The 550,844-nt window shown below is 48.9% G+C and overlaps 15 protein-coding genes, 1 non-coding gene and 1 pseudogene across 35 annotated transcripts; 9 read left to right on the forward strand and 8 right to left on the reverse strand.

Moving 5' to 3' along the window:
• Positions 1–8,773: 8,773 nt before the first annotated feature.
• On the forward strand, positions 8,774–60,537 carry PLXND1 (plexin D1). Its single transcript, XM_010336915.3, has 36 exons — positions 8,774–10,244; positions 25,943–26,119; positions 28,679–28,810; positions 29,126–29,226; positions 29,317–29,446; positions 31,060–31,237; positions 31,391–31,499; positions 31,937–32,039; positions 37,081–37,185; positions 39,642–39,731; positions 39,934–40,027; positions 40,936–41,090; positions 41,654–41,805; positions 42,470–42,569; positions 42,662–42,801; positions 43,557–43,724; positions 43,802–43,892; positions 44,074–44,337; positions 44,438–44,587; positions 45,454–45,568; positions 48,445–48,552; positions 48,646–48,758; positions 49,561–49,665; positions 50,159–50,289; positions 50,640–50,838; positions 52,768–52,914; positions 53,058–53,214; positions 54,075–54,178; positions 54,266–54,329; positions 55,082–55,116; positions 55,368–55,472; positions 56,029–56,192; positions 57,203–57,350; positions 58,551–58,691; positions 59,067–59,141; positions 59,309–60,537. The coding sequence occupies exons 1-36, from the start codon at positions 8,937–8,939 to the stop codon at positions 59,423–59,425; spliced, it is 5,775 nt and encodes a 1,924-aa protein (XP_010335217.2). The 5' UTR covers positions 8,774–8,936; the 3' UTR covers positions 59,426–60,537.
• A 4,474-nt stretch (positions 60,538–65,011) lies between these two features.
• Positions 65,012–78,551, reverse strand: H1-8 (H1.8 linker histone). The gene is made up of 5 exons (XM_010337178.3): positions 78,464–78,551; positions 68,676–68,935; positions 66,999–67,341; positions 65,532–65,596; positions 65,012–65,266 (listed from the first exon to the last, which is right to left on the reverse strand). Exons 1-5 carry the CDS (start codon positions 78,549–78,551, stop codon positions 65,012–65,014), a joined length of 1,011 nt encoding a protein of 336 aa, XP_010335480.3.
• Positions 78,552–87,188: 8,637 nt separating this feature from the next.
• Positions 87,189–92,236, reverse strand: RHO (rhodopsin). Its single transcript, XM_003926159.3, has 5 exons — positions 91,864–92,236; positions 89,933–90,101; positions 88,575–88,740; positions 88,226–88,465; positions 87,189–87,395 (listed from the first exon to the last, which is right to left on the reverse strand). The coding sequence occupies exons 1-5, from the start codon at positions 92,222–92,224 to the stop codon at positions 87,285–87,287; spliced, it is 1,047 nt and encodes a 348-aa protein (XP_003926208.1). The 5' UTR covers positions 92,225–92,236; the 3' UTR covers positions 87,189–87,284.
• Positions 92,237–94,379: 2,143 nt separating this feature from the next.
• On the reverse strand, positions 94,380–179,715 carry LOC101046714 (intraflagellar transport protein 122 homolog). 10 transcript variants are annotated; one of them, XR_012518750.1, is made up of 31 exons: positions 179,523–179,714; positions 172,332–172,398; positions 170,601–170,685; positions 164,004–164,082; positions 161,644–161,720; positions 159,335–159,401; positions 158,161–158,307; positions 156,282–156,443; positions 152,714–152,789; positions 145,388–145,579; positions 145,095–145,233; positions 143,689–143,891; positions 142,059–142,196; positions 140,258–140,422; positions 138,283–138,480; positions 133,039–133,179; positions 129,527–129,580; positions 126,146–126,307; positions 121,437–121,603; positions 118,576–118,747; positions 117,027–117,129; positions 114,582–114,722; positions 113,387–113,484; positions 107,940–108,040; positions 105,807–105,972; positions 104,798–104,909; positions 103,456–103,581; positions 101,909–101,988; positions 101,371–101,535; positions 100,790–100,943; positions 94,380–100,610 (listed from the first exon to the last, which is right to left on the reverse strand). XR_012518750.1 is itself a non-coding variant. In XM_074404145.1 (30 exons), exons 1-30 carry the CDS (start codon positions 179,561–179,563, stop codon positions 100,854–100,856), a joined length of 3,711 nt encoding a protein of 1,236 aa, XP_074260246.1. In that variant the 5' UTR covers positions 179,564–179,714; the 3' UTR covers positions 100,617–100,853. The 10 variants fall into 10 exon arrangements, 9 of the variants coding, with proteins under 9 accessions (XP_003926204.3, XP_074260247.1, XP_074260249.1 ...); XM_074404145.1 differs by lacking the exon at positions 94,380–100,610 and having other exon boundaries at positions 100,617–100,943; positions 113,387–113,481; XM_074404144.1 differs by lacking the exon at positions 94,380–100,610 and having other exon boundaries at positions 100,617–100,943.
• Positions 179,716–179,873: 158 nt separating this feature from the next.
• Positions 179,874–190,143, forward strand: MBD4 (methyl-CpG binding domain 4, DNA glycosylase). 3 transcript variants are annotated; one of them, XM_074404152.1, is made up of 8 exons: positions 179,874–180,142; positions 182,582–182,808; positions 183,226–184,067; positions 187,316–187,390; positions 187,468–187,602; positions 188,189–188,338; positions 188,828–188,931; positions 189,837–190,143. In XM_074404152.1, the coding sequence occupies exons 1-8, from the start codon at positions 180,050–180,052 to the stop codon at positions 189,912–189,914; spliced, it is 1,704 nt and encodes a 567-aa protein (XP_074260253.1). In that variant the 5' UTR covers positions 179,874–180,049; the 3' UTR covers positions 189,915–190,143. The 3 variants fall into 3 exon arrangements, with proteins under 3 accessions (XP_074260253.1, XP_074260254.1, XP_074260255.1); XM_074404153.1 differs by having other exon boundaries at positions 183,226–184,049; XM_074404154.1 differs by having other exon boundaries at positions 183,226–184,049; positions 187,319–187,390.
• Positions 190,144–192,753: 2,610 nt separating this feature from the next.
• Positions 192,754–222,851, forward strand: EFCAB12 (EF-hand calcium binding domain 12). The gene is made up of 9 exons (XM_003926154.3): positions 192,754–192,956; positions 199,153–199,601; positions 203,345–203,530; positions 206,250–206,406; positions 210,198–210,394; positions 213,039–213,252; positions 218,869–219,019; positions 220,705–220,761; positions 221,434–222,851. The coding sequence occupies exons 1-9, from the start codon at positions 192,908–192,910 to the stop codon at positions 221,690–221,692; spliced, it is 1,719 nt and encodes a 572-aa protein (XP_003926203.2). The 5' UTR covers positions 192,754–192,907; the 3' UTR covers positions 221,693–222,851.
• Positions 222,852–232,268: 9,417 nt separating this feature from the next.
• Positions 232,269–264,210, reverse strand: LOC141585488 (intraflagellar transport protein 122 homolog). The gene is made up of 10 exons (XM_074405310.1): positions 262,480–264,210; positions 261,500–261,633; positions 261,323–261,424; positions 244,025–244,078; positions 240,315–240,476; positions 236,558–236,724; positions 235,615–235,786; positions 233,938–234,184; positions 233,222–233,319; positions 232,269–232,463 (listed from the first exon to the last, which is right to left on the reverse strand). Exons 3-10 carry the CDS (start codon positions 261,353–261,355, stop codon positions 232,269–232,271), a joined length of 1,128 nt encoding a protein of 375 aa, XP_074261411.1. The 5' UTR covers positions 261,356–261,424; positions 261,500–261,633; positions 262,480–264,210.
• A 20,054-nt stretch (positions 264,211–284,264) lies between these two features.
• LOC101030404 (uncharacterized) lies at positions 284,265–290,327 on the forward strand. The gene is made up of 4 exons (XM_074405311.1): positions 284,265–284,332; positions 284,427–284,488; positions 286,322–286,714; positions 288,018–290,327. Exons 1-4 carry the CDS (start codon positions 284,265–284,267, stop codon positions 288,785–288,787), a joined length of 1,293 nt encoding a protein of 430 aa, XP_074261412.1. The 3' UTR covers positions 288,788–290,327.
• Positions 290,328–292,637: 2,310 nt separating this feature from the next.
• H1-10 (H1.10 linker histone) lies at positions 292,638–294,556 on the forward strand. The gene has a single exon (XM_003926408.4). It carries the CDS (start codon positions 293,416–293,418, stop codon positions 294,058–294,060), a length of 645 nt encoding a protein of 214 aa, XP_003926457.3. The 5' UTR covers positions 292,638–293,415; the 3' UTR covers positions 294,061–294,556.
• A 10,308-nt stretch (positions 294,557–304,864) lies between these two features.
• On the reverse strand, positions 304,865–330,867 carry HMCES (5-hydroxymethylcytosine binding, ES cell specific). Of its 3 annotated transcripts, XM_010336901.3 has the most exons (7): positions 330,801–330,867; positions 329,808–330,013; positions 322,299–322,442; positions 320,491–320,616; positions 311,384–311,565; positions 307,965–308,157; positions 304,865–305,533 (listed from the first exon to the last, which is right to left on the reverse strand). In XM_010336901.3, the coding sequence occupies exons 2-7, from the start codon at positions 329,988–329,990 to the stop codon at positions 305,297–305,299; spliced, it is 1,065 nt and encodes a 354-aa protein (XP_010335203.1). In that variant the 5' UTR covers positions 329,991–330,013; positions 330,801–330,867; the 3' UTR covers positions 304,865–305,296. The 3 variants fall into 3 exon arrangements, with proteins under 3 accessions (XP_010335203.1, XP_074260257.1, XP_074260256.1); XM_074404156.1 differs by lacking the exon at positions 322,299–322,442; XM_074404155.1 differs by lacking the exon at positions 320,491–320,616.
• A 999-nt stretch (positions 330,868–331,866) lies between these two features.
• On the reverse strand, positions 331,867–363,638 carry COPG1 (COPI coat complex subunit gamma 1). 2 transcript variants are annotated; one of them, XM_039477389.2, is made up of 24 exons: positions 363,457–363,638; positions 362,446–362,498; positions 361,580–361,660; positions 361,246–361,317; positions 360,987–361,066; positions 359,307–359,382; positions 358,978–359,070; positions 357,904–357,990; positions 356,129–356,286; positions 355,896–356,029; positions 352,119–352,186; positions 351,729–351,917; positions 348,712–348,807; positions 346,297–346,540; positions 343,912–343,987; positions 342,903–343,006; positions 342,284–342,409; positions 341,906–341,974; positions 338,120–338,262; positions 337,611–337,782; positions 337,016–337,113; positions 334,779–334,917; positions 334,456–334,554; positions 331,867–332,344 (listed from the first exon to the last, which is right to left on the reverse strand). In XM_039477389.2, the coding sequence occupies exons 1-24, from the start codon at positions 363,491–363,493 to the stop codon at positions 332,214–332,216; spliced, it is 2,625 nt and encodes an 874-aa protein (XP_039333323.1). In that variant the 5' UTR covers positions 363,494–363,638; the 3' UTR covers positions 331,867–332,213. The 2 variants fall into 2 exon arrangements, with proteins under 2 accessions (XP_039333323.1, XP_039333324.1); XM_039477390.2 differs by lacking the exons at positions 362,446–362,498; positions 363,457–363,638 and adding an exon at positions 362,297–362,389.
• Positions 363,639–420,898: 57,260 nt separating this feature from the next.
• On the forward strand, positions 420,899–421,005 carry LOC120367315 (U6 spliceosomal RNA). The gene has a single exon (XR_005581718.1). It is a non-coding gene; the product is annotated as a U6 spliceosomal RNA (small nuclear RNA).
• Positions 421,006–422,492: 1,487 nt separating this feature from the next.
• On the forward strand, positions 422,493–440,002 carry CNBP (CCHC-type zinc finger nucleic acid binding protein). 4 transcript variants are annotated; one of them, XM_074404157.1, is made up of 5 exons: positions 422,493–422,656; positions 435,975–436,112; positions 436,210–436,300; positions 436,466–436,669; positions 437,915–440,002. In XM_074404157.1, the coding sequence occupies exons 2-5, from the start codon at positions 435,989–435,991 to the stop codon at positions 438,030–438,032; spliced, it is 537 nt and encodes a 178-aa protein (XP_074260258.1). In that variant the 5' UTR covers positions 422,493–422,656; positions 435,975–435,988; the 3' UTR covers positions 438,033–440,002. The 4 variants fall into 4 exon arrangements, with proteins under 4 accessions (XP_074260258.1, XP_074260259.1, XP_010335201.1 ...); XM_074404158.1 differs by having other exon boundaries at positions 435,975–436,091; XM_010336899.3 differs by having other exon boundaries at positions 422,496–422,656; positions 436,210–436,302; positions 436,471–436,669.
• Positions 440,003–454,700: 14,698 nt separating this feature from the next.
• ISY1 (ISY1 splicing factor homolog) lies at positions 454,701–486,909 on the forward strand. The gene is made up of 11 exons (XM_003926150.4): positions 454,701–454,908; positions 456,886–456,908; positions 457,460–457,511; positions 458,757–458,822; positions 459,001–459,043; positions 467,730–467,842; positions 475,239–475,356; positions 481,813–481,935; positions 482,544–482,665; positions 486,083–486,169; positions 486,534–486,909. The coding sequence occupies exons 1-11, from the start codon at positions 454,906–454,908 to the stop codon at positions 486,639–486,641; spliced, it is 858 nt and encodes a 285-aa protein (XP_003926199.1). The 5' UTR covers positions 454,701–454,905; the 3' UTR covers positions 486,642–486,909.
• A 5,883-nt stretch (positions 486,910–492,792) lies between these two features.
• On the forward strand, positions 492,793–531,101 carry RAB43 (RAB43, member RAS oncogene family). Of its 3 annotated transcripts, XM_003926151.4 has the most exons (4): positions 492,793–492,934; positions 494,401–494,607; positions 523,550–523,733; positions 527,128–531,101. In XM_003926151.4, exons 2-4 carry the CDS (start codon positions 494,404–494,406, stop codon positions 527,376–527,378), a joined length of 639 nt encoding a protein of 212 aa, XP_003926200.1. In that variant the 5' UTR covers positions 492,793–492,934; positions 494,401–494,403; the 3' UTR covers positions 527,379–531,101. The 3 variants fall into 3 exon arrangements, with proteins under 3 accessions (XP_003926200.1, XP_074260260.1, XP_010335200.1); XM_074404159.1 differs by lacking the exons at positions 492,793–492,934; positions 527,128–531,101 and adding an exon at positions 525,878–527,121 and having other exon boundaries at positions 494,307–494,607; XM_010336898.3 differs by lacking the exon at positions 492,793–492,934 and having other exon boundaries at positions 494,308–494,607; positions 523,556–523,733.
• Positions 518,352–518,699, reverse strand: LOC101045232 (thioredoxin pseudogene; annotated as a pseudogene).
• Positions 531,102–545,400: 14,299 nt separating the features above from the next.
• GP9 (glycoprotein IX platelet) lies at positions 545,401–547,696 on the reverse strand. Its single transcript, XM_003926149.3, has 3 exons — positions 546,960–547,696; positions 546,187–546,312; positions 545,401–546,079 (listed from the first exon to the last, which is right to left on the reverse strand). Exon 3 carries the CDS (start codon positions 546,065–546,067, stop codon positions 545,534–545,536), a length of 534 nt encoding a protein of 177 aa, XP_003926198.1. The 5' UTR covers positions 546,068–546,079; positions 546,187–546,312; positions 546,960–547,696; the 3' UTR covers positions 545,401–545,533.
• Positions 547,697–550,844: the final 3,148 nt, after the last annotated feature.

The raw sequence follows: 550,844 nt of genomic DNA on the forward strand, positions 1-550,844 counted from the left end.
AATGCTGAAGGCCTGGTGGGAGGCAGTGGAAGTGCAGGTGTGACTGGAGTGGGTCGGGCTGCCACAGAAATGGGGACCTGGACAAAGGGACCCGGCTTTACCCTGAGAGCTTTTGCAGGACTTGAAGTTGGAGAAAAACAACCAGATTTGCAGACTGAAAATGTCCCACAGGAAGAGTGATTAAAGGAGAGGAAGGGAGGAGGGCAGCAGAGAGAGGAAGTGGGAGGGAAGGTCCAGGCAGGAGGTGACGGCTCAGACGGGTGCAGTAGTCTCGGGGCTAAAGGAGACAGACTGACTTGTGGACTTGGGGACTTCTGGGCCTTTAGTACTCAGAGTCTAAGTAGGGGTGATGGGAAGGCCAGCTCTGGATAGGTGGGAGGAAGGGACAGGGTGTCCAGGTGCCTCCCGGGTTCTGCCTTGGTCAGCTGGGTGGGGTGGTGGGCTGGGGACATGCAGGGTGGGACTGTGGGGGATCTCAGCTTCGGTTTAGGACACTCATTTGAATTTGAGCTTCTGGCCCTGCCACTGCCACTGCCCCCCATTAGCACTTTGGGGGACACACATTTGGGTGGGAGGCAGGCCGCAGTTGACAGAACACCCTCCACAACTTACGGGCAATGGAGGAAGACACTGACACAGACTCAGAAGGCCCCAGGAGCTGCCACCCCCGAGGATGCAGGACTCGCTGGTGAACGGATGCTCTCCTGGGCCAGACCATCCTCATGGCTGTGTCACCTGCCCTCCCTGGGCTCTCCTGCCTCTGCCTCCCCCTCCCACAACGTCTCTCCCAGCCCAGCACCCTCCTTGGCCCCTACCTCACTGAGGGTGACTGACTGGCAGGGTCCTCACAGTGGCCTCAGGAAGCATTAGCTGCTTTGAATCCAAAAGTATGTTTCTACCTCAGACCTCGTAATCTTGACTCTGCCATGCACTGGGGGCTGTGCCAGGGATGATCAGGCTCCCGTGAGCCCCCGAGGTGCAGCCTTACCCCAGACCTGCAAATGGGAAGAAGGCTCTGTTCAAGGTATCACTATGCGAAGGGGGAAAAGCTAGATTTGAACCCAGGTCCCTCTGGCTCCACAGCCTCCCATGCTGCATGGGGACCCTGACGTGCCTCCTCCTCCCCGCCTGGGGCTGTGAGCTGGGGAATGGAGGTGAGCCTGGCATGACTGCCCTCTACAACTCACGCCAGCTAAGTCATGTCCTCCCTGGAAAACCTGTATTTTAGAGACACAAACCTTTCCCAGGCCAGTGTGTGGGTGACCTCCTTCAGGTGACAGGTGGGTGAGCGGCAGGCGGGGATACCACAGGAGGCCAGGGGAGAAGACTGAAGTTGCCTCCCTGTTGGCTGCCCTGGAGGCTACATGGGAGTGGGCACCAGCGCAGATGGTGATGGGAGATGTTCATTCCTCTCCTCTCTCATTGGTTCCTTCATGCATTCATTCACCCTCATGAACCTGCTTAGAGTTTAACCTTCTGCCTAGTGATAGGGGGCATAGGTATGTTCCCAAAAGACCTAGCTCTTCAGATGCCTCCTGGTTGGCAGAGGAGCCAGAGCAACGGAGACAGTGTCACCTGATGTGGGTGCTGGGATGGTGGAAGTACAGGGAACTGTGGGAGTAGAGGAGGAGGAAGCCTAACCCAGCCTGCGAAAGCTGAGAAGGCTGCCTGGAAGAGGAGCGGCCAGAGCCAAGTCTTGGAGACACCAGCAGACCTCGTGCGGGAGAAGGGAGGAGGAAGGTTCAGGGGCCTGGGGGCACTGAACCCCACACTGACTAGGGAACTCGGTGACTTCTGGGCCTTCAGGACTCGGAGTCTAAGTAGGAGTGGGGAATTCACAGGGGAAGTCACAGGGGAAAGAGGGTGGCTCATCCTAAGACACCCAGCTGTGGTTCTTAAATGCTGCTCTTGAGTAAGGAGGGATGGTGTCACCCAAAAGTCCCTAAATAACTGCTCCCAAGTTCCTCCACAGAGAGGACTCTGGCCAGGGAAATCCAGAGTGAGTGTTACTCACAGGCTGGGCTGCCCTGGCTTATGGGCTGATTCTCCACAAGGCCAGAAGCTGGACCACTCAAGGTCACAGGCTAGACCACCTCAGACCAGAGACTGGATCATCCAGGGTCAGAGGCAGGACAACCCAAGGTCAGGCTGAGCCCTCCAAGGCAGAGACCAGGCTCTTGAGGTTGACCATAAGAATGGGTGTTTCATGAGGAAGCCCTCATTTAGCCGCAGGGCAGCAGGACCAGACAGTGGCCTCGACAGAAAAGGTCCCGAAAGCCTCCAAGGCCCAAATCCCCAGCGTGAACCGCAGACCCTGGGCCTCGGCACGCACTGGCTCCCAGCCACAGCCCTCATGCAAGTCCACTCCCACCAGCCTGTTGCCTGTGCAGACCTTGGCTGGTACAGCCACCTCCATCACATACCAGGATCCCCATCTGTGTGCACGTGACCCCAATGTGCACCCTCTACACACACACATTACACTCCTCCTCACATGCACAGCCCCCCATCATCTTTGCACAGACCACCCCCTCATGCCCACATGCCCACACACAATGGGGTACCCTTGAGACAGGGGTGCTCATAGGCTGGTGCAGGCTGTGCAAGCAGCTCACTACCAGGGTAGGTCCCCCATGCCTCTCTCGGTAACTGGGAGCTGGGCCAGTGGGCTTTGGCCCCTGCCCTCCCTGGACAGCTCTGAGAAGGCTCTTCCCCCTTCAGAGCCATCGGCCTGGGTGGGAGCTCCCGTTTCTGCAAGTGTGCACAGGATAAACAGTCCCTGTGGTGGGTTGCAGAGGGGAGCCCGCACCCAGTGACTGGGGAGCCCCTATGCCCAGAGACTGGGCTGGTGGCTGGGACCCCTCTAAGTTAATACCCACAAGTCCTAGATCCTCTGCCAGCTTGCTGCTGGCCTCCCACCCTCCTCTGCTCCCCAACATGGGCCTCTGTCCTCCAGGGCTCCCTGCTGAGGCCCACCTCCAGGGCTCTGCCCTTGCTCTGCCCTGCCAGGAAGGCTCTCTTCACCCTCCTGACTCCGCTGCATCCTGCAGATCTCACCCCAGGGACCCAAGGAAGATGGACTGGAGTCCCTCTGGGAGAAACTCTTGCAGAGCCACGTGGTATGGCTCCTTCATAAGACAGAGCCAGCCCCGCTCCGTCCATCCCGAGGGCAGGGCAGGGAGGCACTGGGAAGTCAGAGCCAGGGAAGAGTGGGAGCGGGACCGCCTGTCCCATCAATGACTGGAAGAAAAAGATGTCACTGACTATTTGCCGTGAGTCAGGTGCTGGCCAAATGTCCTACAGGGATTACCTCATTTCACCCCCACAGCCTGCAGAGGCAGTGGCTGTCATACCATTACACAGGTGTGGGAATGGAGGCCTGGAGCGGGAAATGGACTCACCTGTTACACAGGCAGCATGAGGCTGGGATCTGAACCCAGATCCAAGACCACAGGATGACAACTCCATAGCCTTGACTGGGGTCCCACCTGCCCCTCACTGGGCCCCACCCCTGGAGAACCGGGAGCAGCCAGACCTCAGTGAAAATCCCAGCTCCACCTGATTGGCTCAGTGGCCCCAGGCAAGTCACTTCCTCTGGTGCCTCAGTCCCCTCCTCTGTAAGTGGGCCTCACAGTCCCTCCCTTGTGAAGACAACCTTCATGCTGGATTCTCAGTGACGTGCACGCCCATAAGCCTTCCCCGCATGCTCCTCCCGGCCTGGCTGTCCAATCCACCCCTGTGTATTCCCTCGGCTCTCCTGCCATGGGGTGCGGTCAATGCTGTGTCCCTAAGGCAAACAGTAGGTGCTCACTCAGCATCCAGTGGATTCGTCATAGACAGACACTGGTTCAAATCCAGGACAGGGGCCTCATCTCGTGAGCCGCAATTTATGCACCTATCAAATGGGGTCAGCAGCACAGCTGTTTGATGACTTTTGTAAGGACTGCCTGCCTGGAAAACGTTTAGCTCACAGAAGGTGCTCAGCCCGCAGGATGCCCAGTCCTCATCAGCCCTGGGCTTTCCCTGCTCACTGAGGATTCAGTCATGAAGCACCTACTGTCTGCGCAGGGAGTGCCCGCCTCCCAGCCCACTCAGGCAGCTGTCGCCTGGAGATGGCAGCCGGAGAATGTGGGTGGGGGCCCCCGAGGCGGCCCTGCCCCTCTGTGGCTCCTGCTGGACAGAGGCTTCAGTGTGGAGCTGCCCGGGTCCTTTCACAGGCCCAGACCAATGACTGGACGTCTGAGAATGCCGCCCATTATCCAGCTCACAGAGTACAAAGGGACCACGCGGGGGCTCGGCAGGCCAGGCGCCCCCAATAAGCACACGGGGCTCCGGGTCCCCACCCCAGCCCGTGAGTCCCCTGAGCACAGAGGGCAAGGACGTGCCCGGAGTCGGGAGAGGGCGTCATTCACACACAGGAATGAGAACAATTTCCTCCAGACCCACGGGGACATGGAGATGAGGGGAACCATCCTGGGGGCTGGGCTCGCTGGCCAGGGCAGGCCACCACTCCTGGGCCCAGAAACCAGACCCTGAAGGTTGCCTCCTCCTCCAAAAGAGGCAGAGAGGGAGCACTCCAGCGGCCAGGAAGGGCCCCTAGAACTCGAAGGTGGCAAAGCCCTGAGGTTTCCCCCGTGGCGTCCGCAGTGGAGAAGCCACAGCACCGCTGTCTGGAAATGGGCCAGATGGGTGCTGTCTCCTGTCGGGACCGTCACTGGAGGGTCAGCCCGCCCCTCCCAAGCCACACTCGTGCCCCATCCTCACAGCAGCCCACGGGGGCGGGTCATGCTCCCCTTCCAGGTATGGAGACTGAGTCCTAAGGAGCAGTGGGACCACCATGGTCATGCAGGTGGTTAGGGTCAGGCCTCTCAGCTCCAAGCAAGAAGTGCAGGGATGCAGCAGCCGACAACAGGTCCTGGATGCCCAGGAGCTGTGCAGCTGCAGGCCAGCGGCAGCACCACTCTGAACTTCAGTGTTCCCATCTGCAAAAGGGAGCTAAGACCCTCCCTCTCACGGCTGCTCCCACAGGGAAATGAGATGGTTCCAGCTCCAGGGAAGCAGCAGTGACGGCTCCCAACACTACCTAGGCCGGTGGCTGGGGTTGCTGAGCTGTCCTGAAGACTCTGTTTCCAGCACCTTCCTGTGGATGAGGCGGTGTTCTGAAGCCTTAACCTTGCAGGGGCGTTTCCTGCCAGGAAAACGTTCTCAGAGGCCAGGCCCAAGGGACAGGAGGGCAGGAGCCCCCCTTCCTCCCAGCGCAGCCCCGGCCCCACTGTTATTTTTTCCAATTGAAGAAGAAAAACATTTCCTCCGTCTCCTCACAGATCTGCCCCGGGCAGTCAGAGGCGAGAATGCACAGGACAGGGTGGGGAGCCCACCCGGTGGAGGGGAAGGCCCAGGTCGGCCTTCTCCTTGCCAGCCTAGCCGCTGCCCACCGTGCCCCAGGCAAGACTGCCCTGTCCTGGCCACCACGTCCTCGTCCTCAAAGGCACTGGATGCTTCCCAAATTCCAGGCATTTTGGTGGCACCTGGATTATCACCTATTTGTCGCTAAATTAACTCACTTTTAAAGGACTTCAGTAAATGCACTTATCAAGGAAGCTTTACATCATTACTGTACATGGAAAACCAGTAGCACTAGCCAAAACCAGATAGTAATGGCAAATACAAAGAAAACAAAGCGCTATCAGTAAATTCTGGCACGCTGATGTCAACAGCCCTGAGTTTGAGACCTTCTCTCTATTAAAAAGGGACAGTGATAAATGTTACAGTCATTAAAGACACAGCCTCAAACCAAGGCCTTTTCCTTGATGTAATCAGACTCGAACAAAAATGGAACAAGGCCCACGTTGCAGTGTGAACAACCATCCAGGGCTGGTTATTCTGGGTTAGTTCATTCCAAGTGAGTTACTGCTGGATCCCACCTAACCCCCACTCCTGAGTATCCCTCATCTCCCCTTGGTTCCCTCCAAAATCCCCCCGGGAAGGACACCCCATTGCACCTTAGCAAGGCAAGGGAAGGTGTGGTTTGTTCCTTCCTTCATTCAGCCAGTAGTTTTCAGCACCTCCTCTGTCCAGCCAGGGGTATAGGGGCTGCCACCATGAGCCATCCTGGCCTGATGATGCTTCCAGCTAATGGGTAGAGGGGAGAAATCCTACGATGTGGAGGCAGATCTGGGTTTGAAGTTTCCCCATCTGTGAAATGGGTCTGCTGACCCCAGCCTACTCAGCTGGCTGCAAGGATGGTGTAAGATCTGGTAGGGCAGTGCTGGGCACAGGACTCACTCACCCTCTGGTGGCTCCGCTAGCCACACTGGGGCTCAGGACAGGAGGTGGAGCCCTGGTCCTCTGTTGCAATTCCCCCATCCTACTCCGGGCTCTAGCATGGGCTTTAGGGGTCATGGTTCACTGCCACAAGGCAAGGAGAAACTGGCGTTTGCCAAGAGCCTGTGTTGTGCTTGGCACCTGTTATATTCTCCAAGTCTCACGCTGTCCCAGGGGCAGGTGTCCTGCTACAATTGTCCTCATTTTATAGTTGAGGAAACTGAGGCTAAGAGAGGGCAAGTGCCTCACACAAGACCACACAGCACTTCTCACCTCCAGCTGATGCAAGGATACTCAGACCTGAATATCCCTCACCTAGGCAGCTCCTAAACCCCACTGTTCAGCTTGGTGGGGAGCTTGTGGCCCAAGTGCCCAGGATCATCACTACAGGCGGGTCTAAGACGACACGGAGTATTATCCTCAAGGCTCAGTTGGGGGAGCTGCAGGATGCAGCGTGAGGAACCAGATGAGCCGGAGACAGGAAGAGAGGAGGGGCTGGAGAGGGAGCCGGGGGTGGTGAGGGGTAGGGGGGGAGACAGAGAGAGACAGAGACAGAGACACACAAAGAGACAGATGGAGAGTGGAAAAGGGAGGAGGCAAGAGACAGAGAGAAGGAGAGACAAAGAGAGTGAGCGGGAGGAGCAAGACAGACAGGAACAGACAAGGGTGGGGGCAGGAGAGAGAGAGATAAGGCAGAGAGACCGGCGATGGACAGGGGCGGGGCACTGAGGCTGTGAGCCGGGAGGAGGGGTGTGGAGGCGGGGCATGCAGGCAGGCCCCATGCACCCCTGCTAGGCTCTGCAGTTGGCTCCCAGGATGGCACGATGTGTGCCCTCTTCACCCAGAGAGGGAGGCAGGGTCACCGTCCCATGGGCAGTCCCACGAGTGGCTCTTGGAGGGTGGATGGGCCTGGGAGGGGGCTCCAATTTCCTGCAGCTCAACACTCCCGGCCATCAAAGCAGTGGCCAGACTCGGGGTGAGGGGTCTGGAACAAGGAGGGCAGGATGGCAGGAAGGCGAGGGTGTCGAGGGAAGTGGGGGGCGGCTGCAGGCCCAGCCTTTCCTGCCTGCCCCATGGCGCGCAGACACCCCTGGCCTTCCTTCCTGGTTGGATGGGAAAGAGGAAAGTGGGGCCCGCAGGGCGCCCTGAGTGTGGCAGCTGCGGTCTGATGGGAGGCCCCGTTCCGAGAGGTTGGAGCCGACGGGCTTTTGCGTTCACACTCCGCTCCTCACGAGCTGTGCGCCAGTCCCTTCCCTCAGCCTTGGTTTCCATGTCTGGAAGACGGGTTACCCATAGCGCCAACCTCAGGGGGATCTGTGAGAAAAAAAGAGCCCATACATGGCAAGTCCTTGGCACAGTGTCTGGCCCTGGCTGCCCTGTGAGCACTCCCGTGAGGCAACCGCGGCGCACGGTCCTCACAGGGCTGTGACCTTGGAGCCATGGCTGCCTGCCCCTGACGCCAGTGCCCACCTGCTGCTTCTGCGGTCAGGAACCCTGCCCAGGGCCGGCTGTGTGGGGCCTGGGAGGATGTTGGGGAAAGTGCCTGGTAGGGGTGCCAGGGGTGGGGGCGCAGCAGCCCACCACACTGGGGTGCAGCTGAGTCTCCACAGGAGGCAACTGCGGGCTCCGCGACCAAGGCCTTGCTCTGGCTGGCGGCCGCGGGGCACTCGCCGGAACTATTTCCTCTCTCCATGTTTTCCTCATTTATATGTCTGACCCCCGAGCACTGGTCCCTCTGGCTTTGCCACCTTGTATGTCCCTTTTAGGGGGATGGGTTCTGGGGGCCCCGACTGGCTGGCCCTGGGGGTGCAAAGGCCGGGACAGTGCCTGAGAAAGGGGTGGAAGGAGGCTGACTGTGGAGGGGAGCTCAGGGGTAGGGAAGGCCGAGGGAGAAGGGATGGGGCGCTCAGAGGGACAGGGAGAGGGACGGAGGGACCGAGGGGGAGGCCGAAGGAGCCGCGGAGAGAGGGAGCGAGCGTCAGGGACGGAAAAACGGAGCAGGAGAGAGGAGACGGGAGAGGGCCGGGGGCGGGGCTGCCAGGGACCGGAGAGCGAAGCGGAGTCGGAGGGAGGAGAAGCAGAGGCAAAACCGGGAGCAGCGCCGCACGCGCGGAGTTCGGGGTGGGGGCTGAGACAGAGAGACGCAGAGACCGAGAGAACAGAGAGCGAGAGAGACGGGGTGGGAGAGGCGGCGGAAAAGAGAAAACGAGCGCGAGCGAGGCAGGCCAAGTGGCCAGGTGGGAGGAAAGAGCGAGGAGAGCGAGCGGCGGCGGCGGCGGCGGCGGCTGCTGTGGGGAGGGACCCCGGGTCCGCGGGCAAGTCCCGGAGGGCGAGGGCAGCAGGACCCGCGGACGGCGGGGCGGGGCCCGGGGCGGGCGGAGCCGGGGAGGGGAGTGAGGGCGTGTCCGCAGCGGAGCCGCCCCCGCCCCGCCCCCGGGCTGCGCTTCGAGGCTGAGCCGGGCCCGGGCGCCGGGGCCGGGGGCGGCTGGCGCCGGCAGGAAGCGCCTCGCGGCCGGGGCCCGCCCCCCGCCTCCCTTCGCCTCCGGGCTCCCGGTTCCCGGCCGCGCCGCGCCCCATGCACTCGCCGCGCCGCGCAGCCCGCGCACGCCCGGATGGCTCCTCGCGCCGCGGGCGGCGCACCCCTTAGCGCCCGGGTTGCCGCCGCCAGCCCCCAGCCGTTCCCGACGCCGCCGCGGTGCTCCGTGCCGCTGCTGCTGCTGCTCCTGGGGGCGGCGCGGGCCGGCGCCCTGGAGATCCAGCGCCGGTTCCCCTCGCCCACGCCCACCAACAACTTCGCCCTGGACGGCGCGGCGGGGACGGTGTACCTGGCGGCGGTCAATCGCCTCTATCAGCTGTCGGGCGCCAACCTGAGCCTGGAGGCCGAGGCGGCCTTGGGCCCGGTGTCCGACAGCCCGCTGTGTTACGCCCCGCAGCTGCCGCACGCCTCGTGCCCTCACCCGCGGCGCCTCACAGACAACTACAACAAGATCCTGCAGCTGGACCCCGGCCAGGACCTGGTGATCGTGTGCGGGTCCATCTACCAGGGCTTCTGCCAGCTGCGGCGCCGGGGCAACATCTCGGCCGTGGCCGTGCGCTTCCCGCCCGCCCCGCCGTCGGCCGAGCCCATCACGGTGTTCCCCAGCATGCTGAACGTGGCGGCCAACCACCCGAACGCGTCCACCGTGGGGCTGGTGCTGCCGCCCGCCGTGGGCGCGGGGACCAGTCGCCTGCTCGTGGGCGCCACGTACACCGGCTACGGCAGCGCCTTCTTCCCGCACAACGGCAGCCTGGAGGACCACCGCTTTGAGAACACGCCCGAGATTGCCATCCGCTCCTTGGACGTGGGCGGCGACCTGGCCAAGCTCTTCTCCTTCAACCTCAACCCCTCCGACGACAACATCCTCAAGATCAAGCAGGGTGCCAAGGAACAGCACAAGCTGGGCTTCGTGAGCGCCTTCGTGCACCCGCCCGACCCACCGCCGGGTGTCCAGTCCTACGCGTACCTGGCGCTCAACAGCGAGGCGCGCTCTGGCATCAAGGAGACCCAGGCGCGGAGCCTGCTGGCGCGCATCTGCCTGCCCGGCGGCACTAGCGGTGACTTCAAGAAGCTCACTGAGTCCTACGTCCAGGTGGGCTTGCAGTGCGCGGGCGGCGCGGGCCGCGGTGACCTCTACAGCCGCTTGGTGTCGGTCTTCCCCTCCGGGGAGCGGCTCTTTGCTGTCTTCGAGCGGCCCCAGGGGTCCTCCGCGGTCCGCGCGGCTCCGGCCGCACTCTGCGCTTTCCGCTTCGAGGACGTGCGAGCCGCCGTCCGCGACGCGCGCAACGCCTGCTTCGTGGAGCCGAAGCCCGATGTGGTGGAGGTGCTCAACAACGTGGTGCAGGGCAGTGGGCCGGACTGCGAGCGCAAGCTCAACATCCAGGTACACCAGGGCGGTGGCGGCGGTGGGGACTCGGGTGGAACCGGGCGGGAACCAGGCGGGTCGTGCCCTGAGCCGATCACAGATGGAAGCGCGCAGAGATCCAGATGTAAGTGGAACCCAGGTGTGCACGCAAGAATACAGGTGTCCCCCGAGGGGTACTGCTGGCGCCTGTGTGGCCCAGGTGGGCACGTGCAGGGGACCTAAGTGACTGCCAGCTTATGGGCGCGAATACCTAGGCGTAATGGGAGGGGTCCAAGTTGCCAAAGGTACCCTGGTGCGAATAAAGCCCAGGTGTGCACGTGGGGGTCACAGGTGCATGCTGAGGACACAGTAAGTGACTGCATGCCGGACCAAAGGTGTGCCCCGCGGCCACTGCGTGAGTCTGTCAAAGCTACCATTGTACGTTGGCGATATGTGCATGGGTGTGGCAAGTGTGCAAGGAGGCACACAGGTGTACGCTAGGGCCCTGCAGATGTGGGGGGCGGGCAACAGAGGCATATGCATGGACTTGTGTGCCAGCAAGCTGGGGCCTGAAGACGCATAGGGCAGACAGATGTACTGCAGGGACACTGGTACAACAGGGCAGGGCTAGGTGTGTGGGGGGGTGTCTGTGTGGCAGGGGACGCAGGTATTTGGTAATGACTCCGAGGCCGCATGGTTGGCAAACAGGTGTGTGCCTGAGGCGAACTTTTATTTACCTATGGTGCAGATATTTCCTGAGCACCTAGTATGTGCCAGGGGGTCTGGGGTAAACAATAGCACTTGTGGAGTGTCGCTAGGCGCATCACATGTCACAATGCTCAGTTCTCAGAACAACCCTCTCAGGTAGGCTCGATTCTCATCCCATTTTACAAATGAAGAAACAGGAGCAGAGAGGTCAAGTAACTTGCTAAGGATCACACAGTTGGGCACTAGCAGAAGTGGATTTGAATCCAGCCTCTCTGGCCTCAGCATCTGTTTTTCACGCCCAGCCTTTGCTGCCTTCTGGACTTGGATCTCAGAGTGTGTGTGTTGGGGGAGCCCCAGGCAGCTGGGGTGGGCAGATGCTGGGGCCAGGAGAATAGAGGGATGTGAACCGGTGTTTTGGGGGTAGGAGAAGGCCGTGGGCCTCAGGGAGAATGAGGAGGGGCCCAGATGGGTATGGGGCCCAGGTGTCTGAGGCTGGGTTGGGCAGTAGCAAGGGGGACCATGTTGGGGGGATCAGCGTCAGTGTTGACATGACAAGGGTGTAGGAAGGGACTTGGTGTGATTCCCCTAAAGGAAGTTCATGGCAAGGGGTTGCTCCTAATAGCTTTGGGATCTGGGTCAGTTGATCCCCATGATTCACCTTGAGGAATGAGGCTCCACAGTGACACTGGGGCCTTTCCTACACCCTCCACCCATCGAGTCTGGGAGCCCACTTCAGCCCCACAGCCTGCCCTTCCCTTAGGAAGCTGCTTCTCCATCAGCAAAATGCAGAACCTGAGCCTTCAGTGGCCCCGCCCTGTCCCTTCCCCGTGGCAGTGATAAGAATGTCATGAGTTTAACCATTCCCCTGTGGGTGGGCCCAACACTGGGGCTTTGAGAAAATGCAGATTCCTTCTCTCAAGGTCGAGGTCGGGCTCCCACGGCTGCCCACCACCTGGCTGGCCACCCTGAAAGTAAAGGTCATGGTGGGTGAGCAGGGCAGACAGTCCAAGGGGGTGTCAGGGCTACTTGCCCAGTGTCGTAGTTGGTTCAACCACCATCCCCACCCAGAGCTTCATCTCCCAGGCAGCTGTGTTTGCCGCTGGCGGTCTCAGTGGGAAGTCTAAAGCCAAATGGGGAGAGTGTCATGTGTGCTGAGGGCCTTCCTCTGGTGGTTCCAGGCCCTGTGTCAGGCCTCTTGGTGTGAGCTGATCTGTGCAATTCCTCGGGCCAGTCCAGGGTTCCCTCCCCATCTGGCAAGAACCGTTCTGGTTCCCACGGTCCCTCAGTGCAGTGACTCACCCAGCTGAGTGGGGATGGGACTTCTCTTCTCAAGGGAACAGGGCCTCTCCAGGGACATAGCCCCAGGACAGAGTGGCCAAGGGCCTCCTCCCCACCCCAAGGCCACAGATTCCAGCTTGAGCCTTCCTTGGTCACCCTCCCTGTGTTCTTCATACCCTGCTCCTCTTCCCCATGCCCACTGTGGGCACAGGCCAGTCCACATGTCACTATCTCCCATAGGTGCTCAAAGTCCCAGGTCTGGGCCTCTAGCACGGGCAGGGTCAAGGGAGGGATCATTATTCTTGCTCCAGGCTGTTACCAGCTACACAGTGACGGATTCAGAAACTAGACTTCACATCAGGCTGCTTGGGTTCAAGTTCCACTTTGTCACTTCCCAGCTATGTGACCTTGGACAAGTAACTTAACCTCTCTGGACCTCAGTTTCTTCATCTATGAAGTGGGAATGGTAAAAGCAATCCTTATTGCAAAGCATTGTTTTAAGGACTAAATGAACTGATTAGCGCAGCTGAGAGTACCCGGTGTACAGTAAGCACCAGGCAGATGGCAGCTCTTCTTGTTATCACTCTAGTGGCCGTGATTAACACAGGTCTCTGCTTGGTCCTGGAGAGCAGTCACCTAATCTGGCTTGTTCTGCAGTCGTAAAGACCCTACCCTCTCCTACTTCTAGCCCCGGATGACACCTCCATAGACATTTACTAAGTCCCTATTGCGAGCCCAGCCCCATGCTGTGCCCTGGCGAACCAATGGCGACTCACTTTGTTTCTAGTCTTGTGGGCTGGGCAGGCAGCCTAGTCGGGGGAGGGCAGATGTGTGGCCAAGCACTGATAACAAGGCCATGTGTGCTGCAGGGGAGACTGAGGGCGGAGGGAGCCCAGCAGAGCAGGTGGAGGAGCAGGAGGCAGCCAGGTGAGGCTGGAGAAGAGGAAGAGGGTGGGGCAGAGGAAGTCGCCTGTGCGAAGGCCTGGAGGTAGGATGAGTGAGTGGGCGAGAGGGGGTCTTCATGGTCAGGCGAGTAAAGCGGGAAGCACATGACAGGAGGGCCAGGGTGGTGCCGGGAGACCTTCCTGGGGAGTCTGGACTTTGTCCTGGGGCCCTGGGAGCCGCGAAGGGTTTTAGCAGGAGGAGTGGAGTGGTCTCAGTGGGTACCTGAGTCTCCCGCCGCAGGCGTTGTTCTCTGGAGACATGGCTGGCCTGGTCTACAGCAGTGCTGAGGGCTCAGAGGGTGGCAGGTGGGCTCTGGACAGATTTGGGGGCTGGGACGCAGCTCCAGTGGTGGGGAGTGACGGGATGGAGGAGCAGAAGGCTGCCCGGAGTCAGAATCAGCAACAGGATCGATGCTGGTGCCCACGGGGTAGGGCCTGTGACGGGGCACCTCTGAGGAAGAGGATGAGTTTGGTCTGGGGAGCACCAGGGGCCTAGAATCCTTTTCCTCCTGGTCTCATCTGGCGGGATTTCTCTGGCACTGGCACTGGGTGGCTGGGTGGGGCTGCACGTGGGGCAGGACCCCGGAGCCGAATGACCTGCAAGGCCTTCGGAAACCCAGCCTCTCACTCCTGCTGGAGGGTCTCATGAAGAGCCCTGGGCCCCGACGGGAATCTCTTGAGCCTCCCACAACTTCAGAGCCTGGGTCAGGATGGCCTCTGACATTCCGGGTTCCCAGCTGGCAGGACTTGCCCTGTGCCCTCTGCCTTCTTCCTGAGAACCCAGAGGGAGAAGCTGCTGAGGTGTGAGGCCGGAGGCGGAGAACCTCAGTCCCTGCAGCCCTCAGAAGCCCCAAGTTTGTTCCTGATTGTTTTCAAGGTATTTGGGACAGTTGAGATATTTTGAGAGAGAAACTGAGTGAAGAAATTGCCTCCATTGCCTGTAGCTTGGATCCCTTTCCTCAAATCACAGCCTGTTTGGAGTGCAAGCCAGTCGGGAAGTTGTTGAGTGCCACTGATGGGGGAAACTGAGGCACAGCGTCACCCAACAAGGTGGGGCAGGCTGAATCTACCTTCCTTCCCCAAACCTTCCTCCTCAACCTATGAATGGCTATAATATTTATATTTTTAAAACAAAAGGAATACCGACAGGCAAATGTCAATGCAGCATTTTCAAGGTGTCTTTTTATAGTAAAGGTGGAAAAAAACCCTCAGGCATTTTTAAACTGGCATGCGGTGGGTGGGTGCACGTCGTCAAGAAGGCATTTTTTTTGCACCAATTTAGGGGCTGAGATGCCAGGTGGGGGCGGAGGGAGAGAGAGCTTCCAAGATGGGCTTTACATTTGGGTTTGGGCTGGGGGCTGGGAGTGAGTGCCCGGTGACCAAGGGTGCAAGTGGACACTTGGCAGGATTTAGGAGGGGGTTCCACTGACAGGACCCTGTGGCCTGGAGAGACAGGTAGAGCTTGGTTGGACCAGGAGACATCCCTCCTAGCCCTGAGAATGTCTCGATCCCCAGGTACATGGGCCTACAGCTGAATTCTGCTCTCTTGCCTATAAGCTGTGTGACCCAGGGCTGGTCATTTGCCCTCTCTGGTCCTCATTCTTTCTGTTTGTAAAACAGGGCTCATGCCTCCCTCCAAGGATGTGAGTAGATTAAAATCTCAGGGGTGTCTCTCTCAGCTTACTCTGGCTTAGTAGGCTGCCTGTAATAAAAAATAAATATGTAAAATAAAACCTCAAATGCAGTGCCCAGGAAATGGCAGGTACAGGTATTAGTATCAAGAAGGAGAAAAGACACTGGAAAAAATTGGCCTCAGTAGACAGGGGTGCTCAGAGGAGGGAGGGTTAGGGCCTTGGAAGAGATGAGATCAAATTGGGCCTGAAGGCAGGCAGGGGTGGGTGAGACCCAGGGCACAGCGGGGGTGTGTCAAATGCCGTCCCAGCCCCAGCACAGGGGCTGAGATGGAGAGAATGGGCTCTAGTGCCCGGGCTGAGGAGTCCAGGGCAGCGCTGTGTGGAGGGCAAGAGCCCTGTGGGCTCCCTGGAGCGGATAAAAACCATCCCCGAGCTCATGCTCTGAAGGCCTTTTGCAAGAACCTACATGATTGACCTCACGGCTCCTCCTCCCCTGGTCAGGCAGACAGTGTGTCATCATCATCCCCAGCTTACAGAGGGGGAAACAGAGGCCCAGAGAAGGGAAGTGACTTGCCCTGGCTCGTGCAGCTGGGGAGTAGTGGTCTGGATCTGCAGACAGACGGAGGAGTCCGTGTCCAGGTGGCTGGTGAGCTGTGAACTCTGTGGTGGGGAGTTCTATAGTTCCCTCTCTGGCTGGGCCACAGAGACTCGGGCAGGGCCCATTGTGACAGCAGTGACTCAGGCTGGCTGGGGAATTTACAGAGGCTGGAGGGGGGTGGGGGCTGACCCAGCCTCCTGAGGAAATCAGGGGAGGCAGGGAAGCATCAGTTGCATTTGTCTGAAAATGAGATCATCAGCCTTTGGAAGGAGTGAGCCCCTGGCCCTTTGGGTGTGCAAATGAGAGAGGTGGGTTCCATGGTCAGTGAGTGACAGTCCAGCCAGGAGGGTAAGTGGAGGATCTGTCACCTCCCGGGTGGGGACGTGCCCACAGTGAGGCCTCTGAAGCCAGGCAGGCATACAGCGCTAGGTGAGTGCGGGATCCTGGGGCCAACTTCCCAGGTTCAAATCTTGCCTCGCCCCTTCCTAGCTATGGAAAGCCCTATCCCTTTTCGGAGCCTCCATTTCCCCATCTATAAAGTGGTCTCACCGCAGGGAAGACCAGGGTGGCCTGGTGGCATTCAGCAAGGGCACTATGCATCGACCCCTGCAAAAATGCCCTCTGCAAAGTCCACTTTACCCACCCGTGACTGATGGTCTCTGTGGAGACCAAGGAAGCCAGCTGGGTTCCATGTCCTGGTTGCTGCTATGAACAAAGACACATGGCATGTACTGGGATGACAGGAGCGGGAGGGCAGGACCCCCAGGAGAGAGTGGTCCCTTCCCCTTCCTGGGCCTCCATTCTCAGAGTTGGGCCATGGAGTGGCGAGGAAGCCTTCCCCTGGCACCAGGACTGCTGGTCATGTCATAATTACTGTCACTGTTGCTTTCTCTGTGTTGGCCCTTTGCAGAGCACTTTATGTATCTTTTAGTTCCCCCCAGAAGCTGAATGAAATGAGTGTTATCCCCAGTCTGTGGAAGGAGAACAGAGTCCCAGAAGGGTTAAGCGACTTGCCTGAGGTCACATCGTGGTGTGTGACCCTGGTGCTCCAGGTGGAGCAGACTTCTGGCTGCAGCGCCTGTGATCCCTCATTCCTCTAAAAACTTTGAAGGAGTGTGAGCCAGAGGGTGTGGGAAGGGGTGAATGGGCCCATTTTAAAGGTGAGGAAACTGAGACCCAGGGAACTTCTGCCCCCGCCGGGGCCCCTGTGGGAAGCAGTGAGGGCCTTTCAGGGTGGCCTGCAGAGCTGCCCAGCCCCAGTGCCCAGCATGGTCCTGGGCTGGGGTTGGGATGACCCCCCCACCCCCCAACCCCGGTGTGGACTCCTGCTGCCAGGCCTGCCGCTGTCTCCACCCTCACACACCAGAGGCCAGCACCTCCTCAGTAACATTGCATGCCCTCCAGGCTCTGGGTACGGGGGCTCTCTGGAGTGTGTGAGTATGGGAGGAGGCTCAGCTTATTACAGGACAGCCCCCAAATGGGACAAATTGGACCCTCTCCAGAAGCCCCCAGAATGTCGAGGGAGGAGGTCATGATAGCAGACAGGGACCGCACGCTGACCAGCACATCAGAGGAGTGCGGGAGGGCTTCCCAGAGGAGGGGAGGTTAGAGCAGCACTTGACAGATGGGACTGGGGAAGGCATTCCAGGCAGAAACACGGCAGGGCAAAGGCTCGGAGATATTGGAATGAGGCTTGGGTAGCAGGCCAGGGGAAGCTGAGAGTGTGCCGGGGCTTGCCTGCAGGCTAAGGACTTGGATGCTGTCCTGCGGGCTGTGGGGAGCCAGCAGGGCTTTGGGGAACAGAGAGACATGGCAGATCCGGTTCCGGAAGGGACCCTGTGGCTGCCGGTCTGCATTGGCCCTGCCAGGTGCTGGCAGCATCTGGAGCTGGAGGTGCTCACCTGGAGCCCCCACTGTGGCTGGACCAGGTGACTCCTGAGGGCCTCTCCAGCTCTGACCACCATGTGGGGATTGCCATGGAAACCAGCCGGTTCCGCATGGGACAGGCCCGGAAAGTCTCCAAGTGCCAGCCACGTGGACTTGGATCCTGGCTGCCCCCACCAAAGTGCAGCCGTTTTCTTCTTTCCTAAGGCCATGTTTGGGCCAGGGCTGAACCAAACAGGCCGCCCAGACAGGCGTCCGGTGGCAGGGCCCCTGCTCCACCCCCCTCGGCTGATACTGGATGCAGTCAAGATCTGGGGACCAGCGCCAGCGGGGCCCTCCCCGCCCAGTCCACCGTCCTTTACCCTGAAACTTGATAAATCATATGCTGGAGGGGGAGGGAAGCTTGCAGCTCCATTACGAGGCCCAGCGAGGCCCCAGCGGGGCGTTAATCACGTAGCACTTTATGCTCTGATCGGTAAATAATGGGGGGGCTGCAGGCAGAGGCCTTGGAGTGGAGGCCACTCCCAGGAAAGTGGCCAAATTCCCCCGCCTGTGCCCTTCTCCAGCCTCTGCCCACCATCTGTGTTTGAGGTGACTGAATCCTCTAGAAGTGGCCATCACCTTGAAGGGCCTCAGTTTCACCAGCTCAAAACCCAGGGTTTTTCCAGCTCCAGGCGGCTGATTTCCTGGCAACCTTTGGTGGCTCCCGGCAGAGTGACGGGTGGGGAGGCTGTGGTTGAGGGCGGGGATCTGGAGCTGGCCCGCCTGCACTGGAGGCTTGGATCTGGCTGTTCCAGCTGTGTGCCCTTGGGCAAATCACTCCAACTCTCTGTGCCTCAGTTTCCTTTACTGTAAGGTAGCATCAGCTAAAGGGTGTGATGAGGGTTAAATGACATAATACAGCAAGAGAGCCCAGCACAACACAGACTGCACACAGCTGCGTGCTACTGTCACTCTACTGCACTGTGATAAAGCTGTCCCTCCCCATCCTGGGGCTGGGCCTCTGAGCACATGGGCTTCTGGAGAGAGGGCCCCGTTGTCGCCTCTGTGTCCCCAGCACATGGGATCCAGTGCGGAGATGTTTGCGCAAGGCTCCAAGCGGCCCTCTCTCCTTGGCTGTGTCCACAGCCGTCTCGCAATGACTCTGGGACCAGCCAGTAGGGCTCTGCTGCAGACCGCAGCCTGCAGCCGGGCATGTAGGCTGGACCCCAGGAGACCAGGGACTGGGGAGGAGGGTGTGAGATGGAACCTCCAAGTCCCCCCAACCCCAGCAGGGAACTGCCAGTGTTCCCCAGAGAGGCAACTATTTCTGGGCTCCTGGCCTGGAGTCCCTTCAGGGGAGGAAGCTGGGAGGGAAACTGTCCAGGGCTTGGAGGGACTGGCTTCACGCTCTGCCCCTCCTGCCGGGGGGAGGGAGGCCTTTTCCCTGGGCCAGGGAAGAACCGCTGGCTGCCCATCCCACACTGTGCTCCTCTGGGACTCAGGGGGAGGGGAGCTGGAAACGGGGCCAGGCTGGGCTGGAATGAGAAACAGCTTCAAGAAGGGGGAGCTGGGTGTCTGGGGGCCGCGTCCAGCTAACTAAACAATGGCTGCTTGAGTCAGCGACTGTGGCGGTGGTTCCCAGGCGCCAGGGCAGAGCAGGCCGAGGCCAGAGCTCCCACCGCCGCGTCCTTGGTGGGACGGCATGGTCGATCCAGCCTCGGATGCTTTGACTTCAGGAAGCAGCGGAGTGGCTTGTCCCTGTCCTCAGGAGCTCCCGAGCTCCTGCTCCATGGCCTGCATAACGAATTGGGAACATTTATTGATCACCTACAGTGCTTAGCATTGAAGGCTCCTGTGAGCTCAGTCCTTCCATAAGCCCCAGGTGGTGGGTGCAGTTTTCGTCACATTTTATAGATGAGGAGGCCGAGGTTCAGAGGGGATGCAGCATTCCCACAGAGAAGAGCTGTGAGACCTCCTTTTCAGGAGCCTCAGTTTTCTCATCTGTAAAATGGGTATACAGCAAGTGTGTATGTGTGTGCACGTGCACGCAACACCCCCAGGGTCTGTAAGGTGCCTCCAGTAGCTGTCGTATACACACAGTAGGTCCTTGATCCACCCATGCCTGTGACCTAAGCCTGGGGCTTGTCCTTCCAGGCCGTGCCTGTTTGGGGTGGGTGGGCAGATCATGGCCAGGCTATGTAGTGGCCCTCAGGGCGGCCTGGCTGGCTGGTTCCAGCCCTTCCAGATGGTGCCCAGCTGGCATGGATGACCTCAGAGCCCTGGAGCCGGATGTCCCATCTCCTCCCTAGGGATCAGGGAAGCCAAGGCAGGCCTCCCTGAAGGGTCTGCCAGAGCTGCTGCGTCCTTTGCCATTTGTCTGAAGCCTCTGCCCCTCTCTGTGCCTTGGTTTCCCCAACATGCTTCTCCAGGCTGCTTTCCTCTGTGGCTAAGACCAGGCCCCCTGACTATGGTGCTAGGCCTAGTTGGCCATTTTCTCCCCCGGACCCTCCAGGAAGACTCTTGGTCACCCCTGGAAGGTGCTGGCATTTCCTTTCTCAGCAGCAGGCGGTTTCCTCCCTGGCATGGGGGCCGCTGCCGGAGGCCACCCAGGACTGAGTCTGTCCTGTCCCTCCCAAGGTTGGCACACGGTGGGCCTGTGGCTCTTTCCATGCCTCAGTTTACCCTCAGTGGAGGTGTCAGTCTGCACAGTGTCCTGAGAGGCAGGCACGTGCTGAAGTGGAAGGAGCTGGGGTCTGGGAGTCACAGTGTGGCTTCTTACTCTGGCCTGGCTGCATGCAGCTGGGCTGCTGGACCGAGACTGGACACAGTTCTGGCTTCTGTGGGCCACCACGGAACCCTGCCACATGGGCTGCACTCAGGGAAGCCCAGGAGGACTGGCCCTACCTGCGCTCTCCAAGCTGAGGGAGGATTTGGCGGGGCCGGCGGCTGAGAGGGGCCACAGAGGTCAGGGCCAGACTGAGTGGGGCTTCAAGGGTCCAGGAGCAAAGTTTGGGTTTGTGTTGACAGCACTAGGGAACCACGGGGAGGTGCTGAGCTGCACAGGGCATGTGACCTGCTTTGCGTGGTTTTTTTTTTTTTTTTCTTTTAAAAAATAAACTTTTTACTTTGGAATAATTTTAGATTTTCAGGAAAGTTACAAAGATAGCACAGACAGTTCCCGCACACCCATCCCTAGTTTCTCCCGTTGCTGACATCTTCCCATTACCGTGGTACATTTGTCAAAACTAAGATGCCAACATTTGTTCTTGACTCCCACCTAAACTCCAGACTTCACTCGGCGAACGTCTGCTTTCTTTTCCAGGAGCCCACGTTGCATCGAGTGCTTTGCAGTTTTAAAAGCTCTTTGGCTGCCGTGAAGGATGAATGGGAAGGAGCCCAGAGTTGGGGGGTCCAGGCAGCCCAGCCCCCAACCAGGGTGCAGTGAGCTGTGGCCACCTTGCAATCTTTTAATTTTTTCGAGACAGGGTCTCTGTCGCCCAGACTGGAGTGCAGTGATGAAATTATAGCTCACTGTAGCCTTGACCTCCAGGCTTCAGGCAGTCCTTCCGTCTCTGCCTCCCAAAGCGCTGGGATTACAGGTGTGAGCCATGGTGTGCCTGGCCCACCCTGCAGTCTTAATGTCCCAAAATGATCAGCTCTGCGGCCAATTTCAGCTCTGCGGCAAGGAAACCTGACTTTCCCAGGATCATAAACAATCAAACACTTGAGGCAGGAAAGTGCCCTCACTTCTCAAGCGCAAAGCCTCCACAGCCGGTGCAGTAGCCGGGTAGTCTGTACCTGGGACGGAACCGCTGGATTGTGCAACCTGCCGCGGCGCCCACTGTTAATGCCGCATCCTTTCCAGGGTGCCACCTGCGGTGGGTCTGTGGCAGGATGTGAGGCCTGAGAAGCCGGGCTCTTGAAGCTCTCCTTCCAACTGGCTTCCTGGGGAGAGAAAGTCAACGCAATTACAGCTGCTAGTAAAATCAATATGTCAGAGTTTTAATGGGAGAGTGGGCAGAGCTGAGCTTTGGCCCCACGAGGGAGCCTGCTGGAGGGGGAGGGGGCATCCTGCCCTCAAAACAGGGCCGAGATCAGCAGCGGTTGCTCGTCCCATGTGAGAGAGGAATACAGTGAGGCTCTTATAGGAACCGAGGCTAGCAGCCAGTGTTGCCTGGGCCTGAATATCTGCCTTCCCCCTACCTTTTTTTTTTTTGAGATGGAATCTTGCTCTGTCACCCAGGCTGGAGTGCAGTGCCACGATCTTGGCTCACTGCAGCCTCCGCCTCCCAGATTCAAGCAATTCTCTGCCTCAGCCTCCCAGATAGCTGGGAAGACAGGCACCTGACCCCATGCCGGGCTAATTTTTGTATTTTTAGTAGAGACTGGGTTTCACCATCTTGGCCAGGCTGGTCTTGAACTCCACCCGCCTCGGCCTCCCAAAGTGCTGGGATTATAGGCGTGAGCCACCGCGCCCGGCCACGTGCCTCTCATTGTTACTACACGCTGAGTAGGCATACGGTTGACCTGGCCGTTTCCCTCAGTTCTCCAGCACCCAGCATGGCCGAGTTACTCTCAATCACTCGACTTAAGAGAGAAAGCAGCTGAATACAGTTATTCACACTTCAATCAAAATTAGGTTCCCTTCTTTTGTAAACATTCCCTCCAGAGCACAGCCTCCACCCTGGAGAATCTCGTACATCTGCTACCATGGGAAGTGTGGAAGTGGTGACCAGCACAGCGCCATCATCACAGGAGTCAGGGAGCTGAGCCACATCTTGAAAACTTGCCGTCTGGGCATGCCTGTAGAGGGAACAGCATGGGTCCAGACACGGGGGAGCTGAAGTGCCAAGGGGAATACGAATGGCTCAGAGGAGTGGGTTGAGCATTGGCTGCTGAGGGGCCAATATTTACAATGGTGCAAGCGCCCTGGCCCTCAGGTGTGGGCACTTTTCAGGACCTGCAGAGGCTGATGTGGCGGGCGCAGCAGGTGGGGCAGAGGGAGGAGCGAGACCCGAGGCCCGGGACGGGGAGGCGCCAGGGCACGAGGCCTTGATTGGAGAGCTGGGGCTTGATCCTGAGGACAGCTGGGAGCTGGGTTGTAGGTGGGGAGGATCTGACCAGCTTTGTGTGGGAGAAAGATGGCCCCGGGGCTCGGAAGGCGCTGCTGAGATAGTCAAGCCTGCCCTGCTCTCAGCAGAACTTGAGTTTTGAAAGACTCATGCTCATTAGCCTTGAACGAGGACGGTGCTGGGGTTGGGGGTATTTTGGGCCTGTGAGGCTAACTGTCCCTGGAGACTGAGTTCAGCTGAGGCCAGCCCCGAGTCCCCTGTCCCCCTCCCGCTGCCTGCAGCCCCCTCCCTCGGCAGGGGCGGCACTTCCCGCCAGGCTGGGCTTCCGTTTTTGAGCAGGTTTGCCTTGTGACTTCCCCTGGCAGCTGGGGAATCAGCTTCCCCCTCGGAGCACAGATCATTCTGAGCAGCCGACGCCTTTACTTCTCCTTAAAAAAAAATTTTTTGTTTTTAAATTTTAGGATAAAGAAAAGAAAAGTCTGGGGGAAAAGGCTTTTTAGAAAATTCCTTCGGTGCAGAATTAATGGCTTGTGACAGTCAGGGCTGGCAGGCGAGGAGGGGGTGCGGAGCTAGGCTCCCAGTGAGCTCCCCTCCTCCCTGCCGCCCTGGCCCACAGATCACCCCGAGCTGGGCGCCTGGTCCGCCTTTTCCCAGGACCCCACCCTGGCTGGAAGGTGTCGTCTGGGGCCTCCCAGGTCTCCCCTTCCGGAGCTTATGTTCCCTTGGTTGGGGGGGGAGGTCACAATTTTAATTTTAAAACAACTTATTTTTTTAGTGAGGCAAGTAATTCATATTCAGTGAAAAAAGTTACCTAGTTACCTAGCCCCTGGGAAAAGCATCCCTGGGAGTGGTGAAGAGCCCACCTGACCTCTTCCCTGCAGCTGCAGGGTTGCTGAGGGGTGGGGCCCAGCCTGGTTGGGGCAGCTGGGGAGACGGCTCAGCACCCACCTTCCAGGGCTGTCCCCAACTCGAACACACACAGGATGGAGTCGGGCAGGTCAGTACCGGCGCTGAGAGAGAGGAGAAGCGGAGGGGGCGGCTCTCTGGGGAATGGCTTCCCAGGCAGAGGGAGCGCCCAGGCCAGAGGTCCTGAGGCAGGACCGAGCTTGTGATATTTGAGGCACAGAAATGAGGCCAGTGTGGCTGGGTGAAGGAGCAAGGGCCAGGGGGCTGTGGGATGGAGTGTTAGATCGGGGGACCCATGGGAGGATGTAGGAGTCAAGATTTATTCTGAGTGTCCTGGAAACCATGAGAGGGCTTGAATGGTGCGGGGGTTGGGGGGACCTGCTTGCATTTTTAAAGGGCTCACTTGGCAGCCGTGTTAGCCAATAGGCAATGTCAGTGTGGCGGGCAAGAGTGGTCCTGGCAAATGAAGAGGGCCGGGAGGGCTGTCCAGGTGAGAAGAGGGCTACCTGAAAGCTTTTGAGGTAGGTATGATTTGCCCTGAATTGTATTTCTTTTGTGATCAGCAGTTGAAACGGGTAACTTTTGCTTTATAATAATAACATGAGCGGCAATCGTGTCTGAAATGCAATAGCATCAGCTAACACTTCCTGGGCACGCACTTTGGGCTATGTACTGCACGAACACTTGAAAACAAAGGATTCCCCAGCACTTTGGGAGGCCAAGGCGTGTGGATCATGAGGTCAGGAGTTCAAGACCAGACTGACCAACATGGTGAAATCCCGTCCCTACCAAAAAATACGAAATGTAGCTGGGCATGGTGGCTCGTGCCTGTAATCCCAGCTACTTGGGAAGCTGAGGTAGGAGAACGGCTTGAACTGGGACCTGGGAGTCAGAGGTTGCAGTGAGCCGAGATCACGCCACTGCACTCCAGCCTGGGCTCCAGAGCGAGACTCCATCTCAAACAAAAAATAAAAAATAAAGGATTAATCCCAGCCTCTAAGTGGCAGATGCTGTGTATGTACCCATTTTATAGTTGAGTAGACTGAGGCTCAGAGGTGAAGTGCCTTGCCCAGGTCACCACCCGCTGTCCTTTGGAAGACCATTCCTTCCTGTATGTTGGTCCAGGCTATCCCCAGCCCATCCCACCTCTGGGCTCGGGGCTTGGCTCCCAGGGACGTGCTGGAAACAGCCCCAGCCTGGAAGCCCATCCGGCCGAAACTGTGTTTATTTGCCCAAGGATAGAAGGACCCACTATTTGTTGCTTGCTTTTGAAAACTAGCTGAGCCTTTGTGCGAAAACCAGGCAGGCACATCATCAGTGGTTTAAGCTTGCAAAAAGCATGGACAAGGAATTTAAAAAGAAAAATCTCTCTCAAGCTTTGCCCTAAAGATGGTTCCGATGCTGCATTCCGGTGACCTCCTTGAGTCCTACTCAGAGTCTCTGATTTCCAAATGCAGCTGAGGCGTGGGCTCAAGTCTGCTGCCTGGGTCAGTCCTGGGGGGCATGACATTGCAGTTAGCCATCTTCCTGTCTGAGCCTCAGTTTCCCCATCTGTGAGATAGGGCCCCCAGGACTGCCAGGGTTCTGGGAGTCAGTGTACTGGCCTGGTACAATGTCAATTTCCAGTAAATGTGGCCTGTTATTATGTTTACTGTCGTGAGTATTACTTTACTATTTATGCACCAGTTTGGGCTCATGACATCCTGCGACTTTTCTTGTAATTGGCATGGGCTTATGGTGTCACTGCCGGTGGGGAGGGCTCCTCTAATGGATGACAAGCCATGATGGACGCACTCAGACCCATCTGACATGTCTGTGTCCCCTTTTCACTCCTCTGCACCACCCTTGTGCCTGCGTCTTTTTGGATTTGCACAGTTACTGTCTCAGGGTCACTTCCTAGAGGCCTGTTTTCTGTTTTTGTACAAATTGTACCAGGAACCTTTGAGCATACCAAGACCCAGCAGAAGGGAGGGAAGGTAGGAGCAAGTTCAGGGGAGGGCCCGGATGTGGGGTCACCTCTCACAGCTGCCCTGTGAGCTGCAGCCGATTTGCTGCTGGAGGGCATGGGTGACACTGGGCCCACGTGGACTAGGACTGTGTATTCTGACACACCCATTTGCCCCCCTGTCATGTGGGCTGATGAGGGAACAGGTGCTTGGGGAGGTAACGAAGGGCTGCAGTTTAGGGAGGCCTCCGGAGTCGTGCAAGCTGCTGGGGCTTTGGGGTAGTGGTCCTGGGGTCGGAGCAGACACCTGACAGGAGGAAAGCCTGTGGTTTCTATGGAGACACAGCCAACCGGGGCTGTAGGAAAACAGCCGAGGCAAGAGGGACGCCTCTTGGGTGTCAGTGGGTAAGCTGAGGCTGACGTGGCCGCCAGTGATCTGGTGTGGACTCCTCTGCCCAGCCAGGGCATGGGGGTGTAGCTCTCACCCTGGCTGGCCTCCCGAGACTCTTTAAAATCAAACCTGACCTGTTTGCTCGCCTGCTGGTTCCCGCGTACCTTGAGCGTCATCTCCCTGGGGCAGCTCTTTATCGAACGGGAGGCCAGGGCTGGGCCTGGGCTTGGATATGGGCTCTCATTTGTGTCTGGGCCTCAGCCCAGTGCCAGGGATATAAAGTAGGAACAAGACTCGAAAGCCCTCATGCCGGGGCCTGAGACCCCAGCCTGCTGTGTGGGCGGGGGGCTGGAGAGGTTCTGGAGGCCAGGTCTGATGTAGCGTTCCTCTTCCAGCTCCATCCGGAGCACCTGGACTGTGGAGCCCCGCACCTGCAGCACCCACTGTCCGTCCGGCAGCCCCTGGAGGCTACGCCCGTGTTCCGCGCCCTGGGCCTCACCTCCGTGGCCGTGGCCAGCATCGGCAACTACACAGCGGTCTTCCTGGGCACGGTCAATGGGCGGCTCCTCAAGGTAGGCACGGGGTGGGGGTGGGGGTGGGAGGCTCCCCTGGGTGTGGGCTGAGGGAGGTCAGCCTGACTCTGTTTTCTCCCATTCACCTAGCACTTTACAGTTTATAAAGTATTTTGCAAGTTTGTTTTTGCCACTACCGCTCATAATATAGGTGGCTTCTGTACAGAGGAGGGAACCAGGGTTCTCTCGGAGGCTGTAGGCCCGGGCTTTGAAGGCGGATGAGTCTGAGTTCAAATAGCTCTGCCATTTGCTGGCCCTTTGACCTTGGGCAACACATATTCTTTCTCCAGGCCTCAGTTTCCCTGTCTGTTAAGGGCTGTAAGCTGTTGTAGGGCTTTGGCAGGGTAAGGCCCCAGCCCGGTGAGCAGGGACATGCATTCATTTCTCCTCCCCAGCCCTGCCGGCCACCCCGTCCCAGGGTGATTGGCTGCAGTTAACTGTACCCCAGCCCGTGGCCCTGAGACTCCTGGAACTGGGAGGAGACGCCCAGAATCCATTTTCCCTGCTCCGGGGCAGGATGGACATGGTGGGTCCTGGGCCAGACCCCCAGGTGCAGCCCTGGACCTGCCCCCAGCCCAGCCACCTCTCCTGCTCCCTGTCAGGAGACTCAGCTAAGCACCACCAGGGCTGGCCTAACTACTCGGATCTGATCATCCAAGTCCCCCCACCCGCTGCCTGGGCAGACGTTGTAGGCTGCGTGGACGTGGGGAGTGGAGTCCCGGGACCCCACCGCCACAGTGGGGAAGAGCAAGGAGGTAGGGCTTGGGTGCGTCCTCAGCCTTTGGGCCCCCCATCGAGGGTCCCCTGACAGTTGAGGCAGTGGCTAATGGGGCTCGTGGTTTGGGGTCAGATACTAGCATTTGGAGTCTGGCTCCACCGCTTCCAGCTTTGTGGCTGGTGGGGAGCAGTCGCTTCTCCCCTCCAAGCCTTGGTGCCCTGGCTTGGGAATATGAGCCAGGCCCCTCCTCCACCCCCCGACACCAATGAGACTGCTTTACCCAGAGCCTAAAGGGCATCATCTAACTTAATTCTCATACCCCCGCTAGGGAGGCAGAAGCATGATTCCCATTCCACAGATGAGGATGTTGAGGCTCTGAGAGGGGAAATGACTGCCCCAGAGTCACACAGCAGGAGCTGGCCAACAGCCTGCATGGTGCCATGGCCTGGAGCCCCTCACCTACCACCCTGTGTGGCCTCTGTCTCCGGCCAACCCTGCCTTGCTCAGGCCTTAAATCACCACAACCAGCACAGGCCCTGGGGTACAGTAGGTGCTCAATAAACAACTGAAGGAGGGAAATGAACTGAGTGTTCACTGGATGCCTGGAGGTAGGGAGCCCCTGCAAGGCTCCACCTAGAGCCCGCCTGGGACAGAGGTGTCTCAGGCTGGGACAAAGCCTGCGGAAGCCTGGGTAGAAGATAATTTTGACTTGGTGTGTAGAGGCTTCTGGGCCTCATGTGTGCATTGCTAGAAGGGGAAGGGAAGAAATATTCCAGAGGAGAGCACAGCACAGGCAAAGGCCTGGAGGCTGGAACGTGTGAGCAGGGTTGGGGTGTGAAGGTGAGCCTGGGGTTGTCTGGGTTAGATCACCAGGCCTCAAGTGCCAGAACAGGTTCATTCCATACGCAGAAGGGAGTCATGCAGGGCTTGGGAGCCCCAGGAGGAAGGCTCGGGAAGGAACTGGCCTGGGAGGCATCCAGATCACTGGCCCCACCTCTAGATGCCCAGCCCAGGGTTGGCAGGGCCCAGACAAGGCAGCACGCTGGGAATGGGGGGGGGGGGCAGGTGAGAAAGAGCAGAGTTTGGTGGGGCTCTGACGGGCATTGTGTTCCTCAGGAGGACACGCAGAGGGTCCCCCAGAGCTAGAGAGCTGCTAGACCCCAGGTAGTCCTGGTCTTCTTCCTCCCTGCACCTTGGTTCCACACCTCCAGCCTTAAGCCTTGGGCTGTGGGGTCGGGTGGGCCTGGTTTGTGTTGTAGCCTTGAGATCTCTTCACTTTATGCCTCTTGCCAATTCCCTCGGCCGCTCCCAGACTCAGATTCCTCGTCTGTGAAATGGGCGTGGGGAGAGGAATGAGACGTCTGCCTAGCAGCTTCCCTGGGCCTGACCCCGCCAGCCTAGCCTGTCTTATTTAATGCTCATGGCTCACCTGCCCCATTAGCTCAGCAAACAGGCTCAGAGAGGGGAGGCAACTTGTAAGGCTTACACATTGTAGAGCTCATCAGTGTCAAAGCCAGAATCCAAACCCAAGCCCCTGCCCTTAGCCGTGGTGCCTGACAGCTTCCCAGAGCATGTCTTGTATACTGCTAAGCCCGCACGCTTTCACAGGGCGGGATGCGCTGGAGAAGAGCCCGGACGGAGCTCGTGGGGGGGCACAGCAGAGACAGAAGCATTGAGGCTGGGCCCAGCACCCTCCCCTGCATGCCTGTGATTTCCACCCCTCCTGAAGGGTCCAAGACAGGATGGGGAGGCGGAGCCCCCAGACCTGGCTCAGGTTGTCCCCTGGGTTTGGCCTCCCCCTTCTGTGGGCTCCAGCACCCTGATGCCTGCCACCCCCGCAGATCAGCCTGAACGAGAACATGCAGGTGGTGAGCAGGCGGGTGGTGACTGTGGCCTATGGGGAGCCCGTGCACCGTGTCATGCAGTTTGACCCAGCAGACTCCGGTTACCTTTATCTGATGACATCCCACCAGGTGAGGCCAGAGCCCCAGCCCAACCCCATCCCAGCGCCAGTGAGCCCTCTTACTTGCCTGGCCTTTGCACATGCTGTTCCTCTGCCAAGAGCGCCCTCCTCCCTCCATCACCCTTATCTGCTGCCTCCACCTTGCCCTCCGTCTCCCAGCACGGATCCCGCCTCTGTAGGGAAATCTTGTCTCCCGTGTTCCCCCATTAAAGTATTGAGCCTCAGTTTCCCTAGCCTCTCATGGCCCTTGCCATGCTGACCATACCACCTCCCCAAGAGAGAGGCTGGCAGTCCCACTGAGCTGGGTCCCCACCTCTGCCCCCAGATAGCCAAGGTGAAGGTCGCTGCCTGCGATGTGCACTCCACCTGCGGGGACTGCGTGGGTGCGGCAGATGCCTACTGTGGCTGGTGCGCCCTGGAGTCACGGTGAGGCTGGAGACCAGCAGCGGCTGGGCCAGGAGGGCTGTGGGGGTGGGAGGAGCCAACCTGGGTCCTGACCCTGTGGTACCACCCCAGGTGCACCTTGCAGCAGGACTGCACCAACTCCAGCCAGCAGCATTTCTGGACCAGTGCCAGCGAGGGCCCTGGCCGCTGTCCGGCCATGACTGTCCTGCCCGCTGAGATCGACATGCACCAGGAGTACCCAGTGAGTCCCTGGGGAGGCAAGAGCCAGCTCAGGACACAGAGGGGAGCCTCTCTTCACCCAACACCCAGATCCCGAGAGGTGGAGACTCCCACCCATGGTGCCCCAAGGACCTGAAGACAAATAGAACAGTGACAGTGACTGGGCTTTCCTGAGCACCTAGTAGGTGACAGGCATGTGCTCCGTGTGTGATGACCTGCTCTGTTAGGGCTCACACACGCTGTGAAGCAGATGCTTTTAACATCCCCATTTTATAGGTGGGGAAACTGAGGCACCGAGGGTAAAACGACTTGCTGCAGGTCACGCAGGGAGTGGTAGCACTGGAATCTAAACTCAGGCAGCTTCCAGAGACCCAGGAGGGAGGGGACAAGTTGGAGGATGGGAGGACAGTGAGTCCCACCCACCTTTTCCAGCACAGGGAGGGGAGGAGGGACCACCAGGTGCCAGACTGCAAGTTCTCATGTCAGAAACATAAACCTGTAACGCAGGGGACTGGGGCTCCCCCTGTCTTGTGCAGCCTTGGTGGTGGGGATTCTGGGCCCTGGCAAGGGGTGGGAGCTGAGGGTCAGACAGGCCTGGGCCCTGTGCAGCCAGCTCTCAGTGACTTCTCTGAGGATGGGGGTCCTCCTCTCACCCTGGGGGGCTCTGACAGCCCAGCGCCAGCCTGTAGCTGCTTAGCATCTGAGGTTCCTCTGCCCCACCCCGGTGTTAATCACACATCACAGAGTTCTTCCCTCGTTCATTCAGTCATTCATTCCTTGGACAAATATTGAGCACCTACTATGTGCCAAGCACAGCTCTAGACCCTGGGGACACATCAGTGATCAGGACAGACCCCTAGCCCCAGGCTTGTTGGGGAGGAGAATAGGCAAGATAAAACCTGAAGGTGATGCTAAGTACTGTGGAGAAAACAAAAGCGGAACGGGGGTGGGGAGCAGGTGGTGGGTGCAGACATCTCAGGCCAGGTCCCCTCGGGCAGAGGGAACTGCCAGTGCAAAGGGCCTGAAGCCGGAACAAGATCACCTGTTTTGGAGAGTATTAGGGGATGGGGTCAGAGGTCACAGGGGCCAGATCATGCAGAGCTGCCTTGACCACTGTAAGAAGTTTCATTTTGCCGGGCGCGGTGGCTCAAGCCTGTAATCCCAGCACTTTGGGAGGCCGAGGCAGGTGGATCACGAGGTCGAGAGATCGAGACCATCCTGGTCAACGTGGTGAAACCCCGTCTCTACCAAAAATACAAAAAATTAGCTGGGCATGGTGGCGCATGCCTGTAATCCCAGCTACTCAGGAGGCTGAGGCAGGAGAATTGCCTGAACCCAGGAGGCGGAGGTTGCGGTGAGCCGAGATCGCGCCATTGCACTCCAGCCTGGGTAACAAGAGCGAAACTCCATCTCAAAAAAAAAAAAAAAAGTTTCATTTTGCAGCTGGGGAAACTGAGGTTCAGAGGGTCACATGTAGGGCATAGCCTTCTAGCCCTGGGTCCTGGCATCACCACCCCTTCCCCTAGGGGACATTCAGGCAGGTCCAGATGTCATCGCTGAGTCGGTGCACAGCGCTGTGACCGACTGTGAGGGGGGTCGCCCAGGCCCCCAGAGCTGAGGGCCTCTTGCCCCCAGGGCATGATCCTGCAGGTCTCTGGCAGCCTGCCCAGCCTCAGCACCATGGAGATGGCCTGTGACTACGGGAACGATGTCCGCACCGTGGCTCGGGTCCCGGGCCCTGCCTTTGGTCACCAGATCGCCTACTGCAACCTCCTGCCGAGGGACCGGTTCCCGCCCTTCCCCCCCAACCAGGGTAAGCACACTGGGCTGTTGGCACAGCCCCGGAGGGGCAGAATGGTGGACTTTCAGGCATGGGGATGGCAGGGAGCCCGAGGCTACAGTCTCTGATGTTGGTGGCAATCCCCTGCCCCCATGCCCCTCTCCCTGGCTTCCCCATCCATTCCAGACCACATGACCGTCGAGATGTCTGTGAGGGTCAATGGGCGGAACATCGTCAGGGCCAATTTCACCATCTACGACTGCAGCCGAATTGCACAAGTGTACCCCCACACAGCGTGAGTGGCGTGGGGGGCTTGCCTCCAAGTGGTGGAGAGAGGAACTCGTCCCCAGGAAGGGTCTTTGCTGTCAGGGGGCCCTGGGAAGAAAAATCGTAGCATCGTAGAGGTAGACAGGCCTCTGAGTTGTTCATTCACCAGCACATTGATTCATTCCACAGTAAGTGCATACTGCCTGATGCCCAGCCTCTGCAGACAGCCAGGCTGGACGGGGCAAAGTACTTTGATTATACTCAGTTTAGTCTCTTTTAACTCCTCTTTGTATACCTCTTATAGCAGGCAGCTCACTACCTTAAAGACCCAATACTTCCCAGGCAGCTCCAACATGAGAAAGACCTTTCCCTGTGCTGGGATCTGCCTTATGGGTTCCAGTTCCTGGAACAGGGATGAAGTGAGGGGTGGGGAACCAGGAGTTGAGGGCCCCCCCTGTCTTCCAGCTGCACCAGTTGCCTGTCGGCACAGTGGCCCTGTTTCTGGTGCACCCAGCAGCACTCCTGTGTCTCCAACCAGTCCCGGTGCGAGGCCTCACCAAACCCCACGGTAAGCCAGGCTTGGGGGTCCCCCTGCCTCTACTGTTTTATTACTTTTCTTAAAAAAAAAAAATTCACACATTGAGAGTGTGTCCATTCCCTTGCATATTCCTCCTTAGCTTTGGCTTTAACAGCTATGAGAGGCTCATCACATACCGTGGCGCGCGGAACCCACCCCCTGTTGCTGGGCATACCGAGTCCTTCCTCTTTCTTGCATTTTGGTATAGCCAGGGCACTATGCATATCCCTGATGATTCCCTGAAGACTGCTTCTTAGAATGACATATTGGGGTGATAGTGTGGCCATAGTTTTACACCTTGAGCTCAACTGCCTTCCAGAAGCCTGAGCCAGTTTACACCCCCACCTACAGTAGGAATACCATTTCAACAACCCTAGGTGTTTAGGGCAATTCATTTGTCCTCAAGGCCTACAGAGGTGATTTGCTTCAGGTCACCCAGCCAGGCAGTACCAGATTGGGCCTTAAACCAAATACCTCTGTCCCTGGAGCCCATATTCTCCCCTCTTCTGAAAACCAGGAACTGGGTGGAAAGGGCCCTGCCTGGGTTTCCGCACCAGCAGTGGCATCCCAAGGGCGGGTGGTGCTGCAGCTGTCCCTGGACAAGGAGGACAGGCTGGCCTCAGAAACCGCACGCTCCCGGGTCCTCTTGCTCATGTCAGTCCCTAGGGGCCTGCAGTCTGACTTCATGATTGTTGGGGGCCAGGCCTGCCCCGGTGCTGCATGATGGCTGGGTTTAATCGACTAAATGGTAATTAAATGGTGAGAAGGGGCAAGAGGAGGAAATGTAAAAATGGATCCGTCTAGGCTTATTCGTGTAAAAATACAGTAAAAATGGACATGCCACGTACCTTGCCCCTGGTTGGTTTCTGGGACGTGTTCACTTTCCAGGTGGCCTCTCACCTTTGCCCAGGAACCCTCTAAGGCCACTGCAGCCCATGCCAGGGATGGCAAAGTGGGATGCCTGGGACATTGGCTGCGCTGATAAGACCTAGCCGGGTGGGATGTGCCAGGGTCCTAAGATCACAGCTCGTCACCTCTCAGACTGGCCCATATCAGGGCTGAGGTGGGCTGGGGTGGTGTACCAGGGCCCTGGCAGCTTATCTCTCCAGGAAAAGGCTGCTCCTGCCCATTTGCCAGGTGGCACAACCGAGGTAGCCAACATGGCACCTGGTGCCCTGGCTCTCTACAGAAGGAGGTCACTGGGGCCCCACCCTGGACACACATCCTGGGGAAGCAGCCCCAGCCTCTTGGCACTGGGCTCAGAGAATCTTCTCAGGTGCTAAGGAAGGGGCTGGGAGTACCTCCTGCCTGACCCCCATAACTGCTTTGAAGAAGAGCCCGGCAGGGGCCGTGCTTAAAGAGGGGCATGGTAGGGGGGCTGCCAGCACTGGAGGGGAGCCCAGTGGAGTCTGTGCAGCTAAACCACAGGGGAGCCCTGGGCTGCTCCTGGACCTCCAGATTCCACAGTTAGGGCCCCACTAGGACTTCTGCTCTTGTTTGGGGCCCCCATCTCAACCACGTCTTCCTTCCAGCCCCCAGCCCAGGGCTGTGTACACAACAGGGGCTTGGTGATAGCAGTGTGAAGCAGGCAGCAGCCTGCTCCTTGCTCTAACCCAGGGGATGCAAGGAGGACCTAGCCTCATCACAGCCCGTTCAGCATTTATTGAATGCCTGCTGTATGCCTTAGTCAGTACTGGGCCCTGGGAAAGAACCGAGCTGGACTGGTCCTGCCCTTCCCATCATGAGCCAAGAGCCTCAGGTGTGACTGTGGCTGTATGATCTTGGGGAAGCTACTGAATCTCTCTGTGCCTCTGTTTCCCCATCTATAAAACGGGACCTGCCTCAAGGGCTTTGGTAGGGATCTGGAATTATGCCTGTTAGGCACCAACTCTATACTTGGCACATAGTAGGTACTCACTACAAAGCCACCATACACCTTGGGAACTGAGGGCCACTGTGTGGGTGGGCCAGAGATGATTTCTCTTGAGAGGGGACCTTTTGCCAGTTCTTAAGAGATGCATAGGAGCTCACCAGCTGGGAGGGGGTTCCATGGCAGTGCCCCTTGAGATGGCTGTCCCCCGGGTCTGCAGTTCTTCAGGCCAGGAGCTGGGCTGGGGACATGGAGAAGGGCTGTCTGGGAATTACGGCAATCTAGCAGAAGAGGCAGCTCTGTCCCAGGCTTGCAGGAGGCTCTGAACTGATGCTTAATTTGGCATTTAATGAAGTGCCAGGTAGTCATAGTGGTGCCGTGGTCTCTGGGCAGACGGTGGGCAGCAAGATCTGCACACCACTTGGCCCCTCGGGAGCTGGAAGAAGTGTCCCTGGGAAGGGAGGTGCTAGGGCCTGAGCCTCCTGTCATGTTCCCATTGTCCCTCACGGTCCCCACAGGAAAGACGTGGGAGGTGGAGGATGCTGGAAGGAGGGCTCCAGCTTTGGGGGAGGCAGGGAGGAAGCTGGATGTGTACCCTGTTTGCAGGTGCTGGAGGGATGAGGTAGTTTCCCTGGGGGTGGCATTCCCAAGGACCACTCATAGGGGTAGGTGGTCACGAGGGGCCAGTGGAGAGAGTGGAGCAGTAGGAACATGGGGGCAATTGTGGGGGCCCCTGGGAGTGCAGAGAGGTAGGGAGGGACCAGGCCAGGGGGGTTCAGGGTCCCTGGATTGCTGAGTGCCCTGATGATATGGGACAGCAATTCTCCCCTGGAAGCATAGGAGCGGCCCTGTGAGAGCTGTGAGGAGGACTCCAGCCTCGGTTCTGTAGAATAGGGGTGAATATCCACCTGGCCAAGGGTTACAAGTGGCCAAGGGAAGTGGGGTGGCCCTCAGGCATGGTCCCACATGATTCACTGTGGGGTCCCTCTTGTGAGAACGCCTCCTGCCCTGACTCTCACGCCTCAGGCTTCTCATTGGCACCTACCCACCGATGGGCTGGGGCCAGGAGGACAGGCTGGGTCCCTGCCAGCTGCAAAGCAGACCTGGCAGTGGCTTGGAGGCCCTAGTGGAAACATGTGGGTTCCGTGCCCTGGGATTCCATAGGGTTTATACACAACACAGAAGGGCAGCCTGAGGTCTGCAGAGGGCCTGGGGCTGGCTCTGTCTGGGGGCTTTGCCTAGAGAGGGCCCTTCCTCCGTGTAGGAACACGGAGGCCTGGAGAGGGTCAGTGGCTCGTGTGCTCTGGCACAGGGAGCCAGCAGCACCGGGGCTTGGCTATGCTGCTTCTCCAGCCAAGGCTCCTGAGGTCTATACCAGGCCCCGTCCCTCGGAGAACTCGCCACTCTGGCCTCGTGGTCAGCAAACATTCTGGACAACTGGAGTGTTCCTGTGCTGGCCATTTCACCGTAGGCAAACCGTTTTGCTTCTGTGTGTCTGTTTCCCATTCTGTAAAATGAGTGTAATGGTAGTGTCTACCTTCTAGGGTTGTTGGGAGCGGAATACAGAGTGCGAAGTGCTCACAACGGTCCCGGCAGAGGGAGGGCTAGATGAGCTGGCAGGGGCCACAGTATCCATTATCATCATCTTTATTGTTGTGGGCACTGGCATCCCCTCGACGTCTGGTTTTGGGCTGGGGTCCCTGAGGGGAATCAGTCCCTGTCCTGCCCTTATCTGATGTAGAATAAAGAAGTCCCCTACATTTTGTCCCAAGGCCTTTGGCCTGGCCAGGTGACCTGATGTGGACACACGTGGCCCATGGGTGCTTTTGCTTCCTGGCCTGATTTTAACCCAGATCCTTCCGCAACCAGGCTTGGGCAGGAGGGCAGAGTAGGAAGCCCCTGGGCTGAAGGGTGGTTGTAGGCTACTTAGCATGGGTATGGCTGCTCCAAGGTCCCCAGTTCTGCTCTGCTTATGGTCCCAGCAGGTCAGACTCAGGAGTGGGAGGAGGCAGGAATGGCTCACCGGAGCCACCAGGGCTGGAGGACCCAGGGCAGGTCAAGGGATCTGTACTTCCCAGCTCAGAGCGGTCACTGGTGGATGTGGTGGGAACAGCCCTGCCCCTGGTCTCTGCCCTGCCCCCAGGCCTCAGTTTCCCATTCTGTACAGTGGGGCCTGGACCTCAGGAGCCTGGAGACAGACTGGAATCCCTGCAGTGGGGTTGGATGTCTGCATCTTAACAATGCCCCAGCTGAGGACACCAGAGTCGGGTGTCTGGGGCTTCAGGGGCCGGCCCTGTGCTCTGCCTCAGGCGACTCACTGTCCTCAGAGGCTCAGAATCTCCGAATCTCCCCTTCCATCCTGCCACACTCCCTCCTCCCTCTTCCTTTCCATCCCTCCTCCCTTCTCCCTCCCTCCCTTCCCTCCCTCCCTTTTTCCCCCCTCCTCCTTCCCTCCCTGAAACAGCTGCCTCACCAGGCCTCAGTGACTTTACCACTAACCAAGGGCCAATCATGTGCTGTGCCCCCGAGAGCCTGGACCCTTCCTGGGAGTATCTGGGGCTGGCACCTTCACCCAGAGGCTGTGACTTGTCCTCAGGCCATGGGAAGGGGTGTCCCCTGGAGACCGGTGGTACCTGGCCCTCTGAAATGTCCTCCTGGCGTTCAGAGCCCTCCTATGGGCTTTTCTATGGGCTGTTGGGAAGCTCTAGATTTCTCTTGACTGAATTGCTTAACACGGGTCAGTCAGGAAGCTGGAGTTTCAGCCCTAGGGGTGTCTCGGGGAGTGGGTGCAGCTCCCTATTCTACTACTGGGAAAGGTAAAGCCAAGACAGGGAGGAGCTGCGCCTGGAGCTCGGCCTGCCAGCCTCCTCTGAGGCCTGGGAGCGCTCGCGGAGGAAACTGGGCCCACCACCGGGCGGGTCATCCCATCTGCCGATGCCCACCTTCCTCATCTTTAAATGGGGCCAATGCGACCTGCCCATAGGTTGGAAGACAGTGGTGGGTGGGGGGCACAGGGTGGTGGTGGCGGCCATTGGGACTGAATGACTAGAGCTTTCTCCCCAGGGAGGCAGGACTGCACGGGGCAGGCTGGGGCACAGTGAGTCCTCCTGCCTCTTCTCTGAAACGCCCCTGTGTCACCCTCTCCTCTGATTTTCTCTGCAGAGCCCTCAGGACTGCCCCCGGACCCTGCCCTCACCCCTGGCGCCTGTGCCCACGGGTGGCTCCCAGAATATCCTGGTGCCTCTGGCCAATGCTGCCTTTTTCCAAGTAAGTAGAGGCCAGGCCAGCCCCGGGTGGGGCCAGGAGGAGGCCAGGAGCATGCAGGTCACTGACTGCCCCTGTGTCCCGGTGTGACCCCTGCTCTGGGTCTGTTGCAGCGCCATGGTTCCGGTGTGGGCTTTGCTTTTCTTTCTCTGAGTTTCCACATTCCGCATGAGGAAGCCCCACTCTGGCTGCAGAAAGAGGAAGTGGTGAGGGCCAGGCCAAGGGGGACAGCCAGGTGCCAGCAGCTGCCAAAAGGAAGCCAGTGCCCCCAGGCTGTCCTGCCCCGTGCTGCAGCTGGAGGGTGGACACTGCCCGTGTTGGTCCCTATCCTGCCCTTCCTTAGCCTAAGCTGTGACCGTGGACACACCCGCCCACCGCCAAGCCCACTGTCCTGTGGTTGGCTTCCATGTCTTCCCTGCGGAAGGACTGGAGAACCCCTCAGCACCCCATTCCTCATTGTCCAGATGGGGAAGATGAGGCCAGGAAGGAAAAGTAGATGATACTGGGTCACGCAGCACAGGGCTGGACTTCTGCTTGGCCCTGGACTCCCCATCCAGTGCTCGTCTTTGCAACCAGCCCCGCCCTCACCATCTGGGCTGGGGGTGGGGACGCAGCTCCTTTCCAGTCCCCTCGTCCCCTCCTGGAGGCACGTCTTGGGTGGGAAGCGTTGATGAGTCCTGGAGGCATGCCAGCCATCCCCCTCCCCAGCTCCCTGGAACTCGCCATCTGTTGCTTCCACGGAGGAGCTGAGGCCCGTGAGGGCTGTCACACGTGGGGGCCACGTGCCTGGCATCTGGGATGTGTTGGGAAGCCTCGCGGCAGGGGCTGGAGCTCTGGGAAGGCCAGGGTGGGGCCTGCCCTCAGCCCTCAAGCGCCACCCTGCAAGAGTTGGGGCAAGCGCCTCCAGGAGCAGCCAGGGGCCTGGGCGGGTGGGCAGGATGGGCTGTGGGCCCCGGGATGGGGAGGCGAGAGCCTGACTTAAGCCCTTCGGATTCTTCCCAGCTGTGTGGCGGGGCAGCCTGTGCTCTGATTGCACTGCAGGGGCGCCTGCCCTCCTGCCCCCCGGCCTGCTCTTAGAACACTTAAGGCAGCCGGCAGGGGCCTGTTCGCTGAGCATACACCCTGCGGAGGCCTGGGACAGGCTGGCTGTGCTATCCTGAGGTGGCTGAGGACTCAGAGGAGGGACCCGTCTCCAGCTCAGCGTGGCAGGGGACAACACAGGTTTTTGGCCCCGTCAGCAGTCACTTCCCTGTATTAGCTTCCAGGCTGGGACCCCAGAAAAACAGGGAGGTTGACCTGCACTCTCCTCAGGGTGTCACATCTGCCAGCCACAGGGACATAAACAGGAAGCTCTGCCACGCGGCTGGCTGGGGCTTGGCTTAATACACAAAACCTGGGTCTGTTCACTCAGCAAAGAGTACTGGTGCTGCTCCTGAGAGGGCCAGATGAGCCTGGGGAACTGAGCCCTGTGGACCCATGACACAAACATTATTGGATACTTCCTGTATACTAATGATAGCAAGCACATATTAGGCACCTACAGTGTGCAGCCCTCTGAGGCACATAATCTCCGGTTTTCCCTGCAACCCTATTCCCATTGTCCAGGTAGGAAAACCAAGCCTCAGAGAAGTGGGGGTGACTTGCATGAGGTCACACAGCTGGGAAGATGCAGAGGTGGGGTTTGAACCCAGGCCAGGGCTCTTCCAGCTGCTTTCTGCTGCCCTTAGGGGTGGTGTCAGAGGGGCTGAGGCCCAGCCCTCACCCTCCCCAGTGGGAGAGGAGACAAGTTAACAGCAGGGCAAGGGGCTAGGGGTGGTGCCTGGCACACAGGGACGGGGGCGGCTCTCGGAGCTTCGCAGCGCCCCAGCAGACACCTGAATACTTGCTGCTGAGGGAATGAATGAGGATCAAGTGAGGCATACCCCTTTGATTTGAGGGGAGCATCTGGGAAGACTTCAGAACAGGGGGCTTCTGAGCTGGATTGAGCTTTGCTGGGTGGTAGGAAGGAGCCAGCTATTCAGGTGGAGGGGAGGGCTTGGGCAAAGGCCGGGGCAGGAGAGCCTGGCTGTGTTGAGTGTTGGGCACATCTGGGCAGGGCCTGGTAGGGCAAGGTAGGAGGTGGTAAGGCTCAAAGAGCAGGGGAGCCCCACTGGGAGTGGCGCCTTCCGAGCTGAATACAGGGCCCCTGGGTTGGACCACGGGGATGCTGGAGAGGCTTTCAGTGGCGCTGAGAGCACGAGGCCGAAGTTCTCGGCACTCTTGCATTCTTGGCCTCCCTCCAACCTCGGATGTGATGGCCGGGAAGGGCAGCTGGGGGGACGGGACAGCCTGGACAAAGGACTGACAGTTCAGCCAAACCCACCTTTCCAACGGCGGCCCGTGCTGTCCTCCTGGAGTCGGAGGGCGATGCGTGCTGGCTTGGCTCTCCTCAAGCCCGCCTCCCACTCCGTTTCCCACAGGGTGCAGCCCTGGAGTGTAGTTTTGGGCTGGAGGAGGCCTTCGAGGCTGTGTGGGTGAATGAGTCCACCGTACGCTGTGACCAGGTGGTGGTGAGTTGGGTGACTCCAGCATGGGTGGAGGGTGGGCCTGCACAAGTCTAGATGCTGTACCCCTCACCCTGCCCTGCCCCTCTCTACCTTCTGCTTCCCCCATCCCCAGCAGCCCCACCCTCATCTGTCTCTAGGACACCCACCCCTAGCAGAGCCCCAGGCACCGCCCATGCCCCCCATGCTCTTTTCTGTCCTTCTGCAGCTACATACGACCCAGAAAAGCCAGGTGTTCCCGCTGAGTCTCCAGCTAAAGGGACAGCCAGCCTGGTTCCTGGACAGCCCTGAGCCCATGACAGGTGGGCCGTGGGGCCTCAGCGCGGTGGGTGGGGCTCAGCCTTGCAGGACTTATTCCAGTGGTTGCCCCAAAGCCACAGACGCCCCCATTGTTCCCCAGCACATACACAGCCTCATATCCCAGCCCTGCCATTCTGCCCCAGGCTCCAGGACTTGGAGTCTCCATGCTTGCTTTCCCCTGCAGCCTGATTGTGCCCATGCAAAATAGGACATAGTCTCTCTGCAGAGCTTGTGAGGACCTGCTAAGCCGGGGCTTGCCCAGGCTTGAGCGTGGCATCTGGGGCAGGGTTCAGCGCCCCACGCCCCTCGAATGATGGCTGCACAGTTGCTGGGACTGTCTGTGTTGGGTCAACTCTCCAGACAACCCTCTGTTCACGGGGAGTCTCAGGCATCCCTGGTGGATGTGATGCCCTCCAGATTCCCACCATGAAGGCCCCAGAACAGCCCTGCATACCCAAGGCCCTGGAGAGCCCTCCCTGCCCTCCCCCTTGGGCTACTTGGAGGGTTTGAAGCCCCCAAGTCCTCAGAGCCCACATTGCTCAGGGGTCCCCAGCATCACCAGGGGTGATCAGACCCACTGAGGCCTGGGGAGCTCCACCACCCACAGGCCTTGTGAGCTCGGGCGCGTCCCTCCTCTCTCAGCCGCAGCCTCTTCTCCATGAAGTGAGGCTGACCCGAGGCTCCCAGCTAGAGTCTGTGAGGGGAAGGAAATCAATCAAGTGGGCACTGTGCCCAGCACAGGCCCCGGGGTTTCGGGAAGGGGCTAAGAACCTCACGGGGGCCTGACCCCCAGAACCAGGACTGCCGCTGGGTGGGACACCGCAGTGATGGTTGGTGAATGTGAAGGGGACACCGCTGATGGGGCGTACTCTGAGAGCGGGGCTGACTGGGCTACCTCATGTCTCTCCAGCCGTGGTCTATAACTGCGCCACTGGCAGCCCCGACTGTTCCCAGTGCCTGGGCCGTGAGGACCTGGGTCACCTGTGTGCGTGGAGTGACGGCTGCCGCCTGCGGGGACCCCTGCCGCCCCTGCCTGGCACCTGCCCCGCCCCCGAGATCCGTGAGGTAAGCAAGCCCCGTGGAGGCACATGTGCAGCGCCCACGAGGGTCCCGCTCCTTGGGGACTCAATGGCACACACACCAGCACCTGGGTGCAGGATCACCTGTGAACAAAAGGAAGTGATCTGCCTCGCAGAGCTGATGTTTCAGTGGGGGAGGTGGACAGTAATAAATAAGGAAATGAATAAATCATCATAGACGAAATTGCAAGTGTGGCATGGTGGAGACGCCGAGGGCTGTGTCGTTATTTTGGGGGGTACTGTGACCACTAAAGCCACCAATGACGTGACCAGACATGGCCCCTGGGAGCTGACCTCAGCATCCTCCAGGAGATCCCCTCAGTGGTGTCCCCAGGCCAATGTGGGCTCAGTAACGCGTACCCACGTTCTCCTCGGCAGCGCGGTGACCTGCCAAGTGGTCGCGGTCCCAGCCCTGCCTGAGCCTCCAGACCTTCCTTTGAGCAGCGGGTCTGCATGCCCTGCCCTGCTAGGTGCTCATGACTGCGGTCAGAAGCCTGCTGGCCTCCCATCCTCAGACCCCGTTTGTCCCTCTCTCGGGTCACCTGGCAGATTGAACCCCTGAGTGGCCCGTTGGACGGCGGGACCCTGCTGACCATCCGAGGCAGGAACCTGGGCCGGCGGCTCAGTGACGTGGCCCACGGTGTGTGGATTGGTGGGGTGGCCTGTGAGCCACTGCCTGACAGATACATAGTGTCGGAGGAGTGAGTAGCCACGGTGCCCCTGCCCACCCTCTGCAACAGTGCCAGCCTCTGCGCTCTGCCCTTCTCCTCCCTCCCTCCCTGTCCTCCATTGTCACTCTGCTACTTTCCGGCAACCTGTTGCTTACGGGCCTCTGGCCCTGTGCCAAAGCTGTTCCCACCACACATCCTGCCATTTCTGCTTGGGGCATCTGCTTTATGCTTCCAGCTCTTGCTCTGATGCCCACTCTTCTGGGAAGCCCTCACGGGCTGCCCTAGCTCAGCCCTTCTTCCACCTAAGCCTTGCTCTGAGGAAAATCATTTCCAGTTAAGAAAGGCTGAGGCTACTGGCATGCTTAGAGATCTGGGCCTTGCCCAGAGGGGCCCTAGGCAATGTGCGTGAGCAGAGACTGAGCTGGCTTTCCTTTCGGGAGGCCGTGTATCGGGCATGTGGAAGAACCGGCATCTACCAGCCCAGCCCAGCGGACGTTCTCGTGATCAGAGACCGTCTTATCCCACCTCCTTGTCTTACAGTTGCAGAACGGTGGGAAACTCACAGGGTGAATTATACCTAGAAGGCATTGGAAGTGTGGCATGGAGTGGGACGATCCCTTAGCCTGGCTCCAGGGTGGCCGTGAGGGCTGAGGACCTGCTGGCTGCCCCCACTGACCACAGCATCTCCCCTCAGGATCGTGTGTGTCACAGGGCCAGCCCCAGGGCTACTCTCAGACGTGGTGACAGTGAATGCCTCCAAGGAGGGCAAGTCTCGGGACCGCTTCTCCTACGTGGTAAGGGGGGCTGCAGCCCACTGTCTGGCCTGCCCAGCACGCATGCTCCCAGGGACTGACCCAAGGCCCAAATGCCTGTCTTCCTCCCACAGCTGCCCCTGGTCCACTCCCTGGAGCCTGCCATGGGACCCAAGGCTGGGGGCACCAGGATCACCATCCATGGGAGTGATCTCCACGTGGGCTCCGAGCTCCAGGTCCTGATGAATGACACAGACCCCTGCAGGGAGCTCATGTAAGCCCCTAGGCCTGGCCCACCCCTTCCAGCCCAGAGAAATCAACGTGCTCAGGGACTGGCGGGCTGGAGGTGACATCCTTGAGCCAAGTGTCACCTGGGTCTTCGCTGGCTGTGTCCCCTAAGCCAAGCCCCTTCCCCTCTGAGCCTTAGTTTCCTCAGCTGGTAATAGTACCAGTAATTGGGAGAAGGGCTTTGTGCCAGGTATACAGTAGGTGCTCCATAAGTAACAACTGTGATGAGAATGATGTTGATTACACACTCAGATATTCCGGCTGGCCCAGGGGTGTGGTGAGTGGCAGGCTCCATGTGGTTGGACCCTCATGGCGAAACACCTTTGTCTTTATTATGCACTTACTGTGTACCAGACCCTACTAATGGGCATTGCTGGGGACACCAAGAGGAGCCCAATATAGTCCTCAGGCGAAGGGCAGACACACCCACAGGAAGTAGGAACATCTGTCGGGGCCAGGATTGGGAGAAAAGTCAATGCCTTCAGGGATCTGGGGAGAGAGGCTTCATCAGGGGTGAGGACGGGAGAGAAGATTTGGGAAGGCTTCCCAGAGGAGGTGGGATGGGGCAGAATTTGGAAGTATAATGAAACGGTTGGGTGCTAACGGCAGAAGATGAGTTGGGACCAGTTGAGGAGGCCTTGAACCCCGGGCCAAGTGCATGGGCCTGTGCAGGTCTTGGGGGCTTTGGCGGTGGGTGAGCTGCAGGAGGCAGGCCCTGCTGATAAGCTGCTGCTCCCCCAGGCGCACAGACACTAGCGTCACCTGCACCGTGCCTGAGGCGGCCCTGGCGGCTCCGGTGCCCGTGTGTATGCGCTTCGAGCGTCGGGACTGCGTGCACGGCAACCTCACCTTCTGGTACATGGAGAACCCAGTCATCACAGCCATCAGTCCCCACCGCAGCCCTGTCAGGTGAGACTGATACCTCGCCCTTCCCCCAGGCTCTCTGGGGCTGCGGGTGGACTGATGGGTCTCGTCGTCCCCCACAGTGGCGGCAGGACCATCACAGTGGCTGGCGAGCATTTCCACATGGTGCAGAATGTGTCCATGACTGTGCACCACATTGGCCGGGAGCCCACGGTGAGGCAGCTGGGGGCCTGATGGGTGGGAGGGGGTGGCCCAGGCACAGCCAGGGCCCTAACTGACCAGGTCTCCTCCCACTGCCTCTGTGTCTCCTCAAACTCCACTCCCCCCGTCTCTCCACGTCCATCCGTCCATCCGTCCTGCATCCCGGCCTCGGCCCCTGGCCCTCCTGCACTAGCTCTGCAAGGTTCTCAACTCCACCCTCATCACGTGCCCATCCCCTGGGGCCCTGAGCAACGCCTCAGCGCCAGTGGACTTCTTCATCAATGGGCGGGCCTACGCAGACGAGCTGGCTGTGGCTGAGGAGCTGCTGGACCCCGAGGAGGCACAGCAGGGCAGCAGGTTCCACCTGGACTACCTCCCCAACCCACAGTTCTCCACGGCCAAGAGGGAAAAGTGGATCAAGCACCACCCCGGGGAGCCCCTCACCCTCGTCATCCACGTGAGCACCTCAGGGGCTGGGTAGGCAGGGGCGAGAGAGCCAGCCTCAGCCGTGGGCCTCACGAGCACCTCCCCACGAGTGCCCCCCTTTGCATCCACAGAAGGAGCAGGACAGTCTGGGGCTCCAGAGTCACGAGTACCAGGTCAAGATAGGCCAAGTGAGCTGCGACATCCAGATTGTCTCTGACAGAGTCATCCACTGCTCGGTCAATGAGTCCCTGGGCGAGGCTGAGGGGCAGCTGCCCATCACAGTGAGTGGATGGGGTGCCGGAGCAGGGCAGACCCAGCCCCCAGCCCTGGCCTGTCTGCCAAGCATCTGCCCCTCACCCAGCACCTGAACTCACTGAGCATTTTCATGCTCAATAGCTCAGGCCAGCAAAGCAAAGCGGAGCTTTACATCCCCACTTGGCAGATGAGAAAACTGAGGCCCAAGAACTTAGTGACTTACTTGAGGTCAGTGGTGGGCCCCATCGGACCCGATGGGGCTGGATGTTTAAAAGCCATAAGGAATTGTCCCCGTATCACTTGGTGTCTATCCTAGAGCTTGGGCTGCCAGGCACTATGTAGAGGCATGGAGGACAGGGGAGCAGGAAGAGCAGAGAGAGGCTAGAACGCGGGATCTTTTCTGCACCGTATCTGCTTGTGTGCCTCCCGGGATGGGGAGCTCACTCTCTCCCAAGTAGCACGTGCCACTCCAGGATGGCTCTGACTGGGAAAGCTCCCTTTTACCTGCACCTCAATTCCAGTCCTGCCCTCTGAGTCCTCATGCCTTACCTGCCCCCTGGTCCCAGGGCAGCCCTGCAGATGCTTGGGGACAGCACCGAAGCCCCAAGAACTGCCTTCCTCTGGCTTATTCACCACTTCTCCCAGGCTGCAAGAATAATCACAGCCCATGTATTGAGTCACCTGTGCCAGGCCCATGACCAAGGGCTTCGCAAGCCCTCATTTAGCCTCCCAGTGTCCCCAGGAGGTGGACATTGTTATCTTTATGTTATCAATGTGGCACCTGAGGCTCAGAGAGGTTAGGTAATTTGCCCAAGGCCACACAGCAAGTGAGGAACAGAACCAGAGTATAAGTCCAGGAAAGCTGCAACCCCCTTCCCCAACCTCTGTACAGATCCAGGTAGGGAACTTCAACCAGACCATCGCCACACTGCAGCTGGGGGGCAGCGAGACAGCCATCATCGTGTCCATCGTCATCTGTAGCGTCCTGCTGCTGCTCTCCGTGGTGGGTAAGGAGCCCCACCCTCAGGATACCATGGAGGGCAGGCCTGCCACCTTGTCCCAGCCCTGCTGAAGATTGGCAGATGGGAGAAGGCAGGAGGGGATGCGGCACAGCTTGAACAAGGGCTTGGCCGTGGGAACAGGTTAGGCACCCAGAGGTCGGGGGAGGTGTGACCCGGCTCCAGCAACAATGCACCAATGGGTAGAAAATGGTAGGTGGTCGGGGGGGGGATATGCTGGGCCCAGGCCATGGATGCCAAGCAGAGAAATTTGGAACCATGTTCTCCAGTCAGTAGGGAGCTACTGAAGGTACTTAAGAGAGGGTTACTCAGGGAAAATTAACCTCCATGTCTGGTGGGCTGTATCACTGTCAAAATAATGGTCATGAAAGCAATAGACTCCATGTAGCGGAGAAACCGGAGCCATCATATGTAGCATATGGAGGGAATATCAAAAGGGGAGCTGCTTTGGAAAACATTCTAGTAGTTTCCCAGGATGTGAAACATAGAATTACCCTATGACCTATGACCCAGCAATGACACTCCTAGCTGTCTGCTCAAGAGAAATGAAAACGCATCCATGCAAAAACTTGTACGCACGTTTATAGCAACATCATTTATAATAACCAAGAAGTCAAAACAACCCAAATGTCCATCAATGATAAATGGTTAAATGAAATTCGATCTATTTATACAATGGAAAATTATTTATCCATAAAAGGAGTGGAGTACTGATCCATGCCACCATAGGCCTGCACCTTGAAAATGTGACACTAATGGAAAGAAAACTCACCAACAGCTGCGTATTGTATGATGCCATTTTTTTTTTTTTTTTTTTTTTTTAATTTTAGGTACGTACTATATCTGGCATTTCTACCCATGTTATTCCTCCCCACACCCCGCTGTCTCTCCCCTACCCCCCTAACTGCCCCCAGTGTGTGATGCTCCTCTCCCTGAGTGAGTCCACTTGTTCTCATTTCTATGAAATGTGTAGAATAGGGAAATCCATAGAGACCAAAAGCTGAATGGTGATTGCCAGGGGCTGGGGAGAGGATGAATGGGAGTGACTGCTGAATGGGAACAGGTCTTCTTGGGGCAATAAAAATGATCTAAAATTAGTGGTGGTGGTTGCACAACTTGGTGAATAGACTAGACACCATTGAATTAGGCCGGGTACAGTGGCTCATACCTGTAGTCCTAGTACTTTGGGAGGCCAAAGTGGATGGATAACTTGAGCCCAGGAGTTCAAGACCAGCTTGGGCAACATGGCAAAACTTTACCTCTACAAAATTACCTGGGCATGGTGGTGCGAGTCTGTAATCCCAGCTACTTGGGAGGCTGAGGTGGGAGGATCACCTGAGGCTGGGAGGTCAAGGCTGCAGTGAGCTGTGATCACACCACTGTACTTCAGCCTGGGTGTCAGAGCAAGACTCTGTCTCAAAAGAAAGAAGAAGAAACTATTGAAGTATGCACTTTAAATTACTGAATTATGTGGTATATATATTACATCGCAAGAAAGCTGTTTTATTTTTTAAATGAGTATATTCAATGCAGAAAACTTTTGGAAGAACTGAAAGAAGATAAAAGGAAACAAATGCCCATCATTAATACCCTGTGTATTTTTGTATGTTACCTCCCAGTCTCTTTTCTGAAAATACCATACATTAAGAGGTTTTTTTTTTTTTTTTTTTTTTGAGATGGAGTTTCACTCTTGTTGCCCAGGCTGGAGCGATCTTGGCTCACCTCAACCTCTGCCAGGTTCAGGCGATTCTCCTCCCTCAGCCTTCTGAGTAGCTGGGATTACAGATGCCCGCCACCACGCCTGGCTAATTTTTATATTTTTAGTAGAGACGGGGTTTCTCCATGTTGGTCAGGCTGGTCGCAAACTCCTGATCTCAGATGATCCGCCCACCTTGGCCTCCCAAAATGCTGGGATTATAGGCATGAGCTACCACACCTAGCCTTAGTAGATATTTTAATACATTATATATATTTATGTATTATACATATTATATATATATTTATACATATATACACCTTCCCTCCCCAGAAAAGGATTATAGTGTAATACTGCTTTGTAATCTGCTTTTAAAAGTTTCTTAATTTACATGTCACACCTGGTCATGGTAGAAGGAACAGAAGATGCTCAAAAGCAGAAAGAAAACAGAAGTCACCTCGAATCGTCTCGCCCATGGAAAGCCACTGTTAACCACTATTACATACACACACACACACATTTCTGTTTCTGTTTTTTTTTTTTAAAAAGGGGGCTAAACAAATTCTAAAAGAGCTATAACACTACATATTTCTTTTTCTTTTCTTTTTTTTTTTTTTTGAGACGGAGTTTCGCTCTCGTTACCCAGGCTGGAGTGCAATGGCGCGATCTCGGCTCACCGCAACCTCCGCCTCCTGGGCTCAGGCAATTCTCCTGCCTCAGCCTCCTAAGTAGCTGGGATTACAGGCACGCGCCACCACGCCCAGCTAGTTTTTTGTATTTTTAGTAGAGACGGGGTTTCACTATGTTGACCAGGATGGTCTCGATCTCTCGACCTCGTGATCCACCCACCTCGGCCTCCCAAAGTGCTGGGATTACAGGCTGAGCCACCGCGCCCGGCCTCATATTTCTTTTTCTAAGGGCAAGTCAGCCATTGCTTTGCTGGCCATTCCCTAAGCCCTCTGCCCATGGGAGAGCGCTCCCCAACCCCCCACCCCTTATCCCAACACTGCCTGGGAGGGAGGACTGCCGAGTGTCCTCCCACACCCTGCCCATAGGAGCTGGAGCCAGGGCCAGTGAGCAGAGCCCCAGGCCCTGCATACCGCAGGCTCCCATAAAGGCTTTTTCCAAAGGGTGCTGGAGGCCTCACCTGCTTCTCCACTGCCCACAGCCCTGTTCGTCTTCTGTACCAAGAGCCGACGTGCTGAGCGCTACTGGCAGAAGACGCTGCTGCAGATGGAGGAAATGGAATCTCAGATCCGAGAGGAAATCCGCAAAGGTAGTGGGCTGGGACCCTGCAGGGCTGGGCCTCTACTTTCCCACCTGGGGGATGGGTTCTTAGGCCGCTCACAGCTGTCCCTGTGTCCGCCAGGCTTCGCTGAGCTGCAGACGGACATGACAGATCTGACCAAGGAGCTGAACCGCAGCCAGGGCATCCCTTTCCTGGAGTATAAGCACTTCGTGACCCGCACCTTCTTCCCCAAGGTGGGCCTCAGCCTGAGCCTGCCCCTGAACCTGTGCCGGCCACCTCAGGGCAATTGGACCTCTCTGGTCCTTGCCAGTCTAGAGGGTCCCTTGAGCAGTGCCAAACCTGTACAGCTGTCCACAGCAGTCCTGGCCACTTCTCCTGGCCTGCCATGGGGCAGACGGTGGGGGGCAGATTCTCCTCCACTCTGATTCTCTGCTCACTTGATGTTTAACTGTCCGTATGGAAGCCAGCTGCAGCACCTCTCCCCTTGTCAAGGTGGGGCAGAGTGGCCAGGGCTGTCCCAGGCCAGCCTCTCTCCTCTCTGTGCCTCTTCCCAGCCAGGCTTCCCTTGGTCTCTATTATACCCCCTCCTCCTGTCCACTGGGCTCCTGCCCCATCCCTTCCGTGCCGCCCATGCCTGCCCTTGCCCTTCCAGGGCCCACTGCTCTTTTCCACCTCCCAGTGGTACCACCCTCCCTTCCCTGTCCACACCGTTCCCCACACAGCGGCTAAAACAAGCCCATGTTTGACTACATCATCTTTCATAAACCCTCCAGCAGCTTTTCCCAGCCTCTCTCTACCTCCTTTTCCCCCGTTGCACACAGAGCTGCTTTTGCTTCCCCTTAAGCCTCGTGTTCTCCCTGGAATTTCATGGCCCCCAGGCTTGCCCCATTGCCTCTTATTTCTTTATGGGGGGGCTAATGCTATGCCAGTTTCCCCCAGCAGCCCAGCCCAGTGCCCCTTTCTGTGTGAGTGAGCCTTGCATGCCAGCAGGGGGTCCTCCAGCCCTGCTGAGATGCTGGGGGTCTGCTTCTGCAGTGTTCCTCCCTTTATGAAGAGCGTTATGTGCTGCCCTCCCAGACCCTCAACTCCCAGGGCATCTCCCAGGTGCAGGAGACCCACCCACTGCTGGGAGAGTGGAAGGTGAGTACCCCCCCGGCCCACACAGTGTGGGCTGCTTCAGGGCAACCCTGCTTCTCCTGGGTCCCCTTTCCAGTTGATCTAATCCATTCATTGATACCTGTGGCACGGAGGTGGGAGGCATCTGCCGTTGTAAGGTACTGAGCAGCCGTTCAGGGTGTTACAAGTGCTGACCGCCCCCAGGCCAGGTAAGAGAGGACAGAGGATTGCCCCACCCCATATACCCCACTCCACCTGCTCCTTAGAGAATAGAAGGTGAGAGTCCCCCATACTGGGATGCTGGGTTACCTCTAGGCACCCTTACCCTTCTGTGAGCCCCACTTTTCAATTCAACTGAGCCATTGTTCCCAGTCACAAGGAGTTAGGAGGCATCCACCATGAAAGATAGTGAGCTCCCCATCCCAGGAGGCACAAGCAGCCGTCATAAGCACTGGCTCTTAGGCTAGGCAGGGACACTGGGCCCCTCTGGACACCCCATCACCAATTGCTTCCACAGATTCCTGAGAGCTGCCGGCCCAACATGGAAGAGGGAATCAGCTTGTTCTCCTCGCTGCTCAACAACAAGCACTTCCTCATTGTCTTTGTCCATGCGTTGGAGCAGCAGAAGGACTTTGCGGTGCGCGACAGGTCAGGCTGTGACAGACTAGCGAGGGGCAGGGGAGAGGGGCCTGTCCAAAGCCACACAGCATCAGGTCCTGGATCCTGGGGCTCTGGGGCTCCTGATGCCCCCACATTCCAGTCCTTCCTGGGCCTGGGATACCTAACACCTGGGCTCGTGGGGCACGGTGGTAGCCGTGGACATAGGAGAAGGTGGCTCTTTCTCCAGGCGGATTCCAGCCCCACTCACCCATCTGCAGGACCTAGTCACACAGGCATTCCTGGGACAGCTGAGCCCAGGGACGAGGCAGCACTGAAGCCTCCGGACCCCCAACTCCGAGGGCCTCAAGGCGCAGCTGACACTGGCCTTCCGCTCACAGGTGCAGCCTGGCCTCGCTGCTGACCATCGCGTTGCACGGCAAGCTGGAGTACTACACCAGCATCATGAAGGAGCTTCTGGTGGACCTCATCGACGCCTCGGCCGCCAAGAACCCCAAGCTCATGCTGCGGCGCACAGAGTCTGTGGTGGAGAAGATGCTCACCAACTGGATGTCCATCTGCATGTACAGCTGTCTGCGGGTGAGGCCGCCCAGGGACAGGCAGAGCCCAGGTGGGGGACGTGCCAGGGATGCAGCAGCAGTGACCCTGCGGCCTTCCAGGGCTTCCCTGGCACCCTCGGGCCAGCTCTGCCAGGAAGGAGTGTTGCAGGAGACAGGCCCGTTAAGCCGAAGGGGGAGCCGCGGCCCAGGGGAGGCCGCATAACAGAGGTTGTGTCAGGGGCCTTGTCCCGTTTGTGGTGTTTGCAATCATCCAGCCCTTCCTGCTCTAGATTAAGGAGATTAAATCAGCCCCTGGCTGGCCCCTGAGGCTCTTCCAGCCCTAGGGGTGAGTACCTTGCAATGCCTCCCCCTGTCTGGAGGCTTCAAGGTGGCTTCTTGAAGCAGGCACCCCAGTGCTGAGCCCTAAGGGAGCAAGCCAGGCAAGCAGTGGTGGGGAGGGTCCTCCAAGCATTGGGTACAGCAGGAGGGCCGAGGCCAGGAGGAGATGTTCATGGAAGGAATGGAAAGAAGGCCGGAGAATCTTCCGGATGAGAGCGGAGGCTGGGAAGGGGGTGGGCCAGGTAGCCAGGGCCTCCCGCATTCTGCCAAAAGGACCCCCTAAGCTTGCTTCTGCAGAGCAAGGGTTGCTCAGCCTCTGGTCCTGTCCCACCATCCAGCTGCCCTCCGGTGGCAGAGGCTCGAGGGCTGCCTGGAGGATTGTGGGAGAAAGGCAAAGGCCTGGCTGGAGCCCAGAACCAGGGCCTCAGATGTTCTGTTTTTTGTTTTAATTATTGAAGAGATATGGGGGTCTTGCTTTGTTGCACAGGCCGGTCCCAACTACCGGGCTCAAGGAGTCCTCCTGTCTTGGCCTCCCAAAGTGCTGGGATTACAGGAGTGAGCAACTGTACCCAGCCAGCATGTCCTGGGCTTGAGTCCAGTCTTTGGCACAGCCCAGCTGTGTGACTCTGGGCTACTCATTGCCCTCTCTGGGCCTTGGTTTCCTTCTGTCAAATGGGGCCTCTGCCCCTAGGCCTGGAGGCATCCCACAGCTCCTCCTGGGGAGAGGGGGTAGTAGGGTGGAACAGAGGCAGGGCCATTGTGGTGCCTCCACCTTCTGCGGGCTGCCTCGCTGTGGGCCATCAGAAATCACAGGGCCACTGTGGACCCTGGACCTCACTCCCCTGGCTTGTTTCCATAGCCTCAGCTAGGCCTTCCCCTGTGAGCCTGTTTCCTCCTCTAGAAAGCGGGGAATCAGTGCCTCCCACGCCCCAGACCTAGAAAATTAGACCAGGACGCAGGCTGGCATGCTGCCTTTGTAATCTTTGCCAAATCTGCTTAATACTATTATGTACTTAATTTTTCTTAAAATCAACTTTGGTGGGTAATTAAGTAAAACTATCCCGGTGGAACGCCTGGGTCACTTGCTGGGCAGTGGCCATGAGAATCGGCTCATGGCTGTGGGTCCGGCAGAGCCACTGCCTGGAGGGCCTCCCTTCAAGATGGGCAAGAGCAGGCAGGGGCACTGAGCCCCATTCCACCTGGGACTCCACAGTCATCAGCCTTCGAGTAGGGTCGAGGCCATATCGGTGTTCCAGGTCCACCTAAACTCATCCCTGCAGCTGCCCACTTAATAGAAAGTCACAGGCTTGGGACTCAGCTAAGCCAGGTCAGGGTCCTGCCCTGCCACTTCCCAGCTGGGTGACCCTGGGCAGGTCCCTTGCACTCTCTGAGCCTTGGCACTTTGGCTACACAGTAAGGACGATGCAGTGAATGCAGCCACCCGCAGCCGGTGGTGTTTAATGAACACGAGCTTAGGGTCCGTCGGGATACCCTGGGGAGAGGGATGTTGACACCAGGATCCAAAAGACTGTTGGAGAGGTTGGGGGATGGGAGTGTGAAGGTGTTTGGCCCAAGGCTTGGGGTTGGAATACGGAGGGGGCCTTGGCCCTGACAGCCCCGTGCTCCCCAGGAGACGGTGGGGGAGCCGTTCTTCCTGCTGCTGTGCGCCATCAAGCAGCAAATCAACAAGGGCTCCATCGATGCCATCACGGGTAAGGCCCGATACACGCTCAACGAGGAGTGGCTGCTGCGGGAGAACATAGAGGCCAAGCCCCGGGTGAGCCGGCAGGGCCGGGAGGGTCCCAGGGCTGGGGCACGGACCCTATGGCACTGACCCAGCCTTCCTGGGCCTTGCCGCCTGGGCACCGACATGGTGATGGTGGCAACTCACTGACCTTTCTCTCCCACCCTCCCCCGCAGAACCTGAACGTGTCCTTCCAGGGTTGCGGCATGGACTCGCTGAGCGTGCGGGCCATGGACACTGACACACTGACGCAGGTCAAGGAGAAGATCCTGGAAGCCTTCTGCAAGAACGTGCCCTACTCCCAATGGCCGCGCGCGGAGGACGTTGACCTCGGTGGGTCGGGATGGGGTGGAGCCTCCGTGTCAGGCTGCTTCAGCCGGGGCTGGCCCCTGCCTTGATGGAAACGCTCCTTCTACCTGGCATAGTGCATGAACGTGGGGACATGGAGAGGATCTGCTGAGGCCCCTTGGACAGAAGCTCTTGCTCTGTGGGAGACAAGTCCTACAGTGTGGGCGAGTGACGGGCAGCAGCAAAAAGCCTTTAGGAAAGGCTTCCTCACTCCTAAAGGAGGGGTGCAGGAGTGGGGTTGGTTTGTTTTTGAGACAGGGTCTAACTCTGTCACCCAGGGTGGGGTACAACCACGCAGTCTCAGCTCACTGCAGCCTCAACCTCCTGGGCTCAAGCGATCCTCTCATTTCAGCTTCTTGAGTAGCTGGGACTACACACCCAGCTCATGTTACTTTTTGTAAAGATAGTGTCATGCTATGCTGCCCAGGCTGGTCTTGAACTCCTGGGCTCAAGTGATCATCCTCCCTCAGCCTCTCAAAGTGCTGGGATTACAGGTGTGAGCTACCGCACCCGGCACGGAGTGGGTTTTGTGAGTCTTTGTGAGGCCGAGGGTTTCATCACAATGAAACATGAGCAGCCCTGCAGACAAGGCCACTTCAGAGCTTCTCCTCGGCGCCCTCCATCCTGGCACCTTCACTTTGTAGCCTCACACCCTCCCCCGCCACTCGTTGCCTGCCCTCCCCATTTTACAGATGGGGAAAATGGAGGCTCAGAGAGAGGCATAGCTTGCCTCAGTTTCCATGCGGAGAGCGAGAGGCCTCTTCCTATGTGGCTGGGCCGGTACCTACCCCGCAGGCTCAGCTCCCTGCCCAGGCCCTGATGGCCTTCTACTCCTTGTCCCCCAGAGTGGTTCGCCTCCAGCACACAGAGCTACATCCTTCGGGACCTGGATGACACCTCAGTGGTGGAAGACGGCCGCAAGAAGCTTAACACGCTGGCCCATTACAAGGTGCAGTGCTGTCCCCACCCAGTCCTCTGCCCCCATGCCCCCACCCCGGCCTCCGGCCATTGACCTTGTCCTTTTCCCTCCTGTCAGATCCCTGAAGGTGCCTCCCTGGCCATGAGCCTTATAGACAAGAAGGACAACACACTGGGCCGAGGTAGTGTGGGTGCACGTGGGAAGGGAGTCTAGGCTGCATGTGGGCGGGGGCTTCCATCCCATGCCCTAGTGGGGAAACTGAGGCTCCAAGAGGCGGGGCTGGCCTGGGCTGAGGCCTCCTTGGTGGGGGCTGGGCAGGGCCTGCACCAGGCCTCTTCCAGCCGATTTCCTGCGGCAGCTGGAGAGAGGCCCTGGGAGGGCGGAAAGTGGTTCCAGGAGGTCTGGGCAGCGGCCAGGCCAGAGGGGGGCCATGTCCCTGTCTCAAGTCCCCTCTACACCCTCAGACGGCACAGCCCGCCTGGCTGGCAGGCCTGCGAGCCCAGGCTCCTGGGTCTCGGGGTCCCCTGCTGAGGTTGGGAGCAGAATCTCAGGTATCTCCCAGCAGGAGCTCTGGGCTCGGGTGGGGGCAGGGCGGAGGCAGCCACCCTGCCTCCCTGGGCCCCTCCTCCTCTGTGGCTGCATCTTTCTGTATCTCCACCTCTGTCGCTCCCTGAGTCCCTCCATCCCCGTGGTCACTGTGTGTGTGTCTTTCTCTCTCTTGCCTCACTCTGCCTTGTTGGCTGTGTGTCTCTGGCTCTCTCTTCTCTCTCTCTCTCCATCTCCCAGACTCAGTCTCCCTGTGAGTGTCTGCGCCTCTGTTTTCTCTCTCCCTGTTTGGATCTCTGTCTCTGTTTCTCTCCCATCTTTCTGTCTTCGTTTCTGTTTCTCACTCCCCTCCTCTCTCATGTTTATTTATTGTGTTCTTCCTCACAGTGAAAGACTTGGACACAGAGAAATATTTCCATTTGGTGAGTGCCCAACCTCAGCCCCAGGGGATCCAGCCCCTCAGTGGGTGTGGCCTTGGCTTTCCGTGGCCCTGGGCCTCTGGGAAAAGTGCTCCCAGCCCTGGGAAAGGCTGGGGTTGGAGGAGTGGGGATGGGGCCCAGAATCAGGAGGGAACCACAGCGCTGTGTGCTAAGAAGCATGGCAGAGCCAGACCTCCCACAGGCGGCCAAGGATGGGGCCTGGTACGGATGCTGACCACTGCCCGGCCTCCCAGGTGCCGCCCACGGACGAACTGGCGGAGCCCAAGAAGTCTCACCGGCAGAGCCACCGCAAGAAGGTGCTCCCGGAAATCTACCTGACCCGCCTGCTGTCCACCAAGGTGCGTCCAGCCTCAGTCTCCCCTCCGTGCGGTGGGTACAAGGGCCAGCTGTGCACATGCCGGGCTGGGAGAGGGGTGCGAGTTCTTCCTGTTTCCCCTGTGGAGCTGGAGGGCTGGAGAGCTCAGAGGCTGAATGCTTAGGGTCTCACTTGAGGAGGCATTTCCCGTAGCCAGGAAAATGCCTGACAGACCCTTCTACGTTAGCCCACGTAACAGCACAGCAGAGGCCCAGAGGGGTCAGTGACATCCCCAAGGCCACCGAGCTCAGTGGCAGTGCCAGCACCCCCCAGCCCATACCTTGGCACCTCCAGTTCTCAACTCTGTATGTCAGTGCTTTGATTGGTCCTTCCAGTGCCTCTGTGAAGCAAGTTTCGAATGCTAACCCATTTCATAGACAAGAATACTGAGGCCAGATAGGCTCGGTGACCAGCCTGATGCCGTGTGGCTTCCTCATTCAGCAGCCTGGGCATTTCAAGCTCTGCAGAGCCACCAAGGGTGCCCACTAGCCCTCTGCACGTGGCCTGGGGCTGATGGCAGCCACCCTGCTACCCCACAGGGCACGCTGCAGAAGTTTCTGGATGACCTGTTCAAGGCCATTCTGAGTATCCGTGAAGACAAGCCCCCGCTGGCTGTAAAGTACTTCTTTGACTTCCTGGAGGAACAGGCTGAGAAGAGGGGAATCTCCGACCCGGACACCCTGCACATCTGGAAGACCAACAGGTGAGGGCCATGCGGATTTCACTGTGCCATTGGGGCCCCTGTGGCAGGGGGTTCAGAGTCTAGTCTCTGGCCTCTCCTACTTGGGTTTAAGCCCTCCTCTGCCATTTCCCAGCTGTGTGTTTTCAGATGAGTGACTTAGCTTCTCTGTGCTTCAGTTCCCCTCCATCCAGCCGTAAAATGCGATCCCCGTTAATAGTAGGAATTAACTGGAAGAGCGCCCAGGAGGCATGGTCTAGGGGCTGTCCTTCCTATCATTCACCCACACCCCTCTCAGGCGGGCACCGTCAGTGCCACTTCACAGATGAGCAGGCCTGCTCAAGCCCCACACGGCCCCTGAGACAGTGGAGCCAGGCTCGGCCCCACATGACCTGAATCCCCTACCCAGTTGGTAGCCCTGCTTTGAAGCCCCTCTTAGCTTGTCAGGGTCACACACCCCACAAGAAGTTGCTGGAAGCCCAGTCTGAGCCTTGGGAAGAATGCTGCCAGCCCAGGCCTCTCTCTGCAATGAGAGCAGCTTCCCAGCGCTCTGGGGGTGCATGTGCCCAGGCTGCTGAGTCACTGGGTGGCCTGAGGTGGGTGTTGCTCACCCTCTCTGGCCTCTTGAGGACAAGGCCAGCGCTCCAGGCCCTGCCCCCTGCAGCCCTGCCACAGCTGTTCTGCTAGTGCTGGACTTCCTACTGCCTGCAAGGGTTGGGGGAGGAGCTGAGGGCTGGCAGGCTGGGGGGTTTCTAATGAGAACCAGGACCTGGCTGGAGGCTCAGCAGGGGTTGGGGGGGGCGACCAGCTAAGCCCTGCGGCTCCTCCCTTGCTCCAGCAGGAAACCCGGCTCTCGGTCCAACTGCCACCCAAGCTGGCCAGGGATGGGCAAACTAAGGTTCCCAAAGGTCACATCTTGTGACAAGGCTCCACCTCGGGCTCTTGAGGGACAAAGCCAGCTCTCTCTTCCACGGCTGTCCCTCCACTGCATCCTCAGGGTGGGTTCTCACTGCCTTTGTCACCTCACCCCACAGCCTTCCTCTCCGGTTCTGGGTGAACATCCTGAAGAACCCCCAGTTTGTCTTTGACATCGACAAGACGGACCACATCGATGCCTGCCTCTCAGTCATCGCACAGGCCTTCATCGATGCCTGCTCCATCTCTGACCTGCAGCTGGGCAAGGTCGGCTGCTCCCACGACCAGGCCGGGCCCGTGCACAGGGCGAGTGGGGTGCTGACCCTGGGTGGCCTCCTCGGCTCTCTGAGGCTGACCTCAGAGATCTTCCTGGGAGGGGACCCAAAAAAGAGCTCGGGTCTAGCGGGTGTGGGATGAGTGAGTCATTCAGACAGGGAGGCACCTAGAAGCTGGTACCTTCCATCAGATACTCTGCATCACTGCAGACCAACGGCACCTGCCGTAGCTGTGCTTGGCACTGGCTTTGAACACTGAGGCCCAAAACCCGGTGTGGAAAGCCAGTATGGCCGTAGACAACCTGCTTGGTCAGGCACAGTGTCGTCGGAGAATCAGACTAAGCTCTGGCCAGCAGCCCCTGAAAGTCAAGAGCCATTCAAGAGAGCATTCAGTGAAGGGGTGGGCAGTGGGTGACGGGTGGCTAAGAGCTCTAAGATTCATGCAGTGGGTTGGGGGCACATGAGGCTGACTGGCTTTAGAGGTTGGAGATGGAAGAAGATGGCCTTCCAGGCAGAGGGAATGGCATGGGCAAAGACAGGGAGGCAGGAGAGCACCCGGTGGCTGCGAGTAGGGATGAGAGATCGTGATTAGAGCTGGCACTGCAGGATTGGTCCAGGGCATGCATGGCCCTGCATTTAGCCCATGCATTTCAGAGACGGACCATGGGATAGAAAATGCCACTGCTCCACTGCTTCTCTGCTTCTCACGTACTGCCTCAGAAGGCAGGATGCCCGTGACAAAGAACTGGGAGTGTCCTTGGCACTTCTTCCAGGCGCTAGGAGCATGTGGCGGGAAATGTTCCACTGAGCCAGCATTCAGCCTTCCAGAAATCCTAGCCACCAAGACCTACGGCCCTGACAAGGACACATCCTTGTTATGTGGAATGGGCTGCATGCAGCGAAGAGCTGGCACCAAGTCCGTGCATGTTTCCTCCCGAAAGAAGTAGGGCTCCCCCAGGTCATTGTCCTGATAGTCCTGGGGAAAGCAGCGGGGCAGACAGAGCACAGTGAGGAGCCCCGGGTCTGGGGCTGGCTGAGTGGGGGACGTTCAGTGACAGGGCCAGCCTCTTCGGGGCTCAGGGGCCTGCTTAAGGTCACTTATGTGGCAGGAGGGATGAGGGCTTATCCAGAAAACAACGCGATCTGTCCTTTCTCCAGGAGCTGCCTAACCCCCTCACTCCTCTCTGCCCAGGATTCGCCAACCAACAAACTCCTCTATGCCAAGGAGATTCCCGAGTACCGGAAGATCGTGCAGCGCTACTACAAGCAGATCCAGGACATGACGCCGCTCAGTGAGCAGGAGATGAATGCCCATCTCGCTGAGGAGTCTCGGGTACAGAGGTTTGGGGGGGACCCTGACAAGCTGCAGGGTCAGGGGCGGGGGGCTGGGCCTCAGTGTCTCTACTGGAATAAGGGCACAGAGCACAGAGGGCATTTCAGGCAGCTGTGACCTCTTGCTGGCCTGCAAGTTCACTGCACATTTTCCCAGCGCCTGAGGCGTGGGGGCAGGAGAGCACCCTCTGGACGGAGAGGAGACTGGACTTCAGGGTCCGGGAAGCCGTCTCCGTCTGCAGGACTTGAGGGGCCTCGTCGGTGAACTGTGCCGTGGGGGCCGTGGGGAGTTGGGGGGTTGTGTACAAGCTGGCTTTGATGGGGTGCGGCTCGGCTTTGACGGCTGGGTTAACCTCTCTGTCCTGCCTCCTTACAGAAATACCAGAATGAATTTAACACCAATGTGGCCATGGCAGAGATTTATAAATACGCCAAGAGGTATCGGCCACAGGTGAGTGCCCTAGGGTGAGGCACCTGCCATCGGGGCAGGGGAGCTTCCTACTCAAGTACACACATCTCAGGGTGCTTGCCCCTCACGGACAGACGTCACTGGTGGTGGATATTCAGGGGTGTGTTCTCCCCTGCGAGGGGCCCGGCTGACTCCGCTGCTCCCCTCAGATCATGACCGCACTAGAGGCCAACCCCACGGCCCGCAGGACACAGCTGCAGTACAAGTTTGAGCAAGTGGTGGCTTTGATGGAGGACAACATCTACGAGTGCTACAGTGAGGCCTGAGACACGGACAGCTGGTCGGGCTGCTGCCGGGGGAAAAAAGACGCCTGCTGGGCCTCGACCTGATCTTCTATCCCGTGCCTGTGACTTAGGCTGGGAAATCCTGAGCAGAGATGGCTGGGGTGGGGCAGGAGGAGGGGGTGCTCAGCCTTGACCCCTGGGCACCTCCATCCCCTCCCACCTGTTCCCAGATCAGTCTCTGGGACGGGCGGGGGCCAGAGAGCTGGTCAGGCTCCCCCGTCTGCCCAGCACGGCCTGCACTGTGCCCACCCACTTGCTCCACAGCGCCTAGCTGTTCCTGCTGCCGAGAACCCCGAGCATCCAGGCAGCCAAGCACAAAGACACAAAAAGACACACAGAAAGACGGGGAGAGGAGACCGCAGCCCAGAAACTCTACCTCATCTACACTGGGGCAGGGAGCCATCCTTGAACCGGCCTTTGACTGGTTTCTGCTTCAACCACCAAAACCTTATCACCACCTTCCCCTCACCCAAAGAGGATCCTGGCCACAGACAGTTTCAAGCAGTGTCAGGTTTTTGTTGCTTGGGCGGCTGTTGGTAGAGTGGGCAGTGCCCACACCAGGGGGTGCTCTGTGGGCTCCTCCAGGAGCAGGGAGGGTGGAGGAGAGGGATGGGGAATACAGGAGCTGAGAGCCCCGTCTCCAGGGAAAGGAGAGGGGTTAGGATGCACTGAGGCTGTAGCTGGGCTACTTGCTCCTGCTGGAAGTGTTTCTAAAGATAGCACCACTTTTTTTTTAAAAAAAAAAAAAAAAAAAAAAGCTTTTATATATTAAAAAAACGTATCATGCACCAACTGTGAATAGCTGCCGCTTGCGCAGAGGACCCGGGGAAGGGTCCCGAGAGGCTCCCCCTGCAACACTGGAAAAGACTGCTTGAGAGATCGGGCAGACCTGGCAGAGCACCCCTGGGGCCTGAGACCACCACCCATCCTGCTCCTGCCAGAAGCAACCCTCTGTGGCTGAGCGGCCATGTTGGCCCCTCGAAGTCAACTCCTCAGCCAGTGTTGGGACTGGCTCAGAGCCTATGGGGGCCGGAGGGGGGGCAGCTGGGACTCTGGAATCTTCTTTATAATAAAAGCCTGACGGGCAAACCTCCTATGGGCTCCAGCCTTTGTCCTAAGATAGCCAAGCGGGGAGATGGTCAGTTTCTTTACCAGTTTGTGAGAGAGGAGGGAGGGAGCCTGCCGTCCCTCCTGCCTCAGCTGCACTCTGAGGTTTGGGCAGGCACAGAGATGAAACGAGACGGTGCAGGCTATGTACACACTATGGGCCTGGCCTGGAGCTGACATTCCTTAAGCTCTGAAGACACCCGAGAACATCCAGGAAGATTTCACAGCTGCTGTGCGCTGCCTGCAACTGTGTGGGCCCTGCTCCTCACCTCTAACAAGCCCATGAGGAACATGCTAGCGTCCGTATGTGACAGACGTAGCAACCGGGGCTCAGCACAGCTGAGGCGTTTCTCAAGGTCCCACAACAAGGAAGGAGCAGAATGAGAACCAGGTCACATGGGCCCTTCCTTCCTTCCTCTGTCCCATGCACCCTCCAGGCCAGAGTCTCCCCAGTGGTCCCCCAAATAGGTGGGAGGCCAAAGATGACCACCCTAGAAAGGGAGCCGACACTTGTTCTGAATTTCTCAAGCTTAAAAAGTACATAGCATTGGCCAGACACGGTGGCTCACACCTGTAATCCCAGCACTTTGGGAGGCCGAGGCGAGCGGATCACGCGGTCGAGATGGGGACCATCCTGGCCAACATGGTGAAACCCCATCTCTACTAAAAATACAAAAACTAGCCAGGCGTGGTGGCATGTGCCTATAGTCCCAGTTACTTGGGAGGCTGAGGCAGAAGAATCCCTTCAACCTGGGAGGCGGAGGCTGCAGTGAGCCAAGATTGTGCCACTGCGTTCCAGCCTGGCAAAAGAGTGGGACTCTGTCTCAAAAAAAAAAAAAAAAAAAGTACATAACATTAAGCCCATTTATCGGAAAAGGAAGCAGGCAGTTTAACCCCCAAGCACAGTTTAACCCTAAACACTGATCTCCACAGTACAGGCTGTTCCTCACCCCTGCCCACAGGAACAGTGAACCTGACACAGACACTCCCTTCCAGCCCGCTGGCTCCTCCCCCAGCCCAGGGAAAGGGAAAGATCTCGAGAGCCAGCTCCAAATGTACAGCAACTCTATCTAATTTCTTGCTTTTGTGAAGGAAAAATAGTTACACACATACTTATCAAGAGTAAGAACTAGGACAAAAGATTCATACAATTCAAACAAAATCCCACAAATACCAATTCTAGAATTAATGAGAACAGAAAAGTGAGGAGAAAAGTAAACAACCTTTTGCTTTAAAAATAGCTTTTTCCTGTAGTGGCTTCTGTGTGGAAAGATAGTCTTTATCTTTCACATGTTCTATTCTGAGCATTGATTCTTTCTTATTAAGCAGCAGATTTTCTAATTTAAGTTATCAGCACATTTGATAGCATTTGAGGGTGAGGGAGGCGGGTGTGACTCTAGAATGAATACCCGGTTCCCAAAGAAACGTAGGAAGCACAAAAAGCGTGAAGAAAATAAAAGCTGCCCTAACCCTCTGTGACTAGTGAGCGTTTCCCAGAACGCCACCCGCATGGGGTGCCTGGATAGGGCGGGGCCGAGGAGTGAACTCGAGATCAGGGCATACACACCATTTTGCAACCTGATTTTCCCCCAAGCGACTATATGTCAGTAACATCTTTCTATGTCATTAAATATTCCACAGCCTGTCTTAATGTCTGATTAACATGCAGTTCCTCCTTAAAGTTCAGAAATGTATTTGCTAACAGAGGAAATCTCTAGTTTTCAGAGTCATTTCTCAGCAGGGAAAGTGGCCACCTTCCATGAACCAGCTATAATCCTTATCTGGGGCTCTGAGGACCTGGCAGCTGTGGGCAGCAGGGAGGTTCCCTACCCTTTGAGGGTCATAAGAGGCTGGGGACCCCTGATGTAGCATCCTCAAACTAAACTCCTTTCCAAAGGGAAGAAACCATTGCAGCTAAAGGAGGTGACTTGCCCAAGGTTTCACAGATGCTAGACACCCCCTGCCCCCACCCCCAGCTCATGGACATGAGATGCCCAGTGATGCCGTCTGCACTGCAGCCTGCCCAGAGGTGTCTCCCACAGCTCCAGGCCAAGCCGTGAATGAGTGGTGGCAGGAGCAGACCCCTCCTAGGGAAGCATCAGCCCAGCCCCACTGCACCATCTGTTCTGGGCGCCCCTCTGGGCCCTGCTGGCAGCCACATTACCGATACCCCAGGGAGGCTGTCAGCACATCGAGGCAAAGCCAGGATTCCAGAAGGAGACAGTGGGGTGACAGAGCAGGGGGCAGGCAGGGAGCGGCTGATGCCCCACGCTGAGCCACCTGCCTCCCTCTGTGCTGTCCACCCCTCTCAAGTCCTGTGCAGTTTGCCTTTGACACTCCCTTTGACCTCCTCTCTGTCCTCCATGGCTTGGCTGCCACCTGTCATCAGGACCACATCTCAACAGCCTCCCAGCACGTGCCAAGTCCTCACCTCAGGAAATGATCACCCAGCAGTCACATAGCTGTCTAGACCCCAAACTGCGGACTGATCAGTGACCCTTCCTCCATCCAATCCATCAGCAGAGCCCGTCTACACCACCTTCAACAGCGACCCAGAATCTACCACTTGTCACCCTCCCTCTGTGAACACGTCCTGGCCGGCCACCACTCCCTCATCTGGGCGGTGGCAGGGGCCTCCTCAAAGGCCTGTCTGACTGCCCACATCCCTGCAGTGACTCCGTTGCTGGCCGTCCTCTAATGGTGCCCTATTAACAATTAAAATAAAGCCCACAGTGCCTGCCCTTGGCTTACAAGGCCCTGCGTGATCCAGACCTCATCTACCCTACAGCCCTTGTTCCCCTTGTGAAATGAGGGGATCTGTTTAGAAAGATCTATTGCTTCAGGACACACCACCCCAGGACATAGTGGCTTGAAATAACAGCAGTCACTTATTTTGCTCATGAATCTGCAATCGGGGCAGGGCTTGGCGAGAAAGGCTTGTCCCTGTTCCACCAGGTGTCTGCTGGGGCAGCTCAATTAGGGCTGGAAGATGCAGTTCCAACATGCCACACTCAGACGGTGGCACATGGTACCAGCTGGTCAGGTAGTTCAGTGGGGGCTGAACGTTGGGGTCCTCAGTCCCTCTCCACAAGCTGCTTGGGCTTCCCCATAGGACCGTGGCCAAGTCCGAAGAGTATCACAAAACAAAAATCGTCCCCAACCACAAGAAGTAGAAGCTACCTTAAGGTGGGGCCCAGAAATTGTCATCACGTCATTGTCATTGTCACTGAATTCTACTAGTCATGGAGCCTGGAGTTGGGGGGTAGGGAACAGAGCTCACCTCTCCATGTGAAGAGTGCCGAGAATGTTTTTAAAGCCCCTGGACCTCATCTCCCATGCCTGTCCTTCTCTTTACTGGGCTCTAGCCACACAAACTTCCCTGTGGCTCCCAGCCTGCGGAGCATGTTCCCACCCCAGGGCCTTTGCACCCACTCTTCCTTCTGCTGAAATGTGACCCACTCCAGACACAAGATCCTTGCTCAGACGCCCCTCCCGTCCTGTCTCAGCCAGCAGCCAGCCCCGCCTGCCCCGCTGGAAGCCCCGCCTCCTCCTCAGCGGCCAGCCCCACCTGCCCCGCTGGAAGCCCCGCCTCCTCCTCAGCGGCCAGCCCCGCCTGCCCCGCTGGAAGCCCCGCCTGCCCCGCTGGAAGCCCCGCCTGCCCCGCTGGAAGCCCCGCCTGCCCCGCTGGAAGCCCCGCCTGCCCCGCTGGAAGCCCCGCCTGCCCCGCTGGAAGCCCCGCCTCCTCCTCAGCGGCCAGCCCCGCCTGCCCCGCTGGAAGCCCCGCCTCCTCAGCTGCCAGCCCCGCCTGCCCCGCTGGAAGCCGCCCCACCTCCTCTTCAGAGCAAGCCCCGCCCCGCCTCCTCTTCAGAGCACAGCTGCCGACTGCTGCTGAGTAGGAGACCTGTTGACTGTAGCTGTGCCTGGCCCAGGAGCACTTGGGAACCAGTGGCTGAAAGGTCTCCCTCTCTTCTCAGCCACGCTAATCCTTTCCACAGCCAGAGGGTTCTTTCTAAACAGATCCCCCTCCTTTCACCCCACCCCTCACAAGGCGCCCTCGGCCTCATCCGCCTGGCAAAGACTACCCATCCTTTAGAATCAAAAGCCGCCTCCTCCTGGAAGCCCGATCTCAGGGCCGGGTTAATCATCCCCCACCAGCTCCTTTGCATCCCGATATCTGGTATCTATGTCACAGCCCCATACAGCACATAGTCTCCCCGAGGCAGGACCTCCTGTCTGAGCCCCAGCATTGGCCAGGTAAACAGCAGGTGCTCAGGGGATGTTCACGGAGGACCGAATGGCCAAGTCCTTGAACCTCAGCCCCTACCCACACAATTGCAGGGGGGAAAAGAAACACAAGTCTTTATTGGTAAATAGCTTACAATGAAATAAATAGAGCAGGGGTTTGTTAAAGAATAAAAACTAGGACAGAGGCTAGGTGTCTCTCCACCCCTGCCTCCGGACCTAAGCTTCAGCCCTCTGGCTGGACACTTTGGATGATGAGGACTTGATGTTGATGGGCAGCCCAGCCTTTCTCGAGCCCTTAGGGGCCTCTGTCTTCCTGGACAGGTGTGCAGGCACCACCTTGGACCCACTGGCCTTAGCAGAAGCACCCTTGGCATTCAGCCCCTGCCCAGCCCTGGGGGCAGCTGCCCCTCTAGGGGCCTGGGCCTTGGCTACCAACTTCTTTTTGGTTGGGGAAGCAGCACCATTCTTGACCTATACGAAAGCAAACCAGGAGCAAAGAGACAGCTGGGAAGGACTGAAATCTCAGCTCTGGGTGTACAACATTACTCTTCTAAGCCTTAGTCTCTTATTTGTAAGATGAGCATGGCGACACTGCCAGGGGGCTGGAGGACCAGAGAGAAGGTGGTGGACTGTGCTTTGTAGGAAAAGAAATTGACACCCATCCCCAGCTGACCCTTCCAGGGGCTGGCCTGTATAGGGTAGGCAGCCAGAGCAGGAAAGCCATGCAGTCACCTACCTTGCTGACCGTGGGTCTTGAACTCTTACTCCCAGCTTTGGTTTTCCTGCAGGCCTCAGCATCTCCTGGAATGTGATGGAGGAGGTTTTGTGGGAGAAGGAAGAGGAATTGCTGGTGGGGCAGGAAGTTTCAGGGGCTCTGGAACCCCCACTCCTCCTGGGTCCTAGTCTTCACTCAGCTATGTGACGTGTGGCAAATTGTTTAGCCACTCTGAGCCTCAGTGGCCTAGTTTGAAGACAGGAATAACAGCACCCCCCTCACAGAGTGGCTGGAGGATTAACTGAAGCCCTTGCCCTATGCAAAACACTGGGGCTCCAAGCACACGGACGCCACAGGCTTCTAACAGGCCTGTCACCTCTAGTCTTTAGTTTGTCTTCCACCAGGCAGCCAGGATACTTTTTTTTTTTCTTTCAAGACAGGATCTCACTCTGTCACTCAGGCTGGAGTGTGGTGGTGTGATCTGAGCTCACTGCAGCCTTGACCTCCCAGGCTCACACGATCCTCCTGCCTCAGCCTCCCGAGTAGCTGGGGCAACAGGTGTGCAACAGCAGGCCTGGCTAATATTTTTATATTTCACAGAGTTGGGATTCCACTGTGTTGCCCAGGCTGGTCTCTACCTCCTGGGCTCAGCACTCACCTGTGTGACAGAGCAAGAACCTGTCTCTGAAAGAGCAAGAGGGAAGAAAAGGATAACTCTAGCCTTAGCTGCTTCCTGTAAGAATCCTCCCATTGGCTCCACACTGTCCTCCAGATAAAGCCCTGATTCCAGCTGCCCTTCACAGCTTCTCCTTGCCAACACTGCAGGTAGACCAAAATATTTGCAGTTCCTCAAAAACTCTACCTTCTTTTTGTGTTTTGTTTTGAGACAGAGTCTCACTCCATCACCCACGCTGGAGTGCAATGGTGCGATCTCAGCTCACTGCAACATCTACCTCCTGGGTTCAAGTGCTTTTCCTGCCTCAGCCACCCAAATAGCTGGGATTATAGGCATGTACCACCATGCCCAGCTAATTTTTGAATTTTTAGCAGAGATGGTGTTTCATCATGTTGACCAGGCTGGCCTCAAACTCCTGACTTCAAGTGACCTGCCCGCCTTGGCCTCCCAAAGTGTTGGACTTACAGGCATGAGCCACTGTGGCTGACTCAAAACCCTACCTTCTTTATGCCTTCAGGCCTTTGCACAGCCTCTTCCCCTGCTTGGTACACCTCCTCCAGGAAGCCTTCCCTGACCCCTGCCTCAAGGATGAGTCAGGCTCCTGGTCTCTGTTTTCTGCTTCATAACCCTTGAAATGTCCGCCTCCTTCCCCCAACTGGCTACCATGAGTTCTCTCTCCCCAGGTCAAGCCCAGCCCTAAGGGCACATGCACTAGATAAGGAAACCCTTCTCCAGAGCTGGCTCCCTGATCCCACTCCAGTGGCTGTCAAAGCCCCTATACCCACACCACCATCCACAAGTCACACAGTTACCTTGGCTCCTCCTGCTGCCTTTGGCCTCTGCCTTCCTGCTGAACCCGCTGGCACTAGAAGGGGCCCGCGTGGCCTTGTCTGGCTTGGGGGGCACCTTCTGAGCCTCGCCTGGCTGTGCCTTGCTGCCTTGCTTGCGAGCTTTTTCTGTGGCTGCGCCTGGCTTGAGAGGAAACTTCTGCGCCTCTGCTGGCCTCTTGGCTGCCTTGTTCACCTTGCCTGCCTTGGGAGGCTCCTCCTTGGCCTCATCTGGTTTCTTGGGGACCTTCCCCTTGGCCTCGCCCACTTTCCGAGGGGCCTTCGGGGGGGCCATCTTCCTGGGCTTGATTTTCCTCTTGGTAACTAACTGGAAGAGGACACAGGGTAGGACTGAGAGCGGAGCCTCCACTGCCTCCTGTCCTCCATCCTCCAAACGGGAGGCCTCATTCCAAATCTGGGGGCTCTGCAGTCAATGAGGGTCGGGCAGAAGGCACAAAGCCACTGTCCTCGGAGGCACTGTCTACGACAATTCGAGGATCTCATGACCTCTCAACCACACCCCCTGCACCCGCCACTTTCCCACACATCAAGTCTCTGGACTCCCCCTCCCCCTACCCTGCAGTGCTGCCCTGCCCCATGCCCCATGCCCCTGCCACCTTGCCCCTTGATACTCAGCAGAACATGGGCTGAGGGCAGATGGCTCTGGGCTCATGGCTTCCTCCGCCCCCTCCAGCTGTGTACCACAGCCACATCTTCTCATCTTTACAGCAGGACCATCACCCAGGGTATGAGTGGCAGGGGTAAGGGAAGGCTCCGGGCAAGCTGTTCCTTCCCTGCCCCCCAACCCTCACAGCTTCCCGTGACCAAGATTAGAAACCACTCGCAGCCCCCAACTGCCAGCACACCGCACCAGACACCAGACACCCCTCTGGCTCTTCCCCTGCCCAGCCGCCTGGCCCTGCTGGGACGCAAGTCCAGGCTCTGACTGGCACCCAGGAGTTCCACCATGGTGGGACTTCATGTGATCTGTCACCCGGCAACCACAGGGGCCAGCACGGGGAAGGCTGAGAATGTTCCCCAGTGTTCCATGGCAACTGTCACTGCAGCTGCTACGTGCTGGAAGTTGGGCAAGATGCAGGGGCCCAGCAATGACAAGTCAGGCCCCAGGTCTGGTCCCTGAGGTTCTCCTGATGGCTGATGACAGTCCTGATGCTGGGGTGTAGTTTTGTCCCAGACCTGCCCCAGCTCTGAATGACCCGGCATGGATCCCCTCTTGGAATCTCCTTATGAGGATGAAACACTCTTCTTTGAAACAGAGGACATGGCTGCTCAGGGAGGTGCCAGCCCCTAACCTGGGCTTGGAGCCGGAGAGAGCAGGGGGAAACCCCTTCGCTGTGGTGAGGAATTCCAGGAAAGGGCTGTGTGCTCAGGACCCAGAAATGAGCACAGCTGGCACAGTGGGATCCCAAACATGCAACAGGTCACCTAGCCTGCACACCAACAGGGTGACCCTTGCAGTGGGAGCTTGGAGAGGGGCACACCACCGGCCTTCCTGGAGGAGAGGGCATCTTGGCTGAGACTACAGGAAGAACACGAACAGGGGACCGGAGGGGAAAAGCCTTCCAGGAGAGGTTGCAGCTCTCGCAGAGGCCAGGACTATCACTGCAACCCTGGGCCACACTCTGCCGCATGTGTGCTTACTTTGAAGCTGCCAGTGGCACCCCTGGCTTTGGAGTTGAGGGGCCTGGCGAGGAGGCCACGGCGAATGCCAGTGGCCAGCGCCTGCTTCAGCAGGTACTTGAAGCGAAGGACATCCATCATTGGGTACTTCTGCAGGATGTAGAGCTTGATGGCTGCCACCGACGTGCCCCGGCGCTGCTCCCCTGCCTGCAGCGCCTCCAGCACCATGCGCAGCATGGGGGGGTGGCGGCGTCCCACTGGGAAGCTGCTGCAGCTTGGGCCTGTGGACAGATGGCAGGCCATCACCTGGGGCCATCGTAACTCAGTGGCAGGCGTTGGCTGGCCCGTGGGTGTGGCTGAGGGCCCAGTAAGGATCAGATGCCCCCTCTCACCAAGACACTAACTGCTGGTATGAAAGCTCCTGGACAGTCTCCCTCAAAGCTCATTGAGTGTCTGTCTGTCTGTCTGTCTGTCTGTCTGTCTCTCTCTCTCTCTCTCTGGACAGTCTCGCTCTCTCCCCAGGCTGGAGTGCAATGGCACGATCTCCACTCACTGTAACCTCTGCCTCCTGGGTTCGAGCGATTCTCCTGCCTCAGCTTCCTGAGTATCTGGGATTACAGGTGTGCACCACCACGCCCAACTCATTTTTTTTATTTTTAGTAGAGACGGGTTTCACCGTGTTGGCCAGGCTAACCTCGAACTCCTGACCTCATGATCCACCTGCCTTGGCCTCCCAAAGTGCTGAGATTACAGCCATGAGTCACCATGCCCTGCCGAATCTCTAATTTTAAAGAAAAATGGGGAAGAATCAAATAGATGCAATAAAAAACGATAAAGGGGATATCACCACTGATCCCACAGAAATACAAACTACTATCAGAGATTACTACAAACAGCTCTACTCACATAAACCAGTAAACCAGGAAGAAGTGGATAAATTCCTAGACACTTGTACTCTACCAAGACTAAACCAGGAGGAAGTTGAAATTCTGGATAGACCAATAACAAGGGCTGAAGTAGAGGCAGCTATCATTAGCCTACCAACCAAAAGTAGTCCAGGTCCAGATGGGTTCACAGCTGATTTCTACCAGACATACAAAGAGGAGCTGGTTCCATTCTTTCTGAAACTGTATCAAACAATACAAAAGGAGGGAACCCTCCCTAACTCATTTTATGAGACCAACATCATCCTGATTCCAGGCAAAGACTCAACTAAAAAAGAAAACTTTGGGCCGATATCCATGATGAACATCGACACAAAAATCTTCAGTAAAATACTGGCAAGCAGATTGCAACAGCACATCAAGAAGCTTATCCACCGCAATCAAGCAGGTTTCATCCCAGGGATGCAAGGCTGGTTCAACATACTCAAATCCATAAATGTAATCCATCACATAAATGAAACCACAGACAAAAACCACATGATTATCTCAGTAGATGCAGAGAAGGCCTTCGATAAAATTCAACAGCCCTTCTGCTAAAAACTCTCAATAAACTAGGTATTGACAGACGTATCATAAAATGATAAAAGCTATATGTGACAAACCTACAGCCAATATCATACTGAATGGGCAAAAACTGGAAAAATTCCCTTTGAAATCAGGCACTAGACGGCCAGGCGCGGTGGCTCACATCTGTAATCCCAGCACTTTGGGAGGCCGAGGCAGGTGGATCACGAGGTTAACAGATCGAGACCATCCTGGTCAACATGGTGAAACCCCGCCTCTACTAAAAATACAAAACATTAGCTGGGCATGGCGGCGCGTTCCTGTAATCCCAGCTACTCAGGAGGCTGAGGCAGGAGAATTGCCTGAACCCAGGAGGCGGAGGTTGCGGTGAGCCGAGATCGCGCCGTTGCACTTCAGCCTGGGTAACAAGAGCGAAACTCCGTCTCAAAAAAAAAAAAAAAGAAAAAAGAAAGAAATCAGGCACTAAACAAGGATGCCCTCTCTCACCACTCCTATTCAATATAGATTGGAAGTTCTAGCCAGAGCAATCAGGCAGGAAAAAGAAATAAAGGGTATTCAATTAGGAAAGGAGGAAGTCAAACTGTCTCTATTTGCAGATGACGTGATTGTATATCTAAAAGACCCCGTTGTCTCAGCCCAAAATCTTCTCAAACTGATAAGCAACTTCAGCAAAGTCTCAGGATACAAAATCAATGTGCAGAAATCACAAGCATTTCTAAACACCAATAACTGACAGAGAGCCAATCAAGAGCGAACTCCCAGCCGGGCGTGGTGGCTCAAGCCTGTAATCCCAGCACTTTGGGAGGCCGAGGTGGGTGGATCACGAGGTCAAGAGATCGAGACCATCCTGGTCAACATGGTGAAACCCCGTCTCTACTAAAAATACAAAAAATTAGCTGGGCATGGTGGCACGTGCCTGTAATCCCAGCTAGTCAGGAGGCTGAGGCAGGAGAATTGCCTGAACCCGGGAGGCGCAGGTTGCGGTGAGCCAAGATCGCGCCATTGCACTCCAGCCTGGGTAACAAGAGCGAAACTCCATCTCAAAAAAAAAAAAAAAAAAAAAAAAAAAAAAAAAAAAAAAGAGCGAACTCCCATTCACAATTGCTACAAAGAAAACAATATTGCCAGGCGCAGTGGCTTAAGCCTGTAATCCCAGCACTTTGGGAGGCCGAGGTGGGTGGATCACGAGGTCAAGAGATTGATACCATCCTGGTCAACATGGTGAAACTCCGTCTCTACTAAAAACACAAAAAAATCAGCTGGGCATGGCGGTGCGTGCCTGTAATCCCAGCTACTCAGGAGGCTGAGGCAGGAGAATTGCCTGAACCTGGGAGGCGGAGGTTGCGGTGAGCCGAGATCGCGCCATTGCACTCCAGCCTGGGTAACAAGAGCGAAACTCCGTCTCAAAAAAAAAAAGAAAGAAAGAAAACAATATCTAGGAATACAACTGACAAAGAACGTAAAGGACCTCTTCAAGGAGAACTGCAAACCACTGCTCAACGAAATGAGAGGACACAAACAGATGGAGAAACATTTCCTACTCATGGTTGGGAAGAACCAGTATCATGAAAATAGCCATACTGCCCAAAGTAGTCTATAGATTCAATGCTATCCCCATCAAGCTACCAATGACCTTCTTCACAGAACTGGAAAAAACCACTTTAAATTTCATACGGAATCACAAAAGACCCCACATAGCCAAGAAAATCCTAAGCAAAAAGAACAAAGCCAGAGGCATCACACTGCATCACTTCAAACTATACCACAAGGCTATAGTAATCAAATGGTATTGGTACCAAAACAGAGACATAGACCAATGGAACAGAACAGAGACCCCAGAAGAAACACCACACATCTACAACCATCTGATCTTTGACTAACATGGCAAAAACAAGCAATGAGGAAAGGACTTTATGTTTAATAAATGGTGTTGGGAAAACTGGCTAGCAATGTGCAGAAAGCAGAAACTGGACCCCTACCTGTCACCTTACACTAACATTAACTTCAGATGGATCAAAGATTTAAACGCAAAACCTAACACCATAAAAACACTAGAAGAAAACGTGGGCAAAACCATTCAGGACATAGGCATAGGCAAGGACTTCATAACTGAAACACCAAAAGCAATGGCAATAAAAGCCAAAATACACAAATGGGATCTAATTAAACTCCAGAGCTTCTGTACAGCAAAAGAAACCATCATTAGAGCGAATCAGCAACCAACAGAAAGGGAAAATATTTTTGCAATCTACCCATCTGACAAAGGGCTAATACCCAAAATCTTCAAAGAACTAAAACAGACATACAAGAAAAGAAAAAACAAACGAATCCATTCAAAAATGGGCAAAGGGGCCAGGCACGGTGGCTCACACCTGTAATCCCAGCACTTTGGGAGGCCCAGGCAGGTGGATCACGAGATCAAGAGATCGAGACCATCCTGGTCAACATGGTGAAACCCCGTCTCTACTAAAAATACAAAAAAAATCAGCTGGGCTTGGCGGCGTGTGCCTGTAATCCCAGCTACTCAGGAGACTGAGGCAGGAGAATTGCCTGAACCCAGGAGGCGGAGGTTGCGGTGAGCCGAGATCGCGCCATTGCACTCCAGCCTGGGTAACAAGAGCGAAACTCCGTCTCAAAAAAAAAAGTGGGCAAAGGATATGAACAGACACTTTTCAAAAGACGACATACATGAGGCCAACAAACATATGAAAAAATGCTCATCATCACTGGTCACTAGAGAAATGCAAATCAAAACCACACTGAGATATCATCTCACGCCAGTTAGAATGGCGATCATTAAAACATCTGGAGACAACAGATGCTGGAGAGGATGTGGAGAAATAGGAACACTCATACACAGTTGGTGGGAGTGTAAATTAGTTCAACCATTGTGGAAGACAGTGTGGCGATTTCTCAAGGATCTAGAAATAGGAATTCCATTTGCCCAGCAATCCCATTACTGGGCATATACCCAAAGAACTATAAATCGTTCTGCTATAAAGACACATGCACATGTGTGTGTTCACGGCAGCCCTGTGTACAATAGCAAAGACCTGGAACCAACCCAAATGCCCATCAACGACGGACTAGGCAAAGAAAATGTGGTACATATACACCATGGAATACTACACAGCCATCAAAAACGATGAGTTCGTGTTCTTTGTAGGGACTTGGATGAATCTGGAAACCATCAGTCTCAGCAAACCGACACAAGAACAGAAAGCCAAACACCCCATGTTCTCACTCATAGGCAGGTGTTGAACTATGAGAACACATGGACACAGGGAAGGCAGCATCACACACTGGGGTCTGTTGGGCGGGGAGGTGGGCAAGGGAGGTGACAGCAGGGGATAGGGAGGGAGGGAAGGGCGGGGAGGGATTAACATGGGGAGAAATGCCAGATATAGTATGCACCTAAAGTAAAATAAATAAAAAATATATATATACGGAAGGAAGAAGAATTTTTTTAAAAAAAGAATTAAGTCTTGCTTTAGAAAACTCTAAACCAGGTAAATTTTCTAGACGTAACTACCAGTTTACAGGCCCTCCAGGGGCGTGGTGCACACTCTCAGAGGCACCCTGACATAGAGACTCTCCACGGCACACAGCCTGCTTTCTTCTTCCACAAACAAGGGGGGAAAGGAAAAGTGGGAGGGGCACCCTATGGACTAAAGATCCTTAGGAAACCTCTCAACCAAATGCTCATTCCCAGAGCAGGATTTGAACAACCCAACTAGAAAAAGAAAGGGAACAGATAAATGTGAGCACTGGAAGGAAATATTGGATATTAAGGGTAATATTGTTTCAGGTGTGCTAATGGTATTGCAATGGCTTTTTATTTTATTTTTTATTATTTATTTATTTATTTATTTATTTTTTGAGACGGAGTTTCGCTCTTGTTACCCAGGCTGGAGTGCAATGGCGCGATCTCGGCTCACCGCAACCTCCGCCTCCTGGGTTCAGGCAATTCTCCTGCCTCAGCCTCCTGAGTAGCTGGGATTACAGGCACGTGCCACCACGCCCAGCTAATTTTTTTGTATTTTTAGTAGAGACGGGGTTTCACTATGTTGACCAGGATGGTCTCGATCTCTCGACCTTGTGATCCACCTGCCTCGGCCTCCCAAAGTGCTGGGATTACAGGCTTGAGCCACCATGCCCGGCTGCAATGGCTTTTTAAAAGGTTCTTATCTGTTAAACATAACTACTATAGGCCGGGCGCGGTGGCTCAAGCCTGTAATCCCAGCACTTTGGGAGGCCGAGGCAGGTGGATCACAAGGTCGAGAGATCGAGACCATCCTGGTCAACATGGTGAAACCCCGTCTTTACTAAAAATACAAAAAATTAGCTGGGCGTGGTGGCACGTGCCTGTATTCCCAGCTACTCAGGAGGCTGAGGCAGAAGAATTGCCTGAACCCAGGAGGCAGAGGTTGCAGTGAGCCGAGATCGCGCCATTGCACTCCAGCCTGGGTAACAAGAGTGAAACTCCGTCTCAAAAAAAAAAAGATTACTATAAAGGTATTTACAGATAAAATGATAAAAAAAAAAAAATCCAGCCTTCGCTTTGAAATAACACAGCAGATGAAACAAGAGCATCCTCAAGCTGAAGACCATTGGAGTGGGTGCTCGGTGCAGTGGAAGGGAGTCACAGACCATTTGGTAGTCTACTTTTGTATCCATTTGAAAGTTTTTTGTTTTTTCTTTTTTGTTTTTTTTTGAGGCAAGGTCTCAATCTGTCACCCATTCTGGAGTGCAGTGGCACAATCATGGCTCACTGCAGCCTTGACCTCCCCAGCTCAAGCAATCCTCTCCCCTCAGACTCCAAAGTACCTGGAACCACAGGCACACGCCACCATGCCTGGCTAATTTTTGTATTATTATTTTTTGACACTGGAGTTTCACTACATTGGTCAGGTCAGTCTCAAACTCCCAAGTTCAACCTATCCTCCCATCTCTGTCTCCCAGAGTGCTGGGATTACAAGCATGAGCCACCATGCTCAGCCCTCAAAGTTTTCAAAATAAAAAGTTGCCAAAAAGTTCCACTCTAGGTATATACCTGAGGGAAATGAAAACATTTGTCCACTCAAAAATGTATACTTGAATGTTCATAGCAGCATTATTCATGTCAGCCCAAAGAGGAAAAACAGCCCATGATGAATGATGGACAGATGGATGAACACAATGTGGTCTCTATCCACCCCAGGAATATTATCCAGCCATACAAAGAACGGAAGCCTTGGCACATGCTACGACATGGAGGAGCCCTAAAAACATGCTAAGTGGGGCCGGGTGTGGTGGCTCATGCCTGTAATCTCAGCACTTTGGGAGGTCGAGGTGGGTGGATCACAAAGTCAGGAGTTCAAGACCAGCCTGGCCAATATGGTGAAACCCTGTCTCTACTAAAAAATACAAAAATTAGCCGGGCATGGTAGCATGAGCCTGTAGTCCCAGCTAATTGGGAGGCTGAGGCAGGAGAATCGCTGAAACCCTGGAAGCAAAGATTGCAGTGAGCTGAGATCACAACACTGCACTGCAGCCTGGGCAACAGAGTAAGACTTCGTTTAAAAAAAAAAATGTCAGAAAAAGCCACATACTGTCTGATTCCATTTATGTGAAATGTCCAGAATAAGCAAATCCATAGATGCAGAAAGCAGATTGGCGGTTGCCAGGGCTGGGGAGTGGGGGTGGAGAGTGACTGCTAATGGGTACTGGTTTTCTTGAAGTGATGAACATATTCTAAAATTGACTGTAGAGATGGATACACAACTCTGAATATACTAAAAGCCATTGTGCACTTTAAAGGGTGATTTGTATTGTATTGGGAATTATTTCTCAATAAGCTGTTATAAAAACGTTGCAAATGAAGTAGAATCAAGGGTGAGGAGAAGCATGAGAAGCTGTCAGTCGCCATGAAAAGCATTAAAAGGGTTTTAAATATGAAACTGGATTTAAATTTGGTGATTGGAAATGTTGATTTCTGATCAACCTGCAGAATTTAAAAGTTTAAATTCTAGGCAATATCGTGAGACCTCGACTCTACAAAAATCTTTAAAAATGAGCAGAGTCTGCTGGTGTGTGCTTATAGTCCCAGCTACTTGGGAGGCTGAGGTGGGAGGATTGCTTGAGCCTGGGAAATGGAGATTGCAGTGAGCTGAGATCACACCACTGCACTCCAGCCTGGGTGACAAAGCAAGACCCTGTCTCAAAAAAAAAAAAAAAAAAAAAAAAAAGACTTAAAAAAGTGAATTGGCGGCCGGGCGCGGTGGCTCAAGCTTGTAATCCCAGCACTTTGGGAGGCCGAGGCGGGTGGATCACGAGGTCGAGAGATCGAGACCATCCTGGTCAACATGGTGAAACCCCATCTCTACTAAAAATACAAAAAATTAGCTGGGCATGGTGGCACGTGCCTGTAATCCCAGCTACTCGGGAGGCTGAGGCAGGAGAATTGCCTGAACCCAGGAGGCGGAGGTTGCCGTGAGCTGAGATCGCGCCACTGCACTCCAGCCTGGGTAACAAGAGTGAAACTCCATCTCAAAAAAAAAAAAAAAAAAAAAAAAAAAGTGAATTGGCTACATTAAATTTTTTTTTTTCAATAGAAAAAACCAATCTGCAACTGTTGATCTAGAGCAGATTTACAGAGACTGAATCCAGTTCAACCCCTGCCACGTTCTGGCCACAATGAGCCCAGTGCAGGGATATTCATTTGCGGGCCAAAGCCATTGAGCTGATGTAGTCCTAGGTCACTCCCCGGTTCTCAGGGGTTTCATTTTGCCCTCTAGGCCTCAGTTTTCCTATCTGTACAGTGGGGATGGAGCCTCTAAGGAGGTCTGAGCCCTCCCAGCTGCAGTGCTATAGAGCTTCCCAAGGATCTTTGCTTGGCCAGACCTCAGGGAGCTGCTCCAACCCCTCCTCTGCTTCCTCCAGACCCTGTCTGTCCCAGAAAGCCACCCCTGAGAGTCCTCCCTCAGGCCTGTCCCCTCTGGCCCCAGCCCCTCATTTAGCAATTCTTCCATGCCTACTGTATGCCAGGATGTCCAGAACAGAGCTCAGCTCCCCCCAAATCTGCCCTTCATCTCTTCCAGGAATGCCCCATACCCCCACTGCCCATACCTACCCAATATCTAATCAAGAACTGGGGGCATTCGGGGCCTTCTCCTCGCCACCACACTCACCCCAGGCCTCTCCATAGGCTTCTCTCTCCATATTCTGGCCTCTCCTCTCCAGCCCCCCAGCCCAGCCTCCTCCCCACTGCCTCTTCCCCACCCCATGCATTCTCCTCACTGCATCTCACACCCCTCACCTCCCTGCTGGCAACCCTCCGAGGCTCCCTGTTCAATGTAAAAGTTAACCTAATTGAAGACCGCCTTGCAAGCCCTCTCTGATGGGCTCCTCCTCCCTCTGCTTCCCCAGCACTGCCCCAGCATTTCCTTCCCTTCCTCCCAGAGGGAAGAGGCAGCGTCTGAGACGTGCTGCCGACGCAGCGGCCCCTGGGCCTTGGCCCATGCCATTTCCTCTGCCTGGGATGTCTCTCTCCTCCCGGCCATGCAGTCTGCTCTCACTCAACCTTCAAGGCTCAAAATGCAACTTGGCTTGGACACCTCCCCTGATTTCTGACTTCCCAGTTAACTGCCTTTATACTGTTTGGCACCTGGACCCCCAATCTCTCTCCCTAGGTGTCTTGGGAGATAGAACACTTCCCCTGGGTGAGGCACACCCATTCTTCAGGGTCACCTCTTCTGGGAAGCCTTCCCTGACCTCCCAGAATGGGTTGGGGGCTTCCTCTGGGCTCCTCCAGCTCTCTGGATTACTGCCATTGAAGTCCATAGCACATTAGCAAACAGCACCTAGCCATGGGCCAGGCTTCCCCATCAGACCGGGCGGTCCTCAAGGTAGTGAACTGGGCCTGGTTTGCCTCGGTGGACCCTCCTGTCCAGAGAAACCCTGAGTTGTTGGCTGGTTGAAAATTGGAATGCCTCGCCCTGGGTAGAATGCTCCCGCCCTAGTCCCTCCAACTACCTGCAGCTGCAGCCCGGAGATGCGATACTGCCTCCAGCAGGAAACTGGTTGCAGCTGGGAGACCCTGCTGCTCTTTCCCTGAGTTAGGTGGGCCCCAGCCCCCCAGCCCTACCGGGCCTTGCTACGGGCCTTGTGGATCGGCTTTTCAGCCAAAAGGCAGTTGAGCTCAGCAGCTGGGTGCTAGCTGGGTGCTAGCTGGGTGCTGGGTGGGTGCTGGGTGGGTGCTGGGGTCAGGCTGGGACAGGACAGGAGCGGGGGTGCAGGGTCAAAAGCAACCCAGGGAGTGGGCTGGCAGGGATGAGGGAAGAGCTGCCTCCTCTTGCTTACTTGGCTTTTCAGATTCAGGAGACCTGGATGATCCTGCTGTGGAAGTCGAGGAGGGTGAGCTGTTGCTGGTGACGCGCCCAGGAGCCATGAGACTAACCGGTGCAGCTAGCAGACTTCTCAGCCGGCTGTAAGGCTGTCGGGCCTGCCCACTAGGCTTATATACCAGCAGCCCGCGCCCACCCCCCACCCCCCCGCCTCCAATCAGCCCTAATTGGGCAGGGAGCGCTCCGAGCTGCTGATTGGGACTGGAGGCGTGGGATGGGGTACAGCAGCCCTGCCCTCTGCAGGGAGCCCCAGCTAGACCACCCACTCCTGTGTAAGCTTGGGGGCATCACTTGACTTCTCTGGGTCTCAGTCCCCATGCTGCAATGATGGGGCTGAGATGCTTGATTCTGCCCGTGCCCTCTGCCCACTAGGGGCTGGAAATGCTGATGATGAATTGGGGTCACCTGTGTTGGCAGGGAAGCTGCTGAGGCAGCCCTCTAATCCCACGAGGTGGGCAATGGGCTGCCTCATTTTCTCAAAAAGTAGCAGTTGGAGGCAGCCCTAGGTCAGGCAGCAGCCCTTTCTGAGGCCAGCCAGGCTCTCTGGGTTTGTGCCCTCCTTTGGTTTTGCTTTTTAAGAAAGGAAGCAATAAGGGAGAATGCTTCGCAGAAGTCTTCACAGATAAAGACAACATCCACTCGGGCAATGGACAAAGAGTGTCAGCGGGCAATTCACCAGCCTAAAGGCTGAGGAATAGGAAAATGGACACTCAATCTCCTTGGCATTTGAGAAAATTCAAACTGAATGGTGAAATACTACCTTTTCCCATCAAATTGACAAAAACATTTTTTAAAAAATTCCAAGCAAACACCCAGAGCCTAAATCACGCCCTTTCTGTAGAATATTCTGCCGCTGTCTAAAATGACAAGGTGCCCCAGGCATGGTGGCTCACGCCTGTAATCCCGGTACTTTGGGAGGCCAAGGTTAGGGGGAACACCTGAGGTCAGGAGGTTGAGACCAGCCTGGCCAACATGGTGAAACTTCATCTCTACTAAAAACACAAAATTAGCTGGGCATGGTGGCGTACACCTGTAGTCCCAGCTGCTCAGGAAGCTGAGGCAGGAGAATCACTTCAACCTGGGAGGTGGAGACTGCAGTGAGCCAGGACTCATTGCACTTCAGCCTGTGCAGCAAGAACAAAACTCCATCTCAAAAAAAAAAAATAAAATAAAATAAAATGAAATGACAAGAATGAGGGGTCAGGTGTAGTGGCTCACACCTGTAATCCCAGCACTTTGGGAGGCTGAGGCAAGAGGATCGCTTGAGCCCAGGAGTTCAAGACCAGCCTAGGCAAAAAAGTAGAATCCCGTCTCTACCAAAAAATATAAACATTAGCTGGGCACGGTGGTGTGTACCTGTAGTCCCAGCTACCTGGGAGGCTGAGGCAGGAGGATTGCTTGAGCCCGGAAAGTCTGGGCTGAGGGAGCTGTGATCACACCACTGCACTCTAGCCTGGGCTACAGAGTAAGACCCTATCTCAAAATAAAAAAAAAATAAAATAAAAAAATAAAGAAAAGGAAAGAAAAAAACCAAGGATGAGGCTGTATTTCACACTCAGCAAAATGATGAAGATGTCAATATCTGTCAATACTGAGTGACCAGAATTCGAATAAAGCATAGCTGCTGAGGGGTGGGGATCAAGCTGCTGGTAGCCACCTTAGAAAGCAATTCAGCAAAGGGACTCACTCCACAACCCACCCATTCCACTCTAGATGTAAATCTGAGACAAACATGCAAAGATGTTCATTTCATTCTTAGCAGAAATTCAGAACAACATAAATGCCCATCAGGCGGAGAGTGGACAAGTAAACTGTGGCCTGTTCGCACAGTGGAACAGTACACAGCCGTGAAAAGGAGTGAGCCAGAATGTATTGGAAAGTATGCTCCCATTACTGAGAAGACAAAACTCTGTGTGTGTGTGTGTGTGTGTGTGTGTGTGTGTGTGAGAGAGAGAGAGAGAGAGACAGAGAGAGGAGAGAGAGAGCACAACAGTTCTTTTTAATTTTTTAAAACTTTTTTTGTTTTTTTCTTTTACCAATACAAGCAGTAGAAAAAAGTTCTGAGTGGATTCCTATCAAGGTAATAGTAGAAATGGTTACCTCTGAGGAAGGGGTGGGTTTTAAACAGACATGCATTCTTTTCTAGGGAGTCTCTTTATTCTGGAATTTTCCAGAGGACTCTCCATCACCAGAGATCTGGACTCCGGGAAGCTGTGGCCATCAAGGTGTTGTAAAGTGAAATCAGATCTCACTCCCCTGCCTACCACCCTTCATGGCTCTCCACTGCCCTTGGGGGAAAGTTCAAGCTCTTCAGTCTGATTTAAGTAGCCTCCTCCCCGCTTGAATCCCACAATTCACCCACATTGTGGCTTCTGGAATGGGCCATGTGCTGATATCTGGCCGCTTTGGTCTCCTCTGTGTGTGTTGAATTGATGCAGGACTGCCCCCAGTTTTTCACCCCTGCCCATAGCTATGCCCATTTGCAATTGCAACTTTGCAACCCTCTCACATTTCTTGTTTGTTTGTTTTTTGAGACGGTTTCACTCTGTCACCCAGGCTGGAGTGCAGTGGTGCAATCATAGCTCACTGCAGCCTTGATCTTCTGGGCTCAAGTGATCGCTCACCTCAGTCTTCCAAGTGGCTGGGACTCAGGCATATGCCACTATGCCTGGCTAATTAAAATACTGTGTGTGTATATATATATATACAGTAGAAATGGAGACCTGCTATGTTGCCCAGGCTGGTCTTGAACTCCTGGCCTCCCAAAATATAGGGATTACAGGTATGAGCTACTGCACCTGGCCCCTCTCACATTTCTTAAATCTGAGGGGATTCCTTAAATCTTATGACTTGCTTTGACCAATGAAACACGGCAGAAGTGACAGTATGCCAGTCCCGTTGCCATGTGAACTGGCCCTAGCTAGCCTGCCAGATGCTGAGGCCCATGGCTGTCACCCCCGTTATCCTGCTATCTAAAGGGCCAACCAGCCAGTCCCCAGCCAACCCTCCAGTTGACCACAGATGCTTGAATGAGCCCAGCCAAAATTGACCAATTTTGGTTCAGCAGAACTGCCCAGCTGATCCACAGTCACGAACGATACGCGGTTTGTTGTGTTAAGCCATGAAGTGTTGGGATTGTCTGTCTTGCAGTACAAACCAAGTGACACACTTGGCCTGGAAGTGCCTCTGTGCGCACTGCCACCCTTCTCTGGACTCTCGCCCATTCATCTTTTGGCCTCAATGTAGATGCCGCTTCTTCAGAAAAGGCTTCTCTGAACCCTGGAAGGCTCGGGGCCCCTCCTCTGGGCACTGCCAGGCCCAGCCTTGCTCCTGGGGAGCCTCAAGTGCTCTGAATCGCAGCTCTGCCTTCCATGTCTCCAGCCCTTGTGCTCTGGGGGAGGGACAGGGCCGTGTCTGTCTTGTTCCTGGTGGTATCCCTGGTGCCCAGCGCAGCACCTGACACACAGTCACTGCTCAGCAATACCCATTGCTGTGATGCTTGGAGGTCCCAGTGCTGAGCCCAGCTTGGCCAAGCAGAAGGAGGCCTGAAAACCATCTTCTGGGACCATTCTGGAGCAGGAGACGAAGCAAAGAGGCAAATGGAAGCTGGCACAAATGGGGGCAGCAATTTCAATCACATTTATGGGACACTTCCAAGAACTGAGAAGTAGAGCAACACTCAGCGATAGAAACATTCCCACGAGCTTCAGCCGAAACCCTGCTCCCGGCTGTGCCAGGATCGAGTTTTGCGTTTGAAGGGAAGCAGCTCTAAAATGTGCGGCGTGATCTAAAAATTCCTCTAGAGGATTGCCTTTTTACAGGGAAATGGTAATTCTGAGCATCAGACTGTGCAGGGAGGACAGGCCGCTTGGTGAGCTTCTGTGATTTTTTTTTACTGAGGCCTGCATGAAATGTAACTTCTGCTGAGAACTTTCTCGCAGTTATGAAACACTGAATGGGGTCGGCCTACATGTGAACTTTCCTACAGTTCTGAGGATAACAGTTCCAAACTTTTGGAAGCAGTTATAGGGAGTCTCTTTCGTGTTTTCGTGTAACTCCAGCCCCTGTAACATCAGGACATTTTTGACTTTTCTTTCCTGACTTTGAGTCAATAAATGTATAAAGGGTGGGGTAGAAATAGTAGCAGCTGCCACATTCGACGTCCATATAAATATTTTATATTCACTATTTTATTTATACATGGAGAAGCTGAAGTTCAGAGAGGGCCTACAATTCGATCTTTCTGACTTCCTGGGCTGCAGCCTGGAAACCCTTTGCGTTAGTAAAGAAATTGGCTATAGGCCAGGCACAGTGGCTCATGCCTGTAATCCCAGCACTTTGGGAGGCCGAAGCAGATGGATTACTTGGGCTCAGGAGTTGGAGAACAGCCTGGGCAACACAGCAAAACCGTGTCTCTATTAAAAATACAAAAAAATTAGTCGGGTGTGGTTGGTACATGCCTGTAATCCCAGCTACTTGGGAGGCTGAGGCAGGAAAACCACTTGAACCCAGGAGGTGGAGGTTGTAGTGAGCCGAGATTGCACCACTGCACTCCAGCCTGGGCAATAGAGCGAGACTCTGCCTAAAAAAAAAAAAAAAAGAAGAAGAAGAAAGAAAAGAAAGAAAAGGAAGAAAAGGAAGGAAGGATGGATGGATTGGCTTGGCCTGAGGCCACAGAGTTGGGAAGGGCACCCACTATCTCCTTAGGGGACACATCAGGCTTTCAGGGGGGCATGTCCCCCTTGGTGTGAGAGTGCTCTGTGGCCCTCAGGCAGGCCAGGTCACAGCCAATTCATTTCCGAGTCCCCAGTGCCTTCTGACATGGTCAACTTGCTCAGGCTTGGTTGGATGGAGCTGCCATTGTACCCGGCAGGCACTCGGTACATCTGCTGGCTGCCTGGAGATGAGGTGGGGACACACTTGCTGCAGCTCAAGGCAGCAGCTCCTTCTCTTTATGTATGCAAGCGCCCACCAAGCAGCTGTCAAGTCATTTGTAAATTAAGGGGGTGGAGGCTTTCCTGTCTACCATGACAAACCAGAGAATGTTCTGGTGTTAGAGCAAAATTTTCCTCTGGACATGAGAATGGGGAAAATGTACCATTTCTCAGAAAAAGTGGACTGGGTCAGGGATTGGGGAAGGGAGCTGGGGTGGCTGCCTGCAGGTCAGGGCAGCTAAGATGCCACTGTCCTACCCACCACCACCCTGGCCCAACACAGCATCCAGAACAAAGGGGGAGATTCCTTTGGGACCGCCCATAGGAATCTTCTCCCTCATGTCCTTGAGATGAGGAGGGAGGGAGGCCTGGTCCAGCCATGCACCCAGACAGCACCAACTTAGAGACCATCCCTTCTGGGTCGATGTTGGCTCTGCTCACCCTGCCTCCTGCCCTCCTACTTTAGGTAACAGCACCTGGGCTTCCCTTTGTGAAACCTACCTCTCCCCCTTCAGCCTGCTTGGGCTTCAGGGTGAGCACGTGACCTAGGCATGGCCAATCAGAGGATGAGTCCCCATTCCAGCCATGGTGATGCAGTTAGACCTATGTATGCCTAGTGTTCCACTATTGGAAGGCTAAGCATGTGGGAGTTATTTATATCCTACTGCTCAAGGTCCTTGCCAAGGTCTGATTGCAAAAATTCAAAAAATTGCAACCACAGGCATAAATGGGTTAGGTATGATCAAGTGACCTAGGCCTGGCCAATCACAGAATTAATCCCCATCTCAGGCATGGTGATAGGCTTAAAAGTGATCAAGTGACCCAGATCTGGCCAATAAGAGCCCTACCTGTGACCTTGTGGGAACTAACAGGAAAGAGAAGCCTGCTTTCTGCAGGGATTGCTGGGCCTTAAATTGCTGGGGACCATTTCTGCCACCTTTGGGAACAGTCAGCCTGTGCATGAAGTCAACACAGGAAAGTGTAGCAAGAAGGGGAGAAATAGTTGATCACATGATCTGAGCACTGGTATCCAGCCATGCTCAGTTGGGCGTTTTGCTCATGTAAGCCAACAATGTCTCCCTTTAGCTTCAGCCCAAATGAGTTGGATTTCCTATCACTTGCAACCAAAAGTATCCTGACTAATATAACCTAGTGAGTCCGAGTAAAGAGGGACAAAGACAGAGATCCCAGCGTGATGTGCCCCAGCCCCACCAAGGCACTGAGGATCTGCTCTCTCAGTCTCCTGCCCCCTTTCTCACCTTGGAGAAGTGGGTGACTCTCAGGAGTGATAGATAGTTCCATCCTGTTCCCCTTTGGGAAGGGTCTCGAGTAAAGCCAGCTCTGAGCTGAGGCCCAGTATTGCCAAAGTTGCCCATCTGCTACATGCCAGGCAGTAGGCTGGCCACTTAGAGTCCACAGTCTCATCTAATACCGTTAGGTTTTTTTTTTTTTTTTTTTTTTTTTTTTTTGAAATGGAGTCTTGCTCTGTGGCCCAGGCTGGAGTACAGTGGCAGGATCTCGACTCACTGCAACCTCCTCCTCCTGGGTTCAAGGGATTCGCCTCCCTCAGCCTCCTAAGTAGCTGGGATTATAGGCATGTGCCACCATGCTTGGCTAATTTTGGTATTTTTAGTAGAGACAGGGTTTCACCATGTTGGTCAGGCTGGTCTCGAACTCCTGAATTCATGATCCACCTGCCTCGGCCTCCCCAAAGTGCTGGGATTGCAGTTATGAGCCACTGTGCCCAGCCAAGGGCAGTTTTAACATCCTCTTTTGCAGATAAGGAAGCTCAGAGAGGTGACAAAACTTGTTTGCAGTTTTGTGGCTCACCTGTGCTTCTATGAACCCAAATTTGGGGGTTTTCCCATTCCCAGGACTATTCCCTCTACCTCTAGCCCCAGGGGACTCTGTGTGGCTTGGCTCTGCCCATTGCTCCATCCAGCCATCCCAGGGTCAGGGATCAGGTAGAAGCTGGCAGTTTCAATCTATCCCGTGGATAAAGAGTTTGAAAGCAACAAAAACCACCACCATTAATACCAACATAGGAGCTGAGCTTTAATGGCCCAATTGCCTTCGTCTCCAGGGAGAGCTGGGTAAAGCTAGAGCTTCTGTCTTTGCTTATATGGAGAAAGGGGAGCAGGTGCTGAGGCAGGTCAATTCTGACACCTTAGAGATGTGGCCAGCTTTTTGGAGCAGACTCTCCAGAATGGAGAACGGACTAGCAACTGCTGAAGATGGGCTCGTCTGGCAAGGGCAACTGGAAACTGGGGCTCCTGAACATCCCCAGGGAAGGTGGGCCCAGTGGAATTTCCCACTCTTTGTTTCTAAGCTCTTCAGGATAAGGATGACGTCAGGGACTCAGCTCTTGATTAAATGTGGGCGGGTGAGCATGGTTTCTAAAGACTCCCTGCTCTCGATGCTGGGACCCAGGTGCTGGGGCCAAAGCGCAGGTAGCTTCCAGAGGCTGAGAGAAGGGCCTGTCTCTCCATAGGCCACATTGGGAAGGGGAGGCATGGGGTCTGGGGCCCTACACTAGGGGTGAGACCCCAGGCCCAATCTCACCCTCACTGGGAACTTGGCCTTGACTGCCCCTTCCCCCAATGTTTTTCAGGTCTGGTGACTACATTCTACACTCCTGTGACTGTCCCTGCCTGCACAACCTCCAGCCCTGGTCTGGCCTTGATGCTTAGCTAATTTTTAAAAACCTGTCCCGAGGCTGGGTGAAACCCCATCCTCTGATGCCCATTCTCAGAATGTTCACTATCAAGAGGTAATGACCATAATAATTAACAAGTTACATTAATTGAGGTTATTCACAACGTTAACTAGAATCTGTACGGCTTCTTGCTATTTACAAAGTGCTTAAACACACACATGGACACGCACACACAGCACGCACACACACACACACACGCACACGTGCCCCTCATTTGGTCTTCTCAGTAGCTGCAAGTCGGCAGGACCAGAGATCTGCGATTTCCATTTCATACGGGAAGAAAGTGAGGCCCAGGGAGGGAAGAACGACTGCTCCAAATCGTGAGCCAAGTGTGAGCTGCTGCTGCTAAGAGGGTCTGAGAAGACAGATACGTTCTCCCTTCCCATCCATTCCTCCAGTCCTTCCTGCATCCATCCAGCATTTATTAAACACCTGTGTGTGTTCCATTCTGTGCTAGACACTTATCCCTAAACTGGGACACTTTTCCAGAAAGCAAGATTTCCCTCATATTCCTGAAAGATGAGTTGGGAAGAGGAGGGGCACAGATCCCGCTGGCCTTGGGGAAACTGGGACTCCAGATCAGTAGGTTTGCATGGATGTCCCTTCTCAGGCCATCCCAGGTGAGTGAGAAGCCTCATTTTTCTCTCATGAATTATTTCTTTTTTTTTTTTTTTTTTTGAGACGGGGTTTCGCTCTTGTTACCCAGGCTGGAGTGCAATGGCACGATCTCGGCTCACCGCAACCTCCGCCCCCTGGGTTCAAGCAATTCTCCTGCCTCAGCCTCCCGAGTAGCTGGGACTACAGGCGTGCGCCACCATGCCCAGCTAATTTTTGTATTTTTAGTAGAGACGGGGTTTCACCAAGGTGACCAGGATGGTCTCGATCTCTTGACCTCGTGATCCACCCGCCTCGGCCTCCCAAAGTGCTGGGATTACAGGCTTGAGCCACCGCGCCCGGCCTTCTCATGAATTATTTCTAAAAAAAAAAAAAAAAAAAAAAAAAATTAAGGAGCCTATGTGACTTCATTCATTCTGCACAGGCGCTGCTCCTGGTAGGATGGCTGTGGCCGGGGGAGGGGGTGGGGGATGGGAGATGCCTACAGTCAGCCACAGAGTCCTTGGCAGGTCTTAGGCCGGGGCCACCTGGCTGGTCTCCGTCTTGGACACGGTGGCGGAGGCCTCATCGTCACCCAGCGGGTTCCTGCCGCAGCAGATGGTGGTGAGCATGCAGTTCCGGAACTGGAAGGCAAGAGGCCTGAGTTAGGGCCGGGGCTGCCCACAGTGTGCTTGGAACTGGCCCGTTGGTGAGGTTTGCCCCAACCCTTTCCTGGCTTCTGCCCCTCAGAATTCCACTCAAATCCAGCCTCCTGGAGGGAACTTGCTAAGCAGACACTCCCCACCCGTAGAGATGCCAGGGACCGAGCACAAGGGGGCTGCATCACCCTCAACATTTCATGGTGCCCTCTGTGTGCCAAGGGTGTTCTGCAAATTCTCTCCTGTAATCTGAGAGTTTGGTGTTTTGCCCTTTCTGTGGATGAGGAAACCAAAGCCCAGAGAGGGGCAGTGACTTGCCCAGCACCACACAGCTGGAAAATGGCAGAGCTGACTTCAGAGACTGTTTCCCCCGACTTCTGGGTTCCTCGGGGAAACCACTTGCTGTTTGTTACGGGACTGCTTTATCCCTTTACCCTTCAGAATAAGATTTTTTAGCTCCTTATTCAGCTTTATGGAGACTGGCCCATCCCATTCTGGGCTTGGGACCTTCTGACGTTGACATTGGGCTTCCAGAACCTTCTGGACTGGAGCTTCTCACACCTGAGTGAGGATCCGAGCCACCTGGAGGGCTTGCTGGAAATGCAGGTTCCTGGGTCCACCCTGAGATTCAGCAGGTCTGGGTGGGGCCCAGGAATCTGCATTTCTCACACGCTCCCCATTGAGAATGCTGACCCGTGAGCCCCACTGCCAGTAGCCCTGATGGAGCCCCCTCCCCTGCCCTGGGACATAGCTTATCCTTGGCAGGCAGTGCCCACGGTCTGGGGCACTGGGGCCCTCCCACCCACAATAGGCACCTGCTTGTTCATCATGATATAGATGACAGGGTTGTAGATGGCGGCGCTCTTGGCGAAGAACGCTGGGAGGGTCATGAAGGTGGGACCGAAGTTGGAGCCCTGGTGTGTGAAGATGTAGAATGCCACGCTGGCATAGGGCACCCAGCAGATCAGGAAAGCGATGACCATGATGATGACCATCCGGGTGACCTCCTTCTCTGCCTTCTGTGTGGTGGCTGACTCCTGCTGCTGGGCGGCGGCCTGCAGGGACATGGGACCCGGGTCCAGACCATGGCTCCTCCGAGGAGCAGGAGCCGTAGATGTGTGTTGGGGGCTGGACGTTCAGAGGCCACCCACCCGCAGCCCGTACCTCCTTGACGGTGAAGACAAGCTGCCCATAGCAGAAGAAGATGATAATCATGGGGATGGTGAAGTGGACCACGAACATGTAGATGACAAAGGACTCGTTGTTGACCTCCGGCTTGAGCGTGTAGTAGTCGATTCCGCATGAGCACTGCAGGCCCTCAGGGATGTACCTGAGACGGGCAGGTAGGGAGACCTTGCCTGTGAGGGACTTGGGAATGGCCCCGGCCAAGGTGCCTGCCAAGCACTGGCCCTTTCTGGGGCTTCCCGTTCCCTCCCTGGAAAGGGGATCATAAACATCTGCATGGCTGGGTGACAGGATGGACTGCGTCAGGTGGGGAAGCAGATGCACCTGTGGGGTCAGGGTTGCTTCATTGTTTGGTGGCTGAGGTACCAGATGACATGACCTAGCCTCTCCCTTCGTGCCCTGCCTCAGCATCCGCTGCCTGCTGAGCCTCAGGCTATGCCAGGCAGAGGTTGGTGAGGAGGAGGGGAGAGCCCTCAGGCTCTGTATTTGTGGCAGTTTGTACAAACTAGCACCAGGGTGAGAGTATTTTCCAGGCCAAAGACGGACATATAGGGTATCTAAGGGATTTTTGTGCAGCTTCTGGAAACAAGAGGCTCCCAGGGCACGTGGTTAGGATGTGGCAATGGTTTCTGATGTTGGTGGCAGTGGAATGGCCTCAGGAAACCCAGAGCATCCAATTTGGCTGTGATTCCAGAGGATGGAACTAAGCCAGACTGGAGAAGATGGGGAAAAAGTCCAGGGGCTGGGCTGGGATTCAGCAAGGGGTAAGAAATGGACCCTAGCAAGACTGAGGAGGAAAGGGAAGTGAGAGGAGGAATTTTCTGGAGGCAGAGGGACATGAGGCCTCTCGGGACCAGAGTCACCAGTCCTGATGTCCAAACCACTGTCCCCGCTGTGTCTCATCTCAGCCCCATTTGGAATGGCCTAAGGCCGAATGGGACCCAGTTCCCAGGGGCCACAATATGGCCACCTGCACTAGGAAGGCGTGGCCTCACCTGCTGCTGAGGCCCAAGGTTAGAGGGGGTTGCCCCCGGGGCACTAGACCAAAGAGGATTGGAATTTGCACCTGGCTTAGTTGAGGATTAGGGGCACAGCCAAGGTGAAGGGTTGGGATGTCTTGGATTCTCTTTGACTTGGAGCTCAGGAGGTGGGACCAGCCCTTCAGCAACTTTAGAGTCTGTTCCTCCTTCTGTCCTACACCCTACCCTGGGTGGGCATTTGGGCTAGAAGACATACAGGGTCAGTGTCTGGAACCAGACAGCACTGGGTTTGAGTCCTGACTGCAGGACCCCACAGAGAGCCCCTGGAGCCCCTTCCCTTCTGCCCAATGCCATTACCTGGACCAGCCGGCGAGGGGCGGTGCGGCGCAGGCCAGTGCCATGACCCAGGTGAAGACAACGCCCATGATGGCATGGTTCTCGCCAAAGCGGAAGTTGCTCATGGGCTTACACACCACCACATACCGCTCGATGGCCAGGACCACCAAGGACCACAGGGCAATTTCACCTGCAAGACAGCCAGCGGGCGGTCAGCACAGCCCCCACTGCCCATCTAAGGAGGGCATACTACCCCTAGACAAGGAGAGGGTGGCTAGGAAAGCGACCTGGAAGGAGAGAAGGACTTGAAGAGCCCTTGAGGAAGGAGAGAGCTTGATACTGGGAGGAGGAGGAAGGGGCAGAGGGACCCCATGCTGAGGGGAGCTGGGCGAAGAAACTCAGTGAATGGGGGAAGTTATTTGCTTAGAGCTCTGGATCCATGAGGGACACAAATCAGATCAGGAGGTCATGACTGGACTGGGAACCCGGTAGGGTGGTGTGTGCGTGTGTGTGTTTTAACAGAAGAATGCATCCTCATGTGAGGCAGAGTTCCTTGTTGGGAAGGAATGCAGAGGTGGCGGAAACCCAGAATTGGCGTCCTTACTCCCTCTCCCCTCTCAGGAGATGAAATAACCCGGGGCATGTGGGACTCTCTCCTAGGAACCATGAAGCATTGGGCAATGTTCTGCTCAGAGGAAGAAGGAAACAATGGCATTCAGACATCTGCCCTGCTCACCACCCAACGAAGTTCCACAGGGAGAGTGGCCATATAGTTACCAACCAAACTGGGACGCTCCTGACAGTGAATGGGATGATCACTGTAAACTGGGACTGACCCTGCAGAGAACAGTCACCCTTTGAGGCACCCCCACCTTCTGGCCAGAACTGGGTGATCTCTGATTATTGAATGTAGCAAATGCCCAACGATGGCCAGAGAGTCCCTGAGAATGGGACCAGGGATGCCGCCTGGACATGGGGGAGAGACGGCAAGGCTGGCAGAGCAACGCTTGTGGCTGACGCTAAGCTCTCCCTGTCACCCCAGCTTTGCAATGGCTGCCATCAGTGTCTCCTCCTGCATCTCAGCGGACACATTCCTGGATCACAGCCCAAAGACCTAGGCTCTTGTTGCTGCCCGGCCACATCCCAAAATGAGTCTCTTCCCCTCTCCCGCCTCAGTTTTCCCCCGTTAAGTGAGATCTGTTATCTCTGCAGCACCCGCATTTGTTTTCCTGTTAAATGCAAGACATTATTCTAAAGCATCTTTCACAGCCACATATCACCTGTGAAAGGAGTTGCTTCAGAGGGGCTGCATGCGGCTCTCAACACCAGGAACCCAGGAGCATGGCAGGGAGGCTGGAGGGGCACCCAAGGACAGGGGGCTGGGGAGAGGCAGAGGAGGATGCCAGAGGGGACCTAGCCTAATGCCCAGCACAGGGAAGACCCAATGACTGGAGGATGGAGAATCTGCTTCCTGCCCAGGGCTGGGGCCCCCAGAAAGGAGGTATCTGGCTTGCCCAGCTCTCCCCTCGGTGCCCAGCCTGGGTGTGACCCAGCATAGCTGCTCCGAGGGAAACAGAGGCTTGGTGTTCCGAACATGGCCCAAGGAGCAACACAGATGCGAGCTTCAAGCTCAACTCTGCCCCATCCCTATGTGACCCCCAGCAGGGCGCTTGACTTCTTTGAGCCTCAGCTCAGTTTCCTTGCTGTGAAATGAGACAAGCACATTGCTCCAAATAAGATCAAGGCAGTGTTCAGTGCCAGCCCTGCACAAATAGCAGCCCAGATATCACCATGAACGGTGTTTGTTGACTGACTATATGAGGGCTTCAGATAATGCTGACAGGAGAGGAGAAGGGAGAAGTCCTCTCAGCCACCACTGCCAAGCCTGGGACTGTTCCAGACCCTTCCATGCTCCCAGGCTCCTGCACACCCCGCCCGCACCCCGCTCATACCGCCCAGGGTGGCAAAGAAGCCCTCCAAATTGCACCCTGTGGGCCCGAAGACGAAGTATCCATGCAGAGAGGTGTAGAGGGTGGTGGTGAAGCCACCGAAGACCATGAAGAGGTCGGCCACGGCTAGGTTGAGCAGGATGTAGTTGAGAGGCGTGCGCAGCTTCTTGTGCTGGACGGTGACGTAGAGCGTGAGGAAGTTGATGGGGAAGCCCAGCACGATCAGCAGGAACATGTAGGCGGCCAGCATGGAGAACTGCCATGGCTCCGCCAGGTAGTACTGCGGGTACTCGAAGGGGCTGCGCACCACGCCCGTCGCGTTGGAGAAGGGCACGTAGAAGTTAGGGCCTTCTGTGCCATTCATGGCTGTGGCCCTTGTGGCTGCCCCACGGCTGCTCCCACCCAAGAATGCTGCAAAGGCCTGAGCTCAGCCACTCAGGGCTCCGGCTGAATGACTCCGGGCTCTGACCCCCCCCAGACCCTTATAAAGTGACCTCCCCCTCCTAAGCTCCTGGCTGAATCAGCATCTGAGAGATTGGGGTGTTCATAATCATATTAATCCCCAACGCAGAAACCGAGGGCCTAATTGGCTTCCCAGAGGGGCCAAGGTGACACCAGGAGGAAGCCCGAGGTCAGGGAAGGGAGGTACTCAGGACCCTGGGAAAGGGAGGAGACGGCCCCTAACTTCTATGTGACTTGTCTGTCCCAACGTCCCAGCTCAGTCTGGAGGCCTTGGTCTGAAATGGGGACCATGGGCCATTTTCCCTGGCTTAGTATGAGCGGACTTCGGATCTTTGTCTGGACTGGACTGTGAGTTTCTGGCCAGCTAGAGCCTCTTCGGTGTATCCTCCCAGGCTCTCATCTCGCCCTACAGCCCCTTACCTGCTTGCGCCCTCTGGGCACATCCAGTCCCCACACTCCTCCCGCAGGAGGAGCTCCACGAGGGCAGGGGCTGCGTCTTCCAGCTTCCGTTCCTGGTGGCAGACACATGGCCTGGGGCCCAGGAGCCCAATCACTGTTGCATGGAATTGGAATTCACTCTGTGGGTTCGTTCATTAAACGTTTATGTGTGGGCCTCTGGGAATACCAAGATGGAAAAGAAACAGCCCTGCCCAGAGGAGCTCAGGGGCTGAGGACGACTCAGAACTGGGAAGCAGCAGATTCCAGGTGTCTGTGAGGTGTGGAGACGGGTCTGACTGCCTAGGGGAATGCAGCCCGGGAGGCCATGTTTGGGCCTTTGGGAGAAGGAGCAGTTTGCCAGGTGGGCGGGTGGGGAAGACCGGAGCTGGGGGCAGTTGTGATGGATCTTGAACAGCAAGTCGGGTAACGTGGCTTTATCCAGAGGGAAGTGGGCAGTGGCTTGGGCAGATCTCTGGGGTAGAAAGGTGACTCAAATGTCCCCAAAGCTAGAGTGGAGGGAGGGAGGATGGAGGGGGCTACCAGAGCAGGGGAGGGACGGAGCCCCTCAGGGACTCCAGTCTGAAGGCGAGGCCCGTCCTGGAGGCAGCAGACAGGGCGCTGTTGGGGGAGACCTGGTCAACCACGAGGGTCTCAGATGCCATGTGCCAGGTGGCCCCATGAGGGCTGGTTCCAGGACAGTAGGATGCACTGTGGGAAAGAAAGTCGTCAGAGCCTTGGGGGCAGATGGCCTGGGGGCAAATGGAGGTAGGTCTCCCTCTTCAAGCCATCCAAGGAACATGATGACACCTCCTAGGAATGAAGTGGGGTGGCCAGGGTGGCCTGTGCAGGTGCTGAGAGTGCCTGATGTGTGGCCACTCAGTGACCACCGTCCAGCCAACATGTGTATTGAGCACCTACTGTGGCCCAGACAAGGCGCTTGGTCCTGCGGGAGACTCAGGGAACACAAAAGAGCAAGTTCCCTCCCGCATAAGCAGCCAGTGTTTGTGGAGGTGGGGACACAGGGACCACAAACGATCAATGGAGCGAGTAACAGTGAGGACAGTTCAGTCACAGCCACTCCCAACACAGGAGGCTTCTCTGAGAAGCTGGAGCATGAGTGGAGAGCCAGAGCAACAGGAGGAAGCTTCAGGGGAAGGTCGTCCGGGCAGAGGGCCCCCTGCGAGTGCAGAGCCCTGAGGCCGGGAGAGTGTTCTTTAATCTCTCTCACCCGGTCTCTCTTCCCACCCAGGATTCCCAGATCTGTCTGTTCAGAAGGGTGGCCCCTTCCCTACAGCCCACCTGGGCGCCAGCCCTCTGCCTCGCCTGGGCAGTGCTGGGTCTAACAGGGCTGGGCACACGTGGCAGCGCTGACGCAGGGTGGGTGGGGTGGGGCCTCTTGCAGTTTAAGGCGCTTGGCCTGGTGATTATGCCCAACACTAATGAGGTTAAGGTGGGGGGTTTGATTCTGACGTGGACCCTCATGGCCAGAAGGAGGGAGTCCTGGATGTTTTGGGTCAAGACTGACCCACACCCTGCCCCTCCCTGGCCGGGCTGAGCCCCCACCCTACACAGCTTAGCAGTACCTCGGCACCTCGCTTGTTGCCTGGTGCTTCTGACAGCGTGAAGCCTTTTGTGTTCTGTTCGTGAGTTTTGTGCAGGTCTCCCTGCCTGTAACGTGAGTCCACAAGGGCGGGCTTGGGTCTGTCTTGCTCACAACAGGGTTCCCAGAGCCCAGCAGGGCACCTGGCCTGTGGTGGAAAGAGGTGGGATGTTGGCTGTTTTGTTCACTGATGTGTCTCCAGAGCCTGGCACCTAGAAGGTGCTCCCTGAATATTTGTTGAACGAGTGAGTGAGTGGGGGAATGGACTTGATGGTCCCAGTACTTCCGCTCTGGTCTCAGGTTCCTCCCTTGTGAGTTTCACAATCTCAACTTCATGGAGTCCTGGTGATGGGGAACTAACAGCCATCACTGACATGGCAGTGCTCTGTATTTGTAAAGCTTGACAAAGAAAAAAAATTTTGAGACAAGGTCTCACTCTGTCACCCAGGCTGGAGCGCAGTGGTGCAATCATAGCTCACTGCAGCCTCTGCTTCCTGGCCTCATGAGATACTCTCACCTCAGCCTCTCGAGTAGCTGGGACCACAAGTGCACACCACTAATTTTTATATTTTTTGTAGAGATGGGGTCTCACTATGTTGCCCAGGCTGGTCTCGAACTCCTGGCTCAAGTAATCCACCCTCCTCAGCCTCCCAAAGTGCTAGAATTACAGACGTGAGCCACTGTGCCCAGCCCAAGAAATTTTTTTTTTTTTTAAACAAAAAATGCTCTTTGTTCAGGGTAACAGGCTCACAGTGAGCTGGAAGGGTCATTTGAAGTCACCTACTCTGACTGTCACTGCTACATCCATTTTGCTGATGAAAAGACTGAGGCTTAGGTCTGCAGGGTTGTTCAGGTCCTGTAACAAATCAGCAACAGCCTGGGCTGTAACCCGCACAGCCAGCCTGGCTTCACAGGGTAACAGCTTCCCAAACCTGCTTATTCCTTCCTCCCCTCATCAAACGCAGCTCTCAGGAAAGACCAGCCAGCCATTCGAACCATGGTATAAATGACTAAAGAAAGGTTTCGCTGGGGTAATGGAAAGGCCCTGGACTGAGTCACACAGGCCGGGGGCGGGGCAATGGAAGCCTTGAGGAGAGGAGGCTGCATTCTAGCTGGTCTTTGAGTTATCATGGTAGTGTTGCTTCGCCTCTCTGGGCCTCAGTTTGCCGGGACGAGAGGGCCTCAGTGTGCGGTGGGGGGCACACCCAGCTATACAGTAAAAGTCACTTGCTTTCCCCATGAGAGCCTGGCTTACGAATCTCTGGACCCTACAGCCTTGGTTTCACTGTTCTCCCTCATCGGGCAAGACTCTTTTCTACCCAGCCTTACATCTGGACTGAGGCTACACAGCCTGAGTGCAGCCAGCTCCCCCACCCTCTCGAGGGTGCGCTTTGGTTCTCCAGTCTGCGGAATGGGAATGACAAGAGTACCTACCTAACACGATTATTGAGAGTGCTTGTAAGTGATCAATGTGTTTGTTGCTGACATTATTAATCTCTTTCTGAGTCTCCTTCAGGTCTCTGTTTACATTCATGTCCTTCGAGAGACCGCCCCTGACCATCTTACACACCAGCCACCCCCACCAGGTTTGGTCGTTGCTTTGCGACAGGATCTTGCTCTGTTGCCCAGGCTGGAGTGCACTGGTGTGATCTCGGCTCACTGCAACCTCCTCTTCCCAGGTTCAAGTGATTCTCCTGCCTTAGCCTCTCAAGTAGCTGGGACTACAGGTGCGTGCCACCACACCTGACTAATTTTTATATTTTTAGTAGAGACAGGATTTTGCCATGTTAGCCAGGCTGGTCTCTAACTGATCTCAAGTGATCCATTCACCTCGACCTCCCAAAGTGCTGGAGTTACAGACATGAGCCACCACACCTGGCCTATTGCTGTTTTTGAGACAGGGTATTGCTCTGTTACTTGGGTCGGATGGCAGTGGCACAATCTTGGCTCACTGCAGCCTCAACCTCCTGAGCTCAAACAATCCACCACCTCAACCCCTGAGTAGCTAGGACCATTGGTCTGTGCCACCATGCCTGGCTTATTTATTTCCATTTTTGTAGAGACGAGGTCTCCCTATATTGTTCAGGCTGGTCTCTAACTCCCAGGCTCAAGTGATCCTCCTGCCTTGGGAGCCACTTGGGAGGCTATAATTTAAAAATTTTTTTAGAGATGAGTCTTGCTCTGTCGCCCAGGCTGGAATGCAGGGGTACAATCATAGCTTACTGCAGCCTTGAATTCCTGTCCTAGGCTCAAGTGATCCTCCTGCCTCAGCCTCCTGAGTAACTGGGTCTAAAGGTGTGCCACCTCACCTGGCCTCATTTGTCTTATTGACTGACCTCCAATCTCTTTCTAGAATGCAGGATCACCCTGGCCTGTTCATCACTGCCTCTGAGCTCACAACCCATAGGAGGTGTTCAATAAACATTTGTTGAATGAATGAACAGCTCCCCCTACCCTGTGAAGAGCGTCTCACTCCCCACTGACCACTGAGAAATCTGGGGCACGCAGGGTCAAAGTTCCTCTGCAGAGCTGGGATTTGAACACAGGCCTCGCCAGCACCCATACCTTGTGTGGGGCAGTGCAGAGAAACCCATGGTGTGGGTGTTGGCCAAGCTGGAGTGTGGGGGGCTTTCGGAGCCATTGCCCTCTGCCTCCATCTCAGTGGGCTCGGGAAGAGCTGTGAGGAGCTGCAGGGCATGGAGTCAGGGCCCCGGGGCGACCGTCTCTGAAGGAGGATGTAGCCATCTTGGAGCACCCAAGTCCCAGCCCTCAGGAGCCCAGGTGCAGGCTTTGCTTCTGCCTCGGAGGATTAGGGGCTTAGCTTGCAGCGCACAAATCGCTCTTCAAGCCTCCACAGGAGAGGAACTGCTGTGAGAGGAGCTGCTAGGTCAGCATCCTTCTCCTCCTCTTCTTCCTCGGCTTTCTTCTGGTTCCCCACATGACTCAGCCCCACCTGGCTGCGTCACCGAGGCTATGTGAGGTCCGTCAAGGGGCAATACGGGAGGGAGAAAGACCAGTTCTCCTTCCTTCCTTCCTTCCTCTTTCCCTTCTACTCTAGCATTTGCCAAACTCCTATGCGCCAGGCCCTGGCCTGGGCCCTGGGGATGCTGAGATGGATCCTACACAGTCCCTGCTCTCAAGGAGCTCGCAGTTTCAGGAGGCACTGACAGGGGAAACTAACCATGAGATGAGAGTTTTCTCCCAGTCCCAGGGCCGTGGGATCACAGAGGAGAAAAACGTGGACCAGGAGGGTGCCTGGGAAGCTCTCCAGAGTGGCTGGCCTCAAAAAAGCCTCCCAAACAGGGCAAGCAGAAGGACCAACTGGGTATGGAGGTGCTGGTCCCTTAGGGTGGCCTGGCAGGGACAGAAGGCAGGCCTTGGGGTCTGGGTATTGGTTGAATGGCATGGGCAGCCACTGCAAGTGGTCAGCAGGGAGGGCCGTGACGAGGTCTCCATTCCAGGCCAGTGTTCTGGATCTGCGTGGGGAGAATCAGGGAGGCCCAGGCTAAGCACCCTGCCCAGTGGTGGCCTCTGAGGTAGGCACACAGACTCCGAGCCAGGGAAGAAATAACAGCAGTCACGGAGGAGGGGCCTCTGCCCACCTGTGTGACAGCCACCAGGGGCTCCTGGCTTTACAGCCTTGCTGGGAAAGATGGGAAATGGAGGCCTGGGAACCCCTAATTGCCTGAGGTGGGTCTAGAGTCAGATCCACTTGAAGCCGCCCAGTCCGCCTCTCCCTTGCTTCCTCCTTCCAAGAGCATGGGTACAATCTTGAGCACTTGGGAGATGACAGATTGGGACCAGTCCCAACCAGATGGTGTGTATCTCCTTATATAATCCAAGCTGCTATCTCTCAGCTCAAGTGATCCTCCTGCCTTGGCCTCCCAAAGTGCTGACATTACAGGTATGAGTGACCAGACCCAGCCATGTTCAGTTTTTACAAGGTCATTACCATCAGTGATTACCTCTTTATCTAAAATTTTTTTTTAGAGATGAATGTTTCTCTGTTGCCCAGGCTGGAGTGCAGTGGTGCAATCATAGCTTACTGCAGCCTTGAATTCCTGTCCTTGGCTCAAGTGATCCTTCCACCTCAGCCTCCCGAGTAGCTGGGACTACAGGCTACATACAGGCCAGAACCACTGCCCCGCTGTGAGCCTCCCGCAGCTGCTCCTGTCTGGCCTCAGTGTCCTCTTAGTTCAGTGGGTATCACCAGGTCCCTGTGGCGCCTTCCTTGTCATAGGCATGTGAGGGGTCAAAAGGATCATCATCCAGCACTGTTGACAGATGGAGACTGAGGCTGGAACCTCGGAGTCAGAGCTGGAAGGGGCCCTTTTGTACAGATGGGGAAACTGAGCCTTGGAGAAAAGACTGGACTTGGTTCAGACCTAGACCAGGCTGAGAGAGAAGAGCAGCCAGACACAGGGCTTGTATGTGAAGGCTGCATCCAGGTGCAACCAAATATGCCTTGGCTGAATGCGTATTTGCTGAATGAAAAAGAATGTGACTGAGGCTCCGTGTCATCACCTGCATAAGCAGCAGCCTTGGATGATGTACAGAAAGTGCATCTGTCCGAACAGGGGCCCCACTCAGGCTCTTGAGCTGAGCTTCCTGGGGCAGCAGAGCCCGGAATAGCACACTCATTTTTGTGTTCATCAGCTGAGGGGCTGCGAGTCTCGGCTGGAACCCGCCCCTGCCTCCAGCCAGGGACCATCTGATCTGTCACTGTGACTGACTGCTGGGTAGCTGGAGCGGTTTTCTCTTTCTCCCCTCTTTTCCCAGCCATATGCAAATGATTTCAGTTCAAGTCATGCGCTAATGGAAATCCTAACACATTAATAAATGTTTAGTGAGAGAGCGCATGCATGATGGTAAGTAATTAGACACTCGACGGAGGAGTTCTGTTGGCACAACTGTCTGGCTCCCTTTCTTCATTTTCCTCCATCATCTCCAGAGAGATTCGGAGGGAGGCAGGGAGGAGGGGTGGTCTGGGGTGGGGCAGGGGCTCTGGGATGGGGTTCTAGTTCTGACACTTTCCACTGGGGGTCTCTGCAGCCACTCCCCTTGGGGCCTCAGTGTCCACGTCCCTCCAGTGGGCACATTTGCCCTGCCCTGCCCCTTGTAGACCGGCTGTAAGGCAGGTGTCCCCAAACTTTTTACACAGGGGGCCAGTTCACTGTCCCTCAGGGCAGTCACATACTGTGCTCCTCTCACTGACCACCAATGAAAGAGGTGCCCCTTCCTGAAGTGTGGCGGGGGGCCGGATAAATGGCCTCAGGGGGCCGCAGTTTGGGGACGCCTGCTGCAAGGAATCAATGCTGCAGCATGAGGGGAGGGTGGGTTTCAGCAAGGCATGACAGCCCTGCCCTCGCTCCTCCCTGTGTTCAGATACTCTCAGGCTTTTCATGAAGCACTGCATTGCTACCTCTGGCAGGTGGAGTGGGGGTGAAGGGGGCAGAGCCTCAGGGCTGGACAAATGGTGGGCTGCCCCTCCCAGGGCTGAAGGCATACCCTGGGCCCTGGCAACCCCCTTCTCAGCCTCACTGGAAATCCTAACCCTTTCTTCACAGGGCTGCTGAGAGGCTTTAGACAGCATGGAAAGTGGTTGGTGCCAAAAATGTCTCCAATGTGAGTTCTCTTCAGCTTCTGCATGTGCCCCTTCCACGCCCACAAGCTGCTGGACCGGACACCAGTGATGCCTGAGGGAAGGGACCTTGGCATTCTGGACTCTCAAATGGAAGCCGCCCGCGTCAGGAGCTGTTCTGAAGGGAAGAGTCTTCACTGGGCTGGGGCTGCTCTGTGGGGCTGGGGAAGGTGGACGGAAGAGGGTGGCTCCAGGGTCCAGACAGGAGCCTTGACCAGGCTACCAAACGGGAGCCTTTTTTAAAAGTCCTGCCATCTTCTTTGGAGCCAGGTTATTTTTTCTTGTCAAGACAGATCCTCATTAAACCAAAATAAACAACAACAACAAAAAACCCATTCCCCTACCCCTTTCCATATTGCCATTTCTATTAGATTAAATGTTAAGAGCACGCAAATGTAATGTTCTTTTCAGATCAAATTAGAAACAGGTGCACTTCTGCATAAGGAAATTAAGTTGCAGACAATACGAAGACTTGCTAAAATGCAGACGCTGATGAAAATAAGGAGCCCTTTCGTCATTATTGAGGCAATCTGTTGGCAAAATGTACATGCTAACGGTCTGACAGATCTGCGGACTCCAGCAGGCTGCCACGAACAACTCGGAGCCGTTCTGAAAGTAACAGATTTTTTTCCTTAGAAAATATATGTACATTCTCTTCCTCATCTCCTGGTGCTATTTACAAGGCATGAAATGCCATAAATAGGAATTCCGTGGTTACACAAGGCCCCCCCCCCAAAACACAAACTTCATCTGGGCAAGAGATGCATTCTGACAGTTTAACTCTTTACCCTCCTTCAAAGTCCAGCAGATCGCAAGGCAGGCAGACGGTGCAGGCTGTCCCCAGGGTGCTGGTCATGGGCCAGGGTCGTCCTTGCGCCTGCGGCAGTAGGGGCAGCAGCCGTGCTGAAGAACCAGCAGCTCGTAGTCCTCAGAGTGGAACATCTGAGGGAAGATCAGGCCAAAGCCCTAGTGCTCATCAGTCCTACACCTGGGGCCGGGACTGCGTCTCGAAGGGAGGGCACTTGGCAGTGGTCATGGCTGGACACAGACCTGTAGCACCTTTGTTTGAGGGTTGGAAGGGGAGATGGGAGGGGGCCGTGGGGCTCCTTGTTTTCTGAGTGAAGGTCAAAGGCACATACAGTTGCTGGCCCTTCCGGATTTAGGGAGGGTGTGGACAGTACAGAGTCTGGTGAAATCTACTTTAGATGCACATGGAATGCAAGTAGGGGCGAGGACAGCCAAATCTCTTTCCCAACTTGGAGCTGTGGATGTGCTCCTCCTCCCAGGGGCCAGGCCTCCCAGAGGGACATCTGGGTAAGGGAAAAGTGGCAGAGAGAGGCACACGTGAGCTGCTGGAGTGGCCACCTACCTGGAAGCAGGAGGGGCACATAGTAATGGAGGCATCAGGCAGTAGTGAGCGGAAGTACTGCCACCTCAGGGGCGGGGGCCAGCGCTTGATGATGACATCCCGGCGGCTCATGGAGCGCAGCACCAGACGGCTCACCACCACCGGCACAAACTCTGAGCCGCCCTGCTGCAGGGTGGGTGGGAAGAGGCACAGTGTCTTCACTCAGCCACAGTGACACATTTGTGTGGATTATGATCCTGGAATCTTTGCCAGTAGCAAGGGAGGATCTGCTTCCTAATCCCAGGTAATTCCGCAAGTGACAAGTTCCTCCCACCAGAACTGAAGCTGCCTTCCTGTCCACAGACCTATGCCCTTGCCCATGGTCCCTCAGAAGCAGCCATGGCTCCCACACCCCACAGGAAGGGGTCCTGTCCCACCCTCGTGCCATCACATCTGGAAGTTCTGGCCAATCCTCTTCTGTTACTGTGCTGAGGGTCCCCATGTGCACAGAAGGGATGAAGGCTGCCCTCCTGCAGGTCACCCAGAGAGGCACCCTTACCTCAAAGCTCAGCTTAGCTGTGAACGGGTCCTCATCTCCCATGGAGTCCTTGGTCTCCACTAGCTGCAGAATCTGGGAGCCTGGAGGGGTCTGGTCAAGGATGGAATCAGAAGAGATGGAGACAGACCCTAGCCTCCACCCTACACCCATGCGAAGACTCAAGAGCAGCCAGACCAGCTGAACCGTTTTCCAGGTGGACAGACAATGGGGGCTCAGGCTGAGAAGGCAGAGAGAAGGGACTCTGCTGGCCCTGTCGCCCTCACCCATTCCTCTTGCAGGCCATGAGTGTCATGGCTCCCAAGGCCAGTAGGAAGCACATGCAGGCCCTGTGAGCCATTGTGGGTGGGCATGGAGGCGATGGCGGGCCCAGGGATCCTGGAGAAACACTCAGCGGCTGCTGGGGGGTCTGCAGGCACTTGTGATGGAGCAGATGGGGTGAGCCCCTACTGACCCCTGGCCGGGTCAGACTCACCTGGAGGTCCCCAGAAACCGCCCCTCTCCCACAGTGGTGGAGCTGGTGACAGAGACCGGCAGGGGTCCCCAAGGGAGGCCTAGGGCATGGAGACTGCTAGTGTCAAGTTGGAGTTGGCATAGCACCCATATGCCAACACCATAGCCCGCATCATCTGTGGCACCTGTGGGAGCCTGGGTGGCAACGTGGGATCTGTCTCTCCTTCAGCAAGATGGGAAGCTCTCTCTGAGCTTCCCTCCTCCCAGTGTGGCCCCTGGGGGTGGCAGCACATGGGAGCTGCGGGAAAGGCAGCCTCACAGCCTCTACGCCTGCAGACTCAGCCAGTAGGAGGGAGCGAGGCCCGAGGCCATATGTGTGCTGTTCCCTGCAAGAAGCCAGCCTGCAAGTGTGGCCTGGCCTGGCCAACAGTGCGTTCTCCTGGCCAAAGGGGCAGGCTGAGCTGTGCCCTGGGGCTTTCACTACCACAGCTGAGAGGAGAGCTGGCCGTTTCTGGGGGTGATGAGGCTGAGGGGATGTGGGACTCCTGGCATCTCTATGTTGTAGGGGCACCATGGTGCTGCCAAAAAATGAAGCTCCCTAGAGAAAAGCACAGCCAAGAGAGGCAGAGCCAGCCTGTGACCGACCGGAGTGAGCGCTGGGCCACAGAGCTGCCTCTCCTCAGGGCTTCTTTGCACACCCTTCACTTGTTCAGCCTGTCTGTCAGTCATGAACTGTGCCACCTGCATGCAAAAGTGACCTGAGTGGAAGAGCTCAGGGCCAACACTGACATCATATCCCATGTTAGCTATGTAGGAGCTATGCACGGAGGCACAGCCAGTGCCTTTTAGGGGCTAGGGGAGAGTGGGAGACCCACACGGGAAGACCAAAGTGCCAGTTGCCACTCTGGCTCCTCAGGCCCTGGCCAGCCCTCTGCCCACCTCTGGTCCCTGTCTGTCCCACGCGGGCCTCTCCAATCTCTCTAGGGACACAGGGCAGGCTCAGCATGACCTGTCATCCCTGGGCCCTCCTGCTTCCTGCCTGGCCCCAGGCCTCTCATATGGCTGCACACGTAGGTTCTGGCCAAGAGCATGGATACTGTTGTTTATGATCTCCCGCTGTCTGTCTTCTCGCTTGGGTCTCGGTGCCTCCAGGTCAATGAGGGAGATGGCTTCTTCATCAGTGATCCCCTCCTCCAGGCAGAACTCAACCAAGTGTAGCACGTCTGGAGGGCATGCAGAAAGGGCTGAGGCAGCTAGCTTGCAAGGAACTTGCCACTGGGCAGGTGGGATGACCATAGAGTTCCTTCTCAACCCACTTGCAGCTTCTCCAAAAGCAAGAAGAGGCAGCAGGGGAAATCTCTTGTGTGTGCAGGGGTAGTGTCTGCATGTGTGTGTGCAGGGGCAGTCTGCGTGTTTGTGTGCAGGGGCAGTCTGTGTGTGTGTGCAGGGGCAGTCTATATGTGTGCAGGGATAGTCTGTGTGTGCAGGGGCAGTCTGTGTGTGTGTGCACGGGCAGTCTGTGTGTGTGCAGGGGCAGTCTGTGTGTGTGTGCAGGGGCAGTCTGTGTGTGTGTGCAGGGGCAGTCTGTGTGTGTGCAGGGGCAGTCTGTGTGTGTGTGCAGGGGCAGTCTGTATGTGTGCAGGGGTAGTCTGTGTGTGTGTGCAGGGGCAGTCTGTGTGTGCAGGGATAGTCTGTGTGTGTGTGCAGGGGTGGTCTGTGTGTGTGTGCAGGGGTAGTCTCTGTGTGTGTGCGTGTGTGTGTGTGCAGGGATAGTGTCTGTGTGTGTGTGCAGGGGCAGTCTCTGTGTATGTGTGTGCGTGTGTGTGTGCAGGGGTAGTCTGTGTGTGTGTGTGTGTGTGCAGGGATTTTGTGTGTGTGTGTGTGTGTGCAGGGATAGTCTCTTTGTGTGTGTGTACAGGGGCAGTCTGTGTGTGTGTGTGTGTGTGTGTGCACGCGCGCAGGGATAGTCTTTGTGTGTGTGCGTGCTGGGGTAGTCTGTTTGTGTGTGGGCAGGGGTAGTCTGTGTGTGTGCGCAGGGACAGTCTCTCTGTATGTGTCTGTAGCCTCTGTTCAGCTCCTGGGAAGGGGCTTCTGATCCCCTGTCAACATCAAAGGAGCTGAGCCTTGAAAACTGATCTCAGCCTCCTGGTCTAAATGTAAAGCCACTGGCCTCTTGTCCTGGGGCATTTTGTTATGCAAAGCCTTGTGCCAGGTTCCCAGAGTGGGTGCTTCAGCTTTGGGCAGCAGTGGGTCCTATCTCTGGGAACACCGACAGTGACTCTGTGTCAAACAGGTGGGTGTCAGAGTGTCCTTATTTCACAAACAGGGACATTCAGAGGCCTTTGGGCCTTGCTCAATGTAATGAGACCCGCAAGCAGTAGAGTGAGCCTCGCCGCCCATAGGCTGTCCCGCCCACATGCCCAGGGTGCAGGGACTCACCATAGGAAGAGGCAGAGAAGACGAAGGGCTGGCGGCAGTTGATGCAGACGTTGCCCAGGTTGTTCAGCAGCGGGTTGTTGGTGGAGCAGCGGTAGCACAAAGGCACCAGCTCCTACAAAACAACCACGGACTCCCGAGGGGCCAGGCTTGGGCAGGCATGTGTCCTCTTCCCCCTGGGGCCTGGCTGCCGAGAGGAAAGGCCACCCAGGTGGGCAGGCAGGGAAGGGGCACTGGGCCTGGGGGCTCCATGCTATAGGAAGGTAGGATAAAGGCCTGCCAATTCCCAAGCCCTGTCACTTGGGGCCCCCTGCCCAAGACACCTCCACAGACAGTGCTCAGCAGAACTCTTCCCCTGGCAGGAATGAAAGTGACTTGCCACCTTTGGCCAGCCACTTACCATGCTCCAGGCACCGTGCAGAGCACATGGCTTGTGCTGACTAATTTAGCCTCACAACTACCTGTGGGAAAGGGGGAAACCAAGCTGCAGAAAGGTGGAGACAGAGGTAGGAAAGCGTGGAGCTAGGATGTGAACCCAGGTCTGTCTGATGCAAGTCCTTGCTCTGAGCTTGAGGGAAGGGCTGTGAAACAAAGCAGCTGGCTGGGTTGAAGGAACAGGGGCTGGGCATAGACCCGGGCTGCAGAGAACATGGGGTAGATTTGCTGGAGAACCACAGAAAGGGCAGGGGTTTCTAGAATGAGGGTCAGCCCTGCAGCCAGGCTTGGGGTAAAGGCAGAGCCACTTGGGCACAGAGGTACAGGGCTTGCCTAGGGGAGGGCAAGAAACAAGGGAGGCCGGGCTGGGGCTGGTGCACAGTGGGCTGCAAGGAGAAGAGGAGGTGGACAGGGAAGCACAGGGGAGCTGGTGCGGCCAGGCTTGAGCTGAGGGCACAGAGCCTGGAGGGAGCTGCAGCCTCTCTCTTCAAATGGAACCCAGGCCAGGCAAGTGGTCATGAGATGGCCTCAGCGGAGTGGAGGAGAAGCCATCTGCCCAAGGGTGCTGTGTCCTAACCTCACTGTCGTGGAATGGCTTGGTGCGGATGGTCAGGGTACCCAGCTCGATGGACTTTTGGAATCTGGTGGGGATATACAGGCCTTGCAGCTTGTCATAGGCGTGTCGGGCCAGCCTGTATGCGCCTAGGGCCTTGCTCTGCTTGGCCAGGGTGAAGAGTATTTTTCTGCCATGAACAGGGTTAAGGACAGCAGGGGCAGCACCAGGCCCTGGAGCTGAGACCACCTATCCTTGGAGTGAGCCCCAGGCTGGAACACAGCTCATGCTGGTGCCAGGAGGGCACAGGATAGAGCGTGAGGAAGGCTCTGTGCACTTGTGAGAGGTGAGTGTATTTCTCGGACAGCAAGGCCCAGGGATTTTTCCAGAGATAAAGACAGTGTAGTTTCTATTAATAGTTTAACCTTGCTTAGCATCTCTGGGCCTGCTGATGGCTCGTCTTGTACCCTGACTAGGCCAAAATGGCTCTTCCTGCCTCACTGACCCTGCTAGCCAGGCCTTCCTAGGACACCTGGCACCAAGGGCACTCTGCTTTGGCCCTGCCAGGTGGGGCCTGGTCCCAGACTCCCTGAGGAGCCACCCTCTGCTCTACTGAGGCCCCTGGGTGCACCCTTCTGCCAGCCCGTCCTTCCTCTGAAGGCCTTGTGGGCGGTTTCTGAGCTGCAGCTTTGAAGCTCCTCGGCCAGAGGCTGACGAGCCTTTGTGCTCTCCTCTCAGGTCACCTCCAATGCCGGCTGTGCCCAGGCCCTCCTAGCCTTCCTCCCCACCTCCCTCCCAGTGCTCCTGCTCCTGTCCTCCACCCTCCGCCCTCCGCCCTCCACAGTGCAGCCCCGTCCACTTCAGCAGTTCTGTGGAGAGTGTCCTTCTGTGTCTCTACCATGCCTCAAAGTCAGGGACTGTCAGGAGTCATTTCCAGGTCCCCAGGGGATGGCACAGGGTGAGGCTTAGTGCAGGGGTTCCATCAAGCTGTTGACTCAAACTGAACTTGCTAGAAATGATGGGTACAGGTGCTCAGCCCCCAGAGGCATGGCACTGACTGCTCCTATGGGGCAAGACGGAGACACCTGCAGCAGGGGTGTTACTCCAGGAAGGCAACCCGTGATTTGGGGGTGTTTCCCCTGAAATGTAAATGATGGACCTGGAATCCCCCAGAGAAGCCAATTCTTAAAACAAGCAGCTCTGGGCCTTCTCCAGTGGAGTGGGTTTTCCTTACAGCGGGCAGGCGGGGCCGGGGCTGGGAAGGAGCTGAGTACAGTGAGGTTTAGAAAATAACAGGGACAATTATGTCTCATGACATCTAAGACCTTAAAGATCTGGATCACTGCCTGGTAACGATCCAGTATCTGACTGCACAGGCCCTTCACGCCCCTGTTCTATTTATGGCCCCACTGTGGCCCTCACTGGCTATAGAAGGAGAGGCAAACACAAAGGTAGGCCCTCAGGCCTCGGGGCCTGCTGCCTCTCCAGCCCCTCTCCTTCAGGGCCCCTCACCTCCTTCCACACACCTGCCTTGCCTCTCTACATCCTGGACTCTCCCCTGGAACATCGACTCGTCCACCTTCCCTGGCTGCCTTGGCCTGCATGACGGACAGCACCTATTCCAGGTAGCCTTCCTGGAGCATGGCCCTGACCTCAGCCTCATTCCACCCTGAGACACAGCACACATCCACCGGACCAGGCTCTAACTTGTGACCTCCACCCTTGATGGCAGCTTTGTCACCTGGCACCTGGTCTAGGGATTGGGGCACAGCAGCTGCTCTGTATACCTGGGCTGAACAAACGCTCCTGCTCCCCAGTCTGGGGAAGTACCCAAGATTCCAAGCCCGAAGGCCTGGTGCTTCTTCCATTACAATCTCTCATCTGTGAGTTCTAGGAGGGATTGGGACAGTGTGTTGGCCAGAGATTTATGGCTGGGCTCAGCTCAGAGAGCCCTGAAAACTCTTATTCTCTTGGCCCAGGCCCCTGGGCCTCCCTGCTGAGCCTCTACAGCCAAACAGCAGAGGGAGGGTGAGCTCTCTCTCTTCTCTTGAGGGCTGCTGAGAGAGGAAGGTTCTGCCAGGAATGTGCTCGAGAAAGAACTTCTTGGGGCCATCAGACAAGTGGGGTGGGATGGGGGAGGGGTAAGAGAAAGGATACACTTTAGAGATGCCGGAGGGGGTGTCCTTGGGCAGGCTGTGCAGCAGGAACCTGGAGATGTTGAAAAGAGTTTCAGGCCCATGGACACTGAATGGATCCTCCTGCAGTGAGAGAAAAGCAAACAGAAATTGAGTCCCTCAACTGAGCTGCTGCTGAGCTAGGCCAGAAGGCGGGCACCAATAATTCTGAGTGACATCAACAGCAGTGACCCTGATTATTGAGCACCTACTGTGTGCTGGGCACCATACAGCCACTGTCTCATCTGGTGAGACATAACCTTGTGGCATGCATTTTTATCCTCACAGTATTGATAAGGAAACTGACACCTAGATAGATGATTTGCCCAAGTCACCAACTAGAACAGAGCTGAGCTGCATTTCAAACACAGGTCTGATTACAAAGCCCAAGAATGTCTTCCAAGCTGTACTGCCTCTGGAGTTGGTAATGATTCCATTTCACTGAACTCAAGTTGTCTCCACTTAGCTCTAAAAGAGAGGACTTTCTATGCAATTGAAGACGTGATCCCTGATCCATATAAGCCTGACTTTCAACAGAAGCACTTGGCCCTCTTCAACATGAACTCACAGGCCTCTTCTGTGCTTTCCAATAGCAGCCTGGCTGATGTGCCACCAAACGAGCACACAAGTGGAGTTCTGCAACTGCTGACCCATTTCCCTGGCTCCTGGCATAGGCCCTAACAGGAGGTGCTTAGCACATGAGTGGAATGATTAGTCTTCTGTATCTAGAGGCTGCCAGAATCTCAGCAGACAAATAGGGAGTTTTCTGTGTGGGGTCATAAAAGGTTAAGAAGATCTTTTTTTTTTTTTTTTTTTTTGAGACGGAGTTTTGCTCTTGTTACCCAGGCTGGAGTGCAATGGCACGATCTCGGCTCACCGCAACCTCCGCCTCCCGGGTTCAGGCAATTCTCCTGCCTCAGCCTCCTGAGTAGCTGGGATTACAGGCACGTGCCACCATGCCCAGCTAATTTTTTGTATATTTTTAGTAGAGACGGGGTTTCACCATGTCGACCAGGTTGGTCTCGATCTCTCGACCTTGTGATCCACCCGCCTCAGCCTCCCAAAGTGCTGGGATTACAGGCTTGAGCCACCGCGCCCGGCTAAGAAGATCTTATTTTGAAGGCATGTGACAAACTGTCTATAAACTGAGATTGTCGATTTCTAATAAGGCTTTAGATGGTGAGGATTAAAGCAGCCCAGCCACTTCTCTTTCTTGTGAGCACTTACATGGTAATAAACTGATATTTCCTGAAGGATCTTGTTAGGCTCTACTCATCACTGAGCCACCAAAGCTTCCCCTAACTGGTCTACACTCTGAGGACTCACTTTGCTCCACACTTCTTCAGTTCAGAGCTTAGAATTTTCTCTGTAATTCCCACTTAAATTTCTATAGCTTCTGTTAGCTCCAAGAACCCAAGAAAACCTGAGATTATATCCTTTTACAGGGTAAAAACCAGGATGAAGTCTGCCTCTGGTTCTATTGCACTAGGTAGGGAAGCTAAGTAATGTCCTAGAGAGAACAGGTAGGAGGGGAGTCCTTTCCTCTGGGAAAGAAGCTATGTATCCAGGAAGGACCTGAAACTTCCCTTTCCAGTCTTGCCCTGAATCAGTGCTGCTCTGCTGGGCCCTGGATGCTGAACCACAAACTATCACTCACCTCCAGGTCTTTGCACAGGCTGTGACCTTTCCTTCTCCTCCTCCACTTCACTTGCCCCATTTTTACTTGTCTCCTTTCCCTGGTTGAGGGGCTACCTCCTCCAGGAAGTCTCTTTACAGGCCTCTAAGCTTTTCCCTTGAGGGACTGTTTTGTTTGCTAAACTAGGACTGGTTGCAGTGACAATGTTTTGTTCACCACTATGTTGCCAGGTCTCATCACAGGGTCTGTCACACAGTAGGCATTTGTTGAATAAAGGAATGACCCAATGAAGAAGATTCAGCTAAGAGCCAGGGCCCCAGCTGGTCTGAGGCCCCTTAGCTCCCAGCCCCATGTAGGTCCTGGAGCAGAGCTCAGCTGTTACGGAGAGGAGCCCTCAGCCTCATGCCCCAGGTGAGGAACAGGACAGGGAACAGCAGGAGAAAAGTCTGAGGGAGCCAGGCGCGGTGGCTCACGCCTATAATCCTAGCACTTTGGGAGGCTGTGGTGGGTGGATCACCTGAGGTCAGGAGTTCAAGACCAGCCTGGCCATCATGGTGAAACTCCATCTTAAAAAAAAAAAAAAAAAAAAAAGAAAAAGAAAAAAGAAAAATAAAAAGAAAAATCTGAGGGAAGGAGCTGAGAGCCAGGCTCCGGAGTGGCTTAGGCAAACTGAGGCTGAGCTGGGCCCTGACTTCTAGCCTAAGTTGACTCTGGGCTCCTTTTGTGGTAGCTTCTCTCCAGGTGAGCACCTGATAAAGATGAGGAACCCTGAGGGGGTCTCGTTTTGAAAGGTAAAGACTGTAAGGGAAGATGAGGTCCCTTGAGACCACTGACCCTGCTGTGGGTAGAGATGTGACACTAGATTGATGGTTGGCCTGCACAGAGCCTGTCACAGGAGTCCTTCTTGCCAGACCTTCCCAAGACGCAAAAAATACGCTGTGAGAGGTCAACACAGATTAGAGGGAAAGAAGTGCCCAGGGTGAAAGGCAGGGCATTCAGGAGGTCAAAGAACTGCAAGAAGGCTGGCTGTGGTGGCTCACTCCTATAATCCCAGTGCTCTGGGAGGCTTATGCAGGAGGATTGCTTGAGTCAAGCAGTTTGAAGCTGCCACGAACTATGATCATGCCACTACAGTCCACCTTGGGTGACAGAGACCTTATCTCTGAAAAAACAGAAATGCTAGATGCCCAGCCAGAGGAAGCAGTCCAGGGAAAGCTGGTGTGAAGCCTTGCCTGGAGCAGCAGCAAGGATAGCTGCCACCTAGGGTCACTCTGTGCTGAGTACTCTTCTAAGTGCTTTTCCAATATTAACTTGTCTAATCCTCACAACAATCCCATCAAGTAGATACTGCTGTTATCCCTATTTCATAGAGAAGGAAGCTAAAGGCCAGAGAAGATAAACAACACGGTGTCATCTGTGTGTGAGGGCTCTTGAGTTTATCCACTAAATCAACATACTAGCCTGCTCTCTCTAAAAGGACACAGGGAAGGAAAGGCTAGGAACATAAGCTCCAGTGCCAGCCTGCTGAGACTCACATACTGGCTCTGGAATTTGCTGTTTGATATTGGAATACATTCTTAAATGTGGTTATGTTATACATCATTTCAATGGGTATTTATTGCTTTGTTTTGCTGTTTATGCTCATTTTAGACTATGGAAATGATGTTAGACAAAATGCAAACAAGTGATTTTCTTATTCGAGTTCAAAGTGGGTCATAAAGCAGCAGAGACGACTGTAACATCAACAGTGCACTTGGCCCAGGAACTGCTAACCAATGTACAATGCAGTGGTGGTTCAAAACGTTTTGCAAAGGAGAGCCTTGAAGATGAGGAGCGTAGTGGTTAGCTGTCAGTAGTTGACAAAGACCAATTAAGAGCAATCATCAAAACCAATCCTTTTACAACCACATGAGAAGTGGCCGACTAACTCAACATCGACCATTCTGGTTATTCAGCATTTGAAGCAAATTGGAAAGGTAAAACAGCTTGAAAAGTGGATGCCTCATGAGCTGATCAAAAATGAAAAAATAGTCGTTTTGAAGTGCTGTCTTCTCTTATTCTACGCAACAAAAACAAACCATTTCTCAATCAGATTGATGTGTGACAAAAAGTGGACTTTATATGACAACCGGTGATGACCAGCTCTGTGGCTGCACCAAGAAGCAGCTCCAAAGCAGTTCCCAAAGCCAAACTTGCACCAAAAAAAGGTCATGGTCACTGTTGGTGGTCTGCTGTTAATCCACTACAGCTTTCGGAATCCTGGTGAAACGATTACATTTGAGAAGTATGCTCAGCAAATTGAGGAGCTGCACTGAAAACTACAACACCTGCAGCCAGCACTGGTCAACAGAAAGGGCCCAATTCTTCTCCACAACACCTGACTGCATGTCACACAACCAGTGCTTCAAAAGTTGAATCAACTGGTCTGCGAAGTTTTGCCTCATCCACCATATTCACTTGACCTCTTGCCAACCAACTACCACTTCTTCAAGCATCTTAACACCTTTTTGCAGGGAAAATGCTTCCACAACCAGCAGGATGCAGAAAATACTTTCCAAGAGCTCACTGAATCCTGATGTATGGAATTCTATGCTACAGTAATAAACTTATTTCTCACTGGCAAAAACATGTTGATCGTAATGGTTACTAGTTTGATTAATAAAGATGTGTTTCAGCCTAGTTATAATGATTTAAAATTCAGTCTTAAACTGCAGTTACTTTTGCACCAACTCACTGTGAGACCCCTTTGTGTAGTGCCTCACTGTCATCTGGTAAAATGAGGAGAACAGTCCTTTCCTTGGCCAGGCGCGGTGGCTCACGCCTGTAATCCCAGCACTTTGGGAGGCCAAGGCGGGTGGATCACAAGGTCAAGAGATCGAGACCATCCTGGTCAACATGGTGAAACCCCGTCTCTACTAAAAATACAAAAAATTAGCTGGGCATGGTGGCGCGTGCCTGTAATCCCAGCTACTCAGGAGGCTGAGGCAGGAGAATTGCCTGAACCCAGGAGGCGGAGGTTGCGGTGAGCCGAGATCGCGCCACTGCACTCCAGCCTGGGTAACAAGAGCGAAACTCTGTCTCAAAAAAACACAAAAAACAAAAAACAACAGTCCTTTCCTCAAAGTGTGGTTGAAAGGAGGAAATGACTTGATACAATGAATCCCTCAGTACACTGACTACTAGGTACTAAGTGCTCAACATCTGTTGGGTGATTGAGGAGATACAGTGGATGAAGAGGCTGTTGACAATCCATCACCTGTTCCCCATTGCCACGAGACAGATTTAAAATGGCTTTCTCAAAGGAATTAGGGAGTGACTAAAAAGAACTACTTCAGTTTCTGGAGACCAAGCCAACACTTGTTTCACAGAGAAGGAAACTGAGGGAAGAGAGGGAAAGTGACTTGCCGAAGAACCACTGGCAGGCCCAGGGAGGGAACTCGAGCCTTTGGTTAACCTGGGCCTTTGCCTTATTGGAGAAGAGGGCCTCATGGAACTCCCACTCCACTTGCTGGTTAATGCAGAATTTGCCCAAGTCGTCAAAGCCTGCACTGAGCAACTAGCAAGACCCATTCCAGCTCTGGCTTATAATTCAGAAGCCCACTGCGTGATGCATGGCAGACAAATAGTCAATCAAGGAAAACCAAACTTTTTCTGCCCAGAGGAGACCAAGATTCCTCAGCAGTTCACTGTGACCAGTGGGCTACTTTCCTTCTAATCTGCTGCTCTTTAGACACGCCTGGGGCCCCCAGCTCAGCAGACAGTACCCTTAGGTGCCAGTGACCCAGCCACCTTACCGTGTGGCGATGGATGGCATGGTAGCCATGGTACAGCTCTGCCAAACGCTGAAAGTGGTGGAACTTGCCAAGCATCACATCCTTCTGGGCAGGATCTGCTGTGTGCAGTGGGTGGGAGGGCAAAGTGTCAAAGAGTGTCTGTGGCTGCCACCTGGCCGCAGGAGGAGGGGGCCAGGCAACAGCACTTTGGCCAGCATCAGTTCTCCCACCACACAGTGTCTGTGCCAGGGTGAGGGACAAAGTATAGTGATGGGAAAGGCACTCTGCTTAGGAGTAGGGGCCACTCCAGGACGGTGAAGTCTTAGGTGGGAAGGGCATAAAGCTAGGGAGTTTCAGGTTATTTTTTCCAGATCTCACTGCACCCTCTCAGGGAGAGACAGCTGCAGCACGACCCCAGACATGCCAGAAGAGCCTGCTGGGACAAGGGCAGGCAGACACCAACTGCATTCATGCTCATCTCATGCCTCTTCCCTCTGCTGCTTCTATCAGAAGCATAAGCCACTGGCCAGAACAGAAAAATGCCACCTTACACCTGGGCTTGACAATTTTCAAACTGTAAGCATGGCTCTGTGAGGCTCCCAGCAACTTTACAAAGGGACTAGGACAAGGGTACTCCCACAGGGCAGATGGGCATGCAGAGCTCAGGAAGTACTGTGACTTGCTACAAGCCACCTGTGGCTTCCATTCCAGTGTTTTTCCCACCCCTGCATCTGGCATTGTCCAGTGGAGAAGAACATCTCCTTGTCTCTTCCATTTCCAGGACGCCCTCAGTCCATCATATTGTGAAAGAAAGCAACATTGAAACTGTTTTCTTGGCTGGGATGAGTAAGAATCTGGAGTGTGCTATTGTAAAGCCATCTCTTGTTCATCTTCTCCTTTAATTAAAAGATTTTAAAACCCAGTGCTCACCCAGGTCCAGCTATGGGCTCCCAGGTAGCAGGGGAGAGACATGTTCTGAATTAGCAATGCAGGGCTGGACCCGCCAACCGTAACCCTTAGATGGCCCTCATACCATTCTAAGGGGCAAACTGGAAAAAGATAACACACCACATTATGCCATTGCAAGGCAGGCTTATGGACAATACACCCAATAAACAACCCAGGGCTTTAATTAAAATGTCCCAGCTCTTCTGATGTTTATCTTGGTATCAGAGCGGGGCTTGGGGAAACAGTGGTCTGGCTGATGTTTACGCACCTTGAGCTATATCGAGGCACTGCATGGATAGCATCCAGTAATAATAGGCAGCATCATTAAACCTGCTCTCTGCCACAGCATTGTCTGTGAGCTGCTCCAGCACCTGGACTGCTTCTCTTTGTCGCCCAGCCTTGTGGAATGCTGTAGGAGGGGTGGGGAAGAGGACAAAGCACATGCAATTTAGGGAGGCACACAGGAGGCAGGATGGAGCTCTGTGGGGCTTGCATGGGCTGCTCTGGAAGTAGGACACTCACTGGAGCATCTGCAGTGCTTCGTTGCTGGGATGCTGCTTCTCTAAATAACCAAGGCTACATCCTGGAAAAAGTACAGTGAGATATATTCCTTTTTGGCTGGGAAAAGGCGACCGACTTTGAAAAGGATGGCAGAAAGGAAAAACTGGAGGGGCAAATTCCAGGGCAAAGTCTGGTGACTCCTAAGGTGACACAAACAGGACCTGCCACTTTACTGCACTTGGAGGTTTACCAAATGCTTTTGCTGCTAATCACCTCACTGGATCCTTGCCACAGACTTATATAGAAAGAAAATTATCCCCCTTTTTATGAGCAATGAATGGGCTTTGCAAGATGGAGGTAAAGTCACACCCAAGGTCCCAGAACCAAGCCCAACTCAAGTCCTGTTTGTCTTCAAATGACTGCTTTCCAATGACCACTTTGAAGGATCTGCCTCAGTTCTTACAACCATTTGTGAAAACAAGCAAAAAAAAAAAAAAAAAAAAAAAAATCTCAAATGTTCCTATACTTTTTAACAGATATTTTCTGAGTACCTACTACGTGGTCAGCCGCTTGAGATGTTGGTGGCTGCCAGTGAAGCACTTGTAGCCGTAACACTTGCCCTATGTGGGCACTCAGATGATACTAATCCTCTGCCTTCAGAGAAGGAGAAGGTCTGGCCTTTGTTTCATTCTCATCTACAGTCTCTTGTCTGAGTACCAAGTTACTATGGTGATGGATTCTTGGAAGGGCAGACACAGACAGATGGATAGGTTGATGTGTTTTGCCCAAACATGAAGATACTTCAGCAACTGGGTGCTCTGGAAATGCTGAAGCAGCAGAGAATACACTGTCCTTCAGTGAGGGCTTTTGGTTAAGGAGCTCCAACATGGAGACATTTGTTCTGCAATGTGTCCAGAGGTGGCAACTCTTACCAGAAGTGTAAATGAGATGCTATGGAACATGAAACACCCAACTTCAATTAGAAGGCTAAATAGGCAGCAAAACAGAAAAATCAGGTTCCCCAGTCAGAGAGGTACTGGTGCAATTCTGGCTCTGCTGCTGATTAGATTTGTGACACGGCATGGCACATTTAGTCTCTTCGTCCCTGCGTGGCTGTTGGCAATATTCAAGGTTACGTAGGTTAAGTGCTCAGCCAGGGTGTGACACAGAGAGAGCAGTCAACTTTAAAAAATATGATTAACAACATTAGCAAAAGCTCTATACTTGCTTTGGTTTCTATTTCAGATGCTGTTGTGTGTTGTATGCAGCCCATTTTACCAATGGAAATCTTGAGGAGCAGAGGTCACCTGTTTATCTAAGCTAGAAATAGAAGCTGAGTTTCTATTCATGGTAGAGGAAAGTAGAGGTGAGACCATGCCTTATACTGCGTGGCAGTCTCCACATTTTGTCCTCATGGCACCCTGGCTCGCCATTACCTTCCTGTCACTTCCTAGCTATGAAACTTAAGGCAAATTTCTTCACCATTTTACCCTTCAGTTTTCTTTTTTTTTTTTTTTTTGAGACGGAGTTTCGCTCTTGTTACCCAGGCTGGAGTGCAATGGCGCGATCTCGGCTCACTGCAACCTCCGCCTCCTGGGTTCAGGCAATTCTCCTGCCTCAGCCTCCTGAGTAGCTGGGATTATAGGCACACACCACCATGCCCAGCTAATTTTTTGTATTTTTAGTAGAGACGGGGTTTCACCATGTTGACCAGGTGGTCTCGATCTCTTGACCTCATGATCCACCCGCCTCGGCCTCCCAAAGTGCTGGGATTACAGGCTTGAGCCACCGCGCCCGGCCTACCCTTCAGTTTTCTTAACTGCAGAATGGGAGTCATAATGATGGTAGCTACACCATAGGGCTATTGGGAGGATTAAACGGGAAGATACACTGCAGTGCACAGCACTTTGCTCAGTAACCACAGAGGCTTGGAGATGAAGCAGCACCCCTTAAGGGCCTGTAGCAAGTGAGGAGATGAAGCAGCACCCCTTAAGGGCCTGTAGCAAGTGAGTGTGGCCTAGGAGGGTGTGATTCCAAAGCTCATGGTCTTTCCATGCTCCACAGTCTTTCACCACCAAACAGTCACATCCCCAGGATGAAGTCATCTATCTTGGGATCTACAGATGAGAAGGGCTTGTAATCTTCCTGAAATGTATGTCTTGGCAGTGACTTCTCCTGCTCCTTCTAGAAGGTGACAGTCTGTGTTGCCTACCTTGCTGGGCTTCTTCAAAGCGATCATTCTCTGCTAGCCACTGAGCATAGGGCACGTAGATGTCATCCTTAAACTCAGGATGCTTCTCACCTAAAGCAAAGGCCTGAGGAAAGGAGCAAACGAAGTCTTAATAAAGCTGCCCCAGCAGCCCCCTTGAAAACACTGCATTTGGCTGAATTCATTAGGGATGTCATATTTTGCCAGTCTTACAACTCAGAGGGGGAGAGTGCCTCCCCGCAAAAACTACCCACAGAAACGCAAAAACAAATCAGCTCTTCGAAAACAAAAGGCAATTAACAGCAATATGCAAGCGACTGGATTCAGTAACAACACAGTCTGTTTCTGGACCACAGAAGCGGCACAGAATCGGAAACATTTTATTTTGAGGTTTGCGTGGGCTCCTGTAGTGCTGCAAACAGATTTCTTTTAATTGCAAGCGACACCTAAGGAAACAGAATTGACATTATCATCATCACTACTTCTTAGCAGTTGTCAAAGATGACTGTGGCCTTCATTCTGTATGGACCCACTGACTGCTTCTCACCTAAGCCCCAGAACCACCTATCAGGCCAGGAGAACCGGATGTGAGCCATGGGCAGAAAGTCTGCCTGATGCACAGCCAGGTCTGAGTCGTTCTAAGATGCTCTAATCTATGCTGCTTGAGAAGTCTCCTAATAAATTTCTCTTGAGAAATTGCCCACCATTGCCTCTGTCCCTGGCTCCACCTTTTCTCATCAGTAACCTCATCACCTCACCAAATGGAGCCATTCAGAGGGCAGACAAGAGTCAGACCGCTCCTCCCAATGAAGGCCTTGCTTTCACTCTAAAATGGACCATGATGGGTAGATGAGTGAGTCAGGGGAGGATCCTGGCACAGCTCGTAATCCTCTCGGGGATGGATTTCTCTGCAGGGAACAGGGAGCTACTGAGCTGGAGAGGAGGGGTTGAGCCACAGAAGGGGCAGCATCAGCTGCTTCTGCCAGCCTCAGGCTGGCCACCTTTCTCACTGGCCTGGCTAATTCTTCACACCCGCCAACACCAGAGAGAGAAGTAGTGGGTTGTGGGAGGTAGAGGTGGAGAAGGGAGGGAAAAAACCCGGCCCTGAAATGGCTCTTGCAGTCTGGATCTGGAAAGCACAGATGGTGCTTTCTGCCAAAATACCACTCAGCAGGTTTGAAATGTCACACAGGTGCGTCTCCACATCAGCCATGTGTCTGAGCCTGTGGTGCTGGTCAGAGGCAGCTCAGCCCAATGACAAGCACTGGAGCTGTCACGTTCACACTCATCCCCGGTGCCTGTCACCTCGCTGGCACAAAGCTGGTGGTCAATAACAATTTTCTCAATGACTGAAGGAAGGAACACGTGGAAAGGCCCTCGATGATTCTCTGGTTCAGGGAATTCGAGGTTAAGTTGCCTGACTGCCAGCCCAGTGTTCCTTCCATCATGGGGACAGCTTCTCTCCACGTAAACCCCAAAGGGTCCCTGTACCCACCCGCGTGTCCCAGGGCTCAGGTGGGGCCCCAGCCCATGAGGCCTGCTTTCCTCTCACCTCATCCCAGCGCTGGGTCTCCACGTGCAGCTGCACCAGGGACTTGAGGTCACCCATCTTCAGGTAGGTCTCGGCAGCATAGCCGGGGCTGTCCAGCTTCTTGAGGTAGGTGGCGCACAGCAGCAGGGGCTCGCGCTCAGCCTTGTCCAGCTTGCGGGCGATGTCCATCAACCTGGAGAGGGAAGGGGCAGGAAGGAGAGGGACCCCTGTGAAGAAGCCGGACGGAAGGAAGTGGCTGGGGGGCTCTGGGTCTTGTCAAGGGCAGGCCGTACCTCCATTCATTCTGCAGTCCCCAGGGTTGAGAGTGTGCCATGGTCCCTGGGAGCTGCTCAGTGGGTAGTTATTAAGGGAATGAATACACACTCCAAAAACATCACCAGCAACCAGGAGGAGTGGCCTCTACAGGATACTGTCAGCTACCTCATGTGTCTTTCTCGGAAGTCACTGAGCTATTTAGCCGGACGTAGAAACAAATATCTCCTAATCCCTAACCAAGTACCCAAGATGGTGCCATGAGCTTTCCCAGGTGTGAAATCAGAATCTTCACCACCCTAAGAGGTAGGCATGATTACTTCCATTTCTTTCCATCTTACAGATGAGAAGACTAAAGTCTGGGGGGGAAGTGAAGCACCCAGCCCACGACTAAGCAGCCAGGAAGTGGCCCAGTGCTCTTTCTACCACTGGTGCAGGAATTCTTAAAGCAAAGTGGAAGCCAAGGCGTGAGAATTCCTCAATGAATGCCCTCTAAAGGAAGAAGTGAGTTGGGGGCTACTCTGAGCTCTGGACAAAAGCCTGCAGGAAGTCTTCCCTGTCCTCCTGGCCAATGTGCTGACCAAAGGGAGGAGCTGCAGGGACCCACTGGCTCACCACTGCTTCTCTGTGGCCAGCCGCCCTTTCATTGCTCATGGGGACATGAGGCCTGGATGGGGGTGCTTGCTCTCTGGTCAGGTTAGAATCTGGAGTCAAACCAATTCTCCCAAAAGAAAGGGTTCTAACCAGGCTAGTGTTGGTGAGAAAAGAAGGAGAAGCAGCTATAATGGATCCCTGTCTCAGAGGCAGGCAAGGCATGGAGGCCTGTCAATCTGCACTTAGAATAATAATGGCATCTAAAAATAACACTGTTCGGCAGAAAAAGGACACATTTTTAGGGAAAGGTGGCATAGACAGCCCTTGGAGCCTTAGAAATCTTCCCACCCATCATACCTAATGTCCCTGGAGGAAAGGCACTTTGTACAGCCATATCTGGGAAACGAACAGAACACACTTAATGTGTTTCTTGAATTACTCAAGTACCCTCAGGGTAACCTGATACATAGCACTTACAAATGAAAGTGACATTAAACACCAAAGGAGAGAACAGGGGACCCTAAATCTGCCTGGCTCTCTTCTATAGGAACCCCTTCATCTAAAAAAATGTGGTGAGCAAAATCTGTGCCTCTGTCTTAAAAAGCTATTGGACAAAAAAAAGATGGGGTGGTAGGTTATCCACCAAGGTCCCTTTGGGAGGGGCCCACATGCCAATTATTAATACACGGCAGTGCTCAAGGAAACAACTTAATCATTAACCAGCCTCCTCCGTGTCCCTAAGTCCTGGCCAGGCCACTGCTACCTGTAGACCACAATGTTGCTTCCAGAAGAACCAACATATTTTAGGACCCAGGCTGAGCCACGCTCAGAAGCTTGTCCTGTTATGTCCTTTGCCTGCTGCGGCAGCACGTGCAAGCGTGTGTGCACGTGAGTGAGTCCGAAGCTCACTGAGTAGGACAAAGCCTTCCCCATGGAGGTCTAGTGCGCTGAGTCCCAAGACTGAATCCATTCTGTCTCAGTGCTGCCCCACCCCAGGCCCCTTCTCTCCCTGTTGTCCAGTTCAGCGAATGGCATAACCCACCAGCAGCTACACAGTAAAGCCAGCCTGACACTCACCCCTGCCCCACCACCCTGGGACGGGTCCCTTGGTTCTAACTCTGCTACTTCTCTCTCATGCCCTCAGCTACCAAGTTCCCTTCTGCCCTACTGTACTAGCCAGTTATCTAGTCTCCATTCCATCTACCTGCCTGAAGGGGTGTCTGACTATAGGTGGTCACTTGCTATTGGCAAATCTAAGCATGTCGGTTTGGTATCAGAGGCCCTTCCAGCGTGGCCAGCACACTTTCCCCAATCCACAGCCCACGTCCTTCACCCTCTCGTTTCCACGCGCCTTTTATTCCAACCAGTGCTGACTCACTCTATTCCTGCTGTACTTCCTGCCTGCATATCCTTCCCCCATCTCTATTTACCTTTTGGAATTCTTTAACATCCCTTCATGGCAAAGAATGTCTCCTAAGAGAAGACATCCATGGTTTCTCCCATGAGAATTATTCCCTGATGGATTTGGAAATTGTTTTTGTTCCTACCATTACACACATAGTTAGCATTGACATTGCCCAGATCAGGAGCTAAAGCTCAACTCTACAACTTTCTAGCTACCTGGCTTTGGGAATAACTTGTCCCTTTAGCTTCTGTATCATCATCTGCAAGGTGGGTGGGGAGACAGGAGCACTGATGGCATGGGTGGAAAACCTAATGCCTTTAAGGCTATCACAGCACCTGGGTTGTAGTTAGCGCTCAGCAAACAGCAGCTCTGATGTCCTGGTGTTTCCACTTCCCTGGTCCCCACCAACCCTTCCCCTAGTGACTCCATAAGCTCCTGGAAGGCAGCCACTACCTTGTGCAATCTCTGTATCTCCTGAAGAACCTAGTCACTATCACATTGACTTTAGATAATTAGAGAAGCACGATTTGTTCCATTGTCAGTCAAAGACAAGAGGTGACATGTGATGACATTTTGCCAAATGCTTCTTGGGGCAGGGACCAAAACCTACGTGTCAACCCATCCATGGTCGCCACAGATCTCGATGGCCTTGACGTGCTCTCCAGCTGAGATGTACATCTCCACGGCGGCTTTGGGCTCCTTGATATTCCTGGCCCAGTCAGCCTGTTTGGTGATTAGCATCTTTGTTTCTTTGGGGTCTCCAGATCCAAGGAAATCCTGAGGAAGCACAACAAACAAAATCGCTCTGGATCAGGACTTCCCGTGCCAGCATTACATCAGGCTCTTCTAGCAGCAAGGGCGGGCTCCATGTGGCTGAAGCAGGCAACCAGGAGGCAGGTGGGGCCGTCCCTGAGAGGCTGAGTAGGGGGTGTCCCAGGTCTCGGGAAGAGCCATCTTGGGCTGCCCTGCAGGTATTCTGGGGGATCCTGGGACAGCGTCAAGAACCCTGGCCCCCAGTGCTTCATTTGTTCTGCAGCTAAACAATACTTTCTGGACTGTTTGGGGCACTGCACATGAAGTCTTCACGGTGAGGGGTTCACGGTCAGTCTCTCTCTCTCTCACATAGAGTCTGGCAGATACATGACTATTCCTAAACAGCAACGAGAAAACCTGGTGCACAACTCCAAATATCGAGACCTATCATCTGTATTCAGATCATATGGGTGACACCACAGGCTTCAGAGTGGGGCTGAGCATGGGTTCCCCTAAACGTACATAAATAAAATGACATACAGACTTTGCAGGCCCTCCGTGCCCTCCCTGAATCACCAGCACACTAGGAATGCCATTCACAGCTGTTTCCTGAAACATTCTGTGCCCTGAACTAGGGAATCATCACACTGTCTTTGCCCTAGATACTTGCCTGAAACAGATAACAAGCAAACCTCTCTCTGGGTAATTGCTTCTCACCTGAATGGTAAGGGATCCTGTCCTGAGGTCAGGTCTGCAGGGGTGAGGGCCTGATCTGATAATCAGGGAGGGCAGGAGGCCATGGGGGGATTGAGGCGGGGAAGAGGCTCAGGAGAGGACCTGAGAAGGAAGAGAGGGCTGGGGTCCTGGAGGCTCAGGGGTCAGGCCCAGAGCCTGTACTCCTTCGGCCACAGCAGGGGCCCTCTGAAGCGGTATGCCCAGCTTCTCTGGGTTGGTCCTAGAAAGTGTAAGAAACCACCTCAGATCATCACCTCTCTTCAGGGTAGTTACCCAAAATGCACACATGGGAGTTTGCCAGAGTTGAGGCAGCTTTTCAGGTGGAGCTTTTCAAAAAGAAAAACTGGGAGCACTTACAGCCAAGGCCTACATTACTGGTAAGAAGGGCTTTGTCTCAGGAATAATGTACCCTGCAGAGTGCTTTGTGTCAGCCTTACCTAGAATTCAAAAAAGCACTCCTTTCCCCATGATTAATGCTCACATGTCAGGAAAGTACAGTCAACTTATGCTAAAAACCCACCTGAACAATTAGCTTGCTTTTTTCCCTCATTTGCTTTCAGGGTAATTGTGTAGCTCCTGAGATCATGTTATTAGGTCAGCCTAATATATGATGTTTTAAGAAGGGGAGGAAAGGGCATTGTATACCCTGATGCTGGGGACCCAATAGAAGACAGGCCCCCTGGCTGGCCTTTGGTTCTCCTGGAGCTGACAAAGAGAATGAGCTTGGAAAGCAGCCACTGACCACGCCTAGTTTGGGCCTTTACAGACACACCTCTCCTCTTGGCAGCTGCTACGACACAGATTCTCTATGCCAACACGAAGCTGGAAACCCTGCCTACCTGGCTGGTGAAATCAGGGTGGCAGTTGGGGGAAACAAGCATCTTAGGAGACTAGAAATGTCCTCCAAAGGGACTTCAGTGAGTGCTGAGGGGACTAGGGGTGACCATGGCAAGAAGAGTGAAGTTGAGAGGGAACCATAAGCCTGGGTCGTCCCCTGAAAGAGACCATCCAGGCACAGAGCTCAGAGCCTGCAGAAGCCTCCTCCAGCCCAGCTGGCCCCTCAGGGAGGTGTGACTTCATTGAAGCTGGGTCTAAAAGCTTCCTTCAAGGCTCAGCAAAGTGGGAATTCAATGGCTTTTTGCTTCCCTGAATCTAACGTACACGTTATCTGGGGCAATGGCAAAGACTTGGCCCTGAAGTGGACAGAAAGAGGCTGTGCTGAGTGATGAATGAGACTAAACAGTGTTCTCATGCTTGGTGATTTTGATAAGAACATACTACATAAGAGTTAAGAGCATTATAATTCCCTTTATCACCATATAAACATGTCACTTATCCGGAAAGCATACAATTTATTTGTACGTGGGAATGTAATTTAAAAATTTTCTGAAAACCAGATTGAATCTTGGGAAGCAATTTTCAAGTAAACAAAAACATGCCATGTTAATCAGCACTGGATCTCCCCCACCCTCCACATAATGTGTATGTACACATTTCTCAAACTCAGACTACTGGGTGGGGGCAGGGGGGATTGAAATGGAACCAACCTACTTGGAATAGTGATCGAAAACTAAAACCAAAAACAAGTCCCAGAGTATTTACCTTCATAGAGAGACGGAGCAGATGGAGTGTGTAAATGGGCTGCAGTTCCAGTGAGAGGCTGTGGGCACACAAAGCCCACCAGAGTAAAAGGAGGGGCCTCAGAGCAGGGGCAAAAGTGGGGCCAGCCAAGGAGATCTGAAGATCCACTCTGTGGTCACGTGTGGCACCTCTCATCTTCCTAATCTTTCTACAACTTCGCATTTGTAATATGCTTTCCTATACATTATTCTGTGCAAATCTCAAAACTAAACTGAGCTGTGGCTATTACCATCTGAGGAGGAAAGGGAACTTGAAAAACTGAAGAGCCTTTCTCCAGCTCACCCCACAGGAGGAACCCACACACACACCAGCTCTGGGGCATCAAGGCTAGGCATTTTCTTATTTAACGTGGGTCTTGGTCTGTTCCCCAGGCTGTAGTGCAGTGGTGTGATGTTGGCTCACTTGCAACCTCTACTTCTGGGGCTCAAGCAATCCTCCCACCTCAGCCTCCCTCTCAGTAGCTGGGAATATAGGAACCAACTAAGTTTTTGCATTTTTGGTAGAGAATTTTTTGCATTTTTGGAACAGAGATCAAAAACTAAAACCAAAAACAAGTCCCAGAGTATTTACCTTCATAGAGAGATGGAGCAGATGGAGCGTGTAAATGGGCTACAGTTCTAGTGAGAGGCTGTGGGGACATGAAGCCCACCAGAGTATAAAGAGGGGCCTTAGAGCAGGGGCAGAAGTGGGGTGAGCCACTTCTGAGCACCAGCAGATGTTCCCCAGGCTGGTCTCAACCTCCTGAGCTCAAGCAATCTACCCACTTCATCCTCCCAAAGTGCTAGGATTACAGGCTTGAGCCCCCAAGCCTGGCCTGGCCAGGCATTTTCTGCTGCACCACAACTGCCTCCATGAGGAAGCTTCAGGGGTCCCAAAGTCTAAATTCTACCCCCAGGGTTTTGATCACTTAAGGGTTCATCCTGAGTTAAAGTTTTGTTATCCCCAGAAGCAGAGATTCACTGCCTCAGGTGATCTCAGCATGAATGTATTATGAAATTTTCTAGGTGTCTGTGGTGGGGTCTGGGAGAGTGCAGAGAAGGTGACAGAGAAATAGCAGAGGGTGCCTGAACTCCCTGGGTCTCAGGTATGGAGTGAAGAAATCACCAAGGTGAAAAAGACAGGCTGGTGCCCAGGAGCTCGTCCAGCTGCTGATGAGCAATAAGTCCCGGGCAACATCACCTTCAGCACCAGGATCAAACAGATAGTGGAAGAGCACAGCTGTCTTCAGGAATAGAAAAGCAGACAAAAGTGAGGAGGACTTTCCATCCTGAACTTGTGAGCTGGAGAATTACCATTAGTAGCCACTGATTGGTTGTGGCTGATGAGTCACTTCATCACATACTGAGAGCCACTTCTGACACTCCCAGAAAAGGCAGGTTAACAAAGCCCCTCTGTGGAAGGAAGAAAATCATTGCTCAATGCACCCAAGCCTCTTTGAACCTTGCTTAGACTGAACTGCAAATGTCTTGACTGGTCTGGGCTCCTTAGTGCAACTCGTTCCCACGGAAGCCATCAGGAGCCTGGTCTGGGATGTTCCTCTCCCACACCTGCCTTCAAAGGCCCAGCTCTGCTGGGGACTAGGATTCATGGGGACTATCCCAATGCAGAAGGGAATCTCTGCCATCACCCACTGCAACCACGTGGTAGCCACTCTGCAGCTGCCAGGTGTGAGGCATGCAGGGCTAACACGGGAGGGCGGAGGATCTGCCTGACTTTCCAGAAGCCCACTGCGAAGCCCTGGACAATTAGCAGGCACTTAGGGAACACTGGCTGGCGTGCACCACATCGTCCCGTATGATTGGCAGGACCGGCTCCCACCTGAAGACACCGATTCTTAGTGGCTCCTGACAAGGACTGAGAGGATTTGTGGGAGACTGCCCTGAAGCCCCGAGCCCTCGACTCAATGAAGGGATCGTGCTGGTGCAGACCCGCAGCCATCCATCTCTGTTGCTGACCAAGGTCTGAACTGCAATACTCTGCCCCTTCGGTGTCAGCCTTAAAGGTCAGTTTTAGGTGAGTTTCAACCAGTGGCTGTAGAGGGGTCCTTTGTTTACCCGTTTCCCGACATCCTTTCTGAGGCCATTGCGAGTTTTCTTCTGCACTACTCTTGGGGGAAGCAACTCGGACACTGCAGGTGGGAACACCAGTGGGCTCCAAGCCAGAGCTCGGGCCCGGGATGGGGCGGGTTACCTTGGCATACTCAAACATGCGGAGGTCGGTGTACATTTCAAGCGCGAGGCTCTCGTGCCCACTCCTCTTGTACAGTTTGGCGGCCTCATGGAACTTCCCCTGGTAGGAAAACACATCTGCCAGAAACAGGTCATTGTTGGTCTCTCCCCGCTTCTTCCTCTCCTGGAAAAATGAGAAGCACAGGAAATGGCCTCTGCAGCCGTGGGCAGGAAGCAGCCTTTACAAAGGTTAGATGTGGCTATTTCCAGTGAGCCCCCTGGGCCTTCCTACTGGAACCTGGGCTTGCTCCTGGCTGTTGCGTCTCTCCCTAGGTTTCCGCTGGGAATGCCTGACAACAAAAGCAGGTTTTTACCAGACAAGCAAAGATCAGAAAAAGATGCAAACCTTTGTTTGTTTAATGGAAATTCCTCAGGGTTGCTTTCCTGTGTATTCCAAGGCTACGACAGAATAGTCTGGATAGTGTGTGCTGCTGACTCTTCCGAGACCCCTGAGGATCTCCCAAATCCACAGGCCTGGTGTGGCTGAGTTGTGGCTCATGAGGATGACAGAGCAGGACAATGTTTAGGGTTTCGCCCAAGAGGGAGGCCAATAAACTAGGATGACAAGTCTTACTGTGTCCCTACTTCTAAAGAGAAGGTAAGAAATCCCACATGCTGACATCCACTAGGTTCTGGGTATATACCTTATACACACATGGCCCCTTTCTTCCTCTCAGTGACCCTCAGGATAGGTCTCACTACCCAAGTATTAGACTTAGAACGCTGAGACGCAAGAGGAAGAAAAGGTCGGGGTCAGACAGAGCCGGCATTAGGACACAGTTCTGTCTGACTCCAGATATTCCTTGTATCACACAATACTGTCTTCTGAAGCAACTGATGTCCCCAACCACACACACACACACACAGACACACACCCCTTAGCAGAGCTGAGGATAAAAGAGGAGTATCCTGCACACTTCTTCCTTCTGTGTCAGGGAACATACAGCTTGAGTATTTGGAAACAGGCATTAGCACCCAAGGCCTGAGCCCCACCAGTTTCTTTTTGCTTGTTTTCTAGCAAGAGTAGCATATTGGAGGACGATGAGACGTTGAATCAAGCTCTTAGACAAGCGGGTGAAAGTTTTAACAGCTGGAGGCAACATGCTTCCACACTGACAGAAATCATCTTTCTAAAAACCTGCACACAGCTCAGGCTCATCAGACAGACTAGCTCCTAGTAGTTGGAAATGAATTAAAATCTTGCAGTGAGATAAAATATTTTGGAGGGATGTGATGACTGATGCCTGTGATCCCTACACTTTGGGAGGCTGTGGCAAGAGGATCGCCTGAGCCCAGGAGTTCAAAACCAGCATGGTCAGTATAGCAAGACTATCCCTTCAAAAAAAACCAAACCACACCAAACCAAACAAAAAAAGTTTTACTAGGCATGAAAATGAGTCTAGGATGTCACCATGATGAATAAAAACGATCCATCGTACTCGCCAGGTACATGTCACCATGGGCAGGTTCTTTCCCCCTGTCAGCAGGACAGGGACATCTCCCTATCCAAAAGGCACCTCCTGAGGATCCACAGTTCTCTGCAATTATGCTGAGCACCCAGATGTGCGCAACTAAGGCCGCAGGCAGTCAACATGGAGCTCACTTGAAGGCACTTCACTTTTTTTTTTTAAGAGACAATCTTAGGAGTTTAACCTACTTCCCAGCTCATAGCACATGAGGAGCAGCAGACATTTTGACCTTGGTAAGTAACTAGTAATAGTTAGACCTCACAGCAACCAGTTGCTTTTGTAGAGAGAAAAATTATCCTCCTTGGTTTCAGGTGAAGACCCCTGGATCCCGGCCAGTTGATTTACAAGTGAGAGTCAGCAGCACTGGGCATTTCGGGCAATGGCTCCGAACAAGCCCATTACCACGCAGGTAGGTAAACCCCAAAACATACAGATGCCCCTCTTGACTCACGGGTGGGGAGGGTACGTGGCTGACAGAACATGAGCTTAGAAAACAGCGAGGGACTGAATTCCACCGAGCTTTTGGCTATGGACCCGTGGGAACGTGGCATAGCGTCGCTGAGCCTTAGCTTCCTCCTGCATGCAACAGGGAGAGCAGCAAGACCTGCCTCATCCAGTTAACCTGAGGATCTACAACAGCACTCGCATGGGTCACGCGTGGGGCACACAGCAGACTCAACACAGAGCACCTTATGAGGCTCAGCAGGCTGTGAGCTCCTGCAGGCGTCTCTCCCCTCAGCTCTGTGCCCACTGAGCTCGGCGCACGGGTTGGCCCATGACAGGTGTTTATTATGCACAACTGAGTGAGAGGGACAAGACATTTGCTGATTTCCTCACTGTTTCCAACCAGGAATTCAAATGTATCTCACATTCCCGTACCCTCCAATAAATCTGTTCAGGAGAAAAAAATGTGTGCACCTTTTTACACACAGCCAGACAGCATTAAGATACACAGAAATTACAGTGTCCAAGGGCCGGGCGTGGTAGCTCAAGTCTGTAATGCTAACACTCTGGGAGGCTAAGGTGGGCTAATGGCTTGAGCTGAGGAATTTGAAACCTGCCTGGGCAACATGGCAAGACCCTGACTGTGCAAAAAGTACAAACAATTAATAAGGCGGATGGCACATGCATGTGATCCCAGCTACTTGGGAGGCTGAGGTGGGAGGATCATTTGAGTCTGGGAGGTTTAGGCTGCAGTAAGCCATGATCGTGCTGCTGTACTCCAGCCTGGGGAACAAAGTGAGACCCTGTTTCAAAAAATTTTAAAAAAGCATAGTGTCTCCCACCACCCAGCAAATGGTGAACCTACAACCAGCTTCCTTACCCACTGCAGGCCTATTGGGTTGGGATGACAAGGCCAGTATTCTCAGCCAGGAACAGCAAGGCTGGAGGTTGCTCCAGAGCTCTGGGGCGCTCAGTTCAGACCGTGGCCCTCACTCTCCAGGTCCATTTCTGGGGGTGGAGCTCACCTCATGTGCATTTGGGAAACTCCTGCAACACTAGCAGATTACTGGAGTCTGGGAGGATGTCACTAGCTATCTGCCACCATGAGGATGCAAACCAGTTCCGGAGAACCTACTGAATCCTCATGGCAGCCTGCGAGCTAGGTCCCATCCCGTCCCTTTTCACAGACAAGAAACCCAAGCCTCAAGAGATCCGGAACTCGTGTGCCTCACCCAGCTGCCACGCGACAGCTCACACCGCCCACTGCTGTCTCCCCTGTGTGGCCACTCTGTCCCCGCAGCAAGGCTATGGCCCAGATGCCGGTGAGATCTGCTCCATCTTCTCAGGGCTCTTGCCTGCTAGAAGAGCTCCCCCTAAAACATGAACCCCGAGTATGCCTTCTTTGGAAAGAAGAATGATTCATCTTTTACCTCAATGCTGCTGATGAGTTCTAAGTATCGGAGGTCTTGTACTCTGATGAAGGCCTGTGGAGAAGCAATCAAGAATCAAATCAGCTGCCTTCTTGGCTTCAAAACTGGGTGACTGGCTGGGCCTGGGAAGTCAGCGCTATCTAGTTAGTGAGCCAGTAAGGAGAGGAGACAGCAAGCAAGGATTAAGCATCATGGCAGGGGTTATACCACCCAGTGAGGCGCAGCTTTATCCCTGGGACGGGACCATGCAAAGAACAGCAAAGACAACCCAGTTGCATCCGTCATTTTGGGATCAGGTAAAACAAAACCGTGATGCCACAGTCTGGGGCGGTGCCTCTTCGGGAGACTCTTGACCCAAAGAAGAACAAGCTGGTCTGACTCTCTGGGTTTGGGGTGCAGGCAGCATCAGAGCAGGAGCGGGTGAGATGCACAGATTGATGAGACTGCCTGCACATCTTGGCGACATGGGTAGAATGCAGGGGACAGCTATGCCTACCCAGTGGTGCCACAGACACAGGAGACCCAGAGCCCCTGGTACTGCAGAGGGAGCAGAGGAGGGGAAAGCTCACAGGACATAAAGGCAGATTCCGGAAGAAGGTGGAGGGGAAGGGAATGAATCCCAACAAGTCCATGGAAGGCAAACCCTACGTAAAGGCAAAATCCTCTAATTGCAGCCCTTGCCTTGAACTCACAGTAAAGCCAGAGACTTTAACTCATGGACTTCTAGAAGTTTCTGAGGAACAGGCAGACTGCTGTTAGCTAAGCTAGTTTTGCGGCTTTCAGATTCTGCCCAGTGTTTGGAGGAGCACGAGCCACCAGGTCAGGCCGTTTTCAGGTGGCTTTGCTGTCACCATTTCTCCCAGCTGTGCTTCTTTGCACTGCCCCATTCAAAACGGGCTGACCTGTGCCTGGAGGAGGCAGTGGCTCCGGAGCCCTTTGAGTCAAATGTGCAGAGCAGCCCTCAGCTGCACGGCATCCTCCCTCCTCTGGCTATCTCGTGGGTCGCCGGAATGCGACTTCATCTTTTCATCCTGCAGGCCCGGCCTCCTGACGGAGGCTAAGGACCAGGGAGAAACATGTCTTGGCCCCTGCCGCCCTCCACAATTCAAAGGCCCACATTCTAACAGGGGAGGCTGGCCAATTCCACAGATCATGACACCTCCTCCAGCTAAGAGCTCTCTGAGGATGAAGCAGATGCCTGGAGAACACGGATGAACCATCTGAGCAGGGGCAGGGGCGGGAGGCAGCGTCAAGTGAGGCGTCAGAGTCGGAACCTGGCTAACAAGTGTTTGTGAAGAGGAATCCATAGAAAAGGGCAATGTTGGCATCACATGGGCCAAAGGACAGAGGGCTAAGACTGCCTGTGTCCCAAGCTGCAGGTTTTACACACCACCCTCTAGCTCTGGGTTTCCTTAAAGCACTTTGAGAGGGTAACCCGCAAAGCCCAGCACAGTGGCCAAGAGGGAAAGGAGCGTTCGCGGTCTCAGTCCTTGCTCTGAGCCTACTTCTTCCCTGCCTCTGGGCTCCAGCCACCTTCTTTGTGGAAAGGGGCCTGCTAATGACACCCTCTCAAGGGTCTTTCCAGCTATAGCTCAGCTGTGCTGGGGTCTAGAATTTGCCCACTAAGAAATCTGTTTCTGAATGCTTTCAACACTGACACATCCTGCAGGGTCAGGGTGCTTCGTCAAAATCACAAGGCCCCCGAATGGGCTCAGCAGAAGGAAGCCTGGGAACAGGGAGGCACCTGAAGCTCTGCTCAGGGCCTGGCGGGAGCTCAGCAGCTCTTCTCTGCCATCTAGTGGGGATGGCAGTCCATCACTGGCAACCACCCTGTGCAAGCTGGTGAGCCTGAATGCCCGACACAGAGGAAAGAAAGACGGGAAATTCAGGATTTAGATGAAATAGCAACTTCTAGCCTATCTTCAATATCATGCAGATTTTTCAAAACAACATGTTGTACACAACGGATATATACCATATATATATAATAAATCTGGCCAGGTGTGGTGGGTTATACCTGTAATCCCAGCACTTTGGGAAGCTGAGGCAAAAGGACTGCTTGAGCCCAGGAGTTCCAGAAGCCTAGGCAACATAGTGAGTCCCCGTCTCAATATTTAAAGAAACATATATATATGTGTGTGTGTGTGTGTGTGTGTGTGTGTGTGTGTGTGTGTGTGAGAGAGAGAGAGAGAGAGAGAGAGAGAGAGAGAATCAATAAACACTTATATAAAACCTTGTGGCTTTATTACAATCCTTTCTGTTCTAGGGATTTGTCTTCTTCCTACTCCCTGCTGGCACTTCTGGGTGGGGCAGGAGAGAGAAGCTCCCTCCATGGAGATGCCTCCTCCCTCCTCTCAAATCTTACAGCCTCCTCCATCTCCACTTGACTACACTGAGGACATCTGAAAATATAATCTAGATCGTTGTTACACAACGATCACTTCCCTTGTTTAGTAATGGCTAGCATCTGTACAACCATCCCTGCTTTAAATTCCCCTTTACAACGTCTCAGTGAAGCCTCAGGACTGCCGCAGGCGTTCTCACCACCCCCATTTCACAACTGGGAGGACTGGGGCTCCAAGGGAAGCAGCTGGCCTGAGGTCCCAGAGCCCCTCATGTGGCATAGCTGGTTCTCAGTCAGGCTTCTGAGTCCTGGTCTGCTCCAGTCTCCACTCTCTTCATGCCTACAAGTCCTGACCTAACCCGAAGCAGGCATCACATCCCTCTTTGCCGCTCCTTCAGTATCAGCCCAGTAGTATGAACAAAATGAGCAGCTCACTGATTGACTGTGGGGAGATAAAGAGGGAAGGGGTAGGGGAGAGGGAGGTGGAAGCCATTCCCTCCTCCGTCTCAGGTTCTAGATGGAAACACAGCTCAGGAACACACCTGGGCTTTTCCTCATGTGCAGAAAGGGGTCAGATGTTTTCAGCCATCTCTCTAGTTTTCATAGACTAGGCCAGGAAAGGACACAATGAATCAAGTCCATGAATCCCGCCATGAAGCTACGTGGGAAGTGCGCACATTGCTGTCAGAATCGGAGACCTTGACCATCTCTCCCACCTTAGCTGGTGGATGCTAAGGAAAGCAGCATTGTGTAATACATGACCAGTGATTACACCAATAATAAAAGTCACCATTTACGGAGTGTCTCTGATGTGCCAGGGTACTAGCCAGGTGCTTCCCATAGATAACAGCTAATAAGAGTGACAGCCAGAATCTATGAGATGCTGCTTCTGAGTCAGGCTTTACAGGCATCTTCCCACTCAATCCCCACAGCTTTGTGAGGATGGAGCCTATCACCTCCCTACATCAACAGAGAAGCAGTCTTAGAAAAGGTGTCACCTGCCCAGGCCCACAGTGAGGAGTTGGCTGAGCCGAGATCCAAGCCCAGGTCAGCCTCACTCCAGAGGCTGCTGCAGTCTATGGCCTCTCCATACCACCTGGATCCCCGTCTGCCTTCTTAAGGGACCCCTCAAGGACCAGACTCCAGCTCCTGCTGACTAGATGCTTACCTTCTTTGCTGTTTCAAAATCTAAACCTTCTAGTGCTTCCATGGCCAGCTCGCGCCAATCAGTGTCTGTCACACCCAAGCAAGCAATCTGGTAGGCTTCCTTGAACATTTTCCTATCCAGGTACTGGTACATGGGAGCAGACTGCAGGATTTCATCAAGGGAAAAAAAGAAGACTGTTTTCAGAGCCATGGAAAGAGCCAGATTCATACAGATCCCTCCTGTCTCTATATGTGTGTGACAATTACCCATGCAATTACCCATGCCTGCGGAGCAGCCCTGCAGCTGTCAATCAGCACCCTGCCCAGCCTGTCCAGCCCACCCTCTGTGCTCTGTCCTGTACCTCTCTCACGGCAGGGCCACTGTGCACCACAGCACAAGCTCTCTGCCCACCTTCTCCTCCTTCCCACCTGTGGGCCTGCCTATCACAGGATGTCAGCCTCACCCCCTCCCCACTCTCCCTCTGGAAAATACATATTTGACTTTCAAGGCCCTATGGAAATGTCACCTCTTCTGGAGAGTCCTCCTGGGCCCCTCAAGCCCCTACCCAGGGGGAGCAGTCTCAGCTTCCTCTGCCCTTTGTCCAGATCTCAGGTTTTGCTGCAGTTACAGGCCTGTGCCCACAGCCAGGCCCTGCACAGCCCATGAGCAGTGGTGGCTTGTACCGGCCTCCCTCAGCAGGCCCCCAGTCTATGTTTGCTGACGGAATGAATCATTTCCTGGGAGGAAGGCACTGTGATAGCCTCTTCTTCTAGGGACTGACTCCAAGAAAGGTAAGTGGTTTGCTCTGAGTTACTCTGGAAGCCTCCGGAAACAAGTCTCCTACTCCCTGTACTGGGACCAACGTCCTCCTAGGAGATAGGGTTGCCTTGCTGTGAATGTCGTGAACAGTTCCTAACAAGTTCTCTTTCTTGGGTTTATAAAGGTCTGGGCTGTCCCCACAGCCCTGTGTAGTAGGTATTATTTCTCCCTGACTACAGCCCAGGAGACCGAGACTCAGACAGGACAACTGACCTGTCCCGTGACACAGCTGGCAAATGGAAAACCTCAGGCTGGAGCCAGAGGTGACTGGACTCTAGGTTCTGTGCCCTTTCCTGCCACGTGTGTGTGTGTGTGTGTGTGTGTGTGTGTGTGTACATGCAACTGGTGGAGGGTCTTGACTACAAGTCATCAGATTCTTGGTGTTTCCAACAAAGAATTGAACAAAATATAAAAACAAAACAACAAAAGCACAGATTTATTGAAACAAAAGTACACTCCATAGACTGGGAGTGGGCTTGAGCAAGTGGCTCAAGAGCACCAGTGGCAAAATCTTCTAGGGTTTAAGTACCCTCCAGAGGTTTCCCACTGGTTACTTGGTTACACCCTGTGTAAACGAAGAAATGGTCCACAACCACTCTGATTGGTTGCAGGAGGGTACCAATTAGAGGTACTTTTTATTTTGTATCTGCTACGCAGTGCGAAGGGAGTAGCCTGGGATCCTTTTGTTACTTGAGTGTGGACAGGTGAGGTTTTCCTTTTGATTCAGCTCTAGAAAGTCAGCGTGATTCAGCCTTAGGTTCCCTTTCTGCAGATCCTATTCTCCTGCATCATGTGGGTGTGGGAACAAATCTGAGTTGGGCCAGAATGTCTTTAACAGGAAAGGCCCTGCCCTTGTTTCAGGCCAGCCACTGTGCTTCAGGGCCGGCATCTCTCCTGGCTTCCTGGGCAGGGAAGAGCAATCAGCCAGAACCTCTGTGCTAATGGTTCCCAAATGTGGAACTTGAAGTACTGTTTTCTCCATTTGTGGCTTTTGTCTTTGAAATTTCTGGTCTCATTTTTTAGCTTTAGAGTTGATGAAATTTTTTTTTCACTTTGAGTCTGTCTACTCTCAGAGCAATACATGGTTGCTCCTATTTATCTTTCCCACCATGCCATCTCTCATCGGCACGTTAAGTGCTCCTTTTGCGGGGGCAGCAGGCACAGGCTAGGGAGCAGGTGACCCAGAACTCAGGCCAGGCTCAGCTACATCCTACGCTGGTGACTTTTTGTGAAAAGTAACCCAAAGAGTGAAATGAGTTGCTCTAGTTACAGCTGCTTGAGGTGACAGGGTCAGGACCGAAAGTTAAATCCAACTTCTGTTTAAATGCCCTGCCCAGCTCAGGCTATGGTGGGCAAAGGAGAGACGTCTCCAAAAATGATGAAGCACTGGGCAAAACACAGGTGTGATCATTACCTTCACTGTTTTTTCTCAGTACCAGAGCTCCTCACCATCTCCCAGGCTCTCTAGTCTTGTTCCTACCCCCACCTTTCCCTTTGTTTGAAAAGATTCCCTGCTTCACTCTTCCTTTCCAGACCTCTCAGGGCTCAGATCAAGTTTCACCATCTCCTGGAAGTTTTCTCAAACTCCTGAAAGCTTTTCTCTAAGCACACAATGAGCTTTCCTTTCTAAAGTCTGTTAGTTAAGTACAGCCTGTTGCAATTTAGTTGTGTTTTGTGGTTCTTGCTATTTTATGAGTCAGTAATAAGGAGAAATAATAACAGAAAGTGGGCTTGACGAAACCTGAAAGATGAGTATAATCAACCCCATTTCACAGAAAAGAAAATGAGCCCCCAAAGAGTGACATGAGTTGCTCTAGTTACAGCTGCTTGAGGCGGCAGAGTCAGGACCGAAAGCCAGTGCTCCTTCCTTGAACCGCACAACTGCTTGCCATGCTGAATGCCCTGTGAGTGGGACAGGCAATCAGACAGGCATATCACAGCTGAACATATGATGGATGGCTAACACTTGGCCTTACTTGGGAGGTACAATTTTAGTGGAGTTTTAAAAATAGACTCACCGAACAAATACCCTCTGAGCTATACTTTATCTTGCTGTTGCATTCCAAATATGAAGTCACCACTGCCTTGAGAAGCCCTTCTAGGACTCATTGTCCTACTTGGCAGCGCCAACAAACCAGTTCTTGCACAAGACAATGTAAATTTCGAAAGGAAATAAAAAATTCCAAGACTGGGTCTGATGCTTTCTCCCACCTCTCCGGGCCAAAACCACAGGATGGCCAGAGGCAGGGGCGAGAGATGAATAGCCTTTGTCTTGAGAATGCTTTTCCTAACCCTTGGCAGTCCTGACCTGCTGTGTCAGCAGGATGGGCTTGGTGTAGCCAGCAAGACTTTGCTGCTGAACCTTAAAGTCCGGGCAGAGGAAGCCCCAGGCCTCCCCTCTGGCTCCTCTTGGCTGGCTACAGTCAAGAAGCAGCAAACTGCATTTATTTTTGAGGTCAGGATGGCAATCTTGGGAGAAAAACCTTTTAATAAGCGAGCCGGTTTAGTGCAACTGAGGAAGAGCGAGTTCCTGGTGGATGTGGTGTGTGGGTTTGTGACAGGACAGACAAGGGTGGTGAGGACACAGTCCAGGAAGTGGTTCATGCCTCTTGTCCTGCTGCCACTTCCACCCACCTCATTCCCTTCTTCCTCTTGCTTTCTGGTCTTCTCTTTTGCCTCAGATCTGAATTCCACGAACATTTATTGAATAGCTGCTCTGTGTCAGGCATGGATGACGGGCATTTCCCCAGTAAGTCTTGTAGCTATAAGTTTTGAGAGTATCATGGGCTTAGAAGAAGAAATGGACTCTAGCCTAAAGCTGAGTTGTGTGGGGAAAGACACCAACTGACAGAGCCTAGAAGAAGGGAAACATGGAAATTTCCCTAAAAAGCTTTCAAAGGTACACACACTTTGATCCAGCAATTTCAATTCTAGGAATTTATGCCAAGGCGCCAAGTTGGGACAGATGCAAGGACTTAGCTAGAAAGTCCTGCTATTCACAATACAAAAAGTCTGCAAGCAGGAAGCACATCCAGCAGGACTGGTAAAGAAAGCTGTGGAATATCCATGAATCAGGATAAAATGCAGCCGTAAATACAATGCAGGGGGGCCTGGGCAGGAGGGAGTGGAGCTGGCTGTAAAAGGACAGTGCAATACCAGGCACCTTGTGGTGGTGGCCGTGTTCAGTTGCCATGACTGTGGGGGAGGTTACACATGCTGACATGGGTGGGAAGATTGTCCTAGAGCTTTGCACAGTGTTACCATTGGGGGAAACTGGGCAAAGGGTATAAGGAATCTCTGTACTATTTCCTACAACTTATGTGAGTCTGTAATTACCTTAGCATTTTGTCATACTGGATAAGAACATTTACTGACACAGAACCACGCTTCAGGAGATTGCTGAGTGAACAGGCCAGATGACTAGTTTACCGCCAGCACTTCCTAGACAGTGATGGGGCTGCCATAATGGAATGTGAGGTGAGATGAGAAGATGGCCATAAAGGAAAGGGATGAGAAGTCGTTTACAGGCCAGGCTCAGGGAATACAGGAAATCTGAGGTTCCAGCTATAGGTAGCAATACTTAGGCAGGTAAAAGTCATGAAACAGTATTTGCAGTGCAATTTCACTTTGGTTTAAAAATGTTCTTATGAAATCACATGCTCCTAGTTGTATATTAGGCATATATTATATATACACATAAAAAGCTCTAAGCAGATGTATTCCAACATGTTTAGGAGTGATTCTGTCCTGAGGATGGGATGCTGAGGGCTGAAGTTTCTTGCTGGTGCGCGTCTCTGTTTTATGGCAATCCTACAGTGAGCACCATCCGCGTCGGGTGCAGGAAGTGGAGGGGAGGCCAGCCCGCACTCGGGAGGTCAATCTCAGCCTCCGGTCTGCGGTGCTGCCCTCCCCCGTTCTGTGGCTTCACACTTCAGCACCCCATTTCTGTTCTAGCCACTCCTAGTTCAGGGGGCTTGTGCAGAGTCCCATGCTCCCTTATTGGCTCACAGACCTCAGGCCTCACCACCCACCCACTCGCTCTCTCTCTCTCCCCTTCTCTCTCGCACACACATCACCACCATCACACATGCACTCATGCACACACCCTGCTGGACTCCCGGCTTTGCTGCTTCTCCACTCGGCCCGACGTTGGGCTCTCTGCAAAACACACTCTGCTGACAACACTGCACACCCCTCCCATCCCTACGGAAGGGGGACCAGGAAGAAACTGAGGCTCAGGGAGGTTGAGCTGTTTGCCTCCAGTCACATAGGTCGAAAGGAGTGGAGACAGGGCTGCAGGTTCCAGGCCCAGACCGCCTCCCTCAACATCACAGCTGCCACTCTTCTCTCCTTGCTACTCTTTCCCCAAAGCACCAGCAAGGCGCCTGGTTTCCCTGGTCTTGTCGGCCTTGCCAGAGCTGAGAGTGGACAGGTGCCCCCAGTTACCTGCGGCACCTCCACGGCAGAAATGGAGAAGACGTGGAGGCAGAAGATCTTGGAGCCGTTGTAGCCGACCACAAAGCCCTGTAGCTTCTGCCGGTGCACAGGAAAGGTGCTGGCTTTGATGTTGAGGTAGCCTCCTCCCGAGAAGCAGAGCATGTCCTCACACTGGGTGTTCCAGGCCACACTGTTGGCGTTTGGCTCCTAGAGGACAGGGATGGTAGGGATCTGTGAGAACCACCCTGGGCGTGGGCAGTGCTTGCACATTTCACCCCAATATCCTTTTAAAGACTGAATCCCACTAAATTGCTTACAGTGGGATGGAGGGAAAGGGGATCGCAAAGAAATGAACAGAGGGAAGCCCCTCCATGCACCTGTGTGTTGTTGGAATATTTGAGCAAGCAAGCTTTACTTTTGAAAAAAAATTCCTCCTGAAATATGCTCATACCTTTCTGCCTAGGATCTTTTATAATGAGTGCAGATTGTTTTTTATGAGAGAAAAAAATATACAGCTGTTTTACGTGCAGGGGTTGGGGACAGTGGAGAAGAGGAAAGCCAGAAGGCAATGTCATAGGTGGGAATGTTGATGTCTCCTGGCAGGGCTGAGAATCACCTCCCCGAGTCTGCTACAGAGCCAGCGTTGGGGACAGGGGAGCACACACGCCCTTCCACACTTGTATGATTCTAGGCTCAGACACAGATTCACATTTCGGGCAGCTACCCTCCTCCATAGGTGGGAGGTGAAGCTGGGGAGAAGGGAAGTAACATGTCAGGCCCTATTTTGTGCCCAGCACTGAGCTAGGCACTGTGGTATCTTGTTTATTCCTGCAGCAATTCTGTGAGGGGCAATTACTAATCACATTTTAGAGAAAAGTAATCAAGGCTCAGAGAGGCTCACTAACTTGCTTAAGCTCACACAGTAAGGGATGCAGGCTGGACGCAAGCCCAGGTCAGCCTGAAGCCTGTGCTTTCTTCCCCGGGACCATTCTACTCTCTTACGGATAGGAGTGAGTTGAGACTGGTCAGGAATCACCTCCGAGCTAGAGGTGGCCAGGTAACCACTTCTAATTGACCGAGGCTGCTCCGAACTCCAGGCCCCTCCTGCTATTGATTCTGCCGCCGAGTACGAGGAGGAGCCTGGTAAGGGGACCGAATCTGCCTGTAACATCAGGAAACCCTGCGGTGGCCAAGATAACCAGTCAAGAGGGGCTCCAGCTTTGGGGGGAACTTCATCCCAGAAAACAGTCCTGAGCACCTACAAAGACCTAAAGAGCCAAAGAATGGCACGAGCCCAGCAGAAAGCCAGCCAGGCCCTGGGCATGGAGCCGCCAGGCTGCCTTCTCTTATGACACATTTCCTTGGCCATGGGGCTGGATGACACCAAACAATGCCTACACCCCCAAAGATCCAAGCACTTCGCATGCTGCTGGCTCTTCAAGCATTCTTGTGAATTAGTAGCAGGCCAGGCTTGCCCATCTCTTTTCCTCTTTTGGATGACAAAACTGATCCTGTTTCCTTCCCGTGCCATAGGTGAGCAGAGACACAAGCAGGACTGCAGCAGGGGAGACGCAGACTTCTACAAAGGAAGCGCATCCATCGCCCCATTCCCTGAGCGCCGACAACACGGCCTCCTCGGAGTCATCGCCCCCTTCACTGAGCGCCAGTGACATGCCCCCCTCGGAGTCACTGCCCCATTTCTTGTTCAGGTAAACGCTCAAGAAAGGCTCTCCTGGCTCATCTCATTGGCAAGGACACCAAAGTTAAAGAGGCCGGCCCAGGCCCTGCTGCTTGTGCCTGCACGGGAGAAGCAGGTTGTGGCCCAGCCTCTGGGACTCTGCGCCTGTGCTTGGCCCCTGCCCCTCACTGCTCCTCCCAGAGACCTGCCTGGGCCAGAGCAGGAGAGCATCCTGCAGGGACTGAGAAGCAAGAGGAGGATCTCTAATCAAAGGACGATGTCCCTGGGCCTCCTCAGGGACTTCACCTGAAAAAGCAGCTCCTTGGTGTCGATATCATATACCAAGCAAGTGTCATTTTCATCTACCACAGCCAGCTTCTTACGGGAGGCACTCATGTCCAAGCAGCGCACGGCTGTGGCCTGCTTCAGCAGGACGATCGCAAAGAGGTTGTCCACGAAGATCTTCAGGATCTGGCAGAATTTCAGAGAAAACAGTGTCAGTCACCATGGCAACAAGATCCTGGCCCAGTGCCAGGCCCCTGGAATCCCATGTGCTCTGCAAGAATAGCTCCCACTACCTTCACCAGAAGCTCTGTGCAGAGACAAGGACTCATCAAAAGAAAGAGGGGAGTGGGGGCGTTGGCTTATCCTTAGGAGGCCAGAAGTGAGGTTCGTCAGAGGCTGCAGAAGTAATGACAGCCCTGAGACAGGCCGAGCTCACTTTAGTGTGTTTGGACTGGGGATTTGTTAATGACATTACCCAAACTGCAGCGTTAGGAGACACCACCCAGCAGAGATCTGAGTCATGAACTAACACAGGAAAAGGCTGCTGTGAACACTGACAAGATGGGTGGTAGAAAATTATGATGATGACAGTGATGATGACAGCTACCATTTACTGATGTTCCTGGTTTAAAAAAAATCTTTTAAGGAGATAAGGTCTTACTATGTTGCCCAGGTTGAATGCAGTGACTATTCACAGGTGTAATCACATCACACTGCAGCCTCAAACTCTTGGACTCAAGTGATCTTCCTGTCTCAGCCTCCTGAGTAGCTGGGACAACGGGTACCATCACCATGCCTGCTTTAATATCCCTTTAATAGTCTTGGTGGTTTTTTTTTTTTTTTTTACACTGGCTTTAACTCCCAACCTTGATATCTGTTTTTGACAGCCCTATGAAATACGTGGTACTAAGCTCACGTAAAACCAGCCTCAGCGAGGTAAAATAACCCGCCCAGGATGTCAAAGCCAGTGAGTAGCTAAGTAAGAACATGACCTCAGGTCCACTTGATCCCAAAGCCCATGCTCCCATGGGAAGTGAGAGCTGACTGAGAAAGAAGCAGGCCCTTTCTCCCCTTGGCACTGCTGCTTGACTTCACCCACCGCTCCTATGTCCCATGACTTCCATCCCCAGCAAAGACCTGAGAAACCTTCGCCGTAAGTCATCTGCTGCACAGCTTGGCTCTCGGGCTAATGCAGCTACACTGTCACTTTCAAAGTTCCACTTAGAACTTTTCTTATGCTGAGCAAAGAACACGTGTGCATACGTACACACACATGCAGATATACACACATGCAGATACACATACATGCAGATATACACACACATAGAAATCTGTTTAACTTTATGTAACCTGCATTTCTCACATCTAATTGACCAAAGGGCCCAGTTTTCTATGGCATCTATCAGTGTCCTGTGGACCCGGTGTTCTCTAGGACACATGCTGGAATGCAGTGCCCTACTCACTGCCCTAATCGGGAGCTGACCTAGGTAATGATCTCTGCCTCCCTCTAGAAATCCACAGAAGCAGCATCTCTAACAAATCTCCCACCTTCTGATGACCTTAAGCCACTAATCCACTCTACACGTAGCCAGAGGCTATAGCTCAACTCTGCCAAAACACAGGCCTGCTATGAGTGTGAGGGCTACTGCATCTTTGGCCTGAGGCGGTCCTCAAAAAACTGAACTCAGGGCTACCCCATAATTCACCCATGGAGGACAGAAGTTTTCCTGCCCTGAGAACCCAGCTCAGGGTCATTGCTAGACGGGTCACTCATGTATGCGTGCAGATAATCAGCCTGACGGGAGACATGTGGGGCACTCACCTGTCCATTCTTCAGCCCCACTAACAGGCCTTCCCTTCCAGGAGGGCCACCGATCACCTTGATGTAACGAATTAGAGACTCCATCTGCCACTCCCGCTCCTTCAGTCCGCTGAAGGACAGACACTGCAGCCGTTTCTCCTAGGAAGCAAACCCAGCTCTGCATGGAAATTCAACAGAATAAATGCTCCTAGCCCTCCCCATGGAGGTCTTCCTGCCCCTAAGGGGTGAAAATGCCTACACATTCAGCATCTATCTATCTAACCCCATCCAAGATTCCATGCAAGGCTTCCCCACGGAGCCCACTTCAGCCTCAGGTCTTCAACGCAGACCTTCATCCAGGTAGCCTAGGCCAGAGGTAGCACTTGAAAGTACACATACTTGCCACACCTATCCTATAACTTGTGGCAACCCTAAACCCCTTTAAGTGCTAGACTTTATTTATTTATTCATGAGACAGGGTCTCACTCTGTCACTCAGGCTGGAGTGCAGTGGTGCTATCATAGCTCACTGCAGCCTCCAATTCCTGGCTCAAGCAATCCTCCTGCCTCAGCCTCCCAAGTAGTTGGGACTACAGGCGAACGCTACCACACCCAGCCAATAAAAAAAATTTGTAGAGATGGGGGTCTCACTTTGTTTTCTAGACTGGTTTCAAAATACTAGCCTCAAGTGCTCCTCCTGCCTTGGCCTCCCAAAAGTGTTGGGATTTACAGGCGTGAGCCACTGCACCCTGCCCAGTTCTAGACTTTGAGAGATTGTAATAGTATTTTACACTACAGTGATTCCTGGGAATTCTTCCCTTTTATTGCTTCCAACAGAACTATGTAAAGCAAAATCCACCTCTACTTCCAAGGTGCTGGGCTAGCCATCTCTCAAAGTCTTTCCAAACTTTTCTTTGACTTAGACACTCTCTAGAATCTTGAGAAAAAGTTTTTTCATTAAAAAAAATCTTTCAGGAATTAAAACTTCCTTGACAATTACTGAGCTGATACAAATTTTATGTATATATGCTTATCAATTAAAAACTACCTTCATTTTGTACAACACCAATTTATGTTTCAAGTCATTAAAATATATTTAATCCTACTATGACAAAATGTTTTGCAACAGAAAAAGGTATTCTTGGCCATAGTGGCTCACTAATCCCAGTACTATGGGAGGCTGGACAGGTCTCAAACTCTTGGGTTCAAGCAATTCTCCCACCTCAGCCTCCCAAAGTACAGCCTCGTGTCTCTACTAAAAATGAAAAATTAGTTGGGTGTGGTGGCATGCACCTGTGGTGCCAGTTACTCAGGAGGAGGACCACTTGAGCTTGGGAGGTCAAAGCAGCAGTGAGCCATGATTGTGCCACTGCATTCCAGCCTGGGCAACAGAGCGAGACCCCGTCTGTCTCAAGAAAATATATTTTTAAAAATAATAAAAAAGTATTCTCCAGTTTATCGCTCATGACTCGCTAATACAGTCTGGTTCATCTAGGTGCCAGGAAAATGAAAGGCAATAAGCAGCCACTTAAGTTTAATGGAAACAGACTTGTTTTCTAGTGACCAGTTTTAAAACCATGAGGTGGGCACCCTATCATTGGGGAGAGCACAAACGGAATTCAGTCCAACTCCTCTAACATGCTGCTGCCCACCTGGCACAGGATGATATGATTGGCACACACCACCAGGAGGTTGCACTCAAACTTCTTGACAATCCTCTCCTTTACTCGGTAATGCATGTCTGATGAGTCCTCTGAATACAACTCATAGATGAGGATTTTCTCTGGCAGTTGGATAGCTAATCGATTTCTGTAGATGGCAATCTTCTTGACGAGCTCTTTGCATTTAATCCGAACTGTCAAGGAAAAAAATATCTAGTTCTAGCAAGAGGTTGTTAAGTAAGGTGGAAGGCAAAGAAATTAAAAATCATTTACTTAATGCTACTGGCAATTAAATTGAGGTACTCTCATTGAAAAATCTTTAGAGTACCTAATATACACAATCAGCTCTGCTGAGCACTGGGATCCAAACTCCTATAGGACACAATCTTCATGTTCCAAGGCTGACAACTGAGTATGGAAAGAAAGTACTCAGTGTTACCATCACTCGCTGGATACAAATGTAAACTCTCTGCACAGCACTAGTGGCCCCTGGCAATCGGGAGCCTGCCTAAGCGACTGACCTGACCTCTGGCCATTCCCTGCTCACCTCCTTGACAAACAGAAAAGACACGTAATATCTGATGCATACCAGCCTCTACACTCCTACTACAGACCAGGTGGAGAAAATGTCCCTGAGGGGACACTTAGGAGCTGCCCAAGGGGCTCTGTCCCCACCACCACAGCCAGAATCTTCAAAGACATGGTCCCCCATGGGACACTCATCTGAATCTACAAGACAAGCCCCTACCTGGATCCCTTTACAAAGGCACCCAGCAGTGCACTATGGCCAGCACATCCCGATAGGAATACACCTGAAATAAGTGGATTCTGAGCCTACTTAACAGCACAGTTACTTACGTAGACAGAGGGAGAGACTGAGGTCTTAGAGCTTGGGCTGACTATGGTAGGCCTGGAACCATGATCTTCTGACTAAGCCTGTGCCAATCCAATTCCTCTGCTCATCTCTGGCAGAAGGACCTGCCAGGAGGCAAGTGGAGACTGGGCTGAGGGAGAAGCACCCCAGAGAAACTCTGACTGGAAAGGACAAAGGTCCACGAAGACCCATGCAGGTCAACCACTTGGCTCCAAACTGTCACAAATCATCCTCCCTCACTCAGGAAATCCATGTACTCCTTGGAATTATGTGCAAAATTCTGGGTTGGTACATTTTTCAGAGAGAGTTTATTGCTTTCATGAGATCCTCAAGGAGACTGACATCCCTACTTCCCCCACCAGAAAACAAAACAAAACAAAACAAACAAGACACAGACCCAGTGGCTAACATGTTTTCAAATGGCCAAGGAGACACCTTTCCTGTCATTTCAAGTGCCCTGTCACTAGCCCTTTCCACCTGCTTCCACTTGTCCCTCTTCCCAAGGTCTGCACCTGCCTCTTACCTTTCTGCTCAGTGATCAGGTGCTGCACAATGACATCAGTCATGCTATCCCTGTAGGCATAACGGTCCTTGTAGAGCCCATGGACTGTGCTGAAAATAAGCTGGTAGAAGGAAATGGTGCCATCCTGGCAGCCAACCACCTGCAGGGTAAGAGAGCTGTCAATTCCCAGCTCTATGGAGAAAGTCTGCACTCCCGTTTGTCAGACACAAACCCCAGATGTGACTCTCGAGACAGGGGCATTGCTCAGTGCCTCTCCAAGCCATGGCCCCACAGAACAAACTTCCTCTTCTTACCACGTAGTTGGAATCCGGTTTCACTCGACACGTCCACACCCAGGAGTTCTGCTCCCCAACAGTCCCAAGCCGTACTCCATCCTTGGTGAAAAGAGACACTTGCTTGTCTGAACCCCCCAGCAAAATATACTCCCCTTTAGTAAAGTAGCTGATGCAGCAGGGGTCAAAATTCAGTACCCGATCCTTTCCAATCTGAGGAAAGAGAACACACACCAAGGGAAAAACCATTTTCGAATCCATAACCATTACAATACAATTAAGGGCTTTTCCTGCCAACTTTAATGGAGGGAGTTGGGAAGACAGGGAGAGCTGGCCAGCCTTTTCTCCAGTGTCATCCCATGATAAACGGGGCTCTCCACCTTGGCATCTCCCTCCTCCCCCTCCACACAGCCCAATCCTCAGCTCCTAGAATCAGTGGCAGCTCCCTCCAGTCCCAAGTGCTCCAGGAGTGCGGGAGTGTGAGGGGCTCCTCAGCCAAGCTGGAGGCTGTGGGTGGTTTTGCTCCCAAAGGCCCCTCCTTCTGCAAATATGGTTCTTCCTATAGTTCAGTGGGTTCCCTCAGCTTTTTTTCTCTGCCTTTTTGAAAAAGTATTTTATAAAGCTGAGTTTATTCAGTTTAAAGACTGTCCTTCATTCTGCAACTACACCTATACTACTTCTCTTTATTTTTACATTTTTGTTTATTTCAAGAAGAGGTCTCACTCTGTCACCCAGGCTGGAGTGCAGTGGTACAATCACAGTGGCCTGTGATTCAAGGGCACAGCTCACTGTGGCCTTGAACTCCTGGACTCAAGCCATCTTCCTGCCTCAGTCTCCTAAGAAGTTGGGACCACATGGTGAGTGGCACCATGCCTGGCAAATTTTTGCTTGTTTTGAAATAGGCTGGACTGCAGTGGCACGATCTTGGCTTACTGCAACCTCCACCTCCCAGCTTCAAGTGATCCTCTCACCTCAGCCTCCCAAGCAGCTGGGACTACAGGTGTATGCCACCACGCCTGGCTAATTTTTGTATTTTTTGTAGAGATGGTGTTTCTCCTTGCTGTCCAGACTAGTCTCAAATTCCTGAACTCAGGTTATCCACCCACCTTATCCTACCAAAGTGGTGGGATTACAGGAGTGAGTCATAGCACCTGGCCTAAATTTCTTTTATTTTTAAACTCCATGTTGAACCTTTTTAGGAACTGCTACACTTTTCAAAGAGACTGTACCATTTTATATTTGTGTTAGCAGTGTATGAGGATTCTAATTTCTCCATTCTAGTGAGTGTGAATTATCTCATTGTGGTTTTTATTTCCATTTTCCTGATGGTTAATAATATGGAGCATCATTTCATGTGCTTATTGGCCACAGAGAAATGTCTCACTTTGTGGCTCAGGCTGGAATGCAGTGGTATGATCATAACCCAATGCAACCTCGAACTTCTGAGCTCAATCCCTCTGCCTCAGGCCCCCGCCATCCCCAGTAGCTGAGACTACAAGCATATAACACCACACCCAGCTAATTAAAAATCTACTTTTTTTAGAAATAGGGTCCCACTATGTCATCCAGTTAGGTCCTGAACTCCTGTTCTCAAGTGATCTCCCTGTCTCTGCCTCCCAAAGCACTGGGATTACATGCGTAAGCCACCATGCCCAGCCCTGTCTTTATAGTTCTTTATATATTCCAGATACAAGTCCCTTAACAGATATATGAGTTGTAAAACTTCTCTCATTCTGTGTGTTGCCTTTTCACTTTCTTGATGGTGTTTCCTCAGCTTTTAGGATGAAAGTCAAAATCCTGAGCTCAGCCCCCAAGGTCATTCTCTCAGCCAAAATGAACTTCTGGTTTCCTAAGCAGGCAATGCTTTTTCGGGCCTCCATGTCCTCACAGGTGCTGTACTCCACACCACCCCTAGACCTAGCCAGGAGTGCTCTTACCCTCACTTTGTCTTCCAGGTGTCATCTCTCCAGGAACATCTGCACTTCCCCATCCCCTCATCCTCCATCGTGCTTGTGCTCGCCTATCCCACTGTACTTCTCTAATTGTCTGAAGATACTGGGTTAAGCAGGTCTGCCCTACTAAATCCCAAGCTCCTTAATACCTCTGGAGTTTTTTTGCTGCCCCGAGGGTGTCTTTTGTGAATAAAAAGACTATTTATGATTAACATTATTAAACTAGTATTCAATTTATAAAAGAAATAACTCTAGGAACCTGGTTTCTTAAGTTTTTAAGTTCAATTTACAAATATTTTCCTATTTATAAAACTAGTTAAAGTGAACAGCCAACTGACTTTGACTGTTTAATGAATTCAATTTAGAACAGATTATAAAATCCCTTATATATCCAGCCCCATTTAAAACTTAAATTAATTCCCTTACACCAATTTAAGCTGCAATTAAAAGTTTAATACATTCAAATTTCCTTTCCTTTTTAGGACTTTCAAATGCCTAGCAACCAAAACTTTCCCTAGCACTTATCTGATGCTAGAAAATCTAATAAGAAAACTAAAAATTCTTATGAATCATGACATGGAAGGCTGGCAGCTTCTGGTAATAGCTCAGTAGTACTTATCGGACCAATCCTCCCAACAGCAGTAAACCTGGGACCAACTATAAACCACCACCATTGCAGGGCAAGCACAAGCAGGCAGGAACTGAAGATACATGCACATCTGGACGAAGGGAACAAACATTAGGCGGACTTCTCTTTCTTTTTTTTTTTTAAGGCTTTTGGCCCGAGGACAGGCAAAAACCCTTAGCACCATGCCGGGTGAATACAGAATTTGGGAAGACCACAGCAGCTAGAAAATGAGGTGAGAAATCCCAGGAAAGAGATTCGAAATAGGAGCTTAAATTCTGCACATAAACTCCACCAAATATCTGGAAACCTTGAACTACAAACTGTGACGAGATGCCAAGCAGCCTAGCTACAGCTAAAGAACTGCACAGAGATGTCAGCTGCTGACACCACTGAAAACATGGGGTTTTGATTTTGAACCCAGCAAAGTAAACTTCTTGCTTAAACATATATACACACAAACATACACAATAATCTTCAGAGGAACATGATGGAAATGACTCTAAGATACATCATTCATAATATTGAGTACAAGGCAAAATTCCCCAAAGCAGGAAAATGTGAACCATATTCAAGGGAAAAGAATCAATGGACACTGACCCCAGATGACCCAGATGTTAGAATTAGCAGGTGAATTTGCATTTGCTTTTTGGACACTGGTCTTGCTCTGTAACCCAGGCTAGAGTGCAGTGGCAAGAGTTCGCTGCAGCTCTGAACTCCTCAGCTCGGGGAATAATCCCGCCTCAGCCTCCTGAGTTGCTAGGACAATAGGTGTCTGCCACCTCGCCTGGCTAATTTGTTTGGTTGGTTTTAGTGATGGAGTCTCTCTGTGTAGCCCAGGCTAGTCTTGAACTCCTGGCTTCAAGTAATCCTCCCTTCTCAGCCTCCAAAACTGCTGGAATTACAGGTGTGAGCCACCATGCCCAGCTGCCGATGAATATTTTAAAACAGTAATTTTAACTATGGTTGAGGCTATAAAGGAAAATATGCTTGTAATGAATGAATAGGAAAAAAGAACCAAATGATAATTCTAGAAGAGAAAAATGCAATAACTGAAACAAATATGCCCTGGATGAGCTTAAGAGAAATAGAAATTGCAGAAGAGTCAATGAAATTTAATACTGAACAACAGAAATCCTTCAATCCAAAGATTAAAAGGAAAAAAAAAAAGAGATTTTAAAAAATAATAGGCTGGGCACAGTGTCTCACACCTAGAATCCCAGCACTTTGGGAGGCCGTGGTGGGTGGATCACAACGTCAAGAGATTGAGACCATCCCGGCCAACATGGTGTAACCTCGTCTCTACTAAAAATACAAAAATTAGCTGGGCCTGGTGGTGCACGCCTGTAGTCGCAGCTACTTGGGAGGCTGAGGCAGGAGAATTGCTTGAAACCTGGATGCAAAGGCTGCAGTGAGCTAAGGTCATGCCACTGTACTCAAGCCTGGCAACAGAGCAAGAAGACTCTGTCTCAAAAAAATAAAATAAAATAAATAATAATAATAATAATAGCAGGGCCTCTAATGTAAGTATAATTAGACTCCCAGCAGAAAGGAAAGAATAGAGAGGAAGAAATATTTCAAGAAATCCTGGCCAAATTTTTCCACATTTGGTGAAAGATATAAAGATATGAATGTATAGATTCAAAAAGGTCAGTGAACACCAAGCAGAAAAATGTTAACAAATTGCTTAAGCACCCCAGTATTGCTTAGGAACCTTAAATAATATATACTTTAAATATAATTCTTTTATCTTTCCACTTAAAATCAGAAGTAGGCCAGATATGGTGGCTCTCACCTGTATCCCAGCACTTTGGGAACTGAAGGCAGAACCTTGTGCCCAGGAGTTTCAGACCAGCCTGGATATCATAGGAGACACTATCTCTACTAAAAAATATATTTTTTTAATTAGCTGGGTTTGGTGGCACATGCCTGTAGTCCCAGCTACTCAGAAGGCTGAGGTAGGAGGATAGCTTGAGCCCAGGGGGATCAAGGTTACAGTGAGCCATGATCATACCACTGCACTCCAACCTGGGTAACAGGGTCAGACCTTTTCCCCAAAAATAAACAAACAGCCGGGCGCAGTGGCTCACCCCTGTAATCCCAGCACTTGGTGAGGCCGAGGCAGGTGGATCATAAGGTCAAGAGATTGAGACCATCCTGGCTAACATGGTGAAACCCCATCTCTACTAAAAATACAAAAATTAGCTGGGCATGGTGGTGTGCACCTGCAGTCCTAGCTACGTGGGAGGTTAGGGCAGGAGAATTGCTCGAACCCAGGAGGCAGAGGTTGAAGTGAGCGGAGATTGCACCACTGCACTCCAACCTGGCACCTGGGAACAGAGCGAGATTCTGTCTCTAAATAAATAAATAAATAAAAACCAGACATATAAAATTACTCAATTACAACTTTTAAATGGTCATTGCCAAGACTAATCTGATAGATATTCTAATATGAATTCTGGTACCAGTATGCCTGGGTTTCACCAAGGTAGACCACAGACTAACTGTGCCTTTGGGCAAATTATTGAATCTGTGAATTGAATCTGTGCTTCAATTTTTTTTTACATGTAAAATCGCAATGATAATAGTATTTACAGCCAGGCGTGGTGGCTCACACCTGTAATCCCAGCACTTTGGGAGGCCGAGGTGGGTGTATCACGAGGTCAAGAGATCGAGACCATCCAGGCCAACATGGTGAAACCTGGTCTCTACTAAAAAGTACAAAAATTAGCTGGGTGTAGTGGCACACACCCATAGTCCCAGCTACACAGGAGGCTGAGACAGGAGAATTGCTTGAACCCAGGAGGCAGAAGTTGCAGTGAGCCAAGATCGCGCCACTGTGCTCCAGTCTGGAGAAAGAGCAAGACTCTGTCTCAAAAAAAAAAAAAAAAGTATTTACCTCATTGGTTTGTTATAAGAATTAAAAAAGTTTATCTTTGTAAAGAGTTTATATAGTGCCTGAAATTCAATAAATGTTAGCTATTATTACTATTAAGCCAGATACTCTTAAGTATTACTAACACTTCAAATGACAAAAATAAACAAATTACACCTCAGGCTAACATAAAAGTATGGGTTTGATTTACTTCATCATCCTATATTTAATTCTAAATATTCCCAGATTGGGAAGGGAAGACACTGACCCACCAAGAAAACAATTTTACTGTACCAAACAACTTGGGGCTACCATCTCAGCAGTTTGAGGCTGCTTATTTTGCAGAAACTCTGGGCCACAACATGAGCTCTGGGGCTGCATACATGCAAGATATTTCCCACGGCCCTCCACCATGTTGCACTCTTTTTTACTGTGACCATAGCAACAAGACCCCATTACCTCTCAGAGTAGTATGGTTATTTGTTTCCAACAGTCTTCAGTACCCACATCCAGTGTGTCACAGTAGGTGTACCAATAAATATTTGTTGAATGATGATATACACACATTAAGTGGATGAATAGAGAGGGCCAGGGAAACTAGATGACAGTTAATTAAAATCAGAGTTTTAGGAAATCAGCCATGGGAAACAGAAAACACTTTATTATCTGCTCCCTTTATCTTTTCTTTACTCAAATACAAGACTTGACCAACGGTAAGGCAGGGGGTAGAAGAAATGGCCCAAAAGCAGGCAATATACATCTAAAACTCTTCCTTCTTGCATGACATGTTTTGAGGAATAAGGATGCTATGAAATTAGAGGCTTCATGCACAGGTTGCATTTCTCGATTGCTTGGCTGTGGTATGAAACCTGTACCCAGCACCTTTACTCTAATCTTTGGTTAGTAGGCAGGCCTACTAACAAGTCATCCTACTACCATGCTCTCTATATTGTAATCCGCCCTCCACAGAAACAAGTTATTCTTCTGAAGCAAGAATCTGTGACGACACTTTCTGCCACCTATGTCTCCTGAATACTTATAATACATGATGTTCAAACTTCACACTACTCAGGTCCTTTATAATCATGTCCCCATGTTCCTCTTCAGATCTATCTTCAGGCCACAAACTCTGAGATACAGTCACCCTGTACAACTCACCATTCTCTAAACTGTCATATATTTTCATTCCTTCCTGTCTTGATGCATGCTTTTTTTTTTCTGCCTGAAACGTCATTCCCAATGTCCTCAGCCTAACTCAAAGATAACCTGCTTAAAGATAACCTCTAATAAGACCTCCTATCTCTACCAAGTAGTGATGTTACCCTCTTTTGTGTCCCTAAAAGCTGTCTATCTGTATAGTTTTCTATCATGTCACACACCACACCACACAGGGGCTCTTTGCTATCAAGTATGTCTCTGTCAGCCTGTGAGCTCTTACAGGTAGAGGCTATCGCTTTCCCAGCTCTGTATCAGCAGCTCGTCTACGAAAGGGCTGTCCTAAGTGGGTAATCATAAATGTTGGTTGAATGGATGAAAACAAATAGAAGAAAGTAAGGTCAAGACTAAGAGCTAGACTTTAAAGTCAAACCAATCTGAATGTAACTCCTACACTCCATCATTTACTAGTTGTGTGAGATATTAGGCATATAATTTCACTGCTCTGAGTTCTGGTTTACTCATCTGTAAAAAGTTGATAAAGACAGTACCCACTTCATTGGGTTTTATGAGAATTAAATAAGATAAAGTACGCAAAGCAGAGAGCACAGTACCTGGTATCACAGCAAATGCTCAACAAGCAGGAACTAAAAATGATAACGTTTAATTAATAGTAACACAATCTCAGAAAATAAAAATAAAAGGCATGACTGCAATTGGATTTGTACAGGGCTACATACCTGTTTTCCACTCAGTTGGTAGAAGGAAAGTTTTTGTCCCCAGTCAGCCACAGCCAGAATGTCATTATGCTCCTCTCTAATCAACAGAAGACAAAGGAGGTTATGAAGGGCCTCGGCCTGCTGATGAGTGACGAGTATAGCTCTAAGGGCTTAAACAACAGGAAGAAAGCCCTGGGCTTTACTGAGGCCAAAAGTTGTAATTTGTGCCAACCTATCAATCAGTCCTATGGGATGAAGCAGAGGTGAGGTTCAGCCTTCCTGGGATCTGCTATTTCAGTGAATCTCCTGCCAGGAGCTTATGGTGCATTGCTTCTGCTGGAGAATAAAAACCTCTCATTTCAGAGCTTCCTGGGGAGCAACACTAAGACAGACAAGGCTGCAGTGTTGAGACTGCTTTTCTCTTACGTACTAGAAAACGTGGGGAGATGGCAGAGAAACATCCTTTGCCTTGCAAAGGCATTTTTTAATAGACAGAAGGGAAACTTGCTTGCTCTTCCTGAAGAAAGAAAATGAACACCTAAAAATAGGTTCTCTTACAGGTGGGGTCCTTACCCTGTGCAAGGTTGAAATGGTTTCTGACTGAATCTAATTTTCAAAAAAGAGACATGGGCTCTCTGAAAACCAACAACTGTCTTTGAAACAGAACCTACGGGATTCAGTGCTGTGGGGCTGGGACTGTAGGATAAGCACACAGGAGAAACTCCCTTGCCTAAGGCTGGGGAGTAAGCTACCTGGGAATCTAGTTTAAGAGAAAGGAGACCAAGGTGGGTGGATCATCTGAGGTCAGGAGTTCGAGACCAGCCTGGCCAGCATGGAGAAACCCTGTCATTACTGAAAATACAAAATTAGCCGTGCATGGTGGCGCGCACCTGTAATCCCAGCTACTCCAGAGGCTGAGGCAAAAGAATTGCTTAGAACCTGGGAGGTGGAGGTTGTGGTGAGCTGAGATCATGCCGCTGCACGCCAGCCTGGGTGACAGAGCAAAAATGTCTCACAAAAAAAAAAAAAAAAAAAAAAAGAGAGACAGAAAAGATTCCTAGTCTTTGAGGCTGGGTCTTAATCTACCTAATGTTGCCTCTGTTTATTTATTCCAGCTTTTCTGATTCCAGTGTCTTGTGGTCACCTGGAAGCACCACTGGATATATAGGCAGGCAAGGTAAAGCCTTGTTTATAAAACCCAGCCAAGAGTGGCTAATGTCACAGGCACTAACTGAAAACTAAGGGAGGCTGGACACGGTGGCTCATGCCTGTAATCCCAGCACTTTGGGAGGCCAAGGCAGGCGGATCACGAGGTCAGGAGATCGAGACCATCCTGGCTAACATGGTGAAACCCCATCTCTATTAAAAATACAAAAAACTAGCTGGGCGTGGTGGCGCGTGCCTGTAATCCCAGCACTTTGGGAGGCCGAGGCGGGTGGATCACGAGGTCGAGAGATCGAGACCATCCTGGTCAACATGGTGAAACCCCGTCTCTACTAAAAATACAAAAAACTAGCTGGGCATGGTGGCGCGTGCCTGTAATCCCAGCTACTCAGGAGGCTGAGGCAGGAGAATTGCCTGAGCCCAGGAGGTGGAGGTTGCAGTGAGCCGAGATCGCGCCATTGCACTCCAGCCTGGGTAACAAGAGCGAAACTCCGTCTCAAAAAAAAAAAAAAAAAAAAATACAAAAAATTAGCCAGGTGTGGTGGCACACACCTGTAGTTCCAGCTACTTGGGAGGCTGAGGCAGGACAATCACTTAAACCCAGGAGATGGAGATTGCAGTGAGCCGGATCGTGCCACTGCACTCTAGCCTGGGCAACAGAGCGAGACTCCATCTCAAAAAAAACAAACAGGCCGGGCGCGGTGGCTCAAGCCTGTAATCCCAGCACTTTGGGAGGCCGAGGTGGGTGGATCACAAGGTCAAGAGATCGAGACCATCCTGGTCAACATGGTGAAACCCCGTCTGTACTAAAAATACAAAAAATTAGCTGGGCGTGGTGGCACGTGCCTGTAATCCCAGCTACTCAGGAGGCTGAGGCAGGAGAATTGCCTGAACCCAGGAGGCGGAGGTTGCGGTGAGCCGAGATCGCGCCATTGCACTCCAGCCTGGGTAACAAAAGTGAAACTCCGCCTCAAAAAAACAAACAAACAAACAAACAAACAACAACAACAAACACTAAGGGAAAAGAGACAAAGACTGGAAGGAAATTAATAAGGAGGAAGCCTACCGATGATCTTTGTGTGACTGCCACAGAAGTCCAAACACAATCTAGGAGCCCAGCCCATAGTGAGCCCTCTTGGGGAGGTCACATATGGCTCTGGGATGGGCTCAGTCCCTATAGGCCCAATTGGTGGTTTTCAATCCCCTTTTTCCTCCTGTGGCAGTAGGACTCTTTATGAAACAAAACTCATGTTGAAAAATCAAAGGGACTGCTTTCACTGATGCACAGATGGGGACCCAAAGCCACACCTTCCTCCTTTACTTGTCCCCACTTCCAAGACTCCAATGACTCTGGAGTGGGATTCTTCTAGGGAAACTCAGGTACCATGGAAAACCATTTGTAAACTCCCAAGCTAGATCTCTATTGCCAATCAGGATATCCTGGCTACCCCAGCTTTCCCCACTCTGGCCTGCCCATGTTTTCTCTACAGGCAACCTCAACCAAAGAGAAGAAAGAATGCCTGGACAGCCAGGATTTGGGTGTAAGGACTTTGGCTAAGGTAAGGGCTTCCTCTCCGGTATGTAGCCTACAAAATGCAAGGTAAGGTAGGAATAGTGTGCGAACAGGCTAATAAACGTGTCCAGTCATAGAGGAAGTGTTGAATGACGGAGCATCCATGAAAAGGCATACTCTTTAGGCATTAAAATCATGTTCTTGGCTCGGCGCAGTGGCTCATGCCTGTAATCCCAGCACTTTGGGAGGCCGAGGCGGGTGGATCATGAGGTCAGGAGATCAGAACCATCCTGGCCAACACGGTGAAACCCCATCTCTACTAAAAATACAAAAAATTAGCCAGGCATCGTGGTATGTGCCTGTAGTCCCAGCTACTCAGGAGGCTGAGGTAGGAGAATCACTTGAACCCAGGAGGTGGAGGCTGCAATGAGCGGAGATTGTGCCACTGCACTCCAGCCTGGGTGACAGAGCAAGACTTCGTCTCAAAAAAAAAAAAAAAAAAAAAAAAAAATCCTGTTCTTGGAAGGATTTGTAATGTTACTAGAAAGTGTTCACACTATAATGTTACGTGAAAAAAAGCAGAATATGACTGAATTATATGAAGACACTAAAAGACTAAGGAGAAATACACTAGATGGCTAACAGTGGTTTCTTGAGGGGATGGGGTTTTATCAGAAAAGCTGAACTTTCTCCTTTAGACTTCTTCGTATTTCCTATAGTTTCTCACCGAATCACTTTATAACCCCCACACATTTTAAGGGTGTCTCCTTTTCTTGAAGGAGCTTTCACCCATAGTTCCCCCCAACCCCTGTACTGCTCCCCTTGGCCAAGGAGCTTAACATCTGCCCTGGCAAGTCTATGTGGGGCCTGGGCCCTTACCAGGAGGGTTCTCACTCATTGGGACACACTCACAAGTTGTCGTCTTCTTCCTCTGGTTCTTCCTCCTCTGCCTCACTACCCTGACTACTGTACACTGCTGACTTCAGAGTAGAAGGGATTTCCTGAAAACCTCTGTTGACAATGACATCCTCGGCATCGTTATTATCTCTGTTCATCCAGAAACTCTCCCATCGGCTGTAGACAGTTAAGTAGTTGTTCAAAATTACATTGCCTAGAACTACACTAAAACTATAATTTAAAATCCTGTCAAGGAGCCCCTGCGGGCTGGGTACGGTGGCTCATGCCTGTAATCCCAGCACTTTGGGAGGCCAAGGCAGGCTAATTGCCCAAGATCAGGAGTTCAGGAACAGCCTGGGCAACATGGTAAACCCGTTTCTACAAAAAATACAAAACATCAGACGGATGTGTTGGCATGTGCCTGTGATCCCAGCTACTTGGGAGGCTGAGGCAAAGGGATTGCTTGAGCCTGGGAGGTGGAGGTTGCAGTGAGCCAAAATCATGTCACTGCACTCCAATCTGGGTGACAGAGTGAGATCTTGTCTAAAAAAAAAAAAACAACATAATAAAAATAAAAAATTAAAGAAGCCCCTGAACCCTACCTGGAGGAAGACAGCCACCAGGTATACAGGGCATCCTGCTTCTCATGAATTAAAAATGGGAGCCTAGAGCCACAAAGTCTTCTGCAGCCACAAATCAAGCAGCAGGAACTTGGGGTAGGCTAATGGCCTTTGATGGCATTAGACATACATGGTACAGCACGAGCCGGCAAAATTATTCAGGAAGAAGCATAATAACCTTCTAAATAACCTTCTAAATCAAGCAGGCAACCACCTGTAAAATGACACTGAGCTGGTAAACAAGTAGGACTTTAATTTACCCTCAGTGGACTCTGTAAAGGATATTGATGGTTTAATAATATTATGGGATATATAGAGAGTATATAGGGCTGGGCGCAGTGGCTCATGCCTGTAATCCCAGCACTTTGGAGGCCACGGCAGGTTGATAACCTGAGGTCAGGAGTTCGAGATCAGCCTGGCCAAGAAGGTGAAACCCCAACTCTACTAAAAATACAAAAAATTAGCGGGGCATGGTGGCAGGCGCCTGTCATCCCAGCTACTCAGGAGGCTGAGACGGGAGAATTGTGCGAACCCGGGAGGCAGAGGTTGCAGTGAGCTGAGATCATGCCATTGCACTCCAGCCCGGGCGACAGAGTGAGACTCTGTATCAAAAAAAAAAAAAAGAGCATATGAAGCCATTAGTCTACTCTCAAAGTCACATGGACATAGTCTATAAAATTTGAGGAGGTAGGTGCCAACTGCTTGTGTATCTCTAGGCTTGAGGGACGTCTGTAGACGTAATTTCAACTTTCTGAAAAGGGCAGCAAAAAGGCTCGTGAAAAAGCTATTTATTAACAGGTGGGCACATATTCTGCCCAAACTTGGAGGAAAGAACTGAAAAAGGAAAAGGCAAAAATAAAGCCACACAAAGAGCTCCACTAATGATTCATAAGGAAATGGCACTCCTGTGTCATCACACCCTCCTGACACACACACCATATTCATGTTCATGTGCATGTACACATGTGTGTGCACATGTGTGCGTGAATACATGCCACACACACACTTTGGCCTGGCCTAAATAGCTCATCTGCTTTGCTAAAATCTCCAGGATTCATTCCAAAACTCAACTTTTAAGCAGGCTCTTAAAAAGTTCCTTACATTCTCAGGCAGCAGAACCGTTAAAAAAAAAAAATCCATACAAATGGAACAGGTTCTAAAACAGACCGTTCAAGTGAGGTGAGAAGACTTTGAATGCAGGGAGACCTCAGGAAGAAAGAAAGCCCTTCTTCATGATGGTGTTTGTTCTAGAAGGGGGACAACTTTAAGAGTACCTTGAAGGGTTCCAGCAGATGGACCATATTGGCGAGAGGGAGCCTCCCGGCCGCTCAATCTTCACTTTCTCCTCGCCATTTTTGTTCCGTATGCTGATGATCCCATTGAACATCCCCAGCGCCAGGTACTGACCATCATTTGTCCAGCTGCACACACAACCAACAAAGGGCATGGGGATAGGGGAAGCACCCCAAAGAAGGTAAAACTAATGAGGATGATGCCTTGGTTTGAAATAAAAGTCTGATGAGGCAGCAACAGCTGGGATATGGTTTCATTATTACTGGTCCTGACATAATAAAGTCAGAGGATCAAACTTAAAATGCTATTTCGTTCTGTAATCAACAGTGAGAAGTGAAGGCAACAGTGAGAAGAGAAGTCCATGCCTTTTTCTGAGCTCCCACAGCCCTCTGTACATACCTCTACGACAGGCCTTGGCTGTGTCTGCATCTCTGGGCCAGCCACCACTCCCCACTCTCCGTCTCAATCCCCTCCCACTTAAAGAGCACCTTAAGAACAGACTTGGTGTTGTCCAACCCCTAGAACAGAGCTTGTTAGCTTGCTCTATAGCATGTGCTCAACAGATGTTAACAGAAGGGCTATACTCCTAGAAGCTGGACAGCAAGAATAGCTACCATTCAGAGTGTCTACTGTACGCCAGGTGCTGTCCTGCATGCTTTATGCTCATGAGTTTGTGTGTATTTCACAATCCCATCAAGTCAGTATTTTTATCCCTATTTGTAGATGAGGAACATAAGGCTGCAGCTCAGAAAGATTTAGTAACTTTCCTGAGGTCACATGGCCTGTCAACGACAGAATCTGGATTCTAATCCAGGTCTAGCATCAAAGCGTGGGAAGGAAAGCTTTCTTCCCCACACATATTGCCTGGACAATGACAGTCTCACATTTTCAAAGACCCTCCACTCAGTACAGCTGGATGTTGAAGAGGCTTGTTGCTAGGTAACTGCATGAAGGCAACTTGTAGTTCTCTTTTGCTTGATGATCAAAGGCACAGGTCTTTCCCATCAAGGAGACCAAAAAAGAAGAAAAAAGGAAATATAGGGGCCTAAATCAACTACTTAACACAAGACCTTCTCCACTGCATGAAATAACTGATTTTTAGAGTCTGTTTGGAAGAGGAAGGAACATAAATCCTGTCAACAGAGCTACACTTACCTGCAGCAGATGATCTTGCTGCTTGATTTGTTTTTGGAGATAGACTTCTGTTCAGGAGACCACAACCCTTCAATGCACAATAATATGAAAGCAGATGGATTGGTTGGAATACTACCCAGCAATAAAAAGGAACAAATAATTGAAACATACAACAACTTAGACGGATCTCGAGGACTTCATGCTGAATAAAAAAACTCAGTCTCAAAAGGTCATATACTGTATTATTCCATTTATATATATATAATATTCTTGAATGACAAATTCATAGAAATGGAGAAAAGTTGTGGTTACCAGGGTTTGGAGATAATTGAAGGTAAGGAGAGTAGATATGATGATAAGTGGTAACTGCATGGTGATGACTTAGTTCTGTGTTGCACTGGTGGTAATCTACACATGTGATAAAACAGTAGAACTTCATAATATGCAAACTTTGTGTGCCAGTCTCAGCTTCCTCGTTTTGATACTGTGTAATAGTTACATAAGATCCACTGAGGAAACTGGATGAAAAGTACATAGACTTCTTGGTACCATCTATGTAACTTACTATGAATCTATAATTCTTTCAAAAGAAAAATAAGATAGATTAGTGAAGTTCTAGCCAAGTTTTCAGGGATTTAATTGCCAAAGAAATGAGTTTCACTGTTCTTAACTCTGACATTGCAACCAGAGTATAACCTAGCATTTAAAATGACAATGATGCTTTCTGAAAATCTACTTTTCTTTCATAAGTCTCAATCACCACACATGACCCTATCTGAGCTGTTCCTCTTCCGTGGAACACAGGTCACCTAAGGCTTGCTCCCTCCTATCCCAGATGCTCTGGCTCAGTGCCTCATAGCAACAACTGTGTCTAGACAACATAAGCAAATTCTATTCTTTGCCAAGTTGCAAAGTACACTCAAGAAAGTAACTCCAGTGCACAAATAGATTTATATAGTTGAGTGCAACATCAAACAAGTTATTTTTTGCCTTTCTCCTGGCTCAGAATGCTTCCTCCAAACATTTCGAGTTGTGCACATATTATCTGTGTTCCACTAAGCCTGCCTGCAGTCCCCAGCTAGAGGAAACTCCTTCCTCCTGGGCCTCCTTCAGCAGTGCTTAGCAGAGCAGGCTCTGTATGCAATGATCTGGCCTAAGGTCCAAGCCCTGGTTCTTCCACCTACCAGCTAAGGGACCTCCACTTCTTTTTCATCAGTAGGGTGGGAATGAGAATAACACCTGATACCTGAGGGGCTGTCATAAAACTCAAATAGGAATTCATTTCTAATCCTTAGCACAATGCCTCGCACACTGCAAGCATTCAACAAATACTATTACTTAATACTACATTTTTAAAAAACCCCTCCTTCCTCTAAGACCACAAGCTCCTTGAGGGTTGGGATTCTGTTTTGTCTTTTTAATCTTCCAATGTAAGCACACAGACCAGTGCTTCACATGAAGAAAATGCTATAAAATATTTTAAACAAATGATAGGCCTCTCTCCATTTATTTATACTATTGGCTTTCAATTCCAGTTTCTCTTTTGAACCTCAAAACTGTATCAGCAAAACACAGCAGCATGCTCCTTTTAGATAAGGAAACCAGAACTCCGAGGGATTAGGCCTCTGACTCCTCATCTAATGACTCCGTTGTATCCACTAGCAAGAAACACAGACTGACAGAGTTAGGAACACAGACTCATGGAGTTGAAAACACAATCAACCATTAATGGAAATAACCTACAAGCCTCTGCTCAAATTCACTCCCTCCCTCGATAAATTGACATTTTACTGACACCTCTTTTGTGCCTGTACTACTCCAGTGCCGTAATGCTGGCACAGGACCATGGAGAGGACGAACCCCTCAAGGTGTTCAGCCCCTCAGGGAGGACAGCTAAAGCCACCTAAACAAGTAATGATGACAAACTGCACAAGAGGTACAACTGCAACCGTGAAGAATTTCACATACACGCAGATATGGGTCGACACAAAGGTGAGGACAACTGCACTGTCCCTGCCAGGGTGAGTCAGGAAGGATTCCCAGAGGCAGCAACTACCAAGTCATGCCTGTGCCCTCCCAACCTTCTTGGAATTTCCTTTGCTGGGGCCCTTCTTGTAGTCTATGATGTCTTACCAGAGTAAAGGTCATCATGCCCTGTCTTGGTTTCTACACAATTTAAAGAATAACTGTCAGCCTCCCCTCAGCCATTAAAGGTAGAGAAGTAGTATTAACTCTCTCAGGATAAGATAATCATATATTGAATGCATTTTAGCATTTTTAGCCCAGATTTTCAGTTATTCCAAGACAGGTCATCAGGAATCAGAACCTACCAAAATCACTGGAGGAACAAGATGCCAGTTGATGAGTAACAGGATTGTAGGAGACACACTGTATAGAATCATTGTGCCTGGGAAGTAAACAACTGTAGATTATTATGCAGCAAACCACAAACATTGCAGTGGCTACGACTGAAGATTTTAATGATAAGCCCACAGCTTCTGACTATAGACCACATACTCTTTTGCAAGTGACCAATAAAAAGCACAGAAATTAATTCGCCTTCTCCTCACCCACTGTTTTCTTATTTATAGAGACAGGGACTTGCTATGTTGGCCAGGTGAGTTTTTAACTCTTGGCCTCAAGCAATCCTCCCGCCTTGGCCTTTAGGTGCTTTATGTATGGCTGTTACTCTTACTGTTTTGTGGAGGCCCAAAAATATAAGATGGAGGTACAAAGAAGGCATTACAGACAAGATCTGGAACCATGACAAATCCTTAGACAACAATGAAAACTGAGCAAATAATTTATCATGCATAGCATTTCAGCCACAGTTTTATTCCTTCACTTGTAGGTAATAATTGACTTACATCACTCATTCATTCATTCATTCCCTCAAAAATAGTATGTTGATTTGTACACCCATGTTCATAGTAGCATTATTCATAATAGCCAAGAAGAAGAAGCAACCCAAGTGCCCATCAACAGATGAATGAATAAAGAAAATGTGGTCTACACATACAATGGAATATTTAGACTTCAAAAGGAAAGAAGGCTGAGCCCAGTGGCTCACACCTGTAATCCCAGCACTTTGGTAGACCAAGGTGGGTGGATCACAAGGTCAGGAGTTCGAGACCAGCCTGGCCAACATAGTGAAAGCCGGTCTCTATTAAAAATACAAAAAATTAGCTGGGTGTGGTGGCAGGCGCCTGTAATCCCAGCTACTTGGGAGGCTGAGGCAGGAGAATCACTTGAACCTCGGGGGCAGAGGTTGCAGTGAGCAGATATCACGTCCCTGCACTCCAGCCTGGGCGACAGTGCAAGACTCCGTCTCAAAAATAAAATAAAATAAAAATCAATAATAATAATAAAGAAAAAAAAGGAAGGAAATTCTGACACATGCTACAACACAGATGAGCCTTGAGGACATTACATTACATGAAATAATTCAGTCACAAAAGAACAAATATTGTATGACTCTACTTATACAAGGTATGTAAAGCAGTCAAAGTCAGAGAGACAGAAAGTAGAATGGTGGTTGCCAGGGGCTTGGAGTAGGAAGGAAAGGTGAGTAGGTATTTAAATAGAATTTTAGTTTAGCAAGATAAAAGAGTTTGGGAGATTGGTTGTACAACAATGTAAATGTATTTAACATTATTAAACTGTAAACTTAAAAAGTAGTTAATATGATAAATTTGATGTCATGTCTATTTTATGACAATTAAAAAGAAGAGGTCAGCTGCAGTGGCTCATACCTGTAATCCCAGTATTTTGAGAGCCCAGGAGTTCAAGACCAATATGGGCAACAAAGTGAAATCCTGTCTCTACCAAGAAAAAATAAATGTAAAAATTGGACAGGTGTGGTGGTATGCATTTGCAGTCCAGCTATTTGGGAGGCTGAGGTAAGAGGATCGCCTGAGCCTGGGAGGTTGTAGTTCAAGGGAGCTATGTACTACTGCAGTCCAGCCTGGGATGGGAGAAAGAGAGGGGAGGGGAGGGGAGGGGAGGGGAGGGGATTGTTGAGTATCAATTATGGGCCAGGCATGGTAGCATGGTATCTAGGACACAAGAGTGAGGAGAAAAAAAAAAAGATGCAGTGTCTGACCTCATGAAACTTACAGGCTGATGAGCAATACTCATCAGTCACCAGAATAAATCTAAAACTGCGATTGTGACAAATGCCTCAAAAGAGACCTGCCCCAGTCTAGAGAGGCAGGAAAGCCCTTAGAAAGAAAGTGATATTTGAGTTTGAGATTTGCGGGCTAAGTAGGGACCAACTAGTAGAGGAAGAGGGGAAGAACACAGCAGATCCCCAACAGAGAGGAGGCCTGGAGCACACTCACCCCAGGTTTCTGACACTTGACACTGGGGGGATATAAGGCCATTCTCTGAGACAGGGACACTAGAAGATGACAGGTTGGGGGTAGGATAGAGTCTGCCATGTCAGATGAACTGAGATGAGCGATATGAAAACACCTAGACCAGTGCCGGCCACACCAGTAAGTGGCCAAGAAATATTCATTAACTTATTCACTAGTCAACCTTCCTATACCAACCACACACACCCACAACTTCATTTCTAGTTCAATTTAAGAAAAAAAAGTTTTCCCCTACATCACTTTTAATAGGCTTTTGCTGCAATTACTTAATAAGCATCAAATTCATAATACCATACACCCAAATGGTTACTTACGTGTACTTCAGAATGCCTTCCAGTTTTGATGTCCAGATAATAACGCTTTTGTCAGCTGATCCAGAAGCAAAGCGCTTGCCTAAAAGTGTTTTTAAAATGGGAAGTCTTACATTTATTTTAAACCAGCATTTCCCAGAGAGACTTCTTTAGAAAACTAGTTATTTAAGGTACCTAGTAAGTGTTAGCTTCTTTACTACTTATCAGTACTGGGAGGCAGGACCTTGGAGTCAAGATATCTGGGTTCCAAACCTGCTTTGTCTGACACTGAGTAAACAAAGACGTACTGGGGACCTACTACTTGTAGCGGTCATGTTCTATCCTAGAAATCAAGTAATGATTAAAACACACAGGATCCCTACTTTCATAAAGTTTAGTCTAGTGTACTGAAGCCTGTAATCCCAGCACTTTGGGAGGCCGAGGCAGGTGGATCACGTGGTCGAGAGATCGAGACCATCCTGGTCAACATGGTGAAACCCCGTCTCTACTAAAAATACAAAAAAATTAGCTGGGCGTGGTGGCGCGTGCCTGTAATCCCAGCTACTCAGGAGGCTGAGGCAGGAGAATTGCCTGAACCCAGGAGGCGGAGGTTGCGGTGAGCCGAGATCGCACCATTGCACTCCAGCCTGGGTAACAAGAGTGAAACTCTGTCTCAAAAAAAAAAAAAAAAAAGAAGTAGGCATTAAATTAAATTAATCTAACACAAACACAACATGGTAAGACACAGATCCTATGAAAGGGAATAACTGGGGAACCTGATTTACTTTTTTACTTAAATTTTTACTTTTGACAAATAATATTATTTAGGAGATACAATGTGATGTGTTATATATATATACACACACACACACACACACAAAGAATGATTAAGCTAATTAACATAACCATCACTGCAGATACTCACTTTTCATGGTGAGAACATTTAAAATCTATTCCTGTACCAGTTTTGAAATATACACTATTATTAACTATGGTCACCATGCTGTGCAACAGATCTCAAAAATGTACTCCTTTTGTCTGACTGAAACTATTCTTTGGTTGATATCTCCTGGGGGACCTAATTTAGAGGAGAGAAGGTTTCTCTAAGGATGGGATCCTTCAGTGGAGACCTAAAGGATAAGCAGAGCTTAGCCAGATGTACAGAGGAGAAAGACCCATCCACATGGATAGAACAGATGTGCAAAGGCCCTGAGGCAGGAAAAGCCTGGCATGTCTAAAGGAATGAGAGAAGTCAGCATGGAACTGAGGGAAGGGTGAGGTGGGTTGTGGAAGGATCTCTTGGGGTTTCAGGGACACAGTAGAGCCTTGTTCTTTATCCTAAAGCAATGGGAAGCCAAAGAAAGGTTTTAAGCAAAGAGTGATAGATCAGATTTGCATTTTCATACTACCTATGCTTTACGAAGGAACAGACTGGAAAGAGGCAACATATAACAAGTAATTTGTTATTAATTACACTGTTACACAATTAGAAGCATTTGGGGCCGGGCGCGGTGGCTCAAGCCTGTAATCCCAGCACTTTGGGAGGCTGAGGCGGGTGGATCACGAGGTCGAGAGATCGAGACCATCCTGGTCAACATGGTGAAACCCCGTCTCTACTAAAAATACAAAAAAATTAGCTGGGCATGGCGGTGCGTGCCTGTAGTCCCAGCTACTGAGGAGGCTGAGGCAGGAGAATTGCTTGAACCCAGGAGGCGGAGGTTGCGGTGAGCCAAGATCGCGCCATTGCACTCCAGTCTGGGTAACAAGAGCGAAACTCCGTCTCAAAAAAAAGCATTTGGAAGAGGATCATGGTATCATGGCAGCAAACAACAGGAGGTCTTCACCTACCCTGGTGAGAGATAAGGATTAAGAGGTAAGCATGGGTCACATTTTGTACACCTTAAGGACTTTTAGACTTTATTTGCAGGGCAAGTGAAAGGTGACCCTGGGCAAGTCACTGTTCTCTGAACCTCAATGCCTTCATCTGAAACACAGAGAAATATTATCTTCCTCAGAGTATTTTTGTGGGAGTTAACTAAGATAGTAACTGTAAAGTACCCTTTTGGTTTTTTTTGAGATGGTGTCTAGCTCTGTTGCCCACGCTGGAGTGCATTGGCACAATCTCAGCTCACCGCAAGCTCCGCCTCTCAAGTTCAAGCATTTCTCCTGCCTCAGCCTCCTGAGTAGCTGGGATTGCCGGTGCACACCACCATGCCCAGCTAATTTTTTGTATTTTTAGTAGAGACAAGTTTTCACTGTGCTGGCCAGGTTGGTTTCGAATTCCTGACCTTGTGATTGGATCACCTTGGCCTCCCAAAGCGCTGGGATTACAAGCGTGAGCCACTGCACCTGGCCAAGTACTTTTTACAGTAGTTGAAATAGTAGATATTAGGGTGAGCCGCAAGATATTGCTGCAAATACTAAATTATGAAACTGTTCTTATTATTTCCATCACTCCTCCCTCATCCTGGTAGGTAACAGGTGATGGTGATGAAAAGCACAAGCTTTGGGCTCAGAGTCCCTGGATCAGAATTCCTGGTGATCTCACTGACCAGCTGCATGAACCAAACAAGCTACTTTATAAAAAGCTCTATGCTTTCATTTCCTCATTTGAAAAATGGATACAATATTAGTATTTACCTCATAGTTGTTGTGAAGATTAAATGAGTGTATATATGTGTATACATACAGTTGACCCCTGAACAACATGAGTTTTAACTACATGAGTCCACTTTTATACGTGTATTTTCTTTTGCCTCTGTCTCCCTGGCACAGCATCACCAACCTCTCCTCTTCCTCCTCTGCCTATTCAATCTGAAGATAATGAAAATGAAGACCTTTATGATGATCCACTTCCATTTAATGAGGAGTAAATATATTTTTCTTTTTTCTCAATTAACATTTTCTCTAGCTTACTTATTCTAAGAATACAATAGATAATACATATAAAAATATGTGTTAACTGTTTATGTTACAGGTAAGGCTTCTGGTTAACAGTAGGCTATTAATAGTGAAATTTTTGGGGGTTCAGAAATTACATGCAGATTTTTGATTGTACAGAAAGTGGCACCCCCAACCCTATGTTGCTTAGAACTGGGCTTGGAATATAATCAATGCTAAAAAAAATTAGCTATTTCTGTTATTTTTTCATATTATATTGTTTCTTTTGAACAACAAAAAAAACGACTATGTCTTACATACTTTTATATCATGGTTGCTCATTAAATACTTATTAAACTTAAGGGAGAAATCAGAAACAAGTAGACTTAAAGAGCAAAGCTGGAATTCAGTGTACCTCAATCTTCAGGCCTAAGAGAAAAAAACCAGTTTTGAGGAGTAAAAGACTTCTTAATCATTATAAAGGTGTCATGAAGAGGCCGCATGATGCACTAGAAAGAATGATGACTCTGCAGTCAGAGGAACGGGGTTAGGCCTGTCTCTGCCACCATCACCTGTACTTGCTCCAAGTCTATCTTCTCATCTTTGAGCAGAGATAAGAGTCCCCTTGCTGCCTGCTTCAGAGGGTTGTTGGATCAAATGAGATACATGTGACAGGAATCTGCAAAGTGCTGTGCAAATGCCACTACTGACAGGTCACACTCTGACATCCTCAAGTGCCTTAATGGTGTTGCAGGTTAAAGAGCCCTGCTATGCTTTTAAACACCAGAGGCCCAACAGCTTTCTGTACCTACTGGGCCTTATACTGGGCCCTGGACTCGCCCACGTTCCTCAGCAGCCACTAGGATGACGCAGAAACACTTCAGCTCTCCAGGCTCCCTCCTCACAGGTCTCCTGAAAACATTACTCTAAACTTGAACTCAAACATGCACACACAAAAAAATATATGAATACCATGGTATAGCACACCTGACTATGAAGCAAGAAATTAGTTTTGTCTTTGGGCCATGGCCTTGGCAAGACACATGACTTGTCTTTTTTTTTTAAAGACAGAGTCTCACTATGTTGCCCAGGCTGTGTCAAACTCCTGCCTTAAGCAATCCTCCCAACTCAGGTTCCCAGATTACAGTAGGATTATAGGCATGAGCCACTGTGTCCGGCTAATTGTGTCTATCTTTATGTAGGGTAAAGTGAAGAGAACGGACTAATCAGACTAAAATTATATAACAAAATTCTGCATATACATGAACAATATGCATTTTTCTAGAAAGTGGTCTAAAGCTTCCACCTGATTCTCAAAGAGGCCCATCAGCCAAAAGAAGTTAAAAACCTGGGACTGGAATAACCTCCAAGGTTCATTCAAGCATTGTAACATTACAATTTTACGACTTCTTGGCAGTGGCTACAGAACGCTATCTATAATCCTATATCCATTTGACACATGAGGAAATTGTGACTCAGACTCAATAATCAGCTCAAGCTCACAGAATTCTGGTTTTGCGTTGGGATTGGAACTCACAACTGTCTCATTCCAAAGCCCATGTTCTTCCCACTAATCCTATGGTGTGGGGTAGCATGGATTTATTTGTTAAAAAAATTTAAATCTCAATTTCATGCACCCATTCCCTGACTACCACTTCCCTTCCTTCCCAACCTACCTGGTACCCTAACTGCAATAATCCTTCAACCCGACTACTACCACCACTACTACTCCATTGCTGTCATCTCTCCCCTCATTATTCAGCCAACAGTTCAAGGTTAATGTAATTATTTATTTGTATACACTTTCTGCTCCCTTGCCCTCCTACTTCAGCTTCAAATGTGCTTGCAAAACCACCTTTGGTTAAATTCACTTCTTCTGCCACTATGCAGCTCAAAATGGCTGGAGAAAAAGACACAATCACACCAACTAATCTCATTTTCAATTCATGATCACAATCTTCAAGACGACCCTTTAAGTTACTGGGGCTCCCACTATACCTCCTGGGTCCACTCACTCTCCCATTGTCTAAGGCAGTGATTTCACACTTTTTCCTTTCTCCTCAACTCTCTGAAACCTCCCTTCCCCATTGTTACTCTCAGCTGATGTTGCTTCCTACTTCACTGAAAAAAAAAAAAAAAAAGGGAAGGAATTGAGAATTTCTATTATATTCCTACTACCACACTGTCCCCATCTGCTGACCTCTGCAGTTCCTACTATGCCCCTATCTAAAGCAAATACCCCGTCTATGCCCTAGATCCTATCTCCTCTTGCCTACTCAACAACTCTGTTCCAGCAGTTCTCTCCCCTCTCCTACACCATCAAACTTCTCAAATTCAGAATATGTAAAACTGAATTCCTGATCTTCAACTACAAGTTTTCTCTACCTGCAGTCTTTCTCATTTCAGTGGTGGGGCATCCTTTTAGTCCTCAGGTCAAAAACTTTGCCCCTTTTTTCTTCGCATCCCATATCCAAGCTGTCAGGCAATCCAGTTGGCTCCACCCTCCAATTATATCCAGGGTCTGATCATTTCTCACCATCGCCTCTGCCCCCATAGAGGTCTGAGCCACCCTCACCCCTTCTCTGGATGATGCTTCCTCACTCAGATGCCCCAACCCTCACCTCTTGCAGTCTGTTTCCAACTCAGCAACTAGAGGGATCCTTTTAAAATATAAATCAGATCAGATTCTTCCTCTACTGACAACCTTCCGGTAGTACCCCCATTTTGACTGAGAATCAAAATCTTTATGATGGCTAGCCTGATCTGACCCATTCCATGTCTGTTACCGCTTTATCCTCATCCCCTGTAATTCCCCTGATTCTCTGATCCAGCTCCTAGCAGGCACAGCCACACCTGAGGGCCTTTGCAATGGCTCTTCCCCTGCAAGGAGCTCTCTTCCCAGATGCCCACTGGCACAATCTCACTGCCTCCTGACTTCAAGTCTTTGCTCACCTGTCCTTATCTCGATGAGCTCACCCTCACTAATCTAATTCAACACTGCATCCAAACCCCTGCCCTGCCCAGCACTCTCAACTCCCCTAATTCTGCTCTACTTTTTCTTCTTCTATAGCACTTACCACTTTCCAGCATACTGCTTAATTTACCTATTTACTATGTATACTGTATGTCTTTCCTCATATTCTCTTCCTCCCTCACTCCTCACCACCACCCCATGAAACATAAGCCCCATAAGGGGAGGGACCATTGTTTTTTTCTCTGAAGTATCTCAAGCATCTTGAACAGTGCTGGCATGTAGATGCCCGCAATAAGTACTTGCTGGACTGAATGACTGAATTGAAGTCTAAGCAACTTCACTATCTTCTGAACTTGCAAGTTGTATTCTAGCTTATTACAAATAATTAAAAAGTGACTAAGGAGGCCGGGCGCGGTGGCTCAAGCCTGTAATCTCAGCACTTTGGGAGGCCGAGGCAGGTGGATCACGAGGTCAAGAGATCAAGACCATCCTGGTCAACATGGTGAAACCCCGTCTCTACTAAAAATACAAAAAATTAGCTGGGCATGGTGGCGCGTGCCTGTAATCCCAGCTACTCATGAGGCTGAGGCAGGAGAATTGCTTGAACCCAGGAGGCGGAGGTTGCGGTGAGGCGAGATCGCGCCATTGCACTCCAGCCTGGGTAACAAGAGTGAACCTCCGTCTCAAAAAAAAAAAAAGTGACTAAGGAGAAAAATGAACAATGATGAGGCCATTATAGAGATTGAAAACCCAGAGCAGTCTTTTACCATCCTTTGCATATGCCACACAGTATACAGTATCTTTGTGTCCCTTGAGGGGCTGAAGTAAGGTGCCATCAGAGGTGTCATAAACCTGGCAAAAGAGACAAATACAGAGTATCCATGTGATATCTATTAGTCAGAATTCATACAGGGTTGCTACTGCTATTTTTGTTTTTATAACACTACATGTGTCAATACTCTAAATTTGTATCCAAGAAAAACTACACTGCAAAACCAGAAACAATGTGACTTAAAGTTGGGTAACCAAGAAGTAGAGGTCCCAAGTTTATGTGACCAGGAATATACCACAAATCCTTGAGAACCAAAGGTTCAGTTATCCACTCCATGAAAATTCTTTACACTCATCCTTACCTGAATTTGGATATATGACCAATCAAGGAAGGCCCTCCTAAATAAAACCAGCCCATAAAAACAGCCAGCTACAACATGATTAAATTTTAGTGCCAGCCATGAACTACAACAACATAATAGAGAGATTTGCTACCAAGAGTTTGAAAGTCACAGAACTCTGGGTTTTCAAGTAGGAGAGAATGTTATAAAACCCAGCTGTAGGCCAGGCATGGTAGCTCACGCCTGTAATCCCAACACTTTGGGAGGCTGAGGCAGTAGGATTGCTTGAAACCAGTAGTTTAAGACCAGCGTGGGCAACAAAGTGAACCCCATCTCTAAAAAAAAAAAAAAAAAAAAAATTAATTTAAAAATTAGGTTGGCAAGTTGGCGTTTGTCCACAATCCTAGCTACTCAGGAGGCTGAGGTGGGAAGATCCCTTAAGCCCAGGGGTTTGAGGCTGCAGTGATCTATGATTGCGCCACTGCACACCAGCTTGGGCAAAAGAGCACAACCCTGTCTCTAATAAATAAAACTCAGCTGTAATACGGATTTAAGATATTTGATAGCTTTGTGATAGCTATCACTACGGAGATTTTAAAAACACACCATCTGAGAAATCAAGGCAAAACTTTCCAAAACAGTTAGAGTGTTGGAAAAGATAATCTATGAAGAAAAATTAAAAGGGTTTGAATTGTTTACACTGGAGAGAAGTCTGTAGAACAATTTAACTATGTTTTAAGATTATGTAGTTAACCATACAAAGAATGGAGATTAATCAATCTTCGTTATCTAGAGACAACAGAGAAGAGGAAGCAGACTTAGGCAGAAAGAGAGATCATACAAAGGTTTTTAGGTCAAACTTAAGGGTTTCTCCGAAAATTACTTTTATACACCTGAATAGGTTCCAGAGGAAGCTTATGTTCTTTGAAAATATGAAAAATAGGACAACATTCATATGGAATTATTTAGGTAGGCCAATGCCTAAAAGTTGGGGTCAGCCTATCTGACTTTTCATGGACAGAGCACCTTCAGTCCTGTTGCTTGAATTTTTCTAGGGGACAAAATATAAACTGACACCAGTCCAGTTTCAAAGGCATGGTGATTAATTGTTTTCAACTCTTTCATTGGTGTCTCAAAGTAAAAGGGAAAAGATTAATGATCTCAAAGGAGGTATTATTTATTCCCAGCTTCCTATCTGATAGTTTACTTGCCTGCTTTAAATAGACCATTTCTTTCCCTATTAAAAAGTAATAGGGAAGGTTTTTTCACCCTGGCCTTTTTTTCACCCCTGGCCTTTTTTATCTCAAAAAAAGGGTCAAATTTCAGAGTACTTATAAGGAGGAGGTGGGGGAAGTACTTTAAGAGGAAACTAAGACAAAATCCTACCAGCAATCTGCTTCCAGCAGCCAAAATCAGTTGAGTTCCATCAGGCTTAAATGCGATGTCATTTATACTAAACAGGAAACAAGACAAAAAGACAATTAGGAACCAAAATGATGAAGTCTGCTAATGGCCAGGAAAGTAAACTTTATTTTCATTAAGAAACACTGTGTGTGTGCTGAGGAGAAAAAGAATGACTAAGAAGTGCATTTGTTGCAAATTCCATTGAACCGCTACACCACAGCAACCCATTCAATCATGATCCACTCAGTAGTTAGCTCTTTGTTCCAATTTCCCCTTGTCCAGAAGCCAGACATAAAAAATTATTCAAAGGGTCGACAGTTGAGGGTACTAACTCTTATAATAATGCCATGAAAGCTAGACAACCTGAGAGACCGTGTGAGGGCCAGTAAATCTACAGATACTGAGTCCCTCTTAGGTGCCATGCACCAACAGATATGAATGAATCATAGTCTCTCCCTCCCCTCAGGGAAATTTACCATCCAGAGAGGTGTGAATCAGACACTTTCACAAAGAACTACCATATGTCATCAATTCTAAAGCAGACATTTTTCGTTTCACATTTTCTCATCTCCAAGGTTAGGATGTGTCTCTTAATTGATGTTTCACTGTTACTGGCATTTTTTTGCTTTCTTATTGATACACAAAACAATAGTATATTATAATCAATGACCTATTAGATTGAATGAAATACAGAATAGTACTCTGATAAAAGGCTTTAAGAGATACACGAAAACATATAGGATTCTTTGGAGGAAGGCACAGTGATACAGGAGCTAGAAAGAAATTATTTAGGCAGATAGTGAGAGTAAGAGAGTCTTCGGTGGAACTTTCCTTTAACAAAAAGCAGCCCAAAAAATTATTTTTTCTAACAAACAGCAGCCTGAAAAATTGAGCTGCAAATATAGATAGGGAAGCTGAGGCCAGGCACTGTGGCTCATGCCTATAATCTCAGCACTTTGGGAGGCCAAGGCGGGTGAATTACCAAGTCTGGAGTTCAAGACCAGCCTGGCCAACATGGTATAACCCTGTCTCTACTAAAAATACAAAATTAGCCAGGTGTGGTGGCAGGCGCCTGTAATCCCAGCTACTCAAGAGGCTGGAGGCTGAGGCAGAAGAATTGCAGAGGTTACAGTGAGCTGAGATGGTGCCACTGTACTCCAATCTGGGTGACTAAGCAAGACTCTGTTGGGGGGCGGGGGGACAAACAAACAAACAAGAAAAAACATTTTACAACCTATTCTCTCTGAAGCCTAGTACCCAAAGGCTTCCTCTGTAAATAACATGGGTCTCCACAATACATTATCTTAACTAGACATTCCTTTTTGTTGATCCCAAGTTTTTAAACAAACTCAACTAATTGTCAGCTAAAAAATGTTTAAATGTACCTATAGCCTGGAAGCCCTCACTTTGAGTTGTCTCACCATTCTGGACCAAACCAATGTATTTCTTAAATGTATTTGATTGATGTCTCATACCTCCCTAAAATGTATAAAACCAAATTGCACCCCAACCACCTTGGGCACATGTTCTGTGATCCTCCTGAGGGGTGTACTCATATTGGGCTCAGAATAAATCTCTTAAAATATTTCGCAGTTTGACTCTTTTCATCAACACAATTAAAATAATCTAATTTGACTGAAACGTCTGGCTATGTGCAAGATGTTGCTACAACATGGAGAGATGAGGCTAGAAAAATGGGCTGGAGCCATATTACAAAGATTCTCAAATGCCCCAGGCAGAGGATTTCACTGGTTCCAGGGACTCTAGTAAGACTGTGTCAAAAACGTGTCAAGTCCTGTCAAAACAGACTATTGTTAAGGGTGTACTTACTGCTGAAGTTGCTAAAAACAAAACAAAAAACCACACAAACAACAACAACAACAAAAACCCAACCTATAGTAAAAGTTTAGCATAGGATAAACTTGCCGATGTCAACAAGAAGAATCAAACTCTGTAAAACATTTGAAGAGATTTATTCTGAGCCAAATATGAGTGACCACAGCCCATGACACAGCCCTCAGGTGGTAGTAAGAATATGTGCCCAAGGTGGTCAGGGTGCAGCTTGGTTTTATGAGACTTCAATCAAATACATTTAAGAAATACATTGGTTTGGTCCAGAAAGATGGAACGACTTGAAGCAGGGGGCTTCCAGCTTATAGGCAGATTTAAAATTTTTCTGGTTGATAATTGGTCAAGTTTATCTAAAGTCCTGGGGTCAACAGAAAGGCATGTCTGGGTTAAGAAAAAGGATTGTGCAACCCAAGTTACTATTTGCAGAGGAAGCCTTGAGGTACTAGGCTTTAGAGAGGACAGTTTGTAAAATGTTTCTTATCACACTTAAAGTTGGTGTTGATGTTAATGCCAGGGAGGTATACTGAGGCATATTTGACCCCCGTTTCCATCATGGCCTGAAACAGTATCTCAGGTTAAATTTATAAAAGAGCCCTGGTTGAGGAGGACGTCCATTCAGATGATTAGGGGTGGGGGACCTTTGAATTTTATTTTTGGTTTACACCAGTAATTTATAAACCAAATTTTTGTCAGTAACCTAAAAGTACACACTCAGTGACAGTACTTTAAGCTCTTATTCCAAACAGCACCTGCTGAGCTCTTAAAATGTATTATTTTATTTCATCTCCACAATAGTTCTGTGAGGTAGGAACGATCACTGTTTTGTAGATGAGGATACTATGGCCCAGAGAGGTCAAGTACTTTGCCTGATGTCACACAACTAACAAGTGCCAGGGCTAGGATTTCAACTCAGGTCTGACTCTAGAGCAGGTGTCCCCAAACTATGGCCCACTGCGGGCCGAATGCGGCCCCCTGAGGCCATTTATCCGGCCCCCCGCCGCACTTCAGGAAGGGGCACCTCTTTCATTGGTGGTCAGTGAGAGAAGCACAGTATGTGGCGGCCCTCCAACGGTGTGAGGGACAGTGAACTGGCCCCCTGTGTAAAAAGTCTGGGGACGCCTGCTCTAGAGTCTGTGCTTGTAATTACCATGCTATGCTGCCTTCTGCTTCATTCAATTAAACTGCCGAGTTTATCAAATCTGTTATCCTTCATACTTTAATAATAAGTGTCTAACATTTATTGAACACATGTATTATTGTGTATGCCAAGTACTGTTTAAATGCTTTACATTTATTAACTCATGTTAACCTCAAACCAACCACATACTTGTTTCGCAGATGAGAAAATTAAGGCACAGAGAAGTTAAATAACTTGCCTGAAAATAAAGTGCTACTGAATGGAAGTGGAGCCAAAATTCAAACCAAGGCAAATCTGTTGTGTTTTTTTCTGTTTTATTTTTCTTTTTTGTGAGGCAGAGTCTTGCTCTGTCACCCAGGATGGAGTGCAGTGGTGCAATTTTGACTCACTACAACCTCAGCCCCCCTCTTACCAGTTCTAGCCATTCTCCTGCCTCAGCCTCCCGAGTACCTGGGATTACAGACACCTGCCACCACACCCAGCTAATTTCTGTATTCTTAGTAGTAATGGGGTTTCACCATCTTGGCCAGGCTGGTCTTGAACTTCCGACCTCGTGATCCACCCGCCTCGGCCTCCCAAACTGCTGGGATTACAGGCGTGAGCCACTGCGCCCAGCCAACAAATATATATTGATCTTGTATTTATTTTATATAGAAACTCAGAATTGGAAAGGACTCTAGACCTTGTCATGCAGTCCAACTGCCCCATTAGGGAAATAATTCCTGATAGATAGCCATCTATCCTCTGCTCGAATACTCCAGGGCTGGGAGCTCACTCATTTGCAGGCAGTCTATTCTACTGTAGGATGGTTCTCTCTTTCCACCTGCCTCTCTATATAAAAAACATATATTGTCAAAAGACACACTGTCAGATTCCATTGCAGAGATACAGAGGAATCCTGCAAATTGTCCTCTGACAACCCTGCACCCACCTAACTGTAAACTGAAGTCCCATAGTGCCTCTCCAACTCCTGCATAATCTGACCCAGCCCCACTTAACTCATTTTGTAATCTTAGGCAAATAATGTCACCTCATTAAATCTCAATTTCTTCATTTGTAAATGAGATAAAAATTCTAACCTCACATGAGAGATTAAACATAACATGTATAAAGATATGTAGCCTATAGCAAGTACTCAGTAAATACCTGCTGGCATGAATGAATAGTTACAGCAGATGCTAGCCTGACTAGAATACGGTAGCCTAGCCTAATAAGGCATCCTGGCTGAGACAAACCTGGAGCTGTAAATTTAAGGAAGAAAACGAGGGAGTTCATAAAATAAGGGAGCATCAGGGAAGGATCTTTGGGTAGGAAAATAGAGTTTTCAGCTCAACCTAAAAATATAAATTTAAATGTTGCAAGACTGGGGAGGAGGGTCAGGAGGACCCTTTAGCAAAATGCACAATTTGACATGGAAAGTAATTGGGAATCACTCTAGGTTTATAAGCAGTAGAGTAACAGGATCACAGCAGCAGGTCTTGAAAAAGAGAGTTCCTACTGCTATGTAAAGGTTAAAATAGAAACAAAGGAGCAGACTGGGAGACAATGGCTGGTTTAGTTGTTGAGGACTAATCGTTGACATCTAGGATTTTTTTAGTTCTATTATCTATTTTTTTAGTTTTTTGTTTTGTTTTCATTCTGGGCTATCAGCTGGTGTATCTGGCAGCCATCAGGATTGATGGTCTACAGAACCCCTGCATCCCTTATCCTAATAGGTTGTTTCAAACCTGAAACGGGCCAAAAACCAGACAACCAATCTTTGTTCATCATTCATTCACTCACTTATTCATTCATTTATGAATATATCTACCCACAATATTTCATTTATATATATATATACATATACATATATATATATACATCTCTAATATTTTATTACTATCCATAGTAACAACCACCACTGACCTGACTAGACTCTGGGATAATTTGGAAATGAGTAAGACACAGCCACTGCCTTTAAAGGGTTTATTAGACTTCTGGAATAAACAGATTTTAAAAATTAACATACACTAAACAGATTCTGAAGCACCACAAGAGAGAAATGAACAAAATTCCAGGCCAGGGGTTGAAAACAGAGCAAATCAGGCGGCATTTAGCCAGCAAATGTTTTGTTTGGCTCACATGGTGTTTTATTTTTTTTCAGAGTAGATGCTAACATTTAAAAATTTGGCCATTTCACATAAAAACCCAGATTTCTAGCTTCTGGTAAAAACAGGAAGTGCCAAGCACACTAGGCCAAATTCCTGCACGGTGGTAATTGGCAGGAGCTGAGCAGCAGCTGCCCCTTTCAGGGCAAGCATGAGCTCTGCAGTTTGCCATGCTTCCTGCCACTCTATTACTCTCTGATATTGAAGCCAAATGTTCAGCTACCAGCTATTATCAGCTTGTGCTACAGGTACATTTATAATAAATTAAAGGCAAAATGATTTTTAAAAACTCAAATCTGGCCGGGCGCGGTGGCTCAAGCCTGTAATCCCAGCACTTTGGGAGGCCGAGGCGGGTGGATCACGAGGTCGAGAGATCGAGACCATCCTGGTCAACATGGTGAAACCCCGTCTCTACTAAAGGTGCAAAAAATTAGCTGGGCATGGTGGCGTGTGCCTGTAATCCCAGCTACTTAGGAGGCTGAGGCAGGAGAATTGCCTGAGCCCAGGAGGCGGGGGTTGCGGTGAGCCGAGATCGCGCCATTGCACACTCCAGCCTGGGTAACAAGAGCGAAACTCCGTCTCAAAAAAAAAAAAAAAAAAAAACTCAAATCTCTGTTAGAAGTAGAAATAAAAGACGCACTGGCAGGGCTGTGTTGTTTCAAGAAAAACGGGGTGTAGAATACGAGACTATTCCTAGGGAAAACATACAATTCCTAGTGTTTAAGATGCAAACCAACATCTATTTATGTTACCTGCCTGTCTCCTACAGACATCTGAGTTTGCCATCTCTGTAACATAAGGAAAAATTACTGTAGAGGCTGAGAGCATTGACTTTGGAGTGGGGAAGACCTGAGCTTGAAAGCTGGCTCCACCGCTCACTGTGTGACCTTGGCAAATTATCCACCCTCTCTGTGCTTCAGTTTCCTCATATATTAAATAGAGGAAATCATAGTACCTCCCTCAGAGACTGGTGAAGAGACAACAAGATAAAGGATATGAAGTGCTTAGCCAGCGCCTGGCACATAGTGTCGGCTACCACTAGTGCCAAGCACAGAAGAGAGGACCCATCTCCAACGTAAGCCTTGAAGATGTTCAGGATATCCGTGCGAGATGAGAAGAGACAGCCTGCTTTACACAGAGAAAGAGACCTTAGAATGCACAGAACCAAGACAACTAACCTGCTCCAGTGGCCAAAACAGAGGCTTCACAACGATGCTGAATGATTTTCAAAGTCAGGCCGAGACCTATCCAATAAGTAAGGATATGCCAAAATAGACTGTTATGTGACAGATTTAGGCGGTAACAATGGAACAGGACATTAAATGACTGAATCAAAAGGTGACAAGATCATTCGCCTTCAATTCTTTCCAAACTTCCCAATTAGCAGAGACTGTGTTTGATGCTCATTTTGAGCACTTCTCTGATCTTACCTGCCATTCTCCAGTTTTAGAGACTTCAGACCTCTAGTTTAAAGGCTCCCTCGCAACAAGAGCTAGTTTCTTCAGTTTTCTTTCTCTCTACTTTAAGTTTTACTTTTACACTTAGAGCAAGGGACGCTGATTTTATCTTACACTTAGGTCAAATGACACCGTTTTTCACAATGGAGTAATAAAGTTTCCTTGTAAAATGTGAAATTATAATCAAGATAAAATAAATGAGACACTTGAGAGAAAAACGTCAAGTAAACAAATGTATGGGCACTAGGTGGATGTGGCAAGAACTGTGAAGTTTGAGCAGCTTCGTGCTGCGTCGTGGGTGTGAGATGAACCCAAGGCAGCGACAAGGCCAGACCGTGAAGGCAGAGATGCCTCCACCGGCCACTACAGGCGTGATACCTCCCTTTGCCGCTCTCTAAACCTCGGGATTTTCTCCAACCTCCAAGGGGTGGGAGGGTGACCCTGCAGTCTTTCAAGCCGGGGTTCAGGGCCCTCGGCCCAGGCAGCAGGCCCGCTGCCCGCCTCAAACACGCTGCAGCGGTTCGCGCAGTCCCCGCGGGGACTCGGCCTCCCGCTCCTCGCGAATCGCCCCGCTCCTCACCAGTGCTCGGCTTTATCTCTCCACGTCAACACGGCCCTCATCGCGGCTTCCCTCACGTCTCGGGCTCCTCCTCCCCGTCTCTGAAACAGTCTCCGCAACCTCCTCAGTAACTAGTAACAGTAGCCATTTCACAAGCCACTTTGGCTCCGTGAGTTACCCCGGCAACGCACATGCGCATTAAGCTGCGCGCGAGCGCGCCTTTCTCCGACTGCGCAAGTCCGGAAGGGAAGGCGAGCAGAGGAGCAAAAGCAAAGGTGGAACCGGAGCCGAGAAGGCGTCGGCGCAATCGGAGCGCGCGCGATTGGTCGGGGCGTGTGGGGGCGGTGCGTCTTCATCAACGATGGATTTGATTGGTGGAGCGTGGAAATGGCGGCTGTAGCGGAGTGGGCGGTCGAAAAGCAGCGGCGGCGTCGGGGCGCTTTCGAGATCTTCAGAACTCGGTTGCATCCTAGCGCCGCGCCTTGAGGTTTCACATGTAACTCCGCCCTGCATCGTAGCCCTCGGCTACTTGCTGCAGCACGGCTGGGATGGAGAGCCTGAATCTGGGGGACCGCGGAGCTGCCCCCGCAGTCTCCTCCAGTGAGCACCTAGTCGCAGACCCGCCGAGTGACCTCCGGCAAGTTACTGTCTCCTTTCGGGCCTCAGTTTACCACCTGTAAAATGGGATCGGGAGAGTGGACTGTGTGTGGGCCTTTCTAACCTTTGACAGAGGGTCGGCAGAAACCTTAAGGCCCACCGGTTTAGTTACTAGGAGCTGGGACTGCAGCTCAGATGCTCTTCCTATGGGATCAGCCCTGGGGTGCGCCCAACTTCCTCATCCAAGATGACTAGGGAGCTGGGGGAGCCGGGAGGTTTTGTGCAAGAGGTACGCTTGGGTTGGAGGATCCTAGGAAGTCATTTGAGAACGTGTGTGATAGGAGGTTCAGATTTACCTACGTTTTTCAAAATGTAATCCTCAGAACTACCTTGAAAGAGGCATCACCTTCTTTTTACAGTTTTTTTACAGAGACTTTGAGACGATAAGTAACTTGCTGTTAGACTTACACAGCTGGCAGAGCTGGGATTTGAGCCCCAGTCTCTTAAGAATTTTTGCTGATTCCACCGGGCTTCAGTATCTTTATCTCTAAAACTGTAAACAATATTATTTCATAAGATCTATCAAAGGCCGGGCGCGGTGGCTCAAGCCTATAATCCCAGCACTTTGGGAGGCCTAGGCAGGTGGATCACGAGGTCAACAGATCGAGACCATCCTGGTCAACATGGTGAAACCCTGTCTCTACTAAAAATACAAAAAAATTAGCTGGGCATGGTGGCTCGTGCCTGTAATCCCAGCTACTCAGGAGGCTGAGGCAGGAGAATTGCCTGAACCCAGGAGGCGGAGGTTGCGGTGAGCCAAGATTGCGCCATTGCACTCCAGACTGGGTAACAAGAGTGAAACTCTGTCTCAAAAAAAAAAAAAAAAAAAAAAATCTGTCCAGCTCCTCAAAATTATTTTACCCCAAATTACAACAGAAAACCTTGGTTCTAATTCTAGTTCTTGCATAGTTTCCCTATTTGTAGAAAGTAAGTTGGGTTAGATGATCTCTCCAGAACCATCCACCACCTTTTACAAGCTGTAGTTTAGTGATTAGGATACATTTGACAGAAATATTTCTTTTTTTCATTTTTAAATTATGTTTTCATCATAGAAGATACACTGGAACTTTAATGAAGTTTTAGTTTAGTTTTTTGGTGGGTTTTTTTTTTTTTTTTGAGATTTTTCTGTCACTCAGGCTGGAGTGCAGTGGCACAGTCATAGCTCCCTGAAGTTTTGACCTGCCAGGCTCAAGCAATCCTCCTGCCTCGGCCTCCTTAGTAGCTGGGACCACAGGCATGTGCCACCATGCCCGGCTACTTGTTTTTTTCATTTTTTGTAAAGACAGGGGTCTCCCTGTATTGCCCAGGTTGGTCTCCAACTCTTGGGCTCAGGTGATCTTCCCATCTCCTCCTCCCAAAGTGCTGATCTTACAGGCCTGAGCCACCTTGCCTTGCCAGCTTTTTTCAATAATAGTATGTGGGAGAAGTATTAACCAAGATTTGGTAGACCTGGGTTCTGGTGTCTGTTTTGCAAGTAATTTAACCTTTCTGTCCATGTTATCAATTTCACTCAATTTTATCAATAAATTGAGAGTAAACCTTATTATACCTACAAGGTTACCAAGAGAATCAAGAATGAAGGAGATTCAAAAATTCTGTATCAGAAATTATTTACCTTCTGGAGGGTTACATCTGATGAAAGTGATAGACACTCTCTCCCAGAAATTTTACATTATGTAAAACCTTTACCTCACTTATTTGCAGAGAAGTCAGCATGACTGACTGATATATTTAAGCATTTTCTGTTGCTTAAGAGCTCAGCTATTGGTTCATATTCTCAAATTTATGCTAAGTAACCCCAGAAATCTTTATAATAGCCCTACTCAGTGATTAATCCAAAAAGTTTCTAGCTTGACCTTTTTGTTGTGCAGAGATTTCCAACACTTTTTAACCTGTGCTGTAGCATATGGGAAGCTTTTGGAGGATAGGAAAATACTCCCATAGCATAAGACTGGTCCATACTGACTTTAATCTCCCCCATTTTATTTAGTTAGTTAGTTAGTTATTTTTTGAGATGGAGTCTCGCTCTGTCACCCAGGCTGGAGTGCAGTTGCGGCACAATCTTGGCTTCCTGCAACCTCCACCTCCTTGGTTCAAGCAATTCTCCTGTCTCAGCCTCCCGAGTAGCTGAGACTATAGGCGCCTGCCACCACCACACCTGGCTAATTTTTGTATTTTTAGTAGAGACGGGGTTTCACCATATTGGTCAGGCTGGTCTCGAATTCCTGACCTCAGGTGATCCACCAGCCTCGGTCTCCCAAAGTGCTGGGATTATAGGTGTGAGCCACCACACTCGGCCAGTCTCCTCCATTTTAATGTGAAAAATCTGTATGGTTCCCGAATTGTCATGGATTAAAACTGAGCAGGCAGTTGAAGATAAATTTTAAATAAGTTAATCACTTAGATGTTATTTTTCCAGCAAGGAAGATGGTGCTATGGAATTGGAAAGAGTGGGAGAAGATGAGGAACAAATGATGATGAAAAGAAGCAGTGAATGTAATCCCCTGCTACAAGAACCCATCGCTTCTGCTCAGTTTGGTGGTACTGCAGGGATGGTATGCCATAAGTCTGCCCCGTGTGGATGGGAAAGAGTTGTGAAGCAAAGGTTATTTGGTAAAACAGCAGGAAGATTTGATGTATACTTTATCAGGTAAGCATATAAGATGGTAAAGACAGTACAGCCAAATAATTTTGTCTGGGCAGATAATGGGAGCATAGTAGGAATCTTGGCTTCTTTATATTTTTACCATAAAACATTTGCAGATTCTATTCTTTCAATGTCGCTATTTAATTATATCAAGTAATTTGGTGAAAATTACATACATTTTGTCCCTCATTACTGTGAATGGTTAATGGGTAGGTTGCATTTAAGTTATATTTTTAAATTATTTTATATCGTCATAGAGGAAACCATTTAAAAGTGCCGTTTATCACTCTTTTTCATTTTTAAATAACAGATGCCCATGGCAACATTTGGAAATTAATTTGAAATCTGAAATGTGATCCAGTTTTTTAAAAAGTCCCTTCTATTTGCTAGCAGTAAGTTTCCTTTAATATCATTTTCTAGCCCACAAGGACTGAAGTTCAGATCCAAAAGTTCACTTGCTAATTATCTTCACAAAAATGGAGAGACTTCTCTTAAGCCAGAAGATTTCGATTTTACTGTACTTTCTAAAAGGGGCATCAAGTCAAGATATAAAGAATGCAGCATGGCAGCCCTGACATCTAATCCTCAAAACCAAAGTTCAAACTGGAACCTCAGGACGCGAAGCAAGTGCAAAGAGGATGTGTTTATGCCGCCAACAAGTAGTTCAGAGTTGCAGGATAGCAGAAGACTCTCTAAGTTTACTTCCACTCATTTGCTCTTGAAAGAAGATGATGATGTGCACTTCAGAAAGGTTAGAAAGCCCAAAGGAAAGGTGACAATTTTGAAAGGAACCCCAATGAAGAAAACTAGAAAAGGAGGCAGGAAGAACCATTCAGGTGTTGCTCCAAGTGAGAGCAAAAGAGAATCTGTGTGTAATAAAACAGATGCTGAAAGTGAGCCTGTTGCACAAGCAAGTCAGCTTGATAGAACTTTCTGCATTTCTGATGCTGGAGCATGTGGTGAGACCCTCAGTGTGACCAGCGAAGAAAAGAGCCTTGTAAAAGAAAGATCATTGAGTTCAAGATCAAATTTTTGTTTTGAACAAAAAACTTCTGGCATTGTAAACAAACTACATTCAGCCAAACACGCAGAACACAACAAGAAGTATGAGGATACCTTTTTAGAATCTGAAGAAATCGGAACAAAAGTAGAAGTTGGGGCGAGGAAGGAACATTTGCATAATGACCTTTTAAAACATGGCTCTGAAATAGACAACTGCCCACCAACCAAGAAAGACTTTACTGGTGAGAAAATATTTCAAGGTATCCACTGCGTTCAAGCACTGTTAAACATTATGTGATGAGGAATTTATAATCCTGCCTCTTGTATTCATGCCTGTACATGGTTAAGGTGGGAAAATAGAGCCAAGAAATATGGCCAAATATGAGATACTTCCTACCAGTTGATCCTAACACTTTATCTAACTGATCTTCTAGCAGTTTTCTATGGCAGAGAGAAAATCAGCTGACTACAGTCATGATGTCACGGCAAAGGAGAGTATTACTGTTAACAGCTGCCGTGGTCGCTTTCTGGTGCAGCAGCTGGGACTCTCCTTAGCAGCGCTTTCCCTTCTTCCCATTCTCTTTCCAGCCAATGATCTTAAAACTTGAGGGAAAATTAAAAGTCTTCACTTGTGAAAAATTTAGGGAAGGCTTATATACATAAATGGGTGGAGACTATTTGGTGCCTTCTGTTCACACCCCAATTACTACTAAGTGTGACTTCCAATATAATTTTGTATATATCATAGTAATTTTTATCTTCTATTATAATGTAATGCTTCTCTAAAATGCTTTAGAGCTCTAAATAATTCAAAAGTATAATCACATAGTTCATCAATTATTTGTAATATGCTCTTAATACAGAATTCAGAACTTAGCAGTTTTGTCTTTATAATACCTCAGTGAGTAAGAGATAAAAAGGAGACCTTTGAGCTGCCTTGTATTAGGTATTCATTATGCCATTATGGTATAATGAATAACTCCTTTAAAGAATAATAATTTTACTTAAATTCCTGTGGGGAAACAGCCTAGACACATTTGTGAAGCAGATTAGATTTGATTCTTGCTCCCAGTCCTACCAATGATTTTATGTCTTTTCTGTGCCTGGAATTTCTGTGCTTTTAACACAAGATGGCCATATATACCTAGAAACTGTGTAAGAATTCTTCAAGTCTGCATCCTAAGCACTGAGCTGCTTTTTTTTTTTTTTTTTTTTTTTGAGATGGAGTTTCGCTCTTGTTACCCAGGCTGGAGTGCAATGGCACGATCTCGGCTCACCGCAACCTCCGCCTCCTGGGTTCAGGCAATTCTCCTGCCTCAGCCTCCTGAGTGGCTGGGATTACAGGCACACGCCACCATGCCCAGCTAATTTTTAGTATTTTTAGTAGAGACGGGGTTTCACCATGTTGACCAGGATGGTCTCGATCTCTTGACCTCGTGATCCACCCGCCTCGGCCTCCCAAAGTGCTGGGATTACAGGCTTGAGCCACCGCGCCCGGCCTGAGCTTCTTAAAGAAAGCTTTGAGGTTTACGTAGATTTATTGCTAGCAAAATGGACAAATTAAATATTTAAAACTTTCTTGTGATAAGATGGAAATAGCATATTCATCCTATACTTAAAGGAGTCTAATTCTCGGCCGGGTATGGTGCTCACACCTGTAATCTCAGCACTTTGGGAGGCCAAGGAGGGTGGATCACTTGAGATTGGGAGTTCGACACCAGCCTGACCAACACGGAGAAACCCTGCCTCCAAAAACTCCAAAAATTAGCCAGGCATGGTGGCATACGCCTGTAATCCCAGCCACTTGGGAGGCTAAAGCAGGAGAATCACTTGAACCCAGGAGGTGGAGGTTGAGGTGAGCTGAGATCACGCCATTGCACTCCAGCCTGGGCAAAAAGAGCGAAACTCCATCTCAAAAACAAAAAAAAAGTCTAGTTCTCATCATGAAATGAAGTACTCTTACGTTACTAGGTGTCCCATGAAATAGTAAAAACTCCCATTGGCTTAGCTAGAAATTGCCAAGTAAACTTGGCATAAAGGAGACTAGTTGGTAATTATTTATAGGAGCCCAGAGAAAATGTTGTCAAATAACTAGTCAGAGCAGTTTCCTTTGTTCTGTTTTTTACTCTCTACTGAGCTTTACCTATTCAAAGTAAAAGGGCAAAAAAACACTAGTCTAATTATCTGGAGACCTGGATACTTGTCCAAGTTTATAGTCAATCCCATTATCATTTTGGGATGATTGCTTAATTTCAAAGCCTTAGTTTCTTCATCTGTAAAATAGAGGTAACCACACCAAAAATACTGTAAAATAAAAAGAGAAGTGAAAAAGATGCTATACAAATGCAAGGTATTATTAACCGATATTCAAATTGAGAGGGTATGGCTAAGGAGTATTACATGTGATTTTAGAAATTTGAGAAGTCTGGTAACACTGGTTCTCAGTAGATAGAGGTTCTCAATAGGTAGTTGTCTCAGGTGCTCCAGGGTTTTTCTGTAGACTGTTTTGTCTGATTCCCTCTTTTTTTTTTTTTTTTTTTTTTTTTTGGTAAATGTAAAAGTAAGTATTTGCTGCAGAAATTTTGGAGAATATAGAAAAGTAAAGAAGGAAAGAAAAATTAGCACTTAGCAACAACTGTCATATCACTTTGGTTTATTTCATCCTTAACCTCTGTTTTTATTTATATATATTTCCCCTTTTTATAAAATTGGGATCATATGTAGACCATTGCTTTTTTTTCACTTAAAAGTTAATGGGAAAATACACATAATAGTGTCTCAAAAATATTTTAATGACCACATTATACAAATGTATCATAATTAAATATATTCCATACTGCTTTTAATTTTTTTTTTTTTTTTTGAGACGGAGTTTCACTCTTGTTACCCAGGCTGGAGTGCAATGGCGCGATCTCGGCTCACCGCAACCTCCGCCTCCTGGGTTCAGGCAATTCTCCTGTCTCAGCCTCCTGAGTAGCTGGGATTACAGGCACGCGCCACCATGCCCAGCTAATTTTTTTGTATTTTTCGTAGAGACGGGGTTTCACCATGTTGACCGGGATGGTCTCGATCTCTTGACCTCGTGATCCACCTGCCTCAGCCTCCCAAAGTGCTGGGATTACAGGCTTGAGCCACCGCGCCCGGCTTAATTTTTCAATACTATGAACTCTGAATGTAAATTGTAAAGAACTAGTGTCACAGAGTGCTTAAGGGTGAGGACTCAGGAGCCAGACTGCCTGGATTTGGATTTTAGCTCTGACACTTAATATCTGTGTGACCTTGAGCAAGTTACTTAGCTCCTCTGTGCTTCAATGTCCTTATCTGTAAAGTGGAGATAAAATAGTACCAAGTTCGTGGGTCATCAGTCAGATTAGTTGGGTAATTTATGTAAAGGGCTTAGAGTTGTGCCTGGCATACTTTATAATAGCGTTGATATTATTATTTGCATCCCTGAATATTCCTGTAAGCTAAACATAGACTCAATAAAGTGTTCACTTTTCCTTTTCAGAAGATGCCATCCCACGAACACAGATAGAAAGAAGGAAAACAAGCCTGTATTTTTCCAGCAAATATAACAAAGAAGGTATCCCTTTCCCAATCAGAACAGCGAATTCTAATTCTATTTTGGGTTTTCAATTCTGATGCACTATGTTTGTTTAGCTCTTAGCCCCCCAAGACGTAAAGTCTTTAAGAAATGGACACCTCCTCGGTCACCTTTTAATCTTGTTCAAGAAACACTTTTTCACGATCCATGGAAGCTTCTCATCGCTACTATATTCCTCAATCGGACCTCAGGTTTGGGGATTATTATCATCTTTGTCTTAGTAGAGACAGTGTGGTAAAGAGAAAGCACTGAATTGGCGCCTGGGTTCAAAGTCCATTTTGAGTGTGTCACCTGGGATAAGGCATTCCCCCTTTACCCTGAAACTCTTCACCTATGAGGAAGTTAGACTAGATGATATCCAACAGACCTTTTAGAATAAAGAAGTAGATTTTCATTTATTTTCGACTTCCAAATTAGTTTTGATGGCCAATGAAAATCAGTTAACATTTCTCCACCCTCTGTTGTGTGTGTTTAAAAGTATCTTTTTTAGTGAATGTACCTTGTGTTCTATGTGCTTCTACTCTTATTATCTGCTGATCTGATTATTTAAAAGCTAATCATGCAAGGCCAGTTTTCAGCAGAATTTGGACTGTTAGCCCAATATAGTAACAGTGTTGGCATTAGATTCTGAAATGGTTACTGGTTCAGATAATGGCTTCTCACCAGTGGTTTTTTTTTTTTTTACCCTCTGGATGAGATTTCTAGATGAGAAACTACTTGAACGTGAAATCAGCCCATCTAGAGTCTTGTAAGCATACAGTTACTTTTACTTCCCAGGCAAAATGGCAATACCTGTGCTTTGGAAGTTTCTGGAGAAGTACCCTTCAGCAGAGGTAGCAAGAAACGCAGACTGGAGAGATGTGTCAGAACTTCTTAAACCTCTTGGTCTCTACGATCTTCGGGCAAAAACCATTGTCAAGTTCTCAGGTACTTTCCCATATACCCAAAGGAAAAACATAATACATTGTGCCTATTGAAGAGAGCCACACCTTAAACTTTAATGTCCTCAAATACTATATTAATGGAGGTTTTTCAGCTCAAGCACCGAAGGCATTTTAAAAAGTCCACTTTCCCCAAATCACAGTCTCCCACTGACCCAAACAATAAATCTCTGCCCGATACTAGGTCAGGCATGTGAGCAGAATTAGGGGAAGAAGTCAGTGAAGCAGAAAGCCTAGTTCTTGACCTCAAGGACATAACCTCTATCTCGTTAGCACAGCACAAAATAGTGGTTAGGAATTGGCAAATGATATGGGTGCTGCAGGAATTCAGAAGGAAGAGCAGTCACAGCTGGGGTTGCCAGGAAAGAGCCTTTTCTGCCTTTTCTGCTATTCTCTCCATCCTGCCCCATCACCACATATTTTGGGAGGGTATCTTTAGAAGCTGACCTGATATGTGGGATGTTGTATTCCCCAGATGAATATCTGACAAAGCAGTGGAAGTATCCGATTGAACTCCATGGGATTGGTAAATACGGCAACGACTCTTACCGAATTTTTTGTGTCAATGAGTGGAAGCAGGTGAGGCCCACTCCCATCCATAATTAAGCACATTTAGTCTCTGAAACAAAATAAGTCCACCATTATGGTTAAAACTATTTATTGGACACAAATGCTATTACAGTCGCAACCGATTTTGTTCCTGGCTGCTGGGAAGCGGGTGGCATGGGGATTTTGGGGTTTTTGATCTGTAGGCACTCCCAAGTCCACAGGACCAGTCCAGAGGCCCGGCCTCTGACTCCTCTCCAGTGGTTTGCAGCCTGTGGCCCTCCTACTGTCCGTCCCCATCTGTGTGCCGTCTCTAAGCCCGACATAGTTTTCCTTCTGTCAAAGGTACACCTCTCTAGGAAATTAGGAAGTTTTGGGCCTAGGTTATATGCTTGTTGGGTTTCTCTTAGTGGTCTCAGACTACTTTTGTGATGACTAGGTCCTACTTCAGCCCTCTTAAATATGCCCAGCCCTCATGCTGGTGGCATCCTGGCAGCTGGTGGGTGGTCTGGTGTCCTGCCCACTCAGCTTGAGACTCACCTTCATGCATTGAGCCAGTAGGTCTGGTTGAGCCTGAACTGAAGGACCACGGTCCTATCCCTGCTTCATCAGAGCAATTTATTGTGACCATTTAACCTCTTAGGGTCTATAACTTCCTTCTGGAAAGTGGGAGGTACTTGGCTCATGTCATCACCACCCCACACTCCAGTTCATGGTGTGTAGTAATTTGGACAGTACTTTGTAAACTTTATGGGATTACCTTAACATAAGGTATAACTTAAAACATTCAAGAATCCCATGAGGTTAAAGTGTGTGTTAGGTATATTATCATAATGTACTGTCCCCCAGCAAACATTTTAAAAGCCCATTTAAAAAAATATATTTCTGACTAAGTTACATTAAGGTCTTTGCCTCCTTGTGTGTTGTATTTCTTCCAGGTGCACCCTGAAGACCACAAATTAAATAAATATCATGACTGGCTTTGGGAAAATCATGAAAAATTAAGTCTGTCTTAAACTCTGCAGTTTTCAAGCTCATCTGTTATACATAGCATTGCACTTCAAAAAAGCATTATTCAGTACAGCCAACCATCTTTCCAGCCGTTTAGATTTTAATTAGCGCAACTAGAAGCCTAGTGTGTGTGCTTTCTTAATGTGTGTGCCATGGTGGATCCTTGCTACTGAATGCTTGAACATGTTTTGAGATTTTTTAAAAAAATAAATGATTTGACAACAATCTTAAAAATGTCTATGGCTTTTCCAATAATGAAATGTAGTCAAAAGGTGAAAAATACCTTTCTAAACTATCAATAATGCAAAGCAAATTTCTATCAACCTTGCTAAAGGAAGGGTCTCACTAAATATTTTTATGGCAGGTGTGGTGCTGTACTGTAATCTAGGGAGGCTGAGGCAAGAAGATCATTTGAGCTCATGAGGGCCCAGGAGGTCCAGGCTGCAGTGAGCTGTGCTCATGCCACTGCACTCCAGTCTGGATGAAAGAGAAACCCTGTCTCAAAAAATACATATTTTTTTAAAAAGCTAACTCCTAAAGACAAATAAGATTCCTCTGGCATTGTGTATTGTTGACAGCTCCACCCTGGCCCTTAGGAATTGTAGATTCCATCCCAGCATCCGTTTAATACCCTAATGTGAGTGTCTGTTGCTGCTCCATTTCAGCTCACTTGCTCTGCCTTTTACCCTGGTCCCTGTGTGAAAACTCATCTCTCTTCCATTTGGAGTTTTATACCATTTCACTAGGCACAGTGGCTTACACCTATTCTAGCACTTTGAGAGGCTGAGGCAGGAGGATTGCTTGAGCCCAAGAGTTCAAAACCAGAGTGGGCAACATAGTGAGACCCCCATCACTACAAAAAAATTTTTAAAAATTAGTCAGGCCTGGTAGCACACACCTGAGGTCCCAGCTACTCAAGGCTGAGGTGGGAGGATCACTTGTGCCCAGGAGATTGAGGCTACAGTGAACTATGATTATACTACCGCACTCCAGCCTGGATGACACAGCAAGACCCTGTCTCAAAAGAAAATAGTAAGTCTTATGCCATTTTTATTACAGGTATTGTTATAGTTAAAATACCAAAGCATTTACTATTAGAAAGAAACCAAGCGAAAAAACTAGTTATTAAGTCTTAATTAGCAACTACCATTTTAAGGTATAATTTCAAAATTAAATGGATCGAATAAGTGAAAAATAAACAGTTCAAAAAACTGCCTTTGTTGTAGGGCAGTGTGGACCAAATCGGGCTGCAGCGTGATGCAGAGGTAGTTGGTTGTTTCCACTTTAGTGTCAGGTTTTAGAAGGATGGGTTTTGACCAGAGAACAGGGAAACTGGCCGCACCTCCCTCTCCTCTAGGCAAACATCTGCTTTATAATTTCTAATCACACTCTCATTTAACAAACATCCAAGTCGCATTCACAAAGTGCAAAGTCCTGTGCTAGGGAGGGGCACAAAGATAACCAACAGTTCTGTACAGACCCTCACAAAGAGAAAGAAGGGCACCCGATAATGGAAGGAAACAAAATGGGTAAGATGTAGGGACAAGACACCCAAATATGGCAGCTAAGGGTAGAGAGGGACCTCTGAAATCTTGGGCCTAGCTGGGGCTGGAGAGTGTGGGGCAAGCTCAGCGTATCAGGTGTGGCTTCGTGGCACGGCTGGTGGTCACATCCCTTCCTTCTCCCCAGCATCTCCATGGGGAGAGTGGGCCTGTGTGAACGCAGGAGGCGAGCTCTGCTCCAGTGGAGCTCAGGACACAGCCAGGTTGCTCAGGCTATAGGCCTGGCTTTTCCCCTTTCTTGCAGGTGAGGTTGCCTGACCTCTGTACCTGTTAACTCTTCTTTGAAAAATGGGATTGTGGTGTCTACCTTACACAATGATTGTAATTATGAAGTTTAGACGTGCTAAAATGGTGCCTGGCTTGCAAGAGTGCTGTGTCAATGTGGCCCAACCGTCTCAGGTTGAGAGGCTCACAAAGATAGCTTGTCTGAACAAAGGAATAAGTGCTCAGGTGTTTAAACTTTTTAAAAATTGAGCTAAAAGCCATCATATAACCATTTTAAAATGTACAATTCAATGGTTTTAGTACATTTACAATGTACAGCCATCATCACTAATTCCAGAAGTTTGTGTTTTTTTCCACTCCAGAAAGAAGCTCCCCACCTGTTAGCAGTCACTTCCAATTCTCACCACCATCTCCTGGCAACCATTAATCTGCTTTCCGTGTCTGTAGGTTTGTCTATGCTGAACATTCCACATAAATGGAATCATACAGCACGTGGCCTGTTGTGTCTAGCTTCCTGCTTAGCATACTATTTTTAAGGTTCATCCATACTGTAGCATGTACTTCATTCCTTCTTACGGCCATCCTATGGCTATACCTCATTTTGTTTATCAGGTGATGCACATTTCAAGGGTTTATTATTCTCCGGTCCTCAGGTTCTGTAATCCAAACTACGGCACCCTGCCATAAGTGAGGCAGAACATACCAAACACCCTGCCTCTATCTGGCCACAGCTCACTTTGGTTCTTCCTAACCCTTTGGCGGAGGCAGGGCCTATTTTTCCCATGAGAAAACTGAGGCTTAGAGATAATAGAGACCTGCGGAAGACCCCATACTTCACGGGAAACCCGGGAACTTTCTACACCAGAATCAGGGGCCACTGGGCCGAACAAAGAAATCGCGCCTTTCATCAGGCCCAGAACTGAGCACAGAGTGGATTGGCTCGCCGCCTCTTCCAGAATTGGACGGAAAAGGAGGTGGGGTCACCAGGCGCTCGGCGGGGAGGGCTCGCTCCTGGCACGTGGCAGCGTCCAGCCAATCGGCGCGGGGCGTCCGTAGCCAAGGCAACAGGTTGCTTCTGCCGTCCGCACTGAGCGCCTTTCGCAGGACTTGGGGTTACTGTATTTCTGGTACCCCGGTACCCCCACGTGAGCAAGCCCACAGCAACACACATTTACACACACCCTTCAGCACCCCCTCTCAGCACCGCGACCATGGACGATGACTATGAAGCGTACCACAGTCTGTTCTTGTCGCTGCTCGGTAAGTCCCGGGAAGCAGCGTCTGCAGAAAGCGCTCAGTGCCCTCGGGACGTGTGAAAGCGCGGTGAGGGCAAAAACTAGGCCACAGATCTCATTGTGTCGTCCCCCTGCGGATGAGGGGTTGCCATGGAGTCGGGGGCAGGTTATGTACATTTCTGAGATTTCACCTGGGCCTAGTTGGAGTAGCAAGGCAAGTTGCCTTGCCTTGGAACCAGAGGCCCGACCCATGTGACGGGAGCCTTCCAGATCGCCCTGTTTCTCTGCGGGACATTAATGTATTCAGTACTGGAGGAGAGGCATGGAGATGTCAGTCTTCAAAGTTTTGACAGTAATATGCTAGGGACCAAGTTCTTGGCAAAGCAATGCAGCTTCACAGGTAAAGGACAGAGATGAATGGATAATTACAGGATAAGAAGGGTGAATGCCGGGCCCAGGGATGACATCCAGGAATAAAAGATGTGCTGAGGGTATAGGATGGGGAGGAACAGTTCGAAGCTCCTGGAAAAGATCTTTACAGGGGAGCTTAAAGGATAAAAGGGCGTTCTCCAAGCCAAAAGGAGAAGGAGAAGCATTTCGGGCAAGAAAACAGCATGCCACAAGAGGTCTAGTGTTTGAGTGTCTCTGGAAATGAGGTGAGGGAGGTCAGAAAGGACAAGATCATGAACGAACCTGCAAGCCAGGAGATGGAGAGGCCATTGGGAGTGGCAGAACTGGATTAGGAGCAGTCAGCAAAGGCCTGACACTGAGTTGGTAGACTCGGAATGTTGGTGTGGGGAGAGAAGAGCTGGGGCTGTAAAGCTTGAAGACTGAAGGTCTTCTCCATGCCCCTTCTCCAGCACTGAACACATCAATGCCCAGTGGAAAAACGGGGCGAGCTGGAGAGCCTGGCCACGTTCCCCAGGCACACAGGTCAGGGCTCTGGTCAAATGCCCAGGCTAAAGATGCTGGGAGGTGAGGGAGAAGACCCAGGCTAGAGGGTACTACAGGGACTTAGGGCCTGGTTGGTCAGGGAACACAGAAGAGGCAAATAAAGATAGTGCTCCAGTTGGCAGCTGGGGGACCTGGTAGATAGAGGTGTCGTCCACAGAGATAGAGAACGTACTCACAGGACCCAGTTAGTGGGGGCAGGAGCACAAAGACAAATCTAGTCTTGGTTGGTTGAGTTTAAGATCCTTGTCAGTGGCTGGGCACAGTATCTCCCGCCTGTAATCCCAGCACTATGGGAAGCCAAGGCAGGAGGATTGCCTGGGCCACATAGTGAGATCCCATCTCTAAAAAATTGTTTTTAAAAGTTAGTTGGGGCCGGGCGCGGTGGCTCAAGCCTGTCATCCCAGCACTTTGGGAGGCCGAGGCGGGTGGATCACGAGGTCAAGAGATCGAGACCGTCCCGGTCAACATAGTGAAACCCCGTCTCTACTAAAAATACAAAACATTAGCTGGGCATGGTGGCATGTGCCTGTAATCCCAGCTACTCAGGAGGCTGAGGCAGCAGAATTGCCTGAACCCAGGAGGCGGAGGTTGCGGTGAGCTGAGATCGCGCCATTGCACTCTAGCCTGGGTAGCAAGAGTGAAACTCCGTCTCAAAAAAACAAACAAAAAAAAAAGTTAGTTGGTTATAATGGCATGCACCTGTAGTTCCAGCTACTCAGGAGGGTGAGCTGGGAGGAGGATCATTTGAGCCTAGGAGTTCAAGGCTGCAGTGAGCTGTGATTGAGCCACTGTACTCCAGCCTGGGCAACAGAGCAAGACCTTGTCTCAATTAAAAATAAATAATAAAAAGAGATCTCTGTAAGCCATCCAAGGGGAGATGTTTTAGGAGCAACTGGAGGTATAAACTTGAAGCTAATTCCAAATAAAAATTTGGAATCAAAAATATTGGTATGGGTATTCCCAGCATATAGAAGGTCATAGAAACATGAGAGTGGAAGGGATTATTTGAAAAGCGAAGAGAGCCTGGGTATAAGCCTGGAAAGCATCAACCTTTAAGGAATAGACAGGAAAAGAGGGACCCAAAAACAGTAGCCAGAGAGGTAGAACTGGACTTAGCGAGAGATTGAATCAAGCCAAGAGCAGGGAGAATTTCAAGAAAGAGTGGTATTATTTCCAGACACCTATAGGCTGTCCGAGAAAAGAGAGCACAAGTGTGTTTCCTGGGACCTCCCTGAGGAGGACCAGAATCAAGGGGTAGAAAGTCTAGGGAAACAAATTCTGGGTCAATGTAAGGAAGTATTTTCTAGCAGTCAGAGCTCAGTGCCCACCGGGTTAAGTAGAAAGCTCCACGTCACTGGAGGTGTATAAAGGGAGGCAAAGTCTGCCAGTGGCACTGAGGAAAGCGTCCCTGACCTGGGCATGTGATTGAACTAGTTGACATCTGGGAGCTTTCCTCGCCAATTTCCTTGGAACATTGTTACACTGTCTCTATCCGTAACTACACAATGACAGCTTCTTTTAGTAGAAGAGCCCACTTCCCTTTCTGTCAATGGACACAGGACTCCAAAGAGGACTAGAATGAAGCTCCCTGTGTTGGGCAGGCACCCTTGGAAAGGGTGGTCAGGAGCTTGTGCAGGTTTAGAACTATGTAAGGAGAAGGGCTCGGCCAGGGGAAGCCCTGGAGAATGCAGTGCTCTTCAGAGGGCACAGCAAATGCAAAGAAAGGAGTGAGGCGCCTCAGACAACAGAAAGGAGGACAGTGCAGCTGGGACCGCATGGGGGTGCTGGGAGCTTACAGGGAAGAGTGGGGAGCAGGGCCAGTGAAGGCAGCTTTGCAGGCCACAGAAGGAGGCAGGTATTTATTCAAAGAGCACCAAGAAGCCATTGAATGGTTTCAAATGAGGAAGGGACATTCTGAATTTACATTTGTAAGGCTCTCCTGGCTGAGGGCGGAACAGGGATTGGGGATCCAGGAAGGATGCAAATGGGAGCAGCAAGACTGTGCGGAGAGCAGGTGTTCTGTTCCCGTGGTCTACAGGGCGAAGTTTCAATCTCTTAGCCTGGCATTTGAGATGACGCCAACCTTGTTTTCCACTAACCTCCTCCTTTACACAGTGTGCTTCCAACATGTGGAACTGTCTGGTGACCCTAAAATCCCTAAATCCCACCCCTGACCTTTTCCCATCCCACCCCTCCACCCCTTGAAACCAGACCATTATTGAAGGTCTACATCAAAGACACCTCTTCCTTGATGCCCTCCCAGTTCCCACAATCAGAGTTTCTCCCCCAATTGAGAACATCTTGTTGCCCTCTGGGTGCCCCACCTTGTTCCATTGGGTGCACTGGGATTGGGTGAACCATGGTAGGTGCCCAGCCTGGTTTAATCTGCACCTGGTAAAGCACCAAGCCCTAGAGGATTCTCAACATATACTGGTTTGATGACTAACTACATTCTCAGTCATCCCCTGCTGGGAGTGGACTTTTTTGTGTGGTCAAAGTAACGATTCTCGTGATGTTTAGAAGGGCTCACGTCCATCCCTATCGATGTGTGATAGTCTGTCCTCACATTGCAATAAGGAACTACCTGAGACTGGGTAGAAATGAGGTTTGATCGCCTCACCGTTCCTCAGGCTGTACAGGAAGCATGACTGGGACGGCCTCAGGAAACGTACGATCGCGGCAGAAGGCAAAATGGAAGCAAGCACATCTTACATAACCCAAGAAGGAGGAAGACAGAGCAAGGGGAGGTGCTACGCATTTTCGAACCAACAGATCTCGTGAGCACTCACTATCTTGAGAACAGCAAGGGGGACATCCTCTCCCATGAGCCAATAACCTCCACTAGGCCCCTCCTCCAACAGTGGGGATTACAATTTGACATGAGATTTGGGCAAGGACACAGATGCAAACCATGCCATGATGTTTACTTTTGTTGTTTGCTGACTACGAAAGGAACACACGGGCCTTCTAAAGAGACTTAACAAATGTACTGAATGTCCACTTTAGGCCAGGCTGGGCACCAAGGACACAGGGGGAAAAAAGACACAGTCCTTGACACTGGGAAACTCACAGGCTGCTGGGAAAGAAAAATGCAGAAAGTATCTTCATTTCAGAAAACTATGGTAAATGCCATGATGGGACTAAGTATAGGGGCTATGGGACCCAGAGGGACCATGAGAGAGGGAGGGGGAGGGCTTCAAGGGGCCTGGGATGCCTGATGAGTCTCACAGGATGAGTAGGGGATCAACAAGTGAAGAGGGAGGGAGAAGAGCATGTCACACGGCTCGTGTGTGTGTTGGTGGGGCCAATCTGTTTGGATACAAACGCAAGGGAAGGCAGAAAGGGCCAGAGAAGGAGCCAGAGAAATCAGAGAAGCTGGCAGGGGTGAGAGGACCAAGTGGGACCAGGTTAAGGAGCTTGATCTTTATTCTAGAGGCAGTTGGGAGCCATGGACAGGTTTTAAGCAAGGGAGTTTGGGGAGTTTGGGTTTTAGGAGGAAAATGACAGTGACAGTATTTCCAATAAGAGTGTTATATCCCTTCTGAATTTTTTAATTTTTTTGAAAAAGGGTCTCACTCTGTTGCCCAGGCTGGATTACAGTGGGGGTAATCTCAGCTCACTGTAGCCTTGACCTCCCAGGCTCAAGTGATCCTCCTACCTCAGCCTCCCAAGGAGCTGGGACCACAGAGGTGCACCACCACGCCTGGCTAGTTTTAAAGACTTTTTGTACAGATGAGGTCGCACTATGTTGCCTAGGCTGGTCTTGAATTCCTGGGCTCAAGCAATCTTCCCACCTCAACCTCCCAAAGTGCTTGGATTACAGGCATAAGCTACCATGCCTGGCCCCTTCTGATTTTTTAGAACACTTTCAAACTGTATCTCATTTGATCTTCATAAAAACTTCAAGAGGTAGATAAAGCAGAGTTTATACCATTTCGTAAGTAAAATACTTGAGACTTAGCAGGATAGGATGACAGCCTTAGGTAATATCAAGTAACAGCTGACAGCTGAACTCTGGAGCCAGACAAACTGAAGTGCGTGTCTCAGCTCTGCTACCAATCAACTGAGTGACCTTGGGCTTCTCTGGGCCTCAGTGTCCTTATCTGTAAAATGGGCATAATCATAGTACCAGCATCATAGGTCTGTCCATTTGCCACTCACCAAATATTTACTGAGTTCCCATTATATGTAGACACTAAGAAAGTGTCAAGGCTCCAGTAGGGAACAAGAGAGATAGGGTTACAGTCTTCATAGAGCGCATAGTCTACTAGAAAAAATAAACATCAACCAAGTAATTGCACCGGGGGTCTCAAAGGCAAATTGCTGCCCAAACCAGGGACTTCATAAACAAAAAGAACTACCTGTGAGACAATAGGGAATGGGGGAGCCTGTGGCAAGGTGAAGAGGGCAATACCTCAGCCTAAAGTAGCTCAGATTGAAAAATACCAAGCAAGGTGTCAAACGAAACAAGACCTCAGCCCTCATTCAGCATGAGGGCCACCAGTTTTCAGCCCTTGATGTATCTGGTTGTGGTAAGTGGTCTGAAGGAAACTACAGGTTGTGATGCAAGGATGGGCTCGGGAGGATGAGGAGGGTCGGGGGTATGGAATGGTCGAAGCACTCATGCTGGAAGGAGGAGCACGTGCCAGCCAGTACCTAGTCAGGATGAGGCTTGGACCACTCAAGAAACAGAGAAGCCCAGGTGTCCAGGACATAGTAAGGAAAGAGAGGCAAGGGATTAGGAGGACAGGTTGACAGAAGAGGGGCATGGGACTTCATTTTGAGGGCTATAAAAAGTCATGGAAGGGCTTCAAAATGAGTGAATAGTGAGTATATACCAATAATAGCAGATAAATTATGTACAAACAACACTAATAAATTGACTGCAATAAAACAGGTTACCATCATTATACCCATTTTACCAACGAAGAGGTTGAGACAGAGAAGTGGCTTACTCGAGATCACGCAGCCAGTATGTGGCAGGGCCAGGCCTCAGACGGAGAAGCATTCTGGCCCCAAAGCCTCTGCTCTTAGTACTGTGAATAGAGAAGACTAAGTAAGAGAAAGCACATAGAGCCCTTAGCTTGCTGCCTGCTGTGGGGAGGACTCGGTCACATTAGATAATCCTTATCATTACAGCAAGACAATGAGAAAGCTAGGCCTGGGATCCAGAGCTCGACGCCCAGCCTGGAGCAAAAGCAGTTTTCCTTCCTGGCTCCTTTTAGTCCTTCCAGAAAGAAACTCACCTTTTAACTCTCTTTCCCCAGGACTCTGCCCGTCTAAGACTTCCTTCAATGAAAATGCCAACAGTGTCTCCGTCTTTGATCCTGAACTGGTCACTGGCCACTGCTTCAAGCAGTTCAAGCAGAAGGACCTCCGCCTGCCTCAGAGCCGCCGGCGAATCATCGTGGTGCCTCGCAAGGAGGATCAGATACCCATTAATCCTGCACCCCAACCTCAGGCCCCTCCAAAGCCCATCCCCAGCTTCAAAGTCCAAGAAGCTAGAGATATCCAAGAGCAGCCAGAGGACAGGAAGACCTGGCTGAGCCGGAGGGCAAAGCTGCGGCAGGAGCTGGAGTCCTTTGGCGATGTAAAGAGGTGGCTGGAGAACAAGCCTAGCATCACGCCTTCGGAGGCCAAGGTCTTACACATGATCCTCAAGGAGCACAGTGGATCCCTGCCAGATGCCTCCCTGGCGACTACCAGGACCACCAGGGTGAGCAGCCCCATCTGCCAGATGAAGACACCAAGGGTTTAGGGATGCATCGTCATTTCATTCTCTTGGTTAGGCTGGATAGGGATAGTTCACCCCATTTCACAGAGGAGCAAACAGAAGTCTTGAGAGGGAGGTGTATCTAGTTATCTATTGCTGCATAATAAACACCCCAGAATGACTGAAAGCAACAAATGCTTATGATCACACACAGTTTCTAGAGTCAAGAATTGGGGAGTAGCTTTGCTGGGTGGCTCTGGCTCAGAGTCTCTCATGAGGTTACAGTCGAGATGCTGCCTGGGCCACAGTCATCTGAAGGCTTCCAAGCTGGCTCACCCACGTGGCTGTTGGCAGGAGGCCTTAGCTCCTCCCAACACGGACCTCTCCATAGGGCTGCTTGAATGTCCTCACAGCATGGCTGCCGACATCCCCCAGAGTGAAGGGTCCAAAAAAGAGAGCAAGACAGAGGCTGCAGTGCCCTTTAGGACATAGCCTCTGAAGGTCTCAGTTTCAGAAGTCTCACACTATCACTTCCAGCACATTCTCTTTGTCAGAAGTGAGTCCTTGAGTACTGCCCACACTCAAGAAGGCAAGAAGACTCCATCTTAGGAGGAAAACCTATGTCCTCCATCTTAGGAGGACATACCTCAAAACCACTCAAGAAGGGATCATTCCTGGCAGTCCATCTTAGGGGATATTTGTAAAATACCCATCATTCATTCATTTGTTTACTGACAAATGAATATTAGCCAAGGGCTCCATGTAGCAAGCAGGTGTTCACAGGTCTGTGAGGATGATGACTGTGAGGTTGGGAGGAAAAGGAGGGTCTCCTTTTACAAATGTGAAAATAGAAGCTCAGTGAGGCCAACATTTGTCCAAACATACAGCCACAGTAAGTGATAAGGGCATTACCAACTCCTTTTCTCTCTGTGACATTTCCTTAGGGTAAGAGGTCAGATAGGTTGGGTTTAAACATAGCTTTGCTACTTCCTAGCTGTATGATCTGGGCCTTAGTCTCCTCATCTATAAAATGGAGATAACCATTGTTCCTACCTCCTGGGGTAGCTATGATGTCTAAATGGATTCAAGGTGTCTAGAACACTACTGGGCACACAGTGAGCACTCAAACCTGTTTTCCATCTGTATTATTACTGTAGTCTCACAGGTGTCCTTTGGGTTGGTTGGCCCAGAAACTTCAGGGTCAGTCCTTGCTGTTATTATAGCTAAAACCCTAATTTCTTTTTTCATTTTTTATTTTTTTGAGACAGAGTCTCGCTCTGTCACCAAGCTGGAGTGCAGTGCTGCGATCTCAGCCAACTGCAACCTCTGCCTCCCAGGTTCAACTGATTCTCCTGCCTCAGCCTCCCGAGTAGCTGGTACTACAGGTGTGCACCACCAAGCCCAGCTAATTTTTGTATTTTTAGTAGAGATGGGGTTTTACCCTGCTGGCCAGGATGGTCTCGATCTCTTGACCTCGTGATGCACCCACCTCGGCCTCCCAAAGTGCTGGGATTACAGGCATGATTCACTGTGCCCAGCCCAAAACCCTAATTTCATGGGTCGCACACACCATCTTCTGCCAGCTGCATGGTGTCTATGAATAAGAACTAGGCTTGGATTAGAAAACCAGCTCTACTGCTTACCTGCTGTGTGACCTTGGGAAAACCCTTCACATCTCTGAGCCTGATTCCTTATTGTAATTAGGTAGTACCTCATACCTAGGGCCTGGACTTTGTTCAGTATAAGGGTGGGAGATGGGGATACATTGTAAATAAGACATGGTCTTGCTTCCAAGGTGTCTTAGTTGGGCTTCTCTTGCCATCACAGAAGACCGGAGACTGGGTAATTTATTTAAAAAAAGAAGTTTTTTTGGCTCACAACCCTGGAGGATGAACGTCCAAGAGTGGGCAGCCACATCTAGTTGGCCTCTGGGAGGGCCTCGTGCTGCATCCTAACATGGTGGAAGGCATATCAGGGTGAGGGGGTGCACGAGAGGACGCCAAACTGGCTTTTTTTTTTTTTTCGGGGATGGAGTTTCACTCTTGTTCCCCAGACTGGAATGCAGTGGCTCAATCTCAGCTCACTGCAACCTCCACCTCCTGGTTTCAAGCGATTCTCCTGCCTTAGCCTCCTGAGCAGCTGGGATTACAGGCACATTCCAACACGCCTGGCTCATTTTTGTATTTTTGGTAGAGACGGGCTTTTATCTTGTTGGTCAGGTTGGTCTCGAACCCCTGACCTCAGGTGATCCGCCCACCTTGGCCTACCAAAGTGCTGGGATACAGGTGTGGGCCACCGTGTCCAGCCTCAAACTGGCTTTTATAGCAGATCCCACTCATGATAAACAACCCACTTCCATGATAACCAATTAGTCCATTAGCCTGTTAATCCATTAATCCATAAATGAATTAATGGATTCATGAGAGCAGACCCTTCATTGCCCAATCATCTCTTAAAGGCCCTACCTCTTAATACCATTTTGTTGATAACAGTATTAAGTTGCTTCTGACCCAGCCCATCTATGGGACATCAAAAGTTGCTGCGTTTCTAATGAGCTCCTGATGATGCCCGTGGTACTGGTCCATGGAGCACACTTTTACTTTCGCTAGCTATTTAATAATATAAATTAATTGTAAATTTTAAAATCCAGTCCCTCAATCACACCAGCCACATTCTGAATGCTCAATAGTCACATGTGGCAAGTGGCTTAACAAAACTCAGGTTTAAACATGTGTTATGGAGGGGACAAACATTCAAGCCATAGCACAAGGTGTTTACATGTTAGTGGGGGAGGCAGACACATGGGATTAATGGCTCTACGGTTTGCTACAGGCCATTAATAGAGGTGGGTCTCGGCTGGGTGTGGTGGCTCACGCCTGTAATCCCAGCACTCTGGGAGGCGGAGGCAGGTGGATCACCTGAGGTCAGGAGTTCAAGACCAGCCTGGCCAATATGGTGAAACCTCGTCTCTACTAAAAATACAAAAATTAGCCAGGCGTAGTGGTGGATCCCTGTAGTCCCAGCTACTCAGGAGGCTGAGGAAGCAGAATCTCTTGAATCTGTAGAGCAGAGGTTGCAGTGAGCCTAGATTGTGCCACTTTACTCCAGCCAGGGTGACAGAATGAAAGTCTGTCTCAAAAAAAAAAAAAAAAAAAAAAAAAATAGAGGTGGGTCTTTATTATACTAAGCACGCTGGGAGGAGCACAGAGAAACAATACCCTAGGGAACGGGAAGGCCCTTTGTAAACTGTCCCGTGCCGAACCAAGGTAAAGGATTATTATCATTACAAAATATGCCCTTTCACCTGGAATTGGAAGAAGAGGATTTGGACAGACAGAGAAAGAGGGGAAAAGTCTTTCAGGCAGGAAGCCTATATATAGCAGATGCAAAGGCTGGGGGCGGCGGTGCCTGGCTCCAGGGAAGGCTACAGCTTTTGGTGCATTGAGAGACCAGACCCGTGGGATCACAGATACTGACTGTTTGACAGGAGAGATGTGGATAAGAATGAAATTTTAGTTCTTATATTGTCCAAGTCTTGTGTTTCAGATGTGAAAACCAAGGCTCAGAGAAGCAAAGTCTCCCAGGCATTCTGTGCCAAACGCAGTTGCGCTGAACCCAGTGCCCTTTGCACTCTATTCTGTTTAGAGTTGCTCAGCCTCTCCTTACTCCCTAACTCTGGGGACCACATCCCACTGGCCTGTCTCCCTTGAACTCTCTCCTCTGCCCCACCCTTTCGTCTCTTCCAGAAGAAAGCCCCCTGGCTCTCCCACCTGCCGGTGCCCCAGCTCCAGCTGCCCAAGCCCCCTGCCCTGTCGGCCATGTACTCCTACCTGCACCGTCGCAAGATGAAGATCCTGGAGATACTTCACAAGGTGGGCCAGGACAAGAACCAGAGAATCACCAGGGAGGAGTTCATCATGGCTGTCAAGGCAGTAAGTGCCACCTGCTTTCCCTGGATGGGCCCAAGTGGACAGGATGCCCATGTATTCCCTCTTGCCCTGTCCCACCACCGGGTTCTGGTTTAACTGAGAAGTACACACAAGGAGTGAAAATGGTCAGTCTTATTACTTGTAAAGCCAAATTGGAAAATACGGATTAACCTGTGGACAAATCAGATCCTGAAAATCTATCCTGCACCAGTCTGACCTTGGAAACCCCTGCCTGGGTTGAAAGTCTGCAGAGTTAACCTCATAACCAGCCAGCTACCTTGGGGAATCCCTATCTTGCACAGCAGACCCCAAAACCGAGATCAGAGAAAGCTGGTAGAGTGTCTCCAACTCACTGGCATATAAGTTACATGGAGGTCCTGTCGAAATGCAGCTTCTGACCCAGCACATCTGTGGATCATCAAAAGATGCTGTATTTCTTACGAGCTCCTGGTGATGCCCGTGGTACCGGCCCACGGACCACACTTTTACTTTCACTGACTATTTAACAATGTAAATCAATTATAAATTTAAAACTCCAGTCCCTCAATCACAACAGTCACACATTTTGAGTGCTCAGTAGTGACATGTGGCAAGTGTCTTCTCCGCTGGACTGCACAGAAGTAGAACATTTCCCATCATGAAAAGTTGTATCGGCCTAGCAGAGGTCTGCAAACTGTGGCTCACGAGACAAGTCCAGCCTGCTTTCATTGGAACACAGCCACACTCATTCATCCTTGAATTGCCCATGGCTGCTTTCATGCTACCATGGCAGAGTTGAGCAGTATGACACAGATCGTATGGCTAGCAAAACCTAAAATGTTTACATCTGACTTTTTTATAGAAAAAGCGTGCTAACCCCTAGTCTACATGAACTAAGCTTTTATATCTTTTTTTTTTTTTTTTTTTTTTTTGAGACGGAGTTTTGCTCTTGTTACCCAGGCTGGAGTGCAATGGCGCGATCCCGGCTCACTGCAACCTCCGCCTCCTGGGTTCAGGCAATTCTCCTGCCTCAGCCTCCTGAGTAGCTGGGATTACAGGCACGCGCCACCATGCCCAGCTAATTTTTTGTATTTTTAGTAGAGACGGGGTTTCACCATGTTGACCAGGATGGTCTCGATCTCTCGACCTCGTGATCCACCCGTCTCGGCCTCCCAAAGTGCTGGGATTATAGGCGTGAGCCACCGCGCCCGGCCCAAGCTTTTATATCTTTTTAATGCAAGATACTTTCCCCTGGCATGATGGCTCATGCCTGTAATCCCCCAACACTTTAGAAGGCCAAAGTGAGAAGATTGCTTGAGGCCAGGAGCTTGGGACCAGCTTGGGTAACATAGTAAGACCCCCATCTCTACAAAAATTTTAAAAAACTTAGCCCAGTATGGTGGCACATACCTGTGGTCCCAGCTACCTGGGAGGCCCAGATGGGGAGATCACTGAAGCCCGAGAGTTAGAGGCTGCAGTGAGCTCTGATCACACCACCACTCCAGCCTGGGTGACAGAGCAAGATCCTGACTCAAAAGAAACCCAAACAACAACAACAAATACCTTAAACAACTTTAGGAAGTTGACTGGGATGTCTTTGTGGTTTTGAATTATCAGTTTTCTCATACATGTTTTATGACATGTAATTATCTCAACAACACTTCAAAGCATTTAAAGATAATGGTCTTTAATCTCTGTAACAGAAAGGTGAAATATTAAGTTCTTTAGCACTAGGAGAGTTCTTTTTTTTTTTCTTTTTTTGAGATGGAGTTTCATTCTTGTCACCCAGGCTGAAGTACAATGGCACAGTCTTGGCTCACTGCAACCTCCACCTCCCTGGTTCAAGCAATTCTCCTGCCTCAGCCTCCCAGGTAGCTGGGATTACAGGCATGTGCCACCACGCCTGGCTAATTTTCTGTTTTTAGTAGAGATGGGTTTTCACCACGTTGGTCAGGCTGCTCTCAAACTCCTGACCTCAGATGATCTGCCCACCTTGGCCTCCCAAAGTGTTGGGAATACAGGTGTGAGCCACTGCTTCCAGTCAGCACCAGGAGAGCTCTGATCTTACTTAAGGAAAGTTCAAGGTCACGCACAGTGGCTCACGCCTGTAATCCCAGCACTTTGGGAGGCCGAGACAGGAGGATCACTTGAGGCCAGGAGTTTGAGTAAAGTTCAGTGAACAATGACTATTGTTTAAAGAAACTGAAGAACAAAATCATATTTCCTTTAAAACTTTTCTTATTGAATATCCAATGTTGCTGGCAAGCATTCTATACCTCCAGAGTTGCTTGAGGTATATGGTATTCTAGATCCCATCTTACAGGAGTTAAGGGAGATTTATGCGTTACTTGTGGACAGGGATGATCCACATGTGAAATCATGCTTCCAGCGTGGTAGATGCTGCCATTGAGACTGGTAGGAAGTGGGGTGGGAGCCTAGAGGAAGAAGTAACCCACTCTACAAAGATGGTGACCTCTGGACTGGACTTTGAAGGAGGGATAGGAGTTTTTCAGGCAGAGACGGAGAACTGCGTGAGCAAAGGCAAAGGTAGGAAAGTGCAAAGCTTGTTCGAGGCCCGGGAAAAGGCTCTGAGCTCCTGCAGCAGGGACCTTGGGTATAGTGGGGAGTGGCTGAGAATGAAACTGGAAGTGGGATGGGGGTCTCAGGTAGCTGGTAAGGCCTTGGCCGTCAGAGCAGGACGTTGGATGGGAGCTGCTAGTCTCAGGGCCTTCTCTCTCCTCAGGCCGGAGTCCCTCTGAAGAACCAGGAAGTGGAGGATGTGGTGATCTATCTCAGCTCTCTTGGGAAGCACAACACCATCACCATGGATATCCTGGCCAAAACCTATAAGCAGTGGTCTATGGCTCGGCGAAGGAGCAGCCTGGCCACTGCCAGGGAGCGTGCGTACCCCTCCCCGTCCTGTGCTTCCACCTTCCCGTCCTGGGAGTGAGCATGGTGTAGGCAGCCTTGGCTTCTTTTCCAAACTCACTTCCTCAATGTGCTCCCCAGTTTGGCTGACTGTAGTTTGGTCAAGTCTCTGGAAATTTTCAGGCTGAGAGATCAACTCATTTCCTTGAGTGCCCAGCTACCACTGTGTCCATTCAAAGACAAAGAAGTCCCAGCCCTTTTACTTAGAGGAGGATGCTCAGCCCACCAGAGCCTACCTAAGAGACTGAGAACTGACCCAAATGGCAAGCCTTTCCAGAGACACTTATGTTATGGGGGTCCAAGGCCTCCTCACTATTAATCCATAGCTTATTGATAAAATTCTTGTTCAGAACCAGAGTTAGCATGTGTTTAGAGTTTACTGGAAAGTATATTTGGGTATTCTGTTATCAGGCGTATTATGGCTGGGTTTCTGTGAACAGTTGTAAAGGTTGTGCACAGCTCAAGTTCCATCTGCCAAGCAGTATTCTTGTAGGGCCACATTTGTCCAGACAAGGCACAGAAGCAAATTAGAAATGGACTTGCTAAAGCTCTGGCTGTGAATTTAGTCTACAACACAAAGCTGCATTGTATAATATTTCTCTATATGTTAGTGCCATTCTTGTTGTAAACAAACAAAAAACCAAAATAATTACAACTACCCACCCATTCCAGCACCCTCCTCAAATATAGATACAGCTTTGTTTTTCTAAATGAAACAAATCTTGCTTTGTTTCCACCCACCAGCTTGGCAGGAATTTAATCTCACACATGACTGGGGCCTCCTTGTCCTCCCTAAGTCACATAGGAGCTCTGGAGGAGGAAGTGGAGAGGGGTTTCCTTACAATGGTAATAACGATCCAGGGCGAGGCCATTGGAGTTCATGGTCACATCAAGTGGAGTCACTCAGCCTCTTCATTGGAGTGGCTCATTTGGGGACAGCAGGCAGCTCAGAGCACATGTTCCTCAGTCCCCCAGGAGATTTTCAATGTCCAGTCTCCAGCAGCTGCCCTGCAGAGTCGCCATCGCCTCCCAAGCAGGGTCTCTGCCTCTCTCAGAGGTCAGGGAATCTTAGCACCCCAACAGTCACCTCCTGCATGTATTACCACCCCAACAGTAGTAATCTTTACATTCAGCACATTTTTAAGGTCACCTCGAGTCGGGCATGCTCTCCCTCTATCCTGTTTGTTCCTTTTTGTTATAAATTACCAAGCTCATCACTATCTGTGTAGCTGGCTGTGAGTCATTTGAATGACCCCCGTGTGCTGTGATGCACATTCACAGCAGAGGTATTTGGGGGCCTGTTATTTCCCAGAAGGTAAACACAAAGCCAAGAAGCAGACATTTGCTCTCATGATGCTATTTTTGTATCATCACTGAGTTCTTTTTCCCTGGGGAGCAACAGCGGGTTAGATAGGTAGACTTGAGTGTGTAAGAATTAAAGAAAGAGAGGCCGGGCGCGGTGGCTCAAGCCTGTAATCCCAGCACTTTGGGAGGCCGAGGCGGGTGGATCACGAGGTCGAGAGTTCGAGACCATCCTGGTCGACATGGTGAAACCCCGTCTCTACTAAAAATACAAAAAATTAGCTGGGCATGGTGGCGCGTGCCTGTAATCCCAGCTACTCAGGAGGCTGAGGCAGGAGAATTGCCTGAACCCAGGAGGTGGAGGTTGCGGTGAGCCGAGATCGCGCCATTGCACTCCAGCCTGGGTAGCAAGAGCGAAACTCCGTCTCAAAAAAAAAAAAAAAAAAGAATTAAAGAAAGAGAAAAGAAACATGAAAGGTGGCTCAGCAGTCAAGACAGGTTTATCTTCGAGAAAACAAACCTCAGAGGGGCTTCTGGTTGAATTAGGTCAGAGCCACACTCTCTTACAGACTACAAGTTTTTAAGGATTCAGGGTAGGGGAGTTTATCAGTGGCTTAGGCTGCTTCTGTGTCTCTTTGTTGTGCTTATCTGGGAGGGAGAGTTGTGTGTCTGTCCCCATACATCTTTCTGTAGCTGCAGGGGTACTCCCCAGAGTCTGCCTTTAGCTTCCCTGTCTTAGTGCACCTGAAGGGAAAGGAATGTGCTTCTTAAGGCCCACTGTTTTACTGGGACCCACTGCTTTACTGGGACCCACTGTGTGAGCATGAAGTTCGCAGTTACCCAAGAGACCTTCCCCCACCTCCCTCTGTGCCCAAGCTGTCTTATCTGTGTTTTACTGTCTGCTCTTTCTGGCCGCTTATAGTTAGAAGAGAAGAGATTTCCTTGAAATGCATGAGGCCAGAAAGGGAGCTGGAACTTAAGTGGCGGTGTTTGTCTGAGATGACGGTCCTGCTGCTCTGTCAGGGTGTCTTTCACTTTGTCTAAAGAGGCAAGAGCTTGAGCATCTTGGCAGGGATGCCTTCTTCCAGTAGTTCTTCTTGCAGTCGCTCTTTTTCAGTCTTGCAGAATGATCTCAGTTTATCCTTCACGTCCCCAGAGGTCAGGGTTGCTATTCCTGCTTTATGAGGAGGAAGCTGGAGCTCATAGAGGCTGAGCCACTTGTTCATAGCCTCAGTAGAAGCTGGTAAGGTCAGGATACTACTTCAGCTTGAGACAATGAAGGTCGGAACCAGGCCAGGGACAATGGGATTCTTTCATTTCTTAGCATCTTTGTTGAGCACCCACTATGTGACACTTCCAGAAACTGGGAACACAGTAGTGAACACAGTAGTGAACCAGCTTTTAATGAGCTTGCACCTAAAGGTCTAGCGGTCAGGGAAGGCCTCTCTGAGGAGCAGACATCTGAGTGATTAACAGGAACTAGTCTTGGGGAAAGCACATTCTAGGCAGATGGAACTGCAAAGGCAAAGGCCCTAGGGCAGGAAAGCTTGCAAGAGATAGAAGGTGGTCAGGGTGGCTGGGTGGAATGGGTAAGGGGTGAACAGTACACCATGGACCAGGTAGGAAGGTAGCTGAGGCCAGATCGTGCAGCAGGGTCTTGTAGCCCAGAGAAAGGACTCTGGGTTTTGGTCTAAGTGCTGTGGGAAACCAGGATAATGAGGTGATCTGGTCTGTCTCTTTATCTATCCACATATATATTCAGCAATGGGGCCTCATTATATTGCCCAGGCTGGAGTAAGTGGCTATTCGCAGCTGTGATCATAGCTCAAATCCTGCAGCCTCAAATTCCTGGGTGTAAGTTATCCTCCCACCACAGGCTCTCGAGTAGCTGGAACCACAGGCATGCCACTGCACCCTGCTCTCTATATTTTGGGGGGACAGAGTTTTGCTCTGTCATCCAGGCTGGAGTGCAGTGGCACAATCTCTTCTCACTGCAACCTTTGCCTCCCAAGTTCAAGCAATTCTCCTGTCTCAGCCTCCTGAGTAGTTGGGACTGCAGGCACACACCACTGCGCCCAACTAATTTTTGTATTTTTAGTAGAGATGGGGTTTCACCATATTGATCAGGCTAGTCTCGAACTACTGCCCTCAGCTGATCCACCCACCTCGGCCTCCCAGAGTGCCCTGCTCTATATTTTTTAAAGATCCGATTTGCTGCTTGGTGAAACAGGGTGACAGAGGATGAGAGTGGCTGCCGGAGGGCTGGGGTTAGTGCAGTGTGGGAGGCCATTAGTGGAGATGGCGAGGAGGGGCACATCCACGGTACGGCTCAGGTGGGCACTGCCCAGATGTGTGGGCAGGGAGCAGAAGGGTGGCCTGGTATCTGCTGGTTGACACTGGATAACTGCTTGGCGGGCACCCTCTTAGTCCACCTCCCTTCATCTCTTCCCTCCTACTCTAGGTCATATCTTGGCCAAGCACAAAGGTTCCCTGAAGAGTCTGCTCAAGAAGCAGGAGGTAGATTCAGCCCCACAGCTTCCCAAGGTGGACCTGCTGACGGTGCCTGCAGTCGACACGCAGATGGAGGCGCGGCCCATGACCCTGGAGGAGATGGAGGAAGTGGGCAAGCGCTACCGCGAGCAGCAGCGACAGCTCAAGGTACCCCCCAGCCCAAGGAGGGCACAGGCCTTGGGGACTGGAGCAGCTGGGGTTCAGGTCACCGCGGCAGCACCACCTGCTGGCTGCAGAACCCTGGGGAGGGAGGTCTTCACCTCTACAGCCACCCGCTCTTCACATCTCTCAGCTGTAAAATCAGAACAATACCTGCCTCATGAGGTTTTTGTGAAAATGTACTAAGATTCTCTTTCTTTTTTTTTTTTTTTTTTTTTTTTTTTTTGAGACGGAGTTTCGCTCTTGTTACCCAGGCTGGAGTGCAATGGCGCGATCTCGGCTCACCGCAACCTCCGCCTCCTGGGCTCAGGCAATTCTCCTGCCTCAGCCTCCTAAGTAGCTGGGATTACAGGCACGCGCCACCATGCCCAGCTAACTTTTTGTATTTTTAGTAGAGACGGGGTTTCACCATGTTGACCAGGATGGTCTCGATCTCTCGACCTCGTGATCCACCCGCCTCGGCCTCCCAAAGTGCTGGGATTACAGGCTTGAGCCACCGCGCCTGGCCTAAGATTCTCTTTCTAAAAGTATCACGTCCCTCTCTTCCTATTCTTTAATTATGACTTTTCATCCTGAGACCAGGCCTGCATTTTCATCACAGCTGGAATCCAGGCACCTGGCACAGGGCCTGGCACTGGGTAGACTCTCCAGAAATACATGGCAAGTGAAGGAAGGAAGGACTGATAGTATGAATTAGCTTGTCCAGTAAACATTTATTGAGAGCCTACCACATGCCAGACACTATTCTGGGTATTGTAATAAGCGTAACAGCCCCTGCCCCTAGGAAGCTGACAGTCTAGCAAGGGAGGCAGACAACATCAATACAATAATACATATAAATATTCATATATAATACAGGCTGGGAGTGGTGTCTTGCACCTGTAATCTTAGCGCTTTGAGAGGTCAAGGTAGGAGGACTGCTTGAGTCCAGGAGTCCGAGGCCATCCTAGGCAATATAGGGAGATCCTATCTCTACAAAAAATTTAAAAAGTTAGCCCGGCATGACAGCATGTGCCTGTGGTCCCAGCTACTTGGGAGGCTGAGGTAAGAGGATTGCCTGAGCCCAGGAGGTTGAGACTGCAGTGAGCTAAGATCACACCATTGCACTGGGGTAAAGAGCATGACCTTGTCTCAAAAAAAGAAAAAAAGATTATATACAGGCCAGATGCAGTGGCTCATACCTATAATCCTAGCCCTTTGGGAGGCCAAAGTTGGAGGATCACTCGAGGCCGGGAGTTTGAGACCAACCTGGGCAACATAGCAAGGCCCCGTTTCTACATGAAAATTTTTAAAAATTAGCCAGCATGGAGTCATGTGCCTGTGATTCCATCTACTGAAGAGGCTGAGGCCAGAGGATGGCTTGAGCCTGGGAGGTCAAGGCTGCAGCGAGCTATGATTGTACAACTGCACCCCAGCCCAGGCTACAGAGTGAGACCGTGTCTCTAAAAAATAAACATATATATAATAAAAATACATATTTGTATTTATACCTATGATATTTTTATATTTGCACATATAATAAAATGGTAGATATTGCTAAGTGCTATGTCAACTTAAGATTTGATTCAGTTGCATGACAAGAAAACCCAAAATGTTTGAGCAGGGACCAGCAAAGTTCCCCTGGAAAGGGCCAGAGAGTAAACATTTTAGGCCTGGCGGGCCATCTGTTGTCTGTTGCAACTGCTCAGCTCTGCTGTTGCAGCAGAAAAGCAGCTGCAGACAGCATCTAAACAAATGAGAGTGGTGGCGCTCCAACAAAACTTTATTTATGAAAACAGGTGTTGGGCCAGATTCGGCCCATGGGCTGTTTGCTCTTTGCTGATCCTCGTGTTAGAAGCTTTAAAATATAGGGTTTTTTTTTAAAAAAAAAAAAACAAAAAAACAAGAAGGTGGTGGCAGCCAGCAAAAGCAGCTACCTGCTCCGCCAGCCTCCTCCGACCTTATCTCATGACTTTTATCTCAAGATCACAGATGGCTGCTCCTAATTTAAATTCCCATGCAGCCAAACACTCAGCTATCATTTTTCTTTTCTTTTTTAGAGACAGTATCACTCTACTGCCCAGGCTGGAGTGTACTGGCTTGATCTTGGCTCACTGCAGCCTCAATTTCCCAGGCTCAAGCCATTCTCCCACTTCAGCCTCCTGAGAAGCTAGGACTACAGGCGCGCACCACTATGCCCAGCTAATTTTTGTATTTTCTATAGAGACAGGATTTTGCCATGTTGCCCAGGCTGGTCTTGGACTCATGGGCTCAAGGGATCCTCCTGCCTTGGTCTCCCAAAGTGCTGGGATTGCAGGTGTGAGCCACCTTGTGGTCCTGCGAATGTCGTTTTTCAATAGGACGCCTCTAGGGCGTGTGTACTGTGTTTTACTGTATATATATTACACAATCATGTGTGCACGCTGCACACCCATCTACAGGGCTGTGACTTCAGAACCTGAGCTTCCAAACCTGAAGTCAGTTGAAGTCTTCACCGACTTCAGAATCTGAACTGCAGCCCCACTGGACATTGGTTGCCATCACCCCTCATAGGGACCTTGTAGGGGAGAGGTTGATGAGGCACTGCATCTGCCTTCTGACCAGAAGGGACACAGGCAAGAGAAGAGTGAACCCCCCTCTGCTTCCTTCACAGCTCACGATCCCCTCCATCCAATACACGGAGCAGTGCCGCATGGTGCGCTGTGGGAATCAGCACTTTGACGAGCACTGCCTCCCATCCACCATCCACGGGGACATGAAGGAGCTCATCGACTCAGCCCGCAGGCACACCTTTCTGGTCTACCTGCAATGCTGGAAGCTCTGTGAGTCCTATGGCATCCCGCTGACGGAGGACATCCTCATGAAAGGTAAGGGCCTGGGTGGCTGGCTCTAGGAAGATGCCAAGGGGACCCCAGAGCTGGGACAAAGGTGATGCCACCCAAGGTACCCATGCAGCCATTCAAGCCAGTGTGGTCTCTGGTGGGGACATTGGGAATAAGGCAGAGTGGGGGCATGGAGGAGAGGAGGAGGAGCCCAGTCTGTTTTGCTGCTAGATGGGATTTCTAGAACACAAGGCTTAGAGGTCTGGATTCTGGAACCCTGAGCTTGGTGAGCCAGAAGCTCATTCTAGAGTAGAAAGCTCCAAGGACAGGAGTTCTGAGTGAGAAAGCCCTGAGGTTGAACATTAAGGAAGAGGGAGGTTTGATAGAAACGATAACTGCTGTCAAAACAAAGCCTTTCTCTAGGCCAGGCTGTTGCTTGGTTCTTCTGTAACAAGGAGTATGGTGCAAATGCACCCAGAGACAGGACTGGCTGAGGCCCTTTGAGCAGAGAGCACTCAGACTCCGCCCTGAGATTTCCACACTGCTTTTGCCCTCTGCTTGGGTGGAGAACGTGTTTTCATACATTCAAGCTATTCTGAGCCCACTGCGTCTCTGTGGGCGGGGGGGGGCGACCATTTCTAATAGGTGGGGGTAGAGAAGGGTTCAGCTCCTAGATGACAATTTAGCAATGTCTGCATTCCAAACTTATGAATTGGTAAATATAAATTTGTTTTGTTTTGAGACAGAGTCTCACTCTGTCACCCAGGCTGGAGTCTAATGGCGTAATCTTAGCTCACTGCAACCTCCAATCCCAGGTTCAAGCAATTCTCCTGCCTCAGCCTTCCGAGTAGCTAGGACTACAGGTGCACACCACCACGCATGGCTGATTTTGTATTTTTAGGAGAGACAGGGTTTTACCATGTTGGCCAGGCTGGTCTCGAACTCCTGACTTCAAGTGATCCACCCACCTCAGCCTCCCAAAATCCTGGGATCACAGGCATAAGCCCCCACACCTGGCCTGGTGAATGTATAAATTTAATGGGCAGCATCCTCTCTGTGCTTTACAAACATGAAGGAGCAAGCTGTACCTGGAGGCAGAGGTTTTCGCCTAGGAACCGCTACCTAGGGAGGAACTGTGGCCATACTGGGAAATGCGGCTTTCTGAGAAAGGAACACATCACACAGGCAGTGGTGTGACTTATGTGAGAACTAGACTTTACAGTCACAATGGATTATTACCATCTTTTTCCCAAGAGGGAGGGAAACAAATGCTAAATGTGTAGGCCCTGGGGTCTTCTTCAATCACTTTGCTAGGGCTGCCATAACAAAACACCAGTCTGTGGACTGGGTGGATTCCACAACAGGAATTAATGTTTTCACTGTTCTGGAGGCTGGAGGTCCCAGGTCCAGATGCCAGCAGGGCTGGTTTCCAAGGCCTTCCAGGCCTCTCTTCTTGGCTGGCAGATGACTGCCTCCTTGCTGCCTCCACAGGGTTTTTTCTCTGCACGTGCACACCTGGTGTCTCTCTTGTGTGTCCACATTTTCTCTTATAAGGACACCAGTCAGATTGGATTAGGGCCCACCCATGGACAGCCTTGTTTCAGCTTGATCACCTCCTTAAAGACTTTATCTCCAGGCTAGGCACAGTGGCTCACCTCAGTAATCCCTGTGACTTACCCCAGAAATCCCAGTACTTTGGAAGGCCAAGGCAGGAGGATAGCTTGATCCCAGGAGTTCAAGGCTATAGTGAGCTATGATCATACCACTGCACTCCAGCCTGAGTGACAGAGTGAGACTCCGTCTTAACAAAACAAAACAAAATCTCCAAATAAAGTCACATCCTTTTTTTTTTTTTTAAACCTCAACTGTCACATTCTAGCAGGGTAAAATGGCCCACGCCTGTAATCCCAGCACTTTGGGAGGCCAAGGCGGATGGATTGCTTGAGCCCAGGATTTCCAGAACAAGCTGGGCAACATCACAAAACCCCATATCTACAAAAAAATACACAAATTCATCAGACATGGTGGCATGTGCCTGTAGTCCCAGCTACTCAGGAGGCTGAGGTAGGAGGATCGCTTGAGCCCAGAAGGTCAAAGTTGCAATGAGCCGAGATCACACCACGGCATTCCAGCCTAGGTGACAGAGCAAGATCCTTTCTCTTTCTCTTACACACACGTGTGTGCACGCACACACACACACACACACACATATCACATTCTAAGGTACTAAGGATTAGAATTACAACATACGAATTTTGGGGAGACACAGTTTGGCCCATAAGAAATGTGTACAGGGGAATGTGGTCAGAGGCTGTCAGGAACACAGGCAGGCAACTTCAGTGGTCGTTGTCTCCCACACATGCTGCCTGGGCTGGGAGGGCAGAGCCAGAGGGAGAGCCTGCAGCTCTGGCTGCTGACTTTTCACCGAAACGTCTCTCCTTCCTCCTTCCTTGGGGAGCCTCACATTTCCTGATTATTTACCCCATGGTCTTATGCAGTAGTAGAGCTGCAGCTCTCTTCTAAAATGCAGGCTGGCTTGCCATGCGCCCTGGACTGCTCACTATAGTTCAAGGCTATAGTGAGCTATGATCATACCACTGCACTCTAGCCTGAGTGACAGAGTGAGACTCCGTCTGGAGGCACACAGGTTAGGTCTTTCCCTGTGTGCCTCCTTTGTCTGTCCTCACCAGAACATTGAGCCACTGTTTTTTTTGTTTTGTTTTGTTTTTTGTTTTTTTTTTAGAGATGGGGTCTTGCTTTGTTGCCCAGGCTGATCTCGAACTCCTGGGCTCAAGTGATCCTCCAACCTCAGCCTCCCAAAGTACTGGATTATAAGCGTGAGCCACTGCATCCTGCTTTGGACCACTGTTGATTCTCTCCACCCCTGGTTTTTGCTAGCTCCTGGGTTCCTACATGGGTGAGCTTCAGCTGTCTGCAGGATCTCACATTCACGGGCACGTGGAGCATCCTATGGCTGGGACTAGGCCCTAATCCATCTCTGACCACTGTCTTGGCCGCTGTCTATTGGGTATCTTTATGACAGAGGCCTATCTCCTGTAGGTAGAGAGGCTCAGCTATCAGGACTTCCAGCTCTGAGTTCTAGACGAGACACTGGTGACACAGACTCCAGGCCTCAAGCTCAGGAGCCAGAATTCTAAACAAGGTCTCCCCTCCCTTGTGAATACAGCTTTATTGGCTTTCCACCCTGGTTTTGGCGATAATGCTTGCTCATTTGAATTTTTTGAAAACATAAAAATCAAAATTCCCCCAGCCTAAGTTGGCCATTGTGAATATTTTAGTGACCATCCTTTCACAAATCTCTTTTTCTCATTTACAGAAAATTATTTACAGAACTCATTTTAAAATCAAACTTTTTTTTTTTTTTTTTTGAGATGGAGACTCACTGTATCGCCAGGCTGGAGTGGTGCAGTGGCGCAATCCTGGCTCACTGCAACTTCGGTTTTCTGGTTTCAAGCAGTTCTCCTGCCTCAGCCTCCCAGGTAGCTGGGATTACAGGCATGCTCCACCATACCCGGCTAATTTTTCGTATTTTTAGTAGAGACGGGGTTTCACCATGTTGGCCAGGATGGTCTCAATCTCTTGACCTCGTGATCCACCTGCCTTGGCTTACCAAAGTGCTGGGATTATAGGTGTGAGTCACTTTTAAATCATACTTTAGAAAATCATGTATACTTTTTGAAAATATTGATGTTGGGCCGGGTGCAGTGGCTCAAGCCTGTAATCCCAGCACTTTGGGAGGCCGAGGTGGGTGGATCACGAGGTTGAGAGATCGAGACCATCCTGGTCAACATGGTGAAACCCCGTCTCTACTAAAAATACAAAAAAAAAAAAAATTAGCTGGGCATGGTGGCGCATGCCTGTAATGCCAGCTACTCAGGAGGCTGAGGCAGGAGAATTGCCTGAACCCAGGAGGCGGAGGTTGCGGTGAGCCGAGATCGTGCCATTGCACTCCAGCCTGGGTAACAAGAGCGAAACTCCGTCTCAAAAAAAAAAAAAAAAAAGAAAATATTGATGTTACATATCGCCCCTTCCCTCTCCTTCCTTCTCACCTCCACAGCCCTTTCCAACCCCCAAATAACCAACACTGACTAGCTAGAGTGTAACTTCCATCACTTTTTCTAGAACATAAGATTTCATGTGTTATCATCTTAAGATGAGCACTGCTCAATAGTTGCAGGAAGGTGGAGGCCCTGGCTCAGTTCTTTTTATATTTAGCACATCTTAGAAAACTCTCCTAAGGATATCCGTGAGATTAATTCAAACATGGAGAAAACCACCACCAAACAAATCTAAGTGGGCCGGGTGCAGTGGCTCACGCCTGTAATCCCAACGATCTGGGAGCCAGGGTAGATAGGATGGCTTGAGCTCAGGAGTTCCAGACCAGCCTGGGTAACATAGCAAGACTCCATCTCTCCTAAAAATTTAAGAAATTAGCCAGGCATGGAGGTGCATGCCTGTGGCCCTGGCTACTCAGGAGGCTAAGGTGGGAGGGTCGCTTAAGCCCAGGAAGTTGAGGCTGCAGTGAGCCGTGATCTGTACTTTAGCCTGGGTGACAGAGTCAGACCTTGCCTCAGAAAAACAAAACAAGACAGAAAGCAGGTCTAAGTTACCCGAGTGAAGTGTTGATGAAATTCTCCTGCCTCCTCCCAGGACAGCTCAGACCTCTTTGCACCCAGGCCTTGGGTCCTTTGTTGACCTAGTTATGAACCAGCCCCCTCATCGCTAGTCCCCTCAGCCCTATTGTCCCAAGGCCCCTTTCCAGACATCACACTACAGCTGGATGCCATGTCGCCACTGGGGCAGCGGTTCAAGGGAGCCCTCTGCAGTGTTGTTGAAACTACCAGTGAATCTACAACTATTCGACAATAAAAAGTTACTAAATAGATAAAAGAAAAGCTTTTTTTTTTTTTTTTTTGAGATGGAGTCTCGCTCTGTCACCCAGGCTGGAGTGCAGGGGCCCCATCTCAGCTCACTGCAACCTCCGCCTCCCACGTTCAAGCAATTCTCCTGCCTCAGCTCCTGAGTAGCTGAGGTTACAAGTGCATGCCACCACATCCAGTTAATTTTGGTATTTTTAGTAAAGACGGGGTTTCACCATGTTGGTCAAGCTGGTCTCAAACTCCTGACCTCATGATCCATCCATCTTGGCCTCCTCCCAAAGTGCTGGGACTACAGGTGTGAGCCCCTGCGCCCGGCCCAGAAAAAAACTTCTTTATCTTTTTTTTTTTTTGAGACGGAGTTTTGCTCTTGTTACCCAGGCTGGAGTACAATGGTGCGATCTCAGCTCACCGCAACCTCCGCCTCCTGGGTTCAGGCAATTCTCCTGCCTCAGCCTCCTGAGTAGCTGGGATTACAGGCACGTGCCACCATACCCAGCTAATTTTTTGTATTTTTAGTAGAGACGGGGTTTCACCATGTTGACCAGGATGGTCTCGATCTCTTGACCTCGTGATTCACCCGCCTCGGCCTCCCAAAGTGCTGGGATTACAGGCTTGAGCCACCGCGCCTGGCCTAGAAAAAAAGCTTCTTAAATAAAAATGTGAATTGAAAACAACATCAAACATCATCTGACCCCAGTGGCTCAGGGAGGGACGGGCGGTCCGGGGTGATGGCGGCAGATGTTTCTCTTGCTATCCCCAGCCTTGCTGTACCCAGGAGACAAGATCATTTTCCAGAAGGACGAGGTGCGCCCTATCCGGCAGCCGGGAGGCTACTACTCTGACTGGAAGGTCTTTTCTCCAAATGTGGCTCTGCTCCAGTCCCAGGGCGCTGGCGAGTCTAAGACTGACAAGCTGAGTTTCGGACCCCCTTTCTCCCTGCCCTGGCCTCCTGCCCCGTTGCCGTCCCTTCAGTGTGGGGACTGGAGGCTGCCATACCTGGGGCTCCATGCCGTGCCCATGTACACGTCCTAGGGCAGCATCCCCCACCTGACTGCTCACTGCAGACTGGCCAGTCCCGAGTCACCTTTGGTGCATGTCTCAGGATCACAGCCTGCTGGCCTCAGCTCCCACACAGCTACCCTCCTGACCCCAGTCCTGTACAATCACAAGGTTTCTGGAAAAGATGAAAAGGAGGGCCTTCTTAGAGAACAGGGCTGGAGTAAGGGCCTTTGCAAATCCCCAACTAAAGGTCAGGGCCCTGCAGAGAACAGCGGGGCAGCCCTTTCTCGGCCCTGCCACCTTGCCTCTGACACCCCCCTTCTCTGGCAAGAGGTGGGCTTGCAGCTCCTGGGAGGAGAAAGGAACATTTCCCTGGGCCCTGTCCCTAGCCCTTCCGGAGACCAGCCTGAGTCCTCTTTAAGAAAATGGCCTCCTTTGGTACTCCAAAGCCTAAGCTTCCCAGATTTGAGTCAAGCAGCAGGTGACAACCCGTGGGCAGCATCAGTGGGTGACTGCAGAGGACCAAGGCAGCATCCCTGCAGAGGGAGGGGCCCAGCAAGGGAGGAGGAGAGCCCAGCTGGCCGGATACCATGAGGTGGAGGGGCCTGGACCTGCCCCTGCCTCTAGACCCCTGCCAGCTGCCCTGTGTGTGGCCAGAATGCCTGCGGTGGGATGCAGCAGGGCCTTGTAGAGATCAGACAGCCCTCTGGTTAAATGGATAAAGCACTTCCCTGAGCCTCAGCATCTTCATGTGTAAAGGGGCCTAGCCGCTCCTACTATAGACTAAGAGGATCAGATGACAAAGAGTGTCAAGATCTTAGCAGTGACAGCACTCCATCAATGATAGTCGTTATTTTACCTTGCTCTGGTCCGGGTAGGCCCGACGCTGTTCTCAAGGGCAGGAATAGGCCCAGGCCTGCAGGTGGGTCCCGGCCACAAAATTGGCTGTGACTGCCTTCCAGCCCCCAGATGACCCAGGAAGTGGCTGGCAATCTAGGAAGGAGATTTTGGTCCATGCTTAGGTAAGTTATAGCTAATAAAGGATAAAGAGAGGTCTCCTAGGTCAAGGAGAGACCGCCACTATTTAGGGTTATGGAAAATTCTGAGGCCAGATGGAGGCTCGATGGAAGAGTGTGGTGAACGATTAGTGATGTCTGTGAGGCTCGGGGTTGTGAGGTGGTGTGGGAGGGGGTTAGATTTCACCGCCTTTGTCCTCAGGGCTGGGTTAAGCTCTGGAGTGGGGAGTGGGAGCCAGGGACCCCAAAAGGATTCAGCAGTGACTTAGGGAGCCTCTCTCATGACTACCCTGAGAGCTCTCTGTTGTCAGCCATGAGAGAACCGAGGATGAGAAGGGAAAGTCACTTGCCCAGGTCACCCGGCCAGATTCTGAGGCTAGGTCCGACTGCCCCAAGCCCACTGTGTTCCCTGGAGCCAGCACGGAGTCAGGGCCCGCCCCAGGTGAAAGACGTTTTTCTTTCAGTGCTCTGCTTTGAGACTTAGAAATGGGCCCACCCCTGCGGCCCCTGACCCACTCCCTAAAGCCCCAGTGGCCTGGATTTCCACTCTCCTCACAAAATGCCTCTCTCTCCTCCACTAGGAAAACGCCAAAGAAAATCAAGAAAATGCAGTTTAAGGAGTTTGAGGAATTTACCAGGTCTGTGGCAATCAGCTCACTCCATAAGGAAGGAAGGTGGGAGGAGGGGCAGCTTCGCCCGAGGCACCTGGGACTCAGTGCTCCTGGCACAACAGCTGGGGCTGGGGCCCTGGCCGGAGAGGCAGCGACAACACCGGGAGGGCCAGGGGGCATTGCTCTGGGGCTTTCCATGTGTTCACTCACCCCAATCCTCCCAACAGTGTCCCTCCTATGAAGGGACACTGAGCACATTCATTTCACACAGGGGGAAACTGAGGCGCAGAAAGGGTCCATGTCCTGCTCAGAGTCACACATCAATGAAGTGGTGGAGTGGGGATCTGAACCCAGCTAGGGTGACTCCAGGGACTGTACTCCAAACACCGCATTAAAATGCCTCCGGATGACATACGGCATACGCTTAAGACTCTGGATTCTAGAGGCGTTGGACAGGGAGTGACGCCTGCACTGGCCGCTTGCTCGGTGTGTGTCAGCCTCTCCAGGCCTCTGGGTCCTCACAGGTGAGGTCGACAGGATAGCAGAGCCGACCCTATGGAACTGTGGGGAGGAGTGAGGCGCTGAAGTGCTTGACACAGTGCTAAATTTCCACTTGGTCCCAGTTAGTGGGCTCTGGGAGAAGCCTCAGCCCTGGCCTGACTGCCATGACGAGCATCCCTGTGTCTTCTTGTTTTCCAGGAAGCTGAAGGCGAAGAGGGCCAGTGGTCTGCAGCAAACGCACCCCAACTCCTTCTGGCCGGGTCACCTTCTGGATAAGCTGCAGCTCTACTTGCCCACTGTGGCCACAGACCGCAGCCTGGCGCTCTTCAGCTGTGTTCAACACCAGCCCCATGTCTACCCAGCCACCTACCACCCCGACCACTGGTGGCCCCTTCGGAACAAGAACTACATGACCCGCGCCTATTTTGATGCCGCCAAGGTGTACTACATCAACTAGAATGGGCCGGATGTTGCTGGACCTGGCCTTCCTGGGCCAGGGGCCAGTGCAGACAGCGGCCCAGAGCCCAGACACAGGAGGAGTGTCAAACAGTCAGACGAAAGAAATCCTTTCAGTGGGATGCCACAGGCCAGTTCCCTCTGGATTCAGTGTCCAGTGTCTCAGACGGTAGATGTGTCCAAGGAAGGACGTGCAGTTTTTGACTATTTCCCTCCCCTGAACTTTCCCCTTTCTAAATAAAGCAGGTTGGAGTTTTTCTCACGTCACCTGCAACCCAGCTGATGTGATTTCTTGCTTAGGAGTTGTAGCGGGGCTGGGGGGTGGGGGGGTGAGCTTGTCCGGGGAATACAGCAGGCACATTCCCTGGGCTGTTCCAGGGATGACTGCAGGCCACCTCCAGCCTCTTGTCCGGAGACCCCAGTAACCACAGGGAAACAGTGTGGGTACCCCTGTGGCCTCCGCTGAGAAGTGAGGAGGCCACAGTGCAGTGATACAGTCTCAGCTCACTGCAACCTCCGCCTCCCGGGTTCAAGCAATTCTCCTGCCCCAGCCTCCCAAGTAGCTTGGACTACAGGCTCACCCCACTACACCTGCTTAATTTTTTTATTTTTAGTAGAGATGGGGTTTCACCATGTTGGTGGTCTCGAACGCCTGATCTCAAGTGATCAGCCCGCCTCAGCCTCCCAAAGTGCTGGGATTACAGGTGTGAGCCACCACGCCTGGCCTTCTCGGTGAGTGTTAATCTGCGTTCCTGCAGGCTTCGTCTGGCCCCATGGTCAGGAGGCCTTTCCTACCACTGCACGGTAGGTAGTATTGTGATAACCTGCTTTTTGCCAGCTAAAATTAACTCTCTCAGACTAAAAGCTGTTCAGGCTTCATGTTAGCTTCTTAAGCCAGACAGACTCCATCTTAGCTTCTTCATTTTAGCTATTTTCCCACCATTAAGTATGTAACTAGAGTAGGTAGCTGGGGCAGGCTGACACCGGGCACCTCCAGGAATGCATCTGTTAATAAGAGGCCAAATTAAGTGGTACCAGCAGAGCCCGGGAATGCAGGTGCTGTGGAGCCCCCAGAACCCTCATGATCTATAAGTGGGGCATTGTTTTATTTCTCCCACCTGGCAGTTTTATTTCTCATGTCCTAGTTTATCTTTTAACTTTTTGCTTACTCTGCTTCTGTGAAAAATTTACTTCAACTAGGTTCCCCCTCCCCTTTAAAACTAAAGTATAAAAGACCACCTAACTTTTTCTTAGGGGCCGAGAGAATTTTGGGCGTTAGCCACCTCTTGGTCACCGGCATAATAAAGGACTCACAATTCAATCTCAGAGTGTGGCGCATTCCTTAACTTGCTTGGGTACAACATTTTGGAGGCCCCAGTGAGATACTGTATTTTTTGTCGCCACCGGGTGTAACCGGGCTCATTCTGGCCTTCCCCAGATGAACCTGTAGAGGCGCCCCCTGAGATTTTTCAGGGACCTGTAGCCCACTGCTGTCTGGAGGGAAACGAATTGACCACCGGAGTGCTCGCCAAATTCGGTTCCTGCATCCTCTGTCTCTGGTCCCAGGAAGGTAAGTTAAAAATCTGACTCTGTCTCTGGGAGGGAATCGGCCCTGACGAGTGCCTTCCCTCATAACTTTGTCAGCACTCCAGAATGCTGGAGGACAGAGTCCTGGTTTCTGTTAGCTCTGCCAGCACTCCAGTGTGCTGGAAGGCAAAGTCTCGGTGTCTCTTAGTGTCTCTGGTTTCTCTCTCTCTTTCTTGTTCAATTTAGAGTGGGCTCTATCTTAAAACGAGTATAAAAAGTGCAGTAAACTCTGTGTAAGTGGTGAGTGCATGTGTGAGTGAATGGGGAGTTCAAGGGCGTGCCCTTGAAATTCCAGTTTGTAGCTCCACAGCAAAAGCTGCAGAGCTCAGAGCTCGAGAGGGCTGTTACCTGCGTTTCCGTGGCTATCTCATAAGGCTAATGGCAGTGAGCTCAGCTCGGTCCTAATCAGGGATTTATAACAATCTGCTGATGCTAAGAGGAGCCCAACATCTCCGTCAGGGGAGCGGCCAGGGGGGCATGTGACTAATCCCAACACCGGACTCTCTGTTTGTGTGTCCCAGTGGCTGTTGTTCTGTTTGTAGTCTGCTGAAGTCTGTGTGCCTTGCCGCAGCTATTGGCCAAGGTGGCTAGGGGAAAACTTCTTTAAGGTGCTTAGTACAGATTCCTATCTAAGGAGGTAAAATGCCTCATTTGCTGGTTGGGCTGGCCATCCCAGTCCTGCCTTTTCTGTCAAACACAGATCAGGTGTTGTTACGGGGAAAGTTGTAAAAACATTCGCTAGTCTGTAAATTGTGGCACGACAAAGATTGTTGGCATCTGAATTGTCACACCCCACACCCCAACGACTGGGTACATCTTTTTTCTCAAAACACTGGTGGATTCAAAATAGCCATCCTGCAAACCTCCTTGCCCACCTTTTCTGTCACCCCACAACTTTCCCAATGCCCTTAAACAGGGCACTGTATAAAAAACCTATACCCATAATGCTCTACTTTTCCTAAACACCTACTACCTTCCCACGTGGGTGCTCTCTCATCTTTTAAAAAATTCACATGGCCCTTTTCCTCCTCACCCCCATCCTTCACCCCAAATGTGTCATTCTGTCCAGTCTCTTTAAGAACACCGAAGCAGGGCTCATGCCTGTAATCCTAGCACTTTGGGAGGCTGAGGTGGGTGGATCACCTGAGGTCAGGAGTTCAAGACCAGCCTGGCCATCATGGTGAAACCCCATCTTATAAAAAAATAAATAAATAAAATTAAAACAAAACAAACAAACAAAAAAAACACCGAAGCAGCAGTGCCCAGCCACAGTGGCACACCAGCCGAATTTAAAAGTGCAGTTTTTTCCTGCGGGAGCCCGGGCGGCAAAGCGAGCAAGCACTGCCCCCAGGACCTTTCACTCCTTGCAGGCTGGGAACTTCCCAGCCCCAGGCAAGCCAGAAAAAACAGCGGGGAGGGGCAAGGTACAGCTGAGCCTGCAGGGAACCAGGGAGCACAGTGGCCTGGTGCTTGTTTCTGGCAAACCTCTCCAGCGTTCCCCAGTCCCAGGCAGCAGCATAAGAAGCCTCCCTGGGTCATTAGGCTTCTCCCCATAACTCAAAGCTTAAGAAAACCCTATGTGGCAAAAAGCAGTGGCTATAACATTATTCCTACTTCTTCTGGTTATAATCTTCCTGTTTTTCCAATTCTCCATGCCCGCAGGCTGTAAATACTTTTGTCCATGCTGGGTCTGACATCTCTGCTTAAAAATCCTGTTAACTATTGCTTTCAAAGATGGGAAACTCTTCCTCTCAGCCCCAGTCGCTGAGCCCCCAACAGTATGTTAAAAAAAAAAAAAAATTCTCTTTAGGCTTCTCAGAGGACTACAGAGTCCACCTTTAAAAAGGCAAACTTCAGACTCTCTGTAAAGTGGAACGGCCAAAATTTAAAACCGGTGGCCCTCAGAAGGGTCATTAAACCTCACAACAGTTCAAGCTGTATGGCAGGTCGTTACCAGAAAGCCTGGACATCCTAATCAGTTCCCTTATATTAATCAGTGGTTTAGTTTGGTTCAGAACCCTCCCTTGTGGCTCCAATCTTGCACTGTTCATAACCCCACCTCTAAGGTTCTTCTAAATAAAATCACCTCCTGGCCCCAACCTATTGCTGGATCGGCCCCTTCTGCTCCCCATGTTGCCTTCCTCTGAGGAAGAGGAAAGCTATCTGCACCCATTACCCCCACCTTATAACCCCCCGTTCCCCAAGGATCCCCCACAATTTCTTCAACACCACCTCCTGCAGACCCTCGCCACCTCTACCCCCTAAGCCCTTGTCTCTGGCAGTTTCTCCACCCATTGCCTTACAGCTATGGCCGGTCAGAGAAAGCTACCCGACTCCTCCCCTTAAGGGAGGCACCATCCCCATCAGGCAGTGAGCGTTCTGCTGCTCCATTTTTAGTCTATATTCCATTTTCCACCTCTAACCTGTACAATTGGAGGGCTCAAAATCCTCTGTTTTCTGAGAAGCCCCAGGTCCTAACTACACTAAAGGAGTCTGTGCTCCAGACTCATAGAGTGGGTAACCCCCCATATAGGTAGCGAGGAAGGAGAACTAAGCAGAATCCTGGCACAATTAAGGCCTGAAGAATATCTCAGTTTACAGTGTCACTACTCAGTTACTTCCTTTTATATAATCCTTTATATAATCATATATTAGTTTATAGAATTAGGGCTTGGAGAATATCTCAGTTTTCAGTGTTACTACTCAGTTATTTCCGTATATATATGTATATATGACTACATCTTAGTTTATAATTGGAGGAATATCTAGAGTAGATACAGTATAGAGCGTGAATTAAAGAATAAGCAGCTTATAATTGGAGGAATGCCTAGAGCAGACACAGTACAGAGCACGATTTAAGGGAAAAACAGTTACAACAGAAGAATCCAGGGCCCAGGCGGCAGCGTTCAGTATCGTAAAGATACCTGTTGTATGGCAGGTTTGGGGCAAGAGCCACTCTCCTGATAAAGGAGTTGTAGGACCTTGCTCCATTTCTTGTGGAAGGCTGCCCTCGGAGCGGCAATCGCCCCTTGGTGACTGTGAACTTTATCAGCTCTTGTTACTGTGCTGCTGGAAAAGCATTCCCCTATAGAACTCATTGGAAACTGCAGGCAGGTGGCGTAGACCCTGACAGCTCTGTCACTGCTATGTGACTTAAAGCATCCTCCTATAAATCTTCTTAGCTTGTCCATAGATAGAGGTATTGCACACTGCACCCTCTTCACTGCACACAACCCGCCTCTCAGCCTAGGTGACCTAATAGGGGTGGACCCCTTGTTTTATTGCTCACAACCCTATCATCACTATCCTTAAAGATGACTTCACTCACTGCCCTGCCCCCTTACCTATACACAATAAATACTCACACTTCTGGACATTCAGGGCCTCACCTGACTCCGCTCATAGGTGGCGTGGCCCCTGCAGTCCAGCAGCGTTTTCCTTGTACTTCTGTGTCCTGTCTCTCTATTTCTCGGATCCTGCGCCTCAGCACAGCATAAGGCACATCCCACGACCCTGTGGGTCATTGGCCCTACATCATAGGCCCACCTAGATAATTGCCAGCAACTCCTTCTTACCCTTTTCACCTCTAAAGAGAGGGACTGAATTAGAAGGAAAGCCAAAAACCATTTCCTTAGCTCAGAAGGAAAGCCTAAGGAGGAAGCCCAAGACCTCCTTAAGGCGGCTTTTCATTCTACCTGACCTGAGTGGGACCCCAACACCTCACGGGGAAGGAGGGCTTTGGAAGATTTCCACCAGTATCTCCTTGTGGGCATTAAAGGAGCCTCCAGGAAACCTATGAACTTGTCTAAGACCACTGAAGTTCTTCAGAGGGCCAATGAGTCACTGGGACCGTTCTTAAAATGCCTCCAGGAGGCCTATCAAATTTACACCCCGTTTAATCCGGCGGCTCCTGAAAATAGCCATGCTATAAATTTGGCATTTGTGGCCCAGGCAGCTCCTGACATTTGGAGAAAGTCACAAAAATTGGAGGGTTTTGCTGGAATAAACATTACTCCGCTTTTAAAAGCACCCCAGAAGATTTTTGATAATCGAGAAGCTAAAAAACAAAAGCAGGCAGCTCAAGCCGCTGACAGGGCAGCCGATGGGGCGGGGGAAGACAGGCAAAAATTATAGAGGCTGCCCTCCAGAGAACCAGAAGGGAAAAGCCTCCATCACAGAGCACCAGCCGGAGGACCCGGACCCCTGCCAGAAAAGCCAGAAAGCTTGGTATCAGGTCTCAGCCAAAAAGGCCCGCTTTCTTTCCAGGGCCTACGGCTTGGGATATAAACTAAACCAAGGGAAAAAAGCACTCACCAGTGCTCAAAAGGAGGCCATCTTACAAATCCCCACCCCCGCTACCAAAACACAGGTACATACATTCTTGGGGGCTGTGAATACCTGGGTTCGCAGGAATTGCCAAGCCTCTGTACACCTCTACAGGAGAAAATGGCCCTTTAGTTTGGACTAACACGGAAGAGCAGGCCTTCCAAAACTTAAGGCACTAACTGAGGCCCCTGCTTTAGCCTTTCCAAGCATCTCAAAACCATTTCACTTGTTTGTCCATGACAATCAGGAAGTGGCTAAAGGGGTGCTCACTCAAACCTGGGGGCCACGGCGACGCCCAGTGGCATATTTGTCTAAAAGGCTGGACCCTGTGGCCTCTGGGTGGCCAGGTTGTCTGCGAGCAGTTGCGGCAGCGGCAAGCCTAGTTCATGAGGCTGAGAAGCTCACTCTGGGCCAGAAGTTAACGTTACCGCATCACGTGCTGCAGAGACTCTGCTACGAGGCGCTCCAGGCAGGTGGATGTGTAATGCCCGCATCCTGCAGTATCTGTTTGCTGTTAGATCAGCCTCGCTTAACTTTCTCCCTGACAAGGTGTTTCAATCCAGCTACTCTGCTCCCCGATCCAGACTTCACCACCCCTATCCAAAACTGCCAGGAATTACTAGAAACTACAGAGACAGGTAAACCTAATCTCCAGAACGCTCTGGAAAAGGCAGATGCCACTGTGTTTACAGACAGTAGCAGTTACCTTAAGCGGGGGGTGGGCACGGAAAGCTGGTGCGGCCATCACCACAGAGACCAACGTGCTATGGGCCCAGGCACTGCCAGCTGGTACCTCTGCGCAGAAGGCTGAGTTAATTGCCCTTACTCAAGCCTCCAGTGGGGTAAGGACAAACGTGTCAACATCTACACTGATAGCAGATATGCTTTTGCTACTGTACATGTTCACGGGGCCATCTATGAAGAGCAGGGGCTACTCACCTCAGCGGGAAAAACTTAAAAACAAGGAGGAAGAGGTTTGAGCGCTGCTCAAGGCTGCCTGGCGCCCCCTACAGGTGGCTGTGACTCATTGCATAGGACCCCCGAAGGAAATCCTGCCGCTGCCAAAAGGCAGACTGTGCCCCCGTGAGGCTGCGGTTCTCCGCGTTACACTCCACTAACTCTGCTTCCAGCCATCTCTTTTCCACAGCCTGATCTACCCGACCACCCAGCGTACTCTTCTAAAGAAGAAAAGCAGGCATCGAATCTGCAAGCCAGTACAAATCGGGATGCATGGTGAATCCTTCCCAACACCAGAGTCTCCCTGCCCGGGGCCCTCAGAGAGGCCTTCATCAGCCACCTCCCCTCTTCCACCCACTTGGTAGAAACAAAGTCGGCCCAACTTTTAAGAGGCCGTTTTAAAATCCCACCCCTCCAGGACTTACCTAGCCAAGTGGCCTCCCGACGCACGGCTTGTGCGCAGGTGAAAGCCAGACAAGGCCTGAAGCCTGGGTTGGGCCATCTTCTCCGAGGAAAGAGCCCAGGAAAGAGGTGGGAAGCTGAGTTTACCAAAGTGAAGGCACCCCGGGGAGGGGATAAGTACCTCCTGGTGTTGGCAAACACCTTTTCCGATAGACGGAGGCTTTTGCCACTAAGCACGACACTGCCACTACAGTAGTAAAGTTCTTACTCAACAAAAGTATCCCTCTTTATGGGTTGCCTGTTGCTACAGGGTCTGATAATGGGCCGGCCTTCACCTCGTCCATAGCTCAGTCAGTCAGCAAGGCATTAAATTTTCAGTGAAAACTCCATTGTGCCTACCAACCCCAGATCTCTGCACAGGTAAAACGCATAAATTGTACCTTAAAAAATACTCTTACCAAATTAATCCTGGAGGCTGGTGAAAACTGGACAAGGCTCCTTCCTTTAGCCCTTCTTAGGGTCAGGTGCACTCCTTGCAAGGCGGAATTCTCTCCTTTTAAAATCACGTATGGGAGGGCCCCACCTGCTTTGCCTTAATTAAGGGATACCCAATTAGCAAAAATATCCCAAGCCAACTTGTTACAGTACTTGCAGTCGCTCCAACAGGTTCAAGATATTACCCAGCCGCTTGTCCGGGAAGCACACCCTAATCCAGCTCTTAATCTGGCAGAATCCTGCCACCCGTTCCATCCAGGTAACCTGGTATATGTCAAAAAGTTCCAGAGGAAGGTCTCATTCCTGCTTGAAAAGGACCTCATACTGTCATCCTTACTGCACCCACAGCCCTGAAGGTGGACGGTATTCCTGCTTGGATTCATCACTCGCACATCAAAAAGGCCAACAGGACACAGCAAGAAACATGGGTCCCCAAGCCCTGGTCAGGCCCCTTAAGACTGCGCCTAACTCAGGTGCAGCCATCAGACTGGTTCTTTTTGTCTACTTTTCTTGCCTGTTCCCGGTCGTTCAGCCCTCTGCCCCCTCCTACTCCTTTCTCCTTACTTCTTTTGCAACAGGCAAAGTGTTTGCCAACATCACCTGGAAAGAAAGTACCTCCAATAAAGTTTCTTTTTCAATCAGTTTATGTGTTGTGTTCCCAAAGCCCAGCTGTTCCCTCTAGGACCAGCGAAGTTTGCCCCCGTGGGCAGGAGCGGGACTCGTTAACCTTGCTGCAGGGTTCGGGCACACTGGAAGTGAAAGTGGATGCGGCAGCTCAAGGGGTGCAGAAAAGGGTCTCCAGTGAGTAAATTTCACCTCTGTCCTGAAGACCACCCTGATGCTGCCTGCCGGGATAGTTACAAGTTTTCCTGCCCTTTTTGGTCATGTGTAACCTTGGCTACTTACCCGGAGGTCGGTGGTGGGGGGGGCAACTCGGTCCCCAACCCTTTCCATAGCCCAGACCTCTCATTCTAGACCATGTACCGTGGGAGCCTGTAATCCCATTACTGTAGCTGTCCGTAACCCTAACTCAGTTCAACGGTACTACTGTATAACATGGGGACTGCAACTCTCTATCAAAGGGTTTAATCTTAAAACTCTGTTTACCATTCAAAAGAGGATCCTAATCCCCCGGAGCCCACCCCCAAACCCACTGGTCCCTTAACTAATTTAGAAAACCCTATGTTCCGCCCACACCCAGATAAGGTCAGCCCCATTGGCCCAACTGTCCTATGGCCAGTCCAGACTCCCCGACTCCGGCTGCCACCCCAACACCTCCAGCCCAGCTTAATGTCCATCTTAGGGGGAGTGCATCACCTCCTTAATTTACTCAGCCTAAATTGGCCCAAGACTGTTGGTTATGCCTGAAGGCCAAAACTCCGTATTATGTTGGACTGGGAGTTAAGGTCAAGTTAAATACTGGCCCTCTTCCGTGTCATGCTCATCCTTGCTTCCTTACATTAGGGAATGTTTCAGGAACCGCCTCCTGCCTAGTCAGTGAGGGATAGAACCTATCCGTTTCCCCTTTTCAGGCCACCTGTAATCGGTCTCTGCTTACTTCCCTAACTACTTCAGTCTCCTACCAGGCACCAAATGACACTCGGCTAGCTTGCACCCCAGGCCTCACCCGCATTGACGGGACTAAACCCGAACCTCTCCTGTGTGCGCTAGTTCACGTGCTGCCCCGGGTTTATGTGTACAGGATCAGAGCGACAGCTTCTCATTGCCCCTCCTAAATTTGTGCCCCAGGGTCTGCCAGGGTGCCCCACTCCTAGTGCCCCTTTTGGCTGGCCTCAGTGTGGCTAAGTCAGCAGCAATCGGCACAGCAGCGTTGCTCTGAGGAGAAGCTGGACTAGGGTCCCTAACCCAGCAAGTAGATGCAGATTTCAGAGCTCTCCCATCAGCCATAAATACACGGCATGCCCAGGTAGACTCCTTAGCTGAAGTTGTTCTTCGAAACCGCCGTGGCCTGGACCTAGTGTTTCTCTCCCAACGGGGTTTATATGCAGCTTTAGGGGAAAGCTGTTGTTTTTGTGCTAACCAGTCTGAAGTCATAAAGAATACTCTTCAAAATGTTCAAGAAAATTTAAATAAATGCCAACGGGAACGAAAAATAACACCCCGTGGTACCAAAGCCTGTTTAACTGGAACGCTTGGCTAACACTTTAATAACTGGATTAGCAGGACCTCTTTTTCCCCTCCTGTTGGGGTTAACTTTTGGGCCCTGTCTATTAAATTGGTTTGTTAATTTTGTAAAATGGCACACAGCTTCTGTCAAACTTATGTATCTTGAAACCCAATATAATCCCCTCGCTGTAACTAAGAAATCAATAATTTAAATCCCCAAAAACACAAGTGGGGAATGTGATAACCTGCTTTTTGCTAGCTAAAACTAACTCCTTCTCAGGTTGAGAGCCGTCCAGGCTTTATGTTAGCTTCTTAAGACGGACAGACTCCATCTTAGCTTCTTCATTTTAGTTATTTTTCCACCATTAAGTATGTAACTGTAGTACATAGCTGGGACAGGCTGACACCGGGCACCTCCAGGAATGCATCTGTTAATAAGAGGCTGAGTTAAGTGGTACCAGCAGAGCCTGGGAATGCAGGTGCTGTGGAGCCCCAGAGCCCCCATTATCTGTAAGTTGTACGTCTTTCATGACAGCTTTACCCCTCACACCTGGCACTGTTTTATTTCTCACGTACTAGTTTATCTTTTAACTTTTTCCTTACTCTGCTTCTGTGAAAAATTTACTTCAGCTAGGGTCCCCCTCCCCTTTAAAACTAAGGTACAAAAGACCACCTAATTTTTCTTAGGGGCTGAGAGAATTTTGGGCATTAGCCACCTCTCGGTCGCTGGCATAATAAAGGACTCCTAACTCAATCTGAGTGTGGTGCATTCCTGAACTCACGCGGGCACAACAGCATCTGTGGGTACTGTCGGCTGGCTGGCGCCGGTACAGGAACACGGTGAAGCAGGCAGCCGGGGCAGTGGTTGGAATTTGCATCTGTTGACAGAGTCATACTGTGTAAAGTATTTGGAGAGATTTATTTCGAGTCCAATATGGGTGACTATGGTGACGCAGCCCTCAGGAGGTCCCGAGAACGTGTGCCCCAAGGTGGTTGGCGTGCAGCCTGGTTTTGTACATTTTAGGGAGGTGTGTGTGTCAGGGGCCTGGTCCAGGCCATAGGTAGATTTGACAATCGGTTAAGTTTGTCTAGAGACCTGGGATCAACAGAAAGGAATGCCTGGCTTCAGATAAGGGGTTGTGGAGAGCAAGGTTCTTATTTACGCCGATGAAGCCTCCAGGTATAGCAGGCTTCAAAGAGACCAGATTGTAGCTGTTTCTTATCAGACCTGAAAAGGTGCCATACTCTCAGTGGAGTCTCTCCTGGATCAGGGAAAAGACCTGGAAAGGGAGGGGGATTCACTGCAGAATGTGGATTGACCCCACAAGAGACAGCTTTACAGGGCTATGTGAAAATGTCAAGGAATGTATTTTTGGGTGAAGTACTTCTGTTTCAGGGCCTGCTGTCTGTCCTGTAATGCTACACGAGAGTCAGGTCGGAATTCGGTGTCTTCTGGCTATAAAGTCTGTTTAGTCAATCTTGAAATGTCTTGTAATGCTAATGCTCGTCAGCTGTGCCTGAATTCCACAGGGAGAAGGGCATAACGAGCCAAGTTCGACCCCCGCATTCCCATTATGGCCTGGGCCCAGACTCCCTGAGGAGCCACCCTCTGCTCTACTGAGGTCCCTGGGTGCACCCTTCTGCCAGCCCGTCCTTCCTCTGAAGGCCTTGTGGGCGGTTTCTGAGCTGCAGCCTTGAAGCTCCTCAGCTGACGAGCCTTTGTGCTGACTGCTCCTATGGGGCAAGACGGAGACACCTGCAGCAGGGGTGTTACTCCAGGAAGGCACCCCGTGATTTGGGGGTGTTTCCCCTGAAATGTAAACGATGGACCTGGAATCCCCCAGAGAAGCCAATTCTTACAACAAGCAACGCTGGGCCTTCTCCAGTGGAGTGGGTTTTCCTTACAGTGGGCAGGCGGTGCCGGGGCTGGGAAGGAGCTGAGTACAGTGAGGTTTAGAAAATAACAGGGACAGCTGGATGTGGTAGCTCACGCCTGAAATCCCAGCACTTTGGGAGGTTGAGGCAGGTAGATTAAGAGGGCATGAGTTCACGACCAGCCTGGCCAACAAGGTGAAGCCCTGTCTCTACTAAAAATACAAAAATTAGCTTGGTGTGGTGGTGTGCACCTGTAGTCCCAGCTGCTTGGAGGCTAAGGCAGAAGAATTGCTTGAATCCAGGAAGTGACAGAGCGAGACTCCATCTCAAAGAAAAAAAAAAGAATAAGGACAATTATGTCTCTCATGAATCTTTTTTTTTTTTTTTTTTTTGAGACAGAGTCTCGCTCTGTCACCCAAGCTGGGGTGCAGTGGCACAACCTCAGCTCACTGTGATCTTCACCTCCCGAGTAGCTACCAGCCATTTCCTGGTAGCTCAGGCCCTTCATGCCCCTGCTCAGCTTAAACCTCCAGCAGTTTAAAAGCAATTCAGTGCTTTGAAAACAAAAGGCAATTAAGAGCAATACGCAAGAGACTGGATTCAGTAACAACACAGTCTGTTTCGGGACCACAGAAGAGGCACAGAATCTGAAACATTTTATTTTGAGGGTTTGCATGGGCTCCTGTAGTGCTGCAAACAGGTTTCTTTTAATTGCAGGCGACACCTAAGGAAACAGAATTGACATTGTCATCATCACTACTTCTTTTTTTTTTTTTTTTTTTTTTTTGAGACAGAGTTTCGCTCTGTCACCAGGCGCCAGGCTGGAGTGCAGTGGCACCATCTCTGCTCACTGCAACCTCTGCCTCCCAGGTTCAAGCAATTCTCCTGCCTCAGCCTCCTGAGTAGCTGGGATTATAGGCACACCCCACCATGCCCAACTAATTTTTGTATTTCTTAGTAGAGACTGGGTTTCACCATGTTGGTCAGGATGGGCTCAATCTCTTAACCTCGTGATCCACCTGCCTCAGCCTCCCAAAGTGCTGGGATTACAGGCGTGAGCCACCACACCTGGCCTATCACCACTTCTTATCAGTTGTCAAAGATGACTGTGGGCTTCGTTCTGTATGGACCCACTGACTGCTTCTCACCTAAGCCCCAGAACCACCTATCAGGCCAGGAGAACCGGACGTGAGCCATGGGCAGAAAGTCTGCCTGATGCACAGCCAGGTCTGAGTCGTTCTAAGATGCTCTAATCTATGCTGCTTGAGAAGTCTCCTAATAAATTTCTCTTGAGAAATTGCCCACCATTGCCTCTGTCCCTGGCTCCACCTTTTCTCATCAGTAACCTCATCACCTCACCAAATGGAGCCATTCAGAGGGCAGACAAGAGTCAGACCGCTCCTCCCAATGAAGGCCTTGCTTTCACTCTAAAATGGACCATGATGGGTAGATGAGTGAGTCAGGGGAGGATCCTGGCACAGCTCGTAATCCTCTCGGGGATGGATTTCTCTGCAGGGAACAGGGAGCTACTGAGCTGGAGAGGAGGAGTCGAGCCACAGAAGGGGCAGCATCAGCTGCTTCTGCCAGCCTCAGGCTGGCCACCTTTCTCACTGGCCTGGCTAATTCTTCACACCCGCCAACACCAGAGAGAGAAGTAGTGGGTTGTGGGAGGTAGAGGCAGAGAAGGGAGGTAAAAAAACCCGGCCCTGAAATGGCTCTTGCAGTCTGGATCTGGAAAGCACAGATGGTGCTTTCTGCCAAAATACCACTCAGCAGGTTTGAAATGTCACACAGGTGCGTCTCCACATCAGCCATGTGTCTGAGCCTGTGGCGCTGGTCAGAGGCAGCTCAGCCCAATGGCAGGCACTGAAGCTGTCACGTTCACACTCATCCCCGGTGCCTGTCACCTCGCTGGCACAAAGCTGGTGATCAATAACAATTTTCTCAATGACTGAAGGAAGGAACACGTGGAAAGGCCCTCGATGATTCTCTGGCTCAGGGAATTCGAGGTTAAGTTGCCTGACTGCCAGCCCAGTGTTCCTTCCATCATGGGGGCAGCCTCTCTCCACGTAAACACCAAAGGGTCCCTGTACCCACCCGCGTGTCCCAGGGCTCAGGTGGGGCCCCAGCCCATGAGGCCTGCTTTCCTCTCACCTCATCCCAGCGCTGGGTCTCCACGTGCAGCTGCACCAGGGACTTGAGGTCACCCATCTTCAGGTAGGTCTCGGCAGCATAGCCGGGGCTGTCCAGCTTCTTGAGGTAGGTGGCGCACAGCAGCAGGGGCTCGCGCTCAGCCTTGTCCAGCTTGCGGGCGATGTCCATCAACCTGGAGAGGGAAGGGGCAGGAAGGAGAGGGACCCCTGTGAATAAGCCGGACGGAAGGAAGTGGCTGGGGGGCTCTGGGTCTTGTCAAGGGCAGGCCGTATCTCCATTCATTCTGCAGTCCCCAGGGTTGAGACCGTGCCATGGCCCCTGGGAGCTGCTCAGTGGGTAGTTATTAAGGGAGTGAATACACACTCCAAAAACATCACCAGCAACCAGGAGGAGTGGCCTCTACAGGATACTGTCAGCTACCTCATGTGTCTTTCTCGGAAGTCACTGAGCTATTTAGCCGGACGTAGAAACAAATATCTCCTAATCCCTAACCAAGTACCCAAGATGGTGCCATGAGCTTTCCCAGGTGTGAAATCAGAATCTTCACCACCCTAAGAAGTAGGCATGATTACTTCCATTTCTTTCCATCTTACAGATGAGAAGACTAAAGTCTGGGGGGGAAGTGAAGCACCCAGCCCATGACTAAGCAGCCAGGAAGTGGCCCAGTGCTCTTTCTACCACTGGTACAGGAATTCTTACAGCAAAGTGGAAGCCAAGGCGTGAGAATTCCTTAATGAGTGCCCTCTAAAGGAAGAGGGATGTGTGGGGTCTGCTTTGAACTCTAAATACAGGCAATCTCTGTGTCTCCCAAAGAACCCAGTCGCTCTCACATGTGCGTTAAATATTTAGAGAAGCACGATTTGTTCCATTGTCAGTCAAAGACAAGAGGTGACATGTGATGACATTTTGCCAAATGCTTCTTGGGGCAGGGACCAAAACCTACGTGTCAACCCATCCATGGTCGCCACAGATCTCGATGGCCTTGACGTGCTCTCCAGCTGAGATGTACATCTCCACGGCGGCTTTGGGCTCCTTGATATTCCTGGCCCAGTCAGCCTGTTTGGTGATTAGCATCTTTGTTTCTTTGGGGTCTCCAGATCCAAGGAAATCCTGAGGAAGCACAACAAACAAAATCGCTCTGGATCAGGACTTCCCGTGCCAGCATTACATCAGGCTCTTCTAGCAGCAAGGGCGGGCTCCATGTGGCTGAAGCAGGCAACCAGGAGGCAGGTGGGGCCGTCCCTGAGAGGCTGAGTAGGGGGTGTCCCAGGTCTCGGGAAGAGCCATCTTGGGCTGCCCTGCAGGTATTCTGGGGGATCCTGGGACAGCGTCAAGAACCCTGGCCCCCAGTGCTTCATTTGTTCTGCAGCTAAACAATACTTTCTGGACTGTTTGGGGCACTGCACATGAAGTCTTCACGGTGAGGGGTTCACGGTCAGTCTCTCTCTCTCTCACATAGAGTCTGGCAGATACATGACTATTCCTAAACAGCAACGAGAAAACCTGGTGCACAACTCCAAATATCGAGACCTATCATCTGTATTCAGATCATATGGGTGACACCACAGGCTTCAGAGTGGGGCTGAGCATGGGTTCCCCTAAACGTACATAAATAAAATGACATACAGACTTTGCAGGCCCTCCGTGCCCTCCCTGAATCACCAGCACACTAGGAATGCCATTCACAGCTGTTTCCTGAAACATTCTGTGCCCTGAACTAGGGAATCATCACACTGTCTTTGCCCTAGATACTTGCCTGAAACAGATAACAAGCAAACCTCTCTCTGGGTAATTGCTTCTCACCTGAATGGTAAGGGATCCTGTCCTGAGGTCAGGTCTGCAGGGGTGAGGGCCTGATCTGATAATCAGGGAGGGCAGGAGGCCATGGGGGGATTGAGGCGGGGAAGAGGCTCAGGAGAGGACCTGAGAAGGAAGAGAGGGCTGGGGTCCTGGAGGCTCAGGGGTCAGGCCCAGAGCCTGTACTCCTTCGGCCACAGCAGGGGCCCTCTGACGCGGTATGCCCAGCTTCTCTGGGCTGGTCCTAGAAAGTGTAAGAAACCACCTCAGATCATCACCTCTCTTCAGGGTAGTTACCCAAAATGCACACATGGGAGTTTGCCAGAGTTGAGGCAGCTTTGCAGGTGGAGCTTTTCAAAAAGAAAAACTGGGAGCACTTACAGCCAAGGCCTACATTACTGGTAAGAAGGGCTTTGTCTCAGGAATAATGTACCCTGCAGAGTGCTTTGTGTCAGCCTTACCTAGAATTCAAAAAAGCACTCCTTTCCCCATGATTAATGCTCACATGTCAGGAAAGTACAGTCAACTTATGTGACTAAAAACCCACCTGAACAATTAGCTTGCTTTTTTCCCTCATTTGCTTTCAGGGTAATTGTGTAGCTCCTGAGATCATGTTATTAGGTCAGCCTAATATATGATGTTTTAAGAAGGGGAGGAAAGGGCATTGTATACCCTGATGCTGGGGACCCAACAGAAGACAGGCCCCCTGGCTGGCCTTTGGTTCTCCTGGAGCTGACAAAGAGAATGAGCTTGGAAAGCAGCCACTGACCACGCCTAGTTTGGGCCTTTACAGACACACCTCTCCTCTTGGCAGCTGCTACGACACAGATTCTCTATGCCAACACGAAGCTGGAAACCCTGCCTACCTGGCTGGTGAAATCAGGGTGGCAGTTGGGGGAAACAAGTATCCTAGGAGACAAGAGATGTCCTCCAAAGGGACTTAAGCGAGTGCTGAGGGGACTAGGGGTGACTGTGTTAAGAAGGGTTAGAGGCTGAGAGGGAGCCATGAGCTTGTGTTGTCACCCCAAGGGGACCATCCAGGCACAGAGCTCACAGGCTGGGGAAGCCTCCTCCAGTTAAGCAGGATGCTCAAGGAGCGGAGACTTCATTGAAGCTGCGTTTAAAAGCTTCCTTGAAGGCTCAGCAAAGTGGGTTTTCAAAGACTTTTTGATCCCGGAATCTAACGTAAACGTTATCTGGGGCAATGGCAAAGACTTGGCCCTGAAGTGGACAGAAAGAGGCTGTGCTGAGTGATGAATGAGACTAAACAGTATTCTCATGCTTGGTGATTTTGATAAGAGCATACTACATAAGAGTTAAGAGCATTATAATTCCCTTTATCACCATATAAACATGTCACTTATCCGGAAAGCATATAATTTATTTGTACGTGGGACTATAATTTAAAAATTCTCTGAAAACCAGATTGAATCTTGGGAAGCAATTTTCAAGTAAACAAAAACATGCCATGTTAATCAGCACTGGATCTTCCCCACCCTCCACATAATGTGTATGTACACATTCCTCAAACTCAGACTGCACCACAGCTGCCTCTGTGAGGAGGCTTTAGGGGTCCCTAAGCCTAAATTCTACCCCCAGGGTTTTGATCACTTAAGGGTTCATCCTGAGTTAAAGTTTTGTTATCCCCAGAAGCAGAGATTCACTGCCTCAGGTGATCTCAGCATGAATGTATTATGAAATTTTCTAGGTGTCTGTGGTGGGGTCTGGGAGAGTGCAGAGAAGGTGACAGAGAAATAGCAGAGGGTGCCTGAACTCCCTGGGTCTCAGGTACGGAGTGAAGAAATCACCAAGGTGAAAAAGACAGGCTGGTGTCCAGGAGCTCGTCCAGCTGCTGATGAGCAATAAGTCCCGGGCAACATCACCTTCAGCACCAGGATCAAACAGATAGTGGAAGAGCACAGCTGTCTTCAGGAATAGAAAAGCAGACAAAAGTGAGGAAGACTTTCCATCCTGAACTTGTGAGGTGGAGAACTACCATTAGTAATGGTAATTACTAATAATGGGTTGTGGCTGATGAGTGACTTCATCACATACTGAGAGCCACTTCTGACACTCCCAGAAAAGGCAGGTTAACAAAGCCCCTCTGTGGAAGGAAGAAAATCATTGCTCAATGCACCCAAGCCTCTTTGAACCTTGCTTAGACTGAACTGCAAATGTCTTGACTGGTCTGGGCTCCTTAGTGCAACTCGTTCCCACGGAAGCCATCAGGAGCCTGGTCTGGGATGTTCCTCTCCCACACCTGCCTTCAAAGGCCCAGCTCTGCTGGGGACTAGGATTCATGGGGACTATCCCAATGCAGAAGGGAATCTCTGCCATCACCCACTGCAACCACGTGGTAGCCACTCTGCAGCTGCCAGGTGTGAGGCATGCAGGGCTAACACGGGAGGGCGGAGGATCTGCCTGACTTTCCAGAAGCCCACTGCGAAGCCCTGGACAATTAGCAGGCACTTAGGGAACACTGGCTGGCGTGCACCACATCGTCCCGTATGATTGGCAGGACCGGCTCCCACCTGAAGACACCGATTCTTAGTGGCTCCTGACAAGGACTGAGAGGATTTGTGGGAGACTGCCCTGAAGCCCCGAGCCCTCGACTCAATGAAGGGATCGTGCTGGTGCAGACCCGCAGCCATCCATCTCTGTTGCTGACCAAGGTCTGAACTGCAATACTCTGCCCCTTCGGTGTCAGCCTTAAAGGTCAGTTTTAGGTGAGTTTCAACCAGTGGCTGTAGAGGGGTCCTTTGTTTACCCGTTTCCCGACATCCTTTCTGAGGCCATTGCGAGTTTTCTTCTGCACTACTCTTGGGGGAAGCAACTCGGACACTGCAGGTGGGAACACCAGTGGGCCCCAAGCCAGAGCTCGGGCCCGGGATGGGGCGGGTTACCTTGGCATACTCAAACATGCGGAGGTCGGTGTACATTTCAAGCGCGAGGCTCTCGTGCCCACTCCTCTTGTACAGTTTGGCGGCCTCATGGAACTTCCCCTGGTAGGAAAACACATCTGCCAGAAACAGGTCATTGTTGGTCTCTCCCCGCTTCTTCCTCTCCTGGAAAAATGAGAAGCACAGGAAATGGCCTCTGCAGCCGTGGGCAGGAAGCAGCCTTTACAAAGGTTAGATGTGGCTATTTCCAGTGAGCCCCCTGGGCCTTCCTACTGGAACCTGGGCTTGCTCCTGGCTGTTGCGTCTCTCCCTAGGTTTCCGCTGGGAATGCCTGACAACAAAAGCAGGTTTTTACCAGACAAGCAAAGATCAGAAAAAGATGCAAACCTTTGTTTGTTTAATGGAAATTCCTCAGGGTTGCTTTCCTGTGTATTCCAAGGCTACGACAGAATAGTCTGGATAGTGTGTGCTGCTGACTCTTCCGAGACCCCTGAGGATCTCCCAAATCCACAGGCCTGGTGTGGCTGAGTTGTGGCTCATGAGGATGACAGAGCAGGACAATGTTTAGGGTTTCGCCCAAGAGGGAGGCCAATAAACTAGGATGACAAGTCTTACTGTGTCCCTACTTCTAAAGAGAAGGTAAGAAATCCCACATGCTGACATCCACTAGGTTCTGGGTATATACCTTATACACACATGGCCCCTTTCTTCCTCTCAGTGACCCTCAGGATAGGTCTCACTACCCAAGTATTAGACTTAGAACGCTGAGACTCAAGAGGAAGAAAAGGTCGGGGTCAGACAGAGCCGGCATTAGGACGCAGTTCTGTCTGACTCCAGATATTCCTTGTATCACACAATACTGTCTTCTGAAGCAAGTGATGTCCCCAACCACACACACACACACACACACATACACACACCCCTTAGCAGAGCTGAGGATAAAAGAGGAGTATCCTGCACACTTCTTCCTTCTGTGTCAGGGAACATACAGCTCGAGTATTTGGAAACAGGCATTAGCACCCAAGGCCTGAGCCCCACCAGTTTCTTTTTGCTTGTTTTCTAGCAAGAGTAGCATATTGGAGGACGATGAGACGTTGAATCAAGCTCTTAGACAAGCGGGTGAAAGTTTTAACAGCTGGAGGCAACATGCTTCCACACTGACAGAAATCATCTTTCTAAAAACCTGCACACAGCTCAGGCTCATCAGACAGACTAGCTCCTAGTAGTTGGAAATGAATTAAAATCTTGCAGTGAGATAAAATATTTTGGAGGGATGTGATGACTGATGCCTGTGATCCCTACACTTTGGGAGGCTGTGGCAAGAGGATCGCCTGAGCCCAGGAGTTCAAAACCAGCATGGTCAGTATAGCAAGACTCTATCTCTGGAAAAAAAAAAAAAAAAAAAAAAAGTTTTTACCAGGCATGAAAATGAGTCCAGGATGTCACCATGATGAATAGAAACAATCTATGGCACTCAGCAGGTGCATGTCACCATGGGCAGTTTCTCCTGCCTCCCTGCCCTCTGTCAGCAGGACAGGGACATCTCCCTATCCAAAAGGCACCTCCTGAGGATCCACAGTTCTCTGCAATTATGCTGAGCACCCAGATGTGCGCAACTAAGGCCGCAGGTAGTCAACATGGAGCTCACTTGAAGGCACTTCACTTTTTTTTTTTTGAGAGACAATCTTAGGAGTTTAACCTACTTCCCAGCTTATCGTACATTAGGAGCGGCAGACATTTTGACCTTGGTGACTAGTAATAGTTAGACCCCACAGCAACCAGTTGCTTTTGTAGAGAGAAAAATTATCCTCCTTGGTTTCAGGTGAAGACCCCTGGATCCCGGCCAGTTGATTTACAAGTGAGAGTCAGCAGCACTGGGCATTTCGGGCAATGGCTCCGAACAAGCCCATTACCACGCAGGTAGGTAAACCCCAAAACATACAGACACCCCTCTTGACTCACAGGTGGGGAGGGTACGTGGCTGACAGAACATGAGCTTAGAAAACAGCGTGGGTGGCTGGGCGCAGTGGCTCACGTCTGTATTCCCAGCACTTTGGGAGGCTGAGGCGGGTGGATCACGAGGTCAAGAGATCAAGACCATCCTGGTCAACATGGTGAAACCCCGTCTCTACTAAAAATGCAAAAAATCAGCTGGGCATGGTGGCGCGTGCCTGTAATCCCAGCTACTCAGGAGGCTGAGGCAGGAGAATTGCCTGAACCCAAGAGGCAGAGGTTGTGGTAAGCCGAGATCGCGCCAATGCACTCCAGCCTGGGTAACAAGAGCGAAACCCCGTCTCAAAAAAAAAAAAAAAGAAAGAAAAAGAAAAAAGAAAACAGCGTGGGCTTGAATTCCACCGAGCTTTTGCCTGCAGACCTGTGGGAACGTGGCATAGTGTTGCTGAGCCTTAGCTTCCTCCTGCATGGAACAGGGAGAGCAGCAGGACCTGCCTCATCCGGTTAACCTGAGGATCTACAACAGCATCCGCATGGGTCACGCGTGGGGCACACAGCAGACTCAACACAGGGCACCTTATGAGGCTCAGCAGGCTGTGAGCTCCTGCAGGCGTCTCTCCCCTCAGCTCTGTGCCCACTGAGCTCGGCGCAAGGGTTGGCCCATGACAGGTGTTTATTATGCACAACTGAGTGAGAGGGACAAGACATTTGCTGATTTCCTCACTGTTTCCAACCAGGAATTCAAATGTATCTCACATTCCCGTACCCTCCAATAAATCTGTTCAGGAGAAAAAAATGTGTGCACCTTTTTACACACAGCCAGACAGCATTAAGATACACAGAAATTACAGTGTCCAAGGCCGGGCGTGGTAGCTCAAGTCTGTAATGCTAACACTCTGGGAGGCTAAGGTGGGCTAATGGCTTGAGCTGAGGAATTTGAAACCTGCCTGGGCAACATGGCAAGACCCTGACTGTGCAAAAAGTACAAACAATTAATAAGGCGGATGGCACGTGCATGTGATCCCAGCTACTTGGGAGGCTGAGGTGGGAGGATCATTTGAGTCTGGGAGGTCTAGGCTGCAGTAAGCCATGATCGTGCTGCTGTACTCCAGCCTGGGGAACAGAGTGAGACCCTGTGTCAAAAAATTTTTAAAAAGCATAGTGTCTCCCACCACCCAGCAAATGGTGAACCTACAACCAGCTTCCTTACCCACTGCAGGCCTATTGGGTTGGGATGACAAGGCCAGTATTCTCAGCCAGGAACAGCAAGGCTGGAGGTTGTTCCAGAGCTCTCGGGCACTCAGTTCAGACCATGGGCCTCACTCTCCAGGTCCATTTCTGGGGGTGGAGCTCACCTCATGTGCATTTGGGAAACTCCTGCAACACTAGCAGATTACTGGAGTCTGGGAGGATGTCACTAGCTATCTGCCACCATGAGGATGCAAACCAGTTCCGGAGAACCTACTGAATCCTCATGGCAGCCTGCGAGGTAGGTCCCATCCCGTCCCTTTTCACAGACAAGAAACCCAAGCCTCAAGAGATCCGGAACTCGTGTGCCTCACCCAGCTGCCACGCGACAGCTCACACCGCCCACTGCTGTCTCCCCTGTGTGGCCACTCTGTCCCCGCAGCAAGGCTATGGCCCGGATGCCAGTGAGATCTGCTCCATCTTCTCAGGGCTCTTGCCTGCTAGAAGAGCTCCCCCTAAAACATGAACCCCGAGTATGCCTTCTTTGGAAAGAAGAATGATTCATCTTTTACCTCAATGCTGCTGATGAGTTCTAAGTATCGGAGGTGTTGTACTCTGATGAAGGCCTGTGGAGAAGCAATAAAGAATCAAATCAGCTGCCTTCTTGGCTTCAAAACTGGGTGACTGGCTGGGCCTGGGAAGTCAGCGCTATCTAGTTAGTGAGCCAGTAAGGAGAGGAGACAGCAAGCAAGGATTAAGCATCATGGCAGGGGTTATACCACCCAGTGAGGCGCAGCTTTATCCCTGGGACGGGACCATGCAAAGAACAGCAAAGACAACCCAGTTGCATCCGTCATTTTGGGATCAGGTAAAACAAAACCGTGATGCCACAGTCTGGGGCGGTGCCTCTTCGGGAGACTCTTGACCCAAAGAAGAACAAGCTGGTCTGACTCTCTGGGTTTGGGGTGCAGGCAGCATCAGAGCAGGAGCGGGTGAGATGCACAGACTGATGAGACTGCCTGCACATCTTGGCGACATGGGTAGAATGCAGGGGACAGCTATGCCTACCCAGTGGTGCCACAGACACAGGAGACCCAGAGCCCCTGGTACTGCAGAGGGAGCAGAGGAGGGGAAAGCTCACAGGACATAAAGGCAGATTCCGGAAGAAGGTGGAGGGGAAGGGAATGAATCCCAACAAGTCCATGGAAGGCAAACCCTACGTAAAGGCAAAATCCTCTAATTGCAGCCCTTGCCTTGAACTCACAGTAAAGCCAGAGACTTTAACTCATGGACTTCTAGAAGTTTCTGAGGAACAGGCAGACTGCTGTTAGCTAAGCTAGTTTTGCGGCTTTCAGATTCTGCCCAGGGTTTGGAGGAGCACGAGCCACCAGGTCAGGCCGTTTTCAGGTGGCTTTGCTGTCACCATTTCTCCCAGCTGTGCTTCTTTGCACTGCCCCATTCAAAACGGGCTGACCTGTGCCTGGAGGAGGCAGTGGCTCCGGAGCCCTTTGAGTCAAATGTGCAGAGCAGCCCTCAGCTGCACGGCATCCTCCCTCCTGAAAAGACCTCGGGAGATGAGCGAGGCCTCAGCCTCTGGCTATCTCGTGGGTCGCCGGAATGCGACTTCATCTTTTCATCCTGCAGGCCCGGCTTCCTGACGGAGGCTAAGGACCAGGGAGAAACATGTCTTGGCCCCTGCCGCCCTCCACAATTCAAAGGCCCACATTCTAACAGGGGAGGCTGGCCAATTCCACAGATCATGACACCTCCTCCAGCTAAGAGCTCTCTGAGGATGAAGCAGATGCCTGGAGAACACGGATGAACCATCTGAGCAGGGGCAGGGGCGGGAGGCAGCGTCAAGTGAGGCGTCAGAGTCGGAACCTGGCTAACAAGTGTTTGTGAAGAGGAATCCATAGAAAAGGGCAATGTTGGCATCACATGGGCCAAAGGACAGAGGGCTAAGACTGCCTGTGTCCCAAGCTGCAGGTTTTACACACCACCCTCTAGCTCTGGGTTTCCTTAAAGCACTTTGAGAGGGTAACCCGCAAAGCCCAGCACAGTGGCCAAGAGGGAAAGGAGCGTTCGCAGTCTCAGTCCTTGCTCTGAGCCTACTTCTTCCCTGCCTCTGGGCTCCAGCCACCTTCTTTGTGGAAAGGGGCCTGCTAATGACACCCTCTCAAGGGTCTTTCCAGCTATAGCTCAGCTGTGCCGGGGTCTAGAATTTGCCCACTAAGAAATCTGTTTCTGAATGCTTTCAACACTGACACATCCTGCAGGGTCAGGGTGCTTCGTCAAAATCACAAGGCCCCCGAATGGGCTCAGCAGAAGGAAGCCTGGGAACAGGGAGGCACCTGAAGCTCTGCTCAGGGCCTGGCAGGAGCTCAGCAGCTCTTCTCTGCCATCTAGTGGGGATGGCAGTCCATCACTGGCAACCACCCTGTGCAAGCTGGTGAGCCTGAGTGCCCGACACAGAGGAAAGAAAGGCGGGAAATTCAGGATTTAGATGAAATAGCAACTTCTAGCCTATCTTCAATATCATGCAGATTTTTCAAAAAAAAAAAAAAAGGGCACATGTTCTTAGGACCTCCTGAGGCTGTGTCACAGGCCATGGCCATTGACATTGGCAAAAGAAACCTAAGGTGGTGTAGACTTGTGTCAAGTAGTTTTTGGTTTATAGCCATTTACCCTCTGACAGCAAGACGTGGCTGCTCCTGAGAGCTTATCTTTTTCACTGTGTCATCCTTCCCACCTTCCCCTCCTATAGGGGCAGCAGGCATGGGCTTGGGAGCAGGTGACAGCTCAGCTACATCCTAGGCTACTGACTTTTTGGGTAAGTCCATTAACTTTTTCTTTTTCTTTTTTTTTTTCCAAGAGGGAGTCTCATTCTGTTGCCCAGGCAGGAGTGCAGTGGCATGATCTCAGCTCACTGCAACATCCATCTCCCGCATTCAAGTGATTCTTGTACCTCAGCCTCCCAAGTAGTTGGGATTACAGGCATGCGCCACCACACCAGCTAATTTTTGTAGTTTTAGTAGAAACAGGGTTTTACCTTGTAGACCAGGCTCAAACTCCTGACTTCAAGTGATCAACCCACTTTGGCCTCCCCATGTGCTGGGATTACAGGTGTGAGCCACCATGCCCAGCCTAAATCCATTAACTTCTGTTTGGATGCCCTGCCCAGCTCAGGCTACCGTGGGCAAACAAAAGAGGTGCTCCAGAAATGACGAGGCACTGGGCGAAATGCAGGCGTGATCGATACCTCTGTAAATGGACCCAGGTTCAGCTATGTGAGCCAAACACGAGAAGTGAGGGCTGGTGGGAGGAAAAGTGGGTTTAATTGGAGAGCCGGCAAATGGAAAAGATGAACTATGTTCTAAAGGAGCATCTTACATTTTATAATTTACCATAGGGGTTTTAAAGCGAAACTTGGCATGGGAGACATGGGAATGGTGCAGGGCACAGAGTCTTTGTCCCCATGCTGTCTCTGGTAACTGCTGGTCTGGAGGTCTGATTGGCCCGATGGGCTGAACTAATTGTTCATGACTCCCCCTAAGCAGGAGTATTCCACAGGGGCTCCATTCCTGGTTTGTTTCAAGAGCAGCCTCTGCGATTTCTTAAAGAAGAGCATAATTAGATAAACATGCATTGCCGGAGAAGCGTGTCTAGAGAGGAAAGGAATGAAGGTGTGAGAGTGGAGAGATGAAAGAAAAATAAAGTGGGTGATTTTTAAGACTGAGTTCTCAGCAGCCAAACAGCACTGGCCTCGAGATAAACAACATTAAAACCACTTACACTCCACTAATGTCGACTCACTGATCCCCAGCCCCATTCTACCAGCCACAGCGACAGCTTTAATCAGACAAGAGACTGATTTCAGTAACTTTCCCCTGATAAAAAGACCACCAACCCGTGCCCTAGTTCTGGCCGGTCTGCAAAAGTCACATACTTGCATGCCTTTGTGTCCTGAAAAAACCTTTCGACGTGTAGGGTCTAATTGTAACACATTTAAATGGTCTCCACCCCAAACTGAACATGGGTCATATGTCACGTGCATAGTTGTTCAATACACATGTCAGGACCACCTTCATGAGTCTCCATAGCTTCTCCTATAACCTGTTAAATATGTATGATTAGTCAACCTGTCATCAGATCCCCACAGGAGCTCTGGGTACAATTGACACTGGGAAATGTGCACCATAATTTTGACTGACCAACCTGGGCAACAAAGTGAGAGCCCATATATATAAAAAATTTTAAAAATTAACCCGGGCATAGTTGCACATACCTGTACTCCTAGCTACATGGAGGCTGGGGCAGAAGGATCACTTGAGCCCAGGAGGCTGAGGCTGAAGTGGGCCATGTTCATGCCACTGTACTCCAGCCTGAGTGAAAAAGTGAGACCCAGTCTCAAAATAATAATAAATTTTTAAAACACTGAATGTTGGCAGGTGCGATCGCTCATGCCTGTAATCCCAGCACTTTGGGAGGCCAAGGCGGGAAGATCACAAGATCAGAAGTTCAAGACCAGCCTGGCCAACATGTTGAAACCCCATCTCTACTAAAAAATACAAACATTAGCTGGGCATGGTGGCTTGTGCCTATAATCCCAGCTACTTGGGAGGTTGAGGTAGGAGAATTGCTTTTTTTTTTTTGAGACGGAGTTACACTCTTGTTACCCAGGCTGGAGTGCAATGGCGCGATCTCGGCTCACCACAATCTCCGCCCCCTGGGTTCAGGCAATTCTCCTGCCTCAGCCTCCTGAGTAGCTGGGATTACAGGCACACACCACCATGCCCAGCTAATTTTTTGTATTTTTTAGTAGAGACGGGGTTTCACCATGTTGACCAGAATGGTCTCAATCTTTTGACCTCGTGATCCACCTGCCTCGACCTCCCAAAGTGCTGGGATTACAGGCTTGAGCCACCGCGCCCAGCTGAGAATTGCTTAAACCAGGACCCAACAGGCCAGGAGGTGGAGGGTGCAGTGAGTGGAGATTGTGCAAGACTCCATCTCAAAAAAAAAAAAAAGACTGAATGTTGTGTATACTTCCTGGATAACTCCAGAAACATATTCAGCAGGACCTTAATCATGTGTTAGCCTCCCACCTAAAAGGAGGGTGCAGCCCCAGCTTTCAAGCCCTCCCAATAGCTCCAGCCTTCCAGGATTCCAGGATTTCTATATGCAGAGGCTGGGGACCTTCCCAAAGCCATGGTGGGGGCAGGGAGGCAGAAGTGACCTAGCACCTCCCTTGTGCTGAGTTCCAGGCACAACTATGGTGCTCCCAGGTGTGCAAGGCCTGGGGCAAGGCATGGGCGGGTAATGTCTGGACCTGGCTGTGACTGATGAGTCCTTGAAGTTGGGATCATTTCCTAGTCCCATTAGTCCCTGGGGTCTGGCTTAGCGCTAGGTATACAGCAGATGCTCATGGAATGTAGAACGAATGAATCACAGGTGTGTGCATGAATGAGCTGGCTGGTGACAGGAAAGAGAGACTGAAATAACTCATCTGAAAACGACTTAAACAATTCAAAAGGGGCTGCTCTCCAAGGCAACGGGGTCTTTACGGGGAGGTGAGGGAAGCCTGTGGACGAGGCAGCATGGTGGCTGCACTAATACACAAGATGCTTTTCACATCTCATGGCGGGGGTGGGGGTGGGGGAAGGTAAAAGGTTTTTAAAAATGTTTCATGGAAGCTGGAAAATGAAGTTCATGTGCTCTGCTTCCTCCTGCTCATGCACGGGTGGAGGTGAGGGGTGGCCCCAGGCCCAGAGGGGCCTGTTGGGGAGACCCCTGACTGCCACCCTCAAGGGTGTGCACTGGGTCCTGCAGGCAATGGGGAGCCACTGAACATTCTTGAGTGAGGGTGGCCTGACCAGAACAAGCTTCATCATGACTTCTCTGGCAGCAGGTGTGCAATGGGGGGAACCCGGAGGAAGGAAGGCAGCCCCGGCCCCACCTCCACCCCCAGAGGCTTCTACACGGATGTGTTTGTTTTCTCTCTCCTAGTCACTCCAGGCACAGCAACTGCTCATCAGAAACTTGAAACATGGCTGCAGCCCCAATCCAGGGAACTGTGCAGCCACTGTTGCAGAATTTTAGAGACTGGAGAGACCACTGAGGTTGCAGAAGGAGTTTATTTTAGCCGTACACCGGCCCAGCTCCGATTTGCAGAAGTGGGACTGCTGGATCAGATGGGAATTGCATGTTTAACTCCTTCAGGAAACACCACACCGGTTCCCACAGTGGCTGCGCCACTTTACGTTCCCACAGCAATGGAACCACAAAGGTTCTCATTTCTCCACATCCTCACCAGCCAGAGAAGGGTCTCTCGCAGCAGATGCTGGGGCAGAGCTTGGTGGGAGGCCGTCGAAAGCACTCCAAGGTCAAACGGGCTTGGGAAACAGCGAGCACGTTTCTTTCCCACAGGACTCCTCAGAGCGCTCGATGTGCCAGTGAGCTCAGGACCCACAGAGGGCAACGTGCATGGAGACCCAGACCCTCTGCTTCCCTTAGGGCGGCTGAGGAACTGCGCAGAGAGGCAGCCTGGGGACTGGCTGGTCCCCCGTGGCACAGGCCCACAGCAGGGTCAGCTCAGAAAGCGAGAGGCAGCGTGCAGACCCCCCTCCGGCCCCTCAGTGCCCCGGCATCTCACGCGGGAGTTTCTATACCTCAAGGTGTCAATCGTGATGGATGGGAAATAACAAAAAGGGGTCTTTCATCAGACAGGTTGAGAACTGTGGTTCCAGAAGGCTCTGCCATCCAGGTTTGGGCAGAGGTGGGGGAGGCGTGACCCATCCAGACCCCTGGCCTGGCTGGCCAGTGGGCATGTGGCAGCCGCTCTGCCTGACTCTCCACACTCCCTCAATAATGCCCCAGAACGTCAGTTCTTCCTGGAAAAGTCAACGCTTCCTTGCAAAATTGGCTTTTTCCCAGTTAGAGACCTGGGCTCTGGGAGACAATCACGGAAAGATACAAGCTCAGGTTTAGAAAAGATCCCAAAGGCCCAACCCTCCCACGAGGAGGGAGATTCTCCACATCGCAGGGAGTCCCCAGGGTCCCTGCTACCCCACCTCCAGGGACAGGAGAGCGCCACCTCTGGCAGCCTCCACCCCCGGGGGAGTGGAAAAGCTTCTCTGCACACCCAGCAGAGTCCTCCCTGCTTCAGAGGGAGTCCTTGAGGCAGAACTCCTGTCAGAGGGAAGCTGGGGATGGGGGACAGGCAGGCAGGTCCCACCCTCCCAGCAGAAGGGTGGGAAAAACTGGCCTCCAGGTCCCTGCACCCACCTTCCGCAGGCACCCGTCAGCCAGATCTGAGAATGCAAGCTCCTGCCCACAAGAGACATACTGGGGACACGCAGGGACCGTGGCCGGCTGCAGAGAAAGTCAAAACTAAGGCGTTAGAGGGAAGAGGAAAAGCTGATTCATTTTTGGACTGCATTCCAGACTTGACACCTGGCCCATCTCAGCATTTTCTGAATGGACAGACTCAGACAGAGGACGGAAGGAAGGGGACATCTGGTGCCCCAGAAATTCACTGCCCAGAGCTCCCTCCTAAGGCGCCGTTGGTTTGGAGTCACAGGACATTAATGAGCTTTGGAAGGGAATGTTGGTCAGTGCAAAGCAGAGCCTCGGAGCCAGGCTCTGAGCTGGGGGGTTGGGACTGAGTCCTCCCTCAGCCCCAGAGCTGCTGGCAACCTTGAGCAAGTTGCTGAATCTCCCTGAACCTCAAGTTCCTTATCTGAGAAATGGAGGCGATGAGGCGGCAACCTCGGGAGAAGGCTTCGGGAGGCGTCAGCGGCAAAGGCAGGAAGACTATGTAATCCAGGGCAGGCACAGAGTGAGAGCCTGCAACAGGGGCCAATAGAGCCGACACTGACCTCCCCGCCTGCGCTGAGGGCCCTCTGCAGCCCAGACCAATCAGGAGGGAGAAGACAGAGGTCCTGCCCGAGCCCAGGAAGTCAGCAGGCAGAAAGACGCCCCCACACCCAATTATCAGGCCCCGAGAGGTAGGGTGGAAGGGCCTGGGAGGAGAATGACTTCTGCCTTGGGGATCAAAGTGGGCATCACTGGTCTCCCAGTTCTGGGCCTGGGCCCAGCCCAGGCAGGGATCACCTGCTCTCCAGGGCACAATGGGAGAAGGGGTGCTGGGCAGGCTGCCAGCGGTCTTCAGCCTCATGACGTCCTCTCAGCCAATCCACTTTTCTGTTACCCTCCTGTGTGCTGGAGCAGCCCCTGCGCACTTCCTCCCCAGGCCCCCAGGACACCTGCCTCACCCAGAAGCACCCCTTCAGCTTGGGCCTGGCTGAAAACCCACTCCTCACTCAGGCCTCTGAGGGGACCACTTCATGCCACTGTTATCAAAAGCAACAGAAAAGCCAATGCCACACTAGACAGCCAGGAGCCCAGCAGCACAAGTGACCCCCAGAGGTGCTTTGGGGACCACACTCCCACCACTTTCACCCCAGCACAGTCTGGTTCCCAGGACTTTGGGATCCTGCTGGGAACCTCTCAGCATGATTAACACAGGCAGACGGGACCTGAAGGGGCCGTTGGTCCTCCTGAAAATGCTCACCAGGCAGTGTCAGTGTGGGGAGGCCACACGCAATTTGTGGGACCCTGCCCTGCACCCGCTCAGAACCTCAGCCCTTCAGAGCCACTGGGAATGATTTGCTGTGGGTGGGGTCAGCCTGATGCTTCTCTGAGGTCTCTTTTCCTTTCAGTTTTTCTGAGTAACTGCGCGGACCACATGACTGCGTGCTGAATAAACTAGGGTGTGCACAGCCCCATCCCGGGCAGGCAGTGCACAAAGCGGCAGAGTGTCTGTGACCCACCTCCCACCTTTCCAATGCTACTACAAGATTAGAAAGAAACAGGTCGGGCGCGGTGGCTCACGCCTGTAATCCCAGCACTTTGGGAGGCTGAGGTGGGTGGATCACGAGGTCAAGAGATCGAGACTATCCTGGCCAACATGGTGAAACCCTGTCTGTACCAAAAATACAAAAATTAGCTAGGCATGATGGCGCACACCTGTAGTGCCAGCTACTCAGGAGGCTGAGGCAGGAGAATTGCTTGAATCCAGGAGGCGGAGGTTGCAGTGAGCCGAGATCACGCCACTGCACTCCAGCCTGGCACCTGGCGATGGAACAAGACTCTTGTCTCAAAAAAACAGAAAGTAAAGAAAAGAAAAAAAGAAACAGTCATTTATCAGGAGCCGTCTTTATCAAAAAAGATAAAACAGCTGGGCGCGGTGGCTCAAGCCTGTAATCCCAGCACTTTGGGAGGCTGAGGCGGGTGGATCACGAGGTCAAGAGATCGAGACCATCCTGGTCAACATGGTGAAACCCCGTCTCTACTAAAAATACAAAAAGTTAGCTGGGCATGGTGGTGCATGCCTGTAATCCCAGCTACTCAGGAGGCTGAGACAGGAGAATTGCCTGAGCCCAGGAGGCGGAGGTTGCGGTGAGCCGAGATCGCGCCATTGCACTCCAGCCTGGGTAACAAGAGCGAAACTCTGTCTCAAAAAAAAAAAAAAAAAAAAAAAAAAAAGATAAAACAGAGCAGGGCAGGAGAGAAGTGCTGCAGGAAACAGTCCAGGCTCTGATGCTGCTCCAGGAGGGGTGGAGGGGCCCTCTGGTCTCCAGGAAGTTCCGGGCTGCCCTTCAGTTCACCCCTTTGGATAGGATGCCTTTGAAGGCCACAACAGTGTGGGCATCTTGCCTGGCTCCTACCTGTAGCCACTGGAGTCTACAGATGACCGACAGGTTTTAATGTTCTTGGACCTCAGGGCCTTCATCCTCTCCACTGTAAATGCAAAAAGACATTTGAAATGGACTCTCTCAGGTGTTTTGCAATATCCAGTATATTTCCATTGACTCTGGTCACCCTGCTGTGCACTGGATGTCAAAACCTCTTCCTCCTGTCCATCTGAGACTTTGGTCCTTTGACCAGCAACCTTCCATTCCCTCCCTGTGCAGCTCCCCAGCTCTTGTCACCACTGATCTACCCATGACTTCTATGAGGCCAGCTTTTTCCAATCACCATTTCCATGACACCATGGGGAACTGGTCTTTCTAAGGTGGTGGTGAAGCTAAGTAGCTTGATTTCATCATTCCATGGTGCACACATCCATCTAATCATCACATTCTACCCCATAAATAAATATGAGCATGACTTGCTAATTAAAATAATACTAATAAAAACATAATAAGTAAAACGCAGGAAGTGCGTCTTGACCGCCCCGCATGCTTGATTTTCGTCTTCACCACAGTCATCCCACTACTTCGTTGGGGTGAGCTTATTTGCAAGAATTTTCTGTGCTGGGCACAAGCAACGCATTTGTAGAAGAAATGAAAGGCATCTTCTGGCAGCCCTGTGGCAGCCCTGGTTTCTTGTCGATGAGGCTGACTTCACCACCTCTGGCTGCCCAGCTTGGAGGAAGCTGGCTTCCTGTAGTGCCTGTCGCTGGATCAAGGTTTTCTCTGGCTCTCCTCCACCACTGCTGGTGCTCGGGGTAGAGGAGGAACCTACAGGGTCATGCTGGAGGCTTCACTAAAACTGGCTTCCTTTGCGGGCCGGCAGGTGCACTGGCAGGAATGGTGATCTTCTGCCCTGACTTCTGGCCCTCCTTGGGCAGCTGACTGTTAAAATCGTGACAAGCTGGCTCGCTGTGAGCCCTTTTCGGTGGGAGAGGGAAGGCGGAAACTTCGGTGGATGAAGAAGGACAGGTGGGAACCCCAGGAGGAAGGGGTAGTTCTCAGATGGCACAGTGCTTCCTCTTTAGTTTTGGGTGCTCTAAAATGAGGTAGGTGGCCATGGGATAGGTGAATTTTCTTTGTACAAGTGACACGGAGATGCTCTCAGCTTGGAATCCCATGGCCACTGTGAGCCGGGTTGTTGGGGTTCAGGTGGTCTGGGAGCGGCTCCTTGAGATGTCAGTGGCATCTTCTGGCCACTGTTCACCCACAGCTCCCTCACTGGTTGTTCCAGTAGGGACCACTCCCTAATGTCTAGCATTAAGTACTAGACAAAGATTTCAAATAAATCTTTGAATTTTAAGAGGGAAAAATAGTGGGGAATAGTATCATCCTGTGATCTGCCAGGTTCCCTGAGCAGAAGGGCAGGGCCCCAGCCGACATGGAATACAGAATGATATTTAGGCTCCTTGGGCTGCTGGATTTCTGAAGAAAAGGTGGGAAAGGCCACAGAGAAGACCTTTTTCACCAAACATTCCAGCCTTTGACTCTCCTTTGGTTGGACAGAAAGGATGGACTTAACTTTGGGGGATGGGGAAGGTCAGTGGGACCCCCAGCATTAGGTAGGTGGCCGTGGAATAATCCTATTTTTTTCCTCATCACATTCCTCGATGTGCCTAGAATGTCATGGCCACCTTGAGCCAGGTTGTTAGGGGGCCCAGGTGACCAGAGAGTGGCTGTATGTGTGGCTTGAGCATTTCCTGGCTGATTTATAAAAAAAGAATAAAGGAAGGAGACATGTTTTGAGTGGCACTTATATCAGATTCTAGACTAGGTATTGGTTTGGTGTGGTTTGGTTTGTTTTTCTGCAAAACCTGAGTTCCTTTTTTTTTTTTTTTTTTTTTAACGAAACCTGAGTCCTGACTAGGGCCAGGAGTTAGATTCCAGTTTCTACATTTTCATCATTCCATGTTGCACAAAGATATCTAGGTGACAGAGGGACAGATTATTAGCAAGTAAATTAAAAATGAATTAGCCAGAGAAAATGTAGCAGAAAAGGAATCAGGGTGAGGGGATTAGAAATGGCAGAGAAGGAGGTGGAGGAGAGTGAGTTGGGGGCAGGGCTGGGACAAACAGAAAGGAGGAGGGGAGGGGGCCAGAGAAATAAAGTCCCAGAGGTCAGCAGGGACCAGAGCCACAGTGGGGGCCTCAGGAGAGCAGGAAGCTGCGTCTGCCTTGGAAAGGTGGAGAGAGGACTGCAGAGAGCCGGCGGGGAGGAAGGGGGACGGGGCAGGGCAGAGGAAGCAGGGGACAGACAGGAGGAAGAAATGGGGCCCTGGGTGGGGGGCGGAGGGGCCCTCTGGTCTTCATGAGGCTCCAGGCTGTCCTTCCCTTCCCACAGCTCCATTCTGGCTGCAGGAGGCTTCCAGCTCCATCCCCTGGGAACTGAAGAGTCGGGGAGAAGAGCCCAAACTGGGCGTTTCTGCTTATCTTCCCCAACTAGAAGTTAGGTAAAGACAACCCTTTAGACAGGGCCTACTCACACGGTCGGTACTCACAAGGGTTTCTTGTTGAAGAGATTTACTTATTCTGTTGTCAAATATCAGTCCCTGTTGTGGGCCAGCCCCTGGACCAGGCAGGTAAATGGGAAGCCCCTCCTAGAGAGAAGACGAAGCGACACACAGTGGGAAAGGGGCGGCTCTGAAGATGCGGCTGAGGAAGGGGTGCCTGGTCTCTCCAATGGGAGGAGAGATGTTTCAGAGGAGCTGCTTCGCTGGGTCTGGAAGGAGGAGGGGCTGGGGGAGGGCACTGAGACCCTGGGTAGGATATGGGCGCCGAACCAGGAGAAGCCGAGATTGCACCAGCCTGGGTGACAGAGCGAGACTCCGTGTCTCAATTCTCTCTTTTTTGTTGAGACAGAATCTCACGCAGGCTGCAGTTCAGTGGTGTGATCTTGGCTCACTGGAACTTCTACCTTCTGGGTTCAAGAGATTTCCTGAGAACGAGCTCAGTCAGGAGACCCCCACCCAGGCAGCGCTGAAGGTATCTGAAAGGCAGACACCCAGGTAACACAACAGAGTGGATCTATCTGGGGACCAACAGCCTGAGAGCCGGCGGGACTGACAACTCTCCAGACTCCCCAGCAGATTTTCATCCACGTATTTATTTACCCTTTGACAGGTGAGTCTCATTAAGACACAGGTGTTCCACATATACACATAACTCAAGAATATACCAACTAGGCAGCTGTTACCCACCTACCACTAATTACAAACTAAAAGTATCTTCCACAAGGGAACCATGGGGGCAGGGTAAACTTAATGTTCCTCCACAGAGATTCTCCTGCTTCAGCCTTCTCAGTAGCTTGGGACTGCAGGTGCCTTTCACTACACACTGTTAATTTTTGTATTTTTAGTAGAGATGGGGTTTTGCCATGTTGGCGTGGCTGATCTTGAAATCCTGGCTGCCAGTGATCCACCCACCCCAGCCTCCCAAAGTGCTGGGATTACAGGCATGAGCCATCATGCCCAGCTTCAATAATCTGTTTCATAAAAATAATAATAATCCAGCATGGTGGTGCATACTTGTAGTCCCAGCTACTCAGGAGGCTGAAGACTGCTTGAGCCTGGGAGGTCGAGGCTGCAGTGACCTACAATTATGCCACTACTTTGCAGCATGGGCAACAGAGGGAGACCTTGTCTCAAAAAGCAATAACAAACAAACAAAAAAGAGTAGTTTGAACTTGCAAAAGAAAGGATTAGCATACTTGAAGATAGAGTGATAGACATTATGCAATCTGAAGAACAGAGAAAAAAGACTGAAGAAAAATGGATTCACATGGAAACATGGGACCCTACCAAGTTACACAATGGGAGAGCACAAGAGAGGAAAAAAATACTAAAAACAACAATGGCTCAAGTTTCTTAAATTTATTTTAAGACATTAATGTACACATCCAGGAAACCCAGTGAAATCCACGTTAGATAAACTCAAAGATCTACACAAATAGAACATCCCTGGGGTCAGAACAAATCACAAAGACCTTCCTCAGAAACTATCCCTTCAGAAGATCCTGAACTTGATTGGATCTGCTGTGTAAACTAAAACACGATTTAAACAATATTTAAAGCCAAAGGCTGGGAAGAAATCTTGAAAGCAGCAAGAGAAACATGACTCATCATTAACAAGGGAACTCCCAAAACATTAACAGCTGACTTCTCATCTGAAACAACAGAGGCCAGAGGGAGTAGGATAACGCCATGAAGGTGCTCAAAAAATCCAAAAACACTCATCAACCAGGAGTCCTATATACAACAAAGTTAACTTAAAATGGATCAAAGACTGAGACCTAAGAGCAAACACTATGAAATTCTTAGAAAAAAGTATAGGGTAGCCAGGTGCAGTGGCTTACACCTGTAATCCCAACACTATGGGAGGCTGAGGTAGGCGGATCACCTGAGGTTAGGAGTTCAAGACCAGCCTGGCCAACATTATGAGACCCAATCTCTACTAAAAATACAAAATTAGCTGGGCATGGTGATGCATGCCTGTACTCCCAGCTACTCAGGTGGCAAGGCTGGAGAACTGTTTGAACCCGGGAGGTGGAGGTTGAAGTGAGCTGAGATGATGCCACTGCACTCCAGCGTGGGCAACAAGAGTGAAACTCTGTCAAAAAAAAAAAAAAAAAAAAAAAAGCATAGGGTAAATCTCCATAAATTCAGATTTGAAATGGCCTCTTAGATATGATATCAAAAACATGAGCAACAACAGGAAAAAACAAAATTAAACATGCATGTGCTTGAAAGGCCGGGCGCGGTGGCTCAAGCCTGTAATCCCAGCACTTTGGGAGGCCGAGGCGGGTGGATCACGAGGTCGAGAAATCGAGACCATCCTGGTCAACATGGTGAAACCCCGTCTCTACTAAAAATACAAAAAATTAGCTGGGCGTGGTGGCACGTGCCTGTAATCCCAGCTACTCAGGAGGCTGAGGCAAGAGAATTGCTTGAACTCAGGAGGCGGAGGTTGCGGTGAGCCGAGATCGTGCCATTGCACTCCAGCCTGGGTAACAGGAGCAAAACTCCGTCTCAAAAAAAAAAAAAAAAAAAAAGAAAGGACACCACCAAGAAAGTAAAAAGACAATCTAAAGAATGGGAGAAAATACTTGGAAATCACATCTGATAACTTGTTTCTAAAATATGTAAAGAGCTTCTACAACTTAAGAAGGAGACAAAAGCAGTGGAAAGGATTCACACAGATATTAGTCCAAAGAAGAGTTATAAATAACGAAGAAAAGATGCCCAGCATCATTAGCCACCAGGGAAATGTAAGTGAAAACCACAATGAGATGCCACTGTCACCCAATAGGATGGCTCCAATTAAAAAGCCTGATAACAAGTGTTGCCAAGGCTGCGGAGATATTGGAATGTTCACACACTGCTAGTGGGAATGCGAAATGTGTGGCGACTTGGGAAAACACTCTGACCATTTCTCAAGAAGGTAAATAGAGAGTTTCCACATAACTCCAGCAATTCCACTCCTGTGTATATACCCAATGGAAATGAAAACATGTCCCCACAAAAACCTGTACACAAATGTTCATAGCAGCATTGTTGATAATAGTCAAAAGGTAAAGACTACCCAAATGTCCAACAACGATGAATGAATGAACAAACTGTGGCAGAGCCATATGATGGATTACTATTTGGCCATAGAAAGGACTGAAATACTGACACACGCTACGACGTGGATGAAACTGGAAAACCTGTGAAGTGCAGGGAGCCAATCACAGAAGACCACACCTCGTAAGATTCCATTTATGTAAGGTGTTCAGAATGGCCAAATCCATAGAGACACGAAGTAGATCAGTGGTTGTTCAAACCTGGGACAGAGCACAAACACGTGTATATCTGTGTGTGTGTGTGCACAATAACAGGGAGGTGACAGCTGGAGTGAACGGGTTTCTTTGTGAGGTAACGGAAATACTGTACAAGTGACTTGGTGCCCAACTCTGTGAATGCACTAAAAAGCCCTGAACTGTATGCTTCAGGTGTGTGAATTGTATGGTGTGTGAATTACCTTAATACAGCTGTGATTAAAACAACAAGAGAAATCAGCTAGAGGTGCACAGTGACTGGCCTTGGACCTGGCCCGTGCACTCCAGTTTGCCACAGTCCCCACCACCCCGTTACTCCCGACACTGCACCTCGGAGCCAGGTCCATTTAGCACAGCACTTCCAGCTGTATTTCTCACACCCTGCTGCCTCCCCTTAGACTTTACACCTGTGCGGGCCCAGAGGAAGTTAATTTGGTGACGGTCTATGTGAAGACAGTCAGTAGGTGCAAAAAGCCAGAGAAAGGTCCCTGGCTGTGTTTCTCAAAGGAGACTCTGGGACTTGATCACTGCAAAGGCGAACTCCGACTCTGGTCTTTCCTGCAGCCAGGAAGTTGTTTCCCGCTGCTGCGAGCCTGCGAGGGCTACCTCCATGAACCAGGCAAAGCTGAGAGCAAACCTGGGCATCAGGATGGCAGGAGACTCACCGTCAGCGCTCCTCTAGCCTGTCCACAGGGCCGCACCGTCTGAGTCCCCACCACACGACAAGCCCCGAATCAACCCAGGCCTCGCTGGGTCCGGGAGAAGTCTCTGAAGCTGGCCTGACTGCAGCACTCCTCAATCACGCGGAACCTCCCCTTTTAATGGAGGAAAGCAGGTCTTGGGCTCAGAGCCGCTCAAAGGCCACAGCACAGCTGTGATTTAATGACGTGCTGGGGTGGGTGTCATCACTAGGTCATTTTCATTATTGTATCAGCCCCAGGTGCTTTGGATTGCCATGGGGTAATGACTTAGGGAGGGTTTCTTACACTTTATGTCTTAAGAGTTTCCTTCTAAAGTAAGTTCCGTATTTGTGATTGCATTATAACCTGTCGTGCAGATATGCAGACATGTCTGATAGTGTTTGTTTTTATTCCTGTCATTCTATGATTTCCTATATTTTTGAAAGAACAAAAATGTTTCAACCATCCAAACACTATTTAGAGAGAATGTCTAAAGTACAAATGACGGCATAAAAATAATCAGCTGGCCTCCATAACAACATGGAGAAACAGAAAAAGCGAGAATAAGATAATGGAAAACAGCAGAACACTAAATTCTTCCATGCCACGAGTATAGTTAGGTCAACACTTGCAAGAATAGGGAGAGGGTCAAGAAATCAACCCAGGGAAACAGAAAGGTGCAACCTCTTTTAAAAGCCATTTTCTTTAAGGTTGTTAGAGTGCTGCTTATGTAACAACAGTTTAATCTTAATGGAAAGATTGAAAGGAAGCCATTAGGTGACAGTGTGGGTAGTTTGTGGACATAAAATGAAAATCACAAATGACGTAGCCTGGGTGTGAGGGTCACGCCTGTAATGCCAGCACTTTGGGAGGCCAAGGCCGGCAGATCTCTTGAGCCCAGGAATTTGAGACCAGCCTGGGCAACATGGTGAGACCTCGTCTCTACAAAAAATACAAAAATTAGCCAGGTGTGGTGGTGTGCACATGTAGTCACAGCTACTTTAGCAGCTGAGTTGGGAAGACCACTTAAGCCCAGGTGGTGGAGGCAGCAGTAAGCTATGATCCTGCCACTGCACTCCAGCCCAGGCAACAGAGTGAGGCCCTGTCTCAAAAAACAAACAAACAAAAATCACAAAGGTAGCATGAAAATGACTAAAGTTGTAGAATAAATCAGACTCTGGCCGGGCGCGGTGGCTCAAGCCTGTAATCCCAGCACTTTGGGAGGCCGAGGCGGTTGGATCACGAGGTCGAGAGATCGAGACCAACCATGGTCAACATGGTGAAACCCCGTCTCTACTAAAAATACAAAAAATTAGCTGGGCATGGTGGTGCGTGCCTATAATCCCAGCTCCTCAGGAGGCTGAGGCAGGAGAATTGCCTGAACCCAGGAGGCGGAGGTTGCGGTGAGCCGAGATCGAGCCATTGCACTCCAGCCTGGGTAACAAGAGCGAAACTCCGTCTCAAAAAAAAAAAAAAAAAAAAAAAAAGAATAAATCAGACTCTAACTGCTTTGCTAGTTATAGTTGATGAGATTAAGTAACAGCTTTTAAAACACCAATCTATGAAACTCACAATGGTCCAGATGAAGAATGAAAATTACCCCGGGGACCAATGGACCAAACTTACCGTGGCGATGGCCCTGGCCTCCTGGTAGGCCATCTTGACATCATCCGCAGCACTGGTGTTGAGGAAGAAGTCGCCTGAGTCTTTCCTGAGGCGAAGCTCCACCTGCAGGAGGCAGACTCAGGGAGAGTTGGGCTGTGTGTGTGTTGGAGGGCGAGGGGGTCCCCCGGTTGGTCTTACCCAGGCAGCCGGCAGGGCAAGGGCTGTATCTAGAAGCAAAGACGGTTGTAGATGGTCACCTCTTCCAGGCTCACCCTCACGTCCTCTACCAGGACGAGCTCTATGGAGGCCGATGAAGGCACTGGAGGGTCATGCTGAAAGGCAAGGCCAAGGCCATCAGATGCAGGAAGCCATGGGACACCCGCAGGCCAATACCAGGCCATCCTGCAGGCCACCATCAAGAAGAGCAGGCCCAGAAGCCCCAGGGCCTGGCCTTGCTCTCAGCCACAAGCCCTGATAAGCCCCTGGTGCTCCTGAGCCCAGTGGAATCGCCACGGCCTCTTTGAGGCCTCCCATCAGCCCCCCAAGGTGGAGTGAGTTGCCAGCTCCTCCACTCCAGACCCAGGAGTGGGTTGGCAGCAGTCCTGCTTAGATGCCTTCCCACCCTACCAGGCCCCAGCGGTGGGTGACTCTCACACACACCCTGCCCTACAGGACCTCACAGCAAAGGGCCAGCTTCAGAGCATGTGACAGACACCACTCCAGGCAGGGACAAGAAGGCCACTGCCGGCCAGGCTAGGCAGTGGGGGTGGGTCCCCTGGAAGAGTGGCCAAGCCTGGCTCACAAGAGAACAAGGACAGTCTTCATCCCCTAGGGCGGCACATGACCCACAGAGCTCTGCTTCCTGTCTTGTGTCACACAAGGGAGCACCCAGATCCGAGGCCCCCGGGGAGTCATGTGTTTGAGCACCTCCTCGGGGCCACGGTTGTACCAGGCAGTCAGGGTGCAGCAGCTGCCCTGAGGGAGAGGCGACTCCAATGCACGGATGGAAGAGCAGGAGCAGGCCAAGTGCGGTGGCTCCCACCTGGAATCCCAGCACTTTGGGAAGCCAAAGTGGGAGGATCACTTGAGCCCAGGGGTTCAAGACCAGCCTGGCCAACATGGCGAAACCCCGTCTCTACTAAAAATACAAAACATGAGTTGGGCGTGGTGGTGCACACCTGTAATCCCAGATACTCAGGAAGCTGAGGCAGGAGAATTGCTTGAACCCAGGTAACAGAGGCTGCAGTGAGCTGAGATCACACATTGCACATCAGCTTGGGTGACAGAGTGAGACTTCTATCTTGAAAAAAGACAAAAAAAAAAAAAAAAGAAGGAGAAAGAAGTGCAAAATCCTGGGAGGAACATGTTGCGGTGTTCAGGCGCCAGGCAAGAGGCCATGACGCCCCCCATTCCCGACCAAGGGATTCCTGGTGCCATGAGGACTGAGCAATCAGGGACAGGCACAGGGAGGTGGCTCCTTCAGTGGCCACCTCCCTCCAGACCAGCCTCCCCAGCACTGCCCCCATGAGCCTCAACCTCTTCCAAAGCTTGCTCCCCAGGAGGCAATAGAAGCGCCTCATCCTGGCATTTAGGGACCCTGGGAATCCAGCCCCACCTTCTCCTTCGAGCCTGTACCTGCTGCCTCCACCTTATTCAAGACCTACATTTCCTGGTAGCCATGCCCTCTATGGGGTGGCTGTCATCCATGCAGGGCTATTCCTGGGGAGCCCTTCCCTTCCCTTCCCCACCTCCAGTGCACCTACGGGGCCCCCACTATTAATAACAGCACCTCTGCCTGAGGCCCTCGAGAGGCTGGGGTGGAAGAGGGGTGGTCCAGCAGGCAGCGATCCATGTCCCCAGATGGTGGCAAGTGTGTGTGTGTGGTAGAGGTTTCTGCACCGTGGCAGAAGGAAAACAGAAGCAGTTCTGGGATCCAGGGCAGAAGAAGCTCCTCTGTGTCTGGGGCTCAGGGATGCTCCTCAGAGTGCCAGATATCTCAGATATCTGGGACTGAAGAGACCGGAGGGCACCCAGTGCAGGAGAGTAAGGGGGGCACTCCAGACAGTGGGGACTGTGTGTAGGAAACATGACGGCTTGACCCACTCGGGCACACAGGGTGGTCTGTAAGGCAGGGCCGTGGGGAGAACAGGCTGCCCAGGCGAGCCCTGGTGGACAAGGAGGAGGGCTTTTCCTTGAAGGTCTCAGGGCCAGCAGGTGGGTGGTGGACCTCAGAGGTGGTTTTTCCTTGGATCCCTCTGGGAGCCTGAAAGGAGGGGCGTGGGTGGGGGAGGCTGGAGGCAGCGAGGCTGGCGAGGAGGCGAAGTTCAGTTGAGCCCACTCCCAGGTCAGGAGCAGAGTCAGGGTCTGAGGGCTGTGGCCCAGCGAGGGGCTCAGAACGATTCCACAGCCCCCCGGCCCTGGAATACAGGCTCAGCCTCTGTCCTGGGACTCGAGCGCTCCCAACCTGGCCCCAGTCACTCGTTCAGACTAGCGCATCCCTCCAGAGAGCCACCCTGGGTCATCCTGGGACTTCGCAGAGGCTACCCTCCTGCCCTTGTCCCTACTCACTTAGGCGACCCCTCCTCACACCGCAGGGCTTAGCGCACTGGCCTCCAGAAAGCCCCGCTTCCTCCCTCGCCAGCGCCGACCTGTGGCCCAGGCCACTCTTCTCTGGCCCCTGCTTCACCTGGTGCTCCTCACGCTGAAGGAGCTTCAGGGCTGGGGGGCCTTCCTGACGAGGCTATGGGCTCGTGGAGGGTAGGGTGTGTCTGTTTCTTCCGTGTCCATTACATAATCTCAACCACATGAGGAAGGAAAAACCCTACAAGGAAAGGAAAATATTCTCTCCCTTCTCAATGGTTGAGACCTACCATTTAGAGTTGAAAGAAAAGGAATTGAATATTTTGCATGTAGACATTAGGAGATCTTCAAAATCCAAAAGCTATTTCAGATTTTGAAATTACAAATGATTCAAAACCACCATGGCACGTGTAAACCTATGTAACAAACCTGCACAATCTACACATGTACCCCAGAACTTAAGAGTATAATTTTAAAAATTATAGAAAAAAACTACAAATGAAAATGCTGTTGAAGTGTTGTACCAGTTTAAATAGCTAGGAAACTAAATATCAATCTCTATAACCCATCTAGACAAAAGCACTTTTCTTTTTAAAAGAGGAAGATGTTTTGGGGACCAAAAGTGAGAAAACCTCTGTGAATGATCCCCAGCCATGACTGGCCCCTGCTTTGCTCTCAACTCATGAAAAGCCTTTGTGATGGAATCACACACAGGGTCTATGTAAGGCCCTGGCTGGGTCATGGTTTTTGGTCCGATATATCCCTGGAAGCTTCTTTGGTGACCTGTGGACTCAGACCAGTTTAGCGATTTCAAGTTGTGTGGTGTGTGTGTGTGTGTGTGTGTGTGTGTGTGTGTGTGTATGTGTGTGTGCGTGTATCTGTGTGTGTTTCTGTGTGTGGAGGGGGTTGGGTGAGGGGGGTGTTTGGGGTAGGGGAGGGTTTCTGTGTGAGGGGCGTTGGTGTGTTTTTCTAGTTAGCATTGTTAGCGTAGTTAGTATAGTCAGTATCGTTGCTTGGTATTTTAGCGTACTTTGGTATAGTCAGTATTGTTGCTTAATATTTTAGCATAGTTAGTATAGTCAGTATTGTTGCTTAGTATTTTAGCGTAGAGTATTTGTGTAGTTAGTATAGAGAGGTGTCAGGCACCATGGGGCAGGGATTGGCCACCACCTCACCTGACCAGGAGCTACGGAATTATGAAATGCTGGACTTCATTGGCTGTGGTGCCTTCAGTGAGGTCAAGCTGGCCCAGCACTTGCTGACTAGGACCCAGGTGGCCGTGAAAATCATCCGCAAAACTGGCTCCTGCGCCATCACTAGCCACAGAGAGATGAATATTTTAAAGTCTGTGCACCACCCCAATATCACACAACTATATCAAGTTATTGACACCACAGACGTATGCCACTTGATCATGGAGTACGCATCAGGAGGAAACCTGTACCAGTGGATGTGCCGCAACCTTGTGACGGAGAAGGAGGCCCGGGCCTTGTTCCAGCAGATGCTGTCGGCCGTGCAGTACTGCCACAGAAAACGAATAGCACACAGAGACCTGAAGCCGGAAAACATGCTGTTGGACGGTGAAGGAAATGTAAAAATTACAGATTTTGGCTTAGCAATAAATTACCGTGAGGGGCAGAAGCTGACAACATGTTGTGGCACCCACGCCTACATGGCCCCAGAAGTCTTCCTAGGTCAGGGCTACCAATGCCCCGCCATGGATATTTGGAGCCTAGGAGTCACTTTGTACCAGATGATGGCCAAGGCTCTGCCCTTCTTCTCAGTGAGTACTATCGTCCTCAAAGAAAAAATTAAATCTGGAAAGTACGTTTGCCTGGCCTCCTTTTCAGAAGGCCTTAAAAACCTAATGAAAAAACTGTTAACGCCAGACCCGAGGGAGCGGCCCACGGCAGAAGAAATTGCGAGGGACCCGTGGGTGAACAACGGCCAGGAGTTGCCTCTGACAACTTACGAAGAGCAAACCCTGGACCACCCGAACCCTGAAACAACCCAGCTCTTGGTGGCCATGGGATTCCAGGCTGAGAATGTCTCCAAGGCAATTAAAAAAAACTTATTCAATTATCCCATGGCCACCTACCTTATTTTAGATAGAAAAAGAAAGCAATCCACTAACACACTACAGTCCCTTGCTCCTGGGGATCCCACCTGTTCTCTGTCCACTCAGGTTGCCAGTTCACCTGCTGGCCTGCAGAGGAAGCCAGAGAGTTTTAATCCAGACCCCCAGCATGAGCCCATAGCCTCCCCGACCATCGAGAGCTCCAGCAGCAATTGTGGAGATTTAGAAACCTTGGCTCAGCAAGCCCTCCAGCGTGACCCTGTGGCCTCCTCCAATGGGAGTCCCATCAGCAGTGGTAGAAATTTAGAAACCTTGGCTCAGCAAGCCCTCCAGCATGACCCTGTGGCCTCCTCCAACGGGAGTCCCATCAGCAGTGGTGGAGATGTAGAAACCTTGGCTCAGCAAGCCCTCCAGCATGATGGCGTGGCCTCCTCCATTGGGAGCTCCATCGGCAGTGGTGGAGATTTAGAAATCTTGGCTCAGCAAGCCCTCCAGCGTGACCCCGTGGCCTCCTCCAATGGGAGTCCCATCAGCAGTGGTAGAGATTTAGAAAACTTGGCTCAGCAAGCCCTCCAGCGTGACCCCGTGGCCTCCTCCAATGGGAGTCCCATCAGCAGTGGTAGAGATTTAGAAAACTTGGCTCAGCAAGCCCTCCAGCGTGACCCCGTGGCCTCCTCCAATGGGAGTCCCATCAGCAGTGGTAGAGATTTAGAAAACTTGGCTCAGCAAGCCCTCCAGCGTGACCCCGTGGCCTCCTCCATTGGGAGCTCCATCGGCAGTGGTGGAGATTTAGAAATCTTGGCTCAGCAAGCCCTCCAGCGTGACCCCGTGGCCTCCTCCAATGGGAGTCCCATCAGCAGTGGTAGAGATTTAGAAAACTTGGCTCAGCAAGCCCTCCAGCGTGACCCCGTGGCCTCCTCCAATGGGAGTCCTATCAGCAGTGGTGGAGATTTAGAAACCTTGGCTCAACAAGCCCTCCAGCGTGACCGTGTGGCCTCCTGCATTGGGAGCTCCATCGGCAGTGGTGGAGATTTAGAAATCTTGGCTCAGCAAGCCCTCCAGCGTGATCAAGTGGCCTCCTCCATTGGGAGCTCCATCAGCAGCGGTGGGGATTTAAAAACCTTGGCTCAGCAAGCCCTCCAGCGTGACAGTGTGGCCGCAGCCTCCATCAAGTGCTCCATAGTCAGTGAAGATTTGGCTCAACAAGCCCTCCAGCATGACCTCTTGGCCGCCTCCTCCTCCCAGAGCACCACCCAGAGCATCCTCCAAGCTAGGCAGCCCGAGGCTGTGTTGGCCCGGCCAACAAGAAGCTGGGGCTGCCGCAGGGCTGCCAGGAGATGCATTTCAATACTAATGAGATGCTTCTGCCTGTGCCCACCCAAGAGAAAGAGTAAGATACCGCCAACATAGTTGGACAGCTGATGAAATCAAGTAGGTGGGGCGGTGAAGCCGCACTTCTTGCATTTTACTATATTTATTCTGTCTTTATTAGTGTTGTTTTAATTGACAAATCATGCTTGTACATTCCTGGGGTACAGTGTGAGGATTAGATAGATGTGTGCACCGTGGAATGAGGAAATCCCACTACTCAGCATCTCCATCACCTCAGAGAGACCAATTCCGCATGATGCCCTGGAAGTGTTGATCTAAACAGGTTGACCCCATTGAAGTAGCCAGTAGACGGATGGTGATCCGGGGCCAGAGAGTGGCAGAGGAAGGGAATGGGGGGTGTCGGTCAAAGGACCAAAGTCCGGACAGGAGGAAGAGGTTTTGACTCTAGTGCACAGCGGAGTGACCAGCGTCAATGAGAACGTATTGCATTTTGTAAAACACCCGAGACAGTCCATGTCAAATGTCTGCATTTAGATTGGCGAGGACGAAGGCCCTGAGGTCCAGGAACATTGAAACCTGACAGTGGACGCCAATGGCTGCGGGGAGGAGCCGGGTGAGATGCCCACACTGCCGTGTGCCCAGCAACGTTGGAGCCTGTAGCACTTCTCCCCTGCCCTGCTCTATTTTATCCTTTTTCATAAAGATAGTTCCTGATAAATGACGATTTCTTGCAAATCTTGTAGTAGCATTGGAAAGGTGGCAGGTGGGTGGCAGACACTCCGCTGCTTTGCGCCCTCCCTGCACAGAATGGCGATTGTGCACACCCTAGTTTAGGTGGCATGCAGTCACGCGGTCCTTGCTGTTACACAGAAAAACTGAAACGCAGAGACCTCAGAGAAGTATCAGGGTGACCCCACCCACAGCAAATCCTTCCCAGTGTCTCTGAAGGGCTGAGGCTCTGAGCGGGTGCAGGGCAGAGTCCCACACATTGTGCATGGCCTGCCCACACTCACACTGCCTGGTGAGCATTTTCAGCAGGACCAACGGCCCCTTCAGGTCCTATCTGCCTGTGTTAATCAGGCTGAGAGGTTCCCATAGGGAAGGAGCTCCAGGCACCAAGGCAAAACCCACAGTCAGACGAAGCCCCTTCCAGGGTCCACCCAGGCTGGGCCTCAGGAGCCATGCGACCCTAGATGAGCAACCTTGACTTGTTCATCTCCCTTTTTGGCCAATGACATCCTTTTTGTGGGGGTCCTTCTCTGGAGGGACTGACAGCCATGGAGACAGGGAACAGGCCTGGCCATGGAGCAGGGTCAGGCGGTGGGGGAGCTCCAGCTCCACCATCCAGGTGAGGAAACAGACTGAAGAGAGATCGGGTAGCATCCCAAAGCTATCTGGCCAGGAAAGGATGGCAAAGATTTGCTGTTTACCCCGTCCCAGGCCGCCCGGCACCCACCCAGCCGCTTCCCAGTACTCTGCTTTGTCCCCCTTCCCAGGTTCTTAAGTCACCCTGTTTTACACCTGTCATTCCCACTGGAGCAGGGTCCCTGCCTCCCCCACAGCTGCGCAGGCCTCACACCCAGTAGGCCATAAATCAATATTTGTGGAATTAGTGAGATAGGATTCAAGCCCAAGGTGTGTCTGCAGAGCATTGGAAGTACAGTACTGGGGCCCCGAGGCCACCGGCAGAGGGGTCCTGGGGACCAGCAGGGGCAGCGAACACCTACTATGAGTTTGCAGAAGGCTGGTGTGACTGTCACTAAGTTTATTTGCTGGTCCAATTTTGGGGATCCTGAAGTTTCTACGGGGAGAAGCCAGGGTTTTCCAGTTCAGCAGGGGTGGTGGACACCCCGCCCAGGGCATCACCTCCAGGCTTTCCATTTCAGTGACGAAAGCCAGACAATAATGGTGGTAAATAGAAATCACATGTTGTCTGTTCGATTGGAAATGTGCTTAGGAGAAAGATCCAGCTGGGGTGGGTGGGGTGGGTTGGCGAGTTAGAGTGGGAGCAAAGACTTAAAGGAAGTGAGCGAGTGAGCTGTGTGCACCTGGAGGCCCACAGGTGCCTGGCTCGTTGTGGAAATGGCGAAGAAGCTGGTGTGGCGGAGGAGGAGCCAGGGGAGGGGAGGAGGAGGGAGGACTCTCTGAGCTCCCTATCAAGGGAGCAGAAGTTCACACGGGGCCCTGGAGGACCCTGCTTTTTACCCCAGTGTGGGGAGCCTCTTCCGAGCAGAGGAGGAACATGATGGGGACCTGAAGCCCTCTGGATGCTGCATGGCCAGGGACCCAGGGGCGGGTGGGTGGAGGGAGGGAGCCCAGAAAGTCCACTGCAACAATCCAGGCAAGTGATGACAGTGGCGGGACCAGAGGGGTGGCAGCAGGGGTCGGGGGAAGGGCTAGGTTCTGGACGTCCCTTGAAAGTGGGGCCGACAGCACTCACTGACAATTGGCCATCAGACATCACCATGGCGCTGTTGTTCCCACGGCTGTCACATCAGGTCCCAGGTCCCGTGTTTGTCCTAGCCTCTGTCATCCCGCACAGGGTCAGTGCTTCCTGGGTGTGTGGCTGAACCTCAGCTGTCTTGCCCACTTGGTTCCCACAACATCCGGAGCCAGTGAACGAAAAGCCGCCTGAATTCTGCTCAGAATTCTGTTAAATGGTTACCAGTCATTATTCCGGAGGTCACAAGATTTGCAACTTCTCCAATTCACTATTGTGGAACCTAAGATTGGCCTTTTGAAATGCAACCCTTTCATTTCAACCAAAATCCTTTCCGAGTTTTGCATTTCTGACAACCAGATGGTCCCACCCGGACCCTCAACTCTTGGCTCAACCAGTCCTGTGGCCCCACCAAGAAGCAGATTCAGGGAACAAGGAGCATTTCCCACACCCCTCTGACTGCATCCCTAACCAGGAAGCAGCACCTATTCCTCTAGCCCCCGCCCACCAAACTACCCTGGAAAAAATCCAGCCTCCACATTTTTCAGGGAGGTTGATTTGAGTAGCAACTCCATCTCCTGCGTAGCATGGCCAGCCGCATGTCAGTTAAACGCTTTCTTTTTCTTTTTTTTTTTTTTTTTGAGACGGAGTTTCGCTCTTGTTACCCAGGCTGGAGTGCAATGGCGTGATCTCGGCTCACCGCAACCTCCGCCCCCTGGGTTCAGGCAATTCTCCTGCCTCAGACTCCTGAGTAGCTGGGATTACTGGCACGCGCCACCATGCCCAGCTACTTTTTTGTATTTTTAGTGGAGACGGGGTTTCACCATGTTGACCAGGATGGTCTCGATCTTTTGACCTCGTGATCCACCCGCCTCGGCCTCCCAAAGTGCTGGGATTACAGGCTTGAGCCACCGCGCCCGGCCCTAAGCGCTTTCTTTATTGCAATGCCACAGTCTCAATGAATTGGTTTTGTCTGTGCAGTGGGCAGGAAGACCCCATCAGGCAATTACAAACTATGAAGGAAGGTCAAGATTTTTGATGACCATTCTGATTCTTAGGAGCTTCCTAACTTAAAAAACAAAAACAAAACAAAACCCACCAGTATGCACAATTTTGGAAGGCAAAGTGGGAAGAAAAAATAATTCCACACCCTTTGGCTCAGTAAACCTGCTTCTAAAACCAAGGAGAAAAAGGCCAGGGGTAGAAAGGGGTTCACCATAGCACTGTTTGCCAATACAAAGATGAAATGAATCTCAAAACAGATCAACAAGACTCAGGCCCCCTACAAGGTCACGGAAGTGTCAGAGTTAGGCTACAACATCACAAACTGTCTTGCAAAATGCTGCTGGGGAGGTGCAGAGAGACAAGAGCCAGGAACAGAGGCGCAGTCTGGTAAAGCTCCCAGCAGGGGTCTGATTAACGGGTGGTGAAGAAGAAATGGGAATCCACCAGGAGGAACAGGTGTGTGGGGGGCTCGGGCAGAGGAGGAGGGGAAAAGCAACAAAGAGAAACAAGATGTGAAGTAGGAAAAAGGCGAAGAACAAACAGTTCTAACCTACGATGACAACTGTAGAGAAGTTCCATGCAATCTCTGTATTGTTTTATTTGCTAAAAGCACTTTAACTTTCAATTTGTGGTTTGCATTAGCAAAATATTGTCAATAAATCTAAATCTATCAGAGGAGTGGCTAAATCAGCTCTGGCCATCTGTACTATGGAGCCACTGAGGGAAGAATGCACAGTTCTACAGGAGTTCATGTGAATTGATCTCCAGAATATATTAAATCAAAAGAGGAAAGTAAAAGACCGTGTGATCAGAATAAGCATGTGTGATGAATGTCTATTTCTTTTCTTTTCTTTTTTTTTTTTTGGAGACAGAGTTTCGTTCTTGTTGCCCAGAATGAAGTGCAATGGCATGATCTCGGCTCACCTTAACCTTCGACTCGCAGGTTCAAGCAATTCTCATATCTCAGCCTCCCAAGTAACTGGAATTACAGGCATGCATCACCACGCTGGGCTGATTTGTAGTAGAGACAGGATTTCTCCTTGTTGATCAGGCTGGGTCTCAAACTCCTGACCTCATGTAATCTGCCCACCTTGGCCTCCCAAAGTGCTGGGATTACAGGCATGAGCCACTGAGCCCAGCCTGTGATGGATGTCTATTTCTTATTTACATCCTTCTGTGTTTCTGAAAGTACACACAAAAACAAGATGATGTTTGCTTCTGAAGGAATCAGATGGGGTTAGATGAACAATTGTGTTTACCCTTTGGAACCGCTTAAATGTTTTACCTCATGATATATTTCTTCTTCACACACATACAGAGTTGAAAAATCGAAGCCAGATATAAAAGACTGTATGCTCCATAAAAATTTTCTAAAAATGTGTTTTTAATTTATAAAAATAGAAATAAATATTAAGACAGTATGATATTTACATGACATTTTAGAAAATTCTATTTACATGACTATAAAGGGACAAATGGCAGCTTTTGGGTGGTTACGGAACTATAAATTTGCCAAAACTTATTGAACCACATACCTGTAAATAAAATACAGTTTATTGTATATAAATTAGGTCAGTAAACTTAATGTTTTCAAAGATGTCAGGTTTTTTTTCTTCTTTTTCTTGGAAGATAACCTGCGTAAAAGATTTCAGTTTTTAAAATGATGTGCACGTGCCAGGCATGGTGGCTCACAGCTGTAACCCCAGCACTTTGGGAATCCAAGGCACTTTAGGAAAACGAAGCAGATGGATCTCTTGAGGCCAGGAGTTTGAGGCCAGCCTGGCCAACATGGTGAAACCCCCATCTTTACTGAAAATACAAATATTAGCCAGGCATGGCGGCACACGCCTGTAATCTCAGCTACTTGGAAGGCCAAGGCACGAGAATCTCTTGAACCTGAGAGGCGGAGGTTGCCGTGAGCCGAGATCATGCCACTGCACTCCAGCCTGGACGACAGAGCAAGACTCCATCTCAAATAAAATAAAAATAAAATTATGTGCACAAGGGCCGGGCACGGTGGCTCATGCCTGTAATCCCAGCACTTTGGGAGTCCGAGGCAGGTGGGCTGAGGTCAGGAGTTCGAGACCAGCCTGGCCAACATGGCAAAACTCTGTCTCTACTAAAAATATAAAAATTAGCTGGGCATGGTGGCAGGTGCCTGTAATCCCAGGTACTTGGGAGGCTTGGGCAGGAGAACGCTTGAACCTAGGAAGCAGAGGTGGCAGTGAGCCGAGATTGCACCACTGCACCCCAGCCTGGGTGACAAGAGTGAGACTGCCTCAAAAAAAAAAAAAAAATGTGCACAAATATGGACAGTGCTGCCGAGAAGTGTGGCAAAAACACAAGTGGTTCTCTCGTTTTGTGCTCAGATATGTGACTTTGCCCTCACAGGCCCCTGGGATTTAGAATCTTCCTTCTGAAAGGCGTCCTGTGCACTCCGGAGCACCAGCTTGAGCAAATGAAAAGGCTCAGCCGAGGGGCTGGGACACAGCCCACCTTGATGACAGCTGCTCCTGGCTGTGCAGGGACTCTAGGAAAGGCCACTCCCCGACTAGGACCAGCAGGCCCTGCGGAGGCTGGCTCTCCCTTGCTGTTTGGACTCTTCCCTCCCCAGCCCCAAGCCTCATCAAAGGCTGCCCTTTCCTGTTCACTGACCACCGCTGCTTTGACGCCATTAGCCCTTGAGCTCCTGGAAGAAAAGGAAGAACCTTGTTTTCCCTGGGCTCGGTGCCAAGAGACTGTGGGCAGTTGCTCAAGATTCACTTATGAAACTCCAGATCTCAGGAGGACGGAAGCTTGGGACAAACACCGAGCCTCCCACCCCCACTCTAACTCTGTTTCTGAGCACTTTACAGGAGGAGCAGGTAGGCCTGGCCGCAGTTTCGGCAAGGGTGGACGGGGATAGCTTCTGTCCGGGGCTCAGGGATGCTCCTCAGAGTGCCAGATATCTCAGATATCTGGGACTGAAGAGACCGGAGGGCACCCAGTGCAGGAGAGTAAGGGGGGCACTCCAGGCATTGGGGACTGTGTGCAGGAAACATGACGGCCTGGCCCACTCGGGCACACAGGGTGGTCTGTAAGGCAGGGCCGTGGGGAGAACAGGCTGCCCAGGCGAGCCCTGGTGGACAAGGAGGAGGGCTTTTCCTTGAAGGTCTCAGGGCCAGCAGGTGGGTGGTGGACCTCAGAGGTGGCTTTTCCTTGGATCCCTCTGGGAGCCTGAAAGGAGGGGCGTGGGTGGGGGAGGCTGGAGGCAGCGAGGCTGGCGAGGAGGCGAAGTTCAGTTGAGCCCACTCCCAGGTCAGGAGCAGAGTCAGGGTCTGAGGGCTGTGGCCCAGCGAGGGGCTCAGAACGATTCCACAGCCCCCCGGCCGTGGAACACAGGCTCAGCCTCTGTCCTGGGACTCGAGCGCTCCCAACCTGGCCCCAGTCACTCGTTCAGACTAGCGCATCCCTCCAGAGAGCCACCCTGGGTCATCCTGGGCCTTCGCAGAGGCTACCCTCCTGCCCTTGTCCCTACTCACTTAGGCGACCCCTCCTCACACCACAGGGCTTAGCGCACTGGCCTCCAGAAAGCCCCGCTTCCTCCCTCGCCAGCGCCGACCTGTGGCCCAGGCCACTCTTCTCTGGCCCCTGCTTCACCTGGTGCTCCTCACGCTGAAGGAGCTTCATGGCTAGGAGGTGTCCCTGATCAGGCTATGGGCTCGTGGAGGGTAGGGTGTGTCTGTTTTCTTCTGCGTCCGTGGCATGATCTCAACCACATGAGGAAGGAAAAACCCTACAAGGAGAAAAACATATTCTCTCCCTTCTCAATGATCAAGACCAACCATTCAGAGTTGAAAGAAAAGGAATTGAATGTTTTGCATGTAGACATTAGGAGGTCTTCAAAATCCAAAAGCTATTTCAGACTTTGAAACTACAAATGAAAATGCCGTTGAAGCATTGTACTAGTTTAAATAGTTAGGAAATTAAATATCAATCTCTATAACCCATCTAGACAAAAAGCATTTTTCTTTTTTTTTCTTTTTCTTTTTTTTTTTTTTTTGAGACAGAGTCTCACTTGGTCACCCAGGCTGGAGTGCAGTGGCACGATCTTGGCTCACTGCAACCTCCACCTCCCTGGTTCAGGCGATTCTTCTGCTTCAGCCTCCCGAGTAGCTGGGACTACAGGCGCACACCACCACGCCCAGCTAATTTTTATTTTTATTTTTAGTAGAGTCGGGGTTTTGCCATCTTGGCCAGGCTAGTCTCCAACTCCTGACCTCATGATCCACCCACCTCAGTCTCCTAAAGTGCTGGGATTACAGGCATGAGCCCCCGCACCTGGCCAGTACTTTTCTTTTCAAAAGAGGAAGATGTTTTGCAGACCAAAAGTGAGAAAACCTCTGTGAATGATCCCCAGCCATGACTGGCCCCTGCTTTGTTCTGAACTCATGAAGAGCCTTTGTGATGGAATCACACACAGGGCCTATATGAAGCCCCGGCTGGGCCATGGTTTTCGGTCCGATATATTCCTGGAAGCTTCTTTTTTTTTGAGACAGTGTCTCGCTTTGTCGCCAGGCGCCAGGCTGGAGTGCAGTGGCACCATCTCGGCTCACTGCAACCTCCGCCTCCCAGGTTCAGTTCTGCCTCAGCCTCTCAAGTAGCTGGGACTACAGGTGCACACCACCACGCCTAGCTAATTTTTGTATTTTTTGTAGAGACGGGGTTTCGCCATGTTGGCCAGGATGGTCTTGATCTCTTGACCTCATGATCTGCCTGCCTCAGCCTCCCACAGTGCTGGGATTACAGGCGTGAGCCACCATGCCTGGGCCTGGAAGCTTCTTTGGTGACCTGTGGACTCAGACCAGTTTAGCAATTGAGAGTTGTGTGCTCTGTGTGTGTGTGTGTGTGTGTGTGTGTGTGTGTGTGTGTGTGTGTGTGTGCATGCGTATCTGTGTGTTTTTCTGTGTGTGGAGGGGGTTGGGTGTGGGGGGTGTTTGGAGTGGGGGAGGGTTTCTGTGTGAGGGGCGTTGGTATGTTTTTCTAGTTAGCATTGTTAGCGTAGTTAGTATGGTCAGTATCGTTGCTTAATATTTTAGCATATTTGGTATAGTCAGTATTGTTGCTTAGTATTTTAGCATACTTGGTATAGTCAGTCAGTATTGTTGCTTAGTATTGCAGCGTACTTGGTATACTCTGTATAGTTGCTTGGTATTTTAGCATAGTTAGTATAGTCAGTATTGTTGCTTAGTATTTTAGCATACTTTGTATAGTCAGTATTGTTGCTTAGTATTTTAGCATAGTTAATATAGTCAGTATTGTTGCTTAGTATTTTAGCATAGTCAGAAGTGTCAGTATTGTTAGCATAGTCAGTACAGTTAGAGTAGTTGTGTAGTTAGTGTAGAGGGGTAATTTATGCTTATATTACATTAATTCACTGTGAGGTGTGAACTTTCTCAATGCACTGCCATGTATCAATCACTTTCAGAGTCAATCATGGGTAGCTGTATGGACCTCACCTAGCAGTAGAGGAAAGCAAAATCCAAGACACAGCTTTTAGGAAGGTCTGGAAAGTGCCTGATCTGGCCGGGCACAGTAGTGGCTCACGCCTGTAATTCCAGCACTTTGAGAGGTTGAGGCTGGCAGATCGCTTGAGCTGAGGAGGTTGAAGCCACCCGGGCAACATGGTGAAACCCCATCCCTACAGAAAAGTATATAAAAATTAACTCTCTGTGGTGGTGCACACCTATAATCCCAGCTACTCAGGAGGCTGAGGTGGGAGGATGGCTTCAGCCTGGGAGGCAGAGGTTGCAGTGAGTTGAGATCGCAGCACTGCACTCCAGCCTGGGTTACAGAGCAACACTCTGTCTCAAAATGAAGCAAAAAAAAAAAAAGCAGGCAGGCAGGCAGGCAGGCAGGGAGGGAGGGAGAGAGGAAAAGGGAAGGGAAAAGGAGGGGAGGGGAGGAGAGGGGAGGAAAGAAGAAGGGAGGGGAGGGGGAAGGGAGGGAAAGAAGCTGATTTAATTTTCTTTCTTTCCCTTCCTTCCTCCTTCCTTCTTTCTCCTTCTTTCTCTCTTTCTTTCTTTCCTGTCTTCCTGCCTTCCTTCTTTTTTGTTCTCTTTCTTTCTTAGAACAAGAATTCAAGGAACCCCACAAAGAGAGATTTCAGAGAAAGTGGATTTAGTATTAAACTTGTTACAATGAAGCTAAGAGGCTACAATTAGGACTCTTAGTAATGAGGGGAATCCAAACGCTTATTATGTCAAAAACCTAAGTAAGCCAATTACATATTCTACTACAGTGGATCTGTGCTAGAAAGTCAGACCAAATCTGAAACCAACTGAAGCGAGGCATGACTTTAAACACAGAATGAGTGATAAATCTAAACACCCGTTTCCACAGGAAGCAGTCTGACGCAGGGCTGGTATGGATTCATTGTGTCCAATCTTAGGTCTTGGATCCATAGGGGGAAGTTACCTAGTGATATTTGCCTAAATGCTAGTTATTTCTTTTACTTTTCTGAATCAGCGCACAAAGCATGAAAAGCTCAACTGGATTTACAGAAAAGATAAAAATGAAACAATTTAAACACGCTATAGTTGACAGAATTTGGATAATTAGGTGGGCAAAGGCCATGTAAAGCTGTCAGTGGGGTCTCGGCCATACCACCCTGAAGGTGCCCAATCTCGTCAGGTAAGCTGTCAGTGGCTATGGGACTCATGAGTGGTACACGGATGTCATTTCCCCATGATGGCTCCTAAAACAGAGCTGAGAAGACAGGTACAGAGTTATAAAAGTGACCTCTAATGAAGTTCACACAGGAGGCGAGAAACAGTTACTGTGTGCAGCCAAGGCATGGTAAAAGTGCACTGAGTATCAGGCAGGTTTTCAACATCACAAAAGAGCTCTGCTTCTGACTTCTGAGGATGGCATGGAAGTAGGTAACAGACGGTTTACATTGGGTTTGCAGGTGGGAACTCTACGTCTAGCTTAGTTTCCTGATTGTCAGTGTCACTAAATGCAGCTTCTGAAAAGCAATTCAATTTACCACCAAATGAAACTTTAAAATGTTTCTCAACAACCATTCCTCAACTTTCATGAAATTGTAAATCCAGAAGTAGGGGGGCTTACTCATGTTTAGAGGTTTGAGAAACTGCCAGAAAAATTAAAAGCAGAAGTGACTGAAAATATTTAAGTGTGTTTCACGGAATGAGTACTTCACGTGGTGCTGGCTGAGTCTTCTTAGGGAGGTGGTGTTGGAGCAGAGGCCTGCAGGGAGTGTGGGAGTCAGCCCTGTGGGGCGCTCTGGGAACAGTGACAGCTGCGTTCCTCCCACAGCCAAGTGCAGGGTGCGTTTCAGGTCAGCAAAGAGTGAGGTTGGTCCAGGAGGAGCCAGTGGGAGAGTGATAAGAAACAAGGTTAGGAGGTGGAGGTTGCAGTGAGTCGAGATTATGCCATTGCAGATGGATTGCTTGAGCCCAGGAGTCCCAGATCAGCCTGGGCAACATGAAAATACCCCATTTCTACTAAAAATGCAAAAATTTAGCTGGGTGTGGTGGTGCATGCCTGTAGTCCTGGCTACTCAGGAGGCTGAGACAGGAGGATCACTTGAGCCCCAGAGGTCGAGGCTGCAGTGAGCTGAGATAGTGCCCCTGCACTCGAGCCTGAGTGATAGAGTAAAACCCTGTCTCTGAAAAAGAAGGAAAAAAAGAAAGAGCACTGAGGAGAGCAGGCATCCGTGCTGCATCCTCGCTTTGTTCAGGGCGTTATGCTGAGGCTGTCTCTGGCTCATCCCGTGGAGTTCATGAAAGTGGCAGAGGCGGTCCGGGCACGGTGGCTCACGCCTGTAATCCCAGCACTTTGGGAGGCTGAGGCGGGTGGATCACGAGGTCAAGAGATCGAGAACATCCTGATCAACATGGTGAAACCCCGTCTCTACTAAAAATACAAAACATTAGCTGGGCATGGTGGCACGTGCCTGTAATCCCAGCTACTCAGGAGGCTGAGGCAGGAGAATTGCCTGAACCCAGGAGGTGGAGGTTGCTGAGCCGAGATCGTGCCATTGCACTCCAGCCTGGGTAACAAGAGCGAAACTCCACCTCAAAAAAAAAAAAAAAAAAAAAAAAAGAAAGTGGCAGAGGCTTGGGAAGCTTACCCAGGACATTGGGCTCCATCTCCTGCCCAAATGGAAATCTCTCTCCACCCAGCCACCACCTCTGTCACAGGTGAGCACACAGAAGTGAGGATGTACTATGGACAGGCCAACTCCTGACTTCAAGTGATCCACCTGCCTCAGCCTTCCAAAGTGCTGGGATTACAAAAGTAAGCCACCACACCAAGCCCAGTGTTTCTAATAGAATAGAAAATAGGGACAAACAAAATTTCCATCACCAGGGAAATAGATACACAAATAATAGTGCACTGAATATCAGGCAAGTTTTCAACATCACAAAAGAGCTCTGCTTCTGACTTCTGAGGATGGCATGGAAGTAGGTAACAGACGGTTTACATTGGGTTTGCAGGTGGGAACTCTACGTCTAGCTTAGTTTCCTGATTGTCAGTGTCACTAAATGCAGCTTCTGAAAAGCAATTCAGTTTACAGCCAAATGAAACTTTAAATGTTTCTCAACAACCAGCTCCACTTGTTTGGTATCCCATGTATCCATTCACCTGCCTGCCCATCAGTCCAGCCTTTCATTCATGGATTTGAGCGCCCTCTGCTGAGCTGACAATCCGTCCCTTAACTTCTCTCTTCCCAGTTACATACTGTGTTCAGCAAATCATTCTTGATTGTGATCATGCATTCATCTCCAGTTTCATCCCAACCTTATTTATTACTGCTCTCCACAGTGCTCCCACCAATCCATCCATGCAGGTTTATTTACTTCCCCCCATATACCAAGCTCCTATTTTTCAATCCTGGCTTTTTTTTTGGTACCTATGTTCCAAAAAGAAAAAAAGAAAGAAAGAAAGAAAGAAAGAAACCTAGGATTTCAATTTTTCTTCCTTCATGACAATTTCTCCAACAGCCACTCCCATGGGCTCTGTGTATACTTAGTACTTTTAAATAGTAGGTCTGCTTCAGCGCTGGAGAGTATGTTGTCTTGAGCTGTACGCTAATTGTTTTGTTTGTATTAATTCTTCAATTTGGAGGCATGGTCAATGCTTGCTACTCCTTAGGATTGTTTATATCAGTGCTCCTGAGTAAGACTGGCTTATAATCTGTCTTTACTTTACTTAGTATTGTTAGGTTTGGAATTAAGATCATAGTGGTCACAGAATTTATAGGATAGTAGCCCCTCATGTCAATTTTATGGGGGATTTTTTGGTCTTTTTCAAAAAATCAATTTCTTTTTTTAATTTATGCAAATGGGGTATTTTTTAAAAATTAGAATGATTTTGGTATTTAGACAATAATACCATTAGGGCTGTGTGTGTCTGTGTGTGTGTGTGTGTGTGTGTGTGTGTGTGTGTGAGAAAGAGAGACGGGCACGAAGATGCACTTCTTAACTAATGATTAAATTTCTATAGTGGCTGTTGAGCTACTTAGGATTTCCAGTTTTTCATAAATCAATTTTTTAAGTTATATTTTTAGGATATAAAATTGGCCTTATAACTTTTTATTTATTTATTTATTTAGAGATGGGGTCTCACTCTGTCACCCAGGCTGGAGTACAGTGGTGTGATCTCAGTTCATTGCCACCTCTGCCTCCCGGGTTCAAGTGACCCTCCTGCCTCAGCCTCCCGAATAGCGGGGATCACAGCCAAATGCCACCATGCCAGCTTATTTTTGTATTTTTAGTAGAGACAGAGTTTTGCCATGTTGGCCAGGGCTGATCTTGACCTCCTGACCTCAAGTGATCAGCCTGCCTCGGCCTCCCAGAGTGCTGGGATTACAGGCGTGAGCCATCACACCCGGCCAGTGTCTTCATTTTTAATGTATTTTCCAAGATCATGGCTCAAGGATGCAACAAGAAAAGATCACAAAGGATTCAAATACAGGATACGCCAGAAAAGTCACCTGTGTGCAGTTAAGGAAATCTACTGCCCGCCCCCAGAAGTGGTTCAGCAGCACTGCAGTGGGCATTCAACCAAAACACAGGGGAGAGCCACAGACATCTGCCAGCCACTGTACTGAAAGGACGGAGGAGGTGAAGCCATTAAGTAGGGTGGGAGCAGGGGGTGCCCACTCAGAGCCAGTGCAGCCGCTGCCCCTTCTCAGCCAGGTCTGGGTCTAAGCTGCTCAGATCCACGGGCAGTGAGACCCTGGGGGCTTACAAGCTTCATTCATTGTCCACCTAAGCACCAGCGCAACAGGCCTCTCTCTCAGTTACATCTTAGCTGCTCATCATCCCTGTTTCATCTGCTAAAGCAAAGCTAGCTGTTTTCTTTTTTCTTTTTTCTTTTTTTTTTTGGTACAACTGTCATATGGGCAGTAGTTCTAGAATATTCTGGATTCTGAGTCAGTTGGGAGACAAGGAGGCTGCTGATCATTCAGGGTGGTCACTAGACCACAGGGCAGGTCATAGAGTCCAGTCCCAGGGCAGATGGGCACCAATTTGGAACTTCCTGGTCCTTTAGCAGGGATCCATTTGGGGGGAAAAGCATTGCATTTTGGGTCAGGGATTGAAATGTCAAGCCGGGAGTCGCATCAGGATTTGGGCCCTTCTCTCGGGGCCAGGCACCTCCTCCAGGGCATGATCCTGCAGCAGTCCTGGAGGAGGGAGGATTTGGAAGGAAATGAGAAGAGGCCTTGGTCCAGCATCCAGGGTGTGGTCTCCCGGTTCCAGATGGTCAGGCATGTCTACTCCCAGGGAACCAACTATATTCTCTGCCTTAAACTTATTATTCATCAGTGTGTTGACTGTGGGAAAGTCACTGAATCTCTAAATTGTAGTGCCCTGAACCATCAAATAGGAGTCACAGCCCCTCTTCTGCCCACCTTCTACCCTCAGGGATAACAGATTTGTCCCAGGAGCTGTGAAGCACCAGGCCCACACCTTCGTGGAGGAGTGAGGCCTGGTGCCCCCGGCCTGCCACCTTCCACATTCCCTATCTGCAAGCCATCAGTGCTGCACGCCTTACTTATCTTCCCAGACATGCAACCACCAAACACTGGTGTAGGCAGCACTTAGGCAGGACCAGGCATCTTTCTTCAGGCTTCTCAGTATCAACTTATCCTTAGCCTCATAACGTAACAGTAACAAGTGGGCCCTAATTCACATTTCCACATGCTGGAACAGGGAACTGAGGACAGAGGGGCCAGGTCGCATTTTCAGGCACAGGTGGCTTTGATTTCAGGCCATCAGGCAACAGCACCCACACCCTTGGTCACTGTGCTGTGTTGACTTTCTACATAGTCTCTTCTAAAGAAAATGATTATTCCCCACATGCAATCAGTCTGGGGGGCATTTAAATGTACACCAAACTGCAAGAGCTTCCCAAGCCCTACTTTGATTCAGGGGCTCCTCTAGGCAGCTAGTGATGAAGAGATTCTAAGTTTGGCCTGAGAATAAATTATTTTTTCCATGGTCTTTTGACGTAAAGATGTCAACAGCTCTCTCCATTGTGAATGCATTTCCAGACTTTGTTGGAGGAATACAAAAACGACAAGAAAAAGACAATAATGGATTCAAACAAAGGTTGCACATGGGGACTGATTCTCAGTGAAGAAAATCTGCTGTCTGTCCCTGGGTGTCCTTCAGCAGCCAGCATCAAAATGAGAAACTGGGCTGGCTTCGGTGGCTCCACCTATAATCCCAGTACTTAGGGAGGTCGAGGCAGGAGGACCGCTTGAGCCCGGGAGTTTGAGACCAGCCTGGGCAATATGGCACAACCCCATCTCTATAAAAAATTTGAAAAATCAACACCAGGGCCAGACGCGGTGGCTCACTCCTGTAATCCCAGCACTTTAGGAGGCCAAGGCGGGTGGATCATGAGGTCAGAAGTTTAAGACCAGCCTGGCCAACATGTGAAGCCCCATCTCTACTAAAGAAACAATTTAAAAAATTAGCCAGGCATGGTGGTGCACACCTGTAATCCCAGTTACTCAGGAGGCTGAGGCAGAATTGCTTGAACCTGGGAGGTGGAAGTTGAAGTGAGCCGAGATCGAGTCATTGCACTCCAGCCTGGGCAAGATTCTGTCTCAAAAAAAAAAAAAAAAAAAATCAAGGCCAGGCTCATTGGCTCATACCTGTAATCCCAGCACTTTGGGAGGCGGAGGCGGGTGGATCACCTGAAGTCAGGAGTTCAAGACTAGCCTGGCCAAGATGGCAAAACCCTGTCTCTACTAAAAATACAAAAACTAGCCAGGCATGGTGGCGCAAGCCTGTAGTCCCAGCTACTTGAAAGGCTGAAGCAGGAGAATTGCCTGAACCCAGGAGACAGAGGTTGCAGTGAGCCAAGATCATGCCAGTGCACTCCAGCCTGGGTAACAGAGCAAGATTCAGTCTCAAAAAAATAATAATAAAATAAATAAAAAATCAGCCAGACATGGTGTCACACACCCGTGGTCCCAGCTACTTGGGAGGTTAAGCCAGGCAAGCATTGGAGCCACTCACCACGTGAACAAATGTTTGTGTCCCCACAAACTCATGTGTGGAAACCTCATTCCCAAAGCAATGGCATCTGGAGGTGGAGACTTTGGGAGGTGACGGGGTCAGAAGGGTGGTCATAAGACCCCCTAATGGTATTTTGTCATGGCAGCCCCAACAGACTAAGATGTGTGACTGTAAGCGCTGAAAATGCAGCCGGTACCACATGTCAGAAGTATAATCTTTGCCATGTGTCGGGTAAATCACATATATTATTTGAATAACTTGTTACTTTGTAAAATATGGCCTGTCAACTAGGGATTTAAAAATAGGGAGGAACAAACAGAGCACAGAGGACTTTTAGGCCAGTGGCACTATTTGGAAGGATACTGTTATGGCAGGTGCGGGCCATTATCCATCTGTCCAAACCCCCAGGATGTGGGATGCTGTATGTGCACCCTCCTGTCAGCTGGGGGTTCTGAGTGATTGTGAGGTCACAGCAGGTCGTCCTGTCGTAATCAATACACCACTCTGGTGGAGATTCGCGTGGCGGGGAAGCTGTGTATGTGCTGGCAGGGCATGTATGGGAACTGCATATTTTCTGGTCAGTTTTGCTGTGCACCTAAAACTTGTGAAATCAAAGTTTAATAAAAGTTATTTTCACCTGCCAGGCGCCGTGGCTCATGCCTGTAATCTCAGCACTTTGGGAGGCTGAGACGGGTGAATCACGAGGTCAAGAGATTGAGACCATCCTGGTCTCAATGGTGAACATGGTGAAACCCCGTCTCTACTAAAAATACAAAAATTAGCTGAGCATGGTGGCGCACGCCTGTAGTCCCAGCTACTCGGGAGGCTGAGGCAGGAGAATTGCCTGAATCCAGGAGGCTGAGGTTGCGGTGAGCTGAGATCGCGCCATTGCACTCCAGCCTGGGTAACAAGAGCGAAACTCCGTCTCAAAAAAAAAATTATTTTCACCTGTTACTTTTTGACAGAAAATGGAAACGTGGCCTGTGTTACATGTCGGTTGTGCAGGGCTATCTCAGGCCTGTATGGGTCCTTAATGCAGCCCTGCCACATTTGTCACAGTAAGAGGTCACCATTGGTACCTGAATACACACTGAACTCCAAACGATTTCAGCTTCACCAGCTCTTCCACGAAGCTCCTTTTTCTGTCCTCAGATCGAATCCAGGTCTCCACGTTGTACGGATTTGTGGCCTCTCCTTAGTCTCCTCTGCCCCGTGTACATTCTCTAATTTGTCCTCCTTTCGCACTCTGTTTTGTGTGCTCGTGTGTGGGAAGTTTAAAGTCCTTTGAAAAACACCACAGAACCCCAGTGCTATCAGCAGTTGGACCGAGTGTTTCCAGCCGGTGTGGGGCGTGTTCACAGGCACCTGCTTCCCGTCTCCCGTGTGCGCTCGTGCCTGCTTTACTCTTTCCGGAGTCTGTGCGTGTATTTTCTTGGAAGAAATCCACGAGGGGCCACAGACACACTTCCTCGAGGGTGTAGATTGCTTTCCTTCCCTGATGGGTGTGGCTCATTTTTTTCTTTTTCTTTTTTGAGACGGATTCTAACTCTGTCGCTCAGGCTGGAGTGCAGTGACATGATCTCGGCTCACTGCAACTTCCGCCTCCCGGGTTCAAGCAATTCTCCTACCTCAGTCTTCTGGGTAGCTGGGACTACAGGCGCATGCGCCACCACCTGGCTGATTTTTTTTTTTTTTTTTTTTTTTTTGAGACGGAGTTTTCCCTCTCGTTACCCAGGCTGGAGTGCAATGGCGCGATCTCGGCTCACCGCAACCTCCGCCTCCTGGGTTTAGGCAATTCTCCTGCCTCAGCCTCCTGAGGAGCTGGGATTACAGGCACGTGCCACCATGCCCAGCTAATTTTTTGTATTTTTAGTAGAGACGGGGTTTCACCATGTTGGCCAGGATGGTCTCGATCTCTTGACCTCGTGATCCACTCTCCTCGGCCTCCCAAAGTGCTGGGATTACTATTTTTAGTAGAGACGGGATTTCACCGTGTTAGCCAGGATAGTCTCCATCTCCTGACCTCGTGATCTGCCCGCCTGCACTTCTCAAAGTGCTGGGATTACAGGCATGAACCACCGTGCCCAGCCAGGTGTGGCTCATTTTCTGTGAACTTCCAGTAGGCTTTAAAGTCCATCTGCAGGCCTCCTGCTGCCGCCCAGCGTGGCCAGGCGGTATCGGAGTGGTCGGCATGCTCAGGCGTGTTGGAGAGACCCCTGTGCCAGCCTGGCCTGGGGAGACACTTGGCATCCAGCCAGAAGGCGGGACATCTGCCTGGGTGTGTTCCATACCATTGTTTTTTGACACCAGGCAGTTTCTGACAAGTCTCCTTCAGAATACCCATGGCTGTGGATGTGTTAGTGAGTTTAGGCAAAGTTGGGAGGACGAGGAGACCCCCGGCATGTCTGTTCCGTGTTGGGTGCAGCCCCAAGAGACGAGTGCCAGGCACTGCACAGCGGCCCCTTCTGGGACCTTGGCCACACTGTACACTCTCTGTGGCCCTGCCTCACCCCGGGTCCTGCATTCCCTCAGAGACCACACACTCCACCTGTGCACCAGGCCTGAGTGCCCTTCTGTAGACAGCACGTGCTAGCTGGGCGCACCCAGTGTGGAGTCTGCTGTCCTCTGCCACTCGTCCCCCTCTCACCTGGGCCCAGGGCCATTAACACACTTCACTTCCTCCTGTTATCCCCTCTAGTAAAATTGGCTCACAGAATGTTAGGCTCATTTGCGGATATGTTTATTTGTCTGTGTACCTACCACGGCTATAATATCTGCTTCACAGGTGCGGGGAGCTCGTGATTGTGGTTATCATTACAGGCAGTGATTTTCAGGATTAGTAGAATCAGCTGGGGTTGGAAGCTGATGCCCGAAGTCTGCTGTGTGCCTGACCTGGGCTAGAGGTTGGCCGAGATGTCTGTGCTCCCTCCCTGTGCCATGTGTCCCTCATAGGACCCCTTTCCTGCTGATATTGAATGACTCCCATGTCTGCGGGAGTCTTGGACGGTGGCCATCTGTTGAACCTTGAGTTCCTTTCCAGGTCTGAGGTCTCCTGTTTGATTTGCTCTATGGGGACTGTGTGCACAGGGTCCAGGGCCCTCAGCTTGTGGAGGTCTTAACTGGAGGAGCCTCGGCAGGGCCCCACGTCTCCTCTGGGTTTGAAGCTGGTGTTAGGCTGCCCACCTCAATTCTGTCTTTGGGTCCAGGACAGCATCCCAGATGGGAGCCACAGACTGGTGTCTGGACCCCGCTGTGCCTTGCAGCACAGCTCCAGAAAGTAAAAGCTCTCTTCTTCCACTGCAGGTTGTCCACCGGGCCAGAGGTGGCCAGCATTGAGCTGCTGGGCCCGGATGAGCAGCAGTGTTCCCAGAAGGCGGTGGTGCAGGCCCGCCTGACCCAGCCTGCCCACCTCACCAGCATCATCTTCGCAGAGGACATCAGTAAGGGCTGAGTGCCCTTACAGGCATGAGCCACCTTGCTCAGTCTATTTGTAAGGCTTTTGATACATGGGACTGTACTGTTTCCCAATAAAACAGTGTTAACAATGCACAAGTATTGTTATATGGTGCCTGGAGAACAGTCAGAAACATTTTTTATCCTACTGCTATCCCTACATTTGAGAATTCCCCAGGTAATGCCATTTAAGTACCTTATTTATAGAGCAAGTAAAAAAAATGCGTATGAGTGTCCATGCGCCCCTTCTATAATATACTTGGTAATCATATAAATACACCAGCATAGGCCAGGTACAATGGCTCACACCTGTAATCCTAGCACTTTGGGAGGCCAAGGCAGGAGAATTACTTGAGCCCAGGAGTGTAAGACCAGCCTAGGCAACAAAGCAAGATCCTGACTCTATAAAAATGTTTTCAAAATTAGGTAGGCATGGTGGTGTATGCCTGTGGTCCCAGATACTAGGGAGGCCAAGGCAGGAGAATCACTTGACCCCAGGAGCCACTGCACTCCAGCCTGGTAAACAAATTGAGACCCTGTCTCAAAAGAAGCAAAAATAAACAAACGTGGTTGGGCATGGTGGCTCAGGCCTATAATCCCAGCACTTTGGAGGCCAAGGCAGGTGGATCACCTGAGGTCAGGAGTTGGAGACCAGCCTGGTCAACATGGTGAAACTGTCTCTACTAAAAATACAATCAATCAATCAATCAGTCAATCAATAAAAATAAATTAGCCAGAGCATGTAATCCCAGTTACTCGGGAAGCTGAAGCAGAAGAATCGCTGGAACCTGGAGGTGGAGGTTGCAGTGAGCCAAGATCGCAACATTGCACTGCAGCCTGGGCGGAAAGAGCAAAACTTGGGTCTCAAAAAAGTAATAATAATAAAATAAGAAAATAAACAAAACTACCAGCGTAATCCCTAATCTCGGTGAAGGGCCAGGGCTCTCATCTCTGGGATGGGAACTCTTCAAATTGCAGTCCTTGTCACTTCACTGAATGGTCACACCCTGAACAAAACAAAGTTTTCCTGGAGTTTCCTTTGCCCACAGCTTTACATGCTGGTGCCCCGCTGGAAAAGCCGGAGCAGGTGGTGACGAGGCCCCCACAGCCCTTCCTTTCTGGAAGTCCCTGTTAACTTTCAGTGGGCTGTGTGCAAGGCAGCTGCTTGGCTTCTGAGGGTGAAGTTGGTGGTCACGGGGGTCTTTGCCAGAGTGTAAGCCTGCAAGGCTTAGAGGTAGAGCCAGGGGTGGGGACTGTCTTTGGTGCTGACCCTCCCTGGGGTCTCTCCAGCCACAGGCCAGGTCCTGCGCTGTGACGCCATCGTGGACCTCATTCACGGCATCCAGATTGTTTCCACCACCCGTGAGCTCTCCCTGGAGGACTCCCCGCTGGAGCTGAAGATCCAGGCCCTGGACTCCGAGGGTAAGGACGTCCCCCTGCCTGTTTGTCCTCTGCAGCCCATGCCAGACCGTCCCCCCACCGTGACCCTGGCCTCTCTGCATTCCCCTCTTCTCTGGTGTCCAGCCCTGCAGGTCCCCTGGAGGGCAGCTCCAGTCAGGGAGGTGAAGGTGCTGCTAGGGGAGGTGCTGAAGAGGCAGAATTCACCTGCGAGGTGGGCCCCAAGCCCTCAGTGGCATCGAGCCATGGCCACTCCTGGCACTCAGGGGCCCCTGCAGTGGGGCCAGTGTGCTCAGAGCTGTGGCAGTCCCTGGAGCCAGACCCTGCTGGTCGCAGCGCTGGTCCTTGGTGCAGCAGTCTTGGGGAAGCCAGCATTCTCAGCACCAGTAGGAGGCTGGGAGAGGCTGGCTGGGCCATGCCTCCTGCTCCGGCTCTTGGGGCAGGTTTTGCTTCCTGGTCCAGAACTTAGATCCTGTGTGCCAGGCACGAAAGGTCCTTTCATCCTGGAGGAGACTGAAGCATGGAGCAGGGTGAGATGCATGGTGTACAGGGTCCTGCCTGTTGGCATGAGATTCACCTTTTTCTCAAAGCAGAGGGAAGCTAAGGAAGGGGTAGGTGCAGGAAGTTATGGAAGCTTGCATGCAGGGTTTTTGGGAGCATAAGCTGTTCTTGGGAGCAGAACGGGCAAAGTTTGAGTCCACCTTGCAGCCAGGCCGTCCTAGGAGCACTTCGCACGCCCTAGCTCATTTGCCGCACAGCGACCCAACAATGCAGGCACAGAGTGAACACACCCACACGCTCACCCGAGTGTGCACACACACACAACAGATGCAGAGCTCGCAAGCAGCCGAGCCTGGCCCCAGAGGTGACCCTTTGGTGGAGGGCTGGATGGAAATATTGTGGGCTTTCCTGGCCATATGGTCTCTGTGGCAACTATGCAGTTCTGTCATTGTCTCACTAAAGCAGCCATAGACGATGCAGAAGTGAATGGGCATGACTGTGTTCTAATAAAACTTTATTCATAGAAATAGGGGGCTAGATTTGGCCCAGGGGCTGCAGTTCGCAATCTCTGTTCATAACTACTCTGTTCTGTTTCCTGCCTTAAGTCACTTTTTAAAAAATAGCTGTTTATTTTTATCAAGATTTATATCACATGAAATTCACCCATTTCAAGGGTACAATTCAGCACTTTTTGGTAGATTCACACAGTTGTGCAACCATCGCCAGTGTCCAACTTCAGAACATTTTCATCACCCCAAAAGGAAGCGCCACACTCATTGCAGTCACTCCCCATTCTCTCCTCTCTCCAGCCCCTGATGACCACGAATCTGCGTTCTGTCTCTTTGCATTTGCCCGTTCTGGACATTTCATGGGAATTGAGTCACAGTGGGTGTAGCTGTATACGACCATGTGTGCAGTCTTTTGTGACTGGCTTCTCTCACTGAGCACGTTTTTCAGAGTTCATCTGTGCTGTTGCGTGTATCCACACTTGGTTCCTTTTTGTTGTTAAGTAACTTTCTATTGCAGGGGTCAATGGCGTTTTGTTTCTCTGTTCGTCCTTTGATGGACTCTGCATTGTTTTCACATGTTGGCGGTTATGAATAAAGCTGGTGAGAGCATTTACATGTGGACGTGTATTTTCCAGTCTCTTGGGTCGACACCTAGGAGTGGAATTGCTGGGGCATAGAATAACTCTGTGTTTAACTGTTTGGGAGCTGCCAGGCAATTTCCCAACTGGCTTCAGATTCCTGGGGGCAGTGTGTGAAGGTGCCATGATCTCCATGTCTTGGCCAGCACTTGCTATGGCTCATCCTATGGTTCTAGTTAAGCCCCTTTAAGGTGACTTCTTTCCTAAGTGTGCGTCCGTTCTCCCCAGCAGGTTGTGGGCGATGCTGGGATTGGGGAGGTGCCTGCTCTGGGCCTTCTGTGACCACTGTTATGCCAGGACATCCTGGCACCCCTGGATAGTTTCCTCTCACACTCCCCCCAACTCCTGAAGGGTTGATAGCCCCCGCAGCCAGTTCCAGAGTAGAACATTATCTGGTCTCCACAGCCTGGGTCATTTACCAGCAGCCCATGTCAAGGGCCCACCTTTGCAGCAAGGAAATGGTTAACTCCCTTCCTCACCCACCATGAGGGCGTAATGCTTTCTAAGTGGTCCTCCTTGCCCCAAAATACTTTGATGAGTACTTTCATCATCCTTTTGCCTTTTTTCTGAGCCTGCAACCCCTCTTCTGGTCAGAGTCTTCACCGTGAAGATGAACTTGTCCCTTGGAGGCTTTGAGTGTATAGCAGTACCAGAAAGAATGTGCCTTATCCAGACTGATGAATGTCCAGAAAGATAATTGCTCAACAAACAGTGGCACCCTGGCTGCCCATGGGTGCCAGGCAGTGTGTTGTCCTTAGTAAGTACAGTGTCTTATTGTGCTTATAAATGGTCTGATGCCCGCTGTATAGACGAGGAGGCTGAGGTTCAGCTTCAGAAACTTGCCCACAGTCACACAGCTCGTGGGTGCCGAGCAGGGGCTGGGATCCAGGATGTCTGACTGTTGCCTGAGCTCTTTTCCGCCCGGACGCACGGCCTGTCTCCTGCTGCTGCATTTTCCTGGGCATTGGGGGCCCTCCCCATGTGGCTGGGATCTGCCTTTTTGGCCAGAGGCCGCCTGCAGAGTGCCTGCCTCCAGTGAGTGTTCTCACAGCAGAACTGGACTAGCTCAGGGTTTCCAAAGATGCCCCCTCCTCACCTTTCCCTATGTTGCCTCTTCTACCTGGAGCACCTTCCCCTCCTGCACTCTACTTTCAGAAGCCATGCTTCCTCTGGCATTGCCTCTCAGGTGTCCCCTCCTCCAGGGAGCCCACCCTGGCTGCCCAAGGTGGGACTTGTTCCTCCCTTCAATGTTCCTCAGCTCTTCAGTGGACCCTTCAATGACCCTAGGGTGCAGGACATTTTCTACTGCGATTTGTCAAGGTCAGCACTCGGAGGACAAAACTGGGATCAGTTCATTCTTCTGGACTCTTTTGTGTCTGACACTGGACTTTGCCCAGCTGGCATCAGGTAAATGTTTGTTAGGTTGAATTGCTTAACATTTTCCTGCAGCCCTCCTGCAGGACAGGGGAGGTGGATCCTCTGGAAACTGGACCGCTGGCTTTCCTGGTTAATATCTAAACTTGGCTTCAAGGCAGACTTGCCAAGGGTTCAGAGCATACACCTGCCGAGGGTTCAGGGCGTACACCTGCCGAGGGTTCAGATCGTAGACCTGCCGAGGGTTCAGAGCGTAGACCTCCTGGTCCTTCCTGGGAAAGGAGCCCATCTTCCTCTGCAGGGACCTGGGCTGCAATCTCTTTTCACTTTTCTTGGGGTACTCGGTGCTCTGGAGGCAAAGGCTGTTTCCTGGCTCCATGCCCCTGCCAGCCTTCCCCCAGAAAACCCATCCAGGCTCACTGTTTCCTCCTCTAGGGCTTATTTCTTCCTCTCTAGGGCTTATTCCCTTGTCAGGGTAACAAAATGGGTGTGTGTGTGAAAGGGGTGAGCTGGAAAAAAAGGAGAGGCACGGCCAGCCCTCACCCAGAGAAGCCTGCTTGGGCCCAAGGCCACAAATGCACCCACCCACCCCCTTGTCAGGGCCTCTTGTTCTGTCCACCTGCAAATGTGCCTGTTCCTCCCTCTAGGAACCACAATTCACCAGCGTCCTGTCCCCACCCCCCTTACACCTCCATCGCTTTCCTATGCTGGGCCTCAGGAGACTGTTTGCTGCCTGCACCCCTGCCACTCCCCAGCCCCAGCCCCACTCCTGTGCCCTACATCACCTACCCGCAAAGGGGTCCCCTCTCATACCCAAGCATCTCACCCCGGTCTCAGCTTCCCCAAGTGGAGACTGCACTGGCTTCAACAAAAATTGCCCTGTGCCTCCTCTGCACCCCCAATACTAGGGTCAGCAGAGCTTGGGCCATCAGGCTTGCTCATGTCCCTCGGCGAGGGTAGAGCCCAGGACCACTCTCCAGGACCCGGTCTCCTTTGCTGTGTTCCCGCCAGCATCTCCCTGCTCTCAGGAGAGGGGGAGGGGTGCGCCCAGGAACTAAGAGCAAGTCCCTTCCCCATCCTCTCACAGGAATTCCTTCGGGTGTCACAGCCTCACCCCCGCCCACCCTGTCCCACCCTGGAGTCCCCATTCGGCTTTGTGGAGACCTGCAGCAGCTACTTGTACCTCACAAAATGAGGCCCTGGGAACATCGGCGGCGACCGGGTGGGGGGGAGCGGCGAGGCTGTGTCCCCAGAGAGGCCCTGTCGTCGTCCTCCATTCTCCGGGTTGTGCCCAGGTCCCCAGAGGCACAACCAGACCCCATGGGTGCAGCTGGAGGGTGCCTCCCATCCGCCATCCCCTTTGGATGGGCCGGAAAACCCCCAAGGAAGTCCTAGCGCAGTTCACGTTGCCCCAGCCGACCACGTGAGGGCGCGCCCTGTGTTAGTTTGGACAAATTAAAGCTCCTCTAGCGGGCAGGCCTGGAGCCCCCCAGGCCGGGCCAGTGCTCGGGTGCCCGTGGCATTCTCTGGGCTGCCGGCCGCCAAGCTCCTGGCCGTGGGTCCTCCTCTGGGGCCCGCGCTATTGGCCTCCAAACGAGGTGCCCCCCTCCTCTCGCGCTCCCGCAGCCTAGGGTGCACCTCTCCGTTCGCCTTTGCTGAGCTGTTCCAGGACGCAAGCCGCCTCTCCACTGCGTTGGGAGCTCAGGCCCCGTTTGGGGCGCCCCGCTGCGGGCGCAGTGGCGCTGGAGAGGCGCGGTCCGAGCAGCCAGCGGCCAGAGAAGGGGCTCCAAGAAGCACAAGTTGGCGCTGGCCCCGGACCAGGCTGTTGTTGTTCTCAACGTGGTCCGCCATGAACCTATAAAAAGCCGACAGACTCGCTCTCCTCTCCAGAGCGCACCGCGCACGCTCAGCGAGCTCCAGAGGCGCCAGTGGAAACAGCGGCCGCCGCGCGCGTTCGGCGGGATTCCTCTTCTCTCCGGCTCGGCCTAGGTCTGCGTCCCCAGCTCCAGCCGCCGGCTCGGACTCGATCTCCGACCCCAACTCGGTCCCCTAACCCGGCCCCGGCTCCGGGCCCCCAAACCCTCGCTCCGGCCCGGCCCGGCCCCCACCCCAGCCCTGCCGCCCGGCCCCAGGCCCGGCCGCGGCCGCTCCCGCCTGGAGCCGCCGCGCGCCCCCAGCCCCCCTGCACCCCCTCGGCCCCTCGCCTTCCTCTTCCCGGCGCGGCCCCCCGGCTTCCGCGCGCCGCCCTCCACCAACCCGCTTGCTACCATGTCCGTGGAGCTCGAGGAGGCCCTGCCGGTGACGACCGCCGAGGGGATGGCCAAAAAGGTGACCAAGGCTGGCGGCTCGGCGGCGCTCTCCCCATCTAAGAAAAGGAAGAACAGCAAGAAGAAGAACCAGCCGGGCAAGTACAGCCAGCTGGTGGTGGAGACCATTCGCAGGCTGGGCGAGCGCAACGGCTCGTCGCTGGCCAAGATCTACGCCGAGGCCAAGAAGGTGCCGTGGTTCGACCAGCAGAACGGGCGCACTTACCTCAAGTACTCCATCAAGGCGCTGGTGCAGAACGACACGCTTCTGCAGGTGAAGGGCACCGGCGCCAACGGCTCATTCAAGCTCAACCGCAAGAAGCTGGAGGGCGGCGGAGAGCGGCGCGGAGCCCAGGCGGCCGCCACCGCCCCAGTGCCTGCCGCGCACAAAGCAAAGAAGGCGGCCCCGGGCGCGGCCGGCTCCCGGCGCAGCGCAGACAAGAAGCCTGCCAGGGGCCAGAAGCCGGAACAGCGCTCGCACAAGAAGGGCGCTACCACCAAGAAGGACAAAGGCGGCAAGGCTAAGAAGACGGCGGCCGCCGGGGGCAAGAAGGTGAAGAAGGCGGCCAAGCCCAACGTCCCCAAAGTGCCCAAGGGCCGCAAGTGAGCGCGCCGGCCCGGTCTCAGTGGCCGGCGTGGGCTTTTTAGTGTTTTTGTTTTTCTACCCCAAGTGACGTAGATTTTGTAAGGCTTGCCCCGGCTGGGGCCGCGGGCCCTGTCTCGGCCGCAGGGAGGGGCCCCGAGTCCTCTTCGTCCCTCCCCTCCCCCAACGATGTAGCAGCGTTTTTCGTTGTTTGCTTTAGGTTTTTGAAACAGCCCTGGCGACGCCTCTATTGGCTCTCGGCCTTGGCAACGGCCGTCGTCATGGTTACCGGCCCCTAGGCGCCAATATCCGAGGCCGCGCCTGCCCACCCGGGCGGGGGCCGCTGGTTGGCCGGGCCCAGGCGCGCGGGTACGCGGTGGCCGCGCGCGCATCCCTTCCTGGCTTCCCCATCCTCTCTGCCTTTGGGTGCGTGACAATCGCACCGGGCTCAGGGCTGCGCGGCGCTTCCTTTCATTCCATGGGCCTTTTTTGGGCACAATAAAGCGTTTAAACCTTTTAACCTCTTGTTTAATGTGAGTGGAATATGGATGTGTGCCTCCCGCACGCAGGGTTGGATGGGGGGACCCCTCGGATCTTAATACCCCAATCTGTTGACCAGGGTTAAGCCTAGAGCCAGGGGCCTTAAGCAAGAGGGGAATTGCTGGCCTGTAACGAACTTTTAGAGTAACCTGGGGCAGGGAGGTAGACAAGTTCTGTCCCTTGGGAGGGATAGGCCTGTTTGCCCTCACACTGGTCCATCAGCCATTGGGGGGGCGGCGCGGGAAGAGTGGGGGCTAATGGGTTTTCATGGTAAATGGTCAGGGCCCTGCCGGGGAGCTCAGCTTAGCCTCCAGCAAGGGAGGTATTACGAAGTCCCACCAAACTGGCCCTTTACAGAGCTTAGTTTTTCTGACTACAGTGAGAGACTGAGATGTGACGGGGACAGGTGTGGTGGCCAGAAACAGTGGAATTCCCAAGCATTCACCTCGCGCGAGGACAACCCAAAGTGTCTCAGAAGGGTGTTTGCCCTCTTTGAGCCTATTGGTTAATATAGAGTACAGACAGAACCCAAAGGATTGCTGGGAAAATTAGGAGCAGAATGATCCCCAGCCCTGGGACACCCTGGTGTCCAGCATATGGAATAGTTGTCCGTCCAGTTGGGTAGTAGACCAAGGTCTATTCTAACAGATGTCTCTAAGAATGGACAACTACAAAACAGGCTTCTAGGGGCAGTGGAAAAACGAGGAAGGTTCTAAAACAGTGGGTACATAGTCTTCAGCGTGAGTGAGCTTGGGCTGGGTTAAGTGAGAATGCAGGAGAGCTCGTTTTACCCCCTGTGTAAGATACTCCAGAAACTACAGGTGGGGGCAGGGCCTCCTGGCAATAGACTGGAGGGGAGGGAGCATTGCTGGAGAGGAGCCCAGAGGTAGCCTGCTGCTACTCCTGATCTGGGCCTGGCAGACCTCTCTGCCACCTGGGTGAGTGGCCACTTCACTCCCTCTGCAAGTCTTCATAACCCCTTGGGGGCTCCCCAGCTGTTTCCTGCCTTACTGAACTGCAGAGCCAGGCGCCAGTGGGATTTCTACCTGCCCTGTCCTGGGCCAAGCACTGAGGACACAGCAGTGGACAAAACCAGCCCAGGTGCCTGCCCTGCCCAATCTTCCTGGCTAGTGTGGAAACAGTGAGTGATGAGGACAGAGGCACCATCATAAAAAAACAGACGACTGTGGCTGTTGGGGATCTGGGGGCCCATGAGCACCTGGGAGTCAGGTAGGCCTAGGCCGGCGGCTCCATCCCTGCTGCCAGCTCATGTCCAACTAGGAGTTGTCCAAATCTGAATCTCTCGAGCTGGGCCTGGGAATCAGCCTTCTGACCAGCTCCTCAGGTGGTTCTGGGGTTGAGAGAGGGCTGGGAAGGGCTGCAACAGGGACCATGGGCACCAAGGCCTCAGACATCTGTCCTCTCTGGACGCTGCTCCTTCCTGCCTGCGTAAGTGCTCCATGACCATTGAGTTTTATTCCTCCCTGAACCTCCCTCCCTAATCAAGGCCTCCACCTTGCTAACCATCTGTCCTTTGAGGATAACCCATGATGTCCAAGTGCTAGCCCAGTCCTGTCCCATGCTGCTTGCAGGGCCAGCCAATAGGCCGCCACCAGCAGCTAGGGTCCAGGAGAGACCTTGGCACTCCCAGGATTCTAAAGAGATGACGCTGCTGGCCAGCTAAATCCAGTGCTCCAAAGTGCCCTTCGGGCTGTCATTCCTCATTGTCTTTCCATCTACGCTTTGCTGTTCATATCACCTGCCTCCACTAGTGGCTTCCTCCTCTGGTGCTGCCTCCCACCCCTGCATCCTGTCACCCGCTCTGCATTCCTTGGCATGGGCCCCAGCTTGCTGTCTTCCCCACCCTGAGGCTTGCACCCTCCTCCAGGGGCACTTAAGACCAGCCCTCAGCAGGACGGGCCTTCTACTTTGCTGATATTGTGAGTTTCCCTTGGGGACTCAGCTTCCCTTGGGGACTCAATTGGTCACATGACTCAAGACCTGGCCAATAAGCATTCAGTCAGTTGTTCACTTAGCCACAGTGATTAGGTCAGAAATGGGTTCTTGATCCAGTGGGTTCAGTGCAAGTCAATCCTGGGACTTCTCCTAGAACTGCTGAGAAACAGGTGCTCTTTCACTGGGATCACTGAATGTTAGGGACATGGGTCCAGAGTTGCCAGTGACTATCTTTGTCAACATACAGGAAGATCCCCCCTGAATAATGAGCCAGGACAGAGAAAGTTGGAGCCAGAAAAATGGACAGATGCTTAATGACATTAATGGAGCTTCTGGATCGAGCCATGCCTGAAGCTTGGAGAGCCGTGACTATTCTGTAAGCCTATACATTGCTTTTTGTATACATTAGAGTGGGGTTTCTGTAGCTTGCGTCCTGGTCTCTCACTCCTTTGGCTCACCTTACCCTCCCCACATGCCCATCCTAGACCTTGTCATCCTTTCAGATTGCTCTTCCTCTGAACCACCCTTCTAGTGTCCCATTCTTTGCCCACAGACCCCTCCCCTCCCTTTTTCCTAGCTTGGTCACTTGGCCCCTTCAGCTGGGTGGCTTTCTGACTTTATGGAACCTCTGTGAGTAGGTCCCATGTCCCTGAGAGGTGCCCTAAGTTGAAGCCATATGACCACAACCAACCACACCTGAGTACTCACTGTCTGGTGCTTTGAGGACTCACAGCCCTGATCTCAACCTCAAAACAATCCCAATCTTGAAAAAGGGTGTTTAAGAGCCAGTTTTACTGATGCAGTTGCTGAGACTCTGGGAGGCCACACAGCCAGTAAGTAGCCAGGTCAGGATTCAGACCTGCTCTATGCAGCTCCAAAGCCTGTATTTTTCTGCCCTGATGCTCAGCTCCTACAGAGGCCTGGGGAGTCCAGGATCCACCATTTACTTACTGTGTCTCCTGGACTTGGCCTCAAGGAGCCTCACTTCCAGTTGAACATTGAAGGCACTTGACACTGTGAGGCTAAGGAGGAGGGCTTTCTAGAGGAGGTAACCCCAGCAGCGCAAGGAGGCAAAGAACTTGTGTGTAAGACAGCCCGGGCTTGAGCTCTCCTCTTCAGGCTAGTGTGGATTAGTATTAAATATCAGGAGGGGGCAGGTGAGAGCAGGCCTGTGCTAGATGCTACCATAGTGGGCCTATCTCCACTATGATCCTTGGGACTGAGGCAAGATTGTTCTCCCTAAGTCTCATTTTCCTCATATGTAAATGGTGCTAAGACTTAAAACTCACTCATCTGCTAACTAGGCAGAGTCTGATCACACAGCCTCTGGCCACGATCTCCAGCCTCTGCACCCCCAATCCCTTGTATCCCCCTGTGGTTAGCACCCTACCTATCACCAGGGCTACTCTGCTTGTGATGTTGCCTCCTCCTTGTGAGCCTCCTCAACATCTCTTGTATGCCTTCTGGGTCCCCCAGTCTGCCTTCTCCCTGGCCCCAGGACGCCTCTGCAGACTGCAAAGGCCCCATCCCAGGGTGTGTAGCCTTAGTGACTGGTAGAAGGGGATCTCCACTCAGTCAATGTTCCTAGACCAACCTGACCTAAAGCTGTGTCTCTGCCAGGGCAGGGTTTGGAGCTGAGCACAGGGCCTGTTAGGGAGGGTCTGAGCTCCTAGCACAAGGGCTGCTACCATCTCACTGTCCCAGTCGTCAGATCTTGGGTGATGTGGCCCAGGGCATATTAGCTCTTCCAACAGCTCCACCAGTTATGGGGAGGGAAAGAGGTCCTGGTTCTTCCCATAGCAACTGCTGTTAGGGCTACTTGCACTTGCAAGCTGGGCAGAGGTATGGGAGAACAAAACATCTCATACGCCAAGGGCTTAGTTCACAGTCATTCATTCAGCACCTACTGGCTGGGTCCCCTTCTCTTGGACTGTGCCAAGCTGGGGGTGAATGGGAGCAGAGGCAGTGATGGGACTCGGCCACTTGCAGAAGGACAGATAAACCAGCAGGTTCCTGGTAGGGACATTCCAGACTGGAAACCCCACAGTAGCACAGGCCGCTGGTTTTGGGGAATGGTGAAAGGTGTAGTGGTAAAAGCAGTGAGGGAGATGTGACAAGGCATGAGGCCAGAGAAGTCAGCAGGGCTTCAGGTTCCCACGTCAACTCAATGAAGAAGGAAAACCAGGGAACTGGTTTGCACAACTGTAGGGGCTGATTAAGCAGTTTCTTTAAGGCTGTATCTCCAGGACTGATGGAGCTTGAAGTCCACTGGCAGGTGGTTAGGAGAGGAAGACCATGAGCTCATGAGCATACTGAAACCCCACTGATGAAGATAGAAGCTGGGACCCTTAGTCACAGAGCTAAACATGCACATACCTGGCCCAGGAGTCAGGAAAACTGAAGGAGAGTCCAGGGAAAGTACAGCAATTGCAGGTCGAGGTGGTGCTTCATGCCAATCAGGTGCGTCAGCAGATCAGCAATCCAAATGGTTGCTTCCTTCCAAATCTGGTGAGAATCTGCCTCCTGGCCCACCCTAATGGAAAACATGACAGTCAGGGAGTTCCAGAAAATATGGTTCAGCTGGGCCAAGTTGGCACGTTCCAAAGCCCTCCCAATTCCACAATTAAAAATGGGTGTGGTGGGTGGTGAGGAGGGCTCCAGACCAGGTAGAGCATTCTGGCCACCTGGAAGACACAGACCACCTGAAGAGGGGCAGTGACTACCCAAGTCCTACTGACTCTTTTCAGAGCGTCCCAGTTTTCCAAATAATGTTGGAAGAAGCACCTCCTAAAAATTTGGAAGGAGGTTGGGAGTGGTCTGGCCATCCAGGGAGGTTTGGGGAGGCTACCTCAGCGTAGCAGTGGTCCTACATGGGGCCTGGTTGTCCGAGGCACCTCCCCCAAATTTTTCAAAGTGGAAACTATTTTCTGAAATTTCCCATTCTTTTAAAACATGGGCTTAAAAAACAAATACCTCATACCCATTAGAATGGCTACTATCAAAAAACAGGGCTGGGTATGGTGACTTATACCTATAATCAAGGCCAATGCAGGAGGATCATTAGAGCCCAGGAGTTCAAGACCAGCCTAGGCAACATAACGAGACCCCCATCTCTACAAAAAATACAAAACTTAGCCAGGCATGGTGGTGTGTACCTGTAATCCCAGCTACTCAGGAGGCTGAGGTGGGAAAAGCACTTGAGCCCAGGAGGTGGAGGTTGCAGTGAGCCAAGATTGCGCCACTGCACTCCAACCCGGGCAACAGAGCCAGACTCTGTCTCAAAAAAAAAAAAAAAAAAAAAAAGACCACAGAACATAGCAAGTGTTGGCAAGGATGTGGGGAAGTTGGAACACTTTTATACTGTTGTAAGGAATGTAAAATGGTCCAACTGCTATGGAAAACAGTATGGCAGTTTCTCCAAAAATTAAACATTATTACTGTGCAATCCAGCAATTCCAGTTGTGGGTAAATACTCAAAGGAATGGGAAGTAGTGATGAGAAGAGCACATCCATGTTCACAGTAGCACTATTCACAACAGCAAAGAGGTGGAAGCAGCTCAAGTGTCCACTGACAGATGAGTAGATTTTTAAATATGTAATTTACCCATACAATGGAATATTATTTGGCCTTAAAAAGGAAGGAAATTCTTACCCATGTTACATCATGGATGAACCTTGGGAATATTATGCTGAGTGAAAATAGCCAGTGACAAAAAGACAAACACCGCATGATTCCACTTAAATAAGGTATCCAGAGTAGTCAAATTCACAGGGATAGAAAGTAGAATGGTGGTTATCAAGAGCTAAGAGGAGGAAAATATGGGGAGTTGTTTAACTTCTACTTTTGCAAGATGAAAATGTTTCAGAGACTGGTTGCACAACAGTGTGAATACAATTAACAGTATTGAATGTATATTTTTAAATGTTTTGCAGGGCACAGTGGCTCACGCCTGTAATCCCAGCACTTTGGGAGGCTGAGGCAGGTGGATCACCTGAGCTCAGGAGTTTGAGACCAGCCTGGCCAACATGGCAAAACCCCATCTCTACTAAAAACACAAAAATTATCTGGGCATGGTCCCAGCTACTCAGGAGGCTGAGGCAGGAGAATCGCTTGAACTTGGAAGGTGGAGGTTGCAGCGAGTTGAGATCGAGCCACTGTACTCCAGCCTTGGGGACATCTTCTGTCTTTAAAAAAGAAAAAAGAAAAAAGAAAAAGGCTAAGATGGCAAATTTTATGTGCATTTTATCAGAATTTAAAAATAAATAAATACTGTATGGGTCAAACAAAATCACTGTGTGAGCTGAATGTGGCCTGAAGTTCACCAACTTTGCGATTTCTCAACTGGATCTTCTTTGAGGGCCCTTCTGGCCACTTCACAAGAAGCCCCAAATGGTAGTGTCCTGAAGGAGACTGAACCAAAGGAAGTCACCAAAAGCCAGAGACTTACCTGCTAGTGCTGAGTGTCTACACCTGGGTAACAACCTCTCCATAGACGGTTGTCATTTGGACCCCAGAGCCTTGCCCAGTGCACCCTATAAATATGCCCTCCCAGAGGCTCCTTTTCTTGCTCACCTCTTCTTGCCTCTCCCAACCCCTATCCTTCTTCTGGCTGCCTTGGTTAGGAACTGTGAAAGACTGCCTTTTACAACTTTCTGTGGTAGAATGAGGGTGTTGGGTAGTGCCATGGTTCACACCTTTAATCCCAGCACTTTGGGAGGCTGAGGCGGGAGGATCGCTTGAGCCCAGGAGTTCAAGATCAGTCTGGGCAACACAGTGAGACCCCCATCTCTATAAAAAATATGAAAATTAGCCGGGTGTGGTGGTGTATGTCTATAGTCCCAGCTACTTGGGAGGCTGAGGTGGGAGAATCACTTGAGCCCAGGAAGCAGAAGTTGCGGTGAGCCAAGACCACACCACTGCACTCCAGCCTGGGTGACAGAGCAAGACTCTGTCTTGAAAAAAAAAAAAAGTTTTGTATGTCTGAGGACCCTCCCAGGCAGAGGGTCCTCAGAGGAGCCTGAGCAACAGCTCCTATCCCCAGGGAATGAGGTTCAACCCTTCCCATCACTTACTCTTCACTCTCGCTAAGAACGAGGCCCAGGTAAGAAGGGGGAGTTCCTACAGGCCCAGGAAGGAATCTAGGAGTCTGAGGCCTCCCTTACTAGCTCTGGTTCCCCCCTGCCCCCAACACCCACTCTCTGAGTCCTTCTGGGCAACGAGCAAGATCTCATCCAACTTCCCCAAGCTGATATGCCCCTCCCAAGCCAGTAGTCCCTTGGATTTGTCCTTAACTTTCCTATGTCAAGGCATATGCCCTTGCCTGGGTCTGCTTCCACCTCCACACAAAGCAGGTTCAGCTTTAGGCATATAAGCCTTGCATGAGACAATGGATCAAGATGGACTGCAGATAGGACTGAGGGGCACCTGTATCCATCAGAACCAGAAGTCCCAGGGACCCTTTGCCTCCTGGAAGGCTATAGTGCGGGGAAGCATACCCTTAAGGCTTGGAGCCAAGCTGGGTCACTGCTAGAGGTGAAAGGGAGGGAGGTGGGAAGGACTGCTATCTGGGAGCCAAGCAGAGGGGCCAGATGACCACATCCTAGGCCTGCCCCCACCTGCTCCAGAGAATGGTAGGGGGCTTGGCTCCACCTGGGCACACTGAGACAGGCAGGTGGGAGCTACCGTTTGGTCCCTGAGATTTGACTAAGAACAAAAGACAGGGAAAGATGCTCTGTTGCTCTAGTAAACAGGATTAAATGTTGGCAAGGTGGGAAAATGAAGATTCTTTTTTTTTTTTTTTTGAGACAGAGTTTCGCTCTTGTTACCCAGGCTGGAGTGCAATGGCGCGATCTCGGTTCACCGCAACCTCCGTCTCCTGGGTTCAGGCAATTCTCCTGCCTCAGCCTCCTAAGTAGCTGGGATTACAGGCACGTGCCACCATGCCCAGCTAACTTTTTGTATTTTTAGTAGAGACAGGGTTTCACCTTGTTGACCAGGATGGTCTCGATCTCTTGACCTCGTGATCCACCCGCCTCGGCCTCCCAAAGTGCTGGGATTACAGGCTTGAGCCACCGCGCCCGGCACTTTTTTTTTTTTTTTTAATGGGGTTTCACCATGATGGCCAGGCTGGTTTTGACTCCTGACCTCAGGTGATCCACCCACCTCGGCCTCCCAAAGCGCTAGGATTACAGGCATGAGCCACTGCGCCCGGCCTAATGAACATTCTTATGCACCTGAAATACATGAAAATTTGGAGACCAATTTGGCAATACTTAGTAAAGCCGATGACTTAAGAAAAAAAAAGTTGCAGAATGCCCAAGATGATAGCATTTATGCAAACCTGAAACTCATAAAATGGTACTGTATGCTCTCAGACATAAAGATTCGCTGCTTCTTCTTTCTTTTTTTTTTTTTTCTGAGACAGAGTCTAACTCAGCCACCCAGGCTGGAGTGCATTGCATTGGTGTGATCTGGGCTTACTGCAACCACCATCTCCTGGGTTGAAGCCATTCTCCTGCCTCAGCCTCCCGAATAGCTGGGATTACAGGCACCTGCCATCATGCCTGGCTAATTTCTGAATTTTAGTAGAGACAGGGTTTCACCATGTTGACCACACTGGTCTTGAACTGGCCTCAGGTGATCCGCCCGCCTCGGCTTCCCAAAGTGCTAGTATTATAAATGTGTCACCGCGCCAGGCCAGGATTTGCTTCTAACGTCACATTTATATGAAAGTATAATAACCTGAATGAAAAGGAAACATGCCCCTGCAGGCATTATATTCTTTCCTGTTAAAATGAGAAGACCTCAGCAAAATAATTTGCAACCATGAGAAACAGTGGGGAGATGATAATGAAAAACAAAGGGAATTTCATTTTTGTCATTGAACTGGAAGCAAATATGACAAAATAGTCATACCAGTAAGTCATCTTAATTTTTAAAATCTCTTAACGAAACAACCAAATCCCACACATATCCGCCCACAAAGGGAGGCCACAGTGAAAGAAGCCCCCGCCTTCACAGCGCAGGGTTACAGACTGTATACGGGTTAACCCCGCCTCTCAACCGGAAGGGAGGGCATTCAAAAGAGGAATTTAGAGAAAAGGAGGGGAGGGCGGCCTCGGGCAGTGGTCGGGGTGGAAGCCCTACCTTGGTCCCCACCCTTCCCGAAACCAGCGGAACGGCCTGTGGCGTGGCACTGCTGTCCCCCATTAACAGTTACACCGCCAAGGCTTTCCGCTGATTGGTGGAAATTCCGATCTTCTGATCCCTGATTTGCATAGAGACTGGGGCCTGCACCCCGCAACCAGCCCCTCGATCGCAATCGCAATCGGCTGCATGCGCTGTGCCAGGAGCGTTCCGGGCTCGGCGCTGCCCTGTCTTCCTGGTCGTCTCTGGGAAGCTGCTTCCTTGCAGCTGCCTGGGACAGCTTTTGTGAATGCCTCCTTTCTGGATGCTGGAAAGAGGACTGGCCCAGACGCTGCTAGAGACTGGTCCTTTCCTTCCCACCTTAATACCTGGAAAGGCCCCCTTCCACCTTGTCTTCCCCAGGGTTTGCAGGAGAGAAGCCTAGCCTAACACCCCCATCTACCAAAGGAGCTCTCTCCATTGGTCATAGCCCTTCCAAGCATACACGTGCAAGTAGTTAATTACAAGGTGTGGTGTCTGGTTAATTAGTACCCATCAGTTCCTTGCACAGGGCTGGGCATGGGTAAGCACGCAAATTCACCGGACATGTATTTGCACACCTACTAATATTGGGAGAAAATAGTGGTGGTCTCTGCTTTCATGGAACTAATGATCTGGGTGGGGAGACAGACAACAGAAAGGCCCCAAAATAAATACCTAATTTATAAAGTGATTCATTGCTAGGAAGGAAAGGCAAGGAAAGCTGGCAGCACAAATCATAGGAGCTCTGGCCCAGGCTGGGGCAGGTGCTCAGCCCCAGAACCGCCTTAGTTCCAGGCCCTTGGAATGAAGCCCCCAAGCCCATGTCATCGTCTGTGCCCTGCTCTTAACAGAAGCCAGGTGTCTTTCCAGAGGCTTCTCACCTAGATCTAATGCTCCCTGCAGTAAGGACAGGCTTTGCTATGGCAAGCACTCAACTCAGGCTGGTTTTAAGCCAAAGGATTCAGACAACTTCCATGTATCAAGAGTGAAAGAAAAAGAGGCTAAATAAGGAGCCCGCCACCAAGACTTTTTGTAGTTACTTCCTCAGAAAGCCCCATGCCCCGTTTGTGATAAAATCCATTCCTGACGACATATTCTAGAAAAAAAACAAGACAGACCCAGAAATTTCCCCACCAGCATCATTTTCCAAAATGCAGGCAGAAGTTCATCAAATATAATTTATTCAGGAAAAAAAAATACATTTTAAGAACTTACTCAAGACAGAAATAGCCCAGTGGCTGAGCAGAAAACAGCTTACTGTGAGGAATACCAGGTCAGGGCAGAGACTTCCCAGCTGGGTAAGGCATGGTTTAAGGGAAGACTCCACCAGCCCTGCCAGGAAAGAGCAGCAGGCACAGTGCCCCTATGGGGCCCACATGGCTGGTGACAAAGCATGACACCTCTTCCAAAGCTGTCCGCCAGCCCCACTAGGGGCTCCTACTCATGGCAAGGAAGCCGACTTCCCCATGAGCCCACAACTGTCAACTAACACTAAGCTACCTCCTCCCAAAGCAAACACACACACATACAATTTAAGAACCTATTATCAGAACAGCAGTGCAGTAGACCCTGGTCTTGGTCTCTGAAAGTCCTGTGTCACTGGCTGTAAGGACGCTTGGCCACAGGTTCCTCCTCCTTCTCTCGCTTCAGCCATTGCTCTAGGAGTCCTGCAGTGCCTCTCTTGGTGGGGAGTGAACTCTTTTGCAGGAACTGGCTGGACCACTGAGGAACATCTGACTCTTCCTTTTTGGGTGTTTTTGAGTCTTCCTTTTTGGGTGACTTTGTGGCCAGCCACTGCAACATCCTCTGGCTACTGCCACTTGCCTTGAGCTCCTAGGAGAAGGAGGAAAAAGCTCAAACCATTCAGCTCAAGTTTTTGGGAAAAGGTGAAGTCCAAAGGAAGAAACAGGGGAAGAGCCATTAGGTACGGACCCAGGCTTGGAAAATGTTATTAAGGGCCACCTGGGGCCCACCAGTCAAGAGCGGGAAGAGAGGAGTGTGTTCTAAAGGGCAGGAAAGAAGCTCTTAGAGGCCGGGCGCGGTGGCTCACGCCTGTAATCCCAGCACTTTGGGAGGCCGAGGCGGGTGGATCACGAGGTCAACAGATCGAGACCATCCTGGCCAACATGGTGAAACACCGTCTCTACTAAAAATACAAAAAATTAGCTGGGCATGGTGGCACGTGCCTGTAATCCCAGCTACTCAGGAGGCTGAGGCAGGAGAATTGCCTGAACCCAGGAGGCGGAGGTTGTGGTGAGCCGAGATCACGCCATTGCACTCCAGCCTGGGTAACAAGAGCGAAACTCCGCCTCAAAAAAAAAAAAAAAAAAAAAAAGCAGCTCTTAGAGAAGGTTTCACAGAGGAGTGTGTGGGACCAGACAGAGAAGACAGCTGAAAGGCATTCCAAATGTGCAGAGAATGAAGCATTCTCCGGGAAAAGAATGTAATTCAGCATGATCTGGGGGGAATGTTGGAAAATGAGACTGGAGCAATATGGAAGAACTTCCAACAGCCACTGTGATTAGGCTAAATTGTTTCCTCTTTGTGCAGACAATCTGGACAATCTCTTGACCGTCACTCCTCCCTTCTGCTTCCTGTATATCACACCCCAATCCTGAACTGAAAGGTTCTGAATTAGCACAATGCCACCTCTCCAGAATGTGACATCTTTTGTAGTAAACACCATAGCAGGGATAGGTGGAATGGTGCATGCCCGTAATCCAGCACTTTGGGAGGCTGAGATGGGAGGACTGCTTGAGCCCAGGAGTTTGAGACCAGCCTAGGAAACAAAGACCCTATCTCTATTTAAAAAAAAAAAAAAAAAAAGAGCAGGGCATGGTGGTACAAACTTGGTAGTCCCAGCTACCTGGGAGGCTGAGGTGGGAGGATCATTTGAGCCCAGGAGTTTGAGGCTACAATGAACTATGATTGTGCCACTGCAGTCTAGCCTGAGAGACAGAGCATGACCCGACCCTATCTCTAAAAAAAAAAAAAAAAGAAAAAGAAAAAAGACCATTGTAGAAATGCGGCAGTGTCTAGGCCAAAATGAATATAGGTTGAGCATTCTAACTTTGAAAATCCAAGATCCAAAATGCTCCAAAACCTAAACTTTTTGAGTGCTTACATGATTCTGAAAGGAAATGCTGATTTGGGATATTAAGCTAGGAAGTATATAATGCAAATCTTCCAAAATTTGAAAAAATCAAAAATCTAAAACACTTCTGGTCCCAAGCATTTTGGATAAGGAATATTCAACTGTATATATAATTAGTTTTAGAGTTATCTAATTTTTAAAAAGTGCCACCATTGCAGGAGTTTATCAGAATTGACAAAAGAAAAAAAGATGACACTGACTGTGGGTATGGAAAAAAACTTTAGAGAGGGAGGCAGCTGTTCTTGCAATCATCCTTAACACAGCATTCTAAAATGTCTATTCTTGGAACATTCCAAGTATGTCCTACTTCAAGTTCCTCTATGCCACCTAACAACAATCACTCCTCCTAAACCCTTACCCTCAAATGTCAGTGGGGGCCAGCTTTTTGCTCTGGAACTTCTCTTACCACTGCAAGCCTTCTGCTTATTTGCCTTCCCTCCCTAAAATACACCCTCTGGATCCTTGCTAATTCTAAGTTAACATTCATGGTAGGAATGCTCTCAAATCCTCCTAAAGGAAACTAAGGACTGGACCTCCTCCAACTTGTAGTTGGGAAAGCAAAGAGACACCAAAAATCATAGTTGAGGATGGAGCCACAACATGGTCAAGGGCTCCTTTGTCTTTCTCACAATCACTGTCTAGGTTAGGAGTCCTCAAACTTGGTTTATCAGCCTCACCAAAGAAGCTTCCCCCCAGCCTTTTTTGTGGAGAATGGGGTCTCACTACATTGCCTAGGCAGGTCTGAACTCTCGGGGTAAAGCTACCCTCCACCTCTGCCTTCTAAGTGCTGGGATTACAGGCATGAGCCACTGCACCCAGATGAAGCTTCTTAATTATAGAGAAGCCCAAGTCTAGCTCTAACTGTTGATTCTGAATGTCTGGATAGGGTCCAGCATTTACAATTTGAAAGAGGTCTCTTCCTGGGGACTCTGAGACACAGCCAGGTTTGAGAATTGCTGGTCTATACTAATTTGCTGTGTACAAGGAGTATGAGAGCTTTTGATGGTCCAAATTAAAGGGACGATCATAAAAGGCCACATCCTAAAAGAAAGGGCACACTGACAGAAGACAGAAAGCTCAAAAAGGACTGTACCAGTCACAGGCCCCTACCTTTTTGACCACCAAGTTAACAGGAGCCAGACACTCAGGAGAGTTGTTTCGTGAATTGTTCACCACAGAAGAGACTGGATGGAAGGTGATGTTCTCTGTTGGGTGGATTAATTTCAGAGCTTCCCGAGTTGAGACTTCACCAAAGTCAAGCCATTTAGAAACTGCCTCCTCCCCATCTAATATGGCAGGCATCCTGGCCAGGGAAGTCCAAGACAATGGTTGGGAGAGGGAGTGTGAGAATAAGCAGAGAAGGGAGAGAGACTTGAGTCAGCTGATAGCTCAAAATATCATTAAGGGGAGCTTGCCCTACCTCTACGCCTCATATGCTAATTGCTGCCACGTGCTCCCTGAGCACAGGCTGATAGGACACCAGATTCAACACCTGAAAAGCCGTGTTATAAAGTTTCATGGCAAAGACAGCGAAGAAAGAGTACTATGACTGGTCTAGAGTACTCCAGTGTCCACTCTAGCAAATCAGTAAACTTTCTATGACACCCCAGCCTAAAATGAAGGGAAAATACATCTTGAACACTTGTCTATCAACAGCAATCTCAAACCTCACCACTTCTAAAAGACTTATAGTAAGAAAATTGTGAACCAAAGGAAACCATGAGTCAGAAAAGCAGAGAAGCTGTCAAACATGACTCCTGGTACCCAGTAGATATAAGGAAAATATACTAGGTTTAGCTTCCAGTTTTATGTTTCAGGCCAATGCAAAGTATGGCACACACTTTATTGGGTGGCACCAGATACAGACAAATGTTGATTTGTCTCCTAAATATATATACAACATATAAAATAATGTTAAATACTGTAATGTATAAAATAATGGCACATTTTTAAATGAATGGTGATTCAGATTAAATGAAATAGAATTTTTAAAGATTAATTACTGGAAGAGAACTACTATATCACATGAAAGCATATTTTCACAGATACAGCCTAGGACAAGAGTAAAGCAGGTAATACTGATAGGTGTCGCACTGCATTCTTTTCAGTAGAACTCCAAAAAATCACTTCAGGGAGTACTTAGCTCTGGCAGAAATTATAAAGGTACAATACAAGTAAAGTCGGTTCTGCCAATGCTTGTGTTTAAAATGCAAATCTGTTCCAATGCAACTGACATATTAGAGAGAAATTGGAGCATAATGCAAATTTTGTGTTTGCTTTTGCACAACTTCATCTCTGAGAAACACAAAGTGAACACAGAAAATTGCACCCAGCTGAACTGTGCCTTGTAGAAATACACAAAATGCACACATCTCAAACACTGACCACTACTTTGGCTCACTGCATACTATTTTACAAAATTGTTTTTTACTATTCTTTTGCCTTTCTGAACTTTTCTATCTATATAAAAAGACACCCATTTAACATCTCAAACATGCCTAAGCTTCCTGGCTCAAAACATGGTAGGCAGTGCATGTGAATGGAGACATTTTAAATATTGAAGAGAAGTTTGAAATAGTAAAGGATCCTGAAAGAAAAACGAGAACATGTGATTATTTCCTAAGGGGTATCAAGGGGTCCACATCAGTGATAATGCTTCAAAAAAAAAAAAAAGAGAGAGAAATGGCCATGGCTGGAAAAACTTCAAGAAGTACTCTGAAGTCAACACTGATCAGGCCTAAAGGAATAAAAGCGATGAAGAGATTCTTTAGCATATGGCAGAGTGCCCCCTACAAAAAAAAAAAAAAAAAAAAAAAAAAAAAGTGGAACCTTTCTCACAAAGAGAAAGCACTTATTTATACATAAATATGCAGCTTTATTTGATCTCTGCTCAGTGACTGAAAAAATACATAAAAATAATCACCTAATTAGCCGGGTATGGTGGTGTATGCCTGTAATCCCAGCTACTTAGGAGGTTGAGGCAGGAGAACCACTTGAACTCAGGAAACGGAGGTTGCATGGGCCGAGATCATGCTACTGCACTCCGGCCTGGGCAACAAGAGCGAGACTTTGTCTCAAAAAAAAAAAGCACTTATAAGGTCCATATAAAAAATATAAATAAGGCCTATATATAAATAAGGCCTTAAATACCACAAGTGGCTCCTTTTAGTGCCAGTAGTGGTTAGTTTAGTGGTTTCAAACATGGCTACAATTTTCAATGCTTTCTGCTACTGGGAGAAGCCACATGTACAGATGAAAATGCCACTAAGGAAGATGAAAATGCCACTAAGGAATTTCTAGCAGTGATACAGAAGTTAATTGGAGGAGAAGGCTATACATTGAATCAAATATTCAATTCTGATTAAATAGCACCTATTATAAATGCATGCCTCAAAGGAAATACATTCAAAGGAAGAAAAATGTGCCCTAGGATTTAAGACTGCAAAAGATAAAAAAAAATTTTACATGGGCCAGGCACAGTGGCTCATGCCTGTAATCCCAGCACTTCGGGAGGCTGAGGTGAGTGGATCACGAGGTTAAGAGTTTGAGAGCATCCTGGCCAACATGGTGAAACCCTGCCTCTACTAAAAAATACAGAAATTAGCTGGGTGTGGTGGCAGGCGCCTGTAGTCCCAGCTACTTGGTAGGATGAGGCAGGAGAACTGCTTGAACCCAGGAGGCAGAGGTTGCAATGAGCTGAGATTGCGCCACTGCACTTCAGCCTGGTGACAGAGGGAGACTCCATCTCATAAAAAACAATTTTTTTTTTTTTTTTTTTTTTTTTTTTTTTTTTTGAGACGGAGTTTCGCTCTTGTTACCCAGGCTGGAGTGCAATGGCGCGATCTCGGCTCACCGCAACCTCCGCCTCCTGGGCTCAGGCAATTCTCCTGCCTCAGCCTCCTAAGTAGCTGGGATTACAGGCACACGCCACCATGCCCAGCTAATTTTTTGCACCTTTAGTAGAGACGGGGTTTCACCATGTTGACCAGGATGGTCTCGATCTCTCGACCTCGTGATCCACCCGCCTCGGCCTCCCAAAGTGCTGGGATTACAGGCTTGAGCCACCGCGCCCGGCCAAAAAAAAAACAATTTTTTTTACATAATCTTCCTTCCACAACTTCACAGTAACATAAGATGCAATTCTTCCAACACTCACTTCCACAACCAAACTTGAGGTCTTTTTGAGGTAAAGTGCTGTATTTATTGCAGTATTTATTTATTTCTTAACCACCTAACATGAATAAAACAGTGCTACTGTTTTATTGGGTTTCCATTATTTTTTAATGTGTCACTGACAAAATTTTAAGTGTTGTCTCCTTAACCCCACAATTCCCCAAAGTTATGTGCTTTTTATTCTATCATTTTGCATAGTACAGTGATTTTTAGGAATGCATGTCACGTTAGAGTCAAACTCACTGTAACTCTACCTTGTAAAAGACTTGGTTTCCTACTCTCTAAAGCGACCTAAAAGCAGAAGACAAACTTTCCTTTGGATCCTTTTGGATTCAGGGGTAAGAAGTATGACTTGCCTGGGGTGGATGTCACTCAAGCCTTTGCAGGAATCCACTGTGATGATAGTATAGGAATACAAGACATCACCTCCCTCTGGGGGCTCCCAGCAGTCAAAGATCCCAGCCATTGTCAGCAGCCTCCAGTTGTCCCAGACTTTCTCCCAGTTTTCAGGACTATCTGCAACACCAACACTACCTGACTGGAAGCAAAATATATGGGCAGATTAGATGCATTCAGCAGCCTTCTTCTACATGCAGGTTGGGTACTACTTGAGACTCAAGAGCATGGAAATCATTTTAAAAGTAATTTAGTCCATGTCTTATTAACCCCTCTTGATTCACTGTCACCAAAAGAAAGAAGGTTGGTGGCAAACGCCAACTGAAGCTATAGATTCATGGCTCCTTAATACTTTCAGAATTTAACACCTTCACTGGACATTTAGGCATTCCATGAACTGGCCCACCATTGTAGCTATCACTCACATTGTTAATTTGAACCCAAACCAGCTCTTAGTAAATGAAGCTCTCATGAAATTTCATGCACCTGTGTCTTGCTGAAGCAACCTTCCTCTGCCCAAAATGTCCCTCCCACTCTTTCTTAAACTGAAGTACATGTCATGCCAATTCCTACTAACCATTCAAAATTCAGTTCAAGGGCTAAAATGTAGAAAGCCGGAAAAAAAACATCACTTCTAATAGAAAGAAAAAAGCTGGGCTAGGTGCGGTGGCTCACGCCTGTAATCCCAGCACTTTGGGAGGCTGAGGTGGGCAGATCACCTGAGGTCAGGAGTTTGAGACCAGCCTGACTAATATGGTGAAACCCCATCTTTAAAAAAAATAAAAATAAAAAATAAAAATAAAAATAAAAAAGCTGGATAATATGCAAAATCATAACTTTTCTTAAACTTATCAGGTGAGGTCATAGGGAAATCAATTTCCCTGAAATTTAAGAAAAGACAGAGATGGGACACAAGTACTGGCTTATTGGCAGCAACAGGAGGAAGACACAGCCTTCATACAACCAGGTAAGAATTCAGATAATGTTATTATCACATTTCCACAAGCGGATTATGGGCTAGCAGGATATTGGAGCTGCAAACCTCAGAGGAGTTTGCACCACTTCACAGGCTCTTCTCCTTGGACGTTGACAGTGCAACGGTGAGGAGTGCAACTGGGGACAGGGCAGGAGCCTGGAGGAAGCCATCCTCACTGTTGCATACCTTGAAGGCAAGCTCCTCTGCCTTACCTAATCACTTTTCCCCTAAGGAGCAAAAGTCTTAAGCTGCCAGGGAAAGGGTAATAATCCCTTTCATGCCTAAGATACAGGTAAAGACCCACAGAGGCTGGGGAAGGAGAAAAAGCAAAAGCCTCCTACCCCCTTGGGGAAGACTGAGCCAGAGAGCCAGGCCTGCCTAAGACAGACTGAACCAAGAACTGCCTCCATCCCTGTTTAGATGACAAACATTAAGCGACAAGCAGAAGCAGTCTACTTCTGGAGGAGGGAAAAGGGCACAGCAAGACCCTGTCTAAGGAACAGGCTCACAGGAAAATCCAATAACTGAAGAGAGCAGGGATGCTGAGAAAACCCTCTAGAAAGTAAATTCTTACCCTAAACACTGGGTAACACCGGAGGACTTGAAATCCTGTGGCCAAGAAAGGCACTGTAATGACAACAAAGCCTACATCCAGTTCAATTCCTGACAAGACTGACTTAACCTCATACATTAATGGCCTAATAGAAAAATTTCCAGACACAGATATTATTAATTTCAGTCTCTGTCCTACATATCATCTCTGGCAACAATAAAAAATTACAAGGCAGGCCGGGCGCGGTGGCTCAAGCCTGTAATCCCAGCACTTTGGGAGGCCGAGGCGGGTGGATCACAAGGTCAAGAGATCGAGACCATCCTGGTCAACACGGTGAAACCCCATCTCTACTAAAAATACAAAAAATTAGCTGGGCATGGTGGTGTGTGCCTGTAATCCCAGCTACTCAGGAGGCTGAGGCAGGAGAATTGCCTGAACCCAGGAGGCGAAGGTTGCGGTGAGCCGAGATCGTGCCATTGCACTCCAGCCTGGGTAACAGGAGCGAAACTCCTCCTCAAAAAAAAAAAAAAAAATTACAAGGCACACAAAAAAATGCTAAAACAGTCAGCCATAAAGAGATATAAAAATTAATAGAACCAAACTCAAGAGATTACATTTCCCAGATGCTGAAATTATCAGAGAACTTAAAGTAAGTATAATTGGGCCGGGCACGGTGGCTCAAGCCTGTAATCCCAGCACTTTGGGAGGCTGAGGCGGGTGGATCACAAGGTCGAGAGATCGAGACCATCCTGATCAACATGGTGAAACCCCGTCTCTACTAAAGATACAAAAAATTAGCTGGGCATGGTGGCACGTGCCTGTAATTCCAGCTACTCAGGAGGCTGAGGCAGGAGAATTGCTTGAACCCAGGAGGCGGAGGTTGCGGTGAGCCGAGATCGTGCCATTGCACTCCAGCCTGGGTAACAAGAGTGAAACTCCGCCGGGCGCGGTGGCTCAAGCTTGTAATCCCAGCACTTTGGGAGGCCGAGGCGGGTGGATCACGAGGTCGAGAGATCGAGACCATCCTGGTCAACATGGTGAAACCCCGTCTCTACTAAAAATACAAAAAATTAGCTGGGCATGGTGGCACGTGCCTGTAATCCCAGCTACTCAGGAGGCTGAGGCAGGAGAATTGCCTGAACCCAGGAGGCGGAGGTTGCGGTGAGCCGAGATCGCGCCATTGCACTCCAGCCTGGGTAACAAGAGCGAAACTCCGTCTCAAAAAAAAAAAAAAAAAAAAAGAGTGAAACTCCGTCTCAAAAAAAAAAAAAAAAAGTAAGTATAATTAATATGTCAAACGCTCTTATGGAAAAGGTGGACAACATACATAAACAGATAAGGAATTTTAGCAGAGAGATGGAAACTGTAAGAAACTCACTGAACTTAAAGATAGGTCAACAACGGCCAGGTGCAGTGGCTCGTGCCTGTAATCCCAGAACTCTTGGAGGGCAAGGCAGGCAGATCACTTGAGGTAAGGAGTTCGAGACCCACCTGGCCAACATGGTAAAATCCTGTCTCTACTAAAAAAGAAAAAAAAAAAAAAATCGGCCAGGCGTGGTGGCTCACACCTGTTATCAGAGCACTTTGGGAGGCCGAGGCAGGCAGATCACGAGGTCAGGAGATCAAGACCATCCTGGCCAACATGGTGAAACCTGTCTCTACTAAAAATACAAAAATTAGCTGGGCCTGGTTTTGAGTGCCTGTAATCCCAGCTACTCGGGAGGCTGAGGCAGGAGACTAGCTTGAATTAGGGAGTTGGAGGCTGCAGTGAGCTGAGATCATGCCACTGGACTCCAGCCTGGTGACAAAGCGAGACTCCATCTCAAAAAAAAAAAAAAAAAAAAAAGATTAGCCGGGCATGGTGGTGCGTGCCTGTAGTCCCAGCTACTTGGAAGGCCGACGCAGAATTGTTTGAACCTGGGAAGCAGGGGTTGCAGTGAGCCAAGCTCGCACTACTGTACTCCAGCTTAGATGACAGAGCAAGACTCCATCTCAAAAAAAAAAAAAAAAAAAAAAAAATGAAAATTTTCCAAACTGAGAGAAAAAAGAAAGAAAAATAGAGTGAATATCCAAGAACAATGGGACAATTAAATCATAACACATGTGTCATTAGAATCCCAGAAAGAGAAAATGGGGCAGAAGAAATATTTGAAGAGGAAAAACTCAAGAAATTTCCATAAATTATGAAAGATATCAAACTGTAGATCCAAGCAGCTAAGAGAACAGGCCAAAACACATATACACAATGTATTTAAACAGCTGCCCTAAGAGAAAATCTTAAAGGCAAGGGTGGAGGGAAGTGGACAAGGCGGTGAGAGAAGTAAACATTTATGCATTACATGCAAAAGAAAAAAAAGTCAGTTACACTCGACTTCTCAAAAGAAACTATGGGAGCCAGAGACAGTGAAGTGCATTTTTTTTTAAAGTACTGAAAGAAAATAAAACACCACTCACCCAGAATCTTATACATTTTGAAAATACCTCTCAAAAACAAAGACAGCCGGGCACGGTGGCTCACGCCTGTAATCCCAGCACTTTGGGAGGCCCAGGCGGGTGGATCACGAGGTCAAGAGATCAAGACCATCCTGGTCAACATGGTGAAACCCCGTCTCTACTAAAAATACAAAAAATTAGCTGGGCATGGTGACGTGTGCCTGTAATCCCAGCTACTCAGGAGGCTGAGGCAGGAGAATTGCCTGAACCCAGGAGGTAGAGGTTGCGGTGAGCCGAGATTGCGCCATTGCACTCCAGCCTGGGTAAAAAGAGTGAAACTCCGTCTCAAAAAAAACAAAAAAACAGACAGTGGTTGCCAGGGGTTAAAGGCAGGAAGGTATGAAAAGTGACTGCTAATGGGTATAATTTTATTTAGGGTTGGAATTAGATAGTGATGATGGCTGCACAACATTTTGTGGGGTTTTCTTTTTTCTTTTTTTTTTGGAGACAGGGTCTTGCTCTGTCAACCAGGCTGGAGTACAGTGGTGTGATCTTGGCTCATTGCAACCTCGACCTCCTGGGCTCAAGTGATCCTCCCACCTCAGCCTCCCGCATAGCTGGGACCACAGTGCAAGCCACCACGCATGGCTCATTTTATAGGTGTGATCCACCATGGCTGGCTAAGGTTTTGAATACACTAAAAACCACTGTACATTTTTAAAGGGTGAATTTTATTATATGTGAATTGTATCTCAATAAAAAACATCATTTTTTTTAAATGGACTTTTTCAGACAAAAAGAAAAGCATTCATTAGCAGCAGACCCACATTACAAGAAAAATTCAAGTCCTTCAGGTGGAAGGACTATAATATCAGACAGAAAACTGGATCTGTACAAAATAAGTGAAGATCCACGGAAATGGCTAAAATGAAAATACATGTACAAAGACTTTTCTTATTTTTTACCACTCTAAAATATAATTAACCATCCACAATAAAATAATAGCAATGTATTCTAAGTTTATAGCATATGCAAAAATAAAATGCATAATAGTAGCCCAAAAGACAGAAGCAACTTAGAGAATACTATTGTAAGGTCTTTTCAATAGTAATGTAGTACATAAAGACAGAATGTTATTAATTTTAAGATGTATACTGTAAGCTGTAGGGCAACTACTAAAAACATTTTTTGAAGAAGTAAAAACAATAAGCCAATGATGGGGATGAAATGCAATCATAAAAGATTATTCCCCAAACAGATAGATTAGGAAAAAAAGAACAAAGAGTTGATGGAACAAATAGAAAACCAGCAAAACAGTGGATTTTAACCCAATCACATCAATAATTACATTAAATTAAATGTTTTAAACATAAATTAAAAGAATGACTGTCAGACTGAATCAAAAAGGAAGACTCAACTATCTGTAGTATAAAAATTCAGTTCAGGCTGGGCGCGGTGGCTCAAGCCTGTAATCCCAGCACTTTGGGAGGCCGAGGCGGGTGGATCACGAGGTCAAGAGATCGAGACCATCCTGGTCAACACGGTGAAACCCCGTCTCTACTAAAAATACAAAAAATTAGCTGGGCATGGTGGCGTGTGCCTGTAATCCCAGCTACTCAGGAGGCTGAGGCAGGAGAATTGCTTGAACCCAGGAGGCGGAGGTTGCGGTGAGCCAAGATGGCGCCATTGCACTCCAGCCTGGGTAACAAGAGCGAAACTCCGTCTCAAAAAAAAAAAAAAAAAAAAAAAAATTCAGTTCAAGGCCAGGTGTAGTCACTCATGCCTGTAATCCTAGCACTTGTGGGGCCAAGGCAGGTGGATCACCTGAGGTCAGGATCTCAAGATCAGCCTGGCCAACATGGTGAAACCCTGTCTCTACTAAAAATACAAATATTAGCTGGGCATGATGGCACACATCTGTAATCCCAGCTATCTGGGAGGCCAAGGCAGGCAGGAGAATCACTTGAACCCAGGATGTGGAGGTTGTAGTGAGCCAAGACCCCACCATTGAACTCCAGCCTGGGCAACAAGAGTGAAACTCCATTTCGAAAAAAAAAACAAAAAAAAAACAGAATGTATATTAAGCCAATACACATTAAGTTCCTAGACAGAGTAACTGACTTATACTAAGTGCTTAATATGTGCTATTATAATTGGTACATGTGGCTGGGCGTGGTGGCTCATGCCTGTAATCCCAGCCTTTTGGGAGGTCAAGGCGGGTGGATCACAATGACAGGAGTTCGAGACCAGCCTGGCCAACATGGTGAAACTCCATCTCTACTAAAAATACAAAAATTAGCCAGGCATGGTGGCAGGCGCCTGTAGTCCCAGCTGCTCAGGAGGCTGAGGCAGGAGAATCACCTGAACTCAGGAGGAGGAGATTGCAGTGAGCTGAGATTGTGCCACTGTACTCCAGCCTGGGTGACAGGGCAAGACTCCATCTCAAAACAAAACAAAACAAAAAAAGGCCGGGCGCGGTGGCTCAAGCCTGTAATCCCAGCACTTTGGGAGGCTGAGGCGGGTGGATCACGAGGTCAAAAGATCGAGACCATCCTGGTCAACATGGTGAAACCCTGTCTCTACAAAAAATAAAAATAAAAATAATTAAAAAAAATAGCTGGGCATGGTGGCACGTGCCTGTAATCCCAGCTACTCAGGAGGCTGAGGCAGGAGAATTGCCTGAACCCAGGAGGCGGAGGTTGCGTTGAGCCAAGATCGCACCATTGCACTCCAGCCTGGGTAACAAGAGCGAAACTCCGTCTCAAAAAATAAATAAATAAATAAATAAATAAACAATAGATAAGATGTTTTTATAAATTAACCTTGTCTTGAACCAAATCATTTGTTCAAGATTGGCTAGACGGGATTTTCTTTTTAATTTATATTTTATTTCAATAGGTTTTTGGGGAACAGGTGGTGTCTGGTTACATGAATAAATTCTTTAATGGTGATTTATGAGATTCTGATGCACGCATCACTGATAGGGGATTTTCTGAGGGTGAAATAAACTCTCTTGACTATTGAAATTGTGCCCCAAAAAGTTACAAAAAAACCAATGACTAAATTCTTGGGCTTACAGGATAGCACAGAAGAAAAGAAACAACTTGCTGAAACAGTAAGACTCCCTCCGCCTATAAAATAACAAAACTGGCTGAATTGGTTGGAACCTATATATAACCGACTAGAGTATATGCAGAACAAGCTTGCTTATATCACAGCCTGAATTTCCACCATGTTTCATACTAACTCCCCCTGAATTTACACGAGACCTATATGGAGGCAGGAAGAGATAACTACACATACCTGAAGACTTTCCAGACCTCCCCTTTCCTTCCACGAATCACCTACTAATCCCAGAATCCATTTCCTAAACCTTTTTTAAAATAAAAGTACTGCCTTAAAGCAAGCTAGGGAAACAGAGCTGGACTCCTGTATTCTTGCTAGTCAACTTGCAATAAAAAACTTTCCTCTGTCACCCAGGCTGGAGTGCAGTGGTGCAATCTTGGCTCACTGCAACCCCCACCCCTTCAGGCTCAAGCTATCCTCCCACCTCAACCTGCCAAGTAGCTGGGACCAGCTACTCAGTGTCATGGTATTGGCTTTTAGCACATTTGGTAGCAAGCCCCGAAATGAGATGACAGCTGAATAAACAATTCCCAGTTTTAACAAGCAAACTGCAGTAAGAACTTGGGTGCTTTAGCAGTGTCAGACTAAATAATCTAAAAATAAAATATGATGTTGGTATGTCTGATTTGTTTTCAATCTCCTGATAATGTTTTAACATTAACAATTCAATTTATGTCTTAGGGCGAAAGGGTTTTTGTTTTGTTTTGTGATGGGGTCTCACTCTGTCACTCAGGCTGGAGTACAGTGATCTCGGCTCACTGCAACCTCCACCTCCCGGGCTCAAACCATCTTCCCATCTTAGCCTCCCAAGTAGCTAGAACCATGCCCAGCTAATTTTTTGTATTTTTGGTAAAGATGGGTTTTTGCTATGTTGCCCAAATTGGTCTGGAACTCCTGAGCTCAAGCAATCCACCTGCTTTGGCCTCCCAAAGTGCTGGATTATAGGTATGAGCCACCATGCTTGGCCTGAGCCACTGCATCCAGCCACAATTAAAGTTTTATGAGGGAAATGTTAAACATAGAGCTATGATATGACGTAGCAATTCAACTCCTAGGCCTCTAACCAAGAGAGATGAAAATATAATCCATGCAAAAACTTGTACCTGAATGTTCATAGCAGCATTATTCATAATAACCGAAAAGCAGAAACAATCCAAGTGTCTATCAATTGATGAATGAATTAACAAAATGTGGTCTTTTGTATCCATACAAAAGAGGAATAAAGTGCTGATCCATGCCAAATATGGATGAATCTTGAAAACATTACGTAAGTCAAAGAAGCCAGTCACAAAAGATCACATATTCTATGATTCCATTTTTATAAAACATCCAAAATAGGCAAATCCATAGAGATGGAAAGTAGATTGGTGTTTGCCAGGGGCTGGGCATAGTGGAGAATGAAGAGTGATTGCTAATGGATATGGAGTTTCCTTGTAGAGTGACAAAAATATTCTGAAATTAGACAAGAAGTAATGATTGCATATTCTGAATATACTAAAACATTCCTGAACTGCACATTCTAAAAAGATAAATTTTATGGTGAATTATCCCTCAATGAGCTATTACTTTATTTTTTTTTTTTGAGACAGAATCTTGCTCTGTCATCCAGGTTAGAGTGCAGTGGTATGATCATAGCTAACTGCAGCCTCTATCTCATGGACTCAAGCAATCCTCCCACCTCAGCTTTCTGACTAGCGGGGACTACAGGCAAACACCACCATGCCCAGCTGGTTTTTGTATTATTTGTAGAGATGGGGTTTTGCCATGTTGCCCAGGCTGGTCTCAAACTTCAGGGCTCAAGCAATCTTCCTGTCTTGGGCTTCCAAAGTGCTGGGATCACAGGTGTGAGCCAATGTGCTAGGCCAAAGCTATTATTTTAAAATAAATAAATAGAACTATGAGGGAAGGAAAAAAAAATGTCCTTTGGATTGTTTCCCTGTACCTTTCCAAATATATATTGTGAATGCTGATAATGATACCTTCTCTGTCTTGATTTGAGGAAAATAGATGAAGTATGGCTGCCTCTGGCTTGTTACTTGACATCGCTGCCACTCATAGAATCCATCTGCTAAAACGACACAGCGTCTTCCCTTTCCCAGAGGCACCTGAGGGAAAATGTGAGCAAGATATGGTCTTAGTGATACAATCATGTTTCACAGGCTGCCATTACTTGGAACTTGAGTTAAAATCTGAGGACTGGGCCAAGGGTTATGGCTCATGCCTGTAATCCCAGCACTTTGGGAGGCCAAAGTGGGAGGATCACTTGAGGTCAGGAGTTCGAGGCCAGCCTGGCCAACACGGTGAAACCCCATCTCTACTAAAAATACAAAAATTAGCTTGGCATAGTGGTATACACCTGTAGTCCCAGTTACTTGAGAGGCTGAAGAACAAGAATCACTTGAACTTGGCAGGCAGACGTTGCAGTGAGCCAAGATCATGCCACTGCACTGCAGCCTGGGTGAAAGAATGAGACTCCATCTTTAAATAAATCACAAACAAACAAACAAATAAATATAACCTGAAGTCTGCCAATATGTAATCTTAAACGTTAATTTATCTGTACATCTTTTTTCATATATAAAAAAAGTCACAACTCACACAGATGTTGAAAAGATTAAATAATGTACATAAAAGCAACCACCTCTTTTCTAACAAATAGGTATTTGTGATAGCTAGTCTTCAAAGGTGGCTCCCCAGTGAAGCATGCTTCCCAGTATTCACACCCCATGTAGATCCCTCCCATACTGAATTTGGGCTGGCTCTGTGTAACCAAAAGAACACAACAAAAGTAGGCTGGGCATGGTGGCTCACACCTATAATCCCAGCACCTTGGGAGGCCCAGGAAGGAGGATCACTTGAGCCCTGGAGTTTGAGACCAGCCTGGGCAACATAGCCAGACCTTGTGTCTATTTAAAAAAAAAAAAAAAAAAAAAAAAAGGCTGGGCGCGGTGGCTCAAGCCTGTAATCCCAGTACTTTGGGAGGCCGAGGCAGGTGGATCACGAGGTCAAGAGATTGAGACCATGCTGGTCAACATGGTGAAACCCCATCTCTACTAAAAATACAAAAAATTAGCTGGGCATGGTGGCACGTGCCTGTAATCCCAGCTACTCAGGAGGCTGAGGCAGAATTGCCTGAACCCAGGAGGTGGAGGTTGCAGTGAGCCGAGATCGTGCCATTGCACTCCAGCCTGGATAACAAGAGCGAAACTCCATCTCAAAAAAAAAAAAAAAAAAAAAAAAAATTTAAATAACAATAAAAAAATGCAGTATAAGTAATGCTGTATGACTGCCAAGATTAAGTGATACTATAAGACCAAGACTTGTATCTTCTATCCTGCTGTTAGATCATGCACTCTAGGGTAAATGAGTCACCATGACAGAAGCCTGGCTATCCTGACACCCTCCAGCAAGGCAAGTGGAAAGCCTTCTAGTTGTTCTAGTCGTCCCAGCTGAAGTGTCAGATGTGGGTGAAGAAGTCATCTTGGACATCCGGCCTCAGCTGCCACGTAATTACAGCATGAGAACCTCTAAGTGAAAACTACCTAGATGAGCCCAGTCAACTCAGAGAATATGAGAGATAATGTTTATCATTTTGTTTCACACTACTAAGTTAAGTGTAGTTTGCTATGTAGTAACAAAACAGCATTCCACATTAACAACTGGGAACATTCTTTTTTATCTTATTTATTTATTTTTGGTTGTCCTCTGTAGGCTAGGATGGAAACTCCCTTGGAACCTTATTTTATTTCTCAGGTATATAAGGCATTAACAGCTACCAGCCACCTACCTTAAATGACCGTTTCTCCATTATGGTATCACTACGACAGTTGGTAGTATTGAACTGCAGCTTGGAAGGATCACTTTCTTTGAACCAAAAAGGGATCAAGCCCCAGCGCATGGGAGCAATGATGCGCTCAGAGGAGTCTGCATCCTGCCATGGAAAGAAGATCTAGTGAGGAGATCAAAATGAAATTCTAACCTAATTTAACATATGTATTTATTACATTATTTAGTAGTATTGAAATATAAAGAATTCAAGATTATTTTTAAAAAGGGAATCTACTTGAAAACAATTTTTTTAATCTTTTTTGATATAAGGTCTGGCTCTGTCATCCAGTTTGGAGTACAGTGGTGCAATCTTGGTTCACTGCAACCTCCACCTCCTGTGCTCAAGACATCCTTCCACCTCAGCCTCCCAAGTAGCTGGGACTACAGACACATGCCATCCCACTCAGCTAGTTTTTGTATTGTTTATAGAGAAGGGGTTTCACTATGTTGCCCAGGCTGGTCTTGAACTCCTGGGCTCAAGTGATTTGCCTATCTCAGCCTCCCAAAGTGTTGGGATTATGGGTGTGAGCCACCACACCCAGCCAAAAACAATTTAATGATTTATCATGATGTAGGTAACTTTAGTTCTTTAGCAATCATATTTCCTAGAATGTAAGACATTCTGCTTGATAAGGTAGAAGGATGCAAAGAAGACAGGCTTCGCTCTGTTGCCCAGGCTGGGGTGCAGTAGCACAATCATAGCTCACTGCAACCTTGAACTCCTGGGCTCACATGATCTTACCGCTTCAGCCTCCCAAGTAGCTGAGACTACAGATACACACCACCATGCCCAGCTAATTTGTTAATTTTCTGTAGAGATGAGGTCTTACTGTTTTGCTCATGCTGGTCTTGAACTCTCATACTCAAGTGATTTTCCTGCCTCAGTCTCTCAAAGCACTGAAGGACACTATTTTTAGGAAAACCTATATACAAGGCTGGCCCTCGATTAACATCTCAGAACTAGATTTTGAGAGTGTTCCTACTTTTCCCCAACTCATAAGTGTGGATTATTTTGCCTAGTAAACAATAAAGTTTATGCCAAACACCTGTTTTCCTTCCGGGAGTCTGAAATTTTGGTACCTGCTAGGCAGAGTGCCTACCTAATGAGCCTCCAGTAATGATCTTGGACCCTGAGTCTGTAATGGGTTTCTCTGGGCATAAACACTGTACATACTAGCCTGGGAAACATGGCAAACTCCTGTCTCTACAAAAAACAAAAACAAAAACAAACAAACAAAAAAATCCCAAAAAATTATCCAGGTGTGATGGCATGCACCTGTAGCTCCAGCTACTTGGAAGGCAGAGGTAGGAGGACCACTCGAGCCTGGGAAGTCGAGGCTGCTAATGAGCTGTGATCGAGCCACTGCACTCCAGCCTGGATGATAGAGTGAGACCTTCTCTCAAAAACAAAACAAACAAAAACACTGCAGATACATTACATTTTTTTCATTACTGAAGAAAGTAACATGCTTAGAGTATCTTCCCACAAGAAGGAGAACATAAGGAAACCTGTGCATTATTTTTTCCAGATTTCTACTAGTATCTTTTTCCTTTGCTGATTCTGTTGTGTCCTTTCACTAATAAACCTTAGACACAATATGCCTTATATGTTTCTCCCCTAATGAATCTCTAAATATGGCGGCAGTCTTGGGGACTCCCAATGCATGGTTGTCAAACTTTTTTTGAATAAGGGGCCCCTTGATAACTTAATGAAATCTACAGATTAAGAAGCACATATACATTATTATGCATGGCATGGCATAGTACACTCTGGGTTGGAAGACACCGGTGAGCAGAGAGTGCATTTTGGGGTGTTAGTACAATGGTTCAGGGGTCTGGTAATGGCAGTGAGAATAACAGTGACATCTAAAAGATTTTTAAAAAATGAAATTGTAGTACAAATGGATTTGTATGAAACAAAGCGGGGATGATTAAGTTTTCAAGCCTAGAAGAGTGAAATAATGATGGTACTACTGAACAGAGAAGAAAAACAGCTTATGAAAGGTTTCATCAGTTGATGAAAGGTTTTATGATGATCATGTGTTGAACTTCTGATACTAGTGAGAAGTCTCCGGCAATTTCAAAAAATGGTTGCAAAATCTGACTCTCACTGAGAGTTGGAAATCTATGTTCATTCCTCCTTGAATCTGAACGGGCTTGTAACTCACTTCCCCTTTAATCTGGATGCGCTTGTAACCAACAGAATCTGGCACAAGTGATACTATATGATTTATCTCATAGTTCTGAAAGCTGGGATTAAGGTGCCAGTATATTTGGTGTCTGGTGAGGGTCCACTTTCTGGTTCACAGATGGTCCTTCTCGCTTTGTCATCACATGGTAGAAGGAATGAGCTAGCTCTCCGTGGTGTCTTTTATAAGGGCACTAATCCCAATCATGAAGGCTCTGACTTCCCAAAGGCCCTACCTCCGAATACCATCGTCTTGGGGGTTAGGATTAACATATGCATTTTTCAAGGACACAGACACTCAAACCATAGCAGCTGTGATCTAGTAAAACTTTATTTACATAAACAGGCAACAGGCCAGATTTGGTCTGAGGATCGTAATTTGCCAATCTCTGTTATAGAATAAAGAGCAAGTTCTTTGCAAGGAGATCCTGGCTCAAAAATCCTTTCTCTGAGCCAGGCATGGCAGCTCACAACTGTAACCCCAGGACTTCGGGAGGCTGAAGCAGGTGGATCACTTGAGGTCAGGACCAGCCTGGCCAACATGATGAAACCCCATCTTTACTAAAAACACAAAAATTAGCTGGGTATGGTGGCGTGTGCCTGTAATCTCAGTTACTTGGGAGGCTAAGGCACAACAAGAATCACTTAAGCCTGGGAGATGCAGGTTGCAGTGAACTGAGAATGCGCCCCTGCACTCTAGCCTGAGTAACAGAAAAAAAAAAAAAAAAAAAAAAAAATCATTTCCTGCTACTTATCAGGTTGGACTAGTCTCAATTTCTTGGGCCCTCAACTTTCCTAATCCAAAAAACAGAATGAAATACTTACCTTGTAGTACAATTTTCAAGAATGAAAGATAACATAGTTAAAATCTGTGGCATAGAGTAGGGACTCAAATTGTAGTATAATATTTTTCTAAGGTAAGGATTAAAAACAAATCATAAAATTATCTATAAAAAGATGATTATTAATGCCATGAAGATAAAGTTTCTTAGAGGGTGTATCATGCACAGGACTTAACCTGTGGGTACAAAAAATTTTGTTAAAAGAAGAAATGAAAAAAATAAAATATAAAAGAAGAAATGACGGTAAAGGCAGAGTACTAAGTAAAAGTACTACTAAGATAAAAGTAGAATGAAGAAAGTCAGGAGAAGATGGAATCTGGAGAAAGGAATCACCAGTACTGGAAGGTTCAGGAGAAGGGCTTCCTTTTGTTTAAAAGCTAATCCCTCTACTATGCTCCTGATAAAATCCAGTCCTGCTTCTTCCAGAATCCTGCCTGCTGTATACATTAATTATCTTTATTTTGAGATTGAGTCTTGCTCTGTTGCCCAGGCTGGAATGCAGTGGCAAGATCTCGGGCTCAATACAACCTCTGTCTCTTCGGTTCAAGCGATTTTCCTGCCTCAGCCTCCCAAGTAGCTGGAATTACAGGCATGCGCCACTATGCCTGGTTAATTTTGTATTTTTAGTAGAGACAGGGTTTCACCATGTTGGTCAGGATGATCTCGAACTCCTAACCTCAAGTGATCCACCCACGTCCACCTCCCAAAGTGCTGGGATTACAGGTATGAGCCTTCATACCCGGCCTGAGCTCAAGAGTTTTGAGACCAGCTTGAGCCACATAGTGAGAACTTCCCCTTAAACCACGAAAAGGCAAAGCCTGTGATCCCAGCTGCTGGGGAGACTGAGGCAACAGGATTGACTGAGCCCAGGAGGTCAAGGCTACAGTGAGCCATGATTGGCCCACTGCACTCCATCCAGCCTGGGCAACCCAGTAAAATCCTGTGTCCAGGAAAAAAAAAAAAAGTCTTCTAAGCAGAAGGACCCCCAGCTCAATGCATAAATAGTAACAGACAACATTACACAATGGTCAACTAAATGATCTCTCATCAGAAACTTCCAAGACAATACTGAAAAAATCTGTGGTTCTCACTACAGGACAACTCTGACACACTCCTCCCTATCATCCGGAGACTTTTGGCAATTAGCTGGAGATATCTTCCGTTGTTCTGATCTGGGAGATGCTACTGACATCTAGCTGGTAAAGGATGTTGCTAAATGCTCTACAATGCCCAGAATAGCTTCCTATAACAAAAAATTATCCTGGCCCAAACTGTTAATGGTGTTAAGGTTGAGAACTCTGTTCTTACAAATTCCACTGATCCTCTTTGAGAGTATGCACTTGACCACTGTAAACCAAACCCAAATGTGAGAATCATCATAGAAAGTAATTGAGAAGCCAAAATACTAAAAACATTGCTCAATATTAGTCATCTTTCCTCTACCCTTCTGGACTTCTGAACAGAACAGCTGGTAGCACTGAAGTGGGTAAATGAAAGAGGAAATAATTTGTAAATCTGTGGTTTCAAATGAAAATGCTGCAATCTATATACATATGCAGGCCGTTGATGATTTGAATGAACTACTAAAATGGTTCTAATTTTTCTTTATAAGTTTGAGAAAATGAGATACCAAATATTATCAAAATTAAGAAACGCCAGCAATCTTAACAAAACCTGTTAGAGATGTGGAATCAAATACTACTCAGCAAATTCATACCACTGACCCAAATGAGGGCTATATTTGCTAGGGGCTCCACCTTCCCCATTCCTGGTTCCTGCATGCCTCCACTGGAGTGGGGACGGTGGTCTGGATCTCAGTTCTAGCTCTGTCCCTCACTGATTAGGTAACCTAGGACAAGTTATAATCTTTCTATACTTCTATCTTTACATCTGTTAAACAAATTTTTCTTCCAGCTAACTTTCTATAATTCTAAGGAGGTCATATAAATGACTAAGGCTCATTTTTTGTTTGTTTGTTAAAAACAGGGTCTCATTTGCGCAGGCTGGTGTCTTGAAATCCTGGTCTCACGTAATCCTCCTGCCTCGGCCTCCCCAAAGTGCTAGGATTACAGGCCTAAGCCACCAGGTCCGGCTAGGCTCATACACTTAATACTGCTCTCTATTCTCACTCTAAATTATGCCTTCCTTTGAAGTATGTTTTATGCTCTCTTTTCCCCTTCAAGGGTCACCAGGATATTCTGATTCCTCTCTCATTTAAAATAAAAAGCTTTAATAGGGAAGTATGTATCCTCTAAAAATGACTCAAAAATAAATATTTCATATAAATGGCTTCATTCAACCAAAGAGATTAATGTTATTTGCTATCTTTTTTTTTTGGAGACTGAGTCTCGCTCTGTCGTCCAGGCTGAAGTGCAGTGGCGCATTCTCGATTCACTGCAACCTCCACCTCCCAGGTTTAAGCGATTCTCCTGCCTCAGCCTCCTGAGTAGCTGGGACTATAGGAGCATGCCACTATGCCTGGGTAAATTTTTCTGTTTTTTTCCATAGAGACAAGGTTTCACCATGTTGGCCAGGCTGATCTTGAACTCCTGACTTCAAGTGATCCACATGCCTAGGCCTCCCAAAACGGTGGGGTTACAGGCATGAGCCACTGCACCCAGCTGTTATATGTTATCTTTATTTATTTATTAGACAGAGTCTTACTCTGTTGACCAGGCCAGAGTGCAGTGGTGTGATCTTGGCTCACCACAACCTTTGCCTCCCAGGTTCAAGTGATTCTTCTGCCTCAGCCTCCCGAGTAGCTGGGATTACAGGCACCCACCACCACAGCTGGCTAATTTTTGTATTTTTAGTAAAGACAGGGTTTCACCATGTTGGCCAGGCTGGTCTCGAACTCCTGACCTCAGGTGATCCACCTGCCCCAGCCTCCCAAAGTGTTGGGATTAGAGGCACGAGCCACCAGGCCCAGCCTGTTACCTTTATTTCAAAATAATGTGATTCCCTATAACGCAGAAATTAGTCCTTTTTTTACTATCATATTATCAGAAAAGTTCTAAAGAGTATGTACCATGTTGGGTACAGTGGCTCACACCTGTAATCCCAACACTTTGGGAGGCTGAGGCGGGCAGATCACCTGAGGTCAGGAGTTTGAGATCACCCTGACCAACATGGAGAAACCCCATCTCTACTAAAAACATAAAAAAATTAGCAGGGCATGGTGGCGCACGCCTGTAATCCCAGGTACTCAGAAGTCTGAGGCAGAACAGCTTGAACCCGGGAGGTGGAGGTTGTGGTGAGCTGAGATAGCACCACTGCACCCCAGCGTGAGCAACACGAGCCAAACTCTGTCTCAAAACAAAACTAAGAATAAGTACCAGAGGTTTAATCAACTTTATAAAGTGATTTCAGCATTATGGATCAAATAGAGTAAAAATTCAGGAAGGAAACAATCATGATTTTTAAAAACATGTCAAGGTCATTTAAAATATTTAAGACATGGAGAAACTATTACTTTCTAGAACAGAGCATTTTATTACACACACATACACACACACACACACACACACACACTTTCAGGAGATAAGGCAAAGAACAAAGATACGAATGTAACTGACCGGTAATTCCAACCCTACAGCATTAAATACTATAAACACAATGACTGCAATTAAACCTCAGATAACCAAACTAAATACAAGTTTCTAGCTTTAGTAAAAGACAAACATAAATAAGACTGAAAACACAAGCAGAAAGGATAAAACTTTTCAATGTCCAAAAAACATCAGAAGTGTTTTAAATTAACTGATCTTAAGCCTGTCCTAGGCCTACAAAATCTGATTCTGCTGGCTTGGTAAGGGGTATAAAGATATTAATTTTTTAAATTTATTTTTTAGGTAGGGTCTTGATCTGTCAGCCAGGTGGGAGTGCAAGTGATACAACCATGGCTCATTGAAGCTTCGACCTCCCCAGCTCAGGTGATCTTCCCGCCTCATTTTTAAATTTTTTGTAGAGATGGGGGTCTCACTATCTTGCCCAGACAGGTCTCGAACTTCTTGGCTCAAGTGATCCTCCCACCTCAGCTTCCCAAAGTGCTGGGGTTACAAGCATAAGCCTGCGCAACTGGCCTTAATTTTTTTTTTGTAAAGATACTCCAATGACCCTGATGATCAGTGAGGTATGAAAGCTGCTATCTTAAAACACAAAGCTTATATAAATTTGGCATATATTAAGGCTAGTATGCCTTGCATAGAAAAGGCATTTAAATTAAACCTGAAAAACGCTGAAAAATACATCTTTATCAGTGTTAGAAGACACGGATAAAAGTTCTTGCATGAGGTCAACAGGGATTCTCAACCGGAAGTCAGGATGTATCCGTCATGGCTGGTTTTTAATGTCATCCCAAGAGGCTGAGCACAGACCAAACCAAATGGGAGATGACGACCGTCTGGGCGAGGGGCTAGCATGGTGCCAAGCTGGTTACCTTCTCAAAGTGCAGTCGAGACAGCAGCACCGGGCTGCTGGACTGAGGACTCTTGTTGTAAGAGGGGCAGTACTTCTCAGGGTGCCTCCATTCCGGGAGCCGCTGCTGGCCGCGCCGATCCCGGTAGGCGCACGCTCTCGTGAGAACCTCTACGGCTAAGTGACAGGACGTTCGTCCACACATTCTTCGACACCGCCCCTCGAAACCTTTTAATCACAAAACGTAAGGAAAAGGGTTATGAGGTACCGTTCCTTCAGCGGCCTTCTCTCTCCGTTCCCACGGCGCCCTGCCACTCCGCGGCCACCGTCGAGTCTTCCCCGAGAAGTCCCACGATGACAAGGGTGCACCCGTTTGCTTCGCTCCCGCGGCCCCGCCCGGCTCCGCGCAGGGCACGGAGGCGAGCCCCGGGAGGAGCCCCGGGAGGAGCTCCGCAGCCCGCCCGAGCGCGGGAAGGGCCGCCGCGGACCGGGCTTCGCGCTTCAGCCAAGCAGGGCAAGCGCAGCTAGCAGGGGTCGCCTCCTCCGGGGACTGGGCGCCCCCAACGCCCTGTCCTTCCCCGCCATCCCCGCCGGGGTCAGCGCCCCACGGCGGCCAGCACCCGCTCACCCCGAGGGCGGCCACTGCACAGCCCCGGAGCGGCCCGCAGAATCCCCGCCTCCCGCCCGCGCGGCCGCAGCGCCGCCGCGCCCGACCTGTGAACCTGCGGGCCGCGGACCCGGCTCCGGACTCTGCTCCCCGGAGCGCGGCCGGCTTTCGGGGAGCAGGTGGCTCCTAGTTGCTGGCCGCGACCCCTCGCCCCTCTCCGCGTCGCCTCCCCTCCGCTCCGGCCCTCAGGCTCTGCCGCCCCGCGTCGCCTCACTTCGGCCCAGGCCGCCCTCTCAGCGTCCCCTCGTGTCCGCTCGTGCCTCCGCTCCCTTCGGTCCGCCAGCGTCGCTTCCCCTCCTCTCCGCTCCCCAACACCCCGACCGCTGGCGTCGCTGCTTCTCCCCTCACCTCGCCTCAGCCTCCCTCCGCGCCGCTCACCTCCCCTCAGGCCGCCCCTCGCGTCACCCCGCCTCCGCGCGCGCTCCCGACGCTAGGCCCCGCCCCCAGGGGCCCGCGGCGCCCGACGCGCCCCAGGGTCCCGGATGCTGAGTCTTCTCCGCTCGGGTTTGGGATGAGTGTTCTCACATTTCCCCGGGAGATGGTGACTGCCTTGGAGGACGCTTCGATCTCAGGCTTCTCGGGGCTCCACTTTCCTCCATATTGGCCGGTTCCCCGGCGGGGTTAACCTTCCTCCCCGCCCCCAGCGCGAGCCCCAGGGCCGGCGGGGAAGGTTCCCGCCGCGCTGACTCCAGGGCACAGGGTCCTCGGAGGCGGGAAACCAGGAAACTCCACTCCTAACTTCACAGCCCTTCTCACAGTCCTTCCAGCTGCCTCACAGTGCGAGGCAAAAATGCAGGAACACTGGAGAAGAAATGGAAGTCAGGAGAACTTCCAGGAATCGCGCACATCGCCCTCAAAACGATGGTGGGCACCACTATGGGCCTTTCCTGCCCCTTTACTCTCCACCCCGCCAGCTGAATCTCTAAGGGTGAGGCCCAGTTTTTTAAGTCTTTAGAGGTCTACTTTGGCCTCAAAGTTGGTAAAATAACCTGGCTTGAGTTTATAAGCTTGCTCCCCTGGGGACGGAAACCCAAGATTTCTTCTTGGCAACCCACAGGGAATGCTCTGGAGGGCTGTTCTTCGCCTATGCCGATTCGCTGAACAGGGAGCAGAAACCCCAAGGCACACTCCACGGGGGACCTGAGGCTGGACCCCAGCCCTTGGGAGCCTCTATGCGTCGCGAATGGGAGGGAGTGTGAACTCAGCGCCTGTTAGCTGATTCACTCAACCAACTTGAATCGCTCCCACCCCGGGGCTTGGTGCATGGACAGCGATGACGGGGAGGGGGTCCGGCCTCACAGGACTACAACAGCAGAAGGGCTGTGGGTACAAGGGGGACAGGGCAGGTGTTCTGTGGGAGGCCTTGAAGGGGAAGGTGGAGCCCTGAAGCATGAGTCCGCAGAAGTAGCAATCATTCAATAAATACATGCGAATTTATTACAGGGATAAGATAGTTTCTTGGGGGATAAATTCAAGAGGAGTTGAGAATGTTTTATTCATTTACAATGTCCCTTTCCTGGAAGGAAGGACAGCAAGATTTAGGACAAGCTAAAATCATCCCCTATTAAACAAGCAAACAAAAAAATCACTCCCAAATAGTCCCAGGTAGGGGGACAGAATAAAAAAAAATTTATCTGCAATGATTCCTAATTGTTTTTGAATACAGAACCTTGGGAAGGGGTTTCTGATAGTTTCATGAGAAAGGCACAACTACCCAGATAGTATTGGGGAAGGGTATAAGGTCCTATGCAAGCTGGTCCCTTAGCCCACAGATGCCAAGATGATGTCTACTGGCAGCTCCTCCAAACTTCTGGCTGTCACTTGCATTGTAACTGTGTCCAAAAGCAGCAGCCGGGCACGCACCAGGATGTCATGCCCACCCCGGAACACACCTAGAAGGGAAGAGAGAGTACAGGTTTATAAGGCAGAAGGGACTGTACAGGTCAGGCTGAGGATGGCATTTACAGCTACCCATCAAGGCAGCTCTGGTGTAGTGAAATGGGCAGGAGAGCTGGGCGAAATCCCTGAATGAGGGATTTCACTATGCAAGTCACTGTCTCTCTGGGCTTCAGCATCCTCAACTGCAAGTGGAGGGGATGAGAATACCATATTTCAGGCTTCTGCCAAGTTCGAAAGAATTGATGGACATATAAGGCTTGTATCTGATGTCACAGAGGCTCTCACACCTTGGCTAAATCTTAAGAGCACAAATGAAGGGAACAACAGCCCCAATATGAGAAAACCGCAGGACAGGTGTCTGCAAGACCCAGGGGACTGGGTTGCTTCAGTGTGGCCACAAACTGTCAGCTGTAAGCAGGGCACTGAAGCAGAGCCTCCTTTTTTTTTTTTCTTGAGACGGAGTCTCACTCTGTTGGCCAGGCTGGAGTGCAGTGGCTTGATCTTGGCTCACCACAACCTTCGCCTCCCAGGTTCAAGTGATTCTCCTGCCTCAGTCTCTCGAGTAGCTGGGATTACAGGCGTCCGCCACCACGCCTGGCTGATTTTTGTGTTTTTAGTAGAGATGAGGTTTTACCATGTTAGCTAGGCCGGTCTTGAACTCCTGAGCTCAAGTGATCCACCTGCCTCAGCCTCGCAAAGTGCTGGGATTACAGGAGTGAGCCACCGTGCCCAGCCCAGAGCCCCTTTCAACCCTGTTTGTAAACAGCCAAAAAAAAAAAAACCATTCCATTTCCTTTAGTTAACTGTTTTAGGTATAATTGTATTGCCCTTTAAAAAGGGGAAGTGGTCATTCTCTTAGAGAAATACACAGAAACAGAAGGATTTACATACAAAATGCTATTTCCGGAATTTGTTAGTAAATAATCTGGAAAGGAGAGTAAGTGTGGATACACTCAACCCTGTAGAAAATCAGTCAAAGGATATGAAAATGATCAGGAAACACAAATGCTCAACATTTGAGAAGATATTTAAATGGAAAATAGAAAAACTACACTATCATTTTCCATACAGACAGGCAAAGGTCATAAAGTGTGATAACACTGTGTTGTCCACAGTGTTGAAAGAGAAGTATACAACTCCTGTGGAAGGCGACTTGGAATTATTTATCAAGACGAGAAACACAAATCACTTCGACCTAGTGATGCCTTGGGAAATTTATCCTACAGATATTCTCAGTGCACATATGCAAAGTAAAGTGTGAGAGAGTGTGTGTATGTGTACACAATTATTTACTGTAACATCTGTAACAGCAAGAGATTGAAAACTAAATGTTCATCAGTAGCTGCTGTTCCATAGAATATGTGGTGCATCCCCACGCAATGGAATACTAAGCAGCTATTAATCAAAAAAAAAAAAAAAAAAAAAAGTGGGTTCTAAAGGCCGGGTGCAGTGGCTCATGCCTGTAATCCCAGCACTTTGGGAGGCTGAGGTGGGCGGATCACAAGGTCAGGAGTTTGAGACCAGTCTGACAAACATGGTGAAACCCTTTCTCTACTAAAAATACAAAAAAAAAAAAAAAGTTCTTGAGACGGATGGTAGTCATAGTTTTACAACAGTGTGAATGTACCTAATGCGCTGAACCATACGCTTAAAAATGGTTAAAATGGTGAATTTTATGTTATGTATATTTTACCACAATTAAAAGAAAAACAATGAGGAAGCTCTAGATATTGACAGGGAAGATCTCTAAAATACATTGTAAAGTAAAAAGCAAATTGCAGGGTAATATGTATATATACCATTTGTACATAAACATTTGAGTTAAAGGAAATGTGTTTGTTAGCTTTTATAGCCATAAAATAACTGCAAGGTTATAAACGCACTGTTTATAATAGGAACACTGGTTGTTTCTTGGAAGGGAATCTAAATGGGTGGCAGCCAAGGTAGGAAGGAAACATTTCACTGCAGATTATTTAATACTTTGCCAATTTTAAATGCTGTGAATTTTGACTCCCCATATTTACAATGGAGTCCTTAGCCCAGGATCCAGTGACATCTAGACCATAAGCTACCCAGGTCCTCCCCACCTAGAAATGCCACTTACCAGCCAGGAGCAACGTGTGGGTGTTCTTGTTATCCGGCACTTTGTCTGACCTCTCACAAGGGTGCATTCCCAAGAACTTCACAATATTACCCACAGCCTCTGTAGAGAGAAATCCCAATATTGTTAAGCCATATATCTTGTCTGCCCTTTGTGCCACCACCACCACTCCCCCAGGTTCTGAAGGGCTTTGAATGAAGTGGCATTTGACATATGTGCTCCAGACATGGCCCTGGATCCTTGGTGAGAAGAGGGATAAGCACTTCAACAGTAGCCAAAGATCTTAAATGGCAAGTAGGCCAGAGATGGCATTCCCAGGATTTTACCTTCAAGTGTCTTGATGGTAGATAAGGTGAACGTTTCCTCCTTCTCAAATTCATCCCCTACCTCATCCCAGGCTGCTTCGAAGTTCAGTTTCATGACCTTTTGAATGTGATCAGCTACGGTAACTTCTAGATCTTCCAGCTGGAGAGATGGAGGTAGAAATAAGGCACCCATCCACACACCTCTGGGCCTCTGCTCTGAACTCATCAACACATCCTTTCCTCCAACTCTTACTGCAGGTGCTTGCTCAGTGCTGAGGACTGCTAGACTCTGGGGACACAGAGCAACTTGACTAGATACCTATCCTTGAGGTGCCCACAGGCAAGTGGTATGCCTTCAACAGAAAACGCCCTAATCCCAAGTACCAATCTACTAACTCATCCTAGAGCTGCCTGCTGTTAAATCACATCTCTTCTAAGCCTGCCTAGTATCAGTGCTTCCACGAACTACATAGCATTCTCAGAGGTCTGCTTCCTATGCCTGTCACTCCTAGGGGCCAATGAGCTCCTAAGGAGCAGCAGCTGTTTCTAGGTCAGCAGAAACTAGCAGAAACCTCCAACCCCAGCTGTGTCCTCTGGATTTGACAGATTCCAAATCTTTATCTCCATTTCCGCTGTGTCCTCCCTGAATTTGACACACAATACTCCCACTGAGCCTACATGAAGGTTCCCCATTCATTCTCCCATCAGATTTTCAGAGGCCCTACTCTTGTGGATATTTACAGTGTATACAAATATGACTTAGATCCAGCTTGCTCTCTCTTTTTTTTTTCTGCTTGCATCTCTGGGTGGGTTCTAACAAACCCAGCTCTCTTAAGGAGCTCATTTGGTCTTAGAGCAGCTCCTGCCTCAGGGTCATTTCTGGCTCAAGGAGGCTCCATCCATCCTCAACTGTGACTCTAGGACAGGCGTCCCCAAACTTTTTACACAGGGGGCCAGTTCACTGTCCCTCAGACCATTGGAGGGCCACCACATACTGTGCTCCTCTCACTGACCACCAATGAAAGAGGTGCCTCTTCCCGAAGTGCGGGGGGAGGGGCGGATAAATGGCCTCAGGGGCCGAATGCGGCTGGCGGGCTGTAGTTTAGGGACGCCTGCTCTAGGATGACACAATGGTGAATGTCAGTTGGATTTCACAGTAACTGTCCCTCTAGTCAGGAGGAGCTCTAACAATCCCCAGCCATAGCTGAGCACAATGGTCTACACTGAGATGGCCCTGAGCCACTGCCCCAAGGTCAGACCCCAGAAGGATCCTGTACTTAGTTCCATTGAGCTAAGATAGGAGAATTTAGAAGGGTTATTCCAGTGCATGAACAGACTGCCCAGCACAGCAAACAGGTCCAATTTATCCAGAAAGCATTTGACAAAAGGAATCAAAATGTCTTAAATTTTGACATTAGCCCTTTAACCAAATTATTCTCCTAGGAATCTATCCTAAGGAAATAAGCTGAAATGCAGATAAAAATTTGTACCTAAAGGGATATTTAATGCAGCATTATAAATAGTAAAAACATGGAAACCCAAATGCCCAACATTAAAGGAGTGAAAGACAGGTTAACTGAATTTTGATATAGTATATAACAGTATTTTAAACCTACTAAAAATTGTGTTTATGAAGTATTTGTAACAACACTGGAAAATACACTATAGTTTTAAAATAGCAAGGTCTATACTGCAAGAATGATTTCAATTATACCACTGCCACCCAAAAATAACTCTAAGGATTATGAGTAATGTTTTCCTGTTGTTCATACTTTGTTTTATATTTTGTTTTTGTATTTCCCAAGTTTTCTTTTTACACATGAACATGTATTTCCATTAGTTAAAAAAATTGTTTTAGGCCAGGTGCGGTGGCTCATGCCTATAATCCCAGCACTTTGGGAGGCTAAGGTGTGTGGATCACCTGAGGTGAGGAGTTCAAGACCAGCCTAGCCAACATGGTGAAACCCCATCTATACTAAAAATACTAGAAATTAGGCAGGTGTGGTGGCGGGCACCTGTGATCCCAGCTACTCAGGAGACTAAGGCAAGAGAATAACTTGAACCCAGGAGGCAGAGGTTGCAGTGAGCCGAGATCGTGCCATTGCACTCCAGCCAGGGTAACACGAAAGTTCATCTCAAAAAAGAAAAAAAAAAAAAAAAAAAAATTTAAAGAGCTAAAAAAGCCAAAAACAGCAGAAAAGGACTCCGGTCTGCACAGGCTCAGCACAAAACTAAGCCTCCTAACACCAGGCTCTTACCACATACTCATCCTCATAGCCTTCGTCATCGGTCTCCCCAGTGGTGGGATCACAGTCCTTGACAGTAAACTTCATCATGCAGCTGAATGTGCAGGCCACTATGAGGAAGAGAGGCTAGGTAGTTAGGATGTCCCCAACCTGCAGGGGATAAGCTCCTCCTGCTTATCAGGGGACGATCAGGAAGGGGTCACAGCTTGCTTTCTAGGCCCCTGCTATATTATTAGTAGTAGCAACATGCTATCCAATCCGACAAAGCTGGACAGAGGGCACCACCTTGTAGGACAGAAAAGTCAAGTAGAGTTCTAGTGAGATCCTATCACTTAAAAAATTTTTTTAAAGAAGATCCTAGCACTTTGGGAGGCTGAGGTGGGTGGATCACCTGAGGTCAGGAGTTCAAGACCAGCCTGGCCATCATGGTGAAACACCATTAAAAAAAAAAAAAAGACGACCACTTCGGATTCAGCTATTCTTTTTGGGACTGAAATCAAGGAGCTGAAGCTCTAATAGAAGACAAATAGCTGGTGCCCAACTACCCACCTCCTCCTGATCCCATGAGCTCCCATGAGGATAGGGTGGTATCTAGAGAGGGGCTCACCAGCTGTGGGGTCATCTTTGGGCAGTGCCACCAGTGTGTAGCAGGTCCCAGGCTGGTTGTAGGGTAGGCTCCGGGCAGGCACGTAACAGAGCACCTCATAGGCCTCAGTGGGCTCCATCTGCACTGTGACATTCTCCAAGGTCTGGTCATTGAGTGTGTTTGTGCAGTCAAACTGAACAAGGAAGAGAGGGGAGCTTAAACATTGCTCTAAGACCATGCCATGCTACAGAGGAAGAGCCAGGAGGTCCCACCAACTCTTTTCTGTTGACCAAGTTGATTCCCATCCCAGTCCCCCTGGTCCCAGGTTCCCTGTCTCCATCCTGACAATCAGGAGCCACAGAAGTCCTGGGTCAAGAGATATGAGAGACAGACCTGTTGGGGACAGATTCTGTCCTCAAGTTGGGCTCCTAACCAATGCAGTGTGGGGAGCCAAGATACTATAGGACCTGCCAGACCTGGGACCACTCCCTGGGCGCGTGCCCCAGCAGGGCTTCAGCCACCTTGCTCACCTGAAACACCATGTGGTCTGTGAAGGTGTGTTTGGTGCAACGGATGACATACTCAGTCTCTGACTCGGTGAGGGCCACAGGCTCAGGCGAGGACTTGAAGAGGGGCCCAAGTCCCCGGAACTCTGGCACCGCTGCCAACTGCTCTGAAACCCACAGGCCAAATTTACTCAGCTTCTTGATCCCCAGACCAACCTGTGATGGTTCCTAATAAATTCTCATGACCATTCTCATGGTGTTACACCCTACCTTAGATAGATATGTTTACTCAACTGGCTATTCATCATTTCCTAAATATACCCATACATTTTCTCATCTCTCTGACTTTGCTCATGTGGTACAATCCCCGACAAATACTCTCCCAATGTCTGTCCCATGAAAGATCTCAAATCTGTTTTTTGAGACCCCAAAACCCTAAACCTAATTGGAGATTCCACCAGCTTTAGAAGGTTAGTAAGGATTTCTGCCCCCTCCCCCAGCAAGGATTCTTAAGGTGACAATTAGGAAAAAAAGATCAATTAGGAGAATAAGATCAATACTGCTATAGCTACAAAATCAGACAAAAATAACAAACGGATCATATATATTTGTCAGTTAAGAAAAATGGCCAATAAAGAGATATTTCAGAATTAGAGTGTTGCAAAAAACCCAAATTAAAATGGTCTGTGTCTGGTAAGACCTATCCCTGTACCTTATGGCCAGATTCAAGCACTGGATTTAAGCACAGGCCCATGGAACCCCATCCTGGCTCGTCCTGGCATTCCTTGCAGACTAAAGGGAACAACTGAAGTGAATGAGGCACCTGGCAGATGTGTGCACATGGTGTCCACCTATGATGGCTACAGCTGCCACTCCTGTACCTATTCTATGGCAGGATTCCTCACACTATGACCACGGATCACCTGTATCAGAATTACTAGGGGTTGGCAGTAGAGCTTACTAAAAACTCAGACTCCTGACTCCATCCCAAATTTACTACATCAGTATCTCTGGGTTCAGGATCAAGGAATTTGCATTTCTAAAATCTCAAATTACTCCGATATATACTGATTATTTGAAGACCAATACTGCTCTAAGATTTTCAACATGTCTTCCCAATTAATTGAACTCCATGAGAACAGGAATTGTGCTTTGAGGCCAAGGATCTGCTATTTTTCCCTATACTTAGAAGGTACTCAGAGCCGGTCACGGTAGCTCACACCTGTAACCCGAGCACTTTGGGAGGCCGAGTCAGGGGAATCATGAGGTCAGCAGTTTGAGACCAGAGTGGCCAAAATGGTGAAACCCTGTCTCTACTAAAAATACAAAAATTAGCTAGGCATGGTGGCAGGCGCCTGTAATCCCAGTTACTCAGGTGGCTGAGGCAGGAAAATCGCTTGAACCCAGGAGGCAGAGGTTGCAGTGAGCCAAGATCACACCATTCCACTCCAGCCTGGGCAGTCTCAGCTCATTTTTTGAGACTATGTCTCAAAAAAAAAATGAAAAGAAACGAAAAAAGGTACTCAATTCATGTTTCAGACATAGAGAAAGGTAGGCCTTATTGTTATTGTTTTGCTTTTTTTCCTCCATAAAAAGTCTATGTGACTGCTTCAGGCCTCTGCAGCCTGAAGACTGTTATCTAATGAACATGCAGGCAATAAACAGCCCAGAACAATCCAGGCTAAATATTAAGAGGAACTTTTGGGCCACCATGACTATCAACCACCAGAGCACTTTTCTACAGATCTTATTTTCTTGGGAGTCAGAGTTTTGGGCCTGATACTTACTACCTGGGGGATTCTGTTGCTAGAGTTTCAGACTCTTCATCAGTAAAACTGATACAATTACCTTGATCACAGGATTGTTGTAAAGACAAATGAGGCAATAAATGTCAAGGTCTAGGAAAGTTCTTGGAACTGAACATGTGATCAGTAAATGTGAGGCTTTTGGATGATTGTTGAAAAATGGAATTGTTACCCTTTAAGAGGCTTAGGAGACTTCCTTGAAAGGTGTGGCAAAATAATGACCCCAAGATGCCCGCAGGCTAATTTCGAGAACCTTCGACTATGTTACCTCACATGGTAAAAGGGACTTTGCGGGTATGATTAAAGTAAGGATCTTGAGCCAGGGGGTTATCCTGGATTATCCAGGAGGGCCAGGCGTGTGGCCTCTTCAAATCACTCTACTCTGACCTTCTGCCTTAGAAGGTCCCTTAAAGAAGGAGGTAGGGGCCTTGAGTCAAGGATATGTGCCACATCTAGTAGCTGGAAAAGGCAAGGGGGCAATTCTACCCTGGAGCTTCCTGAGGGAATTCAGCACTGCTAACAAATGAAACCCACTTTGGACTTCTGTCTGCAGAGCTATAAGGTTATAAACGTGTTAAGCCAGTAAGTTTGTGATAACGTGTTACAGCAACAACAGGAAACTGGGAAACTGATACAAATGAAAAGTTTCATGTTACAATGATCCCAATTAGCTCAGTATTCATGTTATATTGATAGAAGACATGATTCTGAATGGAATGGGGAAGGGAGGATTTCATTTAATTCAACAGTGATTGGGAGCCTACTGTGAGGAAGGCAGGCACTGGACTAAGTGCTGTAATAGACACAGAAAATAAAAGAACATGTGAAGAATATTTAGCACAAAGAACTGTTTAAGAGACAACAGAAGAGCTAGGAAGTGAGGGCCCATGAAGGAAGAGTAGTCTATGTTAGTCCCTGAGTAGGAATTCAGTGGATAAAACAATCTGCAATTAGACACGCAACCTCTCTCCTTAAAAAATGAAAAGACAGGCCAGGCACGGTGGCTCATGCCTGTAATCCCAGCACTTTGGGAGGCCAAGGCGGGTGGATCACGAGGTCAACAGATCGAGACCATCCCAATCAACATGGTGAAACCCCGTCTCTACTAAAAACACAAAAAATTAGCTGGGCATGGTGGCGTGTGCCTGTAATCCCAGCTATTCAGGAGGCTGAGGCAGGAGAATTGCCTGAACCCAGGAGGCGGAGGTTGTGGTGAGCTGAGATCGCGCCATTGCACTCCAGCCTGGGTAACAAGAGCGAAACTCCGTCTCAAAAAAAAAAAAAAGAAATGAAAAGACCAGGCCAGGCTCGGTGGCTCACACTTGTAATTCCAGCATTTTGGGAGGCCAAGGTGGGTGGATCACAAGGTCAGCAGTTTGAGACCAGCCTAGCCAACACAGTGAAACTCCGTCTCTACTAAAAATACAAAAATTAGCTGGGTATGGTGGTGGGCACCTGTAATCCCAGCTACTAGAGAGGCTGAGGCAGAAGAATCGCTCGAACCTGGGAGACAGAGGTTGCAGTGAGCCGAGATTGCGCCACTGCACTCCAGCCTGGGTGACAGAGCTAGACTCCATCACAAAAAAAAAAAAAAATCGACCAGAGGGTAGATGGATGCCTGAAGAAAACCTTACAGGACAATGTGGACAGAACACATGTGGAACCCAGCAAAAAGCATCAGTGTCTTTGAACCCCAGCTCTGCTCTCTTAGACATTCTGAACTGGCCTGGGCTCCAGGGACCTGCACCCTCCAAATTGAGGCCCAGTGGCAGCACTGAGCCTGTTTGATCTGGATCTTAATTCTAGCCCCTCCTACCACCTTCTCTCTGAACTTGTAACTCCTCAGATATTAAAGGAACCTAACAATCACCACCTGAGGGTCAAACATGATAGTAGATCTAAAGCACCTCTGGGGCCCAGCCCTCAGAAGAGACAGTTCTTACTCTTAATCCCCCTGAGGAAACCGAGTCCAGGTCCCAAACAACCCCCAACCACTGTGACTCACCCTGGAAGATCTCCTGCCTGGTAGCTGCCACTTTCTCAGGCTGTTTGACTGCTGTGATGGGGGTGCTTTCTGCAGGAGCAAATACACATGGTGACCAACAGCTGCTGTCATGGGGCAGTGTAGTGTTGACCCCAGTGCTGCTGCTCAGTAATTATAAATACCAACCCTCCTGAGACTGGGAAGCATAGGACATGTGAAAGAGCACATGTCTGTGTGTATGTGTGTCTTTATTTCCTGAAGCCAGAGGTGGAAAGGATCATTTCCTCCTCCCAGCGTAACTACCACCTGTCCCAGTTACGTTTAGTGGATTTGCAGCCAATACAGACCCTCTGACAGAGGCCTGGCCTTGATGGCCTCTGGGAGGAGTGTAAGCGTTACCTGTTCTCTGCTCTGCCATGGGTGCGGTGGCCAGGGGCACAGACTTGAGGTCAAAAGGCTTTTCTGATGGTTCTAGAGTGTACTGCTGCAGAGCCCTCTCCAGACCAGGGATGGACACAGTCAGACCTACAGGCCAGTGGAAGAGAGGTTACCGTGCTCCTAGGCAGAGCAAAATGCACGCCAGGGACCATCATGGAGGCCCTGGGGTCCTGAAATTACAAGTTCTAGGTGGTATGATCCTGAGCAAATAACTTAACTCTCTAAGCCTCTGCATTCTCACCCACATCCTCCTTTACGGGACAGATATGAGGAGTAAACATATATACAAAGTAAAAACAAACAAAAAAACATATACACAAAGTCACTTGTAAAGGGTAAAATACTGTAAAAATAAAAAGTTTGTATTAATGATGAGCATTTCAATTCACTGGATAACTTCCACTCACACTTGTGTGACCTGAATGACCTGGGACCTCCTGAAGTCACCATGATGCCATGAGGTTGCCAGGCAAGTCCAGCGAAGAGCATCTTACCTCGGATTTCCCCTGCCCAGGCAGTGATGAGAAGAACCACAGAGCCAGTAAGCTGCTGAGTCCAAGAAAGCTAGGGAATGACTCACCATTTAGGATATAGCCTGCATTGAGGGCCTTCTGCTTCTGCTCCAGGACATTTAGATAGAAGGTGGCTCGGTCCCTTACTTCATTGTCATCATCCATCACACACCTGCGGCCGGGACACAAGGTGGTCCTGACTGGGGCCCAGCAGGGGTGGCAGGAGGGATCCTGCAGGGCTTCATCAGAGGCAAGTCCATGGGGGTAACATGTAGACTAGTGGTGGCCCAGGCTAAGGGTGGAGGGAGTAAGGAGAGGCCACTCTCAAGAACATAAGAGTTCTTTCTGGGATGAGGAAATGTTTTAAACTTAAGATTGCGGTGATGGTTCCATTAACTCTGTGAATATACTAAAACCCATCAAACTACACATCTTAAATGGGTAAACTGGGCCGGGTGCGGTGGCTCAAGCCTGTAATCCCAGCACTTTGGGAGGCCGAGGCGGGTGATCACGAGGTCAACAGATCGAGACCATCCCGGTCAACATGGTGAAACCCCGTCTCTACTAAAAATACAAAAAATTAGCTGGGCATGGTGGCACATGCCTGTAATCCCAGCTACTCAGGAGGCTGAGGCAGGAGAATTGCCTGAACCCAGGAGGCAGAGGTTGCGGTGAGCCGAGATCACACCATTGCACTCCAGCCTGGGTAACAAAATTGAAACTCCGTCTCAAAAAAAATAAATAAATAAATAAAAAATAAAAAATAAAAATAATAATTAAAAAAAAGGAAAGAAAAAAAAACCTTAAAAAAAATGGGTAAACTGTATGGTACGTGAATTATATCTCGATAGAGCTATTTTTTTTAAATGGACAAAATAATTGAAGTTACCAATTGTCACATCTGGTTGGTGTGATTCACACAGCATTGTTTTTATGCTTTTCTATGCTTTTTTTTTCTACAGTCAGTAGCTGTATAATTTTTCTCTGCCTTTTCAGCGAAGAAAAGTAAAGACAAAGGAAAGCTGCTTGGGTCCAAAGGAACATTGTCCCCATTAGGACCCCTGGGTCTAGTCTCACCTCTTCAGCAGCACCAAGATACTGGGTAACATCTCTTCATTCTGGGCTCCAAACTTGGCCAGGGCACTCACAGCACCTGTGTTTAGGAAGCAAATGTGATTTACCCCATGCACCCTGACAACTCACTGTTTGGGCACTTCCAGTGCTTAGAATGGGTCTTCAGGTAGAAGAGCCTCAGAGGCAAGAAGTCTCAAGCCAGGAAACCCAAAGTCACTACCAACACAGTGAGTGGCTTTGGGTGGATCTTGGCGCCATCCCAGGCCTCAACTTCCTTATCTATTTAATGGAGAAGGGAGCCAGATAGGATCAACAGCTCCCATTCTAGGGTTCCAGAAGCTATTTTCAAATTAACCATGATGAGGTCACAGAAGCTGGATACAATGTAAAGCTCCTCACCTTCCATATCCAAATGGTGTCAATTTGCAATTAAGTCTCGGAATAATATAAATGAGAAAAGGAACAATTACTTAAGGATTATCAATTGCTGAAAAGAAGAAAATCTGTCCTGTGGGGGCACGTGAAAAGAAATTAAAAATAGGCCGGACCCGGTGGCTCAAGCCTGTAATCCCAGCACTTTGGGAGGCCGAGGTGGGTGGATCACGAGGTCGAGAGATCGAGACCATCCTGGTCAACATGGTGAAACCCCGTCTCTACTAAAAATACAAAAAATTAGCTGGGCATGGTGGCACGTGCCTGTAATCCCAGCTACTCAGGAGGCTGAGGCAGGAGAATTGCCTGAACCCAGGAGGCGGAGGTTGCGGAGAGCCGAGATCGCGCCATTGCACTCCAGCCTGGGTAACAAGAGTGAAACTCCGTCTCAAAAAAACAAAAAAACAAAAAAACAAAAAAACAAACAAACAAAAACAAAAAAAAACAAAAGAAATTAAAAATAAAGAATAAGATGATTGCTCAATGAACTGTAAACTTATATAAATGGGTGAACTTTATGGCACGTGAATTTTATCTCAACAAAGCTTTTTTTTTAAGCTAAACATCAACATATAGTGAAATTTAAAAAAAAAAATCACTTAAGGCAGGGTACAGTGGCTCTGTAATCTCAGCACTTTCAGAGGCTGATGCGGGAGAATCGCTTGAGCCCAGGAGTTCATGACCAGCCTAGACAACATAGAAATACCCAGTCTCGATTAAAAAAATACTTTAAAAAAAGCCAGTAAGAGGCCAGGCGCGGTGGCTCAAGCCTGTAATCCCAGCACTTTGGGAGGCCGAGGCGGGTGGATCACGAGGTCAAGTGATCGAGACCATCCTGGTCAACATGGTGAAACCCTGTCTCTACTAAAAATACAAAAAATTAGCTGGGCATGGTGGCACGTGCCTGTAATCCCAGCTCCTCAGGAGGCTGAGGCAGGAGAATTGCCTGAACCCAGGAGGCGGAGGTTGCGGTGAGCCGAGATCGCGCCATTGCACTCCAGCCTGGGTAACAAGAGCGAAACTCCGTCTCAAAAAAACAAACAAACAAACAAAAAAAAGCCAGTAAGCCAGGCGCAGTGGCTTATGCCTGTAATCCCAGCATTTTGGGAGGCCGAGGCGGGTGGATCGGAGGTCAAGAGATCAAGACCATCCTGGTCAACATGGCGAAACCCCGTCTCTACTAAAAATACAAAAAATTAGCTCGGCATGGTGGTGCATGCCTGTAATCCCAGCTACTCAGGAGGCTGAGGCAGGAGAATCGCCTGAACCCAGGAAGCGGAGGTTGCGGTGAGCCAAGATCGCACCATTGCACTCCAGCCTGGGTAACCAGCAAAACTCCGTCTCAAAAAAAAAAAAAGCCAACAATTTACAGACATTAAGAACCACGGCCAGGTCCGGGCGCACTTTGTGGCTCACATCTATAATCCCAGCACTTTGGGAGGCCGAGGCGGGTGGATCCATCCTGAGCAACGAGAGTGAAACTCCGTCTCAAAAAAGAACCACGGATGGGCACAGTAACTCATGCCTGTAGTCCTAGCACTTTGGGAGGCGAAGGAGGCCAGATCACAAGGTCGAGATTGAGACCATCCTGGCCAACATGGTGAAACCCTGTCTCTACCAAAAATAAAAAATTAGCTGGGCATGGTGGTACACACCTGTAGTCCCAGCTACTTGGAAGGCTAAGGCAAGATAATCACTTAAACCTGGGAGGCAGAGGTTGCAGTGAGCCAAGATCGTGCCACTGCACTCCACTCCAGCCCGGCGACAGAGACTCCATCTCAAAAAGGAACATTCAACTAGATGACATGTAAAGTCCTGCCTACAATATTATGAAAAACGGCTTGTGTAGCAACAACATTGAGTGCACGTGTCCCCCGTGGAGGCTCAGGTCCCTTTGCTGGAACATTCATTCAAAAGCAAGCTAAGCTTCCAAGTTTAGCCCTGGCTTAGACCTACCTGCCCGGACTTCCTCATGCTCCAAGACCACTCGGTTATAGATGAAGCGGATGTACTTTGAGGGGTTGGTGGTCTTGGGCCCCTCCTGGCCCAGGAGATGCAGAATACGGGTGGCCAGCACTGTGAACTCGCAGTCTTCAATGAACTCGCAAAGATGTGACAGCCCTGTCTCCTTGCTCTCTGAGTTTTCCTCAATGATGCTGATGATACAGTCCACAATGGCGCGCTTATACTCAAAGCCACCCTGGAGAGAGAAGCTGAGCTGAGCAAGGAGATTGCTCTCTCCAGGAAGGAGTTGAGGACCTGAGCTGGACCAAGGACAGTGACCCAAACACAGAACTTGGAGACAGGGCATTTGTTTCTCTGGGACTCTATCACTCTCTCCTGTCAAACAAAAGGCTGGTCAGGTGCAGTGGCTCATGCCTATAATCCCAGTACTTTGAGAAGCCAAGGTGGGCGGATCATTTGAGCTCAGGAGTTCGAAATCAGCCTAGGCAACATGGAGAGACCCCATCTCTACAAAAAATTAGCTGGGCATGGTGGTGCGTGCCTGTAGTTTCAGCTACTTGGTGGTCTGAGGTGAGACAATCGCTTGAGCCCAGGAGGTGGAGGCTGCAGTCAGCCATGATGACGCCACTGAACTCCAACCTGACAGAGCAAGACCCTATCTCAAAAAAAAAAAAAAAAAGTCCAGGCACAGTGGCTCATGCCTATAATCCCAGCACTTTGGGAGGCCAAAGTGGGTGGATCACCTGAGGTCAGGAGATCAAGACCAGCCTAGCCAACATGGTGAAACCCGTCTCTACTAAAAATACAAAAATTAAGCAAGCCCGGTGGCGGGTACCTGTAATCCCTGCTACTCGGCAGGCTGAAACAGGAGGACTGCGTGAACCCAGGAGGCAGAGGTTGCAGGAAGCTGAGACCTCGCCACTGCACTCCAGCCTGGGCAGCAGAGCAAAACTCCTACTCAAAAGAAAAAAAAAAGACTGCTGTCATGCATACAGTGTCTCCAAAATGCCAGGCCTGACCAGGCATGATGGCTCACACCTGTAATCCCAGCCCTTGGATAGCTAAGGTAGGAAGATCACTTATAGCCAGGAGTTCAAGACAAGCCTGGGCAATACAGCAAGACCCCATCTCTACTTAAAAAACAAACAAGTCGCCGGGCGCGGTGGCTCAAGCCTGTAATCCCAGCACTTTGGGAGGCCGAGGCGGGTGGATCACGAGGTCGAGAGATCGAGACCATCCTGGTCAACATGGTGAAACCCCGTCTCTACTAAAAATACAAAAAAACTAGCCGGGCGTGGTGGCGCGTGCCTGTAATCCCAGCTACTCAGGAGGCTGAGGCAGGAGAATTGCCTGAACCCAGGAGGCGGAGATTGCGAGCCGAGATCGCGCCATTGCACTCCAGCCTGGGTATCAAGAGCGAAACTCCATCTCAAAAAAAAAAAACAACAAAAAAAAAAAAACAAGTCCAGGTGCAGTGGCTCACACCTGTAATCCCAGCACTTTGGGAGGCCGACACAGATGGATCACAAGGTCAGGAGATTGAGACCACCCTGGCTAACACGGTGAAACCCTGTCTCTACCAAAAATCCAAAAAAATTAGCTGGGTGTGGTGACATGCACCACACACCTGTAGTCCCAGGTACTTGGAGGCTGAGGCAGGAGAATTGCTTCAACCTGGGAGGTGGAGGTTGCAGTGAGCCGAGATCATGCCACTGCACTCCAGCCTGGGCGACAGAGCAAGACTCCATCTCAAAACAAAAACAAAATCACCAAAGTGCCCGGCCCATTAGCTGACGACTCACTCAACATTACTGCCCTTCTGTAACATTCTTGGGAAATCCAAAGACACTCAAGGCAATGGCTCCTCTACTGCCCAGTTGAAGGACCACTCTGGGCTGGGTGAAAGGGGTACCATGTAACTGGGGAACAAATCTACTCCAGGAACAGTTGCTATTGTTCCTAGGAATTAACCCTTTTTGTTGAGATATCCAAGAAAGGTGGCATAAATGAATCAGTAATTCACATCAGGAACAGAAATAGAACCAATGTTGCATTACTGGCACCAGTTTCACAAGAATCCACCCACAGAGCTCGTGGAATGGTCCAGAATATTTCTGCACTAGCGTCCACAGAAAAGAACATGCATTTTCCAATCTTCTGCACAAGCATTACCTCAGGACATCCAATTTTTAAAGTCAGGCTGGTGAATCACTTATTACCATAATTACTAGCAACTGATGCGTGTTTACACATTCACAAGGAGCTTAAAGGGCCGCAGGCACCAAGAAAACCAGCTGGTTAACAGGCTGACATGAACGCACTCACAAATCTGAGCATGGAGCCCAGTGGTCAGGTCACTCCCTGCACCAGGAGACCTGACACACCCCAAAGGCCCCTGACTCTTACCTCTTCCCGAAGCATGGTGAACAGGAAGTTCATGAGGACGGCGTGTTTGCGAGGATACTTCTGACACAAGGCACTGATGGCCTGGACAACCACCACCTGCATCAAATAGACATGCATGAGCAGCAGGCTCTGCCACCAGGATAAGGTGACTCAGTTCCCTGAGTGCCAACTGAGTCCTTCCTTAGGCAAGGCCAGGCCTTGCGCATGACACAAGGGCAAGGAGACCAGAGGAACTCAACCCCACACTTGGGAGCACACAAGCCCTGAGGGTCAGACTCTCAGACTCTGGGTCCCCCAAACTCTGCTCTTCTACTCAGGCTTCTTAAAAGTCTCTGAGTTCCCTCTACCCAACCTGTCCTGCTTGTCCCCCGGCCCCTGGCTCCCACTGATGGTTCCCATCCATCATCTCCTCTGGTTCCTATTTGGTCAGGCCTGTCTCTTGTCTATTCTGTCCTTGGCCACTTCTCTTCTCACAGTCTCTTCAGCAATCTTATCCCGTTCCATGGCTTTAACCACCTCTTATACGCCACTGACTCCAGTATTTATCTCCTGTCTGAGCTCAAGATCTGCCATTTCCAATGGCCTGCCAGACAACTCTACCTGGTGCCCACGGCACTTCAAACTCCACGTCTGCAGCCACAATAATCTGCATCTCCTTCTTCCTTCATCAAATACCCATCTTTTCCTCCTCCCGAAAACTGGTCAAGAGCACCACTGTCAGCTCAAAGTAGAAAACAGTATCATCTCTGTTGACATCCACCCCTCAACCCTCACACCAACCCTGCCAACAGGCATTATTCCTCAAAAAGGTCTTGCACTGTCCCTCCTTTCCTACTCCCGCTGGTTCAGGCACCAACCTCTCCTTCTGAATTACTCCAACAGTCTCCTTACACCCAGTCATCCCACCACTCTGCTCCAGAAAGGCTTTTTTATTTTTCTGAGACAAGTCTTACTCTGTCACCCAGGCTGGAGTGCAGTGGCACGATCTTGGCTTACTGCAACCTCTGCCTCCCAGCCAGGTCAAATAATTCTCCTACTTCAGCCTCCCAAGTAGCCAGGACTACAAGTGGGAGCCACTACACCCAGTTAATTTTTGTTTTTTAGTAGACCCAGGGTTTCACCATGTTGGCCAGGCTGATCCCAAACTGCTGATCTCAAGTGACCTGCCCACCTCGGCTTCCCAAAGTGCTGGGATTACAGGTGTGAGCTACCACACCCAGCCAATTTTTTTTTTTTTTTTTTTTTTTTGAGACAAGGTCTCACTCTATTGCCCAGGCTACAGTGCAGTGGCATGATCATGGCTCACTGCAGTCTCAGACTCCTGGGCTCAAGTGATCCTCCTACCTCAGCCTCCTGAGTAGGTAGGACTACAGGTGTGCATCACCATACCTGGCTAATTTTTTTTTTTTAAAGATGGGGTTTCACCATGATGGCCAAACTTGTCTTGAACTCCCGACCTCAGGTGATCCACCCACCTCAGCCTACCAAAGTGCTTGGATTACAGGCGTGAGCCACTGCGCCTGGCCCTGGCCAATTTTTTAAAAAAATTTCTTGTAGAGGCAAGTTCTCACTACGTTACCCAGACTGGTCTCAAAATTCAGGCCTCAAGTGATCCTCCCTCCTTGGCCACCCAAAGCACTGAGATTACAAGCATGAGCCACCATGCCCAGCCCCAGAAGGATCTTTCTAATATGCAAATCTCACTGTGTCATTTCAGCCTACAAAGCATTCTTGTAACCCACAGGCAGAGTAGACTGCTGCCTACTTCACATAATCCACACTACAGAATTTACCACAATATATTATTCATATTGTTGTCTGCTCTTATTAAAACTCTCCAGTGACATGCTACATTGTTCTATCAATTAACAATTGTGAAATAACAGAATTACAGAAATTGAGAACAAATTAATGGCTGCCAGGGGTTAGGGACAGGAAGATAGGAATGGGCATGGCTATGAAGAGATAACATGAGAGTCTTCTGGAGATGGATAGTTGAGTGTCTTCACTGTGGTGGCAATTTTGAAAGTCTCCATGTGACAGCTTTCATAGAGCTTTCCACACACACAGGAGTTGCCTGTGTAGCTGGTGAAATGTGAATGAGCCCTACGGATCGTGCCAGTATCACTTTCCTGGCTGACACTGTCCTGTGCTTGTGTGGGTTGCTGGCACTGCAGGAGAGGGTTGATGCAGGGGTGCATAGGACTTCTCAGTATATTTCTTTGTAACCTCCTATGAATTATTTCAAAATAAAAGTTCAAAAATACTCAGATCCTTCTCCCTGCCCCAAAAGAATACCTTTCCAATGTCTTCCTTGCAATCAAAACTCTTTACCTGACCATGGGCTTTACGTAATTGAGCCCTGTCTATTCTGACTTTGCCACCTGCATTGGCCCCACAGCTCTCCCACCTGCTAGCCTTCTCTCTCCTTGACTTGCTCCTGCCTTTCCTCCCAGGTTTTCCCATGGCTAGCTCTTTGCACCTATTCGGGTTGGAGCTCAAACATCACCCTCCAGAACGGCCTTCCCAGACAGACCATGCTTCTCCTGGGATCACCCATGCTGTATTTCTATACTCTTGACTGCAGTACCCATGCCTGAGACGATCCTGTCTACTCCTTTCTTTACCTGTTTACTGTTTCTCTCCCATCCCTAGAAAGGATGCTCCGGGAGGGCAGGCACCTGCCTGGTTCACTGCTATGTTCCCCTCTGATCACTCTACATAGCAGACAGCAAGTGCTCAAGAAATACTTGGACAAATCAATGAATCCTTAACTGGCCTGGAAACTACTGTTCTGTCAGTACTAGAGGACAATAGAGATGAAGGCCTGGAGGCAGGACTGCACACATTTCTCTGAAGGCCAAACCTCTGCAGAGCAATGTGCTGGCCTCCTCTGAGTCCTCAAGGCTGACCAGCCCCTCAGGTAAGTCCTGCCAGGAGGGCTGTGGCCACAGTGAGCAGGGACAGAGCTCCCTCCTTACTCTGGGGTCCATGGGTATCCCAGGGGTAGCGGGTACCTTGAATTCATCTGAGATCTCTGACATGAAGGAGGAGATCTGCTTCATGAGGCGGTCGATGCTGCTCTCGCTGCCTGTCTTAAGAAGGGTGGTGATGGCCAGCGTGGCGATGCTGCGGTTTGAATCTGTGACCAGGTTTTCCAGATCCAGATTGCAAGCTGTCACAGCTGACGGATGCTTCATGGCAACCTGTTTTGGGAGGACAGGGACAGAGAGGGCAGGACCTCAGTGCTGTCACTTTATTTGATGATTTGATCCAGTCAGATCATCTCACCATCCAGAAGAAAGTAACTGTGACCAGGGCTACATCTTGCCCAGCCAGGTCAGAGGCAAAGACGTATCTCCAGTTGCATTAGACAGCTTCTTCCAACCCCCGACCTGGACTCTTACCTTATTAAGGGTGCGAACAGCAGCGTAACGGAGAGCAGCCTTGGGTGAGCTGCAGAAAAGCTGGAGCACTGTGGGGAGATGGATGTCACATGTCAGGTGGTCTTCACTCTGGGCAGCTGGCAAAACTGGGGGCAGCTGTTCTGACTCAAATCCTCTGCTCAGCTCATTTCCCTGCTGACACCGCCGCCCCAATCCAAGACAGAGAGCTCTCCTCAACCTAGGCGCCTAAGCCATGAACAGAGTTCACAATGTCTGTGAGCACCCAGGGGTTCCTGTGAGGACTGTTATTCACTGGGCATCTGCTGTGTGCCAGGTGCTGTGCTACACAGTGGACATGCCTCACTTCTGTAGCTTGCAGCTCCACTTTACAGGTAAGGAGACTGAGGCACAAAGGGAAAGCAAACAGACTTTAGGTTGGCAGCCAGTAACTGGCAGAACCAGAATTAAATTCCAAGACTGCTGGCAACTGCAGCCTGAGCCCTTAACCTCTGTGAAGTAACACTCCACTCCTCTCTCCTATTGTGTCTACTGAAGCCAACAGAACTTCCCCCCTCAGCACTGAGTACTGCAGAACAAAGTCCTCTCTTTTTTTTTTTTGAGACGGAGTTTCGCTCTTGTTACCCAGGCTGGAGTGCAATGGCGCGATCTCGGCTCACCGCAACCTCCGCCTCCTGAGTTCAAGCAATTCTCTTGCCTCAGCCTCCTGAGTAGCTGGGATTACAGGCACGCGCCACCATGCCCAGTTAATTTTTTGTATTTTTAGTAGAGACGGGGTTTCACCATGTTGACCAGGATGGTCTTGATCTCTCGACCTCGTGATCCACCCGCCTCGGCCTCCCAAAGTGCCGGGATTACAGGCTTGAGCCACCACGCCCGGCCACGAAGTCCTCTTAAATAAATGGTTGATTTTTTACTACATGAGAGCCATTCGGGTACCGTATCTCCCTTGCCCTGGCTGCCAGGAAGCTCAGAGCTAAATTGGGCACTGAATCATACAAGTAAAGATGACTACTTAAAGATGCTACTGTTTTCTAGAATATCTATGCTCCTTTCTTCATAAGTTGGCTTTTATTCTCTAACACTTAAAAAAAAATTTTTTTCTTAATGCTTTTTTTTTTTTTGAGACGGAATTTCGCTTGTTATCCAGGCTGGAGTGCAATGGCGCAATCTCGGTTCACCACAACCTCTGCCTTCTGGGTTCAAGCAATTCTCCTGCCTCAGCCTCCTGAGTAGCTGGGACTACCGGTGCGCGTGCCACCATGCCCAGCTAATTTTTGTATTTTTAGTAGAGACAGGGTTTTACCATGTTGACCAGGATGGTCTTGATCTCTTGACCTCATGATCCACCCACCTCGGCCTCCCAATGTGCTGGGATTATAGGCATGAGCCACTGCGCCTGGCCTCTTTTTTTTTTTTTTTTTTTTTTTGAGACGGAGTTTCGCTCTTGTTACCCAGGCTGGAGTGCAATGGCACGATCTCGGCTCGCCGCAATCTCCGCCTCCTGGGTTCAGGCAATTCTCCTGCCTCAGCCTCCTGAGTAGCTGGGATTACAGGCACGTGCCACCATGCCCATTTTGTATTTTTAGTAGAGACGGAGTTTCACCATGTTGACCAGGATGGTCTCGATCTGTTGACCTTGTGATCCACCCGCCTCGGCCTCCCAAAGTGCTGGGATTACAGGCTTGAGCCACCGTGCCCGGCCCCTACGCCTGGCCTCTTAATGCTTATTTTGAAAACCCTACTTTATTTACATCTTTCATTATTCTGAAAATGTTGGGGATATAACAAGAATGAATGAAGGCCGGGCGTAGTGGCTCACGCCTGTAATCCCAGCACTTTGGAAGGCTGAGGCGGGCGGATCACCTGAAGTCAGGAGTTCAAGACCAGCCTGACCAACATGGTGAAACCCTGTCTCTAAAAATAAAATAATTTAAAAAATAATGAATGAATACCCAAATCAGTGTATGAATTCATTAGTTCTTTTTTTTTTTTTTTTGAGATGGAGTCTTATTCTGTCACCCAAGCTGGAGTACAGTGGTACAATCTTGGCTCACTGCAACCTCTGCCTCCTAGGTTCAAGGGATTCTCCTGCCTCAGCCTCCTGAGTAGCCAGGATTACAGGCATGCACCACCACACCCAGCTAATTTTTGTATTTTCAGTTGAGACGGGGTTTCACCATGTTGGTCAGGTTGGTCTCGAATTCCTGACCTCATGATCTGCCCACCTCAGCCTCCCAAAGTGCAGGGATTACAGGTGTTATCTACCACGCTCAGTAGTTCTTTTTTCATTTCTAAGGAGGAGGGGAGATTTCTCTCTCCAAACATGAACTCCATCTGTCTGCCTGACCAAGTTTTATACTGTTATAGCAGAGAATAAGAAAAATAAGAGGCCCAATCATTTCTCAAAACCTGCAAATCTAACTCTCCCGCCACAACATCTTTGCTTTCCAGGGACCTGTTCTAAAACACACCCCACTTCTCTTCCACTCTTAATCTAGGTTTCTCACCCTGAGCACCTCTCCTTTTCTAGCCTCTCAACATACCCACTTTCCAGTATCAACCACTTTCCATCTCTTCATAGGCTTTCTCCTCCCTGACAGGGGGATTCCCATACCTTGTGTAGGGTGCTGCACAGAGAAGACTCCAGGACTCAAGGCTGCTAGACTCCCCTTAATAACAGCAAACAACGGCTGGGCGTGGTGGCTCACGCCTGTAACCCCAGCACTTTGGGAGACCGAGGCGGGTGGATCACAAGGTCATGGGTTCAAGACCAGCCTGGCTAATATGGTGAAACTCCATCTCTACTAAAAATACAAAATTTAGCTGGGCATGGTGGCGGGCACCTGTAATCCCAGCTACTCAGGAAGCTGAGGCAGGAGAATCGCTTGAACCCAACAGGCAGAAGTTGAAGTGAACCAAGATCATGCCACTGCACTCCAGCCTGGGCAACAGAGCAAGACTCCATCTCAACAAAAACAAAAACAAAAACAAAAAAACAGCAAACAATAAACATGTTGCCTTCTAAGCAATTTGTCTAGATCCCACATTTTCTGTCTATAAAACCCTATGTAATGGGCATGACCTATCATCCACATCTGAGAAAAGAAAGGGAGACATGGAGAGGATGGGTGGCCTTGCCAGGCTCACCCAGTTGGTAAGGGGCAGAGCCAGGGCTCTAACACAGGCTGCCCTGCTCCACTGCTGTAGCCAGAGGCTCAGAATGACCCTCTATACCAGGCGTCCCCAAACTTTTTACACGGGGGGCCAGTTCACTGTCCCTCAGACCGCTGGAGGGCCGCCACATACTGTGCTCCTCTCACTGACCACCAAGAGGTGCCCCTTCCTGAAGTGCGGCGGGGGGCCGGATAAATGGCCCTAGGGGGCCTCATGCGGCCCGCGGGCCATAGTTTGGGGACGCCTGCTCTATACTGTTCTCTCTTTCACCTGGAAAAGCTCAGCTCCAGGTCACAGGCACCAGTTTCACAGATCCTGAGTTCCTCCACCAGGCCTCGTCCTGTGGCCAGCCAACCCGACAGGCTCCAGAGTGGACCCAAGCCTTACCTCAGCCTCTTCAGCGGACCGACAGCCCACCCCCAAAATGTGACACACATGGGGCTCCAGCATAGTGTCTGGGCAGGTGCTTCCTAGGTATGGACTCCTTAACACCAGTCTGTGGCCTATTTGAGAGCATTTTCTTTCTTTCCCCCAGCCCCTGACCCAGGCCTAGTTCCTGGCAAGCATAAACATGTGAGGCTGGGGGAAGGAATGCCCGGTGACCTGACACAGCTGGGGCCAGCTCTTTGGCACTGCAGCCTGGCAGATTGACGATGGCCGAGGCGGCTTCATACACGACCATCTCGTGCTTGTTGCGCAAGCAGCTCTCGATGAAATCAAACAGTGGGCTGTCACGGCTACAAAAGAACACAGGGTGACAAGTAAAGCTTGGGGGTGGCCCAGCATGGTAGGGTAAACGAGGCGTCACCTAGCTAGTGAGAGACGAGAGCCGTTACCTGCCATCCTCCTCTTCTAGCTGCTTGCTGGCCACGCGGATCATCATGCAGTAGGCAAAGGGAGACTTAAGGCCGTGCCGAGTGACCTTGCTGATCATCTTATTGACAGCCAAGCGGTCATTCTTACGTACGTGGTACAGGAGCCCTAGTGCGTGGTACTATAGGACAGGAGACAGTAACAGAGTACAGATGTATGACTTTTGGGTATACTGCCCGTATACCCAAATGGGCATGACCTTCAGCCTTCTCATTTCTAAGATGAGCACAGTAGCAGCCAGCACACAGAGTGGCTGTGACAACCGCCCCAGGTACTCTATGTATACAGCCCTCCATACAATGCTTCACAAACCACAGGAGTGTATCTGTGGTTCTTGTTCCCACCCCCACTTCGGCAAGAGCCCTAACAGGCAGCATAAATACAAGTACGGAAAGGGACAACAAACAGTACAAAGATGAAAGCGATGTGAGACACCTAGCGCTTTCACTAGGAGAGACAGAAGGCGGGAGCCAGACCTTGAGCGTGGTCATGTTTGTAAGTCACTGTGTGGGACACCTTAGCTACGAAATCTTGCATTACCCACAACAACCCTGCAGGTAGACAGTTTTATCTCTGCTGACTTGCCTGAAGACTCCTGGCTGGTACTGACAAAGCTAGGTCTGGAGGGGCAAAAGTCCAGCGACTCCCTTTCTAAAGATGTGAGGTCTCATAGTTATTTCCTGTCCTCAATACTCTTTTGTTTCCTAAAGGAGCGGCATTTGCGAGCAAAGATATGGCAGCTGTGCATGCCTTCTACGTGGGAGGCTTATCCGGCCTTCAGAAGTGTTTTGAGGGGCCACAGCTGGCCCTGAAGACAAGAATCACACAAAGGATTAGAAGGCAGATGAGAGATGAAGAGAATATATAAACACACAGGGAGTGCCGATAGGCAGGCCCCAGATGGGTCACATGTTACACACATGATCTCAGTTCATCCTTGCTGCTTTGTGAGGCAGTAACCATTCACATTTTACAGACAAGGAAACCAGGACTCAGAGTAATAAAAGGAAGCGTGGCCTAGGTCACTGAGGAACCGTAAAGTAGATGGAAGCCTCACCAAGGTAATTCTACACATCATAACAAAGCCAGGTTGGCAAAGGCCTAAATTTAGGCAGCCCTCTGCCTGCTGTGGCCAAGTTTGCCACATCATATGCTCTAAAACAACATTCAGCTGGTTATCAAAACACTTCAATAGCCGGGCGCAGTGGCTCACGCCTGTAATCCCAGCACTTTGGGAGGCCGAGGCGGGTGGATCATGAGGTCAAGAGATCGAGACCATCCTGGTCAACAAGGTGAAACCCTGTCTCTACTAAAAATACAAAAATTAGCTGGGCATGGTGGCACATGCCTGTAATCCCAGCTACTCGGGAGGCTGAGGCAGGAGAATTGCCTGAACCCAGGAGGCAGAGGTTGCGGTGAGCCGAGATCGCGCCATTGCACTCCAGCCTGGGTAACAACAGAGCGAAACTCTGTCTCAAAAAAAAAAAAAAAAAAAAAAAACACTTCAATAGTTCAGCACCAGCTGGTAACCAGTCTCTAACTCAAGCTCTGCAAGTGGTACCCTGAATTCTCTAACCCAAGACCTCCCAATTCTTCCCATGATCCAATGACAAACGGATTAAAGGCTGCTATGGCCAGGAGTCACCAAGGATCCCAGTGGCAAGCGTCCGTGCCAACTGGCCAGGGCCTTACCACCTGCCTGAGCGTTTTAAATATCACTCCCTTGCTCACATCTCACCTGGACCATGATGTTATCACTGGATGCCGCCTCCTGAGCCTCATTCACCCAGCGCTTGACCACATCAAAGCTGCACTTCAGCAGGTGCTATGGGCAACAGGGCATATTAAGGGGCAGGTAGGAAGTGTCCCCATCACATCTTCTGGGCCCAGTTCTAGTCTTCCCTCAGACACAGCTCAGGGGCTCACCACTGTCCTAGTCCTGAGAGACCATGGACAAACTCAGGATGCTCCCACCCTCACTGTGCCTGCCCAAGGCATGGGTCAAAGGCCATCCACCCACACCCTTCTTCAATCACCCCAGAGTTCGTCAGCTGTCTTCACTGAGGAGGGTGGGACTCTCAGGCTTGCAGATACATAAATATATTCTTTTGGCCAGGTGTGGTGGCTCATGCTTGTAATCCCAGCAATTTGGCAGGTTAAGGCAGGTGAATCACTTGAGGTCAGTAGTTCAAGACCAGCCTGGCCAACATGTGAAAATCCCATCTCTACCAAAAATACAAAAATTAGCCGAGTGTGGTGGTGCACACCTGCAATCCCAGCTGCTCAGGTGGCTGAGGCACACAAATCGTTGAGCCAGGGAGGCAGAGGTTGCAGTGAGCCGAGATTGCGCCACTGCACTCCAGTCTGGGTGACAGAGTGAGACTCTGTCTCAAAAAAAAAAAAAAAAAAAAAAAAAAGAGAGAGGCTGGGTGCAGTGGCTCACCCCTGTAATCCCAGCACTTTGGGAGGCCAAGGCCGGTGGATCACAAGGTCAGGAGTTCAAGACCAGCCTGGCCAAGATGGTGAAACTCCATCTCTACTAAAAACACAAAAATTAGCCGGGGCAGTGGCAGGTGCCTGTAATCCCAGCTATTTGGGAGGCTGAGGCAGGAGAACCACTTTAACCCAAGTAGCAGAAGTTGCAGTATGCTGAGATCGCGCCACTGCACTCCAGCCTGGATGACAGAGTAAGACTCTGTTTCCCAAAAAAAATAAAGAAATAAATATTTTCTTTTTCCTACTAGAATGTGACTCTGATATTTTCTTCAATTTTCTGCTCCATCCCTAGCAGGACTCAGCAGCAGATACACACCAAGGAAGACACGAGAGCAGAGCTGGAGACACTGGGCACCTTGTCCACAATGGCCTGTTTCATGTAGCGCTCAATAGCCTGCAGCATCGTGCTCTGTGGGGACAAGCAGCAGGGTGAAGGAGACCCAGTCAGTCTTTGACAACTCTCAGGAGTGCAGGAATGGGGGCAAGGAGAAGTATGAGATGGAAATAAGTGTCTCGTGCTCCTGCACCACCCCCACCCCACATCACCTGGCTCAGTGAGATAGGGAAAACCCAAACCAAGCAAAAGTTGAGGCTGAGCGCCTCCATGGAGAGGCCGGGAAGCAGGGAGGGACTGGCATGACTCACGTCGGTGATCTGGCAGAGGGCTCGCACGGCCGGGCCCCGGTAGTTGTCTTCTTTCCCAGTCATGTCTTTTGTTAGGCTGCGGGGAAGGCATTGTCACTAAGCAGAGGGCCTGGGCCTGCTCACTCCTCTCCAGCTCCCATCACCACCCTTGTCCCAAGTACTACACCAGCCTCTTAACCAGTGCTCTCCCTTTATTCTTGCCCCTCCAAGCCTAACTCCACACAGCTGCTGGAGGGAGTTTGATAAAACTCAAAACCAAACAGGTCATCCCCCTGCTTTTGCTAAAAAGTTTCCATAGCTTCCTATTGCCAGAGGTCTGAATATAACTCCTTGAACTTCCCCAACTGGCCATGTTCACTCCTCTCCAGCCTCTGCACGTGCTGTTTCCTCAGCCTATAGCACTCCTCACCCCTCACCTCCACTCTGCCCTACTCTTTTTTTTTTGAGAGGAAGTCTCACTGTCACCCAGGCTGGAGTGTGCGGTCTCAACTCATTGCTGAGACCCGTGTTCAATCTCTCCTGCCTCAGCCTTACAAGTAGCTGGAAGGAATTACAGGTGTGTGACACGATGCCAGCCTAATTTTTGTATTTTTAGTAGAGACAGGGTTTCACTGTGTTGGCCAGGCTGATCTTGAATTCCTGACCTCATGATCCACCCACCTCGGCCTCCCGAAGTGTTGGGATTACAGGCGTGAGCCACTGCACCTGGCCATTACTTTTTTTTTTTTTTTTTTGAGATGGAGTCGTGCTTTCTTGCCCAAGCTGGAGTGCAGTGGCGCGATCTCAGCTCACTGCAACCTCCACCTCCCCAGTTCAAGCAATTCTCCTGCCTCAGCCTCCCAAGTAGTTGGGATTACAGGCACATGCCAACACACCCAGCTGGTTTTTGTATTTTTATTAGAGATGGGGTTTCACCATGTTGGCCAAGCTGGTCTCAAACTCCTGACCTCAGATGATCCACCCATCTCGGCCTCCCAAAGTGCTGGGATTACAGGTGTGAGCCACTGCGTCCAGCCTGTCCTACTGTTTCTTACTAATCCTTCAGGACTCCACTCAGATCATTCCTCTAGGATGACTTTCCTAATCGAAATCAAGCTGGATGCTCTTCTGGTCTGCTCTCACAGCCCATCATACTTCCATGATAAACCGTATTACGCCCTACCTTAATGACCTAATGCCTGGTTATTTCTCTGTAAATTCTGGGGCTGAAGAGACCATGCCTATCTTTTTTGTTGCTACATCCCCAGAGCTACATACAGAGACTGACAGGCAGGACAATCGCTTGAACCCGGGAGATGGAGGTTGCAGTGAGCCAAGATAGTGCCACTGCACTCCAACATGGTGACAGAGCAAGGCTCTGTCTCAAAAAAAAAAAAAAAAGAAAGAAAGAAAAAAGAAAAGAAAAAAGAAAATATTTGGGAAAGTTCTAGGCTGGTTTGGCTAAGAGAAATCAAGGAAAAGAAGAGTTTGTATCCAAGTCAAGGCCAGAGAATTAAAATGGAAACAGCACACCTGGAGGCTGCCATGGAGTGGGCAGCAGTAACTGAAGGATAAGGGAGACACAATAGGAAAGGGCAGCTGGCAACATGCAACCAAAAGCCTCACTGTCTGGTACACACAAGAAAAAATGGACTTTCAATGGAACCCATCAGAGGAGCCACCCACAACCCCATGACTTGCCTGCTGGTGACAATGATGACATCCTCTGCAATGCAAGACATCTCCTTGATGGTCAAGTAGCACATTCGACGGAGCGTGGGCTGGGAGATAGGTGGGAAAAGCCTATCAGCCCAGGCTTACTGAGGGCCAGAGCTGGGAGAAGAAATCTCCTATCTACACAAAGGCAGCCTGCACTGACTGGTGGGGCCAGCTTCCCTTGGCCCCCCATCACCTTGTCACAGCTGCCACTCTCAATAAAAAGCTGCGTCGGGGCACTTACATCATTGGACTGAAAGAGCTTGGTCATGGCAAAGAAAGCCTCGGTCGCTTCCGTGGTCCCCAGGTGCTCCCCCTGTGTTAATCAAGAAAGAAGTCTCAGCTTGGGACAGAGTCATCAGATAGCTCTTCCAACAGGATCAGCCCACACCAGATCCTGAGACCCTAAAGAGGCTCAAAGGCAACACATGAGACTTGGATGCTGAGGGGACCCAGAGCTGCGCTGTTGTCTACAACCATACAGAGACCGTCCAATAGCCTAAGAGTGATCATGATTTGTCCACTCCCCTCCAATCCCCCAGCACCATTCTCCCTACCTCCAAGCCTCACCCTGTTACCTGGTTTATGAGATAAAGAATCTTGGTGAGAATGTGGGCACATTTCCGAGGGTTGATGGGAGTTTCATTAAATACACGGGCCTATGAAGAAGTAACCAAGGATGTTATCTTCCAGCCTAGTTCATTTCCCTTCAAGTATATTCAATGTCTGAGAAGTCTCAGGGTAAACAGACTTGTCTAAACAGGGCTTTCTGGGTATGCAACAAGCTTCTTTACATAAGGAGTTTTTTTTTGGTTTTTTTTGTTTTCTTAACTCAACTACTAATTATTCTTAGACTCTTGTGTAAATATTAGTTAGGGATGTGCTAACTTACCGATTAGCAGATACTTAGCAAATATCTGCTAACTGGAAAGAGAAACAATGAATGACAACAATAAAGAAGTAACTGGCTGGGCACAGTGGCTCACGCCTATAATCCTAGCACTCTGAAAGGCTAAGGCAGGTGGATCACCTGAGGTCAAGAGTTTGAGACCAGCCTGGCCAACATGGTGAAACCCTGTATCTACTAAAAGTACAAAAATTAGCCAGGAGTGGTGGTGGGTGCATGTAATCTCAGCTACTCAAGAGGTTGAGGCAGGAAAATTGCTGGAACCCAGTAGGCGGAGGTTGTAGGAAACTGAGAACGTGCCATTGCTCTTCAGCCTGGGCTGACAACAGGGAGACTCTGTCTCAGAAAAAGAAAAGAAAAGAAAAGAAAAGATGTAAGCATAACTAACTGTCTCCAGGAACAAAGTATTCCTGTCTTCCAGGCACAAGTTTTCTCCCGTGTTGCTCTTCAAAACAATATTTTGAATGTGTTGGTATTTCAGTTGCACTGATGGTGAATATTTATGATGGAAGCTAGAGGTGAGCAAAGGTCACTTGCCTCCTGGAGTACCGCACTCTTCTCAAGGTGCTGGAATGGGTTGGAGCCTCCACCTACAGTCAAGGACAATGGAGAAGGCAGGTTGTGATTCTGAACTTCGAAACTCTCCCAGACAAAGATAAAGGGAAGATGTCCTTTCCTAGTAAATCTAGTAAAGTTCAAATTCATCAGCAATGGCAATCAAGGCTCTATAATCTGTCTAGGGATTCTACTAGTCTCCTGCAATCAGGTGGGCTCCATTATACCTCAAACCACTCACAGTCTCCCAACAGTCCTGTTAGAGTCTTATGCTTCTCACGGTGCTGTGTCTTGCGTTCATTTATATAACTCGTAATTTACTAAGTCCCTAAGTGCCAGGGACCACCATCTTCCTGTAACCAGTTCCTTCATAGCAGACGTCACATTTGCAAATAATTTCAATTACAGACGTCACATTTGCAAATAATGAGATTATCTGGTTGATGTCCATCTCCTCCACCGTGTGTGTGACCATTCTAATATTCCCAGATCAGTCACTGAGTGTTCTACTTGCTCTGTTGCAGTATCCAGGACACCATACGGTGCCTGGCATACAGTAACCGCTCAACATACTTTGCTGAATAAATGAATGATGGGGTCAGAGTTCCCAGCCACAGGACACTGGCTCCGCAAATTACACCCCAGTTTGGCAAGCACCAACATAGCCCCGGCGAACCTCAAGAGGTTGGAAGAAGAAAGTAACAAAAGACCATTCGGCCCGGTGCCCTCCTTCGAAAAACGGGCAAACTGAGGCCTAAAGAGGGGCGTGACGCACCCAAGGTCACTCAGAAAATTGCAGTCCGGGCTTACAAGCGCTGAGTCAGCCGAGCATGCTCGGGCTCTCCGAGGCCTGCCACTGACGAGCTGCGGACCCTGGCACAAGCTCCTGCTCCTCTCTGGGCCTCAGAATCTGGGTCAGGGCAGAGGCCCCGAAGGAAGGCTCGGCGAGTGGGAGGTCCGGCCTCCCCTCAGGCCCAGGCCTGGCCCTCTCACCTGACTCCTCGTCCTTCTTGTCGAATTTCTTCAACATAGTGGAGCCGGTGGGACGCAACGCAGCAACGCAATGCTCGACCAGCGCGGCAAGGAATAGCGGTGCGACGGTGGTTCTACAGGGACCACTTCCGGACTCCCACTCGCCACGTCGCCCTGCACTCTGCGCAGGCGCACTCCGCGCTCTGCGCCTGCGCTGATTCCGGCCGCCGCAGCCTGTGGGTCTCCGCCGGAGGAGTGGGGAAAGCCGGAGGGAGGGGCGAGGGCCTAAGTAGGAGGGGCGACGGCGAGGGGCGGGGCTTACTGACTAGCGTAACTCTGCGCCGTACGTCTCTTTTCGTGTGCTAAGGGAAGAGGAGAAGCCCCTGCCTCACTATGTTGTGGTGTCAGTCTTTGTGGCTTTCGCGTGTGAGGTTGGTGGCACACACTGGCCCGCAGTAAACACCCAGTCGATGTGACCGGTCTATTACTGTTATTGCCACCTTCCGAGGGAGACTTGCCAGCCCCTCCTCGCTTTCAGTTCCTTTCACCCGCCTGATTTCCTCCCTAGCTCGAATTGCCATTTAACACGCTTTATTTTTGCTTTCTGGCATTTAATTAATTAATTAATTAATTTACTTACTTACTGAAACAGGGTCTTGTTCTGCTGCCCAGGCTGTAGTGCAGTTGCACGAACTCGGCTCACTGCAGCCTATACCTGCCGGGCCACCGCACCAGGCCACTTCCTTGCTGTTTTGTTGTTGTTGTTGTTGTTGTGTTGTTGTGTTGTTTTTGTTTTTTTTTTTTAAGACAGGGTTTCACCACGTTGGTCAGGCTGGTCTTGAACTCCCGACCTCAGATAGTCCGCCCGCCTTGGCCTCCAAAGTGCTTGGATTACAGGCGTGAGCCACCACGCCGGGCCGCTATTTCTGTTGTTGTTGTTTGTTTGTTTGTTTTGTCTTTTATTCACTGTAGTGGATAATGTTGTCACATAGTAGTTGCTCAGTGAGTTCTCCTTGAATGAATGCATGAAATTGCACTTTTATCATATCCACCCGGCCCTAGCTCATCTGCTCCTGATGCAAATTGTCTTGTAAGTTATCAAGTTTAAGGGATCTAACTAAACAGCATGGAACTTCAACGTTGTTTTGTAAATACTTAGGATAATTATAGAGTGCCAACTAGATGCGCTGCCTACACGGAGAGGTGGGGGGGGGGGGCGCGAGGAAAGGAACGGAAAGGAGAAAATGACACATCACCCAGGGTTTATCTTCCTGGGGACCTGCGCAGGACACCCTGAAGTTAAGGTAAACACAGTGCACGCCAACGAGCCAGATTGCATTGGCAGTGGCAAAGTTGCAGTAGCCAAGGCTGCAACGCGTAGCCCGTAGCCCCAGCTTGCCCGGGGAGGGGAAGCCTGCAGTCCTGTGGGCAAGAGGAGTGGGCTGTGGAAGGCTGAGGCAGCGGCCCCAGGTGAAAAGGGTGACAGCAAAGCACTAGGAGGGAAGATGGGGGAGAGGCCAGACCTTAGGGTCATGGCTTTGCAGAGGCTAAGGCCTGGGGCAACAGATCTTGTGGCAGGTAAAATTGTGAAGAGCCAAAAAGATATTCAAAATCTTTGATCAGTAACCCTACCCCTAATCATGAGGAAATTGTTCAGAAGAAGAAAATGAGTCTGGTCAGTGGCTCAAGCCTGTAATCTCAGCACTTTGGGAGGCCAAGGCAAGTGGATCACCTGAGGTCAGTTGTTCCAGATCAGCCTGACCAACCTGGTGAAACCCCATCTCTTGTAATTCCAGCTACTTGGGAGGCTGAGGCAGGAGAATTGCTTGAAGCTGGGAGGTGGCGCTTGCAGAGAGCCGAGATCATGCCATTGCCTCCACCCTGGAGCCTGGACAACAAAAGCAAAACTCCGTCTCAAAAAAAAAAAAAAAAAAAAAAGAAAAAAAGAAAAGAAAAGAAAAATGAAGTTGCCTGCTGCAGCGGTTTGCAGCAAAATAATTGTAAACACCCTAAATGTTTATCAATAAAGGAATTATTAAGAACATCATGGTACATTGAGGACTAAACTGATTTTTGTCTTGTCCCAGCTACTCCAGGAGCCTGAGGTGGGAGAATCTCTTAAGCCTGGGAGGTCAAGGCTGCAGTGAGCCATTATCATGCCACTGTACATCCAACCTGGGCAACAGAGCAAGACCCTGTCTCAAAAAATATACAAGTGTACAATTCAGTGGGTTTTAGTATATTTTAAAAAGTTTGTGCACCTGTCCACACTAATTGGAGAACATTTTCATCACCCCCAAAAGAAACCTCTTTATCCATTAGCAGTCACTCCCCAATCACTCCTCTGCCCAGTCCCTGGCAACCACTGTTCTACTTTCTGTCTATATAGATTTGCGTATTGTGGATAGTTTGTTTAAATAGAATCATATGCTATGTAGCCTTTTGCGTGTTTGGCTTCTTTCAATTAGCATGTTTTCAAGACCCGTCCATGTTATAGCATGAATCAGTACTTCATTCCTTTTGTAGCTGGATAATATTACATTTTATGGATTTACCATATTTTGTTTGTTAAGCAGTTGATAGACGTTTGGGTTGTTTCCAGTCTAGCTTTTGTGAATAAAGCTGTGAATGCTGTGAACATTAATATACAAGCTTTTGTGCGACCCCGTTTTAATTTCTCTTGGGTCTATACCTAAGAGTGGAATTACTAGGTCATATGGTAACTATGTTTAACTTTTTGGGAACTGCCTAAATACTTTTCCAAAGCAGCTGCTCCATTTTACATTCCCACCAGCAGCGTATGAGGGTTTCAGTTTCTTCACATCCTTGTCAACACTTATTGTCTTTTTTATTATAGCCATGCTAGTGGGCATGAAGAGGTTTCAAGTTGCACTTTCCTGATGGCTACTGATGTTGAGCATCTTTTCATGTGCTTATTCGTCATTTGTAAACCTTCTTTGAAGAAATGTCTGTTTATATCCCTTGCTCATTTTAAAATTCATTTATCTTTTTATTAGAGTTGTATGAATTCTTTATATATTCTGGAGTCTAGACTCCCCCCTCTCTCTTTTTTTTTTTTTTTTTTTGGAACAGAGTTTTAGTCTGTCACCCAGGCTGGAGTGTAGTGTCTGGAGTGCCCTTGTCTCCCAGGTTCAAGCAATTCTCATGCTTCAGCCTCCCTAGTAGCTGGGACTACATACAGGCGGGTGCCACCAGGCTTGGCTGACTTTTGTGTTTTTGGTAGACGCAGGGTTTCACCATGTTGCCCAGAACTGGTCTCCAACTCCTGGCCTCAAATGATCTGCCTGCCTTGGCCTCCCAAAGAGTTGGGATTACAGGTGTGAGCCACCACGCGCAGCCTCTAGACACTTACTAGATACACGATTTGTAAATATTTTCTTCCATTCTATAGGTTGTCTTTTCACTTTCTTGATAGCGCCCTTTGAAGCATGAAAGCTTTTAATTTTGATGAAATTCGATTTGTCTAATTTTTCTTTTGTTGGCTTTTAGTGTCATATCTAAGAAATCATTGTTTAAGCCAAGATCAGAAAGATTTACTCCTATGTTTTCTTCTGAGAGTTTTATGGTTTTATCTTTTACGTTTAGGTATTTGATCCATTTTGAGTTAGGTTTTTTGTTTTTGTTTTTTTTTTTTTTTTTTTTTGAGACAAAGTCTCACTCTGTTGCCAGGCTGGAGTGCAGTGACATAATCTCCGCTTACTGCAACCTCCACCTCCCAGGTTCAAGCGATTCTTCTGCCTCAGCCTCCCAAGTAGTTGAGACTACAGGCATGTGCCACCACACCCAGCTAATTTTTTTTGGATTTTTAGTAAAGATGGGCTTTCACCCTATTGGCCAGGATGGTCTTGATCTCTTGACCTCGTGATCTGCCCACGTCGGCCTCACAAATTGCTGGGATTACAGACATGAGATACCATACCTGGCCTGAATTAGTTTTTATACATGGTGTGAGATAGGTGTCTGACTTCTCATGCTTTTATGTGTGAATACTAGTTGTTCCTGTATGGTTTGTTGAAAAGACTCTTCTTTCCCTCATTGAATTGTGTGGCAACTTTGTTGAAAATCAATTGACTGACCAGGCATGGTGGCTCAGGTCTGTAATCCTAGCACTTTGGGAGATCAAGGCAGGTGGATCACCTGAGGTTAAGAGTTTTAGACAAGCCTGGCCAACATAATGAAACCCCATCTCTACTAAAAATACAAAATTAGCCGGCGCGGTGGCTCACACCTGTAACCCCAGCACTTTGGGAGGCCGAGGCGGGTGGATCATGAGGTCAAGAGATCGAGACCATCCTGGTCAACATGATGAAACCCCGTCTCTACTAAAAATACAAAAAATTAGCTGGGCATCGTGGCGCACGCCTGTAGTCCCAGCTACTAGGGAGGCTGAGGCAGGAGAATTGCTTGAACCCAGGAGGCGGAGGTTGCGGTGAGCCAAGATTGCACCATTGCACTCCAGCCTGGGTAACAAGAGCGAAACTCCATCTCGAAAAAAAAAAAAAAAAAAAAATTAGCTGAGCGTGGGCAGGCACCTGTAGTCCCAGCTACTCATGAGGCTGAGACAAGAGATTGCTTGAACCCAGGAGGCAGAGGTTGTAGTGAGCCAAGATCATGCCATGGCACTCCAACCTGGGCAACAGAGCAAGACTCCATCTCAAAAAATAAATAAAATAAATTCATAAATGTATGGGTTTGTTTCCGAACTCTTGATTCTGTTCCATTGCTTTATGTGCTGTAGTTTTGCAAGATGTTAATATTGGAAGAAACTGGGCAAAGGGTATAAAAGATCTCTCTGTGGCCGGGTGTGGTGGCTCACTCCTGTAATCCCAGCACTTTGGGAGGCTGAGGCAGGTGAATCACCTGAGGTCAGGAGATCGAGACCAGCCTGACCAAGATGGTGAAACCCCATCTCTACTAAAAATACAAAAATAGCCAGGCGTGGTGGCATGTACCTATAATCCCAGCTACTCAGGAGGCTGAGGCAGGAGAATCACTTAAAGCTAGGAGGCAGAGGTTGCAGTGAGCTGAGATCGCCCCACTGTACTCCAGCCTGGGCAACAGTGAGACTCCATCTCAAAAAAAAAAAAAGATCTCTCTATATTATTTCTTATAACTTCATGCTGATCTATAATTACCTTAATAAAAATTTATAAACAGTAGAGTTTTTTTGGTTTGTTTTTTGAGACAAATTTTGCTCTTGTTGCCCAGGCTGGAGTACAATGGCACAGTCTCGCCTCACTGCAACTTCCGTCTCCTGGGTTCCAGCAATTCTCATGCCTCAGCCTCTCGAGTAGCTGGGATTACAGGTGCCCACCGCCACACCCATCGAATTTTTTGTATTTTTAGTAGAGACGGGATTTCACCATGTTGGCCAGGCTAGTCTTGAACTCCTGGCCTCAAGTGATCGGCCCACCTCAGTCTCCCAAAGTGCTGGGATTATAGGCGTGAGACACTATGCCAGGCAGTAGAGATTATTTTGATGATACCTTCTAACCACCACCACCACCACCGTTCTTATTCTAAAGGTTTCCCCAGCTCTCCTCTGAGATGCCCTTTCTTGCCCTCCAGGTGGCACCAACTCTCTTTTTTTACTTCTAGTTTTTCAGAAGCCACAGATGGAAGAGGCTCAAGGCCCCCATGCTAGACCCTGTCTGTCCACTAGAGTGACCCAGGGCAGTTTCAGAGTCCAGGGGCTAACCTGAACATCCCCTCAATATAACAAGAGACTCGGATACCTTTGCTTTAGGGACAGCTTCCAGCCTCATAAAATGAGTTTTCCAGTCAAAGAAGCAGTCACCTGTTTTCTTCTCCACTCTCGCCCCCTTTTGAAACTATGCCCTCCCTCATTCGGCATTTGTTGAGCTCTCACTGTTACATAATACTTGTAAAAATAGCAAGTACTCTATACATATGAGCTGTTGTTAACAAAAATTAGACTTTTTAAGGACGAGATCAAGAATATAAGCGCCCCGCCTTTGCAAACCGTGAAGAACAACATTGTGCTGAGGTATGATCATTGTTGGGAAGGACCGCGATACAAGTACTAGCATTTGTGGAGGACTTACCAGGAGAGAAGCAATTCATGTGTTTTATCCTGAACCCACCCAGTGAAAGTTCAAAGTAAACATCATGCTGATTTCACTGGCACAAACCCGAATCTCAGAGACATTATGCACATTAATGAAGGACACACGCCAACTGAATGACAAAGCTGAAAATCAAACCAGTTTCCTGGGTTTCCACAAACTGCTGCTTATATTGAACCACAGCCATCAACTAAAAGGAGAACTCGGGGTGAAACCAAGGTTTGACCTGGACACGTGGTTATTAGACAACCTGAGGGTCCCATTAGCCTTATCAACATATTTTCCTTATACCATTTCTCTTTTTTCCCCCCTTTCATTTATTTATTTATTTTTAAAAAAATAGAGACGGGGGCCAGGTGGGGTGGCTCACGCCTATAATCCCAGCACTTTGGGAGGCCTAGGCTGTGGATCACCTGAGGTCAGGAGTTTGAGACCAGCCTGGCCAGAAAGCTGGTGAAACCCCGACTCTACTAAAAATACAAAAGTGATCTAGGCACGGCGGTGCACGCCTGTAATCTCAGCTACTCAGGAGGCTAAAGCAGGAGAATCGCTTGAACCCGGGAAGTAGAGGTTGCAGTGAGTGGAGATTGTGCCATTGCACTCCAGCCTGGGCAACAAGAGAGAAATTTCATCTTAAAAATAAAAAAGAAAAGAAATAAAGATTAAAAAAAAAAAATAGGTTGGAGAGGTGGCTTACACCTATAATCCCAGCACTCTGGAAGGCCAAGGCAGGCAGATCACGAGGTCAAGAGATCGAGACCATCATCCTGGCCAACATAGTGAAACCCCGTCTCTACTAAAATTCAAAAATTAGCTGGGCATGGTGGTGCACGCCTGTAGTCCCAGCTACTCGGGAAGCTGAGGCAGGAGAATTGCTTGAAGCCGGGAAGTGGAGGTTGCAGTAAGCTGAGATCTTGCCACTGCATTCTAGCCTGGTGTCTGGCGAAAGAGCGAGACTCTGTCTCAAAAAATAATAATAATAATAGAGACAGGGTTTCACTATGTTGCCCAGGCTGGTATCAAACTCCTGGACTCAAGTGATCTTCCTACCTTGGCCTCCCAAAGTGTTGGGATTACAGGCATGAGCCACCAAGCCCAACCTATTACACCATTTCTCTGAGCATGCTAACGCAATTCTACTGGTAATGATTCCTTAACTTAGCAAGAGGCATTTCCAAGATTACTTAATATAGGCCAGGCACAGTGGCTCACGCCCGTAATCCCAGCACTTTGAGAGGCCGAGGTGAGAGGATTATCTGTGCTCAGGAGTTTGAAACCAGCCTGGCCAACATAGTGAAACCCTGTCTCTACTAAAAATGCAAAAATTAGCTGGACATGGGACATACACCTATAATCCCAGCTACTCAGGAGAGTGAGGCAGGAGAATCGCTAGAACCTGCGAGGTGGAGGTTGCAGTGAGCCAAGATTATGCCATTTCACTGCAGCCTGGGCAACATAGCAAGACTCCATCTCGGCCGGGCGTGGTGGCTCACACCTGTAATCCAAGCACTTTGGAGGCCAAGTCAGGTGGATCACCTGAAGTCGGGAGTTCAAGATCAGCCTGACCAACATGGTGAAACATCTTCTTATTTGTAAAAAAATTAAAAAATGAAAAGAGACTCCATCTCAAAAAAAATTATTTAATGTATTTCTTTTTTTTCTGATTAGAGAAAAAAGCATCTATATTTGGGGGAGGGAACTCTAGGAACATGCAGCAAAGTAACAAGAAAAGCAGAAAATCTGCCAGGTGTGGTGGCTCACATCTATAATCCCAGCACTTTGGGAGGACGAGGCGGGCAGATCACCTGAGGTCGGGAGTTCGAGACCAGCCTGACCAACATGGAGAAACCCTGTCTCTGCTAAAAATACAAAAAAAAAAAAAAAAAAAAAAATTAGCCAAGTGTGCTGGTGGACACATGTAATCTCAGCTACTTGGGAGGCTGAGGCAGGAGAATCACTTGAACCCGAGTGACGGAGGTTGCGATGAGCTGAGATCACACCATTGCACTCCAGCCTGGGCAACAAGAGTGAAACTCCTTCTCAAAAAAAAAAAAAAAAAAAAAAAAAAGGCAGAAAATCAGCCATTTTTTTTCCTTTATACATTTTTAATTTATACTTCATTCAAACAAAGGAATATATGTCAACATGTGTAAATTTTAGACCATAATGGTGTCATGAACTCCCATAAACTCAACTCCCAAATGCAGATCCAAAACGTTACCAATAACCAGAGCTTCTGCCCTATGCCATCATGCAATGCCCACCTAGAGGTAATAACATCTTCAAATTTTAATTTATTGTCTCCCTCCCTTTCAGAAAAAAAGTCACACATATAGACATGCTTAAACAATGAATTTAGAAAACAAAACAAAAATAATAAGAAAAAAATGAGTTTAGTAGTTTTAGAGCTTTATAAAAATTGTATCATACCATACATAGTATTCTAGGACTTGCTGTAATCAGCATTATCTTTTTCACTGCTATATAATATTCTAGGGTGAATATACCACAATGTTCTTATCAATTTTCTTATTGCTGGGCATTTACATGGTCTCTAGTTTTCTTATTACTAAAAAAATGCTGTTATAAATGTTCTTGTGCCTGTGTTCTGATGCATACATGCAGGGTTGCCTCTTGAATACACCAAGGAGGGGAAATGCCTAGGCTGTTCAACTTTACGAGATGAACAATTGTTTTCCGAAGTGTTGCCACCGATGATACTCCCACCATGGATCCATGTCCACTCCAACTCAGTATGATTAAAGTCACTTTTTACCAATCTAGTGGGTATAAGTGCTATCTCACTGGGATCTAATTTGCTTTTCCAGAAGCTGAAAATCTTTTATCCGTTTACTAGACAATCACGATATGTCTCTGAAACTGACTGGATGAAGCCCACCCCATTACAGAAGTCTAGTCTGCTTTACTCATTCCTCTGATATAAATGTTTGTCTCATCCAAAAACACCTCACACAAATATCCAGACCAACGTGTGTGTGGTTTTGTTGTTGTTGTCAGTGTGTGTGTGTGTGTGTGTGTGTGTGTGTGTGTGTGTGTGAGACAGGGCATAGTTCTGTCGCCCAGGCTAAAGTGCCATCCACGTGGCACAATCATGGCTCACTGCAACTTCAACTTCCTGGGCTCAGGCAATCCTCACACCTCAGCCTCCTGAGTAGGTAGGACCACAATTGCACGCCACCACACCTGGCTAATGGTTTTTTTCCCACCATTTTGTAGAGACAGGATTTTGCTATGTTCCCCAGGATGGTCTTGGACTCCTGGCCTCAAGCCATCCTCCTGCCTTGGCATACCAAAACACTAGGATTACAGGCATGAGCCACCATGCCCTGCCCTGAATAATGTTTGAGCAAATATCTAGGCATCTGACTCCCAGTCAAGTTAGTTGACACATAAAATTAACTGTGCTTGTTTTGTGTGTGTGTGTTTGTTTTTGAGGTGGTGTCAGGCTGGAGTCCAGTGGCCCTATCTCGGCTCACTGCAACCTCCACCTCCCTAGTAGCTGGGATTTCAGGCACAAACCATCATGCCCAGCTAACATTTTTTTTTCTTGAGATAGAGTTTTGCTCTTATTGCCCAGGCTATAGTGCAATGGTTCAATCTCACTGCAACCTCCGCCTCTTGGGTTCAAACGATTCTCCTGCCTCAGCCTCCCAAGTAGCTGGGACTATAGGCATACACTTCCACGCCTTGCTAATTTTTGTATTTAGTAGAGTTGGGGTTTCAGCATCAGTCTGGTCTTGAACTCCTGACCTCAAGTGATCCACCCACCTTGGCCTCCCAAAGTGCTGAGATTACAGGCATGAGCCACCACACCCAACCATGCCCAGCTAATTTTTGTGTTTTAGTAGAGACAGGGTTTCACCATATTGGCCAGGCTGATCTCGAACCCCTGGCCTCAATCTGCCCGTCTTGGTCTCCCAAAGTGCTGGGATTACAGGCATGAGCCACTGTGCCCCACCAGCACTTGGTTGGTTTGCTTGTTTTGAGATGGAGTCTTGCTCTGTCACCCAGGCTGGAGGGCAGTGACGTGATCTCAGCTCACTGCAACTTCCACCTCGCAGGTTCAAGTGATTCTCCTGCCTCAGGCTCCTGAGTAGCTGGGATTACAGGTATGTGCCACCACGCTCAGCTAATTTTTGTATTTTTAGTAGAGACAGGGTTCGACATGTTGGTCAGGCTGGTCTCGAACTCCTGACCTCGTGATCCGCCTGCCTTGGCCTCCCAAAGTGCTGGGATTACAGGCATGAGCCACCGTGCCCAGCCTGTTTGTTTGTTGACACGTTTCACTCTTGCCCAGGATGGAGTGTAATGGCACAGTCTTGGCTCACCGCAACCTCTGCTTCCCAGATTCAAGCGATTCTCCTGTCTCAGCCTCCTGAGTAGCTGGGATTACAGGCAAGTGCCACCATGCCCAGCTAATTTTGTATTTTAAATAGAGACGGGGTTTCTCCATGTTGGTCAGGCTGCTCTCAAACTCCCGACCTCAGATAATCTGCCTGCCTTGGCCTCCCAAAGTTAGCACTTGTTTTTTTTTAATTTTTGTTTTATTTATTTATTTATTTATTTTTGAGACTGAGTTTCGCTCTTGTTACCCCGGCTGGAGTGCAATGGCACGATCTCGGCTCACCACAACCTCCGCCTTCCGGGTTCAGGCAATTCTCCTGCCTCAGCCTCCCAGGTAGCTGGGATTACAGGCACGCGCCACCATGCCCAGCTAATGTTTTGCATTTTTAGTAGAGACGGAGTTTCACCATGTTGACCAGGATGGTCTCGATCTCTTGACCTTGTGATCCACCCGCCTCGGCCTCCCAAAGTGCTGGGATTACAGGCTTGAGCCACCGCGCCCGGCCTAGCACTTGTTTTTTTATCATCTTCTCTTTTCCTTTGGAATTTAAGTTCCTTGTCTGCCATATTCCGAGAGAATGGCACAAAATAGGTACTCACTCAGTACATATCAGTTAATTGAATGAATGCCAGAACCAAGATTCCAGCCCCCTGGTCTGAGCAACTCCAGGTTTATTCTTTTTCTGCAATAAGAAATTCCAGGCTGGCCGCAGTGGCTCACACCTATAATCTCAGCACTTTGTGAGGCCAAGGCAGGAGGATCACTTGAGCCCAGGAGTTCAAGACCAGTCTAGGCAAGATGGTAGAACTCATTCATATAAAAAATTTAAAAATTGGCCAGGTGCAGTGGCTCACTCCTGCAATCCCAGCATGTTGGGAGGCCGAGGAGAGTGGATCACTCGAGGTCAGGAGTTCAGCTCCGGCCTGACCAACATGGTAAAACCCAGTCTCTACTAAAAATACAAAAATTAGCTGGGCATGGTGGCACACACCTGTAATCCCAGCTTCTTGGGAGTCTAAGGCAGGAGAATCACTTGAACCTGGGAGGCAGAGGTTTCAGTGAGCCAAGATCTCGCCGTTGCACCCCAGCCTGGGTGAGCCACCGTGCCTGTCCGAGTTTCTTTTCATGTGATAAAGTTGAAAGTGCCCTGGGCTAGAGGTCTGAGGGCACTACCTACCCAGCTTCTAATGGATCCTAAGTTCTGAAGCAACAAAATTAACACCCATCCTGCTCTTCCGAGTGTGTGACTGTAAGCTGAAGAGGCCTGCAGCAAAGCTTCAAGGTGCCTACAAGCAGCTTTCCTACCAGTATAGAGTAGGAGAAGCAACCATCTGCAAGCTCTCCCCACCCTCCACGACTGGAGGGCTGGTGTGGTGGAAAAGCTATTAGTGACTCACCAGGAGCTGGTGACAATGAACAGGAAGGGTTTGGAACATCTCCACCCACTAGCAGACTGAGAATAATGACAGTCCAAAAAACCAAAAGGGAGTGACTGTGTTGAGATCTCCCAGGCCTACGCCTACCTCCCTCAACCCGTCGGTGGCACTTCCTTGTTCAACTCATCATACATGGGCACAGTAAACATTGGTTATACCTGGGTCCATACATTTTGCAGTCAAAATCTCCTGGAACAAGTCTGCCTTTCCATAACAGCTAAAATCTGCCTGATATCATGGAGTGTACACAAATCGCATTGTGTGAATAAAGCAATGTGCATTTGATGTGCAAGGACTGCCCCCTTCACTGCGCCTTGCCCTCAGTCCATTCCATCAGCTTCCTGGAGGGTGTTTATGGACCAGTTTGGGAAGCGCCTTGCGCTTAGAAGACCCCAGGAACTGCAGCCATCAGGTGATTGTTTTCTCATGCAAAACATGTCACTGGGGACCCACTATACGTGTGCTTGGCTGGAAGAGCCCTAAACAGGAGTAGGTGGGTAGGGGAGGAAGGACACAGAGCTGGATTGCCTAAGAAACACAGTAAACAAGCATTTACCCTCCAGCCAAGCAGGGGCACCAAGACAGGAGAGCAAGGAAGGGAGGGAGATACTTGAAATGATTAAATATTTGATATTTACTCCCTTAAAAAGACTCAAAGTAGTCGTCAGGAAAAAATATCAGGATGTTGCTCGTTTATGTTAGTCTCTATTTTGCTTCAGAACTAGGCAAGCTCGCAATGCATCCTGGGTAATGTGCAAGCTCTGAAGCCATCCAGCCCAGAGGTGTTTCCTTCCCATCATAAAAATAAAAATGTAGTAAACAGACTTAATTTTAAAAGAAAAAAATAAAAAATAAAATAAAAATAAAACAAAACCCTCTCTCTCACCATCTCCTATTCCTCATTTCTCTCTCCTTCAGGAAAGAATATAGACAACCCATAAAAATTCTAGAGATGGCTCCTTAAAAAGGGTGGCCCTTACTCACTCCCTGCCCTGCCTCTTCTCTTCCAGGCCAGCCACTATCCCCACGTCTTCACTGGGATCTGCTCTGCCCAATGTCCCCAGCCTTCTCTTTTTTATTTTATCTTATTCATTTACTTATTGAAATAAGGTCTAGATCTGTCACCCGGGCTGGAGTGCAGTGACTCAATCATGGCTCACAGCAACCTCGAACCCCTAGGCTTAAGCTGTCCTCCCACCCTAGCCTCCTGAGTAGCTGGGACCACAGGTGCACACCACCATAGCTGGCTAATTTTTGTATTTTTTGTAGAGATGGGGTCTTGCTATGTTGCTCTGGCTGGTCACAAATTCTTGGCTCAATTGGTCCTCCCACCTTGGCCCCTGAAAATGCTGGGATTATGGGCCCAAGCCACGGGCGCCCAACCATGTATTGTTTTAAGCAGCTAAGTTTTGAGATCACTTTTAAGTAGCAATAGATAAGTAATATACTATTTCCTTTGGTGAGCTCCAAGAAGGGAGTGGTCATTGGTTTCCAATATTGCTGAAAGGTTGAGCAAGAGAAGTGAAACAAAGTTCCCCCGGAGTCATCACAAAGAGAAAGCTGGGGCTGGGTGTGGTGGCTCACGCCTATAATCTCAGTGCTTGTGGAGACAAGATGGGAGGGAGAATCGCTTGAGCCCAGGAGTTTGAGAGCAGGCTGGGCAACATAGTGAGACCCCATCTTTAAAAAAAAAAAATGTAAAAAAATTAGCTGGCCAGGGTGGTTCATGCCTGTGGTCCCAGCTACTTGAGAAGCTGAGGCAGGAGAATCGCTTGAGCCCAGGTGGTAGAGGCTGCAGTGAGCTCTGATTGTACAACTGTACTCCAGCCTGGGAGACAGACATTCCCTGCCTCAAAATAAATAAATAAATAAATAAAATTAAATTAAAAATAAAACCCAACAAAAACCCCAGACATTTAATGAGATGCTACCTCATGCCCATTAGATGGCCACTTCCAAGAAACAGGAGATAGCAATTGTTAGTGAGGATATAAAGACATTGGAACCCTTCACACTTTTTTTTTTTGAGACAGAGCCTCACTTTGTCACCCAGGCTGGAGTGCAGTGGCACGATCTTGGCTCACTGCAACCTCTGCCTTCTGGGTTTAGGGGATTTTCATGCCTCAGCCACCTGAGTAGCTGGGATTACAGACACACACCACCACACCTAGCTAATTTTTCTATTTTTTGTAGAGACGAGGTTTCGCCATGTTGTCCAGACTGGTTGTGAACTTCTGGCCTCAAGCGATCTGCCTGCCTCAGCCTCCCAAAATGCTGGGATCACAGGCATGCACCTCCGAGTCTGGCCTTCTTCTGCTTATTAAAAACAAAGGTTAACTATAGAACAGCCTCAGGCGGGTCCTTCAGGAGGTGTCTAGGAGAGGACAGCTCCATGCTTACCGCCTCTGAAGACCTTCAAGTCAGACAAGATATGGAGGTAGAAGACAGAGGTATTGATGATACTGACACTTTGTGGGTCATGGCTAATGTGTGTGTTGTGACTTAGTTTTTAACGAAAAAGTTTAAAAAGGAAAAAAATAGAAAAAGGCTTATAGAATAGGGACATAAAGAAAGAAATTGGGCAACGTAGAGAGACCCCATGTCTACAAAAAAAATAGGAAAAGAAAACAATTTTGTACAACTGTACAATGTGTTTGTCTTTTTTTTTTTTTTTTTAAGATGAGGTTTCACCATGATGGCCAGGCTGGTCTTGAACGCCTGACCTCAGGTGATCCACCCACCTCGGCTTCCCAAAGTGCTAGGATTACAGGCGTGAGCCACCGAGCCCAGCCTTTTTTTTCTTTTCTTTTTTTTTTTTTTTAGGACAAAGTCTCACTCTGTTGCCCAGGCCAGAGTGCAGTGGCACAATCTCGACTCACTACAGCCTCTACTTCCTGGGTTCAAGCAATTCTCCTGCCTCATCCTCCTCAGTAGCTAGGATTACAGGCATGCACCACCATGCACAGCTAATTTTTTGTATTTTTAGTAGAGGCAGCGTTGCACTATGTTAGCCAGACTGGTCTTAAACTCCCGACCTTGTGATCCGCCCACCTCGGCCTCCGAAAGTGCTGGGATTACAGACGTGAGCCACCGTGCCTGGCCCAATGTGTTTGTCTTAAACTAAGTGTTATTAAAAAGAGCCAAAAAGTTAAAAAACATTTAAAAGTTTATAAAGTAAAAAAGTTATAATAAGCTAAGCATAATTTACGACTAAGAAAAGAAAAATATGTTTCGTAAGTTTGTGCAGCCTCAGTATACGACGTTTATGAAGTCTGCAGTAGAGCGCAGTCATGCCCTAGGCCTTCACGTTCTGTCACCATTCATTCAGTGACTCACCCAGGGCACCTTCCAATCCCACAAGCTCCATGCACAGTAAGTGCTCTATACCGATGCATCATTTTTATCTTTTTTTTTTTTTAAATTGAGTCGGATTCTCACTCTGTTGCCCAGGCTGGAGTGCAGTGGGGTGATCTCAGCTCACTGCAACCTCCATCTCCTGGGTTCAAGTGATTCTCCTGCCTCAGCCTCCCAAGTAGCTGGGATTACAGGCATACACCACCAAGGCCATCTAATTTTTGGATTTTTACTAGAGATGGGGTTTTAACATGTTGGCCAGGCTGGTCACGAACTCTTGACCTCAAGTTATCTGCCCATCTAGGCCTCCCAAAGTGCTGGGATTACAGGTGTGAGCCACTGGGCTCAGCCCCATTTTTATCTTTTATACTTTATTTTTACTGTACCTTTTCTGTGTGTAGATGTATTCTGATACACAAATACTTATCATTTTGTTACAGTTGCCTAAAGTACTCAGTACAGCCACATGCTGTATGGATTTGTAGCCTGGGAGCAATAGGCTGTTCCATAGAGCCTAGGTGTGCAGTAGGCTCTACCAGCTAGGTTTGTGTATGTGTACTCTGTGATGTGCACACAGCAGAATTGCCCAAGCTGGTATTTCTTAGAACATACCCCAAGGTTAAGTGACACATGACTGTACTTTAAATTCTCAGTCATGTGGTCTTCTGCTTCCACATTCCCACTACCTGGCCTATCCTTGTGGGAGTCAGTGGACAGGAAGGCAAGAGACAGGGCTTCAAAGTCACAACCTGCATTCAGTTCAGGTAAGTTACTTAAGTTCTGGGAACTCCTGATGTTTTGTTTATAAAAGAAAAAAGTGTCCCTTTTTTTTTTTTTTTTTGAGACCGAGTCTCATTCTGTCACCCAGGCTGGAGTGCAGTGGTCTCATCGTGGCTCACTGCAACCTCCGCCTTCCGGCTTCAGGTGATTCTCCTTCCTCAGCCTCCTGAGTAGCTGGGAATAGAGGGGAGCACCACCACACCTAGCTAATTTTTGTATTTTTAGTAGAGAAAGGGTTTCATCATGTTGGTCAGGCTGGTCTCAAACTCCTGACCTCGTGATCCACCTGCCTCAGCCTCCCAAAGTGCTGGGATTACAGGCATGGGCCACCACACCTGGTTGATCAAAATGTCCTTTTTAACTAGTGTGTGGAGGTCCCAGGTTCGGTGATTTGCCAGGAGGACTCACAGGACTCAGTAAAGCTGCTGTACTCACGGTTATAGTTTATTACAGCAAAAGAATATAGATTAAAATCAGCACAGGAAAACGTGCCTAGGGCAGAATTCAGGAGAGAGAAGGTGTGAGTTTCCACTTGGCCTTACTGGAAGAGGTGTAGGGACCGTGCTTCCTTCTCCTATAAGGATGTGTGGCAGCCTGCAGGGATTGTTGCCAACAGGGAAGCTCACCCAAACCTCAGTGTGTAGGATTTTTATTGAGGGTCAGTCACAGGGGCATGGAGCACTCATCTGCTTGATCTTAGTCTCCAGCATGGCCCTGCAACTGCATCAAACTCAGTGTGGCCCAGAGCCCAAGGCCCCAGGCAAACAGAAACGGGCATTCACCCCAAAGCACATTTTTAGCACCAACTATCTGGCAGGGCCCAAGGCCCCAGGTATGCAAAGCCACTATATCAGGCAGGATATTTCAACTGTTTATAGGTTATCTCCCAGGAGCTGGTCTTTGGAATGTGCAGGATTTGAGCATCAAAAGCCTTCTGAGTCATCTCTGTACTGCCTAGCTTGGTCTGAACAATTACGATGTGTATCAGCCAGAGCCCAGGCAGAAGCAGACAGAATTCAGTACAAGGAATTGTTACATAGGAATTGAGGAGATAGGAAGCCAAGCAGGAAGCAGTGAGGGAACTCGGAGATCAGCAATAGGAAGGACAGGAAGCCTCCTATCTCCTAGAGGCAGACTGGAGTCCAAGGGCTGGAGCCATCTGTGGGAACCCAGGCTGTGATAGGGGACACCTGATAGGTACTGCAGCCACAGAGAGAGGGGCTGTCCTACTGGGAATCAGAATTCAGAGGAGAATTAGCTGCTGTCCCATCCAGGCAGAGGGAGAAAGGAAGAAATACCCTGGCTTCTCCCTCCCAAAAGCCACCAGTCTCCCAAATGGATCTCCAAGTGGCTAGACTCAGCCTAAGACAATTGGCAAGGGTGGAGATCCCTAGGAAATTGTCAGGCACCATTCACCTAGGGCCTGTTTCACTGAGCCTGACTCTGTGCCAGGCACATCCCCCCTTGCCATCCCACACAGCCCTGTCTGAGAACTGCCCTGCAGGCAGACACCACCACCATCTCTGTTTTACAGGTAAGGAAATTTAGGGACTCAGATAAAGAAAAACAGTCTGTTGGGAATGGAAAGGGAGCAGGAGGGCTGGAAGAAAAGAAGGCAGGCTGTGGCCTTCACCCAGTCATAGAATGCACAGAATGTTCTGCAAAAACCTTCCAGGACAGGAAGGACCCCCTGTAGCCAGAGCTACAGGTGGGAAGAGTATCATATTCACGCATTCTTTTTTTTTTTTGAGATGGAGTGCAGGCTGGAGTGCAGTGGCACGACCTTGGCTCACTGCAACCTCTGCCTCCCGCATTCAAGTGATTTTCCTGCCTCAGCCTGCCGAGTAGCTGGGACTACGGGTGCGCACCACCACACCCAGCTAAGTTTTGTATTTTTAGTAGAGATGGGGTTTCACCATGTTGACCAGGATCACTTTGATCTCTTGACCTCATGATCCGCCTGCCTTGGCCTCCCAAAGTGCTGGAATTATAGGTGTGAGCCACCGTGCCTGGCCAGCACATTCTTTACTAATTTAACACAGTAAAGAATTTCCCCCTGCCGTGGCTTGCAGTTGCTCATGCTTATAATCCCAGCACTTTGGGAGGCCAAGGTGGGTGGATCATTTGAGATTAGGAGTTCGAGACCAGCCTGACCAATATGGGGAAACCCCGTCTCTACTAAAAATACAAAAATTAGCCAGGTGTATAGTGATGGGCACCTGTAATACCAGCTACTTGGGAGGCTGAGGCAGGAGAATTGTTTTAACCTGGGAGGCAGAGGTTGTAATGAGTCGAGATTGAGCCACTGTACTCCAGCCTGGGTGACAGAGAGAGACTCTGTTTCAAAAAAACAAAAAAGAGCCGGGCGCGGTGGCTCAAGCCTGTAATCCCAGCACTTTGGGAGGCCGAGGCGGGTGGATCACGAGGTCGAGAGATCGAGACCATCCTGGTCAACATGGTGAAACCCCGTCTCTACTAAAAGTGCAAAAAATTAGCTGGGCATGGTGGCACGTGCCTGTAATCCCAGCTACTCAGGAGGCTGAGGCAGGAGAATTGCCTGAGCCCAGGAGGCGGAGGTTGCGGTGAGCCGAGATCGCGCCATTGCACTCCAGCCTGGGTAACAAGGGCGAAACTCCGTCTCAAAAAAAAAAACAAAAAACAAAAAAAAAACAAAAAAGAATTTCCTCCTGCCTGGAGCCTCATTTCCTTCCTCAGCAAACCGCCCCCACCCAGCGCTCCCCCTGGGAAGACCTGGGTTCATTCATAGCAGAAATTGTCTGCACTGAATCTTTTCTCTTTTTCCACTTGCTTGCTAGGATGACTTGTGGCTATAGTTTGTTTCATCTCTCAAAGGCCTATTCACATCTGTTTTTCATGTCATGTTGACCCTGCTCATCAGTGGGGACTTCCCAGGGCTGGCCAATACACAAGGCAGTTAATTACACGTGCTCAAGATCCAGGCAGCTGAGGTCTCCCACAGATGACTTTAAGCACACCTTTGAATGATGCTAACTTCACACATTTGTCTTGGCCTTCAGGAAGCACAAAGCCCTTTCCTTCCCACACCCTATATTTGACCTAGCACCCTGGCTAAGTTTCTTGTGATTCCAGATAGCTCAGTTATCTCCTTCCCCAAAATCCTTCTTCATAGAGTCTGTCTAAATATAACTAATTCTCCTCAATGTGACAATGTTATAGTGGTTATGTAGGAGTATTGAAATTACCTCTAAATCGGCTGGGCGCGGTGGCTTACTCCTGTAAACCCAGCACTTTGGGAGGCCAAGGTGGGTGGATCACGAGGTCAAGAGATTGAGACCATCCTGGTCAACATGGTGAAACCCCGTCTCTACTAAAAATACAAAAAAACTAGCTGGGCGTGGCGGCGCGTGCCTGTAATCCCAGCTACTCAGGAGGCTGAGGCAGGAGAATTGCCTGAACCCAGGAGGCGGAGGTTGCGGTGAGCCGAGATCGCGCCATTGCACTCCAGCCTGGGTAACAAGAGCGAAACTCTGTCTCAAAAAAAAAAAAAAAAAAAAAAAAAAAAGAAAGATCACACAGACCTGCATCTCTCTCTTCTCTCTCTCTCTCTCTCTCTTTCCCAAAGAGTAGTGATGTTGTGGAAGTGGGGATCTGGGAAGTTGGGTATGTCCTTGCTAGGGCCTAGGGACAGGGAATTTGGCCCCAAACTTCAGGGGCCATGAAGACAGCAGTGAGGCTGCCTTTGAGGCCTGCAGAAGCACACTCTTTTTATTTTATTTTATTTTTTTATTAAAAGATGGGGTTTCACCAAGATGGCCAGGCTGGTCTTGAACTCCTGACCTCAGGTGATCCACCCACCTCAGCCTCCCAAAGTGCTAGAATTATAGGCGTGAGCCACCGCGCCTGGCCTTTTTTTTTTTTTTTTTTTTTGAAGTGCATTCTTTTTAGCCTAGGTGTGATGGTCCTTCACAAGTGGTGTGATGAATGACAAGCTATATAAAAATGACTATACTGATACCTCATGGGATGGCCTTGAACATCACATGAGAAATAACCAAATCACTTTGCCAGCTTCCCTGTGTTTTAAAACAACTGCTAGGCCGGGCACGATAGCTCACGCCTGTAATCCCAGCACTTTGGGAGGCCGAGACGGGTGGATCACGAGGTCAAGAGATCGAGACCATCCTGGTCAACATGGTGAAACCCCGTCTCTACTAAAAATACAAAAATTAGCTGGGCATGGTGGCGCATGCCTGTAGTCCCAGCCACCTGGAGGCTGAGGCAGGAGAATTGCTTGAACCCAGGAGACAGAGGTTGCGGTGAGCTGAGATCGCGCCATTGCACTCCAGCCTGGGTAACAAGAGTGAAACTCCGTCTCAAACAACAACAGCAACAACAACAACAACTGCTAGAACACAACTGATGCTCAGCTCAAATGCCACTTCCTGGATTGGGAAGCCTTCCCATGTCATCAGGGGCAGTCATCCATGCTCTATCTGGGCACCCACAGACCTTGGTTTCAAAACCTCCAAACGCTGACGTTCACCTCTCGCACCTGAACTGCTGCTGCACTGAGAGCCCTTCGTGATCTCTGACCACAGGAACAGCCTTGGGAAGTGTTCAAGGAGTGAATCTTCATGATCTCCTTCTGTACCCCTCTACATCCCTGCCCCCCCACCACTACACACATACACAACCAGCCACACACAAATAACACAGAGATGAGCACATAGAGAAGCTAATAAATCTTTTTTTTTTTTTTTTTTTTTTTTTTGAGACAGTATCTTGCTCTGTCATGCAGGCTGGAGTGCAGTGGCATGATCTCAGCTCACTGCAACCTCTGCCTCCCGGGTTCAAGAGATTCTCCTGCCTCAGCCTTCCATGTAGCTGAGATTATAGGCCTACACCACCACGCCTGGCTGATTTTTTTGTATTTAGTAGAGACAGGATTTCACCATGTTGGTCAGGCTGGTCTGGAGCTCTCGACCTCAGGTGATCCACCCGCCTCGACCTCCCAAAATCCTGGGATTACAGGCGTGAGTCATTGTGCCCCACCCCTGTTACCTATTTCTAATTATAACGTTTGTTTTCACATACATCATCCAACATAATCCTCACATCCAGCCATGAAGAGAGTCTAAAGAAGCAAACTTTTGGGCAACGTACATGCTAAAGTGTGCTGTGGGCTTTCCCATGTGTTATCTTGGTGAATCTTCCCCACAACTCTGTAACAAAGGTTTTATTACTATCTCCATCTTACAGTGTATAATATAGGCTCAGAGTTGATACAAGAAATGGCAGAGCTGCAATTCCACCCTGAGTCCTTTGATTCCAAATCGCAGGCTCTAGTCACTCCCTGCTCTGGCTTTCCCACAGCAGGGCATGCCATGGGCAGGTAGCCAGGCTGTGCACTCTCCAAGAGCTTCCTCTCCATACAAGGGTATGCATGAGTCAGAGACACGCTGGCAGGATTAAAAGAACATGCTTATCATATTACCTTGAATTTGTCTTTCTTTATCCAACCAGAACATCTGAAATACACTATGAGTAGATAGGAGATACGTATATATATGTAATGTTTCCGCATGTTTACTATACTTTTTTAAATTAACAATTGACTCGATTGTATTTTGTGGGGTTTTTGTTGTTGTTGTTGTTGTTGTTGTTGTTTTGAGACGGAGTTTCGCTCTTGTTACCCAGGCTGGAGTGCAATGGCGCGATCTCGGCTCACCGCAACCTCCGCCTCCTGGGTTCAGGCAATTCTCCTGCCTCAGCCTCCTGAGTAGCTGGGATTACAGGCACGTGCCACTACGCCCAGCTAATTTTTTGTATTTTTAGTAGAGACGGGGTTTCACCATGTTGACCAGATGGTCTCGATCTCTCGACCTTGTGATCCACCCGGCTCGGCCTCCCAAAGTGCTGGATTACAGGCTTGAGCCACCGCGCCCGGCCTGTTGTTGTTTTTAAGGCAGGGTCTCATTCTGTCACCCTGACTGGAGTGCAGTGGTGTGATCTCTTCTTATGGGCTCAAGTGAACCTCTGTCTGGGCCTTCCCAGTAGCTGGGACTACAGCCATGCCCCACTGTGCCTGGCTTTTAAAAAAAAAAACAATTTTTGTAGAAATGGGGTATCACTTTGTTGCCAAGGCTGGTCTTGAACTCCTGGCTTCAATTGATCCTCCCGCCTTGGCTACTGAAAGTGCTGGGATTACAGGTGTGAGTCACTATGACTGGGTAACTCCGTTGTTTTAAATGTAGAGGTGCTTTAATTGAAAAGGTGCTAGAGGTTTAAAAAATGTATACATTATTTTAAAATAAGCTAACTTGGCCAGGCACAGTGGCTCACACCTATAATCCCAGCACTTTGGGAGGCTAAAGAAGGAGGATTGCTTGACCCCAGAAGTTTGAGGCTGCAGTAAGCTATTACCGTGCCACTGCACTCCAGCCCAAAAGACAGACTGAGATCCTATCTCAAAAAAAAGTTATATATACATAACACAAATTTTAAGTTGTATTTGCTATTTCTTCATATTCAGTAAACAAAATTAGAAGTCGCCCAAGTCTCTGTCACCCCCTGAGACACCCTGCTCCAGCTGATTTGAACCATGTCAGGTCTAGGATTGACCTGGCTTTTTAAAATTGCAGGGCAGTGCTTGGATCACATTCACTTTGCAGTACAGGTTTAGCCATGGCAAAAACAAACTTGAGGGCAGATAGCACTGGTTTGGCTGGGCAGAGCTTGCCAAGGAAGTCCTGTGGCTTCCTTCCACGTCCCAGCTGGCTGCAGATTCTCCTTCCGGTGCCCAGCACGCAGTGGCTACCAGCATGTCCCGGTGCCCCGCTGGCCCTGGGCTGGAGCTGTAACTGAGCAAGACGCTGTGTCTTAAACAACTCTCACAGCAGCTGAGGCTGATTATAATTCTTTCCCAACATAGTCTCTGATTTGCTTTCCAAAGGTCAGAAGCTTGAGCTAATGTGTTTCAGAGACGCCCCAGTCAGCTTGTATTTAAATAAAAGAGAATTTTTATAATTTGAAAAAGAAGATAGAGCATCTGGAAACTGAGAAAACAAATTAAAGGTTCTTTCCTCCCATTCTTTTTTTTTTAATTTATTCTTTTGCTACCCAAATCAAAAGGATTTCCTCCCATTCTTGATGTGTATCTTTTTGGAATAGAACAGGAGGCTGGGTGTAGTGGCTCACGCCTGTAATCCAAGCATTTTGGAGGCCAAGGCGGGCAGATCACCTGAGGTCGGGAGTTCAAGACCAGCCTGACCAACATGGTGAAACCCCGTCTTTTTTTTTTTTTTTTTTTTTTTTTGAGGCGGAGTTTCTCTCTTGTTACCCAGGCTGGAGTGCAATGGCGCGATCTCGGCTCACCGCAACCTCCGCCTCCTGGGTTCAGGCAATTCTCCTGCCTCAACCTCCTGAGTAGCTGGGATTACAGGCACGTGCCACCATGCCCAGCTAATTTTTAGTATTTTTAGTAGAGACGGGGTTTCACCATGTTGACCAGGCTGGTCTCGATCTCTTGACCTCGTGATCCACCCGCCTCGGCCTCCCAAAGTGCTGGGATTACAGGCTTGAGCCACCGCGCCCGGCCGAATCCCCGTCTTTAAAAAAATATGTATATATTGGCCGGGCGTGGTAGCTCAAGCCTGTAATCCCAGCACTTTGGGAGGCCGAGGCAGGTGGATCACGAGGTCGAGAGATCGAGACCATGCTGGTCAACATGGTGAAACCCCGTCTCTACTAAAAATACTAAAAATTAGCTGGGCATGGTGGCACGTGCCTGTAATCCCAGCTACTCAGGAGGCTGAGGCAGGAGAATTGCCTGAACCCAGGAGGCGGAGGTTGCGGTGAGCCGAGATCGCGCCATTGCACTCCAGCCTGGGTAACAAGAGCGAAACTTCATCTCAAAAAAAAAAAAAGTATACATTTTAAGGAATAGAACAGGAAAGGAAATAAAAATTTAAAAACTCTCAACGGTCTCAGCATTACCCCTTCAGTCCTCATCCAGTTAGGACTACATTTTAATACTTTGACAACACTGTAATTGTAGCATGATACAAACTTCTGATTTGTCCTCTCTCCTGTAATAAATTCCAAAAAAAAGGAACCTAGCTTTTTACGGGGTAGGAGTTACTTTTTATTCTAAAGGCAGTGCAATATTACATAAAATTTGAGAAAATTGAAAAAAAATTATTCATAAGCCTACCATCCTTACTTAACAACTTTTTTTTTTTTTTTTTTTGAAACAAGGTTTGGCTCTGTCGCCCAGGCTGGAGTGCAGTGATGCGTGCAATCTCAGCTCACCGCAACCTCCGCCTCCTGGGCTCAAGCCATCCTCCCACCTCAACCTCTGAGTAGCTGGGACTACAGGACTATCATGCCCAGCTAATTTTTTTTTTAAATTATTATTGTAGAGATGGAGTTTTGCCATGTTGCCTAGGCTGGTCTCCAACTCGTGAGCTGAAGCAATCCACCCACCTTCAGCCTCCCAAAGTGCCAGAATTACAGGTGTGAGCCACCACACCCAGCCAATTTTTGCATTTTCTATATATACTTTGTCCACTGCATCCATAGTTTGCATCTTTTACATAATAGAACTATTATGGTTATTCCCCACAAGGATTCACAAGTACTTATTTTAAAAAGACTGTATCCTAGCTTGTAAGTGGTACAGAAGAAAACTAAAATAAAAAAGATTACATACTTCCTAGCACTCTAAAAAACCCTAAAAAACTTATAAGTTCTCCTTACCAGTCCTATTCACATGAATATTTCATTTTCACAGTTGTGAATAAAGCAGGAATTAAATTTAATATTTTTGTTGTCACTTTATATTAAAAATTTAGTATTTCCTTATAGTCTTTGTCATTTTTTTCCCTTAAGTTTTCCTTAAGAATTGAAAGAACTGGGCCAGGTGTGGTGGTTCATGCCTGTAATCTCAGCACTTTGGGAGGCCGAGGCAAATCATCTGAGGTCAGGAGTTCAAGACCAGCCTGGCCACCATGGTGAAACCCTGTCTTAAAAAAAAAAAAAAAAAAAAAAAAAAGAAAAAGCCGGGCGTGGTGGCTCAAGCCTGTAATCCCAGCACTTTGGGAGGCAGAGGCAGGTGGATCACGAGGTCAAGAGATCGAGACCATCCTGGACAACATGGTGAAACCCCGTCTCTACTAAAAATACAAAAAATTAGCTGGGCATGGTGGCGTGTGCCTGCAATCCCAGCTACTCAGGAGGCTGAGGCAGGAGAATTGCCTGAACCCAGGAGGCGGAGGTTGCGGTGAGCCGAGATCGCGCCATTGCACTCCAGCCTGGGTAACAAGAGCGAAACTCCGTCTCAAAAAAAAAAAAAAAAAAAAAAAAAAAGAATTGAAATAATTGGCTGGGCATGGTGGCTCACACTTGCAATCCCAGCACTTTGGGAGGCTGAGGCTGGCGGATCACAAGATCAAGAGATTGAGACCATCCTGGCCAACATGGTGAAACCCCATCTCTATTAAAAAATACAATTAAGGCCGGGCGTGGTGGCTCAAGCCTGTAATCCCAGCACTTTGGGAGGCCGAGGCGCGTGGACCACAAGGTCAAGAGATCGAGACCACCCTGGTCAACATGGTGAAACCCTGTCTCTACTAAAAATACTAAAAATTAGCTGGGCATGGTGGCGCGTGCCTGTAATCCCAGCTACTCAGGAGGCTGAGGCAGGAGAATTGCCTGAACCCAAGAGGCGGAGGTTGTGGTGAGCTGAGATCACGCCATTGCACTCCAGCCTGGGTAACAAGAGTGAAACTCCGTCTCAAAAAAAAACAAAAAACAAACAAAAAAATTAGCTGGGTGTGGTGGCACGCACCTGTAGTCCCAGTTACTCGGGAGCCTGAGGCAGAAGAATCCCTTGAACCTGGGAGGCAGAGGTTGCAGTGAGCCAAGATTGTGCCACTGCACTCCAGCGCCTAGCAACAGAACAAGACTCTGTCTCAAAAAAAAAAAAAAAAAAAAAAAAAAATGAAAGAATTACAAAAGTAATGTATACGTATTTGTTACATCCAAGAAATCCAACATTATGTGAAAGAAAAATTACATCTGCCCCATCTCACCCCAATTCCATCCCCTGAAGTAATAAATATTAACAACATGAAATACATAATCCCAAATCTTTTTTTATTTTTTCTCTGTCTTTCCTATATGAACAATATAAAAACTTCCCCTTTTTTTTGAGACAGGATTTCACTCCGGTGCCCAACTTAAAGTGTAATGGCGTGATCCTGGCTCACTGCAGCCTCTACCTGGGCTCAAGCGATTCTGAAACCTCAAGCTCCCAAGCAGCTGGGACTATAGGTGTGCACCACCATACTTGGCTAATTTTTGTATTTTTTATAGAGATGGGGTTTCGTCATGTTGTCCAGGCTGGTTTCAAACTCCTAAGCTCAAGTAATCTGCACACCTTACCCTCCAAAACTGTTGGAATCACAGGCATGAGCCACCACACCTGGCCTACAAACCCCTTTGTTAAAACAAAACTGGGGCCAGGCACTGTGGCTCCCCAGCACTTCGGAAGGCCAAGGCAGGTGGATTGCTTTAGGTCAGGAGTTTGAGACAAGCCTTACCAACATGTCTCTACCAAAAAATACAAAAGTTAGCTGGGTGTGGTGGTGTGTGACAGTAATCGAAGCTACTCAAGAGGCTGAAGCAGGAGACCAGTTAGTTCCGGAGGCGGAGATTGCAGTGAGTCAAGATTGTGCCACTGCACTCTAGCTTGGGTGACAGAGCAAGACTCTGTCTCAAAAAAAAAAAAAAAAAAAAAAAAAAAAAGAAAAGAAAAGAAAAGAAAAGGAAAGAAAAAAAATAGGGATAATATGGACTATGCACATGTCTTGGCAAGTTGCTTTTTTTTTTAAACATGGCATGCATATTTGTTCAGGTCAGTAGTACAAATTTAAACTTATTCTTTTAAATAGGTTTATAATATTCTATGGTAAGATCTACTAAGATTTTTCAACTATTTACTGTTTACAACTATTTATGTTTATTCAATAATAAACATTCCAATTGTTTCCAGTTTTTTGCCTCTACAAAACAATGCTGCAGTAAAACATTTGTCAACATTTATCTTTCTACACTGCTGCTTGTGTTCTGCAGGCTGGATTCTCCTGATGATACTTTCAAGATTAACAAACATATATCTTTGTAATTTTAATAGTACCAAAATACTTTCCAAAAGGCTTACAGGCTGGGCAAGGTGGCTCATCCCTGTAATCCTAGCACTTTGGGAGGCCAAGGCAAGTGGATCACTTGAGGTCAGGAGTTCAAGACCAGCCTGGCCAATGTGGTGAAAACTTAGCTGGGCATGGTAGTGCACGCTTGCGACCCAGCTACTTGGAAGGCTGAGGCAGGAGAATTGCTTGAACCTGGGAGGTGGAGGTTGTAGAAAGCAGAGATGGCATAACTGCACCCCAGACTGGGCAACAGAGAGAGACTCCAGCACCGAAAAAAAAAAAAAAAAGTGGTTATAGCAGGTCACATTTCTACCAGCAATGAATGGGAGTTTCATTTTCCCTGAAAATTTTTGGGTTTCTTATTTTTTTTTTTATTTTTTTATTTTTTTTTTGAGACGGAGTCTTGCTCTGTCACCCAGACTATAGTATGATGGTTTGATCTTGGCTCACTGCAAACTCTGCCTCCCGGGTTCAAGCAATTCTCCTGCCTCAGTCTCCTGACTAGTTGAGATTACAGGTGCCCACCACCATGCCTGGCTAATTTTTGTATTGTTAGTACAGATGGGGTTTTACCACATTGGCCAGGCTGGTCTCAAACTCCTGACCTCGTGATCTGCCTGGCTCAGCCTCTCAAAGTGCTGGGATTATAGGCGTGAGCCACTGCGCCTGGCCATTTTTTTTTTTTTTTTTTAAAGCCAGAGTTTAAGCGATTTTCCTGCCTCAGACTCCTGAGTAGCTAAGATTACAGGCTCAAGCTACCATGCTCCGCTAATGTTTTTGTATTTTTAGTAGAGAAGCTGGTGGGGGGTGGTGGTTAGCATGTTTTCCAGGCTGGTCTCGAACTCCTGACCTTAGGTGATCTGCCTGCCTAAGCCTCCCAAAGTGCTGGGGTTATTTTCCTGAATCTTTGCAAGTACTGGATTTTTCTTCCCTTTTTAGTTTATGCCAATCTCACAAAAGAATATTATCATCTCATTATTTCCTAAATTTGCATTTCCTTGATCACTGAGGTTGTGTTTCTTGTATTTCCTTTTTAAAATTTTTATTTTATTTTATTTTTTATTTTTTATTTTTATTTTTATTTTATTTTTTCCCCCTTTTTAAATGTTTGTTTTTATTTGTTTTATTTTTTTTTCTCCCCTTTTTTTTTTTTTTAAAGACGGGGTTTCACCATGTTGGTCAGGCTGATCTTGAACTCCCGACCTCAGGTGATCCGCCCACCTTGGCCTCCAAAGTGCTTGGATTACAGGTGTGAGCCACCACGCCTGGCCTCTTGTATTTCCTTTTATAAATTATCTGTACATATTATTTATCCATTTTTCTATTAGATTTTAATTTGTAGGAATTCTTGGTACTCTGGGGATATTAACATTTATTGCAGGTGTTGGCCGGGCACGATGGCTCGCACTTGTAATCCCAGCACTTTGGGAGGCTGAGGCAGGTGGTTCATGAGGTCAGGAGACAAAGACCGCCTTGGCCAACATGGTGAAACCCTGTCTTTACTAAAATACAAAAAAATTAGCCAGGCATGGTGGTGCGCACCTGTAGTCCCAGCTACCTAGCAGGCTGAGGCAGGGGAATCGCTTGAACCTGAGAGGCGGAGATTGCACTGAGCCGACATGGCGCCACTGCACTCCAGCCTGGTGACAGAGTGACACACTATCTCAAAAAGGGGGAAAAAAAAAAGAAAACATTTATTGTAGGTGTTAAACTTTTTATTTTTGCTCTTTGCTTTGTTGTTTGATTTTATGGTATCTTTTGTCACAAAACATTAAACATTTTAAGTAGTTAAATATGAATATCTTCACTTGCTTCCATAGCTTCTGAATTCCCTGATAAGCACCATACATTTTTTATTTCTTTTGTATAGTTTTTTTCATTTAAGATTTTTTTTTTTTTTTTTGAGACGGAGTTTTACTCTTATTACCCAGGCTGGAGTGCAATGGCGCAATCTCGGCTCACTGCAACCTCCGCCTCCTGGGTTCAGGCAATTCTCTTGCCTCAGCCTCCTGAGTAGCTGGGATTACAGGCACTCGCCACCATGCCCAGCTAATTTTTTGTATTTTTTTAGTAGAAACGGGGTTTCACCATGTTGACCAGGATGGTCTAGATCTCTTGACCTCGTGATCCACCCGCCTTGGCCTCCCAAAGTGCTGGGATTACAGGCTTGAGCCACCGCGCCCGGCTTCATTTAAGATATAAGTGGTCAGGTGCAGTGGCTCATGCCTGTAATTCTAGCACTTTGGGAGGCTGAGGGCCAGAGAATCACCTCATCCCAGTAGTTCAAGACCAGCTTGGGCTCAAGTTAAAAAAAAAAACAAAAAAAAACCACACACACACACACACACACACACACACACACACACACAAAGCTGGGCCTTCTGGCTTGCACCTACAGTCCCAGCTACTCAGGAGGCTGAGGTGGGAGGATATCTAGAGCCCAGGAGTTCAAGGTTGCAGTGAGCTATGGTCATTCTACCACACTCAAGTCTGAGTGACAGAGCGAGGCCTTGTCTCCAAAAAAAATAAATAAATAAGATACAAATATTTCCCCATTTGTTGCAATCCTCAAAATTATAATTATTAATGACCGCATAATATCCCATCCAGTGGATGGCCCATAAATTAATTAAAAGTAATCTTCTCTTGTATATTTAAATTGTTCTATTTTTCATTTTTAATTGAACCATCTTTGTGCACATGCCTTTTTCTCCTTATTCAACTAATTACTTTCAATAATTTCCCAGGAGTAAGGCTCTGGGTTTTGAATAGACATGTAATTTAAAGACTATACCAGTAACTTAAAGAAATACCAGCTTAACATCAGCAAGGATTTCATACTTTAGTATAAAACGACACTTAGCAATAGACCTTGAGTTTCAGTACTCGGGAGGCTGAGGCAGGGAGAATTGCTTGAACCTGGGAGGTGGAGGCTGCAGTGAGCCGAGATCGTGCCATTGCACTCCAGCCTGGGCAACAGAGGAAGACAAAACAAAACAAAACAAAATAAAACAAAACAAAAAACCCTGACACATAAACAACACATAAAATATAAAATAGCTGGGCATGGTGGCATGAGCCTCTGGCTCAGGGTAGAGAAGAAACTGACTCTTGGTGTCACCTGCACTGAACTTGCTCTCTCCCTTATCTACGTGTTCTCCACCCACCCTGTTATCTCCTTTTTACAGCTGATTATATCACAACTCTGACTGTAACTCCAAAGCCCAGGGTCCGTCCTCTGCATCTACAAGTGAAGTGGCATGTATGGAGCTTGTTAGTTTACAGAAGCCCTTCCACAGCCTTCCTGGCCTCCTGGGAGCACCTCCTCAGTTCTTCAAGACTCAGAAGTCTTGAAGAGAAGTCAGACATGCCTCCTTCTACAAGCAGTTCTCTCTATTGGCATGATGACTCCTTTTTCTGTGACACTACTCACACCACTGATTTTTTTTTCCTTTCTTTTCTTTCTTTCTTTCTTTTTTTTTTTTTTTTTTTTTTTTTTTTTTTTTATTGAGACAGAATCTTGCTGTCTTGCCAGGCTGGAATGCAGTGGCATGATCTTGGCTCACTGCAACCTCCACCTCCAAGTTCAAGCAATTCTCCTGCCTCAGCCTCCCGAGTAGCTGGAATTATAGGCGTGTGCCACCATGCCCAGCTATTTTATATTTTTAGTAGAGATGAGGTTTCTCCATGTTGGTCAGGCTGGTCTCAAACTCCACACCTCAGTTGATCCACCTGCCTCGGCCTCCCAAAGTGCTGGGGTTACAGGTGTGAGCCACCATGCTCGGCAATTCCTTTTCAATATTATTAAAAAATCCAGGCTGGGCACAGTGGCTCACACATGAAATCTCAACACTCTGGGAGGCAAGGCAGGAGGATCACTTGAGGCCAGGAGTTTGAGAACAGCCTGGGCAACACAGGGATACCCCCAACTCCATACACACACACACAAATTAAAATTAAAAAATAGCTAGTGGTGGCTGGGCGCGGTGGCTCACGTCTGTAATCCCAGCACTTTGGGAGGCCGAGGCGGGTGGATCACAAGGTCAGGAGATCGAGACATCCAAGTCAACATGGTGAAACTCCGTCTCTACTAAAAATACAAAAAAAAAAAAAAAATTAGCTGGACATGGTGGTGCGTGCCTGTAATCCCAGTTACTCGGGAGGCTGAGGCAGAATTGCCTGAACCCAGGAGGTGGAGGTTGCGGTGAGCCGAGATCGCGCCATTGCACTCCAGCCTGGGTAACGAGCGAAACTCCATCTCAAAAAAAAAAAAAAAAAATAGCTAGTGGTACCCAGACACCAGGTAGAAGAAAAAAAAAAAAAAAGATAAAGAAAAAATAGCTGGGTGTAGTGGTCTGTGCCTGTAGTCCCAGCTACTCAAGAGGCCTAGGTTGGAAGATAGCTTGAGCCCAGGAGCTTGAGGCTGCACTGAGCCGTGATTGCATCACCGCACCCCAGCCTGGGCAACACAACCAAAACATAGCTCAAAATAAATAAATAAAATAATATATTAAATATTTGTCCAGTTATTATATATTTTGTTTTACTTTATTAGAGATAGGGTCTCGGTTGTGTAATCCAGGCTGGCGTATAATGGTGCAATCATAGCTCATTGCAGCCTCCACCTCCTGGGCTCAAGTGATCCTCTCACCTTGGCCTCACAAAGTGCTGAGATTGTGGGTGTGAGCCACTGCGCCCAGCTTCATATTGCATTTCAAATATCAAAGTGTTGGCTGAATGCGGTAGCTCACACCTGTAATCCCAGCACTTTGGGAGGCCAAGGTTGGGAGATCATCTGAGCTCAGAAGTTTGAGACCAGCCTGGCCAACATGGCAAAACCGTGTTGTTAAATACAAAATACTAAAAATACAAAAATTAGCTGAGCATTATGGTGTGCACCTGTAATTCCAGCTATTCAGCAGGCTGAGGCAGGAGAAATCGTTTGAACCTGGGAGGTGGAGGTTGATGTGAGCCGAGACCACACCACTGCACTCCGGCCTGGGTGACAGAGTGAGACTCCATCTTAAAAAAAAAAAACAAAACAACAACAACAAAATGTTAACCCAAATTGGAATCAGGAAAAACCCCATGATTGTATTTACCCATTTCTAATTTTTTTTATAAAGGGTGTCATACAGTCTGTATGATTGTGAGACTCATTCATGTTGTTGCAAGCAGTTGTACTTAGTTTATTTTCACTGCTGTATGGTATTCCATGACCCCACTTGTTTCAGTACCTCCTTTTAGTTGCTTATAAAATATTTAAAAATTGACATGTAGTCTCGCTACATTGCCCAGGTTAGATTCAAAGTTGTGGGCTCAAGCGACCCTCCTGCTTCATCTTTCCAAGTAGCTAGGACTACAGGTGCATGTTACCAGGCCCAGCAGTTGCTTCTGCATTTAACTATGTGTTGCTCATACCCAGATTCTACCTAAAGTCCTAGACCTACGTTGGTGAGCTAAGGCCAAGAAGAATAACTATCATTTCCTTTGGATAATTTCTTTTGTGGAAATTCTAATACCTTAACAAACACTAAAATTCTTGACTAAGTCAGTATCAAAACTCTTAATTTTGGTGAGTTAAAGATTTTTTTCAGCTGGATGTGGTGGCTCACATCTATAATCCCAGCACTTTGGGAGGCCAAGGCAGGAGGATTTCTTGAATCCAGGAGTTCAAGACCAGCCTGGACAACAGAGCAAGACTGAACCCTATCAAAATAATAATAATAATAATAATTACCCTGGTGTGGTGGTGCACACCTGTGGTCCCAGCAACTCGGGTAGCTGCAGCAGGAAGATCTGGTCCTCCTGAGAGGCCGAAGCTGCAATAAGCCATGATCATGCCATTTGCACTCCAGCCTGGGTGACTCATAGAGACTGTCTCAAAAAAAAAAAAAAAAAGATTTTGTTTCCATTTTTCTCTCAAGAAACTAAAGACTGCCCCAGGTGCCCTAATAAGAATAAAATCGTCAACTGAACATTTCAGGAAGGCTTTCTCCTCTGGAGGTTACTTCTATCCAGCTGTTCTTTCCTACCCAATTTTAGTCACAAAACCCTGGAATGAAAAACACCCTTGCAATCTCAGCCGGCCTCTCATTTTGCAGAAGAGAAAGCAGACCCAAAGCAGGCAGGGGCTCTTCCAGGGCCACCAATGAACTGGAGACAGAGATGCTGAGCTGGAGACAGAGACACTAAGCTGGAGACAGAGATGCTGAGCTGGAGACAGAGACACTGAGCTGGAGACAGAGACGCTGAGCTGGAGACAGAGACGCTGAGCTGGAGACAGAGATGCTAAACCCAGTGGCCTTCCTGACTAGTGCAACTCCAGCCCTAAGGCCTGGCCATGGCCAGCCCTGCCTCCACCTGCTTGGCTTCCTCTCCCAGTCCTTATGATGACTGAGCAGAAAGCCCCGGGTGACCCCAGCTGACTCAGAGCTGAAGGTTAGGAGGGTCAGGGTGGGGTAGTGGGTGGTGCAGGAGTGCTTGGTTACTCACAACAGGGAGAAAGGCTCTCAGACTGGGAACCTGGGAAGGCTTTATGAAGCAGGGCCAGTCGGCTTTGGACTCAGGCCATGATCAGCCTAGAAGCTACACAGGAAGGATCTGAGGAGGCAACTGGTGGGAAGAGAGGGCTGCAGAGGCCGAGTGGAGCCAGCACGAGGCCTCCCTGCCAGTCATGGGGCTGTGGAGTTCTAGTTCTGCAAAGCTGCAGAGTCACTGAAGGGCTGGTTGGTTTGTTTTCTTTCTTGTTTTGGTGTTCAAATGTATATAACAAAATTTGCCATTTCAATCATTTTTAGGTAGCAATTCGGTGGCACTAATTACATTATTGTGCAACTATCACCAACAGCTATTTCTAAAACTTCTCCATCACCAAAAACAGAAACTCCATATACATTAAGCTATAACTCCTACTTTCTGTCTCTATGAATTTGTCCCATTTTATTTTTTTTTTAAGACAGTGCCTTGCTTAGTCACCCAGGCTGGAATGCAGTGGTGCCATCATGGCTCACTGCAGCCTCAAATTCCCTGAAATTTGCCTATTATAGATGTTTCTTATAACTGGAATCATGCAATATTTGTCCTTTTGTGCCTGGCACATTTCATTTAGAAATGTTTTTAAGATTCATCCATGTTTTACGTACCATGTATCAGTATTTCATTTCTTTTTGTTTTCTTTTTTTTTGAGACAGAGTCTCTCTCTGTCACCAGGCTGAAGTGTGGCACGATCTTGGCTCACTGCAACCTCTGCCTCCCGAGTTCAAGCGATTCTCCTGCCTTAGCCTCCCAAGTAGCTGGGACTACAGGCGTGCACCACCATGTCCAGCTAATTTTTGTATTTTTAGTAGAGACAGGGTTTCACCATGTTGGCCAGGATGGTCTCAATCTCCTGACCTCAAGATCCATCCGCCTTGGCCTCCCAAAGTGCTGGGATTACAGGCATCAGCCACCGTGCCCAACCATTCCTTTTGGTTTTTTTCTTTGCGGGGGCAGGGTGGGGGGTGAATATATCATGGTTTTGTTTATTTTTATTGTGGTAAAATATACATAACATATAATTTATCATTTAAACCACTTTTACTTGTAAAATTCAGTGGCATCAAGTACCTTCACATTGTTGTGAGCCATCACAACTCTCCATTTCCGGAATTTTTCATCTCCCCAAACTGATACTCTGTACCCATTAAACATTCACCTCAACCACTGGCAACCACCACTTTCTGTCTCAAGGAATTAGAGTGTTCTACATACGTCATAAAATTGGATTCTCATTTGTCCCTATGTAGTTGCTTATTTCACTTAGCATAGTTTTCTCAAAGTTCACCCCTGTTGCAGTATGTGTTAGAATTTCACAACTTTTCAAGGCTGGATAATATCTCATTGTGTGTGCAATAATACTCCATTCTGCATTTGGCTTATCCGTTAATCCATTATTGGACGTCCGGGTTACTTTGGCCTTTCAACTATTGTCGATGATGCTGTTATGAACACTGGTATACACAAAACTGTTAAAATCCTTGCTTTTGATTCCTTGCAATATATACCTAGAAATTAAATTGCTGGATCATACGGCAATTGGTTTAAAATTTTGAGGACCCACCAAACTGTTTTCCAGAGAGAACCGCCAGCAATGCATGAGGGTTCCAATTTGTCCACATTCTTGCCACCACTTGTTATCTCCTATTTTCATTCCATTTTAAGGCCAAGTCATCTTCCATTGAATAGTATATACTGTGTTTTGTGTATCTGTTCATCTATTGATAAACATGAGTTGTTTCTGCCTTTTGGCTGTTGTGAACAATGCTAATGCTTCAATGACCATTGATGTTTGCATCCTGGTTTTTAATTCTTTGGGGTATACACCTGGGTGTAAAATTGCTGGGTCATATGGTAAGTCTATGTTTAACTCTATTTTTTTATTTTTATTTTTTGAGACAGAGTCTAGCTCTGTCGCCCAGGCTGGAGTGCAGTGGTATGATCTCGGCTCACTGCAACCTCTGCCTTGCAGATTCTAGTTATTCTCCTGCCTCAGCCTCCCGAGTAGCTGGGATTACAGGCGCCCACCACCATGCCTGGCTAACTTTTATAATTTTAGTAGAGACTGGTTTTCACCTTGTTGCCGAGGCTGGTCTTAAACTCCTGACCTCAGGTAATCCACCTGCTTCTGCCTCCCAAAGTGCTGGGATTACAGGCATGCGACACAACACCTAGCTATTTTTTGTATTTTTAGTAGAGACAGGGTTTCACCATGTTGACCAGGCTGGTCTTGAACCCCTGACCTCAGAAGATTCACCTACCTTGGCCTCCCAAAGTGTTGGGATTATAGGCGTGAGTCACTGCGCCTGGCCTGGTTGGATTGTTTTCTAGAGAACCACCAGTTATTTCTTTGACTTCGGTTTAACTTAAAACTGGAAGAGGTGATGAAATTACTGTACTTAGAAAATACTGCATGAAATATATATATAGAAGGGCTGGGCACAGTGGTTCACTCCTGTAATCCCAGCACTTTGGGAGGCTGAGGTGGGCGATCACTTGAGGTCAGGAGTTCGATACCAGCCTGGAGAAACAGCGAAACCCTGTCTCTACTAAAAATACAAAAATTAGCCAAGCATGATGGAGGGCACCTGTAATCCCAGCTACTCACGAGGCTGAGGCAAGAGAATGGCTTGAACCCAGGAGGCAGAGGTTGCAGTTATGGAGATTGCACCATTGCACTGCAGCCTGGATGACAAGAGTGAAATTTCATCTCAATAAATAAATAAATAAATAGGCCGGATGCGGTGGCTCATGCCTGTAATCCCAGCACTTTGGGAGGCTAAGGCGGGCAGATCTCGAGGTCAAGAGATTGAGACCATCCTGGCCAACATGGTGAAACCCCGTCTCTACTAAAAATACAAAAATTAGCTGGGCATGGTGGTGCGTGCCTGTAGCTGCAGCTACTCGGGAGGCTGAGGCAGGAGAATTGCTTGAACCCGGGTGACGGAGGTTGCAGTGAGCTGAGGTCGCGCCACTGCACTCCAGCCTGGTGCCTAGTGACAGAGTGAGACTTTGTCTCTAAATAAATAAATAAATAAATAAAAATAAAAACAAAAATTAGCTGGATGTGGTGGCGGATGCCTGTAGTCCCAGCTACTTGGGAGACTGAAGCAGGGGAATCGCCTGAACCCAGAAGTCTCAGGTTGCAGTGAGCTGAGATCACGCCATTGCACTCCAGCCTGGGTGACAAAAGCAAAATTCCATCTCAAATCAAATAAAAATAAAAATTAGCTGGCTGAGTGCAGAGACTCACTCCTATAATCCCAACACATTGGGAGGCCAAGGCAGGAGCATCACCTGAGGTCAGGAGTTTGAGACCAGCCTGGCCAACATGGTGAAACCCTGTCTCTACTAAACATACAAAAATTAGCTGGGCATGGTGGCATGGGCCTGTAATCCCAGGAGAGACTGAGGCAGGAGAATCACTTGAACCCGGGAGGCTGAAGTTGCAGTTAGCCAAGATCACGCCACTGTACTCCAGCCTGAGTGACAGAGGGAGACTTCGTCTCAGAAAAAAAAAAAAAAAATTAGCTAGGCGTAATGGCAGATGCCTGCAGTCCCAACTACCTAGGAAGCTGAGTCAGGAGAATTGCCTGAACCCAAAAGGTAGAGGTTGCAGTGAGCCAAGATTATACCACTGCTCTCCATCCAGCCTGGGAGACAGAGCAAGACTCCATCTCGAAAAATAAATAAATTAAATAAATACATATAGTAGAATATTAAAGTATAAGAATAAAGCACAAAATACTTTATGCATTGCTAGTTTCACATAGACTACAAATGTCTTTGAATCAATTAATGCATTCCTTTTTTTTTTTTTGAGACGAAGTCTTGCCCTGTCACCCAGGTTGGAGTGCAGTGGCACGATCTTGGCTCACTGCAACCTCCACCTCTCTTGTTCAAGCAGTTCCCCTGCCTCAGCCTCCCAAATAGATGGGATTATAGGTATGAGCCACCACACCTGACTACCAACGTATTCCTTTTTTTTTTTTTTTTCTGAGATGGAGTTTTGTTCTATTGCCCAGGCTAGAGTGCAAGGGTGGAATCTCGGCTCACCACAATCTCTGCCTCCCAGGTTCAAGTGATTCTCCTGCCTCAGCCTCCCAAGTAGCTGGGATTACAGGCATTCACCACCACGCCCAGCTAATTTTGTATTTTTGGTAGATGCAGGGTTTCTCCATGTTGGTCAGGATGGTCTCAGACTCCTGACCTCAGGTGATTCGCCCTCCTCAGCCTCCCAAAGTGCTGGGATTACGGGCGTGAGCCACCGTGCCCAGCCCAATGCATTCCTTTTACAAAGATTTATATAAAATCCATGATTTATATTCATGTGGCTTGTCCTGAGCTAGGAGGGCCTGAGATATTTTGTACATTGGCTCTGCCAACTCATTTGTGTTTATTTCTCAGAAAGACAGTTCCAGAACACAGGCTGATTATTTGAAAGCCTACTGGATAAAGTAAAATATTTAAAAGCAAACAATGTTTATAGTTGCTCTGATTCAGCACAATTAGATTCTGTTTTGGCAAAGAAAACTTAACAATGCTCTGCTATTTCTCCACCACCATCAATAGGGAGAGCTTCAAGCCCCTTGTTCAAATGACCATCCTTGCAAAAGCAGCTTCTGGAGACAGTGGCTGGCAGCCAGCATGGACAGGCCTCTCAGGCTGCGTTGTACCTTTAGCACATTCACTTTGGCATATTTGTTTGCAAAATCAGGACTGACTTGTGTTGTTTTAATTTGAAGTGAAATGAAAGGATAAGAATTCAGCTAGAGACTTAAAAAGGAAATAAATTCTGAGCCATGCTACAACATGGGTGAACCGTGAGGACCTCATGCTAAGTCAATATGCCAGTCACAAAAGGAAAATACTTTATGGTTCTAGTTATATGAGGGTCTTAGTCAAATTCAGAAAGAGAGAAGGCAGAATGATGGATGCTGGAGGGTGGGGAGGGAAAATGGGGAGTTAGTGTTTCATGGGGACAGAGTTTCAGTTGCGAACAACAAAAAGTTCTGAGATGGATGGTGGTGATGGCTGCACAACAATGTGAATGCTCTCAGTGCCACTGAACTCTCCACTTAAAGTTGTAAATTTTGTGTTAGGTATATTTTACCACAATAAAGTATTCAAATGGAGAATCCACTCCAAAGCTGCACAGAAGGCCTTGGCTTGTAAAACAGAAATCGGCTAGCCAAGCATGGTGGTATACACCTATAGTCCTATCCACTTGGGAGGCGGAGATGGGAGGATCACTTGAACCCAAGAATTCAAGGTTACAGTGAGCTAAGATTGTGCCACTGCATTCCAACCTGGGCAACAGAGGGAGACCCTGTCTCTAAAACAACAACAAAAACAACCAGAAATCTGCTTAGTCTTCCTTTACTGAACACTGACCTTTAAAAAAAAATCAACTAGCCGGGCGCGGTGGCTCAAGCCTGTAATCCCAGCACTTTGGAAGGCTGAGGCGGGTGGATCACGAGGTCGACAGATCGAGACCATCGTGGTCAACATGGTGAAACCCCGTCTCTACTAAAAATACAAAAAACTAGCTGGGCATGGTGGCGCGTGCCTGTAATCCCAGCTACTCAGGAGGCTGAAGCAGGAGAATTGCCTGAACCCAGGAGGCGGAGGTTGCGGTGAGCCGAGATCACGACATTGCACTCCAGCCTGGGTAATAAGAGCGAAACTCCATCTCAAAAAAAAAAAAAAAGAATTAAAAAAAAAATCAACTTAAAATTTGATGAGATGGGAAGGATAGAGTGGCTCACATCTGTATTCCTAGCACTTTGAGGTGCTGAGGCTGGTGGATCACTTGAAGTCAGGAGTTCAAGACAAGCCTGGCCAACATAGTGAAACCTCGTCTCTATAAAAAAAATAAAAAATAGCCGGGCGCGGTGGCTCAAGCCTGTAATCCCAGCACTTTGGAAGGCCGAGGCGGGTGGATCACGAGGTCAAGAGTTCGAGACCATCCTGGTCGACATGGTGAAACCCCGTCTCTACTAAAAATACAAAAAATCAGCTGGGCATGGTGGCATGTGCCTGTAATTCCAGCTACTCAGGAGGCTGAGGCAGGAGAATTGCCTGAACCCAGGAGGCGGAGGTTGCGGTGAGCCGAGATCGCGACATTGCACTCCAGCCTGGGTAACAAGAGCGAAACTCTGTCTCAAAAAAAATAAAAAATAAAAAATAAATAAAAATAAAAAATTTAATTAAAAAAAAGAAAATTAGAAGATTCTCAAAAATATCAAGAATTTCAGCTTCTGCCAAAAAGTCAGATATCTGGCAACCTTAATATCATATTCTCCAAAGGCAATGACTAGCTACCTTGAAGTGAGCTTAGTTGACTCCTTTCATCTTAGATGGGAGTTGAAACAAAGGTTCTAGAGAGCAACAAGGGACACTGCAAAGGACAGACTGTTCAGAAACACCAGCAAGTACAGATGAATAGGTGAAAGCAGGCACAGAGCGGCAGGTCTTGCATTTGCTGGCCTTTCCACCGCCTTTTCTGGGTTGCCAATGTTTAGCTTGGCTTCTTGTCTTGTTGCTTCACCATCAAGAATATCAACAGACTTTTGACTTTGGAGGTCATGGACCCTTGTACTTAAAACTCTTTTGCACTCTATCCCTTTTCTCTTTCCCAGCAGAAGGCTACTGGAAACCAGAAATTGAAAGTAGCTCTACTCTTCCTATTTATTCTGACAAAACTCTTGAACTGGGTAGTATGGGTAATTGAGATGAGATTTTTTTTTTTTTTTTTGAGACAGAGTTTTGCTCTTGTTGCCCAGGCTGGAGTGCAATGGCATGATCTCGGCTCACTGCAACCTCCGCCTCCTGGGTTCAAGCAATTCTGCCTCAGCCTCCTGAGTAGCTGGTATTACAGGAATGCACCAATGAATTTTGTAGTTTTTAGTAGAGATGGGGTTTCACTATGTTGGTCAGTCTGGTCTGGAACTCCTGACCTCAGGTGATCCACCTGCCTCGGCCTCCCAAAGTGCTGGGATTACAGGCATGAGCCACCACTCCCGGCAGAATTTTATTTATTTATTTTTGAGACAGAGTCTTGCTCTGTCGCCCAGGCTGGAGTGCAGTGGCGCCATGTCCGCTCACTGCAACCTCCGCCTCCTAGGTTCAAGCAATTCTCTGCCTCCGTCTCCTGAGTAGCTGGGATTACAGGCACCCACCACCATGCCTGGCTAATTTTTGTATTTTTAGTAGAGACAGGGTTTCACCATGTTGGCCATGCTGGTTTTGAACTCCTGACCTCGTGATCCACCCACCTTGGCCTCCCAAAGTGCTGGGATTATAGGCGTGAGCTACCATGCCCGGCAAGATAAGAAGTTTTGAGGTATTTTGCCAAAGTGATTAACTGATCAAAAATTTTGGAAAAACATTGCTTTGTCACAGAGGATGAATATGACTGGAATAATTATTCTTTTTAAGGTCATATGGGTTGTTTTCTGACATAATAATAACAACAAAACATTTGAATAGCACATTACAGTGTAAAAAGTACTTCTTATATATACATGATTCCAAACTCACAGCCCTCTTGTGGGGAAGTGATAATTTTCTCATTGTATGGCAGCTCCACTTAGAAACTATTCGTATTGACATCAGTTCTGGAGATTCCAGATTCCATTTGCTGTATCATTGCAAAGGCCAGCATAAAACACAAGCCAACTGCTGTTACCAGCAAATCAAGGTTGGAAAGTACTTAAAAAACAGGAAAAGCCTGTGGAAAATGCCTTGTCTTAGCGACTCTCAAATGCATTGTAATAAATGCTGGCTCTGAGGACAATGTATAAATAGGGCAATCTCAGGTGTGATGCCAAGAGGGAAAATGAGGTATTCATTCAATAATATTTCACTGAAGGCCCATGTGCCAAGTATGCTATTAGATACTGGGATCTTGCCTATGCTGGGCCTGTAGAGTCTGCTATATATTGTTGATTTATTTATTTTATTTTATTTTAGGGACAGAGTCTTGCTCTGTCACCCAGGCTGGAGTACTCTAGGTATGTGCCACCACAGTCAGCTAATTTTTATTATTATTTTATTTATTGTTGTTTTTGAGACAGAGTCTCACTCTGTCGCCCAGGCTGGAGTGCAGTGCCATGATCTTGGCTCACTGAAACCTCCGCCTCCCAGGTTTAAGCAATTCTCCTGCCTCAGCTTCTCGAGTAGCTGAGATTACAGGCACGTGCCACCATGCCTGGCTAATTTTTTTGTATTTTTTTTAGTAGAGATAGGGTTTCACCATGCTGGCCAGGCTGGTCTTGAACTCCTGATCTCTGACCTCCTCCTGATCCTCCTGCCTCGGCCTCCCCAAGTGCTGGGATTACAGGCATGAGCCACCATGCCCAGCCTGATTTTTATTTTTTAATTTTTTCACAGAGACAGGAGTCCCACTTTGTTGCCCAGTTTGGTCTCAAACTCCTGGCCTCAAGTGATCTCACCTCACCCTCCCAAAGTGCTGGGATTACAGGCCTGAGCCACTGCACCCAGCCTGCAATTTAGAAACATATAATGAAATGATGAGATTTGTTTTTAAGACTTTCTATGATTTTAATTTGCAAAGTTTTTTTTCCCTCTCTACTGTGAATCTTAAAATTCCTTTCGTGCCCCTGTATAACAGCCCAATGTACTATTCTTCATATAGAAATATATTGCGGCCGGGCGTGGTGACTCAAGCCTGTAATCCCAGCACTTTGGGAGGCCGAGGCGGGTGGATCACGAGGTCAAGAGATCGAGACCATCCTGGTCAACATGGTGAAACCCAGTCTCTACTAAAAATACAAAAATTAGCTGGGCATGGTGGCGCGTGCCTGTAATCCCAGCTACTCAGGAGGTTGAGACAGGAGAATTGCCTGAACCCAGGAGACGGAGGTTGCGGTGAGCTGAGATTGCGCCATTGCACTCCAGCCTGGGTAACAAGAGTGAAACTCCGTCTCAAAAAAAAAAAAAAGAAAAAGAAGAAATACACTGCTTGACACAGGGGCTCACTCCTATAATCCCAGCACTTTAGGAGGCTGAGGTTGGCGGATCACTTGAGGTCAGGAGTTCAAGACCAGCCTGGTCAACACAGTGAAAACTCTGTCTCTACTGAAAAAAAAAAAAAATTAGCTGGGTGTGATGGTGGAAACTTGCAGTGCCAGCTACTCAGGAGGCTGAGGCAGGAAAATCGCTTGAACTCAGGAGGCGAAGGTTGCAGTGAGCCAAGATCACGTCACTGCACTCCAGCCTGGTGACAGAGAGAGACTCCATCTCAAAAAAAAAAAAAAAAAAAAAAAAATTAGCTGGGCACAGTGGCGGATGCCTATAATCCCAGCTACTCAGGAGGCTGAGGCAGGAGAATTGTTTGAACCCAGGAGGTGGAGGTTGGAGTGAGTCAAGATCGTGTCACTGCACCACTCCAGCCTGGGTGACAGAGTGAGATCCTGTCTCAAAAAACGAAATATATCAAAGTAGATATTAGGAGAAAGTGAGTAAGGGTCTATAGGTCTGATGTGAGGAAACTCAAGGAGACTGCTCCTTGGCTCCTCTAGGAAATCCACCACAAGAAATTTAATGGGGTCTTCAAGAAAGACTCTTGGAAGAAACCCTGGAAATGCTAAGACCTTGGCCAATAATCCCCTAACTTCTCTCTCTCTCCCTCTCTCTCTCTCTCTCTCTCTCTCTCTCTCTCTCTCTCTTTTTTAATAGAGACAGGGTTTCAGCATGTTGGCTAGACTGACCTCAAGTGATCTACCTGCCTCGGCCTCCCAATGTGCTGGGATTACAGGCATGAGCCACTACACCCAGACAATACTTCTCAATGGGAAGTTATTTATTGGCCCTTATTCAGCTGGGACCACAACCTAAGAGTACTGGAAAGGAAACAGAAAGGAAAGGGAAAGGGAGATGTGAAAAGAAAGGCAGAAATTAAAGAAAAACTCCACCCTCTACTTGAGCCTTCAGTCTCTCTGAGTCCCAGTCAATACCCTTGAGCTTAATCCTCCTGTATTATTCTTCCAGTTTTCCATTAATCAAGGAAGTGCAAGGTGCTATGTGCAGGTGTGAGCATGGGGGTGCGTACACACACATATACAGTTGGATTGTTGTTTAAAACTTGGGATGTTGCCTGTGTCTATCCTGAATTTTTCACACATACGCACCTTCCCCACCCCTGCCAAACAGCCCCATAGACAGTTTCCTGGGAATAGCAGGCCAACAGGAAAAGCTTGCTGAACTGCCAGTGTGCAGACATTCACATGTCCCAGGCACCAGCTCTGCACTCTCTAAGGTTCTTCTGCGATAACTCCATACAGAAGGAACTTGAAACAGAAACTTGTTTCTGTCGTCTTCTCTTCTCCCTGCAATTTTAAAAAAACATTGTTAATTCTCAAGGATAGCTGGCCAAAGCATTATGATTACTCTACGGAGTTCTTGCTATATTCAAGGGAGGAAACAATCTTGTGTTTTACTTTTAATGGCAATTGTGTATTTCTTGAGAATCTCTCTTCCCAGAGAATTAGCACATGAATCATCCAACAAGTGACCCTTAAGCCTGTAAGATGCCAATATTTCAATAGGTGAGAGACCCTGAAAATGCTGCCCCATCTCCTGTGCTTCTCTTCTTCCACCATTAAACATTCTTTTGGATTATTCCAAGTGTGAATTCCCACACTTGGCTCCATTTGAATGCCATCAGCTCAGTTTTTGCCAAATATATCTATTGTTGTGCACCATCTTTCTAAATATTTACAGGAAAATCATAGTCCTTGATGTATTGCGGCAGGTCAGTCTTGGAGAGAGAAGGAAATGGCCTTGACAGCCCTAGGATGTCCCAAGGAGACTAGCTATATATATTGGATCTTGGGATCCAAGTATCCAAGGAAAGAAAAGGGAGGCACAAAAGGATCATATTAGCCACCATTTCAGTTTTGTTCAGAGCTGTCTTTGAATTCTGTGTCACCCAAAGCAAACCTCATTCGGGATAAATATTCAACATCAGTAACATTTAGTTCCTTGAGAATATTACCTCAAATGGGGAAGTAAAAATCTCAAAAAGAAATTACTTTTGATCATTATTTGAATACAATAGAACTTCTATGATTGCCTATTCACATGTCAGAAATATTTCCTTATATGTAGTAAATCATTATAGACTTGATTTCATGACTTGGATGTATGAGACTGACAGAAACTGATCTTAATAATCTTTTATCTTGGCAAAACATTTTGGAATTCACAAAGCATTTCATATATTATACCTTAATTTAATCCTCACCAGAGCCCTTTGAAAATATCCAAAGCCTGTTTTCTTTAACATTGTTTGTGTGGCATAGATATAAATTCCATGTTCCCAGAAATCCTAGTACTTGCCTTCATGTTTTTGCCATGGTTTGAGGGGAAATTATGAGAAGCTTTGTATATCCATTTCTCGATGGGTAATTTGGGTTAATTGCAAAATTCATATAAATAAGCTACTCGAGGTAATTTTGGTCATGAGTGTTTTATAAGATAATTTATTGAAATGAGAACTGAAGTGTGGATTGTTAGTTCAGTTATGCAGATGGCTTCACTGTGAGCATTGCACCACAGCCGGGCTCTCTCAGTGCAGATCAGAAGGACAGTTCAGTTAACTCAGTAGATCAGTACTGGCCGTGCCAGCTTGTACAATCCACAGCTTTACAGCCAGGACTGCAGAATCATGGCTTCCGCTTCCGTCAGGGGAGAAAGCAGTGCAGCTGAGCAGATGAGAAAGCTAGAAAAGAAAAGCTTGGCTATTATCTGAAATTGCACTGGCTTTGACTTGTCCAAAAGCTATTTTCCCTTTCGAAGTCACTTCATGAGCATTGACTGTACCAGAATAATCAGTATTCTCTGTGGCTGGCTGAAGGGTGAGTCAGGATTCTAAATTCTGGCTGCAGTGCTGGGGAAAATGGAAACACCAGGCAAGGAGTACATCATGATGTCAGCAGTTTCTGAGGGCTGGTCAAAATGCCAGAAAACACGGCTGGTTTTACGATGCAATAAATGTATCTGAACGTTCCCAAAAAATGAGGCAAAGATTTGTGATCGTGATATCTGCCCTCAAGCAGGTAGATGTTTTGATGGTGTGCCTAGAACCTAACACACCACCAATTAAAGTGTATCGCTGGCATGCAAGGATGCAAAGAAAATGCTGCTACATGTAAGGTGCAGCAGGTGCAAAGCTCCACAAGGTGGGCAGCCCCAAATGAAACTCCTTCATCACTTCATCAATGATTCAAATCCAAGTTTCAGAAATTCTTCATCTATTCCTAAACTTTACAGCGTGTTGAGAAACAATGACCACCAAAATGTCAACACAAACAATCTCATATAACTGACAAAGGATTGCTATGCAGAACACATTTAGGACTCTTAGGCCGGGCACGGTGGCTCATGCCTGTAATCCCAGCACTATCAGAGGTCAAGGCGGGCGAATCACTTGAGGTCAGGAGATTGAGACCAGCCTGGCCAACATGGTGAAACCCTGTCTCTATTAAAAAGAAAAAAATTAGTCGGGTGGGATGGTGCATGCCTGTAATCCCAGCTACTCGGAAGGCTGAAGCAGAAGATTGCTTGAACCCGGGAGGCAGAGATTGCGGTAAGCTGAGATCACACCATTGCACTCCAGCCTGGGTGACAAAAGTGAGACTCTGTCTCAAAAAAAAAAAAAAAAAAAAAAAAAAAAAAAAAAAAAAAATCTTACAAACTAGTAAGAAAAAGAAGCCGGGCGCGGTGGCTCAAGCCTGTAATCCCAGCACTTTGGGAGGCTGAGGCGGGTGGATCACGAGGTCGAGAGATCGAGACCATCCTGGTCAACATGGTGAAACCCCGTCTCTACTAAAGATACAAAAAATTAGCTGGGCATGGTGGCACGTGCCTGTAATCCCAGCTCCTCAGGAGGCTGAGGCAGGAGAATTGCCTGAGCCCAGGAGGCGGAGGTTGCGGTGAGCCGAGATCGCGCCATTGCACTCCAGCCTGGGTAACAAGAACGAAACTCCGTCTCAAAAAAAAAAAAAAAAGAAAAAGACAAACAACCCAACAGAAAATAGTCCCTTATCAAAAGAGGAAACCTGAATAATCTACAAACATATGAAGAGATGTTCAACTCCACTGGTAATCTGGGAAATGGTAATTGAAAAAAATGAGACACCAAATGAAAATTTATGTTTGCACAAAAACCTATACATAAGGATGGGCACAGTGGCTCACGCCTATAATCCCAGCACTTTGGGAGGCTGGGGCGGGTGGATCACAAGGTCAAGAGATTGAGACTGCTGGACACGGTGGCGCATGCCTGTAGTCCCAGCTACTCGGGAGCCTGAGGCTGGAGGATCACTTGAGTCCAAGAGTTCTGGGATGTGGTGTGCTGTCCTGATCGGGCGTCTGCACTAAGTTCAGCATCAATATGGTGACCTCCTGGGAGCAGGGGACCACCAGGTTGCCTAAGGAGGGGTGAACCGGCCCAGGTCAAAACTCCCGTGCTGATCAGTAGTGGGATTGCACCTGTGAATAGCCACTGCACTCCAACCTGGGCAACATAGTGAGATCCTGTCTCCTAAAAAAAAAAAAGAGAGAGAGAGAGAGAGAGAGATTGAGACCATCCTGGCCAAGACGGTGAAACCCCATCTCTATTAAAAATGCAAAAATTGCTGGGTGTGGTGGCTCACGCCTGTAATTCCAGCACTTTGGGAGGCCAAGGCGGGTGGATCACGAGGTCAAGAGATCAAGACCATCCTGGTCAACACGGTGAAACCCCGTCTCTACTAAAACTACAAAAAATCAGCTGGGCATGGTGGCACGTGCCTGTAATCCCAGCTTCTCGGGAGGCTAAGGCAGGAGAATTGCCTGAACCGAGGAGGCAGAGGTTGCGTGAGCCGAGATCGCGCCATTGCACTCCAGCCTGGGTAACAAGAGCAAAACTCCATCTCAAAAAAAAAAAAAAGAGCAAAAATTAGCTGGGAGCCAGGCGCGGTGGCTCAAACCTGTAATCCCAGCACTTTGGGAGGCCGAGGCGGGTGGATCACGAGGTCAAGAGATCGAGACCGTCCTGGTCAACATGGTGAAACCCGGTCTCTACTAAAAATACAAAAAATTAGCTGGGCATGGTGGTGCATGCCTGTAATCCCAGCTACTTGGGAGGCTGAGGCAGGAGGATTGCCTGAACCCAGTAGGCAGAGGTTGCGGTGAGCCGAGATCGCGCCATTGCACTCCAGCCTGGGTAACAAGAGCGAAACTCGGTCTCAAAAAAAAAAAAAAAAAAAAATTATCTGGGTGAGCTGAGATTGTGCCACTGCACTCCAACCTGGCAACAGAGCAAGACTACGTTTCAAAAGAAAGAAAGAAAGAAAGAAAGAAAAACCCTATACATATGCATTAATGGCAGCTTTATTTGCAATTGCCCAAACTTGGAAATAAACATAGCTCCTTCAATGAGTGATAGTTGAATAGACTGTGGTCCATCCATACCGTGGAATAGTAACAATAAAAGAGATGGATTTTTTTTTTTTTTTTTTTTTTTTGAGGTGGAGTCTCACTCTGTCATCCAGGCTGGGGTGCACTGGTGTGATGTTGGTTCACTGCAACCTCTGCCTCTTGGATTCAAGCAATGCTCTTGCCTCAGCCTCCCAAGTAGCTGAGACTATAGGCATGTACCACCATCCCCAGCTAAACTTTGTTATTTTTAGTAGAGACACGGTTTCACCATGTTGGCCAGGCTGGTCTTGAACTCTTTGCCTCAAGTGATCTGCCTGCCTTGGCCTCCCAAAGTGCTGGGATTACAGGTATGAGCCACTGTGCCCAGCCTTGGATTACCGATATATGCAACAACTCGTATATTGAAAATGCTGAGTGAAAAAGGCCAGTCTCTAACAGTTACATACTGCAAGTTTCCCTTTTTTTTTTTTTTTTTTTTTTTTAATATATTTTTAGATAAAGTCTCACACTGTTGCCTGGACTAGAGTGCAGTGGTGCAATCTCAGCTCACTGCAACCTCTGCCTCCTGGGTTGAAGTGATTCTCCTGCCTCAGTCTTCTGAGTAGCTGAGATTACAGGCACCCGCCACCACACCCAGCTAATTTGTTTGTATTTTTAGTAGAGAGGGGGTTTCGCCATGTTGGCCAGGTTGGTCTTGAACTTCTGATCTCATGATTCACCCGCCTTGGCCTCCCATAGTGCTGGGATTAGAGGCATGAGCCACTGTGCCTGGCCTGCATGGTTCCTTTTACACAACATTTTGTTTAATTTTTTTTCTTTTTAAGTTTCCACATATAACACTGAATACAACATTTCTGAAAAGATAAAATCTTTTTTAAATTTTTTTATTTTTGAGACAGAGTCTCACTCTGTCACCCAGGCTGGAGTGCAGTGGCACGATTTCAGGTCACTGCAACCTCCACCTCCTGGGTTCAAGCAATTCTCCTGCTTCACTTAGCCTCCCAAGTAGCTGGGATTACAGGTGTCCGCCACCACGCCCGGCTAATTTTTGGTATTTTTTTTTCAGTAGAGACGAGGTTTCACTACGTTGGCCAGGCTGGTTTCAAACTCCTGACCTCAAGTGATCTGCCTGCCTTAGCCTCTCAAATTGCTAGGATTGTACAGGCATGAGCCGCAACAACCAGCCTGAAAGGATAAAATCTTGCAAATAAAGAACAGAGATTAAAAAGGAGGGCCGGGCGCGGTGGCTCAAGCCTGTAATCCCAGCACTTTGGGAGGCCGAGGCGGGTGGATCACGAGGTCAAGGGATCGAGACCATCCTGGTCAACATGGTGAAACCCCGTCTCTACTAAAAATACAAAAAAATAGCTGGGCATGGTGGTGCGTGCCTATAATCCCAGCTACTCAGGAGGCTGAGGCAGGAGAATTGCCTGAACCCAGGAGGCGGAGGTTGCGGTGAGCCGAGATCGCGCCATTGCACTCCAGCCTGGGTAACAAGAGCGAAACTCCGTCTCAAAAAAAAAAAAAAAAAAAAAAAAAAAAAGGAGGAGGAGGCCTGCCGGTGGCTCATACCTGTAATCCCAGTACTTCAGGAGGTGGAGGCAGGCTGATCGATTGGGGCCAGGAGTTCCAGACCAGCCTGGCCAACAAGGTAAAATCTGTCTTTACTAAAAATACAAAAATTAGCCAGGAGTGGTGGTGCATATCTGCAGTCCCAGCTACTTGGGAATCTGAGGCACAAGAATCGCTTGAACCCAGAAGTGGAGGTTGCAGTGAGCTAAGATTTCGCATAACAGGAAGATCCCTTATTTTAACTGTTCTGTATCTTGAGTGTGGAAGTGGATACATGGACCTATATATGACATAAACTTGTATATAATTAAATACACTCACATACACATAAAATGAGTACAAGTAAAACTGGGAAAACCTGTACAAAATCTGTGGACTGTGTCAATTTCGATATCCTGGTTGTGACTATACTTTTGCAAAGTATTATTATTAGTAGGATCTGGCTTAAGGGTATGCAGGGTTTCTCTATTATTTCTTTCAACTACATATGAAATCTACAGTTATCTGAATATATATATATATATATATATTTTTTTTTTTTTTTTTTTTTTTGAGGTGAAATCTTACTCTATTGCTCAGGCTGGAGTGAAGTGGTGCAGGTCTTGGCTTAGTGCAACCTCTGCCAACCGGGTTCAAGCGATTCTCCTGTCTAAAACTTCTGAGTAGCTGAGATTACAGGTGCCTGCCACTGCACCCCCCTAATTTTTGTATTTTAAGTAGAGACGGGGTTTCACCATCTTGGCTAGGCTGGTCTTGAACTCCTGACCTCGTGATCCACCCACCTTGGCTTCCCAAAGTGCTGGGATTATGGGATTACAGGTGTGAGCAGACTGTCTTTTTTTTTTTTTTTTTTTGTTTTGTTTTTTAATGGAGTCTTGCTTTGTTGCCCAGGCTGTAGTGCAGTGGCTCAATCTCAGCTCACTGTGATTCCTGTGATTCTCCTGTCTCAGCCTCCTGAGTAGCTGAAATTACAGGCGCACACCACACGCCCAGCTAATTTTTTTGTATTTTTAGTAGGGACAGGGTTTCAGATTCTCCTTTCTCAGCCTCCGGAGTAGCCGAGATTACAGGCACACACCACACACCCAGCTAATTTTTTTGCATTTTTAGTAGAGACTCGATTTCACCATGTTAGCCAGGATGGTCTTGATGTCCTGACCTCATGATCTGTCTGCCTCGGCCTCCCAAAGTGCTGGGATTACAGGCATAAGCCACTGCACCTGGCCTGAATACAAATTTAAATAAAAGAGACATCAGCGCTGCCTCATCTCGGCTACCCTTGGCTGGGCAGCCCTGTGAAGAAGCAGCTCCTAAAAAAAAAAAAAAAAAAAGAGACACCATGTTTCACTCATGAGATTGGCAAATAAATTTTAAAATCTCATGGTAGAAAACTTTGGCAAGATGTAAGAAACATGAAGCCTTCTTCCACTGCTGCTGAGATTATAATTAGCTATGGCCACTTTTGAGAGTAACATGACAAGCAACCAGTGAAATTTAAAATATCACCCTTCATTGCTCAACATTCACCTTCTGGGGCATATATACCCTAGGGAAATTATTCCGCATCAGCCTAAAAAAATTTGCAAATTTGTGTGTAAGGGTTTATGACAGCAAAGGAGTGAAAATAATGTAAATATCCTCTAATAGATGAATGGACAAATAAAACAGTTTACAAAGCAGTAAAAATTAATGAACTAGATGAGAATGAACACATGAACACACACACACACACACTCCCACACACACACCCCAAATTTAAGAAGCAAGTTACAGATTGATATTTATTTATTCAACAAATATTTGGGTGCTTACCATGTGTTAGGTAGGAGCTGTTAGTACAGCAGAAAACAGACAAAGCAAGACGAAGTCTCTGCTTCACAGATTTTACATTCTTGTAAGAGAACACAACAAATAAGCAAATAGACATGATACTAAATAAGGGTGCATGTATGGTTTGGGTGTATAGCACATATACACACACATATATTAATGTATACATACATTTTTTAATTGCCCCTTGCAGAGCATGGCTACCCTAAAAGCAGTGTGCCTAGGGTAGTCATACTTTTAAAAACATAATATTTAAAAATGGACCAGGAGGATATACATGATTTTTTTTTGAGACTGGGTCTTGCTATGTTGCTTAGGCTGCTCTTAAACTCCTGAGTTCAAGGGTCCTTCCACCTCAGCCTTCCGAGTAGCTGGGACTATAGGCACATACCACCATGCCCAGTTTACATCATTTTTATAATATTGGGAGGAAGGAAAATAAGTGGGACTTGGGGTGAGGGTGGTTGAAGGGAATGTTAACTATATCTGCAATATTTTAATTATCTAAAAGTCATTCTTTGGCCAAGTACAAACACAAACGTTTTCTTTTGTATTTACAATTAATAATTGAAAGATTTTTTATAGTATGAAAATTTGGAGTCTAAGTTAATGTTTCATAAATTGAGGTCTGAGCACATTTCTTTTTTTTTTTTTTTTAACCAGTGTCATATGATACTAGCACATTTCTCAAGATAGAAAAACACTAAAGTATTTATTGATTCATCCTTGCCAAATTCATGAGTGACTAATTTATAAACTAGATTGACCATTTGTGTTAATTTCCAAAGAAAGGGGCTAGAGACTCAATGAACAAATGGATAGCACAAAATCTGGGCTCTCCTTTTCTTACCAGCACTGCAATTAATAGGATTAATCAGGCATTAAGCCCTTTATGAGATGTGGCTGGCACCCTAGTTTAGATGATGCTCAAAACATCTGCCCTTTTTGGGATTTTTAGGAACTCTGTGCAACTCTTTGTAGGAACCCTGTGCAACTCTATAAGTCTCCTTTTCTCATTTTCACACATTTTACATTCTTGTGAGGGAACACAAATAAGCAAATAGACATGACACTAAATAAGGGTGCATGCATGGTTTGGGATGTATAGCATGTATACACACACATATATTAATGTATACATATATTTTTTATTTTAAAATTAATGGATTAGACTAAATATCTGAAATGAGACTACTCTTCTGGATCTTAGATTCTAATTCACCCATTTATATAGTAGTTCTTTTTCAATTTAATCTTTACAAATTGGTTCTTCTTCTCCTTCTTCTTCTTTTTGAGATGGAGTCTTGCTCTTGTGGCTCAGGCTGGAGTGTAATGGGGTGATCTCAGCTCACTGCAACCTCTGATTCTCCTGCCTCAGCCTCCCGAGCAGCTGGCCAACATGGTGAAATCCTGTCTCTACTAAAAATACAAAAATTATGGCCGGGTGCAGTGGCTCACGCCTGTAATCCCAGCACTTTGGTAGGTTGAGGCAGGTGGATCACAAGGTCAGGAGTTCGAGACCAGCCTGGTCAAAATAGTGAAACCCATCTCTACTAAATATACAGAAAATTACATGGTGAAAACCTGTCTCTCCTAAAAATATTAAAGTTAGCTGGGCATGGTGGCATGTGCCTGTAATCCCAGCTACTCAGAGGCTAAGGCAGGAGAATCAATTGAATCAGGGAGTTGGAGGTTGAATGAGCCGAGATGGCACTCCAGCCTGGTGACAGAGAGAGACTATGTCTCGAAAAAAAAAAAAATTAGTCAGGTGTGGTGCCAGGCACCTGTAATCCCAGCTACTCCAGAGGCTGAGGCAGGAGAATCGCTTGAACCTGGAGCAGAGGTTGCAATGAGCTGAGATTGCACCATTGCACTCCAGCCAGGGCAATAGAGCGAGACTATGTTTCAAAAATAAATCAATATATAAAATAAACCACACAAAAAAAAAACAATGTTGACCAGGCTGGTCTCAGAACTCCTCAGCTTAAGCAACCCACCTGCCCCAGCCTCTCTAAGTGTTGGAATTACAGGTGTGAGCCACTGCACCTGGCCAGCTATTTTTCTTTTAAGGAAAAAAAGAGGCTGCTGTGCTTATGGAGTAGCCATTCCTTATTCCTTTATTTTATTTTATTTTATTTTATTTTTATTTTTATTTTTTGAGACGGAGTTTCGCTCTTGTTACCCAGGCTGGAGTGCAATGGCGCGATCTCGGCTCACCGCAACCTCTGCCTCCTGGGCTCAGGCAATTCTCCTGCCTCAGCCTCCTAAGTAGCTGGGATTATAGGCACGCGCCACCACGCCCAGCTAGTTTTTTGTATTTTTAGTAGAGACGGGGTTTCACTATGTTGACCAGGATGGTCTCGATCTCTCGACCTCGTGATCCACCCGCCTCGGCCTCCCAAAGTGCTGGGATTACAGGCGTGAGCCACCGCGCCCGGCCTATTCCTTTATTTTATAAAAAGAAAAAGAAAAAAAGGACGGGTGGTTTTACTTTGAAACTTTCAAAATTATTTGCAAATACAATTTTTCTCTAACTACTTAGTTTGCAGTAGAGAGTTTCAATTCAAGGTCAGAGGAGGAAGCCAACTAATGAAATGCTCATTAAATGATTTGTCAGTGTTTCATATTTTCTTTATCATCAGTTAGCATTCCCTACACTACCACTTTAGGGAGTCAATGGAATTTTATAGGATTAGGCCTTGGTTAGACTGGGAGGCCAGCAGCACTGTTCAAGCACACGGGCTGTCTGTGTTTGAAGCCTGACCTGTCATTTGTTCACTTTCTGACCTTGAGCAGATTACTTGAAGTCTCTCAACCTGTTTCCTCATGGGGATAATAAAAGTACTTCTAGGGAGTTTGTGAAAACTTATAAAGAGGTTAAAAACGGCCAGTCGCAGTGGCCCACGCGTGTAATCCCAGCACTTTGGGAGGCCGAGGAGGGCAGATCACCTGAGGTTGGGAGTTCAAGACCAGCCTGACCAACATGGAAAAACCTCATCTCTACTGAAAATACAAAATTAGCCAGGTATGGTGGCACATGCCTGTAATCCCAGCTACTGGAGAGGCTGAACCAGGAGAATTGCCTAAACATGGGAGGCAGAGGGTTGCAGTGAACCAAGATCGCACCATTGCACTCCAGCCTGGGCGACAAGAGCGAAACTCTGTCTTAAAAAACAAAAATTTAATAAAAAGAGGTTAAAAACATTGCCTGGCATATGGTAAGCACCCAATAAATAAGAAAAGAAATAATATTTAAATATTAATTACTTTATGCCGGGAACGACTATAAAAGCTGTATATATATTAACAATTAGCTATTACTAGTATTACTAATTCCTAGTTCAGGATTTAGCTTAGTAAATTTTCTGCTTCAGAAGCAAATATGAGAGGTGAAAACATCAACTAATTCTCCTCAGTCTGAGTTACATGCTTTCCAAATAAAAGTCATAGAGCACCATTTCCTTGCTGTCAGGGAAAACAAGACATGGGTTTATATGATATCACCTGTCCCCTCAATTTAACAGCAGAATCTAAGGCATGTACTCTGCATTTGGGCATTTAAGCAGAAATTAAGAGTTGGCAGGTATTGCTGCTCAACTGGTACCCATTTTAGGAATGATGCTGAATCATAGCATTTTAGCTGGTCTTCTCTCAGGACACTTAATACTTTCTATGACCCTTGTTATCCTGCAAGTTCTGCAAGGGCACACTCTGTGTCTTAACTAGTCACTTTTGTAACCCCTGCAATGCTGAGCATGAGACTGAACACTGGAGGAGAGGAGGGGAATAAAACATCTCAGGGAAGGGGAATGTAATGGGAGCCTCTTAAAGTCCCACTGGCAGCTTATCTTTTGAGTGAGCAGACTTTTTCCTATTTTCACACATCTCTAGTAAAATAGGTGTACCAAAGGGCATATTCAGGCAATAGAAGCCATTGTAGTTAAATTCCACCATACACCTTTCCTGGAGATAGTCATGGTGTCTCACGATCAGCCTGGCTCTATTAATAATAGTCATTACAGGAAGCTGCATGCCAGGTAGAAAGAGCCATTAGCTATTACTACTCCAGTGCCAAGAAGTAAAGACTACATTATATTTCCATTTCTTCTCCTTAAAGTCTTTTAAAACCTATAGAATATTATGTCCAGTATCTCTATTTCTTACACTCACTTTCATTTTCTATAGCTGTAAAAAAATTTTTTGTTTTTGCTTACCTACATGCAGAAAAAAATTTTAATATTAGGAATATTCCATTCCTGCATCTATAAGGAATAGCAAATATTTTATACAGCACTATGGTTGGAATAGTAAACAAAAATAAGTCTGAAAATATTAATTTTTGGCTCCTATGGCAATTTTAACTTGTCCTCTTGGTGTGGTGTGGACACACCCAGGTTGGACTTCACACACAGCCTCTTGCATTATGTTGACTCATTGTTAGAGTTCAGAAGTCACTACCTAAGTGGCTGATTGCTACACTGTACATTACCTCAAGATACTATAAGCTGGGCGCGGTGGCTCAAGCCTGTAATCCCAGCACTTTGGGAGGCCGAGGCGGGTGGATCACGAGGTCAAGAGATCGAGACCATCCCGGTCAACATGGTGAAACCCCGTCTCTACTAAAAATACAAAAAACTAGCTGGGCGTGGTGGAGCGTGCCTGTAATCCCAGCTACTCAGGAGGCTGAGACAGGAGAATTGCCTGAACCCAGGAGGCGGAGGTTGCGGTGAGCCGAGATCGCACCATTGCACTCCAGCCTGGGTAACAAGAGCGAAACTCCATCTCAAAAAAAAAAAAAAAAAAAAAAAGACACTATAAAGATTAATCAGATTACAGAGGGGAAATCTATAAAGCTGAGTAAGCTTCTTGGTAATAAAACTACATAAATACAAAACACTCTTTTATTATTGGCAAATAATATATTGTGTTTTAGCATAATACATAAGCTGCGCCGGGGGCGGTGGCTCAAGCCTGTAATCCCAGCACTTTGGGAGGCCGAGGCGGGTGGATCACGAGGTCAAGAGATCGAGACCATCCTGGTCAACATGGTGAAACCCCGTCTCTACTAAAAATACAAAAAATTAGCTGGGCATGGTGGCACGTGCCTGTAATCCCAGCTCCTCAGGAGGCTGAGGCAGGAGAATTACCTGAACTCAGGAGGCGGAGGTTGCGGTGAGCCGAGATCGCGCCATTGCACTCCAGCCTGGGTAACAAGAGCGAAACTCCTCCTCCTCAAAAAAAAATACATAAGCTGCTAGGCATTTATTCAATCTGATTGGAAATGGAGACTTTTTATACTGAATCTAAAAACATTTTTACTTTAGATTGCTTTGATTAAAAAATTTTACCTTAGGTTGCTTTTATTAAAAAACTGTTAGGCCGGGCATGGCGGCTCACGCCTGTAATCCAAGCACTTTGGAGGCCAAGGCGGGTGGATTACCTGGGGTTGGGAGTTCAAGACCAGCCTCACCAACATGGTGAAATCCCGTCTTGAAAAATAATAATTAAAAAAAATGTTTAAGGCTGGGTGAGTTGGCTCACACTTGCAGTCCCGGAACTTTGGGAGGCTAAGGTAGCTGGACCGCTTGAGGCCAGGAGTTCAAGACCAGCCTGGCCAATATGGTGAAACCCCATCTATATTAAAAATGCAAAAATTAGCTAGGCATGGTGGTGGGTGCCTGTAGTTCCAGCTACTAGGGAAGCTGAGGCAGAATTGGTTGAACCCGGGAGGAAGAGGTTGTAGTGAGCTGAGATAGCACCACTACACTCTAGCCTGGGTAACAGAGGGAGACACTGTCTCAAAAAATAATAATAAAAAATAAATTTTAAAGGTTGGGCTGGGTGCTCACTTCGGTAGCACTTACACTAAAATTGGAACGATACAGAGAAGATTAGCATGGCCCCTGCGCAAGGATGACACGCAAATTCGTGAAGCGTTCCATTAAAAAAAAAAAAGTTGGGCTTGGCGCAGTGGCTCATGCCTGTAATCCCAGCACTTTGGGAGGCCAAAGTGGGCCTATCACCTGAGGTCGGGAATTAGAGACCAGCCTAACCAACATGGAGAAACTCTACTACTCTACTAAAAATACAAAGTTAGCCGGGCGTGGTGGCACATGCCTGTAATCCCAGCTACTCGGGATGGCGGAGGTTGAGGCAGGAGAATCCCTTGAACGTGGGAGGCAGAGGTTACGGTGAGCCAAGATCGTTCCATCGCACTCCAGCCTGGGCGACAGAGCGAGACTCTGTCTCAAAAAGAAAAAAAAAGTTTAAAATATCATTGGTCCTTAAAATTATACCTTCATTCTTTGATAACTGCTATATTGAACACAATCTGCTAACTGCTTTACCATGACTAAGTCATCACTAGTGATCTGAACCCAGGTTTCATGCCTGACTCTCAACACATGTGCTCTGCCTTCTCAAAACCATGATTTCAAAAATCATAACACTGGGATCCAGGAGCAGCGGCTCATGCCTGTAACGCCAGCGACAGAGCGAGACCCCACTCTTACACAGAAAAAGAAATCATAGCATTCAACTGGGGGATCCCACTGAGATGAAACTTGGGTCAAAACAATGAGACTTGGAACTCTTGTTTTGTTTCAAACAGAGCCATTCTAGAATGAGACACAAAATTCTAAAATATTTTATAGTGAACAATTGAAATTGGGTTTCATCTTGACAAGACTATCTAGGACTATATACACACATGTCTTTTGGAGAAAATACCAAATCCAAACTGAAGTCAATTCCTGAATATGACAGACCAGGTCAAATGGTTGTCCTGGCCCTCCCGCGGGATGTCACTCATAAACGAGATAAACGTCATAGTCTGGGCCCCACTCCCTTCCATGCTCATGACCTTCCCACGGAGGCCCCTCGCCCTCACCAGGCACTTTCATCTTGGGAAGATACATCAGTCCTGGCGGAGAAAGCAGCAAGGCCTTTCCCCGGCTCACAAAAAACAATACAAATCTTAGAGCCTGCATCCCACAGCCGTCACCATCGTGACCTGGCACCCCTTTTCTGCCAACTTAAACGCATCTGGAAATCGGGCCCGGCTCTGAAAGCCAACGGCCTGGTAGGAGCCCGAGAACGAGGAGAAACTTTTTGTGGTCGCATAATAATCGCAGTCACTGCACCGAGACCCGTCCCCTGGCATCCCTAGGCTCCGGCTGGCAAGAGAGACCACCAAGGCGGGGACAGCCAGACTTCCGTCCAGTCAGGCAGAGCCCGGACCCATCCAGGAAGGGCCCGAGGACCACGGGGACCATAATCCCGGCGGGAAAGGCCGCGCGCGTGGCACGGCGGGAAGGGCAGCGGCGCGCAGAAACACCAGTCCCGCCCCGCGCCGCGCTGCGCTTCAGCTGGGCGGCCCTCCCGAGAGCGTCTCTGATTGGACTGCCGAACCCCGCGCGCTGATTGGCCGCGTGGGCGAGGCGGAGGAGAGCCGTGCGCAGCGGCGTATGTGGGGCCGTGTGCAGACCCGCGTGTGGCGCAGGCAAGGACCCTCAAAATAAACAGCCGCTACCTTGCGAGCCGTCTTCCGCAGGCCTGCGTCTGAGACTCCGTCGCTGCGGGTCCGCTCCGACGCGGAAGGTGAGGGCTGGGGGAGGGGGCTGGCGCGGAGGGAACCGCAGTGCGGACCGGTTCTGAGGCGAACAGAGAGGGTAGGGAGCGGCGAGGCGGCGATGGCGGCTGCACTTTGGCCTGCGCCGCTGCTGCGTCAGGCGGGAAGCTCGGCTGCTGCCGCCTCCTCGGACCCTAGTTTCTGGCCCACCGCTGTCGGACGACACTTCGGCCCTTTCCTCGTCCTGGGAAGCTGGGTCGCCGAGCGTGGGGGCCTCTGGGCGCCAGGGCCGCACCCCAGGCCGCAAGCTTAGGGCCGGGGAGGCCCGGGCCCGTGCGCCCTTGGGGCTGAGGCCCTGATGCGTCGAGGGTCGCGGAGTGAGGGGCAGAGGGTGGATTTGGCGGGAACTCGGTGGAAGGAGTCCGCGTTGTGGGGAAAGGCTCCTGGCTGCGGACGAAGGGGGAGTGGGGTGGGTACAGCCGTGCAGACCATGTGCTGGGGTCGTGAGCCTGACGGGCAATGTGCCAAGGGTTTTGGGGGCCCTAGAAAAGGGTTCTTAGGCCGGGCGCAGTGGGTCACGCCTGTAAGCCTAACACGTTGGGAGGCCGAGGCGGGCGGATCGCGAGGTCAGGAGTTCGAGACCAGCCTGGCCAACATAGTGAAAAACCGTCTCTACTAAAAATACAAAAGTGAGCGGGTCATGGTGGTGCACGCTTGTAGGCCTAGTTACTCGGGAGGCTGAGGAGGGAGAATCGCTTGAGCCCGGGAGGCGGAGGTTGTGGTGAGCCAGGATCGCGCCGCTGCACTCAGCCTGGGCAACAGAGCGAGACTGTCTCACCAAAAAAAAAAAAAGAAAGAAAGAAAGAAAAAAAAAAAGAAAAGAAAAGGGTTTTTGAAGACGCCCTTGTGTTTCCGGTGGCCAGACACCGCTGAAAGACTTGTGAGCCTTTAGAGGTTGTACTCCCCATACCTGATGGTTCCCGTTTCTAGTATTCTTATCGTTATTTAGATACTAAGTTGCTTGTCTTACATTAGCATTCGAAAAGGGGTTAATGGGGCTCACTTTCCCTGAGTCAACACGATTTAAGTTGCTGGGATCCCTTAAAAGCGCCATTACCAGGAAAAAAACACGAATTTGTCAATCCTCCAAAACCATAGTAGCAGTCGGTAGTCTTTGCATCATTTCTTGGATTAACGAAACAGATGTAATTACAAACGAGACAGACATGAAATTCGATTTGCCATCCTCCATCTAGATTTTTCCATATCGTGAAAACCTATTTTAGAATGGCATAATTCTCCACATTTGGGTTTAGGTGTTGATGGGTAAGGCTTGTGCTTGTTGCCACATGTTAACCACATGGCCTCAGCCACAGGGCACTTCCAAAGGAAGTGACTGCTGGTCTTGAGGGGGGGGGGGTCTTGTAAAAAGAGAACATTGCTCAGTAATCGTCTGTGATTTCAGCTAGTGTGTTTCAGTCATTATTCTGAAGGACTCAGAAGAGATACGCAGCCAAAACTCTGAATTTGTTTTTTGTCTTTTTCAAAGTGAAGGTCGCCTAATGTGTATCCCCATCTTGCTCTTAAATTACGTTTTTAAAAGTAGATTTTTCCCCTTTCGTATTGTTTGATCCAATTTTGGAGTGAAACATAACCAGTTAATATTTCCATCAAGGAATTAATCCTAGGATTTAAATTTGCAGTTTTATGTTATTTATTTGCTTAAGTAGTAAAAATGGAGCGTAGAGCTTTGAGGGTTTCAAAAAGGTAAGAGATGTAGTCCTTATCACCTAGGCTTCCCCCTCCCCACTTCTAAATAGTTTTAAATGCTTCTAATGAGTTGCTCTAGTTAAGGTTAATGAAACACGTGTAAACTGCCAGGATCCTAGGTACATGCTATTTTTAGTTTGTTGAGTCTGATTCTTGTCTACAAGAGTTCTTTGTGTATTGGAATATAAAAGGAATAATTTATTAGATTCCCAAGGGCAGAATTAAAGACTTTTAAGTTTTCCAGATTTCATCGCTTGATAACAGTTTTTCTTTTTTAAAAAAAGTAACAGTTATGTTTGTGTTTTTCTGAGGAACCAAAGGTCCACGTTTCTTTTCGTATTGGCAACAGGAGAGGTGATATATTTCAAACATATGGTGCAGTCTGTAAAATATTTTGAACCAAATCAGTGGAAGACCAGGGGTTTTTCTTACACTGGCATTTGAACATCTGAAACAGCCAGGGAGATCTTTATCTTAAAGTATAAATGTGTTTTGTTATATGATTTATGACAATTCTACCTGGCTTTTAAAGTTCAATAAAATACGTGGCATGTATATGGGGTAGTACCAAACTGGTGCCTAAAAGCAGTGAAACTACCACTGGACTAATTGGATTGAATGGTGTATTGGCTGAACAGTTGACCACAAGATATTTTGCTTTTTTTCCCCCTGCAGGAATGAGAGTTTAAAAAATGATTGGCTCTTTTTTCGCTTCCTAGCCTCCTGACAGTAAGTAGAGAGCCAGGAGAATGATGCCAAGGCATCCTGGCCTGCTATGTGGAGAACGCTCTTTCCCTGCTGTCTCACTTCATAGAACTCTTATTCTGGCAGTGTCAGATGCTGCTGCAGCAAGGAAATGCCATTGAGTTATTGCAGTAAGCTATGCAGCATTTTCATGTTTAAAACTATTGGGATAATAAAGTAAGAACTTGGGGCCACCAGATTTCAAGTTGTAATTAGAAGGATTTTGTTAGGAATATGAGAGGGCTACAATGATCACCTGGAATGGCTCCATAAATACCGTGAGGTGTTAACTAGTGAAATCAAGTTACCAGTGTTTGTGTGTTTGGTGAGACTCATGAGTTCTGCCATGAAGTTAAGGAAAATGTCTGTCTTAGCTTAAAATTCAAGAAACCTGTGTGAATGAAGTCAAAATTATGACTAGATTTTTTTAAAAAAAGCTATCAGTTCTAGTTTTACTTTGATTTTATCTAAAGAGAAATACAGAATGAATACAATTCAATTGTATGTGTTTTTTGTGGGGGCTGGGGGGGTGCTGAGTTTCGCTCTGTCACCAACCCAGGCTGGAGTGCAGTCTCAGCTCACTGCAACCTCCGCTTTCCAGATTGCAGTGATTGTCTTGCCTCAGCCTCCGGAGTAGCTGGGATTACAGGTACACACCTATGCCTGGCTAGTTTTTTTTTTTTTTTGAGACGGAGTTTCGCTCTTGTTACCCAGGCTGGAGTGCAATGGCGTGATCTCCCAAAGTGCTGGGATTACAGGCTTGAGCCACCGCGCCCGGCAGTTTTTGTATTTTTAATAGAGATGGGGTTTCACCATGTTGGCCAGGAACATCAAGATCTCCTGACCTTGTGATTTGTCTGCCTTGGCCTCCCAAAGTGCTGGGATTACAGGCATGAACCACTGTTAATTTTTAACAGCCATGGCTTTTAAAAAATTACTAGATACATAGTATTAGCTTTGTGTAATATCTTGAAGTAGGAAGTAAATTGTATAATTCCCTACTTTAAAAATACTACACATTTTTGTCATATATTATGGTAGCATTTTTGTGTACTTTAACTTTTTATTTTTATTTTTTCTGAAGTGGAGTCTGGCTCTGTCACCTAGGCTGGAGTGCAATAGCATGATCTCAGCTCTCTGCAACCTCTGCCTCCCAGGTTCAAGCCATTCTCCTGCCTCAGCCTCCCAAGTAGCTGGGACTACAGGTGCCTGCCACCACACCTGGCTAATTTTTGTATTTTTAGTAGAGACAGGGTTTCACCATTGTTGGCCAAGCTGGTCTTGAACTCCTGACCTCAGGTGATCCGCCTGCCTCAGCCTCCCAGAGTGGTGGGATTACAGGCTGAGCCCCCTTGCCTGGCCTCAACTCTTAATGAACACCTCTGCAGAGGGTTGAGAGCCAGACTCTTGAAATCCTGATGGTAGTACTTTAGATGTGTGGCTTTGGGTAAGTCACTTGGTGTCATATCTTTAGTTTGTCATTGAAATGGAGCAAGAATACATTACTTGTAAGGTTGTAAGATTATATATATATATATATATATATATATTTACTAATGTCTGACTCATAGATATCCAGGTATTAAAACCCTTTAAGAAGTAATCAGGCCAGGTAGAAATGGATGTAAATTAACCAGGGTCAGGCAGTAATGCAGGAACCAGGATAAGATTGTAGAATTGCCCCCTAGGTAAGTACTGTGTTTTCTATTATTCTGGCTGGAATGCAGGTAATGCAGAATGTATACTGCTTCCTTTCTTTGCATCCGAGTTTGTTTTTATTAAAACAGTCTGAAGTGTTCCAGTACAATGTTGGAACATTAAACTGACTTAATGGCACATAATAATGAATATATACATTCAGAGGGCAAAAGCTCCAATATGGTCTCAATGTAGTTAGGTCAACAACATGAATGAGTCAGGGATAATCCTTGCGAAGTTATTAAGGATATATACAAATGTGAATGGGTCCAGCTGTGTTAAGAAAACCATATAAGCCAGGCGCGGTGGCTCAAGCCTGTAATCCCAGCACTTTGGGAGGCTGAGGCGGGTGGATCATGAGGTCAAGAGATTGAGACCATCCTGGTCAACATGGTGAAACCCCATCTCTACTAAAAATACAAATATTAGCTGGGCATGGTGGTGCGTGCCTGTAATCCCAGCTACTCAGGAGGCTGAGGCAGGAGAATTGCCTGAACCCAGGAGGCGGAGGTTGCGGTGAGCCGAGATCGCGCCATTGCATTCCAGCCTGGGTAACAAGAGCGAAACTCCGTCTCAAAAACAAACAAACAAAAAAAGAAAACCATATAAAATAATAAAGATAGCCAGAATCACACCTTACTTTGCTAGTATCATTTTTTTAATCCCCAACTTTCCTGTTGCTACTTATTTTAAATATATTTTCTAGGATAGAGTTATGATCATTCTATTTATTAGAACCCAGATTGTTAGTCTTGACCACATACTGTTAGGTTTTAGCAGTTTACTAGATTTGTTCTTAGTATCAATAGTATGGTGCAATTATGTTAAGGAAGACAAACTTAGTATAATAACCATTTGTGATTTATTTAATTCCAATTTTAATCTTTAAAGCCTAAATAAGTACAAAATTTGTAAAATAGTTTTTTTCTTCTCCCCCCACCAGTGGTCCCTCCTGTGGGAGTAAAATAGTTATTATACCTCTTAGTTTAGCTTACATGGCCCCTCACAGTCTTGTCAGACTTTTTTTTTTTTTTTTTTTTTGAGACAGAGTCCCTCCCTGTTTCCCAAGCTAGAGTGCAGTGGCGTGATCTCAGCTCACTGCAACCCCTGCCTTCTGGGTTCAAGCAGTTCTCCTGCCTAAGCTTCCCAAGTAGCTGTGATTATAGGTGTGTGCTACCGTACTCGGCTAATTTTTGTATTTTTAGTAGAGAGAGGATTTCACCATGTTGGCCAGGCTGGTCTTGAGCTCCTGACTTCAAGTGATCTGCCTGTCCCAGCCTCCCAAAGTGCTGGGATTATAGGTGTGAGCCACCATGCTCTGCCCAGACCTTACCTTGACTTTCTTAGTAATTCCTTCTCCTGCCTGGCATGCTCTGTGCTCCTACCACCTTTTATTTTATTTATTTATTTATTTATTTTTGAGACGGAGTTTCGCTCTTGTTTCCCAGGCTGGAGTGCAATGGCGCGATCTCGGCTCACCGCAACCTCCGCCTCCTGGGTTCAGGCAATTCTCCTGCCTCAGCCTCCTGAGTAGCTGGGATTACAGGCACGTGCCACCATGTCCAGCTAATTTTTGTATTTTTAGTAGAGACGGGGTTTCGCCGTGTTGACCAGGATGGTCTCGATCTCTTGACCTCGTGATCCACCTGCCTCAGCCTCCCAAAGTGCTGGGATTACAGGCTTGAGCCACCGTGCCCGGCTCCTACCACCTTTTAAAGTGGTTTGTGTTAGGCCGGGCACGGTGGCTCAAGGCTGTAATCCCAGCACTTTGGGAGGCCGAGGCGGGTGGATCACAAGGTCAAGAGATCGAGATCATCCTGCTCAACACGGTGAAACCCCGTCTCTACTAAAAATACAAAAAAAATTAGCTGGGCATGGTGGCGCGCGCCTGTAATCCCAGCTACTCAGGAGGCTGAGGCAGGAGAATTGCCTGAACCCAGGAGGCGGAGGTTGTGGTGAGCCGAGATCGCGCCATTGCACTCCAGCCTGGGTAACAAGAGCGAAACTCCGTCTCAAAAAAAAAAGTGGTTTGTGTTATAAAAATTTGATACACAAAGATTGAAACTTAGAACAGATATCTCGATGTCTGGTAGTTGAAAATGTGAATTGATTTGGAACTCACCTGTTTTTCTCCTCTTAATCTCTTTTCCATTCCATTCAGGAAATAGACTGTAAGGTGGGAAACGAGGATAAACAGTTAGCCCCTCTCTGCTACGTAATAGACTTTGGACTGAGTTCTGTCTGCTACCTGTAAGCAGTCTAAGGTCATTGGGGAAAGAGTGGAAAGAATAACTATGTACTCAGAAGACAAAAGCTTTGATAGGTTTTTTCTTTTTTTTTTTTTTTTTTTCCAGAGGTGAGTGCAGTGGCATGATCTTGGCTCACTGCAACCTCCGCCTTCCGATTCAAATGATTCTCCTGCCTCAGCCTCCCCAGTAGCTGGGACTACAGGCGGTGCCACCATGCCCAGCTACTTTTTTTGTATTTTTAGTAGAGATGGGGTTTCACTGTGTTTGCCAGGATGGTCTTGATTCCTGACCTCACGATCCACTCGCCTCAGCCTCCCAAAGTGCTGGGATTACAGGCGTGAGCTACCTTGCCTGGCCGATAGGTTTTTTAATTGATTATCTATTAAGTACAAAGTACTTTGTAACAGTTCTTACCACACACATCAGTTTTATTATCTCTTTTTTACAAATAAGCCAGATGAGCAGTCAGATGTCTTTGAGGTAATACAACAAGTAGTTAAAACTGGGTTAAGTGATTAATCCAGGTTAAGTATGGTCCTAAAATGTCTTTTATAGTGACAGGCAGGCTATATCAGTGCTCTATAGATGTATCAGATTTTACAAAAATTTTTTTCCAGAGAAAACACAAACCCAAGGAACCTTTAATAAGTGGCCCCTTACGTTAGTGGGGTTTTATTGTTGTTGCTTTGTTTTGAGACGGAGTCTTACTCTGTCACTTTGGTTGGAGTGCACTGGTGCCAGCTTGGCTCACTGCAACCTCCACCTCCCAGGTTCAAGTGATTCTCCTGCCTCAGCCTCCTGAGTAACTGGGACTACAGGAGCATACCAGCTAATTTTTGCATTTTTAGTAGAGACAGGGTTTCACCATGTTGGCCAGGATGGTCTTGATCTCCTGACCTTGTGATCTGTGTGCCTTGACCTCCCACAGTGCTGGGATTACAGGCATGGGGCACTGTACCCAGCCCCATGTTAGTGGTTTTTGGCAAAAGGAAGAAAATACATGTATTCCTGCTGGCTGACAAAAAGTGAAAAACAGTATTTTGTTTTTTATTGAAGTTAGTATGTTTTGTAGCATTGCATAAAAATAGTACTGAAGTCTAGTTGGTTATGAATTCTTGGACTAATAGAACCTGGATGACAAGTTAGAGGTTCTGGCCCGGCTGCTGGCTTTTTTAGTTGTCTTGGGTGTAAATTTCTCAGCCACACGTGGGGATTGTGTTAGATAATCTGAAAAAAAATCTAATTTTCGTAGTTTTATGATTCATCCTTTTTTTTGCTTTAATATTTTTCAGTCTTTGCTTTATTATAGATTGGAATCCCCCAAAATAACGTTTATAAGTAGAAGATAACTTCTGTTACGGATTTTTAAAAACATTACATTGGGAATGTCCTTTGAGTGGTTGGCCTTAATCCCTGTCAGAAGCTGAAAGTTGTGGAACCTAAAAATTCATTTGTGCAGAATCTTACCTATGATTTCAGAAAGCTGAGAGTTTCAGGGAGTGACTGTAGTCAGTCCTTAATGAGTATAAAATTGAGAATACATTGTTACTTTAAATTAATGGTGCAGTAACTCTTGTGACTGATAGCAGTAATTTAGGTGCTTTATTGTTAGTGCTTGGTTAGATTGGATTGGGTCAGTAGTTTATCCACCAAATTACTAAAGACCTCTGTCCTCCAAAAATTAAAATGCTGAGTTATATAATGGCTACTAAAAGGATATCTATATGGGATGTTTGATGATTCAAAGGTGAATTACTTGGTCTCTACCTTCAAGGAATATCATACAAGGCAATATGATACTGCCATTAGATAGATACTAACAGAGTGTCCTAGAACTTAATAGGAAGGATAGTTCCCAGCTGGGAGATGTAGTCGGATTCTTTTTTTTTTTTTTCCTTGAGATGGAGTCTTGCTCTATTGCACAGGCTGCAGTGCAGTGGCACGATCTCAGCTCACTGCAACCTCCACCTCCTGGGTTGAAGCAATTCTTCTGCCTCATCCTCCCGATAAGTTGGGACTACAGGCGCATACCACCACACCCAGCTAATTTTTGTATTATTAATAGAGGTGGGTTTCGTCATGTTGGTCAGGCTGATCTTGAACTCCTGACCCCGTGATCCATCTTCCTCGGCCTCCCAAAGTATTGGGATTACAGGTGTGAGTCAGTGCGCCCAGCCCAGATTCTTTTTTATAGAGTTGGCGTTTGAGTTGGCCCATGAAGGTTGGAAAAAGTTATGACAGGTGGAGAAGGAGCAGGGGAGACCAGGATAGTGCAGTGAAATTCCAGCCAGCAGCAGTCAGGCAATGAGACAGACTCATGGGGCCATGATTCTCAGCTGTCTTACCTTACCCTAGTTTTACTAAGGAATATCACAATTCTGTAAAGACCTTTAAATATATTCTTCCGAGATGAGTACTAGGATGGGGACCTGCTGCCTAATATAAGTAGTGTGTTTCTCGAATGTTCTCACTCATAGGTAGGTGTTGAACAATGAGAACACATGGACACAGGGAGGGGAGCATCACGCACTGAGGTCTGTCGGGGGCGGGGAAATAGGGGAGGGACATCGGCTGGGGAGAGAGCATGAGGAGAAATGCCAGATATAGGTGATGGGGAGGAAGGCAGCAAATCACACTGCCATGTGTGTACCTGTGCAACAGTTTTGCATGTTCTTCACATGTACCCCAAAACCTAAAATGCAATTAAAAAAAATAAGTCATGTGTTTCTAAAACATGGAAAGTGGTTAGTTTAATTATATTACTAAAGACAAGTCTACCACAAGGGACCAGTTATCAGTGAAACTGTAAACCACATGATTGACTGTGATGGGGTTGGCCAAAGGGAAGAGAAGGCAGATTGCATACATAAGTACCTAAGGCCACTGAAAGACACCTTTAAAAATTATGTGTCATATTGATGACATTTAGGGCCTAAAAACATTAATTCTTTCTTCCCTTCTAAGACTTAGTGGTTTTTTGTTTTGTTTTGTTTTTAGCGTTTACTCTAGTAAACATAATTATGTGTGACTAAAAATGGCAGAATATCTAAAATTTCTGTTCTAGTGTGTAAAGTCCTGCCTTTGCCACTGAGGTACAGGTTTGTTTTACAGAATAGTAGTTGCATTGCAGTCTTGTGAGACACTTTTAATGGGATTATTTTATTTGCTTGACTAAGTGGAAAAATACTGCTTTCCCTAAATGTCATTTGTAGTTCATATTGAAATAGGAAGTAGAGCTTAATATTAAGTCTTAACATGCTATTTTAGCCAGTGGTTTCCTTTCTAGAAATATTTGTTCCTGTCATTCCCCCTACCCCCTACCTTTATACTAGATCTGGGTCCCCTGACTAGAGATAAACAAGACAATGGAGAAACAGTTTGTGAGAAATCCTACATTGATTAATCTCCAGCTCAAGTGACTCTTCTGCCTCAGCCTCCTGAGTAGCTGGGATTACAGGTTTGTGCCACCATGCCCAGCTAATTCTGTATTTTTAGTAGAGACAGAGTTTCCCCATGTTGGTCAGGCTGGTCTCAAACTCCTTACCTTAGGTGATCCTCCTGCCTTTGCGTCCCAAAGTGCTGGGATTACAGGTGTGAGCCACTGTGCCCAGCCTTGTTTTGTATTTTCTAAAAGCAAAGTATCTTGTTTAAATATTATAAAATATTTAGGACTTGCAGATTGTCTGGATTACACTGTAAAAAGTAGTCATTTATGTGCAAATAATTATTCTGAGAGCAGTTGTTAAATGAGCCCAAATTGATCTGACTAAACTGGAGAAGATACAAAATGAAGATGGGGAGGAAGTGGTGCCATAAGCAGCTTTTTTTCTTTGACCATTTTATATGCCATTCATTTTTTTCTTTTAATCCTAACTCTTACCTGTGGTGGAAACCAGTTTACATAATTTAGGATGCTAATACTAGTACAGTTAAAAGAATGATTGCAAAGCAGATACTCTTTCAAATTCTGTAAAAATATGTTTTTAGTCTCCTTCACTGGCTTTTTTTTTTTTTTTTTTTTTTTTTTTTTTTTTTTTTTTTTTTTTGAGACGGAGTTTCGCTCTTGTTACCCAGGCTGGAGTGCAATGGCACGATCTTGGCTCACCGCAACCTCCGCCTCCTGGGTTCAGGCAATTCTCCTGCCTCAGCCTCCTGAGTAGCTGGGATTATAGGCACGCACCACCATGCCCAGCTAATTTTTTTTTGTATTTTTTAGTAGAGACGGGGTTTCACCATGTTGACCAGGATGGTCTCGATCTCTTGACCTTGTGATCCACCCGCCTCGGCCTCCCAAAGTGCTGGGATTACAGGCTTGAGCCACCGCGCCCGGCCTTCAGTGGCTTTTAACTAGAAATAATGTTTTATACATCTGAAACCACAAATAACTCATAGCCAAACAATTTTTTTGGTAATATGTTCGTAGGCATGTGGCAAGAGTTAGTAGAAAGATTTCTCTTTTATTTTTAAGATGGGGTTTCACCATGTTGGTCAGGCTGGTGTTGAACTCCTGACCTCAGGTGATCTGCCCACCGTGGCCTCCAAAGTGCTTGGATTACAGGTGTGAGCCACCATGGCTGGCCTTTTTTTTTTTTTTTTTTAAATTATTATTATTATTTTTTTAGTAGAAAGATTTCTCTGAAAACTTATTCTGAATCAGATTGCACAGAGTTGGAATAAGTGAGTATTGGGTTATTTTATTTTATTTTATTTGTTTGTATATTTATTTATTTTCACTATCCACCTGGAGATAAGGGTTATTTTCTTTTGTATATTTGACAATGGGAACTTTTTGAATCTGAACTTTAGCTTAATTTTTAATTACTAAATTTATCCACAAGTTAATGATTAAATAGTTACTGAAAGTGGAGAACCTAAATAGTTAACTGAAAGTGGAGAACCTTACCATTTTTCTGACTGCCTTTTGGGTCTTTGGTGCTGTGGTTTGGTTAGCTAATTCCATCATCCAGTTAGTTTTAACTCAGTTGGAAATATGTTTTTTTAGGTTATGGTACCCGTGCTTAGGTTTGAGAGGACATGTAAAATACAACTGTGTGCCATTGTTTGACAATGGAATTAAGGGTAAAAATATTTAGATATGGAAGTGTGAAAATATAATTACATTGTTTTCATTCCGTTCTATTCCATTTCATTCTATTTTAAGAATAGCCTCAATTTATTTTTAGATTATTACATAAGAAGTACAAAATCCATTTGCTTTAGTGGGAGTTTTATTTTTATTTTAAAATGATAACCAATTAAAGGAATTTATTATGAAATTCTAAGTAGCCTTACTTAAAATGTAGAATTACATTACAGAAACATTTGGAAAGGGGAGAATAAAAGAACAAAGCACAAACATTCCCAGGGCTGTAGGTGCTATTAGCGTTTTGGTGTAACTCATCGTTATTTTCCTAGTCTTTTTATTATATAATCGTCTCTTGGTATCTGTGGAGAAGTGGTTCCGCGACCTCCCTCAGATATCAAAATCCTCCTATGCTCAAGTTCCTGATATAAAATGGTGTAGTAGTTGCATTACAACCTATGTACATCTTCCCATATACTTTAAAATCATCTCTAGATTAAAACTTCTTAATACAGTGTAAGTGCTGATTAAGTAGTTGTTAACGTTGTATTGTTTAAGGAATAATGGCAAGAAAAAAAGTCTGCATATTCAATACAGATGCCACTTTTTTCCCCTGAATATTTTTATTCCAAGGTTGGTTGAATCCATGGATGCAGAACCCATGGATATAGAGGGCCTATTGTACTTTTGTACTCTCTAGAGATAAAATTTGTATCTTGCATTTGTTTTAACATACCTGTTTTAAGGAATATCTCAATCACCAGGCAAGTGCTGCAGTATAACTAGGTACTGTATCAGGTGCTAAGGTTAAGAGAGTATTTTTCTCCACTGACTCCTCGCTCTTAGAATCCATTAATGGATTCTTGGTTATTCCAATTTTCTGATGAGTAAATAAAGACTTCTATTTGCAGAAGTGTCCATTAAGCTGGACCTGGAATGAGTATTACTACCAATTACTTCTTTTTTTTTTTTGAAACGGAGTTTCACTCTTGTTACCCAGGCTGGAGTGCAATGGCGCGATCTCAGCTCACCGCAACCTCCGCCTCCTGGGTTCAGGCAATTCTCCTGCCTCAGCCTCCTGAGTAGCTGGAATTACAGGCACGTGCCACCATGCCCAGTTAATTTTTTGTATTTTTAGTAGAGACGGGGTTTCACCATGTTGACCAGGATGGTCTCTATCTCTTGACCTCGTGATCCACCCGCCTCGGCCTCCCAAAGTGCTGGGATTACAGGCTTGAGCCACCGCGCCTGGCCCAATTACTTCTTTTCTTTCTTTCTTTTTTTGAGATGGAGTCTCTGTCTTCCAGGCTAGAGTGCAGTGACACGATCTCAGCTCACTGCAACCTCTGCCTCCCAGGTTGAAGCAATTCTCATGCTTCAGCTCCTCTAGTAGCTGGGATTATAGGTGTGTGCCACCACACCTAGCTATTTTTTGTAATAGAGATGGAGTTTTGCCATGTTGGCCAAGCTGGTCTCAAACTACTAACCTCAGATGATCCACCTGCCTTGGCCTCCCAAAGTACTAGAATTACAGGCATGAGCCACCATGCCCAGTCGCTACCAATTATTTCTAATAATGAATTTTAAATGACCCTAACCCTATAAATTCCATCACTCCTTCAAAAACTATTAATGTGTATATTATAATAGATCTATAATACCCAAGCATGTAGTTGTGTGATTATTTTTTAACCAAAATATTAGCTTTTTTTCCCCCAGAATAATTTTCCAAAAATACAGTTAATGGAGAATAAAAGTTGAAAGAAATTTCAGTGGTTTAATGTTACTTTTAATATTTCAAAGATCTGACTGCAGCCATGAGCAGCAATGAATGCTTCAAGTGTGGACGATCTGGCCACTGGGCCCGGGAATGCCCTACTGGTGGAGGCCGTGGTCGTGGAATGAGAAGCCGTGGCAGAGGTGGTTTTACCTCGGATAGAGGTATTTTGTCGAATATAAAAATTTGAAGTACTTCAGTATTTGTTAGTATCAAGACTGGTCTGACTAGCCGAATTCCCTTTGTTTTTGTTCATAACAGGTTTCCAGTTTGTTTCCTCGTCTCTTCCAGACATCTGTTATCGCTGCGGTGAGTCTGGTCATCTTGCCAAGGATTGTGATCTTCAGGAGGATGGTAAGTATTTAACACTTCCTTTTCATACCTCTGTAGAGCTTGGAGAGGTGAGCACGTGCAGCTGCATATAGCTTTTCCACCTTTGAGGTTTTGTATTGTATAATTTAAAACATAACACTTTGTAAAGGTTTTATAGTCTTGGTCTGTTTCTTTTCCCTATTGTTGAAGCCTGCTATAACTGCGGTAGAGGTGGTCACATTGCCAAGGACTGCAAGGAGCCCAAGAGAGAGCGAGAGCAGTGCTGCTACAACTGTGGCAAACCAGGCCATCTGGCTCGTGACTGCGACCATGCAGATGAGCAGAAGTGCTATTCTTGTGGAGAATTTGGACACATTCAAAAAGACTGCACCAAAGTGAAGTGCTATAGGTAAGGTGTTAGAATGTTGTTAGAGGAAAGCTCATTGCAGAGATTCTTCTAGAGATGAATTAGCTATAAATGGAAGGCCCTTAGTAAATTCAGTGAAAATTGGGTGTGACCAGATAAGACCAGTTTTCAGCGTAACTGGCAGTCTATCTGTATATAATTCTGCATTCTGCCCTGATATTCTGTGACTTATGGCACTTGGACAGTTTTCACAACTGGACTTTTTTAATATTTAAGAGTGTTATAATTAGAAACTTTGAGAGACTTTATAGAAAGCTCCGTAATGAATATACATAAATCTTTCATCATGTAACCAGAAATCTTTGTGACATATAAAGTTTATTATTTGATAAATGTTACTGTGTATGTACCTGTGAAACCTTAATTGCATAAAGACAAAGAAAAATCTTAGTGTTCTAGTTTTAATGTTGGATGATCTCTTACTGGCAAAAATTTTAATTTTATAGCTTAGGCTATATAGTTGATTATCTTCTTTTTTTTTTTTGGTAACAGAGTCTCGCTCTGTTATCTTGTTTCACTGCAGCCTCTGCCTCCTGGGTTCAAGTGGTTATCCTGCCTAAACCTCCCAAGTAGCTGGGACTACAGGTGCTCGCCACCACACCCAGCCAAGTTTTGTATTTTTAGTAGAGAAGGGGTTTCACCATGTTGGCCTGGATGGTCTCGATCTCTTGACTTCGTGATCTGCCCACCTTGGCCTCCCAAAGTGCTGGGATTATAGGCATGAGCTACCATGCCCGGTCGAGTACCTCTGTTATTTTATTTCTACTTTCTGCCCTCAGTTTATTAATGAAAACGTTCTTTTTTTGGGGGGAGACGAAGTGTCACTGTTGGCTAGCTGAAGTGTGATGTCACCATTTCGGCTCACTGCAACCTCCATTTCCCAGGTTCAAGCAATTCTCCCGCCTCAGCCTCCCAAGCAGCTGGGACTATAGGCACGCACTACCATGCCTGGCTAATTTTTGTATTTTTAGTAGAGATGGGGTTTCACTTTGTTGGCCAGGCTGGTCTTGAACTCATGATCTCATGATCTGCCTGCCTTTGCCTTGCAAAGTACTGCGATTACAGGCATGAGCCCCTGCGCCTGGCCAGTATAAACATTTATTATCTTGAATATAAAAGTGTACTGCTTGGTTTATTAATGGCTTTTTGTTCTGCACCGTGACTGTTGCTTTGGTAGACAGTTTTGCTCTGAGGCCCATTGTGAAAACTATTTTAATTTCTTTTTAGGTGTGGTGAAACTGGTCATGTAGCCATCAACTGCAGCAAGACAAGTGAAGTCAACTGTTACCGCTGTGGCGAGTCAGGGCACCTTGCACGGGAATGCACAATTGAGGCTACAGCCTAATTATTTTCCTTTGTCGCCCCTCCTTTTTCTGATTGATGGTTGTATTATTTTCTCTGAATCCTCTTCACTGGCCAAAGATTGGCAGATAGAGGCAACTCCCAGGCCAGTGAGCTTTACTTGCCGTGTAAAAGGAGGAAAGGGGTGGAAAAAAACGACTTTCTGCATTTAACTACAAAAAAAAGTTTATGTTTAGTTTGGTAGAGGTGTTACGTATAATGCTTTGTTAAAGAACCCCCTTTCCGTGCCACTGGTGAATAGGGATGGATGAATGGGAAGAGTTGAGTCAGACCGGTAAGCCCGTCCTGGGTTTCTTGAACATGTTCCCATGTAGGAGGTAAAACCAATTCTGGAAGTATCGATGAACTTCCATGAATAACTTTAATTTTAGTATAATGATGGCCTTGGATTGTCTGACCTCAGTAGCTAATAAATAACATCAAGTAACATCTGTATCAGGCCCTACATAGAACATACAGTTGAGTGGGAGTAAACAAAATGGAAAGACAAATGTGTGTTAATGGCTGTGCGAGAGAAATCGGAATAAAAGCCTAAACAGGAACAACTTCATCACAGTGTTGATGTTGGACACATAGATGGTGATGGCAAAGGTTTAGAACACATTTTTTCAAAGACTAAATCTAAAACCCAGAGTAAACATCAATGCTCAGAGTTAGCATAATTTGGAGCTATTCAGGAATTGCAGAGAAATGCATTTTCACAGAAATCAAGATGTTATTTTTGTATACTATATCACTTAGACAACTGTGTTTCATTTGCTGTAATCAGTTTTTAAAAGTCAGATGGAAAAAGCAACTGAAGTCCTAGAAAATAGAAATGTAATTTTAAACTATTCCAATAAAGCTGGAGGAGGAAGGGGAGTTTGACTAAAGTTCTTTTGTTTGTTTCAAATTTTCATTAATGTATATAGTGCAAAATGCCATATTAAAGAGGGGAATGTGGAGGACTGAAAGCTGACAGTTTGGACTTTTCTTTTTGTACTGAAGTCATGTCTTCAATAATGAAAATTGCTGTTAAAAGGATGTGTAGGATTTAGATACTTTTGCAAAGCTATAGAAAATCCTCTTTGTAATCCATTATAATAATGCCCTTTAGTTCTGTTCTGTGTTTATCCTGAACAGCTTTAATGCCATTGCTGTTTTAGTGTTTGTTTCCTTTTTTCTTTTTTTGAGATGGAGTCTCGCTTCGTTGCCTTGGCTAGAGTGCAGGGGTGTGATCTCAGCTCACTGCAGCTTCCTCCCCTTGGGTTCAAGTGATTCTCCTTTCTCAGCCTCCCAAGTAGCTGGGGTTACAGGCGTGCGCCACCACACCCAGCTGATTTTTGTATTTTTAATAGAGGTGGGATTTACTATGTTGGTCAGGCCGGTCTGGAACTCTTGACCTCAGGTGAGCCACTGTACCTGATCTTTTCCTCAGTTTCATAAGGATCTGAAGTAGTGGATTCCTTGTTTTTGCTAGGATCTCATTTAAAGTGGAGATGGACCTTAGCACTCATCTGTTTAACTCACTTTATAGATAAATTAAAAGAACCTTCATTTGCATAAGGATGTACAGTTTGTTAGAGCCAGAACCTCAACAGTTCTTCCCACCCCATACCCTCTGTTTCCCAACTCCCAAGTTAAATGCAGTTAGTGTCATATACTTTTTCCACTTAGTTCATTTTTCCTCCTCCATGTTGCTATGTGATTCTTTGGGTATGAGTTTTTCATCTTTCATGCAGGGTTCTTCTGTCAGTTCATGGTATAGCAATTCAGTGTTGAAATGGTGATGTCAGCTGTGCTGTGCACATTCCGACCTTGTTAAATTAATAGTCCAGAGCAAGCAAGAAAAAGAGGTAATAGCGTACTCATTTCTTTATGAATATAAGCTTATAATATTTTTTCATCATGTGCTATTTTTACTGAACAAATTGTATGTCTCACATGTTAACAATAAATATCTTGACAATTTTATTTTCTACCACATGTATGAAACAGCATAAGCAAAGACTTATTTCGAAGGCATCACTGTTTAAATGAGGTTTGGGAGCTGGTGTGCACATGGAGTTATTTCCCCCAAATTCTGGGCCTCATGTAGGAAAACCTAAAACATAGCAAATGGGGTATGCGTTACGGCATTTTCGGTCAATTTAGTTGTGGTTAATAATTCTTTCTCCTGGCTGGGTGTGGTGGCTCATGCCAGTAATCCCAGCACTTTTGGGGGAGGCTGAGGCAGGCGGATCAGGAGGTCAAGACCATCCCGGCCAACATGGCGAAAACCCCGTCTACTAAAAATACAAAAATTAGCTGGGCATAGTAGCACATGCCTATAGTCCCAGTTAACTTGAGAAGCTGAGGCAGGAGAATCGCTTAAATAAATTATCCTGTGTTAATCACAGCTTTGTGGTGTTGGGAAGGGAAAAAGTGGAGTGGGTTGGTTAAAATGTAGAACTCTTGCTTCATGCAACCTTATTCCTTGTGCTGAATTTGTAGTACTTTAGTTTCCTTTTGAGACATTTTGAAATGCATTAATTAAGGACCTATTCACAGGAGACCACAAGGTTCCTTTCTAAGATAAAATTTATTTGCTTTGACCTTGATGACTGGCAAGCAGTGCAACATGAAAATGTATTTTACAGTGAAATCAGGCTAATTAAAAAGAGTCAGGATGGTTGCAGTGGCTCACGCCTGTAATCCCAACACTTTGGGAAGCCAAGATGGGTGGATCATGAGGTCAGGAGTTAATGAGCCTGGCTAACATGGTGAAACCCAGTCTCTACTAAGAATACAAAAACTAGCTTGGTGTGGTGGTGTGTGTGCCTGTAGTCTCAGCTACTTGGGAGGCTGAGGCAGGAGAATTGCTTAAACCAGGAGGTAGAGGTTGCAGTGAACCGAGATTCATGCCACTGCACTCAATCCTGATGGACACAGTGAAACTCCATCTCAAAACAACAACAGAAAATCAGTACCATGAACACGTGTTTTCTCCATCTTAATAGTTTGAAAGTAAATTATAGACATGACACTTTATGCATTTTACAAGATGTTTTCATTACCACAATACCAGTATCATACTTACTATATCTAAACATTATTCCCTTGTATCATCTAATATATTCGGGGTTTTTTTTTTTTCATCTAATATCTTTGGGGGTTTTTTTTGTTTGTTTTTTGTTGTTGTTTTTTTTTTTTTTGAGATGGAGCTTCACTCTTGTTGCTGCGGCTAGAGTGGAATGGCGTGATCTCGGCTGACCCCCAACCTCCACTTCCCAGCTTCAAGCAATTCTGCCTCAGCTTCCTAGCTGGGATTACAGGCACGTGCCACCACGCCCAGCTAATTTTGTATTTTTAGTAGAGACAGGATTTCATCCTGTCAGCCAGGTTGATCTCTTAACTCCTGACCTCAAGTGATTCACCCGCCTCAGCCCCTCAAAGTGCTAGAATTATAGACGTGAGCCACCATACCTGGCCAAGTTAATTGGTTTCTTTAGTCTGTCTTACTCTCCTAACTTAACTGGTGGGAGACTGTAACAGTTTTCTTGAACGTCCTTTTTTTGGGTGGCGGGGATGGAGTCTCGTGTTGTCCAGCTTCGAGTGCAATGGCGCAGTCTCAGCTCACTGCAACCTCTGCCTCCTGAGTTCAAGCGATTCTCCTGCCTCAGCCTCCTGAGTAGCTGGGATTAAAGGCATGCGCCACTATGCCCGGCCAATTTTTGTATTTTTAGTAGAGATGAGGTTTCTCCATGTTGGTCAGGTTGTTCTCGAACTGTCGGTCTCCTGCCTTGGCCTCCCAAAGTGCTGGGATTGCTGGGATTACAGGCATGAGCCACCGCACCTGGCAAAATGTCCTCTGTTTACTGGTTGTTTCTTATGTATCATTTAACTTGTTTCTCTGTATATCTATTTCCTAGCCTAGAGGCTAACTTACTAGGTTAAGCTTAAAGTTACTGCCTTTTTTTTTTTTTTTTTTTTTGACAGTCTTGCTCTGGCACCCAGGCTGGAGTGCAGTGACTCAGCTGTAGCTCACTTTGCCTTCAACTCCTCGGCTCAAGAGATCCTCCCACTTTAGCCTCCCTAGTAGCTGGGACTACAGGCATATGCCACCAAGCCCAGCTAATTTTTTAATTTAGTGTAGAGATGAGGTCTTGCAGTGGGCATGGTGGCTCACGCCTATAATCCCAGCACTTTGGGAGGCCAAAGCGGACAGATCACCTAAGGTCAGGAGTTTGAGAACAGCCTGACCAACATGGTGATGAAACCCTGTCTCTGCTAAAAGTACAAACATTAGCCTGGCATGGTGGCAGATGCCTGTAATCCCAGCTACTCAGAAGGCTGAGGCAGACAGTCGCTTGAACCTGGGAGGTGGAGGTTGCAGTGAGCCAAGATTGGGCCGCTGCCCTCCAGCCTGGGGCATAGAGTGAGACTATGCCCCCATCCCCACCCCCTAAAAAATAGAGAAATGAGGTCTTGCTGTGTTGCCTGGGCTGGTCTCAAACTACTGTAATGATCCTCCTGCTTTGGCCTTCCAAAGTGCTGGAATTGTAGGCAAGAGCCACTGTGTCCAGCCTTAATTCTCTTTTTTTTTTTTTTTTTTTTTGGTTGTGGGGTGGCAGGGGGTGGGGAACAGTTTCATTCTTCTTGCCCAGGCTGGAGTGCAATGGCGCCATCTCAGCTCACCGCAACCTCCGCCTCCTGGATTCAAGCAGTTCTCCAGCTTCAGCCTTCTGAGTAGCTGGGACTATAGGCGTGCACCACCATGCCCAGCTAATTTTTGTATTTTTAGTAGAGACAGGGTTTCGCCATGTTGACCAGGATGGTCTCGATCTCTTGACCTCGTGATCCACCCTCCTTGCCCTCCTGAAGTGCTGGGATTACAGGTGCGAGCCCCGCGCCCGGCCTAATAATTCTTTAGTAGTACGAAGAACTCTGTGTTTGTCTTCACTTGATGAGAAAATTTTTCTAATTTTTTTTTTTTTTTTAATCAGGACCCAAATGCTCTCTGTACATGCATTTGGTAATATCTCTTTAAGTGTCCAAGTCTTAAGTTTCTTGTCTTTACTGGAGAAAACCTGGGATTGATCCTATGACCTGTATTTGGCTGACTGTATCATTGTGATACGTTTCACATGATTTTTAGCCCCCATCGTTTTTGTAAAGTGGTAGATTCAGAAAGTTAATTTTACATATATGTGAACCTATATATGTATATATAGGTTCTTTTTCTTTTTCTTTTTCTTTTTTTTTTTTTTTTGAGACAAGAGTCACCCTGTTGCCCAGGTTGGAGCACTATCTCAGCTCATTGCAACCTCTGACTTGCAAGTGATTCTCCTGCTTTGGCTTCTCAAGTAGCTGGGATTATAGGCATCTTGCCACCCTTCCTGGTTAATTTTCTTTCTTTTTTTTTTTTTTTGCATTGGAATCTCACTCGGTCACCAAGGCTGGAGTGCCGTGGTGGTGTAATCTCAGCTCACTGCAACATCCACCTCCCAGGGCCAAGCAATATGCCCGGCTAACTTTTGTATTTTTACTAGAGATGGGGTTTCCCCATGTTGGCCAGGCTGGTCTCGAATCCTGGACCGCAAATGATCTGCCTGCTTCGGCTTCTCAGAGTGTTAGAATTACAGGCGTGAGCCACTGCACCCGACCTCTTTTTCTTTTAAACAAGAATATATCATAGGAGATGCAGTGTGCTTCCTGTTGCATAATACCAAGAGGTACAAAATGTCAGGTTTTACTTCTGGTGATCGTAAGCATCATCAATGGGTTCGGCGATTGCAGTTTTGTCTATTCATCATGAAGTTCCCCATTAATCTTGTACCAAATGGTTTTTACGGGTTGAGAGCCATGGATGATAGATACCTGGATGAATTCAGTCATGAGGAACAATTGGAGGAATTCTAAATCCTTTTAAAATGCAAGCCCAGAGGAGAAAACTCCCAGGAATTAAAGTGTAATTTCTTTATTATTTTTATTTTTGAGACAATCTCACTGTTGCCCAGGTTGGAGTACAGTGGCATCATCTTGGCTCACTGCAACCTCTGCCTCCCAGGTTCAAGCGGTACTCCTGCATCAGCTCCCCCTACTAGCTGGGATTACAGGTGCGTACCACCATGCCTGGCTAATTTTTGTATTTTTTAGTAGAGCTGGGGTTTTGCCATGTTGACCAGCCTGGTCTCAAACTTCTGACCTCTGGTCATCTACCTGCCTCGGCCTCCTGAAGTGCTGGGATTACAGGTGTGAGCCATGGTGCCTCACTAATGTGTGTAATTTCTTTTTTTTTTTTTGAGACGGAGTTTCGCTCTTGTTACCCAGGCTGGAGTGCAATGGCGCGATCTCGGCTCACCGCAACCTCCGCCTCCTGGGCTCAGGCAATTCTCCTGCCTCAGCTTCCTGAGTAGCTGGGATTACAGGCACGCGCCACCACACCCAGCTAGTTTTTTGTATTTTTAGTAGAGACGGGGTTTCACCATGTTGACCAGGATGGTCTCGATCTCTCGACCTCGTGATCCACCCGCCTCGGCCTCCCAAAGTGCTGGGATTACAGGCTTGAGCCACCGCGCCCGGCTAATGTGTGTAATTTCTAAAAGCTGGCCTAGTACTCTGACTTTCCCAAAGTCTTGATACTGCTGTAGCTCAGCCCCCAAGTCCCTTCTGGTCTGAGCAGCGGAGCCTTGTTCATTTTTGAGAGCACATGGCATCATGTAAATAAAGGATCTGGTGTCAGACCTTATTTGAATTTTGTCTTCACCGGTAGTTGTCTTAGAATGGAAGCTGAGTGAATACCTCTAAACTAGTTTCCTTATTTGTAAAGTGAAAATAACTTTCTGGCCATATATGGTGGCTCACGCCTGTAATCCAAGCACTTTGGGAGGCTGAGGCAGGTGGATCACCTGAGGTCAGGAGTTCAAGACCAGCCTGACCAACATGGTGAAACGCTGTCTTTACTAAAAATAACAAAAATCAGCCAGGCATGGTGGCAGGTGCCTGTAATCCTAGCTATTTAGGAGGCTGAAGCAGGAAGAAAATCACTTTAACCTGGGAGGCGGAGATTGCAGTGAGCCAAGATCGGGCCAATGTACCCCAGCCTAGGAGACAGACTAAGACTCTGTCTCAAAAACAAAAAACAGTACTCGTATGCTGTGATGGATTATGTGAGATGTTGGCAAAAGGCCTACTTAGTCCTTAGGATAATAGTTGGTACCTACTATTTTTAGTGATGCATAATGTACATAGTTTCAGGGTATATGTGATAATTTAATAAATTCATATAATTTGTAAAGATCAAATCTGTGTACTTGGGGAATCTGTCACCTTAAGTATTTGTCTTTATGCTAGAACCATTCAAATTTTTCCCTTTTTAGGCTAGATGTGGTGGCTCACCCCTGTAATCCCAGCACTTTGTGAGGCTGAGGTGAGTCACCTGAGGTCAGGAGTTTGAGACCAGCCTGGCCAACATGTTGAAACCCTATCTCTACTAAAATACAAAAATTAGCCAGGTGTGGTGGTGCACACCTGTAGTCCCAGCTACTCGGGAGGCTGAGGCAGGAGCATTGCCTGAACCTAGGAGGCAGCAGTTGCAGTGATTGTGCCATTAACTCCAACCTGGATGACAGAGTGAGACTCCATCTCAAGAAAAAAATTTTTTTCTCCTTTAGCTATTTTGAAATGTATGGTAGATAATTGTAAACTAAAGTCACTACTCATCTAACACTAGGTTTTATTCTGTCAAACTACATTTGTGCACATTTATCAGTTTCTCTTCATCCCCATCTCCTACCTTTCCCAGCCTCTCATAATCATCAGTCTACTCTTTATGAGATCCCCTTTTTAATTCCCACATGAGTGAGGACTTGTGATATTTGTCTTTCTCTGCTTGGCTCATTTCACATAGTGGTCCCTGGTTCCATCCATGTTGCTACACAATAGGTTTTCATTGTTTTTTTTTTTTTTTTTTTTTTTTTTTTTTTTGAGACGGAGTTTCGCTCTTGTTACCCAGGCTGGAGTGCAATGGCGCGATCTCGGCTCACCGCAACCTCCGCCTCCTGGGTTCAGGCAATTCTCCTGCCTCAGCCTCCTGAGTAGCTGGGATTACAGGCACGCACCACCATGCCCAGCTAATTTTTTTGTATTTTTAGTAGAGACGGGGTTTCACCATGTTGACCAAGATGGTCTCGATCTCCTGACCTTGTGATCCACCCGCCTCGGCCTCCCAAAGTGCTGGGATTACAGGCTTGAGCCACCGCGCCCGGCCGGTTTTCATTGTTTTTTTATGGCTGAATAATACTCCATTGTGTATGTATATAATTTTCTTTAGCCGTTCATCTACTGATGGGCACTTAGGTTGGTTGTGTATGTCGGCTGTTGTTAACAGTGCTACAGTAAACATGGGACTGCAGATAACTTTTTTACATTGATTTCCTTTTTGTGACTGTACCCAGTAGTGGGATTGCTGGGTCATATGGTGGTTCTACTTTTACTTTTTCTACTATTTTTATTGAAACTCTTCCTATAGTGCCACCAGGTTCTTGCAATTTTTTCTCATGTCACATGAGAGGAGTACCTCAGCATATTTGGCAAATATGTGTGTAATTTCTAAAAACTGGCTTAGTACTCTTTCACTTTCCCAAAGTGAAAGAATAGGCCTGGTTTAATTCAGGGACATGTTTAAACGTGGCCACTAACTCAAGGGCCTTGGGGAGCAAGCTGATGGTGTTATACATGAGTGAAGCTGGTCAGCTAGGAAATAGAGGGGTGGTGTTGGGAACTGGGGAAGAGGCTACACCTATACCCCTATAGGAGGCTCCCTTTAACTGGGTAGACTCTTTAATGCCCCCAGGGCTTTGGTGGATGAAAGGAGCAGTCTATTACTTTAAACTTTGTTAAGTGCATAATTTTTATTTTTGAGACAAGGTCTCACTCTGTCGCCCAGGCTGGAGTGCAGTGGCCTGATCTGAGCTCATTGCAAGCTCTGCCTCCCAGGTTCAAGCGATTCTCCTGCCTCAGCCTCCCCAGTAGCTGCGATTACAGGCATGTGCCACCATGCCCAGCTAATTTGTATTTTTAGTAGAGATGGGGTACCACCATGTTAGCCAGGCTGGTCTCGAATCCTGGCTGCAAGCAATCCACCCACCTCTGCCTCCCAAAGTGTTGGTGCTACAGGCGTGAGCCACCACATCCGGCCTAGTGCATACTTTTAAAAACCTGAGCAATAGTTTGAAAATCAGTTTTGTGAGTGAGCATTTAAAATTTTGAGGGATGGCCAGTCACAGTGGCTCACACCTGTAATCCCAGCACTTTGGGAGGCCCAGGCAGTTATATCACTTGAGGTTAGGATTTCCAGACCAGCCTGGCCAACATGGTGAAATCCCATTTCTACGAAAAATATAAAATGAGCCCAACATGGTGGTGTAGTCCCAGCTACTTGGGAGGCTGAGGCAGGAGAATCGCTTGAACCTGGGAGGTAGAGGTTCCAGTGAGCAGAGTTTGTGCCACTGCACTCCTTCCTGGGCAACAGAGTGAGACTCCATCTCAAAACAACAACAACAACAACAACAACAACAAGTTTTTTTTTTGAGGGGCATCTTGATTCTAAATTTATTTACAATTTAAAGTGACTAGGAATTTAATTTGGCTTTGAAAGTTTGAAATAGAAACATCCTGCAAATATAGAGGTTATGCATCCTATAAGTAAAGTTTTTCTTTTTTTCTTTTTTTTTTTTTAACTTTTTTTTTTAAGAGACAGGGTTTCACCATGTTGGTCAGGCTGGTCTTGAACTCCTGCCTTCAGGTGATCCACCCGCTTCAGCCTCCCAAAGTGCTGGGATTACAGGTGTGAGCCACTGCACCAAGTTTTTCTTTGTACCTTTGTGGAATTTCAATCATACATCTTCCTAAGGATTTCCATTTTAGATTACATTTTCATATTTTAGTGTCAATACTTATTAGGCTGAAGAGAAAATGCTTTATTTTATATATATTTTTCTTTCTTTTTATTTTTTGAGACAGAGTCTTGCTGTGTTGCCCAGGCTGGAATGGAGTGGCACGATCTTGGCTCACTGCAACCTCTCCCTCCTGTATTCAAGCAATTCTCCAGTCTCAGCCTCCCCAGTAGCTGGGATTACAGGCACCCGCCACCAAGCCTGGCTAATTTTTTTTTGGCGGGGGCGGGGGGGGAGGCAGGGAGGGGATGGAATCTCACTCTGTTACCCAGGCTGGAGTGCAGTGGTGCTATTTCAGCTCACTGCAGCCTCCACCTCCTGGGTTCAAGCAATTCTCCCACCTCAGCCTCCCAAGTAGCTGGGATTGCAGGTGTGTGCCACCACGCCTAGATAATTTTTATATTTTTAGTGGAGGCAGAGTTTCACCATATTGTCCAGATTGATCTTGAACTCCTGACCTTGGGTGAGCCACCTGCTTCGGCCTCCCAAAGTGCTAGGATTACAGACATGAGCCACTGCACTCGGCCGTTTTTGTGTTTTTAGTAGAGATGGGGTTCACCATGTTGGTCTGGTTTCGAACTCGTACCCTCAAGTGATTTGGCTGCCTCAGCCTCCCAAAGTGCTGGGATTACAGGCATGAGCCATCATGCCTGGCCTATTTTTTATATATATTTCAAGGCAGAATTTTGCTCTGTTGCCCAGGCTGGTCTCAAACTCCTGAGCTCAAGCAGTCCTGCCTGGGCCTCCCAAAGTGCTGGGTAGAATGCTATCTCAGATAATCAGCGTGGTAGTTTCTGGTTGTTTGGCTGCTAGGACCCTAGTTTGGGACACAGAAGTTTGTTGCCCAGAGGTATTTGAAACTTGAGCTGCTACAAGTGGGGCTGAAGCCCCTTTTCATAACAGTATACCTTAGTACATTAGTACATGATGGATGTCTTGATCTCTTTCAAACACATTTTAAAGCCCTTTTTCCCAGAAAAAAAGTGTTCATAAAATCTCTGGTCTCTGCCCAACATGTATCATTATGACTCATTGGCTCCAATGTTAGACCTTGATTTAATTAGTGGTATCTGACTATAGCTAACAGGCTATTAGAATATTATTTTTTAACATTAGGCCATAGGTGGTGTTCAGGTCTGGTTTTTTTTTTTTTTTTTTTTTTAGACGGAGTCTTGCTCTTGTCACCCAGGCTGGAGTGCAATGGCACATTCTCGGCTCACTGTGCAACCTCCACCTCCCAGGTTCAAGTGATTCTCCTACCTCAGCCTCTCAAGTAGCTGGGATTACAGGGGCCTGCCACCATGCCTGGCTAATTTTTGTACTTTTAATGGAGATGGGGATTTACCATGTTGGCCAGGCTGGTCTCGAACTCCTGGCCACAGGTGATCCACCTGTCTCGGCCTCCCAAAGTTCTGGAATTATATGCATTAGCCACTGGGCCCAGCCCATATAGTTGTTAATTTAGCAAAGTTATGAACTCATGGTCATTTACAAATTATTTTATGCTCAAATTGTCACATCCTTGTTTCTGCGAAGAACAGAATGCTCCAGGATCCATTTGGATTTTTTCATCTTGCCTCAAGGAATCAACAACTGTGTTAGTTTACTATTGATGTTATAATTTAGTCACATCTATAAGGTCCTTTTGCCATGTACACAGGTTTGGGGGATTAGAAAATATAAATCTTTGGGAGGGTACTATACTATTCTGGCTTCTGGCCCCCAAAGATTCACATCCATTGATTATATAAAATGCATTTATTCTATTCCAAATTACCCAAAGTATCAGCCCATTGATACTTCTGTAAAATCTTTATTGGGGTGGGGGTCGTGGTGTAAAATCTCATCTACATCTCATCACCTTCACCTGAGGATATCCTCAGGCTCAAGGCTTTTCTTAGGTTTTGTCCTTTTTCTTACAGTCCAAGCCGGCAGTGTTTCTGCTGGTATAAAATTCTCAAGAACCTTGTGAGTCTCCTTTGTCATGGGAATTCATTCCATTAGACAAACAGGAGGCTCCTCCACTAACAGATGGGATAAGCTCATCTCTATTTCTGGTTTCTGCTGAGATGGTTGTGCCATTTGCCTAGTCTCTTCAAAGAGCCCTCAGTATGAATGAATATTCTGATCTTTTGATTCTTCTGAGGCACTAGAAAAAGGCTGTACAACTGCACCCTTGGCTTTTTATCCAGAGCACACATTCCTTCACAGTGAATCACCTAATTTTAGCATCTTTTGCTATATGGAAGGCTGAGAATTTCCCAAATTAATTACTAGTTCCTTTTAGCTTAGTAGTTCTTCCCTCAATTTCTCTCTTTTCTTTTGCATTTTACCATAAGCAGCAGGAAGAAACCAGAAAACTTCCTCAGTTAAATATCCAAGTTCATTGTTTACAAGTTCTGCTTTCCTCATAACTGTAGATACAATTCAGCTAAGTTTCTCCAATTGAGGACCCCCTTTCCTGTGTTTCCAGTAGCATGCTCCTTACTTCCTTCTGAGCCCTCACCAGCAGGAATTTTTTTTTTTTTTTTTTTTTGAGACAGAGTTTCGCTCTGTCGCCCAGGCTGGAGTGCAATGGCACAATCTCAGCTCACTGTCATCTCCACCTCCTGGGTTCAAGCGATTCTCCCGCCTCAGCCTCCCAAGTAGCTGGGATTATAGGCATGCACCGCTGTGTCCAGCTTATTTTTGCATTTTTAGTAGAGACGAGGTTTCACCATGTTGCCCAAGCTGGTCTTGAACTACTGACCTCAAGTACCTAAGTATATGGGAGGATATGCATAGGTTATATGCAAATAGCATGCCATTTTACATAAGGGATTTTAGCATCTGCAGATTTTGGTGTGCATGTATGTGGAATCCTGGAACCAGTTCCCTGGAGATATTGAGGGACAACTATAGATAAATAAAAATACATAGAAACATATTTTGATAATGAGTAGAGTCCTTATACTACAAAAATGTGGCTCGGCTGGACACGGTGGCTCACGCCTGTAATCCCAGCACTTTGGAAGGCCAAGGCAGGTGGATCACGAGGTCAAGAGATCGAGATCATCCTGGTCAGCAAGGTGAAACCCTGTCTCTACTAAAAATACAAAAATTAGCTGGGCATGGTGGCGCACACCTGTAATCCCAGCTACTCAGGAGGCTGAGGCAGGGGAATTGCTTCAACCCAGGAGGCGGAGGTTGCAGTGAGCTGAGATCGCGCCATTGCACTCCAGCGTGGGTAACGAGCAAAACTCCGTCTCAAAAAAAAAAAAAATGTTGCTCATACTTACAGGGTGACTGGGAAACAATATAAATTGGGACTATTAGCACAGAAAAAAGTCCAAGCATTGCCATTGTTTCTGCTGCTTTACTGTTTCAGCCATCAAATCATCAAGTCTTTTTTTTTTTTTTTTTTTTTTTGAGATGGAGTTTCGCTCTTGTTACTCAGGCTGGAGTGCAATGGCATGATGTCTGCTCACTGCAACCTCAGTCTCCTGAGTAGCTGGGACTACAGGCGCGTGCCACCATGCCCAGCTAATTTTTGTATTTTTAGTAGAGACGGGGTTTCACCATGTTGACCAGGATGGTCTCGATTTCTTGACCTCGTGATTCACCCGCCTCGGCCTCCCAAAGTGCTGGGATAGGTGTGAGCCACCTCGTCTGGCAGCCATCAAATCTTATATGCCAGACCTGTGCCAGGGGTGGAGTTGGAGGTAAAAAGTAAAAATACAAGATAGGATTCAAGTAGAGAAAGGCCTGTAAATCTGAAGTTTGGTGATTTAAAGGCTAACAGTTTTTCCAAAGTCCTGCAAGGACCTGAGCCTGGCTCAGCTGACTATACATAGATGATTGGTAGGGCCTCATTAATAGATCTGCAGTTTTGTTTTGTCTTTTTTTTTTTTTTTTTTTTTGACGGGATCTCACTTTGTCACCTAGTCTCTGGAGTACAGTGGCAGTGGGGTGATCATGGCTCACTGCAGGCTTGACCTTCTGGACTCAGTTGATCCTCCCACCTAAGCCTCCTGATTAGCTGGGACCACAGGTGTGTGCCACCATGCCCAACTAATATTTTTTCTGGTAGAGATGGAGTTTTACCATGTTGCCCAGGCTTGTCTCATTTCAAACTCCTGAGCTCAAGTGATCTGCCCGCCTTGGCCTCCCAAAGTGGTGGGATTATAGGCATGAGCCACTACGCCCGGCTGTTCTTGAACTAATTATTGTGAACTTTACATAGATCTGAGCAGTGTCTCCTTTAAAACAACAGTTCTGTCTACTTATCATACAAGAGGATAAATAAGAACAGAAAGGTAAGCACTGTCACGCCAGTTTCAAGGCAGAAGAAAAATTACACTGGTTGAGTAAGTAATCTAAGGCCACAGAGCTAATAAGTCGTGAAACCAGGTTATGAATCCTGGATGTCTAAACTGTCTAAAATGGGAAGTAGGCATCAACCAGTCAAGATTAGTCAAGTGTCAAGGGCATAAAGGAAGGGGTACTGCAGGCAAAAGGAGCAGCATGAACAAAGGCCGAAATCAGTGTGAGCAGAGAAAGGAAGGCCATTTAGCAGACTGGCAAGATAGGTCTTACTTTTACTGTTTGCAGCCCTAAAGAATTTTACATAAATCTTCATGTAACTGAAGATTTAATAGTGGGCTGGAGGCAAGGCCTTATTCTCATCTACCCAATGATGTCACCAAACACTAAATCTTGTCTTCTGAGCTCTGAAGTGGCTGACAGCTGGTATTACTTTTTGTCTGACATCCTGCAAGATGTATTTTCTCCAGCATTGCAAGCAGATGTCAAGACTCATTCTGACTAGGTCAGCTTGGGTCTTAAACCCACCAGTCACCATGCCTAGGGAGATGGAATGGATGGATTTGCTTAATCTAGTGCTTGATCCACACTTAAAGCTGGGGATGCAGTTCCCTTCCCTACAACCAGAGGGCTCCCCAAATGGAACTGAGATAGTGGGTAGGGGGAGCAGATGCTAGGACAACATAGGTAACACCTCTTGAATCCCATTAGTATGTGATCTCTGCATCCTAGAGTCGGAGATTTAATGGTTAAAGGTTGTATGGACATGTTGAGAAGGCCTCATTTGAGTGAGGAATGACACTGCTTGTTTGAGATCAGATATTTAAGGTAAAAGTTAAGCTGCTTGAGGCCAGGCACAGTGACTCACACCTGTAATCTCAGCACTTTGGGAGGCTGAGGCCGGCGGATCACGAGGTCAGGAGTTCAAGACCAGCCTGACCAACATAGTGAAAACCCATCTCTACTAAAAATACAAAAATTAGCTGGGCATGGTGGCACGTGCCTGTAGTCCCAGCTACTAGGGAGGCTGAGGCAGGAGAATCACTTGAACCCGGGAAGTTGAGGCTGTTGTGAGCTGGATCACTCCACTGCACTTTAGCCTGGGCAACAAAGTGGGACTCCGTCTAAAAAAAAAAAAAAAAAAAAAAAAAAGTTAAGCTGCTTGAACAAAAGACCCCCCAAATGCAGAGGCCTTAACAAGACATGTTTATATTTTTCTCTTTTTACAGAGCTCAGTGTTCCAGAGCTGGGAGGGGGGACTCTGGCATCTTCACAATACTTTCATTTCTGAACTCAGGTTGGCTAGTCCATAGACACCTCTCAGTCAGTAGAGAAGGGAAAGGGCAAGGGAATGTATATTTTTGTCATGACTTCGTCTAAGTGACACACAGCTCTTTGACTCGATTCTCATTAGCCATTATTTATAAATCATAAACCAGACAGGTGGGAAGATGGGGTCTGCAGTGGGGTGGTCATATGCCCACTTAAAACTTGTCACATTTCAGACATGAGATTCTGGCGACTATTGTTAAGACTTTTTCTGTTCTTTCTGACCCTGAACTACATGTCAGCTGCTTCTCTCTCTGGCTTATGCCTTCTGGCTGCTGCTAGGGTGCCCATCACTAGTTAGTTCCCGTGGTGGAGGGAGTACCTGCAGCTGAGGCACCATGTTTAAAAGGGGAAAGCGGCTGTAACTGAATTTTCTGCGGGTCCTCAACTGAATTCCACACCACAGCTCTCATTGCTGACACCATGCGGGAGTAACCATCAGAACCTTTCCTACCAGGGACCTCTCATGTCTTCCTGGTCCTTGTCTAAGGATCTTCGGGTCCCAGCAATGTGCCCAGGACACAGTGACCACACTTCTTAACCACCCTCCTCCGTTAAGTGGCACTTTTTGCCTGAAACTTAAATTTTTATTTCAAAAGGGGATGACCTCAAGCACTGTCTAGCTCTGAAAGGCCCCGCGATTACAGCAGACTAGCTGAGAAAAAGTAGACAAGGCCCTAAGAAGTAACAGGGAAACGTGAAGGAGTTTACGAAGCCCAGCCAGCTTTAACTCCTGCAAGACGCACACTCCAGCGCCCACTACCGGAGCTGTTGGGGCCGTAGGTCCCCAGTTGCAATCAGCGATGAGGTTTGAGTAATTTCCAAAAGAGATTATTTGCTCTCACAGAAGAACCAAGAAGGAAGCCAGCGGAATTAGAGCAGCGGCAATAACTCAGCCTTCCACACAATCAGGCCCAGCGCTACCTGCCCCCGCAGTGCTGATAGTGAACGCAAAACACTTTATACCGATCGTTTCAAGAGCAAGACCCGCCACCCGCCGCCCGCCGTCCGAAAATAGTCCCAATGCGCAAGCGCAACTTTGCCCCGCCCACTCACGTACGCGTGTGATGGTGCCGCGTGCTGGCGCTACCGGAACACTGCCTGTCAGAGTGCGCTGCCAATGTCTCTCCCAACCTTTAGCCGGATCTCCCTTTCACTTCCGGTCCCTTTCTTTTACGTTTCCGACGAAACATCAGTCTCTGTGGGCAGTTAGAATCTTCAGTTCCTCTGAGCGTAGGCTTCGTCTGCGCCTGTGGAGTTTCTTGGACACGGGTCGCGGGGCTCCAGGACGGCGCTCTTAGCGACAACATGGTGAGTGGGGTGGGCGAGTGAGGGAGCGAGTGGATAGATAGGCAGGCCATGGGGGCATCCAGCCGCCTGGGTCGCTCATGGTCTAGGGGCTCAGGCTTGCAATGCGGAGGGCTTCAGGTTACTTGGTGTGACGAGGGGATTCTCTTCCTGCCTCTCTTAGCTGTCAGAAATTGGAAAACTGGAACTCCGGGAGCTGCGTTACCGACCTGGACAGTGTCTTAATCCCGATGAAGCTCTTTACGTTATCGAGAGGGGAATTGAGACACAGAGAGGCTCTAGGGCCCGCTCCGAGTTACGGTGCATATAGTGTGTGGTCGGCTGTTTGTCCTAAATACCACAGAGAAGATTAAGAGCAGTTGTGACCGTATGTTTCTGGGATTATTTCATTTATGTCCATTCTCAGTCGCTCCATAATATACAAACATCTCGAGGGTAGGGTCTTTTCATTATTGCTTCCTTAATGTCTAACACAGAGTCGTTGTAGATGTTCAGTAACTATTGAATAAATGAATGGCATAGATAGGAAATGTTCTATGAGGGTGTGATCTCTGTGGTCTGGCGTCATTTGTTGGTTTCTTCATTTCTTCAAGAAGCATTTACGACGTGTAAATGTGAGAATACACCCAGTGCCGGTACAGATATGATGATTGGTTACTGTAATATTGGCTACTGTATTATTTTCCTTAAGTGAAGCCCCTATAAGAAACACGGGACGTCAAGGTTAGGTTACAGGAGATATATTGGAAGCCGTTGTAGATTGATGAGGACACCCTCCCAAAAGAGAATCCAGTGAAGTAGAAGTAGCCCTTTTTGTGAGAGGATATGTCCCAAATTACTGCCGTGTCTGCCTATCTGCCAAGCATTTGCCAAGTTTGTTCATGTGTCAGTTCAAGGGGAGAGTCTCAAAGGAGATTTATTTATTTTTTATTTATTTATTTATTTTTTTGAGACGGAGTTTCGCTCTTGTTACCCAGGCTGGAGTGCAATGGCGTGATCTCGGCTCACCGCAACCTCCGCCTCCTGGGTTTAGGCAATTCTCCTTCCTCAGCCTCCTGAGTAGCTGGGATTACAGGCACGTGCCACCATGCCCAGCTAATTTTTTTGTATTTTTAGTAGAGACGGGGTTTCACCATGTTGACCAGGATGGTCTCGATCTCTCGACCTCGTGATCCACCCGCCTCAGCCTCCCAAAGTGCTGGGATTACAGGCTTGAGCCACCGCGCCCGGTCCTCAAAGGAGATTTAAATTGAACTCACTTTTGCTGAGTGTTTATAAACTGCATGCCAGGTGTATGTATCTTATGAAGATATCCTGACACCTCTGAGATGAGGTGTGATCTCTGTTGTAAAGATGGGGAAACTGAGGTATAGAGAGACTACTTCTCAGAGATGGTAAGTGGAAGAACCTGGGAATGTAAGTCCCTGACTTAGCCAGGACTCTTTCTACCTAAACTGCAACCCAAAAACTCATTCTCTGCCAGACACTGTGTTTCAGGGATAATTGAGTTAACATTTAGTGTGACAGCACTTACATAAAACTCATTTTACAAAAGGCAGTCTTCAGACTTATTTTCCCCAAATACCACTGGCAGGGAACAGAAAATTGCGATGCTCAGTGTTAAGTACCACAGTAAGTATAATCCCTGATAGAGGACGCCAGCCTAACTGGGAAGGAGGGGTCACAGAATAATGTTCTGGGTGGTCCTAAAACAAGTAAAATTTGAAGGAAGAATAATGGAAGTTAGCCAGATACAAGGTGTTAGGGTCAGTGGAGGAGTAAAGATTTAAGTAGAGGGAAGAGCAGCAGGTCACAGGATTGGGACATCTTTTGATTTTTGTTGTTTATTGTTGTTCATACAGTAGTTCAGGTGATTTGCTTGTGACTATATCCTTGTAAAACTTTTCACTAAAAAGTAAATGGAAAGAAAAAGATATATTTTAAACATGGGCATTTTTCTTCCCTTTTCTCTCCTTCCAGGCTCGAAATGCAGAAAAGGCCATGTAAGTATCAACTTGTTTTTAGCTGTACATTTTTTGTAACTAAATAACCACCATATAACTCTTTCTATTTCCTCTTTTTGTTATCTGAGCCTTTTGAGAAGCTGTTTCTTTCTCTACATATGCTAAAAATAGCATTCCCATATTTGTTCATTTGTTTTCTCCTTTTGTGTTTTCTCACAGTTTCCAGAACTTACACAGGATGAACATATGTTCACCTCTGGTTGATGCAGGGATTGTGAGAGTGACAGCTAGAGAACACCATGTTAGTCTTTTAACACCTGGATGTATTGCTCATCATAGTGGTCTAATAAGTAGAGTTTGCCACAGTCCTTATGTGTAGTGTAAGTAAAATAGATGCTTGGGTGTTCAGGAATACAAATTGCATCATAAATCCTACTCCTAGGAATCCCTAACTACACTGTGGTTTCTTAATTGCTATATATATGAATGACATTAAATATGGTCATAAGCAGATCTACCCCATCCAGGAACATGGGTAATGAGAAGTCTGTGTAAGCAGGATCTAATGGAGTCTCTTATATCCCTGGTAGGACGGCCTTAGCAAGATTTCGCCAGGCTCAGCTGGAAGAAGGAAAAGTGAAGGTTTGTGTAAATCTTCCTCATGAATTGTAAAGTATCAAAAATAAATGCAGAATGGGTACAGTGACTCATGCCTGTAATCCCAGTACTTTGGGAGGCTGAGGTGGGTGGATCATTTGAGTGTAGGAGTTTGAGACCAGTCTGGGTAACATGGCAAAATCCCTTCTTTACAAAAAATACAAAGATTAGCCTAGCCAGGCATGGTAGTACCCGCCTGTAGTCCCAGCTACTAGGGAGGCTGAGGCAGGAGGATTGCTTGAATGCAGGTATGCCACTGTACTCCAGCCTGGGTGACAGAGTGAGAACCTGTCTCCAAAAAAAAAAGCTGAGTGCAGTGGCTCACGCCTGTAATCCCAACATTTGGGAGGCTGAAGGGAGTGGATCACTTGAGGTCAGGAGTTTGAGACCATCCTGGCCAATATGGTGAAACCCCGTTTCTACTAAAAATTCAAAAATTAGCTGGGCATGGTGGTGGGCACCTGTAATCCTAGCTACACAGTAGGCTGAGGCAGAAGAATCACTGGAGCCCTGGAGACTGAGGATGCAGTGAGCTGAGTTGATGCCACTGCACTCCAGCTGGACAGACTTCAAACAGCAAATTTTCCTATTTCTTGTCTGTACTTGCTGACACTCTTGAGAGTCTGTACACTTGAATTCCAGTACCTCCCCATGGCTGAGGCAGGATGATGGATCTGGCTGCTTGTTTTTCTGTTTCTTCTGTATTACAATGACTGGGTCCTTTATTATTCCAGCTCTAATACTGAATAATAGGGAGTGGGGTATGATGTGGAGAACAGCTGTAAGCTGAAACCAGTAAATGATTTCATCTCTTAGAGACAGCCAGATTAGAGATAATGTATACCATTCTTTGAATTTTTTTTTTGTTTTTTAAAACGTTTATATACACACATATATGTATACACTCATATTTATGTATGTTTATTTTAAACACTGATAGACATTGTTTCTTAAGGTAGTATAAATATGCCATGAAATAGGTAGAACCTAGTTTAGCTGTCTATTGCAGGACAATTAAGTTGTTTCCAGTACTAAATACAATGCAATGAATGTTTTTCTTAAGGAGAGATTGTAGAATGAGGTTTAAGGCTTGATGAGGATCATCTGGAACGAAAACTTCAACTGTATTTAGGCCATTAGATGATTTAGGCTTAAGGCCTGAATCAGTTGTGAATGTTAGGATGAAACTGTGAGTAGTCTAATGGCAATGTGTTATTTTTTTCTCCTTAGGAACGAAGACCCTTTCTGGCCTCAGAATGTACTGAACTGCCCAAAGCTGAGAAATGGAGACGACAGGTATGTTCTGCGTAAATCTGATTTCAGTACAACTAACAAGTCTCATTGCTTCTTATTATCTAGATGACTGTTATACCAAAAGTCTTAAGTATTTTTAAATACCAATTTTGAATTATAGTTTTCTGTGCTTTCTAACATATTCAAAAATCATTAAAATGTATTACTTTTTTTAAAATAGATCATTGGAGAGATCTCTAAAAAGGTGGCTCAGATTCAGAATGGTAAGCAAACTTGTTCCTTTAAAGTGATTGTTTCTCAAATCCACAATTAGACTTGAGGAATTCAACACTCCTCTCACAATAATCAATAGAACAAGTAGACAGTAAATCAGTAAGGACATAGAAGAGCTGATCAATATGATCAGTCAGTTTGATCTAGTTGAAAGTTACAGACTACTCTACCTCACAGCACTCTACCTAAAAAAAGAATACATGGGTTTTTTTTAAGAGCACATGGAACACTCACCAAAATAAAACATATTCTGGGCTGCAGAACAAATGTTGGCAAATTTAAAATATTTGAAATTATACGAAGTATTTTCTCTGATTGTAATAACAGATTCATATCTGAAAAATCCCTAAATATTTGGAAATTAAACAACACAGTTGTAAATAACTCATGTGTCTAAGAGGAAACAACAAGGAAGTTAGAAGATATTTTGAATTTAATTACAGTGAAAATGTAATGTCAAAATTTAGGGAATGAAAACATTTATGGGATATAGCGCTTAGATAAAAATGTATAGCACTGGCCGGGTGCAGTGGCTCATGCCTATAATTCTAGCACTTTGGGAGGCCAGTGCTAGAGGCAGGTAGATTGTGAGGTCAAGAGATAGAGTCCATCCTGGCCAACATGGTGAAACCCTGTCTCTATTAAAAATATAAAAATTAGCTGGATGTGGTGGCTTGTGCCTGTAATCCCAGTTAATGGGGAGGCTGAGGCACGAGAATCACTTAAACCCAGGAGGCAGAGGTTGCAGTGAGCCGAGATCACACTACTGCACTCCAGCCTGGCAACAGAACGAGACTCTGTCACCAAAAAAAAAGAAAGACAAAAATACAGCACTGAAATAATAGAAAACTAAGAAAGTTTCAAGTTGTTGATCCAAACTTCCACCCTGTGAAATTAGAAAAGAAGAGCAAATTAAACCCAGAGCAAGCAGAAGGAAGGAAATAGTAAAAGTAAGAAATCAAAAACATTGAAAACAAGGTGAATAGAAAAAATAAACCAATAGCTGGTTCTTTGAAAAGATCAAGAAAATTCATAAACTTCTAGTGATACTGACCAAGAAAAACTGTACACAAATTAAGAATATTAGGAACTAAATTGGGAATATTGCTGCAGACTCTACAGACATTAAAAGGATGATAAGGAAATATTGCAGACAATTTTATGCCCATAAATTTGGCAACTTAGTTGAAATAGGTCAATTCCTTACAAGACACAAACCACCAGCCGAAGCTCACTTAAGAGAAATGGGTGTTTTTTTTTTTTTGAGACAGAGTCTTGCTCTGTCACCCAGGCTGGAGTGCAGTGGCACGATTTTGGCTCACTGCAACCTCTGCCTCCCTGGTTCAAGCAATTCTCCTGCCTCAGCCTCCAGACTAGCTGGGATTACAAGCACCTTCCATCATGCCTGGCTCACTTTTGTATTTTTTTATTAGAGATGGGGTTTTACCATGTTGGATAGGCTGGTCTTAACTCCTGATCTCAGATGATCCACCCACCTCAGCCTCCCAAAATGCTGGGATTACAGGTATGAACCACTGTGCTTGGCTGAGAAGTGGTTCTTAACCAGGTTAACCAGGGGCCTTCCCTCTGCCACCCTCCTCATGACATTTAGCAGTGTCTGAAGAAATTTTTGATTGTCACAACTGGAGGGGTGCTACTGGCATATGGTGGGTAGAGACCAGGGATGTGCTAAGCATCCTACAAATAATTATCCTGAATAAACCACAGTGTCAGTAATTCTACTGTTTAGGGACAAAGTTCAAGAAGAAATGGTAAACCTGAGTAGTCCTGTTTCTGTTAAAGAAATTGAGGCTGAGCACCATGGCTCACACCTGTAATCCCAGCCCTTTGGGAGGCTGAGGTGGGTGGATCACTTGAGGTAAGGAGTTCAAGACCAGCCTGGCCAACACAGTGAAACCCCCTCTCTACTAAAAATACAGAAATTAGCCATATATAGTGACACATACCTGTAATCCCAACTACTTGGGAGACTGAGGCAAGAGAATCACTTTAACCCAGGAGACAGAGGTTGCAGTGAGCTGAGATTGGGCCACTGCACTCCAGCCTGGGAGACAGAGCGAGACTCTCTCAAATTTAAAAAAAAAAAAGAAAGAAATTGAATTCACTTCTAAAAACCTTCCTACAAAGAAAATTCCAGGCCCAGATGGCTTCACTGATCAGTTCTACTAAATATTTAAGGAAGAAATAATACCAACTCTGCTTAGTTTCCTCAAGAAAATGGAAGAAGAGGGAACACTTTTTTTTTTTTTTTTTTTTTGAGGCGGAGTTTCGCTCTCGTTACCCAGGCTGGAGTGCAATGGCGCGATCTCGGCTCACCGCAACCTCCGCCTCCTGGGTTCAGGCAATTCTCCTGCCTCAGCCTCCTGAGTAGCTGGGATTACAGGCACACGCCACCATGCCCAGCTGATTTTTTGTATTTTTAGTAGAGACGGGGTTTCACCATGTCGACCAGGATGGTCTCGAACTCTCGACCTCGTGATCCACCCGCCTCGGCCTCCCAAAGTGCTGGGATTACAGGCTTGAGCCACTGCGCCCGGCGCGAGGGAACACTTTTTAACTGATTTTATGAATTTTAGTATCAGCATTACCCTGATGCTAAAATCAGAAAAAGATATTATGAGAAATAGCTACAGACTATTATTTCCTATGAATATAGACAGAAATCTTTAATAAAATATTAGCAAATCAAACCTAGCAATATGTAAAAAGGATAATACATCACAACTAAGTAGGATTTGTAAACCGTAGTTGATTAACATTCAAATATAAGTTAATTAATTATGTCATTCTAAAGAAGAAAAACTGTATGATGATCTAAGTAGATGTAGAAAAAGCATTTGACAAAATCTGATACTTACCCATGATAACATTTCAGCAAGCCAGGCCTGGTGGCTCACACCTGTAATCCCAGCACTTTGTGGGGCTGGCTGAGGTGGGGCAGATCACCTGACGTCAGGAGTTCGAGACCAGCCCGACCAACATGGTGAAACCCCATCTCTTTAAAAAAAAAAAAAAAAAGAATTCAGCAAACGGAATGAAAGGGAACTTTTTACCCTGATAAAGCACTCTTATTTATTTATTTATTTTTATAGAGATGGGTTTTCACCATGTCTCGATCTCTTGACCTTGTGATCCACCCACCTTGGCCTCCCAAAGCGCTGGGATTATAGGCGTGAGCCACTGCGCCCGGCCACTTTTTTTTGTTTTTTATTTTTTTATTGAGATGGAGTTTTGCTCTTGTTGTCCATGCTGGAGTGCAATGGCGTGATCTTGACTCAGTGCAACCTCTGCCTCCCTGATTCAAGCCATTTTCCTGCCTCAGCCTCCTGAGTAGCTGGGATTACAAGTGCCAACCACCACAACTTGCTAATTTTTGTATTTTCAGTAGAGACAGTTTTCACCATGTTGGTCAGACTGGTCTCAAGCTCCCAACCTCAGATGATCCACCTGCCGTGGCCTCCCACAGTGCTGGGATTACAGGCATGAGCCACCATACCCAGCCCTGATAAAGCACTTCTAACAAGAAACCCACAGCCAATAAACTATTTAGTGGTGAAGGATTGAATGCTTTCCTCCTAAGATCTGGAACAAGGCAAAGACACCAATTCTCACCACTCATATTCATCATGATGCTAGAAATCCTAGCCAGTGCAGTAAAGTAAGGAAATAAAAGGCATACAGATTAGAAAGTAACAAATAAAACTTTCTTTATTATAATGTAGAAAATCCCTCATAATTTTCTTTTTTTTTTTTTTTTTGAGATGGAGTGTCACTCTGTCACCCAGGCTTGAGTGCAGTGGCACGACCTTGGGTCACTGTATCCTCCACCCCCTGGGTTCTAGTGATTCTCTTGCCTCAGCCTTCCCAGTAGCTGGGACCACAGGCATGCGCTAGCATACCTGGCTAATTTTTTTTTTTTTTTTTTTTGAGACGGAGTTTCGCTCGTTACCCAGGCTGGAGTGCAATGGCGCGATCTCGGCTCACCTCAACCTCCGCCTCCTGGGTTCAGGCAATTCTCCTGCCTCAGCCTCCTGAGTAGCTGGGATTACAGGCACACGCCACCATGCCCAGCTAATTTTTTGTATTTTTAGTAGAGACAGGGTTTCACCATGTTGACCAGGATGGTCTCGATTTCTCGACCTCGTGATCCACCCGCCTCGGCCTCCCAAAGTGCTGGGATTACAGGATTGAGCCACCGCGCCCGGCCATACCTGGCTAATTTTTGTATTTCTAGTAGAGATAGAGTTTTGCCATGTTGGCCAGGCTGGTCTCGAACTCCCCACCTCAGGTGTTACTCCCACCTCTGCCTCCCAAAGTACTGGGATTACAGGCGTGAACCACCATGCCTGGCTGAAAATCCTACATAATTTTGTATGTTGAAAATCACAAGGAGCCTACAGAAAGACTTCTAAAATGGGTAAGTGAGTTTATCAAAGTCACAGAAAAAAAGTTCAATATACAAAATTTTATATATATGTGAATATATATATATATATATATATTTTTTTTTTTTTTTTTTTTTTGAGACAAGAGTCTTGCTCTGTTGCCCAGGCTGGAGCGCAGTGGCCCAACCTTGGCTCACTGGAACCTCTGCCTCCTCCCAGGTTGAAGCTATTCTCCTGCCTCAGCCTCCCGAGTAGCTGGGACTACAGGCATCCACCACCACACCTGGCTAATTTTTGTATTTTCAGTAGAGATGGGGTTTCATCATGTTGGCCAGGCTGGTCTTGAACTCCTAGGCTCAAGTGATCTGCCTGCTTCAGCCTCCAAAAGTACTGAGATTATAGGTGTGAGCCACCACACTCAGCCTCAAAATTATATTTTTATATACTAACATTGAACAACTGGAAATACAACATTTTTTTAAAAGTGCTATTTGCAAAAGCACCGAAACACAAGAAATACTTAGGTATAGATCTAACAAAATACAGTCAGGATCTGTATGCTGAAAACTAGGATGCAATGATGAAAGAAACCAAAGAGGACCCAAATGAATGGAGAGATATACTGTCCTCTTATATGGGAAGACTTAACACAGTAAAGAGATCAATTCTTTCTCTCTTCAAATACATCACAATCAGATTTCTAACAAGATTTCTTGTTTTTGTTGACATGCTGTGTCTAAAATTTAAGAAAGGCAAAGGAACTACAATAGCCAAAACAATTTTGAAAAGGAACAAAATTGGAGCATTCGTATCACCTGATTTCAAGATGTAATGGAAAGCTTCAGGATTCCAGTTAATGTGGTATTGGTGAAAGGATAGGCACATAGACCAAGGAAACAGAATTAGAAGTCCAGGAACAGAGCCACACATAAATAGTCAGTTGACGTTTTTTTTTTTTTTGGAGACATAGCCTTGCTCTGTCACCCAGGGTGGAGTACAGTGGTGCAGTCATAGCTCACTGCAGCCTCCACCTCCTGGGCTCAAGTGATCCTTTTGCCTCAGTCTCTTATGTAGCTGGGACTCCACACCATCCCACCATACCTGGGTAATTTTTTTTTTTTTTTGAGGTAGAGTCTTGCTCTGTTGCTCAGGCTGTAGCGTGATCTCGGCTCAGTGCCACCTCCGCCTCCCAGGTTCAAGCAGTTGTTTGCCTCAGCCTCCTGAATAGGTAGGATTACAGGCACATGCCACCATGTCCAGCTAATTTTTGTATTTTTGTAGAGACAGGGTTTCACCATTTTGGTCAGGCTGGTCTCCAGCTCCTGACCTGGTGATCTGCCTGCCTCAGCCTCCCAAAGTGCTTGGATTACAGGTGTGAGCCCCTCTGCCCGGCATGCCTGGCTAATTTTTTTTTTTTTTTTTGAGACAGAGTTTTACTCTTATTGCCCAGGTTTGAGTGCAGTGGCACAATCTCGGCTCACCACAACCTGCTGCCTGGTTTCAAGCAATTCTCCTGCCTCAGCCTCCAGAGTAACTGGGATTACAGGCATGTGCCACCACACTTGGCTAATTTTTTGTATTTTTACTAGAGACAGGGATTCTCCATGTTGGTCAGGCTAGTCTCCAACTCCTGACCTCAAGTGATCCACCCGCTTGGCCTCCCAAAATGCTGGGATAACAGGTGTGAGCCACCATGCCTGGCCCTGCGTGGCTAATTTTAAAATTGTTTGTAAAGATGGGCTTTTGCTGTGTTGCCCAGGCTGGGCTCAAGCAATCTTCCCATCTGTGTCTCCCAAAATGTTGAGATTACAAGCAGGAGCCACTGTGCCTGGCCTGGTCAGTTTACTTTTGACAACGGTACGAAAACAATTCAGTAGAGAAGAGAGACAAAGAACTCTTAAAAATTCATCAGTAAGTATTTGTTTTAAGAAGCAGACAAAATTTTGAACACATACTTTACCAAAGAAAATATGTAGACTGGGCGCGGTGGCTCACGCCTGTAATCCCAGCACTTTGGGAGGTCAAGGCACGTGGATCACTTCATTCCAGGAGTTGGAGACCAGCCTGGCCAACATGGTAAAACCCTGTCTCTACTAAAAATACAAAAATTAGCTGGGTGTGGTGGCTCATGCCTGTAATCCCAACTGCTTGGGAGGCGGAAGCATGAGGATAGCTTGAACTCGGGAGGCAGAGGTTGCAGTGAGCTGAGATTGTGCCACTGTACTTCAGCCTAGGTAACAGAGCAAGACTCTGTCTCTCTCTCTCTCTCTCTCTCTCTCTCTCTCTCTCTCTCTCTATATATATATATATATATATATATATATATATATGGAGAGGCAGATGAGCATCTTTTCATGTGTTTAACATAATAGTCATAAAGGAAATGCAGATTAAAACAATAGTGGGATACTACACACCTGTTAGAATGACTTAAACAAATAGTGACAATGCCAAGTGCTGGCAAATATGTGAAGTAACGAACTCTCATACACTGCTGGTGAGAAGGGAAAATGGAGCAGCCACTTTAGAATGGGGTTTGGTAAAGTTAAACATACATTTAACCTATGATCCAGCATTTCCATTCCTAGGTATTTGTCCAAGAGAAATGTAATCCTTTTCTGTTACACAACAACTCATACATAATGTTTATAGTAGCTAAAAACTGGAAGCAACCCAAAGGTCCTTTTGGTGAATTGGTAAACAAACTGAGGTCTATATAAAAAAATAATAGTAACAAACATATAGGCTGGGCACTGGCTCATCCCTGTAATCCCCAGCATTTTGGGAGACCAAGGTGGGAGGATCGCTTTGAGCCTAGGAGTTGGATACTAACCTGGGCAACATAGTAAGGCCTCACCTCTGTAAATAATAATAATAATGTAAATAAATAAAATTAAAACATATGGAATCTCAAAAGCATGCTTTGAGCTTAGTGCTGAGGGAAAGAAACGAAACTCAAAATGCTACACATTTTATGATCCCATTTATATGATGTTCTGGAAAAGCAAAATTATAGGAACACAATATAGTGTGTTTACTGGTGGCCAAGAGTTGGGTAGGGGGAGGGGGTGACTATAGTTGAGCATAAGGAAATGCTTTGGGATGATGGAACTATCTGTGTCTTAATTGTGGTGATTACATGATTATATGCATTTGTGAAAACTCATATAATTGTGTACCAAAAAGTAATGTTTTTATATGTAGATTTTTGGCAAGTCAATAGAAAATAATAAAACACGTGATTCTTGTTTTCTTCAAGATGCCTTGGCTTTGCTTTGGGAGAGGATTCCAGAAGCCCTCACTTTGCTTTGGTTGAGGCCCTCAGAGGGTTGACTGCCTTGTGTTCTCTGTGTCTTTAGCACTGGAAAGTCTCACTATGGTGGTAGTGGCAAGTCTTTTTCTTTCTTCTTTTTCTTCTTCTTTTTTTTTTTTTTTTTTTTTTGAGACAGAATCTGGCTCTGTTGCCCAGGCTGGAGTGCAGTGGTGCAGTCTCGGCTCATTGCAACCTCTGTCTCCTGGGCTTAAGCGATTCTGCCTCAGTTTCCCAAGTGGCTGGAATTACAAGTGTGCGCCACCACTCCTGGCTAATTTTTGTATTTTTAGTAGAGACAGGGTCTTTCCATGTTAGCCAAGGCTGGTCCTGAACTCCTAACCTCAAGTGATCTGCCCTCCTCAGCCTCCCAAAATGCTGGGATTACAGGCATGAGCTACCGCACCCAGTTACAATGTATTCTTTTTACTTGACATTTTTGGGTTTTTTTTGAGTGGAGTTCTCACTCTGTCACCCAGGCTGGAGTACAGTGGTGCGATCACAGCTCACTGCAGCCTCTACCTCCAGGGCTCAAGCGAATCTCTCACCTAAGCCTCTCAAGTAGCTGGAACCACAGGCATGTGCCACCACACCCAGTTAATTTTAAATATTTTTGGTGGAGATGGGATTTCACCATGTTGCCCAGGCTGGTCTTGAACTCCCGACCTCAAGTGATCTGCCCGCCTTGACCTCCAAAGTGCTTGGATTACAGGCGTGAGCCACCACGCCCGGCCTTGAAGGATTTTTTTTCTCTCGTTACTCTAGTGGGAACTCTTTATAAAAATTCTTGTCCTTTTATTTATTTGGGTGGTTTTTCTTATCAATTTAGACGAGTATTTTTATGTAGTATACCTTTGTAGGTGTTGACATTTATTTTAAGGGTATGATACTGAGCGTATGTGTTGGAGATGTTGACGTTCATTTTTATGGAATGATACTGTTAACCGTTTTGTTTTCTAGCTGGTTTAGGCGAATTTCGAATTCGTGACCTGAATGATGAAATTAACAAGTTGCTTCGGGAGAAAGGACACTGGGAAGTCCGGATAAAGGAGCTGGGGGGTCCTGATTATGGAGTGAGTACATGGCAACCCCAGTGGTGAATCTCACCCAGTTTTCTAGCCCTAGCAGTTCCCAGCCTATTCTTGCCATAGTAGTCCCTTGATTCAGGAAACCTATGAACAGGTTGGGTAAAATGATACTGGAAGACTCCACAGCATATGCATCAGAGCAGAGAGGGCATCTGTATGCACCAGCCAGAAGCCCTTGTACAAGCTGCTTCATCTCTGGGCCTCGTGTTTAAAATGACCATGTGATGGGCCAGGGGCAGTGGCTCAAGCCTGTAATCCCAGCACTTTGGGAGGCTGAGGCGGGTGGATCATGAGGTCAAGAGATCGAGACCATCCTGGTCAACATGGTGAAACCCCATCTCTACTAAAAATACAAAAAATTAGCTGGGCATGGTGGCGCGTGCCTGTAATCCCAGCTACTCAGGAGGCTGAGGCAGGAGAATTGCCTGAGCCCAAGAGGTGGAAGTTGCGGTGAGCTGAGATTGCGCCATTGCACTCCAGCCTGGGTAACAAGAGTGAAACTCCATCTCAAAAAATAAAAATAAAAATAAAGTAAAATGACTATGTGGCCGGGTGCGGTAGCTCACTCCTATAATCCCAGCACTTTGGGAGGCTGAGGCGGGCGGGTCACTTGAGGTCAGGAGATGGAGACCAACCTGGCCAATATGGCAAAAGCCTCTTCTAAGAATACAAAATTTCACTGTGTGTTTTGGCGTGTACCTGTAACCCCAGCTATTTGGGAGGCTGAGGCAGGAGAATCCCTTGAACCTGGAAGACGGAAGTTGCAGTGAGCCAAGGTCACCACTGCACTCCAGCCTGGGCAGCAGAGCAGGATTCTGTCTCAAAAAAAAAAAAAAAAAAGACCAGGGTCTTTCACTGGGTGCAGTGGCTCATGCCTGTAATCCTAACACTTTGGGAGGCTGAATCAGGAGGAGGACTTGAACATAGGAGTTTGAGACCAGCCTGGGCAACACTGTGGGACCCTGAATCTATGAAATATTTAAAAATTAGCTAGGCATGGGTAGCACATGTTTATAGTCCCAGTTGCTCAAAAGGATGAGGTGGGAGGATTGCTTGAGCCTGGGAGGTAGAGGCTGTGACCACGCCACTTGGGTGACAGAGCAAGACCTTGTCTCAAAAAAAAAAAAAAAAAAAAAAGACCATGGTTCCTCACATTCTTTGATTGCCTTAGAAACTGGAGACAGCCGTTTGTTGGCCTTGTTGTCTGAGGGGGACCTTGAGACACTCCATTCCGTCCTTTTTTTGGACTTGTATAAATGCAATACTTCAGAACCGTATCTTTCAAACTTTTAGGAACATGGCTCATTGGTAAAACACACACACAATCACAACCCAACACACACAGAAAGGTGCTGAAAAAAACACTAAGTATGGTATACTTTGATATTTTTTATTTTGTTCTGTTTTGGTTTTTAAAAAATTAATGTTTGTGACTTGCTTAACTGATTTCATGATGCACTAGTGGGTCTTGGCTTTGAAAATTCCTGCCCCGGAGCCTAATTCGTTCACACTTTGGTGATGAGACCTACCTCAGATCACTGGAAACAGTAGTATTTAGTATGTGCTGTATAAGAAACATGCAGTTTTTCTGCTTGTTGATCTTTTCACCTTTGAGAAAGTCTTAACACTTAACCATAATTCTCACTCTAGTACATACAGATGGAGCATTCACCCTTCCCACTGCACAAGAGGAAAGGCACTCCCATTTCTGCAGCACCTCTCATGTCCAGGCACTGCGCTAGGAGCCTTTTCTTGGGCGTCTTGCCTAACTTCTTTTCTTCTTTTCACTTGTTTTATTTTTGTTGTTTTTTATTTTATTTTTTATTTTTACATGCCAGTCTTCTTTGTATTATTCTGATTTTAGTGTATGTCCCTCCAAAGTGAGCACTTGCCTGACATTTTCAGCAGTTCTGTAGTGGAGATTTTATTTTACCTGTGAAGCTGCTTAAAAGCAGCTTATTAATCCACCTACAAAAGTGGCATCAGACAGATGAAAAAATTAATGTGCGAAATGTTAAGTTTTACCACCCAAATTCAACACTGTTAACGTTTTTCTGTATTTCTTTCCAGAGATTTTTAATGCTTAATAATTTCATTTTTATTTTCTACATACAGAAGTAATATGTTACCACGAAGTTCAGAAAAGTACAAAGAAGCAGAACAGCACTCAGTCACAGTCCCATAACCTAAGTACACCCACTTGAATATGCTCTTCCATTGGTTTTTTTTTAATCTTTTTTTCCTTCCATTGTTTTTTATGAATGACATAATCGAAACTGTACTCACTGTATGTACAATTTTGGTTCTAGGTTTTGTCTTTCTTTTCAAAATGGTAACTTTGATTGTATAAACAGTACGTATTTTTGTGCAGAGAAAAGAAAATATACAAAAATTATAAAAAATACATAGTATATACATTATAGATATATATTTAATATAATTTATATAAAATATATAATATGTATTTTCCTAGTCCCCAAAATGACTGTAATTAACATTTTCTATTTCTCTTTCTAGAATTTGTTCTCAAAATATATATGTTTACTTTTATAGGAATTCGTTAATATTCTAACTACATGCTTTATTCTCTTAATAGTGTATCAGGAATACAGTTTAATGTCAATATTACCATATATTAAGGTAGACATGTATATTAAATTGTTTTATTACCTTAGTTTTTTTTTTGTTTTTTTTTTTTGAGACAGAGTTTCACTCTTGTTACCCAGGCTGGAGTGCAATGGCACGATCTCGGCTCACCGCAACCTCCGCCTCCTGGGTTCAGGCAATTCTCCTGCCTCAGCCTCCTGAGTAGTTGGGATTACAGGCACATACCACCATGCCCAGCTAATTTTTTGAATTTTTAGTAGAGACTGGGTTCCACCATGTTGACCAGGATGGTTTCGATTTCAACCTCGTGATCCACCCGCCTCGGCCTCCTAAAGTGCTGGGATTACAGGCTTGCGCCACTGCGCCCGGCCACCTTAGTTTTTTTTTGAGACAGAGTCTCATTCTATCACTTAGGCTGAAGTGCAGTGGCACGATCTTGGCTCACCACAACCTCTGCCTCCTGGGTTCAAGTGATTCTCATTCCTCAGCCTCCTGAGCAACTGGGATTACAAGTGTGTGCCATCACTTCTGGCTAATTTTATTTTATTTTATTTTTTATTTAAAGACGGCGTTTCACCATGTTGGTCAGGCAGGTCTTGAACTCCCGACCTCAGGTGATCCGCCCGCCTTCGCCTCCAAAGTGCCTGGATTACAGGCGTGAGCCACCGCAACCGGCCCTGGCTAATTTTTATATTTTAGTAGAGAGGGGGTTTCACCTTGTTGGCCAGGCTGGTCTCAAACTCCTGACCTCAGGTGATCCACCCACCTCGGCCTCCCAGAGTGCTGGAATTACAGGTGTGAGCCACTGCACTCAGCCTCTTAGTTTAGTTTTTGTGACAGGTTCTTACTCTGTCACCCCAGGCTGGAGTGCAGTGGCATGATCATGGCTCACAGCAGCCTTGACTCCAGGTGCAGTGATCCTCTTACCTCAGCCTCCTGAGGAGCTGAGACGACAGGTGTGTGCCACCATGCCCAGCTAATTTTTTTTTTTCCTAACACTGTTGCCCAGGCTGGAGTGCAGTGGTGTGATTCTGGCTCACTGCAGCCTCTGCCTGCGGGGTTCAAGTGATTCTTGTGCCTTAGTCTCCAGAGTAGCTGGGATTACAGGTGCCTGCCACCACGCCTAGCTAATTTATATATATATACATACATATATATATATATATATATATATATATTTTTTTTTTTTTTTTTTTTTTGAGACGGAATTTCGTTCTTGTTACCCAGGCTGGAGTGCAATGGCGCGATCTCGGCTCACCGCAACCTCCGTCTCCTGGGTTCAAGCAATTCTCCTGCCTCAGCCTCCTGAGTAGCTGGGACTACAGGCATGCGCCACCATACCCAGCTAATTTTTTGTATTTTTAGTAGAGATGGGGTTTCACCATGTTGACCGGGATGGTCTCGATCTCTTGACCTTGTGATCCACCCGCCTCAGCCTCCCAAAGTGCTGGGATTGCAGGCTTGAGCCACCGTGCCCGGTGCTAATTTTTATATTTATAGTAGAGACAGGTTTCACCATGTTGACCAGGCTGGTCTTGAACTCCTGACCTCAGGTGATCCGCCTGCCTTGGCCTCCCAAAGTGTTGGGATTACAGGTGTGAGTCACCACACCTGGCCATGCCCAGCTAATTTTTAAATTTCTTGTAGAAATAGTGTCCCATTATGTTGCCCAAGCTGGTCTTGAGCTCGTGGACTCAACCAGTCCTCCTGCCTTAGTCTCCCAAAGTGCTGGGAATTATAGGCATGAGCCACATGCCCAGCCAAATTGTATGGAGTTTCACCATGTTGGCCAGGATGGTCTCAATCTCCTGACCTCATGATCGTCCCACCTCGGTCTCTGGGATTACAGGGGTGAGCCACTGTGCCCGGCCAAAAATGTTTTTTAACTCACAAAACATTGCAGAAATAGTACAGAGAACTCTTATATACCCTTTATACAGATTTACCAGTATTTAACATTTTGCTTGTATTTGCTTTATTTTCTTTGTGTACCTTGATATTTATTTTTTGTGAATCATTTGAAAGGTAGCTTTAAATACATCATGCTTCTTTACCCTTTAATATATGTGTATTTCCTAAGAAGAAGAATATTCCTTTTTTTTTTTTTTTTTTTTTTTTGAGAAGAATGTTCTCATATAACCATGGTGGAGCTATCAAGCCTAAGAAATTTAACCTGGCTACAGTAATTTAATTCACATGGCCATTTAATCAATTTTCCCAATAATGTCCTTGGTAGCATTTCCCTTGCAGTACAGGACCTGGTCTGGGGTCACATACTACATGTAGTTGTCAAATCATCAGTTTTTAATGGATATAGTTCTATCTTCTGGATGTATTTAATTTGTTTTCTACTAATTGTCATTTAGGTTGTTTGTAGTATTTTTAAAGCTTTTGTCACTTAACATCCTAAGTGTTTTTTTATTTTTTAATTTTTTTTTATTTATTTTTATTTATTTTTTTAGAGCCAGCAATCTATTGAGCTGAGAGCCTCGGGGGGCTGACAGCTTTCTAGGCTGAAGGCCTTTATTTTTATTTTATTTTATTTTTTTTGAGACAGGGTCTTGCTTTGTCACTCAGGCTGGAATGCAGTGGCATGATAGGCATGTGTCACCATGTCCAGTTAAGTTTTACGTTTTTTTGTAGAGACAGGGTTTCGCCACGTTGCCCAGGCTGGTCTTGAACTCCTGGCCTCAAGTGATCTTCCCAACTTGGTCTCCCAGAGTGCTGGGATTACAGGTGTGAGCTACTGTTCCCAGCCCATAAGTGTTATTTATTTTATTTTTAAATTTTTTTATTTTTTGAGAAAGAGTCTTGCTCTGTCACTGAGGCTGGAGTGCTCACTGCAACCTCCACCTCCCAGGATCAAGCGATTTTTCTGCCTCAGCCTCCCAAGAAGCTGGGATTATAGGCGCCCACCACTGCGCTCAGCTAATTTTTGTAGTTTTAGTAGAGACGGGGTTTCGCAATGTTGTCCAGGCTGGTTTTCAACTCATGACCTCAGGTGACCTGCCCACCTTGGCCTCCCAAAATGTTGGGATTACAGGCGTGAGCCACCACGCCTGGCTCTTTATATTTTATTTTTGAGACAGAGTCTCACTCTGTTGCCCAGGCTGGAGTGCAATTGCACGATCTTGCCTCACTGCAACCTCCACCTCCCAGGTTCAAGCAATTCTTCCTGCCTCACTGCAACCTCCACCTCCCAGGTTCAAGCAATTCTTCCTACCTCAGCCTCCCAAGTAGCTAGGATTACAGGTGTATACCACCACACGCAACTAATTTTTTTGTATTTATTAGAGACAGGATTTTGCCATGTTGGCTGGGCTGGTCTTGAACTCCTGACCTCAGGTGAACTGCCCACCTCGGCCTCCCAAAGTGCTAGGATTAGAGGCAGGAGCCACCACGCCCAGCCCCATAAGCTTTTTTTTTTTTTTTTTTTGAGACGGAGTTTCACTCTTGTTACCCAGGCCTGGAGTGCAATGGCGCGATCTCGGCTCACCACAACCTCCATCTCCTGGGTTCAAGCAATTCTCCTGCCTCAGCCTCCTGAGTAGCTGGGATTACAGGCACGCGCCACCATGCCCAGCTAATTTTTTTTGAATTTTTAATAGAGATGGGGTTTCACCATGTTGACCAGGATGGTCTTGATCTCTTGACCTCGTGATCTACCCGCCTCGGCCTCCCAAAGTGCTGGGATTACAGGCTTGAGCCACCGCGCCTGGCTTGCATTTTTTAAAGTATAGAATATATTCCATCAATGAATATAATTTACTTGGATCATCCTCCTACTTTTCTTGTTAGATATTTAGGTTGATTTTGTTTTTTTGGAGACAGTGTCTTGCTCTGTTTCCCAGGCTGGAGCGCAGTGGTGTGATCATGGCTTACTACGGCCTCAACCTCCTGTGTTCAAGTAATCCTTCCTCCTCAGCCTTCTCCCAAGTTGCCAGGACTACAGGCATGTGTCTCCATGCCTGGCTAAGTTTTTCTTGCTTGCTTTCTTTTTTTTTTTTAAGAGATAGTGTCTCTCTGTGTTGCTGGATTTGAACTCTTGGACTCAAATGAGTCTGCTTCTTCAGCCTCCCAACATGCTGATAGAGACACGAGCCACAGCACCTAGGTTCTTGTTTTTTATTTTTGAGACAGTGTCCTACTCTGTTGTGCAGGCTGTAGTGCAGTGGCACGATCTCAGCTCACTGCAGCCTCGACCTCCTGGATCCTCCCGCCTCAACCTCCCAGGTAGCTGGGACTACAGGTGCACGTCACCACCCCTGGCTAATTTTTGTTTTTTTTTGTAGAGATGAGGTTGAACTCCTAAGCTGAGGTGATCCACTTAGCTTGGCCTCCCAACGTGCTAGTGCTACAGGTGTGAGCCACTGCATCTGGCGATTATCTTAAAACATATTTGCAAACATGGAAATAGTGGGTTTAAAGATCAGATCTGCCAGGCGCGGTGGCTCACGCCTATAATCCTAGCACTTTTGGAGGCTGAGGTAGGTGAATCAAAAGGTCAGGAGTTTGAGACCAGCCTGACCAACATGGTGAAACCTGTCTCTACTAAAATTACAAAAATTAGCTGGGCTTGGTGGCACATGCCTGTAATCCCAGCTACTTGGGAGGCTGAGGCAGGAGAAGCGCTTGAAACCAGGAGGCTGAGGTTGCAGTGAGCCAAGATTGCGCCGCTGCATTCCAGCCTGGGCAAGAGTGAGAGACTGTCTCAAAAAATAAAAAATAAAAAAATAAAGATCAGGTCCATGTTCTCTTTTTTCTTCCCAATAAGAAAGTTGGCCCTAAAATGCTGGATCATGAAGGAAAAGAAGTCCCAGGAAACCGAGGTTACAAGTACTTTGGAGCAGCAAAAGATTTGCCTGGTGTTAGAGAGCTGTTTGAAAAAGAACGTAAGTAACCAAGTTTTTGACACTTTTAGCCTTTTGTTGGTAATAATCATAAGTAGATATACTGTATGCTAAGTTTTTGTTTTTTTTTTCGAGACGGAGTCTTACTCTGTCACCAGGCTGGAGTGCAGTGGCATGATCTCAACTTACTACAACCTCTGCCTCCCAGGTTCAAGCAATATCCCTGCCTCAGCCTCCCGAGTAGCTGGGACTACAGGGGGATGCCACCATGCCCTGCTAATTTTTTGTATTTTAGTAGAGATGGGGTTTCACCATGCTGGCCAGAATGGTCTCGATCTCCTGACCTTGTGATCCACCCGCCTTGGTCTTCCTTAACTAAGAATTTTTTTTTTTTTTCCTGTGCCTGTCCCCCTTAACTGAGAATTTTTAAGCACTGGGATGGAATCATAGGCCCATGCCATACAACTGGGACTGGAAAGTGCGCCCAGGATTGTTTGGTGCAGGATTCTGCCTTTGACAGGTGCTAATCTGTCAGTCTGGAGAAGGAGTTTCCCTATTTGAAGTTTCCCTTAATGATTGGGGCAGGCTCTGAAGTTCATTGAATCACATTTATGTTTCAGTTACTTATTAGTTGAAAAAATGATAACTAAAGAACAAATAAAATCTTAGGCCTAACCCTAACAGGTAAAAGTGGAAAAAAGTGCGCCAGGCACGGTGGCTCACGCCTGTAATCCCAGCAGTTTGGGAGGCCGAGGCGGGTGGATCACGAGGTCAAGAGATCGAGACCATCCTGGTCAACATGGTGAAACCCCGTCTCTACTAAAAATACAAAAAATTAGCTGGGCATGGTGGTGCAGCCTGTAGTCTCAGCTACTCGGAAGGCTGAGGCAGGAGAATTGCCTGAACCCAGGAGGCAGAGGTTGCGGTGAGCCGAGATTGCACCATTGCGCTCCAGCCTGGGTAACAAGAGCGAAACTCCATCTCAAAAAAAAAAAAAAAAAAAAAAAAGTGGAAAAAAGTGAAGCTGCTTTGTGTGAATCCCAAGTAGCACACCCCACCTCTCCTTCCTCTTCCTGTCATGGGTGCAGGAAGCTTCAGCCAAACCTCCAGAATATAATTGGGAACTTTAATCTAGAATTTTAGTCTATTTTAATTTTATCTTTTAGAATGGGAGTCTAAACATTTCATAGAAAAAAGTATGAGGAGCAGAGAAGAATGGTATCAGTATTCTCGCCACTATTAGCGTTTTGTTATATCTCCTTCTGGTTGGTTTTTCTATTTTTAAAAAAATATAGTTCTACCATGTATATATATATATATATATATATATATATATATATATATATATTTTAAGATGGGGTTTCTCCATGACGGCCAGGCTGGTCTTGAACGCCTGACCTCAGGTGATCCACCCACCTTAGCCTCCCAAAGTGCTAGGATTACAGGCCTGAGCCACTGCGCCCAACTAAAAAATATAGTTCTGCTTTTATTAAACCCTGCTTATTTTAAAATTCGTTATTCCAAAGGGGTTTTGCATAGGTCACTACCATCACGTAAAAATAATTCAGAGTTTAAATATTGTGCCATTAATTATTAAGCGATACATTTTTATTACAGAGAAGTTATAAAATGAAGATCAAAAAAACCCACATTTTCACACCTCATATGTGATGATTGTTATTACATTGGGCATTGTTCCCTCCAGTTTCTTTCTTTCTTTCTTTATTGATACAGGGTATTGCTGTGTTGCCCAGGCTGGAGTACAGTGGTGCAATCTCAGCTCACTGCAACCTCTGCCTCCTGGGTTCAAGTGATTCTCCTGCCTCAGCCTCCCAAGAAGCTGGGACTACAGGCATGCCACCATGCCTGGCTAATTTGTATTTTTAGTAGAGATGGGGTTTCACTGTGTTGGCCAGACTGGTCATGAACTCTTGACATCATAATCTGACCACCTTGGCCTCCCAAAATCTTGGGATTACAGGAGTGAGCCACCTTGCTTGGCCGTTCCCTCCAGTTTCTAAAGGATTGTATTGTGGGGGTTCCTATATTGTGATTATGCTCTATGTGTTAGGTTTTTTTGAATTTATGTTTTTCTAAATGTGTTTTTGTTTATTCTAGTCATAATTTTAAGTTTTTTAATTTATTTTTCCTTTTTGTCATCTTCTGAAAAGGTTGTTATACATCTATTTTTTCAAGATGAAGTTTTGCTCTTGTTGGGAGGCTGGAGTGCAATGGTGTGATCCTGGCTCACTGCAACCTCTGCCTCCCAGGTTCAAGCGATTCTCCTGTCTCAGCCTCCCAAGTAGCTGGGATCACAAGTGCATGCCACCATGCCTGGGTAGTTTTTGTATTTTTAGTAGAGATGGGGTTTCATCATATTGGTCAGGCTGGTCTCGAAGTCCTGACCTCAGGTGATCCACCCACCACAGCCTCCCAAAGTGCTGGGATTATAGGCATGAGCCACCGTACCTTTCCTAAGATTTTTGTTTTAAGAAGAAAATGCTGGCCGGGCGCGGTGGCTCAAGCCTGTAATCCCAGCACTTTGGGAGGCCAAGGCGGGTGGATCACAAGGTCAAGAGATCGAGACCATCCTGGTCAACATGGTGAAACCCCCTCTCTACTAAAAATACAAAAAAATTAGCTGGGCATGGTGGCGTGTGCCTGTAATCCCAGCTACTCAGGAGGCTGAGGCAGGAGAATTGCCTGAACCCAGGAGGCGGAGGTTGCGGTGAGCCGAGATCGCGACATTGCACTCCAGCCTGGGTAACAAGAGCGAAACTCCGTCTCAAAAAAAAAAAAAAAAGAAAAAAGAAAAGAAAATGCTGGCCAGGCACAATGCCTTACACCTGTACTCCCAGCACTTTGGGAGGCCAAGGTGGGCAGATCAACTGAGGTCGGAAGTTCGAAAGCAGCCTGACCAACATGAAGAAACTTCATCGTTACTAAAAATACAAAATTAGCCAGGTATGGGGGCACATGTCTGTAATTCCAGCTGCTGGAGAGTCTGAGGCAGGAGAATCACTTGAATCGGGGAGGCGGAGGTTGTGGTGAGCCGAGATTGCGCCGCCATTGCACTCCAGCCTGGGCAATAAGAGCGAAAATCCATCTCAAAAAAATAAAAAAAGAAAGAAAATGCTTTAGTGAATTTTACTGAGTATAATTCAAATATAGTACAAAGTTAAAGTCCTCTTTCCTCTACCCTCATCCCAGTGCCCCCCCATCCCCAGAGGGAACTGATAACCATTATTATCTGTTTGGTATGTTCCTTTCCGGGCCTTAAAAAAAATTTTTTTTCAGAGACAGGACCTTGTTCTGTCACCCAGACTGTGGAGTACAGTGGTGCAATCATACTCATTGCAGTCTTGAACTCTGGGGTCTGAGACATCCTTCTCCCTCAGCCTCTTGAGTAGCTAGGAGCACAGGCAGGTATCACCACCCCTGACTAATGTTTAAAGATTTCTGTAGAGATGGGGGTCTCACTGTGTTCCCTAATTTTGAACTCCTTGCCTCAAGCAGTCTTCCTGCCTCAGCCTCCCAAAGCACTGGGATTACAAGCCTGAAACCCTGCACTCAGCCGTATTCCAGTCCCATTTCCAGGCAGTTACATGCATATTTCATCAGTATATGTGACAGGCGACTTAACTCCAGGGAAATCCCAGGATAGTCTGCCTTCAGGCATGGCTGAATCTGGCTCTCATTTCTGTGTTGCAGTTTCGACTTCCACTGTGTGAGCTTCTTACTCTGCCTAACTTTCCACTTGTGGCAATCATCTGTCATCCACTTACATCTTGTTCTTTCAGCAATAGATTTTTCTCCCAAGCAGCTCAAGCAAAATTCCCAGAACTGAGTGTAGTTGGTTTTGATTGAGTTATAATTCCATCCACACGCCACCCCTATAGCCAGGAGGAATGCAGTACTTTGAGCCAGCCAGGCTTCAACCTTCACTGTCTCCTGGTTCCAGCGAGCATGGTGACCGTCACTTACACGACATGGCCCAAGAGTGGCAAAAGGGTGGACAGAGTTGCTGTTACCAACAGTGGGATGATAGATAGAGGCCTGCCAAATGACAGTGGCTCTCCTATAACTGTTGTGTTGTGATAGCCATTGGTACCCTCCCACAGATGTACTTAGAACTTTGTTACTGGGTGTGAAGGATTAGAGTATCATGGTATGGATTAACCATACCTGACATAATATAAAGACTTTTATTTTCCAGTTTTTGTTTTGTTTTCTTTTTCTTTTTTTAAATTTTTTTGTTTTGAATTGGACTCTCACTCTGCCGCCCAGGCTGGAGTGCAGTGGCACCTGGAGTGCAGTGGTGTGATCTTAGCTCACTCCAGGCTCTGTCTCCTGGGTTCAAGTGATTCTCCTGCCTCAGCCTCTTGAGTAGCTTGGGATTACAGGCGCCTGCCACTGTGCCTGGCTACTTTTTATATTTTTAGTAGAGACAGGGTTTTCCATGTTGGCCAGGTTTTCCATGTTGGCCTCCTCACCTCAGGTGATCTGCCTGCCTGCCTTGGCCTCTCAAAATGCTGGGATTATAGGCGTGAACTACTGAGCCAGGCCTGAAATCTTTTGACAAGATCTTGACAAGCATCCCAGGTGACTGTTAGCATACCATTAGTTTTTATTCTTTGACCAATCTGGTTGGTTGTCATTTTTATTATTATTATTATTATTATTAAGAATTACTTGGCTAGGTACGGTGGCTCACACCTGTAATCCCAGCACTTTGAGAGGCCAAAGTGGGTGGATCACCTAAGGTCAGGAGTTCAAGACCAGCCTGGTCAACATGGTAAAACCCTGTCTCTACTAAAAATACAAAAATTAGCGGGGTATGGTGGCAGGTGCCTGTAATCCCAGCTACTTGGGAGGCTGAGGCAGGAGAATCACTTGAACCAAGGAGGCAGAAGTTGCAGTGAGCCAAGATTGTGCCATTGCACTCCAGCCTGGATGATAAGAGTGAAATTCTGTCTTAAAAAGAAATGAGTTACTTAAATATTCTGGATAGTAGTCCTAGTCTGAAGGTATCTTCTTTAGGACTTTCTTTTGTATCTTTTTTTTTTTGCTTATAGTTCCTTTTGTCTTTTTTGTTTACTTATGTTTTCTTTTTCTTTTTTTTTTTTTTTTTTTTGAGACGGAGTTTTGCTCTTGTTACCCAGGCTGGAGTGCAATGGCACGATCTCGGCTCACTGCAACTTCCGCCTCCTGGGTTCAGGCAATTCTCCTGCCTCAGCCTCCTGAGTAGCTGGGATTATAGGCACGCGCCACCATGCCCAGCTAATTTTTTGTATTTTTAGTAGAGACGGGGTTTCACCATGTTGACCAGGCTGGTCTCCATCTCTTGACTTCGTGATCCACGCGCCTTGGCCTCCCAAAGTGCTGGGATTACAGGCGTGAGCCACCGCGCCCGGCCCTACTTATGTTTTCTGTCATGCTTTTTCATTAAACATATGACAGTTCCTGTGTTACTAAAATACTTTGTGAAATAACATTATAGGGGCTGCAGGATATCCCATCCCATACACATGCTGCAATTTACAATCCTAGGTTATTCCCAAGTTTATTTTATAAATAATACTGTGATGCATATTTCTGTCTATGAAGCTTTTTGCTGTCTTGTATTTGATTTTGTTGTTTAATTAGGTAGATTTCTTTTCTTTCTTTTTTTTTTAAGAGACAGGGTCTTACTATGTTGCCCAGGCTGGAGTGCAGTGGCTCTTCACAGGTGCGATCCCACTACTGATCCGCACGGGAGTTTTGACCTGCTCCGTTTCCGACCTGGGCCGGTTCACCCCTCCTTAGGCAACCTGGTGGTCCCCCACTCCCAGTAGGTCACCGTATTAATGCCGAACTTAGTGCAGACACCCAATCAGCATAGCGCACTACAGCCCAGAACTCCTGGGCTCAAGTGATCCTCCCACTTCAGCCTCCCGAGTACCTGGGACTATAGGCACGTGCCACCACACCTGGTGATTTTTTTTTTTTTTTTTAATTTTTTTGAGACGGAGTCTTGCTCTCTCACCTAGGCTGAAGTGTAATGGTGCAATCTCGGCTCACTGCAATCTCTGCTTCCTGGGTTCAAGCCATTCTCCTGCTTCAGCCTCCTGAGTAGCTGGGATTACAGGTACCCACCACCATGCCCAGCTAACTTGTATTTTTTGTGGAGACGGGGTTTCACCAGGTTGGCCATGCTAGTCTTGAACTCCTGACCTCAGATGATCCACCCGCCTTGGCCTCCCAAAGTGCTGGGATTATAGGCATGAGCCACTGCACCCAGCCAGGTAGATTGCTTTTAAATGGACTAATAGATCAAAGTACTTACTTTAAAAAGGACTCTACCACTTATATAATCCCATTAATGGTATAGAAAAGTACCTATCCATGGTATTTTCATGAACATATGTGCCACATGGCTGTGTAGCATTGTATCAGGAAATAGCTTCACTGGAGTGTGATTGTGACTTAGGAACTCAACTATGTTTCTGTTTCTTATAGCTCTTCCTCCTCCCAGAAAGACACGTGCTGAGCTCATGAAGGCAATTGATTTTGAGTACTATGGTTACCTAGATGAAGACGATGGTGTTATTGTGCCTTTGGAACAGGAATATGAAAAGAAACGTAGGTCTCTGGGCATTTCATTTCATAATAGATGGCATCTGTTTTCTGTTGTCTTCTTTGAAAACAGGAATTTCAGTAGTGTTTTTTTGCCAGAAGAGAGTTTTCTTTGTTGCTAATGGTCTTTAGGCATGATGGTCTGCTAATTTCCTGACCCCTGAGAAGCACTCAAGGCTGTGTGGACCAGAGGTGGCAGGTTGGGGAAGCCAAGTATGATTGGTCCCTGTCTGCCAGGATATCACCATCTGGATTCATGCTAATACCAGTGCCCGTGTGACACATTGAGCCAGGACTTTGGAAGCAAGTGATCTGGAGCTGGAGCTGCTTTCTAGCATGCTCTGCCCCTGCCTCCTCTGTTTTCATGTGGGCGTGTTGGGAAGCCACTCAGGTTGTGGAATTGGGGAGGATTTGTGAATGCTCCCTGAAAAGCTGCTTTGTGGCACTGAAAGCCAGAGCTGTTTTAGGACTACCACACCTCACATCCATTTCTACCCAGGGGGCAGAATGAAGGGTGTCCATTTCTATAGGGGATATCTTGGCCTTTCCCTGTATAGTGTTGAAAGCTCATTTAGAGACTGGAATAAATAGCACCTACCCTCTCTTGTCGTTAGTCAGAGCTGACTTAGTGGAAAAGTGGAAAGCAGAGAGAGAGGCTCGACTGGCAAGAGGAGAAAAGGAAGAGGAGGAAGAAGAGGAGGAAGAAATCAACATCTATGCAGTCACCGAGGAGGAGGTATGGGGGTTGGTCCCCTCTGGCACTCACTGCCATCTGCTCCAAACCATGAAGTATGGCATGGAGGAAGCTGGGCTCCAAAATGCAGAGTCAGAGTTCACAACCCAGCTTGCTCATCTGCAGGATGGCTGTGAAAACACTTAGGAGATTACAGGAGAGTTTCAGGAGGCAACAGCCATGAGAGTGCCCTGTCAACTGTACTTTACACCAGAGTTTCCTTCCTTCCTTCTTAGAGACAGGCCCTCCTGCGTAAACTAGAATTGTATTGATAAACACAAGGGAAGCCATGAGCTTTGGTCCATGACCTCATCACTTCTGTTCACGTGGGAGTGCCAATAGCTCTTTTGTAGTCTAAGACCCCCATCTTTATTTTATTTTTTTTTTGAGATGGAGTCTTGCTCTGTCACCCAAGCTGGAGTGCAGTGGCACGATCCCAGCTCACTGCAATCTCTACCTCCCGGGTTAAAGTGATTCTTCTGCCTCAGCCTCCCAAGTAGTTGGGGACTACAGGAGAGCACCACCATACCCGGCTAATTTATATATTTTTAGTAGAGGCGGGGTTTCATCATATTGGCCAGGCTGGTCTCGAACTCATGAGCTCAGATGATCTGCCCGCCTTGGCCTCCCAAAGTGTTGGAATTACAGGCATGAGCCACTGTGCCTGGCTCTAACATCCCCCTCTTACAGATGGAAACAAACCCAGAGCAGAGAAGAGACTTTCTCAAAGGGTCATGGTTGGGAAATCCTTGCATAATTTCAGACCTTTTGCATATTTTCTGATCTATAGGAAATACTCATTATAGTTATTAGTTTTTATTATAGCCACCATATAAGTAATGTTGACATGTCTGTCTGTGCTATACCTGTTATTTTTTATATGAAACAGTACCAAAATTTCATTGCATTAAATGAGGTATTCTGAAACAAGGAAAACTCAGCATTTGAAATCCTTGCCTCTCAGGCAGAGCTCTTATGCAGGGCCCTGTGTTTGGAGTCCTTGCTGCCTGCGCATATTCAGGTGGATCTGATTTGCTGGACTGAGAGAAAGGAGAGGATCATCCACACACAGATGATGGCTCAGGTTCCACATAAGGAGCTTGCTGAGACACCACTGGTGAAGAAGCAGACTCAGGTTTAGTGACTTAGTCAATGTCACACAGGATATAACAGGGCTGATGTTCCTGCTCAGGTCCAGCTGGGCCAGCAGTGGGGTTCAGTGCAGGTCTGAAGCAGGATGGCAGCATGCCTTAGGAGGATTTCCTCTAGGTACAAATACTCACTTATTCTATCAGCAGGTGTTTAATTCAGGGCTCCTGTGAGCCGTCCCCATTCCAGGTGTAGGTGCACGGTGGTGCAGAGGCTTGGTGTGTAGCTTATTGTCCAGGAGGAGGCAGTCCAGTAAGAGAGACAGTGAGCGGCAGCCCCTCAGTTGAGCCTGGTGCAGGGACAGCCTGCAGACGCTCTGCTGGGGAGCTAACCCCTCAGCTGAGATCAGGACGATCCAGGGAACTTAACCAAGGGAGGAGGAGTTGAGGAGAGAGGACTTCCAGCAGGGGCGCATTGCATGCTGAGAGATCCTGTGATGAGAGTGTGAGAGACAAAGGACACCCAGTGGGCTGGAGTGCAGAGAGTGGGTGCTGGGTGTGAGGGGACACTGATGGGGAGCTGATGTCATGGGAAAGAGCACTGGAAACTGTAGAATTTTTCTTTTTCTTTTCAAATAATTACAGAGTTACAGGAAGTTGCAAAGAGGACAGAGAGATCCTGTGTATGCTTTACCCGATTCCTCCAATAGTTGCATTTCATGTAGTTCTAGCATAGTAGCAAAACTGGGAGGTTGACATTGGCATAATGAGTGTGTGGAGTTCTGTCATTTGTCTCTGTGTGTGGAGATCATGTGGCCATCATGACAATCAAGATATAGAACTGGCCGGCGGTGTTGGTGATGCCTGTAATCCTAGTACTTTGGGATGCTGAGGTGGGAGGATTGCTTGAACTCAGGAGTTTGAGCCCAGTTCAAGCAACACAGTGAGGCCCTCTTTCTACCAAAAATAAAAACAATTAGCCAGGTGTGGTAGGACATGCCTATAGTCCCAGCTACTCAGGAGGCTGAGGTGTGAAAACTACTTGAGCCCAGGGGGTTGAGATTATAGTGAGCTGTGATTGTACCATGGTACTCCAGCCTGGAAACTGTCCCCTTACCACAAAGATCCCTGGTGCCGCCCCTTCACAGCTCACACCTCCCTGTCGTCACCATCTCTTGCCCTTGCTGAACCCTGACCTGTTCTCCATCTCTGTGATTTTGTCATTCCAGAATGTTTTATAAATGGGATCATGCTGTGGGTCACCTTTCGAGATGGCCTTGACACTCAGCACAATGTCCTTGCCATCCCTCTGGTTGTTGAGTTCAGTAGTTCATTCCTTTTCACTGCTGAGTGCTGTTTCATATACAGAAAAGTACACACCTCCTAAATGTGTTGGTCACTGGATTTTCACAGGGTGAACACACACACATAGCAAATACCAGTGAAGAAACAGAACAGGACCACAACGGCAGAAGCTCACTGCTGCCTCAGGGGTCACCCTCCTGACCTCTCATGACCCATATGTTTCACTTGTGTCTGAACTTTACATATGTGGAGTCATGTGTACTTTTTTGTGGCTGATGTTCCTGGGCATTTGTGTTGTGTCCAGCTTGGAGCTTTGGCAGTTAGAGCTGCTGGGAATTTTCTTATTCCCGTGCAGTGTTTCTGTTGAGTACATGCTGAAGAGTGGAACCACCAGATCAGGGTAGGTGTGTCTTCAGTGTTAGATACAACCAGTTTCTCCAAATGCCAGCAGTGGATGAGAGGTTCCCCAAGAGTCTTTTCAAGCCACCCCGCACTGGGAGCCAGTCAAAGAACAGGTCATGTAGGGTGCCTAGCAGAGCCCGGCAAGCAGTGGACGCCTGACTCGCCACCAGACCCCTCTCTCTTTCCAAATCCACATTGTTTTCTTTGTTGTTAGAAATTTGTATTGACCCATAAGAAACCTCTGAGTTGGTCTTTTTTTTATACATGATACATTATTTTCCATTTAAATTTTTTAAAATACATTCACAAGGTTCAAAAGTGAAAAAGTATATAAAGATATTTCACAGAGTTTCTCTTTCCCCTTCCTGTCCCTCATCTGCGTTGTTCTCACTGCTATCAGTAGCTTCTATTCTTATTTCCTCCTTAGACAAAGGTAGCATAATGTACACTGTGTTCTATGGCTTTTTTTTTACTTAATCTTGTGGCTTGAGTGTCTTTCTGTAAGTACAGAACTTCCTCATCTCTTTTTTCTTTTAAATAGCAGCAGAATAGTGTGTTTTATAGAGTTGCCAGCATTCATCTAGCTGGGCACCTACTGATGGGCTTTTGGTTGTTCTCTTTGTAGTCGGACGAGGAAGGCAGCCAGGAGAAAGGAGGGGACGACGGCCAGCAGAAGTTCATTGCTCATGTCCCTGTGCCCTCGCAGCAAGAGGTAGGACCACAGCTAAGAACTGCCCGGCACCAGGAGCTTCTCTAAAGCAGACTGCACAGAGTGCTGTAGTGGGTTTTCATTGTCCTTCCTACCCATCAGGGCAGCTCAGGATCCTGACCACATGACACCTGTGGTTGTGCTCATAATAGGGTGTGGAATCCAAAAAGGGCAGGACCTTCTGCTCTAGATCATTCTGTTGTTCAAATTTTTCCAATGGAGGGTGTTGGGACTCTTGGAGACTATTCTGGGTATTTAAGTCAGACTCCTCAATGGACTTTTCCCATGGGGACTTCCTCCTGGCTGAGTCTGGCAGGGGTTGAAGGGCTTTGCTAAGGAGTGAGCCCTGCACTCTTAATTTCCACAGATTGAGGAGGCGCTGGTGCGAAGGAAGAAAATGGAACTCCTTCAGAAGTATGCAAGCGAGACCCTGCAGGCCCAGAGTGAAGAAGCCAGAAGGCTCCTGGGGTATTAGGGCCCAGCTGGGGCTCTCCTTAAAGTTCTTCCATCCCCCAGTAGCCCTGCAAGACCCAAGGCTGCAGACAGGCAGGCCGTTGCTGTGAGGCCTCCTGCCCTGTTCTCCGCCTTTCTTCCCTCTCCTTATCTTGTACTGACTCGGGGGTAGGGGTCTGTCCCTGGCCTCCCTGGTAGATTTCATACACATATTTTGCTACTGTGTGGATCCATTTATTTTTTGTTGTGGAGTGTATACAACAGGTTGCGAACTAGCTGCCTGTATCTTATTTTGCCTTGCACTGTGATTTTGTGAGGAGAAGAATCAGTTAGTGGCTAACATTTTAAAATGCAATTTTTCAGCTGGGTGTGGTGGCTCACACCTGTAATCCCAGCACTTTGGGAGGCTGGGGCGGGAGGATCATGAGGTCAAGAGTTCTAGATCAGCCTGAACCAACATAGTGAAATCCCATCTCTACCTAAAAATACAAAAATTAGCTGGGTGTGGTGGTGCACGCCTGTAATCCCAGCTACTCAGGAGGCTGAGGCTTAAGAATTGCAGTGAGCGGAGATTGTGCCACAGCGCTCCAGCCTGGGTAATAGAGCGAGATTCCATCTCAAACAAACCAACAAAAATGCAATTTTTCTTTATTTTTTTTTAAATCTTTTTTTATTTCCTTCTCCCAAAAATGCAGTTGTTCTAAAAGACACATCTTCTCTTGAAAAATGAGTGATGTGTCAGCCCTGGGCACATACCCCACAGGTCAATGACTAGATCCCTCTGTGTCGGGTGCTGCTCTGGGCTCCTTGTGTGCACCCCTCCCCTGCTCCACGCATTCCTCCCTGGGTGGCAGGAATTTGAGTTTGCTTTTATAACCTGTTTTGCAGAGACCTATTTTATTAAAGATTTTTATAAGAAAGGGAAAAACTCCATGTCTTCAGTTTTTTCCCTGGGCTGACTGCTCTAAGGTGACATTGGCCTTAAGATGTGTGGCCAGTCACTGAAGGGCAGTGCTATCCTGCAGGGGAATCCCTGAAGCCCCAGCTCCAAGTGTGGCAAGGACAGGGCCAGATCCCAGGAGCCTAGGATGGGGAAGCTGATCCACCGTGCCTCTGTGACCATAGCTATAGACAGGGCTGCTTGCAATGGGCCACACCATGGCCTGTTGAAAGCACACAGTGGACACGAGCTGATTCTAGAGCTTCCTCTGAGCTGGGGCTTAGCTCTCCAGTGGGGAACCATGGTCAGCAGCTGCAGCCACTGGGCAGGATGAGGCCTGGCCTCCTGCCCTCTGCAGGGTCACTGGAGTGTCTGGGAGCTCAGGGTCAGGGCCAGATGGCTGTTTCCGGGGCCAGGTGGGAACAGGAGCCTATCACACAGCAGAATGCCTGAGATGGTTGGTCTGCAGGAAGCAGCTCAGTCTGAGGGTGGCAGAGCTGCATGTGGCTCTGGGTCAGGGACAGTGGCCAGTGCTGAGCCCTCTCTAAGGAGCCTGAGGGCCACAGGCTCTGTGGAAAGGGTCTGAGTGAGGGAGTCAGGACCTAGCGGGTAGGGAACTTGATTGAGGACGTTCCCTGTGGTCACAAGGGGAGGTCCAGGCAGGACCAGGTCAGGAGGAGGCTGGGGCAGAGGCCCAGGCAGGAGGTGGGTGGGCTGGGTGGGGACAGGAGTGGCAAGGGTATAGGTGAGGATAGGGAAGGGGCCCCCTTGCCTCCTGACTTCCCTGAGGGCAGGGCTGGCCAATCCCAGCCCTCAGCCGAGCCCAGGGGCAAATGCGTGCAGGGAGGAGGGGGCTCCAGGTTGGAGCTTTGGGAGCCCTTGGAGGCAGCAAGGCAGACTCAGCTCTGGAACCCAGCACCCAGCCTGGGCCTGCAGGAGGGGGCTCAGGAGTGAACATCGTGGGGGCTCTGAGCATGACCCTTTGGGTCCCAGAGTCAGCTTTCATACTTTGAAGTCGATGACTGGACCTGTGCTGTCTGAGTTTGCCCTGGGGTCTGGGCCGTCCTGTGGTTTGCGCAGAGGTCTCAGAAGGCCCTAGGGACAGACTGACCCAGGTCTGAGCCTCTGGGGAGCTCAGGGGTGGCCAGGCTCAGACAGGCCTGGTTATGGGTTTGTCTTCCAAGGGGCATATGTGTACTCTGGGGCTTCCTGGCATTTAGAAAGAGTGGGAAGTTCAGACATCAGGCCTTCCTTCTCCCTGGGAAGGATGGCAGGTGCCTGGAGCCAGGCCTGTCTTGAAAGCCAAGGGCTCTGGGCCTTCCTCTTCCAGTCCCCTGTTCCAGGCCTTCAGTACACAAAAGTGCTCCCCTCCTGAGATCTCTTCAGGGCTCCCCGGGTTGCAAAAGGGCCGGGGATTAGGATCCCACATTTGAGGAAACCGGCTGAGAATGGAGAAGCCCCCAGGTGAACATCCTCTGGGTGTCCTTGGCAGAGGCCCTTGCTACTTATCTGCACAAAGGCCCGAGGCCTGGAAACAGCTGGGGGTGGGGGAAGGTAGCTGGTGGTGTGGTCATCAAAGCAACAGAACCAGTCTCGGGAAGCTTTGTTTGGTTAATAAAATCTGCTGAATGGTTTTTTTTAAAAAATGGTTAATCAAAAAAGGCTTTGGCTCTGCTTGTGGTTTCCTGAAAAACTACTTTTTCATAGTCACGTTTCCATCAACTTCCTTCTCTCACATTGCCTGTCCTCCTGTGTCTAAAACACACCGTCTCCCTCCTGTTTTGCTTTAAGACAAGTCACAGCATCCTCACCCAGGCCCCAGACTGCCCTTCTCCTGGACCTCCTCTCCTGCACCACCAACTGCCTGGCCCCACCTACCCTTGGGCAATTTATAAACAAGGAAAAGATGAAATCCTTTCTCCTCTTGCCCTGCACTCAGCCCATAGTCCTGCACATGCCCACCCCACTCCCTGAAACCCTGGCAGGTTCTGGACACAGAACTGGGGCTTGCTCACTGCACAGCACTGAAAGCAGGAACCCACCTGGATGGACATCACACCTGTCCCAGCTCCCAGCTGACTTTCAAGCAGAGGGATCTACGGAGGGCAGGCAATGCCACCCAGCCCCTTCTGGCATCTCCACACTTGCTGCCTGCCTGCTCCACTCAAAAGGATGCAAAGTGTGTCCATGGAGGGCTGGCCTGGTGCTGAGTTCTACTTCTCTGCCGCAACTCCCAGGGCTTTTAGCAAGTGCTATAGTCTCTCAGCCTGGGTTTCCTCTCCCACAAAATGAGCTGTGGGAAGGGCAGAGCTGCTTGCAATTCTCTCTAGTGGAGCCAGGATAGAAGTCTGTGAAAAACTGGTGTGTTTGAGTGGCTGGGAAATCAGGTGAGGGGCTGTGAGGGGAGGAGATGATGCTGGGAGAAGAGGAGCCTTGAATGTGTGTACATTCCTGAGGGTCTGGGGCTTGGCACTGAACTTGCTTGAGCAGGAGATGCCTTTGTAAGATCCCTTGTAGCAGCAGATTGGGTAAGGGTAGGGGTTGTACTGGGAGGACTAGAAACAGACCAGGGAGGAAGCCAATCTGATTCTCTAAGGGATGGCTGGGTTTGGTCAGGGGCTAGCAGTAGAGGTGTAAGTTGGGATACCGAGGTGCTTACCCCTGTATTTTGAGTCAGATCCTCAAGCGTGAGACCAGTGCCATCAACAGAAGCAGCGAGAGTGGAGGTGCTCATTTGGCCCCTATTTATGACATTTCAGGATTCTGGGACGAGAGAATGGATGCCTATGTTTTCTCTGGTCACCAGGTAAGTGCAGATGGGCTGTCTATGGAGGAGCCTTTCCAGTCAACAGCCAGCACCAGCCAGAGTGCTGAAGTTTATGACTGCTGTAGCCAATTTCTGCTTTATTCCTGATTTTAATTTTCTAATATTTTATAGCAAGCACCCTTCTATATGAAAGACACAGGATATTGTGGTTAGCGTCCGGCCTTCATGGTGTTTTTTCACCTTTTTTTTCTGATTGAGGACACATTTTCAGCACTAGCCTTGGCATCACCACATAAAGAAAATTTGGGGCTGGGCATGGTGGTGCACACCTGTAATCCCAGCACTTTGGAAGGCCAAGGCAGAAGAATCATTTGCTTGAGCCCAGGAGTTCAAGACCAGCCTGGGCAACATAATGAGGCCTCTTCTCTACAAAAAATTAACAAATTAGCTGGATGTGATACATGCCTGTAGTCCCAGGCCTGTGGTCGAGTACAAGAGGTTGAGCTGGGAGGATGGCTTGAGCCTGGGAGATTTGAGGTACCAGTGAGCTGTGATTGTGCCACTGTGCTCCAGCCTGGGAAACAGAGGGAGACCATGTCTCAAAAATAAATAAATAAAAATAAAAATAAAAAAGGCTGGGTGTGGTGGCTCACGCCTATAATTCCAGCACTTTGGGAGGCCGAAGCAGGCAGATCACGAGGTCAGGAGATCGAGACCATCCTGGCCAACATAGTGAAACGCTGTCTCTACTAAAATACAAAAATTAGCTGGGCGTGGTGGCACGAGCCTGTAGTCCCAGCTACTCGGGAGGCTGAGGCAGGAGAATTGCATGAACCCAGGAGATGGAGGTTGCAGTGAGCCGAGATCGTGACACTGCACTCCAGCCTGCCACCTGGTGACAAAGCAAGACTCTGCCTCAAAGAAAACTTGTCTGATAGTGTTGTGTTGTAGATTTGTATTTTATATTTTCATAATGGCAAGTGTAGAAAGAAAAAGATGAAAGGAGAAAGAAGGAAGGAGAAAACCAGGTATGAATGTCCCTCTAGCCACTTGGAGGAGGTCTGATCCAGGGAACATTTCCATTATGGGATACCCTCTTTGTCATCTGAGATGACACAAAGAGTTAAAATGCAGTCAGCTCACCCGCCACTAGGTTTGGTGGCTCAAGCTTGTAATCCCAGCACTTTGGGAGGCCGAGGCGGGTGGATCACGAGGTCGAGAGATCGAGACCATCCTGGTCAACATGGTGAAACCCCGTCTCTACTAAAAATACAAAAAACTAGCTGGGCGTGGTGGCGCGTGCCTGTAATCCCAGCTACTCAGGAGGCTGAGGCAGGAGAATTGCCTGAACCCAGGAGGCGGAGGTTGCGGTGAGCCGAGATCGCGCCATTGCAATCCAGCCTGGGTAACAAGAGCGAAACTCCGTCTCAAAAAAAAAAAAAAAAAGAATATTAAATTCTTGACCTATTTAAAAAGATTTGCAATATGCATTTTTTTCAAATTTGGTGCATTAAATGAAACAAATATTTTTTAATTGCTCCATTTCAAATTAGCATGATTTCATTTCAAATAAAATGCCACTGCACTACTCAGGAATTTACCACCGAAAGAGGAAATGTAGATATTGGACAGTTTTATTGAGGTATAATTTACATACCGTAAAACCCACCCTTTGTAAGTTTACATTTTAATGATTTTAATAAACTTCTGGAGTTGTGCAACCCTTACCACAATCCAGTTTTAGAATCACCCCACAAAGGCAAGGGAGTGGTAGCTGGGGTTTCTGACAAAATCTATACTCAGACCAACATGTTCCCCATGGACCCGTCAGTTCCAGGCTAGGGCAGTGGAAAGGCCTGTTAGCTATCCAGGCCTGTTAGCTAACCATCCTCCCCCATACTTCATCCTGGCTCCTGGATTCCACACCACCTTGTGCTGTGGTAGCTGCTCCGAGCTGGGGGCAGGCCTTGTTTTCTGGAGTTCTGGACTTTGACCTGAGCTAGCCCCAGCATGCGGAAACTTCCATCCCATCTCCTTTTGTCTACTTCTACCCTGGAGCGGAGGTTATTTCCTGCCGCTCTAGCTCTCTGTTCCCATCAGCTCTCTGTATCTAGCTCTCTGCCATCTAGCTCTCTGTATCCCATCAGGTATACCACAGTGGGGCTCTCAATTGCTTTTCAGTGGCACTTTGGGGTTTCCTGTCTGATTCCGTTGGGTATTTCCCATGGGAGTGGAGTACAACCTTTCAGAACAAACAACTCTTCTGCCTTCTCCGTGGGGTCTGCCTTTGCAGACTGCTCATTCAGTCACTTCCTGTCTTGACTTGAAAGGTTTGCTGGGGTCCTCATGGTGGCACTGGGGGACTTGCTCTCTGTGGAGTCTCCTTCAGCTTCTGGAAGACCCTCCCCTTTTCTCCTGGATTTTTGTCTGCTTTGTCCACAGGTGCATTACAAGGCCCCAGGAGAGTGCCTGCCTGTAGTAGGCATTCATCAAATGTGTTGAATACCTGGAATTGGAGTGCCACAGGGGAGCTGCCTGGAGGGCTCAGGGGTGCTGTCAATTCCTTCCCATCTCGGGAGCTGGGAGGCCTAGTCCTATTGGATCTAGTGTAAGCTTCTTACAGATGTTTGGATCTCCTTTCTCTGAGGGGCCCTAGTTACCTGAGCCAGCTTAGGAGCTGATCTGCCGTTCAGCAGTCTCTCTGTTCCTCTTCCTAGATTCGTGCTTTTTGGCTGGGTCACTTTCCCAGCTGGGCCTGTAGCAGTTCTGAGCTGGGCCTTCCAGCCGTTTGACAGCTGCTTTGGAGATGAGAGGTCCCAGCTCCTCCTTCTGGCCTAGCTTCCCATCAAATGGGGTCCCGGGTCCTCTCCTCACAAGGATTTCGGCCTCTTCTGCAGTTTTGTAGCCAGCCTGGATTCTGGCCTTCTGCAGCCTGCTCCCTCCCTTCCCTTCTGCCCCTGGGAAGAGTGACCTCTGCCACTGCTGGGGAGGGGGACTCTGCACTGCCTGTTCGTCAGAGTGGGCATTCAGGTGACACTGCCATGGTCGTCCCCTTCCGCGTGATCCATTCCGGAAGGGGTCATTCCAAATCCAGGCCTGCAGGCCCAGAGCTCCCGTCATGGCCTCTGCCTATTCCTGACGGGAGGTCTGGAGGGCAGCAGGTAGGGGAGCCTGGGCAGGTGGACCCGGCCTGGGTGGGGGGCAGGCAGGTGGCGCGGGACACCACCTGGGGTCCCAGATGAGGAAGTGTCCTGGTGGGCAGTGGTTTAGTGGCCAAGCGGATCCGCGGTGTGGGCGCGCCGGGGTGTTGATCAGGAAGGGGTCAAGGGTGCTAAAGGCGGGGTCTGCTTGGGGGCGGGGCTTAGGGCGGAGTCGGAATTGGGCGGAGTCGGTGTCGGGGCTGAGGTGGGCCTGTGGGCGGAGTCGAGGTTGGGCCGAGGGCGGAGTCGGGGCGGTGGGCTGAGGTGGGCCTGAGGGCGGAGTCGAGGTCGGGGCTGGGGGCGAAGTCGACGTCGGGCTGAGGGCGGAGTCGGGGCGGATTGAGGTAGGCCTGAGGGAGGAGTCGGGGTGCGCTGAGGTGGGCCTGAGGGCGGAGTCGAGGTCGGAGTTGAGGGCGGAGTCTGGGGGCGGGGACGTAGGCGGAACCGGGGTCGGGCTGAGGTGGGCCGGAGGATTGGGCCCGGGGTACGGAGTGGGTGCCGGGCTGAGTGGGGAGCCGGGGTGGGGCGGAGTCGGGGACAGGCTGGGGCGGGCCTACAGGCCGGACTGGCCAGGCGCGGAGCTGAGGGCCGGCCGGATTTTTGCGGAGGGCCAGGTTTGGCCGGTCCGGGGCGGAGCCGAACCCGCGGGGCTCTGGGTTCGGGCGGGGCCGGGCCGAGCCGGGGCGGGACCCAGCCGGGGTGGGGCGGGGCCGAGGCCGAGGCAGGCGGTCGGCTGCGCCGGGTGTTCAGGTGTTGCGGCTGCTCCACGTAGCCTGGCGGCTCGCAGGCTGGAGCCAGCGGAGCTTGCCCCGAGGCTTGCGTGAGCTCAGGCCGGTCCCAGCGTCCCGAGCGCCTGTCCTTCGGCTCCCTCTAGGCCATGGCGGGGCCTGGCCCGGGCCCGGGGGACCCGGACGAGCAGTACGATTTCCTGTTCAAGCTGGTGCTGGTGGGCGACGCGAGCGTGGGCAAGACGTGCGTGGTGCAGCGCTTCAAGACCGGCACCTTCTCGGAGCGCCAGGGAAGCACCATCGGCGTCGACTTCACGATGAAGACGCTGGAGATCCAGGGCAAGCGGGTCAAGGTGGGAGGCCGGCCAGGGCCCCTGGAAGGCGCTCTCTCGGCGGGCGGGGCGGGGGCAGCGGAGCCCCAGGCCGTCGCGAGCGCCCCCGGTGTCCGTCTGAGGTTTCCTTGGCTTCCTCTTTTTCCTTTCTCGGGTCGGAGCAATCCTGGGCCCCGGGGTCTGGGCCGGGTTTGAATCCTCAAAGCGCAGGCCTTGGGTTGCGGGGAGGGGTGGGGGAGTGTGGAGGAGGCGGCCCTGCCCTCTGGAGCTCACACCCTGGGGGGACTGTGCTCCAAAATAACTTTAGCCTTTGGGAGGCAGGGGGTTAGACTCCCCTGCTCCAGGTACCAGCGGAGGGCCTCGGAATGCGGAGACCAGACGCCCCCCCACTCCCCACCGCGGTGGCAGCCCCCAGCTCGGCCCACCGGCGGGGCACTCAGCCAGAGAACTGCACCCCCTAAGGATTCGGAGCGATCAGGAAGTAGTTGCTTCTAGCACTGGAGGGCCAAAACTTTTTGTCAGAATTTCCGGCCTGGCCACGCCTCCCTGCAGTCTCTTTGTGGACCTGGTGGTGGAACTTTACTCCACTAAGGCCAGCCCCGGTTCCCTCCCCCAGCTAGAGTTTGATAGAAACTGAAAACTTCACAGATACCGGAAGGTGGGGGAGAGGATCAAGCTTTGGCAATGGCTCCTAATAAAAACAGCAGGACGTGGTTGCCACAGTGTCCTGGCAGTGGTTTGATAAATATTTGTAATGAATGAAATCAGAGTTTTCTTAACCTAGGTGTCAGTACTCCCTAATCAACTAGGAGACCCTGAGCTGAAGGCACTCAGTAACTTTTCTGAACCGCACTGTACAGCAATCTTTGGTTGCTTTCTTGGTTTCGAGTCCCCATGATCTTCAGGACACCTTTCAGAGCACAGGGACCGGACGATCTCTGCCAGGGAGATGGGAGTCACTTTAGCCTTGCTGCTGCTGGGCTCTGCCTCTTGGAGTGGCTCTAGGCCTGCTCCTTGTTGCCTTTGGCTAGGACACGTAGCTCTTTGTCTTTGTTTCTGTAAAATTGGGATAATTTCTGGGTGTTGCCTCCCTCTTGCCCTACGATGGAGAAAAAAGTAAGTCAACAGTCTTTATGTGACCACAGTGCCTCTCAGATGTGACAACGAAGCAGAAACTGCTGCCTGAGCGTTGTTGTGGTTGTTGTTGTTGTTTTTTAAATAGTCTTCTGGGGTCTGTGTTTTGGTCTCTGTGGATGGAAAAGAGCAAGGTGCAGAAGGCAACTTTGAGTCACTTGGGACCACCCTTTTGGAGCAAGTAGTAGACAGGGAAAGGCTGGAGTGGGTGTAGTGTCCGTTAATGTGTGTGTGCCCAGTGACGATGCCAGCAGCTGCAGGGAAAGAGGAGTGCAAGAATACAGGCCAAAGAGCAGTGGTGTCCTCACAAGCTGTAGGCCTGTGCCTGGAGCGTTTGTGGTGGCCCAATGCTGACAGTGGTCAGGGAGCGGGCAGGGTTCCTGTTTACCTGTCGAGATAACAGCCTGTGTCCCAGCAGACCTCCCGGTTTACTGTGCACAGGTTATGCAATGCAGGGCTGGGCAGTTCGTTATTTCCTTTCTTTATGGTTGCCTCCAGGTTGTCCTTCCTAGGAGGCAGCCTGTGTGCCAGGAAGCAGAAGAGCTGTGTAGCTGTGGTAAAACTTCTCCAAGTTATAGCTGCTGCCCTGCTTGAGAGGCTGTTGGGAGCCAGATAGGTTACAGGTGCATTCTCTGCTGACCGGTGGGAATTCTTAGCCCCACTCACACAGGCTGGAGCCTGGGCTCACAGCTAAGAAGTGACAGGTGGGAATGTTTTTCCCAGTTTTTCTGACTCCAAAGCAGGAGCAGTTTTCCCCCCACAGCCAACAAACAGCTTTTCAGAATCAATTGTCTGGAGTGGGGAAGCCTCTGGCAGTTGTTTACCTCCTCATTTTGCAGTCAGGAAAACCTGAAGTCTAGCCCACTCCAGAGGCTCTAAATCAAAGCTGGGCAGCTGTGAACCTGAGGGAACACTGTCCCTCGAGTCAGGATTCCTGGGGCCCACTGCCCCAGCAGGAGCAGGCTGTTTTCCCTCCTCCATCTCTAAAGTGCCTCTGAGTAGTCTTCTGGCGGTGTGATTTTTAAGTCAAATTTTTTGAGGTCTAATTTACACACAGTAAACCATTACCACTTGAGGTGCACAGGTCTATAAACTTTGACAAACATACACAGACATGCAACCACACCACAACCAAGATCGAGAATTTTTCCACCAACCCAGAAAGTTCCTTTTGTTCCTTTGTAGTCAGTTCCTTTCACCCCATCCTCTGGCAACCCCCTGATCTGTTTTTTGTCCCTGTAGTTTCAGCAGTGTGATTTTAACTGAAGCCCTTGATGAACCAGAGTTTATTGTTGTTGTTTTTTTTTTTTTCTGTGAAACGCAAGTGCACATCAGGGATTTAGTTTAAAACCTTCCCAGGATCTCGGCATGGTGGTTCATGCCTGTAATCCCAGCACTTTGGGAGGCTGAGGTAGGAAGATTGCTTGATGCCAGCAGTTCGAGATGAGCCTGACCAGCATAGTGAGAGTCCGTATCTGTTATAAAATAAAATAAAATAAACCTTCCCAGGGTCTGTCCTGGAAGCCTGGGATGCTTGTCTAATAACCATCCAGTCTTATCTCCTAGAGCTTTCCCTGTGATTCTTTACAATGATGCTGGGTTTTATTAGAGCTTAAGGAAGCTTAGAGATGGATCACCTGGTGGTTTTCCAGCTCTTCTGAGCTTGGAGGTACCAAAAGGTAAAGAGAAAGGCCAAGAGGGCAGAGAGAGGGTCAGAGGGCTTTAACTAGCTTCCCAACCAGTCAGAGCAGTACCTTTATCTAGTTGTATATTGAAGTTCTACTTCTTGTTATTTGAGTACAGAGTTTTGCTGCTATAAAAATAAAACATTTGAGAATCACACATTTAATCAAATTACTTTATTTCTGTAGCTACTTCCCATTACAGCCAGAATAACCTCCAGACACCTTCCCCAAAGAGATGGACCTCTGGAAGGAGACGAAGTTGGAGAGGCAGACAGAGGCCCATCTCTACCCTTTACTGCCTGCTCTCTAGCCTCACTAGCCCTTCAGCATGCCGGGCTCACCCCTGCCTTGGGGCCTTTGCATCTGATCCCCTGCCCGTCATACTCTGCGTCTAGATGTAACTGCTATGTTACATGTAACTGCTACATCTTCCAAGAGGCTTTCCCTGACCTCCCAGGTCCTCTATTCTGTAACTCCGTTGTGTCTGGTTATAACACCTACCAGAGCTTCAAATTAACTGGTTTGTCTCCCCCTTTAGAAGGTAAGCTCTTTGAAGACACAGGGATCCAGTGGGCCAGTGTTAAACACATGGTGTCCAATATGTGCCTGATAATTGGTTCCTTTATAGAGAAGAAGCTGAGGCCAAGGTCACTTACAAGTCTGTGGCAAATCCAGGGTTTGGCTGGCTCCTAAGCCCAGTCCTCATTTTCACACTTGACCACCCTTCTGATTTGCTCTGAGTTCATAAAGATGACCCTGAGATTCATTCTCTGAGTGAATGGATTTAATAAAAATGCAGTTGTGGTCACTGCACTCACTGAGGGAAGAATGTGGAATGGGGCATTTTAGAAAGATTTGGTTTGACAGTTGAAGAGTTTTAGGGTATTTATCAGTTATTAACAAGAATGTGTAGATATACCCAACAGCTCACAGATGCTGCTGTACAAGTCAGTAAAGGTTTGTATATGGTGGTCATTTTCAGTGTTCTTGTGGATGCATTTGGCTCTAGCTATGAGAACGGGACTTAGAAAGTGAATCTGAGTGCTGCTTCTCTTACATACTATGGAGTCTCTGACAGTGAGCACTGGACTAGGAGTCTGAAGAATCTGAGTCTTCAACCCTACCACAATCTTGACAATTATTTTTTTCCTCCTTGGAGCCTCTGACTTCCTCATCTGTGAAATGGGACTAATAATCTTTGCTCTGCCTCCTTCTTAGGGTTGTTGGAAAACTTTGGACATGCTTAAAATAGTTTCAAGTTACCTTATTTTTGAATAGCTAAACCATTCATATGGTTCAAATTTCAAAATTTTAAAAACTTCAGAGTACGCAGTGAAAAGTCTCCCTTCTGTGTTTGTCCTGTAAGCCACCCAGTGTCCTCTAAGAAGAACCCATTACTGTAACCCATTTCTTATTTAAAAACAAAGATTTATAAATATAAACATAGTAAATATAAATAAATATAACATATATATTATTATTATTATTATTGCTGCAGTTACTCTTTTCCTCCTAGATGAGACAGATTAGGTCTGAATTTGCCCCTCCCCCACACCACTCCTCCCCACCTCAGGGTCCTCAGGAAATCTCAGCTGGCTCTAAATCCTTAAAACATTTTGAAGCTCCTCCACTCACTCTTATCTGGGACAACACAAAGGCCTGTTATGTAAACTCATTTTTGCAGATCACTAGGCACACGGGCCTCAGGTCCAGCACAGAGGTCAGCCTTGTGGAACTGTACCCCTCTATTCAGCTCTCAGGCTCGCTGTCTGCTCTCTGGAGATGCTGCCAGATCTCTCCTTCATAGAGGTAAAGTCTGTGCCCTTGAGCCTGCACCTCCAGATTTCAGGACCTTTGGCCTTGGCTCTCAAGCTTCCCTTGGCCCTAGGAGTCATCTTTGTTTTTGTAGCTGCTCCTGGCACTTCAAAAAGAGAGGGTGGGGTGGGATAAGAGGAAATGGTTTCTGGTTAAAGTTTGCATTCTCAGTCCTTCCAATCAAGAGTCTAGTTCTGCTCATCTGCTTTTTTCCTATTTGGGTAAAGTCTGACTTTTCAATTTTCATCAGAAATAGCAAAAGGACTGTTAGATAAGAAAGAAGTTCTAGGTCATGCTGATTGTCTGAAGAAATCTGTTCTTGATGCCAGGGACAGCCATCCTAATTGCAAAATAAACCTTGCCACTGGAGGTTTCTTAGACCCCTGAGGCAGCATGTATGGTGGAGAGATAGTGGAAAGAGGGCCAGCTTTAGAGTTGTACAGTACTAGCCTGGCTTTGCCACATGTATCAGCAGTCCTCCCTTATCCTCAGCGGATATGTTCCAAGACCCCAGTGCCTGAAACTTTGGATGGTACCGAACACTATACAGACTATGTTTTGTCTTATACATACATCCCTGTGACAAAGTTTAATTTATGAATTAGGCACAGGAAGAGATTAACAACAATAATTAATAACAAAATAGAACAGTTATAACAGTATGCCAGCATCGTTACTTCAGTGATTTCTGGCCATTAGTAAGTAAAATAAGGATTCTTTGGATGTAAGCACTGTGATACCACTACATGGCTACTAAGTGATCAATGGGTGAGTACACACTGGACAAAGGGATGATTCACATTCCAGATGTGATGGAGCAGGATGGTGTGAGATTTCATCATGCTACTCAGAATGATGTGCAATTGAAAACTTATGTATTATTTCTAGACTCTTCCATTTAATATTTTTATTTGTTTTTTGAGACAGAGTCTTGCTCTGTCATCCAGGCAGGAGTGCAGTGGTGTAATCTTGGCTCACTGGAACCTCCGCCTCCCAGATTCAAGAGATTCTCCTGCCTCAGCTTCCCAAGTGGCTGGGATTACAGGTGCCCACCACCACACCCAGCTAATACTTGTATTTTTTGGTAGAGACGGGGTTTCACCATGTTGGCCAGGCTGGTCTCAAACTCCTGACTTCAAGTGATCCACCCATCTGGACCTCCCAAAGTGCTGGGATTACAGTTGTGAGCCACTGTGCCCAGCCTACTTCATATTTTTATTTTTTATTTTATTTTATTTTATTTTTGAGACGGAGTTTTGCTCTCCAGATTGGAGTGCAATGGCACGATCTCGGCTCACTGCAACCTCCACCTTCTGGGTTCAAGCGATTCTCTTGCCTCGGCCTCCTGAGTAGCTGGGATTACAGGGATATACCACTATGCCCCACTAATTTTGTATGTATGTATGTATATAGGTATTTATTTTGACAGAGTCTCACTCTGTTGCCCAGGCTGGAGTGCAGTGGTGCGATGTCAGCTCACTGCAACCTCTGCCTACCAGGTTCAAGCAATTCTGCCTCAGCCTCCCAAGTAGCTGGGATTACAGGCATCTGCCACCATACCCAGCTAATTTTTTTGTATTTTTAGTAAAGACGGGTTTTGCCATGTTGGTTGGCTGGTCTCAAACTCCTCACCTCAGGTGATCCACCCACCTAAGCCTCCCAAAGTGTTGGGATTACAGGCATGAGCCACTGCACCTGGTCCTACTTAATATTTTTAGAGCCAAGTTGATGGCAGGTAGCTGAAACCTTGGAAAGTGAAACCACTGATACATGGGGGATACTGTACCATGGGCATGTAACTTCACCTCTTCAAATCTGTCTTACCTGCAAAACCCTTGCCCTTAAGGACCTGGCCCGTAGTGGATCATTCACAGATGGGAACTGATATTGGTATGTAACCGCCTGATGAGAGAGATTGGCATGGGGGGACGGGTGTCAGGAAGCTTGGTTTCTCAGCCTAGTCGCCCACCTGACTGTAAGCAAGTCACTTCATTGACCTCTTGTCCTATCAGTAAAGGGATGGTCGGTGGCAGCTGTTGGAGTATGCCTTCTGAGGTGATGTTTCTTTAAGGGTAAAGGTGCATTTTGATTGGAGAGACCTAAAAGCCTGGCATTCAGCTAACAGCACGAGGGCTCGGAGTCATTTCTCTTCCTTGCATCAGTTTCCTTGCTGTTGCATGAGGAAGTGGGACTCAGAAGCCTCTCCAGGCTCTGTTGTTCTTTGAAAAAAGGTCCTTGTCATTTCAAGCCAGATAACCTCCATGCTCACCATTTTTATGGCTATGGAGTATAAATATTGTTTTTTTTTTTTTGTTTTTTTTTTTTTGAGACGGAGTTTCGCTCTTGTTACCCAGGCTGGAGTGCAATGGTGTGATCTCCGCTCACTGCAACCTCCGCCTCCTGGGCTCAGGCAATTCTCCTGCCTCAGCCTCCTGAGTAGCTGGGATTACAGGCACGCGCCACCACGCCCAGCTAGTTTTTTGTTTTGTTTTGTTTTGTTTTGAGACGGAGTTTCGCTCTTGTTACCCAGGCTGGAGTGCAATGGCGTGATCTCGGCTCACCGCAACCTCCGCCTCCTGGGTTCAGGCAATTCTCCTGCCTCAGCCTCCTGAGTAGCTGGGATTATAGGCACCCGCCACCATGCCCAGCTAATTTTTTGTATTTTTAGTAGAGACGGGGTTTCACCATGTTGACCAGGTTGGTCTCGATCTCTCGACCTTGTGATCCACCCGCCTCGGCCTCCCAAAGTGCTGGGATTACAGGCTTGAGCCACCGTGCCCGGCCTAGTTTTTTGTATTTTTAGTAGAGACGGGGTTTCACCATGTTGACCAGGATGGTCTCGATCTCTCGACCTCATGATCCACCCGCCTCGGCCTCCCAAAGTGCTGGGATTACAGGCTTGAGCCACCGCGCCCGGCCAATATTGGGTATTTTTAAAATTAAAAAATTCTGTTTACAATTTCCAATTAAAACCTTCGATTTTTATTATTTTATTTTATTTTATTTTATTTTTGTAGACAGGATCTCACTCTGGTTGCCCAGGCTGGAGTACAGTGGCACGATCTCAGCTCACTGCAATCTCTGCCTCTTAGGCTCAGGTGATTCTCCCACCTTAGCCTCCTGAGTAGCTGGAACTACAGGGCATGGACCACCATGCCCAGCTTATTTTTTTGTATTTTTAGTAGAGATGGGGTTTTGCACTGTTGCCCAGGCTGATCTTGAACTCAAGCAATCCACCTGTCTCAGCCTCTCAGAGTGCTAGGATTACAGGTGTGAGCCACTGCACCTGGCCTTAATTTTGGCTTTTAACTATGTGCGGGTTCCTAAATAGTGGATGATTTTGTGTTTAAAAAAAAAAAAAATGGATCTCAGTGTCAGAATAAACTTCACTTTATTAGGCATTTTTTTAAAAATTAATTTATTTTTATTTTTATTCCTTTCCTGTTCTATAGTTAGGCATTGTTAATATCTGTCATGTTTATTTTATTTTTTTCAATACTCCCAGTAAGAATGAGACTGTCATGTTTATGCAAAACAGAATCAATTTTATGAAATACATGAAAATTCTATGAAATACCTAGAAAAATCTCTTAGAAAAAAATCAATTTTATTATTGAAATCTCAAGGCAAATACTTCAGTATAAATTCTGACCCTACAGTTTTCTTTGTTATTTTTTTACCCCCAGATTAAGCCCTTAACACGCTGGCTGCAGGAATGAGAAAATGAGGAGCAGGAGCAACGTCTGAAGGGAGGGCCCCTGCTGGATCCCACGGTTGGCAGCACAGGTCTCTCTCTCTGTTGTGTGTTTTGTTTTTTTTTTGAGACAGAGTCTCTCTGTCACCCAGGTGGAGTGCAATGGTGCAATATCAGCTCATTGCAACTTCGGCTTCCAGGATCAAGCAGTTCTCCTGCCTCAGCCTCCTGAGCAGCTGGGACCACAGGTGCACACCACTACGCCTGGCTAATTTTTATATTTTTAGTAGAGATGAGGTTTCACCATGTTGGCCAGGCTGGTCTCAAACTCCTGACCTTAAGCGATCTGCCCACCTCAGGCTCCCAAAGTGTTGTGATTACAGACATGAGCCACCATGCCCAGCCGTGGATTCTTGAAGCTCTACTAGAAGAGTTTAGGAAAGGGCTGGAGGGCACCCTGCACATTTTAACAGAACACATGGAGGGAAAATGCATGTGAAGTGAAAAAAGAAGACCTAGGAATTTAGGGAGTCCCCTCCCCCTGGGAAGGCCCATGGTGATGGGTGGAAGCTGAGGTGTGTCCAGAGAAGCGTGGGGCCAGTTTGTTGTACATTTGTGGTCCATGTGCATACGTCAACAGACTGATACTTTGCTTTCCCTGAATTACCTGACTGTCCTGTCTAAAGTAGCACTCTTCCAAGTTCCTTAAAAAAAAATCTTTCCAATATTAAGATATAATCCACATACGATAAAAATTCCCCCACCTAAAAGTGTGCAATTCAGTGTCATTTTTTTCTTAATATACTCACAGAGTTGTGCAGTCATCACCACAGTTGATTTTAGGATATTTTCATCACCCCAAAAGAAACGTCATCCCTACAAGGAGACATTCTCACTTCTTGATCCCCCCCAGACCCTGGCAACCACTCAGCTACTTTCTCTCACTGTAGGTTTGCCTATTCGAGACATTATACGTAAGTGGGACTGTGCAGAATGTTTTCAACATTATGCCCTTACTTGCCTTGTTTTGTTTTTTCATCCTAGTACTTTGCATTGCCCCAAGTCATACTTCACTTGTTTGTTACTGTTTGCCTCCTCCCACCCCCAGGCACTCAGCACTGCTGGGCATGGACTTTGTCTTAGGCATCAAATCACTTGGCACAGTGTACTTTACCTTTTGGTTGCTGAATGAATGAAGGCAGGCAGGAAGGAAGCACGCTCTTTCCCCATTTACCCAACTACTTCTTGGGTTGCTTTTGTTGATCAGTTCTCTTCCATGTTGCCTTCTAGTTAATTGGAAATATACGTACTATTTCTACCCAATGTATTAAGTTTTAAATTCATGTTTAAATATCTATCTAGAATTAGGATCTTTTTTTTTTTTTTTTTTGTCACTTAAAGAAGACAATAAAGACAAGAACCTCCATAATCCCAACACTTTGGGAGGCGGAAGTGGGTGGATTGCTTCAGCCCAGCAGTTTGAGATTAGCCTGGGCAGCATAGGGAGACCCTGTCTCTCAAAAAAAAAAAATTAGCGAGGTGTGGTGTTGTGTGTTTGTAGTCCCAGCTACTCAGGAAACTGAAGTGGGAGAATCATTTGAGCCCAGGAGGTCGAGACAGCAGTGAGCCATGATTGCACAACACCACACTGCACTCCAGCCTGGGGGACATAGTGAGACCCTTTCTCAAAAAAAAAAAAAAAAAAAAAAAAAGAAGACAAGAACTAAGCACACTTTTACTTTCTCCTCATTGCCCATTCCATTTTTTTTTTTTTTTTTACATTACACACCAACAGTTATTTAGATTTAATTCTGTTTTATTTATTTATTTATTTATTTTTGAGACAGAGTTTCGCTCTTGTTACCCAGGCTGGAGTGCAATGGCACGATCTCGGCTCACCGCAACCTCCGCCTCCTGGGTTCAAGCAATTCTCCTGCCTCAGCCTCCTGAGTAGTTGGGATTACAGGCACGTGCCACCATGCCCAGCTAATTTTTGTATTTTTAGTAGAGACGGGGTTTCACCATGTTGACCAGGATGGTCTCGATCTCTTGACCTCGTGATCCACCCGCCTCGGCCTCCCAAAGTGCTGGGATTACAGGCTTGAGCCACCGTGCCCAGCCTAATTCTATTTTATTTTTAAATGTACTGTTCTTTATTTCTTTGATTCATTTTAGTTTTGTCTGAATTTTTTTCTCAAATGATTCTTTTTTTTTTTTTTTTCTTTTTTTTTTTTGAGACGGAGTTTCGCGCTTGTTGCCCAGGCTGGAGTGCAATGGCGCGATCTCGGCTCACTGCAACCTCCGCCTCCTGGGTTCAGGCAATTCTCCTGCCTCAGCCTCCTGAGTAGCTGGGATTACAGGCACGTGCCACCATGCCCAGCTAATTTTTTGTATTTTTAGTAGAGACGGGGTTTCACCATGTTGACCAGAATGGTCTCGATCTCTCGACCTCGTGATCCACCCGCCTCGGCCTCCCAAAGTGCTGGGATTACAGGCTTGAGCCACCGCGCCCGGCCTTCTCAAATGATTCTTACAGAAAAAGTCTGTAGTTGATAAACTTTCAGTAACCACATATCCAATATTATTTTTCCGTCACTTAAATGTTAGCTTGGCTAGATATAGAAATTTAAGTACAAAATAATCTTCCTGAGAACTCTTACTGAACTAAAAACAGGAATATGATCTGAGAAATGTGTCATTAGGTGAGTTCATCATGTGCCCATTGTAGAATGTCCTTACACACCCTAGATGGCATAGCCTCCTACACACCTAGGCTATATGGAATGGCCTATTGCTCCTAAGCTGCAAACCTGTACTGAGCACCGTAGACAGTTATAACGCCATGGCAAGTATTTGTGGATCTAAAGTAAACATAGCTAAGCATAGAAAAGAGGCAGTAAAAAGACAGTATAAAAGCTAAAAATTGGAATATTTGTATAGGGCCCTAACCATGAATGGAGTGTGCGGGACTGGAAGTTGCTCTGAGTGAAAGAGTGCAGGGGAGTGACTGTGAAGGCCTAGGACATGACTGTGCTCTACTGTAGACTTCATAAACACTGGACATTTAGGCTACAGTAAGTTTATTGAAAATTTTTCTTTCTTCGATAATAAATTAACTTTAGCTTAGTGTAGCTTTCTTTTACTTTATAAACTTTTTTTTATTTTTAAAAATTTATTATTTTTGAGGTAGAGTCTTGCTCTTGTTGCCAGGCTGGAGTGCAATGGTGCAATCTCGGCTCACTGCAAACTCCACCTCCAAGGTTCAAGTGATTCTCCTGCCTCAGCCTCCTGAGTAGCTGGGATTACAGGCACCTGCCGCCATGCCTGGCTAATTTTTGTATTTTTAGTAGAGATGGGGTTTTGCCATATTGGCCAGACTGGCCTCAGGCGATCTGGCCTTGGCCTCCCAAAGTGCTGGGATTACAGGTATGAACCACAGGCCTGGTCCTTTTTTCTTTATAAACTGTTAAACCAAGGGATGTCCAATCTTTTGTCTTCCCTGGACTGCATTGGAAGAATTGTTTTGGGCCACACATAAAATACGCTAACAATAGCTGATGAGCTTAGAAAAAAAAATCTCACAATGTTTTAAGAAAGTTTATGGATTTGTGTTGTGCTGCATTCAAAACTATTGTGGGCCACATGCATCCCATGGGCCACAGGTTGGACAAGCTTGTGTTAAACTGTTTTTTAATTTTTTTCATAGCCAGCAATGTTTTGAACTTTTGACTCTTTTGTAATAACACTTAGATTAAAACACAAACACATTGTACAAATGTATAAACATATATATTTTTATATCCTATTATATAAGTTTATTTAAAAAACGTTTATTTATTGTACCTTTTTGTTAAAAACTAAGACAAACACACACATTAGCCTAAGCCTACACAGGGTCAGGATTCTGTTGTTTTTCTCCTCCACATCCTGTCCGACCACTGAAAGGTCTCCAGGGGCAGTAACCCGCATGGAGCTGTGACCTCCTGTGATGATGTTGCCCTCATCTGGATGCCTCCTGAAGGGCCTGCCTGGGGCTTTTGTTGCCGAGGAGGCTTGTTTCTGCCAAGCTCATGAATAATGTGTTGGGAGCCACCAACACATTATCAGCCTAATGCTGTGGCTGATGTGAAGTCTGATAACTAGTTGAATTACTGTTTGCTTCTTGTTAACTCACTTTTTACTTTTGGAAATATTTAGGGATTTAAAAAAAAATTACTTCTGGTGTTCTGAAGTCTTACCACAGCCTGTCTAGATGTGGGATTTTTTTTTCCCATTCATCCTGCTCTGAACCTGGTAAATATAGCCAATGTGAAAATTCCTGTGTTTCTAGCCCTCTAGAGAATTTTCTGTTTCTTTTTTTTTTTTTTTTTTTTTTAATGGAGTCTCACTCTGTCGCCCAGGCTGGAATGCAGTGAAACGATCTCTGCTCACTGCAACCTCCGCCTCCTTCAAGTGATTCTCCTGCCTCAGCCTCCTATCTGGGACTATAGGTGTGTGCCACCACACCCGGCTAATTTTTTGTATGTTTTAGTAGAGATGGGGTTTCACTGTGTTAGCCAGGATGGTCTTGATCTCCTGACCTCATGATCCACCCACCTCAGCCTCCCAGAGTGCTGGGATTACACGTGTGAGCCACAGCGCCTGGTGAGAATTTTCTTATTTCTTTGATTAGCTTCTTGTCATCTCTTTTCTCTTTTCTGGAGGTTGTCCTCCAGGTCTCTTTCCTTTCCCCTGTCTTTTTTTTTTTTTTTAGATGGAGTCTCGCTCTGTTGCCCAGGGTGGGTACAGTGGCACAATGTGAGCTCACTGCAACCTCCACCTCCTGGGTTCAAGCAATTCTCCTGCTTCAGCCTCCCGAGTAGCTGGGACTACAGGCACACCACAACACCCGGCTAATTTTTGTATTTTTAGTAGAGACGGGGTTTCATCATGTTGGCCGGGATGGTCTCAATCTCTTGACCTCATGATCTGCCTGCCTCTGCTTCCCAAAGTACTGAAATTACAGGTATGAGTCACCATGCTGGCCCTAATTTTTGTATTTTTAGTAAAGACAGGGTTTCACCATGTTGGCCAGGCTGATCTCAAACTCCTGACTTCAGGGTATCCACCTGCCTCAACCTCCTAAAGTACTGAGATTATAGGCATGAGCCACCATGCCTGACCATAATATATGTTTTTAAAATTTTGAAAGTAAGTTATAGACATCATACTTCACCCCTGAATACCTTAACATGCAACTTTTAAGAATAAGGATTGTAAAAAGCACAATACTCAGGACACACCTAAGCAAATTAATATTTTCATGATAGCATCTCCTGTCTAGTCCATTTTTAAGTTTCCCCAACTTGGCTGGGTGCAGTGGCTCACACCTATAATCCCAGCACGGGTGGCCAAGGTGAGGGATAATGTGAGCCCAGGAGTTTGAGACCAGCTTAGGGAACATGGTGAAACCCTGTCTCTACTAAAAATGCAAATATAAAAATGAACTAGGTGTACTGGTATCTGTCTGTAGTCCCAGCTACTTAGGAGGCAGAAGTAGGAGGATCACCTGAACCCAGGAGGTCGAGGCTGCAATGAGCTGTGATTGCACCACTGCACTCCAACCTGGGGGACAGAATGAGACCCTGTCTCAAACCCTACAAAAGTTCCCAGACTCCCCTTGAAATGTCTTTTGTGGTGTTCCCGCCTTGCCTCCATCTGGAGTCTAGTATGGGTCCGTGCTTTGCATTTGGTTTTATGCCTCTCCAGTCTCTTGGCCAGAGCAACACCTCCTTTTTTTAATGACATTGATTTTTTAAAATTAATTTACAGATCAGTACAAGCCTGGGTTTCTTTTATTTATTTTTATTATTTTTTTAAAGATGGGGTTTCACCATGTTGGTCAGGCTAGTCTTGAACTCCCAACCTCAGGTGATCTGCCCACCTTGGCCTCCAAAGTGCTTGGATTACAGGTGTGAGCCACCACGCTTGGCCATTTTTTTTTTTTTTTTTTTTTTTTGGTAAGAGTCACCTTCTAGGGCCGGGCGCGGTGGCTCCAGCCTGTAATCCCAGCACTTTGGGAGGCCGAGGCGGGTAGATCACGAGGTCGAGAGATCAAGACCATCCTGGTCAACATGGTGAAACCCCATCTCTACTAAAAATACAAAAAATTAGCTGGGCGTGGTGATGCGTGCCTGTAATCCCAGGTACTTGGGAGGCTGAGGCAGGAGAATTGCCTGAACCCAGGAGGCGGAGGTTGCGGTGAGCCGAGATCGTGCCATTGCACTCCAGCCTGGGTAACAAGAGCGAAACTCTGTCTCAAAAAAATAAAATAAAAATAATCACCTTCTAGTTTTTTCTCATGATTTCCTTGTGGTGTCTTTTCATTTGTTTCTTTATTCCTCATATTTCCTATAAGCTGAAAGTGTGGGGACTCGATGAGCCTCAAGTTAAACCATTCTGGCAGGAATGAGTCTTGGGGATGTTGTGGGCTTCATCTGGTAACACGGGATGCAGCCCCTGATGCCAGGTTGCCTACTAGTAATGGGGCCTGTTTGATCACATGGTTAGTGTGGTGTTTGCCAGCTTTCTCCATTTCTGTTGATTTCTTCTCTTTTTTTTTTTTTTTTTTCTGATATGGAGTCTTGCTCTGTTGCCCAGGCTGGAGTGCAGTGACATGAGAGGCTTACTCTAACCTCTGCCTCCTGGGTTCAAGCGATTCTCCTGTCTCAGCCTCTTAAGTAGCTGGGACTATAGGCATCCACCACCATGCCCAGCTAATTTTTATATTTTTAGTAGACACGGAGTTTCACCATATTGGTCAGGCTGGTCTCAAACTCCTGACTTCAGGTGATCCGCCCACCTCATCCTCCCAAAGTGCTGGGATTACAGATGTGAGCCACTGTGCCCAACCCATTTCTGCTGATTCTAAAGATTCCTCTTTGCTCTTTTGAATTGTTTCTTGATCGCTTACGAGCCACAGCCTTCCGTCTGGAGCAACAGACAAGTTGAAATGGGCTCAAAGGGAAGAACCCTTGAAACCTGGAAGGTGGTGCTCTGTCGAGCTTAGTTATGGTTATTGGCTAGGAATTACCCATTTAATACCCTGTACGTAAAGTACATAGCATGGCAACTTGTGCATGGTTTGCTCATTCCTTAGGTCTCTCCTCTCTCCCAGTCACTGTTGTAGGTACCAGAGAGAGAGAAAAGTAAGAGGCAGTCTCTGGGGACTCACCTCTGGTGGAGAAAATAGATGTAGACAGGTAGTTAGCTTGCGATGCTATTAATGCCCTGGATGTAGTGACTCAGACTTCTGAACCAAGAGCTGGACCACATGGCTTGACAAATACCCATCTTTCACTTCCACACATTGTGGCAACAGCCGGCCAAACACGGACAGTCAGGGCTGTTCCCGGAAGGCAGGGCCATGTGGCTGCTGTGGCTGTCCTAGGGAGGTGTGCTGAGTGCTGCAGAGCTTGGTTGGGGGCTGTAATTCACACTCCTCAGGGCCACAGAGCTGTGAGGGGGAGGGAAGTCCTGGAAGATGCATGACAGATTCCTAGGGAGGAGAGATGGGCAGCGCTTTGAACACCATGGCTGCCTCTGTGCAGTGCTGTGGTCCTGGGAGGGAGGAGTGTGATGTTTGTCCAAGCTGCATGCAGCTAGAGAATGGCGGCAGATGAGAGCATGGCAAGTACAGGGGCCTGCCTGGTGGCACTGGCAGGTTATGGGCCTGGCGGGTGCAGGCCGTGAAATGGCCAGCTGGACCTGGGAGCCCAGGGAGGAAGGTTTACTCTAGAGTTGATATCATGACCGAGTGGTGTGGAGGGTGAGGGTGAGGGACACTTGGGGCCAATCTGGGCCATCGTCGCATGACCAAAATAGCAGGGAACTGGAGGGATGGTTTGAGGGTTGGGGTCGTTCAGTGTGGGCCATAGAACATCTGAGTCTCTTGTGCCCAGAGCCTTCCAGCTGAGGAATTTGGGGAAAAGAGGTGTGGGGTTTATGGGAATTCTTGTGGAGGCTGTGAGGGCTCCGAGAAGGCTGTCTACCAGGGATGCTGGCACTTGTAGCCCTGACTTTGAGGATACTGTCATTCCTTGCTGAAACCCCTTCCTGATGGGCCTTTTCGCCACCAGGGGCTTATGGTGTCCCCATTTATCACTGCCCACCCCCCCCCGACCAAGCGGTGCCCACTGCGAGCTCCTGCATGCTGCTTTGGTTTCCTCATTACCCCAGCTGTTCCCCTGGTGCTGAAAGGAGCCTGTGAGTGAATGAGGTGTTAGTGTGTCAGCAGGCTGGTTGTGGATGCCCCTAGCTTCCTGTGAGAAAGAGGAATACCTGGAAAAGGTGGCACTTGGCAAGTGGATGAGGCAGGATTTGTTGGCCAGAGGCAAGGATCCTTTCCCACAGTGCCCTTTCTTCCCATCCAAGCTATTCAGGAAAGGGTTTGATTCCTGTAGGAGATGCCAGTGGCAGAAGCAGTTTTTATGTGCTTGTGGAGGAGTCATGTGCATGGTGAAGGACACCAGGCTTCAGAGTCGGGCAGACCTCTGCCGACACTTGATTCCTGTGACTCCTCAGACATAAGGAGTAATGAGACTGACCTTCTAGGGTTATCGTGGGATGAAGTGGCCTGACACACAGGGAGCACCGACAGTGCCAGGCCCACAGGATTCTGCCTTCCTGGCTTTCAGGCCCCTGACGCCTTGCTTTCACCGACCCTGCAAAACATGGTGGGTTACTGTGCTTCCTGGGTGAATGGGGAGGAAACTCAGACTACAAGAAGCCAATGGGGCTGTCTCTCATCACGCAGCTGGTGGAGCAGAACAGGAATGCACAGTCTGGATTTTACTTCATTCTGCATCGCCACTAAGCCTCCCGGGGAGAGCTGCCTTGTAACAAGGGACAAAGAAAGCCATATCTCATGCTGAACCTTGAGGCACCCATGTTTAAGAGACAGAAGGAATTTCGTGCTTGAGAGTCTGTACTGGTCCTCTACTCCCCTCCTGCAGAGGAGAATTTGTGCCCCTGCCATTGGGCTGCATTGCAGTCTGCTTTGCTTGCCACCAGCCTGTGTTGCTGGTCTAGCTTGGTCTCACCTTTCTTGTCCTCGCTTTGGTCTCTCTCCACCTGTCTGCCCAGATGGTGGCAGGCTGTGTCCTTAGCTGGTTAACATGCTGGAGGTTTTGCTGTCTTACCCTGGCACTTCACCGTGCTTCACTCCCTAGCCTGCGGCTTGCTTGCAAGCCCTGGGCCAAGCCCTTTCCTGGAGGACAGCAGGTTGGTGGGAGGAGGGCAGTGGCAGTCAGGAGCTGGCGTGGCCCACAAATTCCACCTCCTGATTTGACTCACCACATCCCAGGACACAATGAAAAATAGCTCAGGAACTTGTATTTGGGTCAGTCTGACCAGTTTTCAGAGTTTGTCTTGAGAACTAACTTTTCCAAGGTCCTTCTCTAATATGAAGAAGCCGGGAACTTTCCACCGCCTACTTCTTTATTCAGGTGAAAGTCTCCTCAAATAAAACCTTCCGCTGTTTCTGCTGGGAGGGATGGTGCTAGACACAGGTCCCAGAGCTAAGCTTCAGTGTTGCTTTTAACCTAGTAAGCAGGATTGATTTCCCACTGGGGTACATCTGAACTCACTAAATGGGAACATGATCGAGGAATCCCTGGAAAGCAGCTTTTGGCCCTGTTGCACAGGCCTGACTACCAGGACCTGCACATAGTGGACTGCTGATGTGTTGAGGCCCTTCTCTGTGCCAGGCACTGTGCAAGTACTGATGGTGCCAAGAGGCATAAGATGGTCTTTCTCCTCAGAGAACCCATTCCTGATGGCAAGCGATGGTCGCGGGAACCAGGAATCAAGCAGCGGCCCAAGGCTGATTTCCACTATAAAGCCTATTGTTTTTTTTTTAATGTTAACTTTTTTTTTTTTTTAAGATGGAGTCTCACTCTTGTTGCCCAGACTAGAGTGCAATGGCATGGTCTCAACTCACTGCAACCTCTACCTCTCGGGTTCAAGTGATTCTCCTGCCTCAGCCTCCTGGGTAGCTGGGATTACAGGCACCCACCACCATGCACGGCTTTTTGTATTTTTAGTAGGGACAGGGTTTCACCGTGTTGGCCAGGCTGGTCTTGAGTTGTTGGCCTCATATAATTCACCTGCTTTGGCCTCTCAAAGTGCTGGGGTTACAGGCTTGAGCCACTGCACCCAGCCCTGTTTTCTTTTTTTTTCCTTTTGAGATGGAGTTTCACTCTGTCGCCCAGGCTGGAGTGCAGTTGCACGATCTCTGCTCACTGCAGCCTTCACCTCCCAGATTGAAGCAATTCTCGCATGTCAGCCTCCTGAGTAACCGGGATAACAGACATGTACCACCACACCCATCTAATTTTTGTATTTTTAGTAGAGATGAAGTTTCACCACATTGGTCAGGGTGGTCTCAAACTGCTGGCCTCAGGTAATTTGCCCACCTTGGCCTCCCAAAGTGAGCCACCGGGCCTGGCCTAAAGCCCGTGTTGTTTGACCGGCAATTCTGCCAGTGGTTTGCTGGTTTGTTACTCTTCAACTTCTTTAAATGGCATATCCTTTTCTGACTGCCAGCAGCTCCCACCAGTCATGTCTTCTTACTGCCTTTTATGTCCCTTGCTTGGCCCCCAAAGCCCAGTAGTGCAGGCCATTTGACTTAGGTGGATAACCCACTCTGTGATGTGTGCTGTTGTAGGGGCGAGAGTAAAGGGCTACGGGAACATGAAGGAAAGAAGAGTTACTTCTGCTCAGGGTTGGGCCATGGGCCCACAGTGTCAGGCAAAGTGAGAGACTTTTGAACTGGGGTCCTGAAGGGTAGATAGGAGTGAACCATAAGGTTAAGATGAATGCAGTTTATCCCAGAAAAGATAGTGGCGAGAACAGCACTGCCTTGTGGGTGTGGAGACTCAGGGTAGTGTAAGCTGGGAGTTATAGTTGGAACTTAGAAGAGCAAAGAAACCTCATCCCTCACCTAACACATGCTTCCCGACTGAGGCAGCAATGGGCAGGCCTGAGCCATTGATGGGCAGGACTGAGCTCTTGTGTCACCTAGGTGAAATAAGGGCCTGAAGCCCAGGACTGAAGCCTTTGCAGCCTTGAAATCCCCACCCGACGTGAAACTTACCTGCCAGTCCTTGCTGAGTGGGAGAGGAGGGGCAGAACCGCTTTTCTGAGCATACACGCTCTGGGAGCCCTTTTCCTTCCTAATTAGGCCTCACTCATACCCTCTGGGTCCAGCAATTGCCTCTGGACTTCACCCTTCCCTAAAGGTCAGTTCTAAGACAAGAAAGCCTGCCAGGAAAAGCTCAAATAGCTGGTGATATGGGCCTAGAGATCATTCGCGTTTAGAATGCCTGTTGGCTGGTCAGTTAGTGGCTGGTCAGGTGAGCAGCTGGTCAGGTAAGTGTGCAGGAAGAGAGCCTGGGGGGTAGGGAGTAGAGAAGGTGGGATTCCCACTCTCAACTTGGCAAATGTTCTCAGCAGTTTAAGGGTGTTTATGTCCTCTGGGCAGTGAAAAACACTCTTAGCCATAACAGTGTGCAGCAGACTCAGCCGGCAGTGTAAAAGGCTTACAGAGCAAAATGGTCCTCAGTACTCATTCCTCCAGATTATGTTTCTGTTGGGCACCTTCTACATGCCAGGCAGTGTGCTAGGTGCTGCACAGATTGCAAAAACCAGACTGACACAGCCCGTGCCCTTGTGGAACTCATGAGACAGAGTAAACACTTAAAAATTGTGTGCACATGTGTGTGTGTGCATGTCAGGCAGTGACATACACTGAAGAAAAATAAATTGGGATTGGGACAAGATGAGAATGCTTTTTTTTTTTTTTAATGTTTGAGATGGAGTCTTGCTCTGTCTCCTCAGCTGGAGTGCAGTGGTGCAATCTCAGCTCACTGCAACCTCTGCCACCAGGGTTCAAGCGATCATCCTGCCATAGCCTCCTGAATAGCTGGAATTAGAGTTGCATGCCACCACGCCTGGCTAATTTTTGCATTTTTAGTAGAGATGGGGTTTCAGCATCTTGGCCAAGCTGGTCTTGAACTCCTACCCTTGGCTTGGGACTGCTCTTTTAAGAAAGGCCTCTTGGCCAGGCACGGTGGCTCACGCCTGTAATCCCAGCAGTTTGATAGGCTGAGGTGGGTGGATCACCTGAAGTCAGGAGTTTGAGACCCTGACCAACACGGTGAAACCCAGTCTTTACTAAAAATATCAGAATTAGCCGGGCATGGTGGCACATGGCTATAATCCCAGCTACTCAAGAGGCTGAGGCAAGAGAATTGCTTGAACCTGGGAAGCAGAAGTTGCAGTGAGCCGAGATCATGCCACTGCACTCCAGCCTGGCTGACAGAGTGAGACTTTGTCTCAAAAAAAAAAAAAAAGCATAGATGGGAATGAATGAGGAGGCCAGTCACATGGGCATCTGGGAGAGCATTTCAGGCAGGGAACACCAAAGGCAAGGGCCTTGGTGTGGAGAGAGACCTTGGAGTACTCCAAGAATGGCAAGTAGGCAGCTAGAGGCAGATCCTGGGGTTGCCACCCAAGGGTTGAGGACAGAGGAGTTACAAGATCCTAGCACTGTTTCAGAAGCTGTACTGGGCTGCGTATAGAAAATGAACTGGGTGAAATGGATGCATGGAGACAGGCCTGAGATCGTTTGTGTAGACCCTGGTAAGAGGATGGAGTGGCAGGAGGGAGGTGGGGACAAGCAGGCAGGAGGAGGGCACAGCAAGGGCAGGTGCAGTGGGGACTCAGAGCTCATTTGTCCCTGCTGGCCCTGGCCTCTCCCAAGGCAGAGAGACAGGCAGCCTGGAATCTAGGACTCTGCATTAGGATGCCTTGGCCGAGTTCCAGTGCCCCTCAGAGCCTTTCTCTTTCCTTCATGATGTTGGCTCCTGGTCTCTGCCTGCAGGCAGTGGCAAGGATGAGTGAGATGGCTAGGACCCCCGCAGAGTCCACAGGATAGGTCGGCTTGCCTTCTGAGACCCTGAGCCTAGGCCTGGCCTCTCCAATAGGTGGTCTGATGGTTCCTGGTTGCTGTGTCTTGTCGTCTGCCTGTTTCTTAAGTAGCTAAAGAGGCAAATCAGAGGCATTCAGTTCTCACCCAACCTCCCTTGGGTGCTGCCAGCTGGCCTAGTTGGTATGGGGAGGGGTCTGATCTGGGGAAGGGGCTCTCCTGGCTTGGCTTCTCCCTCCTCTTTTGGAATATAGTAGGCATGGGTGAAGTGATCAAGCTGTCTGTTAATGTAGCAGACAGCTCAATCCCTCTCTTGTGCCCTCTCTGTGATCCCATGACAGGACTGTTCTCCACCCAGTGGCCTGAGTGATATTTTAAAAACAAACCAGAGCACATCTTGTCTTAGCCCAGGCTTCCCCTGGAAAACAGAGCCCAAGAGAAGGGCTCATGTGTATCACTTTTGTTTTTGGAGACTGGCCCCAGGAAGGAGGCAGGGCTTAGGTAGAGCTGTATCTTTCAATTAGCTGTCATGGGTAGTGACCTTGACCCTGAGGACTTTCCAAGGTGTATACAGAATGTGTCTCACAGTGGTCCCTCTGAGAGGTAGGAGAGGAGAGCTTTATCCCCTGTTCTCCGTTAGTCATGGGTGACCCCTAGGGTGGGAAGGCCCCTCTCTTCTGGGTTATGGAGGCATGAGCACACAGTGGTTTCCAGCAGGCCTCTCTGGCCAGACTCAGGGATGCTCTCAGGCAGAGAGTAAGGGGCGAGGTACAGGCAGGCCTTTGTGTGTGTACAAAGTGGGTTGCTGCAGCAGTGGCTGGAGTGCAGGGTGCACTGCTAAGAAATGTGAGTGGGAGAAAAGAGGAGACCAGTTCATATTTTCCTGCCTCAATCTCCAGTGGCTTCACGTTGCAAGAAAAATGAAATCCACATTCTTGACTTTGGCCAGCAAGATCCTGTATGCTCTGGCTCTGGCCCATGTCTCTGAACACATCTCCTCCCACTTTCTTTCTTCACGGCCATCTGGCCACACTGCCCTTTCCATGTCTTTAACATGGTAAGCATTCTCCTACCCCTGAGCCTTCGTCCTGTTCCCCTGCCTGAACACTGTCCCTGTGGTTGGCTCTTCATCATTCACGCCTCAGCTCAGATACCTTCTCAGATCGTCAAGTAGGCTGGCCCCCACCCCCGGGGCTCTCTCCCTGAACTTCACATTCCGTAGTGTGCTCATGATCACCTTTTAAAAGGATCTGTGACATATTCTGTCTTCTCTTACTAGAATGGAGCTAGTTTTGCTCCATGCCCTGCTTTATCTCCAGTTCCCAGAGCAGAGGCTAGGACAAGGCAGGAGCTCAGCACATGTTGAATGAAAAATAAACGACTCATGCACACAGCCCAGTATATTTTTCTTTTGGTATTTTATATATTTTCCTTTGCATTAAAGCTCCTTTGTGGCCTGGGGTAGTGGCTCACGCCTATAATCCCAGCACTTTGGGAGGCTGAGGTGCGTGAATCACGAGGTCAGGAGTTCAAGACCAGCCTGGCCAACATGGTGAAACCCTATCTCTACTAAAAATACAAAAAAATGCCGGGTGTGGTGGCTCACGCCTGTAATCCTAGCACTTTGGGAGGCCGAGGTGGGTGGATCACCTGAGGTCAAGAGTTCAAGACCAGCCAGGCCATCATGGTGAAACCCCATGTTAAAAAAAAAAAAAAAAAAAAAAAAAAAAGCTGGGTGTAGTGGTAGGTGCCTGTAATCCCAGGTGCTTGGGAGGCTGAGGCAGGAGAATTGCTTAACCCCAGGATGCGGAGGTTGCAGTGAGCTGAGATTGCACCACTGCACTCCAGCCCTGGTGACAGAGTAAGACTCTGCCTCAAAAAAAAAAAGCTCCTTTATGTATATTAAAAATATTTGCCACAAAATTGTAATAGCTTAGTAAATATTGTTAAACGGATGCATTTATCAGCACCTTCTCCACGCTTGCACTTGGGCACATGAGTTTGGTCATCTGACCCTGACAGTGCCTTTTTGTACAGATGAAAAACAGAATGAAGTTGTGGCCTAGAGACATAAAGCTGGTGACAAAGCATCTGGTCATGATGGTGACATGACAAAGCATCTGGTCAACTCAGGCCTGTTGGCCTCAGAGCATTGCCGCTGCTCTGTATCCTTCCCTTCTTCTAATTCGGGGGAGTAGGATGGGAATAGTACCAGCCATGGGAAGAGTCTGCTTTCCCAAAATATATCCTCCATTACTGCCCAACCGGTTGGCCTACATACCTTAATCAGTAGTTATTTTGTTGGTTTTTCATTTAGTTGTTTTTTTTTTTTTTTTAAGTGTTAGAATGTTTTATTGTCACTCAGATGGCAATTGGGTTTATAGTCTTGACACTTTATGTTTTTTGTAAATTAAAAAAATTGCAAGTTTTTTTCTTTTTTTGGTTCATTTTTTAAAATTACAAGTTTAAATAGCCAATGGCTGGTTATGTTTTCAGAAAACATGATTAGACTAATTCATTAAAGGTGTTCAAGCTTTTCCTTATTGGCTCCAGAAAATTCACACACCTTGTGTCCCTCCTTAAAAAATTGGAATGTTGGCATGCATTTGACTTCACACTCTGAAGCAAGATCCTGACAGTCATCGACATCTACTTCAAGGAATACCATGTTGGATGCTTTTCAGATAGGAAATGAAAGAAAGGCTTGATTATTTTGCAAGGCCCACACCACGTGTCTGAGAAGTCAACAACTATGTTTATTGCCTGAGGAGTCCGAGGCTTCCTGAAAAGCAACCTTGCTCTCAATCTGCTTCACCATCTGGGCTCCTGGGGTCTGATGAGCAACTGTAAGGACTGATGGAAACAGATCCAAAGCACCAGAGCAGGCTTGGAGCTCATTTAGTTTTATTTAAGCAAACTTATACCTGTGTATGGTTTGAGGAGTCATTTGGTTCTGCAAGGCTTGGTACCAGAAGGTCTTAGGATACCCCCAACTGCCCTAGGACAGCCACTTCCAACTCTTCTTTTGAAATCTCAAGCGTGGTGGTGCCATCTGGCATTTCTTGCAGGGAAGCTTTTTTCCAAGGAGCTTCTCTTTACTTTTATTTATCTGGAAATGTCTTGATTTCACACTGTCTTTTGAGGGAAAATTTTGTTTGACAGACTTCAGTGTTGAGAGTTTTTTCTTTCTGCCCTTTTTTTGTTATTTTTAGCACGTCTCAGCATTGTCTTCCAGCCTCCACTATTCTAAGAAGTTATTTGTCATTTGTATTGTTGTTCTTATGTATGGAATATGTCTTTTATTGGACTGCTTTTCATATTTCCCCTTTATTCTTGTTTTCTGTTAGTTTGACTGTGATCTGCCTTGGTGTATTTTGTATTTTTTCTGCTTGGGGTTTGCTGAGCTTCTTGGATCTTTAAGCCAGTGTGTTTCATCAGATTTGGAGATTTTTCAGCCATTTGTTCTTTGAATATTTTCCCCCATTATCACTATCTTTTCCTGGAACTGCAATTACGTGAATATGAGACAGTTTGGTATTATTTCACATATCCCTGCGATTTTATTCATTTTTTTCTATCTTTTTTCCCCTTCTTCAAATTAACTGTTGATTTTTCTTCAGGTTTACTGATTTTTTTTTTTTTCTGCCATCTATAATCCACTGTTGAGCTTATCCAGTGAATTTTTCTCTTAATATAGTTTTTAGTTCTAGAATTTTCACTCATTAAAAACTTAAGTTTATACACACACACACACACACACACACACATTTATTTATTTTTGAGACTCACTCTGTTGTTCACGCTAGAGTGCAGTGGCATGATCTGGGCTCACTGCAACCTCTTCCCCCAAGGTTCAAGGGATTCTCATGCCTTAGCCTCCCAAGTAGTTGGGATTACAGGAGCATACCACGATGCCTGGCTAATTTTTATATTTTTAGTATAGATGTGGTTTTACCATGTTGGCCAGGCTGGTCTCTAACTCCTGACCTCAGGTGATCTGCCTGCCTTAGCCTCCCAAAGTGCTGGGATTACAGGTGTGAACCTCTGCACCTGTCTAGTAATTTTAATAATAATAAATAGTTTAACAAAACATTTTTTAATGTTTTAAAAAATAATTTTTATTTCTTTCCTTAAATCCCATGTTTGTCCACTCAGTAGGATCATATTTTTCTTTAATTTTTTGAACATACTTTTCTTACAATTTTCTGAACATATTTAAAATAGCTGCTTTAAAGTCTGCCTACTAAATGCAAAATCTGAACCGTTTTGGCATCAGTGTCTATAGATTGCTTTTTCCCGTATCTGTGGTTCGTATTCTCCTGTTTATTTGCATGTTTAGCAATTTTCAGTAGTATCTGGAAATCGTGGTTGATAATGAGACTCTGGATTCTGTTATCTTCTTTAGAAGAGTGTTGATTCTTGTCCTAGTCAATTCAGTTACTGGCTCGTCACCTTGAACTTGTTTGTTTAGGCTTATTTTTATGTTTTGTTAGGGTGGATATGTGGAAAGACTAAGGTGTTTCCTCAGCCTCTCTAATGTGGCAGAACTCAGCCTCCAAATCCAAGACTTATGTTGGTTAGGGCAGGTCTATGGAGACCTCTCTTTAGGCATGGTCACTCATAGTGACATTCTGATAGCTCAGTTCATATACAAGGCACTAATGAGACACTAATGAGGCCTCTTCACTGTGTCTGGCTTGGAACATCAACATCCCCCAGCACTCCTGAACCTCTATCTCTGGTCTGTTCTCAACTCTGGAGGGAGCACTCTCTGGTCAAGGGCTCACTGGGACACCTCACATAGACTTTTGGGCTCCCCCTATGTATGACTCTTCATTTTGTCACATCATCTGCTCCAGACCCTGATCTCTGCCTCCTTAGCTCAGTGGGACCACTGTGTTCTGCATGGATTCTAGCCCCATGGTCAGAAAACTCCCAGGTAGAGCATTGCGATGATCATGAGGTGCCTTTCATGAGTTTTGCCTCTTTTAGGGGTTATGGTCTCATGCTGCTTGTCTACATTCCCAAAACAACAGCCTCTATGTAGTTTCTCCAGTCCTGTAGTTGTGTGTGGACGGAGGGCTGCTCTGCCACCAGCGATGCTGCCATGGCTGAAAGCTGCTCCAGGAGCCCTCTGACTGGCTCCAGGTTGGCTGATGTCTAGGCTGCTGCTCAGGTTTTATCTTGGGATCTCTCCATCATCCTGGCATCTCCCTTTGCCTCCCTTTTCAGTTGAACTCTCTGTTTTCTGGGTTCCACATTTTCTTATTTTTGGTTGACTTCTTTAGATAGAGAAACTTCCAGTCACTCCCTGAGGAAGGGTACCAAGAAGGTGAATTTTTCGAGGAATGTATGTCTAGGAATGCCTTTTTTAAACCCTCACACTGAATATTGGTTGGTTGGGTAGAGAACTCTTAAGTTGGAAATAATTTTTTTCCTTATTTTAAGGCATTATTTCATTGGCCATCTAATGCCACATGGGTTTTTTGTTCATTCTTCTTGCCTTGTTTTAGAATTTCCACCCATGGATGCAGTGTGGTCTGCTCTGCCCCATTCTGTGTGTGCTTGGTGGGCCACTCAGCCAATTCTGGATACTTTTCTTGAAATACTTGTTTGATTTCCTCTCCTTGATTTTACTGTTCTCTTTTTCTGAAACTCTGATTATCCTGCTCTCCTAGGCTGGTTCTATAATTTTCTTTTCTTTTTTTTTGAGACAGAGTCTCACTCACTCGGTCACCCAGGCTGTAGTGAAGTGACGTGATCTTAGCTCACTGGAACGTCTGCCTCCCAGCTTCAAGCGATTCTTCTGCCTTAGCCTCCCCAGTAGCTGGGATTACAGGTGTGCACCACCACACCTAGCTAATTTTTGTATTTTTAGTAGAGATGGGGTTTTACCATGTTGGCCAGGCTGTTCTCAAACTCTATCTCAGGTGATCCTCCTGCCTTGGCCTCCCAAGTGCTGGGATTACAGGCGTGGGCCACTGTGCCCAGTGTATAATTTTATTTTCTCTTTTTTTCATTTCTTTGTATTTTTCTCTACTTTGGAGGGATTTCTTCAACTTTATCTTCAACCCTGGTGTTGCATTTTTTATTTATGTTATCATATTTTTAATTGAGCTTATTTTTCTTTCTGAATGCCCCTTACCAAAAAAGATAGTATTCTTTTCTTGTTTGATGGGTCTTTCCCTATTTCTGAAATATAGATGATTGCTTGAGGACTTTGCCTCTGTGTTGTTTCTTCCGCGTTGCGCTTTTGCTGTTGTTTGGCCTGTGTCTTTCATGTTGCATGTTCTCCTCACTCTTCTCCACACCAGACGTTGTCTGGATCCCAGGCTTGTGTGGTGCACACATAAACCTTGCACTTCATCCCATGCTGCCACATGTGAGCTGCTAGATGCATGAACTGTAGGCCTGGTTTTCTTGGAGCCACTCACTGAGTAAATGGGACAACTCAGGAAAGGGCCCAGAGCTTTAACTCTCACACTTCTCTTTGTTGGAGCTGAGAGATGGTGGTCACCTCCACAGTGCCAGGGACAGAGACTCTGCCTTCAGGAACTGTCTGGGCCTCTGTGGTCTTTCCCTACCCCAGACAGACCTTGAGAGAAAGACCTTTCTTCCATACCGTGAGAACTAGGTAAAGAGGCACCCGAGGGTTTGTGCCTGCAAAGGGTGCTGATGGATCTGCAGCTCGGCATGCACGACAGGCTCAGTGTCTGTCTTCAGAGAGCCACGAGAACCTGTGATTGGTGGGGCAGAGAAGGCACGCCCAATCCCCCAAGGCGTTTGGTCACCGAGAGCCCGGGTACATGCCTCTTGGATGCCTGCCCAAAGTCCAGGCTCTCCCAGGCCCATAGCTGGTGATGTCTGCCCAGAGTGGGCGGCCTCCTGGCCCCACACAGGCCTCTGCCCCTGCCTGGCCTGGTGTCCATCCTGCCAGACTCTGCTTCTAAAAGATGCTAGGGAAGTTCCACCTGCCCACGGGTACCTCTCCTCCACAGCCCACATCTGGTGGGAGGTGGGGTGGAGTAGGTGTTAAATGAAGACATGGGTGGGAAAAGCCCCCAAGCTCCTTGCTTTGGCCAAGCTGGGTCAGCTGATAGAAACTGCCTTGTACTCAAAGGCCCCATGGGAGGACTCTGCCCATTGCCACCACCAGGCACCCTTCCCATAGCTGTCATCACCAAGCTGTACAGTCCTGAGAGAACCCTAATGCTGGGGGAGCCTCACACACACTGGGTACATGGTGCTCTTGCAGGGGAGGGGACCTGGCTGTGTGCGCTGCCGGCCGTGCAGCACACCTGGAGCCAGCTTTCCAGCCGCTGGCCACCTGAGCTCTGGGGTTTCTGTGTTCCCAGCAGTGGGCCCAGTGGTGAGGGGAGAGGGGCATACAGAAGATCTAGGCCAGCTCAGAGTATACCCCTTCCTCCACCTTTCCCCGGAGACCCTAGAGGGCCAGGACAGGGGCTGTTCACCTTCCCTTTGCATCCTGTTTTCAATAAGGTTGGGCCATTTAGTTGCTTTCTAAGGGCTCAGTAGGCCTCTCTCTGTGTGTGTGCACCTCCTAGCCCAGTAGAACCATGACTCTGGGTGTGGGTCTATGGGGTTGCTCTGCTTGTCCCTGTGTTCAGCTTGTGCCACTGGGTTCACTGAGGAACCCTGTTTCTTTAGCTGCAGATTTGGGACACAGCTGGCCAGGAGCGATTCCGCACCATCACCCAGAGCTACTACCGCAGTGCCAACGGGGCCATCCTCGCCTATGACATCACCAAGAGGAGCTCCTTCCTGTCAGTGCCTCACTGGATCGGGGATGTGAGGAAGTATGCAGGCTCCAACATTGTGCAGCTGCTGATCGGTGAGTGAGGGCTTCCTCGGGACCACAAATCCAATCACTCTGCCTATCTCTGCGTCCCTCTGCTTTTTTTTTTTTTTTTCTTCCAGTACCTAATCATGTAGTCCTCAATAACCTCTGCTTTTTAAACACAGGATAAGCCTGAGTCCAGAGGGAGTCCCAGCCAGAGTTTGAGCCATGGTTTTGCAAATCCTGGCCCCACTAATCACTTATGCAGTAATATTCAGATTTGTAGTTAGAGGAAAGAAGAAAGGGAGCTGAAGTTTGCTCTGCAATTCTCCTGTGTTTCCATAGGCTCTGTGCCACATCCGTCTTCACATGTGTCAAAGTTTATTTCTTGTATCCCAGCTTCTCCTCATTTGACAGGGGTTGGAGCTAGGCTCAGAAAAGTGGGGTAATTTATCTGAGTCCACCCCACCTATGAGCATACACATGTAGGCTTTGAGTTTGTTTTTGCTGACCTCAGGTCTGTGGGTTTCTGTTATGCCGAACCCAGAGCAGGGACACTTGATGGCCTGTGTGCCTCGGCATCTTACAGAAGACTTCTTCAAGTGCGACTGCAGGGACTCACCTCCAGAGCGTCTGATCCAGGAGGGATGGGTAGGGCCCATGAATGTGCATTTCTACCAAGTTCCCAGGTGACACCCACCTTGCTGGTCCAAGGACCCCACTATGAGAACTGCTGCTGTGAAAGGATGCTGTTTACCTCTGTTTTCCTTCTATATAACCTTCCCAGACCTAGACTGGAGAAGCTCTTTAGCCCTTATGTTATCCCTGGGGTCCTTGACCCAATAGGTTGATTCTTTTTTTTTTTTTTTGAGATGGAGTCTCACTCAGTCACCCAGGCTGGAGTGCCATGGCGAGATCTTGGGTCACTGCAACCTCTCTGGTTCAAGCAATTCTCCTGCTTCAGCCTCCCGAGTAGCTGGGCCAACAGATTGATTATTCTGACTCAAATGTACATACAGGGCCTGGACCTGACTCTGGCTGGGAAGAGGGTGGTGCCTGCTTCCATGTGGCCTGCCCCCACAGCCTGCTTGGACTGGGAGATGGAGCTTGGCAGGAATGGAGCTTTCCCTACCTGGCCTAACCATTTCCCTTTTATCCAGAACATTTTTTTTTTTTTTTTTTTGAGACGGAGTTTCGCTCTTGTTACCCAGGCTGGAGTGCAATGGCACGATCTCGGCTCACCGCAACCTCCGCCTCCTGGGTTCAGGCAAGTCTCCTGCCTCAGCCTCCTGAGTAGCTGGGATTACAGGCACGTGCCACCATGCCCAGCTAATTTTTTGTATTTTTAGTAGAGATAGGGTTTCACCATGTTGACCAGGATGGTCTCGATCTCTTGACCTTGTGATCCACCCGCCTCGGCCTCCCAAAGTGCTAGGATTACAGGCTTGAGCCACCGAGCCCGGCCTCCAGAACATTTTTTTTTTTTTTTGAGACAGAGTCTCACTCTGTTGCCCAGGCTGGAGTGCAGTGGTGCTATCTCGGCTCACTGCAGCCTCCACCTCCCTGGTTCAAGCAGTTCTCTGCCTCAGCCTCCCAAGTAGCTGGGATTACAGGCGCCTACCACCACACCCAGCTAATTTTTGTATTTTAGTAGAGACAAGGTTTTGCCATGTTGACAGGGCTGGTCTTGAACTCCTGACCTCATGATCCACCTGGCTCGGCCTCCCAAAGTGCTGGGATTATAGGCGTGAGCCACCGTGCTTGATCTATTCAGAACATTTCTGAAAAATATCCTAGCCAGGCGTGGTGGCTCACACCTGTAATCCTAACACTTTGAGAGGCCGAATTGGGCAGATTGCCTGAATTCAGGAGTTCAGACCAGCCTGGGCAATATGGTGAAACCTTGTCTCTACTAAAAATACAAAAATTAGCCGGGCATGGTGGTACATGCCTATAATCCCAGCTATAGGGGAGGCCAGGCATGAGAATTGCTTGAACCTGGTAGGCAGAGAGTGTAGTGAGCCAGATTGCACCACTGCACTCTAGCGTGGGTGACAGAGGGAGACTCTGTCTCCCAAAAATTAAATTAATTAAAAAACATTATATTATAAAACATTTTATACAGCTACAAAAATGTGTTTTATATATTTATTTATACATACATATATATAGATATATACACACACATATATTTTTAGAGATGCAGTCTTGCTGTGTTGCCCAGACTGATCTTGAACTCCTGACCTCAAGCAATCCTCCTGCCTTAAACTACAAGTAGTTGGAACTACAGGCGTGAGCCATTATATCTGGCTTAGAATAGTATAATAATGAGCCCCTAGGTACCCATCACTCTGCTTCAGCAATTGGTAACTCAAGTCCAACCTCCTGTCATCTGTACCATGTCACCTCCACCCCTCGTATTATTGAGACAAATTCATATCAAACTATTTTACCTGGCAGTATTCTAGCATGAACCTACAAAATTGTAAACATTTAAACAAACCCAGCAATATTATTTTCTCATCTAAAAATACTGACATTTCCTTAATAATATCAAATAGCCAGTCTGTTTTCAGATTTATAATTGGTCATAAAATTCATATGGGCTTTATTTTTTCCAGTTTGTTAAGACCAGGTTCCAAATAAATTTCACACTTTGAAATTGGTTGCTATGTTAATTAAGGTTACCAAGGAATTTTACATCTTTACAGAATTTTATTTTTTTTTTGAGATGGAGTTTTGCTCTTGTTGCCCAGGTTGGAGTGCAGTGGTATGATCTTGGCTCACTGCAACCTCTGCCTCCTGGGTTCAAGCGATTTTCCTGCCTCAGCCTCCAAAGTAGCTGGAATTACAGGTCCCCACTCACCACCATGCCTGACTAATTTTATATATATATATATATTTAGTAGAGACGGGGTTTCATCATGTTGGCCAGGCTGGTCTCAAACTCCCAACCTCAGATGAGCCACCTGCCTCAGCCTCCCAAAGTGATGGGATTATAGGCGTAAGCCACCACGCCCAGCCCAGACTTTTTTTTTTTTTTTTTGTCTTCCTTGTAACCACATTACGAAAGTCAATCATATTCTAGAAATTGGGTTAAGGAACAATTTAACAGATTATTTGGAAGATAATGAAGACATCTCATACCTTCTAGGAGGAGTTGAGTAACTTGAGATGGATCTCACTGTGTTGCTCAGGCTGGTCTTGAATTCCTGGACTCAAGCAGTCCTCCTGCCTTAGCCTCCCAAAGTGCTGGGATTACAGGCATGAGCCACTGCACCCGGCCTAAAAAGGTATTTTAAAGAAAGACAGATGACCATGCCCAGGGGTGTCCATTTATAGTGGTGGAGAGGAGTGGATGGTGTGGGGCTGTCAGTGTGGCCCTGCCAGCTGAGTCTGGGCTGCCTAGCCCCCATGGCCTCATGTTGCCCCTGGCTTTCCTCTGCAGGGAATAAGTCAGACCTCAGCGAGCTTCGGGAGGTCTCCCAGGCTGAGGCACAGAGACTGGCCGAGCATTATGACATTCTGTGTGCCATTGAGACATCTGCCAAGGACTCAAGCAACGTGGAGGAGGCCTTCCTGAGGGTGGCCACGGAACTCATCATGCGGCACGGAGGCCCCCTGTTCAGCGAGAAGAGCCCCGACCACATCCAGCTGAACAGCAAGGACATTGGAGAAGGCTGGGGCTGCGGGTGCTGACCGGTGGCCGGGCCGGCAGGCTGGGAGCTCCCCACCTCCTTGCTCTCCCTGGCCTGCCAAGCCCAACCCTCCAGAGCCAGCCCTCCCAGGCACCGGTGACTAGAGCACCTGGGTGAAACCCTGGAGCTCTGCATCCTGTGGCCTGGCTGTGGGATGGAGGCTCTCCTTGAGGAAGGGGAAGCAGAGTACCCTCGAGGGCCACCCTGCCATCCAGCAGCTGGCCCTCCACAATCTTTACATTCCAGAACTGGCCTGAGCCCACCGGTGTGTGCCACAGTAGGAGGAGCCAGTGGTCCTCGCTGTCCCATGCCTGCTGGCTCTGTTTCCTCTCTTGGGTTTGCTTAACCTGTGGCAACAGGTTGTTGCTTTCCAGGGATGTGGCTGGTGCCCTGGGTTCTTCCAGGCCATCCTGGGGTTCCACATGTAGTAGCAGTGTAAGAACCATGAGACCCACAGACTTGGTGCCTGAGTGCAGCTCCAGGGAAGCCCTAGCCCCTTCCAGGCAGGGAAGCCGCTTCCTGCCTTCACTGCCTGTGCAGCGCTCACAGACACCTCCCTGGGGCCTGGCTGGCTGCCTTATCAGGACCTCTGAGTTTTCCGGCTTTCTGTGTAGCTTCTCATTTTCATAGGCACAGCATGGGGTCACAGCCCATAGCTAGGTGGGGACTGTCTGCTGACTTGGGGCCCAGTGTTTTGCCACTCAGCTTGCAAAATTAGCTGATCCTTCAGTCCAGCACTCAGAAGGCTGGTGGGTGGGGGAAGAAGATGGGAAAGTGGGTATTTAAGGTCAAAGTAGAAGCTAGCGACTGGGCGCAGTGGCTCATACCTGTAATCTCAGCACTTTGGGAGGCTGAGGCAGGCGGATCATGAGGTCATGAGATCAAGACCATCTTAGCCAACATGGTGAAACCCCTTCTCTACTAAAAAAAATACAAAAAAAAAAAAAAATTAGCTGGGCATGGTGGCACACATCTGTTCTCTCAGCTACTCGGGAGGCTGAGGCAGGAGAATTGCTTGAACCCGGGAGGCGCAGATTGCAGTGAGCCGAGATGGCGTCACTGCACTACAGCCTGGGCAACAGTGCAAGACTCTGTCCCAAAACAAAAAAAGAGAAGCTAGCATCCTTGAGGCTCAGGATGAGAGAGCGCTGTAGGGCACCCAACCTTACTCCACAAGCAGAAGTCCTGCCAACGGTATGCAGGTCCCAGTCTAGTTTTATAGAGTCGAGTCTTCCAGACAAAAAAGTAGAGGCCCTGGCAGTCCTTGGCTTGGCCCATTTTATTCTCCCAGCTCTTAACTGCCTCACCCTGAGTTGGGTGCCAAGGTGAGAAGGCACAAATGGGAGGGAGGATCTGGGAAGAAGCATTGTTCTCTGGGCTTGTGACTCAGAGGGATCACAGTGAGAAGAGAGCCGGGGCCAGGGCTGGAGGGGCCAGGTGATCTTCCCCAGCCAATCCCTGTCCTCTGTCAGCCCAGCTCTGCCTTGGAGCCCCCTCAGCATGGTTGCCCCAGAAACAAGCTACTCTTAGACCTACAGGCAAGGCTGCATTGGGTTATGGTCCAGCTCCCAGGCAGGGATCAGTGCAGTTCCTGGGCCAGTGAGAGGCATCCCCCAGGCCTCCGCCTTCTGCACTAAGCATTCCCCTGGCAAGCCTGGCCATAGGGCAAGAACAGGCCTTGCAGCAGTGCCAGGGTGACCCAAGAGGCAGGGTTGAGGCCTGGACAGGGCTTCCCGGTCTGAGACTGAGGCAAACAGGGCTTGATGCTGGTGATGGAGCCAGTGTCTCACTTGCTGGGCTCCCTTTGAGGCAGGGAGGCCACCTGTGGTTGGCTGAGCCTGGTTCTGCAAGGGAGGAAGATAGCCAGGAGCTGGGGGCCAGCACCTGCGCTGAGGGGACTGTGGCTGCATCAGGTTGGGGGACGCCAGAGGTGAGGCTGCTTGGCTCCCTTCCTCAGCAGCTTTGCTTGTGGTAGGGATAAGAGTGGAGCCGAGTGGGATCTGGGCTCTGCCTGCAAAGCAGACAGTGCCTGGCAGTGAGAGGTGCCCTTAGACCCCACTGGGACTGGATGTGCTGTGGGCAATGCCTTCCTCCAGCCCCACAACCTTTCTGCTGGGGCTGATGTTTCTGGGGTCACACGGTCAGGAGGGGCTGAGCTGGGTTTTCACTGCAGGCCCATGCTGGAAGAGAAGTCACAGGAAGCCCACCCTTGCAGAGCTCTTTTTTTTGTGGGGGGCGGGGAGCAGGGAGTATGTACAGGGTCTTGGGAGAAGAGGCATAGGCCTGGGCCTCCCTGTTTGAATTTCATCTAGTTCCAGGGCAAGTCCTGGCCGTCCGAGCACAGTTACCTATACTGTCCACCACCACCTGCTGCCCACCTCTGAGAGGCCTGGCTCTCAGTACTCTGCTTCTAGGCCAGGGCTTCAGTGGTGGGTTGGGGGGTGGCTGGGAGGCATTACCTTCCTCAGGGCTTAGGGAGAGAGGGAGGACAGGACCCTCCACCCTGGCTCCTTCACAGGGACGGTACCTGACCATGATGGGTTCATTTGTCACCTTGTACTGTGAACCACCTTCATTTCTCACCCCCCAGGCAGGGGCAGCCTCACTCCAAGGACTTGGCTTGGAAAGGCAGGCTCACCTGGGACTCCACATTCCTTCCCTGCCTTCCCTGCTGTCACTGTGCCCCCGTCCCTCCACCCCAGAAAGGCCCTGACTTCTCACCCAGGAACCGTGCTGTCCTCTGGGCTTCTCTGCAGAGGTCACCCTGTGGCAGGCTTGGGCCCTCAAGATGTTTGAAAGCCCATAGTACCACCTGGCTTCACTCCAGCACCCTGTGTCTTGGAGCACCTCTGTCCTGTCTAAGACAACCTGGTCTCCCTGCTCCATGCCCACCCCTGGCCCTTACCAACCTGCCCTTTTATTCATGCCATTTGGGGTCACAGATGGCCCAGCTGGACACAGCTCTTAGAAGTGGCCCCACCGTGGGGCCTTGCCCTAGGACCCCCTGGCAGAAAGAAGATACCCCATGCTCAAGGTTCCCCTACCCCTGGATCCTGGGCTGAAGCCATTTCCTACTGAGAAGCATTCCCACCCCCTCTCAGGCACAAACGCCAGTGTCCAGGGGCTCAGGACCTACCATATCTCACCAGGAGGGGGCCCCACTGCCCCTCCAGGCCTTAAGACTGGGCTGGGAGAGAAGATGAGGAAGTGTGTGAGACAAAACAAAACCAGCCTGTTTCCTCCCCTAGGCAGTCTAGGGTCACCCGGCAGCCCGGGCCCTGGTGGGGAAGGAGAACTGAAGAGCAGGACCAGGTGGGGTCAGGTGCCAGAGGGTAGGGGAGGGGGCTAGGGTGGAGGTGGCCGGGAAAGCGGAGGGGAGTGGGCTTAAACCTGGGTGGGGCTGGTGTGACGCTGGCTTAAGGAGCTGGAGGGGCTCCTGATTCACATTGAATTTCAGTTTCTCTTCCCCAAGAGGCTGCGGGAGTTGGGGCCTCCTCCAGCAGGAACCCTCTGACCCCTGTAGGGTCTGGACTTGGGGTGAGTGGGGCCTCAGGCAGCCCAAGGATTCCATTTGCATTTGGTAATTTTTCATGTCACCTATTTATGAATATATAAATCTTTATACCAAATTTATTTTTTAAAACATGGAAAAGTTGCCTTTATGGAAACTTGGCAGAGCCAGAGTGTACACATTCCTAAACCATTAAACAGATTTCTGTAATGAGCTGCTGTGCCCAAGACTGGTTTTCTCATCTTTGAACCCAGAGCCAGCCCAGGTGGCCGCCTGCCTCAACTAGTCTCCAGGCCTCCCCACTTGTCAGTCTGCTGCCCAGAGCCTCTGAGACCTTCCCTTTGCCCCTAGGCCCCTGGGAAACCCCCTGAGCAAGAAGCAGTTGGTGCCTGAGAGGAAGTGGAAGCTTGGGCTGGGTCCCTTCTCTGCCAAGGACACTGCAGCTTCCCACTTCGGGTTTGTGTTGGAGAGGGCTCTTTGGTGACCTGCAGGGGCACCCTCAACCCAGCCTCCACATGAGGGAAGCGTCACTCTCCTGAGCAGGCCTAGGTGAAGAGTCCCTTGCCCAAGCCTTGTAGCCACATTGATTCCATGATAGCAGGAATAACCCCGTCTCCATGGCTGAGGTTCCTGCCACCCCTGGATCCTGGGCTGAAGATGTTTCCCACAGAGAAGTGTTCCCACTCCCTCTCAGACACAAATGACAGTGTCCAGGGGCTCAGGGCCTATGCCTGGGGTTGTGGGGGCTCTGACCTGCTAATCTGGGTTAGGACCTAACAGCACCATGAGGGGCTCCTGCTCCGGTGATGTGACCAGCACAGAGATGTTACCAGGCACGCAGTAGGTGCTCGGAGGTTAGCTGAGTGCCTGCATCAGGTCTCTGGCACCAGGAAGCCCATAAACTCCATAGTCCGCCCACCAAGATAATCAGGGGTCTGTTCCTGGTCACTCAAATAAGGGGTTCTCTGCTGAAAGGGACTCTCAAAAAGCAGGGCTGCTGGTCAGTTGCTCTGAGGAAGAAGAGGGGTCCTGGCAGTGCTGCACCCCCCTGTCAAGCCCGACTTTGAGACAAACTGACATGATGGGGCTCGGAGCAGTCTGCAGTTGAAGCCCAGGTGTGCTCTGACCTGTGGCCCTGGGCAGGTCATTTCTCCTCTCTGGGCCTCGGTTTCCTCAAATGTGGGATCCTAATCCCTGTCCTGTTTGCATCCTGGGGAGCCCTGAAGAGATCTCAGGAGGGGAGCACTTTGTGTACTGAAGGCCTGGAACAGGGGACTGGAAGAGGAAGGCCCAGAGCCCTTGGCTTTCAAGACAGGCCTGGCTCCAGGCACCTGCCATCCTTCCCAGGGAGAAGGAAGGCCTGATGTCTGAAATTCCCACTCTCTTCTAAATGCCAGGAAGCCCCAGAGTACACATATGCCCCTTGGAAGACAAACCCATAACCAGGCCTGTCTGAGCCTGACCACCCCCGTGCTCCCCAGAGGCTCAGACCTGGATCAGTCTGTCCCTAGGGCCTTCTGAGACCTCTGCGCAAACCACAGGACGGCCCAGACCCCAGGGCAAACTCAGACAGCACAGGTCCAGTCATCGACTTCAAAGTATGAAAGCTGAGGCTGGGACCCAAAGGGTCATGCTCAGAGCCCCCACGATGTTCACTCCTGATCCCCCACCTGCAGGCCCAGGCTGGGTGCTGGGTTCCAGAGCTGAGTCTGCCTTGCTGCCTCCAAGGGCTCCCAAAGCTCCAACCTGGAGCCCCCTCCTCCCTGCACGCATTTGCCCCTGGGCTCGGCTGAGGGCTGGGATTGGCCAGCCCTGCCCTCAGGGAAGTCAGGAGGCAAGGGGGCCCCTTCCCCATCCTCACCTATACCCTTGCCACTCCTGTCCCCACCCAGCCCACCCACCTCCTGCCTGGGCCTCTGCCCCAGCCTCCTCCTGACCTGGTCCTGCCTGGATCTCCCCTTGTGACCACAGGGAACATCCTCAATCAAGTTCCCTACCCGCTAGGTCCTGACTCCCTCACTCAGACCCTTTCCACAGAGCCTGTGGCCCTCAGGCTCCTTAGAGAGGGCTCAGCACTGGCCACTGTCCCCTGACCCAGAGCCACATGCGGCTCTGCCACCCTCAGACTGAGCTGTTCCCTGCAGACCAACCATCTCAGGCATTCTGCTGTGTGATGGGCTCCTGTTCCCAAACAGCCTGAGCTGGAGCCCTGGCCCCGGAAACAGCCATCTGGCCCTGACCCTGAGCTCCCAGACACTCCAGTGACCCTGCAGAGGGCAGGAGGCCAGGCCTCATCCTGCACAGTGGCTGCAGCTGCTGACCATGGTTCCCCACTGGAGAGCTAAGCCCCAGCTCAGAGGAAGCTCTAGAATCAGCTCGTGTCCACTGTGTGCTTTCAACAGGCCATGGTGCGGCCCATTGCAAGCAGCCTTGTCTTTAGCTATGGTCACAGAGGCACGGTGGATCAGCTTCCGCATCCTAGGCTCCTGGGATCTGGTCCTGTCCTTGCCACACTTGGAGCTGGGGCTTCAGGGATCCCTTGAAGGAAGGCAGTGCCCCTGTGACTGACCACATATCCTAATGTCACTGTCACCTCAGAGCAGTCAGCCCAGGGAACAAGCTGAAGACTTGGAGGTTTCCATTTCATATCAGATTTTTTTTTAAGATGCCTGTTTTTATTTATTTTTTATCTTTGAGATGGGGTTTCACCATGTTGGTCAGACTGGTCTCGAACTCCTGACCTCAGGTAATCCACACGCCTCACCTCCCAAAGTGCTGGGATTACAGGCGTGAGCCACTGTGCCCAGCCTCATATCAGATTTTTAAAGATTTGTTTCCTAGCGGCTAGGTGTGCTGGCTCACGCCAACAATCCCAGCACTTTGGGAGGCCCAGGCAGGTGCATCACCTGAGGTCAGGAGTTTGATACCAGATTGGCCAACATGGTGAGACCCCGTCTCTACTAAAAACACACACAAAAAATTAGCCGGGTATGGTGGCAGACACCTGTAATCCCAGCTACTCAGGAGGCTGAGGCAGAAGAATCGCTTGAACCCAGGAAGGGGAGGTTGCAGTCAGCCAAGATCGTGTCATTGCACTCCAGCCTGGGCAATGAGAACAAGATTCTGTCTCAAAAAAAAAAAAAAAAAAAAAAAAAAAAAAAAATTATTTCTTAGCACAATAATTGTGTTTGCTATATTCTGACCCTTCACCCTGCCAGGAAGCTCCAGGATCTGTGCTGGTTGGAGGGAAGCAGGAGAGGTGTGACCCATTGAGAAGTGGGCACATGGCAGAGGAGGCCAAGAGGAGAGAGAGTGTGGCCAGGCAGCCCTAGGGGAGCTCCCTGGAGGCCGGTGAGTGTGGCCCACCTGCTCCTGCGTTGCTCCACATGTGGTTCGTGGTCAGCAGCCTGCACATCACCCAAGAGCCTGTACAAAATGCAGAACCTCAGCCTCCACCCGGACGTCCCAAGTCAGAATCTGAATTTTATTTTATTTTATTTTTCCAGAATCTGAATTTTAAAAAGATCCCCAGGGGGATCCTCATTGTGTGCACATGACTGAGACACTCTGCTCAACATAGCCTGCTCACTGCACAAGCACGGCCCAGGGTTAGACCCTGACATCCTAGAATTTTCAGGTTCTTTCATTGGCCTGAAGGATCTTATCTCTATTTATGTCTTGGTCAAGTGTCTTTTCCTTCCTTCCTACAGCTGCCAACTTCATCTGCAGACTTCAAGGTCAAAGGGCTCATGGCCCGCTCCTTAGCAAGGCTCAAGCTCCGTCCCATAGCCAGAGACAGCACCGTGAATGGAGTCAGCAGGGCCCCTGCATCACCCTGACACCCAGACACTCTTCCCAGGGCACTGTCATCATCCAAGCGCTACTCTGCCTGGAAACATTTCGAGCTTGTCATCCCTAATAGTCAGGTTTTTGTTTTGTTTTGTTTTAAATTTTCTTCATGTTACCTTGTCTAAGACCTAAGATGGTCTTTGATCTCCTCTTAATCCTTGACCAATTGACGCTGTAGATCTTTGGGCAGAAAAGATATACATTCACATACAGATGCCAAATATGGTGCATTGTCAGGTGTGAATAGACATTTGGCTGAAGGCAGCTCAGTTTCCACATCTAGAATCTTCAAACTTCTATCACAACAGTGGTTACAGCGACCCAAGGTAGTTGGGGCTGATATTGATTGACAGGATTCTGCAAACTTGTATTGTTTTCAGCATTGTACAAGAATTCATAGGACAATTTAGGTGCTTTACCTCAAACTGCACATCTATTCAGTGCAGAACCCTGTGCATCTGGGCTCCAGGGCCTGGGCCTTAACCCTGGAAATTCTGAGAGTGGACATTGGATATTTGAGAGTGAGGTGGTAGCCGCAGTGACAGCTACCACATAATCAGGATTAGGTTCAACAACATGGACACAACTCTAAATGAACTTTTCTGAAAATAACACCCCTTTTAGGGATCTATCGGAAGGAATTTTTTTTTTCGAGACAGGGTCTAGCTCTGTCACCCAAGCTGTAGTGCAGTGGCACCATCTCAGCTCACTGCCACCTCCACCTCCTGGGATCAAGCCATCCTTCCACCTCAGCCTCCCGAGTAGTTGGAACCACAGGTGTGTACCAACACACCCAGATAATTAGCTAATTTTTATAGTTTTTTTTGTAGAGGTGGGGTCTTGCTATGTTGCCCAAGCTGGTCTTAAAGTCCAGGGCTCAAGTGATCCTCTCACTTCAGTCTCTCCTACTGCTAGGATTCCAGGCATGAGCCACTAGGCCCAGTCAAAACTTTACAGTTTTCTATAAAAAGTATATATTATGTTAACTCTGAAAGAGTCATGAAAACAATATGACATTTAAAAATGCTTATGATGCAGTGTTCACTGAATGACTCAGAACACCAAAATATATAAATGTTATGAGTGATGTAAAAACTAGAGCCTGGGCTGGGTATGGTGGCTCATGCCTGTAATCCCAGCACTTTGGGAGACTGAAGGCAGGTGAATCACCTGAGGTTGGGAGTTCAAGACCAGTCTGACCAACATGGTGAAACCCAGTCTCTACTAAAAATACAAAATCACCTGGGCGTGGTGGTGGGTGCCTGTAATCCCAGCTACCTGGGAGGCCAAGGCAGGAGAATTGCTTGAATCCAGGAGGTGGAGGTTGCAAAGAGCTGAGATCACACCACTGGACAACAAGAGCAAAACTGTCTCAAAAAAGAAGAAGAAAAAGAAATTGAAAAGAGAACCCCAGGCTTGGGACAGCAGCCAGAGTGGATGGCAAAAATTTGGTTCCAGGCCAAAAATAGACGGTAATGTCCACACTTACTGCCACAGAACTCTGGCTTCCTTTCTGCCTGGCTACCTGGCACAGGCAATGGGGTTTCTCCCATCCCCACCACTCTCAGGAAGATCCTGTGCTGGAGAAATGGGAATGCCTCGGGGAAACGATCTCTGGCTACAGACATTAGGGGACCCCTCCCCAGGGAAAGAGCAGCTTGGTCCAAAATCACTCAACAGAGAGAAGCCTACCCATTGATAAGCCCCATCTGGGCACTCAGGCTTCCAGAAATCCCCAGACCTAAGCAACGGATCCTCACATGGAAGACGATGTTTAAAACAAACAGGAGAAAGGAATGCCAGGCAAAGAACAGGAGAGAACTTAGAAATTTGTTTTAAGAACAACACAACACCCAAGAGTTCCTTGGAGTAATGACTGCCTCCAGGTCTGGGGCAGAGAATGTATAACATGTGCCAGAAAGCAGATGATCTCGCCCAGGGACTCGCAGTGGTCTGGAAAGAACTCGGTGGCCAGAGACCTCCAGCAGGCTCACTGGCATCACACAGGTAACAGCTTCGGTGGATGTGTAGAAAGCCACGATGATCCACACCCCGCCCAGGGAAGAGGAGGGTGGGAGGAGGAGAAGAAAAGAGAGGAGGAAGAGGAAGAGGAGAGGAAGAAGAAAAGTTTCTGCCTGTTTTGGTTTAAATCCTCCTTCCCTTAATCACCTTAAGGTTCCCTTAACCTTTTCATGTCCAGACTCTAGTTTGTTTGTTTGTTTTGAGATGGAGTCTCACTCTCTTGCCCAGGCTGGAGTGCAGTGGCACCAGGCACGGTGGCTCACATCTATAATCTCAGCAGTTTGGGAGGCTGAGGCGGGTGAATCACCTGAGGTCAGGAGTTTGACACCAGCCTGGTTAATACGGTGAAACCCCATCTCTACCAAAAATACAAAATTAGCTGGGCGTGGTGGCACATGCCTGTGATTCCAACTACTCAGGAGGCTAAGGCAGGAGAATTGCTTGAACTTGGGAGGCAGAGGTTGCTGTGAGCCGAGATGGCACTACTGCACTCCAGCCTGGGTGACAGACAAAAATAAATAAATAAATAAAATAAAGTCTAAAAAATAAAAATAACTGCCAAGGAATTCCAGTGCGGTGTGGGCAGGGAGAGGAGACCACCCCCCTGCTACCATGTGGTCAGTATGCCAAGTGTAGCTGGAAGCCTGGGGCAGGCCCCAGAGGCATCCCCACAGCACAGGTTATCTGTGATGGTTGTCTCTTGTGACAGTTGATCATACGAATTGGGTCATTCTTGTCACACCCAAATAAAACAGAGTCCAGAGGCGGGGGCAGGAGGATGGCACATAACACTGCCCCAGGAATGTCATTCTTTGTAGCCTGTCTGCTGAGGCTGCCTGCTCCAACCTGAAGCCAGTTTTTGTTAAGTTTTTATGAGACAGAGATTTTGCTCTTGTTGCCATGCTGCTGGCTGGAGTGCAATGGCAAGATCTCGGCTCACTGCAACCTCCATCCCCGGTTCAAGCAATTCTCCTGCCTCAGCCTCCCAAGTAGTTGGGATTACAGGTATTCGCCACCATGCCCAGTTAATTTTCTTGTAGTTAGTACAGATGGGGTTTTACCATGTTGGTCAGACTGATCGCAAACTCCTGACCTCAGGTGATCCACCCACCTCGGCCTCTCAGAGTGCTGGGATTACAGGTGCAAGCCACTGAGCCCGCCAGAAGCCAGTCTTATCTGATAGCTACTCATACCACCTGCTTCGACTCTAAGATGAGTTTCACTTGCTGTCACTCACCAGTCAGAGCTGGCCAGCGCCACCAGATTTTATTGGTGCCGATGAACTTTCTGAAAAACAGTATTTACATTTCTCCTTTTAAATAACACCTCCAACTTCCTCTTTGTTCTTAAGACATATTGAAGACCACTTACTTGGTCTGTGTGTAACACCCAAATTGCAATTCTTGCTTCCCAAATAAAATGGTGAATTTAGAGATTAACCTCTATATTTTACTTTTTTTTTTTTTTTTTTTGAGACAGAGTCTCACTCCGTTACCCAGGCTGGAGTACAGCGACACGATCTCAGCTCATGGCAACCTCCGCTCCTGGGTTCAAGTGATTCTCTGCCTCAACCTCCTGAGTAGCTGGGACTACAGGCACGCACCACCATGCCTGGTTAATTTTTGCTATTTTTTAGTAGAGACAGGGTTTCACCACATTGGCCAGGCTGGCCTTGAACTTCTGACTTCAGGTAATCTGCCCACCTTGGCCTCCCAAAGTGCTGGGATTACAGGTGTGAGCCACTGCATGCAGCCTAATCTCTATATTTTAATCCTTGACTTTGACACTCTGGAAAGTGCTTTTCTGGCTGTATTCAGCCTTCTGCTGAAATCACTCATGAGGCATTTCAGGTGGTACCAGCCTCATCCCTTCCTTTTTTAAGTTCCTCAGAAAGAAATTTGTCAGGGTATTAGTAGGATGAACTGAATTTAGAGGTTCATCTGGGAGACATGAATCTTGCTGTCATGAATGGGTACATTTTTTGTTTATTCACACCTTTCTGTTCTCAACAATATTTTGCTCTAGTTGTTTTTTTTTTTTCCTTAAAAAAAATTTTTTTTTCTTTTTTAAGATGGGGTTTCACCATGTTGGTCAGGCTGGTCTTGAACTCCTGACCTCAGGTGATCTGCCTGCCTTGGCCTCCAAAGTGCTTGGATTACAGGTGTGAGCCACGACGCCCAGCCCTCTAGTTGTTTTTTAATAAACCAAATTAAAAAAAAAAAAAGCCGGGCGCGGTGGCTCAAGCCTGTAATCCCAGCACTTTGGGAGGCCGAGGCGGGTGGATCACGAGGTCGAGAGATCGAGACCATCCTGGTCAACATGGTGAAACCCTGTCTCTACTAAAAAATACAAAAAATTAGCTGGGCGTGGTGGCACGTGCCTGTAATCCCAGCTACTCAGGAGGCTGAGGCAGGAGAATTGCCTGAACCCAGGAGGCGGAGGTTGCGGTGAGCCGAGATCGCGCCATTGCACTCCAGCCTGGGTAACAAGAGTGAAACTCCGTCTCAAAAAAAAAAAAAAAAAAAAACTTCTTTTAGAGATGGAGTCTCTTTATGTTGCCCAGGCCACTCTCAAACTCCTGGTCTCAAGAGATCCTCCAGCCTCAGTCTTTCTAAAGGCAATTGAATGGGTGACTTCAGTCACAAAATAAAATTACCTACATGTCTGTTGAAGGATACAACATAAAATATATAAATAGTTGATTTTTTTAAAAGCCTTTCTGTGAGATCACTCAACTTTCTTTTTCTTTTTTTTTTTTTTTTGAGATGGAGTTTCGCTCTTGTTACCCAGGCTGGAGTGCAATGGCACGATCTCGGCTCACCGCAACCTCCGCCTCCTGGGTTCAGCAATTCTCCTGCCTCAGCCTCCTGAGTAGCTGGGATTACAGGCACGTGCCACCATGCCCAGCTAATTTTTTGCATTTTTAGTAGAGACGGGGTTTCACCATGTTGACCAGGATGGTCTCGATCTCTCGACCTCATGATCCACCCGCCTCGGCCTCCCAAAGTGCTGGGATTACAAGCTTGAGCCACCGCGCCCGGCCTCACTCAACTTTCTAAACTTAGTGGAAGAATCTGGAAGGAATGATTCTTCAGGTTATGAGGGGTGTCCGCAGAGCTTTTCTGAAATGGAGGACATCAAATGAAGAGTGTGTATTCTAGGCTTTGGCCTTGGTTGTGTTGAGTGACAGGTAGGTGCAAACTTGGCAGGCTGGGTGAACTGCAGAACCTGTCTTCCCTTTTTATTATGGAATCTTTGTAAACCAAAAGCCTCAAAGTTATTTCCTTTTCTTTTCTCTTTTCGCTCTTATTTATTTTTATTTTTATTTTTTAGACGGAGTCTCATTCTGCTGCCCATGCTGGAGTGCCGTGGTACGATCTTGGCTCATTGCAACCTCTGCCTCCCAGGTTCAAGCGATTCTCCTGCCTCAGCCTCCCAAGTAGATGGGACTACAGGTACGTGCCACCATGCCTGGCCAATATTTGGATTTTTTGTAGAGACGGAGTTTGTCTTGATGCCCAGGCCAGTCTCGAACTGTTAACCTCAAGTGATCCATCACCTTCAGCTTCTCGGAGTTCTAGAATTACAGATGTGAGTCACTGCACTCGGCCTCAAAGTTGTTTTGTAATTAGTAGTTGTTGGAAATAGATGCTCGGTGCCACAAAGAAAAATTAGCACTGAGGCGAAGTATCTTTTTTTAAAAAATTAATTAATTAATTAATTAATTGCATTTTAGGTTTTGGGGTACATGTGAAGAACATGCAAGATTGTTGCATAGGTACACACGTGGCAGTGTGATTTGCTGCCTTCCTCCCCTTCACCTATATCTGGCATTTCTCCCCGTGCTATCTCTCCCCAACTCCCCACCCCCTGCTGTCCCTCCTCTGTTTCCCCCCAACAGACCCCAGTGTGTAGTGCTCCCCTCCCTATGTCCCTGTGTTCTCATTGTTCAACATCCACCTATGAGTGAGAACTTGCGGTGTTTGATTTTCTGCTCTTGTGTCAGTTTGCTGAGGATGATGGTTTCCAGGTTCATCCATGTCCCTACAAAGAGAACGAACTCATCGTTTTTGATGGCTGCATAATATTCCATGGTGTGTATGTGCCACATTTTCCCTGCCCAGTCTATCATCGATGGGCATCTGGGTTGGTTCCAGGTCTTTGTTATTGTCAACTGTGCTGCAATGAACATTCATGTGCATGTGTCCTTATAGTAGAACGATTTATAATTCTTTGGATATATACCCAGTAATGGGATTGCTGGGTCAAATGGAATTTCGATTTCTAGGTCCTTGAGGAATCGCCACACTGTCTTCCACAATGGTTGAACTAATTTCCACTCCCACCAACAGTGTAAAAGTGTTCCTATTTCTCCGTATCCTCTCCAGCATCTGTTGTCTCCAGATTTTTTAATGATCACCATTCTAACTGGCGTGAGATAGTATCTCAATGTAGTTTTGATTTGCATTTCTGTGATGACCAGTGATGATGAGCATTTTTACATATGTTTCTTGGCCTCCTGTATGTCTTCTTTTGTAAAGTGTCTGTTCATATCCTTTGCCCACTTTCGAATGGGCTTGTTTGTTTTTTTCTTATAAATCTGTTTAAGTTCTTTGTAAATTCTGGATATCAGCCCTTTGTCAGATGGGTAAACTGCAGAAATTTTTTCCCATTCTGTTGGTTGCTGATTCACTCTAATGACTGTTACTTTTGCCGTGCAGAAGCTGTGGAGTTTGATTAGGTCCCATTTGTCTATTTTGGCTTTTGTTGCCAATGCTTTTGGTGTTTTGGTCATGAAGTCCTTGCCTACACCTATGTCCTGAATGGTTTTGCCTAGATTTTCTTCTAAGGTTTTTATGGTGTTAGGTCTTATGTTTAAGTCTTTAATCCATCTGGAGTTAATTTTAGTGTAAGGTGTCAGGAAGGGGTCCAGTTTCTGGTTATATGTAGCCAGGAAAACCAATAAAACTATTTCCATTTTTTCAAAAAGGGAAAAAGTTGGGCTAATTTGTGTGATTATGATCTCTACTACCTACAGCTGTTCAGAGAAGGACACCAGAAAGACATACTGCATGGTGAGTCCCATTGGTCCCTCTGTGCCTTCACGCAGGTGTATTTACTTTCTGAGAATGTATCCTTTCCAGAGTTAGCAAAGAGAAAAACTGGGATGCCTAGAATAACTGTTAATAGTGACTGTCTTTGGCTAAAGGAGCTTATGGAGATTGCTGTATTACTTTTTAAAAATTATTACTATGTATTGTGGTAAAACACACATGGCATAGGTCAGGCATGGGGGCTCATGCCTGTAACCCCAGCACTTTGGGAGACAAAGGTGGGTAGATCACTTGAGGTCAGGAGTTCAAGACCAGCCTCACCAATATGGCAAAACCTGGTCTCTACTAAAAATCCAAAAATTAGCTGGGCAAGGTGGCACATGCCTGTAATCCCAGCTACTCACGGGGCTGAGGCAGGAGGAAAGCTGAAGAGCTGGAGTCTCAGAAACCGGGAGGACAGTTTCCAGAAAGATGGATTTGCCACCTGTGCCCAGTGCTGCACAATTAGTACCACCTCCATAACAGACAGCGCAGCCTGTTGTCTTACATGTTGAGAGCGGATTTCATGTTACAGCAGAGAAAGAGGCCTCCCGATGAGCAGGTGGCCAGCAGAGAGGCCAGTGATCAGGAAGAGCAGCCAGATGGGGGGTCGGTGGTTACAGCTGCTGGTAAAATTACCCTATACAGGCTGGGTGCAGTGGCTACTCACGCCTAGTAGTCCCAGCACTTCGGGAGGCTGAGGCTGGCCGATCAGCCAGGAGTTCAAGATCAGCCTGGGCAACATGATCAAACCCTACAAAACTTAGCCGGGTGTGGAGGTGCATGTCTGTGGTCCCAGCTACTCAGGAAGCAGAGGTGGGAGGATTGCTTGAGTCCAGGAGGCCGAGGTTGTGGTGAGCTATCATCATACCACTGCACTCCAGCCTGGGAGACAGAGCGAGAGACCCTGTCTCAAGAAAAAAAAATTACCTTCGCAAATTCCCCACTTGCAGGCAGGTCTTAAAAATCCTCTTGAAGGAGATAACCAAGAGGAGGCCATCATGCTGACTTTTGGGATAGATGGAGGCTGCTAACACCATGGACATTTTGCTTATGAGGGGTGAGGACACGCAGTGGCGAGGCGCTAGTGATAACAGCTGTGGTGACGTTGGGGGGAATAGTGGTACGCGCGCAGAGGGGATGATGTCAGAAACGGTGGTGGTGACAGGGGTGCCCGGAGGTCAGTGTGAGGCTGGCGGCAGGGGAGGTGGTGTGGATGGCTGTCAGGGAGGGGAGATTGTGTGAACTGCTGGTGGAGTTGCCCGTGCAGGGGCAGGGTTGGCACTGAGGTTGGGCTGCTGCTGCTGGATGCTGAAATGTTATCCCTAGTGTGCTTGCATTAGGAGGCGGGGCCTTTGGGAGGTAATTAGGGCCCTTATAAAAGTGCTTGAGGTTGGCCAGGTGTGGTGGCTTTGGGAGGCCAAGGCAGGCTCATTGCTTGAGCTCAGGAGTTTGAGACTAGTTTGGGTAACATGGCAAGACCCCGTCTTTGTCAAAAGTTAGCTGGGTGTGGTAGCGCATGCCTGTAGTCCCAGCTACTGGGGAGGTTGAGGCGGGAGGCTGCATTGAGCCGTGATCATGCCACTGCACTCCAGCCTGGGCGACAGAGCAAGATCCTGTCTCAAAAAAAAAAAAAAAAATGTGTGAGGGAATTGGCTGCCCCTTCTATCCATTTTGTCTCTTCCCCCTGAAAGGAAGAGGGCCCTCACCAGACACTGAATGCCAGTGCCTGGATCTTGGACTTCTCAGGCTTCAGAACCATGAGAAATCAATGTTCACTGTTTTGACAGTACTGGACTGTGGCATTTGGTTGTAGCAGCACAAACTGGCAAAGGCAGATGATGACCTTCCAGGGAGTCACCGTCTCCTGGGGTGCTTTGTGCCCAGCCATCCACCTCAGGAAATCCCTGCCTGGCATCAGAGGGCCCTCCACCCTCCCCACCCTCAGGGTACTCACTGCCCGGGCAGCATGCAGGTACTCGCTGGACCGAGCAGGACAGGGCCTGGAATCACCGGTGCATACACACAGCCTCAGGAAGGCATCGGAGCAGAGGCATCTGTGTTGCACCCCATGTCGGGGGTAGGGGACTGAAGGGCCTTAGTTCCAGGGTGCCCCATGGGCCTGGAAGCTTTTGAGGGAGCCCTTTTCACATGTGAAAGGGAACATCCAGGTTACCTAGGCCTCCACCCTCTTCCATGCAGCGGGTGGCAGAACAGCTCCCTCCTCACAGGCTCCCACAGGGAAATCCGAGGGTGACCCACGGGAGGTGCTGCACGCAAGCCTTGGACACACCTGGTGCGCAGAGCACAGATGCCAACTTTTACGATCGTTCTTCTTAGGCAGCTGTGTCATAGCAGAAATCACAGACTCGGCCTGATCCAATTGGTTGGTGTTCTATTTGTCCTGCCTATGTATTTCCTAAATTTTTTTATTTAGTTGCCAACACTTAAAGAATTCAGAGAGTTCACATAACAATCTAGCTTTCCAAGTTCTGTAGAAGAATGGGACGCCTGGCACCTGGGCCCCATCTCCACAAGGTGACAATAGGCTGAGGCCCTCTGGATGGCATGCAGGCTCCCTGGTTTACCATAGACCTTGTCACTCCTTACTGGCCCTGCCTCCGAGTTTGGGGCTCCTGCTCCCACCTGAGCTCTGTGAGTCGGTGCCTGCCAGCTGCACTCTGCCTGCTTGGTCTGCCTGGTGGAATCTTCTGCCCCACAGGCCCACCTAAGCTGGTCTGCTGGTTACACATGGAGTCTCTCCAGGGGCGGGGTCCCAGTGTAATTATATTTGGATTTGGCTCGGCCAATAACAGGCCCGTAAATATTATGTCATGTGGTTGAGAAAAGTTTATTATTCTAACATCTGGCACCAGGATTCCTCAGATGAGGGGGAGTTGCCTTGTTTAAAGGATTTGGTGACCACAGCTTGGGGTAGGAGGGGAACCCCAGGGTTTGGAGGTACAGATGTTAGCCCTGTAGGAGTTTATTGAGAGAAAGAGAAAGAGAGGGATTCGTTTTGTTTCTGAAGGAGAAGGGCAGAGAGGAGAAAAAGGAGAGAGAAGACGGAGGAGAGGAAGGGCCAGGTGAGCTCCGGCAGCCTCACGGCCAAGGTGGAGTGGGCAGAGGCCATGATGGAAAAGGGCCCGCCAAGCCATTTCTGTCGTGGGGATGGAAACCCCTCCTTTCCTGCCTCCAGGACCTTCGGGACACCCTGCTCTGCTCACTGCCATACTGGGAGAGGGAGCTTTCTGGGGAATGTGGTGAGGGTTGGGCTCCAGTGCAAAGCTGGCCTGGGCTGTCAGGGTGGCCCATGCCAGAAGCAGATGGCAGAGGCCATGAGACCCAGAGTCCCAGGGCCTGGCTTGGGAGGTCCAGAGACTGTGCAATTAAAGGTGGCTGGGTGGGAGAGGTGGGCGGCCCATTTTATTAGGAATTCAAGAGACAAGGAAGCCGCAACTGATGTCTGGTTATAACAAAATGAAGCCAGGTTTTCAGAAGGAGCCAGACTCAAGTGCTGAGAGGGAAAAAAGGAAAAATCTCTGAACTTATATAAAATGGCCGAGCTGCCAGTTTATTTTGGGCTTCCGGAAGTTTGGGGTGACCAGGCTTGTTGGAGTCTGGGGATCTGCCTCAGGGACTGGCCCCCTGGCCTGGGGCCAGGGGTTCTGGGGGCCCGGCTCAGTCCAGGGCCTCTGTGGTGGCACACAGCAGGCCAGCCAGGAGAGCCAGGCCCAGCACAGCCACGGCGATCAGCGCCACGTCCCACAAGACCCCCAGGCGCACCCAGGACGCCTGCAGCTGCCAGCCGCAGCTGCCCAGCTGATAGCCTGTCAGTCGGCCCAGCGGGCTGTGGGCAGCAAGGCTGGGGCTGGCACAGCGGACCTGCAGCAGGGCCTCGGGTGTGCGGTCCTCCAGCCAGAGGCGCAGGTAGGTGAGGCTGCAGTCACAGTGCCACGGGTTCTGCGTCACGTCGAGGGTCTGCAGCTGGGGCAGGTGGTCAAAGGCTCCCGGGGGCACAGACTGAAGGCTATTGTTGGCCAGCAGGAGGTGGCGGGTGTGGGCCGGCAGGGCAGGCAGGGCTGTGAGCCCACGGTCCCTGCAGTCCACCCACAGCCCCATGGTTTCCAGGGCGCGGCAGGAGCACAGGATGGGGCAGTCCTTGGTGGCCTCTGCTGTGGCCCAGAGCAGGAACAGGGCTCCCCAGGCGGGCATGGGGCAGGCTGGCTGCAGAGAGAGGGGCTGTGAGGGAGGTCCTGGCAGCCTGCACCCATCCTTAGGGACAGTAAGCACCGAGGTGCAGCGGAGCCTGGCATGGGATGAGGCGCACTCACCTTCTTTCTCAGTCCTCGGCCTTCTCCTCTGGGAAACCAGCCGGTGACTGGGGAAGGTGGATCGTGCCCAGTCCAGGCCTGGCAGACCCTCCCTGGACACCGTCAAAGGCAGGGCAGTGAGGGAGGCTGTGGATTGGGGTTAAGTTTGTTTTTCGGGAAGGGAAGGGACTTCCTGTCCCTTAGCAGAGACCCCAGCCCCTGCCTGGGGATAGGAGGAGCAGATGACGGCTAAATGAGTCCCTGCCCAGGACCACAGTCCCCAGAGACCAGCAGAGCCTTGGAGCGGCCTCCAGGCTTCATCTAGCATCCCCCGCTGGCTAAGTGAGCTGTTACCTGATTCCCAGATGCAGAAGACAGTGGGATGGGGACACTGGCTGGAGCAGGGAAGGGATCCCAGTGGGGACCCCTTTGGAAAACCACGCATCTGGGCTCACACTGAGAGTTGGAGAAACTGAGGCTCAGAGAGGGAAAGCAGTATGTCCAGGGCCACCTGGTGTGGTGTCAGCGGCCGGACTCACACTCGGGTCTTGTGAATGGAACCCTGGCCCTCTGGTTCTTCCTTCCAGGTGTTTCCCCTCCACAGGCAGCGCCCCCCACACCCACAGCAGGCTTCCAGTGCAAAGGCGTTGAATCAGCTCATTCATCTTGACACAGCCAAGGAGATGGTTCTTAGAAAGAATGTCCTCACCCAACCCCATCTTGTAGAGGTGACAGGAGCTGATCTCCTCTCTCCCTGCGGGAGGCAGTGCTGGGCAATACCGAGGGCCACTTACCTGCGAGACCTTGGGTCGGCACTCCTGTCCGGCCTGAAAGGTCTTGGCTGAGGCCTGCGTGGCAACTCTGTGGGATGCAGCTGAGGTGGTTGCTGCGGAAGCGGGCAGAAGGAAGTAATGAAAATAGCCTGGCTTATCACCCTCGTGCAGCCTGGGGCCTATTTCCAGAGACAGGAGGCCCTCAGGGGCCTGTGCCTTGGGCACACAGCTACATCTCAACCCGTTTATGGAAGGGGGGGGTCCCTCCGTAGCGCCAGTGCTGCAGTGGGCTTTGGGATCGGGTCTGTGGAGGACTGAGGTGGCCTCTCGCCTACTCCCAGGAGGTGGGGAAGGAGGAGACCCCCGAGAAACGTGGCTCTGCTGGTTGTTCCTCTGAATCTCAGTTTTCCTCATCTGTAAATTGGGAGCAATGCCCCCATCCTGCCTGCCTCACAGAGGCAGCTCCCACCGGCGGAGAACGCCATGGCGGGGTGAGTGACTTGGTTTTTAACTTTCCTCTCTCGCTCTGCGTACTCAAGGACAGACTCTCCTCTCGGAGGCGTGGTTTTTTCAGCTCCTGCCTAGTGCTTCCCTGTATCTCTAACAAACAACTGCAGGCCTGGGAAGCAAAGCCTCTACCAGGCGTGAGTCTCTAGCTAGAATTCTGGCCTATGGTTTTAACATTTGCAGTACATTTCCTTCTAGAGCCACATTCTACTTAGAGGAGGGACACCATTTTCCATTTATTTTAGTGACATAAAGCTCCCTTTAAAAGATAAATGTATTTTGGGCCGGGTGTGGTGGCTTGCGCCTGTAATCCCAGCACTTTAGGAGGGCAGATCACCTGAGATCAGGAGTTTGAGACCAGCCTGGCCAACATGGTGAAACCCCGTCTCTACTGAAATACAAACATTAGCCAGGCATGATGGCACACGCCTGTAATCCCAGCTACTTGGGAGGCTGAGGCAGGAGAATCACTTGAACCCAGGAGGCGGAGGTTGCAGTGAGCTGAGATCATGCCATTGCACTCCAGCCTGGGCGACAAGAGCAAAACTCCATCAAAAAAAAAACCCAAAAGATTCATGTATTTTAAATTTAATTGTCTTTCTTTGAGTCAGGTGCTCGCCCTGTTGCCCAGGCTGGAGTGCAGTGGCACCATTGCTCACAGCTGCCTTGACCTCCTGGGCTCAAGCGATACTCTCACCTCAGCAATGGAGCCCTGGCATGTTCCGCCTTCTCTGCCCTGCACACATTCACCAGTGAGCTCCACGCAGGTGGGTAAGGGGTTCTGGGGTGAGTGAGGGTGCTGCAGCTGCCAGGCCAGGTGTTTTGACCAGATCTGGGGGGGGGGCCCAAGCCCTCCTTCCTCTTGGGCCTCAGGGATTTCCTTATTTTCAGCATGTACAACTTGAAACAAAAAAACCACGTCAATATACAAGGGTTTTGTGAATAAAAAAACCTACATAAATAATAAATAAATGATTTTCAGTGTGGGAAATTAGAATGTTCAGATGAACAGGAAGAAGAAAAGAAAAATTTCCCTCTATCCCAACATCAGGCAAGACTGTCTTTTCTTCCCCACGGGTTTTTACCCATATGGACATATGTAAATACATGCCATATGTTCAAGAGTGTCAGAATAATGCAGGAACTGGATCTGCCAACAGCCTGGACGAGCCTGCGAGTAGATTCTCCCAGAGCCTCCAGAGAGGAATGAGCCCTGCTAACACCCTGAGTTCCACCTGTAAGTGATGCGGGGCAGGTGAGCCTCCAAATCAGGGCTCTTGGCTTTACCCGGGAAAGAAGTCAGGGTGAGCCGGTGGTGCAGAAAGCAGCCTTACGGAAGCAGCAGTGCACAGCAGAGGTGCTCTCCCTGTGAGCAGGACCCCCACAGGCAGTGTGCCCAGAGCCGCAGCCTGCCACTATTCATTACATGCAAATTAAGGGGCAGGTATTTGGAACTTTCTAGAAAAGGGGTGGTGAGTTTCTGGAACCCTGTAACTTTCAGGTTGCTGCCATGGCATGTTGCCATGTCATTGTGCCGGTGGGAGTGTCTACGTTAGTGAGCAGTGAGGGCAACTAGGGGCTGCTTTCAGCTCCATCTGCTGGTTTCTGGTTTCTGGCAGCTTCTTCACCACACCTTGTTTCAACCAGATCCTGCTGCCATCAGCAGGATGGTGACCAGGGTCCTGACAGGTGCTCTGAAAACAGGTGCTGCTGATTTCCTACCTCAGGAGGGCTGGAAGCGGAGAGCCCGCAGAAGCTGCATGATGAAGAATAAGAAAATAAATGAAGCCAGGCGCGGTGGCTCAAGCCTGTAATCCCAGCACTTTGGGAGGCCGAGGCGGGTGGATCACGAGGTCGAGAGATCGAGACCAACCTGGTCAACATGGTGAAACCCCGTCTCTACTAAAAATACAAAAAATTAGCTGGGCATGGTGGCGCGTGCCTGTAATCCCAGCTACTCAAGAGGCTGAGGCAGGAGAATTGCCTGAGCCCAGGAGGCGGAGGTTGCGGTGAGCCGAGATCGCGCCATTGCACTCCAGCCTGGGTAACAAGAGCGAAACTCCGTCTCAAAAAAAAAAAAAAAAAAAAGAAAAAAAGAAAATAAATGTGTGCTGCTTTAAGCTTCTTGTGACAGCTGCAATAGGGACCAAGGCGAAGGCCAAGCCCACTCTTGTGCTCTGAGTTGTCCCCTCGTCCCCCTTCCAGGACGTTGTCGCATTAGGCGTCCTTTCCTCTGCATCATCAGTTTCTCCTTCACTGGGTTATTCCATTGGGTTATGAGCAGCCTATACTATGGCCCTTTTGAAAAATCATCCCTTAATTCCACCTCCTCCTCCAAATACCATCTGATCTTCCTGCTTCTCTCTTCCATAAAAGTCCTCTGAAGAGTCGCTTCTACTTGCTGTCCAACCCATCAGTAACTCCTGTCGTTTCAGCCACAAGGATCGATTCAGAACTTGATCGCTTCTCCCTGTGCTGATACTACTCTGGTCTTTGTTGGCTTCCCATCATAAATAAGAGAAAACCCGTGTTCCTTCTGTGGTCAGGAAGCTACAGGACCCCCTGTAGCTTGGCCCCTGCCTGTTTCTTGACCCCCATCACCCACTCTCTACTTTGCTCATCAATTTCCAGCCACACCGATTTTCTTTCTGTTCCTTAAACACTCCAGCACTTTCCTGCCTCAGGACCTTTGCATTTGCTGTGCCCTCTGCCTGGAGTGCCCTTCCCCCAGAGCCCCACATGGCTTCCTCCTCTTCATCATTCTCATCTCAATTCAGATGACCCCTCCTCAAAGGACTCCCTCACCAAGGCAGAGCTCCATCCTTCTGTACCATAGTATTTCATTTCATTTCTTCCTTAGCATTGATCAGGATCCAAAATGATTTTTTTTTTTTGAGATGGAGTCTCACTCTGTTGCCCAGGCTGGAGGGCACTGGTGTGATCTCGGCTCACTGCAACCTCCACCTCTCAGGTTTAAGTGATTCTCCTGCCTCAGCATCCTGAGTAGCTGGGACTACAGGTGCATGCCACTGCACCCAGCTAATTTTTTATTTTTAGTAAAGACGGGGGTTTCACCATGTTGGTCAGGCTGTTCTTGAACTCCTGACCTCATGATCTGCCCGTCTCAGCCTCCCAAAATGCTGGGATTACAGGCATGAACCACTGCACCCAGCCAAAATGATCTTATTTTTGCATTTTAATGCATTTATTAAATGTCTCCTCCCATTGATGTGAGCCTCAAGAGGGCCGAGACTCTGTTCCATTAACTCTTACCTCCCCAGCACCCTGCCTGGCACATGGGCATTATGTAATGCATACTTGTCAGCCTTGCTGCCCATCTCTTCTCTAGCGCTGACCGTATCTGTGTCTTGCCGGGACTGCTGTCTCCTTGATGCCAGC

Source organism: Saimiri boliviensis, chromosome 8 (assembly GCF_048565385.1).
Source record: "Saimiri boliviensis isolate mSaiBol1 chromosome 8, mSaiBol1.pri, whole genome shotgun sequence".
NCBI lineage: Eukaryota > Metazoa > Chordata > Mammalia > Primates > Cebidae > Saimiri > Saimiri boliviensis.

Coding starts and splice junctions, on each gene's coding strand:
- PLXND1 (XM_010336915.3), top strand. CDS start 8,937: ATGGCTCCTCGCGCCGCGGGCGGCGCACCCCTTAGCGCCCGGGTTGCC. Junction 52,915..53,057: donor ACATAGAGGCCAAGCCCCGG/GTGAGCCGGCAG, acceptor CCTCCCCCGCAG/AACCTGAACGTGTCCTTCCA. Junction 54,179..54,265: donor ACACGCTGGCCCATTACAAG/GTGCAGTGCTGT, acceptor CCCTCCTGTCAG/ATCCCTGAAGGTGCCTCCCT.
- H1-8 (XM_010337178.3), bottom strand. CDS start 78,551: ATGGCTCCTGGGCGCGTCACCAGCAACAGCTCACCCTCCTCGACTTCC. Junction 68,936..78,463: donor TCCTGAATCTGAAAAGCCAA/GTAAGCAAGAGG, acceptor ATCTGTCCACAG/GCCCAAGCTGCAGCAGCTTC. Junction 67,342..68,675: donor GTGCCACTGGCAGCTTCAAA/GTAAGCACACAT, acceptor GTCCTCTTCCAG/TTAGTTACCAAGAGGAAAAT.
- RHO (XM_003926159.3), bottom strand. CDS start 92,224: ATGAATGGCACAGAAGGCCCTAACTTCTACGTGCCCTTCTCCAACGCG. Junction 88,466..88,574: donor TTGTCTTCACCGTCAAGGAG/GTACGGGCTGCG, acceptor ATGTCCCTGCAG/GCCGCCGCCCAGCAGCAGGA. Junction 87,396..88,225: donor ATATCATGATGAACAAGCAG/GTGCCTATTGTG, acceptor CTTGCCTTCCAG/TTCCGGAACTGCATGCTCAC.
- LOC101046714 (XM_074404144.1), bottom strand. CDS start 179,563: ATGAGGGCCGTGTTGACGTGGAGAGATAAAGCCGAGCACTG. Junction 170,686..172,331: donor CTGCTGGAAGCAGATTGCTG/GTAGGATTTTGT, acceptor CTCTTTTGCCAG/GTTTATGACACCTCTGATGG. Junction 143,892..145,094: donor CCTGATCACTGAGCAGAAAG/GTAAGAGGCAGG, acceptor TTTCCTTGACAG/TTCGGATTAAATGCAAAGAG.
- MBD4 (XM_074404152.1), top strand. CDS start 180,050: ATGGAGAGCCTGAATCTGGGGGACCGCGGAGCTGCCCCCGCAGTCTCC. Junction 182,809..183,225: donor TTTGATGTATACTTTATCAG/GTAAGCATATAA, acceptor ATCATTTTCTAG/CCCACAAGGACTGAAGTTCA. Junction 184,068..187,315: donor TGGTGAGAAAATATTTCAAG/GTATCCACTGCG, acceptor TTTCCTTTTCAG/AAGATGCCATCCCACGAACA.
- EFCAB12 (XM_003926154.3), top strand. CDS start 192,908: ATGGACGATGACTATGAAGCGTACCACAGTCTGTTCTTGTCGCTGCTC. Junction 210,395..213,038: donor AGCAGCAGCGACAGCTCAAG/GTACCCCCCAGC, acceptor CTTCCTTCACAG/CTCACGATCCCCTCCATCCA. Junction 220,762..221,433: donor GAGTTTGAGGAATTTACCAG/GTCTGTGGCAAT, acceptor CTTGTTTTCCAG/GAAGCTGAAGGCGAAGAGGG.
- LOC141585488 (XM_074405310.1), bottom strand. CDS start 261,355: ATGGCCTACCAGGAGGCCAGGGCCATCGCCACG. Junction 244,079..261,322: donor AGGCCAGGGCCATCGCCACG/GTAAGTTTGGTC, acceptor GCTTCTCCACAG/GCCTTCATCAGAGTACAACA. Junction 232,464..233,221: donor AAGGACGGGCTGGCAGAAGG/GTGCACCCAGGG, acceptor CTCTGTCAACAG/ATGCAAATTCCAACCACTGC.
- LOC101030404 (XM_074405311.1), top strand. CDS start 284,265: ATGTCGGTTGTGCAGGGCTATCTCAGGCCTGTATGGGTCCTTAATGCA. Junction 284,333..284,426: donor GCCCTGCCACATTTGTCACA/GTAAGAGGTCAC, acceptor TTCTGTCCTCAG/ATCGAATCCAGGTCTCCACG. Junction 286,715..288,017: donor CATCTTCGCAGAGGACATCA/GTAAGGGCTGAG, acceptor GGGTCTCTCCAG/CCACAGGCCAGGTCCTGCGC.
- H1-10 (XM_003926408.4), top strand. CDS start 293,416: ATGTCCGTGGAGCTCGAGGAGGCCCTGCCGGTGACGACCGCCGAGGGG.
- HMCES (XM_010336901.3), bottom strand. CDS start 329,990: ATGTGTGGACGAACGTCCTGTCACTTAGCCGTAGAGGTTCTCACGAGA. Junction 320,617..322,298: donor TGGAGAAACGGTCATTTAAG/GTAGGTGGCTGG, acceptor ATTTTCCCTCAG/GTGCCTCTGGGAAAGGGAAG. Junction 308,158..311,383: donor TTGAGTGACATCCACCCCAG/GCAAGTCATACT, acceptor TTCCCTGGCCAG/GATGCCTGCCATATTAGATG.
- COPG1 (XM_039477389.2), bottom strand. CDS start 363,493: ATGTTGAAGAAATTCGACAAGAAGGACGAGGAGTCAG. Junction 359,383..360,986: donor GTCATCATTGTCACCAGCAG/GCAAGTCATGGG, acceptor CCTTCCCCGCAG/CCTAACAAAAGACATGACTG. Junction 343,988..346,296: donor GCATGAGGAAGTCCGGGCAG/GTAGGTCTAAGC, acceptor TCCTAAACACAG/GTGCTGTGAGTGCCCTGGCC.
- CNBP (XM_074404157.1), top strand. CDS start 435,989: ATGAGCAGCAATGAATGCTTCAAGTGTGGACGATCTGGCCACTGGGCC. Junction 436,113..436,209: donor TGGTTTTACCTCGGATAGAG/GTATTTTGTCGA, acceptor TGTTCATAACAG/GTTTCCAGTTTGTTTCCTCG. Junction 436,670..437,914: donor ACCAAAGTGAAGTGCTATAG/GTAAGGTGTTAG, acceptor ATTTCTTTTTAG/GTGTGGTGAAACTGGTCATG.
- ISY1 (XM_003926150.4), top strand. Junction 459,044..467,729: donor GGTGGCTCAGATTCAGAATG/GTAAGCAAACTT, acceptor TTTGTTTTCTAG/CTGGTTTAGGCGAATTTCGA. Junction 467,843..475,238: donor TGGGGGGTCCTGATTATGGA/GTGAGTACATGG, acceptor CTTCCCAATAAG/AAAGTTGGCCCTAAAATGCT.
- RAB43 (XM_003926151.4), top strand. CDS start 494,404: ATGGCGGGGCCTGGCCCGGGCCCGGGGGACCCGGACGAGCAGTACGAT. Junction 494,608..523,549: donor TCCAGGGCAAGCGGGTCAAG/GTGGGAGGCCGG, acceptor CTGTTTCTTTAG/CTGCAGATTTGGGACACAGC. Junction 523,734..527,127: donor CATTGTGCAGCTGCTGATCG/GTGAGTGAGGGC, acceptor TTTCCTCTGCAG/GGAATAAGTCAGACCTCAGC.
- GP9 (XM_003926149.3), bottom strand. CDS start 546,067: ATGCCCGCCTGGGGAGCCCTGTTCCTGCTCTGGGCCACAGCAGAGGCC.